General features: G+C 40.2%; 1 protein-coding gene and 1 pseudogene across 2 annotated transcripts; one reads left to right on the top strand and one right to left on the bottom strand.

Moving 5' to 3' along the window:
* Positions 1 to 160,760: 160,760 nt before the first annotated feature.
* On the bottom strand, positions 160,761 to 568,466 carry SNTG1 (syntrophin gamma 1). 2 transcript variants are annotated; one of them, XM_055126797.1, is made up of 19 exons: positions 566,748 to 567,640; positions 456,718 to 456,788; positions 359,973 to 360,025; positions 355,720 to 355,854; positions 347,603 to 347,659; positions 344,097 to 344,154; positions 342,860 to 342,903; positions 342,727 to 342,768; positions 311,806 to 311,908; positions 292,232 to 292,314; positions 277,070 to 277,200; positions 263,713 to 263,842; positions 241,597 to 241,635; positions 230,331 to 230,447; positions 228,905 to 228,976; positions 206,392 to 206,544; positions 204,170 to 204,262; positions 187,262 to 187,372; positions 160,761 to 164,862 (listed from the first exon to the last, which is right to left on the bottom strand). In XM_055126797.1, the coding sequence occupies exons 3-19, from the start codon at positions 359,997 to 359,999 to the stop codon at positions 164,704 to 164,706; spliced, it is 1,554 nt and encodes a 517-aa protein (XP_054982772.1). In that variant the 5' UTR covers positions 360,000 to 360,025; positions 456,718 to 456,788; positions 566,748 to 567,640; the 3' UTR covers positions 160,761 to 164,703. The 2 variants fall into 2 exon arrangements, with proteins under 2 accessions (XP_054982772.1, XP_054982773.1); XM_055126798.1 differs by lacking the exons at positions 160,761 to 164,862; positions 187,262 to 187,372; positions 204,170 to 204,262; ... (13 more) ...; positions 359,973 to 360,025; positions 456,718 to 456,788 and adding an exon at positions 483,484 to 483,578 and having other exon boundaries at positions 566,748 to 568,466.
* On the top strand, positions 304,006 to 304,313 carry LOC101551363 (enhancer of rudimentary homolog; annotated as a pseudogene).
* Positions 568,467 to 576,716: the final 8,250 nt, after the last annotated feature.

The following is a 576,716-nucleotide window of genomic DNA, read 5'->3' as shown; positions in this document are numbered from 1 at the left end:
TTCTTCGCCCCATTTTTTGATGGGGTTTGATGTTTTCTTCTTGTAGAGTTCAACCAGTGCTTTATATACCATTGATATCAACCCCTTATCTGATGGGTATTGTGTAAATATCCTTTCCCATTCTGTGGATAGTCTTTGTATTCTGGTCACTGTATCTTTTGCGGTGCAGAAGCTTTTTAGTTTAATGTAGTCCCATTTGTTGATCTCTATTTTTACTAGATTGCTTAGTTCCGTGTCACCTTTGAAGATACCTTTATCTTCAATATCGTGGAGGGTTTTGCCGACCTTGTCTTCAATGTACAAAAATTAGATATTGAGCTCCCATTTGACCCAGCAATACCACTGCTGGGAATATATCCCAGAGAGGCAAAAAAGTATAATCGAAATGACATCTGCACATGTATGTTCATCGCAGCACTGTTTACAATAGCCAGAATCTGGAAAAAACCCGAATGCCCTAGAACGGATGACTGGTTGAGGAAACTTTGGTACATCTATATAATGGTATACTATGCAGCTGTTAGAAAAAAGGAGGTCATGAATTTTGTATTTAAGTGGATCGGCATGAAAAGTTTCGTGCTAAGTGAAATGAGTCAGAAAGAGACAGACAGGAATATTGCACTCATCTATGGCATATAGAATAACAGAGTGGGAGACTAACACCCAAGAATTGTAGAAAGAAGTACCAGGAGGTTGACTCCGTGGCTTGGAGGCTGACCTCACATTCTGGGGAAAGGGCAACTCAGAGAAGGGATCACCAACTATAATGTAGTCGAAGGCCATGCGGGGGAAGGGAGTTTCGGGCTGAATGAGGGCTAGAGACTGAGCACAGTGGCCACTCAACACCTTTATTGCAAACCTCAACAGCTAATTAGAGAGAGAGAACAGAAGGGAATGCCCTGCCACAGTGGCAGGGTGGGGTGGGGGGGGAGATGGGATTGGGGAGGGTGGGAGGGATGCTGGGCTTACTGGTGGTGGAAAATGGGCACTGGTGAAGGGATGGGTTCCCGAACTTTGTATGAGGGAAGCATAAGCACAAAAGTGTATAAATCTGTAACTGTACCCTCACGGTGATTCACTAATTAAAAATAACTAAATTTAAAAAAAATGACAATGGTAATCAAGTCTCTCCAAAAAAAATCTCAAGCCCATTTGGTGTCCAAACCTTTTGGTGAATTTGTCCAAGACCCACTTCCAATCCTCGTCAGCCTGTTGCAAAGAGTTGATAAAACAGCAGGAGTATTTACAAACATATGAGACAGGCAAACAATACTCTGATACCCAATACAGAGACATTAAAAATGAAGGAACAAAGACACAAGCAAAAACTGGAACCCTACATGCCTGATGAAAATAGATAAAAAATTCCGCAATGAAATATTAGCAAACTGAATCCAACAATAACTTAAACAGATAATGTACCATGAACAAACAGGATTTATCACAGATTCAAGAATACTTTGATAGGTATACACATAAATCAACATAATAACCATATAAATTCAAAAGAGATAAAAATCATATGATTATATCTATACATTTAGAGAAAGTATTTGGTGATATACAATACCATCATCATCATCATCATCATCATCATCATCATCATCATCATCCCGTTGATTGTTGAATTTCTCTAGTGGTCTCAGTAACGTGATTCATCCTAGCCCTAAGATTTCAGAAGCCTCTCTCTACTTGTCCTTCCCAACAATGCCACGTTGGAGGCTCTTTCAGGGTTAGGGGAATGAGACCCAGCTTGTCACTGATTTTAGCATATGAATACACCGTGGGGAGTTTGCGAGGCTCTCCCATGTGGGCAGGAAACTCTTGGTAGCTTGCCAGTTTCTCCCAGAAGAAGAAGTAGGCTGTAAGATATCTTCTGGGAGTTTGCTTTTAAATCTCTGGATGTTGGCCATTGATGGGATTACACCGAGCTGGGGGCAGTCCCTGGGTGTGACCGCCTAGCTACTGGAAGACGGGAGATCTGGGCGGAAGAGGCCCAGTCCCAATCCAAGCAGGCTTGGAGGTCTCAGCCCCGGGTCCCACACACCTGGGTTCCTCTGCCTGTTCCTTCATGCATGAGTCTCATCTGAACGTGTGGAGAGGGGCCTTGAGCATGGCTGTGGCTAGGCTCCAGAGGTCTTTGGCCACCGGGAGCTCTGCTAGGGTCCGGGAGGGAAGCTGGAGCCCATCCTTTCTGAGGGGCTCCGGGGAAGACAGCCTGGAGTGAGGGCAAGAGACTCTCTGTGTTGCTCTCTTCTGAGAGCTTGCTTTTAAAAAAAAAATTTATTATTATTATTATTTTTAAATTTTATTTTATTGAATCACCATGTGGAAAAACAATGCTTTCAGGCTTAAGTCTTAGTCATACAATGCTGAGACAACCATCCCTTCACCAGTGCCCATATCCCACCACCGAAGACAAAACAAAAAAACAAAAAAAAAAACACAGTACACCTCCCATCCCGCCCACCCCTGCGCCCCCCCTCCGCCTTGTAACTGATAAATTTCACTTTACTTTCTATTTACTTTGGTTACATTCAATATTTCAATACAAACCTCACCATTATTATTAGGAGCACCCCACTAAAGTCAGACCTGTTGTGAAGAGAAATGAGGTCACGTATTTTGTATTTCTGTATTTCTATTTTGTATTTCTGTACTTTAACAACTAAGTCCAGGGAGATTTCTTCCAGTTATTCGATCATTGCAAGCTTGTAAACCCCATCTGTGGCTGTCATAATATGGCGGACCCCACGCTTTTTTTAAAATTTTATTATTATTATTTTTTAAAATATTATTTTATTGCTGAGAGCTTGCTTTTAAGTCTCTGGATGTTGGCCATTGATGGGATTACACAGCACCGGGGGGGCAGTCCCTGGGTGTGACCGCCTAGCTACTGGAAGACGGAGATCTGGGCAAGAGACTCTCTGCCAATTCATGATAAAAAATAATCTCCATAAGATAGAAGGAATTTTTCTCAATATAATTACAGTTGCATTCTACAAACTCAAAGCTAATATAGTATTCAATTGTGAAAACCTGAGTACCTTTGCTACGAGATCAGGTACAACACCAGTATTATTGTCATATTACTAGAAGTTCTTATCATGGAATTTATACAAGAAAGAGACATTAGGAATCAAAGGTTGGAAGAGTAGTCAAACTTTCACTAGTTGAAGATGGCCTGAAACTATACTTAGAAAACCCTAGAAACTATACCCCCCAAATCCTAGAAAGAATAAACTTGTATAGTAAAGTGCACAGCTTACAAAATCAACATGCAGAATCCATGCATCTATATATACAAAAATGAGGAATAGAAGAGAAAGAATTTTTTAAAATTCATATCAATTATGCTTCAAGAAATCAAGTACCTTGATATCAGCTTAGCAAGAGTTTTGATTTGTTTTGATTTTGGCTTTTGGTGCTGGCTTAAGTGCTGGCTCTGTGCTCAGGGATCACTCTTGACAGAGCTCAGGGGACTATATACAGTCTTTCAGGGATTTAATAGACTCAGCCATGTGAAAAGCAAGTGAATTACTCTCGGTCGTATCTCTCTGGTTCCAGATATATTTTGAAGTACACAATTCTGATAAGTATAGAATAGGTGTGTGGTGAAGTAAACAATGAAGGATGGCATATTCTTTGTTAAATAATGACTCAAAAGGTCATGTTAATGGGAAAAAATGGAAAGGACATCATTTGACCGATGATCGAGTAATCTCAATGCATTCAAGCATTTTATTGCTATGATTTTTTTGACCTTCTTCTGAATATGATAATAGAAAATTGAGCACTAGCATATGAGTTAGGGTAAAGTCCAGGGGTAGAAATATGTCTTTTATAGTCATAAAATCTCTCCCACTGCTTCTCCCGGAAGGGAGCATAAAATGAGGTCCCTATAACCATGCCACCGGACTCCACACCAGGGGTGCCCCAGAGGGGGGCGGGTGAGAGCCCTCCCCGCCCCAAGGGACCCAGCCCCAGCAGCCGACCTCCACTACCCCACTGCCGCCACACTCCAGGCTGCTTTCCACACGCTCGGGCCGAGCCTCAAGCATGAGTGAACATGTTCCTGGGCCACACGACACACCATCATAGAGGGAAATATAGATATGCCTCTGGGAGAGCCCAGCAAGCTACGGAGAGTATCCCGCCCACACGGGAGAGCCTGGCAAGCTCCCCGTGGCATATTGATGTGCCAAATACAGTAACAATAACAGGTCTCATTCCCCTCATCCTGAAAAGAGCCTCCAATTGGTGGGAAAAACCAGTAGGGAGAAACTGCTAAAATCTCAGGGCTGGGATGAATGGAGACGTTACTGGCACCCGCTCGAGTAAATCGATGAACAATGGGTGATAGTGATACAGTCATAATATTTACAACCATGATACAGCATATTTCAAAGCAAGGAAGTCAAAGCTGGAAGGGGAATAAAATGTGGAAGATATTGTTGAGGCCAGTCAACATTGAAATAAGGTAAAGGAATGATGAGCAAATGAATAAAATTAAGAGAAAGCACTCAGTAAAATTAGTTGAAATAGTTGAGTGTATTTTCTTAGAATAAGTAAAAAGGTTTTTTTTGAAGACCGAACAGTTCAATATGGTGCATTTCTGTCATTCATCACTGAGTTTGAATAAAATGAAGAATAGTGACTTTTGCCAATTTAAAGAAATGAAGGCCCTTAAAATCTTGATAAGAATGATTTTAGTGAAGTAGTGTTAGAGAAGAATTTGAGCGTTCTGTAGTAGATGAGAAAAGAATTAAAATCATGTTTTACTAAAAGTTCTTTTTTTTAAAGGAGAGGAGTAATATGGTAGTAAATGGAAGAAATTGAAGTATCAAGTGAAAATAAGTGTAAAGAATTTCATCACACTTCTCCTGGTGGGAAAATTTGGAAGAGGAAAATTGATGGTGCAAAAGAGAATAGAAATAATTTCAGAAGCCAATCTCAAAAAAAGATAAAAGAAGATAGGATTTATCCACAAATAGTCTTATTCTCAGTTTGGAGGAGATAGAGATCTTTCAATTAACAAAATTTGTAGTTATATGGGAGAAAGATGTGGTAGTCATCCTCTTAGAAACTGCATATAATACATGCAGCCACTCAGAGAATAACCAGACCTTTGCATGAGACAGGAAGGAGTGAAAGTGTCGTTCATTAACTCGGTGAGGAACAGATGTAGCAAATAAGTGCTCAAGGATGTAGTGGAGAAGGGGAGGAGGAGATGGTGCTGGTGATCTCTTTCAATATGAAATTATGAATTCAGAGCTCGATCAGAAGAACAATTGACTAGTCTGCCCTATCTTTTCATTTTCACATAAAACATCAATATTAACAGAGGGGATTTGTGAATCTCCTGGCCTTTTGTTCTATACATTGTCATGTTTAGAATAGTGAGACACAGAAGTTCAAGTGTAAATCACAGTCAGAAAATTAAATATAAATGCATGTCAAATCCTCACAAAATGAAATTAAAAGCTAATTTTGTAATATTGCATTTGGTACATTTTCACATTATTTGAAAAGCACTTTTATTCTGAATAATTTTATAATAATCTGCAAACAATGTATTGTTTTTCACAGTCTGTGAAAGCTTGTCTGTAAATTAAATTGGAAATGGTTATTACTATAATTGTTATAATTATTATAATATAATTATAATAATTATTATAAAGGCATGACAATATTTTATTTATTTATATTTATAATTTATATTTTTATTTATTTAAATATAATAAAATATTATAATTATAACATATAATTATTATAAAGGCATGACACCATAAGTCCTACATACTTTGCTAAAGAGATATATTTGTTAAAACAGTGTAGACCCTGTGGTCATTTGATGAGCTTTTATACATGGAAACTTAGCAGGACAGATCTGCAATAATTATTCACAGGACACAAAGGTGGAAGCTTTTGCATCTCGAATGTGCAATTCAGGACAGATGCTTTGTGGCATAAACCAAGGAGGCACTTTTTCTCTGCATTAGCCCATCACTTTGCCATGGAAATCAAAGTGGTTGCATCTTGATAATAGTGAAGTAGTAAGAGATAATGCAATGTTAGCCATCCTCTGCGTATAGATTTAACGGGGCTCACCTGAGCAGTGCTCAGGGGCTCCTGGGTCACTGCAGTCAACACTGTCCTGTCAGGTGGGATATTTTAGTGATAGCTCAGCCTATTGCGGCAGGGCCAGGGGCCAGTGGGGTCCCTCCAGCAGTGCTTTCTGGCCTCTCGGGCTCCGCGTCGTTGTGCTGAGGGGCCCTGTGGTGCTGAGGGTCTCAGAAGCATCTGAGTGAGAGACGGGTGGGAAGGCGCCTTCCTTGCGGCAGCCAACTAGAGTGTGGTCCCTGGCACCGAGCAGGGTCCCCACGCCTGCAGGAGTTTCCTCTGAGTGCAGAGCATGTCCGCTCCTGAACAGGGCACTTAGACAGCAAAGGTGCTCCACTGAGCCTCGTCTCATCACCAGCCCCAAGATACTGTGGTCTTAATGCCCAGAGATAAGTGAGTGTGAGGTGAGTGTCATGCTCAGCTTCCCAGAACATATCACCGTTCAATGGCTTTGAGTCAAAAGCAGGAAACACTTGGCTGGAAGAAGTTCCACTTGGAGGCCCACGTTGCTTCCTATGCGACACCATGTGCAGCTAAACGTTGGCAGAGTGAGCGGACAGCCTGGAGACTCTTGAGGGAACCGTTTTCCTGTATTCCGTGGCCTGGGAACAATGTTAGAAACATCCAGGTAACCCTTGGCAGAAAACAGTGCCCCACACTCTGTGCCAGCTCCAAGCACTGAGGCCTCGCCATCAGCACTAGGTTCAGAGGGGATTGTTTCTCTGTGTGCGCGACTCTGGTCAGCTACAGAAGACAAGCAGCAGTTTCTAAACCTAAGGAGAGCAAGAATAAAAGTCTCACTATAGCACTTCAACAATAGAGTATAAGATCAATAGAATTTATTGGGTCTAAACTTTACATAGAATGATGAACGCAAAGAAAAAATGAGAATATGAATATACACATGTTGTGGGACAATAATATAGTATTAGTATCCATCTAGTTAGAGTTAGAGAAGGAGAAAAAAGCAGAAAGTGTTAAAAAAGAACAGTCAAACATTTTCTGGTAAAAGTCAAATATATAAAACTGTAGGGGTGGAAAATTTTTTTCCACTGCTCTCTTAGATTCTTTCTCTAGAGACTTGTAAATTGACAAAACCTAGATTAACAGAAATTAAGCCATATACATTTTATTTGATGTCATTTTTCATATATATATATATAGGGCCTTCCTAAAAATTAATGAAGATTTAAAGAAGCCAGTTAAATTTAGAGTCTATAAATCATTTTTTAAGCAGACTAATAATTTGTCAGACCGATTATTGTGAAAACATTAATGAAGAGGTTATTTTGGTTTCTAGGTGCTATAAACTCAGAGAAGATCGATTTGTGAGAAAAACTAATATATGAGTTATCTTAGACAAAAGAGCCTGGCAAGCTCCCGGTGGCATATTCAATATGCCAAATACAGTAACAATAACAGGTCTCATTCCCCGGACCCTGAAAAGAGCCTCTAATCATTGGGAAAAACAAGTAAGGAGAGGCTGCTAAAATCTCAGGGCTGGGATGAATGGAGACGTTACTGGTGCCCCCTTGAGTGAATCTATGAACAACGGGATAACAGCGATACAGTGTTACAGTGATGAGTTATCTTAATAAGTTTTCTTCATATATCCTGGTGCTGCAGGAAAAAAATTTTTGTTTTCTTATGACCATCAAGCTTTGCTAAACAATGAAAATGATGCCACTCTTATTTCTCTTCAGATTTTCAAAAGTTAAAAGATCTAGGATGGCTTCTTTTCTGCGTCTGTTGAACAAAAAAAAATTATAATGTGAAAATTTGAAATTTTTGATTTCAAAATAAGCCTAATGTAAAAGTGGCACGTTCAGGGCCCAATATGCTAATGCTCTTCAGTAAACCCCGGATAGGATAAACTCAAGGAAAGTCATGCTACTGTGTAAAATAGACAAAAAATAAAGACAATTCCTGCTGTCTGTTCCCCGACCCTCCCTCCTCTGTTGGTGACTTGCTATGAGGCAACATCAAACATCAGCCAGTTCCTCTCAAGCACTGGTTGTCACAAGACTGAGGGCAAAAGTCCCATGCATAGCCCGAGTCCTGTGTACCCTCTCTCACCTCACATCACACACTTACGTCCCCCACCGTGAGTCCACAGGTGAGAGGGTGTCTTTATGGGATTATTAACTCTCGCTTGTCTCTATACTGTTTTTTTTTTTCTTTTTGGGTCACACCTGGCTCTGCACAGGGATTACTCCTGGCTCTGCACTCAGGAATTATCCCTGACGGTGCTCAGGGGACCATATGGGATGCTGGGAATCGAACCCAGGTCAGCCGCGTGCAAGGCAAACGCCCTACCCGCTGTGCTATCACTCCAGCCCCTCTCTTATTTCTATAAACTTGCAGGAAAAGTGGACTCAGAAAGGCCGAGGTGGTAGGAAACCGTCAGGGCCCCGATTGTCGGAGAACAGGCTGGGTCAGGATGGGTTTCAGAGTGTCCCTGTCATCCACTGCAGGAGAAGTGACGAGGGCTTCTGGAAGAGGCTTGGCAGTAACGCCAAGGTGCTCAGCTGTGTTCCTCAGCGGACGACCTGAAGGGCAAATCGTGAGTGAGTACACGCAGATAACGGCTCAGGGCGGGAAGGCACAGAGGAGCCCCCCCTCCCGCCCACAGGCTCAAGGGGAGACGTTCTAGAGCTGGGGGTGCCAGGTGAATGGAGCTTCTTGGGGAAAGCTAGATGGTCCCTTCTCAAAACAGTCTAAGGAATCAAGCCAGCGTGTGGCCCGTCAGCCCCAACACTGGGCATTTATCCAAGGACCCAAAACTCTTTAGAGAAGACATTTAAGCTCCTTTTTTCACTGCAGCACTATTCACCACAGCCCAAATCTTGGAACATCCCGGCGTCTAAGGACAGACCACTGGATAAAGATGCCATGGCTCATGTCTGCAAAGGAATGCCTCTTGGCTCAAAGTAAATACGAAATAACCTCATTCGTGCTGTTGGGGCAGAACTGGAGGGTGTCACGCTAGTGAAGTAAGCCAGAAAGAGGGCACAGATACAGTACGTCCTCTCATCTAAGGCCCATAAAGAAACAGCCAGGGAATAACAGAAGGCCAAGGCCAACAGTACCTGGTGATCTGGTCCCCAGAACTGGGTTTACCAGGTGTGGAGACAGGGCTAGGGGGACAAGGGGCTGTGACCTGGGACGGAAGAGAAGGAAAGAACATTCTGGAGGAGGATGTGGTTGGAACATTGTATGCATGAAGCACTGTCTTAGACAGTCCTGTAAGCCGACTAAAATAAATAAAAAACAAAAATAATTTTGAATGTATCCCTAAGAAAACTCAAATTATCTATTAGGGAACACTAATTGGATGTAGCTATATAATTCACTGACATAATGAGATCACAGAAAGATACTGTACCTACTTTGAATTCTGAAAGAAAATAAATGTCAACTCTGAATTTTACCAGAAGAAATGTTTCTCAAATAATATAATGGGAAATACGAGAAAATATGTTATTATCACACCCACCCTTAATGCAAAAAAATGAAGTTCTATGAACATGAATAATGACAAAAGAATAGTTAGGACGTTAGAAGTGGAGGGAACATCGGAATAAGGAAAATAGCAGTAACTATAGCAAACAATTCTTATGAATTTTTAAGGTGTTATTTATTCTTAAAGCAAGTAGAATAATTATAGGTGACAGGATGCAAATCTGTTAGAGAGAGTTATGATTAACATATATTTAAAGCCTGGGGAATATAAAGAGAGCTAAATGAAAGTAAATTTTCTATACTTAACACAAAATGATAAAACACTGACAGCAGGAGGCAGAGTAATTTTGCTTATAATAAATCACATCACTGTAATGAGATGACTATATGAAGCAATATGTTAAAACATAGCATAAATAGAAAGAGATCAATGAAAGACTATGTAGCATTGTCATCCCATTGTTCATCGATTTGCTCGAGTGGGCACCAGTAATGTCTCCATTGTGAGACTTGTTACTGTTTTTGGTATATTGAATATGCCACAGGTAGCTTGCCAGGCTCTGCTGTGCAGGCGGGATACTCTCGGCAGCTTGCCGGGCTCTCTGAGGGGGATGGAGGAATCAAACCGGGGTCAGCTGCGTGCAAGGCAAATGCCCTACCTTCTGTGCTATAGTTCTAGTCCTGTCAACTTTCCTAGGAGTCGAAATCCACTGCTATCCCAGTGAGAAGCACTCGGCTGGTATAGTCACACTAATCTTGCCCACAATCTAGTGGGTTGGGAGTATCAAATTCATTTTCAGTTGAGTCAACAGAGACTCAAGGAAACAATGACATCGGATGTAAGTTTCAGTTAAGAAAAGCTTTTTCTTTCTTGGTGCAAGGTTAGTAACTCAATCTTGGGAATTGAAAAGAACAGACATCTGCCCATAAGAGGCAGGACGCTGATCGATAGAAGCTGCAGAAAAGGAGGTGATGGAGGTAACCGGAGGGAAAAGGCAAGTTAATGGTGTCAGCTCTTCTGCTGCTCTGCCAGAGACAAGAGCGTATCTTTGCTCAAATATTCTATTTTTTTCCACCTGTGTCAAAACTTCATGAATTTCTCTAGTAAAGACCCATAAACATGGCTGAAATTTAGAAATCAATGTCTACAGAATCCCAACCCTTATTCAGTGTTGGCAATCTGGAAACCTTTCACAGGTGGACATCATACCAGGAGAGCTCATGCTATGCTTTGCCATTCCTGGCTGGGTAAAATGAGAGGTAATGTATCTCCTTTTCCCCACCTTCATTCCTACTTGGAATGCTTTAAAGATAAGCAAAGGGGCCTGTTCAGGGGATAGGATGTTTGCATTGCACATTGACCTGGGTTTGATCCCTGGCATCCCATATGGTTCCCTGAGCAGTGCCAGGAGCAATTCCTGAGCAATTCCAGCCAGAACTAATAACTGAGGGTCACTGGGTGTGACCCAAAATGCAAACAAACAGATATATATATATAAAGACAAATGGAAATTCAGGACTGGAGAAGCACAGACATTGCCTTGCATGCAGACAACTGTGGTCTGAACCTCAGCACTGATTATGGTCCCCTGGGAACAGCCAGGAGTGATCCCTGAGCACAGCCAGATGTGGCCCAAAGGCTGAGGAGAAAGACTATAAGGAATCTAATGAAAATTTAAAGTAAAACAAACAAAAATATTTCTGAGCAAGAAGCAAAAAAATCACAAAGATTAAAGTCTTGATATATGGAAGAATTATCATTAATAAAATTTATTTTAGTGCACAAATTTAAAATTGGAAGTGGACAATGAGGATGATTCCAAACTAAATGTTAAGTGACTTAGTGACCCAGGTAAAAGCTATATAGAAGAAAATATATCTACAACAGATACATATTTAGGTTAGAAGTTAATTGATGAAAAATATTCCATGATAAACTTAACTTTAAAGCATAAATCCTGTATAAATATATAATAGAGCTGGATCTATATAAAAGAAGACATAAAGTCTATTATACTATGATAAGATGTAAATTTGCTAAGAGTATATACTATAATCCTAATAGCAACTCCACATGACAAAAGGGCATCAAATACACGAAGCAAAATTATTGGCAACCAAAATGAAAAATAAGAAAATTTATAGTAGAGCTTGAGAATTTCAGAAGATCAGTCACTAATTTAACTACAATTAAAAAAATGACTGAGGGAGAATAAAATAGGATGAATGCCCTAATGCAAACCATACTACACTTTATTTAAAGGACTGTGGGACATTCAGAAAGAGAATATGCTTGAATGCAAAATAACTTGAATGAAATTTCAAAATCTTTAATTATGCTCAATGAGTTCTTTGAAAATAATTGAATCAAACTCTAAATAAGTATCAGAATGATAGCAGAAAACCAGCAATCACTTAAAAATAATCTGAAGGCCAAAGGGAAAACCTAAAAAGAAATTTCTAATGTGTAGAACTGAATGAATGAAAATGACTAAAATGAACCTAAGGTATTTCAGTGGTACCCCAAGACCTGGGTCAGCTGTGAGGCGCCAGACCATGAACTAGATTTTCTGCCGCTAACCAGTATAGCTGACTGGGTGCTGGCGCACTGCTACTGGCTCATTGTGGCCACAGGTGTGCAGTACATTCATGCGACAAACAAGGGTGAGTGACACAAGTGGGCGGCTCTCCCTGAGCCCACGACCGAGAGTGTCACACCCACTCTTCAACAGTAACAACTAAGGGAGGAGCAGGAAGGGATGCCAGAATACACGGGATCCAGCTAAAGCACTATAGGACTAGAAATTGTATTAAAGGCTTAGAATATATATATCTACAAAAAATGATAGACTTATTACTGTGATAAACTAGAAAAAGAAAAAAAAAACAAAATCCAGAGTTAACAGGAGTAAGGAAATATGGAAAGTTAACAAGAAATAAAACTGAAATGGGAAAACAAAATAAATAAAATCTTCCTTTGAATAAATCAATAAGAATGAATGAATCTTTAGTGAGATGGGCAAAGAGGAAAGCACAGAAGATGCCAGGGTGGTAGCACAGCGGGTAGGGAATAGCACCCCACCCACTGGCATTCCATCTGAGGGTCTCCAAAGCACCGCCAGGAATGGTACCCAAGCACAGGGCTTGGAGTAATCAGAAGGCCTCAAAAGGCCAAATAAAATAAAATAAAATAAAATAAAGGCAAGACAAAGGAATCACCAACTTCAGACTCCAAGTCTGATTGCCAATAAAGAGATAAAAAGAACGATTAACAAATTTCATCTCATCAATTTGCCAGCTTAGAAGAAATGGCCAATACCTCAAAACCCATAAAGTAATAATGCTCAACAAAGATAAAACAGAAAGCTGAAAGCTGCTGTAATTATGAAATAAATTTTGCTTGAAATTTAAAGCATGATATATAGGAAGTTTTTAGGCTTACCTGATTTTATTAGAAAATTGCACTTCAAATGTAAGTAATTAATACCAACTTAATATTGCTAGCAAAAGCACAAGAAACATCCTCTAATGAAACTTATGAGGCTGTATTACACTGACATACAAGGTAGAGTAAACAAAACCATGAAAATATAGATTAGTGTTGCTCATGAAATTGTGTGCAATAAAATACTAAGTAAATCAAATTCAGTAAATGCACTTTCTTACTGTGACCTCAAACTGTCACACGCAAGGTATTATTATTTCTTCTTGAAGTTTGGAAATGAAACTCAAATAAAAAAGTGAAATAGCGTGTCTATATTTGTAACTTCATCTATTTCTGGCAGAATCTGGGTTTAAATCTAGTTGTTTAACTTCAAATCTTGTCTTAATAATCATAATATTAATTTCTCCTTTTATTGTCTATGGAAGAAACTGACAGTTGTCCAAAATTTACCTACATGTCACTGTCTTTTGTGGTAGAATATTAATGTGGGTCTGCTATTTTTTCACTGAAAGATTACAATCTCGCACCTCAATGTGTTCTTATTGCTAACGGAGGTCAAGGAGAGCCAGCAAATTGGCAGGACTAATGCTTGGAGACTGGATTCAGAATAATACGGCGGAGCTGCCATTTCTAGTGAATGCTGTACTTTCACATTCCTTTTATCACTTGTATCACATGTCATCTCATTGAGCTTTGATTTGCTCAAGTGGGCACCAGTAACGTCTCCATTCATCCCTGTTGCATGCTAGTGTAGCCCCCTGGTATCTGCTCCTCCAGGAACAAAAAGAGCCTCAAACCGTTCGTTCAGGGTTTTGACAAAAATGTCTGACCATCTCGTAGGTGGGCAGCCACTCGGTCTTTTGACGTTTGGCAAATGAGACAGCGTCCCTGATTCTTGATCATCAACGGAGTTCAGAACTCCGGATCCCTTCTCTCACTTGAGTGAAATGTGATACTTCTAACATAACTCTTTGGGCTCCTCTTTGGGATACCTGAATAGCATTCTCATCCGGTTTGCATAGGGCCCAGGTCTCTGAGGCGTACGTTAGTGCAGGAAGAACAGTGGAATCGAAAAGATGTGCCCAGAGTCGGAGGTCCTTCTTAACCACTTCTTCAACGCTCTTGAAGGCGTTCCACGCTGCTCTCTTCCTCCTATGCAGTTCTGGCACCAAGTTGTTCCTCATGTTGAGTTCTCGACCCAGGTACACATAGCTGCTGCATTCAGGGATGTTCATTCCATTGAGAGCAAATGGAGCATCAGGGACTAGTTCATTTTTCATGAGCATCGTTTTGTTGAGATTCTGCAGTCTGACCTTTCCACACTCGCAGTCGAAGTCGGTCAGCATTTGTGCTGCTTGGCTAATGTTTGGCATTATGAGAACGATGTAATCAGCGAAGCGGAGGTGGTGTAGTTGCTGACCGTCTATCTTCACTCCCATTCCTTTCCATTCCAGTCGTCGCATGATGTTCTCAAGGGCGGTACTGAAGAGTTTCGGTGAAATGGTATCACCTTGCCGCACCCGTTCTTTACATCAATAATCACTTCCTTGTAGAATGGTAAGATCCTGGTGGTGAATCCACAATACAGCTTGGAGGATCCTGATGTACTGAGTTTGAACGCCCTGTTTGGCCAGGGCTTCGATGACCGCCTCAGTCTCAACAGAATCGAAGGCCTTTAAGTCGATGAACGTTAGACAGAGCGGCATCTTGAACTCTCGCGAAATTTCAATGAGATTGGTCACAGAGGGTTAATCAGATTAAAGGAAGGAATGGAGGGCCCTCAGGACTCCCCTCCAGGCCCTTCCTGTAGGGAGGGGTCCGTCTCCTCAGGGTGGGCTGCTGGAGAAGGTCTTACCCGGTCTTGCTGTCTGGACCCATAAGCTGGGTCAGACTTAGGACTAGGGGTTTATTACTTACTTCCCAGAAATATCACTGGCGTGGACGGGACACTGCAGTGCCCCGGTGGGTGGGGCGTGGACGGGACACTGCAGTGGCAGAACGGTGGCGGTGAGGTGGTAGGTGACCCAGTACCGCCAGCTCTCTGTGAGGAGAGGAGGAAGGCCACATCCTGGGGAGACGGCGCCCCCTTTGGGGCTACCCTGCCAACCCCAGAGCCGCGTCTCCAAAGCCCTCTCAGCTGGGAGCACCGCGGGCAGTGCTCAGGGTAGTTGGGGCACAGAGCCGCAGGGGTTCTGGTGGGGCTCCCTCAGAGTCCGCCGATGACGGGACGTTCACCACGACAGACTTTCGCCCCCAGAGCCCAGTGACCATGACGCCCGGCGAGACCCCGCCCGGGGAGGGCCTGAGAGGCGCTGAGGTGCAGCAGTCCCAGCAGAGCATTGAAGGCCCTGCCGCACAGGCGTGGGGGAGGAGCAGCAGCGGCCCAGGCTCCCCTGGGTCAGCGACACGGGGAGGGAGTCAGGGAAACGCACAGGGAGGAGACAGGGGGGTCACGTGTGTGCTTCACCCCCTCCCGAGATGCGGCAGCCGTGCCCCCCCCTCCCGAGAGCTAGCGCCTCTCCTCCTCCCTCCCCCACTACTCCCCTCACACCCGCTGAGGAAAGTTCTCAGGTCAGACTCCGCCTCACCCCTCACCGCCTCACCCCTCACCCCTCACCACCTCACCCCTCACCGCCTCACCCCTCACCGCCTCACCACCTCACCCCTCACCACCTCACCACCTCACCACCTCACCCCTCACGGCGTCACCGCCTTCCCGCCTCCCCTCTCACCGTCTCCCCCCTCACCGCCTCACCCCTCACCCCTCACCGCCTCACCCTTCACCGCCTCACCCCTCATGGCCTCACCCCTCACGGCCTCACCCCTCGAGGCCTCCCTGCCTCCCTGCCACTTTCTCGCCTCCCGAAAGGCTTTCCCGGGACAGCGGCCTCCAGGGCGGCTGGGCCCGAGGGACCCGCCCTCTCCCCCCCCAGAGAGTAGCGCCCTCGCCCTCGCCTGGCCTGGGGGGTCCCGGCTGGGGACAGCCCCCGCACGGCAGAGAGCCTGTGCGCAGCAGGACGGTGCGGGTCTAGTCGCTCCGGTCCCACAGCTGCTTCGAGAAAACTCTGCCAGGCCAGACCCACGCCGAGCACTCCCCCAGTGAGGAGGACTGAGACTCAGAGTACTGACTGAGACTCAGAGCACTGCTTTCTTAGGCACTCCGCCCTCCTCCTGCTCCACCGATCTCCTCAAGAACTTCATACTTCACATTTCCTTGGTAACATGCCAGACTGCTTAGACATGTATGTGTCACTATCTTTATTAGTGATCAGCTAACATGCAGCAGATGACGAAGCACCAACACGTGACAGAGCTCACATCACTCCTTCCGTTTACTGTGCACCATTTGGCTTCAAAATCATTTGAAAATAACGTTCTCATCTTTTCCATTTCTTCCCTTCCGAGTGTCTTCTTTTCTTGAATACTCTCCCACAGTTCTCTGTCAGATCATGAATCTTTTCACCAAGAAGTTTCTAGAACATTTTTTGTTCTAATTCACTTGTTCTGTCGTCAAAATTTCCCTCCCTTTGTGCCAGAGTCACTGTACCTTGAGTAGGGCACTTGCATAAGGCTGATTGGGGTTAAAGCCCTGACACATCTACGGTCTCTTGGGTCTGCCAGGAGTGACCCCTCACATCAGAGCCCGGAGTGAGTCTTGAGCTCTAACAATGATGCCCTCCCCGCCAGTCATAAAAAAAAAGAAAAATTCTTACTACCCAACTTCAGGGCTGGAGCAATAGCACAGCGGGTAGGGAGTTTGCCTTGCACGTGGCCAACCCAGGTTTTATTCCTTTGTCCCTCTCAGAGAGTTCAGCAAGCTACCGAGAGTATCCCACCTGCACGGCAGAGCCCAGCAAGTTACCTGTGGCATATTCGATATGCCAAAAACAGTAACAACAAGTCTTACAATGGAGATGTTACTGGTGCCCGCTCGAGCAAATCGATGAGCAACAGGATGACAGTGCTACAGTGCTACCTAACTTCGACTTCGTGGTACATTGATATTATTTTCCAGACCTTTTTTTTAGCTACTTCACCACCATCTTCTGATAATTAATGGTAGAAAATTAGCACTTGCTGAATCCATCACACTCTTGGTTCTGCCTGGAAGCCTTAATACACCATGCTGAAACTCTCAAGTTCATGATTACAGATTTCAAACGAGTACCTGCACCTCTCGCAGTGCTGTTGACTTCACATCTTGCTTCATATCATGCTTCACATCATGCTTTGTGTCATGTGTGTCATGCTTTCTCCAAAACCTCTAACACATTCTGATAAAATCCTTGTTCAAATTTTTGAAACTAGTTTTATTGTATCTTCTGCTGGTGGTTATGCTTTATTTCATTATTTATTATTTCTTCCATTATTATTATTATTCCATGGTAAAAAACAGAAATAATCTGGCACATTTTTTCCTTATCACCACCTAATCAATAATCTGTCTGAGTAAGTGTCCAATTCTCTTCTTTCTTGTGACAATGAATAAACTGTTCCAGCTCTGATCACTGTCATCACTGTCATCCCATTGCTCATCGATTTGCTTGAGTGGGCACCAGTAACGTCTCTCATTGAGAGACTTATTGTTACTGTTTTTGGCATATCCAGTACGCACGGGTAGCTTGCCAGGCTCTGCAGCACGGGATCAATACTCTCGGTAGCTTGCCGGGCTCTCCGAAAGGGGCGGAGGAATCGAACTCTGGTCAGCCATGTGAAAGGCAAACGCCCGATCGCTGTGCTATCGCTCCAGTCCCTCCAGCTCTGATAGAAAAAAAAAAGGATAGTAGGCAGGACAAATTTAGGAATATGGTAGCACTGTCATTCCATTGTTTATTGATTTGCTTGAGCGGGCACCAGTAACATCTCCATTGTGAGACTTGTTTTTACTGTTTTTGGCATATGAATACGCCACAGAGAGCTTGCCAGGCTCTGCCATACAGGCAGGATGCTCTCTTTTTAAAAAAAAAAATTTTATTGAATCACCGTGAGATAGTTACAAGCTTTCATGTTTGTGAGATTGTAACCCAAACAGGCAGGATACTCTCAGTAGCTTGCTGGGCTCTCTGAGAGGGATGGAGGAATCGAACCTGGGCCGGCCCTCTGCAAGGCAAATGCCCTACCCACTGTGCTATCACTTCAGCCAATAGGAAAATGGTGCCATGCAAAAAATAAATTATTAATTGTGACTTAAATGATGCCCAATTGCCCAGATGATAGTTTCTGCTCCATAACATTGATGACTAGACAGCAGGAAAGAATCATCTCAGCATCTTATCCCTCTTCTACTGTTCCACCTACATTAAACTCAGTGCACAATGCTCACCCAGCTTTTTTTTAAAAAAAAGTATACAAAAGACAAAGCTTCTATCTTTCTCTGGGTTCTGTTTTAGGATACCTTTTCCATAATCTGGGAGATTCTCTGCCTTCTTTCTGCTTGTTTTCAACAACTTTTTCCCCATAATTCTGCTACTTGTTCGCCAGCCCCTTGCTTTCGATTTTGCCTGCTTGAAGCAAAACCTGAGCAACTGGGCCCAGGATAACAGTCCATACCAGAGACCCACCGCTGCTGGGGTATCTCTTTCCTCCCCGGCATCATCAATATGTCTATCTTAGCTGTTTTAGTTTTTCATCATAAAATCGTAGTTTCCTTTTAGACAAAAAAATCTGTTTTACTCCTTGACATCACACTCTTGTCTAGCTACTGCTCTGTCTCTTTGCTCAATTTACAAGAAAAAAAACGATAATTAATCTTCACTGAAAGAACTTGTTGCAAACATTTTGTTTCTTTATCAGACCTTCTAAATTGTCCTAGTCAGACTTTGCACTGGCCCAAAATAAATTAAGAGATGGACTAAAATTTAAACATGAGCAAACTCTTCAGGTCAGGGACTGTTGAGTACGTAAGGCCCCTTTAGCTTGTCCGTCAGCACAAGGGTTAAGGAAGATGGCTGCAGGCTGACTTCATCAGACAGCTCTGTTTCTTTGGGCAGATGCCATGATGAAAGCTTCAGAAGACCTTTATCCAGAAGGGAGCTATGGGCCATCTCAGAATCAACCAGTTTACATAGTCTTTTCAAGGAAACAGGTTTTCTTGTTTCCCTATGTAAATCGCTTCCTTTGAACATGCAGATAAGATTGTTTTCTGACACCCATCTGCCTCCTTCCACTCTGTTAGCTCACGGTGAATAAGGTATCTCTTGTTTATTTCCTTTGTTGTTGTTTTGTTTTGGAGTGACACCCCAAAGTGCTGAAGTGCTCTAGGCTTGCTCTTGGCTCTGCACTCAAGGGTCACTCTTGGCAGGCTCGGGAGACCATATGGTAGGGCAATGAGCTTGGTTTGGCAGCGTGTACCAAGTACCCTAGCATGATCCTATTACTTTGGCCTCCTAACATCTCAGTTTGCCTCTTGATGGATTGGTCTTATGAGGTGGCAGTGAAAGCAGATCAGACCCAGAGTGCGCCGCTATTTCATCTTACCCAGCTCCTTCTCAATATCTCAAACAGTTGCCATGGTTTTGTCTTTGCTAAGTTTTTCTTAGGTATCTATCAAGACAAAGTTCCTTCTATAAATGCTCATCTATTCACTTTATTACTCTGCCCCTCTTTCCTTCTTGTCTCAAGATGTTGCAGAAGTTCCAGACATAGTTTTCTACCTACAAACGCCCTTCGTTCAGTACTCTGGCCTCAGGCACTCCTGCATCTGCAAAGCTTCCCAATGCAGCGGTGGGCGGTAGAGTGGCCTGGAGGGGCAGCGGGATGGAGGTGGCTGTTGCAGTGGTCCCCAGGGGATGGTCTCTGTCCAGAGCATCTGGCGGTGTCTTGGTCACGCCCCTTGTCACTCTCAGCATCTCAGATTGCTGGATCCACATGTGCTTGCAGGACGGCGGGTCTGTGCAGGTGACCGGGGGCAGAGAGCCAGAGTATCGGGGAAATGAACTCCTCTGAGCTGATGCCCACAGCACGGGACAGAAGATTGTCACCAGCCTGACTGCCCCGCAAGGAGTGACTCAAACAGGTGTTCATGGACTGGAGTTCCCAGGGCCGCCTGAGCCCGATGCGTGTCCACTAGCCTGTGTGGACATCACTGACAGCCCTATGACCAAGCACACGGATCTTCACTGGGCATGTTCCAGACCCTCGTCACCCTCAGAGCTGACCAACACGCTGGCACCGAGGAAGTGGCACTTGGCTGACTACAACCTGCAGCCTCAACTAAAGAGAATAAAAACCAAACCAACAAAAGAAACCTTCCCGATGCATTTCTTTCTTCTGACCTTTCTAATTCCAAACTTTTTACCAATCAGTGTCTTGGTTTACACCTAGGTACACAGCTAACCATTCTAGCATTAGCCTCCCTACACTGTATCATCATCATCCTGTTGCTCATCAACTTACTCGAGTGGGCACCAGTAACGTCTCCATTGTGAGACTTGTTGTTACTGGTTTTGGCATATCGGATACGCCATGGGTAGCTTGCCAGGCTCTGCCGTGTGGGTGGGATACTCTGGGTAGCTTGCCCGTCTCTCTGAGAGGGATGGAGGAACAAACCTGGGTTGGCCACGTGCAGGGCAAACGCCCTACCTGCTGTGCTATCGCTCTAGTCCTTCTAGTCCTCCCTCCACAGAGCTCTCAAGCCCTTGTCTCCAACCCCCCAGGCTTGTAGTAGTACACTGCTGGTGACTGATACCCTCCCTCTTCCAGCTGGCAGAGTCTGATGGAGGCATCAGCAGAGTTGGTGACGCTGACAGTCTCTCAGCAGTCTGGTGCTAGCCGCTCTGGCAGGACACGAGCACCAGCCTTCCCCAGGAAGCATGAGCGTGCCGTGCACACGGGCCCAGGGATTCATACCCAGGGTGTGAAAGCAAGAGGCACAAATATCCTCAGCCCTCAGCAAGTGTGGTCTTAGACGCAAGAAGAATTACGTGAGTGAGAACAAGCCTCCCCTGCTTGTCGGCAGGACCTTCCCAGACAATAGGTCCCCATCCTGACCATCAAACAGCCTCTTCCTCCTCCCCTCTCCCAGCGCCCCCCACTCCACACTCCACTCCGTGAACTCCTGCCGCACCTCCACGTTTATTTTCCTTATTCAAGTCTCCATATTTTATCTCCAGATGAATCATCTCCCTGTCTTAATCTTTTGAAACTCCTAAAAATTTGTTTTCCACTCATAAATTATTTCTAAAATGTGATTAAACCATACCCTAGCTTAAAAATCTCTGTTGGATTTTATTTGAAATTTACTCTTACCTAAAAGTGTCTGTGAGGTTTGACCTGTGACTTTATCTCCAACATTTCCTCCCTTAATTTACTATTTCGGCCGGTAGGACTGACTTTTAGATACTTATGTCCATACTGTTCAGTGTTACCTCACTAGCTGTTTCTTCTACTCAGACAGCACTTTTGTGGCTTTATAGGCCTTATTTATTTCCTCTTGAATTGCTTTCCCCGTAATGAAAGAAGCCACTCCATCATTATTACATATTTTACTTCGTTCTCTGTATAGCACCGAAGAGAATACTAGCACCACTAAGATATAAACCTCAAGAGAGAAAAAGTCATGCCTAGACCTCCACAATATTTTCTAGCGTGATGTTTAGTACTCACTCTATATTATAGTCATGATAATATGAATCAGGTCTAAAACTCTCCAGATGAAGAGAATACAACGGGGTGTCAGTATATAAAGAATGTGTGGCCCTGCCACAAAGAAGAAGAGCAAAAACATTTCCTAGCAAAATAAAGTAGTAGATATATTTATTAAATCCAAGCAGTAAACAGAAAATAATGTGGTCGGTAGTTTTAATATTAGCATAAATCTATAAAATCTTTGGAATTGTTAGTGAATGTTGCTCTAATATTTCTACAATGCTAGGAGTTTGTGTTCCCAGTACATTAGGGGAAAACTAAAGTCATCATTTTGGCCACAAGTCTGCTGCCAAGAGGAGATTATTGAAATGAGAATTTTTATTTGTTTGGAATGACATGATTACTTGTTAGTAGGTAAGTATTGCATATGGAATCCTGAATAAATTAAATGAAATATAAAACTTTACAAACAAGCGCAAATGAATTTTCTGGATTTTCTTAAATCTACATTTAAAACTCGGATTTAGTGCTCGAATCAGGACTGGCCCTGTTCTGCCCAGTACTTAGGCAGGGCAGTCCCACCCACAAACTCCCCCGCAACACACACCGTGTAATCCCATCAATGGCCAACATGAAGATGCAGAATATAAAACCAAGCCCCCAGAAGTCTAGTTATAGCTTAGTTCTCCCTCTCGGAGAACCTGGCAAGCTACTGAGTTTTTTGCCCACATGGGAGAGCCTGGCAAGCTCCCCACGGCGTATTCATATGCTAAAACCAGTAACAATGATGGGTCTCTTTCTCCTGACCCTGAAAGAGCCTCTAACATGACACCATTGGGAAGGACGAGTAAAGAGAGGCTTCTAAAATCTCAGGGCTAGGAAGAATAGAGATGTTACTGGGCCTGCTCGAGCAAATCAATCATTAATGGGATAATAGTGATAGAGATAGTGACATTTAGAACAACAGTGTAAATTAAACATTATTGTATTTAGAATGCTTAAAGAGAGTTTTGGAAAGAATAGGCCTAGCAAATAAGCTTAGATGCACAGTTGAAATGTGCAAGAGACTAATTCCTCTCACACTTCTCTTTGAAGGGTATACATGTAAGTAAGTGTATAATTAAATAATTAAAATGTAGATTTTAAGCAGTTTTTTTCTCAGCAACATAGATGGGGAGACATTATAAATGACATAGATCAGAAGGATAAAAATTTGAATAAATAGAAAATGATCACATTTTCTATTTAGGAGATACATAGAAATAAAGTCAGGGGGGAATAAAATAAAATTTAATGCATGAACTGAAACGTCAGAGCTGGAGTTCCTGGAGCTGGAGGTGAAGGGGCCACAGGGGGGAGGGGTACACAGGCTGGAGGGAAGTGCACCCGCCTCGTGTGGCCATGCACTGGGGAGCACAGCTGCCTTGCTCAGGGGCCACTCCTGGCGGGCTTGGGGGAATATGTGTGGTGCTGGGGTCTAACTCGGGTCAGCCATGTGTGACACCAGAGCTCTACCCACTGCATTATTGCTCCGGCCCCCTTATTATATTGATAAGTTCACCTTAGGACCTTGCTCAGAAAGAATATTTATGCAAAATATCAGACACTGGGGCGAGTCCTGTTTTAGTTGTCTACATAACTTGCCTACTCTACTCTTAATAAAATATTTGAACAATTAGAGGAACCACCGAGGTGTGCCATGGTTAGGGAGCTGGTTTGTCTTGCACACTGCACAAAGGGGCTGATTCCTGCGGCCCTCCACGAGTGCTTCATGAGTGAAGGAAGAGCCAGAAGTGAGCTCTGAGCAGAGCTGGGTAAGGGTCTCTTCCCAAAAAAGTGGTATCTGAAAAACATTAATCTTACATTTCCCTATGGAGAAGAGTTTAGGGGATGAGAAAATGAAGTGAAGGGAGTTGGCAGGCACATTTTAGTTTTTTTCTTGAAACTTTTTTTTCTAGAGAGATGTGAGAGGAGAGAGAGGGAGAAGTGCATGTTCAAGAGAGAACATGGGCTTCTCCAGAGTAGGAAACGGAGAGACAAGCAGGGAAGATGTGTGTTCAAGAGAGAACATGAGTTTGAAGAGCAAGCAACATTTTTATATTTAAATGTTTTATTTTAAATGTTTTTTTCCCAATGTTGTTTCTTGAGATTATATTTTTAGGTCTCTATATTTTTTAGGTCTCTATATTGCCTTCAAATATATTTGTAGTTAAGAAGAAAACTCTTGTAATATTTAACATTGTGAATTTTTTTAAAGAAATGCTTCAAAAATAATATCCCAAACATAATTATCGTAAGATTAAATGCAGCTCTTGAGGGATCAGCATTACTAAAATAAAATGAAAATCAAGATGAACTTTGTCATATTAAAAAAGCTGATGGGTTAATTATAGCTCCCAAATACACAACACCATGAAGGAAAACTAGAAATTTTTGTTTCGTGTTGAGTCCACACCCAACTACACTGAGGAACCACTCCTGCAGAGCTCTATGGAAAATGAGGAATTACTGCTAAATAACTATTCAGTCAAAAAGAAAATCAAAGTATATTTTAAATGAATAAAATGAAGACAAACAACTATCGGAACCTATGAGACACATCTGGGGCAGTGTTTGGGGGAATTGCATAGTGATACAGGATTGCATCAGGGAAAGGACAGACCAGCGACCTCACCTCACAGCTTAATAAAGAACACAAATGAATTCCAAAGTGAGTGGGTTGAAGGAAACGTCAAAATCAGAGTAGAATCCAATGACATGGGGATCAAGAACACGACTCAAAGGGACAATTAAACCAGATTTATAAAGAAAAATAAGATTGTCAAAATCTTTTAATCACCAAGAAAATGAGAGGGAGGACCAGAAAAAGTCAAGTCAGAAATGAAAGGCAAGTAATTGCAGCAGATGTCACAGACACACAGAAGCGGAGGATCAATGAATTAGATCTTGGTTTCTCCACAGCACGTGGCTGTGTCAGGCCGGTTAAGGCAACGGAACCAGGAGTAAAGCACACGCTAACTTCACATACCGCACATGGCTCCCTTGCCTACTTCAGAGACTCATGGGGGTGTTTCTGAGTCTAATCATTCCTTCATGATTCATTCTAGCCTGTCTCTGCTCTTCCCTCCACAGTGACATTCAGAATAAATATATCAGAAAATACTTCTGTTTAGGGGCTGGAGCGATAGCACAGCGGGGAGGGCATTTGCCTTGCACGTGGCCAATCTGAGTTCGATTCCCAGCATCCCATATGGTCACCCAAGCACTGCCAGGAGTAATTCCTGAGTGCATGAGCCAGGAGTAACCCCTGAGCATCGCTGGGTGTGACCCAAAAAGAAAAAAAAAAAGAAAGAAAGAAAAAAAAGAAGAAAATACTTCTGTTTAAAACTGACAGGCTTTTCAGAACCTGGAAAAAACCCGAGTGCCCTAGAACAGATGACTGGTTGAAGAAACTTTGGTACATCTATACAATGGAATACTATGCAGCTGTTAGGAAAAATGAGGTCATGAAGTTTGCATATAAGTGGATCAGCCTGGAAAGTATCATGCTAAGTGAAATGAGTCAGAGAGAGACAGACATAGAAAGATTGCACTCATCTGTGGAATAGAGAATAATAGACTAGGAGACTAACACCCAAGAATAGTAGAAATAAGTACCAGGAGGCTGTCTCCGTGGCTCGGAGGTTGATCTCTCATTCTGGGCAACTCAGAGAAGGGAACACCAAGTAAAATGTGGTCGGAGGTCATGTGGGGGAAGGGTGATGCTCGCCGAATGTAGACTAGAGACTGAACACAATGGCCACGCAACACCTTTATTGCAGACCACAACACCGAATAGGAGAGAGAACAAAAGGGAATACCCTGCCACAGTGGTAGGGTGGGGTGGGGGGAAACGGGACTGGGGGGTGGGAGGGATGCTGGGTTTACTGGTGGTGGAGAATGGGCACTGGTGAAGGGATGGGTTCCCAAACTTTGTATGGGGGAAACATGAGCACAAAAATGTATAAATCTGTAATTTTGTACCCTCATGGTGATTCACTAATTAAAAATAAATAAATTAAAAAAAAATAAAGCATGACTACCAAGAAGCCAGGGAGCTAGTAGAGTGGTTAAGGCCTTACCTTGCATGCACTGGACCCCATTTCAAGCACTTTCGTGGCATATGATCTCCCAAACATTGCCAGAGATAATCCCCGAGCACAGAGCCAAGAAAAGTCCCTGAACACTGTGAAACATGGTCCTTCACACCTCCCACCGCACACAATAAAATAAAATAGGAATCTAACAATATGACTGAGGGTTATAAGTTTTATTTAAGGGAAAGTAAGGTGATTTGCTTCATACTTTTAATTTTATTCTTGAATTCATACTAAATAATTATTTGTATTTGCTCATCATAAACACTACATTTACACATATGTGTCTTGAGAAATTATAATGAGGTGGTGTATATAAATAGTAAAAATATTTACTCATTAATATAGTAATAGTTTATATTATATTTGCATATGTGTTATTTTGGGTTCGGTAAATAAGTTGAATAAATGATTTTTGTTGGTCAAAACAAAAAAAATTAAAAAAAAACTGACAGGCTTTCTTCCCTTGGGCTAAAATAAAAACTTATTGCTCTGATCTAAATTAGGGACAATTTGCGAGAGAGTAGAAATAGCCAGCAGCTATTTCTTTCTTCATGCATGTGGTTAGAATACAAAACAATCATAAAATAAAGAATGAACCGTCCCCATTTGTTTGAACTCTAAGTTTCAAAGTAAAATAATTTTAAGCTGAAAACTCTGAGGCTCCCAGTGGGAGGTGGGTGGGCTAAGGCTCCACCATGCCAAGGAGTCAACTTCCCCACTTCACTAATATCTTCGCAGAGATGCAAACGGAGAATTTCAGGTACCTTGGTACCCAGGCTGAGAAATGTGGTGTCTTCTTGGCGTGAGGGTGGGCAGCCATACCTTCAGCTGCCACCTCTCCGTACTTCCAGGAACCCATATAGCCATGTCCACCTCCCATATCCACTGCCCTCTCAACTCATTGACCAGAGTCTATCCCAAAGTCTCCGGTCCCACCATGTGACACCACCTAATTCCTCAATACCGAAATTCCAGCCGGAGCACACCAAAGTAGATGGGAAAGTATCAAAAAAGCCATCGAAACTCAACAACAAAAGCTAGCACAGAAGGCTGGACTATCAACAAATAGCTTAGTAAATTTTTATTTTTATTTATTTATTTATTTTTTTTTATTGAATCACCAAGTGGAGGGCTACAAAGTTCTCAGGATTATGTCAGTTATACAATATTCAAACACCCCTCCCTTCACCAGTGCCCATCTTCCATCCCCAACCCCCCCAGTCTATCTGCCGCCCCCTCCCACCTCCCTAGTCCCCACCCTTATACGTGATAAGTTTCACTTCATTTGCGCTTATCTCGATTACATTCCATGTTTCAACACACAACTCACTACCGTTGCTGGGGTTTCCCCCCAAAAAGAAAAAGACAGTCCTATTGCCAATGAGGCATTTGATAATTCTCCATTACTAAGAATATAGAGATATTAAGTCCTGCTGTTTGTTACATAACTTTCCTTTTTCCCCCTTGCCCCGCGCCACCGAGTTCACGCCTGTTTAGTAATCGCCACGCTGTCTGACAAAGGGAAAAAAAAACCGAAGAGGATGGTTATTTCCCGTCATCAGCCGGCGTGGGGCTCTGGCTTAGTTGATAGTCTAGTAGAGTGTCTGGAAGCAGTTTCTGGAACCAAAGCTCTTGCGCTGATATCGGCTCCGGCTCGAGATACCACCAGCGTCCCGCTGGTCCATGTACCTAATTTTTCCCCTTATTTCCCATTCCCACGCCACCAGGTCTGTTTGCTTAATGGACATCACACTATGTTTGACACCACGCCACGTTTCTTCCCGAGAAAGAAGGATATTTCTTCTCAGCCAGCGTGGGGATATAGCTTAGTTCAGTCTAGAGAGATGGCTACCATTTTGATTGCCTTCAATATTTCAACAAAATACTTACTATTCTTGTTAGGGTCACCCACAAAAGTCCGACCCATTAAGAAGGAACCATTACATACTGCTGATACTAAGATGACATTAGGTCGCGCGGCCGCGGCAGCGGCAGCGGCCGCGCGGTTTTGGGTTTCTGTCTAAAGTCCAGGGAAAAAGTTGAAGGAGAGAGAGAGAGAGATTTCCGCACGGGGGACCTGGCAGAAACTCTCAAGTCACATACTGCAGGTTGCTGGTGGGCTGCCGGTGTCCCAAGCAGCTCCATCCTCTTCGTCAGTCATTCTGGGGGTGCGGGCGCGGAGAAATGGCTTAGTAAATTTTTAGATGATAATTTAATAGCCGTATGATCCAACATAGCAAATTTTACATAAAATTGATTTTTTAATAATTATTGATTTTATTATTGGAACTTTGTTATATAATCACTTTCAACTCTTTTAGAATTGTATTAACATTTATGGCTTTCTTTTCTACATCAAATATATAAACTTAAAATCACTGTCATCCCATTGTTCATCGATTTGCTCGAGCGGGCCCCAGTAACGTCTCCATTGTTACTGTTTTTGGCATATCGAATACGCCACAGCTAGCTTGCCAGACTCTGCCATGCGGCCATAAATTTAAAATAAAGAAATAAAATTAAAAATAGAATTACGTAGCTAAACCTCATTTAATACGAATTTAATGAGAAATGGATTTGCTTCTTATACATAAAATCAAAAAATCAAGCAGATGATAATTTCCAAGTGATTATACTTAGCTATTTGCTTTTTGTATAGATCAGATTAACAAAATTATGAATTTCTTTATATTTTATTAACTTTTATTTCTGTATACATTAATAAGGATATCATATATAAAGAATTCAAGAGAAAATTTCAGCAGTAAGCAGTGTTTAATATTTGTTATTCTAAGCAATCTACAAAGATAGACATTTATAATTATAATTATTCCATTATAAAAATGAATTTATTAACACTGAGAAGTCAGACGTGCCTGTATATTATCAAAATATTTATGTACTAGTTGAATAAGTAAAACATAATGTCTTATTTGGACCTATTGTAAAATTAAAATTTTCAAGAAGTCGAAGGATATTTTAATCTTTGATTTCATCTGTCTAAAATTTATTCTTATTTGTTCTGCTCTTAACTGAGACATGGTTTTATAGAGTTGACATAGCTTAAATTTCAAGTATTCAGCTGTCAAAATATTTTGCAGGTAGTTAACTTAAATGACGATAAAAAGTTTAATTTTCCATTGAACAAGGTAGACGTCAACTATGGCTGGCATGTGTGAAGAATGGCAGATGGAGAGAGTAGAGGAAGTGATACTGATGCTTTCCAAAGTCACATACTTAGTTCTTACAGTCATAAAATATAAGATTTTATTATCAATATCTCAAGAAATGGGATGTCAACAACATTTTTTCTGTGTCTATAAATTTTGTTTGTCAAATATATTTATATTTGTTCTAAAATAATTTTCAGCCCTTTGAACAACTACCCAATACTTGATGCTCAATATTTATTTTTAAAGTTCTCCATGGATACTCTTTGTAAACACTCTCCCTAAAATTCCTATATGTGGGAATGATTATGTAATATTATATACTAGTTATGAAAGTATAATCATCCTTGCACTAATGTTTTGTTTCCACAGTGTTCATGAGTTTGGCTAAGTCATTTGACTTTTGCCTCAATCAGAATTATTTTTCACTTTGGGGCTGGAGCAATAGCACAGTCTGGTGGGCTTTTGCCTTGCACAGGGCAGACCCAGGTTTGATTCCCAGCATCCCATATGGACCCCTGAGCACCGCCAGGGGTAATTCCTGAGTGCAGAGCCAGGAGTAAACCCCTGTGCATCGCCAGGTGTGACCCAAAAAGCAAAAAAATAAAGCAAACAAACAGAATTATTTTTCAGTTGTTTTAAAACTTTTTAGTACTAAAGTGATTTAGATAATTCTTTGCAATGACTATTATTCTTCCTTTTTTTTTTTTTGGTTTTTGGGTCACACCCGGCGATGCACAGGGGTTACTCCTGGCTCTTCACTCAGGAATTACCCCTGGCGGTGCTCAGGTGACCATATGGGATGCTGGGATTAGAACTGGGGTCGGCCGCGTGCAAGGCAAACGCCCTAAATGCTGTCGCTCCAGCCCCCTATTCTTACAGTTTTTAAAAGATATTTTGTTGATTTGTCTTAGTGTAATGGAAGTAAACTAGACCTTGTTTAGGGAACATACAGTGCTGGGGATGTAATCCAGGTCATTCCCCTGGAAATCTGACTAGATTTTTTTTTGAATTGAATCACTCTGAGCTACAGTTACAAAGCTTTCATGTTTCTTTCAGCCATACAATGATCAAACACCCATACCTCCACCTGTGCACATATGTCCCACCACAAATGTCCCCAGTATCCCCCTCCTTCCAACCCTCCCCCTGCCTCCATGGCAGACAGTTTTCTCCATGCTCTCTCTCTACTTTTGGGCATTATGGTTTGCAATGCAGATACTGAGAGGCCGTCACGTTTGGTCCTTACTTACTTCCATCCCGAGCGATCCCTCCAACCACCCTTGACTCAGTGATCCCTTCTCTAGCCCAGCTGCCTTCTCCCCCAGCTCATGAGGCAGGTTGCCAACTGTGGAGGAATCTTCCTGGACCTTGTGCCTACCGTCCTTGGCTGTCAGTCTCATACTATGTTATTTTATATCCCACAACTGTCTAAATTTCTTTAAATGATTTTTTTAAATTTATGCCACTAGTGGGATTTTTGGGTAGATGAAAAATGCATTTCTAAATACTAAAGGTATCCTTGGTCATGTTCTAGAGACCCTAACTTTTCAGAAAACTAAAATAATTCATAATTCAGGTCTGGAGCAATTGTACAGCAGTAGAATGTTAGCCCAGCAGGCTACCGAGAGTATCCCGCCCGCATGGCAGAGCCTGGCAAGCTATCCGTGGCATATTAAATATGCCAAAAACAGTAACAACAAGTCTCACCATGGAGATGTTACTGGTGCCTGCTTGAGCAAATTGATGAGCAACGGGACAACAGTGACAACAGTGACAGTGACAGAATGTTTATGTCACATGGGTCTGACCCCTGTTCAATTCCCAGAATGCCAAATGGTACCCTGAGCACTGCCAGGGATGGTTCCTGAGTGCAGAGCCAGGAGTAAGCCCTGAGCACTGCTAGGTTTGACCCCAGCCAACCCCCCCAAAATATATGCGTATTTTGCTTGTTTTGTTTATTGCATTTTATGACAAAATTAAAAACAATAAATTAGTATAGGGTATTTAGGATTTTTTTTTTTTTGGTTTTTGGGTCACATCTGGCGATGCACAGGGGTTACTCCTGGCTCTGCACTCAGGAATCACCCCCGGCGGTGCTCAGGGGACCATATGGGACGCTGGGATTTGAACCCGGGTCGGCCGCGTGCAAGGCAAACGCCCTACCCGCTATGCTATCACTCCAGCCCCAAGGATTTTTTATATAGCAAAGAAAACCACTTTAATTAAAATTGTATTTTCTGTTCAAAATTTACTTTGCATAACCTGCATACAACTATGCAACTGTAACATCTAAATATTTATTGCTTATTTATGCCCAAACCATATTCAACGTCTTATTTCTCATTTACATTTATATTGATATTTATTTTAAACTTTTATTATGTTTGTATTTTGTTCAGTAGTAATTACTGCTTGTTATTTTAATGGAACATTTTGAGTTATGGATCCATCAGCATCATTTTAATAACAATGTAAGTGTAACAAAGTGAGCAATGATTTCTATCCTAAAAATAGGTAGCTCAAGAAAAATGACATCTAGCTAATTTAAGTTTGAGAGGGACCAGTTTTCTCACCTGTCATGCTCATTATGCCCCTCTTGACTGAAAATAAATTTATTTGATTTTTGTAGGCACAAAAGTACTAACTAATATTAAAATAGTGTGTAGGAAAGCAATTTAGAAAAATAAAAATGCATTCAAATCTCCCTGAATAAAACATCAACCTTTTAGGTTAGGTTATTATTACTCAATTTATTTTTTTCTTCGATGTCAGTGTGGATTTACAAAGAAATATAATGAAATCTTTATGCAAAAATATTCATAAGGTATACAAACCATTTGAAAAATGTTTAAAAATCATATTATCTCTGTTGTCATTTTTTGAAAACTGAACAGTTGAAAGACTGTTGGGGTCCTTGGTATCCTAGGAAAATTTATTGAGAAAGAGCCATCATACTTATATTTTCAGGTGCCTAGTTATCTATACTGACATGCTAGTTTCTGTGTGAAATGACTAGTTGCTGCTTGCAGACACTCCTGCTTAGTAAGTCAAACACAGTAAAATTTGTCCAACCCTTTGCTAGCTCCAAAACTCTAGCCACATACTTTTCTTCTACTCATAAAAGTCATAATTTTCACAGTTATATTGTTAAACTAAATACACTTATTTCATCTGTGCTGTCTTCTTATGGTAGGTGAAAGAGAGAATTAAATGTCTATATTTTATCTCAAAATGTTTTACTTGGGCTTATCCCTACATGAAATCACTCACATCAAGAAAAAATGCACTCAGTATTATATATTTTTACCTTAATTATAATTTTGTTTGCAGCATGTTACAGCATGTAGAAGGTGCAGCAATGAAGCAGAGAGTTCAAATGAAAGGCCTAAGATTTTAGATCAAACACATTTATTTTATTTTTTAATCTTTCAATTTATTATATTTTGTTTTGAGGCCATTTCTGGTGGCTTTGAAGGCTTCCTCCTGGCCCTGCACTCAGGGGTCACTCCTAGAGGGGCCCAGAGACCACAGGTGGTGCTGGGGCAAACCCTGGTCACTGCAAATAGGCAAGTGCCCTGCGCCATTGTACTACTGACCAGGTCCCAAAGGGACATTTATTTTAATGCAATGACATATTTGTGGTTTATGTGCAAATGGAACCGGTTTATATAGTATATCTGCATAGAAAATGTGCTAGAAGAAAATTAATCAAGAAATAATGGGGGTCTGGTGTTAAGGAAAGACAGAGCAGCGGAGACAGATGAGGATGGATGAGCAGGACGTTCTCCGCAGCTGTGTGGAGTAATGTGCATTACTGTAAATTTCACTAATGTACAGTACGATACACTTAAATACTGTTGTCACCCTATTGCATTAGGTAACTGATACTGTAGCACTGCACTGTCATGCCATTGCTCATCTTTCTGCTCAAGTGGGCACCAGTAACGCCTCCATTGTGAGACTTGTTGTGACTGTTTTTGGCATATCGAATACAGCACGGGGAGGTCGCCAGACTCTGCTGTGTGGGCGGGATATTCTTGGTAGCTTAGGTAACTAATATTACATTAACTAGGGTAATTATCACTCGATTACATTAACTACAATAAAATAATAAATAAAATAGAATGGTAAGAGAATGAAATTTAGACGGATGGAGTAGAATGTACCACAATGGGGGAAGGGTGACTTAGGCAAGAAGCGACACATTTGACCCAAATCTAGAGTAGGCCATGCAGATATGAAAGGAGAAAAATAAATAGGAAAGAATCAAAGTAGCAGCCTGGTCTTGTGAAAAAAATTAAAATAAAATGATTTTTAAATATAAAACAAGCAGGAGTCAAAAGAGCTTCCTAAAATGAGCAGTTAGTTTAAAGGCATTATTCATATGTACTCTGTATCTACCCACAAATGGAATCTTGGTTTTAGAACAGCAAGTATTCGGTTTTGCTTGGATTAACTGCAAACATCTGAGATAGAAGTACTAAAAGCAGTTTCTCTTTGAGATGAAAATGGCAGGTTTTGAAAAGCATGTCAACTGGTTCCATGGTTTAAAGACATCTCAACTCAAGAGGGAACTTTAAAGCATTAGTGTGAATAATTATACTGGAAAAGATTTCATAGAAGATAACAATATGAACTGAAAAATGTACCAATAAATACATTGAAATATTTAGTACACATTTGATATGCTAATATTTGAAAGACACTAATTTCTAATCTGTTTTTAACAAGTAATCTCAACAATTAATTAATTTTGAAGGAAAAGTACTGGCCATTGAAACAAAAAAACATAATAATACATTGATAGCTTTAAAAAATATAGCTGTTGTAGTTTCCAGCAGTCACTGAGGAAGTTTCAATTAGATGTCTGCTTTTTATTTCATCGTAAAAGTCTTCTCACCTTGTGAAGACTGAGTGGGAATTGGCATCAAGTAGATAGAAATGTGGTACTCAGAAAATTATCACTGACTTTACAGAACAATTTGCAAACCAAAACATATAAAGATTGTTTAAACACCATATCCAGGAGATCTGGTAGGTGCTATCGAAGGGATGTTTCCTGACTGCTAAGAACTTATGAGAGTAAGGTATCACATTGAGATGCATGGAATATAAATTATTGATGTATCTCTTGGGAAATGCAGAAATACAGTGAATCAAAAATGGAATTCTATTTACATAGACACTACTGAATGAAAATAAATTGAGATCAAAAGTTAGAAGTATCTGATAATAATTTCGGGATAAATTTTAGAATGCATAAGCATTTTAGAAGAAAACCAAATTTGAGCCATCATTTTGCTGCAATTTATTTATATATTAATACCTCAGATTTTATATTATTGGCATTTAAGAGTAAAAATACATCAAACGGAAATAGTTTAAGTTTTAGTTAATAAGCCTTAATTCTAGAGTAGTTAAAAATGAACAAAAACATAGTATGACAAGTGCAGAGATTGCGCATCACCTAATACCACCTCGCCTGCATACAGACTACCCAACTAGAAAGGTACATTTGCTATGGTGAATAAACACACATCTACATAGAGAGTGACTCAGATTTTGAAGGTATTTGCTCAAACAACAATATTTGTGAGGTCTAAGTAATTAATTTGTACACTTTCACTGTTTTCTGTTTTTGCCTTAGGATCACAGCCCTCAGTGCTGTGGGGCTACTCTCAGTTCTATGCTTCGGGTCTTTCCTAGCAGTGTTCAAGGAATTCTGTGGAACTAGGGAGTGAACCTCAGTCTCTCCCACGTAAAGCATGCACAAGACCCATTGAGTTGTGTCTGGCCCATCATTTCTACTTTTCTAGATTTATAGTTTTATATGCTAGTCTGCAGAATCTCCTGCCCCGGCGCCAGGCTGTCTTCACCGGGGCGTTTTCCTCCCCGCCCCATCAGCCCCAAACCTCCAGAATCCAGCCACAGCCATGTTCAAGGCCCCTCTCCACACGTTCGGATGAGCCTCATGCATGCAGAAACCGGCAGAGGAATCCAGGTGTGTGGGACACTGGGCTAAGATCTCCTAGCCTGCTCAGATCCAGGCTGGGTCTCCTCCACCCACATCCCCCATTTTCCAGTAGCTTGGCAGTCACACCCACAAACTGCCCCGGCCCGCAGTGTAATCCCATCAATGGTCAAGATCCAGAGGTTATAAAACAACGCTCCCAGAAGAGAGTGATGCAGAATTTCGCACGGCAGAGCCTGGCAAGCTGCCCATGGCGTATTCAATATGCCAAAAACAGTAACAATAATGGGCCTCATTCCCCTGACCCTGAACACGACAGGGATGCATGGAGATGTTACTGGTGCCCGCTTGAACAAATCGAGCAATGGGACGACAGTGATACAGTGATATGCTAGTCTTAGAACTATGGTAAAGAGGTATAATATAAATATAATATATATATTATAGTTTTTGTCCAGAGGTACTACCTTGTTTAACTAGAGTACAGTTGATACAATTCATTACTGTATTGATATTTTTTCAATACCAATTGCACAGCCTGTTGATTCTATTCATATGTTATCATTTTCTATGCGGTTACATTTTCTATGTACCTTCTAAAAGTAAATGCCCGTACACATAATTCATTCTGTTAGATTCCATTACATATGGAGATTTGTATGCTATCTGTGGAGTAATAGCAAGAACAATTCATCCCAGTGATCATTCCTGCTACAAGTTCCCTCTCCACCAAAACTAAACTCTAGAAAACTCAAATGCCTTCTGCATTCTATAAATAAGGCAAATCCATTTTTTTTATTTAAAAGAGAAACATCATATGATCTTTCAGAATTGGCTTCTTTGTCACTGAACAGAATCCCCTTGATGTTTATCCAAGGTATGGTATCAACAACTTCTTATTTACTGCTGGATGGAATCCCAGAGTATCAGTATAGGACAACTTATTTGATCATTCAACAGTCAAAGAACAGGTGTTGTTTTTAGTGTTTTTGGCAGTTATTAATAAAGCCATTGAGAATATTTGTGTACAACATTTTGTACATCTACGTATGTTTTCTCTTATCAAAATAAATTCACAGAAGTGTAAAAGTTGGGTTTCAGAGTAAAAGAACAATAGTTTGTCAAAAATTGCTAAATAATTTTGAAACTTACTATAATATTTTACATTCCCGATAACAATATATGAATGATCTAGTTTATCTTAATACTGGTAATCTTTTGGTATTTTCACTAAAAAAAAGATATTCTAAACTCTCAACAAAGAAAAGCACAAAATTAAATGGTTTTATAGATATAGATGTAAATAGAAATAAACACTACTGGGTAAGTATCAATAAGTTAAAGAAAATATCAGTGTTTATTAGCGGAGGATGGGCACTGGTGGAGGGATAGATACTCAAGCTGTACATGACTGAAACACAAGCACGAGAATATGTAAACCTGTATCTGTACCCCCACGGTGATTCATCAATAAAAAAATAAATTAAAAAAAATAAAAATATAAAAAAATAAATAAAACTTTTGAACTGCATTAAACAAGTCAGAATAATTCCTAAGTCAGACAAGATAGCACATAAGAGAAAAGTACAGATTAATATCCCTGATTACATAGACAAAACAATACTCAACAAAATATTACCACCACAGATTTAATAATACATTTAAAAAATCGTATGTTATATAGCGGAGAATCATTCAAGGAATGCAAAGATGGTTCAAACTCTGCAAATCCATCAAGGTTATACAACACATGAACCATGTAAGGTATAAAAATTATAATCATCTTATTAAATACCTATGACACATCACAAGATTCAGTATCTATTAATGACACAAACTCTTACCTTGGCAAGCAAAGAGCATTCCTCCACACAGCACACATCATTCATGACAGTCACTCTACTAGAATCATATTTAGTAAACACTGAACGGATTTTCTCTCAAATCATGGAGGAAGCAATTTAACCACTTCAATTGGCATATAATTTCTAACCATAAACTTAGGACAGAAAAATCGATAGAACCCAAATAATAAATAAAATTATTTATTTTGCATATGATACATGCAGAATAATATGCAGAAAACTTTAGAGGACCCCGCACAAAGTAAATCGCATTTCTATATAGGGGCAGTAACCTGGAAATAAATTTCCAAAATCCTTTATGATTTTATCAATATTATTATTTACTTGGGGATTTACTTAATCAGAAGAAAGACGTTGACAGTAAAAATCGCAAAATAATAATAAATGAACTAAAGCATGCATAAATAAAAGTGTCGAGAATTGACCCCAGGGTCCTCTGCCACCGCCTCACAGCCCCGACTCAACCTTTGATCTTTTGTCTTTGCAACAATTTTTTAATCACTGTTGCTTAACACCCGTAAGGTAAGAAAGACACTGGAAAGAAAATACCCTGGAGATGAGCGTGGAGCCGGGGAAGGTGCTGGATGCTCAAGGGCGCAGCCACGCGGGCTCGCGGGAAGGGTGCTGGCCCGCCGGAGCACTGGGTGGGCGTCCGCAGGCGCCCCTGCGAGCACTGTTTGAAGGTGGCCCTTCCCAGTCAGACTCACACGAGGGGCCGGAGTCAGGGACCTGGGCTGCCAGGTCTCGGGTGGACAGCAGTCCTGGAGGCTCAGAGGCCCGTGACCGACCCCCCCCACCCCCGCCGCCTGTCCAGCCGCCCCCTGCACCGGCAGCAAGTGGCAGGGCTCCAAAGCCACCTCCTGCCGGCTCCTGCACCCCGGGGCAAGGACAAAGGCACTGAGGTCAGCAGGAGACCCCTGAAGGCAGGGCCAGGGCAGCCTGTACCCCGGGACGGGAGATTCTCCAAGCTGGCCGAGTGCGAGGCTGCCCCCGGCCTCCCCATCCAGGCCCTGGTCCTGCAGAGCCTGGGGCCCGCTCAGACCCTCTGCTGCCCTGCTTGGGGGGGGGGTTGAGGGGGAGGGGGGCGCTGGCAGTGCGGCCCCTCTCTGGCAAGGCTCTCTGGCTTCATTCCCTTCGTTTCCGTGCCAGGCAGGAGACTCTAACAATTACAGACGACTGGGTTCCCTCGGGTGGAAACAGGAGGATGACTGAGGCACACGTCACCCGGAGCTTGAACAAACAGCCGCGGGCAAAGCCCTGCCCCGGTGCCGCGTGTCTGCACAAACCGGGCTTGGAGACTGGCTTCGCCCCAAGTCTCTTGGGTGCTACAAAATGTGTATTTTTTTTTAACGACACTATTTCAGTGGAATAACGTGGATACCGTGTGTTGTCTGACCATTTCTAACTTTACATGGATCGAGCCAAATATAACGGTAGTTAGAATTGGGCTTGAAAGCTGTTTCTTGCCACAGAGATTTAAAATGATTATGATTGTTCATTTATCTCCAGCTGAAGACCTCCGGCGCCCAGCCATGCTCAAGGCCCCTCTCCACATGTTTGGACAAGCCTCACACATGAATGTACCGGCAGAAGAACCCAGGTGTGCGGGACCCAGGGTTGAGATCTCCAAACCAGCTTGGATCGGGTCTGGGCCTCTTCCACCCAGATTCCCCATTTTCCAGTAGCTAGGTGGTCACACCCAGGGACTTCCCCCAGCACTGTGTAATCCCACCAAAGGCCAATATCCAGAGACTTAAAACCAAGCTCCCAGAAGCATTTTATAGCCTAGTTCTCCCTCTGCGAGAAACTAGCAAGCTACCGAGAGTTTTCTGCCCACATGGGAGAGCCTTCGCAAACTCCCCGTGGTGTATTCATATGCCAAAACCAGTAACAATGATGGGTCTTATTCCCCTGACCCTGAAAGGGCCTCCAGTATGGCATCATTGGGAAGGCCAAGTAGAGAGAGGCTTCTAAAATCTCAGGGCTAGGATGAATGGAGACGTTACTGAGACCACTTGAGAAATTCGACAATCAACGGTATGATGATGATGATGATGATGATGATGTTTTGTAGGGTAACAGGAAATACTGAGATGGAAAATGCTTCAAGAAAGTCACAGGAAGCAAATGCCATCTTTACTATTTTTCATCGCTTGTGCCAAAAATCGAAAATGTGAAACTCTATTTTTTTTCCTGCTGAAAGTCATTAATTACCACTTTTCTAACATGTTATTTGGATAGTTCCAAGAGATAGCCTGGTTATTACTGTCACATGGCTTTTTAAAAATTATCTCAATGCAGAAAAATTATGCTTACTTCGCCAAGTAATAACCATTGATGAAATTAGGAAACTCCTTATAATTGTCACTGTGACTTTTAACAGACAAAACTAATTCTAACAAGTCCAGTTCAGGTTACACTTGCACATTTTATGGTGTGAAAAACGTTAAAAATGAAACAAGCTGATCAAAACCTAATGTGCCTGGTGAACTTTCATCTTCAACGCTTTAATGATTCAGAACAGAGCAGAACATGCCTTTCTTTAAAATAGTTTGAGAATTTTATGGTGCTACACTGCAATACTGGTTAGTACTTCATTCCTCATTTTCTATCAAATAAAAAAGGAAGTGGGCTGGTGGCCTAAAGGAAGGAAATGCATATTTAAGTTTTTATGATTTAGAGTTTAGGTTTTGGAGAGTCGAAGTGCGCCTGGTGGGTGCAGGGCTGTGAGGCTCTCACAGGGCTGTGAGCACTCTGGAAGCCTCTGTGGGTCTGCCAGAATCCAGCTCTTACCAGGCCGTAGCGAGCCATTTTCTTTGGATAACTTGTTTACTGAGAAACCAGATGAAACGGAAAAGTCAGGACAAGTGGCCAAAAATGTTGACCTCAAACTTACAGATAACTGATGAAGACACACAGTTCATTTTTGCCCACACCAAAGCTTCAATTTGCCTTCCCCTCTCATAAGAATAAAGAAAATGATGAGAAATTAGAAGTGGCAGGTAGCAATGACAGATCAAATGTTGCTGTCACTCTGACATCCAGCTCCTCTCAGAAATACAAAAGCCAGCTTGGCAGTAAGATAGCACCTGAAAATAATGTACAAGAAGATACAAACTTAATTTAGGGGAAGATAAAAGAAAGAGCCAATCAGTTTTTTTTTTTAAGGTTACTTAAATGATCTGACAACCTGCACCAGTGTTGTTTCTAATGATAATGGACTTGGACTTTCCTGTTGGTTCAGGAAAAATTATCCAGACAGAAATTAACAAAGGGAGATTATGGACATGTATAATAAGCAGAAAAATCAGTAAAATCAGACAAAACAGTAAACTTTTTTCAGAAAGAGATACCTTCTGTGCCTCTGGCTTATTCCGAGCATTGCCTTTTCATGTGTACCCTGAGCCATAAAGTTCAGCTATCAGAACTGGCTGAGATTCTATGAAGGCTGTCACAGAAAGCCCTACAAAATTTAGGAGTATTTTTAAAGGGTTCCCATATTTCAGATATATACAATCCAAAGCTTTTGATGATCTTCTTTACACAGATAAGAATTTTGTGATTTGTGTTCCAAATGGTTCTGGGAAAAACTGAACTAGCTGTAATAAGGTTATTAATGGAAGTGCCATTGCAACAAACATGAAAATTGTCTACACGGCACCAATGAAAGCCTTATTTAGTCAGTGTTTTGATGACTGGAAAGAAAAATTTGGTTCTACGGGACTGATTTGTAAATAAGTCGCTGGGGAGACAGTGATGGACGACCTATGTGAGATTCAGTGTGCCTGCGTGATCCTGACAACTCCGGAGACGGGGTAACGTGACTGGGGAGTGGGGAGAGAGTTCTTTGCTTCAGCTGGTTCGACTGTTTCTTACTGGTGAGGTAGTGAGGACATGATTCACTTTTAGAAACAAATACGAAGTTTACGGCCCTGCCACCCTGAACACTCACGATCTTGTCTGATCTCAGAAGCTGAGCTGAAAAACAGACAAGCGAAGAGTTTCATAATTCGGAATAATTTGGGAGATTTAGGCAATCAGCCTACATTATGAAGTAAATGAATCTTCACGCCAGTGACTCCCCTCCCTCCCATATGCCTTGCTGACAGAGACGAAGAGCGTCTATGAATTTCTGCTAATTAATTCACAAGATTTTTTTTAAAAACTTTTTAGTGGTAATTTGTGCACTTAAAAATAGGTGACCCCTGGGCCGAAGATACAGTAAAGCAGGTAAGGCACTTTGGTCAGCTGCATTTGACACCCTGCGACCCCTCGGGAGTGACCCCTGAGTGCAGAGCCAAGAGTAAGCCCTGATTCAGGTGTGGCCCCCAAACTAAACCAACACCTAAACAAACAGAAGGAAACGCACAAGCACAGAAGGTCTGTGCTGCTATTCAGTAACCGGAAATCCATGCGCAGATGGGAATAGAGAACTCTCCTACTCACACTCGAAGGTAGACTGAAGGACATCTCAAACCCACCCTCCCCCGCTGCTCTAAGATGACTGCCCCCAGGAAGCAGATGGCCCTCCCGCAGCAGGCTGAAGGGCGTCCCTCGGGGCACAGTCTGTTAGAAGAAAGTATCGGAGAAACTCACGTGGCTGGAGTATATACGTGGCTGGAGTATATACGTGGCAGGACAAGGGAAAGCAAGCTGTCAGCATTGGAGACTTAGATTCCCCGAACCCGGGACTGGAGAAACCGGGATAGGGAGGGGAAAGCAGGGGAGAAGCGAAACAAGAAAAGACAGATGGACAGGAGCAGCGGCTGGGGCCCGGCCCCAGACACACTGGTCGGGAAGAGGTGCCACATAATTATGTGTCTGAGTCAACAAGAGCGTCAGCAGGACACACTGCAACAACCAGACTTAACCAGGCACCTGCCAGGAGACAGACTGGGGGCATGGGGGAAACAGGAACGGAGAAGGGGCCGTGTCGGAGAGTTGTACACCTGTGTACCTGGAACTCAAACCCACCTATGGATGACTCTGCAAACCACAGTCCATCCATCAAGAAAATTTAAAATAGATACATCAAAGGGACAATTCTGAAGAAAAATCAATGACTGCCACCCCTTCCATAGGCTCTAACTTGAGATAGCAAAGAGATTCTGTGTTCTCTGAGGGGGAAAAAATTCAGCAGGTTAGACTCTTGGATTAAAAGTTGCATAAAGGGAGAGTTTAGGGACTGAAGTTGATCTGCTGTCAAGTCTTTAGCCATACTATAGTTTTTCACATCTGTATTTCTTTTCTGACTTGCAAATTACGAGGAAATATTAAAGTTTAATGTTTTAAGAAAAAAAAGATTAAAAACTCTGACCCATGGAAAAATGATCACAACCAAAGGAAATTATGATTCTGATTTGGGGTGAGAATTCTTCTACCTTTCCCTTGAACAGACATCAGGGAAAAAAATAGAATCCGTTTAAAATAGGTATTTCATACCATTATTTATATAGGGAGGGTACTGAAGGAATGTCTCGGTAGAATTTCAAGAAGTGCAGATGGGCCTAAAGAATTCAAGGAGCCAGTAATGGAAGCTGGTAGTAAAGCATCTTCCACAGGGTTTGGTAGTCTGGGACGTGGGCATTAGAGAAGAAATTTGAAACATGAAAGAAGAAAATGATTAATGTCATCAGGAATTCCACCGAGTGACTGCAAACCACAATAAAAATACTTAAAACCTCTCAGAATTCTAAAAATGCCCAGGATCTATATATGGCAGTGCTCAGAATGCCTCTTACCTGACGTGCAGGGGAAACTTAGGTCCGGGTCTGGGCTGGAGCTGTGTGTGTGTTAGAGTCTTCCGTGGATCACATTAGGAAACACGAATTGTATATAAGTTTTATACTTTAATACTGTAGCAATCTGTCACTAGGAAAGCACCAAAATATATTTTCTTTATTATCAGCGAAACATTTCAACTTATATAATAGTCCATATTAAAGACTACAGTTTATAATAAAAATATGCTATAATCTAAAACGCCTCCCTTTGTTAATGAAATTGAAATGAACACAATAGAAGACCATTTTTAAAAGAATAAAAAAAATCAGAAAAGTATACATTTATGCATTCTATAATTGTCCCTTCCAGATTTTCTCTGTAATGTTGCTGAATCAATGGGAATACTGACAAAAGCAATTTAAAAATACTAGACACCAAATTTATAGTGACAACCTATACTTTGAGTGTTCCTATATGTCATACATAAAGATCTGTAAATCCATTTTATTATAATTCTTTCATCTTTGAATTGTGCATATTTTTCGGAACAAAATTTATGAGTCCAATTTATTAGAGATTTACTTATCTGATATATTAAGGTAACAGCATTTTGAAGTAAATGCAACTTCTTTATTATCATTATTCATCTTTGTTCATAAAATATTAAAAAATGTGCTGTCACGCCCACCTCCCCGGCTGCTGCCACACCGACTTGCCTGGCCCAGCCCGGCTCTGTGTGTTCATGACTGAATCCCGGGGGAGATGTGAGTCAAGCAGCTAAAATTCATGGAAACTCAGTCCCCAGGGCTGGAACTCAGACTGCCCTGAGAGTGGGGGGCAGCCACCCACACCCACTGCTGCTCCCCCATCAAGGCTCAGCCCCACCGCTCCACAAATACTCTCTGTGGAGATGCCAAACTGCAAGTACTCGCAGCTACCCTGCGTCCAGGCGGGAGCTCTGGGATCTTCCTGAGTGGTCAGCCTCCACCCGGCACCCGCCCTCCAAACCCCAGGGGGCCTCCGCGGCCACACCCACCACCCCCAATAGCTGCTGCACGCCAGCTCATTGGCACAGACCGTGTCTCTGGACACCCAATTGTCAGTACGGACATCCCAGTAGGAGCACAACACATTAGATGGGAGAGTAACATAGAAGCCAACAGAAACAGTAACACAGACGGCTCAACTAGTAACAAACAGCTTAGGAAATGCTTAGACAAGACCTTGACAACTGACGAAATGTAGCAATGGGAGGACAATGCTACAGTGCAGCACTACAGAATCTACAGAATCAGTAACAATTATACAAAATTCAATTTTTATGTAAAAATTGTTATTTTGTCACAGAGGTAGTTACTATTTTTTTCCTTTTGGTCAGCTGTTATATTTTTATGTGAGTTTTAATATTTTATATATGACACGGGTCCCACACACCTGGGTTCCTCTGCCAGCTCCCCATTGCGTGAGGCTCGTCCGAACGTGTAGAGAGTGGCCTGAGCATGGCCGTGGCTGGGTTCCGGAGGTCCTCAACTGTCGAGGCTCTGCTGGGCGTGGACGGGGGGAGGGAAACACAAAACACAACCCGTCCCCTACAAGAGGCCCCAGTGAAGACAGTCAGGCGGGGGGCAAGAAACTGGGTTGCTCTCTTCCTGGAGCTTGGTTTAATAGTCTCTGGATGTTGGCTGTTGATGGGATTACATGGCACTGGGGGCAGTCTCTGGGTGTGACTGCCTAGCTACTGGGAAATGGGGGATCTGGGTGGAAAAGGCCCAGTCCCGATCCGAGCAGCCTTGGAGATCTCGGCCCTGGGTCCCAAACAAGGAGGTTGCATTCCACACCATCCCCCCACCTCCAGCAGAGCCTCAACAGTTGAGGACCTCCGGAGCCCAGTCACAGCCATGCTTAGGACACTCTCCACACGTTCGGATGAGCCTAATGCATGGGGAAGCCGGCAGAGGAATCCAGGTGTGTGGGACCCAGGGCCGAGAGCTCCAAGGCTGCTCAGATCGGGACTGAGCATCTTCCACCCAGATCCCCCATTTTCCAGTAGCTTGGCAGTCACGCCCAGAGATTGCCCCGGCCGCTGTGTAATCCCATCAACAGCCAACATCCAGAGACTATAAGACCAAGTTCCTGGAAGCGTGTGGCAGAAGCCTAGTTCTCCCTTTAGGAGAACTAAACTGACAAGCTACTGAGAGTCTATTGCCTCTTGGGAGAGCCTGACAAGCTCCCCGTGGCGTATTCATAAAAAAAATACAGTAATAGATATATACATCCCTCTCGGAGAGCCTGGCAAGCTAGTGAGAGTATCCTGCCCACATAGCAGAGCCTGGCAAGCTACCCTTGGTGTATTCGATATGCCAAAAACAGTAACAACAGGTCTCATTCCCCTGACCCTGTAAGAGCCTCCAATCATTGGGAAAGACGAGTAAGGGAAGACTGCTAAAATCTCAGGGCTGAGTGTAATAAAGGCATTACTGGTGCCCACCTGAGTATATCAACGAACAACGGGATGACAGTGGTACAGTGATATATGACACTGCTTCTACATGACCTTAAAAGTAGGTCATGTAGAAGCACTGTCATATATCTCAGGCCATAGTCTGTGATGCTTAGGACTTCCACCTGGATCTGTGCTCAGGGATCACTCCTGGAAGTGCTTGTGTGACCACATGCATTGTCAGAAATCAAACCAATGTCAGTGGTTTGGAAGGCAAGTACTAAAACCTTGTACTATGTCTCTGCCCTCGTGGCACTATTAACAGCATCACTTGGAGTCGGAATGTCTGAGTTCAAGTCCTTCTAAGTAACTTTGGTAATTATTTATCTCATTGATTTTTTTTTTCATGTGGAAATGATGACAAAACTACACACGGGGCTGATTAGAAGGTGAAATAAAAATACAAGTATAAAGACTAATGTTATGCCTAGCACACTATAAGAGCTTAGCAAATAGAAAACTTTGTATTAGGGACTGGAGACTGTACAGTGGGGAAGGCACTTGCTTGCCTACAGCCAACCTGTGTTGAACCTCCAAGTCCTAAATGGTCCCTTGAGCACTGCCAGGAGTAATTCCTGAGTGCAATTAGAACTAACTCCTGAGCAATGCTGGATGTTGGTGCAAAAGAAATCACAGAAAAAGCAACCCATAAAAAACAAAACCCAAAACTAGCAACAAAAATGCCTCCCACAAAATATCCCCCAAACCTGTATTATTATTGTTCTTATTAGACAAAGAGACTCTGAGTTGCTCTGTTCCTGGAGCTTGGTTTTATAGTCTCTGCATTTTGGCCATTAATGGGATTACACGGTTATGTGGGGAGTAGTCGAGCCATCGATCCAAGGCATACACGCAAGAACACTGCAGTCCCGAGACTTAAACTACAACCACCAAACTCTGAGGTGTGTCTGTTAAGGGGGCAGGTGGAGGCTGGGGAGGATATGCAGACGCTGCTCCTTCCCCCCCCCACCGTGGGGAAAGCTAATGGGGGGGTATTGGTGTTGGAATATCATATGACTAAGACTCCTCTATAGAAACTTTGTAAGTAATGGTTCTTAACCTAATCTTTTAAAAAGAAAATAATTACTATATTTTTCTAAAAATTGACTTTATTTAGAGGAGATTCTCTTCATTTGATAACTTGTTTAACTTGAGCTACCTAATATTGCAAACATCACTATATTAATAGTAAAATCAATAGTAAAATTAATAGAAAATAGTAATAGTAATAGTAAAATCAATGCTTCTTATTTCTACAAGGTAGTTTTTAATGTTTTACTGTAGATCAGTTAATTTTTCAAGAATTAGCTTGCATTCTTCAGTAATACATACAAAATGACTTTATTCATTTAATGCAATTTGAGGCAGTTACAGAATCAAACCTGCTGGCTCGGACTCGATAATAGAAAAATAACCCCCATGGGGCTCGGCAGCAGACTCTGCCTTAGATTTCTGGTTTCCGATTCCTGAGCCTTCATTACCATGTAATTTGGAATATGTTCTGCTCATTCATATGGCTAATGGATATTGTTATAATGTTGAATACCAAGTGCAGAGTCTCATGTAAGTGGTTGTGGGTTTACATTTTTGAAATAATTGAAGTAATATCTTGGATTTCCTGAAGCCCCAGATGAGTCGTAGTGAAACACTAATGAGGAATAATTTGCTGAATATATTCCAGTATCAGATTTGAAGAAACAGGTTTCTCTATAATGTTTGGTATTTGCATACTATGATTTTAAAAAGAAAGGCAGTATTCTAATATCAAAGTTGTCACCGTGATTGCTCCTGGTAAAAGACTTAATTTTGTAAAGCAAGCCATTCGGTTGAAAAGGTCTAGGGTAAATCTGCATGTTCTTGATAGAAGTTCATCCTATTTGATGGTGCTCGAGGGACCTGCAGAAGAAGAGGCAGCTTGAAATACCTTTTCACCATCCAGATAAGGAAAATGGACTAAATCAGAAGCAACCTTAATGTGATTACTGAAAATTGTTTGACTACATAGCTATGAACTAGGTCAGAGGTTAATTACTACTCGCCAAACCCAGAGTAGATGCGAGAAGAATGTTAATTGGGGGGTATTCAGGTTGCATTATGTACAAAATATAAATAAATAGAAAACTGTTGTATAGTTGAGAATCACTTCACAACACTTATGTTACAATATGATCTTAATTGGAAGGCTTCTTTTAGGGCTTCAAGTTAACATAACAAGTTGATAGTACATAGAAGATAAAAAGTAGAAAATACCTTTAAAATATTTAAGTCTATTATAGACAGTCCAAAATTTCTCAGTAATAAACTTTCACTTTTTGAGGAAACTAAATTTAAAACCTGTGTTTCCGATTATTCTGAAATGTAGCACTGTAGCACTGTCATCCCGTAGGCAATCAATTTGCTCGAATGGGCACCAGTAACGTCTCCATTGTGAGATTTGTTGTTACTGTTTTTGGCATATTGAATACGCCATGGGTAGCTTACCAGGCTGTGCCGTGCAGGCACGATACTCTCGGTAGCTTACCAGGCTCTCCGAAAGGGATGGAGGAATTGAACCTGGGTCAGCCATGTGCAAGGCAAATGCCCTACCCACTGTGCCATTGCTCCAGCCAATTCTGAAATGCAGAAAGGATATTTATGAAATTTGTACAGTATGTACAATAAAGTGAGATAATGAACAGAATTTATATGTACTTTGACCCAATTTTAATTCTTATTGGACAATGTACAAAATAAAGACGAGAAGAATAAGCACATAAACATATATAATTGTGAAGGTAATGCTTAGTAGCTGATTAGTAAAGTTAGTTGACGTCTCCCTTCCTTATGTTTTCAAACCCTTGACTTGAACCCAACACCTTGATCTGAAAAATTTTTTTTTCTTTGAGCTCAACCTGATAATTCTTGGGGACCACGAGGACTAGCAATAGCAGTGATGAGAATAGGATATGAGAGTCCAGGGATCAAAATCAGGGCATGTGTTTTACTACTTAAATTCCTGGTCCCGCCACAAATTGTGTTACTTTTTAAAATACTTTCAATTTCTTTTAGTATCAAAATAGGTCATCCAAAAAATGATTTTGTAACAATTTAAAATGAATAGCTAATTTTGAACATGATTATATATATTATTTTTTCCATACTTTCCATAAACCTATGTGTGTTTTTAAAAAATGCACAGACACACTATGTTTATATGTATACAATATCCTACATCTCCTTATTTTTAAGTATGTTATATAATATACTTTTATCCAAGACCAAAAGTAGATAAATAATTGCAGACAAATCATATATATCCTAAGATAAATGACAAAAATTAAGATTTAAAATTTGTGAAAGCAATGCATTTTTTAAAGCAATAAATTAACTGCAAAATTCAAAGTACTTTTTTTTTTAATAAATTTTTTATTGAGTCACCATGTGGAAAGTTACAAAGTTTTCAGGTTTAAATCTCAGTTATACAATGCTCGAATACCCATCCCTTCACCAGTGCACATATTCCACCACCAAGAATCCCAGATTAGCTCCACCCCGTACCCCCACACCCCTAACCCCCCCACGCCCCTAGCCCCCCCACCATAACCCCCCCGCCTGTGTAACTAATAAATTTCACTTTACTTTCACTTTGATTGCATACAATATTTCAATCAAAGTACTTTTCTTATGCTTTATTTTCTTGCGATAACTTTAAATACCATGTTTTAATTTAAATTTGCACATGGGCCTGATAAAATAACTTCACTTCCTAAAGAAAGGTCTCATTTGCTTCTGCTGTTTCCCCTTACGGCCCCAAGGCAATCATGAGGGTGCTTCTGCATCCATCTGCAGGGTCCTTCCATTCCCCAGGGAGGGAGGCAGACCATGGGAATCCCAGCCCAACGTGTTGACACTCCGTATAATAACCCCCTATCTCATTTGTCTGGGACCTATAATTTGCTTCCAGCTAACAGAAAATGATGAAGGTGAAATAACTTGACAGCTGTAACTAATGTTCCAAGTGAGTTGGGACCTTAATTAAAATCAAGAGACATCATCTTCAGGGAGCCTGACCTGATCAATAGAAACTCTGCTACGTTTCTCTTTAGGATCTGGGCCACACCTGACTCTGCACACCCAGGGGTCACTCCTGGGCAGGCTCTGGGGTCTTATGGGGTGCAGAGGAAGAACTCGGGTGATTGCTGTCAAGGTAAGCGTCTGTCCCGCTGTATTATCTTCCGAACACCCAACAAAGACCCTGAAAGAGGATCAAATACCTTTGCCGGCTTGATAACTGGTCCCGTTAAAGGAATCTAGTAAGAGGGCGAAACTGATGCCGGGACAGGCTGTGGCCAACATAAAGTCTCAACGAGGCCTCAGTTTCTGTTTCCCCAGAGCAGGACTTGCTGTTTCCAGTAAACTCCCAGTTGAGTCATAGTGCCGAGATAAGAAACTGGGTAGATGGGTCTGCCGGTCATGAGGGGTCCCTGTCCCCTCCTTAGAAACTGTTACTAACCATCGTCTAATTGCTGACCACTGCTGTGATAGGGCCGATGCTAAAAATAGCCCAGTGTATAAACTGCTCTTAACTTGAACCCTATATAAACCGCTTGTGATTTGGAGTCGGGGTCCTTGTCAAGACTCCACTGCATCGGATGAGACTTGAACCCTAGCTCGAGCCACAATAGAGTCCCTTGCTTTTGCATCATCGTGTGTGGACTTGGTCTCTCCGCAATTGGGGATCCGAAACTGGGCACAACACTAGGTGAGGATGAATTGCAGATGGCTTCCAGGAAATGTGGGCAACCACCAACAGCCAATAAGAATTCAGGTCCTCAACAGTCTAAAAGAGAAAAATTTTCCTCCCAGAACTAATGAGTGGATCACTCTTTAGTCCAGCCTCCAGAGGACTGAATCTCCAGAAATCCTTAATCGCAGCCTCATGAAACTAGAGCATTTTTTCCCATTTTTTTTTCTGACGTAATTTTCTTCCCTTTATCTTACTGGTTTCCCTCCGGTAAGGGGGGATTCTTGTTGCTGTTACCTTACGTTTGCCTTTGCCACCCTTGGAACATTGAACCAGAAGGGGACACGCATCTCACTCAGGCTGAGACATGATGCTGACAGACGAAGAGCATAGCTCTGCCTAAACTGGAGGAAACGAGGTAATAAATGTGTTTTTGGTAAAACAACAAAGTGTTTTTACCTCACTCTAGTTGTGGTAGCTGGTTACGGAGAGTGAAATGATAATATATCCTTCCTTGTTACTGTCAGTCTTGGAAGGAGTCTTTTCTGTTTAATTTCCAGTTAAATAAAACTTGCCAGAATCATTAGAGCTCAGGTGATGAATCATTTCCAGCAATTTCTGGAGGAAACACTCTCATGTTTAATGAAAGAAATGTTCCTTCTTCTGTTACGATTTCTTGTGATTTGTTTTTATCACTCTACATAATGCCCCTATATTTCATATGGGTGGGACCTATACTTTACTTATTATTTCACTACTGTCATAAGCAAAATAAAATTTTCTTACATTTGTATTAAAATTACTAATAAACTTATTATTTTGCCAAATATATTTAATGATTTTATCACATATTTTTTGTTATGTGGTGGATTTTATTTTTTATTTTTTTTCCGGTACTCATTTTATGGTACTCAGGGTCAACTCCTGGACCTGTGCTCAAGAATCATTCCTGATGGGCTTGGGGAACCAGATGCGGTGCCAGAATGAGTAAAATCACCATTAGCTTCCTTGGTACCTACATAGAGTCAAGTACGATAAAAACAAACGTAAAAGGGATGCACAATAATGTTGCCGAACACAGTCTCATGACGAGTAATGTTAAGACAGTGATTCCCCTACTGGGAACACAGTCTCTGCTTCCTCACCCGAGAATAGATTTGCGGTAATTTAGGCAAAGTGATGGCGACAGACCCCACCAAACTGCCAGGGCGTCCTGCTGGTGTGAGGAAAGAATGCTTCTTCTCTCTTTGTGAATTGATCTTATTTACATCACAAAATTATTTCATATTCCTACTTTTCTTGCTTATTTGCTGATATCCTCTGGAATTTTTTTGTTTCAATAAAAGAAAACGGTGGTATCTTTTAAATTAGAAAGATATATTTATGTTGCTCTTCCTCTTCTGTTATAAATTATTCATGTTGCATTGTTAGTTATGCTCTGAAACTTCCACTTAAAACTCGATAATGTTATAAAAGAAGACAGATGCATGCTAATTTGTTTTGACAGGATATATAATGCACAGTAAAATAGCTTTTTTTATTCAAGCTCTCTCATGTTATACAAGTTATACAATATTAATCAACCTGATACTTTTTTTCTGGTTATTTCTTGTTTAACTACTATAAATATAAGAAATATAGAAGGAAAGGGTAATGAAAACTAATATCTATTTAACAAAAAGCATAAAAGCATGTCAGCATTTATTTAGTTGGTTTTTTCTTCTTTTTACTTGTTACCTTTTCTTTTCCAGTGCTGGGGACCAAAGCCAGAAACTTAGACATGCAAGGAAATGCGCAATTACTGAGCTATATCTCTGGTTACTTCGTTTTGAAGATAGGGTAATTAATACTCAGATGAACAAAATAAATACATTGAATAAATATGTATAGAACACTGTCTATATGAGATGTTATTGTATTACTGCCATACTTGACAATCTGTAACTTACAGAACACGTGGTAGCAAGTTAAAAATATCACTCTATTGGCATACAATAAGCAGATACAGAGGATCCAAATTTTATAAAGCACAGCATCATAGAAGCCAGTAAGCCAATCAAAAATTGGGGTGAACATATGAATAAACTCCTCTATAAAGAGGGCATATGGACGACCATATAAGAACATAAAAAGTGTTCATAATCTCGTATTGTCAGTGTAACAAAAATACAAATGACAATGAGATATCATCTCATACCGTTGAGAATGGCTTATAAAATTATAATAGGAAACAACTGGTGTTGGTTGGGGTGTGGGAAAAAAGGGCACATCTCATTCACTATTGGTGAGAATGTCATCTAATTCAAGCTCCACAAAAGCAGTATGGGATCTCACACACACACACACACACACACACACACACACACACACAGGGTTTCCATATGCCCCCCGCTATCAAACTTCTATACGTTGACTGACATGTATATCTACATACACAGAAAAATGAACTTCAAAAATATGTGAACACCTACTTTTATTATAGTATTTAGTGTAATATGGAAACAACACAAATGTGCAACAACAGGTAAATGGAGAAAAAACTATACATGCTGGAATATTATGCAGCTGTAAGACTAGATAAAACCCTGCAGTTTGCAACACCTTGGGTGGAATTGGAGGGTATCATGTTGGCAAAGAATTGAAAAAAAAAAAGAGAAAGCCTCTGAAACAAAGACACATACAGGCAGATCCCATTCATCTGTTGTATGTAAAGTAACAAAACAATTATGTGGACAAAGCCCATGGTAATGAATATTGGACACTGGATAATAGACCTTAGACTGGCTGGTGTGTGGGGTAGAACAGCTGAGAGGGACTGAAAGGAACGAGAAAGCAGAGGAGAGGGCGCTGGCCATTAGCTGAGGCAAAAGCATCAAAGCACCAAAGCCTTAACATTAGCAGACCAAACCCACAGGAGAGGGGGCTAATCAGTTGCTGAGGGTGGGAGATAAGACTGGGCAAGAGAAACATAAAGGTGTGGCATGTAGACGGCAGTATTGTGTAGTAATCTTGCACATCCATACTAGAAACGTCAGCACTGTTGTAACTCTTACCTGAACTGTAATAAAATACCAAAGAAAAATAATGGAGACTCTGAAGCAATTTCTAAAAGTTGTTACAGGTTAGCTATGATTATTTGACACAATCTGTCACTGTCACTGTCATCCTGTTGCTCATCGATTTGCTCAAGAGGGCACCAGTAACATCTCCATTGTGAGACTTGTTACTGTTTTTGGTGTATCGAATACGCCACGGGTAGCTTGCCAGGCTCTGCAATACCAAAAAGAAAACATGGCTTTTGAAGTAGATCATGAGTTTTAATTTCTATTTTTCTGTTGTCAAGGAGTTAGGACAGAGATCTAGATTCTCTTCAGATGCCAGGCAATAAAATTAGTTAAATCAGGATCGCCGAGCCCTGATTCGCTCTCTGTGCTCTTAACATTTTCTGTAGTGCACCTGCCTTGCATGCCGCTGACTTGGGTTCAATCCCCGGCATCCCATATGTTCCCCTAAGCACTGCCAGGAGTAATTCCTGAGTGCAGAGCCAGGAGTAACTCCGGAGCAGGGAACCTAACAGTTACCATTATGGGAAGCAGTCAGGGGCTTCACAGTTTCCATGGCTGTGATAATTAACATCAATAACAACAACAAAAAAATCTGTCTAGTGGCAAAAGTGAGTTGCCTTATGGTTTTGCAGGCTGGTCTGAAATCAAAGCAGCACCAGGGAGGCTTGTCTTGCAAACACAATGGGCATGAGGAAGCCAGCAGTGAGGGAGGCAGCACAGCTCAGGATTCTCCTGGGGCCCCGGCCCCTCCGTGGGGACCCAGGAGAGCGTCAGATGTGAAGGGGAAGAGTGGGCACAGTGCTCTGCTCACCCAGGTCTAGGAACCACAGAGAAGAGAAATAGAAGAGAAGAGAAATCAGAGAAGCAAGGGACTGGTTTTGATACATTTTATAATTTTATTTTATTTTTTTAAATAATTTATTTATTTTTAATTAGAGAATCACCGTGAGGGTACAGTTACAGATTTATACACTTTTGTGCTTATACTTCCCTCATACAAAGTTCGGAAACCCATTCCTTCACCAGTGCCCATTCTCCACCACCCGTAAACCCAGCGTCCCTCCCACCCTCCCCAATCCCATCTCCCCCCCACCCCACCCTGCCACTGTGGCAAGGCATTCCCTTCTGTTCTCTCTCTCTAATTAGCTGTTGTGGTTTGCAATAAAGGTGTACAAATGTCTTGGTTCTTACTAACAAAGAGAAAGATTTTTTTGTTTTGTAGAAGAATCCAGTCTGAGTCACCAGGACAGAGAGCAGGCCTCCGAGGGCCAGGCCCTAGACACGGCACATCTTGACTTCTCACGTTGTCTCGGCATGTCTGTCAACCTCCTGGAAGAAACTGAAAACAAAACAAAGAAAAAAAAATGACTTTTTACAGATGATTTCTAGCAAAATGGTAGAATTGAGGCTGTAAAGCAAAGCTTCTTGATAAAGTACAACCAAAAATCACATGTATCACAAAAAACGGTGCTAGTGTTAGTATACGGTTATTCATTTCAATATCTTTGACTCTTACTGAGCTGTCTCACTAAGGCTCTAAGATGTTATCAGGTGGGCAGATGAAGGATTGAAAAAATAATGCACAAGCTTTTATAGTTCTGTTCACCCTGGCCCCAACACCATGGGATGGGAGACCAAATAAATCCTTTAAATTCTCTTTTTTAAAATAAATTTTTATTTTTTGATTGAATCACTATGAAAAAAGTTACAAAGCTTTCAGGTTTAAGTCTCAGTCATACAATGATCAGACCCCCATGCCTTCACACATGTTCCACCACCAACAACCCCAGTATAACCCCCTCCCCACCCACCCCACCTGTGATTTTCACTTTATTCCCTCTATACTTTGAATACATTCAATATTTCAACAGAGAACTCACTATTATTATTTGGAATTTTCCCCCAACAATCAAACCTGCTGAAAAGGCATCATTTGATAGTTTGTTTTCCATTGCTGAGAATGAAGGATATATGAGCTCGCGCGCGCGGCCACAAGAGCAGCCACACAGTTTTGGATTTCTGATACTTTAGTAATTAAGTCCAGAGATATTTCTGTCTGAAGTCTCCGAAAGACAAGTGGTTAGTAGGCTTCCAGCATCATAGTCTTTTAGGAGCAGAGGAGCCTTTTCGTGTGTGGCCGCTCCGGATCTTGTCTAGGTGGAGTATCCTTCTAAATTCTAACCATTACTTTGTCAGTTTAGCTTTTAATGACAAGGTACCAAATGTCAGAGCCTGGAGCCTCCCCAGAAACAGTGAACTATAGAAGTTGATTCTGTGATTATCCTTCTAAGAATCAAATCAACATTTCCCTCCACTCCCACCCATTGCGTGTGTAGTCTGGGTTCTGTCACTGCTGTTTTTTCCTGGGACACGAGAGGCGACTTCTGGCAGGGGACCCTTTGACTGCTGAAGGGCAAGAGCCCACCAGAGCTGACTATCCCACCTCCCCATACCCCGACACAGTTCCTTCCTCAAATTCTGCTGTGCTGGAGAAACACACACACACACACACACACACACACACATCTCGTAACACAGAAGAAAGGATGTCAGAGTTCAAAATAAAATATCATTTACTCAACGGAAGAGGAGAAAAAGATCAGATTTTGTAGGCATGAATAAAATCTATGAAAAATGTTAGACTCCAGGCAAGAATTAGCATCAGGGTTTGGTGATGAAGGGAGAGAAATGATCAGAGATCATTTTCAAATAAAATAGTGGTTGAGAACATCTAAACCATAAGGAACTAAACATAAATGTTCAGGAAGCTGAGAAAATGTCGACATTTAGAAAATGTATATGCCTACCTACAGCAAGGTATGCGACTCATTGATAAATTATATGTCAATCAAGAAGAAGAGATACTAAATGTTTTTTTAAAATGATATACATAGTCACCTCTATCAGATTTTTATTAAACTGCTCAGCAGTCAGTCTACAGTTCAAAACAAAGTAGAATGATATATTAGAGTTATAGCAGAATTAAATCTGGACCTGGGTAGAGAGTCCAGAGGCACGCTCCCAGGAGACGCCAGTCCCAACATTGAGGATGCTGTGTACACGTGGAAGGTACAGTGGTATTCCCTAAATAAACTCAGGGTTAGGTCGTGATCTAGATACTATGATTACTACAATGCTGAGAACAAGACATTCTACAGCTTACATAACATCTGTTTTCTCTCTTTGCTTATTCCCTTGGGGAAGTATTTGGCGATGTCCTATCTCCACCCGCTCTTATGGCAGCATTTTACCCATGATTAATGCTACTTGCATCCACGAAACTTCTGTCTTCCCTCAAATGACAGCTCTGCCAAGCTCTGGGATTTTACCTTTAGGTTAGTCTATTTTTACTCCTTAGCATATATCTGTTCTTTTTATTTCCCACACTTACAAGGTACAAATTGATATATTAAAAGCTTTGCTTTTATTTCCTAAATGGGAAGAATGACTAAAACTAATAACCATCCAAAATAAAAAATGCAGTATCAAACTTTGTTACAGTACTTCTCAGTACTTCTCTTTGTTATTATAATGAAATTTACATATGTGACAATTTTATCTAAGTGCACATTTTCATACCTCAGATATCAACAGGACATTTCACTAGATGCTTATTCACATGCTGTATTTCCTCTCAAAATTTGCGGAACAGTGGGGTAAATTCATTATGTGTAGAGTTTTAAAATGATCTTGGCATTAAAACAACATGCAAAGATAATCTTGTGGTGATGCTTACATGCAGTGAAATAAAGTACTTTCATTTATATTTATTTTTCAATTTTCATTTAGGCAGAAGAGTTTGCAATAATTTTAATAATAAAATTTCAGGCATACTGTGTTCCAATACCACACTCATCACCAGCTCATGTCACCCCATCTCTCTTCTGGTCCGTTCAGTTCTGTAGTTTGACACTCAGAGTCTATTTCTATTGCCCAGGTGCTGTTCCATTATTTTGATTCTTTGTCTCAGGGATTGTTTCTGGATTTTCCCCTCTCCTTTAGTTTCATTAGTATATTATCCTCTAGTTCCATTAATGTAGTGAGCAAATTGTTTGATCTCATCACTTCTTATAGCTGAGTAGTATGCCATGGTTTCTATATTCACTCATCTGTTCTTGGACACTTAGTTTATTTCCATGTTGCCACTGTCAGTGCTTCAGTGAACAGAGGAGCAGAAATGTCTTTTCAATACAGTGTTTTCAGAACTTTGGGTAGATGCCCTGAAATGGAGTTGCTGGGTCATGTGGAAGCTCACTTAGTACTTTTCTGAAAAGTCGCCAGATGTATTCTGTAGAGACTGAACCAGGCGACATCCCCACAAACAGTGCCGAGGATTCTTTATTCAGTGCTAATTGTTTCTACTCTTTTTGATGTGCTCCAGTCTTCTTGGTGTAAGGTGATATCACCTTGATTTGCATTTCATTGGTGATACATGATAAGCAGCATTTTATCATATTCCTGTTGTCTTCTTTGAGGAAAGTTACGTTCAACTCTTCTCTTCATTTTTAATAGAATGTTTTTATTTTTGTCCTTCACTTTTGTGGGTTCTTTGTCGATCTTAGATATTGGTCTTTATCTGATTTTTACCCATCTAATAGGGCATCTTTTTATTCTAGGTACAGTTTTTGTTGGGGATAGACAGTGCAGAAGCTCTTTAATTCAATATCATCTTGTTTATGTTTTCTTCTGTTTGGTATTGCATCAATGAAGATACCTGTAAATTAAATATCATGGAGGGTTCATCCAATGTTTGATTCAGTGTAACTTATGGATTCAGGTCTAATCTAGAGGTATTCGATCCATTTTTTTTTTTTTGGTGTGTTAGGAGGAGGCATATCTAGTGATACTCAGGGTTACTACTGACTTTGCACTCAGGAATACTCCTGGCAGTGCTCAGGGGACCAGATGGGATGTCAGGGATAGAATTCAGGTTGGCTATATGAAAGGCAAGTGCTCTACCTGCTGTAGTATCATTCTGGTCCCCTACTGAATCCATTTTGAATTGACTTTTTTGTAAGCTGTGTGAGAGAGATATGAGTCCATTCTTTGGCATGTGGCTTACCAGTTGTTCAAACATCATTTGCTGAAGAGGTTTTCTTTGTACTACTTCATACCTTTAGTTCTTTTATCAAAGTTTAGGTGTCCATCTATCTAGGTCTGTCTCTGATTTCTCAATTTTATTCTACTGGTCTGAGAATCTGCCTTTATTATAATGCCATAATATCTTAACTACCATAGCTTTATAGTATAATTTAAGTGGGGGAAAGAAAAGCCCCTGTCTTCTTCTTTATCCAGGATTGCTTTGTCTACTCTGGATTTTATTCCCTCATATAAATTTCAACAGCATTTGACTCATGTATTTAAACATTTTCATGAAAATTGCATGACTATTTTAGCTATGTTAATCCAATCCATGGACAGATGATTTGTTTCCATTACCGTGTGCCTTCTTTTTCCTTTAATAGTGATTTATAGTTTTCTTTGTATAAGTCTTTTACCTTCTTGTTGAGCTAATTCCCAGATACTTTATGTTTTTGGCATGGTTATGAATGGCATTTAAAAATATTCTCACTCTTAACTTCATTGTTTGCATATATAAATACAATAGTTTTTATGTACTTGTTTTTAGCATGCATTGTCCTATACAGTTATATAATTTCAGGGAATTTTTTTTGTGGAGCTTTTAGGGTTTTCTATGATTCAAGTAAACACATGATTCATAGCCTATAATACACATGCACCGTCTGACCACTTGAATTATCAATAGGCTTGGAAGAACACTTGGCACATATTTAGTTTAAAATCAATGGTTTTGGCTCTTTTTTATGCTCGTTAATGCTTTGCTATATTTTATTGAACTATTTCCCAAAGCAAAGATGACTAACGTCATTAATGAGAGGCAAATTTAGTAGTTCATATTTTGTCTACAATTCTTCCTTCTGAAATACACATTTTGCTTTCTGATTACCTTCGAGACTAATTTCAGGTGGAAACCTACTTGTGTTTATTATATATAAATTAATTTATCACACTATCAATGGTGACAGAGGACTTTCCTTTCCCTGTATAAGTCAAATACAGTAGGAAGATTTTGAGCTTTCTTTCATCAGTAAATGTTTAGTTACTAACGGTGCCTGTTTTCTTGTTTTCTTATATGGGGAAGGAGGGTGGGTCTCTCCCATGGGTACCAGGGGATATTCCTGGATCCGTTTTCCAAAATGACCCCAGTCGTGATTAGGTAACCATATGTGGTATCGAGAATCAAACCTGGGCCAGCTGCATGCAAGACCTTTCCTATCTAACTCTAATTTGCAAATAACTGCTTGAATGAACATCTTATCTTATCATATTAGTTGGGCTAATAGAAGTCTTGGGCTACCATGACAGCATACTAAAAATCAGGTGGTTTACATAACAAAATTAATTTTTTCAATTTCAAAGGCTGAAAGTGGGAGAACAAGGTGCTATCAGGGTTATTTTTTCTGAGAGAAAAAAAACATTAACCTTGTAAATGGCATATTTTTGCTATAACCTGGGATGGCTTTTTTTTTATTAATGCCAAGAAAAAGTGTTATTTGACAAATTTTGTTCCTTTTATAAGGATATATAAACAGAATATGTAACCCCATACTTTTAATTTTCATCTTCCCCAAACCATGATAAAATAGACTACGTTGGAAGTTAAAAGTTCACCTTATGAATCTTAGGTGGAAAATTCAGTTTATGAAAGATATGCAATGCATGTTATGTATGTTATTCAGCTTAGTAAATTACTGGCTTTAGGTTCTACAGAAAATGTGTTTGACTCCGAGGTGCTTGACTTTGAGATGACAATCTGCTTGTAAAATTTTTTCTGGGTAGAATTTTTTTGAGGGAAATCTGGAAAATAAAATACATTAAGAAAAGGTGCATGATGCAAAGTTGTCAGCCATGATGTCTGAGACACACCAATTTAACTGTATCAGGGGCTACGGTTCATGTAATTCCACAGTAGAAAGATGTCATGTGGAGATAGTGAGCCCACAAGAAGAAGCACTGTGATATTTACTTCTGAGTACTAAAGCTAAGTCATGCTATCTGCAGAGGAAATTTAAGACAACTATTTGACCAAAGACACAAAAGGAGCAAGTTTCTAGAATGTAACTATTGAAATGTTGAAATGAAATGTTGAATTACAGGCCCAAAAGAAGAAGAAAATTGAACAGTTTATTTGAATTCCACCTTCAGGTTTTCTAGGAGTTAGTGGAGAATGGAACAAGGTTTAGCAGAGGTGTAAGGGAGAGATAGGTGCATGATGAGACTGTTCATTATGAGACAAATTAAATATCAGACATACCAAGTTATAAACCCATCTGGAATCAAGAGCATACATAGTAAAAGCATCTATTGGCCAAATTGAATACCTTGGTTAACTAGCTCAATTTAGAGTCTTTAAAATTGCATATATTTACTCATTATGGTTTGGGGGATCATTTAGAATCATACAAGGCAGTACTCAGAAGTTATTCTTGGCCCTGGACTCAGGGAATCCCTTTTGACGGTCCTCTGGAGATCTTACATGATTCAAATAATCAGAATGGAGTTGACCGCACGCAAGGCAAGCGCCCCCGCTCCCGTCCTGTCTCTGGCCCAGAACTGTGCATATTTAGGATTGATGTCTAGGTGCCTTCAGGAAATACTGTCATATATGTGAACATTACAAATTATTTCTGAAAATCAAATGTTAGAACAGGAAAACAAATGGAAAAAACATAGACCATTACTTTTGCAAGCAAACTATAGAACATACGTGAGATTCATATCTTGTGCCAGTATTCATTTTTATTAAATGTATTGGCTGCCACCTTAGGCATCAACTGCTCCTTACAAAGTTATTATTTCTTTACTCTAGTTGGCAGGAGATTGATCAAATCTGCTTGTAGAAATATAAATAACAGCAGTAATATCTGTGAGCTGGCCATGTTATTTTGAACCTGTCTGGAACATTTTCTAAGAACAAATATCTGTATATGAAATTGTAGAAAAGGAAATCTAGGTTCTTATCACACTATAGATAAAACTTATTAATCTAAGATTGTGGGACAAAAGAATAAGCCTAATGTTTTACATATGTTTTTCTTTTGTTATTGCTTTAACTAAGTATAATGCAATAAAGTGCACTCATGTACCACAGATAATGTTATATCAAGGAAGGGCTTTAAAATTTTTATTTTAATATCGTTCTTGAGATATTTTAAGAAGACATTGTAGGGCCCAGGGAGCTAGCACAGTGGGTGGCACGCTTGCCGTCTCATGTCTGGCCCAGCTGTGTCTCCTGCCCCTTTCTGTGGCACTCCAAGCACTGCCAGGAGTCACCCCTACGTGCAAAGTCAGCAGTAAAACCTGGGCACTTCTGGGGGTAGCCCCCAAACAAACAAAAATCAGATGCTAATAGCATTGTGAAATAGCTATGGCAAAGGATTCTTTTCATAAATACTTCTAAAATACCTCTGTCCTTTCATATTCTACTTTGGTTTCTTTCTCTATACCCCATGGTGATCAGATTTATTGTCCTTCCACCGACCTTTTCCACTGAATATGATACCCTGCAATTTAATCCAAGTTGTTGCAAATTTTATGACATTTTTCTTCTTGCAACTACACAGTATGCCATGTAAATCGCGTTGTCGCGGTTTCCCTTCGCCAGCAAAGAGAGACGACACCGGTTGAGGGTCCTTCTGCAGCAAGTTTATTGGAGATCTCCACACTTACACCAATGGGGGGAGGAAGGCCCCGACCCTCAGAGCGATGTCCTTTTTATAGAGAAGACCCCTCACTTCTGACGTGTTGCTCGCCAGTTGGCTGTCCTCCAATCACCCCATGGGGGGCGATGCCGGGGCCCGCGCTCTGGAGGTTATTTATTACCTAGGGCAGCCGGATGTCGGCGCCATCTTTGCTCCATGTGCTCTGGCTCCCTACAACTCCCCCTTATCTCTTTACTAAGGAGCCAGATTTCTGCGAGAAAGGGGGCGACGGACACCACTGCCTGTATAGATACCAGGGACTGAGGTGGCCTCAACTGGTCCCTCTTCAGGATCCGATGAGGCTCCTCCTGTCCCGCTGTCCGCTTTTCCAGGCAGGGCAAAATTTCGACGGCGGCCCTATGCAAGCGGCTCATCGCCCTGGGTCAGGGAGGAGAGAGACCCAGTGCAGTACCATCTAGTCTGACACCCTTCCCTGAGACCATTGCCGGTGCACCCAAACTCGTGCAATGGATCCACAGATCCCGAGTGTGCAGGGGCTACACTCAGCAAAAAAAAAAAAAAGCACTGAGCAGCTTGATTTAGAGCGGCGATGCCTCCGGCGGGGGAACAGACCACCTAGGCTGAGCAACCATTGGGACTAAACGATCTAAAAAGACTAGGCGTCATCACCTACGCCAGCTTACACTCTGCCAAGATTCAGTCAAAAACAAGGCACGGTATTATACGCAATCAAAAACAAGGCACGGTATTATACGCAATCAAAAACAAGGCACGGTATTATACGCAATCAAAAACAAGGCACAGTATTATGCAGGATAGGCTATTGTACAAAAATCATGCAAACTCTTCTTCTGGATAGGCTTGTACCAGGCGGTGATAGTACACTTCCACCTTGCGTGAGGTCACGGCATTCACCTGATCTTTAATAAACTGAGTTAGGCGTTGGAATGCCCAAGGACCAAAGGAGATCAGTAATAATGCTCCAACAAGGGGCCCCAAAAGGGGGAGGAGATAGGGCAACACACCCCCCCACGCCGACCAAAACGGGCGCTCATAAAACTCATGTCTCCTTTTTTCTAATTCTTCTTGGTGTTTTCTAACCCGGTCCCTCACTATACCCGACTTGTTGGCGTAAAAACAACATTTCTCCTGAAGTGTCAGGCAAATTCCCCCTCTGTCCTCAGTGAGGAGGTCCAGACCTCTCCTATTTTGGAGTACCATTTCTGCCAAGGAATCTATTTGGTCTTGAAGATCCTTAATGGATTGATAAACTTTAGTAACATCATCTGCTAGTTGTTGGGACAGCTTGGAGTAGGAGGAAAGGGCTGTGGCCAATCCCGCCGAACCCGTGCCCAGGGCCGCGGAGACACCCAGGCCCAGTAGTAATGGAATGAACTGCACTGCTCGCTTATGGCGAGGGACAATGTGATCTATAGATGGGATGGGGACTGGTTCATCACCTTTAAGTAAGTCAATATCAGGGAGTAGCATAGCTAGCCCACAGAGGCCAGTCCAATTCGTCGGGAGAAGGGTGTAGGCCTGATTGCTGCCGCACACAAAAACTCGGCTGGTCCCAGCACACAGCGGGCCAGTGCTATTAATAGACTGTTCACACCCAGAGGTAGACAGCACCCCGACATCAATGTCATACGAATCATTATTAGCAACCCTATAATAGCAATAACTAAAATTAAAGCCAAGAGGCTGTACCTAGAAGGGAAGGCTGGCAGAGCAGTTGTCAACCTGCACAGCAGAGGGGGTGGAGTCATTAGCTAAAGAAGAGGGCACTGCCAAAGGCCAGGAGTCACCATAAGGAAGGCATAGCCAGCAATCTTCGGCCAGGGTGGGGTTAGTAACATTCAATGCCGAATGTGTGGCGGCCAAAATGTTCTCAGTACTGGGATCCAAATCCATGCCCCGGGGTTTCGGGAGTAGCAGGGGATGATATTCAATCTGAGGAAATCGGGCAAGAATCAGCTGTTGAATTTTCTGCCCCACTTCCACCTCCCGGACCACATCAGTAGGCCCCCCATCGGAAACGTGTAAGGGGGCTCGCGTGGGCCAGCAGGCATCTTTGCCCACTTGGACCGCGCATGAGGCAGCGGCATACTTAGGGTTTCCTCTGCTGGAGGGGACGACTGACCAGTCACCCCCGAACGTTCCTTCATAGGACATATGGGGCTTTGCAGTAAAATACTCCTTTCCTCCTAGGGTACATTCAGAAGAGCTGGTATAACACATGGCATTCATCTGGTCTACCACTTGACAGTTTTGAGGACAGGGATCCCCCTTATTTATAAAAGTAGGCTTGGGCACGCACTGCCAAAACTGGGTTAGTCCGCCCCGAGCACTGGGCCGCGTGACGAGATATATAGTAAGAGTCCCACAGTCCACGGTTTTCGTGTAGCTCGTTGGGGTCACCGAAGATTGTCCTCCCTGACAGTTGCACGGGGTCCCATACAGCTGTTGTAGGAGGCGTGTAGGGTCAGCCAGCTGGCCCAATCCGGCCTCCGTGGGTTGCACAGTCAGCAGCAGGATCATCATTGCAAACCCGCAGGGTCGGCACCGGACGACGAGCCGCATGTTCTCTGTAAGAAGAAAAGAGAGAATCCCTCTCAGGGGTTCCCCCTGGAGCATTCTGCGGACTCGGAAATCTTTAAAAACTCTCACTCCTTATGACCCTGAGCTAAGTAGCTTAATTTATTTTTTTTTTTTTTATTTTTTTAAGTAACAGACTTTATTTAGAAGGTCTTATCAGGTGCGGTTTCACAGGGGGGAGGGGTCTCAGGATTCTCCTCCCCGGAGACTTTGATGATCTAAGTTTCATTGCCAGGGGCCTTTCCCTATCTACCTGCCTACATCATATTCCCCCCTAGAGATTTCACCACCTTAAATCTTTAAGGGGAAAATGGCTGAAGGTCCATCTTCTGGAGCTGCTTCATGCTGACAAAGGGGCGCTGGCCCTGCCTGCACAAGGGGTGAAACCTCATGCTACCTTAGTTTTAGTGGGCCCCAGGCAATGAACTGGTTGGGATCCTGAAGTTATCTGAAAGAAGAGATCAGATCAATTAGACTGAGGAATGTCACTTTGAAATGATTAGACCTTGGAGTAGAATATTGCCTCTGATCTAGCAAGAGCAGAGTGATCTACAGTTTTAGATAACATTCTGCCTGGGATGGTGAGACAGAAATTAAAGCAGCAGAAACCAACACAACATAATCCTACACCTATTTCTGTCATAAAAACAATGGAAAGGAATAACTGCTTCACCCATTGGTTGATAGAAAATGACTTCCTATGTTCAGATTTTTCTAGTGGCCTAGAAGCACCACACCGCTTCTCAGGTTGGAAAAGCTACCCATCCACTGAAGCTGTCATTTGGAAGCAGTAGATGTTTGTATCTTGAATATATGAGCGTTTGATCATTTGCATGTCAATCTGCCAATCCTTTCCTCGGCAAGTTCCTTGAAGTTACAAGTGTTAGGAAAGGAGGCCCACAATTCATTAATGAAACAGAAAGCACAGTTCTGAGTTCCTTCCCATGAAAGATGGCTTTCACTTGTGTTGGAAGCTTAGTGTAACCCTTTATCAATTTCCTTTTGAAAACCTTGTTCCAATGCCTATTGTCCCTCTTTTGCAGCGTATTTTAGATGAGTATTATCTGGATGGCGTATTCCCATGATGGAACGAGAATTAAGAGCTGTTAAAATTCTAGTTCTCTCCAAATGACTGTGTTCATAGAACTAAGAGTGAATACTTAGATGTCCACTCTTGGCACTGTAGCCAAGTGACAGGTTGGGGGAAAGCATTAATTCTGCACTTTGAGCTGAGGTTCCCCCCACTAAAGCTCTGGCTTCCAATACCCTGGTCAGACTAGTGACAGCATGTTCAACATTGAGTCCCAAAGACTAGGCTGCTTACTTTACAGTCAGCAAAACACATTATACCTGAATTACCCAAAAGGGATACCTTTTAGATCCAGATTAGAATACATTTACTAGATTACTCTGTAGAATTTGAATCTGATTCTTTAAAAAGCAAGTTACAGAAACATGGTTTTCTCTCCACCTTCATTTTAAAATTTGCCTGATGGCTTAACAAATCTGACTTGTTCTTTTGCATAAATACAGCAAGATTGGAGAACTCTCCATTTGGGGTACCCCATTATTTACTGAGAAGTCCTGGGGGTTGGCTAAAGACAGGAGGCCTACCAATAACAGCATTAATCTTATGTGGCACGTCAGAGTTACCCAGGCCTGGCCATAAATGTCCCACGATGAACTGGATGGTCTCGAGCCTTCAGGTTGAACTGGAGGTGGCCTTTTCCGTAGATGCATCCTGGCAGAAAGGAGTCCATCCCCTCCCTTTTTCAGGGCTGGGAGATATCCTGGTTTCCAGGGTTTTTCTTGATGCTGAGTAGGCCCAGATTGTGTCAGTCACACAGATTGCCGGATTTCTCATTTTCCATAGCAGTGATGATTTCCATTCTTTCCTTAAGCCAACTGGCCTCTAGGGTCTCCCTGAGGTTTGTAGGGTACTTGAAACAGTACCTGTTAAATACCTGCTCCTGTCATTTAGACCAATCCCTTGACTCTTTCCCTGAAAGAGGGCTTTGGGGTCTCATAACTGATTTTCCTGTCTGCATGAGGGGTAGACCCTATTACAGAGAGGAAAGACTTTTATCTGGATTTATGCAAACCAACATAGTGCCATGAAGCATCAAAAACATACTGAAGGTACAAAAGAAGAGAAAAGCAAACATTTCACTTTACTCACAGTGAGATGCAACACACCCATTTGTTGTGGGTCCTAGTCAAAGAAGCTAAAATCTGTAGAGGAAAAGTGTACAATTTACATCATGTTTAACCCATTCAATTCCATGTTGAAAACCTTGACTTCCCATTAATAAGAGCACTGTACTGGGAGTCCAGTGTACAGTTAAACATGTCTAATTCATTTAATCCCATTTAAAAAAAAACACTTGATTTTCCACAACTTTTGAAGAATTCAATAATCTAAGAGCACTGTAACAGGAGTTCCAGACAATCCATCCAATATCTTTTCCATAGATCCTACCAAAAACATACTAGAACAATTCTGCATGTGATTTAAAGAGTTTCTTAAAACAGTGATCAGTTTCTTTCCTTTTTCCAACTGATGATATCTGCATCCATTATCTTTCTGACTTAAGACATACATCTATATTCTTTATAGTCCCACAAGTTTAAACTCTTATTTTAATGAACTTAGTACAACATGATCTTCCAAGTTTGGGCACAAATTACCAATCATTTCATTTAACATGACAAAACTACTTTCAGTGTTATTTCAAAAGCATTAGGTCAGTTCTATAGATATTCAACAACTTTAAAGATGCTCACAACTAAAGTTCTTACAACATATTCATTGGGCAAAGGTTCACTCCACATAGAAATTAACCAGGAGACATCTTAGAATTCTGATTTCTAGGAAAACACAAATATAAAGATTAAAACACTCATAGATTACCATAAAACATTAAGGATCTCACACTTGCATACAAACTTCTATGTGATGGTCAGAGCTAGATATGATATCTGGTGACAAAGCTTTGCAATGAATAAAGTTATCAGAATAATAACATGCATTTTCATGTACTAGACAGACTGATTTTACAATAGTCAGTAAAATTTCCCACATTTTCCATGAAATACTCCATTCTTATCTCAAACTTTAACCAAGGCACAATGCTATGGCTTCAGACTATCAGGCTGACACCTGAGATTAATCTATTATAATTCTTTGCTAAGTATCTCTAGAAATTTTAGTTACCAAAAGTCTCAGAGATCAAATAAAATACCAGTAGGATAAGATTTGCAACCAAATTCATAACTCTAGAAACTCATGTTTTAACTAAACTATTACTCTTTGAACCTGCTTTTCCACAACTATTTCAGCTCACATTCTAATAATCCAATGCAGATGCATATGTACACTGACACAACAGCATAAGACCTTTAAACCATCAATTTTTATAAAACATGAGTAAACCTTCTTTGGCTTAAATCCAATAGTTTTTGTATCTTAGTTATTTCAAATCATGAGCTCTCTAACAATTCCACAATACAAACATGCTTTCAGACACAAAAGGAGTTCCTTTTTTTTTTTTTTTTTGACTAACCTTTGATAATAACATAGAAAAGACACTTGGACTGTCAATGTTTATGGAAACATAAGAAAACTATTTTGATGGCTTCTGTACCTCTGTTTGTAAACTGGCTAAATTCCTCATTAAGATTGGCTGAATCTTGTAAAATAAAGCCTTGCATCCTCTGAACGCTTTATTTCACTTTAGTTTTAGGCGCTACTTCTGCAGCTCTTCCTAGATAGTAGAGACTCTGAACTTCAGAAGAATTACAACTGTTAATAGCCATTAATGTTCTTACAATAAGAAATCTAGATTGAGAATTTTGCATTTTCCATAGGCTCAACATAGGCTCAACATTCTGATAAGAAATCTCTGTTTAACAGAGGTTAATCTCTGTTTAACTTGGTCTAACAGGTTCCAAAAAACACCTCAACCCTTTAAATTGCTTGACTACATACCACTTTGATCTCTTATAGTGATCCTGCTTTCCCTGGTCTAATTTTTACTGCTGATTTTCACTCTGACTCCAACACTCAAGTTCAAGTGTTCCACATAGAGACAGACAGACAGACAGACAATGAACTTACTAACAAAAAACACCACTACATGTGCACATGTATGCATTTGATCGATCGATCTGACCCTTCAAAAAATGGCAGGGAGAGAACTGACAGACTGAGAAAGGAAGGAGAAGTCCCCAGGGCAAAGTTAAGCCCTGTCGGCCGATTGGGAACATTACTCCCCGTTTCTCTGCCTGACCAGCCAGTTTCCTGGTTATAAAATTGGGTCAAGAAAGCGCTTTTGTTGATATAAGCCGGCAAAACAATCCATGACAAAGTTGTTGAAACCTAAGTTGTCAGATGTTACAATTTTAAGATCAAGACTACTTCTGAGGTGGATAGACCACCTTAGCGACACTCTTTTTCATTCCTGATATTATTAAACACTCAACCACATGATCTTGCATTTTCCTGACTTCTCTGCTGATAATAATAAGCATAACTAAGAGAAATATAATGAGACAAATATACACACACACTAAAGGCACTCGCACAAATCACACTCCTACACTCATTCGGACCGGTCCTCTTTCATTCCGGTGCGCACCCCACACAGTACATTCACACAGAAATTCTTAAACCTGCCCTACGGGAGTCCACATTACCTTTGGTCTTGTCCCCCTGACAATGGGGTTGCTACAATGTACATCCGGCTCTTTCTAATAAGAAGCTAGCAATCTAGAGGCAAAAGGGGGGGGGGGGTCATCCTATCCCGGGCCAGTGTTTCAAGTAGGGAAATGGTATAATTGGCATTTGCCCCATATTTTCTGACCGCTTCTGCCAACTCTTTAATCTGATTGAATTCTACCTGAGCATGAACTCTTCCATTCCCATCTCCCTCAAAGACAGGAAAGGCTAGTCTCATCTGCTTATGCAGGTCAGCAGAAAATAAAGATGTTCGGGATGCATGGGCTCCTTCCGTTCCCCGTGCGTATGGCGGGGGAGGGGGAGCCGAGGGTACGGGGCGCGGTAAGTGCGTTCTGCTGCTTCGGTTTCGATTACGGAGGTCAGGGGGGCGATAGCGTGCCCCTTCGTAGCGGTGTGCCGCTTTGTAGCGTGCCGCTTCCTGGTCTAGAATTTGCTCTTCTGCAGAGCTCGAAAGGGAGTCTTCTGAAGAGCTCTGTTTGGGTTTCAGGCTGGCTGCAGCCATATCCCCCCAGGGATAGATTTTCCTCGGCCCACCCGGTCTAGAGCAAGTTGTGCAAACTGTGGGGGGAGGTGTGGCCTCCTCCTCTCCTGCCTCATTCTCGCCCCCTCCGGGCGGTCCACTTTCCTTGGTTGCGAGTGCGCAAACTGTGGGGGGAGGTGTGGCCTCCTCCTCTCCCGCCTCTTCTCGCCCCCTCCGGGAGGTCCACTTTCCTTTGTTGCGAGTGCGCGGGGTGAGAACTCTCCCCTCCCCCTTCCCTCGCCCTTGCCTCTATCGGCAATCATTTTTTCTTAGTTTCGGGTACCCGACCACTCGGTTTCTGACAGACTATCCTGGACCCTTTCTAAAATTTCAGGCCGTAGTCTGCCTCTCCGAGCCACCTCTTTCCGACCACTCGGTTTCTGACAGACTATCCTGGACCCTTTCTAAAATTTCAGGCCGTAGTCTGCCTCTCTGAGCCACCTCTTTCCTGCAGTTCTGAACCCTCCCTTCGGAACGAAGGGGCCTTCCCCAGGGTGCGAATGAAACTTACCCGGTGTCCCGGGTTTCGGCACCAGTTGTAAATCGCGTTGTTGCGGTTTCCCTTCGCCAGCAAAGAGAGACGACACCGGTTGAGGGTCCTTCTGCAGCAAGTTTATTGGAGATCTCCACACTTACACCAATGGGGGGAGGAAGGCCCCGACCCTCAGAGCGATGTCCTTTTTATAGAGAAGACCCCTCACTTCTGACGTGTTGCTCGCCAGTTGGCTGTCCTCCAATCACCCCATGGGGGCCGATGCCGGGGCCCGCGCTCTGGAGGTTATTTATTACCTAGGGCAGCCGGATGTCGGCGCCATCTTTGCTCCATGTGCTCTGGCTCCCTACAATGCCACAAGAATATCTGTGCACAGATAACACTTAAAAAAATTCATTCATCTATTGTGACTCTCTTGGGTCCTAGCCACACCCCGGCCACGGTACTAGCAGCTGCCATGAACATCACATGCCTCTGTCTTTCCAGTTCATGTTCTTGAATTTAAGGGCAGATGCATGGAGCTGGGCAGCTCCAGATGGGAGCTCCATTCTAACCTTTCACTTTCACCACTCACCTGCCAACTCTGGTTGTTAGAGTGTGTGTGTGTGTGTGTGTGTGTGTGTGTGTGTGTGTTGCAGTCTCACTGCTAACCTATAATATTTCATTTGTTTTGATCTGTGTTTTGTTACATTGAATTATGATGAGCACCTATTTCATATGCTTTTTTGTCACTCATATATCTTTTTGGTTATTCATCTCTTCCCATTTTTTTTTCTGTTTTCTTTCCTTGAGCTTTTTAAGTGCTTTAAATTTGGATGTGGATGATGCATTGTGTCCAGATATTTTCTCCTAATCAGTAGAATATCCTTCGAGTTTAGCCTGTTTTTTTTTTGTCATGTAAAGATATTTTTAACTTCATGTAGTTCCATCTTCAGGGACTAGAAATGAACTAGTCCCTGAAGCTCCATTTGCTCTCAATGGAAGGAACATCTCTGAATGCAGCAGCTATGTGTACCTGGGTTGAGAAATCAACATGAGGAACGACTTGGCACCAGAACTGTGCAGGAGGAAGAGAGCAGCGTGGAACTCCTTCAAGAGTGTCGAAGAAGTGGTTAAGAGGACAAAGAACCTTCGGCTCCGAGCACATCTTTTCAACTCCACCATTCTTCCTGCACTAACATACACCTCAGAGACCTGGGTCCTAGGCAAACAGGATGAGAACGCTATTTGGGTATCCCAAAGAGGAATCGAAAGAGCTATGCTAGGAGTATCACGTCTCACTCAAGTGAGAGAAGGAATCCGGAGTTCTGACCTCTGTCGATGATCGAAGATCAGGGATACTGTCTCGTTTTCCAAGGTGTCAAAAATCAGATGGGCCAGACACGTAATGCGATTTAGAGACAATAGCTGGACTAGAGCTGTTACCGACTGGATTCCACGGGATGTCAGACGACCTCGTGGCCACCCACCAACTAGATGGTCAGATTTTTTCGTCAAATCCCTGAATGAACGATTTGAGTCTCTTCCTGTTCCTGGAGCAAGCAGATATCATTGGGCTGCACTAGCACGTGACAGGGACAAATGGAGACTTTACTGGCACCTGCTCGAGCAAATAAAAGATCAACGGGACGACAAGTGATACAAGTGATACTAGTAGTTCCATCTGTTTATTTCTGTTTTTGTTCTCTTTGCCAGTGAAACCAAATCACTGAAATCACCACTAAGGTTCAGATCCTGGAGAGTTCTACCTATGTCACTTTTCATATATTTCATGGGTTCTGATATAATATCTAGGTTCTGATATAATTCTCTTTGAATTAACTTTTCTGGATGGCAGGAGATATGGATCCAGTTTCATATTACAGTGAGGGTTGAGAGACAGACTTTGGTTAAGGTGCTTGTTTTGCAGGTTGTTAAGTCACGTTGTCAGTTTGCACACCTGTACTCAATCCTGGAACAGCATACGGTCCCCAGGTCTGCTCGTAAGTTACTCCTGAACACAGAGCCAGGAGTAATACTGTAGAACTTCCAGAAGCTCTCCCTCCAAAAGATGCGAACAGTTTCATTCTGTGTTAAACGGATATTCAGTTTTACCACCACTATTTACCGAGGAAGCTTGCCTTGCTCTACTTCATATAACCAGGTTTTATAAAGAATAGATTAACTGTATATTTGATGGCTTAACACTGGGTTCTTAATTATAATCCATAGGCCTAGTATTCTCCCCTTATTTCAATACCAAGCAGTTTAGATTACAGAAGTTCTATGGTACAACTTAAAATCAGAAAATGCAATGCCTTCCAGAACAAAAGAAAAATGTCCTTCCTTTTCTAGACCCTTAAAATAGAAGGTTGGGGCTGGAGTGATAGCACAGCGGGTATGGCATTAACCTTCCACGTGGCCAACCCGGGTTTGATTTCCGACATCCCATACAGTCCCTCGAGCACTGCCAGGAGTAATTCCTGAGTGCAGAGCCAGGAGTAACCCCTGAGCATCGCTGGGTGTGACCCAAAAAGCAAAAAAATAAATACAGAAATAATTAAAATAAAATAGAAGGTTTGGTTACTTGAGGTCTTGACATACATCTTTATTGCTATAAACTTCCCTCTTAGCTCCGATTTTAACTCCAAAATTCTGAGTGAATATCATATTTTTATTTTGTCTCCAAGTCTGATTTTTTATTTCTTCATGACTTAACAACTATTCAGCATTACTCCATTTAGTCTCCACATACTTGTGATTTTCTTGGTCTCTTTTCTTACAGTTATTTTTGACTTAAGATGATTTTAATTAAGCATTTTATGCATGTATTTTTAGTATTCTAATATTTTTGCATGTATCTTCTGTCTTATGATATATCCTTGAGAACATTCTACATGATTTGAGGTAGAATTTTTTTTCATATACCCATTATGTCCAATTGATTTAATGAGTTTATGTCTGAGCTTTTCTTTCTGAATCTCTCCTGAGGAGAGATGTGATAAGACTGTGTAAATCCCCTATTATTTAGTTGCTGTCATAAAGTTTTAGGTTTTTTGATATGTCCTTTATATATTTTTGTTAATATGTCTGATACATATATAATAACATTAGTTAAGACCTCATTATCAAGAAATAATATTAATCTTTTCTTTTATTGTTCTTTGATTAAAATTTAATTAAACTGATTTAAATGCAGCTTCACTAGTTTTCTTTTAAACTCCAGCTGCAAGGAAATTTTTTCTATCACCTCACTTTCATTGTATGTGTGTCCTAACTCCCAAAATAATTCTCTTGCATGACAGCATAAATTAATGGAGATTTGCGTTCATTCATGCTGAAGGTAATGTATGGGAAGTATCCATTTATCATCATTTTGTTTATTGTTTCCAAAATGTTTTCTTGGTTACCTTTTGCTCCCCATTTCTCATTCCTTTTTTTTCCTTTCAGTTTGGTGCCTTAATTTCCTGGTAGAATTAGATTTCTTCCTTTCTCCCTCCCTCCCTCTCTCGATTTCCTTCCTCCCTCCCTCCCTCCCTCCCTCCCTCCCTCCCTTCCTTCCTTCCTTCCTTCCTTCCTTCCTTCCTTCCTTCCTTCCTTCCTTCCTTCCTTCCTTCCTTCCTTCCTTCCTTCCTCCCTCCCTCCCTCCCTCCCTCCCTCCCTCCCTCCCTCCCTCCCTCCCTCCCTTCCTTCCTTCCTTCCTTCCTTCCTTCCTTCCTTCCTTCCTTCCTTCCTTCCTTCCTTCCTTCCTTCCTTCCTTCCTTCCTTCCTCCCCCCCTCTCTCTTTCTTTCTTGCTCTGCTTAGGTGTTACCCTTGGATCTGTACTCAGAGATCTCTCCTGGCTGTGTTTAGAGTACCAAGAGTATCATAGGGTATACACTTGGGTTGGTCACAAACACCGGACTTACTGTACTATTGTTCTGGTTCCGGATTTGTATTTTTTAATATTTCTATCACATATTTGCTTTGTAATTATCCTGAAGTCAAATATGAAAGGAGTTCTTACACTTTTTCTGCTCATAGTCCCTTCCCACCTATGCAACAACAGGCAAGAAATGCTGCCAGAAATAACTCAAGTTTCATCCTCAATTTTTAATTACTTTTTATGTGTTTTAATATTTTTTTAGTGATGGCTTTTTTTGCCAATTTCATATTCAGTTGCAAGATACCATATAAAGTTGGAATTTACAGTTTAAGAATGTAGAAGATATAATATCCTCTGTGTATAGCTTTCTGTTTGGGTTTCTTCTCCTTAAATAATAAAACATTTCAAAGCTTCATATTCCTCCACACTGTGTAATGTATGTATATTATATAATACACAATTTTTATAAAATACAAATTACAGCTCCAAGATGAGTGCAGAGAATCTCCAGCCTATAGCATAAGATGGGAAAGACCCACAAAATAAACCAACAGATGACAAGAGAAAATTGGGGTGAAGCCGGGAGGAACAGCATAAGAATCATTGGAGTCGCCAAGGGCAGGAGAAGCCGGGGGAAGAAGCAAAGGCCCTACTCCTCTTACTTTTCTCTCTCTGACCCTGGCTTTTGCCTTTTGAGCACCAAAATATCTATGTTAAATACAAATATTTTTGCCGCCCTTGATACAACATGATTAATACTGTGGCGGATGTTAGAAACCAGAAATGAGTGTATTTTGAAACACCAGCTCAGGTCCTGCGGGCAGCGTCAATCACGGCTCTCCCAGGGAAGGTGCTGCACGAGTCAGGGAGTGGGAAGGGCAGAGAGGTCCCTGCAGAAACACACACAGCTCGGACTCCCTCTGATGCGTCTCTGTCCCTGTGATGCTGACTTCTGGGTTCCAGCCGCACCTTTCCTTGCCAGGGTCTCTGGTCTCAGTGAAATAGGAGATTACTCCTCAGGGAATCCCCATTGCAACTGAATTCTGGCTTTCATTAAAACAAAAATGACCAACCTTCATGCTTAATTTCTGTCAGTCACTTACAGTGATGGTCACCGAAGGCACCGGGAACAAAAACACCGGCAACCTCTAACTCTTCCCATCCCGAGCCCTGGCACCTCGGACAGAATAATTTTTCTGTTTATTGTATGGAATTCACACTCTCATTTTTATTTTTAAAGTTTTATTTTAACTGATGAGAGTCATTCCCATGAATTATAACTATTTTTTTCACATCTTACTCAAATATGATTTGGCCTTTTTTGGAAGAAAACTTATTACTCTTCTGCACAGTTGGTGTATACTACAGATATGTTAGATCTAACTCAGAATAGTTTTATGTCTTCAACATACTGAAAAAATGACATTAGTTAGAATGTCATTATTAACTCATCTGTCTATAGTAATATAATATTCTGGAAAAGATTTATTAACAGAATGTTCGAATAAATGAGATATCTGCAAAATATTATATTTGAATTAAATACAATATGCATACACGTACAAATTATTCACTCAATCTATAGCTATAATCAAGTTTTTCTCTCTTTTTAAAAATAGCATCACTATAGGTTTGTTTTAGTATCTTGGTGTCTAACTCTAATTAACTATTACTAATTTTATAAATTTTTCAGATAAACAACCTATAGTAATTGACCACTATATAATTACTGACACAATGCACTAATTGTTGTCTGCCATTGTTATTGTCCCCTGTTTATAATCTAAAATGATAACACTACGTGAATTGCTTTTAGAATTTGAAAATAAAATGAGACATTTTAAGGACAAGAGGACAAGACTTAATTTATTAGCTGTCAAGAATAAATTTAAATAGCCTAAAGAATGTTCATGACATCTCATGATTACTATCTTAAAATTCACTTCAATGCATGAATTATTTAATTCAAATTTAAAAATACTTATTATAAAAAACATTGTATAACTAGAACAAAACATTTTATTCCTACAAAATTTGAAGCTGTACAAATGATAATTTAATGCCATACAAAGATATTTTAATGATAAGAACACATGTCATTGAGAATATTACAAATTTCTATAGAATACTTCTTACTCAATTAAAAATACAAAGTGAGAGAAAAGTTGATACACGTAGCATGCATATTGTAGATAAAATTGCATTATCTTGCTATTCAGTATGAAGATTTTATAATTAAGTGAATTTAAGGAACTTCCAAAGTTCTAACATAGTTGAGTACTAATAGAGTACATATTTTAAAGACTAATTTTATCTCTTTTTGTTGAAAAAGCTTAATAATGTCATAAAAAGAGAAGAAACTTCTAAAGTCTACAAATTTCTGATTGGGAGCAGATAAAAAGATCTGATGAAAGTATGGGATTCCTATCACCCACTTATATGAGGGAAGATAATGAAAGAGAAGTGAAAATGAAATGCAACTTAATCAGAAATAAAAGATTAGGGAAGAATGCCAGGAATTATTTAATTGAATTGTGTTACAGAAAATCATGTGTGTGTATATATGTGTGTGTATATACATATATTTGTATACATCATACATACATATTTTTATTTTGAGTTTTGGAATCCAGGTTAGTCCTCAGCTAACACAGCTTATCTCCTTTGGAGGAGGAGAACGAAGTCTCTCTAACGACTGTCAGAGCAGTAGGAGTGGAACAAAAGGATCCCCAGCTTCTTAACCCGTCTGCATACATGTGTAATACATGTCATTACACGGTGCCTTGCTTCCTTCCCCTGCTCCTCAAATAGCTGAATACAGAAGGAAAGTATGAGTGATTTACGCTCTCACGACTGGCTTTGGGGGAGGCGAGGAAGATGTGCTTACTGAGTTTAACTGTTCACTGACCTTGATTGATTTAGAGACCTACATGTCTTTAGTGGGTAAATAAGCTACTAATTGAAAGTATCACCTCTAGCAGATAGAAAAGCCTCTTGAAGGGGCTGTAGAAACAGCAAGAGTTTTGTAGTCAGAAAGTGGGCATGACAAGATTCAAAGCAAAATATATGTCCATATCACTTGCAGTTATACAACTTAGGAAAGAAAGTGTTCCTTCCTAGAAAATAGAGCTATGCATTTTGTCTTTTGGGGGGACCACACCCAGCGGTGAGGACCCTCCAGCCTGAGTCCTTAGGGACCATAAATGGTGTTAGGAGCATAGGAGCATGGAAAGTAAGTGCCTTAGCTTTGTGTTACATCTCTGGCCTCAGTGTACTTATGTTTTAAGAAAAAGAATATACAAATTTGTAGGTGAAATTAGCCTAAACTAAAACCAAACAAAGAGATAGCTTATCTTATCTTTTATTTTTTCTTTTAGTTCTGGGAGAGGTTAGTGGACAGCCGGAGGACTCCTGGAACAGCTCTGACCCCAACCCACGGCCTGCAGACAAATGACTGACAGATGGATGCGATTCAAGCCTTATCTTTTATTATGTACAAATAAGTGGAAATAAATTCTAATTCAATATATTGGTTTCAAATTTCTGCAATCAATATTTACAGTCAACATATAATATTATTGGATGTAGAAAGAATAAAATGTTCTTTTTTAAAGAAATTAGAAAGCATGCTGCCAATATATAAACTTAAAAAATTTAAAGAATTTAACACAGTAGCACTCTATCATTGTCGTTCCATTGTTCATCAATTTGCTCGAGCAGGGACCAGTAATGTATCCATTGTGAGACTTGTTGCTACTGTTTTTGGCATATCTAACACGCCACGGGTAGCTTGCCAGGCTCTGCTGTGTGGACGGGATACTCTCGGTAGCTTGCCGGGCTCTCCGAGAGGGGCAGAAGAATCAAACCCAGGTGCAAGGCAAATGCCCTACCAGCTGTGCTATTGCTCCAGCCCTTAAAGAAGTTATTGACATTAAATATACAGTAAAGTTCATAGTGAAATTGAATGTGAACATCATATTCAGACCTTATTATTTATTCACTTTAGTTACTAAATTAAAATTTATTAGTCACTGGTGCCCACTTGTGCAAATCGATGAACGACCGGACGACAGTGCTACAGTGCTACCGTATAATTTTTAAATGATTCTAAAATGATTTTGATTGTGAATTTATTCACTGTAGTGTGTGTCATGATGTTGCTTTAAACAAGACTGTCCTGATTAAATAGAAATGCAAACACTATACTTTCTTGCCAAGTATGGTATGTGTTTAAGATCCTTAATTTCAAAGCCTTTTGGACATGGACAGAGCTGACGTAATGCTTCTCCTCAGAAAGATCTGCACCTTCCCGAACCCGGAGCTCGGCCTCCAGCAGAGCCTCCTGCAGCCTGCTCAGGTGGGCAGGCACTCCCTGCCCGGAGCGTCACTGTCACTCCTGCTCAGGCCCCTTTAGACTAAGACCTGGCATGAGGAGGCCTCTTCCTGTGGGCAGGGTGCATTCCCCGGGCTGGGGCAGGGGGAGGCAGTGGGACCTTCAGAGGTAAGAGCGCTGATGAGGAAGAGACAGACCGGCCCCAGAGGACAGTCGGCTATCACAGTAACAGCGCCTTGCTCCCTTACTGCCTCTCCCCTGCACTCCGCCTGCGCGCCCACCCTCACCCAGACAGTGCTCGGCAGTGCTGGTCCCCTAATTGCCTTTGCTGCCTGCTTGATGCTGGTAGTCGCCCCTTCATGGATTTGGAGATTGGTGGGAAAAAAATGTAAGGGACTTGTGGCCTCTGGGATGAATGTGCAGCCACAGACACTGACCAACGCGCTGGCCTGCTCGGGCGGGGCCATTCATTTACGAGGGCCGGTGAGCCGGGTCCTCCTGGGTCAGGCGGAGTTCTGGGAGGGGTCACTGGCAGGCCTGGAACAGCTCCCACCCCAGCTCCCACCCCACCAGCAGACGGGCCTGCAGACAAGCAACTCTGAGGGAGGGATGCCAGACCTGACCTTTCCGTGACAGCCTTACTTCCACGGGGGTCTTGCTATGGGCTATCCCCATGGGTTCTGGAAGGGCCAAAGCAGTCGGCTCTTCCCCCCACAGTGCTCTGCCATCCTGGGCCTTGCTTCCAGGACCAAAACTGGTAGCAGCCCAGTTTATGCTAGCATGACTTTCTCGCTTTCTGTTTTGAATGGCATCAAACATATTCCTGGGGGCTGGAGACATAGCACAGCAGGTAGGGCGTTTGCCTTGCACTCGGCTGACCTGGGTTCGATTCCTAGCATCCCTTATGATCCGCTGAGCACCACCAGGAGTAATTCCTGAGTGCAAAGCCAGGAGTAACCCCTGGGCATTGCTAGGTATGACCCAAAAAGCCAAAAAAAAAAAACCAGCTTTTTTGTTATTATGGTATTAGAATTAGGTATCACTAATAATAAAACACATGACTAGGGTAGAGGATTATTAAATAAATTTTTAGAACATAGAAAATATGCAGTTTATTATATATACTTGATATATATGTCAAACGTAAAAATTTTTAAAATCACTTAAAATAATTTAATAAGTTCCAAAATACTTTGATATAGAAGAGGATAGTTCTATTTTATCAAGCAGTATAACTTGGAATGAGCTTCAAAAATTGGAACTGTCAAATTATTCTTGTATCTTTTTGCTTGACTTCAAACATTAATAATAAAAAACATTAACAAGTCACATTCATAAAATCCATTCAGTCACTCCATTTATCACCATATGAATTATGGGTTATTTGAATCTTGAAATAGAGACCTAAAAACACACAACTTGATAATCACATGTTAAGGTATGGAAGTATACAACTTGATAATCACATGTTTAAGGTATACAACTTGATAATCACATGTTTAAGGCATGGAAGTATATAACTAATCATTAAAATCTAAACTAGGAGTATATTTATATGGATTAATATTTATGTATTAATTTTGTTATTAATTTTAGTCTCTTCACTTCACTGATCTGTTCTCATATATCTTGCCACAAACAATAAAAGCATTAACTTGAAGAGCTTTGTATTTTATATAGTACATTATGTAGATAGGAGCCATTTCAGCTATAAATATTTTCCTGCATGGTTGGAAGTCAATCCACCTTGGTAAATGAAGACAAAGAACATGTTTCAATGACCAGCAGATTCTTTGAGCTGCCCTGTATAGCAGTAAGAGAGAATTTCTAAAACAAAGACATTACTAAGACATCAGGAAGCGGAAAACAGAGAGGTAATATTGAGGACATGTGTTCTCGGGGTATAAATTACTAACTGGTGGCTGCAGCAAGAGCAAGATAAAAACAATGGAGCAAAAGAATGAGGGCTGCTCAAGACACCCCTTTCACTTTTGGAGTTATTGTGCTTTTCATTAAAGAAATGAGAAGCATCAGAAAGTTGTCAGGGTGCTCTTAAGAACTGAAGTTGCAAATAATATAAATACTATATAAATACTATTTTTTTGCAGCATTCATGTTAGATATTTGTCATCCATGCCACAGAATCAAACAGTTCAAGGAACTTAAGTTCTTAATTTTTATCCCTTTTGACCTCCATAATTGGAGCTACTGACTGCCCTGATCCTGGCTTACTCCGGTTGGATCCAGCTCCACATAGGGTTTCTTGGTTTAGATTTAGAAATTGGACGAAAATGTACATTTATACATTTTATGAATTGAATTCAATATTTTCCTTCCACAGTCACCACTGCTTTAATTATTTTGTTTTCAATTATACATCTCTTTTCTAGTATTATATGGAATAAGAAATGATACCCATATTATCTGTGTCTGGGCAAATTTTTTTTCTCTCTCTCTGTACTTACACGTTTCTTATATTTTAGGACTAACTTTTAGCTCATTTCAGCCTCTAGCTAAAAGATGAGTCTTTTTAAATAATTTAATCGACTCATTGCAGCACTATTCACAATTGCCAAATTCTGGAAGCAACCCAAGTGTCTAAGAACAGAAGACTGAATCAACTATGGTACATAACACAACACAACACAACACTAGTCAACAGTACCTATAAGAAAAGAAAAACTCATCATTTTGCTGCTACGAACATGGTTATGGAGAGCAGTAGGCCTCATGGAATCAGTCTGAAGGAAGAGGGACAGACACGTCTGATCTCTCTCTCTCACCTGGGGATATGAAGAATCAAAGTAGATATAACAAATGCCTGAAGGCGACAGAGGCTGAGACTGGTCGTGAGTAATAAGTTTGAGAGGGTTGGCGTCGGGGAGATTAGGTTGGGGAGATACCAGGACAGTGGTGGGGAAAAGTGGGCAGGAAGGGGGTGGGGAGTCTGTTGGGTTACGTGTGGAACACTAGCAGGGATAGTGAGGTAAACCATGGTGCTGCACTGTCAAAAAACATATAATTAAAAACATCTCAACTGCCAGGAAATAAGAATTTTTTTTTCTTTTTGAGGGAGTATGGTGATTGGAAAATGAAGTAATAGAGAATAGTACAACACTGGTAACGGAGATGAAAAAAGTAGTGTAGTAATCTGCAACTATAAAATAGTGACCCAATGTTACTGTAAAATATAAAATAAGAGAAAGAAGGAAGGAAGGAAGGAAGGAAGGAAGGAAGGAAGGAAGGAAGGAAGGAAGGAAGGAAGGAAGGAAGGAAGGAAGGAAGGAAGGGAAGGAAGGAAGGAAGGAAGGAAGGAAGGAAGGAAGGAAGGAAGGAAGGAAGGAGGGAGGGAGGGAGGGAGGGAGGGAGGGAGGGGGGAGGGAGGGAAGGAAGGAAGAAAGAAAGAATGAAAGAAAGAGAGAAAGGAAGAATGAAAGAAAGAAAGAAAGAAAGAAAGAAAGAAAGAAAGAAAGAAAGAAAGAAAGAAAGAAAGAAAGAAAGAAAGAAAGAAAGAAAGAAAGAAAGAAAGAAAGAAAGAAGGGGGAAAGAAATAAAGGAAGGAAGGAAGAAAGGAAGGAAGGAAGAAAGAAAGAAAGAAAGAAAGAAAGAAAGAAAGAAAGAAAGAAAGAAAGAAAGAAAGAAAGAAAGAAAGATAGGAAGAAAGAGAGAGGGAAGGAAGAAAGGGAGGAAAGAAAGAAAGAAAGAAAGAAAGAAAGAAAGAAAGAAAGAAAGAAAGAAAGAAAGAAAGAAAGAAAGAAAGAAAGAAAGAAAGGAAGGAAGGAAGGAAGGAAGGAAGGAAGAAAGAAAGAAAGAAAGAAAGAAAGAAAGAAAGAAAGAAAGAAAGAAAGAAAGAAAGAAAGAAAAGGAGAGGAAGAAAGAGAAGGAAAGAAAGAAGGGAGGAGAGGAAGAAAGGAAGGAAGGAATAGAGAAGGAAAGAAGGAAGAGGGAAGGAAGGAAAGAAAGAAGGAAAGGATGAAAGAGAGGAGAAAGAAAGAAAGGATGAAAGAGAGGAGAAAGAAAGGAAGAAAAGAAGGAGGGAGGGAAGGAAGGAAGAGGAAGGAAGGAAGGAAGGAAGGAAGGAAGGAAGGAAGGAAGGAAGGAAGGAAGGAAGGAAGGAAGGAAGGAAGGAAGGAAGGAGGAGGGAAGAAGGGGAAGGAAGGAATGAAGGGGAAGGAAAGTAGGAAGGAAGAATGGAAGAAAGAGATTAATGCATTTGAAGCCCTGTGCTTTACAGTACTGTTACTGGCTTCATGCATGGACTGTTCCAACACTGCACCCTCCCCCCACATCTCCCATAACTGTGTCAGGGTCTCCCAACCCCCTTCTGTACCTCCTCGAGACCCATTTCTGTAAATCAGTTATTGGATTCTATTGTCTTTCTATGTTCATAAGCAAAAAATATTTATTTGACTTTCTTAGTGAAAGCTTAGTTATCAATGGTTCATATCATTTTAATATTTAATTTTATCTTAACTCTTTTCTTTCCAAGAAGTATAAAATTTTTTGCAAACTCCAATTATTGATTTGATGTAGATTATTAAAAGGCCATATCAATGTCTAAACCAATACTTCATTTTTATTTTTTTCCTTGTTTAATTAATAACTCTCAGGACTAAGGACTGCAAGGCATTTTATTCAAAGGGTATTAGCACTTAATTTTACCTCCATACATTGTGATTTGCTTCTGAGGAATAGTCACAATCTATATCACAGAATTCCATCCTAAGAAACTTACTCCAAAGGTAACATTCTATTTAGCTCAGTTTTCAAACAAACAAACAAACAGAGAAACCAAAGAAACAAACCATAATGGTTTAAGTTAAGGGATTGTGAGGAAGTTGAGTATGGGAAGTAATAAGAGGGACTTAACTAATGATTCTTAAAAGCAGAGAAATCCATTAAGAGGCAAATTATATTTAAAAGTGCAGAGTTACATAATCACTGTTTGCATAATTAAGGCTAAATTTAGCTGGGGATTTCTAAGAAGCACTTGAGTGTCCAGAATTGTCTTCATGGGACAGAAAAGAGAACATCAACAACTGCCTCATGTGTGTGTTTGCACCGGCTGTGGAGAGCACAGACATCATTGATTTCAAATATTTGTAGAATTCTTATCATTATCCCATGTGGCAGTTGCAGAGAAGCTCAAAGCAGGAAATAATAACCAACTCAAATATTGTAAATTGTACCTAGAATCTGTCAGATTATAGACATATGTGTATTTATATCTAGATACCTTACTAGGTACCTTATTAGATGTAAGTAGTTTTCAAAGTGGTTAGACAATCTTCACTATTTACTGTGTACTGGGATTTCATTTCTCCATTTCTTTGCTAATTTCCCTATTAGACATTTTAGTTTTTCACACTTCAAAGAAGTGTTTATTAGAATCCGAGATTTTAATTTGCTTTTCCCAGATGACTAATAAAGTTAGACATAGATTAAAGTTCAACATTTGCTGCTTTTGAAAAATTTTGTGTGATATGTCTGCTTTTTCCTATTTTGTTGGAAATTTAAATCAATTATATATTATATGTGTAGTTCTTGGACTGTACCCAGTCTAATATTGGTAGGCTTGTTTCTGTTACCCACCTTTGTTGTTTATTTTACAATACTTTTTATATTTGATGCTGGAGGTGAAACTGAGTGGCTATAAATAGTATTTTCTTTTTATCAAGTATTTTTCCAACATTCTTGGAAGTTGGTCGGAGAACAGAAAGAAAGATAAGGGGCTGGAGAAATAGCACATCGGGAAGGGCTTTTGCCTTGCACACGGCTGACCCTGGTTCGATTCCCAGCATCCCATATGGACCCCTGAACACCATCAGGAGTAATTTCTGAGTGCAGAGCCCAGGAGGAACCCCTGTGCATCACAGTGTGTGACCTCCCAAAAAAAAGGACAGGAAGATAACTTCAAATCCATTAAGAATTCATATATTCTTTGCCTTCAGTAATCCAGAAGACATAACTAATAATCCATGAAGAATTTTAGGGTCCTTGGAGGATAGGGAGAAGGAAAGAAAGAGTTGCCGGGTGTGCAGGAGGAGAAAGATGAGAAGCAACAGGGACCAGGACAGGGATTAAGGTACCAAAGCGGGTTGGCATTAAGGACCGAAAGAGTCAAATATTCGAACCACGGAGTCAATAGCACTGAGAGCAAGAGACCTCAGGTTTAACACCCAGACCCAGAGAGGTCCTGTCAAGAAGAACGCAGCCTGCAACGGGACCTGAGAGCCTTGGTGGAGGGGAGTGGACGCTGGTCGTGTGTCTAAAACTCAACTGTGAATAACTTCGTGAATGACTTTAATGGAAAATACTTAAAAGGTTTTTACGGTTCTTCTCATCTGCGAGTGAAACGCTCGTTTTGTCCCCTAGTAATTCATTTGCTGTGCAGCCCTTCCTACTTCCTGCTTTTCTGTTCTACTGAACAAAGGGTATTTTCACCATAGCTCTTATTATGGAATCAAGTGGAGTGTCATGAACTTGTCTCAGCTGCAAGAGAGGCAAGTGTCTTGCCCACGTACTGTCACCGCAGCCCCTCAGCCAGGGCACTTTTTAAGATCCTGGGTTTTTTCTAAGTCTGGTCTTTTCTGGGCAGAGCCTGGCAAGCTACCCATGGCGTATTCGATATGCCAAAAACAGTAACGATGGGTCTCATTCCCCTGACCCTGAAAGAGCCTCCAATCGTTGGGAAAGACGAGTAAGGAGAGGCTGCTAAAATCTCAGGGCTGGGACGAATGGAGACGTTACTGGTGCCCGCTCAAGTAAATTCACAAACAACAGGATGACAGTGACACAGTGAGAAGTAGAGCATAGACCACTTCACTGATAAAAGTGAGACAATGTGTGCCCAAACCTTCTGTGCCCCAGGACCTTGACCTCACAGCTTCCAGTCATCATGACCTATTTGCATGAATTTTTTTATTCTCTCTGTTTCAAGTCATATCCAGTTGGTGGATTTTTCTTCCTTTTAGCATCTGTTGTTGATTTTTTTTGGGTCTCTTTTATTGTGCAGATGGGCTTAGGGGAAATGAAACTTGCATAAAGTTTCTTCTTGTGTACACTAAATTTTTTTTTTCCAGAATCTGGCCCTTTAAGTGCTGGTATTAGAGACATCTTCCATTTCCTTTAAACATTGTTTGATTTTTTTCTAAATGTTCTCAGAGCATTTAGCATTTATCCATTTTAAGTTCCTCTAATACGTGCCAAGGGCATACGTTTCCCTAATTTTATCTTGTTCTAATTATTATGTCCTCCAGAATCGCCTTGGCAAGTGTTTCTTTTTTCTCTCACTCTGTATCTGACCTCTTTCCACAGACTAGAACATTTGCTTCTAGCTGTGACATTTATCTTTCTGTTAACCATTTTTTTTTTTAAAGACCTTTTCTCACACTGGAAATAGCCAGTTTTTTTGTCTTGTTTTGTTTTGTTTTTGGTAAGCCAAGTTCATTTTTGAAAAAGAAGCATTTAATATCTGCCTCCACTCATTTCTCCTATCTAATTTCTTACCTCCAAATTCACCCCTAAAAAGTATATCTTAATTCTAAATCTCTGCTAATACTACTCCATATTGAATGAACATCTTCACTGGAAGTCGACTTTTCCTTTACAGAATCTGAGTTACATGTTAGTGCAAAGTGCTTTCCTGTGCTGTGGTTCTTGTGAAGGGTGTCTGAGTGCAGAACTCACAGGCTGCCGGAGCTGAGTTTGTAGAACTGCCCAGGGCCGGGGCGTCCGCCCTTCCCATGCCCAGTCCTTCCTTCCACCCCTGCATCATGCTGCCCGTCTCACCCCTCAGTGCCCAGTCCAGTGGACAACTGCTTAGGTCCCGGCCCTTGCCCTTGATTTTCCCCAGTGGACAGTGGCCTGGTCCTGTCCCTACGTCATTCTCTATCTGATACACACGTCTCCAGTCTGAAGTCTGGTCCCTGGCCTCTGTGGGATGTGCCTCTCTGACGTCACTGTTCCGGCTCTCCTGAAGTCGCAGGTCTGGCCGTAGCAAGGATGATTCCCGGTGCTCTGTACCCCTGGCTTGGCCTTTCTGGACTCAATCTGACCGCACTTGATCAAGACAAGCATAGGCCAGTGTTATTCACTCAGGCGTCCCGTCTCTAACTTTCTTGCTGCAATGATTCATATATAAGTATTTATATATTTATACATAGTCATGCATATATTTATACATAGTCATGCATATATTTAACTATGCATCTATAACTATATATATTTAAAGCATAGAAAGAAAATCAATTTCACATGTCCTGAAATTCTACATATCTTATAATAATTCACACGTCTTGAAATTTACATGTAAGAAGCATCTAAGCACATCTAAGTAGCACCGATATGACAATATAATTTTTCTTTTAATATGTTATCTTTTCCTTAAGTTATAGGAAATTTTAAGGTTTAGAAACATTTGATTATTAGGAAAAGCTACATGAAAGTAAAGGAGATAGATGAATTTTATCTTAACATTACTTCCATTTTGCCATTATTAATAATAAGGGTAGTTTCACAAAAGGAGTTCATAATCTCATTGGAAAATATATTTTTTAAATTTTTATTTAACTTTGCTTTGTTTCTTAGCTCTTGTTAAATGCCTGAATCATAGTTAATTCCTTCTCCTTATAAAAATTTAATTATCCTGCTTTTATAGCTATTGATTATAGTTATCTTTGCTTTATCTTTAAAGAAAATAGTGTCTCAATTTTTAATCAATTTAAAAGAAAAATGGAACGTTTTCAAGTTTCAAATTATTTTGGAAAACTGTTCACAGCTATAGAATATAAAATTATTTCAGGTCACATAAAAACAAAAATAATTAAAATCTATTATCTACTATCTACAAAAAATGCATCATTAAGGCATAATTTATCATCACATATTCTGCTGCTAATTCTATCAATAATACCAAATTAATCTGTTCCCAAAATAAGTCTATTCCCAATGAACTGGGACCATTATTTTACAGAAAAACAGTAAGAACAAAGATATTTTATATTTGATTGTGCTTTAGTTAAACTGAATTTTTTTCTCTTTGAAGGCAGTGAGAGAGCTAGTAACTTACATGCCTGACCCACAACTACCAAAGTTTCGTGGGTTTGGGCTTCCAGGATTTCCTCAGTGATCACTTTCACTTTAGTTCATGTTAAAATGTTCTTTTCTGTATCATCACTCAAGGTCCATAGCAAAGAGCCCAGTCTGAATCCAGTAATTCTGAAATGCAGGTGAAAACTTTCCTACTGATGGCGTATAACTGAGACACAGAAAGAGAAGTGCGGCCAAACGTGGTCCTAAAAACAACCCACCCCAAACAAACAAACAAACAAGCAAATAGGAAAAGAAGTCTTGAAGATAAAATTTCAAGAGAAGACAAAAATAAATGACTTGAAAGACATTATTTTATCACGGCAAGGAAAATCAAAGTTCTGGGAGGAAGTAAAAACAAGGATAAACAAATATCCTTTAAATCAAATGCTAATTAAAAAGAATGTCTTTAATGCTAGACCATTTCTAGTTCTCCTTTCCAAAAATGTTTGGGATAAGAAAGCCGCATATTGTGCATTATTCAAGACTGGAATCAGTGTCTACAGAGACAAACATAAAAGAAAATATAGTCTCCTTGAAATAAGAAATAAAAATGGAGAAATGAAGCCAGGAATGTATTTCTACTTTTGTTCCTTACATACTATCTCTAAAAAGAAATTAAGCATTTATTACTACTTGGTTCCTATTAGATCTCAGTACAGAGAGAACATTTTGACTTTGTTAATTATTATTCTTTTGAAGCTTGTTTACTGGCTTGTTTAGATAGCCTAGTTCTCTTTCTCTGCACACATCTTGTATAATAAGCAATTTTTACTCTTATAGTTCCGGGTGGTCCCTAAATTGTCAGGTTAAAAGAAAACATCCTGTTCCCTTCTTATTCTTCAGAGACTGGAAAAATAATCAACCATGAAAGAGATGTGTAATAGCTATAACTCTTGTACTCATGGGAGAGGCCCCGGAAAGCTGCATAACTTATTACCTGTACAACATCTTTAAACAGAGAAGCTAATAGGATGACATGCGGGAGAAAAAAGAAAAAGTCAGTTAAGTTGGCTATCAAGACAATAGTAAAACAGTTTAATTTTCTGTCTTCCACAGTGATGAGGTTTTTCCCTGGGAGATCATCTTAATGGAGTTCCCACATAAAGATATTTGAAAGGTTGTCTTATCTCACCACCAGGACTGTTCCAGTGAAATTAACCTTTTCTTAAAGGTGCGTTTTTGTGGTGGTAGGTTTTGATCTTCTATAGTGGTAATCAGAGGGAAAACAGATTGAGTGACATTTTCAAAGATAATTGTTACTTTTTTGTTATTTTAGAGAATTGTATTCTGCATTATGATATTTTATATTTACTACTAAACTAAAACTCTTTGTTATCTACATAAACCACTGAAATGAAAGTGACAGCATCCTTTTAGTGTAGGTTGTGCAATCTGTACACTAGGAACTTTTCAGGTAGGTTGGTAGGATTAAATAATTTGAGATATGAATTAATAGGCTGTCTAGAGAGTTGTGGTTGTAGATTTATCAAAATTTAGATTCAGAAAGAGAAATATAATCTTAATGAATCACAGTAGTTTTCCTAAGTAGTATAATGAACAAAATTAAAATGGAATCTGAGCCTTTCTATTTGTTTACTTTTATTCACTAAAATACCATTGTAATTGAGTGAGTAAGAAAATACACGGTTTCAAACCTTCTGCACCTAGATTTCAACTTAGCACCTTAGACCCTGGTCTCCCTTACTTAGCAGCCTGCTTCATGCTGAGTAAAGTGTTGTGTTTCATGGGGACTTAAGAATTATAATGATAGAGCACAAAACCCAGTTTTCAACTTTAAACACTAAAAAAAATGGCTCTGAGTATGGTGAAGTGAAAACACGAGAAAGCACAGCTTGCACACTCTATGGAGCCATGCTCATGGGGCACTTGCCTTGCACGCAGCACACCCAAGGCCCACCCCGGGCATCCCATATGATCTCTCAAGCACTGCTAGGAGTCATTCCCGAGTGCAAGCCTGGAGTCACCTCCGAGCACTGCTGGGTGTGGCCACAAACCAAATATAGAAAAATAAATACATAAAAATAAAGTAATGACAAGGCTGAGCACCCTGGGTGTGCCCCTGGTGACCCTTGAGCCTGGCCTCCTGCGTCACTAGACAAATGTCACCCAGCGCTGGGCAGGGTCTTATTTATTCCACCCATATTGCTTCATTTTAGGGTCAAATAACATTGTATTGCACAGATGACTAAGAATCTACCCACGTAGTTTAGCTCTCCAGCGGCAGAGCATAAAGTTGTTCATTTTAACCTCTCATATTTTGAAGGATTCATTGTAATTTATCCCCTCTCATCTCTGATCTGATTTATTCGGACATTTTCTCACTTTTTCCTCATGAGTCTAGCTAAAGGTTTATCTGTCTTGTTTATTCTTTCAAGGAACCAACTCCTGGTTTCCTTGGTTCTTCGAATGGCTTTCTTGGTTTCTATATTTTTGATTTCTATTCTTATTTTTACAATTTCCTTCCTTCTACTAGGTTTTTTATTTGTTTGCTGTTTCTTCTCAGATTTTTGAGATGTGGTTTAGGTTGTTGATTTGGGCTTTTCTTCTTTCTTAATGGAGGTCTGTATTGCTCTGAATTTCCCCTTTGTACGGCATCTGCTCTATCCCATATTGTCTGATAACTTTATCCTTGTTGTCATTAGTTCTAAGGAATCTTTTTAGTTCTCCCTTGATTTCCTCTTTGACCCAGGTGTTGTGTTTTCTTTAGCTTCCAAGTGTTGGAAGTTTTTTCCATCCTCCTTCAGTGATTAATTTCTACCTTCATGGCATTATGGTCCTGGTAAGTTACTCTGCACAATTTTTATATTTGTGACTTTATGTAAGTTTGAGTTATGCTCTAATATATGATGTATTCCAAAGAACGTTCCGTGTTCACCAGAAAGAATGCATATTTTTGTTGGGAGGTTGAAGAGGCCCATATAGGTTCACAGTCCTAGTTCTTTTAGTCGCTCATTAGGGATACTTGTTTCTTCACTGATATTCCATCTGGTTGATTTGTCTAGCGGGGAATGTAGTGTGTTGAAATCTTCCAGTATTATTGTGCTTCCGTCAATGTGTTTCCTTAGGTTTGAGAGCAGAAGTTTTCTAACCTTTTCTGAACCTTCACTTGGAGCATAGAGTCGGTGACAGTTTTTCTTGATCTACTCTTCCCTTGACCAATAAGTAGAGTCCATGACCGTCTTTAATTATACTGACTGCTATTCACTCTGATACAAGAATCCCTGTCCCAGCTTTTTATTTGCTTATTCTTTTTTTGTGTGTCTTCCATTGGTGCATATAAAGGATTGCTTTCCATCCTTTAACCCTGAATCTGTATTTATCCTGTGAGTTTGGGTGAGATTCCTGTAGAAAGCAGGATGGATGATTTTCTTTCTTCTCCATGCAGCTACTCTCTCTGCCTTTCTATGGGATGGTTCATTCCACTGACACTGAGAGTGATTAATGATATAAAGGACTACGTTACCACTTTTGTGTATGTGTCTGTAGAGTTAAGTTGTCTTTGCAAGAGTCTATTTGTTTTTTATAGGTGGCCTTTCGGTAATTCTTGCAGGAGTGGTTTCACTGTTGCAAACATTGCCAGGTCTTGTTTTATTTGAAGAGACTTATTCCTCCTTCCAGTATAAATGATAGATTTGCAGGGCAATGGACAGTAGGCTGGAAGGTTTTTGGTTTTTGTTTCCCATTCAGTACTTTGCATATGTTACCCCACTTTTTCCCAGCTTGTAAGATGTCCTATGGAAGGTCTGTCACGATTCTTAGGTTATTTGCCTTATTTTGAGGACTTTCTTCTCTCTTGCTTCTTGAAATAGTATATCTATGTCTTTTTATTTTAGCAGATGTACATCACTTCTATAGAATAAATAATTTGCTATTGTGAGTATACAAAATTCCTCAGCAGAATAAGCATTAAGAGATGTTTCTTAATCTACTTAATCATGGCACCATGAGTCGATGCTATATTCAAAGCCAAGTGCTGAGGACTTTGTCTTGCCTTTTAAAGAAGGTTCTATAAGGCTTGAAAGACATGAATTCCCTGAGCTGTAGCCTATCCCTGGTTCTCTCATGGGTCCCTCAAATCACAATATTAATCTAGCTGGATAGGGTAATCTTGGAGACATGTTAATTTCATTGAATTTTTGTACTCTCTCCCCCCATGTTCTTTTGGTTCATGGAATTTGTTGTTTTCAAAATCATTTATAAGCATAAAAAATGTAAATTTGTATTCGTACTGTCTTTTAAAATTGTAAAATTATATTCATAAGTTTTGCTTTGTGTTCTATATGCTTCCTGATGTTCCATTTGCCCTCAATGGAATGAACATCTCTGAATGCAGCAGCTATGTGTACCTGGATCGAGAACTCAACATGACAAATGATCTGGCACCTGAACTGTTCAGGAGGAAGAGAGCAGTGTGGAATGCTTTCAAGAGCATGGAAGAAGTTGTTAAGAGGACAAAGAAGCTCCAGCTCAGGGCACTTTTTTTTGACTCCACCATTCTTCCTGCACTAACATACGCCTCAGAGACCTGGGCCCTACGCAATAGGATGAGAACGCTATTCGGTATCCCAAAGAGGAATCGAAAGAGCTATGCTAGGAGTATAATGTCTCACTCAAGTGAGAGAAGGAATCCGGAGTTCTGACCTCTGTCGACGGTCAAGAATCAGGGACGCTGTCTTGTTTGGCAAGGCATCAAAAATCAGATGGGCAGGACATGTAATGCGATTCAGAAATGACCGCTGGACTATAATTGTTACTGACTGGATTCCACGGGACGTCAAAAGACGAGTGGCTACCCACCAAGGAGATGGTCAGACTTCTTCGTCAAAAACCTGAACAAACGGTTTGAGGCTCTTCATGTCCTTGGAGCAAGCAGATACCATTGGGTTACACTAGCACATGACAGGGACGAATGGAGACGTCACTGGCGCCCACTCAAGCAAATCGAAGATCAATGGGATGACAAGTGAAGTGATACAAGTGATGCTTCCAAACTGCTGTCTGGACTATTTGTTTTCAGTCCAAAGAACTTCCTTTGCGATTTATATAAAAGATTCTACTCAAAATGATTTATTTATTTATTTATTTTAAGGATGATTTATTCTTATTATCTGAAAATCTTTTTTTAAATGTTAAATGCTAACTAAAGTGTTTACTAAGGACACAATAATGGTTACCCTAAATTTGTATGTTAAAGCTCTAAAGATCACTGTGGCTTAGTCTAGAGATTAGGTCATTATAACGTGATTAAAGTTTAATGAAGAGTGGGCACCCTAATCCCAAAGAACTGCTCAAATTACCTTGTGGATGAGGAAGCAGGTTTCCTGTCGATAGAGATTCCAAGTTCCTTGCTTTGTTTCTTTATAATGTACACGAAATTGAGATAATTATTCTTTACGATTCACTTCACTTAGTTTAACTACCTCCAATTCCATACAAACTAGAAGATCTTGTCTTTTCTCATCCTGAGTGAGATTCCATTTTGTAGATATACATCACAATTTATCCATCCATTAGCTACCTGCAAAATGAACTCTGACCTCTGACTAATGCCAGGCACAAAAGTAAGATCAAAGTGGATTAAAGACCTCAATATCAGGCATTAATCTATAAGGTTCATAGAAGAAAATGTAGGCAGAACTCTCCATGACATTGAAGCTAAAAGCATCTTTAAGGATGAAACAGCACTGACCATGCAAGTGGAAGCAAACATAAACAAATGGGACTATATCAAACTAAGAAGCTTCTGCACTTCAAAAGAAACAGTGACCAAAATACAGAAAGAACCCACAGAATGGGAAAGAATATTTACCCATTACCCATCTGATAAGGGATTAATATCCAGAATATACTGGTAGAATTGTATAAGAAAAAAATCTCCAACCCCATCAAAAAATGGGAAGAAGAAATGAACAGAAGTTTCCCCAAAAAAGAAATACAAATGGTCCAAAGGCACATGAAAAAATGCTCCACATCCCTAGTCATCAGGGAGATGCAAATCAAAACAACAATGAGATATAATCTCACACCACAGAGACTGGCACACATTCAAAAGAACAAAAGCAACCAGTGCTGGCGTGGATGTGGGGAAAAAGGGATGCTCCTTCACTGTTGGTGGGAATGCTGACTGGTCCAGCCTTTCTGAAAAACAATATGGACAGTCCTTCAAAGACTAGAAATTGAGCTTCCAAATGACCATGCAATACTACTTCTGGGAATATATCTTGAGGATGCAGAAAAGCAGTGGAAATGACATCTCTACCTATATATTCATTTCAGCACTGTTCACAATAGTCAAAATATGGAAACAACCCGAGTGCCCTAAAACAGATGACTGGTTAAAGAAACTTTGGTGCATCTACACAATGGAATACTATGCAGCTGTTAGGGAGATGAACTCATAAAATTTGCTCATAAAAGGATAGACATGAAGAGTATCATGCTAAGTGAAATGAATCAGAAAGAGAGGGACAGACATAGAGGGACTGCACTCATTTGTGGAGTATAGAATAACATCACATGAGGCTGACACCCAAGGACAGTAGATACAAGGGCCAGGGGGATTGCCCCATAGCTGGAAGACTGCTTCATGAGCGGAGGGGAGAAGGCAGATGGAATAGAGAAGGGATCACTAAGGAAATGATGGCTGGAGGAACCAATTGGGATGGGAGATGCATGCCGAAAGTAGATAGTGAACCAAACATGATGACCTCTCAGTGTCTGTGTTGCAAGCCATAATGCCCAAAACTAGAGAGAGAGTATGGGGAATATTGTCTGCCATGGAGGCAGGGGTAGGGTGGGAAAGGGGGGGTATACCTGGGATATTCGTTGTGGGGAATGTGCACGGGTTGAGGGATGGGTGTGAGATTGTAACCCAAACATGAAAGCTTATAACTATGTCATGGTGATTAAATAAAATATTAAAAAAGTAAATAAGGGAAGACAAATACACACAATGCAAAGATGTGTCTATATATCTGTAGAAAAAATTAACAGTTAAATTGGCCATCTTGCTCAAAATAATTCAAGTATTCTATTAAAATTTGAATATCATTTTTTCAAAGACATAGAAATAAATGGCTGAAATTTGTAGGACTCACAAAAAAGCCTGAATAGCCAAGCAGTTCTGACGAAAGATGATATAGAAAATATATGTTCCCGATCAAAAACAATACAATAAGGCTATTGGAACAAAAAAATCTGTACATGCACATAATCCTACATAAATGGAATAAAACCAAGAATTAAAAAAAAACAATTTCTCCATCCATTCATCTATTATTAGGGGCTTGGGTTGTTTATAAGTGTTGACTATTATAAATGGCCTCGCAATGAAGATAGGTATGCATATGTCCTTTTGGATTGATGATTTTGTGTTGTTGGGATGATTATCAGAAGTTGGAATTACTGGGTCAAAAGAGTGATCTATTTGAATTTATTTTTGTGAAAAATAAGTCAATTATTTTTTGCAAATAAACTGAACCAAGAACTACCCACAACAGCAGTGAATGAGATTTCCTTTTGGGCCACATTCCCCACCTTTATTCATTTACGGATTTTTTATATAAACTAGGCTCACTAGTGTGTTATTTTGATTTGCATTTCCTTGATACTAAGTAATAATAAATTTTATATGACTATTAGTCTTTTCATGATCTTCCATATGACTATTTTAAGGACCTCATTCTTTTCAGACGTCCATTCATGGCAGTGTCTATTCGTCTTCCCATTTTTGATGCTGTTTTTATCTCTGTTGTTGAGCTTTCAATGTGATTTATATATCTGACATGTAAATATCCAAGTGTGATTTAGTTTGATGTGAGAATATTTTCTCCCAATGAGTAGGGTATCCTTTTATTTTAGGCTATTTTTTGTTTGAAATAGCTTTGTTTGTTTTTATTATTTCCTTCTATTTTCTTTGCCAAGGGGATGTTATAAGTTTTCCTAACCCTTGGGATCTTATCATTTAAGACTAGCCTGAGGTCAAAATCTTAGATGGTCCTGTTTGTCTTCTATACATTTTACAGAAATAACTTTAATATTGAAGTTTAAGCTGATCGTGTCTATCTTGTGTTCATGGCATGAGATAGGAAGGAGGCCTAATCATATATTTTTACATGTGTCTATACACTTTCCCTAGCTTTATTTGTTGAGAAGACTCCCTTGCTCCATTTTTGCACCTTGATCCCCTGGAGTAAATTAACTGTCCAGATATCTTGGAATCTACCTGTGGGCTCTCAATTCTAGTTTATTTATCTGAATATCTGCCATTATTCTGGTACTAAATAAGTGGTTCTGATTACTATCACTTTACTGTACATAGTTTTTTATGAAATATTACAGTTTGGGAATTCCATGATTTTGATTTTCTTCTTCCTTTGCACTACTTTGTCTATTCTGTGAATTTTAAGATTCCATATAAATTTTGGAATTATTCTAAGTTGACAATACCAGGCAAATTTTGAAGGGAATTATGTCTTATTAGTAGATACATTTACATAAACCACAGGGTAGTAGTATCTCAAATGAAAACTAATAATATTGATACTATTGTAAAAATAATTAAAATAGAAACACACGAATACAGTGGTGGAGAATAAAATACAGAATAACTGGATGAGGGAATGTATTGGAGTAAAGAGGAGGTTCCTAGATCAGTGTTGATCTAGAGTTTAGGGCGAAGAAGGAGAGAGAAAGAAAGAAATCAAAGAGGGGAAGGAAGAAGAAGAGAGGTAAATAAGGAGTGAATAAGGGTCAGGGTTTCAATTATCCTGGTGATGTGGGAGAAAGGAATAGCATATATCTGAGCCAGAGACTCCACAACAGCAAAAATAGCTATATATCCAAAACATAGACTCAACAACACTAAAAGCCTGAAATCTAAGCTACAAACACCTAAGACTATAACGTGACTCTCAAGATGACAGATGAAGGTGAGGGGTGGGAGGAGATGGAATATGGAAAACCTGAGGGAGGAAAGTTGACACTATTGGTGGGATTAGTATTGAAATATTATATGCCTAAGACTCAGCTAACATAGCATTGTAAGCCACAATTATTTAATTACATAAACATTATTCAGAAAAGTAATTAGAATTTTCCTAATCTTATATAAATTTTTTATAAAATTTATTTATTACACTTTTACTTTACACTGGGAATGCTATAAAAATTCTGGTCACATAGAGAGACTCATACTGATCTTTACTATGAAATATAAAACATACAACTAGACAAGTTGATGGATCACTGTGTCACTATCATCCTGTTGTTCATTGATTTACTCGAGCAGGCACCAGTAATGTCTCCATTCATGCCAGCCCTGAGATTTTAGTGGCCTCTCCTTACTCATCTTTACCAATGGTTAGAGGTTCTTTCAGGGTCAGGGGAATGAGACCTGTTATTGTTACTGCTTTTGGCATGTCGAATACACCAGGGGGAGCTTGCCAGGCTCTCCGGAAATTGATGGATATTCCCCAGAAATAAAAATTGTGAAATTTCTTTGCAATAATTACAAGAGTTATTTTCTAGCAGGAAAAATTTTATGGTATATCAAAATATAGAAATAATATATGTTGCATTCACAAATGGACAATAAAGAAAATTAATTATAAATGCACATGATTACTGACTCAATACATTCATCTTTACATTATTGCCTGAATGATGGCATAATGAACTCTTCCACCATGGAAACACTCCTGTAAATCTTATTTCTTTCACAGGAATGATTATTTAAGGAAATTTTGTAAAGCAAACTTTATTATAGTGTATCAAACCAGGAAACTTGTTGCACAAAGTGAATGGGAGTTAAAATATAATTTTAACCACAAAAATTCGACAGTACCTGTAAAAAACTAAGGCATGCCAACGGGCGTGTGCACTCACTGGCTCTCCAGGCGGCTCTGTCTCACTGCCCGCGTTCGGTGCTCTGGAACCGCTGTGTATGGCAGTTGGTCAAGGACAGGGGATGGAAGGAACGAGGACCAAGCTGGTTGCTGATTAATTACCTTTTATTCAATCTTCCATCTTTCTCATCTCTGGCACTCCTAGCTCCGTCCTCTCTCTGGATCTACTGCAGCCTCTCTGGATTCTCTTGTCTCTCCTCCCTTTTTCCTCTCTCGCTGATGCAGACTTCTCAACAAGCCAGGAGATAATTTGGACATACACATTAATTTTGCAATTATTTTACCAATCTAGTTTGTTTCATCTTACAGCAGTGGTCAAGTTATTTGTTTGACTGTCTGTCTTGCTACTTTTCGGTGACTCCAGCAGTTCTCGAAGGTTCCTCTTGGCTCTGAGCTCAGGGATCATTTGTGGTGGAACTCGAAGGACAAGAATCCCGGAGGTTCAAACTTGGGTTGGGCGCATCAAGGCCAGCCCCTCTCTTCTCTGCTGTACAATTTCCCCAGTCCCACACTATCCACATTTTAGAGAGACATACAGACCATGCAGTTCATCACAGAATGTAACTACATGTAGTGATGTAATACAAACCCTTACAGAATACATTGAATAGTTCCCATATAGCCTGAAAGAGTGGATCGTCTTCAGGTGCTTCGGGCAACATCAGAAGCTATAGCAGATTGTATAGCAGATTATATCACCCAAGCATCATGAAAGAATTGGACTTTGACCTTTAAGTTTTCTGTAAAATAATTTCCAGCTCACAATTCATAAAATTATTGCCTCTTCAAGCCTATTCACTGTAGTCTGTTCTGTGTAAAACAAGTCCAACATTATAGGAAACAGACTTTAGGATGGCTGATACATAGAAATTTGTGTTATATTATGCCAGTTATAATGAAACTTACTATCTTAAGATTTTGAGAAATAATTTGTGATAGCATAGCGGGTAGGGCATTTGCCTTGCATGCGGCCGACCCGGATTCGATTCCTCCATCGCTCTCAAAGAGTTCAGCACGCTACTGAGAGTATCTCGCCCACACTGCAGAGCCCAGCAAGTTACCCGTGGCATATTTGATATGCCAAAAAAGTAACAATAGGTCTCACAATAGAGATGATACTGGTGCCTGCTGGAGCAAATTGATAAACAACAAGACGACAGTGGCACAGTGCTAGTGCCAGAGTGTTTAAGAAACATAATACTAATTATTGTGACGAATCATTTATATCACTTGTCATCCCATTGCTCATCAATTTGCTCAAGACGTGCCAGTAATGACTCCATTCGTCCCTGTTCCATGTTAGTGTAGCGCAATGGTGTCTGCTCGCTCCAGGAGCAGGAAGAGCCTCAAATCATTCATTCAGGGTTTTAACGAAGAAGTCTGACCATCTCATTGGTGGGTGGCCACACAGTCTTTTGATGTCCCGTGGAATCCAGTCAGTAACAGCTCTAGTCCAGTGGTCGTCTCTGAATCACCTTACGTGTCCTGCCCATCTGATTTTTGACGCCTTGGCAAAGAGACAGCGTCCCTGATTCTTGATCGTCGATGAAAGTCGGAACTCCGGATTCCTTCTCTCACTTGAGTGAAACATGATATTCCAAGCATAGCTCTTTCAATTCCTCTTTGGGAGCCCAGAATAGTGTTCTCATCCTGTTTGCGTAGGGCCCAGGTCTCTGAGGCCTGTGTTAGTGCAGGAAGAACGGTGGAATCGAAAAGATGTGCCCAAGCTGGAGGTTCTTTGTCCTCTTAACCACTTCTTCAACACTCTCGAAGGTGTCCCACTCTGCTCTCTTCCTCCTGAGCAGTTCTGGCGCCAAGTCGTTCCTCATGTTGAGTTCTCGACCCAGGTACACATAACTGCTGCATTCAGAGATGTTCATTCCGTCGAAAGCAAATGGAATGTCAGGGACTAGTTCATGTTTTTCATGAACATTGTTTTGGTGAGATTCAGCTGCAGTCCAACCTTTCCACACTCGAGGTCGAAGTTGGTCAGCATTTGTGCCGCTTGGCTAATGTTATTAGAATGATGACATTAGTGAAGCAGAGGTGGTGTAGTTGCCTAATGTCTATCTTCACTCCCACTCCTTCCCATTCCAGTCGTCGCATGACGTTCTCGAGGGTGGCACTGAAGAGTTTTGGTGAAATGGTATCACCCTGCAAAACCCCTCTCTTTATGTCAATGATCACTTCCTTGTAGAATGGTGAGATCCTAGTGGTGAATCCACAATACAGCTCTCGGAGGATCCTGATGTACTGAGTTTGAACACCCTGTTTGGTTAGGACTTCGATGACCACTTCAGTCTCAACAGAATCGAAAGCCTTCTTTAAGTCAATGAACGTTAGACAAAGCGGCATTTTGAACTCTCTGGAAACCTCAATGAGCTTGGTCACCTTGTGGATACTTCTGATTGTGCTGAATCCTTTTCAGAACCTGGCTTACTCGCACTGTTGTCCTTCGTCTAGTGTTCTGCCTATTCTATTCAGGATAACTCGAGTGAATAACTTGTAGACGGCGGACAACAGGCAGATCTGGTGATAGTTGCCAATGTCATGGATGTCTCCCTTCTAGTACAACAGAATGGTCCTGCTGGTTTTCCATTGGGATGGAACCTTGCATACGGACAGGTAGTGTGTGAAGAGCCAAGCCAGTGTATATTTTATCAGTCACAAAAACAGTATATTGTGACTGATAAAGTATCTTATTAAAATATAGTCTTACAATATATGAACAGGACAAGATGAATAAATCAATGATGCATGAGAATTATATATCACAGCTTGAAGTCAAAAGATTGTGCTCACAATTAATATTTGAATTTATGAAGAAATGAAAATTACTCCTAATATGTTACACTAGAATACACATTAGGTGTTGAATTCTTTCATGCTAATTATTAAATCACTGTGATAAGCGTAGTCATGGTCTTGTTTGGATGCTTTAAATAACTTTTTTAATAGCAATGATTATGGTCTGCTGTAAATATAACACTAGCATACTTCCAGTCAGTTATATGCTGGGCAGTTTTACTATTTCTCTTCCTGGAGATTTGGGCAATGAACATTTGTTTAGAGAGAAATAATTTTAGAGGACATTACTGCTTGAATCTTATGACCTGCATAATAAACTAAAGAAATATAATAGACACTATATACTGTCGTAACAACTGAACTTTTACTCATTTAAAGAAACAAAATGTTTAGTAAATATTCATTATCTCTGACACTCGAATTGTTCTCACAATCATTACCACTTTAACAGGCTATTCAATGAAAACTCTAAATTAGCAAGAATAAAGTACACTTATCAATCATTTCAGTAAATTGTATTATCTGTGCTCTTTGGAAAGCAGTATCAGAGTGTCTAGCTAAAGATTTAGCATTCAGAGTTTGATTCTGTTATGCAATTATGATCTAAAAAATTTTAGGCAGAAAATAAGTCAAGACATTTATTTGTAATGAAATAGAAATAAAACAGCTCGCTTTTGGTTAGCATTTTCTGCCAAGATTCCCTGACAGCATGCACTGTGAGCATTGCACAAGCCCAAGTGTTTGGTCAAGGAATTCCAAGATGGGGAAATATTCTATGCAGGCAATATTTAATGGAATCATTGAGAGAATGGTTTTTGATGTAAAATTGAAATGAATGAGTTGTTCAAAAAATGAACTTTCAAGGAGAACACTCATTTCAATATCATTTTGCATACTAAAGTGGAGATGGAGTCTCTTGCCCCCATGCCGGACTGTCTTCACCGGGGCCCCTCAGAGGGGTTGGGTTGAGTTTCCCTCCCTGCCCGAGCAGAGCCCTGACAGCAGAAGACCTCCAGAACACAGCCACAGCAATGTTCAAGGCCCCTCTCCACACGTTCAAATGAGCCTCATGCATGAAGGTACTGACAGAGGAACCCAGGTGTGTGGGGCCCAGGGCTGAGATCTCCAAGCCTGCTCTGATGGGGACTGAGCATCCTCCACCCATAACCCCCATTATCCAGTAGCTAGGCAGTAACACCCACAAACTGCCCCCACCACCATGTAATCTCATCAATGGCCAACATCCAGAGACTATAAAACAAAGCTCCCGGAAGCCTAGTTATAGCCTAGTTCTCCCTCTCGGAGAACCTGGCAAGCTACCTAGTTTCCTGCCCACATGGGAGAGCCTGGCAAGCTCCCTGTGGCGTATTCATATGCCCAAACCAGTAACAATGATGGGTCTCATTCCCCTGATCCTGAAAGAGCCTCCAATGTGGCACCATTGGGAAGGACGAATAAAGAGAGGCTGCTAAAATCTCAGGGATAGGACGAATGGAGACATTACTGAGATCGCTCGAGAAAATCGATGATCCATAGGATCATGATGATAGTGAAAATGGAGATTGTTTAGATTGTTAGATTCTAGTATGAATCTAAGTTCATCCTAGAGATGGAACTTATGATAAGGGTATTTTGTTCTATCATCACTGTCACTGTCACTGTCATCCCGTTGTTCATCAATATGTTCGAGCGGGCACCAGTAACGTCTCTTATTGAGAGACTTATTGTTACTATTTTTTGGCATATCCAATACGCCATGGGTAGCTTGCCAGGCTCTGCCATTCGAGCTCGATACTCTCTGTAGCTTGCCAGGCTCTCCGAGAGGGGCAGAGGAATCGAACATGGGTCGGACGGGTGAAAGGTGAACGCCCTACCACTGTGCTATCGCTCCAGCCCCCTTGTTCTATCATACAATTAATTATTTTCTTATTTGTGATCATTGATCCCTAACTTTTACTCATTTGGATCATTTCTAATGGGTTGAATGCTAAATCTTTATCTAGACACTTTGACATTGCTTCCCAAAGAGCACAGAGAATACATACAATTTACTAAAATGATTGTAATTATTTCTGTCTAGTCACAAAAAAGAAAAACAGGGTCATGGAGTTAGATTATAGTTTTGAACAAAAGCTATACATTAAATGCATTAATACTCTTTTTGATTATATAGCCTGTTTGAGTTTAGAGATTGAACTTACCCAAATGTGTTTGAGAAATGTGTATTTAATATGCTAGGTACACTGTATTATTCAAATATATTGGATAAATCTATTTTACTTTTACATATCAAAAAATATTAAATAAGAAAAGATAATCAAGAAAGCCAAAGTGAACTATTTTATGTCAAAAATTTTGTAATTTAATGTGTATTTAATGATTATGATCTAAGTCATATGAAAGAAATAACATCAAGAAAATGCACAGGAATAAAGAATGTCCTGGACTCATCTCTTCATTATTTGATTTTGTAAGTTTTGTGTGTGTATTTTATTAACACTTTCTTTTATTTTTTGTTTGGGGCCAAATCTAGCAGTGCTCAAAGCTTACTCCTGACTCTGCACGGGGTCAGTACTGGAGGAAATATTGAGTGCCAGGGACAATATTGGGTCCAGGGACAGAAATCAAGTTGATTGTGTGCAAGGCAAACTCCCTCCCACTGTGCCATTACTCTGGCCCCTATTTTTAAAATTTACATATATATATGTTAAAATGTTTATATATATTATTTTTTAATTGTATATATGAATTTTCTATACATATAAAATGTTATATATATTAAAATTTATACATATATATTTTAGGAAGCTAAAATACAGTTGAAGGAAGCTTCAATAGTTTTGCATGTGGCTGATGGTTGGATATTAACCCTGATTGTTTTAGGCTTCATCAGTGAATTGCCCCTTTTCCTCCCCCCAGAGAAGCTAATAGTGCTCTCAAGAACACTGCTAATCCCCCAAATTTATCTTTTTTTTGCGTTTTAATTATTTTTTATGTAATATTAATATTACATTTATTATTCATCCCACCACTGTTACACCTTCCACCACCATATTTGGGATGTTTTCATCCCAATCCCCAATCCCTGTCCCAAAGCACAATCAAAATAATATATTTTTTACTGTCTATTATGAAAAACCACTGAAAAAGCTACAAAAAAGTATCCATAAAGGAAACAGTGTGAAGATTGTTCTATTTTGGCAGGGTCCATTAAGACATTCATTAGGATATCATTAATATGTTGTTAAAGGTTGAGTGATGTGAGCTTATATATATCTGAAAAATATATATATATATACATATATATATATTTCCCCTATGATTGGTTGCCTACCCTTTGGACCCCATCAAACGTGGTGTGGTGCTTGTGGAGAATGGGTAGAGTCTTATGATGTGTCCAGGAACACGTTCGCTCGTACATGCGGCTCGGCCAGAGCGTGTGGGGAGCGGCCTTGGGCATGGCGGCGGTTGGGTTCTGGAGGTTTTCAGCTGCCACCGGGGCTGGGTCCCTTGGGGTGGAGAGGGCTCTCACCCGCCCCCTCTGGGGCACCCCGGGTGAGACAGCCTGGCGTGGGGTCTGGGGGCATGGCTGTGCGGGCGTCATGTTGCTCCTTTCCAGGAGGGAAAGCCGTGTAATCCCCCAGTTTATCTTTAATCTTCCCTTTGTGCGTTTCAACTCCCCCGCTCAGGCTGGGTTACTTAGGGCACGCGGGACTGCATATTTACAGTGAATCACTTGCTTCTCTATTTCCCCTGTAACTTTTCATATTTTACTACAGAGCATGCTCTTTGCTTACACACGGCAAGACTGCTAAAGCTATGCTCCTACTGTTTGGGAGTTGATTGACTCAAATATACCTACCCTGAGTGTCTGTCATAATTGCTCGATCAGGCTTCAGTTGCCTTAGCTCCTAATTCCCCAAAAAGGGGGTTTCATTGCATGGAACCCAGGGTGAGCAGCAAAGTTATCCCTATATCGAAATGGGACCGTCTAGAAAGCATAACAGCATGTCCTTGGTGCAAACCGTATGTCTTAAGGGACAGGACCCCCACGGGGAAGGACCAGCCTTTGCACCTTGTCTGGGACCTATGGTAAGGCCCCGTGGGCTTGTCCTTGGAGCCCAGAGAACTAAGTTATGGAACCTATATCTCTTATGTGTTTATCTAAATAACTGCAAGTGTGGACAAGAACTCAGCGTAATTGTTTAATAGTTACTAGTAGCTAGGGAAGGAGTAAAGCCATATAATGCTTGTCACCCCTGGCAAATCTCTCTGCACAGCCCTGGAGACAGAGCGACTCCTTGAGTCAATCTCCCAAGTGAATTGTCTCCGTTGAGACCCTTTGCCTCTGTAAATGACCAACCGCCGCTACCTGCAGTCCGATACCTCCATCCCCTCAGATGCTCTGTAAGCGCTAACAGCTCTGCATTAAGCGGATTATTTTTACCATCTATTCATGAGTCTGACGTCTTTTGGTTCCTCTGACAGGGCTGCCTGTGGAGGCAGTTCTGGACCACCAGATGCACCTACACTCGAACTCACAGCTGCCCTTGGTTTGTATTTAATAATTTCTCATTATTGATTCATTAATTATGTACTATATGATACTAGTCTCTTAAAATAGGGGGGGTACTGTATATGGGCATGTGAATATGAATGTCACAATATTGTAGAAAACGAATCTGTCACTGTCACTGTCATCCCATTGCTCATTGATTTGCTCGAGCGGGCACCAGTAACATCTCCATCTTGAGTCTTTTTTTTTTAATTTTTATTATATCACCATGTGGAGAGATACACAGTTTTCAGGTTTATGTCTCAGTTATACAATATTCAAACACCATCCCTTCACCAGTGCCCATATTCCACCACCAGAATCCCCAGTATACCCCCCACTCCCCCCACTGTATAACTGATGAATTTTGCTTCATTTTCTCTTTACCTTGATTAAGTTCCATATTGCAAAATAAAACTCACTATTGTTGTTGGAGTTTCCCCCCAAGAAAGACAGCCTTACTAAGGAAGCATTTGATAATTGGTTTTCCATTAAAAGATTGTATGTTTTCAGTTTTTAGAAAGGGTCGCGCGGCCGCTAGCGACATAATCTACTATCTGACACATTTTGGATGTGTTCCAGTCCCGCAACCCGGAGCCCTGTTAGTTGCTGCTCAGTGTCGCCAGGGCTCCATTTGGAGAAGGCGTCCCAGCTGTACCTCCTCCATCTGGATCCCTGGTGTTGTTGGCCCGGATTCCGGTCCGGAGCATTTCTCCGGCCGTGTTGCTCACCAGACTGCCTGGCCTCTTCCTCCATCTTGAGTCTTGTTACTATTTTTGGCATATCAAATACACCGTGGGTAGCTTGCCAGGCTCTGCTGCACAGGCGAGATACTCTCGGTAGTTTGCCGGGCTCCCCAAGAAGGGTGGAGGAATTGAACCGGGAAATAAGGGGTAGTAATATCAAAATTGATTTTGCCATTAACTGTTCTAAAACATAGTCATAATTGTTGGTATTGATGAAAGAAATGTAAATCAGACTTTAGAGAAATAAAAGCAAAAGTCATTTAGAACAGAAAGCTATGGTTCCCTAACATTCCAAGGACTTTGTGAATAAATCAGTAAATGTTCATTTTACATATATTAGTACTACCATATTTTTAAATAAATTCCATTAATCTACTATCTGACACATTTTCTAATGCTTTTGGAACTTTATTATTTCAAAATTCATTTCATCCTGATAAATCTTTTAAAATTGAATTTTAAAAACAAATTATTTCACAAAATCAGATTTTATCATCCATATAAAATTTACAAGGCATGACTTTAAGGCAGTGTTAATGTAGTGCTATGGTCATTATTTTACCTTAGACAATTTTCTATGAACAAATATTACAAGTTTAAATTCTATTAAAAAAGCTAGATCCAATCTTTCTGTTTTACCTCAATAAATTTTACCAGGTGCAGTTTTATTTGCTGTCACTTTTTACTTTAAACTATTTATGTCTTACTGACATGTTCTTATCTTAGAAAATATTGAATAGAGGTTAAGGCAAAGATAAGTATAAGAAAGAAATAGACAATTATTTGGGAAATTGATTTAAACTCAATAAGAGGTGCAATAAGGTATGTTATAGGACTCAACTGTCAAGGGAAATGTACATACACAATTAACTCTCTCTCTACAAGGAACATGTTTACCAAAATCCTTGACAAGGCCCATAATAAAAGTCATGTCAAAAGCCAAAGTAAAGTTATGTCGAAGTTCGCCTTAAGAGAAAAGCAAAGCACCCTCCAAGGGCTGGGCCACACGTGTTGGCAGTTCTAGGACCCATGTTCAACCCTCGGCGTTAGCGGGAAGATCTTGGCCCTGCTCCCCTGACCCCTCGCTAAGGGTGTAAGCAGGATCCCATTTTCACACTGAAGTAAGGAAGCACCTAGCCTGGAACCATCTCGATGTCTCCCACCCTGGACTTTGCATTGGAAACTCCAGAAAATGTAAGGAGGAAGAGAACTGACTCATTTTTCTATTTCAAATATATCTTGTAATATCCATAAGTGGGTTTTATAAGTCACAGCAGCATGTAATAAATCGTATATATTTAAAATGTAGCATGATTGTCACATAATACTCTGCTTTTATTGTTTGTTGCATGCAATTCTATCAAATTTATATTCTGAACTTTATAGCACTGTAGCACTGGCGTCCCGTTGCTCATCGATTTGCTCGAGCCGGTGCCAGTAACGTTTCCATTGTGAGACTTGTTGTTACTGTTTTTGGCATTTCGAATACGCCACGGAGAGCTTGCCAGGGTCTGCCGTGCGGGCAGGATACTCTCGGTAGCTTGCTGGGCTCTCCGAGAGGGACAAAGGAATCAAACCCGGGTCAGCCGCATGCAAGGCAAATGCCCTACCCGCTGTGCTATCAGTCCAGTACAAATATATAGCCCAAATATCTGAACTTTATATACACTGACAATCATGCTATAGATATTTTGTCCAATAGTTTGAATTCTCAATGGATATTGTGTTCTACATACCATTTTCCAATAACATGAATCCTTTTTAAATATTTTATTATCTGTGACTCGGGGATAATGTGAACGAATGCTTTACCACGGCTTTGCACTTTCTACCAAAAGTGAGGTTTGTTCAATTGCTTTGAATATTTGCTCTCGTCATCCTTGCAATACTGCTTCAGGAGTTTTTGAAAATTGTGTGTGGGGGATGAAGAGAGGGAGAGGGAGATGGAGAGAGAGACAGACAGAGACAGAGTCAGAGAGAAGAGGGGGACTGGGGAGATGGGGAGAGAGAGGGAGAGAGAGAATAAGAAGTACATATTTGGAAGAACACAGGCTTCTTCAGGTGGGAAAAGCAAAGAAACAGAGAAGCAAACGAGAGAGATGCTTGTCCAAGGGAGAACTGGCTAAGCCTGTGTTCTATTTCTTTCCTTTGTTTGCTCTGTGTGTTAATTTTGGAGGGTCACATCTGGAAGCGCTCAGGTTACACTTGGCTCTGCAGGTGTTACACCAGGGATCACTCCTGGTGGTGCTCAGGAGACCATATGGGGTGCTGGGGATCAAACCCAGGTCAGATGCCTGCCAGGCGAGAATCTTCTCACTGTACTGTCTCTCCAGCCCAACCTGTTATATTTTAAAAACTGATTTTATAAATTTTACAGTCTCTTGATGTGTGTGCTAGCCTGCGTTAAATTTAAAGACTTGCTTGTGAACACGCAAGTAGAATGCTGTCCCTGTAGAATCTAATTTTTTAGCTGCTTCCCATTGTCTTCCTCAAGATAAGAATAGAACGAGCCTGAGCCTTGGTACAGCTGGTCAGGCATTTGTCCTGCAGGCACACCCTGTTTTAATCTCCGGCACCCTGTATGGTCCACCAAGCACTGCAGGAGTAATCTCTGAGCACAGAGTCAGAAATAAGCTCCAAGCACTGTGGGGTGTGTTCCCAAACCTCCCTAAATAATAATATATAAGAATAGTGTTGACATTATGTTCAAATCACCACTCAGAGAATAAGCAATTTATGTATCAGTAATATATGCTATTAAATATAAAAAATAAACTGTTGATCCATAACTTGGTGTCGTTAGTTTTGGAGCTCTTTTATTACAAATGTTGATCTGTCCAATTGTTCCTTGTGGATGGGTCCTTTCCCAGCCCATGTCACTTTATTTGCTTGTAGCTTGGTTTAGCCAGATAATCACACAAACACACACACACACACACACACACTCACACACAGCCTTCTCCCAGCCCGTGGTGCTCTCTCTGCTCTCACAGCACAGAAGAGGAGACGGATGGAGTAGTTTTGAGTTCTAATGTTTACGCTCTCTCCATCCTCCCGTGAAGAAGGGGGCTCTCATTCTGGAGCCGCATAGAGCACCATAAACTCCCGCTGGGCCGAGTCTGACTGGGACCCTGACCAGCCGCTGGCCGCTGCTTCTCCCTCTCACAGTTTAGCTGGCGCTTGGAGAGACAGACTGGCTTGTCACCAGGCCAGTTCTGATGAGTAGCTGCTTTCACAGCAGAAGCAAGAACCCACCAGCCCTGAAAGTTCCCTGCTGCAAACATCAAACATTCATGTCTTAAAATCTTTCTTTGAATGTGCAATTCTCCCATTCCCTAATAAATTACTGTTATCTATTCTAGTTGGGTTTCCATGAATTCATTACTTTCAGTATGTGTTTTACATGTATTTCTATATGTAATATTTATGAAGCATCTCAACGTTGAGTGCATGCTTTGCATGCTGTAGGTTTGGATCTGTTCTCAGTCTGACGTAGTTCCATCAGGCACTGCTGGGATCAACTCCTGAGATGGGCAGGAGATGGGAGAAGCTTCCAAATGGGACCAAATATAACCAAGTCCCAGCCTCCAAATTTGAAAACTTGTGAAAGATAATCACAGTATGCCTCAATCAACAACTGACAAACATGGTTAGACATTTCGATTACCTTTGTATGTGTCCTTGTGGGAGCCATTTAATAATCAAAACTGCACTTGGGGGCCTGAGGGAATAGGTCGAAGAACTAGAGTGAGTGAATACTTTGTAGATTATTAAGTTGCATTAAAATATCTATAGTATTATGGCTGCCACAAGAAATCCAGATCCAGGTATGTGTTGCATTATGCTTGACAGACTCGTAGAGCACTTTTAGACACCCTGGGCCCCTCTGGATTTTTCTCTGAATGTGCAATTCCCTTATTCCCTAATAAATTACTGTTATCTATTCTAGTTAGGTTTCTGTGATTCATACCCCAGGCTTTTTCTTAAGAGTTGAGTGAGATAAATGATACCATTTTTGACCATAATCAAAACTTAAAAGGCTCCAGTACCAGCAAGCTTCCCCTGTCCCCTGCTGCCCCGAACATTAGCCAGTGCTCCGGTGATCTATAATCATTCCTGTAATTGTCAACTGCAGCAGCTTTCAACTGGAATGCATTAGGAGCTTACCATGGCACATCCCGGAGAGCTAGGAAATTTCTTTTGTCACATATGCTACTGATAGAGTAGCAGTCGCCTTTATCCTTTTACTTTGCTGTGAGGCCTTAAGTGCGGGGATGCTTTAGAGAACACTGTTATTTATTTTAGAGATCACTAAACCTAAATCCACACCATGCATTTGTAGACACAGAGGCGACCTCCCATTCAGGGAGTTTCTTTGTTACACGTGATGTTAAAAAAACTCCATCAGCCTGTTCGGCATTGGTCCCTGTGACAGGCACCTAACACACTCACATATGGTGGGGGGGAAGTGCCTGCCACAGGGTGGATTGGAGGCAGGAAGGGAACCTCGCACATTGTGTGTGGGGGGCGGAGGCTGGGACACTGGTGAAAGATTGGTGTTGGAACCTTGTATACCTGCAACTCAGGCTTAAATATCTTTGGAACTAATAAGTCTCTCAATGAGAGACGTTACTGGTGCCCACTCAAACAAACCGATGAGCAACGGGATGACAGTGACAGTGACAGTGACTTGTTCGAGAAAGAATGCAGGGATTCAACGAAAAGTAAAATGAAAATGTAACTTATACAGAGACACGTATATTCGCTGACTTCCACACACACATATTCATATATGCACACACAAATGTTCATGTGCACTGGGCAGACCAGTGTCTGTCTACAGACTCTGGAAACAGGCAAGAAGGTGGGGGAAGAAATAAACCATTTTCTTCATTTCTTTTTTTTTTTCATTTCCTATGTCTTCTGTAACAAGTTGTTCGAGACTTTTTCTTGTATTGTTTGCTATTTCATTTCAATTATTTGTTTTGGTTTTAGACATTTATTCATTGCTTCTTTGGTTTTGTTTGGATGTAGACATTAAAATGTTTAAACATGAAAGAGGAAGCAAATTGAGTTATAGTGCCAGGGAAGAATTGTGCCACTTGGAATCATGCACGGAGATGGTCAAACCGATAGATGTTGTTTGGATCACCTAGATGTGGTGGAACTATTTTTTACGTATATAAGCACTGTTTAGCTAACATGAACACACATTCACTCTTAGGCCTACTCGTCCAAAACACTTGCCTCATGCTGGGTTATAATAGAACATCCTCTTAGATCAAGTCTAAATATTGGCTCATAATACTTTCCTGATCTCTGTGGGTAAAGAGGATTTTATTCAAGATGAAGAGACACATCTTGCTGTGATACTTCCTTCGATCAGGAAAATGCACATCAAAAACTTAGGATAAAGTTTCAACAAGATTGTAAACAGAATTCAGACTTTGAAAGACCTAGTGATAAAGAAGGAGAGAGAAAAACGACTACTCTAATCACTTTCTATTTCCCCAGAAATAAGAAAACACATAGATCACTGTCTCATTAAGAGAAAATAAATATGAAAATCCATTTTCTAGGTTTCTGAAACATTACGGCTTACTTTTTTCTTTTTTGTTTTATTTTGTTAGTTTTAAATTTAAAATGTTAGTCTTTCAAGCAAAATGAATATATTTTTATCATACTTTTTGATTGAGATTTAAGCTTCTGTTTGCTAGAAGAATTGGTTAGCTGAGGTTTTGGTTCTTAGCACACATTCACTTGCAGGATCTCTAAAGAATAAAATAAAGGGCTGGAGAGATAGCACGGTTGTTAAAGCACCTGCCTTGCAGATCACTGACCTCCATGGACCTCAGAGCACTTAATTTGGTTTCATGAGCACCTCCAGCCTGATTCCTGAGCCCCAGAGCTCCACCACGTGTAACTCACCCCAGCAGCTGCCAAAATGAAAAAGAAAAGAAAATTCCTACCTCCTATATTAGAATCCAATGGGCTACAGGAAAAAAATCGCAAATGATCTTTGTGTGTATGCTCAATGCTTCCAGCAGAGTCTAGAAAATCTACGATGTGCTTTTTAAGAAGTGGCTTTTGTAGCTTTACGGTGGCATTTGAGGCCGCAGTTTTTATGCTCCAGATCAGTGCTCACTGGGCCCCAGGACCAGGACTGGCCTTGTCGGGAGACTATCTGCAGTTCTGGGGCTGGGGCCGGGCTTGGCTGTTGCGAGAGACTGGCACCACAGCCTCCTACTTTCAAATTTGCAGAAACTTGACTCAGTGGCCCTATTTTATATATAAATCTTGATTGTTTCGTGTTCTTTGTTATTTTCAGAAACATTTTCATAAGAAACCAAATGATTCTTTGATACATTAAAAGAGAATCAACAACTTATTTTTCAGATGAATCCTAGACGGGTAGACTCGGGTACCTAAAGGCCTGAATGTCAAACATTTCTCCATGAGGGCGTCAGGGAGGGGGGCGCTGGAGGTTGGGCATGAAGAGCACTGGCAGAGGAGCATGCACTCTGGCGAGTGTATGCTCCCCTGGGAGCGGACCCTTCAGACTCTGCTGGGGCTGTCCTAGGAGGCAACTTTGGTAACGTTGACGAATGCCTTGGCCATGAAATTCGCACAGATCTGGTAACAATTTCCATCAAACTCGTTAATATTTGTAAATAACCCTCTTGTTAGGATTCCCCAAGCACGACGCGAGTCACCGGTGCTCTTAAGGGGCCCCGGATACCCGGTGTGCGACCATGCCCGGGATGGCCACTAGAGAGTGAGGATGCAGCAGGGAGACGGGAAGGGAAGGGTGCCGGGCACCTACCCGCTGCAGGACCGCAGGCATCACCCACCAAGAACTCCGTCCCAGGAGTGAAGCACGGTGACGCGTTTTCACCAGGGAGGCTACCAGAGGACCAAGGTTGGGTGCTTACACGGGGACTTTGGTCCAAACAGTATAACCCAGATGCTTAGAAGAAAAGCAGGACTTAGGGTGGCCTTCATGGTACAAACGACAGAGCCTCAGTTTATAATGGTATTACTTCTGGAATGGTGAGACGCCCCTAAGTAAGTTTATGGGTCAGTCTGGCATGAAGGACTCAGCCAAGATTGCAGTCAGATTATGAGGTCAGCTTTATACCGTCTATGTTCTATAAATATAAAAATTTGTAAAAATCATTAGATCAAAGATATTGAAATGAGATGAAATATTTGTTTTGTGTTTTCATTTTATGTTTCATAATTTTGTTTTGTTTCTCCTGTTTTGTGTGTTTTTGGGTCTCACCTGGCAAAGCTGGGTCTGCACTCAGGAATGACTCCTGCTGATTCCTCAGAGACAATATGGGATGCTGGGGATTGAACTTGGGTGGGTCTCGTGTGCAAGGTAAGCATCCTACCCTCTGTATTATCACTCCAGCCACTGATTTATGGTTTTTATTGCTGGAAATAGTATGTGCTTTATTTTTACTTTATTTTATTTTGATTTGGGGTTACCCCCAGAAGCGTTCAGTCCTCTGTCTGGCTCTCCACTCAAGGGAACATGTAGTAACAAGGACTGAACCAGCTATCACCATGAAAAATTGGATTCACCACATTAGCCCTAGTATATACCTCATAGTATTTATATTTGCTGTATATTTTAGCTATAATTATCTATTTGATGACAATTATTATTGGAGTCTCACCAATGGAAATATGATATAGATCATTAAGATATAGAAAAATTACCTTGATATTATTTATAGTAAAAGCTATAAATTTATTGCTATTTATTTTATTATAATGATATTATGATTGAACATACTATTATTTAATACATATAGTAACAGTTGCAGCCAAGTTTTATTCTTCATGTCTAATGTGTCCATTTCCACAATATTGAGATGAGCTGTGGGAAAGGTTATCTTATTTTAAAAAAGATATTGCTGGGTGGAATTGTATGCATTATAGTCAAGTGAAAAATAACTAAAATACAACTTTATAACATACTGAACTGAGTAAACAACTATCTTGCAGAGAAATTATGACAACTCTATGATGAGTATAAATGGAAAAATATCCTTTCCTATTTATGCTAAGAGGTTTTTGTTTTAGTCACTGTTCCATGGAACCCACATATAGATGATTTAATCATATGATAAGTTTTAGAAAAACAAAATGATAAGACTCCCAAAAGAGAAACTTTCAGTGTAGCTCATGCTGAGTGTTGTATCGGTCATTTGAAGCCATGCACACAGAAGAAGCCTGTAGACCGTTTTGCTCTTCTCGCTCATCCTGGCCAAGTTCTGGGGGAAAGCCTTAGACCTAGACCCTGAGCGCTCCCCTGCCACCACCCCCAGGGTCTAGATTGAGAAGCTGCACGGCCTGATGTCAGTCCAGCCCTGACGCTCTGTGTACCTGCCTCTGTCTACCAGGACTCCGACTCCGGATACTGAGGGCTTCCTCCTTGCCAACCTCAGAACTGTCTGACATCAAGTCTAATTATCCAAACCCAAACCATGTCCACCCTAGATTGTTACCGAACACTCCACATTAGAGCCAGTGCACGTGACAGCCAGACTTCCCATACAGCCGGTATCTCAGCAAACTGAACGGAGCAACTAGCTCAAAACAACCTCGTGATAGTCTAAGAGAAGCATCTGACGAGCCCATAAATTCACAAACATAATAATCATAGCAAGTGTTCTATCAGACCACAATGCCACAGAAATAGAAACTAGTCATAGAAAGAGGTGTGGAGACAGTCGGGCAACACCTGGAGACTGAACAACACCCTACTAAGCAACAGCTAAACCAAAGAGAAAATCAAAGAAGAGATAAACGTTCTTTGAGATTAATGAAAACAGCATAGGGCATTGTCTTGCTCATATCAACCTGGGTTTAATTCCCAGCATCCCGTATGGTCCCCCAGCACCAACAAGGAGTAATTCCTGAGTGCAGAGCCAGAAATTACCCTGAGCATCTGGGGGGAAGGGGTGACCCAAAAACAGAAAAGCAAACAAACACAAAAAACCCCAAAGTTATGTCCTATAAATACCACTGTGAAAAAATATCAAAGGGCATAGGTGAAGTGGGTGGTAATTCTGAGAACAAAGTATCCCACAAATAATAACACATATGGTGGATCAGTAGAACAGCAAACATTTGGATGACGTTTTCCTTATTCTTAAAGCTGTTATGTGTGTATTTGGTTTTGGGGTTTTTGTCATTGTTGGATCCAATCAATGATGGAAAATTTAGTGGCATAAGCTCTTGGACTTCTCTGGATTCTGACTAATCAGAGTAGACCATGTGTTCAAACCAGAAGTAATATTTTGTATCACAAGGATATTAAAACAAAAGACAAAACAATAACAAAACTCTCAGATAAAACTTCTGAAGTAAAAAAGGTCTCCAACCAAAAATTGAAAATATTCAAGAAAACAACAGAAGACAAGTATGCGATAAATTTTTGTAAAGACTATACTAAATACTGCCTCATGTTGACATCAAACTAATTTTATTTAAAATGTGAGGCACAGAAAATGTTAGCATCTCATTCCACACAGAGTCATTAAGGATGATTGTGGATTAGCACATGGGTCCCACTGCAATGTAAGAACATCAGAAACAACTGCCCATAAAATAGATTAAAATGCCACTGACTGTTTCAAAATGTGATAGAACACATTTAAAAAACAATAGAAAAAATATAGCAAAACAAATTTAGGAAAACTCAGGAGTATGATGAAATATCTCAGGCAAAATTAGAAATTTTCAAGACTCAGCATGAAGAAAGGAACTAAAGCACAAACACTGTGTGTAATGGCCAAATAGAAAAATAAAATGAAGAACTTTTTTTAAATTTAAAAGAAAAATAGAAGGGACTTACTCTTCTTAGTATCATGAAAGAATACAAGAAACTTTCTAAATGTATGGCATATAGGTTTTCAGGCATTATATAAAAAATAGCCCTATGTTTCATTAAAAGATCAAGAATCAATATCTGTCAAATAATGGTTGGATTAAATTCTAGTCTTCAGTGTAGATAGAAGTTACCCAAACAGTAATCTATTGGTCTCACTGAATTAAAGACAGCCAGATACATAGTTGAGGGAATCCAAGTGAGTTAGAACTGAAGAGAGTGTCAGAGAGACACTCATCACCGCAGTTCAACACAGTATTAGAAGTCCTCTCCACAGCAATTGGGCAAGAAAGATATTAAGTGTCTCCAAATTGGAAACCAAGAGTCAAACTGTCACTATCTGCAAATGACACAGTACCATACTCAGAAAATCCTAAAGACTCTACTAAAAAAACTCCTAGAAACAATAAGTACATACAGTAATGTGACAGGCTACGGAATCAGTAGACTTCAGTAGGAGGCTCTCCATGTGTGAGGTCGAAGAGATGGTGGATTGTACGGGAGAGGAGTGGACGCTGTGGTAGAGGCATGCATGACAGAAACCCTACCGTGAGCATCTTATTTTTATTTTATTTATTTACTTTTTGCGTTTTCTTTTTTTTTTTTATTGAGTTGCCGTGAGAACAGTTACAAAGCTTTCAGGCTTAAGTCTCAGTCATACAATGATCAAACACCCATCCCTTCACCAGTGCTCGTGCTCCCCACCAAGAACCCCAGTGTACCCCCCTCCCACCCCCCACTCTGCCTATGTGCAGATGATTTTCACTTTGCTCTCTCTTTACTTTGATTACATTCAATTTTCAACAGAAAACCCACTATTATTGTTTGTAATTTCCCCCCAACAATTAGACCTGCTGAAAAGGCACCATTAGATAATTCGGTTTCCATTGCTGATACTGAAGATCACATGACGTTGCACGACTGCAACAGTGGCTGCACAGTTTTGGAATTCTGGTATTTTAGTAATTAAGTCCAGAGGTATTTCTACCAGCAGCTGCTGCTTTCCTAGATTGAGTTGTGTGCCTCTGGGATCATGGCCGTTCAGCAGCGGAGGAGCCATTCGTGGGCAGCTGCTCGGGGGTCTCGTCTGGGCAGGGAGCAAGGCCGGTTCTGCAGCCCCCCCCCCCCATCACTGCAAGCTCCTACCTCTCTGTCCAATTGGCTCTGAAAGGTGGTGGTCGCCATGCTGCCGCAAAGGGGAAAAGGCCGAGGGACAAAAACCCTTCCCCTCCCGGGATTTTGGGGAACCCTTTCCCTGCACAGGGCCATAGCTTAGTTCACAGTCCAGGAGCATTTCTGCCAGCAACCGCCATGTTCCGAGATTGGTTTGTGTGACTCTGGGATCAACTACCATAAACATTTTAAAAGACATTCTGGGATCTATTGAGATAGCAAAGTTTTAGAGAAAATAAGCCGTTTTAGTTTCAAAGAAAATAAAATTTTCATCCCAAACTCTCTTCTAATGAGATGTGCAACAACATTAACTTCAATCATTTATTTTTGTCCTGCAACTTCTTTTCAAATTTAAAATGTTTTTTTTGTGGAGCGACCATGATTTACAAGGGTATTCATACTTGAGTTTCAAGTATACACTTTTCTAACTCCAGTCCCCTCACCATGTCAACTTTCTCCCCCAGTGTCCCTCCCAGCACCCAGCCTATCCCTTTAGAGGCACGTTTTTAAGTTTGGTTGTGCTGTGGTTGGCTCCTCTGAAGATGGCCTCAAGAATCCCATCCTTTGTAGTTTCAATAAAGTAGACAAGAGGTGTAAATTATTTAATTAACAGTTTCATTGAAAGTAAATTAAAAATTAACATTTATTTTCACACCTTTGAATGGAAAGGGACTTTTACTCAAATAATAAAATTATTCATTTGATGCATGCATTTGATGTGCTTTCACCCCCAAGGGCGGTTGAACTATCCACCTTTCCATTGCAGAAATGTCAGGGGTCATCAGAGGATGAATATGTATATATAGAATTTTCATAAGCAAATATCCATCATCTTAGCTGGATAATTAAATTTGTATTAACACGAAAGAGGTCATTGAGAAAGCACAGGGGTTAAGAGAACAGTCTTGCATGCATCTGGCCCTAGGCTGTTCCCTGGCATTGAGAGGTACCTGAGCACTGTCTGAAGTGATGCCTCAGCTGAGCCAGGAATAAGCCTGAGCACTAAGTATGTGACCAACCCTCCTCCAGTTACTTAAAAAAAAAAACAGGAAGGTACTTAGCATCATATTGAATTCATTCTGCTTCACTTATCCTCAGGGTCTGAAAAAAGTAAAACTCAGAATGCATCATAATATATCATGATGGTTTGATTATTTCCTTCATGACATTAAGCCTCACGCAATTTAAAGTTAAAATGACAGTAGCATCTGTCACGTAATGCCATGGATACTTAAGTTTCTTCAGAGTCAAAAAGTGAAAAATTCTCTAATTTTAATAGAATTATATACATATAATTAAACCCTGTAAAAACTTAAAATATAGACAACTATAAATTAAACACTGTCACTGTTAAGCACTGTTGCTCCATTGTTCCTTGAATTTGCTCAAGCAGGTACCAGCAACATCTCCATTGTGAGACTTGTTACTGCTTTTGGCATATCCAATACGCCACAGGTAGCTTGCCAGGCTCTGCCGTGTGGGCGGGAAACTCTCAGTAGTTTGCCAGGCTCTCCCAGAAGGATGGAGGAATCGAACCCAGGTTGGCCGTGTGCAAGGCAAACACCCTACCCGCTGTGCCATCGCTCCAGTCCGCTGATGGAAAACGTAGAACAAAATTCCGTTTTGCTTGCCTTGAGTTTTTCGGTGGGGTGTTGGTCAGCCTTGAGGAGTCATACTGAGGTAGGCGGATAGACAGGGAAAGGCCCTCGCAGTGAAATTTAGGTCATTCTAAAGCTGATCCACCCTGTAAAAAATACAAGTACGCACTAAGGTTGATGTGTGTTCATGGGCTTTCTGGGCGGCTCTCTCTCACTGCCCGTGTTTGGTGCTCTTGAGCCTCTGTGTATAGACAGGATCAGGACGGCTGTTGGCAATGGGCAGGCGAAGGAAGAATGAGGACCAAGCTGGTTGCTGATTCGTTGTCGTTTATTCAACTCTCGTCCCTCCCATCTCACACACTCTTCCTTCCTAGCCCCTCATTCCTCGATCCCAGATCCTCGGATTCTGACTTTCTGACTGTCTGGATTCTGATTCAGGATTCTGACTCTCCTTCCGTTCTCTGCTTCTTCTTCCCTGGATCCTGGCTCTGACCCCCTGGATTCTGACTGACTGCTTCTCGCTCTGACGACTCCCTGACTCTCTTTTTCTGCCTCCTCTGACTGGCTCTCCTTCTCTCCCTTCCTCCTCCTTTGTGCTCTGCTTCTGTGTATGCCGCTGTGCTCTCTTCTATCTGTCTCTGTGTCTGACTGTCTCTGTAGTCTCTCCTCTAGTCTCTTCCAGTCTCTCTCTCTCTGGAGTCCTTCTACTTCTCCTCTGGAAAGAGAACTCTAAATAATCTCACTTAATTTAGAAATGCCAATTAAAACAGATTACCAAATTGTTAATAAAAACAATAACATACAATAAATCGATTCTTAAAGTGGCAGCTTGCTATAATTAAAATATTTATATTTTTAAAATAGAATTAATAGTGATTTGGAAACTTTGTATTTTAATAGGGCCCACCCACCCTCCATGAACTGCCAGGAGGGATTCCTGAGGGCACAGCCAGAAGTAAGACCTGACCATTACCGGGTTGCCGCCCCCCTCCAAAAAAATATTTAATAAGGACCTCGAATGTTGGTGCTTGGTAAAGGTCTCTGAGCTCACCCCAAAATTCTTTTCCAGAGGTCCAGGTCTGAGAGAAGTGTGTTTCTTGGTTCTGGTAGAACTCTGCTGCTTGAACTAATTCCTCAGTGAAGCGATCCCTGAGCACAGGGCCAGGAATAATCCCTGAGCACAGCTGGTGTGGCTCACACGCATATGAGAAGCCACATGTAGACTGAGGAAAAATACCACTGCAGAATGGTCAATGTCAGAACAGCCTCAGAAACAAAGGAAACGATAAAAATAAATAATGTCTCAGCAAACTGTGGGACACCGTTAAAAAATGTCCCTAACCCTGGAGTTCCAAGGCAGCAAAGAGAAGGCTGGGGAACATGTCTGAAGGAACAGTGTTTGAAATGCTTGATTTTGATCAATCTGTAATCTCTACATGGAGAACGTAATTCCAAATGAGGAAACACGCTGGATACAGCGAAGTAAAAAGACTAAGGCAGAGGGGGAAAAATAGCATAAGCTACAAAACAAACAAACAAAGAGAGAATTTTGAAGCGTTTGTTTATGTTTATTTCTATTTATGTATATTTATTTATATATAAATGGGCTGGATCGATAGCATAGTGGATAGGGTGTTTGCCTTGCACATGGCCTACCCGGGTTCAATTCCTCTGCCCATCTCAGAGAGTCCGACAAGCTACCGAGAGTATCCCATCCGCACGGCAGAGCCTGGAAAGCTACCCATGATGTATTCGATATGCCAAAAACAGTAACAAAAAGTCTCACAATGGAGACGTTACTGGTGCCCGCTTGAGCAAATTGATGAGCAACAGATGACAGCGATATATAAATGTATATTTTTGTTTACAACAAATATAAAAATTTGTTATATTTAACAAGTGAGAAGTGACTTGTTAAATATAATTCTCGATACTGTCAACAACCAAAGTTTGAAAACCAGAAGCCAATGGCTGTGACAGGTCTGAGAAAGGGCTGAGGAAGGAGCGAGCTTCCTTCAGTTCAAGCTCTCTGCTAGGAGGTTTACCCCACAGTGGCCTGGAGAGACAGGGACTCCAGGATCACAACGTCCCCGGTGCCAAGACAAGAGTTTAGTGACAAGAGTTTGGACATGTTATTACTGCATTCACTTCACCCCGGGGTGTTATTATTTACTTTCTGTTAATTCAGTTTTATCCTTCAACCCCCAAGTTATCTGGCACTTTGTCGATCACTTTTTAATTGCTTAATATTGATTCTGTAAGCACCTAATTAAAAGGCCCTTTTCATAGGATCTTTCACAATGGGGAAAACGAGGTAAAAGATGTGGCTCGTATCCAACCTCCTGAGTGCAAACTTAGAATTAGTTTTGAAAATGGCCTAACTAGCATTTCCGGAGGGAAATCCAGGCATCCCGGAGGCGTTAATGTGGCCATCTTCTGTAACCCCTGCAGAGCACCTTCTTCTCCCTTTCAGCCTCCTTGTTTCTCCCGGTCCTCGATCTCACGCCTGAGACTGCTCTCACTCCAGCCTTCGCTCTGCAGAGCAGACAGTTGCTCCTGATACGTCCCTACAGTGATTAAATCACCTTTTCTGGTCCCACCAATATGGCCAGTCCCACTCGTTCTTTCTACAAGCACGCAGCACTAAGAGTCGAACCATGGTCCTCAGCGTCCATCCTTGGGACGACTAATCGTTATGCTCAACTCTCAACGATCTGAACTTGCACCATGACAACAATAAAAATAAAATATCGCAGGGCTAGAGCAATAGGACAGTGGGCAGGGTGCTCCTCTTGCCTGCAGCCAACACAGGTGCCATCCCTGGCTCCACGATGGCCCCCTGAGCACTGTAAGGAGTGATCTCTGAACACAGAGCCAGGAGTAAACTCTGAGAAAGACCAGGTGTGGTACCAAATCCAAAAATAAAGAAAGAAAAAATTATAATTAAATAAAATTATGAGTATAATGAAATAATTTTTATTATTGGGATAACACATTTTAAATGACTTATTTGCAAAGTCATAATAATATTAGAGGTTAAGATATATGCGGCTGGCAACTACACCACCTCTGCTTCGCGGATGACATTGTCCTAATAACAGCAAACGGTGTTAGCCAAGTGGCACAAATGCCGGCCAACTTCAACCAAGAGTGTGGAAAGGTTGGACTGCAGCTGAATCTCAACAAGACGATGTTCATGAAAAACGAACTAGTCCCTGACATTCCATTTGCTCTCAATGGAACGAACATCTCCAAATGTAGCAGCTCTGTGTACCTGGGTTGAGAACTCAACATGAGGAACAACTTGGCGCCAGAACTGCACAGGAGGAAGAGAGCAGCGTGGAACACCTTCAAGAGCACTGAAGAAGTGGTTAAGAGGACGAAGAATCTCTGGCTCCGGACACATCATTTCGACTCCACTGTTCTTCCTGCACTAACATACATCTCAGAGACCTGGGCCCTATGCAAACAGGATGAGAACACTATTCGGGTATCCCAAAGAGGAATCGAAAGAGCTATGCTTGGAGTATCACGTCTCACTCAAGTGAGAGAAGGAATCCAGAGTTCTGACCTCTGTCGATGGTCATGAATCAGGGATGCTGTCTCATTTGCCAAGACATCAAAAATCAGATGGGCCAGACATGTAATGCAATTTAGAGATGATCGCTGGACTAGAGGTGTTACTGACTGCATTCCATAGGATGTCAAAAGACCGTGTGGCCACCCACCAACGAGATGGTCAGACTTCTTCGTCAAGACCCTGAATGAATGGTTTGAGGCTCTTCATGTTCCTGGAGCGAGCAAATACCATTGGGCTACACTAGCACGTGACAGGGACAAATGGAGACGTTACTGGCACCCACTCTAGCAAATCGAAGATCATTGAGATGACAAGTGATAAGTGACAAGATATATGCGTAAAATATGTTATTCTAATATGTACATATAATTTTAAAATCTTAGGACAAATATTTTTTCGTATTTCTTTCTTAACACAGGACTTTATGTGATTTTTATTTGTTTATTCCTAGACATGAATAGTCAACTCTTCTGTTACCATATCTTGTTCATAGCACTATGATGCCTCCACTATTTACTCTGTCGACCAGACTATGTGTGCCATGAGTGAAAATAAATCATTCATTTTATTATCTCTAAATAAAATTTTAAATATGCATATACATATATAAATGCACACAAATGTATAATACATGAACATATCTGCCTGCATGATACCACTCCATGATAATATGCATCTGTGCATATGTATGTGCACGGTACATGTATATATCACTGTAACTGTTTTCAGTGCTTTCATAAGGATTGCTGTATGGTAGAAAGCTGTATCTGGTTTTATTATTTTAACTATTTTGAGGGAGGGTTGGGCAACAGCTGGCTTACTGGAATATTCAAGGATATTTATTCAAGGATAACCTCTGATGGTGCTCATGTGAAGGGAGGGGCTTCAACCCGGGAGGGCCACATGCAACACAAATTCTGTTAACTTGGTAATATCTCTCTGCCCGAGGTGTCTGACTTTACACCTGCATTGTCACCTATGACCTGGGGATGTTATAAACTTCTATAATTCCAGGGATAGAGTGATAGGACGAAGGAAAGGTGCCTTCCTTGCCCGCAGCCAAGCCAGTTTCAATCTCCAGCACACTTCAAGCCTTCCGGAAGTGATCCCTGAGCAAAAACAAAACAAACAAAAAAACAGAACAAAGCAAAACACAAAAACCAGGTAGTCAACCATCTGGTGACTCAGAATTCACCTAACACAGGTATGCTAATTCATAGGCTACCTTTGACACCATCCGTTAAGAAGTATGGGAGGATATAATTTTAATTTACAGCAGAAATGAGCTATTTCAAAGTTTGTTCACCTTTTCTTATTTTCAGCAGAAACAAAATTAAAAGTTACATTTTACAAATCAGAAGGAGAAAGCTAATTATTGCATGATCTCATGGCTATTTTGGATGTAGAGAAAAAATACAAGAGAACATACAGAACAGAGATAAAGCAAGTCCTTAACTATTAGGTCAGATTTAAATGATCTGAGGTCGTTGGGAGGGGCTCGTGGGGAGAGATGTTGATTATCTCCCATTATTCAGGTTAGTTTTTTAAATTTGTAATATTTTCTGAAAGAGATTTATAATAAAAATGACTGATACCTGCCCCTGCCCCTTTACATATACAAGATATATAAAAACATTTATCCTATGTTTGCTGTTACAGAAGATTCTGAACAAAGATATTTGTGTGCTGACAGTCATGCATCGGAATCTAAAAATGGAGGGTAATATATGGGACCAGAGCAGTAGTTTTCTGCCGGGATGTTGGCCTTGGTTCAGCCCTGGCATCCCATAGGATTCTACTAGTCTGCCCAAAGCCATCACTGAGCACGGCCAAAAGTAAGGTGAAGGAAGTAAACACCAGCTTATCTCAAAGCTTCCGAAAGCGTAAAGATTTTTTTCACCCAAACAATGAACATCAAGATGACCCTGAAGAGAAGGGAGGAGATGGCTCCATCTGGACAGGGAAAAGGAAATCAAGCAGAACCTGCTACATCACGAGTCGCCATCGGATCCCCTTTTATTGGGATAAATTCAATCCTGTTTCTTTGTAGATAGGAAAAGCGAGCTGAGATGAAATTCACTCTTTCGTTCTTCAGCGCTCTCTGACGTAGGAGGCAACGAGAGAAGTAAGTAGCGTAGGTACCTGCTCGCACACTCCAACGCAGAAGGTCAAGGTCTTATTTTAGGCTTTATTTTGTATTTTGGAGTTGGGCAACATCATGCAGCCCTCAGGTAAAGCCCACTCGCTTTTTCATGGAGCCACACGTCTCTGAAGAACATGTTTTAGATAGCACTGTCATTACTACTAAGAATAGCATTTCAGTGAGTTCTCTAAAATTTTAAAGTCATAGACTGGGATCTTGAAAAAGACTGTGATTTTAGTAATGTATTTGAGAAATGATAAGTGTTAAAAATAACATATGGTAACCATTAAATGATCTGGTCACATCAAGTATGTTTTGGGTTTACAAGACAAATTTATAAAGGTATGATACTTTCATAAAGCTCCTCCAATACATTATAAATGTACAACTACAGTAAATTACTCACCTTTAATTTTTGATAAAGTACTGCTTAATTTTGTTGTTACATGAGTGTTTTATATATCTTATGTATTATATCTTTGTCAGATATACGGTGATAAAACATGCTTTTCTATTCAATACATTGCCATTTTAGTAACTATTTGTTTTGCAGTGAAGAAATTTTAGATTAACTTAAGCTCTGGTTTATTTTAATTTCTCTTTTCCAACCCAATGACAATTGCATCATTGATTATGCTTCTGAAAGCACTTCAGGAAGAATTAGTTGTATGTTTTTCTCTAGAGCACTAAACTGAAGAACTCAGAAAAAGAAAGATGAATCTTATTAGAATCATAAAATTCCTTGTAAGTTCTCACTACAGCAATGAGGCAAAAAAAAGGAAATCAAAACTCTTAGAAACAATAAGTCAAATGAGCAAAGTAGTGGGATACTAAATCAATAAGCAAAAGTTGCATTTTTATATATAAAAAAGAATGAACTAACAGAAGTAAATAAAAAAATCTTAAAATAGTTTCTCAAAACAAAAATCACTAAATATACAGGAATTAATTAAACAAAGGGTTTAAAAAACTTACATGTCGAAAACTATAGGTTGCCATTGAAATAAGCAGAGAACCCTAAGAAATGGAAGAAATCTTCATGTTCACAAATGAAAGGACGTAGCATGTCAAAACGGCCATCCTGCCCAAAGCACTATATTCTCAATACAAGTTTCGTCAAAATTCTAAATACATTCTTCAGTACTTAGAACAACTTGATTAAATCTGTAGAAAAACATAACATCCCTCAAAGAGTCAAGGTCGATCTGAGAAAAAAGAAATTAAGGGATATCACATTTCCTAATGTAAAATTGTACTTTAAAGAAAGAGTCATCACAATCCCGGAATAAGATGAACACTCAGAACAATGTAACAGAGTAGAGACCCAAAGATAAACACTTCAGATATACGAACTTGTTTATAGATTAAGGAAAATGATAGTTGAAGTGAAGCGAGTATTTTCAGCAAATGGTGCTGGGAGAACGGGATAAATCACATGCAAACAAATAAAATTGGATCTGTAACTCACATTACACATATATAAAAGTTAATACAAAGTGCATTAGAGCGTTCGTGATTCCACTAAAATTCCCACAATACACTGAGAACCACATACACAGAACTCTGCAGAATATAGAGCTCAGATATCATCAATGATCTGATATTAGAGGCAAACAAAATGGAAATAAATATAAACAAATTGAACTAACTCTAATTAAAATGTTTTCCAATGCAAAATAAAATATAATTTAAATTTTTTCCCTTCTGAATGGGGAAGAAATTATGTTATACATCAGATTAAGGGCTAGTATACAGAGGGATAAAGCACTCCCCAAATTAACCAATATCCCCAGGAGAAGAGAAGATAAACACTCTACCTCAAGAGGTTATATGAAAAAAAGCATTTATTGTCATTTTGTAATAAATACACATAAAATTGACAATTAAATATTATCTCATACCAGTGAAAGAGGCATATGTGGAAAAGAATGGAAGCAACTAGTTTTGTTAGAGGAAATGTAGTGAAAAGAGAATCTCTTCCACTAATTTTAGGAATGTTTGATATAGCCACTGTGGAAAACATTAGGAAGATTTCTTTTAAGAGTGATAATGTAGGGGCTGGAGTGATAGCACAGCGATAGGGCATTTGCCTTGCACGCTGCTGACCCGGGTTCAATTCCCAGCATCTCATATGGTCCCCTAGGCACTGCCAGGGGTAATTCCTGAGTGCAGATCCAGGAGTGACCCTGTGTATCACCAGGTGTAACCCAAAAAAAGCAAAAAAAAAAAGTGATAATATAGACTATCCAACTTCTCAACATCCACTCCCAAAACACAAAGCCATTAATATGGAAAGATATATGTACACTATACTTATTGCAGCACCAGAATAATATCTAGAATATGTAAACAACTAAAATATGCACTGGCAACTGAATGAAAAAGAAAATAGCATCTTATAAATTTATAAGAAAATATAAAACGTTTCAGCTTTCTGCAATTTAGATGGAACTTCACAGCATCATGTTGAGTGAAATAAATCAGACGAAGAACACATACTACAAGATCTCACTCATATGTGAGATACGGAGAAGCAAAATCAGGGACTAGACAGTATCAAATGATGATAAACTTGGTCCTTGGCTGCAAACGTGAGCTCAGCCAGTAGCAAGGGTCGAGAGAGGAAAGAAGGCAGACACAGACTCTGGAAACTAAAGGGACAATGGCCGGGAAGATTGCCCCATAGTTGGCAGCCTGCCTCATGAGCTGGGGGAGAAGGCAGCTGGAGCAGAGAAAAGATCACTAAGTCAATGATGGCTGGAGGGATCGATCGGGCTGGGAGATGTGTGTTTGAAAGAAGATAAAGGGCCAACCATGATGGCCTCTCAGTGTCTGCATTGCAAACCATAATGCCCATAAGTAGAGAGAGAGAGTATGGGGGAAATTGTCTGCCATGGAGGCAGGGGGAGGGATGGAAAGGGGGGAGGAATATTTGGTACATTGGTGGAGGGGAATGTGCACTGGTGGAGGGATGGGTGTTCGATCATTGTATGACTGAAACTCAAACATGAAAGTTTTGTAACTGTATCTCACGGTGATTCAATAAAAAGTAGGGAGAAGAATAGGCAGTTGGGAAGGTCTTGGACACTCTGGAGTGAAGTTTAAGATTGGGAATGTGGTACCAAGGGCTCCTATGAACCACCAGGAAGAGGCTTGGAGCTGAAACAGCGAAGGGTGGGACCTCTACTGAAAACAAACAGGACACAAATTAAAACAACAACACAAAAGACACAACAGGACATCAAAAGGCAGTACTGACAATTACCAGAATGGGGAACTGTTCATAAACTGAACAGCAACATTGAGTACACAGAATATTGACAGAACACCCTACAGTTCAACAAAGAGATGATCAAATGTGCACATTTCTTTAATAGATATTGTTACAAGGAAAGCATGCAACATGCTAATAATCACAATGGAAATATGCTCTCTCTACACTCATTAATAATGAAAATCAAAACCACAATGAGGTATATAATCTCACATTCGCCAAGGTGAATATACATATATGCATATATATGTGTATATTTAAATGAAGTAGATGAATCACTGTCAAAACTGTAGAAATTTGAAAGTTAGAAATTGTTGCATAAAATGTGAAGTAGACTGTTGCTTTGAAAGTTCTTATGTATTTTAAGCACACAATTAACATAGCAATTGTGTGCTTAAAATACATTAGCATTTATAATACATTTATACACATTATATATAATGTATATAAATGTATTATATTTATATACATACATTTGTATGTATATAAAATGTATATATACATTTTATATACATACCTGGCCCTTAGCAATTATATTTCTGGCTTTATTCACGTGGACTTTTAAATATGAAGAAAATTGTGAAGAAATCAAAGAAGTGAGCATTAACTGAAAATAATCTCTGACATAGGGGAGACCTCCTAGCACTCTTGCCCTTTAGGGCTTAAATCACCTAAACACATTTAGACAGGTTAACAAAGGAAAATTAATTGGATGTCGTAAGGAAGAATAATTTTCATGTTTTGTTCTAAAGAAAAATGCCAAGTTGTTGAACATGACTGTCTGAGAATGCATGCTCACTGATGATATATTCACCTGTGAATGATACAGCTATTTGGAAAGGGGGGACAATTGAGGGGAAAGAAAGAGTGTGGTTTTTGGTCTCCAGGGCTTCAATAGTCTTCATTTAAAAAAAATCTGCATTCCTGAATAACAAGAACATTTTCTCTTGAGTCCCTCAAGGACTTGACAGATGTGTGGTTCTCATGCCAGGTGACATTTGCTGAATGGGGCAAGTTCTGGGAGTGATAGAGAGAAGGCTAACAGACACTTTGGGAATAGCCAGGCATACAGATATTACTCATTCATAAAAATTTAATTCTTGCGAAATATGGTGATGCTTTATGCTTTGTAAAAGAATGCAGGCACAAAAATCTGTATATTACATCACTTGTATCACTTGTCATCCCGTTAATCTTCGATTTGCTTGAGCAGGCACCAGTAATGTCTCCATTTGTCCCTGTCACATGCTAGTGTAGCCCAATGATATCTGCTCGCTCCAGGAACACGAAGAGCCTCAAATCATTCATTCAGGGTTTTGACAAAGAAGTCTGGCAACCTCCTTGGTGGGTGGCCACGAGGTCTTCTAACATCCTGTGGAATCCAGTCGGTAACAGCTCTAGTTCAGCAGTCGTCTCTGAATCGCATTACATGTCCGGCCCATCTGATTTTTGACGCCTTGGCAAACGAGAAAGCATCCCTGATTCTTGATCATCAATGGAGGTTGGAACTCCAGATTCCTTCTCTCACTTGAATGAAATGTGATACTCCGAGCATAGCTCTTCCGATTCCTCTTTGGGATACCCCAATAGCTTTCTCATGTTCTCACCCTGTTTGCATAGGGCCCAGGTCTCTTATGTTAGTGCAGGAAGAATGGTGGAGTCGAAAAGATGTGCCTAAGCTGGAAGTTCTTCGTCCTCTTAACCACTTCTTCTATGCTCTTGAAGGTGTTCCCCGCTACTCTCTTCCTCCTGCGCAGTTCTGGCTCCAAGTCATTCCTCACGTTGAGTTCTCGACCCAGGTACACATAGCTGCTGCATTCGGAGATGTTCGTTCCACTGAGAGCAAAAGGAACCTCAGGGACTAGTTCATTTTTCATGAACATTGTCTTGGTGTGATTCAGCTGCAGTCCGACCTTTCCACACTCTTGGTCGAAGTTGGCCAGCATTTGTGCCGATTGGCTAATGTTTGGTGTTATGAGAATGATGTCATCAGCGAAGCAGAGATGGTGTAGTTGCCAACCATCTATCTTCACTCCCATTCCTTTCCATTCCAGTCATCATATTACATGCTTCTGCTTATTTTAAGTTTCCAGAATAAGAAAATGTATAAGTGTATAAACCAAACCTTTCATTCCAAGGAGTTTGAGTAGAGAAATGGGAAATGATATGGCATTATTGCTTAATAGCTGTTTTTTTAGAAAATTATGAAATTGTTTTAAGTATGTTATAATGATAACCAAAGAACATTACGAATAAATTTTATGTCACAAAATTTTACCTTTTGAAAGGATGACAAAAGAATAGAAGTAGGGCTGATAAATTGCACTCGACAATACATATAAACTTTATATATACAATTATAAATAATGTATGCCATTAAAATATGGAAACATTTTGTCCATTTTGTTCCCATAACAAAATTAAGATGTTCTGTTATCAATATGTATGTATACAAATTTATACCTATATCTAAATATGGACTGGAGTGATAGCACAGCGGGTAAGGTATTTGCTTTGCACATGGCTTACCCGGGTTTGATTCCTCTGTCCCTCTTGGAGAGCCCGGCAAGCTACTGAGAGTATTCCACCTGCACAGCAGACCCTGGCAAGCTACCCATGGCGTATTCGATATGCCAAAACCAGTAACAACAAGTCTCACAATGGAGACATTACTGATGCCCGCTTCAGCAAATCAATGAACAATGGGAAGACAGTGATACAGTGCTACAGTGCTATCTAAATATAAATCTTTATCTCTACATATATATGTTGTTTCTTCAATTTATTTTATTACCTATATATCTTGTATCTTTTTTCAGGACAATCTATTGTCTAGAAACTGCTGTTTGTAATTTCTATTACTATCATTTAGTTTGAGTCATATCCATCTGTATCCCTGGCTTCCTCACAGTCCCTTAGCCCCACGCGCAGGGGTCATGACTGGGTGCTCGAGGAGCATTTATAGTGCACAGGATCAACCCGCTGATGCGGGTAAGGTAAGGTAAGTGTCTTACTCCTGTGCTGTATCTCTGGACCTTAAGCTTATTTTCTGGTAAATTTGGAAAATAATTTTCTGTTGTATGAATATATTATATATTTTACACCAGAAGGTGCATATAATAGACAACATTATAGAAAAAAAGAGAAAAACCTCTAATGATTATTCCTGTACATGAAGAGAAGTATGCTCTCTTGCATAAACTCTTGTGCCATTGGCATTCTGTTAGTTGCAGGTAAACTTAATTTTGTAGGATTAACTTCCTTTTTGTCATTACTAGATTGCAATTAAATATTTACAAATAAATTTGTCTCTTGATTGCTTTGGACTAAATGATAGAAGTAGGGCCGATAAATTGCATTCAACATTTTTGTTTGCAGTGAGTTGTACTGCAGATGATCATGTAGCAACTATTTTCCACACTAGGGTGTGGAACTAGGTATTTTCTAATTATAAATGAACCCCACCCATCACATCTTCACAGCTAGTGTGACAGAGACGGCTATTAGAGGACCAAAATGACATCTAACTGCAGACTATCTGGTGATTTTCCCTTAAACTGAGGAGATGTTACTGCAGGTAATGTTTGCTTTGCACCCAAGTCACCCCAGTGCAGTTCCTGGTACCACATTTGGTCCCCAGAGCAAGGTCAGGAGTGAGTCCGGAGTGCGGAACTAGGAGGAAGACTGGAGTGCAGTTGGTGTGGCCCCAAACCAGACAGAAACAGCTACTGTTTCAGGGCCGGAGGAGCCAACCAGAGAAGTGGAATAGACACTGCCTGATTTTTCTACTCAGGTCTCGGAGCATGTGACAAGAACTTTAAAAGTCAAAGAAAGTGGGAAGTGGGGAAATGCTCTCTCCCTGTTAATAGAAGTGTGCAAAATATTGTGATTATTTCTGCAACCGATGACATATAATTTATCTAATAGCAATTGAATCATTTGTCACAAACAAATAACTGGGTAATAAAAACTGAATTGTGCAGTTATTACATGACTTGTAAACCTTTCCTCTGCTTTTAATTTTTGACTTTCCTTATGGTGGCTTTGAAACTATCCAAACATCTCCAATTGTTTGTAGTCATAGTTGTCTAATTTTTTCCCTTTATGTTTGTGTATTCACACTGGATAGGGCATTTGCCTTGCATGCGGCTGACCTGGTTCGATTCATCGGTCCCTCTCGGAGAGCCCAACAAGTTACCGAGAGTATCCTGCCCTCATGGCAGAGCCTGGCAAGCTCCCCGTGTATTCGATATGCCAAAAACGGTAACAGCAAGTCTCACAATGGAGATGTGACTGGTGCCGGCTCAAGCAAATTGATGAACAACAGTGCATGTTTATGTACTTTTCCTTAAGGATAATGCCAATTTTGACATAAGTTCATAATTACATTGTTTTCTGTTTTTTAAGTCTTTTTCATTTTTCTTTTAAAGTTATTTGTATTCTTAGTTGTTTGTCTTCTCAAGAGAAAAAATTAAGTTTCTGTATGCTTAAAGTTGAGGTCTTCAAGAACTGACCGCAAAAATGGTTCTCCATTCTCCTACTAGTAGTTATCATGAGAGAAAAATGAGTCCTGAGAGGCACAGCCAGGATAGGGCTCCTGGGAGAGAGAGGGAAACGTACTTGCCATAAAGCAAGGGCAGAGCTAGAGGGCAGCCCCACAGACACACTTGTCCTATCAACAGGCAGCTCCTGGGCTGCTTTATGGATGCAGAGTCCACAAGACAGCTGTGTGCCATCCTTCGGAGCTGTCATGCTCCTCTCTGTGAGCGAGGACAGAGATGATTCCAGGGACTTCTCATGCCCTGTAATGGGTGAACATCTGCTTCTGTGAAGTAATTAAGGCTGGGCCTGGCCTCCTCATTCTGTTCTGGTACTTTGCTGCATTAATCACAGTCTTGGAGTCTCCAAAAATCTGTTCCATTATTCTCTTGAATAAGTCAGGGACATATGAAATTTCCATGGCAGAAACAAAATTAATCAGCATTTGAGCATATTTCATGCGGTGTGTTCTCCAGACTGATTAACCCTCTCACAGCTAACATTTATACTAAAGTGCTATTCAACTCTAGCATGTTTTTAAACAAATCTTATAAATAAATTAATTATATATTTTGATTTTGCTTGAACTTACAGATCTGTTATTTTGTTCTAAAAAATGCTATAGAAGACATTTAGTATCAGTTAAATAGATGTTTACACATATGTTTTACATGTTGTAAAACAAAATCCTAGGTCAAAATTCTCTCTGGAAAATATATTTTTTCTTTTTGTTATTGATGTTCTTTAATATATAATTCAGTAAATATATATAACAGTAAATTTATTTAGTATAATAGTAAACTTATATTTTTAATATCTATATATATATATATATTGATGAATATAGCACCATAAGTTAAAAACTTGTTAAGTAACAGGCTGATTTCAGTATCATTAAAGCCGGAATTAGAAAAAGTGACAGATTATATGGCTCTATGACTAATATTCTTTAGGTACAGGAGAAGAAATCTGAAACATAGATTAATGTTGATATTGATTCAATTATTATTTTCTGGATCGAAATTTTAAAAATTTCCTTCTTATAGGTATTTTCTAAAGTCAAATTCTTTATTCTAAAATTTATTTCATGATCCCAGTTTTATAAGAAAACAAAGAACACATATAATGCAAATTAGTAAGGTTATATATTGTCTTTGTTATTTCGCTATATTCCTTAAATGTCACATGACATCACTTTTCTAATACTCCGATTAATAAATCCAAAAGGGAAAACAGTTGAACGTACAAATGAGATAGTCCACAATAATTGATAAACCTAAATCAGAGGCAAATAATAAAGAACATTTAACTCACTCTATGTCATGCCATTTTAGCTTAATTGTTGTCATAGGCATGGAAAAATGCATTTATGTGGGGCAGCAGGATTTATAGCAAAGGTGAGGGCACTTTATTCAGTAAAACTAAGAAAAATAAGCAAATCATAGAAATTAAAGAGTAAATTTTTAATGTTTTAAGAGACATTAAAATGTTCTTTCAAAAGGACATATGCACACCATTATTCATTGATACACTCAATACAATAGCTAAGATGTGTAATCAACTTAGGTGTCCAAAGAGAGATTAATATATAAAGAAGATGAGGGTATGTATACACAATGAAATACTACACAGCTGCAAGGAAAGATGGGAGCATGCAATCTGCTGCAAGCTGATTGGAACCGGAAGATGACATGTCCAGTGAAGGAAACCAGAAGTAGAAAGACAAATACAGAATGATCTCTCTTAACTCTGGAATATAGAATACTGGCTGGAGAAATGTATTGTAGTAAAAGGGAATGTCTAGAGTCTAGATTAGTCTTGAGCCCTGTGTTTAGAGAGAAGGACAGAGAAGAAAATAAATCAAGCTGAGAACAAGAGAATGGGGAGTAACACAAGACCAACACTCAAAGATAGTAGATAGAAGGGTCAGAAAATTGCTCCATAGTTGGAAGCCTGCCTTATGAGCGGGCAGGGAGAGGACAGCTGGAATAGAAAAGGAATCACTAAGAAAATGATAGTTGGAGGAATCGGTCGGGATGGGAGAGATATGTGCCGAAAGTAGATAAAGGACCAAACATAATAACCTCTCAGTATTTGCACTGCAAACCATAATGCCCCAAAGTAGAGAAAGAGTATGGGGAATATTGTCTGCCATGGAGGCAGTGGGAGGGTGGGAAAGGGGGGGTATACCCAGGATATTGGTGGTGGGGAATGTGCACTGGTGGAGGGATGGGTGTTTGATCATTGTATAACTGAAACTCAAACATGAAAGCTTGTAACTGTATCTCATAGTGAATCAATAAAATTTTTTAAAAAAGAAAAGAAGAAAAGATGAGATAAGAAATGAGGAACCTACAAGCAGAAATGACAGAACTTAAGTACTTGGTAGGTGAAATGAAAAACTTACTGGAAAGCTTCAGCAGCAGAGTAAAGTTTGCTGAGGAATGAAGCAGTGAGCTACAAGATAAGGTGCAGAAAGCTTTCAGACAACAACAGATGATGGAAAATGCTCAAAATAAATGAATAGCTGACAAAAGCATTTGGGGATGAGTTCACGAGGAACGACATCCTAGGGACCAGGATAGGAAGCAAACAGTCAAAGACATCACTGCTGAGAAGTTCCAAGAGCTGAAGAGTGCATGCATCCAGATCCAGGAGGCCTAATGTGTACCAACTAAAAGAAATCCAAATAAACATACTCTAAGACATCCAAATCAGAATGATAAATGACATGGATATATAGATAGTGATAAAGTACAAAAAGCAGCAAGATCAAAAAAGCATATACTATATTACATACAAAGGAGCATCCTTAAGATTTCCTGCAAATTTATTAATTGGAACCCTGTGCATCCAAAGAGAGTGCTAGGACATAGTGGAAAAAATGCAATGAAATAACTGCCTTACAAAACTACTACATCTAGGGCCTTATTAATATTTGAAAGAAAAAACACACAACTTAGTAGAAAAACAAATCAGGAACTTCATAGACTCAAACTTAATTTTACAAGAATTAAAGGCTAATTTATGACAAGATGTCTCCAATAAACATGCAAAATACCTGCAGAAAGATGGCACAAAATTTCATGAAAATAATCTCTTTCCACCTCAATGGTCTAAATGCACCAATTAAGAGAGCCAGAAGTATTAAAAAATTGAACCCAGTACTGCTTAGTCTGCTAGAAATATATTTGAATAGTCAGAGAAAACATAGACTCAAAGAAAAAAGATGTAAGACAATTCTTCAAGCAAAAAGTTCCCTCAAAATATCCAAGGTGGCCATAATAATATCAGACAGCGCAGACTTTCTGTTGCAATTGTAATGAGACAGTGAAGGTTATTTCTTAATGATCAAGGGATATGTCCATCAAAAAGAACTCACACGTCTGGACATTAAATAGTTTGTTCCTGTATAACTAGTAAGTTGGAGAGGAAATCAAAGAGGAAATTACTGGAACCAGATAATAATAAAGACACTACCAACCAGAAATTTTGGGATACAGCTATGCAAGTATTCATCAGGAAGGAATCAAGGAAACTGTAATTATAATTTAAAAAGTGACAATAAACAAAAGCCCAGGCCCAGTTAGATTCACCAGTGAATTCTTTTAAACCTACTTTTGATCCTTTTCAGGCTCATCCAAGAAATTGAAGAAACAGAAACATTCCTTAGGAGTTTCTGTGGAATAAACATAACCTTAATACCAAAATCAGACAAAGGCACCATAAAAAAGAGAGAGAACTACAGGCCAATATCCCCAATGAACACGGATGCAATGATATTAAACAAAATATTAGCAAATGGAATAGGAGAACTCATCAAAAATATCATACATCATCACCAGGGATGCAAGGATGGGTTAACATTCGCAAGTCAATCAACATAGTTTACACCATATCAATAAAAGAAAAAACAAAATCCATATGATCATATCAATAGATGCAGAGAAAGCATTTGATAAGATATAGTACCTATTCGTGAGAAAAACGGTCAACACAATTGAAAATGAAGGAACTTTCCTCAATATAGTTAAAGTGGTAGCAAGTCCAGTATTCAATGGGAAAAATCTAAAAGCCTTTCCTCTAAGATAGGGCACAAGACAAGATTGTTCACTCTCTTTAATTCTATTCAATATAGTACTGAAAGTACTTGCCATAGCAATTAGGCAAGAAAAAGATACCAAGAGTATCCAGAGAGGAAAGGAAGAAGTCAAGCTCTCACTATGTGTAGATGACATGATATGATATTTAGAAAATCCTAAAGACTCTATGAAAAATCCCTAGAAACAATAGATTTGTATACTAAAGTGGTGCATTACAAAATTAATATGGAAAAATTTCATGGCATTCCCATATATAAATACTGAAAGAGAATAAAAAAATACTTAACAAATACTGTTCATGATTATGCCTCAGAAGATCAAGTACTTCAGAATTAGCTTAATTAATGAGGTGAAAGAACTATACAAAGAAAACTACAAAACACTACTCCGAGAAAAAAAGAGAACATAAGGAATGGAAACACATCCCACAGTCATGGGGTAGGGGATTCATATCGTTCACATACAATGAACCCCAAAGTATTACACAGATTCAACGCAGACCTTAGAAGGATATTCATGACATTTGTCAAAGAAATGGATCCAACATGCCTGAAGTTCATATGGAAAAATAACAGCCCCTACCCATCCCCAAAATAGCTAAAGCAGTCCTGAGGAAAAAGAAGATGGGAGGCATCACTTTCACCAGCTTCAAACTGTGCTAGCAAGTGGTAGTAATTAAAACAGCATAGTATTAAAATAAAATCAGGCCCTCAGATCGATGGACTAGAATTGTATTTTTCAAGATAGACCCTTATGTATATTATAAGTTAATCTTAGAGGAGCAAAACAAGTGAGGTCATGCAAGAAAAGCATCTTCAACAAGTGGCTCTGGAAAACTGGGCCACTCAGCTCAATGCAAACATCACCTCAGACCTCTCTCTGACTTAGTCCTGTGTTGGAATATAGCTCTAAATATGTTAGGCCTGACTTTGGTTCGTCCTTGCTCCCCTTGCCCAAGGAGCTTAGGTTTATCAGTCACACCCATCAAAGTGCTCCCGAGTCACTCCCATTCTTTTGTTTATCTGTAACCAATTCTACCAGTTTATCTGCTCTTCCCTTAATCAAACTCTGTTAATTGGTAAGGTCAGAACTTCCTAGGACACTGAATATTATAACATTGCCTTTCTCTCCTCTTTATGCCTTTTGAATAATTTACTTTAAAGCTATGTCTTTTTTGTATAGACACAAGAAGACAATATTATGTTTTTATAACTTAAGACTTAATTGGCCTTGATATTCCCTCCTGGGCATCTGCTTTCTCCACTTAAGCCTCAGTTGCCCTCAGTTCCTAGCACCCCAAAGTAGGGTCCCCGACGTGGGACGGGAAGGATCCAGGGCAAGCAGTGAGTTATGTGCTACCCTGGCATCGAGATGGGCCTGGCCAAAGTGCCTAATTCTTAACTATAAGTTAAGAGCTTGATCATAGACAAATGCTGTCATGATCCAATAGTAATTATGAGACTGGGACCCTGCCAGGGATAGGAAAGACTGATCTGGCCTGAGCACTGTAGTCTGAGATTGAGATGGCCCCAGGAGAGCAATTCTATAAGCTTTAATGCATCTCTTATTGTGTCCATACAAAATAATTAATATTATGAATTCTTACATGTTTGCTGGCTGAGGAGAAGAGAAACACATTCATGGGACTCTGCCCTTGGGTGGGTCTTCCTGCTGAAAGAGAGATTCTGTCCTAGTGAAGGCATTCCCCTAAGAGAGAACTATAGCCCCTACGGATTGTAACCACACCTTTAGATAAGCCCCAGGCTGCTGGGGGACAGGGAGATTTAAGGTAGCTGTATGAGGGGGCAGAGAGAGAGTTCCAGAGGAGAGTGTGTAGAGGGAAGATTGGAATAAACTGCAAGTGAGACCAACCATCTTGGCTCCGTTCCTTCCTTCGCCTGCCACATCTTCGCCATCAACCTCCCCGGGGTGGGGGAAGCTGCTGGAGGCTACCGAACTCGGGTGGCGGGAGAGACGGCTGCTGCCCTAGGCCCTGTGCCTGGCTCGGTGCGGTGAGGCATCTCTTCCCTCTCCCGCGCGCCGTTTCTTTTTATTTTTATACAGTCCTGTGCAGAGAAAGCACCCTACCTGCTTTACTATCTCTCTGACTTAGCAATTCTATTTTTAATTTAGAAAACTCTTTTTCTGGTGCACAGTGAAATTATTTTCTGATAGTTTCCACCAAGTGAACTGAAATTAGCCCCCTAGGTGTAATAACATTAGTAGGGCCTGAGTGATAGCAGGACGGGAAGCCTACTTTGCACGTGGCCATCCTGGGTTTTATCCCTGGCATCCCAAGACTCCCCTAAGCACCATCAGGAGTAATTTCTGAGTGCAGGTCCCCTGGGTGTGGACCCCCAAAGTTGCACTTCTACATTTTAATATGCTTATGGACATTTTTCTAAGTACTTTACATGATCCAGTTATTTAATTGAATAATATAATCATCACGAATAACGAATCACAAGTCACAAAATCCCGTTGATTATGGATTTCTCTAGCGGGCTCAGTAACCTCTCCATTTGTCCTATCTCTGAGATTTTAGAAGCCTCTCTCCACTGCCCTCACAGTGATGCCGCATTGAAGGCTCTTTCAGGATCAGGGGAATGAGATCCAGCTTGTTACTGGCTTTAGCATATGAATACACCATGGGAAGCTTGCCAGGCTGTCCCATGTGGGCAGGAAACTCTCAGTAGCTTGCGAGTTTCTCCCAGAGGGAGAAGCAGGTTATAAGATATGGCGCAGCTGTGCACTTCTGGGAGCTTGCTTTTAAGTCTCTGGATGTTGGCCATTGATGAGATTACACACACCTGGGTTCCTCATATATTATTTTATATAATATATAATATACATATTTTGTATATTATATAAATTATATAAAATATATTATATTTTGTAATATAATCATAAAATATAAAATGATGTATAAAATGCATCATACTGCAGAAATTTGTAGATCTTCCACTGAAGGTAAGAGAGATCATTAATTTATTACAGTTAATACAGCTAATATGTGGCAGAGAATATTTGAGTCCAGCTATTCTGTTCTGCAGTCTTTGGTCTTAGCAATGTTTTGGTTTCTTTTTAGAAGATTTTGGGCAAGGCTCAGAATTTCCTCCTGGCTCTGCCCTCAGGGGTAACTCTTGGCAGGGTTCCGGACACCTCTAGGCTATCCAGCTTGGGTCCCGCATGCAAGGCACGTTTCTACATGGTGTGCTCTCTCTCTGGCTCCAGTGTTAATACTTTTATTGTCTCAAGTATATAAGCAACATCTTTTGTGCTGATTTTTCAAAATAATTGAAAAAGTAATGAAGAAACTATTGTAAAGTATTGTATATGATTATCAACGACTGTGAGTTCGTGATTTCATGGTTGTCAGCACACAGCTTGACATTCTTGGGGAAGGGCTGCAAGTTAGTATATTAGTCACAAGGATCGCAATAGCCAGAGCATCATTATTTTTGCATTAGTTCTCTGACCTTCAATCCTACTAGGGCAATGAAAAGAGGGCTGGATGATTTATGAACTGGGCACATTGCAAAAGAGAAATACCGAGCTTTATAATAGACAATAAGTATGCCTGGCCGGGATTTCAGAGGAAGCTGTTTTCTTTATTATCTGGGGCAGGAAGCATGGCGGCCCTTGATTCCAGGGGGAGACGCTGATTCTGTTTTCCCAGGCTCTGAGCAAACGTGTTCTGTCCTATGGAGGGGACACTGGTTCCATCTTCCACAGCACTTAGCTACAAAAACAGCCCGGCTAATGGAATTCAGAAGAAAGGGTTGGAATGACTCACTTTCAAGATGTGAGAAATATGAAACTCTTAGAGGGAAAAGTGACTCACACATTATCTGAGCATGAAGAAAGCATTTTATATCTAAAAGTAAAAAACAATCAAGAAATACTTGGTACATGTAATTAGATGATAATTTGATACAGCTGCATGTCAAAAAGGAAAATCACATGTAAATTATAGGTAAACTTAATTGGAAAATCTGTATAGTGTTAAATAATGCATACTGATTACTAGTGTCTAGAATGCATTCAAGACAATATGCAATGGATCAGCAGACAACTTGCAAAGTTGCTGCTTTATGCATCACAATTTAATGGAAGCCACATATGGGTTTTGGAGGTCCACCAGGAGTAAGGCTGAGCACAGAGATAGGAGTAAGCCCTGAGTGTCTCTGGGTATGGCTCAAACCACAATCCCTCTGTGAAAAAGGGCTCTATGCTGAACTTAATGGTAAAAAAAAAATCAGGAACAAAAATTCCATCTAGTACCAGTAAAAGATTTGCATGATATCATACCTAAATTACTGCCTATGAAAACTCTTAGTTGAACACTACTGCTATAAACTGATAGAGTGTTACTATGGAAAGTCATTAAATATGTATCAAAAATTTAAATTTTTTAAACATTTTGCATAAGATTTTTACTTTCAGAATTGTTTATATCTCATAATAAATTTATGTATATGTCTGTCTATAATAATTAAATTGAAAAGGTTGACATTTAAATTGATAATAATATGTTTATTTTAAAAATGAATAGACATAATATTTCAGGCTTGAAATATATTTAAGACAATATCTCAGTTACTTACTAAAAAATAATGATGTAGAAGATAGGAAATGAGGAGGGAAAGTTCTCAACATATTTTCAACAAATAAAAGTAGTTTAGAAAATGTAGCACTCCTAGAAAATTTTTTATGACTCCTGCACACACACACACACACACAGAGCAAACTGACAAAATAAATAAGGCTTTATGCTGAGATCATGTATAACTTTGATTTTAGAATTTGTGACTTCTTTGTTCTTTCAAGTCTTTTTGTATAAAACTTTATAAAATTGATGCATAAATTTACAAGAAGTGGAAAGATAGAACAAACACGTCATGTGTCCTCTGATCTCACCACCTGATGCTTACTTATCACACAGAGGACAATATTAAAGCCAGGAATTTTTATCTCCTCTGAGTCCCCTACATTGTTATTTTGGTGTCTGTAAACCTTATGTGAACCATTACAACTGTCTGGCTTGTCACCAGAAACAGCTGGTACCAGGTAGCATCAGGCTGCTACCCTAGCAACTACGAGGTTTCCTCATTGAGCTGACCCGTGAAGTCTTCGTGAGATGCTCTGGGTAGAAATCCCGGGTGGCTCCTAGCAGGATGCAGCCATATAGGTTTACCTCATATGAGTATGAGGATAATGCAGGAGAGGTTGATGGGGATCTCACAATCCTTAGATAAACAAACGATTCAGGAAAGGAGGAATGTACTTACTCCATCTGTGGCATGGCTGCTGCTTGGCAAAGTTCTGGACCAGTCAGCCCCCGCTGGTCTTGTGCCATCTGCATCCGTAAGGACACACAGGTTGGTAGGCTGCAGCCAGTAGTTAAAGCAGAGCAGGACACACTCAACTGGCCCAGGAAAGCTATCAGGATTGTGAAGCAGCAAGTTAAAGGATCTTTCTTCCTGCCACTTTGCGTGGGTGAAAGAGAAAATTGTCTCCTGGGGCAGAGCAGTGATCACTAGACTAGAATGAAGTTCTCTCGAGTTGGACCCCCCACTGGGCTCGCTGCATCCTCGGTGGGAGAAGGATTTGGTGGGGAATAGAGACTCCAAGTCCGAGGAGGGTTACGTGCTGAGTAAACCCTAGAAGCATGGACACCCTAAAGGGTCAAGGACAGCTTGCTGGCACCTCTGGTAAATTTTGCGCACACTTGTGAGTTCAGACTTCATTGCCAAATTAGTGGGGATGTGTTCAAGATTTGTTTAGTGGAAAATAAGGGAAGGGAAACAAAATACATCTGAACTTCAAGCTAAGTCTGCTTAAATATTTTCAGTCTTTCCTTTGAAGTTTATATTCCTCTGAACTATTTTGCAGCTCTAAGACTGAATCTCCCTGTCCTTAACTGTGATAATTTGATTGTGAATGCCCGGCTAGTGACTGAAGGAAGGGTTGTAAAATAAAAACAGTTATTTTAAAATTGAGCTTAAAGAATAATCCTCCCTTGACCTTCAGTGTTCACGGAGAATGTGTAGTTGAGACCCAGATGGAGGAATGGTGACATGGTCACATTGAAATGTCTTGTTTAAATGACTTTGGTTGCAACAGAATGTTCTGCTTTTAGCTGACTTAAAATAACTTTGAATTATGACCTGCTGCAACTTGGTAAACAGCATCTCATATCTTACTCTTTTATTTGTTCTTAGGGCCAATGATTTTGCACAAATCAAGAACGAATTCTAAATGTCTTGGAAATTTGAAAACTGGTTAAAGTACCTAGGCTTTGGCTGGAATATCACCACCACAGTGCTTCAGATGAAAACTAAAGGGATCAGAGAGGTAGTATAGCAGGTAGGTACTTTCCTTGCATGCTGCCCACCCAGATTCTATCCCAGGCATCCCTTACTGTCCCCTGAGTGTGTCAGGAGTAATTCCTGAGTGCAGAGTCGGGAATCCCACAGAGCACTGCTGGGTGTGGCACAACTACCCCCATTAACATGTAAAGTATTATGGGTAAATATGGCCAATGAAATGCCTTTTATAAAGTACTGTGTCCATGCCACGTAGTCCAACCTATGCATCTGTTCCTGTAAACTGGCCTCATTCATTCCTTCATACCTCAGTGGGAATTTTTGATGAGGACTGAATGAACCCAGAGGAGAACACCATGTCATGAAGGCTACAGCACACTAGTATATTGCTCTCCAGACCAAGGGCCACCTATGCACTATTCTTTTAAATTGGCTGAGATCTCAACCCCTGGGGTATTTCCCCCAGTGTGTGGTCTGGTGGTATTTCCCAAGACAGTGGTCTTCCCTAGCAAAGTATTCAGAGCTGTGGAACGATGGGTCACTTGACTGGTGCAGGCAGAACCCTGAATGAATCCACCAAAATCCTGGAGTAGTTACAGGAAGAGTAACTCCAAACTAGGAAAGTCAACTTACAAAATAGGATGAAAAACAGCCAGGAGAAATTGAGCCTTTATCCAGACATGTTTTATAAACAAAAAAACCCAGATCCAAGTGATTCCATCAATACCACCCAAACCCCACCTTCCAAGCCAAAGAAACTTCCCACACTGACACTTTCTTCCGTGACCCTTCACCCAATGGCTAAATTTCACCTTTGTCTTGTCATCCCGTCACCCATTGTTGGGTTGTCATTTCCTCATGTGCTGCTGTGGATTCTGATTGCAGTTTTACACACGCGCATTGATGCAGCCCCAGAGAGGATGGAGAAGATGAGAACATGGGTGAAAACGGTGCCGGAGGACGTGAGGTCAGGACGGGCTCTTCCTTCACTACCTGTTCCTTTAGATCTTGCTGGGCACTGGGCAAGCTCCTGACTCTGTGGTCATGCAGCCTTCCTTTTGTCTTCAGTTAGAGTCTTCTTGTGTCTATTCTCTTGATCTATTATTGAAATTTGTTTTGATCTACACCAAAAACAGACTTAATTTGGTATGTTGAGGCCAGTGCACTTGACCCAGCCGCACCAAGATGGCAGGAACACATTGCAAGAGTTCTGACTTTGCTCTTGGAGTTGCCACGACTCACCCTGTCATCACTCAGAGGTATCAGCTTGAGTTTTCTAGTAGAATGTCGGCTTCACAGCAGACAGGGTTTCTGGTTGGACACATGAGCAATACCGAAGATAAGCTTGATGCTGTGTTTGTTATGTGACCTAACCCCAAGAACTAAATAAGACTTTGAGTTCATTCTTGACAGACACTGAGAAATGAGAAGCAAACTAGACTTTACATGGTAACAAAAAAGTAATTATTTTTCATGTGAAGAACATATGAAATGGAGCACATGAGCACATTAATTGATCATTTTGTAATAAGTTAATCATGTTCCTAATGTTCCAGGGTGCTGGAGATTAAAGCAGGGTCAGCTGTGTGCAAGGCAAGTGCCCTATCCACTAGACTAACTCTTTAATTCCTCAATTAATTCTCTGTGAGATTATTTATGTTCAACATTTTTGTTCTATTTTAATTTTTCTCTCCTTGGTTTTGGGACCACAATTGCAGATATCCAGAGAAACATATATAGCCCTGAAATTTGAATGTAGAGTACCCACAACACTCAGATGGGCAGCAGCTAGCTGCGTATTATTTCTCCAGCCCAGTATTTTAAACTTTTATATAGAAATAATCAAATATTATTAACATAAATTACAAAGCTTTAATGCATATCAATGGACTGGAGCGATAGCACAGCGATAAAGATATAAAGAATGTCCATTTTCACCATTACTAACAGTATAATACTGAAAGAAATGATGCAATTGTGCAATTCACAGCAATAAATATAGAAAGCAGAGATTCTGATCTACTCAGGTACCAGAGATTCTAATCTAATCTATTAGAAGATTACCAGAGGTAATCTGGTAATCTAATCTAAAATGGTACCAGAGAGTCTAATATATTAAAATAATCTAATTTATACTAGATTATAACACCAAACATTAGTCAAGCAGTACAAATGCTGGCCATGTGGAAAGGTAGGACTGCAGCTGAATCTCAACAAAACAATGTTTATTAAAAACAAACTAGTCCCTGACATTCCATTTACTCTCAACAGAACAAACATCTACAAATGCAATAGCTATGTGTACCTGGGTTGAGAACTCAACATGAGGAATGATTTGGTGCCAGAACTGCGCAGGAGGAAGAGAGAAGCGTGGAAAGCCTTCAAGAGCATTGAAGAAGTAGTTAAGAGGACACAGAATCTCCGGCCCCAGGCACATCTTTTCGACTCCACTGTTCTTCCTGCACTAACATACGCCTCAGAGACCTGGGCCCTACGAAAACAAGATGAGAACGTTATTCGGGTATCCCAAAGAGGAATCGAAAGAGCTACGCTTGGAGTATCACGTTTCACCCAAGTAAGAGAAAGAATCCTGAGTTCTGACCTCCATCAACAATCTGAAAATCAGGGATGCTGTCTCGTTTGCCAAGGTGTCAAAAATCAGATGGGCCGGACACATAATGAGACTCAGAGACGACCGCTGGACTAGAGCTATTATCAACTGGATTCCATGGTATGTCAAAAGACCATGTGGCCGCCCACCTACAAGATGGTCAGATTTCTTCACCAGGACCCTGAATGAATGATTTGAGGCTCTTCATGTTCCTGGAGCGAGCAGACACCATTGGGCTACACTAGCACGTGACAGGGGACAGGGACGAATGGAGACATTACTGGTGCCCACTTGAGCAAATCTATGAATAACAGGATGACAATGATACAGTGATACAGTGATACTAGATTATATTCCCTCTAATATAAAATATTATATTTTATATACCACTAATGTGGTATATAAAATATACCATATTATATTGCATTATATAGTATATAAAATAACATGTAAAGAGCATGGAAAGTATCAAGAAAAACTCTTGTCTCTAGATAATAGAATCTAAAACGTCAGCAAAGAATAGTAAGGAATGGGGGAGGAGAAATAAGCATTCCTGAGATAATGGGATGGGCAGAGGTCAGGGGCCTTGAGCTTGGCTGGGGTATGGATGTGAGGTGTCTGTCTTTGTCATACAACCATACTTCTATAAGTATGGTATCCAGACTATAAACATTAAATAAAAAATATGTCAGTCAAGGAAGCAGGAGAAACTTGGGTTAAAAAGATGTGACACCAATAGTGGGATTGGATCTGGAAATGGAAACTCTAAAACAAATCTCTCTTGTCAAAAAATGAAAATAAGGGCTCTGAAATAATAAACTATACGTTGATCACAGAAGAAAAGAAGCAGAGGTGCTGGAGCGATAGCACAGCGGGGAGGGCGTTTGCCTTGCATGTGGCCAACCCAGGTTCGATTCCCAGCATCCCATATAGTCCCCTGAGCAGCACCGGGAGTAACTCCTGAGTGCAGATCCAGGAGTAACCCCTGTGCATCGCCAGGTGTGACCCAAAAAAGCAAAAAAAAAAAAAAAGAAGCAGAGAGATAGAACATTTCTTTATATAAAATAGAAATGCATCTTCTGGTACCAACATTTAAAAGAAGATTTCAATTTGCACGCCATCATTTATTTGTTTAACTTTATCTGGGTGGGGGGCTCCCGACTGCAGTTGCTGGTTTGGGGCCGACCCTGGCAATACTCCCTTAATCAGTCCGGGCCATCCTAGGGCCTGAGGTAGGAGGCATCCCCTGGGTCCTAGTGACCACCCTATTAGCCAGGGGCCTCTAGGACTGCACCCCAATGCCCGTCGGCCGAGGGCTGTTGTTCCGGGATCAAACAGGGTTAGGGATAAGCCTGATTTTGTCCTAACTACTGTACCTTATACTAATGCCATCACTCTGTAAATGAGTTTCTGCTTTGCATTATGTACAAAATTAAAAATAAAAATAGTTTTGACTAGTTCCAGGGGAAAATTATTTCATAAAAAAATACTTCATGTTGGTAGAAAATATCAGAAATGACATCAATTGACATAACTGAAAATTAAATTAAAAGAAATGTTCATTTCACACTCAATATCTAACATCAAGAGAATTATTAGTTTCAATGTCTTTTCCTTAAATTTTATCATGACTATAAATTCAAAAATTTACATTTGAACATACTTCTACTAAATTTATTGATGTCTGAAATGTACAGCTGTATGCCCAATTAGCTAAACAATCATTATATTAAACGGTTACAAAAATGGACCCTTTTAAAAATGAGTGCAAAAGGGTTTAATTTATATAAATGTTCTCTGAGATGGTTTTCCCTTTCCTTAGAGAAAGATTGTTGAATAATTGCTTGAATCCACACATACATATTGCAGATAACATCCAATAATTGCTTTCTCTTCTTATTTTCTTAAGAATCTTTGTAACTATCGAACTCCGCTGAGAATCTATGTTAAGATCTATTTCATTTGAATATTGCCCTCCCTGGGAATAAGTGAACATCTGTAAAATTAATAAGCCAGAAAAATATCTCATTTCTATAGACCTTTAATGTATTCAATGTCTTTATAAACCTTTTAGATCTGTAAAAACACTGGTAAATAACATTTAGTATAACTTGTTAACATCAGAATTGCTTCTAAGAGATGATGTTGATGAGTTTGAATACATAGATTTGAAACAAGTGTATATTTTTTATTCTCTCAAGTAATTTTAAATAATGTCCACATTTGCTTTAAGTGCTACTGTTTCATTCAATGTTTGTTTTCCTTGAGTAGAGTAGAATTTCTTGTAGTAATCATTTATCAAATTTGACATATTAAAAAACTGTTGCTGATAATTCATTCTTTGTTGTTTGTATATTCAGATATGAACTGTATTTGGATATTTTGATAGCATACCCTTAATAAAATAATAAATTATTTGTTAGCACATTAATGAACATTTTATAATAGACGCTCAAATGAAAGTTTATAAGTAACTGGTGAAGTTTATGAAGGAATGAAAATCATTAGAAAAGAGTTACAGTGTACAAATACATATGAAGTCTTCCAAATTTTAATTTAATTTTTGTATTCTCAATTTTTATTTGGTTATAATATTTAAGGATTAGATTAGAAAGTTGTTATAGAAATATAAAAGCAGGAAATGCACAGAAGAACTTAAAACAGAAATAGTAGGGTAGATAAAGTTCAAAAGATTGTCTCCAATATATGCCATTTCAGAGTTAAGTCTAAAGGACCAAGAATAACAGACAAAGCTATAACCTACACAGGTATAAGGTAGGGTTTACAGGCAAACATCCACCTGAAGACTGTAAGTAAAAGACAATGTAATGTATCTAAGTCATCAGTCTATTCTGATTAGAATCTGTACTGCAAAGGAGGTTTGGTAAGAACTAAACCCGGAACTAGGTGATTCTAGTTTCTCAATGCAACATTAAGGGATTAAAAATGACAATACACCGGGGCCGGAGATATAGCACAATGAGTCATCTCGCCTTGCACTGCCAACCTAGGTGCCACCCTTGGGACCTCAGAAGGTATCTGAAGCCCCACCAGGAGGGACCCGGGTGGTGTAGCCCCTAAGCAAAAACAATTAAAGTACAGGTGGTCGAAATGTGACATGGAACTAATAAGCTTAAAGCAGATTATCAAGAGCAAAGTACATTATCAGGAACTGATATGATTATAAAGCAGTCAAATTATCATGAGATTGACTTACTTCTAATGTTTTCATTCTAGTGCTAAATAGATAGAACAGGGGTTGAGGCAAAAATAATAAAAGGGTAGAAAAATATCTAAATAGGGTTGGAGCGATAGTACAGCAGGTAGAGCACTTGCCTTGCATCCGGCCGACCCGGGCTCAATCCCTTGCACCCCATATATACCCAGAGGCCCTCAGAAGTTATCTCTGAGCACTGAGTCAGGAGTAAGCCCTGAGCACAGCCAGGTGTGGCCCCAAGAGCAAAAAGAAAACGAAACAAAACAAATCCCAAATTAGACTTTTCAATTTTGTCTCTAACGTCTGGAACAAACCCAGAGAAAAATTAAGCTATCTCTAGAAGAGATGATTAACACTGTCCCTCATCCAGAACCACGTATAAAAGAACAATTTACTCCAAGCGAGCAAAACGTGCCTTCCCCTGACTGGCTGTCGAAACACAGTCAGACCTGGCAAACAGCCTATTTCTGTGCAATCTCGTCTCCCGGAAGGTCACGGGAGCTCCGGGGACTAATCAATCCAGAGACAGGCTGAAGGACACACGGGGAGCTTTAGCTGGTAACAAGCTGACAGTTGCAAGCTGACAGAGTCACAGCCTGAAATAAACCATCTTGGCCATCACAGGAAGTTTTTCGGGAGTGAGGGAGCAGAAAATCCGCTCAGGAGGATCCCCAGAGAAGGCCCAGGGGTGCTCAGCGGAACATCTCTGGCGCGAACTTCCTAAGGCGCACTCAAAAAGTCAAAAATTCCAAACGAAAATTTCTGGACACTAATTTTATCTTCAGCTTCTGATATAAAGTTAAAGTAAGGGAAACACTGAATATTGTCAACCGTTTGTGCCCAGAAGTGCGGACGGGTTTTTAATTTTGAATTCAGCCCTTAATATTTTTAGGACCATTTCAAACTGCATGTTAACTGTATCATTGATGTTTTAAAGAAAACCAACGAATAAGACAAAAATAAGATTTATATCCTCCAGCAAAGCAAGGTTGCTTGTGCAAGGTCATAATTTGGATCCAACATATTTAGCCAGTTTCAGATCATAAGAAGATATATGCTTCGCAGTGAGAATGGAAGCAAACTAAAACTCAAGATGCCCGTATAGCAAAACTACTTCAAAATTCAATAGCATGCTTCTGTGTGATTTTTGTTAATGTTTCATTCTTTTTTTAGAGCCAGGATCAAACCTGGAAACGGCCAGGCAAGTGCTGGGCTCCTAGGCACGTCTTAGCTGGACACACAGTTCCTCCAATCACTCGTGGACTCCAGAACAAGGCATAAGAGACACTTAGAATACAACTAAATCAAGTGAGTGAAATGTGACAAACGGAAATTTGTGACAGGAAAGGAAACTGGTGAGCGTGAGCCTGAATTGTTAGAATGATGATTTACTCAGCCCTGGCCGTGGAGCCCCAACACACAGGTCCTGTCTGGCCAGGGACGGTCCAAACCTTCTTCATTCCTCCACTCCTCGGGGGTGGAGGAGGACAGGTGAGGTGAAGGGGCTTTAACCAGCGCTCTCCCCTCGGAAATCACAGCGCTCCTAGGACTGAATTGGCCGCAGGACTCTGGCTAAGAGCCTGCCCCGATCAGCTCTCCAGGTCATTTCCTTTTCACCAGGAGAAAGAAACCAGCTTTTGTGCATCCTGAACCCGGCTGTGGAATTCTTCTCACCACAAAGGAAAGAGCACGCCAGCCCTGAGGCCTTTTCAATAACAAAGGCGTGCTTCTATCCCTTTTCAAAGAGGTTAAACTATTTCTGTAAAGGATTGGACCAGAGAGAAAATATCTTGGACTCAGAAGGGTCTAAGGGACCTTGTAACACAGCCACACGCCAGGCGGGGGGCTCCACCTCCATGGAAATACCATCCGCATAAGGAACACGGACATAAAGGGAAAAAAGAAAATTAATGCTGTATTTCCTTTATGATTCAGGATTCTGTGTCCTTATGCAAAGACTGAAAAAATGTCCCAATTTTTTTCTGCTACACGTTTTATATTTTAGGGTCTACATTTTAAGCAATTGTCAGGATGAATTTAGCAATGCTATATGTGCTGTATTTGGCAATGCTTATGTACACAATAACACGCTACAGTTAAAAGTGTTTATGCCTTTTTAACTGCCTGTCCAAATTTTTAGCAACATTTACTTAAATATCCTATCCTTTGGGCTTGGGAGACGGCACAGCAGGTAAGGTGCTAGTCTGCACAGACATCACCAGGAGTCAATCGGAGTCATCCCATATGCGCCGCTGATCACTGAGCCAGGAGTGATCCCTAAATACCGAGCCAGGAGAAAGCCCTGAGCACTGTTGGGATAGCCCCCAAGCCCAAACCAGACAAACAGGCACCCAAAATTTTATCTAAAACAAGATAAACAGGCACTAGCTTACTAAACTGCCATAGCTAAGTGCCACAGGCTAGGCAATTTAGACAACAGAAATTTGTTGTTTAATTTGTGATGTAAGGTAAATAATAATATTGGAAACAGTGTAGTGCAACTCCCACCTTTATCTATATAGAAAAGTATCAACGATAGAATTATAAACCCTGATGCCTAGAAGGTATGAACAATATAAATCTACATAAAAGCAACACAGACCTCTAATGTAAAATAATTTTAAAAGGATCAGTAGAAATACAACCACGTGTTCATTGATCATATGATCATTTTGGAGTTAAACCATAAAGCAAGTGATGATGAGGCTGAGAGACGGTACAGCGTGGAGGGCACTTGCCTTGCCCAGAGCTGACCCAAGTTTGACCCTCAGTATCCCTAGGGTCACCTGAGTCCCCTGTAGGGTAACATCCCCTCAGGTACTTTAGGTTTATTGGGTTGTTCCCACCACAGTGCTCCCTTTCCTCTATGCTTATTTATAACTTCTTTCTTTGTGCTCTGTTGAGTTGTAAATATTGTTTTTCTCCTCCTTGAGCCCTTTGCATAGTTTATCAGAGCTATGTCCTTTTGTGTGGACACAGGAAGACTTAGCAAATGCTATGCTTTTATAACCTGGGAGTCATTTAACTCTACATGATATTTTCCTCCTGGGCATCTGTTTTCTCGACCTAAGCCTCGGCTGCCCTTACTTCCCATCACTCCCAAAAGCAGGGTCCCAACGAGGGTTGGGATGGACCCAGGGCAAGCTGTGAGTTTTGTGCTACCCTGGCATCGAGATGGGCCTGGCCAAAGTGCCTAATGCTTAACTACAAGTTAAGAGCTTGGTCATGGATAAATGCTGTCATGATCCAAAAAGTAATAATTAAATTTGGACCCTACTAGGGTCAGGAATGATTAATCTGGCCTGAGTGCTGTAGTCTGAGTCTATGGCAAGATGTTGCCAGGAAAGCTGCCTTGCAAGCCTCAATGTATCTCTTACTATGTCCATATAAAATAACTAGTATTAAGATGTTGATGGAGTTCTTGGACTGAGGAAAGGAGAAAGACACCTTAAGAGGTATTTTGCCTGTGGGCAGTCAGGAAGGGCTTTGGAATACCTCTAGGTGGTGTTTCCTTTTAACCTGGTGGGCCCTCAGGAAGGGCTTTCTTATGTTGATTTGGCTACCTGGCTGGGTACAGCTTGGGCTCAGAGAGACAAGTTAGGGGTGGAGAGATTAGTAGCAGTCAGGAGCCAGAATCCAGAGAGCTGGGATCTAGGTATGAGGGGCTAGGAGGGAAGAGTGCAGGGAGAGAGAGCCACGGAGAGATGAGCGGGAGAGACAGGAGGAGGCGGGAATGAGGGCCAGTGTGAGACTAGAATGGGGAACTCAGAGAGACTGGAACAGTTGCATGGAGAGAATGGAATAAACGGCAACTGATCAATCATCTGGCTTGGCCCTCGTTTCCTCTTCCGTCTGCCCCATGGTCTGGGCTGCCCCAGCTGGGCGAGTGCCCAGACTGACCCCCCGAGACCCAGGGGGCCAGGGGGAGAGCGGTCAGGGCCTCCCCCAGTCACCCCTGGCAGATGTTTTGTTACAGTCCCTCATTAGTACTTCCTGAGTGCATAACCAAGGGTAAGCCCTGAGGACCACCATGTGTGGGTCCTCCAAAAAACAAAACTAAAAGGAAATATACGAGTCTGTAACTGTAAAGGTGAGAAGCAACATGTTCCTCTTGTTACCTTCACTGTAACTTAAACCACCAAGCTCTATGGGCTGTGCTGATGGCTCAGAGGAGATACAGAGCCATGTGTTTTGAGTAAATATAAACGTACAAGCAGAGTATTCTATGAAATACAAGTAAACTTTTCTGCCAATCTGAGATCCGTTGCTACTCCTTCATCAACCACTCATTTTAATACCTAAAATTTCACCCTAAGGTGGAAATTTCACATATAGTAATATATATAACTCACACAGAAGCATTTTCTATTCTCGGAGACTTCATTTCCATCTCTCTAAACCTCTCACCCCTTCATATTTAGATGCAACATCCTTATCTCTTCTCTACCTTTGAAAACATTCGTTCAAAAGGAAATATGCACACCACTACTTTTTGTAGCCCTGAGAGCAATGGCTAAGATACAGAATCCACCTGGGTGTCCAGTGGTGGACAAGTGAGTCAGGAAAATGTGGAATACTCAGTGAAGTACTATGCAGCGGTGAGGAACAATGGAATCATGGAAGTATGACAACAGAGTTGAAGATATCATGTTAAATGAAGCCAGAAGAAGAACAAGCATAGGACGATATTATTTATATTTCGTAAATAGAATAACTGGACTAGGAAATACAGTGCTGAAAATAGGGGAGGCATAGATCACCCTTGGCCCCAGAGGTAGAGCCAAAGAGTCAACAACATTGAAAATAAGAGACACAAACTTCAACAAACAAACTTGAAAAAGTGCCTTCAATACAGGGTCTGGGGGTGGAGGGGGCAGGCAGTGGGTGGGAACTGGAAATCGGCTGGAGGGAAGATGACACTGATTGGGATGAGTGCCCGAATACGGTATGTCTAAAACCCAACTGTGGGTAGCTACGTAAATCATGTTGTTATAGGAAAATTTGAAAAATATATGTTACTGGATTTTGAGCCAGGTGGGAGTCAAGACATACTGTGCAGAATCTACAACAAGCATAGCTGAGTCTCTCCTGGGACTCATGTAAACTTTTTTTTTTAATTCTTTTATTGATTCACCATGTGGAAAGTTACAAAGCTTTCAGGTTAAAGTCTCAGTTATACAATGCTCAAACACCCATCCCTTCACCAGTGCACATATTCTACCACCAAGAATCACGATATACCTCCCCCCTTCCCCCCACCTCCCCAGCCACCCACTCCGCATGTGTAACTGGTAAATTTCATTTTACTTTCACTTTTCATGTAAACTTTTATATTTTTCTACTGTGACCTAAAGAACCCTGAAAACTGTCATGATCCAAAAGTAACGACGAGACTAGGACGCTGCTGGGGTTAGGAAGACTAACCTGGCCTGAGGACTGTGGTCTGGAATATATAGTGAATATCCTCAGGAAGGACCAAACTTTAAGTCTGGTATATCTCTTACTGTGCTCATACAGAATGATATTGATAGAAATATCATAAGTAGATTTACTACAACTATTTAAGTGGATTACTAGCTGAGGAAGGAAGAAAGTGACACACCCTTATTTGGATCCCACTCTTGAGCAGATCTCCTAGTAATCTGGAGTAATCTCTTTAAGTGAGATTTTGTTAATCTCCTGGAGAAATGGTTTTACCCTTCTTTGTTGATTTGTTAATGTTCAACCCACCTTTGTATCACCACCCTGTGTAATTGCTACATAAACTAAGACTGTAAGCGGGAGAGGGGGCAGAGGCAAGACAGAAGGGCAGAGGCAAGACAGAAGGGTAGAGGTAAAACAGAAGCAAGAAGAAGAAACAGCAGAGAAGACAGAAGGGAGAGAGAAGACACAGAAGCAAAGACACAGAGAGGTCAGAAGAAACCAGAGGAGAGACTACAGAGACAGAGACAGACAGAAGAGAGCACAGTGGCACACACAGAAGCAGAGAACAAGGAGGAGCCATCCAGATCTGGTTTATACACAGCGGCTTGAGAGTACCGATGAGAGTGGAGAGGAGAGAGAGAGAGAGAGAGCCGCCCCAAGAGCCCTCAAAGAACACAACACAACACATCACATCACCCCCTCCCTTGAGAGCGCGCCTTTTGTATTTTTTACAGAGCACAAAGTTGTCAAAGAAGGAATGGAATTTCAGGAAAATAAACATAGTAAATCTTTCTTTGGAACACTTCCCAAAATACTATTGTTGTTGGAAATTTCCCGATTTCTATATCCATTTTGTTTTCTCTATTGCAAACCGTGAGAACAGCTAGCATTAAATCAACCCTTTACAACTACCTAAATTCTTATGTTCAGTGATCCCTGATATACTAAATAAATAGAGAAAAAACAATCAGAAATATGCTATGCAATAGGAGATGGTCTAATAGCTCATGCATTATAAATATGAATATGGAAAATAGGGGCTGGAGCGATAGCACAGCAGGTAGGGCATTTGCTTGCACACGGCCGACCCAGGTTTGCTTCCCAGCATCCCACTTGGTTCCCCAAGCACTGCCAGAGCCAGAAGTAACCCCTGTGTATCTCAGGGGTGATCCAAAAAGCAAAAAAAAAGAATATGGGAAATTATAAAATTATGATTAGTTTCTTAAATTTTTTATCATATAAATCTAACCATGTAATAGGAAATTCTTTTTCTGAACGAGCTTTATCTTGTTGCAGAAAGGACTGTTACTCTATTAGACCAATAGAGTTCAAAGCAATGAGTGTTTTGGACATATGTGTCAATTACATAAGGAGGTCAGGCCTATTTTATAGGTGACAGAAATCACCCGCCCCTCCCCCCATTCAAGGTCGGTTTCCAGGGTGACTCATGAGATTCTGGAGGTCTCCAGGCTTGGGACAGCTCACCTAATGTCGCCGGGGAGTTGGGAGGGTAGGTGAGTGAGAGGTACACCATCATCCCGTCCTCTTATCACTGCAATCACTAGGGGAGGGGCTGCCATAGTTCCCTAAGGCCCCCGCCCCACCCCCTGCCACACTGGGAAGCCTTAAAGCTGCACAGGGGACCACTTCATCCTACAGGCCCCTCAGCAGGGTTTGCTCTGCGTGCTGCCCTCAAGGTAGAACAAGCAAACGCCCTTGCAGGAAGAGTGACTCGGTCCTCACCTCTGCCGGGGCCCTTAACAGAGAAGGACTTCAGGAGTGAGAGGAACAGTGAGGTCAGTACTTACTCAGAACATGGTGGGAAGAGAGAAGCATCCAAGGAATATGGAGAAGAACTCGGCTGAGACGATAGATTAGTGCGATGCAGACGACCCCCTCCCCCATATAAACATACCCGCTTGCCTATGAAAAATTACTCTTATGATTTTCCCCCCGAACATCCCCCACTTGGGACTTTCACGCAATGATGATGCGTCTGTTGCTTGGGGGTTGTTAGGAAAGACCTTAGAAGTACTGCGTTATCCTTTCCCCTCCTTTATCAGAGATTAACTGCCAATATACTTGTGGGCTTGTCTCTGAACGCTCAGTTCTGCTTCATTCACCTGAGAGTCTGCCCTTGGTCTAGTACCATGCTGTTTTGGTGACTACAGTTTGAAGCATATTTTCAAGAGAGGAGAGAGAAGCCTGCTCCTTTCTGGTTTCCCCTGGGATCACCTTGTATCTTCAAAGGTTCTATTACTTCAGATAAATTTCAACAGCACTTGATCTATGACTTTAAAAGTGCCATGGGTATTTTTATAGCTACTCCAATAAATCAGCATAAAGCTTTAAGCAAGATTGTCATTTTGAAAATATTAATCTTTCAAATTCATAAGCAGGCAATGTCTTTCCATTCCCTCATATCTCCTTTTATTACTGCTTGTAGTAATTTATATTTTTTGTATAAGTCTTTAATCACTTTTCTTAAGATAATTCACAGTGAATTTTTTTTAGGCTTTCTAAACAAAAGCCAATTTTAGGGCTGGAGCAATAGCACAGTGGGTAGGGCATTTGCCTTGCACGCGGCCGACCCGGGTTTGATTCCCAGCATCCCATATGGTTCCCTGAGCACCGCCAGGAGTAATTCCTGAGTGCAGAGCCAGGAGGAACCCCTGTGCGTCGCTGGGTGTGACCCAAAAAGCAAAAAAAAACCAAAAACCAAAACCAAAACAAAAAACCAAAAGCCAATTTTAGAATGTAATCAGCATATGTAATTAAGGGGGGGAAGTTGTTCAAATTTACAGTCTATTTTCCACTTGACAAATTATTTTAAATCAGTATATAATTCCTATATATAATTTTAATCATTTGCAAACTATTCTATTCTTCTGTCTTACAAAGTGCTCTTATTTAAACATGGGACTTTTAGTACATATAAGTATTTAAACTTTTGTTTTTAGATATCATATACACACAAACTAATAAAAGTATAAAATATTTCTATCCAAATCAACCCTTCCCACAGCTCCTGCAAAGGATAACATAATTACATAACTATAATGTACTACTTCATCAAGAAATTAACTTTAGTATAACACTATTAACTCAACTGTAAGTTTTATTCACATCTAATTTTTCCCATGCACTTACATTTATAGGAAAGAGGGATATTCTACTCATCTGCACCTCTCTGTTCATACTGCACTATCCACAATAACAAGATCTGGAAACAACCCAAGTGCCCAAAACAATGACTGGATAAAGAAACTATGGTTTATTGAATATGATGGGATACTACACAGCTCTTAGGAAAAATGAAGTCATAAAATTTGCCTATAAATGGATGGAGGTGGAGAGTATCAAGCTGAGTGCAGTGGTCAGGAGAGGGACAGATAGGGACTGACTGCACTCATTTGTGTGATATAAAAAAATAGTATGAGATTGATATTCAAGGCCTGGGAAAACAGGGGCCAGGAGGACTGGCCAGTGGTCGGAAGATTGCCCCAGGTGTGGGGGCAGGGGAAAGGGGAGTGAGGATAGAGAAGGGACCAGTAGGACACTAATAGTTAGGAGTGATCACTGTGGACAAGAGCTGAGTGTTTATTGTGCATGATAACCTTTCAGTATCTCTGTTGCAAACCATGATACCCAAAAGGGGGGTACAAGGGGTACAGTGGGAGAGAGTGAGAGAGAGAAAGAGAGAGAGACAGAGACAGAGACAGAGAGAAACAGAGGGAGAGACAGAGACAGAGATGAAGACAGAAATGGAAGCAAAGTGTCTGCCACAGGCTGGTGGCAGGGCAGGAGGGAAACCAGGGCGTTGGTGGTGGGGAATGTACACTGGTGAAGGACAGGTCATTAGATGACCGAAACGCAAACAGCTCTGCAACTGTGTACCTCACTATGATTCAATATTAATAAATAAATAAATAACTTTTTATTTTAAAAGTTAGAATAAAAATCAAGCCAATGTTTTAGACCATAAAAGGAAGGGTGAAGTCAGTAAGGAACTAACAGTTTGCAGCTGGTCGGCAGGCCGCTGGCAGGGAATGCATGGGTGCGAGCCCAGTGGGAGACCTCCACAGCTTATCCTTGGGTCCTGTGACCACTCGGCCACTCGGAACCTCTGTTCGTGCCAAATGTGCGTAGGGCAGGTATTTCTGCCTTTGAACTACAGCGAAGTGTCTGAACTACTTCTTGATCGGAGGGATCTGAGCTGTGCCACCTGATAATAGCCCCAAATGCCATAATTCCTATTTTTATGTATGGATCCTGACATTTTCCCAGCCATACTACCTTTCACTCTGCTCGAGGGAGTCACTGAAGTTAGTGACTTTTATTATAAAAACGTCTTTGTCCTATGGTACGTATGTGAGAGCGAGCTCCCGGGAGCGGTGGTGACTGATGCCCAGTGATCCATCGGTCAGTACCCCTCCTCCCACGTGGCCCTGGGTTCATACTGCCGCCAAGGGAAACTGACTGCTAGCTGGCAACATTTCTTTCACATGCACTTGATTTCTAATTGTTTTGAGAGTGAACATTTTCTCGCTGACATCTATTGTCATATTTCCCTCAAAATATTTCAAATGAGTACATTCAGTTCTGGAGGGTGGCCGACTCCATGCCAGGCTGTTTTCACTTGGGGTGCCCCAGAGGGGACAGGTGAGGACCCTCCCTGCCTCAAGAGACCCAGTCCTGGCAGCTGACCTCCACTACCCAGCAGTCTCCATGCTCCAGGCCACTTCCCGGACTGCACAGCCACACATTATAAGACACTTCCTACCCATTTTCCATAGTTACCACACCATATTTGATGGAGTTCAGACAGTAGGCAACAAATCATAAAGAATAATATATATATGTATGTATATATACATACATAGATATACCTCTCCAAGAGCCTGGCAAGCTACCGAGAGTATCCCACCTGCACAGTAGAGCCAGGCAAGCTACCTTGGTGTATTCGATATGCCAAAAACAGTAACGATAGGTCTCATTCCCCTGACCCTGAAAGAGCCTCCAATCATTGGGAATTATGAGTAAGGAGAGGCTGCTAGAATCTCAGGGCTGGGAGGAATAGAGACATTACTGGTGCCCGCTCGAGTAAATCGATGAACAACGAGATGACAGTGATCCAGTGATATTCATTTGTTATTTGCAAAAGTATCAAAATCAGAGTGTATTATATAATTAACACACATAGCGTTTCAGAACATCACTGAACTTTGAAACTGAAAGCACTTCGCATGAAGAGAAAACCTGAAATAAGAAAAGATTAGACAAATTATCCTTGCCGGAGGTGACCATGACAGCACAACCAATTTTTAGGAATTTTATTTTTTGTTCTACATAATTACTTTGTGAGAACTATTTCTGAGAAACTCTGAATTCCAATTATCAAATTCAGTTTGAAGAATTGGAAGTGTCAGTTTAACTTATTAAACTTGTGTCTGTGTGTGAGTATATCTGGAACACTGGCTGGTGCTGGGGACCCCGCCCCCTGCCCCGTCTGGGTGTGAAGACCACACAGAGTGCCAGGAGTTGAACCCATGTTAGCCACAGAAAAGCAAGACCCTGCCTGCTTCATCCAGAGCACTAGCAAAGGAGCCGCTTACTGTTTGCCACAGATACTGTCTCTCTGGACGACAAGCTCATATTCCCACTGCCCAGAGAATATTTTCCAGAACAAGGACACTCACTTTATTGGTGAGTGCTTACAGGTTTATATCTAAGTGTGCTTTCAGTTGGGTGTCTTAAATATCTGGCAAAATATTTGCTAATCGGTAGATGCTTTAAACAAAGTGTGATTAAGATAACAAAAAAGAAACAAGATGATTATACAATGAAATATTACTCTTTTACTTTTATTTTTTAGCTATTATTAATATGACTGGCATTTCCATGGGCGCAGATTTTTCAAAACCATATTACTTTAGGAGAAATTATTGTACTATAGTTACTAAAATAGCATGCTACAGTGACTTTTATATCAAGCCCTCTACCACTGAACAAAATTTTGCTTTTTGGTTATTGCTTTTATTAACTCATTTCATATAACAGCTTTTTTTTAAAATTGCCTCCTTTCTTCCAGGAACAGTGGTAGATGGTGAAAACATGAAAGTAAGCAAAATAGACATATCCCATGCCCTTTGAGAAATTTAAGTTTCACAAACATTTTATAAATAAAACATTTATCAAAATGTTCTGGGAATAAATGCCAGAAGAATACATTTTCTTTGAAGCAAATAAATAAAAGGGGGAAAATACCTTATTATATTAAGGTTCCATTAAATTTAAGGGTTCTACATTAAATTTAAAGTACTTTTATAGTTTGAAAAGCATCCTATAAATTAATAGGCTTTTTTTAAATTTTAACAATTTTTTTAAATTTTAAGAATTTTTAACTTTAGAAAATTTTTCTAAACTTTAAGAATCCAAAAGTACATCAGAATGTAATCTTACCTGTTAACAGGGTCATTGTGATGTATTTAGATGATGAGAATTGCTGACATTAACTACAATTTGACCTACGCTCTTAAAAATATTGCCATTCAAGGCAAGTACATGAGAGGATTTGAATTTTTACTTTCCGAGTAAAGGCTCTGCCATAAAGAGTCCTAGAATATACCCTTCCCCATTCTCTTAAGAAGGAGCATCACCCTTGACACCTTGATTTCCCATTTCGACCTGGAGAAGTAGGAGCCAAAAGATTTTGCTTAAATTCATATTGCTTAACCACCCGCCATGTATATTTAGTATTTTAGGGGTGGAAACGAGAGCAGTGATCAGGGACCACTCCTGGCTCTGTGCTCAGAGGCCACTTCCACACTCCCATTGGTCCTTAGAGATCACTCCTAGTGGTGTTTAGGGACACACACACACACACACACACACACACACACACACAATATCATAATGGGAATTGATTGATGTCAAAGACACGGGAAAGTGGCACCTTATCCTTCTACAATCTCTCTGGTCCCATACAGAAAAATTTATTTTGGCTAGAGGATTTCACACACACACACAAATTCTTCAAGTCGTTGAAAAATTATTTCTATGACCACTCGTTTTTGAGAGCCTGTGTTCCAGAAAGACGGCAGGGAGTTTGTTCCCTCAGTGACTCCCGCTGACTCGGTTCCAGATACGAGATCAGGACGCTTCGTGGGTCCCACCCCCTAATGGTGCTCAGCTCATAATGGATCATTGTTTTTGAAGTGAATGTCATAATTTGAAGTAATTTAATACAATAAAATCAACATTTTTTCTATCATTAGTGCCTTTTATAGTTTCAATTTTTAAATTTGATATAGCACTGCACTGTCATAGCGCTGTCGTTCCATTGTTCATCGATTTGCTCGAGTGGGCACCAGTAACATCTCCATCGTGAGACTTGTTACTGTTTTTGGTATATCCGCAGGCTCTGCCATGCGGGCGGGATACTCTCGGTAGCTTGCCGGGCTCTTCGAGAGGGACAAAGGAATTGAACCCGGGCTGGCTGCATGCAAGGCAAATGCCCTACCCACTGTGCTATTGCTCCAGTCCTAATTTTTATAAATATTATAGAACCCAGGAAGTCTCCCCTGAGGCAAACAGCTCATACCTGCTCCCTCCCTTGCAATTCCGTGTCACAGGCTCACTTGCTGAATAGATATGAAACTCACACATCAAATCCAAGAGGTGAAAATGCAAATATAGGAAAAGTATCTATTTTTATTTTCCAGTATGCTTCATTAAAAAAGGTACAGTTTTTTTAGTAGATTAATGAACTTGAGGAACAAAGTGACACATTTTCATCAGTGATATTAATTTACACTTTACAAACATCCACCAAAACAATTTAAAATGAAATAAATATATTTACATTTCTAATTTCTGCTTTTCCATTGCATTTTAATGTGTATAAAATATATAACATTTATAATATTTTATTTATAATCAAAAGCAACTTTAAATGTGCAAATAAGTGAATTCTGGTTAAATATTAAAGAGCAACACTAAATCATAGACAAGGAATTTAGAGGTATGAATAAAGCAGTTATTTAAGGAGAGCTCATGAGTATAGCCATACCAAGTGTAGCAAATCTTTTGTTGTTAATATTTGGAACATCTGCACTTACCTTAAAAAGTTAGCACGTTTATTCTTGTGCTTCTAAAGCTTCTCCACCCTGCCACTTTCTAGCAGTAATTGTAAATAATTGTTAGGGTTATTACTCTTCCACGACAGTAAATCAAACTTCTCTCAAATCCAGCATTTAAGGAAAACAAAATAAAATTTATTAACACGTTTTGTCCTTGTAGAAGAAGGAAATGATGAGTTATAAAGCACCCAAAGGAAAATTGATCTCTTCCACGGTTAATATGAGCTTGGTCCTTATTTTTAAATAATTCATTTCTTCTTTCTGAATGTCGAGTCTATTAGCAAAAGATCTGAAATTGTAAGTTTAACTGCATGAAAAATTGGCAAAGAAATCGGCAAAAAAAACATAGCTGCGAGGGTAATTATTGGGTTCCATGTTTGAAATAGTTTTGAAATAGATTGAGTCTGCCTGATGGCTTCAAAGCCCGGCTCCTGGCTGGGGAGAGAACTCTGTGGAAGGCGCCAGGCGCTAACACCGGGTTCTGACTCCACGCGGTGAGGGGCTAGCCAGACCTGGTGGGCCTGGGCACAGAGTGACCGAAAAACTGCCGCACCCCCAAAAGCATGAATGGTCCCGCGGGACTGGCGACATACGACTGGGTCAAGGGCCCCCGAACCCCGCTTGAATCTCCCAACCCACAAATATAAAAATGCCCTCTCACCAATAAAGTTCAACTTAAAGTAATTATTACTTCGGGTTAGACAAACTACATTGCTATGCCATAAAATTATTTCAAATTATATTTGAAGTCCTTTTCTAAACTAAGACCTACAATATAATGGTCCCTTTAAATTTACTATGCGGACAACAATGAATTATATAATGTGTGTTGTATAGCACAACACATGTAGACTTATACCAAGGCACTGGAGGGGTTAACACATAATTAGCATTCTGTCATTAAAATGGATGCTAGTACAAACTAGGATATGATGAATAAATCTCATGCGTCTAAACACAAGTTACATGAGAAACTGGTATTTATTTGAGTAGTTCGTTTCATTTTTTTCCCATTCCAATAGTCCAAGTGAGAATAAATGGCATTGTTAATAACTACACTGCAAAATAGAAGGTAAATACTATTTACTTATTGGATAAAACCAAAATAATATTTTTCTAATAGGTGGCTTCTCCATTAATCATATAAAGTAGCAATTTAGGTATTTTTATCAATAGTATAAAAAATAAACACAATATTGTATCAACATACATTTTAATTCAAGCTACAATCAATTTACAATGTAAATTTAAGTTTTATTAAGTATATGTATTTCAAATATATTCTAACAAATTTTGTTTTCATCTTCTTATATGTACATATATGTATATATGTATGCATGTTGTACAAGAGATATATACTCACATACATCTTGTACATATTTTCTTTTATCATTCACATGAGCAAAGGCTAAAATAGTTTAAGATATAACAAAAATAATAATTGAATTACATATCTGCATTTTATATGGAACTTTCTGAAAATTTTTGTCTGACTCTAATAATTATACTTCTGTCAAACGGAATGCCTTTTCTTTGGGCTAACTGTCACAATTCATGCTACTTGTTGACCAGACGGTCTTCATGGACACAGTAAACGTCGCCCCAATATGGGGCACACCGAGATAACATTCATCTAGTAGCAGAGATTCTACTGTAAGTTGGATACTGGTGGAGAATCTTAGTATAAACGCTTCCCTGGACTCTTTCTCCAGAAGTTCAAAGGGGACCATGGCCTTTTTTGCTGTTGTTACTGGGATTTTAATTATAAAATGAATGTTCTGTTTTATCAGTACATATTAAGAAGTGATTTTAATGTTATTCTAATCATTCTAATTGTTATTCTAAATGTCTTTAATTTTATGGCCAAAAATTGATTGTATTAAAACTATGTATGATAGTTGCATAATTATTTGCCATAATTTTTAATCAGTTGATTTGGACACCTTAATGTTTCCTTAGTACAATTATGGCTCTTTATTTCTTTAATTAACTGTATTTAAAAATAAATTATATTAAAAGCAAATAATGATATGGTTTGTAATGATTTTTTTAAAAAGTTTGAGGTCCCAGATTCCATTGCAGTCACTCTGGCTTCCTTGGATACTGTCAGGTGTGAGATCCCCTCAAAAAACACAAATGTTTGATGTCAAGTTTTTAAATTACAAGGCTTGTTCATCTTCTTTTTGTAAATAATTTGGTTTCCTTATTGACTGTTTTTATTGTTAAAAATTTAATCATCTTATTAGATAACTTAGGTATCTTCACAACTCCAAAATTTGAGTTAGCTTCACGACTCCAAAAGATATGTATTAGTAAAAATTTTTATTTTTCTCTTTTTGAGGAGGCACTGTTGTTTAAAAGAAGATCTTGGCATAACAATAATGAAGGGAAAAGAATATTTTCAACATTATAGAAGTAGTTATTATCTGAGATCTGAGCTCTGTTTATATACTTTCAGGGTTTTCAAGTTTCTATATTTTTATATTTATGTTAAGAGGTACATAACTCTAAATAACTCTCATGGTTTGGCATTACTTATCACCTTATATAACATGGCCAGAATTTTAAATATATTTGCCTCATTTTTTCTATAAAATATAACACAAATAATATTTTGGGAGTATTTTTAGACATAGTAGGCCACAATTAACTAAAGATATTAGGATCACAAAGAATTTTATACCACATTTATTGATATTATTTACTCTACAAAATTTGGGGGGCTCAGTATAGATTTATGAAATTTTAATTTGCTGGCAAACCACATTAGGAAAAGAAAAAATATTTTAAATGATAAAAAGAACTAGCGTTTCATGAATGTTTTCATATTTCATCATTAACATATATTGGCATGGTTTATTGACATTGGTGGTTAATCAAACAATTAATATTTATGTTTCAATGGAGAAAATAGTCCATTTAACATTGTGTTTATTCAATATCATTATCCTTTTGTAATCTTAGGGCTACTTTGCAATGAAAAATGATTTGCAGTACCAGTATCAAATTATGGAATGAGAATACGAGGAGAAATCTACATCAGCAAATTAAAGTGCTTTCTCCTATGAAACTGCTTACATGCCGCAGGTATTTTTGCTTCCTTTGTGTCCCTCGTAAATAAATAAATACAATGATAGGGCATTAGTTCATGATCTGGCCAAACATATATCTGTCGTACAAAATAATCTAAAATAGAGAAATAACCATTTATTTTGCATTTTTATTTATAGGTAGCTTATAGTTTTTATATTATTTACATTGAATCGTTCGTTCTTCTGTCCCCAGTCTGAGGGGACAGAGCAAGGGTGTGAGAACACGCTGCTCCGTTCTCTCACGGTTCACTGACGGGTTCCAGGTGGAAATGCGTTAGAGATTCCTTCCGACACTGACATTTCAGTTTGACGTTACTGTTGGCTTTGTGATGCGGTTTCTCCGGGGTCTGAGGTGATGACGATGTTGATTCTGCCACTATGGTCCTGGGGATGTCGGTGGGTGTCAGTTAGGGTACTTCGCTCTGCTGGTGGTGGCAGAGCTGGCCGGGGCAGCCGCAGCCCCCTGACTGCCTATGAAGAGAGGGTCCAAGCAGGCTACTTTGGCGGCAAAGAATGAATGGATGCAGTGAAGAACGGCAAACAGATTAGAAAATTCCAGCTCCTGGAAGGAAAAGAAATGAGTCCATTAAAATTTGAAAAAAAAATTTTTTCTCTTGTATTTGGCCATATAACATGACATTAAATTTAAAAGTATTTTCATCTCTTACACACACTACAGGTGATACATTGGAATTGGAACAGTTAAATGTTCCTTTCTCTCTATAATAATTTTTTGTGATATAAGAATGATGATTAAATAATGAATAGAAGGTAATTTGAGTTTTGGAAAATCGAAATCAAAGATTCAGTTCCATAAAATAACCAAAATGTCACTAAATTTTAATTTAATTTCAAATGAACCCTAATGTTTAAATGTTTGCTTTACTGTTAAAAATTAAACTGTATAAAGACAAATGAATAGCTTATTTGGATTGTTAGCAATATGCTTCCCATTTGAATAGGCTACCTGGCAATAGCAATCAAATGATATATATTGTGAAAATATAGACAAAAGATTCTATTATAACACAAAGTACTGCTCTGCACTGCACTGTAGTCCCATTGTTCATCGATTTGCTCAAGCGGGCACCAATAACGTCTCCATTGTGAGACTTGTTGTTACTGTTTTTGGCATATCGAATACGCCATGGGTAGCTTGCCAGGTTCTGCCGTGCGGGCGGGATACTCTTGGTAGCTTGCTGGGCTCTCTGACAGGGACAGAAGAATAGAACCGGGTCAGCAAGGCAAACCCCCTACCTGCTGTGCTATCTCTCCAGTCCAGCAAGTCATATTATTTATTTATAAGGTAGATATTCTTCGAGTAGTTGTAATACATGAGAAAAATAGAATACAACATAGATACTGTGTAGGATAACAGCCTCAGGTAGATACTCCACTCTCTCAAACATAGATCAAAGTCAAAGTTTTAGATTTAAAAGTTAAACTGAACTTTGAGACTTTAACATTACATAATTTTTAGGAAAACTTTTGACATATCAGATGATAATAATTTTCAGATTTTGCAAGTCTAATTCTCTGAGATGTTCTCTCTGAAAGCAATTTTAGTTACCCCATAATAATTATCTTAAAAGCACTATTTTTACATAATCCATTTCTGTATCAGTCTGGTACGTTACTGATCAGAGTGTATTTCTTCCTGTTCTGGTATCTTAAACATCCTCAATCCTTTACTTTTTGTGCGACCTATTGAACGCATATGGAGACAGAATGTTTTCTGGTGAAATTGTATTAAATTCACCAGGTATTTAAAGGTGGGGACATTCTAAAACATAGAGCAAAGGGGCCGGGCTGAAGCTGGAGCACCGTCCAGAGGAGCAGCGGGACCCTTACCTGGAACACTGCCAATCAGGGCTCAGTCCCAGCCCTGCCACCACATACCATCCGGAGCCCCTCCAGACATGCTCCCTGAGGGCCCCCCTAGGAGTTGTGGCTGAGAAAAAAGTCAGGGGTAATCCTGGGCACCACTGGGCAGGGCCCCAAACACAAGCAAATAAATGCATACATAAAACGGTGAGGGGAAGCAGAGTCTAGTCGCAGAACACTTGCCTGGGTCGCAGCCCCAGATGGCCCCCTGGTCCCCACCGGGAGTGATCCCTGAGTTAGAGCTGGGAGTGAGCCCTGATAACAGAAGGTTTGTCTAAACGAAGTAAAACCAAACCAAAACAATCTGCAGTTTGGTGAAGAAAGGATCACTGCTGAATGCTGCAAGAGGGAAGGCACAGAGTGACCTATCTTTGGGAAGGCACAGAGTGACCAATATTCCCAGTGATAATCCCACCTGCTTTCCATTGACCACGAAGGAGCCGTGCTCACAGGGTCACCCACAGCTGAGTTTCTCAAGCACGAGGCTCGGACCCACCTCCACCACCACCCTGCCCTCTCCAGCTCCCTACCACACCCCTGTGTGTGTGTCTCCGCGGCCACATAGTTCAAGTTTGGTTCTTTAGCTTAGATCTTCCGCTTGAAGTTGCCTCGGCTCTGTAGTTTATACGTGTGTGTCTCCCAATATGCCACATGCATGCCCATGTACGCCTGTCCCTCACTTTTGCAGCACCCACGTGCTCGAGGCCCCTCCCCTATTAGCTCCTGCCCAACGCCTACTCCCCCCCTCCCCAGTCTTTCCCTTCCGGGCCTTTTGTCTCTATAACCAAGGGTCCTGGGTAACTTGGACTTCCTCCCTTTACAACCACGCACTCCCTCGTCTTGATACTCTACACAACAGGAGGGGACTCATTCCGTTTTCATCAGTCGGGTATGCATATTGTTTGTAAAAGATAATTTTGCATTATATGTTTTAAGTTAATATTGACATTTTAACTACTAAGATTTTATCATCTACATGTTAAATTAATTTTAAATTTGCACCTAAAAATTTTTATCTTTTTTGCAGAGAAGAGACAGGAAATGATAAGTAATTTTAAAAAATCAGAGGATACATTCACATTTTGCTCTTAATGACAAACCTATCTCAAAGTACTGTAGAAATCATTTGCACTTTTAGGGTTTCACTGATCTCTTTACATAAAATTTAGTTAATCATTCCTAATGTCAAAATCACATTACTATTTATCACTTCCATAAATTAACTAAATTCTTGTAATGACACTTTTAGAACACTATAAATCTCGTTAAACACATCTTAAAATTAATCATTCATTTCCTCCGTTGTTATACTTTATTTTTATATTTGTATTTACAGTCTCTCTGCCCCTGCATGTTTTTGAGTGTGTGTGTGTATGTGTGTGTGTGTATGTATGTGTGTGTGTATGTGTGTGTGTAAAGAAATAGGAATGAGCAGAAAGGCTAGGAAACACTTCTGATGGAACAGATTATTGTGGTAAGGGGCATAAATAAGTTAGTTAAAGCATTTCTAAATCACACAGTAGATGCAGTCAAGAAAATAAATCTGTTCCCAAAAGGATATGGAGCATGTGAATGAGACTGTTACAGAAATATCTACTTTGCTATTTAGGCTTATTTGAAGGAGCAAAGGTATAACTCATTTGCTTCTCATTGAGAAAACTCAGAAGAACAATTGCAGATAGAAGTGTAATTCTAGAGGCACTGAGTACAAACATTGTAGGAGAATCTGAGGAAAGTTTAGATGTTATGAAAACTTAAATAGGGGAACTAAAGAGAAATTAAAAGTGAATGAGGCCAAATAAATAAATAACCAGGTCTGTATCTGTAGGGTTTTATAGACATTTAATGTGTTTGTCTCTAAATAATAATGAAAACCCTTTGAAGTTTTTAAGCAAATAAGAAAACAATGAGAAATCTGAAGGAGAATTGAGCTTTGTTCATTGGTTGAAGAACTGGAGAGAGGAAGTTCTCATTTACTAAAAAGAATGAAAGGTTGGAAAAATGGGCTTCACATAAGACAACACAATATTTTTGGACATATGTTACCCTCTTGGAGAGCCCGGCAAGCTACCAAGAGTATCCTGCCCGCACAGTGGAGCCTTGGCAAGCTACCCGTGGCGTATTCAATATGCCAAAAACAATAACAAGTCTCACAGTGGAAACGTTACTGGAGCCTGCTCGAGCAAATCGATGAACAATGGGACGACAGTGCTACAGTGATACACTTAGGAATAAGAACCAAGAAAAGGAGAAGAGGTTAATAAATGCATATACTACTGCAGAGTTACTATAAAATCCGGGATTAGAAGTGAAAATAAAGTCTCTGTCTGCACACGACTAAGGAAGAAGGAGAATGTCAAGGTGTCCAGGGCACAGGGAGAGAAGGACTCATGCCTGGGTCCCACAGGTGGAAAATGAAAGAACAATAAAGAAAACCAGAAAGCCCAGTGAAGCCTGTGCAAAGGAGAGAAAGAGCAGAAGTTAGCAGGAAAGTTAGCCAGTAGCTCTCTGGGAGGTGGGGCAGGAGCACGGCTGGTAGGGGTCTTGCCTTGTGCAAAGCCAACCTGGGTTGGTCCCAGGCTCCCTGCAAAGACCCGGAGCCCGGTAGGAGTGATCCCTGAGTGCAGAGCTGAGTAGCATCAGCTGTGGCCCCCAAACCGCAACAACAAAAACTTGATTCACTAGGAAAAAAAAGAGTTTGGTAAAATACCACTTGGAAATTGAGCAACATGTTTTAGAGAAAAGGTAGTCACAGCTGGTTTTTGTTTTGTGTTTCACTTGTGGTGTGTGTGTGTGTGTGTGTGTGTGTGTGTGTGTGTGTGTGTGTGTTTGGTCCAAATGGTATAGTGCTCAGGGATTATTCCTAGATCTGTGCTCAGAGATCACTCTGGTGAGGTTCTGGAACCTTAAGTGCTCTGGTGATAGCTCTTTATTGCTGCTTTTTTTTTTTTTTTTTTTGCTTTTAGGTCACACCCAGCGATGCACAGGGTTTACTCCTGACTCTGCACTCAGGTATTACTCTCGGCGGTGCTTGGGGGACCCTATGGGATCCCCAGGATGGATCCTGGGTGGGCCATGTACAAGGCAAACACCCTTCCCACTGTGTTACCTCTTTGGCCCTTCATTGCTATTTTTGACAAGAAATTTTGTGGAGAAGGGAAAGAAGACACACAGAAACAGATTTGTGAGTGTCTGGGTGGAAAAATATTAAAATTTGACTGCACATATCAATCTTTATGAGAGTCCATCTGTCCCGCTTTGAAGAGCACAGATATGAATCAAATGATGAAGAGCTGATCACTTGTTTTCTAGTGTTCAGGAAGTTAATTCCTTGTATGTGTGTCTTTTTATTCCAATGCCAGCATGGTTATAAAACTGGTGAAGTCTGTTTTGACATAGGGTAGCATGATAATTATGTTTGAATTCTTTTCTCCTCAAGGGTATTTTTGCTTTGCAAGGTCGTTTCTAGTTCATAAATTTTGTGAAATTTAGTTCTATATCTGTAAAATAAATGCCTTTGGGATTTTGACGAGGACGCTCTCTCTTTCTCTTTCTCTCTCTCTCTCTCTATGTGTGTGTGTGTGTGTGTGTGTGTGTGTGTGTGTGTTATGTGTGTGTGTGTGTGTTTTGGTAATACAGACATTTTTATTATTTAAGATTTTACCAAACAACATTAAAATATTTTCTATTTCTTTTTGTCTTTATTTTAATCAATCTACTGTAGTTTTTATATATAGGAATGCAATATATTTAGTTAAATTTATTCTATAGTATTGCATTGTTTTCTTCAGAATTTTATTTTAATTAAGCACAGTGAATTACAAAGTTATTTATAGTTTGGTTTTTGACACACAATGTTCCAGCACCAATCCCACCACCAGTGTCAACTCCCCCCACCAGTGTTCCTGGATTCCTTTTCCTACCCACAGACCCCAGCTCCGGCCTACCATCTTGACAGGCACCTTTTAAAATCTGGTTATTAAAGCTTGGGTCCCACAATTTCAGTGTTGTTTGTTGACCCTGTGGTTTAGATACTTAGGTCTATCATCCCTTAGGATCACCAATTTACCTGGATCTATTACATTTTTGGTGTGATTATAAATTAAATATTTTCTGATTTCTGCTATGATATGGGCTGGAGCAATAGTACAGCAGGTAGGGCGTTTATGTTGTGTGCGGCCAACCTGGGTTCGATTTCTCCATCCATCTCGGAGAGCCCGGCAAGTTACTGAGAATATCTCGCCTGCATGGCAGAGCCTGGCAAGCTACCCATGGTGTATTCGATAGGCCAAAAACAGTAACAACAAGTCTCACAATGAAGATGTTACTGGTTGAGCAAATCGATGAACAACGGGACATTAGTGCTACAGTGCTACAGTGCTGCTATGATAGCTCATAGTTTTGGATAGAAATGCAATTGCTTTTAGTGAGAGATCTTTTTCTGAAATCATTTGCATTTTTGTGTATATTATCATGGCGGACTGGAACGATAGCACAGCGGGTAGGGAGTTTGCCTTGCACGCAGCCAACCCAGATTTGATTACTCTGTCTTTCTTGGAGAGACCAGCAAGCTACTGGGAGTATCCCTCCCACACAGCAGAGCCTGGCAAGCTATCCATGGCATATTCGATATGCCAAAAAAATAGCAAGTCTCACAATGGATACGTTACTGGTGCCCGCTCAAGCAAATCGATGAACAACAGGATGACAATGCTACAGTGCTACTATCTTGGCATGAATAATAGTGATAGTTTTACTTCCTTTCATATTTGTACTCCATCTATGACCTTTCCATATTTAATTGTTCCTGTTAGAACTTCTAGAACAATATTGAATGACTATGGTGATAGGGTTGATGGCTATTCCATTTTTCGTATTTACCTAAAACTATAAAGCACGACTTTTGAAGTAATCTATGCTCTCCTGTATTTACTGAAGCATTGTTTATATTAGCCAGATCAGCTGGGGCTGAGGAGATAGCACAGCACAGCACATAGGGACTTTGCCTTGCATGCAACTGACCCAGGTTTCAACTCTGTCACCGCCCATGTTCCTCCGAGTCCTTTAGGAGTGATCCTTGATCTCAGAGCCAGGAGAAAGCCCTGAGCACCACTGGATGTGCAGAGGAAAAAAAAAAAAACTGAACAACAGCAAAAGGCAGAGTCCTATTCTACTCAATTATCTCCTTTCAAGCATGTAGTCATTTTTCTAATGCAATCAAAAGCTTTTAAAAAGTTGTATGAACATATGGTATATAACGTGCTACATTCCCATGCATTTTTGCATAGGCTCAGGTGCAAAATTGGGCTAGGTTTCTGCCTTTGGTTTATTTTCTCGTTTATGTTGCAGGAAAACTCCAAGCACAGGTGGAGAGAGCGCTCTCACCAGCAGGAGAGAAAGCTTCCTTCATCTCCTTCTTCTGCTCTCTCACTGAAATGGCGGGCAACATGTGCAGTTTGTAGCGAGACGGAATGGACCTTGAAGTCTTAGAAGGTTTTTTGTTAGACGTGAAGAAAAGAGAAAAACTGAAAACTGACCGGCAGGATGCTGATCCTGCATTTCTCATGCAGCGGAGGCTTCACTGACACGATCTACCCAGTTTGGGGAATGTCAAACTTCCATGCTTATGAGATCTGAAATAGCCAACAGGAACTTATTTATAAAAGTCAAACTTCAGCAGGTCACAGATTCTCTAGTGAGCATCTTCGGCATACGCTGCTGACCATCCAGAATACGGTTCATCAGCTGCATCACGTGTTCAGTCTGCAGCAAGCCACAGAACACTTTGTTTTTCAGCCATCCTTTAAGATATACATTTTATCCCTAATTTGCAATAGTGAGATAAAGGTTTATAGAGATTACCTGCAAAGCAGCATTACTGGAAGCTAATCCTCGATTTCATATGTGGGTCATACATAATGTATAGGAAATGAGACCCTATGCACAACTGTTTTCCCGAGACCATGGGTGTGAGAGGGAGGGATAAAGCCTCTGACGATCAATCTTTCAGAAATGCCTCCCAATTCTGCACTGTTTGACTAAATAAAAGGCAATTTTCTTTTACTTTTTTATTTGCCCTTCACTATCCCCTATTGTACTGTACAGAAAAGCACAACTCGGCTTCTAAATTTCAATTCCAGGTATTTTTGATTAATAGCCTACTAGTCCTCATTTTGTTTGTGCATGTGTGTGACCACATGTATAGGTCTTTATTTCTATGTAATTTTTATCAGATATTGATTTTTGTAACCATCACAATAATTGAGATACAAAATCATTTCACTTCCACAAAGTTCTCTATGCTGTCTGTTTATAATTATACTGTCTTTCTTCTCTTTCTCTATTTTTAAGCCATATAAAATTTTCCTTCTTTAATTGTGCCATTTGTTTAATGATATGACTATTTCTTTCTATTGTTATTATTTATATTGTCTATTATATTCCATGGTATGAATTAAAATTTATTGACATTTCGGGTTATCTAGAGTTTTTACAATTATAAATACAATAGTTAAAAGCATTTATGTACTTTTTTCAACTATAATTAAGGTTTATATTTGCTAAATCTCCAAATTTCAGTTGCTTTATTATATATTTAGGGTATGTTTACTTTGTAAAACACTTTTGAAGCATTTTTCAGAATATATCATTTTATATTCTTAGTATATTAGAACTGGATAGCACAGAGGGTAGAGCATTTGCCTTGCATGTGGCTGACCCAGGTTCGATTCCTCCATCCCTCTCAGAGAGTCCAGCAAGCTACCGAGAGTATCCCACCCCCATGGCAGAGCCTAGCAAGCTACCCGTGGCGTATTCGATATGCCAAAAACAGTAACAACAAGTCTCACTTCGTGTTCCCGGAGCGAGCAGACGCCATTGGGCTACACTAGCACTCAACAAAGTCGAATGGAGATATTACTAGTGGCCACTCAAGCAAATCGATGAACAATGGGATGACAGTGCTACAGTGACAGTCCTTATTTAGGAAATATTTTATCAGTGGACTTGTAATTGATCTCAATAATGAATGATTTTTGGGGAAAATCTGTTTTGGAGCAGGAGATTGTCTGACCACATCATATAAAACAATAATGGTAGTAACACTATGCCTGAGGATAAGAATGAGATATCCGAGGCCTGTTTCTTCACGCCCGAGCCCGTGTTCTGGCTGGGACGTGTCTTCTACTCTGCTGGCTGCCTGCTTTACAGGCTCGAGCTCTCTCGGGGACACATGTTCCCTGGCTTCTGTCCAGATCTTTCAGTGTAAGTTTTGCTCGGTAAAAACTATCTTTCTTCACTAAAAAGAAAATTTTGGAAATTGTACAGGTAAATATTCCACTTAATATAAGAAATTTAGTCAGAATTATAAGAATGTCAGTAACCTTTAATATGCTAAAATCTATACTGACATCCTACAAACCCTCCGTTTTAATCTTCCTTTTTAACACTCAAGATAGAAACAGAATTTTCTTGGTGAAAATAATTTCTTGTAAATTGCCAATAACTATAATATCTTTCATGACTTCAATTTGGAATCATTTTTCTACATGACAAAGAATGTTCTAAGAAATTAACTGAGGCTTTGAAAAACAGATGGGAAATTAATTAAGCTTTCTAATAATGAAATGAAAATTTATGAGTTTCTACTTCCAGATAAAATATAAAATTGTTGTTTGTATTATGACATTACCCTTATTAAGTGATAAAACTTATGAGTTTCTAATTTCAGATAAAATATGAAATTGTTGTTTGTATTATGGCATTACCCTTATTAAGTGATAAAATAATAATAAATATACCAAAAGTAAATGACAAAATAAGCACCTTAACTCTCATGTAAATCCAGCTGTCTGTCTTTCTATTTCTTAAAATTTTTCATGGTCAAAATATTAAAATGATTAGTCCTCTTTTGTTCTTTTGGATGTGTGCCATTTTCTGTGGTGTGAGGTGGTATCTCATGGTTGTTTTGATCTGCATCTCCCTGATGATTAGTGATGCAGAGCATTTTTCATGTGCCTTTTGGCCATTCGTATCTCTTCCTTGGAAAAGGTTCTGTTCATTTCTTTGCCCCATTTTCTGATGGGGTTGGATGTTTTCTTCTTGTAAAGTTCAACCAGTGTTTTATATACCCTTGATATTAATCCCTTGTCAGATGGGTATTGGGTGAATATCCTTTCCCATTCTGTAGATAGTCTTTGTATTCTGGTCACTGTATATTTTGTGGTGCAGAAGCTTCTTAGTTTAATGTAGTCCCATTTGTTTATCTCTGTTTCCACTTGGTTGGCCAGTTGCGTGTCATCTTTGAAGATACCTTTAGCTTCAATATTGTGGAGGATTTTGCCAACCTTGTCTTCGATGTACCTTATGGATTGTGGTCCGATGTTGAAGTCTTTAATCCATTTTGACCTAATTTTTGTGCATGGTTTCAGGTCGAGGTCTAAGCCCATTCTTTTGCATGTGGTTGTCCAGTTATGCCAGCAATCGCTGTTGGAGAGGATGTGGGGAGAAAGGGACCCGTCTACACTGGACCAGTTGGTGGGAATGCCAACTAGTCCAGCCCCTTTGGAAAACAATATGGACACTTCTCAAAAAATTAGAAATTGAGCTCCCATTTGATCCAGCAATACCACTTCTGAGAATATATTCTAGAGAAGCAAAAAAGTATGGTAGAAATAGCGGCACTGTTTACAATAGCCAGAATCTGGAAAAAACTTGAGTGCCCGAGAACAGATGACTGCTTAAAGAAATTTTGATACATCTACACAATGGAATACTATGCCGCTGTTAGAAAAGATGAAGTCATGAACTTTGCATATAAGTGGATCAACATGGAAAGTATCATGTTAAGTGAAATGAGCCAGAAAGAGAGGGACAGACATTAAAAGGTTGCACTCATCTGTGGAATATAAAATAACAGAGTAGGAGACTAACACCCAAGAATAGTAGTATATAATATCAGGAGTTTGGCTCCATGGCTTGGAAGCTGGCCTCAGATGCTGGGGGAAAGTCATCCCAGATAGAGAAGGGAACACCAAGTAAAATGTGATTGGAGATCCCGCGCAGGAAGGGAGATGTGTGCTGAAAGTAGGCTACAGACTGAACATGATGACCACTCAATACCCCTATTGCAAACCACAACACTCAAAAGGAGAGAGATAGAACAAATTGGAATGCCCTGCTACAGAGGTGGGGTGGGGTGGGGGGAGGGGATTGGGGGGTGGGAGGGGTACTGGGTTCATTGGTGGTGGAGAATAGGCACTGGTAGAGGAATGGGCTCTCAAACATTGTATGAGGGAAACACAAGCATGAAAATGTGTAAATCTGTAACTGTACCCTCACTGTGACTCACTAATTAACTGTCACTGTAACTGTCATCCCATTGCTCATCGATTTGTTCGAGTGGGCACCAGTAACGTCTCTCATTGAGAGACTTATTGTTACTGTTTTTGGCATATCTAATACACCACGGATAGCTTGCCAGGCTCTGCTGTGTGGGTGCGATACTCTCGGTAGCTTGCTGGGCTCTCCGAGAGGGGCAGAGGAATTGAACACAGGTCGGCCGCATGAAAGGCGAACGCCCTACTCACTAATTAAAAAATAAATAAATTTTAAAAAGCTATTAGTCCTCTTTATTTTGTATTTAACAATTCAAATATTATTTCCTCCAGACTTCGCATATTTTTTACAAAATCTCTGGTTGCAATGTATTTGTCTGTCTTATTACAGGAAATGTGGAGCTGTACTGCTAAATGTAGGCATATCTTATTTTAAAACTGTCTATTTCTTACTATCCCATGAGCTAAGATCTATGTACATAGTGTCTCTAACTCATTTGAACAATTTCAAAATATTTTTCACGATCAAAGAAACATTGTGACAGACTCTGTACTTCAGCCTATGAGCACCTGAATTTTAAAAGCTTACTTTTCTTCTATTATAGTAATTTTGGTAACATATGTAACATATATAAAGTAGATATTTAAATATAAAGAAAATTGCCTATATTTATCATTTCTCGGCCTTTTAGCTAAGATCAAGTGTAAAGAAAATTGCATATATTTAAGATATACTTCATCACATGTGTCCATATAAATACATATGTACATATATAAAACTCATAGTCAAGATAATTAACAAGCATAATATGTATATAAATATATATCATGATATATCTATATGTCTACACCTATATCTATTTTTCTTTCTTCATCTCATGATCATTGTGCAAAAAGGAAAGGAGATTTTTCTTGAGAAATGTACCCTTGAAAATCTCATGTATGCAATGAGTATTGTCCATTATCACCAATATACAACATGCTACTATAGTTTATCTTGTATAAGGGAAACTTTATGCCTTTCTTCTCATATCACACTATTTTCCTCTGCTACATAGAAGCCACTATTCGAATTTCAATGAGTCTGACTTATTTAGGTGACTCATTTAAGTCAGAACATATGATGTTCAACTTTCTGGGTTTGTGTATATTTTTAGTAAAATGTCCCCAAATTCTCTTTGTTTTGTCATAAATAGTGTGGTACCCTTTCTTTAAGGCACAGAGTATTCTTGCATTTATTCCTTTCTTCTTTATTCTTTCATGTGCCAAAGAACACTGAGGTTGTTTCCATGTATTACCTACGATGAATGCAACTGGGGATACAGATGCCTTTTGAAGATAAAAATTTAATTTCCTTTAGCAAATAGGCAGAAGTTGAGTTTATGAATTATGTCATAGTTTATATTTTTAAATATATAAGGAATTTCATCATCAATGTATAAGCATTGTCTTCTCTCAGCATACACAAAGTCTCCTTTTGTCCACATTAAATTGAATTATTTCCATTTTTGGTATTGAGTTACATGAGTTCCCTAAATATTTTGGTATAGCTCTTTAGTTGATATAGTACTTGTATATTTTCCCCTATATTTCATTGTTGTCTTTTAATTTTGTTGATTATTTCTTTTGATATTCAGAGAAAACCAAGGCTGTAATAAACATATCTAATTTGGTGCCCAAAGCAATGCAATCCAAAATTTTCCATGTTTTCTTCAAAGAATGTGATGACTTTAGTTCATATATTAATATTTTGATCCAATTTAAGTTTGTCTTTTATTTGTGGTCTGAAATAGGTGCCTAAATATTTTAATGTGAAAATTTTGTTTCACTAGCACCATTAATTGAAGAGATTGTTATCATTATTTATTTATTGTGTGTTTCTGGTATGTTTGTCAAATAATATCAAATAGTCATCAATGTGTCCATCTCTATTTTTCTGCCTATTTTAATGGAGTTCAATACTCTTTTCTTCTTATTATATCTGTATTTAAAATCAGTGTGATAACACCAATTTAATTACAGTTTCCTTCTTTCCTTCTTTTCTATTATCCTGTACTGCCTATTACTTCCTAGATATCAAGGCTTTTTTGGAAAAAAAAAAAAAAGCCTCGTCGTGGTTTACATTGAATCTGTAGCCAGCACAATGGTATTGATTCTTCTTCCAATTCATAAGAATAAGATTGTTTTCTGCTCTTTTATGTGTCTCCATGTTTCCTTCATTACTATGTCATTGGCTTCAAAGTTCATTTTCCCCCCTTTTGGTTAATTCCTAAGGGTTATTCTCTCACGTTATCTAGAACTCCATCCGTGTCTTTTCTCCCCTTCCTGTCTCCTCCTTCCCCTCCCCTCCCTCTGCCCTTCCCTTTCCCACGCCCGGCAATGCTCAGGGCCTATTTACCTGACTGCACCCAGAGATCACTCCTGGCAGTACTCAGGGGACCATATGGGATGCTGAGGATTGAGTCCTGATAGCACGCGTGGCGAACATTCTACCTGCTGTATTATCTCTTTGGCCCTGTTTTATTCTTTTGCTTTCTCTTCTTTACAATTAATTGCTTATTTTGACATACTGAGAAATTTGCTAATTATGGCCATTTTACAGTCTTTTGTTTCATCTAAAGATATTGTATAGTCTACAAAGTAAAATATCTTTAATATTTTACTTCAACTTCAGTGCACTTCATTTCTTTTTATTGCCTAATTGCTCTGGCTAAAATTCCAACACAAAGTTGAAAAATTAGAAAGAGAAGAACCTTGCTTTCTTTCAAATCTTAGAATATGCCTTCCCCCAACTCCCTATCTCTCTCTCTCTTTCTCTCTCTCTCTCTCTCTCTCTCTCTCCAGGTTGGTTATAATGTTTTCCTGTGTTATATTCTAATTGACCCCATTGTTTTAGAAAAAAAATTCTCTTTACCTTGTTGAGAACAGTTATCATAAAATCCCACTGAATTCTTTCTAGTTTTTTTCTTTACAATATAGTTGTAGTATATAATTCTTTAAAAGTACATTTGAATTCAATTTGCTTATATTTCACTGTGGATTTTTATATCAATAGTCACCAGAGAGTTTTGGCTTACATTTTTTGATTTTGTATTTTGTTGATTTGTGGCCACTCCAGGCGGTGCTCAGGTCTTCCTCCTGGCTCTGCTCTCAGAGATCACTCCTGGTGGTGCTTGGGGGTCATACGGGGATCAAACCAGGGTCAGCCATGCGCAAGGTCTTATCTGCTATCCAGTCTCACAGGTCCAGTCTATGAATTTTGAATTTTATTGTTGAATTACTGTATCACTGTCATCCTGTTGCTCATCAATTTGCTCGAGCGGGCACAGTAACATCTCCATTGTGAGACTAGTTGTTACTGTTTTTGGCATATCGAATATGCCACGGAGAGCTTGCCAGGCTCTGCTGTGCGGGTGGGATACTCTCTAGCTTGCTGGGCTCTCCAAGAGGGAGGAGGAGTCAAACTTGTGTCGGCCATGTGCAAGGCAAACGCCCTCCCCGCTGTGCTGTCATTCCAGCCGCGTGTCTTACAGGACAAAAATAAAGATGGAAAGGGGAACCCCCAAACACAGCTCTGAAAGGGCAGCCCTGAGGACAGCAGCAGCCAGGGGCTGGTGGTTGTCGAGCCCTAACCACACACGAGGTTCTCTTAAACACTCAACAACATGCTGAGGTACGGTCAGCACAGATGAATTCATTTGGGCCTCTAAGAACTCTAGCAGGGGGACTGGAGTGAGAGTCTAGCAGGTAGGGCATTTGCTTTGCATGAGGCCGGCCAGGGTTCGATCCCGGGCATCCCCTTTAGTCCCCAGAGCCCGAAAAGGAGTGATCCCAGAGTGCAGAGCCAGAAGTCAGGCCTGAACATATTTGGGTATGGCCCAAGAACACAAAAATAAATAAAAAGTTCTTTAAAGCCCAAAGAGGAGAATCTTGTTACCCTCATTGCCAAGGACATATGGTGAGTTAGTTAGCCCTTGCTCCGTAAAGTGCTCAAGGTCACACCAGCTATGCGGAGGCTTCCTTTGCAAGCAACTCCACTCCCCAGGGCAGGCCTTAACCACCAAGCTGCCTCCTCGGGGAAGCCCCAGGGCGCAGGCGCGCAGTTAGTGTGGGGTGTACAGACCTGGACAGCAGGAAAGCATTCTGCAAGCCATTAGGAACTCCCCCATGCAGAAGCTCAGGGCTGGGATTAAGTAGCTTCTTCCCCGGGAGAGAACCCAGGCCTGGAGCTTTGCTGCCTCTCTGTGTTATTAGCTAGTGGCTGCTGGCTTTAGGGAGCACAGGGGAGAGGAGGGAGGGGGTTAGGCTACCGATCCCAGGGAGAACAAGTTGAAGAGAGTGAGATCCTGAGCTGGGTCGTGCAGACTCCCTGATTCTGCCCTTCCCGCGGAGTCTAGTTGGGGCACGTCGCTTCTGGCTGGTCTTGGGTTTCCGCATCTGGAACGTGGACAGCGGGAGGTGTGGAGAGGCCCAGGGCCTGTCTGGCCTTCCCAGGCCAACACGTGTCTGTTTCGGAGGCTCTGCCACTGACCAGGCCGGCGGGGGAAGGGATGGCAGGGCATGCTCATGGGCCGTTCCCAAGCTGAAGTGCCACCCAGGGTGGTAGGAAGCAGATGGAGAAAGCAAGACGCTGGCCTGAAAGTAGGAGTGTGTGCGTGTGCGTGTGTGTGCGTGCGTGTGCATGTGTGCGTGTGTGTGTGTGTGTGTGTGTGTGTGTGTGTGTGTGTTTGGGGCAGGCGTGGGGGGGTGGCCCTATGGCTTGAGTGCTTGGCGTCCACAGGTCTCCAAGACAGACTCCTGCCCCTGCCTGGACACTGGTTTCTGGGCCCTTCATCTCCTCCTCCCTGTCCGTCATCCCCCAGGAAGGGGCCAGTCAGCTCTCGAGCACTGAGCTCCAGGGGACTCTCAGAAGCTGACGTGCTGGCTACCCCGAGGGGCCCAGATCAGCATCTTTTCTTTCCCTATTTTTTCCTATTTCTCTTGAATAAGAAATCAATGTTTCTGACCTCACAAATTTCTAATACTTGAGAGAGTTTAATAAAAATTTGTATTAGGCCTTTAAATATTTGGCATATTTCATCCATGTCCATGAATGTGCTATATTAATTTAAAAAACAATGCTCGGGAGTCTATGTGGAGCAGGAAATTGAAATTAAAATTGAACATGGGGCCCCACACATTCTAAGCATGTACTCTACCTCTTGAGCTTGGCCCATGGAAGAGGTTTTTTTTTTCTTTTAATACTGAAACAATCCTTTTTGTTGTTACTTGACTACTAGGACTCTTTATTTTGACTCAAGCTTTACAGATTGTAAGTAACTTGGAAATTATTTCTTTTAGCTTATACACTTTATTGGTATCAAATGATGGTGTTATGGTCTGTTATGGTGGAGTTTATGTGTCACTACCTGTAGTGTATCCTCTTTCATTCCACATTTATTGAAATATTCTCTCTTTTTTAACTTAATTTTAAATATCCAAGTTTGTACTTACCCTTCCTTTATACTATGGGAACATTAGTTTAGAAGACTGTAAGTTTGACATACGTAATTTTACATCTCTGCAATGTATGTTCCCATACATCTCTGCAATGTATGTTCCCACACCACCACCACTGTGCCACCGTCAGTCCACAACACTACACTGAATTTATTTATCTTTATATTCTTCATCTCCTCTATCTCGCCACTAACCTCAATGCTGTGCTGATGGACCAAGCTTTTGTCTCTTCTTGAGCTTGTCTACCTGTTGCATTCACTAAAAGCAGTTCTTTTCAATTCTTTGTCATGATAGATTTTTATTTATTGGGTGTCAGTCTCTGGAAGTTCATTGTGCTTCTTTGCTAGTGTCGTATTTTCCTGACCACTGGAGTCCACTGCTTTTGGATGGTAGCCTGTGCATCAGAAGAAGCTATTATCTATTTTAGACTCTGGATGAACTCAATAAGACAAAACCTTCATATAAAAAGGCAGACAGTCTCTCCCGGCCAGAGGACACTGGAGTGAGCTGGTATGGGAAAGACGGTGCATGCTGGGGACGGGAGTCAAGCAAAACGCAGTGATGTGGAGGTGAAGGCATTTGAGGTTCGTGTCCTCTGTGAGTATTTCAGCACTGAAATTTTCCTATGGGGACTGCAAGGCTGCTGTGTTGTGGTCCTCTGTGGTATCTCTGCCTAGTATCAAGTATGTCAGTTGAAGCAGGACCTGGAAATTGTGGCGTTTAGTTGTGGAGGTATGAAGTCTGATGTGTGGGCTTGAGAGGGCACAGGTTTGGTACTTGGCACCTCTTTTCTTTGATGTTGATGATAAAATGATTTTTCTCTACTTATTTATTTTATTTTATTTTTGCTTTTTGGGTTACACCCAGTGATGCACAGGGGTCACTCCTGGCTCTGCACTCAGGAATTACCCCTGGTGGTGCTCAGGGGACCATATGGGATGCTGAGAATCAAACCTGGGCCAGTCGTGTGCAAGGCAAATGCCCTACCCGCTGTGCTATCGCTCCAACTCCCCTCTACTAATTTATTTATGTCAGGTTATAGCTTTTGTAAACAGAAATCATAACTTCAGAAGTATATCAACAGGGAACTTTAAAATCAGATAGTTTACAAAATATATTCTGTCCCATACATATATATTATGAAATATATTTGTTAAAGAAGTGAAAATTACTTCCTGTAGGAATAATTTGGCTAGAATTATTGGCTGTTAGGCAGAACACAAACGAGGTTTCAGGGAGCTTTAAAATATCTTCTGCTGAAATTTCCTATGCAAATCATATTATTTGTTAATAAACAAGTGTCTTTTCCAGGCTCCTTCCATTTGGAGTGGCAATACATAAAGTCAGAAGTGCTCTTTGTTGCATAGGAAAGTCTTGTTCTACATAGAAAGTTGCATACAAAAGTCTTGCTCTATGTAGAATGCTACGTCAAAGATGCGTCGTATAGCCCCAGATTCCTTTACCACAGTGTTGAGCCTCGGCTGCTGGGGTCAGGACTTCCTTGGCTCTGTGGGAGTGGTCTCAAGGACCACCCCTGGGAATGGGTAGGAGCCATCCTGACAGCAAACCTGACTCCTCCGAAGTCAAAGTCAGTGTCTTACCCTTGTGCTATTTCTTTGGCCCAAATAGATAATTTTCCATAGTGCCTTAAAAACATTTAGTCTTAAAATATTTCTAACTTGATGACCATTTTAAATATTCAAATGGCTCATTCACGATATGTCTGGTGAAGGATTTGATTAAAACACCAATTGATATCCTTAATCAATGTAAGGCAAATTGAAATTTTTTTCAATAGCATAATATGAAATTACAGTAAAACGTTGAAGAATTTGAAATACTTTGACAAACTACTTTCATGTTAGTACTTGTTCCATTTCATTTTTGTTTGTTCGTTGGTTTTTTAGTTCGGGGCCATAACCAACAGTGCTTAGAGCTGACTCCTGGTCACTCTGGTAGGGTGCAGGGGTCTCTGTGCATCCCGGCATCCCGCCTGTGTCAGATCATACAAGGGCATTGCCTTAACTTCTGGAATGTCTCTGTAAATTCTTCAAGAAAGTATTTAAAATCTTAATTGTAATGATTTAATATGTTTTAACAACTTGTTTCAACACTGGAAAAGTTTGCATATTTATTTTATCCAATATAGTTTCTTTTATTTCTGTTGCCATGTTACCTATATTTGTTTTCTCAGAAGAAAATTTTAACTGCCTTAGAATGACTATTTTTATAACTTTATTTATGTTGAAGGAAACAGTCTTGTTAAAAGAAATAAAAGAAAGAACAAAATGAGACTACTGAGAAAGAACTTGGCAGACAGTTATTAATAACTTATGTTAACTTATGTTAAACCTTTTTTATATTTTCTAATGCAGACTTTAGTATGAATTTTCATATCCATGCAGATTATAAATACCTAGGTTTTCTTGTTGAATGAAAAAGAGTTCTGCACAAAGGCAGAGCCGCAGACCAATGGAACAGGGTGGAATATCCCTACACACAACCCCAACTGTATGATCATCTAATCTTTGGTAAGGGAGCAAGAAATGTGAAGTGGAGCAAGGAAAGCCTCTTTAACAAATGGTGCTGGCACAACTGGACAACCACATGCTTAGACCTCGACCTTACACCATGCACAAAAATCAGATCAAAATGGATTAAAGACCTCAACATCAGACCACAAACCATAAGGTACATTGAAGACAAGGTCGGCAAAACCCTCCACGATATTGAAGATAAAGGTATCTTCAAAGATGACACGGAACTAAGCAATCTAGTAAAAACAGAGATCAACAAATGGGACTATATTAAACTAAAAAGCTTCTGCACCGCAAAAGATACAGTGACCAGAATACAAAGACAATCTACAGGATGGGAAAAGATATTCACCCAATACCCATCCGATAAAGGGTTGATATCAAGAGTATATAAGGCACTAGTTGAACTCTATAAGAAGGAAACATCCGACTCCATCAGAAAATGGGGCGAAGAAATGAACAGAAACTTTCCCAAGGAAGAGATACGAATGGTCAAAAGGCACATGAAAAAATGCTCTACGTCACTAATCATCAGGGAGATGCAGATCAAAACAACCACGAGATACCACCTCACACCACAGAGACTAGCACACATCCAAAAGAACAAAAGCAACTACTGTTGGAGAGGATGTGGGGAGAAAGAGACCCTTCTACACTGCTGGTGGGAATGCCGACTGGTTCAGCCCTTTTGGAAAACAATATGGACGCTTCTCAAAAAATTAGAAATTGAGCTCCCATTTGACCCAGCAATAACACTGCTGGAAATATATCCCAGAGAAGCAAAAAAGTATAGTATAAATGACATCTGCACTTATATGTTCATCGCAGCACTGTTTACAATAGCCAGAATCTGGAAAAAACCTGAGTGCCCGAGAACAGATGACTGGTTAAAGAAACTTTGATACATCTATACAATGGAATACTATGCAGCTGTTAGAAAAAAATGAAGTCATGAAATTTGTGTATAAGTGGATCGGCATGGAAAGTATCATGCTAAGTGAAATGAGCCAGAAAGAGAGAGACAGACATAGAAAGATTGCACTCATCTGTGGAATATGAAATAACAGAGTAGGAGACTAACACCCAAGAATAGTAGAAATAAGGACCAGGAGGTTGACTCCATGGCTTGGAAGCTGGCCTCACATTCTGGGGAGAGGGCAGCTCAGATAGAGAAGGGAACACCAAGTAAAATGTGGTTGGAGGCCACACGGGGGAAGGGTGATGCGTGCTGAAAGTAGACTAGAGACTGAACACAATGGCCACTCAACACCCCTGTTGCAAACCACAACACCCTATTGGAGAGAGAGAACAAAAGGGAATACCCTGCCACAGAGGCAGGGTGGGGTGGGGGGAAGATGGGATTCGGGAGTGGGAGGGATGCTGGGTTTATTGGTGGTGGAGAATGGGCACTGGTGAAGGGATGGGTTCTCGAACATTGTATGAGGGAAACATGAGCACGAAAATGTATAAATCTGTAACTGTACCCTCACGGTGATTCACTAATTAAAAAATAAATTAATTTAAAAAAAGAGTTATGCAGACATAGGTAAATGATGCAAAAAATTTTTAAATAAATTAAGACAAAGTTACTACTTTTATGATTCTAGAAATCTACTAAGACCTAAAGATTTTTTTTTACAGTAGCAGTAATGAATATTTGCATAATAACGTTGAACATAATATTATTATCTCCCACATGGCAGAGCCTGGCTACCCGTGGTGTACTCGATATGTTAAAACAGTAACAACGCCGGTCCTCATTCCCCTGACCCTGAGAGAGCCCCCAGTACGCCATGGGGCTACACTAGCAGGTGGCAGGGATGAATGGAGATGTTACTGGCGCCCGCTGGAACAAATCAATGAACAACAGGATGACAGTGATACAGTGATACAGTTAAACATAACGTGTGGCAGGAAAGACTGTGGATCATGCATGCCACTTGCTTTGTACACAGTCAACCTGAGTCAGTCCGAGCACACGTAAGGACCCCTGTGCAGTGTCCAGAGGGCACAGTCACGAGCAAACCTTAGCACACACAGGTATGGCTCAACAACTACTAACATGTAGGGAGCCATTTTATCTTACTGATCTTATCCTGTCACTATTTGTTTATCACTAGCTAACCCCATGCCACACCTAGCAAAGGTTTCTGCTCCTAATCTTACTGATCTTATCCTATCAGCATTTGTTTTATTACTAGCTAAAGCCAGTGCCACACCCTGCATTTCTATTGGGGGTCCAGGCATGCATAATATACCACCTCCTCCCAGCAGGGAGGTATAAATACTGTAACTGCCATAGAATAAATGCCTTTTCTCCCTCCTCCAGGCTCTGCGTCTGTTCATTTGGCTGCGTCCCCTTCTCAGCCCCACGAAGGGTTCTCCCTGCTGAACAGAACGAGACCTCCACATCGACTTCCACACTAACACATCAAAAACCTTACCAACCACTTGGAAGATCGCCAGGCCAGTTTAAAGGATTGGCCCCCGATAAATGATCAATTAATGCTAACTAGAGAAAACCAGGTGAGGAGCTGTTTTCAGGAGACTTAGAGAAGGAAGCCTGTTTAGGGGAGAGGCAATGGCTTCACAACCTTTGGGCAGGTGATTAAAGCCCATCATGAAACAAAAGTGACAAGGGACAAGGAAAGGTCAAAGCAGAGGACAGCTCTGATATTTTAGAGAAATGCGTAAAGGAACTACATCCTTAGGTGAAGTAGAGCTTAGGAGGAAGTGCGGGTAGTTTAATGATAAATAAGAGAAAGAAATGAGCATTCTAACAGACATCCAGAAATAAACCAAGGAAGAACTTCAAGATAAGTGCTAAACTTACTGAAAGAAGTGAAAGTTCTTGATCTGAAAATTAGGTAAAGTTACAGAAGGTTAGATTTAGAATATCAGACATGGTTAATTTTGTAAAGTTTGAAATGACTGGCTAAGACTACACTCACTTTAAGTGAAATAGGTAAATGAATATAACAGAAATATGGTAAATGTAACACAGACTTAAAAATTTACAGTTGATGTTTTTTAATTCCACAAAAAAATTTTTTTCCTTAAGCATTTGTTTTTATTATAGTCTTCTTCACTGAAAACTGTACCTCTTATTGATTCTAAATCATAGTCGCAATTAATTAAATTTTCAAGTATTGAAAGAAATTCAGATTATAAGTGTTTATTTAAACAGTAATGCTTAAAATATTATTAAGAAATACACATAAATTTGTAAAATTGTAAATCTTTTGGATGAATTAAAAATACATAGTATATCTTAAAAATGTTAAAAAAATTTTTGGCATCACACAAATATTGATTTGTTTATTTCATGTAACACATGATGATGTGGGGAAGCTATTTGGTTTACATATTTCTCTTTAGGAATTCATATAAACGTAAGTAAAGATACAATAGAGAAAGAATTCCTAAGTGTATTATAAATGATTATTTAAAATTAAAATCTATGAATACCTTTAATTCCCAGAATGCAGGTCTTAGAAAATTAAAACTAAGAAGTGTGATTAGTTGTGACTCATTTTAAATGTCTTTTATGAAAAATTACCAGCAAAATTTTTAGGTTAACTTATGATTTTAGTTACAGAGTAGGCGTGATTTGTTCAATTAGCTCTTATGAACATGTTTTTAGTTTATCATCTTAATGACATTAATATATTTAGAACTGGATTATGAGATGAGATCTTTGATTTACCTTTGCTTCAATCTGTTTAGTATCTTGATTCTGAAATAAAAATTTGATTTTGCTCTTGCCATCATCTGAAGAACCTTTAAGCTGAGAAAATTTATACCTCCAAAGCACTGCCTAAAGGAAAGAAGAAACATATGGGAATTAGTGTAATAAAGGCAGTTCTCTATATGTTACAGTGAATCATATCAACTACCACGTTCAAATATTATAGGGTAATTAAGATATATTATAGACTATACTATGGTACTAGGTTTGACTTTAAATTTCTAGGAAATTACTTTGCATACATGAAATAATTATTTTAAAATATTATACAGATAGTGTCTTATCTTACATAAGAATGAAATTATAACCAGATCACTTGAAGCTTATGCCAGCGAAAACAGTTAAATCATCAAAAATATCTTCGATTTGTTTCTTATGAATAGAAGTAACAACATGTGAAACTGACAATTCTGTAGATAATTCTGTAAAATGTCCTCTTAAAAATTCAAACTAATAGCTGATACCTTTGTCAAGATGAAAGATTAATATGTAGAAATATAAATAATAACAATTGGATCTAGAATAAGCATTTTATATAACTAGGCTCATAAGACTGCTACATCTCAGTTTATGGATTATTTTTACTTAGCTTTGTCTTCTAACATTTCAATAGCAGTATGATATTTACATAGAACCAAAATTCTAATTAAAACATAACTGGGTATTTGCTTTTGGAACGCATGGCAATATTGCATTTCCCTAAAAAGTCCAAAGAAATCTTGTAGGTGATAGAAGAGTATTTTAATTTAGAAGACAATATGCAATATTTTGGTGTGTCCCCCAAACTGAGCGCTTTAGAATTGATATTTCATCCTAATATGGCACACTATGACAGTCAACGGACTAAATATTGGTGTGTTTTATTAAATAAACTCTTATTTACTAAAATTTCCTGGTTTTACCTTAGAGGCTTTTTCTGGTACTGATTCTATTACGCTGCAGTCACTGATTTATTGGCTTTACTTTTCTGTGATGGTTTCTCAGAGCTCTGTCAAACTGTTGTGATAATTTGAGGAAAATTGTTAAGGTACCCTTATGTCACCCCTTACTGGTATTTGTTCATTACCTTTATCGTGACTTGATGAGCTAAGTATTTTATAGAAGTAAAATTAAATATTTTTGTTTCCATCAATAGTCACCATGTGTTTGAGAGATTGTATTTATTTTTATTATATTAAAGCATCGTCAGTATTTATTAAATTTTGTTACTTGCCCCTAGCAAGATGCAATAGTACACTTAAATATAAAACCTTGCAAAGTAAAGAATTAGGTTACTCATTAGGCTAGTTTATGATGTATATTTTCCTGGTTATTTATCAGGATGTTACGATGTTTATAATAGGATTCCATCTTTGAAAATCTATAGCTACTTCTTTTGTGTCCTAATATTGGATCCGTTCTTTCCATTACTTGATGAGCACTGGAGAATAATGTGTCTCAGCCTTTGTTTGATGACATGTTCTCTTTGTGAAATAGAGTGAGTTGCAGTCTTGTGCAAGTGCTTCGAGTTCTGATTGGCCTTTCTTTTGGTTGTTCATTCTGGTATTGAAAATACTAACTGGTGCTTTCAGTGATAGTTATAAAATAGTTTACTCTTCCACATGGGGAATTAAACAATCGATAGCATTGACAACTCTGTTTCCATTTTGTTTGTTAAAGGTCTGTAAAGATCTCAAACTAACATTAACTCTGAAGAAAATGTTATGTCCTATGGAAGCCTCAGAATAAGGAATTGCGAGTTTCTGGTATGATTTTCCCAGTCCTTGACACAGTCTCAGCAGGCTCCCACTGCCAGAATGTCTTAGTTCAGACCCTTGAGCCTAACACAAGCCCCCTTCCATTGGTTGAACTGATTCAGATTATTCTTGTGTGTGTGTGTGAATACATCTGTCAGGGGTGGCCAGGGAGAGCCCCAGGGCTCTCCCCCTCGGTCGGTCATCCCGGGCTGCTCGCCCAGCTGGGCAGCCCAGGCCATGGGGCAGAAGGAAGAGGAAACGAGGAGGGCCAAGCCGGTTAATTGATCAGTTGCCGTTTATTCCATTCTCTCCAAGCACTTGTCCCAGTCTCTCTGAGCCCCCCATTCTGGCCTCACACTGCCCCTCATTCCCGCCTCCTCCCGTCCCTCCTGTTCATCTCTCCGCGCTCCATCTCGCAGGCTGGGCTCTCTCTCTCCTCTCTGGATTCTGACTCTGACTGCTTCTCCTGCAAGACTCCCTCACTCTCTCTTTCTGCCCTTCATCTCTCTCCCCAGCACTCTTCCTTCCTAGCTCCTCATTCCTCGCTCCCAGCTCTCTGGATTTTGCCTCCTCCCACTAGTCTCTCCACCCTTACTCCTCTCTCTCTCCACCTTGCCCTCTGGGCCCGCTACTCACAGTCCAGTACCAAAATCCAAGTAGGAAAGCCCTTCCTGAGGGCCCAATAGGCTCGAAGGAAACACCACCTAGAGGTATTCCAAAGCCCTTCCTGACCGCCTGCAGGCAAAATACCTCTTAAGGTGTTTTTCTCCTTTCCTCAGTCCAATAACTCAATCAGCATCTTAATACTAGTTAATTTTGTATGGACACAGTAAGAGATACATTGAAACTTGTAAGGCAACTCTCTTGGCAACATCTTACCACAGACTCAGAATACAACACTCAGGCCAGAGTAATCATTCCTAACCCTAGCAGGGTCCAAGTCTAATTATTGCTTTTTGGATCATGACATCATTTGTCCATGATCAAGCTCTTAACTTATAGTTAAGCATTAGGCACTTTGGCCAGGCTCATCTCGATGCCAGGGTAGCACACAACTCACCGCTTGCCCTGGGTCCATCCCATCCCTCATAGGGACCCTGGTTTTGGGGGGTTCTAGGAAGTAAGGGCAGCTGAGGCTTAGGTTGAGAGAACAGATGCCCAGGAGGAAAATATCATGTAGAGTCAAATGACTCCCAGGTTACAAAAGCATAACATTTGTCAAGTCTTTCTGTGTCCATACAAAAGGACATTGCTCTGAATAAACTATGCAAAGAACTAAAGGAGAAGAGAAAAACAAAGTCCCCTCTGTGGGTGCCTGGTTTCCAGGGACAGCTCCTGCCTCTGAGTTTATCCCTCTTAGCCTTCACCTATCTCCTCATTCTATATTTCCTTAAAGTCCATCCAACCAGCCCCCTGCTCTGTCTGTGATGCCCCTGCATGGAATTTGATGCAAGAAAGACCATGCCAGAAAGAGTCCACAGCACACGACGGGGTGAGTTCTGAGACTTGCTGTCTGGAGGCTGCCTGGGCCCCAGGCCCCATAACTGGCTTCATTATAATCATTCAGAGCTTCTCGTAGGCCTCGTTCAGAACTCTTCCGGTGTCGCTTACATTAAGTCCCAGTTAGAGATCAATGTACAGCTAAGACTCTTTCAGCTCTGGGTTAAAGCTGCACAATGGACAGAACATCAAGAGGCCTTTTCTCCAGAACCTACCCACACGCTGAAGGACCAGGGAGAGACAGAACACAAGGTGGGGCAAGAACTGTCCACTACATTTGGAGTTTGTATATATACTTCTTTTCTGTATTTAATTCCAACATTACTTTTTTAAAAAAAAATAGATCTACTTGGTCCACTGGAATCAGACATAAGCAAAGACAGAGGACACAGTCACGCTGGCTAAGCTAGTGATCTAGACCCCCGTGGGGTAGCTCTTGGGCTTGAAACGCTCGTCACATCACAGTGCTGGCCATCAGGGGAAGCCCCTTGAAGCTATTTAAGATAAAAAAGAAATGATTGAGTTTCATTGAGTGACTTTCAGGCTTAGCATGTTGACACCTGAACGGCCAGAACACAGAACTATGCTTCTGTAGATAAGTGACCCCGACCCCCCTTGGACTAGGCCTGCTTTTGGAGGTCAACATCAAAGCTTTTGACCATGCTTTCAGCATCAATAAAGCAGACAGGGTCCTTTCTGATAAACTAAAAGCCCTGTAAAAGAGGTGCTAAAGAAAGCATTTTCCAGGTCTTTTGTGATGAAGACGGAGGTATTCAGGAACTCTGTGTCTGGGAATCAGTTTGCCAATTTCTTCATGAAGCCTGGTATATGTTGATCTGGTTTCTGAGAAGAATAATGTCATTAAGAAATCTTTCAGAGGGAAGAATTGACATATGTACATGAAGAATACACAAGAGACAGAGTAAATGGAATTTTTCTAGAGTTTATAGAAATAATATTCTTGTGGTAAGGGTACTGTTATATATGCAGCGTATATTTGCTGTTGTTATTATTGTTATTGTCATTATTATTTTTGTTTGACAGGGTTATTCCTGGCTCTGTACCCAGGGAACCATATGCAGTGCCAGCATCCAATCTGGGTCAGCTGCCACGTGCAAGGCAAGTGCCTTACAACGTGAAAACACCTCTAGCCCCTGAAGTGCCTACTTTAGAGTGGGAAGTTTGAAATTGTTTAAGCAGAGTACCACACTATTAAGAAGACAATGCTGACCAATGAAAAACTAGTGAATTGGCATAAATCTTCACAAATTGATAGGAGTACATCATTTGGAAGATTACTGTTATAATTATTATTTAGTTGTTTGGGTCACACTCAGCCGGTTGTGCTCAGGGCTGACTCCTGGCTCTGGGCCCCAGGATAAGACCTGGTGAGGATCAGCAAACATTACAGGATCCAGGGATCAGTCACGGGGGCTGCACGGCTGATGCACTGCACCATCCCCTTGAGCCTGCAGCAGGTGTCAGGTGTTTACCCGCCTATCCATCAACCGGAACCACGGTATCACTGATAACATTAAAAATTCAAAGGCATAGACTGGCAGTTTCTTGAAATACTACTAATTACTTTTTTCACGTGAACAAAGAAGTTATTCTATTTAGCTGACTAAGACTATTTAAAGTCATTCTATAAACATAAGATGTTATCTGTAGCACTGTAGCATGGTCACTGTCATTCCGTTGCTCATTGATTTGCTCGAGCTGGCACCAGTAAAGTCTCCATTGTGAGACTTATTGTTACTGTTTTTGGCATAACGAATATGCCACGGGTAGCTTGCCAGGCTCTGCCATGTGGGCAGGATATTCTTGGTAGCTTAACTTGCTCTCCGAGGGGGACGGAGGAATCAAATCCAGATCGGCTGTGTGCAAGGCAAATGCCCTACCAACTGTGCTATTGTTCCACCAATTTTTCTTATGAACATTTAAGATAAGGGGTGATGTACTAAATATAAGATATTTTCTAATTTCAAGATAATGTTATCTAATTTCAAGATGATCTAATTTCATGATGATTTCAAGAGGAACAATATTAGAATCATTGGAGTACCAAAAGGAGAGGGAAGCAATCCCAAGGAAAAAGCCAAAAATAAAGAAATCATCGCTGACAAGTTCTCAGAGCTGGAGAATGCAGACATCCAGATCCAAGGACCTCGAAGGGTGCCAGCTAAAAGAGACCCTAACAGAAAAACTCCAAGACATATCATAGTTAGAATGATGGAAGTCACAGATAGAGACACAATACTGCAAGCAGCAAGGTCAAAGAAGGAAATCACATACAAAGGAGCACCCCTTAGATTCACAGCAGACTTATCGGAGGAAACCCTCCAAGACCAAAGACAATGGGCGGATATAGTGAAAAAACTCAATGAAATGAATGCTTCACCAAGAATACTTTATCCGGCTAAACTCTCACTCAAACTTGAAGGAACGATACACTATTTTGTGGATAAACAAGCGCTGAGGAACTTCATAGACTCAAAACCAAACCTAAAAGAAGGAATAAAGGAGCTACTATAAGACAAGACAACCTTCTATAAGCACAATAAACCCCCACAGAAAGATGGCAGAAAACCCTATAACAATAATCTCTCTCAATGTCAATTGTCTAAATGCACCAGTAAGAGACACAGAGTGGCAAAATGGATTCAGAGACTGAACCCAACATTCTGCTGCCTACAAGAAACACATCCGAACAGTCAGAGCAAACACAGACTCAAAGTCAAAGGATGGAAAACAATCCTGAGAGCAAACAATTCCCTCAAAAAAGCTGGGGTGGTCTTACTAGTATCTGATAACACAGATTTCAGCTTGAAAAAAATTAGAAGGAACAGTGAGGGCCATATTTTATTAATCAAAGGATATGTACAGCAGGAAGAAATCACACTCCTAAATGTATATGAACACAATGAGGGACCAGCTAAATACCTAGAACAACTACTATGAGACCTTAAGAAGGACATTGCGAGCAACACAATAGTAGTTGTAGACTTCAACACTGCCTTATCACTTCTGGACAGATCAAGGAGATTAAAACTCAGCAAGTAAATACTGGCTTTGAAGGAAGAAATAGAAGAAGGAAGGCTAATAGATCTATGTAGGACTTTACATCCCCCCAAAAAGAATACACGTTCTTTTCCAATGCACATGGAAAATTTTCCAGAATAGACCATGTTCTGGGCTACAAAACATACCTCAACAGAATCAGGAAGATAGACATTGTATCAACTATCTTTTCAGACCATGATGCACTGAAGATAGAAGCTAATCATGTACAGACGCAGAAAACCAAATCAAACACCTGAAAACTAAACAACTCAATGTTGAACAATGAATGGGTCAGGAAGGGAATCAAGAAAGAAATTAAAAAAATACCTGGAAACAAATGAGAATGAAGACATGAGCTATCAGAACCTGTGGAACGCAGCTAAAGCCATGTTAAGGGAAAAATTTATAGCTCCGCAAGCATTTCTCAGGAAGAAAGAAAAGTCCCACAGAAATAACTTGACTTCACAGCTCATAATCTTAGAAAAGGACCAAGGAAAAGAGCCCAAACCAGACAGAAGGAAAGAGATAATAAAACTTAGAGCAGAAATCAATGACACGGAAACCCAAAAAGCAATCTGAAAGATCAATGAAACCAAGAGCTGGTTCTTCGAGAAAATAAAAAAGATTGATAAACCATTAGCGATACTCACAAAGAAAAAGAGAGAGAGAACCCCAATAAACCTAATCAGAAACGAGAAGGGGGTGATTACAACAGAAACCAAAGAAATTCAAAAGACCATCAGAGACTAATTCGAAAGTCTGTACACCACGAAACAAGAGAATCTAGAAGAAATGGATAAATTCCTGGATTCTTATAGCCTCCCAAGCTGAACCAAGATGATTTGGTATACCTGAATAGACCCATTACTATCAAGAAAATCGAAACTGTGACCAAAAGTCTCCCCAGAAACAAAAGTCCAGGTCCAGATGGATTCACTAGTGAATTCTTCCAAACATTTAAAGAGGATCTATTGCCAATTCTTCTCAACTCTTAGAGGAAATCGAGGAAACAGAAGCACTCCCAGACAGTTTCTATGAGGCACATATCACCCTAATACCAAAATCAAACAGAGAAAGCACAAAAAAAGAAAACTACAGACCGATATCTCTGATGAACATGGACACAAAGATCCTCAACAAAATGTTAGTGAAATGAATCCAGCAACTCATCAAAAAGATCATACACCATGACCAAGTGGAATTCATCCCGGGGATGCAAGGATGGTTTAACATTCAGAAGTCAATCAACATAATCCACCGTATCAACAAAAGAAAAGATAAAAACCATATGATCATATCAATAGATGCAGAGAAAGCATTTGACAAGATCCATAACCCATTTATGATGAAAACTCTCACGGAAATGGGCATAGAAGGGACTTTCCTCAATATAGTCAAAGCCATCTACCACAAGCCTATGACAAGCATTATCCTCAATGGGGAAAAACTGAGTCTTCCCTTTGAGATCAGGGACAAGACAAGGATGCCCACTCTCTCCACTTCTGTTCAATATAGTACCAGAAGTCTTGCAATAGTGGTTAGGCAAGAAAAAGATATTAAGGGCATTCAGGTAGGAAAGGAAGAAATCAAGCTCTCACTATTCGCTGGTGATATGATATTATACTTAGAGAACCCTAAAACCTCTACCAAGAAACTCCTACAAACAATAAACTTGTATAATAAAGTTGCAGGCTATAAAAATCAATACCCAAAAGTCCATGGCGTTCCTATACACAAATAATGAGAGAAGAAAGTGACATGAAAAAAGCAATCCAATTCAAAATTGTGCCTCAGAAATCGAGTACCTCGGAATCAGCTTAACTAAGGAGGTAAAGGAGTTGTACAAAGAAAACTACAAAATGTTACTTCACGAAATAAAAGAGGACACAAGGAAATGGAAAGATATCCCCTGCTCATGGACTGGGAGAATTAACATTGCCAAAATGGCAATACTCCCCAAAACATTGTACAGATTCAATGTGATCCCCATAAGGATACCCACGATATTCTTCAAAGAAATGGAGCAAACACTCCCGAAATTCATATGGAACAATAAACCCCCACGAATAGCTAAAATGATTCTTGGGGAAAAGATAATGGGAGGAATCACCACCCCCATGCCCGCAAACTCTACTACAAAGCGGTAGTAATTAAAACAGCATGGTACTGGAACAAAGGCAGAGCCCCATTCCAATGGAACAGGGTTGAATATTCTGACATACATCCCCAGATATATGATCATCTAATCTTTGATAAGGGAGCAAGAAATGTGAAGTGGATCAAGGAAAGCCTCTTTAAGAAATGGTGTTTGCAAAACTGGATAGCTACTTGCAAAAAAAATGTGCTTAGACCTCTACCTAACACCATGTACAAAAGACAGATCAAAATGGATGAAAGACCTCAACATCAGACCAGACTCCATAGAATACATGAAGACATGGTTTGCAAAACCCTCCATGACATTGAAGCTCAAGGTATCTTCAAAGATGACAGGCCACTAGCCAAGTAAGTGAAAACAGAGATAAACAAATGGGACTATCTTAAACTAAGAAGCTTCTGCACCTCAAAAGATACAGTGACCAGAATACAAAGATAGTCTACAGAATGGAAAAGGATATTCACCCAATACCCATCCGATAAGGGGTTGATATCAAGGAGATACAAGGCACTGGCTGAATTGCACAAGAAAAAGCCCAACCCCATCAGAAAATGGGGCGATGGAATAAACAGAAACTTTCTCAAAGAAGAAATACGAATGGCCAAAAGGCACATAAAAAGTGCTCTTCATGTCTAATCATCAGGGAGATGCAGGTCAAAACAATGAGATATTTCACACCACTGAGAATGGCACACATCCAAAAGAACACAATTAACTGGTGCTGGCGTGGATGTGGGGAGAAAGGGACTCTCCTTCACTGCTGGTGGGAATGCCGACTGGTTCAGTCCTTTTGGAAAACAGTATGGACTATTCTCAAAATATTAGAAAATGAGCTCCCATTTGACCCAGCAATACCACTTCTCTGAATATATCCTGGAGAGGCAGAAGAGTATAGTTGAAATGACATCTACACTTGTATGTTCATTGCAGCACTGTTTACAATAGCCAGAATCTGGGAAAAAAACCAAGTGCAGGAGAACAGATAACTGGTTAAAGAAACTTTGGTACTTCTACACAATGGAATACTATGCAGCTGTTAGAAAATATGAAGTCATGAAATTTGCATATAGGTGGATCAACATGGAAAGTATCATGCTAAGTGAAATGAGTCAGAAAGAGAGGGACAGACTTTGAAAGATTGCACTCATCTGCGAAATATAAAGTAACAGAATGGGAGACTAACACCCAAGAATAGTAGAGGTAAGTACCAGGAGATTAGTTCCATGTTTTGGAAGCCAGCATCGCATGCTGGGGAGGGGGCAGCTCACATAGAGAAGGGAACACCAGGTAAAGGTATTCTGAGGACCTGCTCACGATAGGAGATATGTGCTGAAAGTAGACTATAGACCAACATGATGGCCACTCAATACCTCTATTGTAGACCACAACACTCAAAAGGAGAGAGAGCAAACAAAAGGGAATGCCCCGCCACAGAGTGGGGAGGGGGGGGGTGACAGGGTGGGTGTGACAGGGTGGGGCCGGTGAGAAGGATACTGGTATTATTGGTGGTGGATAATGGACACGGATAGAGGAATGGGTACTCGATCATTGTTTTACTGGAATGCAAGCACGAAAGTTTATAACTGTAATTATAACCATGTACCTCATGGTGATCCACTAATAATAAAAAATAAAAATTAAAAAAACAAATAAAATGCCAGTGGTGATCTCAAAATAGATGTTATCTAGATTAAATTATGAATTAAATTAATCTAATTTAATTTTTAATTTTTATAGTATTTATTTATGACAGTAAAACTACTTATATAACTGTTTAGCCCCAGCAGAAGAAATAAACAATTAAATTGTGTCCTTTATCAGTGATTCATTTAGAATATATGCAAAATTCAATGATTTTTCCCTTTGAATTTTTGTATACAATTTAGATATTTCTTTTAGCAAAATTGAAATCTCATCATGTTAATATTTATATAGCATTATATTGTTGGGGCTGGACTGAGCTACCAGGGCGAGCCCATGTAGACTGCACCGTACTATGGACAGGAACACAGGGACCCATGAAAATGGGCGAGATTTCTCGTGTGTCCTGACTGGTTTGGATGAAGCTGAGCATTTTCCCCCTTCAAGCTGCCCTCAGAAAATAATTTCAGTCTATTGAAAAGAGCAGTTTTCCTTCTCTCACAGAAGCCTGGCTGGTCTTTGACATGCAGATCTCAGGTGTTAGCCAGGCCTGACCTTTGATATTGTAAATTGTAAGCTCTGGTCCAGCCTGGTCTTTGGGATGTAAATCCAAATGCTTGTAGCCCAAGAAATGTTTTGGTTTTGGTATCTTCTTTCCTGAGGCCAAAATTCCTGGCCTGCAGATGCAAGGAAACAATGCATGTTGTGCTGCCTCAATATCCTTTCTGTAACTTATTTTGATGCCTTTAGTGACATCACTGTATTGCACCCTTTAGAGGTACCATGATCAATAAAAGGAGATCACCAGGCTCTCTACCTTTGTCAAGAGTCAGAGAGAACCTTGGCCCTCCATGAAATATATTTCTTCCACGTTCCTTGTCTCAGCGCCTCTGACTGCACGAAAGTTCACGCAACATTATATAAATTAAACCAAAAGCTACAGCACTGGATATGCTCATTTCTGAATATGTTGATGAGAGGAACATGCACTGTTAATACAGTAATGGAAATCAAGTCAGGAAAATATAAAAATATATATGAGAAACCAATTATAACTTGGTAAGTACATGATGACATAATAATAACCATATTATAAAAATCAAAGTATATGATCATAAAGATATCAATCCATTTTCTGGAAAATGAATGGCTTTTTGAATTCTTTCCTCTTTCCCTCCATTTAAAGGTACAATATCATTACGCATCAATGAGGTTCAGCACCTGCTCCTTTTGCTTGACAATTTCCCTAACTCATCTCATGGATGCTAAATTCTTACAATAAAGGCCTAATTATGGATGTTTATGCTGAGAAATATTTCTTCCATTTTCTTCAGTAAAAGTATCATTTTCTTCCACAAACTGGGAATAGGTGTTGGAGCACCAGATGTGCTGCTATCACCATAAAATGAAGCACATTTTAAAAAATCATGAATAAAATACATTGCACAGGAGAAACATTAAGACTGAACTCTTAATAATTAAAATCTATGTCATTTTCCTTTGTTTATGGCTGTATTATTGGAAACAATTGTATAGGTGGGGAAATTAGGACATAGAGTGTTGTCGAATTTCTATGCACATAGATAAGCAAAAATATCTACTGGATTTTGCAAGTTCAAACAGTATCTGCTTTCTCTAAGTAACTTTAGTCATTAGTATTTGGCTTTGGATTGGAAAATCCCAACAACCAGTATAAATATTAACTTATTGGATTTGATGTAGATTCATTAACAATAGGTAAAGCAGTAAAAAAAATGTAGTCAAAGGCACAAATATAAAATATTTGCTTTTGCAACACCATGAGATGGGAGGGAGTGACGCTGAATGAAATGGGTCAAAAGGAGAATGACAATTACACAACGATTGTATTTGTATGTAATGGAGAGAAAAGCTAACCAAGAGATAGGCAAATAAAGCATGCCCGTGAATTCTGACCTCAGAACTGAGATTACAAAATGAGGAACATAAACTGGGGCAAGATGGGAGACTAGATTCTATGAACTGATATTGACATTCTGGTGGTAAGTATCACTGCATGTATCACTCTCATCCCATTGTTTGTCACCCTGAGATTTTAGCAGCCTCTCCTTACTCGTCTTTCCCAAAGATTGGAGGCTCTTTCGGGGTCAGGGGAATGAGACCTATCATTACTGTTTTTGACATATCAAATACACCACGGGTAGCTTGCCAGACTCTGCCCGTGTGGGCGGGATACTCTCAGTGGCTTGCCAAACTTTCCTGTCATCCCGTTGATCAACAGTTTGCTCCAGCAGGCCCAGTAACTTCTCCATTCATAGTAGCCTTGAGATTTTAGCAGCCTCTCTTTACTCGTCCTTCCCAACAGTGCTGCATTAGAAGCTCTCCAGGGTCAGGGTAATGAGACCATCATTGTTACTGTATTTGGCAGATGAATTTGCCCAGGGGAGCTTGCCAGGCTCTCCCATGCGGGCAGGAAACTCTCGGTAGCTTGTCAGGTTCTCCAAGAGGGAGAACTAGGCTATAAGATTCAAACTAAGTTTCTGGGAGCTTGGTTTTATAGTAAGTATATTTTGGTAAAACATATTTTGAACACGTATTAAGCAGAAACTTTAAAATATGTATAGTCTTATAAAGCATTATCTTTATTAAAACATGAAAATAAAGTAAAAATGAATTTTGGTTAAATTTTGGAAGACAATTTATTTTCAGGTGTCAGAGCAACAGGGAGCTTGCCTGGCTCTTAACCAACACAAGCTCAGTCCCTGGAACCATATAGGGTCCCCCAAGCTCGGCCAAAAATGATCCTTGAGTGCAGAGCTAGGGTAAGCTCTGAGCATTGCCAAGTGTACCCCTCCTAGTGTACCCCTCCCCTGTCAAAAAAAGAGAAAATTTAGTTATTGTTGTAAATTTCTTGAATTATAGTTTTGTTTTATAGTTATTAATGTTGCTTTTTTATGCAACATGATAAAAGTCATTTGCTCATTTTGTATTAACAACTCCATACAAATAAACATTTTCCATTTATTTTTTAATATATACACACAGTTGTCGAGTCAAGTGTAGTAATAGCTATAGAAAGAAAATAAAATGAGTTTACTGAGGTAGCTATATCTGAATCAATATATCTATATAGATCAATGAGTAAATCACTGTGTCATTCAGTATCATGATCACATATATTTGTTATTCAGGTATTGCTGTTCATAGTTGCTAACATAATTTCAAAATCTAATTACAAAATCTATTGATATGAAGACACTATACTTTTTTCTTCAAGTATATTAAAAACAAAGTTTGGAGGCATTTGTATTTTTAGAAACTGCTAGTTTAGATTCAAATCACAAGTAAAACACTTAAATTTGGGAAACGATTTTGTACATTAAATTATCAGCATGTAATAAATTACCCTGAAATGCACATCTTTATGTATTGTTTGTATTAAATTATCTTGATTTGGTTAAACATCCATGCAGTATTTTAGTTTAAATTACATCTGAGTTGATATGAGCTAATGTTTAAGTGGACCTACAGGAAATTTATTAAAAATTAGATATCCCAGCTGGAGCCTAAAAGAATTATTTATTGAAATAATTTTGAATGGGGATATATACTTGAGGGTCAAAGGCTCATGCCTTTTATGCAAATAACTCAGAGATTCTTTTGCCTTGCAAATGCTTTGAGTCAAAAAGAATTTAAAAAAACCTGTCAAGTTTTCTTACTTGTAGATAGGAAAAATGTGGTCAGCCAATGTTCAGTGAGAGGAACAGTTCTGCCAGGGTCAAACCCAAACTTTCGGAAGTCTGCTCAACTGCAGTTTCCTAACTCTCTCTATATAACAAACCAAACATTGTATTGTGTATCGAGGGTCAGCTATAGAGGAAGGAACCACTCATGTGTTACCTAGGAAGATTCAGGTTTGATTATAGTACTATGTATTCTGCTGAGAAATCCCCCAGCACAGAGCCAGAATAGCTCCTGCATACCACAGGCAAGACCAATTAAATAAACACATAAAATATTAGAACAAACTATGAAAAATATATGTACTCTCATTAGTATTCAAAAGATGATTCTCTTGAACTCATCTGATGAGCAACGTTCTTGCAGTTCTTGCAGCTAATGCAGCTCATCATTTTGCCAAGATTCCTTCCTACTTCCCTACTTCCTACCTACTTCCCTCTACTTCCCTACAGAATTATTAAGAGCTGTTACTTTGCCTGGTCTCAGGGCTAGATACTATCTTCAGAGCAATGCATACAGATTCTTTTACACATCACCCTTGCCCCCGATATTTACCAGATTGCCTTGAACTTACATACTTGTTAACACATTGAATGGAGTTAAAAGAGCAGTGAAAGCGTTCGCCTGTTCCTGAGGTTCAATGCTGCTGACTCAACGGTTTGTCCTACATGGCACAAAGGCAACTCCCATTCCCCACTAAGCACGTGGCAGCAAGAGGCAGAGTCAGGCTTCTCTTCCTTATCCTACAGACACGGCACCCTGCACCCAAAACATATTGCCAAGAAAGAAAAACTCCAAGTATGTGCTGACCTTCAGAAATGTGTTCAAATACACTTTCATTCCTTCTCATCTAGCAGTGTGAGATTCTTTTGCCTTGCGGATATTTTGAATCAAAACGAATTTTGTTTTGTCTCAGCTTTTATGTTGAAGCAGTCAGGTGAAAAGTCAGCAGACTGACTCCAAGCTGACTCAACTCCCAGTGACTAGGAAAGAACACCCACTCACGCGTATCTCCTTACTGAGGGCTGGGAAAGAGTAGACTTTTATAATATCTCACGAATTGTGATTAGGCACGATGAAGGCCATTGATGGAATGTTAATAACACTGCAACACCTCCTCCGAGTTGCAGCCATGAGCACAAACACACAGTTTACCTTTCTGTCTGAAGAGTCTGTCAGCCAATTCTAGAGTTTCAGCACAAATGACCTAAAGACTTAAAGTAGCCTTAACTGTACTCTCCTGAGTAAAATTCCTCTCTATGTTAGTTTTGGTCAAACACATCTTTGGGTGACAAACCTCATAATTTCTCTTCTTAAATAAATGCTTTCTGATCATATTACAGACTGATAAAATTCCCTGGTTGAGAGTTTTAATGAAATAAAGTTTAGTGACTGGTTTGTCAATATTTCATAACATCAGACTAATTTTTCCCAACCTATTTTATCTAATTTATTAGATTAAATTATGAAATTACTATTCATTTTTGTTGCATCAATTTATACTTGGAACTATTCTCTTTTGAATATTCTCTTCAAAATAAAGCCTACTTTCATATAAATAAAAATAATTGAGACTCAATAGAACAGCACCTGGCATCTGAAATTCAAAACTTTGAGAAGGCAGATAATATGTCCATTCTCCTGACGTCAAGAAAGAATTATGCACTGAATCCTCAAACCCGGCCATCATGTGTGTATTGCTGGATTTTAAAATGTATGGTATTTATTTGCACAAAAATAAAAATAAATATTGGCTCATCTTTAAACCAGGTGAGATTTTCTGTGATAATCTTTGGGTTTGTATCCTACTCGGCTGCGAGCAGGGCATTTGCACTGTGCCTCCGACCCTACAATCAGACTCCTCTATCTACAGCAAACTGTCAACTCCACCATCACACCGTGAAGTATCTCGAGGCCGCTGAGGATGTGTTAGATCAAACAAACCCCAAATCCAGCTACTCAGTCCAACACTCAATGCACTCTGCCTTTCTTACACATGCCTAATGCGCTCCAATTTCACTTGTATTTGCTTTTGAATATCCGTTGAAGATTTAATTTTAGATAAATACACTTCCCTGTAACAGATTGCTTATGAATCATAAAAGTTACCATGAAGGAGTCACTTTATTTCTTAGAACAGTTTATTTCTACTTTGGTAGTGAGGAAAGTGGGTGGATCAAAGGGGCTGCTTTGCTCACGGGAGAGGGAAGGTGTTTTCTGCAGCTACTAGAAACCCAAATCAATAACCGGTCCAGCAAGATCTGTGGACCAGGACAGGAAGCCTGTTGAACTTTCAGACATTTTTAGACATGACTGGCTTAAAAGGCACCATTTGTCAGTCAACGCACATCAGTTCCAGAAAAAGTCAAATGCTTTATAGAAAGGGTCCCACCCAGAGAGTACAGACTTTATCAGGTCAAGCGTTTACCAGCACTAACCTCCCTGTCAAAAACTCCCAGTCTCAAAATCCTCCATTCTATACACTAAAATCTGAGCCATAAAACTAATAATGCTTTTTCTGTATTTTGCTTGAAGGTACTGACAAAGAAACATAAAAAAGGAGCACTGTTCAATCAATATTCGGGAGAAGAAAAATTTCCCCTTAGTACTAGTTTATACTATACAATGTAGATTATATATGATGTGTGTATATATATTCACTTTACATAGTTATGTTTGTGTTAATATATTTATTATAAATATAAACCATTCTATAAATAAAAACAGAAAAATTGTTCCCTACTTAAAATGGAGACATAGCAGTGAATCAAAATACCTATGGAAGTTAGAGGATATTTAAATAATTCTTCCATTTTTCACATCAAGAGATTTAATTTAAAAATAAGAGGGAAATATTAGTGCCTTTGATTATTAGAAGTGATAACAGACTTCTCTGGAAGGAGGAGAGGATCCTACGGAATAAATAAAGTAAAATAACGTAATGATGTATGGCAAGGTGGGATCAGGAGATTTCAAAGTAAAGGTCTCTAAGTAGCTCATAAATCAGAATATTGTAGCCCCTTCTCAGAGATGCCCTTCGTCCATTACCTTCGTTGCAGCATCAAAGCAGATAAATCCTGTGCTGAAGTCGATGGTGAGTCCCATTAGATGACTTTCGAGCACACATGCGTAAGTCTTACACTAGACAGGAGAAAAAAAACCGTTATTTTGTCATGTGGTTGGCACAATGTCAGAATTAATAGGCAATACTTAGAAAAGGCCGCATTACAGCTTCAAGTCCATTCTGTATAAATAGCTGACAACATTAGCAACAGTCAAATAAAGGAAAGGGTATTATCAGCCAGCCCGGGTTACTAAGATGGAATGTGAGGAGCTTTTGACCTCTCAGGAGAGATGCAGGCCTGGATGCAATTTGGGTTTGTTTAATCTTGTCTGGACTTTAGCCACACGGACAACTCATCTTGTGTTGTCAAAAATACACAATGAGAAGTTTAGTTGAAGGCAAAATTATCCAAAGTTGTAATGCCTTGAAGGTAAACAGCACTTTCCTAAACTAAAGAATTAACGATTAAAGCACTGCTTCAACTCTTGGCATAGTAATTTATTTGGTATTCTGTAAGGATGCTCCCAAGCACACAAATAGAATTTAATTTCAAAAAAAATCATCTCAGAAGTTCAATTTGAGTGTTTCTATTTGATTAATACATGACCATAATTTATGCTAGCATCCATCCACTTCTTACTGTATTAGAACTATCAATATTAAGATTGCTATATTTTCTCTGATTTAGACAGAATGTTCTGCTATTTTTAAATAAATCAATTAAAAATAAATTCACGCAAAAATTATTTTTACAAAGTATATTTAAATTTATCCTAATTATCATTGCAAAGCCTGAAGTTTCTAAAAAATTTTGCTCTGCCTTCACACTTAAGAAATTATATTTAGCAAATATCTATTGGATATAACTATGATTAGTAGTTGTAAAATAATAATATGATCCCAAACAAATCTATAACCTGATATTGGGAATAATAAGCACTCACTGATCTATTTCAACACAGTGAGACCAAACCTAAGAAAGCATACAAAAGAAAGAAAGTGACACTGGTTTCAAAAGTAAGACGACAGCAGGTCCGACTTTAGGGGGGAGAAACTCCAAACAATAATAGTGAGTTTTATGTTGAAATATTGAATGTAATCAAAGTAAAGTGAAAGTAAAGTGAAATTTACCAGTTATACAGGAGGGGTGGGGGACTGAGGAGGTGGGGGTGGGGGGAGGTTTACTGTGATTCTTGGTGGTGGAATATGTGCACTGGTGAAGGGATGGGTGTTCGAGCATTGTATAACTGAGACTTAAACCTGAAAACTTTGTAACTTTCCACATGGTGATTCAATAAAAGAATAAATTAATAAAGAAAGTAATATGAGTTGTTTATTTTATTTTATTTTATTTTACCTTTTGGTTTTGTTTTTGGGCCAACCTCAGCTGTACTAGGGGCTGACTCCAAGCTCTGTACTCAGGGATCATTCCTGGCGTGTCTCAGGGGACCATACATGATGCCCAGATTTACACCCAGGTCAGCTGCATGCAAGGCTCTGATGCAACATCTCCCTGACTGTAATAGGACGTTTCAAACAGGATCATTTAAGAGAACATTGGTAATGAATTGACCTAACGGTGTGGAAATGTGAAAACCAGGAAAATCTTGCTTGATGACTCTTTCACAATACTGTTCAAACTTCATGGGTCTTTGAAGGACTTGGATGGAGGCAAAGCCTTCCATCAAGAAGAAGCATTGTGCAGGCCAGAGCCATGGGGAGGGTGTTTGCCTTGCATGCCGCCTACCTGGGTTCGATCCCCGGCATCCTGAGCACTGCCAGGAGTAATTCCTGAGTGCAGAGCCAGGAGTAATCCCTGTGCATCACCGGGTATGACCCCAAAAGAAAAAAAAAGAAAAAGAAAAAGCATTGTGTGTGAAAGAAATCATTCAGATCGAAATGAAATTATTCAGAGTAAAATCTCGTGATTAGAGATCAGAAAGTGTCTTTGTAGACAATTAAAATCACAGCGTCTTCTATTTTGCTTTAAGTGGGATCACCTCTCTCTGGGAATGGAAATACTGTGGCTGCTGATACGAATGAAGGATCCCGCTGAGGAACTGAAGCTTCTCCAGGCTTGAGAACAGCGGTAGACCGCCTCCTGTCCCTGCGGCGCTGGAGGGCCACGGGACTCTCCCCACTGACCAGAGTCGGGCGGGAAGCTGGAGCATCCTCCAGGGGCGCGGCTCTGCGTCCGGGCGCTCACCTGGATGCGCTCCACCTCCAGGAAGGTGGCCGTCTGGAAGGCGCGCTCCCACTGGGCCAGGTCCGAGTCCAGCTCCACGGCGAAGTAGAGGTCCTCCCCGGCCTCGGACTGCACGGTGAAGCAGCGCGTCCGCCGGTCCAGCAGCTCGCTGTCCTGATGGAAACCTGGGGTTACACAGGCTGGCGCAGATCAATGCCCAGTGCTGACACGGCGCCGCTCCTGCTCGCGTTTGCTAAGGATGGGGGGGTCCCCGGGGCGACCCCGAGGCTCTTGGACAAGAGAGATCACAGGATCTGCTGGTGAAGCCACCTGGCAGGGTGCTGATGCCAGGTGTGCCAGGAGGAGGCAGACACACAGAGCAGGATCTCCCCCGGGTGCGGGACACACAGAACCACGAGTGGCCCCAAACTGGAGAGCCGGAACACAGAGCCGGGCTTACCATCCAGCTGAAGGACGGGAGACCTGGGACTCTGGGGGGGGAGCTGGCAGCCTGTAGGGGGGCGTTAGGTGCATGGGGACATCATTAAGAGTCTTGCAAACTTCGGGGCAATGTCTAGTTTTATACCTCTGAGTCATCTTTTGCCCGCATGCCTGGCTGTCTTCCCCGGGGCCCCTCGGAGGGGATGGGCTCCAGCTTCACTCCCCACCCCGAGCAGAGCTCCCCTCGGCCAAAGACCACGGAACCTAGCTATGGCCATGCTGGAGGCCCTTCTCTACACCTTCGGACAGGCCTCATGCATGAAGATACCCGCAGAGAAACCCAGGTGTGTGTAATCCCATTAACGGCCAACATCCAGAGAGAGACTTAAAAGCAAACTATCAGAAGCGTGCGGCCTCAAAGCGGCCGTGCGATATCTTTAGCCTGCTTCTCCCTCTGGGAGAAACTGGCAAGCTTCTGAGAGTTTCCTGCCCACATGGGACAGCTATGCAAGCTTCCCATGGTGTATTCATATGCTGAATCCAGTAACAAGCTGGATCTCATTCCCCTGACCCTGAGGAGCCCATAGTGCAACATCGTTAGGAGGGCCGAGTCAAGATCTTAGAAGATCTGGACTTCTAAGATCTCAGGGGAAGGACGAAATGAGATGTTACTGAGCCCGCCCGAGAAATCGGTGATTAACGGGATATTGTGATTGTGATTGATTGTGAGTCATCTTTAAAAATGGTCACAACCAAAACTCCAGTCTAAAAATCTGGTCATGCATAGAAAGATTGCACTCATCTATGGTATATAGAATAACAGAGTGGGAGACTAACACCCAAGAACTGTAGAAATAAGTACCAGGAGGTTGACTCCATGGCTTCGAGGCTGGCCTCACATTCCGGGGAAAGGGCAACTCAGAGAAGCGATCACCAACTACATTGTAGTCGAAGGCCATGTGGGGGAAGGGAGTTGCGGGCTGAATGAGGGCTAGAGACTGAGCACAGTGGCCACTCAACACCTTTATTGCAAACCACAACAGCTAATTAGAGAGAGAGAACAGAAGGGCAGTGGCAGGGTGGGGTGGGGGGGAGATGGGATTGGGGAGGGTGGGAGGGACGCTGGGCTTACTGGTGGTGGAGAATGGGCACTGGTGAAGGGATGGGTTCCAAACTTTGTATGAGGGAAGTATAAGCACAAAAGTGTATAAATCTGTAACTGTACCCTCACGGTGATTCTCTAATTAAAAATAAATAAATTAAAAAGAAAATCTGGTCATGGCCGTACAACAGAAGTCATGATCTCTGACTTTAGCTATTGCGAGAATTTAGTTATGAGAACTACTTTCTTACAGATCAGGAGGGCAACACACAATCTCCCTGCCTCAGAGAGCTCTTGAGATAAGCTGGCAATACTTGTGGTTGCGTACAAAAATGTAAGAGCTTTAAAATTCTGATTTCGTCACAGTGCTCAGGAGGTAAAGGTGGCTGATGCTTTGCTAACTGGCCTTGTGGCTGTGGGCAAGGGTGTTTTCAGGCTCTGAGCTGAGGGCAGTACCCAACGCTGATAAGGCAGCAGAGAGGGCGGAGGGCTCCCCTGTGGCAATAGCAACAGATTTCCTGGGAAATTACAAAATCAGCAGCCCTGAAACTGAAAAAAAAAAAAAAGCCACTTTGCACGAAATGGGATCTGAGGCCTGATCAGCCACGTCTTCAGTTGACACCGGAAACAGACCCAGAGAAGCGGGAGCCCCAGAGAGAACAGCTTCAGGGAGACAGAAACTGCAATTAAGGGCTTGAAGGAGTGTCACCAAAAACTTCAAAGCTGTCCCTTTGTGACAACACCTGGTCAACCCCCACCCCTGGCAGACAAAGCGAGACTAAGGCAACACTGAGAATGTGCATAAAGGCTGCTCCACTCCAAGCTCTGTCTGCCCTGGAGAAGGCTGGGTTCTCTCAGGAGCATCTCTCTCTCCCTCTCCCTCACTTTCTCTCTCCCTCTCTCTGTCTCTGTCTGTCTCTGTCTCTCTCTCCCCCTCCTTCCTTCCTCCCTTCCTTCCTCTTCCTAAAAACCCTCCAAATAAAATCCTGAAATTCTTTTCTGTGAGGCAAGACAAGAACCCATAACCCTGGGTCAGGCCTGGGACTGACTTTCCTCTCCTGCGAAGAGCAACCTGACTCGTTCCAACCTGACCCCCCCACTAATGTGGAGGCGGGATCAGGCCCAGAAGACCGAGGGGCTGCCGGGTGTGTCTCGAGGGCCACCCAGTGCGGCTGGCGGGGCTCCGGCTGCCCACACGGGGCTCACCGCACACTTGACCCATCCTAGTCTCCCCGTCTGGTGGCAGAGGTGGATCTGTCACTTCCCAGCCACCTAAGCCACCCTAGGCACCAGCCCAGTCAGTACTGCACCGGCACTACTGAGTACCAGCACCCACACAGCTGCCCCTGGCACTGGGTCTCCGCAGCCCAAGTTCTATCGGTCTGAACCGAGTGGATTTCTCTAATCTTAGATGAGCAGGAACATATTTTACACGATAAATAAAAACACATCTGAGTTTTCAATAAAAACAGTGGTGGCATTCAAAACATACATGGTAATTGTATATTACGATTACATTTTATTCTATCAAAATACTTTGACAGCAATTTATTCCTTGTTAAAATTACTCAAATAATGTGTTCCCACATCAATGTCTATTCCAATTTTAGAGATATTAAAAATATGCAAGCAAACTTGATGAAACCGGGCTTGATTAGAGCTTAATTATTATAATATTTAAAGATAATCATTAAACAAAATATTAGAACTAATTTTTTCTTTGGCAAGTTTTTTAAAATAATAAATTGTAAAATCTTCCTCTTTCATTGTCTGTATGTTTAAAAGCACTAAAGAAGAGACAATGAAAGGTAGTTGTATTTAGTGTTGTAGAACATAGCCTTTGTAATTTGCTCCAAGTAAATGCTCAGAAAATATAAGGAAGGCACCCTCTTTTTATGTTTAATGATTTTTTTATTTGCTTAGAAAATTAAAAAATTAAAGCATAATATTTAAAAAAATACAACCCAATGAGAAGTAAAATGAAAAATACTCCAATATAAATGGGATGTAAAGTGTATTTTAGTAGTTGGATCTTAAACAGTTTAGAGAGATTTGCAGTGACACATTAAATAATCACACAAGTCAATACGTCAGTACAGATTATTATAAGTGGTATTATCGAAAGTATGTACCAAAATATATGGAATAGTCAGGAAATTGTATTCTTGGAAATAAATTTTAAACAGTGTTTGAAATAGAGGGTGGAAGTTAAACTATTTTAACTCTGCAGAGGGAGTTAAACTATTTTAACTTTGCCTCCTGCTTTAAGGCAAAAGACAGGGATACATTCCAGAAATTCCAAGATGAGAAAAGAAGGTTATGTCTGGGAAAAAAGATGGGTCATGCATTTTGGACTTTAACATAAACATAAAAACAGTCAGTGCACCAAAAATTTCAGTAAATTCCTTGATTCTGTATATATTACAATCCAAATTTTAGACATTTAAGCTGATGACACTGAACAAAAATTCAAATAAAAACTGAAGCATTTCCAGAAAATTTGCCAAATTTATGGCTAATAAGATGGGCCTAACTTTTCCTGTAATATAAAATTGTGATTTCTGTAGTGGCCAAATTGATTTGTTATTATCCCTTTCATAGTCTGTCTCTTACCACAGAGTTTAAAAGTATCAATTCATTTAAGAATTTTTTGTTTTCTTGGAAAGCCTTTCATGGACCATTTTAAAATTGAATTAAATGGGAAATAGCTAAAACTCTGGAAGAAATTATCCAGCTCTGAAGTGGCTCAGCAAGCTACCGACAGTATTCCGCCTGCATGCAGAGCCTGGCAAGCTACTTGTGATGTATTCCATAAGCCAAAAACAGTTAACAACAAGTCTCACAACGGTGCCCGCTCGAGCAAATCAATGAGCAATGGGATGACAGTGCTGCAGTGCTACGGAAGTGGCTCAAAGGCCGAGGACCACCCCTCTTTGAGATGCAGAGCCTCTACTGAGAAGAGTGAACCCCCTCTGAGAGCTTCAGGAGGGCCTGAAGGTGACACAAGGATTTGAAAGGCTGGTCCTGAGCAGTTTCTTTGTAACCACACCCAGAATTTTTATGTATGTGGAGAACTCCAGGCCAGGAAAACGGAAGAATTTGCTTTTACCCTTCCCCCAAGACCATTCTCCCTGTTACCCCCACGAGAAGCCTGCATTCTCTCCAACACATACTCTCTCTTTCTTTCTCTTCCTCCTCAGTTTTCTAAATTTATCTTGAGAAAGCAATTCACTTCCCTAAATCTTAGTACATGTATTGCAAACATAACACCCCAAAGGAGAGAGAGAGAGAGGGTAAGAGGGAATGGGCCTGCCACAGAGGCGGGGGTGGTACCCCAAATGTACCCTGAGACCTCCAGGAATGACCTCTGAGCACTGAGCCTAGATGAAGCCCTGAGTACAGTTGGGTGCGCCCCCCCAAATTAAAAATCTTTATATATCAATCAGTTCAATTTCTATATTTTATTCCTAATCTAGAAAAAGAAAGAAAACGTTTTAATGAAATTACATATATTAATAAAATATGTTTTTTGAAGTTAAGTGAGTTAATGTTGGTTTGTAGGGCTGTATATTTTCTTACGGGCGTGATACCAGACCATTATTTATTTGTCTATTGTGGGATCCCCGGGGCACTTCTCAGGGGAGCCAGGGACGTGGTCCTAGGGGCCCTGGGCCAGGCACACCTCTGGCCTGCGGCTGGCGCTTGACCAGCTCTACAAGCTCCCCCTGTCGTCTTGTGGGGGCATCTGGCCCCTTGCATGGACCTTGGGCCATACACTCAAGACATGTGCCAGGCCTTGGAGCCCCCCCTCAGGTCCCAGGTCTCTGACAAAGCTGCCACATTGCACCAGAAACCAGAATGCCAGCATCCAGCTCCCGTCCATCCATCTCACCTCAGACGGACCCCTGCTCTACCCCAGATACTGACACTGTCACAGTTCATACTTACTAACGGCTAGTAGTATTTCATTGTTAATTTGTATTGTTTATTCATTTTTCTTTTGCAGGACATGTGGGTTGTTTATCGTGGGACATGGATTGTTCATACATGTTGACCTACTAAATATTTCTGCAATACATATTCATATACTTTTTCAAATTAGTATTTTTTCATTTTTTTGCAAAAATAGTAAAAATACCCGTCCATAATGTAGTTTTATTTCTTTGGCCAAATGTAATATCTATAATATTTTCACAAATAACTAAAAAAAAATTATTCCAATGCCCAATGGTGAAAGTGGATTGTTTTTCCTCCTCTTACCCACCAACAGGTGTCACTGGCACTTTTGATGTGGGCCATTCTTACAAGTGTGAGGTAAAATCTGTTACTTTTGATTTTCATTTACTATGAGACATTTCTATGTTTTCTTTAAATTTTTTAGCAGTGATTTGTAATTTTAAATATAATAGTCTTTCATATTCTTAAGTTTATATCTGAGTAACTAAGTATTTTGATGCAATTGCGAATTAGATGTGATTTATTATTTTCTTTTAGTTTGTTTATAGAAATACAGTATAGTTTTGCATATATCTTATAACTTGCATCTTTATTATTTGTGTGTCGTTGTCTCTCATGCTTTTAGCTAAATCCCCAGGATTTTGTGTGTTAACTTCATATTAATTTGCAAATAGTGATAGTTCTACTTTTTTCTTTTCTAACTATAATTACTGGAATTTCTTTTTTTGACAAATTACTGTGACTAGTTCATTCAATACTGAATAATAATGGATACATTTGCCTTTTGCCTAATCTTGAAGGAAAATCTTTCGATTTTTGCCCTTGGGCGTGACACTGGTTGTGTATTTCTCTTCCTATATTGATCAGTTTCTCTTACTGGCGTTTTAAGAGTGTTTTCCACAAATAGATAATAAATCTTGCCCAATTCTATCTTTGCAACTATCAATATTATTTTATCATGATACAGAATCCAGAGTGCTTAGAGCACTATATGGGCTCACTCTTCGTGATGCTTAACCTGATTCGGAGACTTTTGAGACTGTGTGTTCAGACTGGACCAGGGGCTCAGTCTACAGTGCTCAGCAGTGCCACACCCAGAGATGCTCACGGGCATGCAGCACAAGAGCAAGCCAGGGTGCCCTGCATACTAGACATGCGTTCTTTTCACCACTTGAGCTATCTCCCTGGCCTTTCACCTTATAATTGTTATATTTTCTCAGGTGATATGTGTATTATCTGAGCAGAGTGGACCTTCCTTGGATCTCTTGATGAATCCCCTCTGCTCCTGGTGTTCGATTATCTTAATGTATTTGAATTCCATAAGATTTTGTTCAGCAATTCTTTTCATTTTGTTCATTAGACATACTGGTCTGTGGTTTCCATTTTTCTTATTGTCCCTTTGTGCTTTGGCATCAGGGTAATATTAGCCTCGGATAATGTGTTCGGGAATTTGCTACAGTCATTGGGAGCTTTTATAAACACAACAAGAGTACAGTAGCTGAAACAAAAGAAATCAACAAAAGGTTTCAACAGGAGAGTGGTATGACCCTGAAACTGGACCAGCAAGCATGAGGATAAGTGGTGAAAAATATTCAGAGTCCAACAAGTATACTAATTCAATAACTTGAATATAATATAAAAGCTGCATAGAATAGCATTCAAAAAAAAATAGCAAAGGTGGCCAGAGAGATAGTGAAGGCAGAGCACTTGTCTTGAGCATGGCCCACCTGCCTCTGACCCCGGCACCCTACACGGTCCCCTGAGTCATCCCTGAGCTCAGGACCAGGAGTAAGCTGTGGCCCAAATAAAAACAAAATATTAATAATACTGAGAACTTCCCCAAACTAAGCAATGGAACTTCAGAATGTATTTCTTCATGGGAAATTGTAAACTTCAGATTAAAACTTTGATTGGAAAAATACCAAAAATGCACATAGCATATTTTCAAATTCAGGCTCTAGGTTGATCCAATAGTAATGTATTACAATAGACTATAGTCATTACTTAAATGAAATATTGGTCACTTTCACATTTGGGGAACTAAGTATGGGATCAACATCCTAACATTTTCTCATGATAAAACAAAAGCAACTGGTGCTGACGTGGCTGTAGGGAAAAGGGAATCTTCACCTGCTGCTGGTGGGAATGTCCATCAGTTCAAGCTTTCTTGAAAATAACATGGCTTCTCCAAACAGACTGAGGAGTGAGCTTCCACACAATCCAGCAATTCCACCACTTGGTATCTACCTCAATGACCCAAAAACTATTCCACCAAGAAATCTGCACTGTTACGCTCGCTGTAGCACTGTTCCCATTAGCCAATTCTGGAGACAACCCAAGTATCCAAGAGTAAATGACTAGTTAAAGAAACTTGGCTGTAATAAAAGACAACGTCGTGCAATTTTTTGCCACGACTTGACTGGATTTACAGATCACACTGAGAGAGGCTGATCGGGAGAGAGACACAAAGATCCTCTCATGTGAAGCGTTTAAAGACACTCAGTAAGGGGGTGAGGGTGGTGTCTACAGACTGAGCTTGCCCTTGGGGGTTGGAGCAGAGTAGGACTCTGAGTGCCCAGGGCAGGCCCTCCAGGCCGGGGAGGGTGTGGGTTTTGAAGAGTGTATGTATGAAATCCTATCAGTTACAGAGCTGTAAATCACAGAGCTCCAAGTAAAAGGTTAAATAATCTAGGAATGGAGCTGGAGCAATAGCACAGCAGGTAGGGCATTTACCTTGCACGAGGCTGACCCGGGTTCAATTCCCAGTATCCCATATGGTCTCCCTAGCACCGCTAGGAGCAATTCCTTAGTGCATGAGCCCGGAGTAACCCCTGAGTAACGCCAGGTGTAACCCCCAAACAAAACAAACAAAAAATCTAGGAATGGAGAGATAGGAGACAAATTCCTAAACCCCTGCCCCCTGCCTGGGATAGCCATTTTATTAGGACAAATCCTGACCGCAGCCCTCTTAAACTGGAATTAATCTGTAGCATGAAATCAAATTTGTTTTTTCCCACCAATTTTAAATAGGAGATATATTAGCTACAGTCAAATTCCTTTCCTTTCCAAGTGCTCCTGTTATAAACTGGTAATAAGCTCCCTGTTTAATCTCTCCATACAACATGGCGTATGTTCTATCACTTCTTTAATATATGTGAGGTTTAATGTTATACAGCACATAAAGAATGAAAACCCTTATTTAGAAAAAAAGGAGAGCTTTAATAAAGAAAACCACTTATGTGGAAAGATACTGGATAACTTCAAAGGGAAAATGAATATTAATATAACATTTAAAAATAGAGTAATCAAATGGCTTTCCCTTATATTTCATTAGCATCATTTATTTTGTATTTCAATATGCTTGAATCAGTTCTTATTATTTTGATTGATATCAGAATTTTCCCCAAAGAAATTATTCTTGAAACAGAAACTTCACTGTAATAAATTAATATTGCCAGAACTAGAAAGCAAATGAATAAGCAAGAGATGCACAAAACAATAAGACTAATTTTGTATAACATTATTAGAAGTAAAAGTTTCTTCTTGAGATGAATGGCTTTAATTAATAGTTAAAAATTCATCATCTAGACTTTAATTTTAATGCTACTAATTCTCAAGATAGTTATATAATTCTTAAAAATAAATTCTTAGTATATGCTTAGAAAATTAGCAAAATATAGAGCTTTCCCCTCCAGAAAAATAAAAGCTTGACAGTGAAAAGTAGTATATTGGTCATTATCATAATCACAAGGATATTGGATCATAAATAGTAGAAGCTCTGACTTATAATATCCCATTAAGAAATAATTCAAACATTCATTAACTTTAAACATTTCTAAGGAATGCAATTGAATATCTACTTAATACTTGGTATGTAAAACATTTTTGTAAGCTTATTGTACTTTTTAAATAATATCTCACACTAGTTTATGATACTCTTAATAATTATTCTAATGTGAAGATGTTTAAATTTAGCCAATATTTTTTAAAAATTCAGTGAACATATTTTGTCAAGTCACCTTTCAACTTTATAAATTCAAAAGAAGCAAATTAGTTTAACCTTCCCCGTAGCACCATAGAGACTACATTTTAGCTATTTCATTATCTTAGTGTTTCTCCTTTTCTAGCTACACAGTTTTGTCCTAATTCTCAAATAAAATAGTAAAAGTCTTTAGAGAGCCAGAACTTACTCATAGGAAACTCCCACATGAGGTTTTTTAAGGGTGAGAAATTGTAGTATACAAGCAAGCATTAGACACTCCATTCTTTTCTTCACAAATTTATTCCTTATAATTGCTCTTGCCCTTGGATCATCTTATTTGTTTGTTTTGTTTTTGGGGCCACAATCAGCAGAGCTCAGTGATAATCCCTGGCAGGCCTAAGGGGCCAGATGGCACGTTGCTGAGGGTACCTGGGTTGGCCACTGGCAAGGCAAGGGCCCTCCCGGCTGGAACGTCTCTCAAGCCCTGGCCCTTGCATCTTGTCCCGCCTCCCCAAATTAAAAGATATTCTTCAGTGTGTCTGTTTGATATTGAACCAGTCTGATAACAGATGGAGGCAAGAAGAGCAACAACAGGTCCTCAGAGAAGCCATTTGTCACGGGCCCTACTCCTACCCTCGCCACGCCACACCCTCTGCAAGGATCCGGAAGTTTCATAGATAAGTTTGCTCCTGCTGATCCACCTCCACGATTCTTTGCCACCTTTTGTCTCACTGCCTCTATACACGTTATGAAGCCCAGTTTAAATCAAGATTAATTTTTGGAACAACAAATGCACCATCTTCTCAGATAATTTCTGAATAAGTCTTTTATTTTTTATCTAGATATATTTTAATGGACTGGAGCGATAGCATAGCGAGTAGGGTGTTTGCCTTGCATGTGGCAGACCTGAGTTCAATTCCTCCATCCCTCTTGGAGAGCCTGGCAAGCTACTGAGAGTATCCCTCCCACATGGCAGAACCTGGCAAGCTACCCGTGGCGTATTCAATATGTGAAAAACAGTAACAACAAGTCTCACAATGGAGATGTTACTGGTGCCTGCTCAAGCAAATCAGTGAACAACGGGATGACAGTGATACAGTACATTAAAGGTTATCATGTTTGACATGCTTCTGAGTTGTCTTCTACAGAACAACTCAGGATAAAATAGAAAACTATTATAACAAAATAATACTATTTTTCTTTCTTTTCCATACTATTGGTATTTATTCTTTAAAGTAAATTTCAATTGTAGGATAAAAGAATTTCTATTGGAATTTAGAAAATTTTCTATAATGCCAACAGAAGCCTCAACAATTATTTTACTACTGACCTATAAGAATGGTCATAGTGTGTATTCAGTTAGCAATCAAACATAACATCAGGCAATATTCAGATGTAGAGACATACTTCTGAAAAAAAAAAGGATGTTATATATGCCCATGGATATTGGTTTGAATGGAAAAAACAAAAAAATTAAACAAAGTAAATACTAATACATAGCATGTAAATACTAACACATAGGATGACAAAACCTGATTAAGGGTTTTGGGAAAATGCTGGGCTCAGGGGAAATGTCATTTACAGAGAACAGTAAGGAAAGCTGGTGTGTATAAGGAGGCAGCTGTGAGGAGACGTGGAGGAAACCGTTTACGATGGCCGTGAGTTCAGAGAACGTGAGCCCGGAGAAGCAGCTCGCCAGGCACCAGGCGGAGGCTGTGTTCTGCATGAAGCCAACCCACATTTCTCTGTTTGTTTGTTTGTTTGTTTATCTCTAGTGCCACATAAGCACCCAAACACGGCCAGGAGTAACTCCTAAGCACAGAATTGGCACTGTTGGATCTAACCTACCACCAACAAAGAAAAGAGCCAAGAGATGACTCTGACACTGCAATTTACTGAAACACAGCAGCACTGAGAGACAGCAGACAAGCACCCGGAGACGGCAGGGGGGTAGACGGGTGAGGGTTAGTGTGGCAGGGACGGGTCATGCCCTGTGCTCTGGAAAACTTTGCACTTAATTTTGAGTCAAACCCAAAACGAATGGGGTCCCAGGAATAAATTTTAGATTGATTTAGCCTCTATTTTATTTTTTTGATTTTTTGGGGGGGGGTCACACCCAGCGATGCTCAGGGGTTACTCCTGGCTTTGCACTCAGGAATTACTCCTGGCGGTGCTTGGAGGACCATATGGGATGCCGGGGATCGAACCCGGGTTGGCCGCGTGCAAGGCAAATGCCCTACCTGCTGTGCTATCACTCCGGCCCCTGATTTAGCCTCTATTGAAACCAGTCCATTTTTTTTTCTCTGAAGATCCAAAATCTACCATATGATCTAACACTTCCACTTCTATGTTTCTATTAAAGAAATAAAAGACACTGTGTTAAAGACATGCATCCAAATGTTCACTGAAGCATTATTTATACCAATCTATAGAATAATTCATGCCCAAAATAGATGAATATTAAAAAATACTGAAACAGATTTTTTAATGTGATTCTACAAAGCTATAGAAAAAAAATAAAGCTTATAATGACATAGATAAAAGTCAATCAAAGCAAAATAAATCAGAAGGAGAAAGATAATATGAAATAATTCCATTCGTATGTGGAATACATAAAAAGAAAGTACATAATCAGACAGAACCAAGTGAAAATGAACCTTCTATTAAAAGGACAAATTGAAGTTACTAGAGGGGTAGAGTAAAAGGAGATAATGGTCCAGTTGACTAGTAGAGGGATATCGTATTGTAGTGGTGAGTGCAAAGGGAGACAGGTATTGAGATGAGTAATGTGGTAGATGAGTAATCTCCTCCTGTGTCCGTTTATGCCCTGAAACGGACACAGGAAGAGATTTTTTTTAATGAGAAAAATTAGAAAAGAGCAAGCAAGCTTAAAAAAAAACAATAAAAATTAGGTGGGGGTGGAATTTTGTAGCTTAGCATCAGTTTGACTGTATTTTGCTTAATTATAAGGTAAGACTGTGAAAGAAATTAGTTATAGATTAGGTACACAGTATTGGAAGTAAGAGATGCTAATTCTGAGGTATATACTCATTTTGATTTTAGAGATTAACAAGTGGATATCGTAATTTATATATAGAGAAAATAAGTGCATTAACTAAATAAAGCAGAGTTTTAGAACTTTGAGATGATAAGATCAGTTAGTGGTTATGAGAAGGGAATCATAAGTGTGGGGAAATGGTAAATGGGGTAAAGCTGAGAACTTAGTGGTGAACTCAACATGGTATATGCATATGTCGATATCTGTGATGTCGCCTATATATATGGTGCTAGAATGCAAAATTTCTTCAATTAAAATATATGTAAATTATCTATGAGAAATGATATCCACATGGCAGCATCCAGAAAGCAGTAAATACATTCATTTGAAATGCAGACTAAGAACTTAAAATAAAGTGTAATAATTAGCATTAAAATGACATTTAAAGCAATGCAACTGGCAATTCGCTGAGAATAACTAAGGAGTGAATTTTCATGACATATCATTCTGAGTCCCTATGGAGTCTCCTTAATTATTTTTACTTAATAGCACAACCTTCAAAACATTTCAATATAAATTTGCTTCCATATACAAAAATAGCATTACCATAAAGTTTACATATTTATGTTAAATGGAAAGCAGATTTGCGTTATAAATAAGTATATAGAGAAATACTTATTTAAAATAATGTATAATGAACTTTTGTGTAGATACAAATGAAATGCATTGATATAGGGTGTTAACAAGAAAGTATTTTAGATGCCATAACACAGAGATATTATTTTTTATATGTAACTCATTGATTTTGTATGTTATCTTTTTCTATTCTTTGTGTTTCTTAAGTCACACCCGCCGTGCTAGAGTCTTCCTTCTGGCTTTGTGCTCAGAGATCACTCTGGCGAGACTCAGGGGACCAGTGGGGGTACCAGGGACCAAAAGTGGGTCGGCCACATATAAGGCAAGCCACCTGTCCTCTGCACAATAGCTCGGGTCCCTCCTTTTCCATTCCTGAGACTTGGAAAACCGTTTTCTGTGCCAGAATGGCAGTAAAGAGGTAGGACAACCACCTCGCCTGAGGTCTACCGGGCACTGATCTCTCCACCCTCTAGGTACCTGGTGTCGAGCAGTGGTGTTTGCTCTCTGAGTGCAGAGCAGGACACTGTGAGCTTCCTCAGGTCAAGTCCAAACCCAAAACCAACCAAGCAACCAAGCAACCAACCAAGCAACCAACCAACCAACCAACCAACCTATTATGTTAAGTATGCACTGCACTGTTGCTCTGTCATCCCATTGTTCATCAATTTGCTTGAGCAGGCACCAGTAACGTCTCCATTGTGAGACTTGTTGTTACTGTTTTTGGCATATTGAATATGCCATGGGGAGTTTGCCAGGCTCTGCCATATGGGTGGGCTACTCTCAGTAGCTTGCCATTCTCTGAGAGGAATGGAGGAATTGAGCTCCTGTCAGCCATGTACAAGACAAACTCCCTACACGCTGTGCTATCGCTCCAGTCCCATGTTAAGTATACCCACCAATATTTCTTCACTGGTAAAATATGGCATATAATCCTTATGTTTGTTACTTTGAGGTTTCCCAAATAGCGCTCAGGGCTCCTGGGGCCAACCCACTGTCCCCTGGCTCCCGGAGTAGGCTGTTCCAGGCCGGGCGGGACAAGGAGGCCAGACGCAGGGCAGCGGCACTCGCTCTCAGTGCTGCAGAGCTCTGGGATGGACCTTGGGGCCATGTCCAGGGAAGCCTGTGTCCCAGAGCCCCACACTGTCCCACACACTCACATACACACTCCAAATATCTGAGCTCATGTAAATACAAAATACACAGGTATTTATCCTCCAGTGGAAGCTTTTTGTTTTGCAGAAAGATCTAATAAATTCATCCTAATGCCTGCAATGGATACCCTAGATACCGTTTATTGCATTTGCTCTCCAATGATAATTTTATTAAATATAATATGTCTATTCTTTGATCCGACGACTATGACTATTTTTTTTTATTTGACAGTATTTCCCCAGAGAAACAATTGGAGGAGACAAACCGAATAAAAATGATTATTCGTTTGATGTTACTTAATTTGGTTTGAACACACAGTAATTGGGTTTCATTATGACAGACCCTCAATGCAGTTAATAAGTCCGTCTGCCCACGAGTAATCTCTTGCCAGCAAGCCTAAGCAAAGCTAGAATTCTGCGCTTTACTCGGCCCTGCTCTCAAGTTCAGTCCTCACCTCTGTGCTACAGTCTAACATTTCTGTGTCTTCTCGTCCCCTGAACTCCCCAGGAGTGATCCCTGAGCACAGACAAAGGAGGCCACGAGCAAACACTGAACCCCACTAGGTGTTACCCCCAAACCAAAATTAATAGAATTTTTTAAAAAATTTGGTTATTGAGACAATGGACGTGGAGGGCAGGGAGGGGTGCCAGCACGTTTCCTGGGATCCTGAGCTGGATCCAGTCGTACTAGAATGAAGAAGAAATAGACTCCTCACCTAGGGGTGTGAGAACTTGAACCCGGGCAGCTCTCGCCAGTGGGGAGAGAGAACCCAGACTCCAACTAACAGAGAGAACACGGATCCTCGAATTAGAAAGGCCCAAAGTGTGTCTTCAAACTCTGCAGTGATTTCTGTCTGTAGTGACCTCACCCGGACACTCTGACACTAGACCCCAATTCTGCATGTGCCTCCACAGGAGGGACTGCATTTGGGGGTCGGGTGACCCCCGGATTCCTGCCATTTTTCTTTTAGTTTCTGGGCCAACCCAGAAGTTCTCAGGGCTTCCTCCTGTCTCGAGGAATCAGTCACCGGGCAGTGCTCAGGTTCCAGGGTGTCAGGAATCCAACCTGGCTGAGCTCTGAGTAAGGCAAGCACGGTATTCACTGACTCTCTGCTCCTTCTTGCACCGCCTTTGAGATACTTCTACATGTGTCTCTGTTATGGCCACCCAATTTGTGGAATTCTACACCCCAGAGTAGAAGAATTCCAAAGGGGTGTTTGAACATCCATCTCGGAACTGCTCTCCCTCTACTACTGTCAGAGGAAAGGGAGGGAAACTTCCCTGGTTGTCTCGTGCCCTTTTATCAGCAGGAAGTTACTGCGGAAACAAAGCTTCACCCCAGGAGTGAAACCATTTGGACAATCCACTCCCGGAGGGGGAAATGCTTCAGTGAAAGTGCGGGGAGGAAATGGTGACAAATAATGGAGATAATCCAAACGGTCATTGAAAACTGCACCTTTGTGAGGCCTCACTGTTCAGCCTAAAGTAGCTGAGGACAGCCTTGTCCCCTCACATGTACAGACAGACACACGGGCTCGAATGGGGGATTCAGAGACAGCCTGCGACTCTTCCCTCCCCCAAGAATGAGCATACGCCCTTCAGGGCAGGGGGCCCTCACAAGGACAGACCACGGCCTGCACAGAAGTGAGTGTTCTTAAAGTCATGAACACACACACACTTTCTTGCACCTCCGGAGAAGGCCCTATACTCTCTTGAGCATCTCTCTCTGTCTCTGTCTGTCTCTGTTTCTCATTTGACAAAATCCCTCAAATGTTTGGGAAAAGAGCAACATACTGGGGCTGGAGCAATAGCACAGCGGGTAGGGTGTTTGCCTTGCATGTGGCCGACCCGGGTTCGATTCCCAGCATCCCATATGGTCCCCTGAGCACCATCAGGGGTAATTCCTGAGTGCAGAGCCAGGAGTAACCCCTGAGCATCACCAGGTGTGACCCAAAAAGCAAAAAAAAAAAAAAAAAAAGAGCAACATACTAATGAATATTTGGTAAAGAGGCAACCAAAGAAACACAATAATAACATATTCACAGAAACATGAGATAAAGAAGACATGAGTTACTGGAACAAATGGAGAATTTAACATAAAGTATTGTGGGCTAGGGAGCACATAGCAATACAAACTCACATCATGAAACAAAGGGCTCGAATAAACAATTAAGACCTACATCTTTAAAAAATAAAGAATAAAGGCCGGCTCGAGCTCCGCCGAGATTCGACCCGAGTGGCCATGCCTTTGCACAGCCGCTTTGCTGCTGAACAACCAGGATCCAGAGCCAGCTATATTACTTGGGGGTCCCAGCGAGTGCTTGCAGCCATGTCTCCAGACTGTGAACTAAGCTTTTGCTCCATCCTGCTCCAGGAAGGGAAATGATGCAATTTCCAACTTAAATCTCCCTGGAATTAATTACTAAAATACAGAAATCCTAAACTGCGTGGCTGCGGTAGACTTTATATCTCTTCATTCTCATCAGTGGAAAACTAATTATCAAATGTTTCCTTGTCAATAGGGCTGCATTATTGGCGGATAAACTCTAACAAGAATAGTGAGTTCTGTGTTGAAACTCCAGCAACAATAGTGAGTTTTGTGTTGAAATATGGAATGTAATCAAGGTAAAGAGAAAAGGAAGTGAAATTTATCAGTTATTCAGGGGTGGTGGGGGCTTGGGGGGTGGGGGGTGGGAGGCATACTTTTTTTTCTTTCTTTCTTTCTTTGGTGGTGGAATACGGGCACTGGTGAAAGGACGGGTGTTTGAGCATTGTATAACTGAGACATAAGCGTGAGAACTTTGTATCTTTCCACATGGTGATTCAATAAAATAAATTAAAAAAAAAGAAAAGAAAGAATAAAATATGACCTAATGCAGAATGAGAGGGGCAGACATAGAAGGACTACACTCATTTGTGGAATATAAAATAACATAATATGAGACTGACACCCAAGGACAGTAGAGACAAGGGCCAGGAATATTGCTCCACAGTTGGCAGCCTGCCTCATGAGCTGGGGGAGAAGGCAGCTGGGATAGAGAAGGGATCACTAAGTCAATGATGGTTGGAAGGATCGTTCGGGATGGGAAATGTGCGCTGAAAGTAGATAAAAAAAAAAAACAAATATGATGGTCTCTCAGTATCTGTATTGCAAACCATAATGCCCAAAAGTAGACAGAGTATGGGGGAAATTGTCTGCCATGGAGGCAGGGGGAGGGTTGGAAAAGGGGGGTATACTGGGGACATTGGTGGTGGAGAATTTGCACTGGTAGAGGGATGGGTGCTTGATCATTGTATGATTGAAAGTAAAACATGAAAGCTTTGTAATTGTTTCTCATGGTGATTCAATAATAAAAAATAAAAAATAAAAAAATGAACCTAATTAAGTAGAATGAAGAAAATATTTAACCTAAGATGAAAAATAATTGATATCTAAAATTAAAAAAACACTAAATACCAATGCAGATAAATACTGGTTTGTTGGGAGAATAAATAATGTTGGAATGTCCAAAGTTAAACTCACAGAAAAGGGTGAACACTTGAATCAATCAGATCATAAATTAATAGATACCATGGATGCATGTAAGTTCATAAGATATTGCTAAGAATACATTTGTGCCACTAAATTGTATACCCTAAAAGGAATATACACATTTTTACAATGATATAAGTTCCCAAGTCTAAATCAAGAGAAAATGAAAACCAGAATAGACGGGTTAGCAGTACAAAATTTGAAACTATAGTCACATCTCCCACTCCTCAAAAATATAAAGAATTCAAGAGGGTTTACTAGTGAATTTTCTCAAACCTTAATTGATGAACTATTTTAATATACTTCTCAATTTCTTCAGAAATTTGAGAGTGTTTCTCTGCACCCCAACTAGAATGACATCCAAAGCATAAAGAGAAAAAGAAAAATAGAAAAACAGATAAAGAAAATTATAGTTTGATGTCCTTAATGAACACAAAGGAAACAATCTTTAACTCAATCTTAGAGAGCTGAATTCAACAATAAATTAACAGAATGATAAATAATAATCAAGCAAAATTTGTTATAAGGATTCAAAGATGGTTAAGTATATGTGCAACATTGCATAAACAAAATTTAAGATAAAAATAAAAATTATATAACATGTTATCAAATGTAGTAAATCTTTTGACAAAACTCAGCATCTATTTATGGTAAAAACTCAACAAAAATGGTTCAATATACTAAAGGAACATGTAAAATATCCATAGCTAATATTACACACAGTACTGAAAAAAATTAGTCTTTCATCAAAAATCAGGAACAAGGAATTTATGCTTACTCATCGATGGTTTCCAACATAATTCTAGACATCCAAGCCACAGAAATTATGCACTGTCACTGTCATTGTCATCCCATTGCTCATCGATTTGCTTGAGTGGGACCCAGTAACGTCTCCATTGTGAGACTTTTTACTGTTTTGGGCATATCGAATATGCCACGGGTAGCTTGCCAGGCTCTGCCGTGCAAGCAAAATTCTCTCAGTAGCTTGCCAGGCTCTCCTAGAGAGACGGAAGAATCAAACCCGGGTTGGCCATGTGCAAGGCAAATGTCCTACCCGCTGTGTTACCACTCCAGTCCAGAAATTATGCAAGAAAAATTAATTTTTACAGTGATACAGTGATTCAAAGTGGAAAAGGATGAATCAAATTGTCAATGTGTCAAATGACATATTTTATATAGTATTGAATAATACATAAAATACTAAAGAATCTTTTGTCAGAAACTTTATTTCATTTAACAATCAAGACTAGATTAATATTTTAGTCTGTACCTAAAATATTTGTCTCCCGGTTTAAAAAATATTTGAAAAATCACCCAAAGCAGCAAATAGACTTACAGAACAATTTCTTAAATATAAAAAAAGAAGTACTTTCTGATCATAATTTAGGTAATGTTTAAATATATGAGTTCTTTCAAATCTGTGTAACTGTATTAGCTGGTATGATTTTTCTTACTTTTAATTTAAACACATAAGTGTAGCATTTTGAACATATTTAAATACTTTACACCCAAGATTTCTATATCAGAATTTATATTAAAGGATGTTACTTAGATGTGGTAAAATTTAGTTCCGTATTGTAGTCTTTCATTTTGCTTAATCTTTCTAATTACTCTCTATATTAATCTTGAAAAGGCAAATTTAGTAAAAGCAATGATTTTTCTGTCTTTTCTCCCATCCATTTAGCAAGTACTAGAAAGAAGACTACCTGGTACATAGAAAATATCAAAAAGAAATCCGTTACATGAAAGAGATATATATTCCTATGACATAGAAAAAATAGAAAAAAATAATCATGGAAATATCTAAATACCACAATTAAGAGATTAGCTTAAATAAACATGTTCAAAAGATAATATAGAAGCTTTTCAAATTCTATAGCACTTTAAAAAATGTTTGATATAAGGAAATCAAGATATATTTTATGTAAAATAGCTACTACAAACCACATGCCCTAATTTAGTAAACAAATGTCTGTGAAATACTGCTTATATGCAGACAAATAATTTTATCTCTTCTTTAAAATTTTCTCTTTAGTGTGTTATGATAAACTTCACTTACTTAGTATGCTTGTTTTTAAGGGGAATCATAAAGATCATTGTAGCTATTTATAAAATCATTAGGACAAATTTTAAATCTCAGTAATACAGAAATACTAGCTCAGTCACTACAGTGAAAATAGTGTACAAATATACGGACCAAGCAGGGACAAATGAAACTACTGATAGTTGAGAACTTGTTTTCTTCCCTCCCTCCCTCATTTTCTTTCTTTCTTCCTCCTCTCTTGTTTTTTCATTCTTTCATTTGTACTTTCTTTTCTATAATCTTTGATAAAAAGTTTAATTGGGAAGCTAATTAGATACCTTGCTAATTGCTTTTAAACAAAGATGGGAATGGTCTTTAATTACTGTAACACCTATTAGGTGTGACAACCCCTCTTTTCTAGTACTATATTCAAACAGATCACATTTGTTCTTCACAGTAAGGCAAGTAACAGAATGCAAACTGCACACAGTGGAGAGTAATCTTTGTTCTTAGTTAGATCTCGCATGATAGTAAATGTCAGCTTTAATCTAGGATTACTGTGCTGTGTAAAGGGGAGAGATAATCATAGATTTTTGGTGTCAGTCTTGAGCTACTTTAGATACATTTTATTACACTGTAAATATTCCAACATTTTCTTTTCCACTGAGTCTTTAACTAGACTCACTAGAATAAAAATGGAAAGAAATTAATTGGCATAAATTACAGAAATCATAATTATCTTTGGTTAAACAAAGATTATCAAAATTTGAATATATCAAGATTTGATTAAAAATGAACATTGTTTTCAATGAGTAAGAAATGAATTTATATTGTTATTCAAGTCCTCTATGGACTGGAGTGATAGCACAGTGGGTAGGGCGTTTGCCTTGCACGCGGCCAACCCGGTTCGATTCTTCCATCCCTCTCAGAGAGCCCAGCAAGTGATTCAGAGTATCCCACCCACACGGCAGAGCCTGGCAAGCTCCCCGTGGCTATTCAATATGCCAAAAACAGCAACAAGAAGTCTCACAATGGAGACCTTACTGGTGCCCACTCAAGCACTGTCATCCCGTTGTTCATTGATTTGCTCGAACCCGGGCAGCCGACCTCCACTACCCAACCACTGCCACGCTCCAGGCCACTTTCTGGACCCTCTGGCCGAGCCTCTCACATGAATAAAGTCCCACGGAACCCAGATAATATGGAACTTTGTGACCTTGGACTCCGGACTCCACGGGACCTAGAAGCAGAGACCCTCTGCCTGCTATCCCCCAATCCCCAGTGACCCAGGGGCCACATCCGTAAGCCACACCCTGCCACACCCTGCCGGCACCAGATAGTCTCCTCATCGGCCTCCCTCCAGATCTCAAGGCTGCTCCTCCCAGAGGGCAGTATAAAAGGAGGCCCCATAGCCATGCCACAGGACTCAGCGCTAGGGAGTTTTCAATCAGGGGCCCCAGAGGGGGGCGGGTGAGAGTCCTTCCCACCCCAAGGGACCCATCCCCGGCAGCCGACCTCCACTACCCAACCAACACCACAACCACACTCCAGGCCGCTTTCAGGACCACTCGACACATTGTAAGACACTTCCTGCCCATTTTCCACAATTACCACACTATATTTGATGGAGTTCAGACAATAGGCAACAAATTATAGAGAGTATTATGTATATATATATACATATATGTATATGTATGTATATATATATATATATACATATATATATACACTTCTCGGAGAGCCTGGCAAGCTACCGAGAGTATCCCACTCGCATGGGCAGAGACTGGCAGGCTACCTGTGGCGTATTAGATATGCCAATAAGTGTAATGATAGATCGCTTCTCAGTCTTTTGGCTAAGATCAAGTGTAAAAAGTGTAAGGATAGATTTCATTCCCCTGACCCTGAAAGAGCCTCCAATGGTTAGGGAAGATGAGTAAGGAGAGGCTGCTAAAATCTCAGGGCTGGGAGGAATAGAGACGTTACTGGTGCCCACTCGAGTAAATTGATGAACAATGGGATGACAGTGATATGGTGATACAGTAAATTTTTACTGAATCTTTCTCTTTTGTTGTTTTGAAAAACAGACAACACCCTGTGATGACAAGGGAAATTCGTGTTCACTGTGTCTAAGTGAGCTTTCTCTTGAATCTTTAATGGACTCCTACCAAGTTTAATCCACTTACTATTCCCAGATTAAAGTACTATAGAAACTGTTTTAAGTTTTACATATACATATATATGTTTTTCCTTTTATTTTTTCATTAACTTTTGACATAGCAGATGATGTTTAGGGCTTACACCTTATTAGGTGCTCAGGGCTCATTCCTGGCAATAAGTTTTGACATAGCAGTGGATGTTCAGGGCTTACGCCTTGGTTGGTACTCAGGGCTCATTCCTGGCAAGCGGAGGGAACTATCCAAGATGCTGAGGATGGAACCTGGGCTGGGCACGGGGAAGGCAAGCATCTTGCTTCCCATACTATTTTCCCAGCTCCATGTAGAAACTTTTCTGAGACATTTACAAATAGACTGATTTTCATGAATTTCTCTGCATGTTTATAGAATTACAGATACATTATAGTTTCCTTTACCTTACGGTTTCCTTTCTATCCAAACATCATTTTCTTTTGTAAGTTACTTATGAACCTAGAGCCAGTGATTGTAACTACTTTTCTGATAAAAACAGAAAATAAGCACTGCATATTGCTCATACCTTGAGAATCTTGCACATAATCTCATAAACTGAAAACGTTTTCTCTGCTCGAGTCCAGTCCCAGGTTGTAACCTTTAACAATAAAAAATATTATTTATTTGTTCTATAAATATGTCCCCTAATTTGTTTTTTACTTTAATTACATAGCAGTCTGCAAGTGAAATTTTGGCATAAGAACTATATACTCCTTTGGTTTTGAGTTATAATCAAAGATTTACAATGTCGTATTTCCATTTTCTGCTTTTGACAAAGGTTTGGCATTTTATGGAACAACTTGCATTTGCACACTTTTTCTATCATTAATTATGTATATATTCTTTACACATAAGTACTAAGTATAAATATACCTGTGTTTTTGCAGTTTATAAGTAGTTATATTCAAAGTAGAAAACTAGAAAGCAATACTAGCATCAATTTCTAAAAATATTCACTTTATATTATGAAGTCATTCCAAGATAAGCACACCTATGGCATTATGGAATACCAAACACTATAATGTGCTTGTTTTATTTACTTTTTTTTGAAACATCTATTATCTAATTTATCGAAATGTTCAGAGTAGGAATATAGTGAAATGTATGCATTAATGCTTGTATGTCATCGGGAGGTTTGGATTTTATGCAGATACAGACATTCAGAAGAGAAGCTAGTCGGACTTGTAGTTCCTAGACCCTTGTATTATTATAACTACAGGCAGATAGCCTGGCTTTGCTGTTTGCACTCAGTGAATTTATATTGAGAAACCAGCGTTATATAAAGTGCATATTTCAAAAAGCAAGATCTTAAGTCTCATGGGAATGTAGATAGATGTTAGACATAGCCCAATAATTAGAATATAAATTATTGCACATTATTAAAACATCTCTTGATTTGATTTGACAGACTTTCACTGTAAACATAAGTATGTAGTTATAAAGTTCTAAACAGAAATGTCTTCAATATTTTTCATATATTATAACTAAATGTTTTATTTAAAACATAAAATTGAGGCTGCATTTGCTTCTTTCACTGCATGGACTTTAGCAGGAGTGTAAGCTGGGCTTCCGTCATCTCTTGCTCCCATTTTCCATCTCTTTATGGTAACCTCATTTCTACAGTAAGAATTCAAGATTTTCTTTATTTTGCTCTTGCCTTGACAACATACATTTAATATGATGTGTTAAAAAACACTTGAGCATACCATCAATTCTACATCATGTTTAAATATGCATTGCTAATGTACTCTGGGGGGCTCACTCGGCTGTGCTCAGGGATAACTCCTGGCTCAGTGCTCAGGGATCACTGGGATTCCATATGGAGTGTGGGGATCGAATCCAAGTCAGTAGCGAGCAAGGCTCACTGTGCTCTAGGCTCTTATGCGGGCAGGTCGATGTTACTGTGGTATTATAATAGAAAGCATTTTAAAAGATGGAGCAACAGTACTTACAGGAGGTGCTAAGAATTTGTAAAGGCAGGAGCCCCGCAGGGCTAGAAAGGTTGGCGAATACAGCCGGTCCTGACCGGAATCTGGCTCCCGGCTCTCGCACCAGCCCATGTAGACTATCTGCAAACAACAGAGTTTAAAAAGGATGAATAGAATTGATTGTCAGCAAGGCTCATTTCAGATGTCTTATGGGAACTTCTTGTATCTCGTGTACCATTTTCATTCCCATAAACTTAGCAAACTGCCGCCCCAAGTCCCTAACTAGGTTTCCCATCACTAAATGAAACCGAGCTTCGCCCTTCTTTCCTCCTTCTCTGTTCAGGTGTTTGGGCCACACCCAGCAGTGCTCTGGGATTCAGCCTGAACAGGTTATTGCAAGGCAAGTGCCTTACCTGCCCTAGAATCTCCGTGGCCCAGACTGGGAAGTTAGTTTAAGGAGTTATGTTTCTGATCTCGGCGATAGTTCAGAGGTCCTCAGTTCAATCCCCAGTAATGCAAAGCACCTCGAACACCACCAGACCTCAATGAATTGGTCCTAGATAGCTGGGGTGTGTCACTGGCTCAGGAACTGCACCTCGGCATGGAGCTCACCCAGGCCCTGGAGCTTCTTGGAACGCAAAACTTGCTATTAGCTACTGACGTTTCTACTCATCAAGTGCTGATTTATGTAATTAAACTTAGCACCAATTATCTCTCTCACTCTCTACTATCTCTATATCTCTTAGTAAGAAAACTCAATGACTCAGCTCATTGAGTGCCCTATTAATGAAATTTTGATAAATAGGGCTATGTGCCTAGACTGTGATATTTAAGTAGGTAAAGAAGATAAGTTAAAGAGAAGTCACTGTCACTGTCACTGTCATCCCGTTGCTCATTGATTTGCTCCAGCGGGCACCAGTAACATCTCTATTGTGAGACTTGTTATTACTGTTTTTGGCATATTGAATATGCCATGGGGAGTTTGCCAGGCTCTGCCATGCAGGCAAGATACTCTCAGTAGTTTGCCGGGCTCTCCGAGAGGGGTGGATGAATCGAACCTGGGTCGGCCGTGTGTAAGGTGAATGCCCTACTCGCTGCATTATTGCTCCAGCCGCCCAAAGAGAAGTAATTTATTTAATTAATACCCATGTGGCTTACTATATCTCCCTTTAAAAATATAGTATATTAATTTTCAATTTCCAAGACTTTTCAGAAAAGTTGAGAGATAAGCCATTTCTCTTTTATTTATTTTTATTTTTATTTTTTTTTTTTTGCTTTTTGGGTCACACCTGGCTCTGCACAGGGGTTACTCCTGGCTCTGCACTCAGGAATTACTCCTGGCAGTGCTCAGGGGACCATATGGGATGCTGGGGATCGAACCCGGGTTGGCCACGTGCAAGGCAAATGCCCTACCCGCTGTGCTATCGCTCCAGCCCCGCCATTTCTCTTTTAATCACTTCTTTGAAAAGTAGTTTATGGCAGATAAAATATATGCATATTTAGCAAATAAATATGACATTCTGATATTTTATTTATATGCCATTTTGGTCATCTAACTAACACCTATGTAGCAGGCATATCTAAAAGTACATCCATTATATATCTTATTTTGGTTGTACTGTTGACAACTTTTTTTTTTATCATTCTGCATTTCCCCGCTCCTTTATATAAGATATTTTATGACTAGCAGGTCACCATTAGGCAGAAATGAGTCAAGTTAAATTTAATATTTAACAATTCTGCAATTGCTATAAAATGCCTCTAATAGAAACCTATACGCCAGCTCGAGCAAATTGAAGATCAACGGGATGACAAGTGATCCAAGTGAGTAGAAACCTATGAATTAACAAGTGTCCAAACAATTTTTTGGTCCCCGCATAGTCAATGCCAGCCTAGTAGCCAACGAGAAGCAACTGTTCATTTGAAACAAGTAGAATTTAATTTTTACTGCTGATTTTATCTGGTGCAAATGTTGTTTTAGAACATATATGTGTATATACATATATACACATATACATATATTCTGTAATTATAAACACAGGCTTAGTGAATATCTGAGAAAAAAATCATGCAAGCTAGTGGTACGCTAATAGGGGCTGACATAGGCAAACTTGTATCTGACCAGATAGTACTCAAGTTAGAGTAGTAAGGGGCAGGCATGGGCATTGCCTGCTGGCTCAAGGATCTATATATTAATATGATTTGGTTCTTTTTAATGTATTTGCAGCAAATGAAGAAGAAGCAAAATTTATAAAGCAGCTACGAGTAGACAAGGAAATATACACAGGAAGCAACACACAGTGAGAAATATTAACACCCAATTTTCATCAATGCACAGATCAATAGAACAGAACATCAACAAGGAAACAACCTTACATGAGTTCTTTGCCCTGTGAATGTGAGTCCAGGGCACTTGCATCTATTCCGGGGCGTCCAGGCTGATGTGTGGACCCTAATACACTTCTCACTTTCTTTCTGACTGAGGTCAATTATTTTTATCAATCTGTACAGCACCTGAGACACAATCTTCTTATCTTCCCTTCCCTGATTTGATGATTTTCCTCTCCCTTGAGATTTTATACTCAAAAAATATATTTTACTTATTTTTTTCTGTTATCCCTTTTATTCTTCTCCAGGTTATTCTTACTAACTTTATTGCAGTGTGTACTTAGTTTGTACTTAGTTTGCTGCCATTTCCCAATGCATGTAACAGAGGAACAAATAAATCCCTAGGCAAGTAGAGAAGGGTTCAGATCACCAACAAATGTTAACTTCATATGCAAAAACATGCAAAGACAGATCTTAGCAAAAGAAAATCTTCATTGAAACTTTTATCATTTAATCTTGCATCAGGATGACCTCAAATCAACTTCATTGCCAGAGAAAAGTTCATTGGAGATGAAGACGTATTTTGGATAACACTTGCATATGTTGCCTGAAGGAACTATTCTACTTCCCCCTAACAACCTGGATTCCTTCTGTCCAGTCTACCTGCTCTCTGTGCTGACATTGGTGTCTTTTCTTTTCTGATTGCTACTCTCCAAAACACCCTGGCGTAGTTCCAAGTTGCTTAATTTCTGTGTCTTGCAAGAAGCTTTTATAGCCAACCCTTTGTGATGACAAATCAGGGTAATTGCCTTGGTCCCCCATTCTGTAACTTGGCTTTGTGCTGCTACAGTGATTGCTGGATCAGCAGTGGTTTTCAGGGAAGCAGCTGGCAAAAGGCAAAGGAGATGGTTTCTTCAGCTGATAAAAAACGACAATAGGTTCATTTGTAAACGCACAATCAGGCACGTGCCCTCCTACCGAAAATGAAGATTGCTTCTTTTGGCTTGTTTCAGAGTTCTCAGTACATAAAGCTCATCTGGGGACTTTTTCCACAGAAATTTTCCCTGGAAATTCACTTTATTGAGATTTCTTTTAAAGAGACATTAGCACAATGACAGTCTTGTAAGGGACCATAAAAATAAAAGCACCTGGAGAAATATCTATGGAAACATAGGTTCTGAGAATATGTTGTGGAGAGGGGCAATTTCCTGTGAGACCCTGAAGAAGTATGTTTGATCGCTACACCTCGAATTGAAAGCATGCTGACCGCCTCTCTGGAGACGTGACCTGACGTCATTATGTCAAAGGTTGTGATGAGACGCCATCCATGACCGTGCTCTTAACTTATAGTCAAGTATCATGGCTTGTGGCCTGGCCCATTGTGATGCCAGGGTAGCTCACAGCTTGTCCTGGGTCCATCCAGTCCCCCGTCGGGACCCTGCTCTTGGAGTGCTAGGAACTAAGGGCAACTGGGGCTTAAGTCAAGTAAATATGGATGCTCAGGAGTCAATATTTATTTTGGAGTCAATTAGCTCCCTTGTTACATAGCATAGCATCGACTGTCTTCCTGCGTCTAAACAAAAAGGACATTTCTAAACGAACCATGCAAATGACATAAAGGAAAGAGAAAAGAAATTATTATTAGGGCCTGATGGAATTGGGTGTGCCTCAGTTGCACTGTTGTGGGAGTGGCTCAATAAACCTTACTCTCCCTTCAGGAGCAGCAAGGGCAACCCAGTGTTGTCCAACACACCCTCTCGCTTCCCCCTTGAGCTCCAGGGCCTCAATACTGGGGATGGTGAGCCTGCTGGGGAGGAATGTCCCCCAGCAGCAGGGAGAACAACGGAAACGAAATTAAGGGAGTCCTCATATTGTAAAACTGGGTGAGTGCCAAGCTGTGGGGCTCTAGGGAAGTGTGCTGGGCGCTTTCCTTGCATGTGACCAACCGGGTTTCTATTTCCAGCAGCCCATTCAGGCCCGTGAGCCTAACGGGAGTGATCCCTGAGCACAGAGCCACAAGTCAGCTCTGAGCATCACTGGGCACGGTCCTGAAATGGAATAAAACAAACAAGACACAGCCCAAAGGCTCCATACAAGGGCTCCTAGTCAAGAGTAATTGGATTGAATGTGGAGGGGACATATTAGAGAGACATATGCCATATGCAGTCATCACACAATGTGGTTCACACAGGTACACTTTTGTCGGAAACCTCTGGAAACATCAACCTCAAAAACAGACGCGTATTTGTCATGTGCTATTGGTGGCACTGTCTGAAATAGACGGGCCAAGATGCCCGTGGGGGGAGGTCTGTGGACCATCCCTGGGACTCTGCTCTGTCTGCCCCTCTGGTGGTCACTGTCCCCACTGTCTGCTCTTCGTTCTCTGTCCTTGCCTTGCTAAAGGAGCTGCCATTTTCCTCACCATCTGTCTGCTCACAGGGGTGAGGGGAGCAGAGAAACGGGCTGGAGAGACTACTCCATCCCTTCCCCTGGCCCTCGCAGTGCCCACTCTCTGCTTCAGCCCATGAAGGAGAGATTTAACACCACAGCTACATTATCTGGATAATCTGCTGCTTCTGCCCCTGCACATCCATCTTACCATCTTCAGCACAGGAGCAAAATTGTGCTTTTGGGGGGCTGGAGAAATAGCACGGAGGGTAGGACATTTGCCTTGCACACGGCCGACCTGGGTTCAATCCCCAGCATCCCATATGGTTCTCCAAGCACAGCCAGGAGTGATTCCTGAGTGCAGAACCAGCACTACCCGTAAGCATCGCTGGGTGTGACCCAAGAAGGGGAAAAATGTGCTTTTTCGAGTTTGAATGTCATCATCATCATCATCATCATCATCATCATCATCATCATCATCATCATCATCATCATCCCATTGATTGTCGAATTTCTCAAGCAGTCTCAGTAACGTCTCCATTCATCCAAGCCCTGAGATTTCAGAAGCCCCTCTCTACTCGTCCTTCCAACAATGCCATACTAGAGGCTCTTTCAGGGTCAGGGGAATGAGACCCAGCTTGTTACTGGTTTTTGGCATATTAATACACCTTGGGTACCTTGCCAGGCTCTCCCATGTGGGCAGGAAACTCCCAGTAGTTTTCCAGGTTCTCCCAGAGGGTGAAGTAGGCTATAATATCGCTTCTGGGAGCTTGGTTTTAAGTCTTTGGATGCTGGCCGTTGACTAGATTACACAGCGCTGGGGGCAGTCCCTGGGTATGACCGCCTAGCTACTGGGAGATGGGATTTCTGGGCGGAGGAGGCCCAGTCCTGATCCGAGCAGCCTTGGAGGTCTCAGCCCCGGGTCCCACACACCTGGGTTCCTCTGCCGGTTCCTTCACACATGAAGGAACTGGCAGATGTTGAATGTAATAACTTAAATTCACAGAATTTTCCATGCCACTCTTCATCTGCATATAAACTGACAAATTCACATATGAATTTTATTTTAAGTTATATATTATCTTAAGGTCTTTTTACTATGTTGTAATTACAACAAAGTAATTTTTAAAAATATACCAATTTTTAACTTATGATGTATTTTCCCTTTAGAAGACTACAATGCTTGCATTGTAGTTTTGTTTTCTATCATATGTAACAAACCCTGCCCACAGAAATGGACAGCCTTACCAAATATTGGATTTCTAGCACCATTAGATGACTTCTTACTAACTTAAGGGTGATGCCTCTAAAACTGAGATAAATAGACTGACTGCTCTCTCAAAAATGTTTTAAATTTTTCTAAAAACTCACCCTGTTTCTATAAAGAACACCAAAATATTTAAACTCCTTTTAGGAATTAAAGTAAATATAAAAATAAAAACTGCTGTAAGAAAAAATTGGTTTGTGGCTGGGAGAGAGTGTAGTGGGTAGCGCACTTTCCTTGCAAGCAGCTGACCTGGATTTGACCCCTGCGTACTCCGTAGGGTCCTCTGTGCTCCTCCACAGTGACTCCTGAGCACAGAGCCAGGCTTAAGCCCTGGGGACAAAGGAGGTGTCCCACAGCCTCCCACAGCGACTGGGTTAATAGTGTTACTAGCAGGAATGGTTGACATCAGACAAGAACTATTATAAAGATAGCATGTATTATACAATAATGAACAATAGATGTACCAAAAGAGGGGCTGGAGCAATAGCACAGCAGGGAGGGCGTTTGCCTTGCATGCGGCAGACCTAGGTTCGAATCCCAGCATCCCATAGGGTCCCCTGAGCACCGCCAGGAGTAGTTCCTGAGTGCAGAGCCAGGAGTGACCCCTGTGCATCACCAGGTATGACGAAAAAGAAAAAAACAATAAAAATGTACAAAAGAAAAAGTAAATATGGTGTGACTGGTACCACATTTTGATTAAATTTCGCAGCCTTCTTATGTACTGTCTATTTTTCTAGCATCAGGTCAGCTTTCCTTCTTATTTCCTGTAGATAAAGTTCTACTACTTAGTTTTTGTTTTTCTCACTTATTACAATATCTTGTGTTTTTCACTAAAAATTTATTTTTAGCTTTTAATCATTTATTGTGCATTTTAGTTTTAACATGGTAAACACCAAAAATCGGCCCACATTTCAAGGGAAACGTTTGACGCCATTCTTTAAGTTCCTGCAACGGTCAGGATACATTTCCAGAATGCTCCACAGCACAGTGCTGTCCTCTCAGACTCTCTGGTCGAGGAGTTATCTTAGACGGCGTCCCTTGAACCAACACTGTAGAGCCCGAGAGAATGTCTGGAGTTCCAGGAGCTGGTGCCGTATGGAAAAAAGCACCTTCTCGCAAAGCGTAAGACCATGGGGCTGAGCCCGTTCTCCTTGGATGCAGCTGGAGGGTTCTGGAACACGGTCTCTGTTCCTGGCGGCTCTGCTGCTCATGATCCCTGGCTCTGCAGGCCGTCTCTGGCCAAGGGGGTGCGAGCACCACAACTAACGGAGCTGGGAACGCGAGGCTGGAGGGTGACTTGGTCTTGGGCCACACTGTGCATTGATCGGGGCTTCCTCCTGGCTCTGCACTCAGGACCCCACAGCGGGAAACTCAGTCAGCTCCAACCTGATTGTCTGTGTGGGGCAGGCCCTACCCATGGAGCTTTCTCCAGCCCTTAAAATATAATTTAAGTGACATTAATAAAAAAGAAATAAAAAAGAAATATTAACAAAAAAGAAATCAATTCTTTTTAATCCAGTGAGATAAACTTTATAGTTATTATCACTTCAAGTATATCATGTGTTTTTTTTCTGGTCTTTCTCACTAAATGATATTGAAATAAAAATAGTTGGAAACTTCTCATTATGTTTTTTTCCTCTTATTCTCGCTTCTGTTCTTCCCAAACATTTGTCTCATCTGTTGTCATTCTTCTTTTCTTCTCCTCTTACTTACAAAAAATGTAGCTTAGGTAATATGATTATAGGTTTGTTTATATCTATTGTTCTGATGAAGAAAACGATCGCATCTGCCCCACTGCGAAAGTGCTCAAGGCTCTTCCCCGTTTCCCTCTGTGACCCGTCTCTGTGCTAGGTCTTCCTCTGCCCACTGTCCCCGCATCGAAAATCTCAAATCTGCACCCAAAGGCCAAGAGTTTGTCCTCTATAAAGGAAAAGAGTTTGTCTGCTCCTTTATTTTGTCTCTATTTTTCATAGGAGATCACTGGACATATTTTTTTCCCTCCAACTTATTTCCCTTCACAGGATGCACCCAAGTTGCAAAAAAAATGAAGGCAAAGTGGAACAGTTACACCCAAACTGGAATAAATGGCAAGATTTCACGTCCATATTACAATGTGTATATTTACTGCAATTTCTGTTGCTGGACATTTGGATTGTTTTCATATCCCGAATTTTGTCCTTAGTGCTCAGTAATGAACACAGGCATGTGTGCATCTCACCAAATAAGCGTACTGGCATTCTTGGGAGAGATGTAAGAATCGTGATTTTAGAGTCCTACGGAACTTCCATTATTTGCCTTTTAAACAATCTCCATATTATTCTTCACTCCCCACCCCTGCAACCTTCCCATGCTTAAACAGGTGCTTTTTACACCATATTTCCCCAAATACTGATTCTTACAGGTACTTTTTGTTTGTGTAGGGGTCAGACATAACAGTGCACCTTATTCCTGGCTCTGTTCTGAGAACACCCCAGGAGTGCTCAGAGGACTGTATTTGCTGATGCAGATGCAAACAGGACTGGCCCTGTGCAAGGCAATTCCCTTAGGACCCCTGCCCCACACTGTCTCTGGCCCTATTCTCAGCATTTCTGACCGATGTCATTCCCACTAGTATAAAATATTTCACTGGCACCATCGTTTCCCTTACCTAGCAGAACTGCATGCACGTGAAGCTTGGGCTTAAAAGATGGTGACAGCTGTATTTCTCCGATGACATGAATAAACGTTCATTTTATTTGTATTTACTCACTGCTTCTGGTGGTGCTGCATCTTGACCTTAGGGTCTCAGATACAGTGCAAATTCTCTGCCACTGAGCTACATCCCTATTCTGTAGAATTGCTTTGGTAAAGGTTTGCTTGAAAAGAACGGATCATGGAATGGTTCTAACAATCTCCGTGTGAAAGAAACTTTCTGGTGGAGACTGAGAGAGAACGGCTGGGCCACGTGCTCCTGTGACAGTGATAAGGACGGGGTGCAAGGCCACCCAGGACAGCAGTGGGACAAACAGAGACGCAAGGAGGGGCCAGATGTGTCTTTGCACTGATTTCTAATTTCAGTGAATCCAGAAGAAAAGTATGTCTTCTGAGACTGAGGAGATAGACAGTGTACTGAAAGCTTAAAGAGAGAAATTCATTTAAAAGAAAAGGAAATAATGAATAAGGTAAAGATAGAAAAAAATTGCAAACAACTTTGGGCATCTTTCTGGGGTCATTAATTATGTATTTAATGTGAAAATCATACCTGTTTGTTTTTTCATTAGCGTATTTAGCTCAAGGATAAAACTGATGTTGTTTTTATTCAAATTGAACTTAATTTAAATTAGGTGACCCCCAAGGGAGACGCTGGGTCAATTAAGCTTTGTAGGGAATGTGAGGGAATGCTAAAATTAACCGATCAAGAACTTAAACAGAGTAAAGGGCATACAACAAACAAACAAGCATTTAAGGTGATGGCATAAAAATAGACCAATACTTGATTAGAGTAGAGGGTGGTGGAGTTTGGAAGGCCCAGGTGGGAAAGCTGGCATCACCGAGAGAAGGATGTCCGGGATTCGGCTATAGCAATGTTATGATTGCTCATAGGAATAGTAAGAGGAACAGCCAAAAGGATGGGAGAAAACATGAGGATTCAAGTGATAGGTAACAACAGGTGGAATAGAGAAGGGACGGCTGTGAAAACAATAGCTAGGAATGGTCAGTCTGGACAAGACTGAGTGGTGAAAGAAGGTCAAGGGATATACCTGATGACCTTTCAGTACCTGTACTGCAGACCACAGTGACCAGAGTAAAGGAAGGGGGACAGAGAGAGAGAGAGAGGGAGAGAGAGACAGAGACAGACAGAGACAGAGGGGAGAGAGAGAGAGAGAGCGAGAGAGAGAGAAAGACAGACACACAGACACAGACACAGAGAGATAGAGACAGAAAGACAGAGACAGAGATAGAGAGAGACAGAAACAGAGACAGAGAAGAAATGTGCCTGCTATAGAGGCAAGCTGGGGTTTGGCAGAAGAAAACCTGGGGACATTGGTGGTAGAAAAAATAGACTTTGTATAATTAATAACACTATTAATATAATGGACAGCAATGTTTGTTAAGGTTAAAATATAAGTATTCTTATTTACATATACATTTGTCAGATTCTCATTCACATCACTCATTATTCTCATTTACATCACTCATTATTCTCACCCCATTATTTATGTAGTAGTAAAACCTACATAAATGCAGAAATGAAGAGAAATTATGCAGCTCGCAGGGTGAAATAGATAAAAGTATTTAATATAGCTGTAATAAATAAGTATCTGTAGGATCATCAGGACAAGAAGCATTTCCATAAACTATAGTAACTATTACTGCTTCACACATTTGGGTTATAAAATGTGAAAAATATAATTGCAAATGATGGCAAATAATTCTTTTAAGATTAATCAATATTTGAATTTGTGTCAGAAATCCCAAACATGTAGATCTACAATTTTAAGTATCTGACTCTAAAATGGCATGTCAATTGGTGGGCATGGTGACCATCAAAATCACAGTTGATGATTTTCTATTTGAATCATTTGTCTTTAATGAAAATTTCTCTCTGTGCTAGCATTGTGAAATTTTCAGCTGTATTTCCTAAGACTTCACCATGCAACATTTGGCGTGAGAATCAGCTGGGATGGAATAGCAGGACAAAGGGACTTTCCCAGCTGAGATCATAAAATCAGGGAGTTCGGGGGTCTGAGTCAGTTGTCTGCACCTAGAACAAAGGCTAAGCTGCAGGTAAGACATTTCTGCAGAACGTACACACGTGTTTCCCCAACCTCTTCATCTCATTCATCAGCTTGGTGCAGACCTGAGCTCCTGAAAGTAGGAGACAGAGGTTACTTAGTGATCAAAAGCAAAGTTCGGAGAATAGTAGGCGGACCAAGTTCTCTAAAGCTGTTCTGAAGGAATTTCTGAACTAGTGTATGTGTGTGTGTGTATGTGTTGGGAAGTTACAATAATATAAATGATATTTCTAAAGAATAGATTTTGAAACTTGACATGTTTGGGGCAGAGAATCTGTGCAGCAGGTAAGGTACTCGCTTTGATTCAGATGACCCAGTTTGGGTCTCTGGCCCCTGGTATAACTGTTCAGCGTTACAAAGGTGAGCCTGAGTGCAGAGCCAGGAAAAGGCCTCATACACTATGTCGAACCCAAAACCAAAAATTAATAAACAAAAAAAATGAAAAATTCAAAGAAAATTAAAGATTATCTTATATAACAGTGAAACTAAAACAATTATGTAATCAAACTTTTTGAGTGTTTCTTTGTCTTACCTGCTGGTTTACTGGAAAATTTCTGTTGATTTTTTTAATCTGCAATAACAAAAAAATATCAGTGAGAATGAAAGTGAGAACTAGATAATATATGATTCCCAAAATTTTATTGAAATTTATTTTTTGATTAATACATGTTGACATAATAAAATCATGGCTTAAAAACAGCTATAAATAAAGTTGCTTCACATTTTCTATCAAAACTTTCCAAAATTTTATGTGCAATATCTTAAACACATTGATATCACTTAAAGGACTTAATTATCGGAAGTCATAAGTAGTATATAGGTATAATTCCAAGATTTTGTTAATCTTGAAAGGTAGTTAATCTCAAAATCTTTAAATTCTTATACAATATAAACTCTGCTGAGGTTATAGACTAATAATCTGTACTTTCTTGACCATATAATCCCTTTAAATTTATCTATTGAAGCATACAGAAAAAAAAACAGATTATGAATCAATAATGGATGCATCAAAATATCTTCAATAATGTTACAAATAATATATAAATTTTGCATTACATATTATTTGTATATAATATGTAAAATTTCATTAGAATAATTTAATGAATTTTGTCTAAGTTAAGCTCAATTACACTCAATCTTCAGAGAAATAATTTAGTCTGTGGTAAGTTATGTACAAACTTTAGTCACAAAATTAAAATGTCCTACCAGGTCAAATAAATTAAATATATTACAAAACCTTTGTCCAATGGAATGTTTACTAATTAAGACCAGTGGCAGTTTTTTAGAGTACCTTAGTACTGACTGAAAATGGTATAATTTTAGATTAATTTTAAATTAAAACTTTCAGTTTTAACATGCAAATTATTCTGTAAATTCCTTTTACTTTTTTACTTAATTTGTCTCATGGTAAGTGTGAAGAAACAGAAAGTAACCTGTGAATATTGCACACAATGGTGCTTGTGAAAAAAATCTCAGTTGGCTCATCTAAAAGATCAGACTTACAAAAAAGTTTACATATGTATGTTATTTCAGCAAATTTGTGTTCCAAACTAAGAAAACAAATCTTCTTCTACCACTGAGGCATTTTTGCTTTAGATGGTGGGCGAAGCAGCAAGAGAAAAACTCTAAAACTACTGATGCCTTCAGCTTAAAAAAAGAAAAAAAAAGAGAGTTTGGACAATTGCACAGGAGGGCAGCCCTGTAAACTGAGGCTAAAAGCATGTGGCACCATCTCCAAACGCATTGGCCCAGTAGGCTGGAGACCCAGTCACCTTCACGGCGAGTGTGTGAGCCCTGAGCTGTGGAACAGCAAGGAGGGAAAAACACACCCCAGAGCAAACTTACGGAAATAAGGGAAAGGACCGGGAAGAAAGAAAATCAATCATTTAAATATATCAGAATGAGAAAAAAGAATAAAATGAAGTTAGCATTTGTTTCAACCCTCTAGGCTCAGGGGTAGTATATTAAAGATAGGAAATATTATTTTATTTTAAATATTTTCCGTGATTTTTTCTTCCACATCACTTAGAAGTACCTATATATTTATACTTCTTTTGGGTGTACTTTTGCTTGCTCTGTTTGCTTCCCCTGAAAAGTAAGTGCATGCAATCATAGAATATTGTTTGCTTCACTAAATATCTGGCATCTTTGTGAATATATGATTCAGTATTTGTTGAATACAATCAGTATTTGCTGAACGCACGCACAGACAAATATTTCTGTTGAAACAGAATCAAACTCCTGTATTTTAGTTCTAACAGTCTGAAGTCAAGTCACCTTAAAAAGTATAAATTCTGGTGATTTCAAAACCTAGATATTAAAGTTTACATAAAACTACTTAAAGTTTTATTTATTCTTATTAAGTGCAACCTTATTGTAGTTAAGGGAACATAATCACAATAATGCTGATTTTCATGATTTTATTTTATTTATTTATTTTTTGGTCACACCTGGCGATGCACAGGGGTTACTTCAGGCTCTGCATTCAGGAATTACTCTTGGCAGTGCTCAGGGGACCATATGGGATGCTGGGAATCGAACCCGGGTCGGCCATGTGCAAGGCAAATGCCCTACCTACTGTGCTATCGCTCCAGCTCCTGATTTTCATGATTTTAATCAATAAAGTTACTGTCCCTTTATACTCCCTAAGTGACTCAGATCCTCTACTACAGATTTTACATAAGAGTTCACGACAAAGATAAAAACCTTTAAGGAACAATTGATAATTTAAAGGTAAGTTCTCAATAAATAGGAATAATAGTGCATGTGTTGAGAGAAAGGAGAGGAGAGAAGGGAGACTCAATTTCACCAATGTCTGATCTATGCCTTTATAAATCTAATGATATATTTATAGAGATTGTCATGTTGACAATGGTATTCCTTCAAATCTATATGCTTCCATATTTTTGTGCCTTTAGTACGTCTTTAAGTTGTGATTTATAGTTTTCCTTATATATCTCTCGAGTCTCCTGTTGATTCCCAGATATTTGTTTATTGAGATACAGGACTGAATGTGACATATATATTTTCTCTCTCTCTTCTATTACATTGCATATTTATGGGAATACTGTGGATCTCTGCATGTTAATTTTGTAGTCTGCCAAATTACTATATAACATTATTGATCTTAGGGTTTTTGTAAAAAATTTGTTGTTTTCTAAATCTGAAAATAGTGAAAATTTCACTTCTTTTCCAGTTTGGAAGTATTTAATATCTTTCTTGCCTAATTGCTATAAAAAGGACTTTAATGATAAATTGAAAAATTGCAGTGCGAGTGAGAAACCATGTCTTGTGTAGAGATAAGGCTTTAATATTTTTACCATAAGTATGATTTTTACCTGTGGGTTCATGGAAAATAGCTTTAACTATATTGAATAAGTTTCCTTCTATTGCTATTCTATAGAGGTTTTCTTTTTCAAATCATGAATTGTGTTGGTTCTTATCAAGTTCTGTCTTCATTTATTGATATAATCATATGGTTTTATTTTTTCTTGAATTGATTCAGATTTCTCTAAGTTTTATTGCTACACTTGCCTTGGGCTCCTTTTTTCTATCTCCCTAAGCTGTGCACTTAGATAATTTACTTGGGTCTTTTCTTGCTCCCTAACGAATGCTTCATTGTTATGAATTTCCATATTAGCTTCCAAATCTTTATAAAAGACCTACTTCTGTTCTATGCTGGAGGCTGTCAGGTGCGAGGAAGGGGCTTCTGGGCCTTGTGTCAGGTCAGGAATTGATGCCAGCTAATCTTGGAAGAACGCCAAGCTGCTGAATTGTTCCAGGTGTACCAGACTCCTGGCTAGGTCTGGGTCCTTCCTGGAACCAAGGCTGACAGATGCCCCGTCCCTGGTGCAAGGCCCAGCAGCCTGCAGCATAAAAACCACCAGCTCAGGAGCCGGAGAGAGCAGGCTGGGGTTCTATCCACGGCAGCCCCTGTGATCCCTCAAGCATAGCCAGGAGTGATGCCTGAGCGCAGAGCCAGCAGTCACCCCTGAGCATTGCTGGGTGTGGCCCCAAACCCACCACCACCACAAAGGAAAACAGGGCCAGATCCACAACTAATGTTGAAGAGGCCTGCAAGTACGTCCTCTGGTTCACCAGACTGTCCAGCTCAAGGCTCCTGGAGCACGTGTGGCTGCATGATGCCTCCGAATTCCATAGCACTGACAGTCCAACAGGAGCACAGCAGAGGTGACAGGAAAGTCACATGGACACGCCAACCTCAAGGGGCGAAACCATCATTCAGAAGGCCCAACCCGCCCAGTAAATCCTCCGGCAATGGCTTCAACAGCAGGTGAGCTAGTACAATGATTGCGAATTGCCTCTTACCGACCTATTTCTTGATAATCCCATTTGCCGTTCTGTTGAATTAAGTACTATGAAGTGACTATGAAGCAATGCTTTGTGCTGCTAAGGGCATGCTCGGGAGGTGGGTGGGAAGCTGAGCACACTGGTGTGGGGACGGTCACACTGATGATGAAATTGGTGTCAGAAGATTAATTCCTGAAACAGCTGCATTATGAGCAACTTTATAAATCACGGTGCTATAATCACCGTCACTGTCATCCTCTTGCTCATCAATTTGCTCGAGTGGGCACCAGTAGTGTCTCCATTGTTAGAGTAGTTGTTACTGTTTTTGGCATATTGAATACGCCACGGGTAGCTTGCCAGGCTCTGCCGTGTGGGCGAGATACTCTCAGTGGCTTTCTGGGCTCTCCGAGAGGGGCAGAGGAATTGAATCCTGGTCGGCCGTGTGCAAGGCAAACACCCTACCGTTGTGCTATTGCTCCAGCCTGGTGCTATAATAATTTTTTTAAAATAAAACCTCAAGGGGCGAAATTTCTAATTTGTTCAGGCTCTTCCTGAAATTTGAAGAAATCAAATCCCCCCACAGAACATTTTCTACAAGGCAAAAATTATCCATATACCAAAAGCAGATAGAGACCCCATTAGGAAAAGAAAAAGCCAGTGACTTAAATCCTTGATGGAAACAGATGCAGAGATACTTAATAAAATACTAGCAAACTGAATACTGTAATACATTAAATGGATTCTAAACCACAAGCAAGAATTTAACCCATGGATGCAAACTTAGGTTAAGAATTTAACCCATGGATGCAAAGTTAGGAGTCATGGGGATTCGTGGTCTGTCTGGCAGGAAGTTGGAGGTGACTGTCCCAGGACGTGAGTTGCTTGGGTCTCTCGGCCTTAGGGACTTCTCAGGCCACCTTGCAGGGTTCAGAGGTCCTCCCGGCCCACACCTGAGTGTGTTTGGGGGCTTCCATTTCTGCATTCTGTATCGCCCCAAAGATCCTGCCGTGTAGGATCAGAGGGGGTTGTCCCCCGGATCTGTGCGTCTTAACACCAGCACTGCCTCCTGCCCCTGTTCTCCTCCTTCACTCTGACGATATTTCATTGACAGCTGATGATGGAAACCCTGAGGTGTTCCTTAATGTATGCGGGTCTGATAACAGGTAAGAGTAAATGGAGGCCAGAGTGACCCCACAGCGGGTAGGACGCCTGCCTGGCATGTGCCAACCAGAGTTCAACTCAAAGCACCACACAAAGTCCCCTGTGCCCATCAGGAGTGATTCCTGAGAGCCTTGGAACCCAAAAGGCAAAACAAAAAATTGTTTTGGAGGCCATACCCGGAAGTGCTCAGGACTTACTCCTGGAAACAGTGCTCAGGGCTCTGCACTCTGGGGCTGTAGACACAGTGAAGTGGTTAAGGTAGGCACCTTGCATGCGTCCAGCCCCACTGGATCCCTGGGGGCACCTATGATCCCACATGGTCCCTGAGCAACACCAGGGTCCCTGATGGGTGAGGCCCCCAATGCCATCACACAGGCCTGGACTGTCTGTAGGAGGCCTGAGCACTGCCGACTCCGAGCCCATGGCACCCTCGGCTCGGGAGCACCCAGGGAGGACCCTGCACACTCTGAGAGCTACTGTGAGGCTTCTAGAAGCAAATAGGACTTGCTATATTAGGAGTGCCATTCAGTTTAAAATCACTCTATTCCCCAAAAGTCCCTTAATTTTATATATTCAATTTAATGTCACCAATTCATTGAGAAACTTAAGAAGTAATATCTTCCTTTGAGTATATTTCAGACCAAAATAAAAGCTAATAGTGAATTAAAATATTGCTAAAAAATGCATCCTCTCATGGTGCTGAAGAGACAGTATAGTAGATAAGGCACTAGCTTGTATGAAGCAGACTCAGCCTCAAGCTCCAGCACCCCAGATGGTCCCCTGAGCCCACCAGGAGTGATCCTTGAACACAGAACCAGGAGTAAGCCTTAGCACATCAGATGTGGCACACAACCTCCACCCCCAAAAAGGCATTTATCTAAATACCTTTGTGGTTTTCAAACATTTAATGTTTGAAATGAAGTGAAATACAATTAATAATGTACCCTTAGTAACATATTCTAGTTCTTAAAATTAATAATGTACCCTAATTTTGCTAATATTTTACTTTTAAATCTCAATTATGAGACAGCATTGAAGATGGTTTTAGCATATCTCAGAATAAATGCTGCTCAAAGATATATTTTCCCATGAAACATTTTTGAGGATTTATCCAAGCAAATTATTTCTACAGAGGCAATAAACAGTATTTCAATGGCGTTAGAGATTTGTGGTCAATATTATTTAATACATAAGTCAGGAATAGAGATTTATTCTATAGAAATAACTCCACTCAACAACTAATGCTATTAGGGTGTGGGCATTTTATGACAGTATATCCATTCGGCAGCTGCTGGGAAACTGGCATTATTATATAAAAGAAATAATAAAAAATAAGTTTTGCTTCAGAGTCAGTATTTCAACTTATGATTGCCATTCTTTCATTAAAAAACAGAGATTCTATGCCCTGCTACCTTTATTATCCCCACAGTTACAGGTACAATTTTAACAGAGTACCTTTTTCCAAAAATCCTATCCATTAACAGCTAAAAAAATCAATTCTCAAGATATTTGAGCATTATATCTGATTTGGTTCTAAAACTCTTCTAAGGCGTATAAATAGACATACAAACACACACACATACATGAATGTATATAGCACTTTTCCTGTGAATTAAAAATCTAAAAGATGAAATTAGTTTAAAAGCATTCCTAGATGTCTGTTATTCACTTCTGATTAGTATTTACTTCTAGTATTTACTTCTTCGAATTGGAGTGATAGCACAGCGGGTAGAGTGTTTGTCTGGCACACAGCCAACTAGGGTTCGATTCTTTTGTCCCTCTCAGAGAGCCCGGCAAGCTACTGAGAGTATCCCACCCTCACAGCAGAGCCTGGCAAGCTACCTGTGGCGCATTCGATGTGCCAAAAACAGTTACAACAAGTCTCACAATGGAGACATTACTGTTGCCCGCTCGAGCAAATCGATGAACAATGGGACAACAGTGCTACAGTATTTACTTCATGAATTAATTGGACATCGGACATTTATTTATTTCTAGTATTTGTTCACGAATGACTAGTATTTACTTCATGAATGCATTAAGCACCATAAATTTATGTATTTTTAGAAAGTGCTCAGTGAATAGCAAGTCTGTATAGAATTTCTGGCCTAAAGAATCATCTGGTAAGGGCTGGAGTGATAGTACAGCAGGTAGAAGTTTGCCTTGTGCATGGCCGAAGCATCTGGTCCCTGAAGTGATCTGGTCCCAGGAGTGACCCCCGAGCCCAAAGCAAGCCCTGAGTCCTGCCACGTGTCATGGCAGTTGGGTCCCCAAAGCCTAACACCAACCATCTGTTAGAGCATCTGTTAGAGGCCTGGGAAAGAGCCGAAGGGATGAGAGAACGTGCTGGAATGCTTGTTCCTGAGTGTGATCTTGGCATTGCCAGGGGGTCTGAGCACAACCATCACTACCTTTGGAGACCCCTAAGCACCACCAGACTGCACATCACCAATGCCATACGATATTGCTATGTGGGTTAGTCAGGATCGTGCCCTTTGAACACTTGAGCACTGCTTTGGAGCTGCTGGCTCAAAAACAGTCTCTAGTCTAGAGGCAAGACAAACATGCAGCAAAATTATTTTATGTTTTTTAGGTTAAGAGACGTTATATAAGTGAAATGAGAGGGACAGAGGATGCAGAGGTAGTTAGGAAGGCAAAGTTTAATCACCCTGGTTTTCAAGAATGAGGACACTGCCTTTTTGTCTGCCAATCATAAATTAAGGAACTTAACTTTAACATTGTTAAATTATAGCTTAGCAGTCCCAAAGAAGGAAATATTGGTATGTTTTCAAATTAAAATTTGTTATGATTTTATGTTTTTCCTTTGTAGTTCTTCTCTCTGGATGCCATAAGTAGTTCATTTCTCCCTTTGTTTCTTGCCATTTTGATTACAATTTGTCCTGCTTTTGTTCTGTTTGGTATTTTTTTAGGTCTCTAGAATTGGTGTAGAAGCCTCCCTCCACAGAGTGGGGAATTTCTGAGCTATTATGTCTTCTATCAGTCATTCTTTCTCTCTCATTTTCATCTTCTTATACTCCTATACATTGGAGATTATTCCTCTCACTGTTATCCACTAGGTATCTTACATTCTCTTCCATCCTTTTCCTTTTTTGCTTTTGCCACTCACTGTATTTTCCTGGCTTGTATTTTTCTCTTCAAATTTCCTGATAATGCTTCCTTCAATCAAAATTGTGTTGTGACTTCTTACTGCAATCTTTAGCTTCAGCAATAGCATTTGTATGAATTCTTTCAAGCTTTAAATCAATTATTCTTTGAATTGATTTATCTTTTTGTGATTGCTAAACTTTCATTAGCATGACTGGGAGTGCTAATCTGGGGTCCTTTTCATCCAGGCTGGAGAACTGAGAATCCCAGAGACTTGCCTGGCCTTCTGTCCCTGGCTGCTGAGGCTAGGAAGCTTCCCCATTGTCCTTAGAGTTTGGGGTGGTGACAGAGGACCTTCAGATCCCTGGTTATCTGAGTGCTGACCTGATTGGTTATACAGCACTGAATCGATTTGTCGAGTTGATTGTTACACTAAGAGAATACTGCTAATGCCTCTGCTATTCCATTTCCTTTATCACGCCATGGGATTTTAGTTGTAGAAAGATCTAGTCAGGATTTTATAGGGGTACATTTTTGTTCTGTTCTGTTTTCTTTGGGGGCCGCATTTGTCCATGCTCAGGGTTTGCTTCTGGATCTGCACACAGGGATCACTCCTGCGGGGTCCAACGTCCATATGTGGGGATTGGACCCTGGTCTGTTACATGCTGGACCCCCCTCCTGTCCCTGTATGGGCATTCTTACACTGGGTTAAAACTCTGGAGTGACCCCCCGTGCCTCCAAGTGTTTGATGTAGAAGTACAGTGGTGTGTGGACACAGGAAGCCCCGGATCTTTCCAGAGCCTGGAGCTCTGTTCTCTCTGGCAAGGAGAGAAGGTCTGCATTCTGGGGTCCTGTCAACACACCTGCGTGGGGACAGCGGCAGGAACCCCGCTGGATGGGATCAGGGCTGTGGAAAGGCTCACAGGGGCCCCAGAAGTCTCCTGGCTGGAGCTGTGATGTGTGGTTCTGAGAAAGCTGGGTTTGGGTCACAGAACAATGTCTGCTTCACGGTGCTCCCCTGAACGCAGCCAACCGGGATTCCATCCCTGGCACCCTCTCCGGTGCCCTGAGTTTGTCAGGACTGACCCCTGAGCACAGAGCAGGTGTAAGACTTGAGCACTGCAGGGTGGGTGTCACTCCCCAGAAAAGGTGAAAGCAAGAAATTCTTAAAGCCTCCTTGTGTGGTTTCCATAATGTTTAAGTCCCATGATACAATGAGGAATAGTCTATACTAAACCGAGGTGCTGCATACTGAAATGTTTCTTACCTATTTTTCCAATGTCCTTTATCTGCTTAATTTTAATCACCTATTTATCTACCTAATAAGGTTTAACACTTTAATCGAGGATGATAATTGCAAGGAAGAAAGACTAAGGACTGAAAACAGAAAATAATAAACAAGAAAATGGTGTGTTCCCTGATTCAGCCTCTGGTCAAAACTTTAAGTGAAATATTGTAGTTGTCCAGCAGGGTGTATCACCCCGCTGAGTCTCATCGACCCACTGCCTTACTGGATACTTGGCTTATTAGAGAAGGCAAAAGGACGAGGCCTGAGGAAGTCACAGGAAGTGGTAAGCAATTCAGGCAAGCAAATCCACCTGGAGCAGACAAGGGCTGTGTAATCAGCTGCATTCGACAGGGCTATGTTCAGTTGTTATCAAAACACGTGGATTTTGTCCATGCAAGTAAAATAACTTAAATTTTTCTAATATTAAAAATCATGTTAAAACATTAACTTTTGTTGAGTAAGTTTTCAAGAAACAAATGCCATTTATTCTATTAACCTGCCTACTGCAAGACATCCTGGAGTAAACTCAAGTCGTGGACAAGTAGATGAAGATGGCTGCATTACGTGCAATTTCCAAGTCTCCCTCATGTTTTTTTTCCTAATTAAAATAACAGGCACTGCAGATTTCTGAGTTCAGTCTCTGAAACCCATTTTAGATGACACCTGCATGTCTGACATTCATATTTTAGTGTGAAGCAAAAACAATGAAATAAAAAACAACATTCTAGCACTAACAGGAACACCTAAGAACTCAGAAGTGCCAACCTCTAGAAAAAAATGCCTGCTGAGTGAGTGCCAGGCCTGTCACAGCCATAGTCGACGCTGTCTGATCGCAGGCTTTAGTTCATTTTTAGTATATCTATTTTGAGCAGGTGTGTGTGTGTGTGTGTGTGTGTGTGTGCGTGTGCGTGTTTTGTCATGATTTTCACCTACAAGTACTGTGGAGGTTTTTCTTTGTTTTCTCTTTTGTTTATTGTGGTGAATATAACCTTTGTTCTTGCTTTCATAACCAGCATTTTAATAAAAATAGTAGTCATTTAAAAATAATTTACCGTCTAGTTCACATATCTCCACAGGTTAAGTACATGACTCCCATTAAAACAAGCTTTTGAATAATAGTCATTTAAAAATAATTTACCATCTAGTTCACGTATCTCTACAGGTTAAGTACATGACTCCCATTAAAACACGCTTTTGTTGCTGCAAACATGAAAAATAGGGGAATGTAAATAAAATACCTCCAGAGTGAACACACACACACTCACACACACACACACACACACACACACACACACACACACAGGCAAAGGGCTATTTCCTACATTTTGGAGGGTGAGCAGCAAACGTTCAAAAATCATCAGAGCTGGAGATTTAGTCTAGCTGGGGGGGACGGGGCAGATGAGTTGCTCGGGGTCCCCGGGATGCTGGTGGAGGGAAGTAGGGCCTTGGTGATGGGTGTGATGAACAGATTCATAAGTCCCAGGGCCTCAATCAAAATGGTTTACAAAATGAGTAACAAAATATTAAGGATGTGCATGCATCCCAAAGGATTTTGTTTTCACTTCACAAAAATCAGAGATGGCATTGGTCGGCCATGAATTTCCTTCAGATGTAATAATTTTCATCGTAAGTATTGTAATAGGTGTTGTTTCTTATTTGTGACACACCTCTTTCCCAAACTTTTCCCAATCATATCCATTATAAGCATTAGAAATGGAAAGTAGCCATTAAAAATAATGCTAAATGTTTTCTAGACATTATTCTCTTGCTTTTATAAAGAGGACAGAAATGTAGTTAGTGCTACTTCTCTTTCTTTCAAACTCAAGTGATATTTAAATTTATCTCAGCCCTTATATGATCAGGAATTAGCAAACATAAGGTAAAAGCCAATACTCTATTTACACTAGGGGGGATGTATGTGTAAATAGATAGAAAATGTGCTCTGGGTAATTTTCCTAAACTGCTGAAGCAAATATAGCAAATGCCACCATAAAAAATTACTTTATGTAGGGAGAAATCACAGATATTTATTTATTAGTACTTATAATTTCTTATTTGACATAGAAAGCATAATTAGATAATATAAACTTTTGAGAGAATATTACTCTGACAATGAACACTGATTGAGGGATATAATATTAGGTGTATATATATGTATATGTATTTCTATAATTTATCTATGTAGAGGAATGTAGTACACCCAAGGGGCATACTTTATTTAAATAGAAGAAGTTGAAAACATCAGTTTGAAGATGACTTTCTGTTACTAGAAGGCCTTAGAATTGTTGGATGAGGTTAAAATAGACTTGCAGGTGGCCAACCTCAGTCTGACGTCTGGAACCACACATTCCCCTGAGAACTGCAAAGCGCATCGTTGGTGTTTCCATGAGAACCAGCCAAGGTGTCCCTGGAGGGTCCAAGGGCTCTGGAGTGGTCCAGCTAATCCCTAGCATCACACAGCCTGGGCTGCACCAACTCCCCCATCGGGTCCTTGCATTTACCCAAGAGCGCAGTGGATTGTGAATCTACATTAGGGTTTTTGAGGCCCCCGGAATGTGAAGGCACCCAAAATGAAACAATTCGTGAACAAATGAATGTCAAATAAAATGCAATCGATTGAGCACATTATCAATTGAAAACACTTTAGTCCCAAAGCAATAAAGAGAGATGGGGAATAGTGGTTCCTAAAACACTTGCAGGAAGAGAGCTTAGGATGCTTTGCTTCTTCTACATCTTTTAATAAAACTGTGGTGTAGATCTTTGGGTTTCCAGAAGCATAGCTAAATCATGGCATAGCTAATACTAGTCATTCATTTTTTAAGTCATTAGATCCAAATTCATCCATGTTCTGTTAGCCAAAAATTACCTTTTGGAATCTCAAATGGCTATTTACAAATGTTTTGTACATCTGAACGTACAAAACCAAATACAGATGTATATTGATACCACATAGGCTAAATAGTTTATCTTAGAATACAACTAGCAATAGGAAAACCTGAAAAATTTTATGCTTCCTTCAAGAGTTAAGAATCTATAAAGTACTTTCATTGTTTAACCTCCAAGTGACAGATTCTCCGGTACTAAGCATTATTAAGTTTTTTTTTAATTGGGAAGAAGGTACATATTTAGTGGAATGTTTAGGAACCCTGAATGAAGATATATCTTTGATTTGGGAGAAACAGCAGAAATTTGAGGACAGTGATCCTAGGAATGAGAATCAGGCAAAACCATGAGTTCCGTTAGGAAAAATGAGGTCATGAAATTTGCCTATAAATGGATAGTCTTGGAGAATATGCTGAGTGAAATGAGTCAGAAGGAGAGAGACAGATATAGAATGACTGCATTTACTTGTGGGCTATTATAAATACACTATGAAACTAAAATCCAGTGCCACGGAAAATGGGCCAGGAGCACTGGTCAGTGGTGGGTCAATGGAGTGGGAGAAGGAGGAGGGTCAAGCTAGAGGAGGGTCCACTATGACAATACTCGCTGGAAATGGTCACTCTGGGCAAGGGCTAAGTGTTGGAAGACAGCAAGGCGATGTGCAGGATGACCTTTCAGCATCTGTACTGCAAACCATAATGCCTAAAGTGGGGGGGGGGGGTAGAGAGAAAAGGGGAGACAGAGACAGGGAGAGACAGAGAGGGACGGGAGAGAAGAGGAGAGAGGTGCCTGCCGTAGAGGCAGGCTGGGGTGGGGGGGGTGCTTGAGGGGTGGGAGGGAACCTGGGGACATGGGTGCTGGGAAATCACCCTGGTGAAGGGCCGGGTGCTGGAGCACTGTATGACTGAAACATAATCAGGAAAAACCTTGCCATGCTCGATCTCCTGGTGAACCAATACAAAAATAAAAACTAAACGGTGGGGCCTTGCCCCGTTGAATAGGTGACATTCCCCACAGAGCCCCTCTGTCCACGTTCTGTCCTGCAGAAGAGATTTGAGGGGGACTCAGTGGTCCAGAGGAAGTGCTCTGGGAGGCACCTAACTGGGCACAGGCAGCCCCGCGGTGCAGCCCCAGCCACTGCAAGGAGCCCAGGGGACAGGGTGAGGCAGTCGAGGGCAGGGACAGGAAGGCTGAGACCCTGAGGCCAGGACGCCTCCCCCTGCCCCCGGGAGCTACCGACAGGGCCATGGACTGTGGGAATGCCGAGGCGGAACCACAGACACGCAGCAGCGAGGCCACGGGCGGGCATGGTGAGCAGAGGGGCTTGCTAGGAGTGACCACCCGCCGGAAGGAGCTTGCCAGAGCACGGAGGGTGGAGTAACATCTGCTCTTTGGCCTCTGGACCCGGGGATGCCCTGGGCGGTAACTTCTCCACAGTGTGATAAAGGGCAGGACACGCCACCCAGCACACTGCCCCCAGCCACCCGAAATGCAGAGCCCACCGCGGGCTTGCCCAGAAGACCAATTTGGCAGAACAGTGACAGGCACGGGCTGGGAGGGGTTGCGGTTATGCAGGCTAATTGCAAGCTGCAGAAGTAGGGACAACCCTTCATGTGCCAGTCCAAGTTATATTCGAGATGCAGCAGTACGAAGTAGCTGTGACCATGACACACCAGTTAACAGATCCACAGACAAAAAGGACTTGAATCATCAAACATATCCACCAACTGACGGAGCAGCTAAACTTATAAAGCATCAACTGAACATCCTGAGCAGATACATCAGTGGCAATATAACAGTAACTGGAGGTTCAACAGCAGCAACGAGAAAGCAACAGCCTTAAGAGCGGAATTGGAAGTGGCTGTATTAACGCACAGGATCCTCCACCCAAATTCTGAGTGTATATTCTCTAGTCCTCATGGTGTGTTATCCGTGCACACACTCACTGTCCACAGAAGATAAGTTATGGGGGCCAGAGCAAGAGCACAGTGGGTAGGGCATTTGTCTTGCACACGGCCGACCCAGGTTTGATCCCCAGCATCCCTCAAGGTCTGCCAAGCACCGCCAGGAGTAATTCCTGAGTGCAGAGCCAGGAGTAACCCCTCAGCATTGCCAGGTGTGACCCAAAAGAGACAAAAAAAATTTAAAAAGGTAAATCATATTAAAACTGTTTAAAGCATAGTTTAAGGAAGAAATTAGTCATAAAAGAAAACTTAGGAAAGGTCAAACACATTCGAAAACTAAACAACTTGTTAAATAACTATTACAGCAAAGAGAAAAATCAAAGAATAAAAGTTTTTCTCAAAATTAAACAAAGGAGGGATGCAAACTATTTCAACCTTAGGGGACATAGCAAAACGAGAACTATGGGGGGAGTTATCACCAGTACGAGATTGTCCCAGGAAAGAAGATGAAACTTCACTTAGGTTGTCTGACTTCACAGGCTGAGGAACTGAGAAAGAGCGGCAACAATAACAGTGTCAAACAAGATTCAGTGATCCGCAGACAGACGCACGAGCAAAAGGAGAAAAACAAGTGACTTCTATCAGCTATGTAGGTGGATAAATAAAAAGGTGCTCCTGAAACCACTATTTTAAGAGGTAAGAAGAGTATCATGGAATAAAAACAATTTCCACATTGATGACTTTGTAGAAATGACTTTGTAAAACACATTTCTACAAAAACATATTCTGGGCTACACCCAGGGGTGCTCAGGGCCGACCCTGGCTCCGCTGCAGGGATCACGCCTGGCGGGCTGCAGAACAACACGGCAGGCTAGCGCTGACCTTGCATCCACCTCTGGGGCTCAGTATTTTATTTATTTTAATTTTGTAAACGTGTTTTCAAGAACAGCACAGCAACAAAGAAGTGGGGCAAGGTGATAATTAGCACAGACCCACACACAGTGCCCCTTGTCACCGTCCCCTCTGCTCCACTACCATGCATTACTTGTTGTAACAACAACAGAGCAATAGTAATATATCATTATAAGCTAACGCCTAGCTTGATTCATAGTTCAATGGGCTGGAGAGACGCTCCGCGGGCTGAGGCGTGTCTTGCGTGTAGAAGTAAGGCTCCCGCCCCTGTTGTGCAGTTCCTACACACCACGGGGTGTGGCCTGCCCCACTTCACCCCCCAAAAAAAATATTTCCTTAATTTTTCATGATACCCTTTATCATTCCAGAAACTCATCCAGGATATCATATTCTATTGCAATCAAATCCCCTTAGGCTACTCTCAGATAAAATATTTTCTCAGACTGACTTTGATATTTTTATGACCTTGGTTTGATTATATGGCTCAGGTAAGTGATATAATATTCAGGAACTACCCAAAGACAGTAGAAAGGAGATGATTGGTCCCTGGTAGGAAGCTTGCCAGAAAGGGGAGGGGGAGTACAGTTAGGACAGAGAAGGAATCACTGTTGCAAGGATAGCTGGAAGTGATCACTCTGGACGAGAACTGAGTGCTGAAGGGAGGTAAAGGGAGGTAAAGGGATATGCGTGACACTGTCAGTCACAGTATTGCAAACCACAGTGCCTAAAAGGGGTGTGTGTGTACATGTGTATATTATGTGTGTATGTATTGTATGAGTGTGTGAGTGTGTGTGTATTGTGTGTGTGTGTTTAAGTGAGTGAGTGAGAGAGAGAGAGAGAGAGAGAGAGAGAGAGAGAGAGAATGTGTCTGCCATAGAGGCAGGCTGCAGGGCCAGGAGGGAAACTGAGGACATTGGTGGTGGGGTATGTGCACTAATGGAGGGATGAAGGAATGGGTGTTGGAACATTGTATGACTGAAACTCAGTCATAAACAACTTTGCAACAGTTTATCTCGTGATTTAATTAAAATTAAAATTTATTTAAAAGATAAATAAAATAAAGGTAAATAAAATTTTAAAAAGTTTTTTTTTTTTTGCTTTTCTCATGGAACAACAAAGGTTCCTGATGTTGGAGGAAGACTACAGAGGTAACCTAACATTTTTTATACATCATACTAAGGCTCATACTGTTAATATGACTGCCACTTTTGGAGAAATCTCTGATCACTTGGTTAATGTTGCACGTTTTACATATTTTAATTATAAAGTATTTATTTCCTCTTTCTATTCTGTAAAATGTTAGCTATACATATTAAGGGATATTAATAAAGTACACAATCTTAGTATTTTTATATTTATATTTATTTACATCCACAATATTTTACTAGAATCCACGTTGCATACCATTATCACTGTATCACTGTCATCCTGTTGATCGAGCGGGCCCAGTACCATCTCCATTTGTCCTAGCCCTGAGATTTTAGCAGCCTCTCTTTACTAGTCCTTTCCAATGGTGCCACATTAGAGGCTCTTCAGGGTCAGGGGAATGAGACCCATCATTATTACTGTATTTGCATATGAATACCCATGGGGAGCTTGCCAGGCTCTCCTGATTGCATACCATTCTTATTAGTAAATGAGCAAAGTATTATACTCATGCTAATATTCAACAGAATACTACACTTAAAATTGGCAAAAGCATATCATCACTTATTAGTAGCGAAACACAAACGAAAAGAAAAATGAGATGTACTCTTACACCAGTGAGAATGGCATAGGTCAAAAGAAAATGGAAATAACCATTACTGAGAGAATGCAGTGAGCAAGAAGCCCCACTCACTGTTTGTGTGAATGTCTTTTAGCTCAACCTCTATGGGAAGCAGTGTAGAGAATTTTCAAAAATAAGAATAGAACAGGCATATGACCCAAGGATTCTACTTCCTGCCTTCTACCCTCTAAACACAAAATCTTTTAAATTGAAGAGGCATACGAATAACTGGTTTTGCTGCAGTGTTTAGTACAATAACCAGGATATAAAAGCAGCCCCAAATCCAAAACCAGATGAATAGATCTAGATGTCTTGGTATATACATAGTGGAATACTCGTAGCTGTAAGAAAGGATGATATCATCAGTGGGCAGCAATATGAAAGCATTCTATTTCAAGCAAACTCAGAGGCTGAAGGAAAAAAAGAACACAGATACTCTTCGTCATCTGTGAACTACAGAGTCAAAGCAAGAAAACAGACATTGCTTAATGAACAATGAAGTACTTTTGGCATCAGAATACAGAGACAGAAGCAAATTGATGGTAATGAAGTGGGTAAAGGCCAAACTCAAAGAGAAACAGCAGCTTGGGAGAGGATACAGGCATTGTGTTAGTGGCAGAGGACAGCAATTTTGCATATCCATACCTTAAAATTTAATACCATTGTAAATTTCTGAGCTACAATATATAATAAGAATAATAAATGTTGGACATACATCAGTTGAATCAACATAAATAAGAAAATTCTGTCTTTCGTATTTCATGTAAGCACTCAACACAAGTGATAAAATCAACCATGAAAATGTGATTTGCCTCTTGTGCTGTGCTTTTAAGAGGCATTTTGTGTTCATCTTCATTGCCTTCTCCTGTGCTTGTGTCCTGGTCACAGCTTCAGACTTAATATATATTTCAAAGAAACAATTTTTACAAGAGCATTACTAGCTTTGAAAATCTATGTGAATTTGGAGCAAGCAAAGAGGACATTTTTTAATTTAAAAGTTAGCTTTATATTTCTTTTGACTTGTTTCATAAACATAGGTTATAGGCTTGTGTAAGCACTGCAATATATATATAAGGAAATAAAGACTCAAATTATACAGGAGGTGGCTTTTTTTCCCCCTTTTCTTTAAACACTGGGAATATCTTTTTGAAGGATTCAAAGAATAATAAAGAGAGAAACAATCCTCAGTGATACATTGCCTCTTAAATTACCAATTCAAAACCTGAAATGAGCTTTACTGTCACAGGTTGATACCATTCAACTAACAGATGGATTTTAGGTACTTTCTTGTCAAACTAGCCATCCTGAACTGGTCTTCCTTGCTGAGCAAAATTTTGCACATATTCAAATACCATGAAAACAAACTACCTGCCTTTATTTTATATATATAGCAAGCCACTTATTACACACACAAAATAACCCAAAATATTTAAAAATCTTAAGTGCTGAGTTAATCTGTAGAAATCAACTTCCTAGTTAAGAAGAGCAAAGAGGGTCATTTCCTGCCCTCTGAAAATGTGTGCATATCCCATTGTCTGAATTCTACTCTAGGACAATCCTGTCCCTGTATATTCCGGAGATATGCCCAAGGTCAGTTATGATGGTGATGTTCATTACAAGCAGAAACTGGGAATAAGACAGTGTTTAATGGCCAATAGTAGTTCTGTTTTTGTTCTGTTTTATTTTGTTTTTGGACCACACCTAAAGGTTCTCAGGGAATTGGGGATTTGACCCGATCAGCTGCATGCAAGGCAAATGCCTGCTGCTATTCTATTGTCTGGCCACAGTATTCCTTTTATTTAAAAAAAAAAGATATTTTCGGTGCTGGAGCAATAGCACAGCGGGTAGGGCATTTGCCTTGCATGCGGCCGACTGGGGTTCGATTCCCAGCATCCCATATGGTCCCCTGAGCACCGCCAGGGGTGATTCCTGAGTGCAGAGCCAGGAGTAACCCCTGTGCATTGCCAGGTGTGACTCAAAAAGCAAAAAAAAAAAAAAATATTTTCTTTATAATAAAGTGAAGTTGGCAAATAAAAAACTCCCATGTTTTATTTTTCTCAGTTTTTTTTTTTGGTGGCTCTTCTGGGCTGTGAGATAGACTCGATGTGAATTTCTATAGCATTTGATCAAAGAAATAAAATGGGTGTTTTTATAGGAATTTCATTGACTGTACAATGTTTTGGGAACAGTTTCATTTTGACAGTTTATATCTTCCAATGCAGGAACAGTGAATGTGTTTCCATTTTCTCCCATTCTCTTACTTTTATGGTAGTGTTTTATCGCTTATTATTTTTTTTGTATAAGTTTTCACCTCCCTGTTAAGCAGATTCCAGGGACTGTACTTAGTGAGGCACAATTATGATTTTTAAAACAATTTCTCCCTCTTCTCTTTTATAATTTTTATATAATTAAGCTATGAATTTCTGTGGCTTAATTGTGTAGCCTATCATTTTATTGTACAATTCTATTATTATTTTTAATATCTTATGCATGAAGTCTTTAGGTTCTTCTAAATATAGTCTCCTATCACCTGTAAATAATATGAACTTGACTTCACCTTTTCCCATCAGCAGGATCCATTTGTAATTCTTATTTTTGATTAATTGCCATGTCAAGGACTTTCAATGCTACATTAGATAGTAATGGTGAGAGAAGGCAACCTTGTCTTGATCTTAAAGAAAAGTCAGAATTTTACCATTGAGTATGATGTTTGCTGTGGGATTGTATTAAATGTCTTTAAATACATTGAGAGAAAGCCCTTCAATACCCAATGTATGAGGCTTTTATCAAGAATGGATGTTGGATCTTGTCAAAAGCTTTCTGTGAATCTATTGATAAGATCATCTGATTTTCCCTTCTCCTTTTTAGATGCTCTATACTTCACTGATTGAAAGCTGTGGTAATCAAAGTAGTTTGGTATTGGAATAATGATGGACTCTCAGATCAATGGAACAGAACTGAAAGCTCAGAAACAGATAATGAGCTATATGGACATCTTTGATAAAAAGAGAACAAAGTATAAAGTGAAACTTGAAAAACCCTCTTTAACAAACATTTTTGGGAAAACTGGTTGGTCACATACAAAAGGAAAAATGAAATTAGAACATTATGCACAAAAGTCAAATAAAAATGCATTAAAGTCCACCATACAAGACCTGAATTTATAGATTAAATTGAAGAAAACATAGGTAGAACTCTTCATGGCACTGAATCTAGAGGTTCATAGAAAAGCAAATGAGATTACACAGGCTCCAGTCTGCAAATGAAATGATGCTGAACACAGAAAGACGGCCCACAGACTGGGAGAGGATATTTTCTATCACTCATTTTATAAAAGATTGGTAACCGAGATACATAGTGCACTGTAGAAATCTACAAGGAAATAATAATAAAAAACCCAATAAACTCCATCAAAAATTGGGGGATGCATAAACTTTGTCAAAAGACACAGAGATGACCCAAAGGTGTATAAAAACTGCTTTGCATCACTTTTCATCAGGTAATGAAAAATGAAACAATGAGATATCATCTCTGACCAATAAAACCTCACACATCACAGAGAACAGAACGAATGGGCACAGGCATGGGTGCGAAGGAGAGGGACCCTCCTTCACTGCTGTCAGGAATATCTACTGTCCAGTCTTCTTGGCAAACGGTACGGTCACTTGTTAAAAAAAAAGAAAGAAAGAAGAAATCTTTTATATGGCTCAGCAATTCTATTTCTTGGCCTCTACCCCAAAGTCCACAAATCTCTACTCAGAAACAAAATTTGCGCTATTTTTGTTGCAGTACTACCTCAGTAGTCCAAATCTGTGAACAGTGCAAGTATCCAAGAACAGATGACTGGATGAAGAAAGGTGGTATATTAACAATGTCATCTTACTTGGCTTTAGGAAAATAGGAAATAATTCAACTTAATGCTATGTGGATTGATCTGAACTTCACTCAGTATTATAGAGTGAAGTTAGCCAGGAGAGGGCCAGACACTGAGTGATATCTCTCAGAAGTGGACCAGAAAGAAACAGCACAGGGATAGAGCAAATGCCAAAGTGAGAGAGAACTGGTTGTCAGCAGGTAGATTACTAGGGGTGGGCATGGGGGTGCTGGCAGGGTGGAAGGAGTACAGTCGGGAGGAAGGGTGGGCTAGGATGCTAAAGGCATGAAACCCCTCTATGGGAAGTTTGGTTAACCACATGGTGCCAAAAATAAAACTTAAAAAATTTAAATTTAAAATGAATAAGGAAAAATAAACAAGAAAGAAAATAAATAAATATTTGCTACAGTATTCCTGAATTTCAAACTAAATTATGTGCAAGAAACCTGTGTAAAGGGTAATATATGTGAGCAAAGTTTTGAATTTTTGAAAATTGCTGAGTTACATATTTTTGCGTGACACTTTATATATATATACATATAACTTTGATTTTTATGTACTCTAGACTGACTAAGAACAGCTTTGGACAAAGGAGATTATCCAGACATGAATTATATCTAGCATTTTATAAAAATAACCATCATCAATTTGAATCATGCAATCTCGAATTATCTGCACTTACATATGGCTTATGGCTCTATATATTTTGTTTGAACATTTTTCAGTAGAAGGAAGGAGGTGATAACAATGATTAGATTGCCAGAGAACTGTGATAAGGAGATAGTGATAATGAAATGCAGAGATGAGAAAGAAGTTAATGTTGTAGTTGAAAGAGGAAAGTTGTAGGAGCTCGTCTCAAAGTAAAACAGACATAACTCACTGCACAGCAACTGAACTGAACCATGGTATCTTCTGGCTGTCTCCATGCTACTGGGATTCTAATAAGACATTCCAATTGTGATAAAAGTACGCTATCCTACTTACATGTCTATAAATATATGAGTTATGTATAAATGTTTAGACTTAATTATTGCATATCAAAAGCTGGTTGCCACTTATCTAACTGACGTGGTTGTCTGCACTTTTGAATACAACTGACTTTTAAACGTAGTGCTGGTCTGGGGCTGAGGAGGGAGTAGAGCTTCAGGGCACTTGCCTCTCCTACGGCCCACGGGGGTTGAGGCCATGGCACGGCATCCGGTGCCCGGTCATGGCCAAGAGTGATCCCAGACACAGAGCCAGGGCCACATGCTGAGGGTCCTGGCTGTGTCTCCATCAAATATGATATAAATAATTTTAAGATAATTATACATATACACACACTTTAACAAAGTGGGCTGAAAGTCTAATCTACTTCAATTATCCTCAAGTAAAGGTACATACACTACAGCGATTTCGAACATAGAAACATCATGTGCTGGACTTCTCGGATCAGTACTTACATTGTGCTTTGTGAGGTTTGAAATATTAGTTGCTATTGCTTGTAGCCAATCAATACACTCTTCAGCGGAGAGACACAGAATAATCCCACTGCACACCCCATCCACAGCAATTACTTGAAAAGCATTCTGCCTGCAGATGTCAGAACAAACCATATCAAAACATAATCTTACTTATCGGAACTTTAAACTGTATCTGGTGAAAAGCTCTTCTCGCAAACCACATGAATGTAGTTTCAAATTCATGTTCGCATAACTTCAATTAGGAAAGTATCCTCTTTGAAAGTAAGGCCAAAGATACTGAAAACATGTAATTTTAAGTTAGAAGAAAGTGTCTTGATATAAGGAAAAAAATTGGAGAAAATTTAATATATAAAATATACGTTGTATGAATAAAGCATATCTAAAATATTTGAGGGCCAGGGTGACAGTACATTTGGGAAAGTCCTTTCCTTGCACTCAGCCAGCCGGGGTTGGATCCAAAGCACCACAAATGGTCCCGAGCACTGCCAGGAATGAGCCCTGAGTGCCGAGCCAGGAGTAAGCCCTGAGCAATAGTGAGTCTGGTTCCCCCCCAAAAATGAAAAAGGAAAACAATATTTAAAACATTATAGAGAAATGCTTTCAGTTTACTGCAAAATTATTTGTCGAAATATATTTTATCCACTATCAACTGTAAAATTATTTGTCGAAATATATTCTGTCCACTATCATCTCCTCTTGATTTTTCAGTGCATTTTCTGATTCATAATGAAAAGATCCCAAAAAAACAAACCGCACAAATATTAAACGTCATAATAAAATATAACTCGTCATTCTATAAATGATTTTGCCAGATGCTAACACATTTCAAATTTTAGTATATTCAATTTCATAAAGAGAACTGGTATAAATTTCATATGTTGTCTCTAAGACTGAGTTTTCACAGTCAAAATCTATGTGAATCATGTTTTACATTTCACTAAAAACCCAAACGTTTTTTAAAACTCAATGGCTAGTTTAAATAGTTTGATATTTTAAAATTTGTCTTTTTTTTTCTTGTTGTCAGAGAAAACTGAATTTCATTATTCTAAGCTGTTTTCAAAAATGCTATAGAATCTGTAGAAGCTCCCTACAGCTTTAGTGATTTACTTCTTCCTCCCCAATCTCAAGCTTTAGCAGGTTTTGCTGTAAAGTTAATGGAAGGGTATAGCTAAAAATCCCTAAATAAATGAAAGTATGTCAAATCCTAATGTTTAAGATTCATCTGTCCTGCCAAGTGAGACAACTTGAAAACCCACATTCAAATTATGAAGGAATAGAATAATTCTGCTGTACATTATTCCAAATACTACTATTTCTATCAATTTACAATTTTTTCTACTAATCTCACCTTTAGATACCATTTGCATTTTGAAAGCAGGTGTTTGTCACAATTGGAAATGATTTTGCTTCTCTTTTATTTTCAAACAGCGGATACCCACAGAGCATGTACCCAGATCTCCTTATTATTCGAGCCGCGTCAACATCGGGACCTTTGGTGCCTCAGGAACTCTGGTAGGGTGACGCCAGGACAGACCTTAGCAAGTGTCTGTGAGCTAAGCAAACTTTCATACCCAAAATAGATGAATTAAAGAACTTATCTGAGGCCCAGCCCCTCGAACAATGAACTAATCCTCAGATAAGGAGCACTCTAGGAGATTCTTGGAAGAGCGTGAGGGGAGGGTCCTGCAGGCAGAAAGCTGCAGGGGAGGGAGAGAAGGAGTAGGGGGCCAACCGGGAAATAAGTGTCAATCACTGGAGACATGGAAGGAACCAAACTCTGCCCTGGGAAGCAGGGAGAGTTTCACTGAGACAATAGTTTCTCAGCACAGAGCCGGATTCCCAGGTACACAGTCAGGTTCCCAGGTACACAATCGAATTCCCAGGTACACAGGTTCCCAGGTACACATCTGGGTTCCCAGGGACACAGCTGAATTTTCAGGTACACAGCTGAATTCCCAGGTACACAGCTGAATTCACAGGAACACAGTCAGGTTCCCAGATACACAACCAAATTCCCAGGTACACAGTCAGGTTTCCAGGTACACAACTGAATTCCCAGGTACACAGCTGGGTCCCCAAGTACACAGCTTAATTCCCAGGTACACAGCCAGGTTCCCAGGTACACAGCTGAATTCCCAGGTACACAGCCAGGTTCCCAGGTACACAGCTGAATTCCCAGGTACACAGCCAGGTTCCCAGGTACACAGCTGAATTCCCAGGTACACAGCTGAATTCCCAGGTACACAGCCAGGTTCCCAGGTACACAGCTGGGTCCCCAGGTACACAGCCTGTGTTATCTGAATGAGAGGGGGCAATCTGGAAAGCAAGAGAATTGAGAGTAAGCGCAGACACTCCGCAGCCTCCAAATCTGCCTGTGGGAGCTGTGCTGGAATCCAGTCCCACCTCCCCCAGGCAATAGAAGAGCAATCTCCAGCTGAGGGACTCTCGGTCAGGTGCTCTGAGCTGACAGCTGTCAGCGGGAAAGCACTTCTGGCTACACAGGTTCCTTCCCTGGCCCAGAAGTTTAAAGGACAGGCTTGGGGACAGGACCCAGTCCTTAAACCTAGCCCCCGACCCCCAGAGCACGCACACACCCACATGCCAGTTACACACACAGATTCACACACACACACACACTCATACACACTCACACACTGCTTGTGTATTTCCAGTCTGCGACCATCTGGAGCCCTTAATTGCCATCCCGGTCCTCTCAGTATAGGTGCCAGGTGCCAAGGTGACCTTCAGTCCTAAAAGTCTGAGTGAACTTGGCACGCAGCTACCCAGTTCACTCACAAGGATCAGTTGCCTATGTTTATTGGGGTTATTTCTGGACCCTGTATTCTGGTTTTTCATTTAATACTGTTTCAACTCATGAAGCAAACATCACATAATAATGTTGGGATTTAAATTTTGATTACTTTCATCTATAGATCAAATACTTAGCTACTAATCAAAGAACTGACTTGTTGAAAATATTGAGTCTTTCCTCTGAATTTGATTAAAGTTTCTCAATTTTCCTTGTGGATCTTGCACATGTTTTATTACACTTGTACATAAATAGTTCATTGATTTGAATAATGCAAACAGTAGTAGACGTCTAATTTCAATTCTACTTGTTCATTGACGGTATAAAGGTACTTGTTCATTGACGGTATAAAGGAAGGTGATTGATTTTCATATATTAACATTTCCCCTGCAAACTTCCTGTAATAATTTAGCCTTAGAAATTTGGATTTTCCTTATTATTTCTTCCACATCTTTTATATAGGTGATGATGATGTCATTGACACATAAAGTGCTTTTCCTAATAAAATGCTTTTCCTAAGAGCATCCATCTGATAGCTTCTGCCTGAGAGCATCCCTCTGAGAGCATCCCTCTGAGAGAGTCCCTCTGAGAGCATTCCTCTGAGACTGTCCCTCTGAGAGCATCCCTCTGAGATTGTCCCTCTGAGCGCATTCCCTAAGGAACCAGTTTGGCCCTTCAGCCCTCGTCAACCTCTCCAGTTTCTCATCCATAAAACCGGAACCAGCCATGGTTCTAATAAATATACATTTTATCTTTTCTAATAAATATGCATTTGATCTTTCTTTTATTGTGAACATTAGCACCATGTTGGAAGGATTGATAAGAGAAACATGATGTTTTCTTTATTTTTTGTGGAAAAAATTTAGTTTCTAATTATAGATTCAGATTTTAAGCTGTAAAAATCATAAACATTTTTTGTTAAAATTTAAAATATCTTAATACAAGTAATTCAATTTTGAGATTAATAATTTTCACAAAATTTCTTTTACTTGATCATTTTTGACAATTCAACTTACCATTTCATTATAATAAGCAATTTAAAATAGTTATTTTGTGCCTTCCGAGAGGGCAGGCTTTGGTGGTGTGTGGGAAAGACAGGATTGTTTCGGGAAGGTTATGCTGGTGTTGGAACACTGCATGTCTGCAGTAACTGCATTGTGAAGACTTTATAAACCATTGTGTTCAAAGTTTAAATAAAAAGAAACAATAGCAATTTAGTCACTTAATTTCTACATGACATTTTTTCATTCTGTCTTCACAAAATTATTGATATACTCAGTAATGCATCAGTTTAGTATTTGTTTCTATTACTAGAGTTTAGGAACACAGAATAGTATGGAAGCTTCCAGTAGACACCTTTTGGCAAGTTTGGGGAGTTCCATTCTATTCCTGGTATGCTCATTTTTTATCATTCATGGATGCCACTTCTTGTGTAACTTTTTTCTGCATATATATTTTATTTTCCTTCTTCAGAATGTTGACTTATTGGATTACACTTATTTTAAATGTTAAATTAGCTTTGCATATCTGTATTCCATTACACTTGGCTGCCATGTATAATTTTTTCCTTTTCATTGTTGGATTTCATATGCTTGTATTTCTGTTGACATTTTTAAGTCTATGGTCATGAGAGATATCGGTCTGGATTTTGTTTTTGTTTTATATTTTATTTGTTTTCGTAATTAATCACCTAGAATGATAAGGAATTAGTTTCTTTTGAGAGAGATTATAGAAATTTAGTGTAATTCTTCCTTGAATGTTTGGGAAGATTTTCAAATGAATCTGACGTTTTCATTTTTTAAATTATTATGATAGACAATTTTAATAGATATAACATTAAAATTGTGTATTTGTGTATTTTGCAAACTGTGTTTTTCATTGAGTTGGCACTTTTCACCCAATTTTGTAGAGACTTTGTTCAGAGTATTCTTGTACTGTTTATTCAATGCTCATAGGATATATTTCTCCAATTTTCTCTTTGATACTATAATTTTATTTTCTTTAATGTTTGATCATAGATTTGCTTGGATAATCAATCCATTACTCTATCAAAGGACAAGTCTATAACTTCCTTAACGTACATATTGAGCTTCTGATTCAATTCTATTGATCTGTACTGAACTCTTGTTGCTTCATGTCTTCTATATAATTTGGATATTTTTTTTTAGATTTCAAACTATTAATTTTCCTTAGAGTACTGAAATAACACCTCCAACAAATTGAAAGATATATTTTCCTTTTGTTAAAATATTTTTATGATTTATGTTGATATTTATTGATTAATTCATGTTTTTTATAAATATACATATTTGAAGATATTCTAATCACTTCTTTCTTATTCACGCAGCACAATTATGTAGAAATGATAAATATGCTGTGTGTATATTTGAATATTATAGCAAACAAAGGAAACTTGAATGATTTGTAAAGTAGGTAATATCAAGTAATTTTGGGGGCAGCAGAGCCCTGGGCCACTCCAAGCAATTCTGGGGCAAAAGGTCTGATATCTGAGTGTAAGGGCCCAAGTAAAGCACTATTTTGGTTATTTGGTAGTTGGAAGTCTTTGAAAACAATTCTTTTCTTGGTTTATAAAGAGAATTTTGTATTTTTGCTGGCCTAGTTTTGAAAATGTAAAATAACAATGAATTCAATTATTCTAGATTTACAGGTGTAGAACAATATATAGTAATCAGGGGAATAATTGGAGGCCAAGTAAATGTAGTAGTCATAGTAGTAGTAGTAGTAATAGTGATAGTAGTAGTAGCAGTAATATTCAAAACATGTAGGTTTCTTCTCTAACATACTTGGTATTGATGCTTTACCCATTCAGTAGCCATGGAAACAGTAATTTTAGTTTTACCTCTGCTATTATGGAAAGGAAAGTGAGGCTATAAAAAGAGTGAATAATTGATAATGAAGCCTTCATAAGATAACTAAAATATATAAATATAAGGGCCAGGGTCTGCCAATGTCTTATTTAGTTCCAGATCATTGTTGAACACATCCATATATCATTAGAGAAAGCACCTTATCTCTCAGGGGCATATGCACTTGTGTATGTAACTCTCCAAAATTTTACCCTACGGTCCTTTTATTTAGATATTTATTTGTATTCTTTATCATATACTTAAGAAAAACTGGTACAGCAAGTAAAGGCTTTCTTCAGCTACATGAATTGTTCTAGTAAATAACTAAATTCAAATAGGAGGAATATGTAGGAATCTGATTAGCAGCCAAGTTGGACACAATTATACTAGGATCTACTATTTGACATTGAATTCTGAGAAGAGTAGGGAGGGAGCATTTGGGGAGACTAAAACTTTAACTACATTCCTGTAGACACTGTAAACACTTAAACAATTATAGATAATCTGACATGAACTGGATTATCTATAATTGTTTATATATGTATATACATGCATATTATGATTGTAAATGAAGCATTCTATGTGAAAGTAAAGGGGACAGAATTAGGAAGAGAATCGTAAGCATTTCTAATAGAAAATTATTATATAATTTACTTTTATTTACCGTTAATATCCATTATATATGGCTAACTATGTTTTTCTTTTTAGGGATGAAATATTATCACATCTCTCTAGTGCCAATATTTGCTTCATCCAGCATCTTTTGCTGCCCCTTCCTCATCACCACTGCCTTGGAGACCCGTGATGTTGCGTTCCAAGTGCCCTCTTCAGGGGTCATTCATCTTCTGTTTCTATTTCCTGTTGGGGTCACTGTTTTGCTGTTGTTAAGCTTTGTAAATTCTTTATGCATTTGGGGTATTGGCCCTTGATCACATGTATGGTTTGTAGATTTTTTTTTCTCATTCAACAGGCTCTCTTTTAGTTTGGTTAGTGCTGGGCATTTATCTCCAAGACGCAAAACCATGAATTCAAAATGATTTATGCAGAGCTATGTTAAATGCAGCACTTAGTACAATAACTAAGGTATGGAAGAAACCCAAAAGCTCAATGACAGATGTATGGACAAAGAGTCTATAGCATATAAACCTAACGAAATGCTAATGCAGCTAGAGAGAAAATAAAAAAGCCTTCTGTTGACTGAAATGTGAGTAGATGCTAAGCAAAATGAATCCAAGGGACCAGGACAAATACTGAATGATTTTACTCATCTGTGGCGTATAAAGAAATAAGACAAAGGATTAGATAATAGCACATTATGAAAACCTTAGCTATAGATTACAAAACTTAAATTTCCAAGCAGGAGAACAGGAATAGGCATAAATAAAGAGGACTGGAAGTAGAATAGGATATCAGTGGAAGGTAGTTGATACTTTCATGTTGGTGAGATGTGGTAGTCATACATCTAGAGTATAAACATAACATTACTGTAGACATATTGCTGTAACTATAACAACAATATATTTAAATAAAATAAGAATGCACATAGTTCAAATAAATAATATTAAACTATTTTGACAGAAAACCAGAGAATTATGAGTGAGAAAAGTTATTGCAATAAGGTTATAGAGGATATGACACTATCTCTGTATATTTCTTAAAATGACAAAATAAAGAATGCTAAAAATAAATTTTGGACCTGTAAGGATAGGAAGATGTTGGCCAAGTTTCAGAAGGCACACAAAAATATGTTCAAATGTTCCATAATGACTCTGTTGGTAATGCAAAATGATAATCCTACAATAAAGAGCTACAGAATTGCATATACACACGTCACAGAAAAATATTAAATGAGAAGTGGAGTTTATCAATTCTAATTTCATGAAAGTTGAATTAAATTATAAGATATCTCTATTCTGGAAAAATGTGTGAAGAACAAAGGAACAATCTGCATTTTCTGTTTAGTATTGCTATTTCTTGTAAGCCATATACATCTCAAGGTAAGATATATAATACAAATCCCAGAGTATTGTCCAAAAGACAAATACTAAAATGCTAGGCAGAATTTCAAAGATGTTAAAATCCATTAAAACTAATTAAAATATATGACCCAATTAAAGGTAGGCAATAAGTCTAGATTTAAACAAAAGAAATTGTACATAGCATAGGAGAGACACATTTTATTCAGATTTAGGGCAGGAAATGTTCACATGCAGCTCAGCACATACTCCCGGCTTTGTGCTCAGTGATAACTCTTGGCCGTGCTTGAGAGACCAAACGTGTAACAGATCAAAACCGGATAGATTGCATGCAAAGTAACTATTCCCCTTCTGTACTGCTGGGCTGTCTCTCCAGGCACCCAAATGACATATTTTATAGAAAATAAAAGTTAGCAAGAAACATTACTAGAGCTAAAGGAAAATTTATGATAAGAGGGTCATATTTCAAGAACTAATAAAAGTCCTGTTCTGCTTCTGTGTATAATAATACAGGCCTAGCAAAACAAATCTTATAAAACTATAAAGGGAAATAAAGTCATCATATTAGTGAGAACCCTTAGTGTGCTTCTGTAAATATCTTATAATACAAATAAAAATATAACATTATGTAATAGATTCACCAATGAACAAATAGGACCGTATTGAGATCTAGAGCCCTGACACATGACAATTCAATAATCTGTAAGTGTATAGGAAATGCCTGTCAAAATTATTTATATGCTGGGTACATATCAAACAATAAGAATTAGTCAGCATGAAATATACTAGGAAACAAAAATTGATTAGAAAATTAAATATCTTGAGAACTTGCAATCCACTTTATAGTTGAACATGCAGAAAAAAATATAATTGCAGAAGCTAGAAAATTACTCTTAAGTGAACAACAACGATGACCAAAAATCAGAATTTATGCTTTTTGACTCCCAGTTATTGAAGAAAAATATAGCATCATTTCTTATAAATTCTCTCTAAAACAGATAAATAATATTGGTCAGAATCATCAAGAAGGATCGCAGACTCCTGAAGTTGAAAGGGTAAGTGAGGTTGCATAGGGACCTCAAACCTTTCCGGTTATGTCGGAACCTCTGGAGTTAGAGAAAGAAAAGTGATAATCCCTCGTGTTTTCTTGTTATCTCCCACAGAAACTAGGCAAGGTGCTTTAGAAACCTTTGATCTGGGAAAGTTATCAGCAAGACAAAACACACACATGTACGCGCACGCACACACACACACACACACACACACACAAGCTTCAATTATGTTTGCCCTCGTTAAAGGATTAAAAAATGATTGGACTAAAGTCATAAAATATTTTTTGGTAATTCACCCTAATCTGGTCAAATAGCAACAGAAGTATATAAGTAGTCTTTCACCAGTCCTCTGAGTAATTCACTTGCTTGTGCTCACAGGGCCAGGAAGGAAGCTTTCAGCCCACTGAAGAAGCAGGCTGCGGCCACTCTCCCCCACCCCACGAGGGCGTGGTCAGTAAGGCACCCACTCTCTTTACGGGGGTCAGCAGTCTGCGGGAGGGGCGGTCAGCGTCTTGCTTCAGTGGCCACTGCTCACTGTGCCCGAGTCTGAGGTTATGCCTACACGAAATGACCATGAAGCTGCTGTCCAGCACTCAGCAGAGTCCTGCCTACAGGGTTGGGGTCACTAGGGGCCAGGAGGGCAGCGAGGGTGTTGGCTCTCCACATGCCCTACACCACATCGGGTCCCCTGAGCCCTTCCAGAAACAGCCCCTTAGCACAAGGCCAGAATTATGCCCTGAACACAGCCTGGTATTGCTCAGAAAACAAAAATGAAACAAATGAAAATACTTTAATTAAATATCCCAAGCATCCGCAGTGAGGCATTGTGAATGAACGCTCTATTCTTGCTTGGATATTTAGTATCAACAGAGGAGTGCAACGTCGTGTCACCCAGCCTTCCCGCTCAAGCTCAACATGGAACTGGTTTCTTGAAAGAAGGTGGCTATCCGCCTCGTACGCAGGATAGAAGGAAACAGAGCAAGGGAACAGAACAGGGCCCAAGGCGATGAAGTTGGCCTCAGTACACAGAACGGCTTCCTGGGAAGGAGGAGGGTAGGACCCCGGTCATTGGTGGCTGGCACTCAGGTCAGAGGTCTAGGGTTAGACTTAAATAGGGATGAAATTATCACTGACGGTACTGGGAACTGCAGTACACCCATAACATGGGGTGGTGAATTAAAATAAAATAAGAGTTTTTTTTATGACCTCCCAAAAAGAAAAACCATCAGGATGATATTTTTATCTTTTTTTCTCATGCAGAAAAAAAATATGACAGGATATTCAAATACACTAATATTGAGAACATTATATGTAGAAATTTTCACAAATGCATTTTTAAAAGTGCTCCTTTTGTTTTTTTTAAAGGGTCTCAGAAAGCATTTAAAAATTCTATTTATTTTTTAAGGGCCGAAGTGATAGTACAGCAGGTGGGCTGCTTGCCTTGCAGATGGCCCCGTATGATTTTCTTCCAGAGCCCCCCATGAGGGAACCCTGAGTGCAGAGTCAGGAGTAAGCCTGGGGACCGCCCAAGCTTTTTCTTGGTAGTCCCAAAACCAAGAAAAAAATTCCCTTGAAACAAACAAAAAAATAAAGCACTTTAGTAAAATTTCAAAAACAAACCCAATGCAAGCTATTAAAGAGTGTCAACTGGACATGGTGAAATTGAAATTGTATCAGCAAAAGCAAGTATTTTGCAGAAGAGCTCAATAGCATTATTAAAACACAGAAGCTAGAATCCTAACACAGGAGGACAGAGCAGTAGGGTTTATTCTCTCTGTAAGACAAAACTATAAAATTGATTCAAGTCTAGAATTTAGGATTCCGTAAAACAGCCATACTAGCAGAGTGGCAGCAGGAAAGGAGATGGGAAGTGAGATGGTGTCTGAAGAAAATAATAGTCAAAGAGCCCAAGAATTTAGTGAAAATCATATCCAAAATTACAAACTTGAGTGAAACCCACATAGAATAAAGGCACAATAACGACCAGTCACAACACAATGATCCCTTGAGTCCTAAAGGGAAGAGAAAGAAAGCCTTTGACAGGAGTAATATTATGTGAATACCAATTTCATTTACACCTGAGTCCAAGGACAAAGAAAATGTATTTTTTCAGGCACATAGATTAAACTATTGACAATTCCAAATTCTATATATACAGAAAACTATCACTTTAGATGATAATTACTTTTTTCAAAAGAAGAAAAGTAAAATTTAATGATAATAATCTCATCTTTAAAATAATCTGTATTAGAGGGGCAGAGAAATAGCGCAGTGAAAAAGCACTTGCCTCGCACGCTGCCAACCCAGGCTCTTTCCCTGGTGCCCCGTATGGAGTGCCCATCCTCCAAACCAGCCAGGACTCACCCCTGAACACAGTACCTGAGTACTGCTGGGTGACAGTATATACATATGTATGTTATATACTGGGTGATTGTGTATATATATATGTTTAAATATACATGCATGTTTTAATTATATATATGTGTGTGTCTAGTATATATATATGCTATATACATCTCAGTATATAAGTGTATATATATATTGACAATACTTAGAAACATATTTCTTAATTCACTATGAAGAATAACCAGAAAATGCATAGAAGATAATATCATTATGCAACTATAAAATATGATTATAATTAAAAAAGCTTCTTCAAGAAATTTCTAGAGAAAATGGTAACTAAGCAAAACAGATGAGCTAAAATACTGTCAGTGAGTCAGACAAGAAAACTCATCACTGCTTGGAATAAAAAAAAATGGGGATGATCATCTATTGACTTCCAAGGAAAATATTTTGTTTCTCCCATACTTGATTTCTGTATTTTGTTGGCTTGATAAAGTCAACTTCAACTTTTTTTCAATCCATCTTTTACTTATTTACAGATAACTGAGGAAGCCACTTTTCTTAAATGAAAAAAGTACAGAAATCAGATTTACCAACATATCCTGTTTCTTTAGTCTTCATTTATAACATAGTTGTGTATTCATTCATTTCCTATGAAATAAAACAATAAATCAAACTTCAAAGTAAAACAGATTTTTCTACTCTCCAAATTTGGTAATTTTATTTAAAAATTCTTCTTGACACCATTACACACGTCACCTAATATAGATGGTTTGTAGTAAAATATTAAATAAATGATTTAACAGTGCTTTTATAGAAAGAAAATGTTAAAGAGGCCTTGGAAAACCAAGAAAGTAATCACTAGGGTATTGCATTTATTCTTTCTTCATGAATTTTAAAAATAATATTTCATGATAAAACAAATTCATGTTATCTGAAATGATGTTTGATCAAAATAAATATCAAAATAAAGATAACTATTCTGTCAAAGTAGGAAAGATAATCGAACATGAATGTGTGTCATATTTCTAAACTCAATTTAGAGTGGCAAATCAGCGAGTATATGTATATATGTAGTACTAAGCGCAAGAAGTTAGAAAAATATGCATGTTGAAAGACTTAAAATTACTATAAATGAATCAAGAAGTTACCGCAAACATGGTCTTTTTAGCTGAAGAAAACTGAATGGAACTAAATATTACAGAGACATATTAAGGAAGGCAATATAACACTTAATGATTAATCTGGGGCTTGAACACGATGGCTTAGAGATCTAACCTAACATACCATCATTTTTATAAATGTGGGTTTTTTGAGCAGAAACCATTCCTATTGACTCATATGTAGCATGTAACTATTAAAGACTCAAAGGCAGGGGAGGATAGTAAGTACGAAGTCATTGGGACTGCAAATTTAAGTGCATCTAATACACAACTTTTTACAGAAAAGTTTCTGTGTCCCTAGAACATACATCTCAAGCAAATTAGGAATAAAATGCCAAGCCAAATACTTTTAGAAACATTAGCAATAGAAGTCAAAATTTACACAAATAATAAAGTACTTTTAAAAATTCCCAAAATTAGTTCTTTGAATAAACAAATTTACCCCCAGAAATATTTTAAAAGATAAAAAAGGCAAAAAAAGCTCTAAACCTTTTATTCTTAACAAAAAAGAATAGAGTTAATTTTCCTACACTTATTTAAAAAAGATAATTTAAGAATTATTCATATGATGTTTCACCATTTAAATAAACTGCAATTTTCTGAAGACATAATATTACTAAAATGAAGATTAGAAGAAACCTACAAACCCAAACTAAAAATACTTCTCTTAAAGACACTTTAAGACACTAACTCATTTCAATAAATTAGTAGGAGGGCTTGAACTATGTTTTTTATCAGCAGATTAAAAATGTTTTATTGTAGTTGTACCATTCTATATTTCTTGTGCTCATTATTAGAATGTTCAGAGAGAAATAATGAAGGATATGCTTCTTAAATCTTGACTACAGCTCTACTATTTTGTATATACAGCAAACAAAAAAAGCAAGTAAATAGATAATGATAAGTGACCCTAAATTCTGGATTCATTAAAGACCTGGGAGAGAGGACGGATGGGTCCAGGAGGCGTTGTGGAGAGAGGCTGCACCTAACTACTGCTAATATCTCACACCTAAAATGTATTTTGCCATTTACACTTTGTAAACTGATGTCAGTTGGACAATGGTTTTGTCTACAGCTCTTCTCTAATGAATAGGAAATACAAAAATCACTGGTGTATACTCACCGACTCAGGTCTGTCCCGGGAACATACTGAGAGAAACGCGAATGCAGCAGAGGGATGAGTCGGAGGTCACACCAGCGCTTCTCCCATCTCAGACCCGGAGAAGTTGGCCAGGAGGAACATGAAAGTGTGTCCTGCAGAGAACACAGGCTTTCAGTATACTGTAATTTTCTGTGTTCTGATTTTATTACTCAACAAGTCCTTTCTATTTTGGTAAGTTTTCCCCTAAATAATTCAAAGACACCTATAGACTATCACAAGAAACATGGTATTACGGTACTCATATTAGATATTATTATCTTATCTGTGAATGGGATTCTGTAAGCATATGAGATTGGCATTCTTGAGAGTTAGATTGAGTAAAAGAATTAAAACAATGGAGTGTGGAGAAAATTAAAAAAAATACAACAGAGCTGAATTCACTTTGAGATGGGAAATATGTCTAAATTCAAATCTTACTGGATAATGAAAATATAAATAAATTTTAGTTGACTAAATTAGTCAATAGTTGCTGATCACTAAACACCCCATCTGACCCCATGAGCACTGTCAGGAGTAATCCCTGAGCACAGCCAGGAGGAAGCCCTGAAGGCTGAGTGTGCCGCCCCCGCCCCAACCCCCCCAAAAGTGCTGGGATTTATCAGTTACGTAAAAATATTTAGTAGAATGATTGTGCACATAAATCCTTTTCTAAAATGCACAATAAAATCTTAGTCTTTGTTTAAATTTTGTTTATAAAATGTTTATATATTTTGCATTATTCCAGTGTCATGTTATGTGGCTTACGCTTCTTTAAAATTACAGTATTTTAGGACAGTAGATGCTACAGGGGTTAAAGCATTTGTCATGTGTAAGTCAACAGCAGCTGGACCTCAGGCACCACCAGGAGTGATGGCTGAGAGAGAACAGAGTCAGAAGTACGAGCTGCGCATAGCTGGGTGTGGCCCAAATACACCCTCCAGATGAAAATGACTATTCTTCCATGCAAGACAATTGCTTTCAATTCTTTTTTATTTGGTAATTGGATAAATATATTAGATTCCTTGTTTTTCTTTCCCCTTTTCAATCATGTAATTGTTACAGTGTGTGACAGGGACTACATTTGGTGTAAGTACAATTAAACATGGAGTACTAAACCTCTGAACAAAACACTACCCCCCAGGTTCAAATCCCACGTTCCAAGCTGATTAGATTATTAACCTTGGGGGAACCATTTAAAATAGTTGTGCTGGGGGCTGGAGCTATTGCACAGTGGGTAGGGTGTTTGCCTTGCATTGGCACTCGGCCAACCCAGATTCAATTCTCAGCATCCCATACAGTTCCCCGAGCACCTCTAGGAGTGACCCCTGTGCATCGCCAGGTAAAACCCAAAAAGCTAAAATAAAACAGTTTTTCTTTGTTTTACATATCTTTTCAAAACTATCACAGATCTCCTTTAGCAAAAGATAAATCAACAACATTTTATTAATAAATAAAATCATTGACTATTCTATATATTTTAATTATGTTCATATCTCTGAACATATTTAACACAGTAACAAAATAAAACAATACCGTGTGTATGTCAGAGTTTTCAACCCTGTTCCGTTGGTCTGCAGCTCTGCCTTTGTTCCAGCACCACACTGTTTTAATTACTACCGCTTTTCAGTAGAATTTGAAGTTGGGGAGGTTGATTCCTCCCATTTTCTTTTCCCCAAGAATTGCTTTAGCTATTCATGGGGGTTTATTGTTCCATATGAATTTCAGGAGCGCTTGCTCCATTTCTTTGAAGAATATCAAGGGTATCCTTATAGGGATCACATTGAATTTGTACAATGCTTTGGGGAGTATTGCCATTTTGACAATATTAATTCTTCCAATCCATGAGCAGGGGATATCTTTCCATTTCCTCGTGTCTTCTTTTATTTCCTGAAGTAGCACTTTGTAGTTTTCATTATACAAGTCCTTTACTTCCTTAGTTAAGCTGATTCTGAGGTACTTGATTTTTTTGAGGCACAATTGTGAACGGGATTGCTTTTATCATTTCACTTTCTTCCCTCTCATTATTTGCATATAGGAAAGCCATGGACATTTAGGTATTGATTTTATAGCCTGCAACTTTACTATACAAGTCTATTGTTTCTAGGAGTTTCTTGGTAGAGGTTTTAGGGTTATCTAAGTATAGTATCATACCATTTGCGAATAATGAGAGCTTGATTTCTTCCTTTCCTACTTGAATGCCCTTAATATCTTTTTCTTGCCTAATCACTATTGCAAGTACTTCCAGTACTATATTGAACAGAATTGGAGAGAGTGGGCATCCTTGTCTCATCCCTGTTCTTAGAGGGAAGGCTCTTAGTTTTTCCCCATTGAGGATGATGCTTGCCGTAGGCTTTGACTATATTAAGGAAGGTCCCTTCTATACCCATTTTGGTGAGAGTTTTCATCATAAATGGGCTCTGGATCTTGTCAAATGCTTTCTCTGCATCTATTGATATGATTTTTATCTTTTATTTTGTTGATATGATGGATTATGTTGATTGATTTCTGGATGTTAAACCATCCTTGCATCCCCAGGGGGAGGTATACTGTAATTCTTGGTGGTGGAATATGTACACTGGTGAAGGGATGGGTGTTTGAGCATTGTATAACTGAGACTTAAACCTGAAAGCTTTGTAACTTTCCACATGGTAATTCAATAAAAAAATAAATTAAAAAAAACCAATACTGTGTGTATCCTTTCATAAATATTAACTCCACTCCCTACTTTTGATAACCTTCTTTGTGTTTTTGTTTGCTTTTATTGCTGAGTTTATGAGTGCTTCATATAACTAGGAAATTAGCCTTTTGTCAGATGGATGGTGAATTCTTCCATTCAGTAGTTTCTCTATTTTAAATATTGTCTCACAGATAGAAACCTTAGTTTGATGCAATCTACTTAGTTTTGCTTTTTCTTTTGCCAATGGATTCAAATTATGAAAATTTGAATAAAATATGGGGAGTTAGATCCATTTTCTTTCTGATGCTTTATTTTTTAATAATTTGAGTCTAATATCAAGGTATCTACTTTGAATAAACCTCTGTTTATAATGTGAAATAGAGGTCCAGCTTCAATATTTTGTACAAAACTAGTTTTATCAACTGCATTTGTTGAAAAGGATTTTTCTTGCACCACTTGATGCCCCTAACTCCATTTCCATAAATAAGTCATCTGTTATTTTGCTTACAAGTTCTCAATTCTATTTGCTTTTCCAAAAACTTGTGTTTGTTCAAGTCCAGAGTTCTATTCAATGTAGTTCAGTCATGGATATTATATGGTATCCATGTGTTTTAAAACATTGCTTTTGCTTTGGGGGGACTTTTATGATTCCACACATATTACAAATGTTTGTCTGTTTCTTTAAAGAATGTGTGGAGGATTTTTTTCAGGAGAGAACTGAATTCTATATAGTGCTGTAGGTAAGATATCATTTTAATGATATTAATTCCCCCAATTCAAGAGCAAGAAATATGCTTGTATTAAAATTGGAATGTGTCTTAAAATTTTAAACAAATGGGTTTTTACCTCACATATAGATATAATGAAATTGATTCTTTAGATAATCATAAATTATATTTAAAAAATTTCTCCAATGAACAGGCACTTCTCTGAGAGAGACCAATGGACAGCCATGGGGAAAAATGCTCATTATCACTTATTATTACAAAAATCCAAATCAAGACAATGATGAGATAACATCTCATGCCAGTCAGAAAGGCACATATCAAAAATATTGGGAACAATCTCTGTGGGCGGGGATGTGGTGGGAAAGGAACCCTTGTCCCCTGCTGGTTGGAATGTTGTCTGGTCAAACCACTATGAAAAACAGAGTGAAAGGTTCTCAGGAAAGTCAGAACTGAGCTCCCATATGATCCTGCAGTTCCATTTTTGTTTACCTCTCTCCAGGACAGAAAAACAGTCATTCAAAAGAATGTATGCACACCATCATTCACTGTAGCACTCAGTTCAGTGGTTTGGATTTGGAATCAAACTGATGTCCAACAATAGATCAGCGGATCATGAAGATGTGGTCCATGTGTGGTGTATATACACACAATGGAATACTACACAGCTGTAAGGAATGATGAAATCATAAAAACCATGGCAACATGTGTGGAATTGGAAGACATCAAATTAAACAAAGTAAACCAGGATAACCACGGGATGATATCACTCATAAACGGTATATAGGATAATTGGAGGAGGGAATGAAATGTTTCAAAGGTGGATGCCAAGATTGACCTTGGCCCCTGAGTACAGGGAGGAGAAGGAAAGGAAGAGAGGAAGGGGGCAAGAAGAGGCAGCTGAGAAACAGCAGGGTCCAGGGGAATTGGGTACAAGAGAGTAGCCACAGGGTCAACAGCACTGAAGTCTAGACCCAAACTTTAACAACCAAACCCAGAAAGGTGCCTTTCAAAGGGTCAGGCTGGAGTGGGGCAGGGGATGTGGGGGACAGGAGGAATGAGGGCTGGAACCTGGGGACTATGGTGGAGGGAGTTGAAACTGGTGTTGAACAAGTGCTGCAATACTGTATGTCTAAACTCAACTCAGAAAAACGTGGTAGAAACTGCTTTTATTTTTTAAAATGTGGGGAAAAAATTCTTCCATTTTTGTGTCATAAAGCAGTGGGGTTCTTTTTTGGACATTTTAATGTTCATTTATAGGATAAACCCTGTCGTAACTCTGAACTTTGTAGTAAATTACTTGCTTTCTTATTGCCCTTATAACCTTTTCAAATTTTACTACAGTGCAGTGTTCCTTGCTTACACACAAGAAGAGTGTTAATGCCATGCTGCTAACATTTGGGAGTTAATTGGCTCTGAAATATATCTACTCTTGGGCATTTGTCATAATTACTTGACTCAGAATTTGGTTGCCATAGTACCTAACACCCCACAAATGGTGATTGTGCTGTGGGCCTAGGATGGACCGAGGCAAGTGGTGAAGCTACCCCAGCATCGAAATGGGATAATCTAGAAAGCATAAAAGCACTATTTTGATGCAAGTTGTTATGACTTCAGAGACAGGACCCCCAAGGGGAAGGAGAAGCTGAACTAACTGGTCTGAGAACTTAGTCTGGGATTTACGGTAAAAGCCTTGCTTGCCCTTGGAGCCCAGAAAATAAAGTTTTGGAATCTACATCTCTGACTGTGTTTATCCAAATAACTGCAAGCATTACTAAAGAGTAAAGTTAATTGTTTAATTTGTACTAATAGCAAGGAAAAGAGAAAAGCAATACAGTGCTTCTTGGCCCTTGGCGAATTTCTCTGGGTAGCCTTTGGGAACAGAGTGTCTCCTTGGGCTAATGCCTCCAAGAGAATCGCCTCCTCAAAATGCTTTACCTCTGAAAATGATCCATCACACCTACGTGCAGTCCTGTACCACAAACCGTCCTTTGTTCTATAAGTATGCTAGCAGCTCTGGAATTGAACAGACCATTTTGACCACCCACCCATGGCCTGGAGCGGTGTCTGTTGGCCACGGAATGTGTCGGGCACCTGAATTCACACTCACTGTTGTGATGCTGTCCTTAGCTACCTCAGGGATGCTGGATGATTCTTTATACATCTTATTAGTGGTACATTAGAGCCAACATGTTTATAGGTTTAGTACTGACTTTGTAACACTTTTTTACATCTGAAGTTTATGTTGTCTGATGCAGCATGGCTCTCCTGGCATTTTTTTTGTGTGTGGCTATTTGCATGTAGTTATTTCCAGTCTATTATTTGGAATCTAGTTTATCATGGCTACTGAGGTGTCTCCTAGAGGTACCAGAAAGTTGGTTCTGTTTTTTATCCTGCCACGCTGTACTTTCGACTGGTAATTTGTTCCACTGATAGTAATTGATATTACTGCAATGAAGAAATTTATTTTCATGATTTTATAGAAATTATAATTTAAATTTTGTCTTGCCTTTTGAAGGAGATCATTAAATGCTTCTTGCCAAGCTGTTTTCATGGCAGTGAATCTCTTAAGCTATTCTTTATTCATAATGCTTTACGTCATTCCTTCAAGTTCGAATGACAACCTCCCTGGATAAAGAATTCCTGCTGAATACTTGTTTGCTATAACCCACCGATTCATTCTGATAGGTGATTTTCATTTGGGAGATCGCTCTGTATTGTGGAGGAAACTATGTACTTACTTCTACGATATTGACATTCATAGGATATCATCTCTACCTCTTGCAGAATCTCCTGCCCCATTTCCAGGTTGTCTTCACTGGGGATCCTTGGAGGGGGGCGGGTTGAGTTTCCCTCCCCGCCCCAAGCGAGCCCCAGCATCCGAATACCTCCAGAACCCAGCCACAACCATGCTCAGGGCCACTCTCCACTTGCTCGGACCAAACAAGCCTCACCCATGAAGGAACTGGCAGAGAAACCCAGGTATGCGGGAGTCGGGGCTGAGATCTCCAAGCCTGTTCAGATCAGGATTGGGCTTCCTTCACCCAGATTCCTAGTTTTCCAGTAGCTTGGAAGTCACACCCACAAATTGCCCCCTGCACCGTGTAATCCCATCAGCAGCCAAGATCCAGAGACTATAAAACAAAGCTCCCAGAAGAGAGCGATGTAGAATCTCACACGGCAGAGCCTGGCAAGCTACCCATGGCATATTAGATATGCCAAAAACAGTAACAATGATGGGTCTCATTCCCCTGACCCTGAATGAGATAGGGATGAATGGAGACGTTACTGGTGCCTGCCTGAGCAAATCGATCAGCAATAGGAGGACAGTGACAGTGACAGTGACATCTCTATCTCGGGCTTTAACTACAATATTTCTATTTGGGTTTAAATACAATATTTCATTTGGGTTTTTAAACTGGGAATCTTTGAGTATCTTTAATCTCTTTGTACAATTGAATCTTTAATTAAGAAACCTTTAGTTACAGTTTCTTTGACTAAGATTTTGTTGTTGTTGATAGCTCTGCTCCATTCCTCTGTGACTCTTATAATTTTTATCTTTACTTTTAATGTTTTTTTAACCACTTCAACAGTGTCATTGACAAAGTTGTTCATGATGCATTTGTTACAGGGGTTCAGTATTTCAATCCCAATCCCACCACCACTGTCACTTTCCCTCCACCACTGTCTCCACTGTCTCCATTTTCCCAACTGCCCCTCAAGCCTGTCCCCATAGCAGGCCCGCAATAATTTGTTATACATTGCTTGTTACCATTAAACAGCATTAACGGAATTATCAAAAAATATTTCCTCAGAAAATAATTTGTAAAAATTATTGTCTCTCACCATGGGGACATTCTTTGTCTAAGCTGTTGTGAGTCAAGCCTTCTGTGTTAACACTTTTGTTAGTCTTCTATCAAAGGTTGGCTTCTGTGTTACATCCCATCCAGTCTGGAGTGCAGCAGATGCCATGTCACTGTGTGGCTGTCCCCTTCCTAGGCGGCCTGGAGTTCTCATCCACAGATTTGTTTGTTGGTGTGTTTCGGAGCCACACCCAGCGGTGCTCAGGGCTTACTCCCGGCTCTGCACTCAGAGGTCACTCCCGGTGGGCTAGGGGCACTGTACGGGGTGCCTGTTATGGAACTCAACCCGTAGGACACGTGCAAGAAAAGTCCTCTATTCCTGTACTGACCCTTCTTCAGCTGGACTGAGACCTGCCTGGGAAGGGCTTTGGTGGACAGATGGACACTCCCTTTTGCACTCCCTAAGACCAGGGACTCCTGCCGGAAGTGCTCAGTCTTTTGCAGGTGGAGACCTACAAGGCTGAACGTGCTTTTGTAAGAGATTGACTGTAAAATGTGTCCCCTTGATTAGTCTCCACCGCTGGCTTCAGCCTTCAGCCCAGCAGGACGTCCTGTCACTTGGTGTCCCCTGTCGCAGCCCTGTAGCTCTGTATTCCTTCGCTCTCCCTCCATGGCTCATCGTGAGAGACGTCCTAGAGGGACCTGAGCAGGTTCTGCCAAACTCCTCTCTGCAGGACGTCCCGGAGAACCTCTACATCATTTCTGACCAAGTGAAATTGGCAGGACAGCTTTTTTCACCGTTAGCCAATTTTATTATTTAAAAATGATAAATTCATCATATATGTTCGTATTTGACTCTGTTATATTTCCATACTTTATTCCTTTGATTTTCACTCTATTATTTTTTCCCTCATTCTTATTACTTTGGCTTTCCCTTGTTAAGATGTGAGGTTATGGGCTAATTCAAACCTTTGTTTCCTGATGAATGACTGTGTTGACTTATGCTTCCTCCTTTCAGTAGAACTTTTGTGGTGTCCCATGTGATCTGGCAGTTTGCATCTCTATTCTTATTTGTTTGCATGACTATATATATTTTATTCTTTGATTCTTCTCATTGATCAGTATTTTTCCATAATAAAGTATCATTTCTAATATTTAGTTTTTTACCAGCTAAAATTCTCTGATGAATTTTCATCTAAAAATAATGGGGATGGAGAGACAGTACAGCAGGCGAGTTATTTGCCGTGCACACATCTGACCTGGGCTTGATCCCCGGCATGGCACACCACATGCCCTGCCATGAGCTCTTGGCGGAGTGAGCCCTGAGCACTCAAATGTGTGCATGGTCCCATAGAGTTTGAGGTCTGAGAAGAATGTATTTGTCATAGTTTTGATCTTCTTAATTTAATTTTATTTATTGTTTGGGGAGATTTGGGCCACACACAGCGGTGCTGAAGGCCTCTCCTGGTTTCCCTCGGGGAACCGTATCATACTGGGGACCAAGCTTGTGCCTGCTGATTCCAGGCAAGATTTCACCCACTGTACTGTCTCCCCAGCTCCTGTTTATTAAAAATTTATGTCACATGTTTAATTTAAGAGACAACCTATCTGGAGAGAGTATTATTGATAGATGGATATTTCATGCCATATTTCAGTAATGTCCTGCCCCACTGGCCTGGATTTTTCAACTGAATTGTTCTTCTTTGTATCCTATGTAGTGTCTATTTCATGTTAAGTTTTTGCTTTGCTCTTGCTGCCCTCAGGAGTCTATGCATCTGACCTATGTTATTTTATTTATTTATTTTGCTTTTTGAGTCACACCTGACAATGCACAGGGGTTACCCTGGCTCATGCACTTAGGAATTACCCCTGGCAGTGCTCGGGACCATATGGGATGCTGGGAATCGAACCCGGGTCGGCCGCATGCAAGGCAAGCGCCCTACCCACTGTGCTATTGCTCCAGCCCCTGACCTAGGTTATTTTAAAATTAATATGTCCTTAGTTAATTTTCTTCAAGGCTCTGAATTTCTTGGATCTGTGTATAGGACGGTCCTCAGAATAAGAAAGTTCTTAGCTATAATTTCTTCTACGAATAATTTTTCCCCAATCTTTCTTAGCTTTCCTTGTCTATCTTTATAATGCAAATGTTATTCCTCTGCAAGCTACCTCAGAAATTTTGGTTTTTATTTGTACTTGAGTCCCTCTGTTTTTTAGGATGGCCTTATACACTGCACTCTTGAGCACACAGATTCATTCTCAGCTATTGAAACTCGGTGACAGAACATCTATCATGTGTTATTTCAGCTACTGAGCTTTTCAGTTCAATGACTTTTGATTGATGTTTTATCATTCATTTTTGTTCATTGTTAGAGATCTCTTAAACATTTTCTGAAATCAGTGAACATCTTTATCAATATCACTTTGAAGTGATATGTTTGGGGTCCTTCTGGGCTTTTGTCTTCATCTACTAATGCAGATGAATTCTTCCACTACTTCATTTTATTTAGTGCAAGAAAGATGGTTTTATAATCTCTCAGGGAAAGCAGAGAAAGATACTTTTACAGATAAAGGTTGTCAAACAAAATGATAATAAATGCCAAAAATCTTTAAAAACATAAGCAACAGACTACTGAAGGAAATGGTAATCAATGATAGACAAACATAAGATGTTTTTTATTTTCTTTTTGAAACATACCTGGTGATGCACAGAGATTATTCTTGTCTCTGCTCCCTTCCTCTGCACTCAGGAATTACTCCTGGCGGTGCTCGGGAGACCATATGGGATGCTGGGAATCGAATGCGGGTTGGCCATGTGCAAGGCAAATGCCCTACCCACTGTGCTATCTATCACTCCAGCACCAACAAACATAAGATTTAAATACCATAATTTATGAAACTTGGGCTGGAGCTATAGCACAGCGGGTAGGGCATTTGCCTTGCACAAGGCCAACCGGGTTCGATTCCTCCATCCCTCTCAGAGAGCCCAGCAAGCACCGAGAGTATAATGCCCGCACAACAGAGCCTGGCAAGCTACCCGTGGCATATTCGATATGCCAAAAACAGTAACAAGTCTCACAATGGAGACGTTACTGGTGCTCACTCGAGGAAATTTGATAAGCAACTGGATGACAGTGATACAGTGAATTTATGGAACTCATGGATTAGCTGCTATGACAATTATGATGATTATTTGCATGTCCTTTATGTAAAATCTCAACCTGATGTTCTATATGCCAAACATCATTCTGTTTGCTACTTACATAAATATGAAATACTTACTATAACTCCAGTTGAAATTTATAGGATAGAAATACTTCATTTATACGGTATTTATTAAAAAATAAGGTGGTATTTGTAGTAAAAATGTATGAATATAATCATTAAGAATTGTAGAAGTAATAATTCATTTTTCTAATATCTTTATGCCACAGTATTATAAGAGTTATTTTTAGTTGTTTGTAGTACTACACAACATAGTTATTTTTGTGGTTTATAAAGGCCCATTATTTTATTTTCAAAAGCTTTATTCTTCAGTGTCAAGAATGGTGTTTCTTATAATGTAGGAGAATATCACTGTATCACTGTATCACTGTCATCCCGTTGCTCATCGGTTTGCTCAAGCGGGCACCAGTCTTGTGCCAGATTGTGAGACTTGTATTTACTATTTTTGACATATTGAATACGCCACAGGTAGCTTGCCAGGCTCTGCCGTATAGGAAAATATAAAATAATTATTTTCTAAATCTAAGGCATAATATTTTCATGTCACTTATACTTTAACACAAAGTAAAAATAATATTTCCCTATATTACTGGCATCAATGAGAAGAGTAGAATCTTTTTTGCTTTAAAATAGAATTTTTTCCCAAGAAGCAAAACATTTAAGATATGTTACTACAAAGTAATCTCAACGGTAACCATCTTCTGAAAATATAATTTTATACTAGATCAAAAGCTAATGCCACTGTATGTTTAAGATTTGGCATAGAAAATTGCATTAAAGATGCAAGTTTTAAAAACTGCTTCTCAGAAACTAGCTAGCTTATTATATAAATTTAAATCACCTGTTAAGCAGAAAATTAATTCATTTTCAGCACCACGGTTAGAAAATCAGTAGATTCTTATATACCATGAAATTACTGACTTTGAGTGCTTTGAAATATGAAATGATGTCAATATAAGAAATTATTTTCTCATATATTAGAAATGTTGCCTGATTTTCTCTAGATAATAGTCAGCATAAAAATTTAAATTGAGTTACCTGGATCCAGTACAGAAATGAATATTTAGACATATCAAATAATTGAATATTTTTCTTTAAAATGCTGTCGATGATAAATAAATTTTCTTTGGAGATTATGATTCTGAGTTTCTACTGTTCATGGTTATTTAGTGTAAATCATAAGAATGCATAATTTTTAACTACTCTCAACTTTACTCTGGACAAATATATATCTCTAGTTTCTATTCCTGCACCAAGATCTACTGAGAATGGGTGGAATCCACCCAGCCCTATGTGCCCTTGGGCACCCCTCATGGTTGGTGTGTCCCAGACCACTCATTTCAAAGCACGTGCACACCCTTATGCCCACTGCGGTGCTCGGTGCCATAGGCAGAAGACAGACAGGACAAGACTCCCAGACGGGGGAGTGGAGGAGCCTCAGTGGCACTTTGCCCCACAGGAGAGCAGCAGAGACATCCCTGCAGCTGGCAACCACAGGACGCAGCTGGAAGGTGCAATGTCACGCAGACTATGACAAGGGCAAAATATAAGACTATTTCATTCACCTGAGGAATACAGAGAGGCCAAACAGGGCATAGGCGGTACTGAACAGTGACAAACTTTTGATTTGGGGTAAAAGACTGGATGACCAAGCAATAGACTGGAAGTGAAATTGGGACAGTGATGGATGGGTAACCTTGGTGGTGAGGTGGAAACATTTCAATATCAACACCATTTACCCTAACACTATTGTCACCATAACACATAAAATACTTCATATGCAATATGTAGTTTAAATATATATAGGTAATATCTGAGTATATATGTTGCATGTGTTCCAGTAAGTAAAATATTTAATAACATTTAGAACTATGTTTCATTTCATCATTTAGCTGTAGTTCTAGATTTTGAACATTTAAAAAAAATTGAGATTGTATTTAGTGGTTCTTGGGGCCTACCCCAAATTCAGTGCTTAGGAGTCAATCCAAGCAGCGCTTGGGGATCTTGTGGTCTGGGACTCGAATCCAGGACTGAGACATGAAAATGGTGTTCCAGCACTGAGTCACATCTCTATAATGTTTAGTCCTAATATATATATATGCATATATATATTCACACACATATACTCACATTAAAAATAGATATGCATATATCACTGTCGTCCTGTTGCTCATCAATTTGCTCAGGCGGGTGCCAGTAACATCTCCATTTGTCCCTGTCACGTTCAGGGTCAGGGGAATGAGGCCCATTATTGTTACTGTTTTTGGTATACCGAATACACTGTGGGTAGCTTGCCAGGCTCTGCCTGCTAGATTCTACATCGCTCTCTTCCGGGAGCTTTGTTTTATAGTCTTTGGATCTTGGCCATTGATGAGATTACATCGCACTGGGGCAGTTTGTGGGTGTGACTGCCAAGCTACGGGAAAATTGGGGAATTGGGGATCTGAGTGGAGGAGGTCCCATCCTGATCCGAGCAGGCTTGGAGATATCAGCCCCGGGTCCCACACACCTGGATTCCTCTGCTGGTTCCTTCATGCATGAGGCTCGTCCGAACATGTGGAGAGGGGCCTTGAGCATGGCTGTAGCTGGGTTCTGGAGCTTTTTGGCTGCCATGGCTGTGCATGGGGCAGGGAGGGAAACTCAACCCACCCTGTCCGAGGCAGCCCTGATGAAGATAGCCTGGCCCGGGGGCAGGAGATTTTGATTGTCATCTAAAAAAAATTTTTTTTCAGAACACAAAATTCAAAAAACAAAACAAAAAAAACCCAAAAGATTTGTTTTCTGAATATTTTTGGCTACTGGGTCACACCCAGTGGTGCTCGGGGGTTACTTCGAGGTCACTGCTGGAGATCAGCCAACTGAGCCGTCCACGGGCAGAGCATGCAAGAAGTGCCTTGAGCTCCCTCTTTGCCCAGGGTTTTGAAATGGTCACAACTGTGTTCACAAGAATAGTTACAGAATTATGAAGTGCATTTTCTTCTTCACCGTGCGTTTCCAGAAGAGGATAACCTAGTAGCTGTAGAGTTAGAATTCCACAGATCACTGCATGCCTGTCAGCACAGTGAGTGTGAAACGAGCTGGAAGTGGTTGATGTTGACACCTCCAGCGGTGCTGAGAGTCCAGCTCTGCCTCTGGCATCGCCCCGACCACGCCCGGGGTCCAAGCCAGGCCTCCTGCACGCGGAGCACACAGGCCCCTGGGCTCTGGGAGCTCGCACTGGCCTTCAGAAATCACGTCCAGAGCATCTTCACTGAAGCGAAAGAACAAGAGCCTGTGGCTCAGTGCTCAGTGCTCCTCCTGCACGTGTGAGGCTTTGGATTAGGTCCACAGCACCATGGATAAGGAAGGGGGAAAAGGAAAACACACCAGAAAGCCACGGGTGAGGTAAGAGGACAAAATTTGGTCGCAGATTTTAAGATACGTTCATAATTGAGAAGAGAACGGAGCACGGCAGCCTATACGCATTTCCTCCTTAGGAAAACTGTGTTTATACCACCTGATGTCATCCTCTACAGATAAACTCTTAAACACTACCTATTGTTTGGCAGTAATCTGGCAGCAAAAATAAAAGAGAATATGTATATAAAATACAATAAAATGTGCGTGGCTTATACTTCTGGAGATAAATTAAAAATTTCCAAGTGTTCCTTTTTAGCGACAAAAAACAATCAATAGAACAAACAAAATGCAGAAAAGTCTCAGAGACTCCTCTAAGGAACAGTATTGTAGGAATTCAGCATGACAAAGATCATCAGTAGGAACCAAGCTGTAAATGTCAAAAGCAATATTTTAAAATGTGAAATGCCACGATTATGGTAAGAAGTTGAATTGGAAGATAAATCATATAGAGCAGATGAAAATATCTTACATCTCATAGTATGTGCAATAATAAAACAAATTTCTTAAGGTCAGCCCTTCTACTTCCTTTCCTTGTCAGCACAGGAGATAATTGTTAATTATAAATATAACAAAAGAAAATGTGTGAATATTTTGAAGGGTAAAAAAATATCATAATGGTCATAAGAGAAAAGTGAAACTTCTTTCTACATAATTCAGGCAGAAAATGAAAAAGGACATTTTACTAAATGCATAAAAACAAATGTGGTTGCCCTTAAACAAGGGCTGGTGTGGCTCAACCCCATGCCCATTCCTCACAAATAGAGACCAAGTTTATTACAGGGACCTCCGTTCTTGAACTTGTTTTACACTTGTTTGGGGAGACGCCACCTGACAATGCTCTCGAGCTGCTCACAACTCCACGAGGGATTAGACTTTAATTTGAAGACAATCTACCGAGGGAATTTTTTGCACTTTTCCTTAAAATCCAACATGCTCAAAGATCAGCAAAACTACCAAATTAAATTTCTAAAACAATTTCATAAAACTAATAAAAATCACATCGAACCATTTGCAATGTGAAGCTCTATGTCTTTTGCAATAGTATAAGAAGAATATGCCTGAACCTCCCAAATTAGACGTCTGTAGCTCACACACAGCTTAATATAGAACTGAAATATGAAAAATAGGGCGATTAAACTAAAATACTTAATATTGTCTTTCCCGGTTTATCATCAAACTTCAATGATGAAGCAATCAAGGATTTCCAATAGGGCAAGGAAACCGGATTAAGTAACAGTTTTGAAAACCAATACAGAGACTCTTCCTGGGTTTCTATGGCATTTCCTTATTTGTGGAGCTAAGAGCACAGTCATCTTACTGTGTTGTTGGGGTGGTAGTTGAGGTGTAAGCCGCTGTCACAGAGCGGGGAGGAGGTGCCGCTGCTCTGGTCGCTGGGGGCGCCTGTGGGGGACACAGCACAGCCACCGGTTAGAACCCATGCCAGACCACACATTAGAAACTCAATTTCCCAGAACATGCGAAAGAAGTGAATCACATAACAGAATAAAACTGTTTTTGTTAACGTCAAAGTAAGCAAAATACACAGCTTTAGGCATGAAGTTGGCCTGGATATATTTATTTTTAATTTTGTTAGCATTAAGATTTTGTCACGGAAAATATGTGACTATAAATACACTATATTTTTCCATTATAAAATAGTTTTTCAGGGGATTTTGCAACAAAAGCTGCAGCAAAAGGACGCGAGGGGGCTCTTGGGAAGGTGGGAGGCACTGGCCCCTCCTGCCGCCGCCAAAATGTGACCCCGGGGGCCGCACGCGTGTGCAGCCCCTCCGCAGCTGCACGAGCGTGAACCCAGACCCAGCTGAACCAACTTCAACATGGGCAGCTCCTTGCAGAATGTCTCCAGCCTGAGAACTAAGCTGCGGCCCCGTGCCCGCCCAGGAGGGGAAAGGTATTTCTCTCTCTCGCCTCTCCCGTTCCGGGGATGAAGGGCGTGGGGACGCCATATTATGACGACCACAGATGGGGTTTACAAGCTTGCAATGATCCAATATCCGGAAGAAATCTCCCTGGACTTAGTTGTTAAAGTACAGAAATCCAAAACCGCGCGGCCGCCACTGCGACCTCATCTCTCTTCACAACAAGTCTGACTCTAGTGGGGTGCTCCTAACAATAATGGTGAGGTTTGTGTTGAAATATTGAATGTAACCAAACCAAATAGAAAATAAAGTGAAATTTATCAGTTACAAGGCGGGGGTAGGGGTGTGGGGGTGGGCGGGATGGGAGGTGTACTGTGTTTTTTGTTTTTTTTTGGTGGTGGGATTTGGGCACTGGTGAAGGGATGGTTGTTTCAGCATTGTATGACTAAGACTTAAGCCTGAAAGCATTGTAATTTTTCACATGGTGATTCAATAAAATAAAATTCTTATTAAAAAATAAATAAAATAGTTTTTCATTTATGAACTATACTTTAAACAGACTAAAGGAGTTTGTACACAAGGTGTTTTATTGTAGCATGTTTCACAATTAATAGAAAACCTAAATTTTAAGGCATGATTTTCTATACTGCAAAAACACTTTCCTGCAATGTGTCTCTATCAGTCATCAGGTATAGACTCAAATGAAAAAATTTCTTTACAGTTATTATTTCACTTAGCAAAATCACAGTTAAAAATTTTAACTGGTCGTGAAAATCTTACTAAAATCTATTTTTCAAGATAAATAATGTGTATGGAAAAGATTTTTATATTTAAAAGTTTCAAAATTTGACATAAAATGTTCAGAATTGATTTTAGAGTTAGTTTAATATGTATTCTCTATTCATGATTAATTCATGTTATTACTTATTTATATTTCCTTAGAGAATTGTAGAGTTGCTAAAGCTGAAAAATATATAATATTGATGTAATTGATTCTAAACTTTTATTTGAAAATATTCATAAACAGGCATGAATGTTCATTTCTTGAAAACACACATTTACTCATGTACTCAAAAAAGAAATGACTGTTCTCTTTTATTACTTCAAAATTCTATCAAGCTACCCTGGTGCTATAAAAGTGATAACAGTTTTCGATTTTGTTAGTCACTTTTTTTTCTTTTTGGGTCATACCCAGCAATATTGGCTCAGGGGTTACTCCTGGCTCTGCACTCAGGAATTACTCCTGGCAGTGCTCAGGGGACCATATGGGATGCTGGGAATCGAATCTGGGTTGGCTGCTTGCAAGGTAAACACCCCACCCGCTGTGCTATGGCTCCACCCCCATTTTGTTAGTCTTTCGCTTGTTGTTACTTGTTGGCTATCCCCTCCTGGATATACTTTGCAAGTCTCTAAATTATACATAGTCCGTACTTGTTTTATCTACCGTATCTTTTGACGGGCTTTCATCTGAATGCTTTGCTCATGAGACAATATCCAAATGCTATTCAATATCCAAATATTACTCGAAATATGCATTTTGAACCCAATTCAATGATTATAACACATCAAGTCTTTAATTGCGCATTTCTTGTGGTCCCCGTTCTGAGCCTCTGCTCTCGCCCTTTCTCCCAGGTGAATAAATAAATCTTCCAGTTGGCAATTCCCAGCCCGTGAGAGTTGCAGCCAGATTCTCCTGGGGCCCCTTAGGGCCCCACCAGCCGGATGCAGGACAGAGCCCCTGCCGTCTGGTGGGTCCAGCCCACCACTCCGGGCACTTTGCCTCTATCATCCTCTAAGCATAGGTGCTAAGGGAAAAGTTTCTCCACACCCATTATTCCACTTGGCATAATCACAGCTAAACACCTTTAAATGTCCGTGGACATCTCACTAAAGTCTATTGTCTTGGATCAAACCCCCTCTACTCACAGACAGACTCTCCTGTCCCGGGTAGGAGAGAGCAGGGAAGCGAGAGCAACTCCCAGCCTGGTGTCTAACCACCCAACTCCTCCTTCCCTGGTGGGGAGAAAGGCAGAGGCAGGGCGGGCAGAGAGACCCAGGCTAGGAGGGGGTCACTGCGGCCAGCCAGCCCCACGGTCACTCTCACGCCCCGGGGGCTGTCCACGAGCCCACAGGACCCGGGCCCAGCCGGAACACAGCAGAAGAAGGCTGAGAGCCCTGAGAGAAAACTCGGGCAGAAATGACATGATGAAGAGTAGGGCGGGGGGTGTGAGAAACCCAGCGCAAGTCTGCACGCAGAGTGAGAGATAATGGAGTGACAAGGGAACAGCACTGAGCACCACTCCAGCAACACCTTAACACCTTAGGGCATGCAGAGAAGAGCGTTTCTAGCAGCGGGCAGAGTACTCAGCACTTGGCCTTGAGCATGGCGTCCACTCACGCTGCGTGTGGCCGCCCTCTGCTAGGTTCAGACAGACTTGTCTTTCTTTTCTCTTGGAAGACAAGTCTTCCGAGCCTGCTAAGGGATTCTATATATTTGCCATTACTAACGAGCATTTGGGCTGGAGCGATAGCACAGCGGCAGGGCATTCGCCTTGCACACGGCTGACCCGGGTTCGATTCCTCTGTCCCTCTCGGAGAGCCCGGCAAGCTACCGAGAGTATCCCCCCTCCCCGCCCCGCGCGGCAGAGCCTGGCAAGTGACCCATAGTGTATTCAACATGCCAAAAACAGTAACAAGTCTCACAATGGAGACATTTCCGGTGCCCACTAAAGCAAATCGATGAGCAATGGAATGACAATGACAATTAGCATTTATCTATGTTGAATATTCTGTTTAGCTGGGGGGCACATCCAGGGGTGCCCAGGGACTTCTCTGACATACGTAATAGGGATCATTCATTTTTTTTTGTTATGTTCATTTGCTTTTTTTTTTTAATTTTATTGAATCACCGTGAGATAGTTGCAAGCTTTCATGTTTGGGTTACAATCACATAATGATCAAACACCCATCCCTCCACCAGTGCACATTCCCTACCACCAATATCATGGTATACCCCTTTCCCCACCCTCCCCCTGCCTCCGTGGCAGACAATATTCCCCATACTCTCTCTCTACTTTGGGGCATCATGGCTTGCAACACAGACACTGAGAGGTCCTCATGTTTGGTCCATTATCTACTTTCGGCACACATCTCCCATCCCGACTGATTCCTCCAGTCATCATTTTCTTAGTGATAATAAGAATCATTCTTGGCAGGGAGAAGATACCATTTGGGGTTCAGGATCCAGAACTTGGGTCAGCCACGTACAAGCAACAGCCATCGTACAATTTCTCTGGCCACTATATTGAGTGTTCTATGTCTGATCAGGGTTTTTAAAAATATACATAACATTTAAATTTTATTATTTTATTAACGTAGAAACTTAAGCAGTGTCTATAATATATTACAAGATAAGTCCTATTTTCCCTTTCTTAGGATAAAACACACTCTAATACTTTTATTACCCTATTTAGATCTTAAACTTTTCTTAAATCTTTAACTCTGGATTAACACAAAATTATCCATAATGCTATTTTGCATACTATATGCCTGTAAAATATATACAGTTTTGAAAAAAACTACTTCATCATCTTTTCATTTATCCAAAATTATGTGAAATTTCAGGATGAAGCTCCATTTTTCTATAAGTGTGTAGTTTAACCATCTCCAATTAAGAAAGAGAGAAGAGAGAAAGTGGTGTCACCCATGTGTAGGTTAATAGAGAAACATAGTAGGGAAATAGCAGATCATCACTGGGAATAGCTTCCTCCCCTGGTGGAGGAAACCAGAGGGTCTGGTAGCAGGCATAGGGCTGTAAAGATGGATACACGAAAGTATGACTAGCAGTATTGTATGGAATGGTATGTTTGGTGCTTTCTATTTGTCTGCATGCTTTTTGCCTCTAGCAGCCTATCATGATGACTATAAAATTTAGGTAAAACAGTTCATATTAACAAAGAAGCAAAAATTATGAATTAACTATATCAAAGCAGCTTTTAAACATATTTTTGTTATTAAAGCAGTATTTAACATGTCTCTAGAAAATTTTGATTTCACTTTTAGTTTATAGTCAGGTATTCCTATTATTTAGGTAAAATTTTTCACGAAAATTTCATTTCCTCTTAGTGTAAGTATTGCTTGGACAGTTTCTTGTTGGATACACAAGTGACAAATATTTAGCCCTGGATGAATCTTAAACACTGGCTCTACTAATTTCACACTAAAATTGTGAAAAATATATTATTTGAACAGCAATATAAGGATTTCTGGCTAATTAAGTTCGATGTTCTTAACCATCTCTGGATAGTTTTTAATAGGGGTCATGCGCAGAAGTGCGGAGCTAAGCTAATTAGTGTTGGCCCATGGACAACATCCATGGTGGACAGGACATGTGGTGCTGGAAGCTGACGGGGGTCTTGTTTATGCGGGCACTTGTGCTAGGTCTTGGCCATTTCCTTTGCGTTCTCCTGTATTTCTCTCTGACCAGTTTTGAGGATAAACGCTTATCTCCATGTTACTTGAGGCTTAGAATATTTAATTTACCCAGATCCTGTAGTTATGATTACTATGCCCAGTACTCTGGTTCATGCTTAGTGACTTTGATAATTCACCTTTCTATTATTAATTTATTCTTAATAAATTAATTAAAAATTACCCAACTGGGGCTGGAGCGATAGCACAGCGGGTAGCGCGTTTGCCTTGCATGCGGCCGACCCGGGTTCTAATCCCAGCATCCCATATGGTCCCCTGAGCACCGCCAGGGGTAATTCCTGAGTGAAGAGCCAGGAGTAACCCCTGTGCATCGCTGGGTGTGACCCAAAAACCAAAAAAAAAAAAAATTACCCAACTAATTAAGCTTAAAAATATAATGACGTATTTTAGGTAACTTTTATCTTTTGTAAGATGCATGTTTATAATACAAGGTTTGAGAATTAGACTGGATATTAATAATTGTTATTTGATTTTGGGGTGGATTTTTGTTTCTTGGGCCATACCCCCTGTGGTGCTCAAGGATTACTCCTGGCTCTGCACTCAGGAATCACTCTTGGCGGGCTCAGGGGACCATATGGGATGTGGGGGATTGAACCTGGGTCAGCCATGTACAAGGCAAGCGCCCTCCCCACTGTATTATCACTCTGGCCCCTAGAATCTTAAATAAAAATTGGGCCATTAATCTATATTGTATGAATGAAAGAAGATAGTTTTTAATTGAATGAAACTTAGCTGAGAGAGAGAGAGGAAAAGAAGAAATACATGTTCAAGCGAAGACACAGGCTTGAAGAATGAGTCCAGTAGGGTCACTTATCAGATTTGAGTATTATTTCAGATGGGATGGGGTGGTGCCAAGGATTGAACCCAGGTTTCCTGCATGCAGGCGTCCGTTTTACCTTTGAGTCACATCCCTGGCCCATGTTTCTGATTTTATTTATACTAAATGAGAAAATTCAAAAGGACTTCAAAAAACCTTTCTTCAGGATAATTTTTTGTGCCTACATTTTATTTGAATTGGACCATAGCACAGCGCGTAGGGCATTTGCCTTGCAAGCGGCTGACCCAGGTTTGATTCTCCTTCCCTCTCAGAGAGCCCGGCAAGCTACCTAGAGTATCCTGTCCGCACAGCAGAGACTGGCAAGCTACTCGTGGTGTATTTGATATGCCAAAAACAGTAACAACAAGTCTCACAGTGGAGACATTACTGGTGCCCGCTCGAGCAAGTCGATGAACAATGAGACGACAGTGCTGGCAGACAGACGACAGCAGTACTGTAAACCTTGGTATCTCAATAAAATTGTTTTTTTTATACAAAATCTGTGACATCTGTAGCAGTTTTTGAAATCCAAATATTTAAATTTATGCATAAGAAGAAATATGAAGTCATGAAATTCACATTTAGGTGGATGGACATGGAGAGTATCCTGCTGAGTGAGACGAATCAGATGGGGACAGAGAGATGATTGAACTCATTTCTGGGATATTTAAAAACATCCTCTGAGACTAATACCCAAGCACAGTGGAAACAAGGGCCAGGAGGAGTGGCCCATGGTTGGTAGCTCACCACGAGTGGTGGTGGGGTGAGGGCAGCTAGGAGTGAGAAGGGACCACTCTGTCAAAGACAGCTGGAAATGATCACTCTGGACAAAACCTGAGTGCTGAAAGTGGGTACGGCAACAAACATGATAGTGTCTTAGTACCTGTATTGCAAACCATAATGCCCAAAGGTGGGGGGTGGAGAGAGTGAAAGAAAGAAGAAATGTGCCCACTACACATGTAGGCTGCGGAGAGGCGGCACTGGAGACACTGGCCGTAGGACATGTACACTGGTGTTGGGACACTGTATGACTGAACCCCGATCATGAACAACTTTATAACTGTGCATCTCACCATGATTCAATTAAGACAAAAGAAAAATGTAAAGTCAGTATTTTCATTTTAATTTAATAGAAAATTTAACAAAGATAAATATAAAGCTGAAATTATAGTATCACTTGTATCACTTGTTATCCTGTTGATCTTTGATTTGCTCTAGCGGGCACCAGTAACGTCTCCATTTGTCCCTGTCGCGTGCAAGTGTAGCCCATAGATATCTGCTTGCTCCATGCACATGAAGAGCCTCAAATCGTTCATTCAGGGATTTGATGAAGAAATTTGACCATCTAGTTGGTGGGCAGCCACGAGGTCTTCTGATGTCCCATGGAATCCAGTCAGTAACAGCTCTAGTCCAGCGGTTGTCTCTGAATCGCATTACATGACCAGCCCATCTGATTTTTGATGCCTTGGCAAACGTGACAGCGTCCCTGATTCTTGACCATCAATGGAGGTCAGAACTCCAGATTCCTTCTCTCACTTGAGTGAGATGTGATACTCCTAGCATGGCTCTTTTGATTCCTCTCTGAGATACCCTAATAGCATTCTCATCCTGCTTGCATAGGGCCCAGGTCTCTGAGGCATATGTTAGTGCAGGAAGAATGGTGGAATCAAAAACATGTGCCCGGAGTCGGAGGTGCTTTGTCCTCTTAACCACTTCTTCGACACTCTTGAATGCATTTCACGCTGCTCTCTTCCTCCTGCGCAGTTCTGGCACCAAGTGGTTCCTCATGTTGATTTCTCGACCCAGGTACACATAGCTGCTACATTCGGAGATGTTCATTCCATTGAGAGCAAAAGGAATGTCAGGGACTAGTCATTTTTCATGAACATCATCTTGTTGAGAGTCAGCTGCAGTCCGACCTTTCCACACTCGTGGTCAAAGTCTGCCAGCATTTGTGCTGCTTGGCTAATGTTTGGTGTTATGAGAATGATGTCATCAGTGAAGTGGAGGTGGTGTAATTGCCGACCGTCTATCTTCACTCCCATTCCTTCCCATTCCAGTCGTTGCATGATGTTCTTGAGGGTGGCACTGAAGAGTTTCGGTGAAATGGTATCACCCTGCCTCTCTTTACATCAATGACCACTTCCTTGTAGAATGGTGAGATCCTGGTGGTGAATCCATAATACAGCTCTCGGAAGATTTTGATATACTGAGTTTGTCTTTTTTTTTTTTTAAATTTATTTATTTTTAATTAGAGAATCACCGTGAGGGTACAGTTACAGATTTATACACTTTTGTGCTTATACTTCCCTCATACAAAGTTTGGAACCCATCCCTTCACCAGTGCCCATTCTCCACCACCCGTAAACCCAGTGTCCCTCCCACCCTCCCCAATCCCATCTCCCCCCCACCCCACCCTGCCACTGTGGCAAGGCATTCCCTTCTGTTTTCTCTCTCTAATTAGCTGTTGTGGTTTGCAATAAAGGTGTTGAGTGGCCGCTGTGCTCAGTCTCTAGCCCTCATTCAGCCCGCAACTCCCTTCCCCCACATGGCCTTCGACTACAATGTAGTTGGTGATCGCTTCTCTGAGTTGACCTTTCCCCGGAACGTGAGGCCAGCCTCGAAGCCATGGAGTCAACCTCCTGGTACTTATTTCTACAGTTCTTGGGTGTTAGTCTCCCACTCTGTTATTCTATATACCATAGATGAGTGCAATCTTTCTATGTCTGTCTCTCTCTTTCTGACTCATTTCACTCAGCATGAAACTTTTCATGCCCATCCACTTGACTACAAAATTCTTGACCTCCTTTTTTCTAACAGCTGCATAGTATTCCATTGTATAGATGTACCAAAGTTTCCTCAACCAGTCATCCGTTCTGGGGCATTCGGGTTTTTTCCAGATTCTGGCTATTGTAAACAGTGCTGCGATGAACATACATGTGCAGATGTTGTTTCGATTGTACTTTTTTGCCTCTCTGGGATATATTCCCAGCAGTGGTATTGCTGGGTCAAATGGGAATTCAATATCTAATTTTTTGAGAGTCGTCCATATTGTTTTCCAGAAGGGCTGAACCAGTCGGCATTCCCACCAGCAGTGAAGAAGGGTCCCTTTCTCCCCACATCCTCTCCAACAGCAGTTGCTTTTGTTCTTTTGGATGTGTGCTAGTCTCTGTGGTGTGAGGTGGTATCTCAAAGTTGTTTTGATCTGCATCTCTCTGATGATTAGTGATGCAGAGCACTTTTTCATGTGCCTTTTGGCCATTCGTATTTCTTCCTTGGTAAAGTTTCTGTTCATTTCTTCGCCCCATTTTTTGATGGGGTTGGATGTTTTCTTCTTGTAGAGTTCAACCAGTGCTTTATATACCATTGATATCAACCCCTTATCTGATGGGTATTGTGTAAATATCCTTTCCCATTCTGTGGATAGTCTTTGGATTCTGGTCACTGTATCTCTTGCGGTGCAGAAGCTTTTTAGTTTAATGTAGTCCCATTTGTTGATCTCTGTTTTTACTAGATTGCTTAGTTCCGTGTCACGTTTGAAGATACCTTTATCTTCAATATCGTGGAGGGTTTCGCCGACCTTGTCTTCAATGTACCTTATGGTTTGTGGTCTAATGTTGAGGTCTTTAATCCATTTTGATCTGACTTTTGTGCATGGTGTCAGGTCAAGGTCTAAACCCATTTTTTTGCATGTGGTTGTCCAGTTGTGCCAGCACCATTTGTTAAAGAGGCTTTCCTTGCTCCACTTCACATCTCTTGCTCCCTTATCAAAGATTAGATGGTCATACATTTGGGGTTGTGTGTAGGGATATTCCACCCTGTTCCATTGGTCTACGGCTCTGCCTTTGTTCCAGTACCATGCTGTTTTAATTGTTACTGCTTTGTAGTAAAGTTTGAGGTTGGGGATGGTGATGCCTCCCATCATCTTTTTCCCAAGAATTGTTTTAGCTATCCTTGGACGTTTGTTATTCCATATGAATTTTAGGATTGCTTGATCCATTTCTTTGAAGAATGTCATGGGTATACTTATAGGGATCGCATTGAATCTGTATAATGCTTTAGGGAGGATATACTGAGTTTGAATGCCCTGTTTGGCTAGGGCTTCGATTACCGCTTCAGTTTCAACAGAATTGAAGGCCTTCTTTAAGTCGATGAACGTTAGACAGAGCGGAATCTTGAACTCTCGTGAAACTTCAATGAGTTTGGTCACTGTGTAGATATGGTCTATCATGCTGAATCCCCTTCGGAATCTGGCTGGCTCACATGGTTGTCCTTTGTCTAGTGTTCTGCCTATTCTATTCAGGATGACTCGAGTGAACAACTTGTAGACAATGGACAGCAGGCAGATTGGGCGATATTTGCTGATGTCGTGGATGTCTCCCTTCTTGTACAACAGAACGGTCCTACAGGTTTTCCACTGAGACGGAACCTTGAATTCCAGATAGGTAGTGTGTGAAGAGTCGAGCCAGTGTATTGATGAGTACTGGTGGCAGATTCTTCAGGTGTTCGGGTCTGACCATATCTGGACCAGGTGCTGTTCGCGTCTTTACCAACGAAATGGCATGTCAGATTTCAGAAGGGAGAACATTGGGAACAACATATCCATCCTGTGGAATTTGGTATGTGGGCAGGTGGACGTGGCTGTCAAAGAGATCCGAGTAGAAGTCGTGAATAATACTGTCCATTGCCTTTCTGGAAGATGTGACAGATCCATCAGGACGTCGGAGGGCAGTCATCCTGGTCTTGTAGTTGGCGAAGGACAGGCAAGCATTGTGGATACTTTTCCCAGCTTCTGCTGCACTGGCCAACACTGCTGCTCTTCTCTCTTTGAGGTCTTCCTTTATTGCATCTCTGCACAGCTTTGTGAGCTCGGACGTTAGCTTGTGGTTGCCTGAGGCTCGCGCCAAACCACGTTGACGAATGAGATCGAGAGTTTCCGAAGACAGGCATCTGTTTGTGGCTTTCTCACTCTCGGCCTTCTTCGCACAGACATGGAGGTGCTGAATCAGTCAATCGTATTCCTCGTCAATGTTGTCAAGGACGGCATCTTCCCACGTTGCTGCAATAGTGCCAGAGCTCCCAGTTGGTGGTCACTCTGGGAGTTGTCTTTTTAGACTTAAATTTTGCAGATTTTTCTCCCCGCTCTGTGAAGTAGAATTTTGCACGAAGGAGATGGTGGTCCGATCCCATTTGGAATTTTGGGACAACAGCAACATTGGTCAGGCAAAACCTTTGATTGAATATGATGTGGTCAATTTCATTGTGGAACTATCCACCCGGAGACTCCCATGTCCAGTGTTTATATTCGGCCTTCTGGAAATGTGAGTTACCATGGATGGTCTTGGTCGACATGATGCATTCAGACAGTCTCTCACCCTAATCGTTCCACTCTAGGTCATGGGTCCCAATGTGGAGTTCTGTGGTGACCTTCTCGGTCCTATCTTGGCATTAAAATCACCAACAATGATCTTGTAGAAGATCTGGTCTTCTTTATAGAACTTCTCCAGTTCCACGTAGAACATCTCAATTTCTTCTTCATCATAGTTGGAAGTTGGTGTATAGACGACGAAGATAGAAACTGCAGGCAGTGAGCCACATCTATTTACGCATAATCGCCCAATTTTGATGGTTAGGCATTCGAATGAATCAATGCTCATGGCCAAGTTCTGTCTGGACCAGGTGCTGTATTATAGCAGAAGTAATGAAACAGAAAACAGAAAATACTAAAAATAATCTAGACAATAATTGATTTTTTAGAATGATGAGAAGAATCTCCAGTAAAAGTGATCTTGTTGACAAGACTAAAAACATGAGTTAGGCGGGGATTGGCTGTTGGCCGCATTGCTTCTCAGCTTCCGTGTGGCAGTGGTATCGGCAGGGGCTGCATCGAAAGTGTGTGGCGCCATGTCTCACACCGTTTTACTAGCCCAGCCTACCAGAGGCCAGAGGCAGAACTTACGCTGACTATGAATCTGCGAGTGAGTGCATGGAAGGTGTTTGTAAAATGTATGAAGACCATCTGAAGAGAATGAGCCCCATAGAAAGAACCTCTATCACATATGACATCAGTCAGTTGTTTGACCTCACTGCTGATCTGGCAGACCTCAGCTGCCTTGTGTGCCGAGCTGACACCCAGAAAACAGCCTTACAACAAAGACTGGATTAAAGAGGAGATGTACATCATGCTTCAGGCCCAGCAGACGGGGAAATAATTGAGCTGGAAGCATTAGGGGGATGGGGTAGGCTTGGAATTCAGGTGTGTTCAGCTTTCTCTAGTAGATGTTTTGTATTCTACTAATCCTGTTTCCATTTGATACAATCTAGCCAGGCTTGAGTGTATTGAATGAAATATGACGATCTTGTTCAATCTGAAAACGCCCATCGCCTCCTTCCCTCGCCCTACTCCTACCCCCCCTTTTTTTTTACTTAAAACATGTTTATGATGTTTTTAGATGGAGGTTGTTCCTTCCAGTTATTGTTGGTTTCAGCCCTTCCATCTCTTCGTTTCCACTTTAACAGTCCACACTGTCCTACCCATTCTTCAGGACCGGGTGGGGCCTGGGTGATGACACAGTTATGTCCTCAAGATAAAATCTTAGTGAAAGACAAATAAATGTTCTTAGTTAAAAAAAACATGAATTAATGTCAGAAACAAAGCATAAGATATGAATGTAAGCCACTACATATTTAAATATAATTTTGAAAACTGGGATAAATTGTTACATGCAAATTGATAGGGTAATTGAGATGTAGCAAAAACACTGAAAAAACCCACTAAAATTTAGAAAATAAAAACCGTATTATAAAAATACTCCTGTTCAATTGTTTAATAAATGCAGAGCAAATCTAATTCTAGACACTGATTTTCTCTGATGATTATGTTAAGTGAAATAATCAGAGGGAAAGAGACAAAAACAGGATTATCTCAGGCAATCTTGGCATAGAGAGAGTAAAATTAAGAGAATAGGCAGCACTAAACTGTAACAAATCACTGGCATCAGAATAAAAACAGCGATTATCAGGAGGGAAAGACATGCCTGAAGAGCTGTGGAGACAGTGCCGGAAGGGCTGGGCGCCGCGGCCCCGGGAGGGCGCAGTAAATTTGTTTGTCAGTTCTATAAGGTATAATACTATTGTAATGACCTAAACTATATAAAATGAAAACTTTTTAATTTAAAAAGAAAAAACAATACTGGGCCAGAGCTATAGTGCAGTGGGTAGGGTGTCTGCCTTGCACACGGCCAACTGGGGTTTAATCTCAGGCATCACAAGTGGTCCCCCAAGAACTGCTGGGAATGATTCCTGGGTGCAGAGCCAGTAATAACCCCACCCTGCAACATATCACGGTGTCACTGTATCACTGTCATCCCATGGCTCATTGATTTGCTTGAGGGGGCACCAGTAGTGTCTCCATTGTGAGACTTGTTACTGTTTTTGGCATATCTAATACACCATGGGTAGCTTGACAGGCTCTGCCACGTATATAGATGGAAATTAACCTTGATGTTCTATTTTCACTGGAACATTGCAAGAAAAGTACATATGAATATTCCTCCTGAATAAAAATCTCTTAAAAACAATCAAGCGTGGGATATGGTGTCAGTGGCTTAACAGATGCCCAGGATATGAAGCACTTCCTGGGGTCACAGGGCCAGCCTCACTCTGCCCCGGAACTGCTAAACCCCCCAGCATCTGTCTTAGGATACCCAGGAGATGTGTGTCCCCATAAAAATGCCAAATGCCATTCTTTATTGCAAATGATTATCATGAAATGAAAGCTTTAATTAGCACAAACATAAAGTTTAAAAAGCGTTTTTAAATTTTTTAAATGTTTGCAAAATAATAACAAACAAAACATAGCAACACAATAAGGAAAAGTAAAAAGCAAGGGGTGGAGCGATAGCACAGTGAAGAGAGCATTTGCCTTGCACGTGGCTGACCCGGGTTCGATTCCCAGCATCCCATAAGGTCCCCTGAGCATCGCCAGGAGTAATTCCTGAATGTAGAGTCAGGAGTAACCCCTGAGCATCATTAGATGTGACCCAAAAAGCCAAAGAAAAAAAAAGACTATATCCAATGGAAGTGGAAAAGCTGTTTGAGACTATTGAGAAGTCAATATTTTACTTAATATTACAACAAGAAAGATTTTCTCCTTTAATATTTGGTGTTTGGTTTGCTTTGTGTTTGGGGACACACCCAACTTTGTGTTCTGGGCTTATTCCGGGATATAGTGTCAGGGGTTGGATTTGGTCTTTCCACATGCAGAGCACATTCAAACCTGCAAATGCTCCAGACATCCCTCCTTAATAATTTGAATAATTTGAATAACAGAGCGGTTAATTAGAGCAGCATCTAATTTTAGCACTTCAGTTGATATTTTATTGGTGGTTTTAGTTATTGCAATAGGCTGTGATAGGAAATAAAAGCAATAAAGATAGGAAAAGAATAAACAATAAAAGGTTTTATATGATAATTATTTAATTTTCCATGCAGAAAAATTTAAGTAATGTACAATGTATTAAGGTTTCTCTTTCTAGCATGTCTAAGATTAATCAATTTTCTGTATTCTATAAGGAAACTGTATCTGGGTCTTAATTGTTTATTTTAATTTTGTCTCATTTATATCTACACTGATTTTTATCAGCTCCTTTGTTCAGAGAGTCTCTAGTCCCGCACATCTAGCTGTCTTCCCCGGGGCCCCTGGGGGGGATGGGCTCCAGCTTCCCTCCCCACCCCGAGCAGAGCTCTTGGAGGCCAAAGATCACCAGAACCTAGCTACAGCCATGCTGGAGGCCCCTCTCCACACGTTCAGACAGGCCTCATGATGAAGGTACCGGCAGAGGAACCCAGGTGTGTGTAATCCCATCAACGGCCAACATCCAGAGATTAAAAGAGAGCTCCCAGAAGCTCAAGGCCACTCGATATCTTGTAGCCTACTTCTCCCCCTGGGAGAAACTGGCAAGCTTCTGAGAGTTTCCTGCCCACATGGGACAGCCTTGCAAGCTTTGCATGGTGTATTGATATGCCAAATCCAGTAGCAGGGTGGGTCTCATTCCCCTGACCCTGAAAGAGTCTCCAGTACGACATCATTGGGAGGGCCGAGTCGAGAGAGACTTCTAAGATCTCAGGGAAAGGACGAATGGAGAGGTTACTGAACCCGCTCTAGAAATCGATGATTAATGGGATTTCGTGATCATGATGCGTGACCTTTGTTTTATTTGCTTTATGTTTCTTCTAGTACCTTAAGAGCTGAGGTTATATTTTTAATTTAAGACTTTTTTATTCTCTGATGTACCCCTAAAAAAGCAGGTAGGACGTTTGCCTTCACATGGCCCACCTGGGTTCGTTTCCTCTGCCCTTCTCGGAGAGCCCGGCAAGCTACTGAGAGTATCCCATCCGCACAGCAGAGCCTGACAAGCTACCTGTGGCATATTTGATATGCCAAAAATAGTAACAACAAGTCTCACAATGGGGATGTTCCTGGTGCCCGCTCGAGCAAATCTATGAGCAACAGGATGACAATGACAGTGACAGTGACCCCTACATTGCTAAGAAGTTCTTCCTGTGTACTGTTATTGCTATTTCTATATGTTCTAAAAAACTGTGTCTTCATTTTCATTCTTTCCCCGGAAATTCTTTTATCTTTTATCTGGTTTACTATTTAACCCAATATTTTAGAGTAGCATGTTGTTTAGATCCCATATATTTGAGGTTACCCAGGTTTTATTTTATGAACAATATTTCTACATATATAATCTATGATCTAACTGTATACCTGATAAGATTTTAAACTTTTTATTATTTTATGGTCACGTGTTTTGTGTTCAACAATGTATTATATTTTTCATAATTCCATGCATATAGGGAAATCTGTATATTCAAGTTTATGTTTTGGCAGAGTGGCACACTCAGCGTACTCAGGGGTGACTCCTGGCTCTGCATTCAGGAAATACTCCTGGCAGGTATGGGACCAATGCCGGGGGTTGTTCCCAGGTTGGCCTTATTCATGGCAAGGGCCCTACCAGCTGTACCATCACTCCAGCCCCATATTCCATTTCTTTGAGTACAGAAAGCCCATAAAACTCTCATAAACCCACTTTGAAACATTCACTCAAGACCACTCATTCCTTATTGCTGTCCCATCTAGTGATTACAGAAGTGCCCCGTGATTAGAGAAGTGCACTAATGTCTCCGACTATTATTGAGTTTCTATTGGTGTCTTTCTTCAGGTCTTGTAGAAGTTGCTTTACATTTGTCGCATCCCCATACCTGGGAATGAATGCTAATGCACCTCTGTATTGATCCTTGACTGCTCTATAATGCTGTCTCCAATTACAGCTACCTCTTCAATTCTGAAAGATTATTTTAATATGAACAGTATCATTGGTTTATTCTTTCTTTTGTCTCAAATTCCACTGGAGTTTGTTTGTGTGGTTGTTGTTCTTGGGCCACACCCAGTGATGCTCAGGCCGTACTACTGGCTCTGTACTTATGGCTCCCTCCTGGTGGTGCTCCGGGGACCCCATGGGGAGCCAGGGTTTCAACTCTGATAGACCATGTGCAAGGCAAGTGTCCTAGCTTCTGTGCTATCGCTCTTGACCAGTATTTCACTGGAGTTTAGTCTCCAAATATATATCTGTTGTTGATATTCAATCACGTCATCTACATTTTCTTTCATGCATTATACTAGTATACAAATGTTAAATATATATTTGAGTTAATTTTGGTTTATGGTGTTAAATAAATTCTAGTTATAGTATTTTGGACGTGGTATATTTTTTCCAACAGCATCTGTTGAAGAGGTTACATTTCTCCCTGGTATGATCTTGGCTCCTGTTATAGATCAGATGCTCCTCTATTTATGGGATTATTTCTAGGTTGTCTTTTCTATTCCATTGATCTATGGGCTTGTTTCTTCTTGTCAACATCGATTACTGTTAGGGGAATGAGAGAATTGGCCTATATCAAAATGTCGGGAAACAACTACTAGCTAGAATATTGGAAAAAAACAAAAACAAACCCAGAAACCGCTCTCTGTCATGGAAAGTAAATGTGCCTACCTTTCTGGAATATAGGGTGGCTATTTCTCAGAAAAGAAAAGTGAAAATTCCACAAGGTATAGTGCTACTCCTCTGAGACCGGAAACATGTGGAACCCTAACCAATTCCACAGGCCCAGGGCGTCGGGGGGGGGGGGGGCGCGGATAATAAAGAATTAAGGCACAGGCCTCGCCTCTGAGGGGCCACCCCGGCTTCCCGGGCCCCCACAGAGCTCAGGCAGCTCCAGAGGAGGCTGCAGGCACGGCCTCGAAGGACCTGGTGGTCCAGGCCTGGGAGTGCTCAGGGAGCACTGCCTGACAGGGTGGCAGCTCCCAGGGGGAAAGACCATTCCCAGGAGTGTCCCAGGAGCGTCCCTGGAGACCCAGGGGCACTGTTGGGAGGCAGAAACCTTCACAGGGACATTTGCACGCTGTGTTCCAAGCAGGATTTCCCAGGATATCTCCAACATGAAGCTCACCTAAATGCCACCAACGAATCACCCAATAAAAGCTTGTGTTACACAAAGCCAGAGAAATACTACTTTGCTAATAAGGTAGCATTAAATTTTTCTCTAGAGTGCATGGATCTTGAGGTGATTATGGGATGCAAAACAGTAAGAAAACAAATGACAGTTTTTTCATGCATATGTAGAATAAGAATAATTAAAAGAAAATAAGCTGAAAAATAAACGGACTTATTTCTAGATGGAACTATAGTGGGTAACAAAGGGGAAGGACGGGGGTTGAGAGGACGAGGGGACTTCAGGTGGTGGCTTGTCCAGGATCTTTCCTGGCAGAAGTGGTGAGTATTATACACATATAAATGGGAAATGTTAAAGCTCTGAAATTTCATAATATTTTAAAGTAATAAAATTTAGATTATTGTTCATAGTAATGATCAGTGTAATTGACAAAATTTAATGAAATTAATAAAATTATAATTTAATAAAAATCAAATAAAAATTTAATTAATGAATTTTGTTGATTATCATTAATAAAAATTGTACATAAGCTAATGTTGATAAAAATTCATCATGTGATTCTTTATTCCTAACTCACAGACAAACATGTTATTAGCATAATATGAATTAGAAACTTAAGTATAAATCAGTGCTGCAAAACTAATAGAATAAGGTAGGGATATATTTTTGTAATTTTGATGCAGAGAAACATGTAGAGAAAATACAGAAAGCAATGATCATATGCAATAAGAAAAGCAGCAAGGAAATGGAAAGATCTATTTTATCAAAATTAAAAATTTACCAAATCTAAAATATCTAAATTTAAGAAAATAGAGTTTTCACAAGAAAATATCTGTCACACACATTTCTGACTAGAGGTTTTATGTACAGAATATTTAAAAAGAACTGTAGTATAATAATAGAAGGGCATCCCAGCAAAAAGAGATATGTATTTGAGCAGATACATTTCAAAATAAGCTAATAAAATCACCAATATCATATGTAAATAGCATATAAGAAAGAATTGATACTAATTTTCATACATATGTACTAACATGTATATGTCAGTGTACAATTATTGACTGGTTAAAATAATCCTTGACTATAGAATATTTAAATTAATGTAGAGCAATCACAACTCCACACAATGCTCATATAGAAAGATCTTTAAATATATGCCATTTTAGAAATTCATTTGACAGTTCTTTACCAAGATGTGTATCTATGTTGTTAGTCAGCTGTACTGATCAGAGCCGATTCACTTATAATTGCAAACGATCAGCTATATCTGTTGTTAATCAAGAGGAGTATCATTAACAACAACCTTTAAGACAACCTTTATATCATTATATGGGGAGAGATGATCTATCAATATCAATGAACATTTTCTAACATATGTGATGTTTTTTGTAGGTAAGAAAGCAGATATGAAAGTAAGGCAGCACTTTTGTCTTAAAAATTCCAGAAGAAGCAAAAACAATATACGATTATGAGAAAATTAATCAAGTGCAATTTCTGGGGGAAACATTCCACTAGAAATTGGCAATGCAAATTGTCCCATGATTTACGCGTGTGCATGGGGAGCCAAGTGGGTGCATTTCTCAAATGTGATTCATCTGTGCATTTCATTTTTCTGCATACAAGTGGCGCAACAATTAAAGTGTTTTATTTGGGTTTTAGCAAACTTTCTTAATAATATGCATTTAATCTTAAAATATAAAATGGCACAGAATTTTTTTGAGCAGGTTTTATAAATGTACATTTTGAGCAGCTATATTTCTTTATAAATAAGTGCTATTAAAATATTTCTATTTTTACCAGGTCGACTTAAATACTTGTTTTTCATATTGCTGCGGTCAAGTATTATCAGGCATACTTGGAGAAAATGTGTTCATTCAGTGAATGAAATTTAAAGAAAATAAAATGTCACAGTAGATATAATCATTTAAAAAATACCCTTTGCTCCAATTGTGTAGGCTGGAATATAACTGAAAATATACTTTTCACAGAAAAAAATAACTCTGGTGAATATATTCTAAAATAAAAATAACAGATTTCCCTTTTCATAGAGTTGACATACATGCTCTATGAATCCAGGCAGAAATGTCAACCTCAGGAATTAATTAACAACTAATGCCAAGAAATGATAATTTATTAACGAATATGATGCTGTGAGCATTTTCCCTGCTCTTCACAAGTGCTTACATGCGCAGTCTTCGTTCAGCGGCAGCTTGAGGAAGGCAGGGGCTCTTTTTAAAAACGACACCGTGAGAGTCACTTCTTCCCCAGCATTCCGAAGAACCTGAACCTAACAAAAAATTTGAAAAGAAAAAAATTCCATTATTACTATTTAAAAAAAGTTATATGCAATTTTCCTTTTTTTTTTCTTTTAAAAAAATGACTTTCTTTTCCATGTCAGCTCTCCCTGTGATGAGAAACGCTGAAGGGAGGATGACAGGACTAGCCTTCCTGGGTTCTCTCTTCCTACCACGGCTCGTGCCTCTGTCGGCTCTGATCCATCACGCGTCATCATACTCATTGGTGTTCACTTGGACTAAATGGCATCTGTGAGATGGCATCCTGAAGTCACAGAAAGTTGCAGTGCTCAAAGGACTATATTCATTGAGCATTTGTTATGTACCACTTGGAGATAGGCAAAAACAACCCCTCAGGTGTTGACTGCAGTGTTAAACCAAATTAAATAAAATTGCTTAAATTTTCTCAAACTCTATGAAAGACATAGACAGTTATTATTTTCATATTTTGTTATCATTCATTTTATTTTCCTTTCCCTGGAAATTCATAGTTTTGAACTAATTTCAAATTATAGAATTATCAATTCTAGTTATGCCAGTTAAAATAGTATGAATTTTTCTAAGAATTTTGTCAAGACAAATCTAAAAATATTGATAAAAATACAAAAAATGAAGTTAACTATAGTAAGTGTACTTGGATATATATTTGCAATTAGAGTGGCACAGAAATTCCATTTCTTGGCACCTACCCCAAGATTCCCGCAGATTATATTTTGAGAAAACATTTGCATTTCTATGTTCTTCAAAGTGGGTAGGACTTGGCCACCCACAAGTCCAAGGACAGAGGAGTGGATGAAGCTGTGGTATAGAAAGTCAACTGGAAGATGACAGAAAATTGTAGAAATATCTTGCTCACATGTAGAATAGAAATAAATAGTAAGAGAACAACAAGTGGTCAATACTCTCAGGGTCCCAGACTCTGTCTCTATAGCTGAGCTTGCCAAGGGCTCAGGGGGGCAGGCGGGAGGAGGCCTTGAGACCTGGTGGGCATAAAACTGGAGAATTACCTGCCCGAAGCTGTTAGTAACAGAATTACAAATTATGAATTATGGTGCCTAAATAAAAATAGACAAAAAACAAGTATACAAAAACCATTTAGCATGGTTTAGTATTAATAAATAGTTTAATAAAAGCAAAACCAAAATATTTTCTTTAAATGGAAAGTATCAGGGTGGATAAAGATATAATACTGTATTGATGCAATTTATACATACTCCGCCTCTGCTGCAGGTTTAAAGTGAGGCCACTGATGGGGCTGAGGAAGAGTACAGCAGGGAGAGCACTTGCCATAATCATAACTGATCCAGGTCCGATCCCTGGTGTTCCATATGGTATCCGGAGCACCACCAGGAGTAATTCCTGAGTGCACAGGCGGGTGTTAGCTCTAAGAAATGCCAGGCGTGACCCCGAGATCAACATAAAATAAAATGAACTCTTGGAGATTGCATCCACATTTCGGCCTGAGAATGTGAACTTGCGGATTTCCTCCTGAAGAGAAATCAATTGAACACATAGCAGGGCTGCAGAGATCATACCGTGGGGACGGCACTTTCCTTGCACACAGCCAATCCGGGTTCAATCCCGGGACTCCAAACGCAGAGCCAGGAATAACCCCTGAGCATCACTGGGTGTGACCCCAAAACAAAACGACAACAAAACCAAAGCAACGTCAGCCTTTATTTCCCTGTTCTTATTTCTACAAGTCAACTGGTGTAAATAAAACTATTTTTCATCACTATTTCATCTCCTCCTGAAATTCTTTTCTGCAGGAAAAGTGATTCCAGGTTGGGGCTCACTTGCCTTTTCCTACCTAGAGCAGTTCCTCACTCAGCCTGACTCCGCTGCCTGAGAACTCGGGTGGCGGGACCAGTTCCCGCACCATGGAACCAGCTGGGTCTCAGAAGCTGGATCAGCCGTCCGGTGACTTTGGGGGTGCTGGTGTTCTGCGGGGCTGGCAGCAGGCCTGGCCAGGGCTACCCACACCAGGGATTCCCCCAAGGAGGGCTGAGCAGACATAGAAACACTTCCTGGGGACACTTACCAACTCCAATCAAGCCACTTCAATCAAGCCCTCCATGGTGAAGCGAGGAGGCTAGACAGCAGGCCACCTGCAGCAGAATTGGGGGGCCACGGGGGAAATCCACTTCTTTGGGGTGAATCACTAATCCCTGCTACACAATCGCCCAATCACTCAGGAGAACAGTGAAGACACGGAAGGATAAAACTCTCCAGAAGAAAAACAAGCCCATGGAAATCTACCCTGCGAGCGAGGTCCCGGGGGAACCTCTCCTGCAGTTGGGACGGGATGCAAGCTCACTTAAAGGAAATTCCACCCCCACATCAGTGCCGGGAAGAACTCTGCCTCCTACTCTCATGTTCTTCCCTTCATCCTGCCCCTGGGCTCAGAGGAGATTTTGGATCTCTGGGTAGAAATTGGAGTGTTAATAAGAAACAAAGCTCTAGGCAAAATAAACGCGGCAGCAGCAGGAGGTGGAGAGAGAGGGCAGCAAAGCAGGGAGTTTCCATGGAGAAGCCTGCGGAATCTCCCCACACGCCAGGTCACCCAGGCCCTGTGGACACCAGAGTGCAGAAGCAAGGGAGCATTGGCGGCCCCTTTACAGCCCTGAGGGCTTACGGCACCGTCCACAGGGTGTTTTCCTTTGGCAACACTCCAGGGTTCCCCACCAGGGCCCGGGGTGGCACCCTGGGAAGTTGAGGGATCCTTGTTCCCTTACAGCAGCTGTTACAACAGGAACTAGCAACTCCGGTCAAGATCAGGAGTGCTACAAGTCTGCTCTGGTGCAGAAATTGAAGTCAACCTGGCCAGGGAAACATGAGCAAAACCTGATTTTGTTTTTCTCTTATGTCACTGCTCCTGGGAAATGCACAAAAGCAAGAGACATGTCGCTCCAATTCCCAAATACTCCTCTTTCACGTGCTGGTGTCACCAACACGCTGACACCAGCACGTGAAAGTAGCAGCTCACGTGTTGATGTCACAAAGTGCCAAATATGAGAAATAGTTCATTAAGTCAGCTTGGCAAATAGACAGCTGCCAGGGAGTTGAAGGTGAACTTACAGGTAATTTAGCATTTTGTTGTATATTTATAGAAAGAAAGTAGGATTGACCCAAGAAAGCCACCAGATGCCAAGAAACACACCCAGCACTGCCAGGGAGCCCTAATGCCTCAGAGGCTCTGGTTGAAACTGAAGAGTCACTTCTTAAAACATTTTTAATTGTTTTTTTTATTTGTTTATTTATTATTGAATCACAATTAGCTATAGTTACAAAGCTTTCATGTTTGAGTTCCAGTCATACAGTGATGGAATATCCATCCTTCCACCAGTGCACATTTTCCATCACCAATGTTCCCAGTATCCCTCCCATCCCACCCTCCCCTGCCTCCATGGCAGACAGTTTCCCCTATACTCTCTCTACTTTGGGGCATTATGGTTTGCAATGTGGATAATGAGAGGCCATCATGTTTGGTCCTGTATCTACTTCCAGCACACATCTCCCATCCCGAGCATCCCTCCAACCATCAATGACTCAGTGATCCCTTCTCTATCCCAGCTGCCTTCTCCCCCAGCTCATGAGGCAGGCTTCCAACCATGGATATCATAATATATGATACTAACACCCAAGGACAGTACGGACAAGGGCCAGGGACAGTTACTTTTTAGCTCCGGAAGACACCAGCCTGCAAGAAGGGACTTCAGTATTTACCTGTAAATATTCTGTCCCTGATATATAGACCAGAGAACAAAAATAAGAAAAAGGACAGCATTGTTTGAAAAACAAGTGCTTGTCTTATAGCTTTCCTTGGGAATGGAATATTGGTGAGAATTGATGTAAAATAACTACGATTGTTTTTATTTTCCCAAACTAATTCTTTTTTAGTTTGTCTAGCACATGAATGTATTCCTGTGAAAATACTTTACTTCATGTCAGTCTCATCACTATGTCCCTGAATAACCTTACGTTGGTTTCAAGAGAATTAAGCCTTATTCATTTTTGTTGTTTTATTTGGTTTTGGGCATAAAGCTGGTGGTGTTTGGGTTTACTCCTGGCTCTGTGCTCGGGGATAACTTCTGCCAGGTTCTGGGAACCAGATGTGATGCCAGAATGGAAATGAAGCAAACTGTGCGCAAGCCAAACCCCTTATCCTTTGTACTATCGCTCCAAACCCCTTAATTTACACCTTTTCAATTCTTCCTCTTTTCATAGTGATCTATGTGAGTGCTCTCCTTAAAATCAATTTGTTCAGGCTAATTCACAGCTTGCAGAGGTTTGGGGTTGTTTACTGTATGACCAGAGGCCAGGAGCCACCCCCGCCTCACAGCACTAACTTGATCTTCATATTTCTGTATTGGCAAGGCCTCATAACGCTGATTTGCAAGTAGAAATATAATTTCTTAAATTTGAGTTAAGATGAGATTCTCTGCTCAGTCCTTTGCCAATCCCCAGGACTTCCTAGCAAATAACAGCACATCCCAAAAAGAATATTCCCTGGTCTTAGAGTGTCTGTGAAAAATAATTAGCTGAGATAATTAAGAGAAAATCGTTTGTGAATGAAAAGTAAATGTAGACTGAACTCTGTGCTTCAGTAACATGTGTATCTCTCTAGAGATCCAGTTCTACTTCTGCAGAAGTCATCAGACAACTGTTTTCTAGTAAATCTGATTTCAAAGATACCATTCCTCGATTATCCAAATGAAGTTTGGTTTCTGGTTGATGAAAGCTAAAAATGTTTTCCTGTGTATTTAAAATTATAAATCAATGTTTTGTGACTTGTAAATTTTTAAAGTACAGATAGTTATTTGTCTTTGTATCAAGTGATGTAATTTAACATTATCAGAAATTATTCCACATGGCAGAGCCTGGCAAGCTACCCGTGGTGTATTCAATATGCCAAAAACAGTAACAAGTCTCACAATGGAGACGTTACTGGTGTCCGCTCAAACAAATTGATGAGCAATGGGATGACAGTAATACAGTGATTGTTAGTATGATGAGGCAAATCAAACCTAGAGCTGCATCACAGGAATCTCAGCTCTAAAAGCAAAATTAATTGCTCTTACCCCAAATTTTAAATTGGTTGCGTGGCTTAGTGTAATAATGTAAACATTTTCTCATTTCTATATGCCCACGCAGATATTTGGAGAGAAAGGGTTATTATTTTTCCCCAGTTAAAAGTTGCCCAGTAAGTCCTGGGGTACAGTGTAGGGCTGCGCGGACCGGGGAAGCCGTGTGGCAAGGACCAATCCGAGGGGGTGTTGAGACGCTGAGGGGAACAGTCACGCGCGCTGCATGTGAGAACGGGTCCCGTGCGTCTGACTACCCCGCAGGACGCAGCCCCAGCCCGAGTGTATCTCTGGTGGGCTTCTCGGCAGGAGAGGAACCACGGGGACTTTCAGACAGGGGCCTGCTTGCTCCCGATCCAGTTGGTGGGACCCTACTGAAGACTCACGGGGGCTTCCTGCGTACAGAGATGCTCTGGCATCACAGGAACTCCCCCAGGCACGGCGGAACAGGACGGCAGGACGGCAGGGGCTGGCCGGAGCTGGTCTGGGTGTTTGCCTGGCCTCCTCTCCTGGAGGAACCTGCCCAGCGCCGGGGAGTTCAGCCGGGAGCAGGGCTGGCAGCGTGCCGACAGAAGGCCCCAAACGCTGCTTCCCTAAGCACGCTGTGAATCAGAACAGGGGGAGGCCAGTTCACAGATATGCAGACGCTGTGTGGCCGTCCGAGATGGAGAACTGCCTCCGACCAAAATTCAGTCTGGTTGGCCGGGTCCTAACACAAATCATTGGCCACAATGAACAAGACGTCGCTGGGAAACGAAGGGAAACCTGCCCAAGAGGGAGTGCACAGAAACCCAGCTTTGCTGTGAACCAGGAAACTAACAGAATTCTCTTTAAATGAAATACTCCCCAAACGGAGGGACGTTACCAAGATATCCTGTGCCCTCTCAGTGCTGCAAAATCTAATACAGTTTCTAATGAGCTCCCATTTCCAGGACAAAGTAACTTTTATTTACTATCTGAGCAGACTCTGAGAGGAGTGAGATGACCCATTCCTGCGAGCCTATCAAGAAATTCATTTTCAAGAAACAAACTAGATCTTACCATTTTCCTTTGAATATTAAGTAATATGCCACTAAAAGGGTTTTTATAAACATTTTTCATTGAGTTAGTTTGATCTGCAATACTGTTGATGTTGTGTTGTTCCAACATTTTCTGCAACATACTCACCTCAGGGCACCTGCATCCTCCACCAGTCTCAGTGACATTTCTCCCTACACACACACACACACACACACACACGCATGCACGCACACACATACACACACGTGTGTGTGCATGTGCTCTCTTCTGTAGACAAACACTCCAGTTCTGTTCTGTTGTCCTTGATCATTTGTTTCTTCCTTACTGACTGTCACTGTCACTGTCATCCTGTTGCCCATCAATTTGCTCGAGCGGGCACCAGTAACATCTCCATTGTGACACTCATTGTTACTGTTTTTGGCATATTGAATACGCCACGGGTAGCTTGCCAGGCTCTGCTGTGAGGGCGGTATACTCTTGGGAGCTTGCCAGGCTCTCCAAGAGGGGTGGAGGAATCGAACCTGGGTCGGCCACGTGCAAGGCAAACACCCTGCCCGCTGTGCTATTGCTCCAGCCCTCTTCCTGTGTTTCTTTATAGCACGCTAATCATTCTGTGTCTGTCCCTCTCCTACTGCATTACGCCTTCTACATGAGACCGTTGCACCACCTTCATGAAACTATGTATTTGCTGCAGTGCGGGTGGAATGACAGACACTTCGAACAGGTCTTTTAAAAGAACGGGCCCTCCCAGGGGTGCTGCCAAAGGAAACCAGTTTCCCCTTACAGCTCCTGCCACAGCTTCTCTTCAGCTGCCCCTCTCTTACACTTGAAGCATTTCTGCAACGTCCTGGGCTCCTTCTGAGTTGGGGGAAGTTTACAGTATCCCCGGATCATAAAAACTGGTCCAGACCATGGGCTCTCGGGAGACCAGGATCCAAGCCAGAGACTCCGGCAGTGCTTGGGCATGTGGTGGGATATATAATCTAATTGTCTGAACCAACACAGTCCCACCAGCCCAATAGGAACGAGAGATGCGATCTTAACAACACACAATGCACACAAGTTAACAAGGCATCTGTGGGAAACAAAGGGAAATCCTCTCAAGAGACAGGCGGCACAAACCCAGCTTTCCTATAAAATAGGAAACAACACAATCCCCCAGAAATGGGCCATATCTGACTTAGTCCTGTAAGAAGCCCTCCCCTGCTGGGGAATTTCTGTCTCCTCTACTTTCCAATAACCTGTTCTACTTCCGGGGTCTGATCATCTTCATTACTCAATATTTTCATTTTTAATATATTGAAGAACCTGGGAACTTTGGCTACAGTGGAGACCCTTCAGCACTGCTCCTGCCTCGGTGCTGGTTCTGCATTCCTGGCCCAAGGAGGGAAGAGCAGGTGTTTACGAAACCACCGACTTGGGGCTGGAGCGATCGCACAGCTGGGAGGGTGTCTGCCTTGCACATGGCTGATCCAGGTTCAATCCCCAGCATCCCATATGGTCCCCTGAGCACCGCCAGGAGTAATTCCTAAGTGCATGAGCTACAAGTAACCCCTGAGCATCGCCAGGTGCGACCCAAAAAGAAAAAAAAAAAGAAAGAAACCACTGACCAGAGATTGAACTCAACACAGGGAGTAGAAGTGCCCGACCTCGTATACTGGACTTCTCAACACAACTAACAGCAAACTCATCATCATTATTGTACAAGGCAGTGAACCAAAGCTCAGGGCATGGCCAGCGGTTTCTTACACACCCTGCCCGGGAAAGCCTTCCCTGTGCCTCCATGGGAAATCACTATATTACATAATTGTCTCATCCATCTTAGTTTCTTTCAGATCTTTAAAGTTTGAAAGCTAGACGTTGGTTTAAACCCTTAATACTAAGATACTCCATGATCCTGCTCCCTTTCACAGGGGAGTCTACAGCTTTCACCGCAGAGATTAGCTCTGGAAGATGGACCCTAGCACCACGCAGAGATCTCCTAGGGGAACCTTGCAGGCACAGCGTGGAGGGCCCTAGGTAAGGAGCTTGACTGGAGCTACCTCCACCAGCCAAGGAACAGCCCAGAGGGGTGAAGAACAAGTCCCTTTGAGACGCAAACCTTGAGCTCTTCGCAGGCACCATGCACAGGCCCTGCAGACACAGCAGAAAAGGAAAATCTTCAAGAGGATTCAAGAAGTGACGAGAATGAGAAAAAGACCATCAGCAAACCAGGCTCTTCTTAAAGCCCTGGCAGCAGACTCGGCTGGGAGCTGCTTGGGGAGGAGCCCCCCTCAAGCCTGGCGTAAAGGCAGACAGGAGGGACGCCCCACCTTGGCGACCCTTCAACCCGTTCGTATTTGAACCGAGACGAGCATCCTCGACTCCCCCACGTGCAGGGGCTTTCTCACCACACTTACCTAGACAATGTTATGTGAGTCAGACATTTCCATGAAGCTAGACATATTTCTTAATTGCCCCTCCACCTTTTTAGGGTGAGTTTTTGGTTCAGTTTGTTTCCCTCGACACGCCACACTGACACTACTATCCCGTGGCTATTCAGAGTGTGTGGGCTGGGAAAATAATGGGAAAGTGTAGCAACTATGAGAATATGTATGACACTAAATAAAGTTAAATTAAATATGGTTGTACTAAAAATAGGGACACTTTTTCAAAACACCTTTTTGTCAGAAAACTGACTTTTTTAAGGATCGCAAAAACTAAAGAACCAATATTTTCAAGTTGATTAAGTGGTTGCAAGCAGGCTTTGCTCCAGCGTTATGTATCAGAAGATACGACGATATTAGCAGGGACGGAACTTTGCCATAAATCTCGTATTTGGCAATTAAAACATATTTATAAACGTATTATTTTAGTTAACTAAAATTATTTAAGGATGACACTAAAATCTAAATGTCAAGTCAAGATACGTAATAGCATCAGACACTCACTCTAGTAATCTCAAAGGTTTGAATTTTAGTGCCAAGATCCTGTGTGGTGAGATCATAATTGAATGACAGAAAAAGTTTTTTTTTTTACAGAGGACTATGCAAACGTTCTATAAAGATATCCAAATTATATAAAATACTCACAAAGCAACAACAACAAATCTGCCTTATAACAGATGAATTGAAATTTTTTGAGAAAAGCAAACAGATGGACATAGGCACTTGAAAATACTCACTGTGACTTATCAGGGAGATGGAAATCAAAATGACAAGTGAGAATAGTTTATGTCAAAAAGATTGAAACAATAGAATTGGCAGGAACATGCTGGAAAGGGATTTTCCTACAGTATTGGAGGGGATGTAATCTAGTGCAGTCTCTATGGAAAATGGCACAGGGACTTCTCAAACAACAACAACAACAACAACAACAACAACAAATACCCATTGATTCCACTCCTAGAATGGGTCCCAAGAACAAGGTTACTGGGGAAAGCACACTCGACATTCATTGCAGTGCCAATTACAGGCGTTGGGATCTGAAAGCAGTAGGAATAGTGAATGAGAGAAAAGTGAATTAAGAAAAGAAGATGAAGTCTTGCTCTTTGCTGAAATGTAGATGGGGACGGGAGGATTATGTTCAGCAGAAAGAATCACAGGGAGATAATACAAGTATCTCTTTAATTTTCCATACAGAAATGAAATAACAAAGGTCCACGGAGGACAGAAAGCTCACAAGCCCTTGGAGCTGGGCAGTAGATGTGAGGTTGCTCAGTGTTGGGGAAGGAGAATGGGAGGTGAGGAATATGAAGCTGGTGGTACTCAGGCGGGGCTGAGAGTTTTTTCAGTAACTCTTCCATAACTATTGCAATCATGTTACCTCTAATAACATAACAATAAGAGCAACTGTACCCCCTCTGACACCTTCTCCCTTTTCCCACCCCTTCAGGAGAGACCCCTGAGCACAGAGTCAGGAGTAAGTCCCGCACATTTCTGGGTATCACTATATCACTGTCATCCCGTTGTGCATCAATTTGCATCAATTTGTTACTGAATGGAAACCAGTAACGTCTCCATTCATCCCTATAGAGTGCTAGTGTGGTGGATGGCATATTGGGGCTCTTTCAGGATCAGGGGAAGAGGACCATCGTTGTTACTGTTTTTGGCATATCAAGTATGCCATGGGTAGCTTGCCAGGTTCTGCCGTGTGGGTGGGTTGGGTTGTGGAGGTTAGCTGCTGGGGCTGGGTCCCTCGGGGCGGGAGGGGCTCTCACCTGCTCCCCTCTGGGGCGACCCCAGTGAAAACAGCCTGGCCATGGAGTCCAGTGGAATGGTTACGAGGGCCTCATTTTATGCTCCTTTCCGGGAGAAGCAGCTGTGAGTTCTGGACATTTCTGGGTATGATCCCAAAATTAAAAAAAAATCAAAACAAAAACAAACTATAAAAATAGCCTTAGAGGGATTGTTTTTTCAAATAAATGTTCAAGTTGTTGTGATTAATATATAAATATATATATATCATTTGATTAATATACATGTTATTTTATTTTATTATTATTTATTTATTTATTGCTTTTTGGGTCACACCTGGCGATGCACAGGGGTTACTCCTGGCTCTTCACTCAGGAATTACTACTGGCGGTGCTCAGGGGACCATATGGGATGCTGGGATTCGAACCCGGGTCAGCCACGTGCAAGGCCCTACCCGCTGTGCTATCGCTCCAGCCCCTAAATGTTATCATTTTAGTGAGAGATTGAGATCTTGTGTTTCTAAAGTTTTCAAGGTTCATACTCCGCTTTGAATATGTATTTCAGTAGTGTCAGCTTGTAAAATACTGTCTCTCAGTTATGAATAGTGGCGAATGTAATCTTTCTGCAAAGTCAGAAATTGCATAAATGAACCCATGGTATTTTACACTTTCATTCACACTTTGTGATGCGAATTAAGTGTGCATATTAATCAGATAGTGTTTTAGCACCTATCTCCTCCTATTGTTTTATAAGAGTAAGTGAATGAAAAGACAAAAGTTGGCAAATGATAACAATAATTAATAGTGAATAAGGACAAGGGATTCATAGACATCAACAGGTTCCTTCCATATTAAACTGTGACGTTTATAACAAATTGATCTCTATATTGAATGTTTTAAGTTCTAATCTATTGTTAGAAGTGAAACATCCTAAAATAATCATTATTTTCTTTTAAGTGTTTTTTTTAATGTTTTATTTTTGGGAATTCTAAAAAAAGATTAAGCTATTTGTTACTGTAATGAACTCTGAAATGTTCCTAATGGGGATTTTTCATGTTTTTGCTTTTCAAGACTATTTGCAGAGCAATTTCAGGTTCAGGAAAAAGTTCAGGTGAAACTACAAAGATTCCAGTAGCTTCCCTGCTCACACACAGGACCTCCCCTCCCCAGTTTCCACATTCCCAAACACAGCCATTTCCCCTAACTCACCTACCTCCAAGATTGCTGATATTCCTCCTGTGGACTTGGACAAATGTGTGATTACACTAAAATATGTGCTGTTGTTTTAGCATACAGATTGTTTTAATTCCCTTAAAAATTCTGTGTTCTGGGGCTGGAGAGATAGCACAGTGGGCAGGGCGTTTGCCTTGCACGCGGCCGACCCAGGTTCGATTCCCAGCATCCCAGATGATCCCCTGAGCAGCGCCAGGGGTAATTCCTGAGTGCAGAGCCAGGAGTGACCCCTGTGCATTGCCGGGTGTGACACAAAAAGCAAAAAAATTATCTGTGTTCTGTGCATCATTCTTTTCTCCCACCCTGAAAACTGAAGGGCATTTTGGACAAAAGAGGGACCTCTTCTTTCCTGCACTTTATATCCCAAGAAAACTGCATGCACATCCCTACATCTGTAGAGACAACTAGAGCAGACAGCTCCTAAGGATCTCAGTTCCCAGCCTAACAACGTATTATTTGTTGTTCTAACCCATTAGAATATTTTTATATATCAAAAGAGGAAGGTAAGTACCAATATTCAGGGATGACCAATGATGACAATATGTAAAATGATATTACAACACTTCATATAAATATTAGACCCATCATTTAATATCTTATTAAGTGCAGTGAGCTATTTCTTTTAATGATGGTTCCTGAATCCAGAAAAGCACTTTGTTAGCTAGTTCACATGGCTATAGAAGTACTTTATTATGTTCACCTGTGCTATAAATATTAGTTTTTTGACAACTATGGGTTGACATTGCTCTATGTATTTTGTATAGCATCACACTCTTCAAACACTGTTCACCAAGGACAACACCAAAGAATCCTTAATGACTCAAGCAATTTTTTGCATTCTTTATTGCTATGTAAGCAATTAACTAGTTTAAGTTTATTAGTCTTGTTAATTTAAATTCAAAGAGTAATAAAGGCATATGAAATGTGTTGGGTATAAAATTAAATCTTATAAAATTGTTCAAAAAAGAAACAATCTCAACATAAAATTATTGCAGTTGTCTTATCCATGATATTAAATAAAATAAAAATTAATCATTTAGTCTGACAAATAGCATGCAATAATTATGATTATATTATTATTATATAGAATTCAATGTGTGACAAATAAAACATTAATTAGAAATTATGTCAAACTTTAATCAAAATTGCTATGCTGTTAGCAATATATTTAAATTTGTCAGTGATTTAACCTTATATAAACTTTTTTTCTTAAGTAAAGATAGGAGCTAGATAAATTTGAGAGCTCTTTGCCGTTAAATTGATAGACTGAAAACAGGGGCTGGAAGAGCAGCACAGTGGGGAAGGTACTTGACTGGCCCGTGACTGACCCAGTTTTGATTTCCAGAACTTCATATGGTCTCTGAGCCCTGCCCAGAGCATCCCCCGAGAGTCAGGAGTAAGGCCTTAGCACTGCGAGGAATAGCCCAAAACTGTAGCACTATAGCACTGTTGTCCCATTGCTCATCGATTTTCTCGAACGGGCACCAGTAACGTCTCCATTGTGAGACTTGTTGTTACTGTTGTTGGCATATTGAATACACCTCGGTAGCTTGCCAGGCTCTGCCATGTGGGTGGGATACTCTTGGTAGCTTGCCAGGCTCTGCCATGCGGGCGGGATACTCTCAGTAGCTTTCTGAGCTAAAATACTGAAATCAATTTTGTGAAATTGAGCCACAATTGCTAACTGACTTTGTTAACAACTAATAAAAACTTTAAGGAAGAAGTAGAACAGAAAAAAAAAAACCTTCCGTGATGCTCTTTAAATATGCCAGGTTGTACTCAGAACCTAACACAGCCTTTTTCTAAATAGTTTCATGATTAGCACTGCTCATTCCTCTAACTCTTCAAACAAATTATTGCAGTTAGGCCTAGTTCCGCCAGTCTACGTCAAAATGTAATCCTCCCCATACCTCCATATTTGATTTCCTTTCCCATATATCTTCCCTGACTCTTAGTACCTTCTATCATAACCAAAGGGTGTTGACATATCATATCTAATACGCTGTTTTCTGCTTCTCCAACCTGAAAATATGTGCTACATAAAACAAGCCAGATCCCAGCTGACAGATCCTAGCATGAAACTCGCCAACTTTATTAGATACTTCATCATCATCATGTCAATTAATATCAGATACTAGATAAAGGCCTGCACAAATTACATTAATCTTCAAAAATAACGTGTTCTAGCAAATACATGAAAATAGTATAATTAAGAAATATTGAGAGTATTAAATGTAATCAAATATTGTGAACTACTTTTTAAAAATAAAAGTAAATAAAAAAAGAAATATTGAGACTATAAAGTGGCCTCTTCTTGATACGAATGTATGATTTAAAAATAGTATGCTGTTATATTAATTGGAAAATAAAAGGTAATTTATTAAGGTAAATTTTTATAGAATTAGTGAAGATAAATTATCCTTGTGTGGTAACAATAAACAACAAAGCTATTGGAAAATATTGATTTAAAAGGCTGTTCAATCCATAGAGGTTTCACAAGTAGAAACAGATTGCCCAACTATTAATTATGAAAGATATCCAAGAAATACTTGAAAAATAGCATTAGTGGAGATAAGGATTGGTAGTTAGTCACAAAATCAAACCAATACATTACATAGAAACAGAAAAAAATGTGGAAATAGAAGTTCCGCTTGAATCCATTTATAAATGTGTGCACATGCGTTGGCACTTCCGCACCGAGTGCTCCCTTCAGTGAACTCCGTGTTCGGGGAGGGGTGGAGGGGTGCTGGTCCAGGGAAGGGAGGCTGGGAGTGCCTCCTGCCTGCGCGGAGGGCAGACCCCGTCGTGGTCTGGAGACCCTGGAGTCCGGGCAAGGGGCTGGGGTGGGCAGGTCGGAAGACAAGTGCTAGCCCCGTCCTCTGACAGGCCGGGTTTAAAGGGCGTCTTAGCCAAGCATCTGCACGTTACTTGGGTGGGGAGTGGGCACACCTGCATTGCTCGGGGGACGCGAGCCACACCTGGTGGTGCTCGAGCACCTCTGGGATGCCAGGGGCGGGACTCTGTCGCCGCACGCAGGCACACACTCCCCGCTGTATTTCCCACGGCCCTGTAGACACGCCTGGTTATCCCTTCGGAAGACAGTGACATAGGACCCCGTTTCAGAACATGCACTCGTAAAGTCTAATGATTTAAAAATAATATAAATGTCACGGCTGAAACAGCAAAAGAAACAAGTTGATTCTGTTTAGTATCTAGACACGAGAACACATTTAACTGAGTTTCAAATTTAGAGGGTAGGTCTTTCAATGTCTATCTAATGATAGATAATAGTCAGTAGGCTTTATACGCTAAAATAAATCGTTTTTGTCTTGGGGCCACACGTGGCCGTGCTCTGCATCCAGGGATTACTCCTGGCAGTGCTCAGGTAACCTATGGGAGCTGCGAAGCAGATCCTGGTCTGTCACTTGCACGGCAAAACCCCTAAGGGCTCCACTCTCTCCCGGCCCCTGTGGATGAAAATGTTCCCTGAGCAATTGAATCAGTCATTTTGTTTCCAAAAAGATAAAAAGACAATGCCTTTGTTTCCCTGTTTGTTTGCCTGATTCTCAAAATTCATACAAGCAGCTCCTGCAGAGAATCAGTGTTCTTTTCACCCTAAACATTATGGGTTTGGATAATCTTTAGAAATGCCTTGCTTCAACGAATGATCCATCCTACAGCACTCTGGGTTAATTCCCAACACCCTGTGGTGCCAGGTCATTCCTAGGTGATACCCTGGAGGTTTCTGAGCACTGTTGGGGGAGCACTGCAGAGTCATAGCACCTCAGAAGCCATTGCCCAACCCTCAAGCTCTTGCGTTGAACCCGGCCCGTTTGTGAGTCCCTAGCAGGGCTTCAGGGACAAAGCCTGGGAGTCCTGCGTCCCCACACCCCTTCCAAACTAATCTACGCTCACATTTGCTAAAACCAACAGAAACCAGTGAACGGTTTTCTAGTCTGTCATTTCCCTTTTGCATTGCAAAGAAGTATAAAGAATAAGTTTGAATTTTGACTCACATGAGACATGAATCATAATTTGAATAATATAAAACAAAACTAGACCAAGACAGTTAAAGCAAGCAGAAAAATTACACGCTTTCTTAAACAGTTTTATTGTTCATAATTAACTGACATACACACATCGATGATTCTTAAATACTTCATTTGAAGATTATAGTGAAAAAACTTATTAAACAGCTCACAGAAAAAAATGTCAATGGCAATATTTTCTACACTGAATTTTTATCAAATAATCTAATAAATTACTTGGATTTGTTAATATGTTCCTTCCAAATATCAAATATTATTAAATATTGAATTGAACCTTAATGAGTTACAACTACATAAATTAATGTCTCCAAATATGAATATTATAATGCAACTTATATTTATACAATAAAACCTGTAAAGTAATTGCTATTTTTAAAATGGTCATTGGAAAACATTTGAAGTTAGATGATTTGCATAAGTATAGCAACTAATTATGTCTGACAAGTAAATCTACATATGTAAATATAGATTTTCATTCTTTTCAGTCAACCATAAAAAGATCCCTTGCAAATCTTAACATACCTGCTTTAAATGAACATTCAGACTGATTTTGAGATGACAGTCATCCTTGCTCAGCTTCTACATATCTATATATGTGGACTATATATATTGCACATGTTCTCACATATTGTGTGGGAGAGACCCATAGAGAGATATATTCCAGCTGTAGGAAACCCTCACAATCATATCATTCTCCTAAATACCAGTAAAGAAGATAAAAATAAAGCAGCATCTTGTTTGCATTCTGTTAAGGGCTGATTTTTATTTAGTTTCTTGCCTATACTTTTTTTGGGAATCAATAAACATAGATTTGAGATGAACACAGTAAGTATACATTGACTCTACTACATCCGAAACAATTCTCATGGAATACAGAATTAGACCGAATGGCTTTTGGCTTTGGAAACCACAAAACTAGTGAAAAGACCAGTGTGAAGAGCCATGTATAATGGAAGAGAAAATGGTGAGGTATGAAAAGGTAAAAGCTAATTACTCTGATGGAAATTTCATAATTTTTCATTGCAGTATTTTTCTACTTGGCAAATAAAACTAACATAGTTGTATTCTTCAAAATGTTTAATCTAGTCCAAAAAGTCACCTATTTTTGGCACAGTGTTTACAAAACTTAATGTAGACAGGGGTTCATGTGAAAACCAGTGTGGCAGCCCCCCCTCCACTGAGCCCTTCAATGGTGAAAGATGATTACAAAATGTCCTCATTGCTTAGTAAGAACACACACACACACACACACACACACACACATGCATTCTGTATAACATTCAAAGTGCTCTGTGTAGTCAGTCATATTAGACTCTAATATGTACAGCAGCTGATTCTATAAATTTATTCTTTTTTGTTTTTTGGTTGACTGGTTTTGTTTCAGGGACACATCTGGCTGTGCTCAGGGCTAACTCCTAGTTCTGTGCTCAGGAATCACTCCTGGTGGGCTCCGAGGACCGTATGGGGTACTAGAGACCGAGTGTGGGTTAGTGGTGTGCAAGCTGATTGTCTTACCCTCTGTACTATCTCTCTGACCCCTATGAATTGACTCTAATTCATAATATTAATTCACAAAGTTAAAGTCATTGCTATGCAAAAGTTTAATGTGCAAATTAAACAATTTAATTAATTGTCAAGATCTGGAAAACGAACTAAACACTACCACTCTGTGCTTGGTTAGCAGCTGCAACAGCTGTTAATATTTTTTGCACATTATCACATTTTCAAAACATTAAGAAGTAAATATTTTAAAAGTTAGTGCAGCTTCCTGCTATATATTGCACTTTCAGTTTATTTCATGAGTCATTTCAATGTTAGTGTGAATTTTTTTAGGCATCATTGCTTACAAAACTGTAAACGGGTTTCGTGCATGATACCTTTCCCATCACAGCTTCCACGGGGCTGGCCCCTCCCGGCCCTGTGAACCTAGTGTCCCTCCACCCACTCTACTTCCACCCAATCTCCTCCCTTGGCAAACTTCGTACTGAAGACCATTTCTCAGTTTCGTTGTATCTGGGTATTTGTTATTTCCCTTCCATGTGTTTTTTTATATTCTGCATATGAGAGAGATTATTCTGTATCTGTCTCTCTTCATCTATCTATCTTCACCAAATATGATACTCTCCGGATTCACCATGCAGCAGGAAATTTCATGATTTTTGCCATTTTTTCACAGCTAAGTGCTACTCCAGCTTGTATATATGTCGTAGTTTCTTTCCCAGTCATCTTTTCTGGGTACTTGTGTTGGGTCAGAGTTGGGCAATTGTGAATAGTTATGACATGAACACAGAAGTGCAAACGTCTTTTCTGAATGGCTTGGGGGTCCATGGCATAGTTTTCAAGAAGTGGAATTACTGGATCATATGGAAGGTTTGTAGCACTGTAGCATTGCTGTCCCATTATTCATCGATTTGCTGGAGCGGGCACCAGTCACGTCTCCATTGTGAGACTTGTTGTTACTGTTTTGGGCATATCGAATACACCACGGGTAGCTTGCCAGGCTCTGAGAGAGATGGAGGAATAGAACCCGGGTAGGCCGAGTGCAAGGAAAACACCCTACCTGCTGTGAGAAGTATCCATATTATTTTCTAGAAGTAGGTTTTACCCGCGCCAGCAGTGGGTGAAGGTTTTTTTCCCCATATCTATCAGTGTCAACGCTGGTTGTTGTTTGTGTTAGATCTGTGCCAGTCTCATGGTGTGAAATGATATCTTACTGTTTCTTTTATAAGAATTACCCTGATGATAAATGATGCAGAAATTAAAAATAAATATATATGCCTTTGTGCCATCTATACGTCTTTGAAGAAGTTTCTGTTCTTTTTTCCTAAAGATTTTGATAGAGTTGGCTAATTTTTTTTCCTTAGTGTTCCATATCCTTCTATATGCTATGGACTGGAGCAATAGCACAGTGGGTAAGGTGTTTGTCTTGCATGCGGCTGACCCGGGTTCAATTCTTCCATCCCTCTCAGAGAGCCCGGCAAGCTACCGAGAGTATCCTGCCCACACGGCAGAGCCTGGCAAGCTTCCCGTAGCAGATTCAATAAGCCAAAATCAGTAACAACAAGTTTCACAATGGAGACATTACTGGTGCCTGCTCGAGCAAATCGATGAACAACAGGATGACAGTGCTACAGTGCTAATGTTCCATCTGTGCTTAATACATCTTTTATATTAATTTTTACTCAGATGAGTAGTGGGAAAATATTTAATCCTAGTCTGTCTTTTACTGTTCATTCTTCCTTTTCTGGAGCTTTTTAGTTTTGTTGGAGTCCCATTTGTTGTCCATGGCTTCCATTTTTGTGTTGAAAGAGATTAAATTTTCGACATAGATGTCTTTAGATTCAATATTATGAACGATTGTACCAATATTTTCCTCAATATAAACTATGAATTCAGTTCTGATATAAAGGTCCTTAATCCATTTTAATTTGACCCTTTTGCATGGTGTCAGAAAGGATTCTGAATTGGTTTTATTTTATTTTTGTATGTGACCAACCAGTTTTTCCAGTACCATTTGTTGAAGAGGCTTTCCTTACTCCACTTCATACCTTTCACTCCCTGGGAGAAATGAACTGTTCAATCTACCTTTGGGTTCTCGATTCCATTTCATTTTTCCCGAGAGTCTGCCCTTGTTCCAGTACTACACTGTTTTGATTAGTTGTTAATATATCACACTGTTTTGAAGTTGGGAAATTTTCTTATTCCCTATGACCACTTTTGTTCTACAGGGTTTTATTTGCTCAATGTAAATCTCAATCGCATCTGATGTATGACTATTTTAAAGAAATGTCATGGATAAGCTTTTATGACTGCATTTATTTTGTATAATGCTTTGGGCAAGATGGTCATTTTAATAATAGTGATTTCTCTAATCAAGGCTGATTCCCAGGTACTTGGTTTCCTGAGGCACAGTTGTGAATGCTACTCCCCCCCCCCCAATTCTCTCTCATTTATGTCATTATTTGATTATTTGCGTAAAGGAAAGTCATGGATTTCTGCCCATTTATTTTGCAGATTGCCAATTTATTGTACAAATCTACTGTTTCCAGAAGCTATTGTGTTAAGGCTTTCGGGTTGTCTAAGTGTAGTGTCTTGTCATCTGCAAATATTAATATCTTCTTTATGCATATTTAGTATAGTAAAAGTACCCTGATATCATTGGCAGTATTTGATAGAGCACAAAATTATAATATTTTAGCATTTACTTGGTAAAGTTTTCAGTGGGAGAAACACAGTTGTACTAACATTGGAAAATATTGATGAATTTATGAATCTGTCACTTTTTTTCAAAGCAGACAGATTTGAAAATGTGACACGAGGCTATGACATCTACCATAATGATTGGGGTTAAAAAGGAACATATGGCAACTATTAGGCATTATCAGTCTGTGCGTTTCCTAGCTTCATTCTTCTTAACTGGAAATCATATATCTAAGAGGTGACATAGCACAGTTGGTAGGGTGTTTGCCTTGCACGTGGCCAACTCGGGTTCGATTCCTCCATCCCTCTCAGAGAGCCCGGCAAGCTACCGAGAGTATCTCGCTCTCACGGCAGAGCCTGGCAAGCTACACATGGCGGATTTGGTATGCCAAAAATAGTAACAAGTCTCATAATGGAGACGTTACTGGTGCCCACTCGAGCAAACTGATGAGCAATGAGATGACAGTGATACAGTGATTGATATGAATCTGTAATTTTTAGCACTTTAAAAATGTTTATATGTCAATATAATGTACTATCAGTAAGTATTATGCCCCAGTTGTTTATAGTTCCATGAAGACAATTTACATCAATTGTGTTATTTAATTATAAGTTTAAATTAAGTTTTCAGAGAAATTTATCTTGCATAAAATGCTTAATTTATCATTGCAAATTCATTTAAATATTTAACAAATCGTGTAATATGCCTGTATTTTATATATGCATATACTTTGTTTGGAATTCTTTTCTACCTTCATTTAAATTTTTGGGGGGGTTCAGGAGGATCACATCCAGTGATTTTCAGGGCTTACTCCTGACTCTGCACTCAGGAATTACTCCGGGTGGTGTTTGGGGGACCATATGGGGCCAGGGGATCCAATCCAGTCAGCATCATGCAAATCAAGTGCCATGGCCACATACTATAACTCTGGCCCAAAGAAAAAGTACTTTATATGAACATGTTCGCTTAAGCAGTTTTTCTGTCAAGCAAGGAGGCGCTGACATTTCATTATCAATGAACGTATCACAAGATTGTTTTTCTTAATAACTTATTTTTATAAAAGGAAGCAGGATTTTCAGGAGAAATAGTTGACACCTGGACTTTCATGGAACATACAAGATGAGAGCACAGTAGCACTGTCGTTCGTTGTTCATCGATTTGCTCGAGTGGGCACCAGTAACGTCTCCCTTGTGAGACTTCTTGTTATGGTTTTTGGCATATCGAATTCTCCATGGGGAGCTTGCCAGGCTCTGCTGTGCGGGCCGGATACTCTCGGTAGCTTGCCGGGCTCTCCGAGAGGGACAGAGAAATCTAACCCAGGTCGGCCGCGTGCAAGGCAAATGCCCTACCCGCTGTGCTATCACTCCAGCCCATATCGCTCCAGCTTCTTGTCACAAAATGAGAATGAAGCATTATTTACTGCCTGAAAATAAAGTGCTCAAAATAAATGTAAAGACAAATTCAGCAATCACCATATGGAGGTATTTTAAAGAAATGCTGATAACCAACTTGAAGAGCTTAGAACATTCAGAAGTACTTGATAACGCGAAGCATGTTAGTAATAACACAAACTAGTTTAACACTTACATCATACCAAGGGATAATGCAAGCAACCACCAATCCACATAGGTCTATTAAAGAGATTTAATAAATTAAAAAAGCAAATATGAAGCTGGGGGGTTAAAACAGTGAGTTGGGGGCTTCCTTACACACAGCCAACCCTGGATTGAAGCTTCGATTCTTGGCAACCCATATGGTCCCCTGAGCCCTGCAAAAAAGAATAATTCAGAGCCAAGAGTAATTCCTAAGAACACAGCCACCTCTCAAAAAAAAAAAAAAAAAGAAAGAGATGCGTCGGCAAATTTACTATGTAGAACGGAGGATGTGCAGAGAGATCTACTTCCAAATAATTCAATATCGAAAAGGAGCAGAAGTAATTTAGGAGTGGAGAGGCATGATGAAGCCTATCTCATGCAGATAATAAAGTTACGCTGAGAGTTTGCTCACTTGATAAAATGGGGTACAGGTGAGCTCTCCTCTGTGCACCTCTCAGTAAAACACACACAGAAAAGATCCATCCACAACACAAAAACATTTTAAGATGCATATACTCTTGTATTCTGCAGCATGTATGACCAATAATCTTTAAAAGCATCAAGATCATAAAGCAAATAGGAAGTGCACGGCACTGATATGTCTAAAGACACATGGCTGCTAAATAAAATGTGTACAGTCCTAGAACATGGCTACTAAATAAGATGTGTATAGTCTTGGGTAGAATCCTAGAACAGGGAAAACTTAAGAAATCTGAATAGAGTACAGACTTCTGCCGATACTAATGCATCACGCTAGTATATCAATTCAAGTGAATATGTCACAATAGGCTAAAGCATAAGAAATATGTGAATAGACTATGAACTATAGTCCAATTCTTGGTCCCAGATTTTTATTAATCTAACTACTCTCATATAAATAGTTCATTTAAAGATCAAATGAAAAATTTGAGAACAGAAGATTTTTTTCTATTTCAAAAGTTACTGCAGAATATCTCTCTGGACTTAGTTACTAAAATACTAAATTACAGAAACCCAAAACTGAGAGGCCGCTAAGTGTGGTCACTCGACCTCATACTTCTTCATCCTCAGCAATGGAAAACAAATTATCTAATGCTTCCTTTTCAGCAGGTCTGACTTTGGGGAAGAGACTCTCCAAACAATAATAGTGAGTTTTGTTGAAATATTGTATGCAATCAAAGTGAAAGTAAAGTGAAATTTATTAGTTACACAGGCGTGGGGGGGGCTTAGGGTGGGGGGGCTAGGGGCGTGGGGGGGGTTGGGGTGTGAGGGGGCGGGGTGGAGCTATACTGGGATTCTTGGTGGTGGAATATGAGCACTGGTGAAGGGATGGGTATTCGAGCATTGTATAACTGAGATTTAAACCTGGAAACTTTGTAACTTTGTAACTTTCCACAATAAAAAATTTAAAAAAAAGTTACTGCAGAGATAATGATCAATAGTGTGGTACTGGCATAAATACATGTGTATTAATTACCATAATTAATAAATGCAGAAAATAGATATAAATTCTTGCATTTTAGGGCAACTTTGGAATGTGGGGTTGTTGGGCACCTGCCCAGACTCTGGGCTTACTTCTTGCTCTAATCAGGAATCACTCCTGACTTTGCATCATATTTGTTACTGGGAGCAAGTGGGTCGGCTGCACTAAAGCAAATGCCTTACACTTGTATATCTCTCCATTCCTCTAGATAATCATTTTTTTGGGGGTCATACTCAGTGATGCACAGGGGTTATTCCTGATTCTGCATTCAAGAATTACCCCTGGCGGTGCTCAGGGGACCTTTTGGGGTGCTGGGAATCAAACCTGGGTCGGCCACGTGCAAGGCAAACGCGCTACCCGCTGTGCTATTGCTCCAGTCCCTAGATAATCAATTTTTAACAGATGTGCAAACAATTCAAGGAGATAAAGCAATTTTTTTAAAAATAAACACTTAAAAATTGGATATTCACATTTTCATATCTCAGACTATGCTCAAAAATTAATTCAAAATTTGAATCAATTTGAATTTGACAAGTTTAATAGTTGATGCTATTTGAAATAGTTGAAATACTTATTAGAAAACAATCTAACAAAAGTATTTATATGTTAAAGGTTTAGATAAGAGCAAAAAATAAAATATAACTTTCATCGTCATCATCATCATCCCACTGATCGTCAATTTTCTCGAGCAGTCTCAGTAATGTCTCCAATTGGTCCTAGCCCTGAGATTTTAGAAGCCTCTCTTTACTTGCCCTTTCTAACGGTGCCGCATTGGAGCTCTTTCCGGGTCGGGGAATGAGACCCATCATTGTTACTGGTTTTGGCATATGAATAAGCCACAGGGAGTTTGGCAGGCTCTTCCATATTTAAAATATGACTTTAAATATTGATAAACTAAACTTTGTTAAAACAAAAATTAAGAATCTATGAGAATACTTCAATATCAATTCAATTTTATATTGGGAAAATATTTATATCACACATTTGTTTGGAGCCAGAATATGAAAAAATAGAAAATACTACAAAATAAACAATCAAATTATTTAAGAATATATAGGTCTATTTAATCATTATTGTAGATATGCTCAATATTCATATCCAGTAAGACAATTAATACTAAATGTTTAATGTTGCTTTATAGGAAGCAAACAGAAAGATAAGTTTTTAGTTTTATTTTCTTTTGCTTGGAATTTTCCCTCTCGAACAGCCCAGCAAGCTATGGAGAGTATCCTGCCCTCACGGCAGAGTCTGGCAAACTACTCGTGGTGTATTCGATATGCCAAAAACAGTAACAAGTCTCACAATGGAGATGTTACTGGTGCCCGCTCGAGCAAATCGATGAACAATGGGATGACAGTGCTACAGTGATGACAGTGACAGTGGAATTTTTTTTATGTTCAAAAACACATATATAGAGTCTATATATTTTTGGACATTCCTAAGACATTATACTTTCCTTTTATTCCATGTACTTCCTGAAAATTTCATTGCTGTGATGTAAGATTACCTGAATGAAATGTCTCAAATGTTATTTTGATTTATTGTGAACCTATTAGATATTTCATTCTATATTGAGATTACCAGATTTATTTAATAATTAGATTATAAATTTATACTTAGTAATTATAGAAATTTTTATATTTTCAAATTTTATATTGATGGCTTTGTTATAAATTTTGCATCAGTATTTTATGATTATTTATTCCTCTTGACCTCATCATATAATTCTCCGTACGCTGCTCATTTTTCTTGACATTTTTCCATCTCCTGTTGTTTCTTAAAGGTTTCCTGTGCTATCTCATCAAAGTTGCTGATTTTTCCTCAGTACCTATCAAGTTGCTATGAGGCCTTCCTTGGAGTGTTTTCTCTGTGGATTTTTTTTCCCAATCATGATCTTTAGTTCTATAATTTCTAATAGCCGGTTTTCTCATTTCTCAGACTTTTTGTCCTTTTTCTACCAACTGTCTCATTGATTCTTTGAGCTCATCAAATATTTCCATTTCAGAATCTGTAAAATCATTTTCAAAGACTATATTAGCTGGCTGGAAGTGTAGAATCTTCTGGACCGTTCTCTTCAGGCATAGAGTCTGGTTGGCTTCTTGCCATGCTGGAAGGGCCATGGCTGAGTACTGGTTTTGTGTTTTGAATGACTAATCTGACTTTGTTTCAGTTCTTACAGAGTTCAGAAAACCAATATGATACATGTGCACATGGTTCCTTCTTTCCCTTTCACTTTAGGTGTTACCTTTGATTCTGGATCACTCTTCTACCAGCTCTTCTAATATTAGTGATTATTTGGTATCAGTCAATATATAAAAGCAAGACACTGAAAATAAATGAGCATCTTTGGTTAGAGGGTACATGAGTGAACTACCATTGAACCCTGTTTTGAAATTTGTGCCATTCCAATTGTTTAATGGGCTAGTCCATATGTATTATTTGTGCTTAAGTTTTCTTAGATCAATTTCACTAAATAAATGTTTAACCTTAACTCTTCTGGTTAAAAAAACCCAACAACCTCAGAATTGTTGGATTTGAAAAAAGGGCAAGGCACTTAATTTACATTAAAATATTTATAATATTATTACTCTAAATCCTCACTGACTTACACTCTTTTCTGTGCCAGGATCAAATACTGACAGACTTGTTGAGCTTTAATTAAATCTCCCATACTCTCTTCTACCTCCTCAACTGTTATTTCTGATATCTCTGTAAGTCCCAATTCCCAGTTGACTATGTAATATGAATATGTGCTTGATTTTGGCTTTTACTTCAACTTTATAAGCCATTCCAGGTCAGTTTCCACTCAAATTTGTCTGCCATTTTCAATCAACTTGCCAATAAGTAGTCTGATACCTTAGAATAGAATTTCAGGCAGGAAGAGAAATAGAGCATTTTGTCAGTTCCAAATATCTATATTGGCTTGTTTAATCTGCTACATTGACAGGAAGAATAATTAGTTAATTCTGCTGTCATAGAAAAACACCACAGACAAGATAGCTGATTAAAGTTAGAAAATTATTTCTTGTCTGCTCTGGAGATTGAAAGATTACAACTAGATCACGAAACATAAGACTTTGTTAGGGACCATTGACTTATCTGTAACCCCCTATTAGAGAACTAGATAAGAGCTCTGTGGGGTATCTTTTAATGTATAATTAATTTATTGATCAGGTTTATCTTTATGAACAGAGCACCTTCCAAATCCTCCATACCTAAAATCATATTGATGTCAGAGTTTAAATGTATGAATTTTCAGGTAATATTTTGGTATTTTAATATATAAAGCAGCAAACAGGTTTTTGTAAGACTTTCGGGTTATTTATGAATATTTTAGTATACGTCATTGATATTATCAAGTAAAGGAATGCACAATTCTAGAGACACTGATTAAGCAAGGGACCTTCTAATTTTTTTCCACTAGTGATCTTTTTGACTCATATATCAAAGAAAAATACAGCATGTAAGTCCTGAGGTCTTTAGTCCCAGTAGCAAGTAGATCCAGATGTAATTTCTAGTGGACATGCACTCCCATTACGCATTTTCAACAATTTTGAGGATTGAACCTATGTTTTCTTATACAGTGAGACATGAATGAAAATTCTCTGTTATTTACCTTTAAATGTACCACAAAATGAGTCAACAGGAACTTCTGAACTCCACGTGGTCAGTGCGTGGAATCTCTGAATAAGCACGTGGACCTTCTCCATCCCGCTGTGCTCTTTGCTGCCTCCAAGAAGCAATATTCCCCTCCTTCCTAATAGACAGTGATTGTAGAGAGCCCTTGTGGGGAAAGACGCACGGACGTCCCCCACGCTTAGTGAGCCCCCAGAGTAACCCTGAAGGCTCCATGGTACTGATCAGCTATAGACCCTCGCACTCAGGGCTTCAGGGAGAAAACGTTCAGGACCAGGTCAAGAAAAACAACGATATAAGTAAGTAGTCAACAAAGCACAAGATAGGATGAGAGAATAAATGAGAAAAATACACTCAGAAATGACAGAACTAAAGAATTTGCTGTGAAATGAAAAATCTCTCGGTAGCAAAATAATGGAAGCTGGGGGCAAAATCAATGAACTTCACAGTGAGATTCAGTAAATCCCTAGAAAACAACAGAGAAAGAAAAAGTCTCAAAATAAATGAACAGCACACCAGAGAACTTTGGGATTAATTCAAGAGGACTAATATAAGAATCTTCAGACTCCAGAGAGCAGGAAGGCAATTCGGGTAGAGAAGCCAAGTCAGAGAAGTTATATGGAGAAGTTCCCAGAGTTGAAGAGCAAATGCACCCAGATTCAAGAGAACCAAACCAGCTCAAAGAGACCCAGACAAAAATGCCCCAAGACACTTTCTAATCACAATGACAAAAACCAAAAAGACACAAAAATATTCCAAAAGACATCTTCATCAAAATGACAGTCAAAAATAGCACTGTAATCCAGTTGTTCATTGAGTTGCTCGAGTGGGCACCAGCATACGTCTCCATTGTGAGACTTGTTGTTACTGTTTTGGGCATATCAAATACACCAAGGGGAACTTGCCAGGCTCTGCCATGTGGGTGGGATACTCTCGGTAGCTCACCACCTCTTCGAGAGGGGCAGAGGAATCAAACCCAAATGGCCGCATGCAAGACAAACACCCTACCCCCGTGATATCGCTCCAGACAGTCAAAAATAGAGATATATTACTGAATGCAGCAAGATCAAGGAAGAAAATTATAAACAATGAGTGTCCTTAACATTCACAGAAGATTTATCAAATAAGACTCACTGAACAAAAGACAACAGTGGAATATACGGGGGAAAAACTAAACAAAATAAACATTTCATCCAGACTATTTCTCAGAGATTCATGGAGAGTCAAGAGCTCAGAAACTTTATGCACTCAGAATCAACTTTGTGAATGGAACTGAAGGGGCTTTATTAAGATGGCAATTCACACAAATATGGCAAGTTGAACAGAATGGTGGCAGATAAAAAATCTTCATGACAGTAATCTCATTCTGTGAACTTACTAAATGTACCAATTAATAGACACAGAGTGCCAGTTTGGAATAGATAATTGAATAATCTTCAATTTTTATCTACTGCCTATAAGAAATACATTTAAATAGAGCAAACAAACCCAAAATCAAACAATACAAGACAATATCTCAAGCAAACTACTCACTCAAAAAGGTCTGTGTTGCCATGCTTCTATTAGACAACTTAGATTTCAGACTAAAAAAGGAATAAGAGATGAGAGACTCATTTCTTAATTATCAATTGATATATACACCAGAAGAAATCATACTCCAAAACATTTTTTCACCTAGTGAGAGATCAGCAAAATACTAAAAAAAGAAATGATAATAGACTTGCAGAAGATAGTAATAGAAACAGTTAAAATTTAAAACTTTAACACTACTCTAGCAACTCTTGATTGATCAACTAGAGTAAAATGCTACAAGGAAATGCTGACTTTAAAAGAAGAGGAAGAGATTCAAGATATATAAATGGCTTTTGCAAATAGCAAAACATAAGAGATGGGATGTTTTTAAAAACCCCATCCACAATTGTGCCTCAGAAAACCAAGTACCTAGGAATCAGCCATACAAAAGTAGTGAGAGATCTATACAAAGAAAACTAAACTATTAAACATTATTAAAATCAATGGAATAGAACACAAGGAAATGGTACCATATGCCCTGTTCATGCATCGGGAATGTTAACACTGTCAGAATAGCAATGCTCTCAAAGGCATAAGCAGATTCAATAAGGTCCCCATTAGGAAACCCATGGCATTTTCAAAGAAAAGATCAAACACTCCTGAATTAAAAATGGAAATATAAAACAGTAGACATGCCAAATATCCAAATAATTCCTTGTTCATAAAGAGATGGGTGGCATCACTTTCCACCAACTTCAAGCTGCACTACAAAACTTTAATAATTAGAACAGAACAGAATGTGAATAAGGATACTCGATTAAAAATCTAGAGGTAAATCAGGTATATAAATCTGAATATGTACCTTGTTCTTAATCTTTCATATTGGAATAATAATAATATATATAATATAAAAATATATATGTATAAAATAATAAAATTCTACAATCAAGATTACTTTATCCTTCAAACATATTATTACATAGGAGTGATTAAACCTTCCTCAGACAAACAATCTCTGTGGATTTGAGTGCAATAATTCATTTTTGTTCGATTTGAGCATGGTTTTAGAAAAAGGTCATGTGATCAACATGTTTACCAACTGTTTTTTCCAGGCTTTGCATATGTCCCAAAGCATCTCTGAGAGAGAGCATGAGCATAAAGTCAGGAATAAGCCCCGAGCAGCACAAAGCAGTCAAAACAAAAGGGATCCCATAATTTGCAATGCAATCATAAAGTCCTCTCAGAAGTGTCGAAGTTACTGAGCCAAGTAATATTTAAAAAGAAAAGAAGGTGAATACCATTAAGGGGCATTATTAGTATCTTTCACGCCACACTCATCTATTTAATCAAAGATCCATCACAGTTGGTCTATGCATGCTACCTATATTTGAAGAGAAAATTGCAAACATCTAACAGCATGTGGCTTTAAAAGAGAATGCACTTGCTTCTGCTCCCTGCATAATCAGCTTAAAAATCACTTTGGACTTTTGGGAAGAAAATACACTTACTTGTTTTTGTCTAGGTTTAAAATTAACATCAGGATCTTTAGAACAGAATGCTCTGTGCTGTGTATTTTCTCCATTGTCTAAAAACTTGTTCTAAACTGCTGTTCTTTTTTCTCCTGTAAATCTTCGCAGGAAACTTGAAACATCAAATAGATGTATTTTTATAATATTCACAACAGAGTGGCGATAGTGCGGTCCACATAAGGTTTTTGAGGAGATAAAGGCAAGTGATGAATACTAACAAACCTTGATTATTTATTTCAAGTGCTCATAAAGGAGAACACAATTACCAGTGCTTGTAGGTCTCTGGTGTTCATAAACACTTGAGGCTGTCTCTGGGCTTTAAAATATGTAAATATGTAAGAGTAGTGTTCTATAAATAAATTTAGCAATTCAAAGAGAGAGATAGGTAGATAATTAGAGGAGTGATGTATATAAAACTCAAATAAAATAGGAGAAAAGAATGCCTCTGGAAATATTTTTTGTTTGACACTTGATTTTAATTTTTAAATATCTGATCTCCTCTACTTCTTCTGTGAGCTGATAGAGAAGTTCAGAAGCACACATTCTCAAATGTCTATATCTACTCCGGTTCTTACTCCAACATTTTATGTCAGTTCACAATTCCCAATAGAAATGGTGTAGCCGTCTGTTATTACACTGTTACACTGCTATATTTCTTCCAAAGAGGATGAAATACATAGAGGCCAAATACAATGAAAAGAGTTGGGCTAGTTGTTAAGTTAAAAATTCCTGGGCCCTTTTAGATTCATTACGTTCCTCTACATTCCATTTGCATTTTCATCCAAGAAACATCCAAGGAAACTCCAGAGTAAACTTTGATAACCGCTTTGAAAAAGACTTTTTTCCCTCTGTGACTAAGCTCCTTTCATTCCCTACCTCCTCTGCATTCATTTACACACACACACAGTCTACATGTTTTCCCTTTTTTCCAATTTTATAATTATATAGACATTTACGGGCTGGAGCCATAGCGCAACGGGTAGGGTATTCGCTTTGCACGCGGCCGACCCGTGTTTGATTCCTCTGTCCCTCTCGGAGAGCCTGGCAAGCTACCGAGAGTATCCTGCCCGCATGGCAGAGCCTGGCAAGCTACCCATGGCATATTCGATATGCCAAAAACAGTAACAACAAATCTCACAATGGAGATGTTACTGGTGCCTGCTCGAGCAAATCGATGAGCAATGGGATGACAGTGACAGTGATATAGTATAGTGGACAATTACATTTTTATAATAATATAATTGAAAGTGTTCATTAATGCACTAATTCTTCACCTATAGATGGGGATAATTATAAAATTAAAATTACAAACTCACCACTTCTTCATGTCTGCATTTCCTTACATTAATTCCATTTATCTACAATAAAGAGAAATGCATATCTTTACATTACATGTTGTATATTGACTATATTTTTATTAAATATAAAAAATAATTATAAAGAACATACCTGTAGAATTGCATCCCCGATAAATAGGAGTCCTGAAAGTTCCGCTATGAACCAAAAGAGACAGTTATTATGAACTGTTTTCTCTATACAGATGAAGTAGACATTTTAATTAAAGAAAGCCAGTCAAAAGTTAGATAAAATAAGTTTTACTTATACAATACAAAAAAACTATAAGGAATATAAATACAAAACATTATGATTCAGGGGCTGGAGTGATAGCACAGTGGCTAGGGCGTTTGCCTTGCACGCGGCCAACCTGGGTTTGATTCCCAGCATCCCATATGGTCCCCCAGCACCGCCAGGAGTAATTCCTGAGTGTAGAGCCAGGAGTAACCCCTGTGCATCACTGGGTGTGACCCGAAAAGCCAAAAAAAGCTTATGATTCATAAATAAAATGAAAAGCATGATGAGATATTTCTATGCAATTTTTCCATTTCCCATGTTACAGCCTTTAAGAAGCAGTCCAGCTTCTGGGTGGCCTAGTGCAGTTTCTACGTACCACTGTATCACTGTCATCACTGTCATCCCATTGCTCATCAATTTGCCCGAGCAGGCACCAGTAACATCTCCATTGTGAGACTTATTGTTACTGTTTTTGGCATGTCAAATACACCACAGGTATCTTGCCCAGGCTCTGCCATGCGGGCAAGATACTCTTGGTAGCTTGCCGGGCTCTCCAAGAGAGGCAGAGGAATCAAACCTGGGTCAGCCACATGCAAGGCAAACACCCTACCCGCTGTGCTATCGCTACTTACATGAAAAAATTTATCCCAGAGGAATCAATGTATAGAATCAACTCCAAGTTATTTTATTTACCTCAATAATTAAAATTATTGCTTCACACCTTCAGTAATTTTTACTGGATAAATTTTCACTTGAAAGACTAAAGCTAAATTGCATATCAGAATTGTTAAAATGTACAAAACTGGCAATGTTTGATATGCCTGGTGTGTGTTTGTATATTCTACTATTTAATTAAGCAATTAAAGCATCATCCAGTCCTAAATTCTTACAACCATTAGTTAATTACATCCTATCATCTTTTTGTCCTAGCCTTCGTGTTCCAGAGACGTTCCCCTGGAGGAATTAAGGGAGAGTACTCAGAGACCAAAGTCAGAAGCCTGCTGTGTGATCAGGGAACCCGGAAGGAAAACACATATCAATATTTCACATCTCACTGTTCAAGAGCAATAGTCTATAAAAAAAAAATGACTGTACATAGCTACAAGTGCTGTACCTCTTTGTTCCTTGGATATTTTTGAGATGACAACTGGAATGCTATGTTCAGCTCCTCCCTGAGAAAAGAAAACCGTATATTGTTATATTGTGCTTATTCTTGTAAAGACGCAGTTTTGAAAAAGACAACTCTGTCAGCTATGAATAGTATATTAATGGATACCAAAGAATATTAAGATAAGCTTGTGGAACTTCACAAAAAGCCAGTGGTACTACAGGAAGAGCTGTATATTTCTATAACATCTAATAATCATGAACGTCAACATTGCTAATTTTTTAACAAGGATTTCAAAGAAACATTGGTATTTCTTTAAACAGACATCTACTCTCTTTAATGGATGTAAGTGCTCCCCATTGCATTATTTTTATAGGATCCCCAAATTAAGGAACTGGTGTGTTTTTTGTTATCTGGTTATGTTGTTCTATTCTGACGGCCAGATGAGGATGTCTTTGGATGCTAAAAGGAAGAAGACCAACTCCCCCATGTGAATGGATACGTACTGTTATGGCCATTAAGTTGTGAACTGTGAATCTAATGAGATATAAGAGATAAGGGATGGGGTAGAACCTTCCGTGCGTCTAGAAGAGGGGAGTTTCGACAGCATGAGCAGAGGGGCACTTTTAGAGGCCAGATGCTTTGGAGATGAAGCGTTTGTTGTGCTTCAGAGAGAAATTTCTGATAGAATTCTGAGAGAATTCGTGATAGAAATGTATCTGGCCAGAGAGACTGTGCTTGCCTCTACACAGCTTTTGCAAGTTTGATTCTCTGCACCCCATAAGGTCCCCAGAGTCCTCATTAGATTCACAATCCACAACTGTGAAGATAACAGATGCATCCGGAATAAACCCCACTCCCACTAATTTGATATTAATTTGACAACTTGCCAGCCTGAGAACTAAAGAAGTGAGAACTTCACCCTGTCACTTGAAAACCAGAAAGGTTTTTGGGGAATGAATTTTCATTTCTCATAAGAAAATGATGCTTAAGTGAATATTTTATGAATGGAATTTTGGCTGATAGAAAAAGTAGAAATAACATCCTCCAGAGCATGTATTCGGAGCACAGTAAAACTCAGGGAGCCCTTCAGGAGTATTGGCTGTATTGGTCAATACACATTCCGTTGTCTGACCTATATTCTTTCTCTTGTCTGTACTGGTCACAGAAACGTAAGGTATCTAACCGAAACTTGATAAATGGGGTTCCGGTCCACTAGGCAGCAAAGTGAGAATTTGTAGTTTGAAACTTCAAGAGACGTGACGAACCCCAGACTCAAGTGTTGCAGTGGGTCTTACAGCGCCCTCCACATTGATCACACTGGCTTGGTTAGAGCTTCAGTTGCCCTAAGATAGGCATAATTCCTAGCACCCCAAAGCATCTATCTTAACAAGGCCTCAGATGACCAAGGGCAGGCTTGGTGCTCAGAAAGTATCTCGACATAAGCCCTAAGTGTGAAAGAATCAGTCTGTAAGCAGAAGAAACTCGTGCCTCTGTCTCCCAGGCCCAGAAGAAACCTCCATGGTTACGTGAACTAGAACAGGCTGACCTGAGGCTGTGGCTGTAAAATAAGACTCAATGCTTCTTGGGAAAAGCCACCTTGCTATAATTTACTAAATCTAATATTACAAGTTACTATCACATTTCTTCCTGTGCCTATGCAGAATAACTGCCACTTTTACTCAGGACAGTATCTCATGTTAATAGTAAATATGAAGAGAAAAATCATGGTTCATTTTAGGAATCTGTCAAATACTAGTAGCAAAGAAAATAAAACAGAGTTAAAACCTAAGGTAAAATGAAACGCTTCAGCTAGCAAAATTATTGATTGTGAAATTGTTCTCAATTAAAACCTAGCGTTTTATTTTGCTAAAAATGAACATTTTACAGGGCTGGAGCGGTAGTACAGCAGGGAGGGTGATTGCCTTGCACGCGGCTGACCCAAGTTCAATCCCCAGCATCCCGCACAGTCCCCCAACCACCACTAGGACTGATTCCTGAGTGCAGAGCCAGGAGAAACTCCTGAGCATTGCTGGGTGTGACCAAAAAAGAAAAAAAAAGAACATTGTATTATAAGCTTAACATTCTAAAAAATCATGAAAAATCATTGTACAAACATCAACATAGCTTCATTGTCAGAAATCATCATCTTAGTGTAACTGAAAATGTTCCAATGCAACCAACTCTCCCTACTGGATTTTGCTTACAGCAGATTTTGTTCTCTCTCCATGACTTTCTATTATTTTTCATATTATCTTAAATATTTCAAAACCACCTCAGCAAACTTTGCTTTAAAATAGAATTCTCATTGCATCATTTCCAATCTAATAATCTGCTCAGAATGGTTCCAGTACCCTAATTGATTACAGGAAGTGAAAGTACAAAATATCTGTCATTATGAACATTTCAGTAATATTCTTATCACAGGATATGGCAGTACACACTGATCTTTTCTCTGCAGCACTTTAATACCATCAGTCAAATATCATGTTTATCAATATCACGACTCATATCCTGAGCATACTAAGAATTAAGGCCTAACTTAGGGCAACCTTTAGATATGCTGAACTGTTATAAAATATATATATGTTATAAAATATATATATTAAATTATATAATAATTTGCTCTTAAAATAATTTGCTTTACATTTTAAGAGCAAATTATTCAAAATTATTCAAAATATATTTGAAAGTCAACATATTATCAATTGTTATTATCAAAACATATTATAAAATGTCTAAGTCAATAATCAAGACAGAGTTAACTGTCATTTACACCTATATTTATATAGGTATATATATGCATATATACCTATAGGTATATAAATTATATTTATATATTTATATAGGTTTCTAAAGATCTTTATAAGCTATTGTGTCAAGTTTTCTATTATTTATATGAATCTTTGTTCAAAAATTTTTGTCTCAAATTTTAATTTCAGGTTTGTGATATATTTAATAATAAGTAATATAGAAATAAAAGTACTTTCAAGTTTGTAAATAAATTATACATATATGGCTATGTTGTAGATAAACAAGATGCTAAAGCTGTCCAAATATATTGTATTAAAGCATATTATATCTTTTAAATATAAAGGATAAAATAATGATGAATAGAGTAATTCTAATAATTCTATAAGAATATTAGAATTCTATAATATAATTCTATAATTATAATTCTATAATAATTCTATAATAATATTAGAATAGAAGGAGAGTCCCGGGGGGAGGGGACTTGCCTTGCACACAGCTGTTCTGGGTTCAATCCCCGGCACCCCATGTGGTCCCGTGAGCACCTCCAGGATGAGGCCTGAGCTCAGAGCCAGGAGGAAGCCCTGAGCATCACCGGGTGGGGCCCCCAAACCAAGCAGCAAAAGAATAATTGGGGTACTAATGCAAGTAGATTGGAGCTATCTAGAGAGATCTTATTTTTAAGCAGCAAAAAATTAAAAGGCGCAAAAATACAAGCACGCAGCACGGCCTTCGTCGGACAGACTGGAAAGACGAGCTACCTTTATGCTCAGTCCGAACCCGCCCACAGCTTGTCTTCTGATGGTCACGGTTCTCTCCTGGAAGACAAGACGGAAAGCGGTGAGCATTCACAGACACCATGATGCACAGCGTTCTTCTCTACTGAGCCTTTGGCTTTGGTTTTAGAAAATATATCATGGCAGTCCAGGGGCAACAAAATTAAAAAAAATTAAACTAAGCAACTTATTTTCCCTTTTAAAGCCAAAATAGGGAATTGGCTGCCTCGGGCACCGGAAATGTCACGAGCATTCTCAGTAGGATATTTTTCAGATCTTCCCTTCAGTTCGCATATTCCCACTGGCTTTGCCTCTATTCTCCTCCAAATCACCATATTTCCTTCTTCCCATCTGTCCCCCAAATGAAATTTTGAAAACACAACATTTTCATTGTTTGTTTCCATTGTTCACCTCATAAATAAGAGCATCTGGGAGCTTATCTGAAATTGTATTTAAATCTAACACCCGCAGTATTATGAATGCATCGCCTAGTAGCAAAATATGTTTGAAAGTCAACATATTATCAATTATTTTGTTCTTCAAAAGACAAATTTTTATTGTTCTAAACACTGTTGTATATTTATAAAAGTAGTCTCAATCTTAAGGCTTGGGGCTGAAGAACTAGTCTTGCAGGTACTGCACTTGCCCTGAACACAGCAGACCTGGGGTCAATCCCCAGCACCCCGCAGGGTCCCCTGAGTTCACTGGGAGGGATCCCTGAGGGCAGAGCTAGGGGTGAGCTGTGAGCACTGCTGGGTGTGGTCAAAAAGTCTAGAAAAAATCTCCATGCAAAAGGAGACTCAGTGTTAGTTGAGTCTCACAAAGGAGCCATAGGCATTAGATGAGGAAAGCAAAGTCTCCTCAAGGAATAGTGTGAAAAAACTCAACAGCCACATGCAAAAAAAAAAATGACATTGGGTCATTACCTCATTTTAGGCACATCTGACATAAAAGGGACTAAAGATTTGGTTATTAGACATGAAACTATCAACACATGTTGAGAAACAGCAAGCACTTTTTCCTAATGGTTTTCTCTGATTTTCTTAGATACAATATAACAGCAAGGAAAATAAAAATTTGGCAAATAGGATTACATCAAAGTAAATAGTTAACACAGTAAAACATTAAGCGAAAAAAATTTTCTAGTGAATATGAGAAAACAGTTGGCACTTATGCATATGACAAAGCACTAAGATCTTAGTTAGTAAGGATCTCACAACAGCAAACAAGAAAACATCCCCATTTAAAAAATCATAGAACAGCTGAAAGACATTTCTCCCAAGAGACACATGTAAGGCCAGTGAGGACTTTAAACTTTTTCATTATCCTTACTATCTAGAAAATACAAATAAAATCTACCACAAACTCTCGATTCACACCTGAAGAATGGTCTCTATAGAGAAATCAGAAACAAGTGTGGGAGACGTGGAGAGTGCGTGAAAGGAAAGTTATTTATGTACTGTTGCTGATAATGAGCGTCTAACCTCTACGGAAATTAGTGTGAGGGAGAAAATAGAAGGAAGAAAGAAGGAAAGAGTAAGATTGGACGGAAGGAAGGACGGAAGGAAGGAAGGAAGGAAGGAAGGAAGGAAGGAAGGAAGGAAGGAAGGAAGGAAGGAAGGAAGGAAGGAAGGAAGGAAGGAAGGAAGAAACCATAATCCAACAATTGTACTTTATAGTTCCAAGTTTCTATACAAAAAATTTTAAGATAATAATTTAAAAATATATGACCTACATACTTTTATGTTCATTGCAGCTCTAGGTACAATAGTCAGATGTAAGCTCATTTTCAATATATTAAGAAGAGTACTTGTCCTAAGCAAACTATATTATCAGAGCAATATATAATTGCAATATCCCTTCTTATCACAATTTACAAGGAATCAACTTCCTGTAAAACTTTTCACCCTACACACTGCCATATTTCATGTGGATGTTAACACTCTCTCTAAGGTTAATGGCCAATATGACCATCCATTAGTGTTACTGCTAGGAAATTATGTGACAATAATATGATTAATATATGCATGTTTCTCCCATAAGGACAATCAAAAGAATTTGTTTTATGTAGTTGGTTGGTTCTAAATTTTAAGGCGATTTATTAGAGCTCCACTTAGATGCTAATTGTGTTGGCATTATGTGTCTTATAGTTCAACCATATTTGGAATGTAATCTAATGTTTTCTTATCTTTTTTGGAAAATGCTTTTGAAACATCGGTTTCTGTGATAAAATACGTAGCAATATCATATAGATTTTAGCCCATTAACTAAGTATAATTTTTAATATTTATATCCAGAAAAACCTATATATGACTTTGCTCTATGAAGAAAATCACTGTGGCAGATTCTACAATATCTGACTTAGAAGTATTGATCATTCATGTGCAATAAAGGCAGACTGAATATTTGATTCCTGAGCATAAGGGAATTTGATTGCTTTATTTTATGTTAACTGAGGTTTTAGTAGCTTTATCTTGCAACTGTGATGAATCGTTTCTATCAGTAATCACTATGCTCTCAGTATCTAAAGATCTTGAACAGTTGCTGGCTGCAATTGTTACCATTTCCAGATTGTCAAATAGAATGGAGTTTAACAGATCTGAGCTGCATTCTAAAATATCAGATGGATAGGCTCTGGAGAGAGCAGACTATTCTGAAAAGTAATCTCACCAGTGTGCTGCTAACAGTAACTCTTTGACCATCTAAGCTTTGGTTCTCCAGCCCTGTCCATTAAGATACATTATTTCACACCGTTCCAGATGACTGATATGTTACGAGTTTCTGTCTATAAGTGGGATCAAAATATTAGATGTGCAACTGTGTTAAAAGGGCTTTCCTTTGCCAGGCACTCTATTTAGTACTGAGGAAAACTCCAGAACCTTCCAAGCTACAGATGACAAGTAGGTGTTACTTCCTATTTGACAAATTTAATTATTGAGTCTTCTTCATTACTAAGCTCATGTTGGCAGTTTCCACCCTTTTTGGAGCCCAGGTCCATATTTATTTGATTATAAAGTGAATTAATCTGTGCAGTTTGCATGGTGATATGTAGCTTACCTGGACAAATCTTTTTCTAAGATTTCTAAGATAAGGACAAATACTATTCCACCTAAAACTCTACCCGTATTACTGAAATAACGTCTGTCTTGATCACCTCAAGCTGATATAAGAAACCAGGAGGTTTCTTAAACCTGCTGAGTCATTAAAACAGCAGCCAGAGTATTTCCTCACTGTTCTAATGCTGGACGCCAGGGCTAAAACAGCAGCAAGCTATATTCGGAGCTGCTACTCTTGCTGTGTTCTTCTCGTAAACTCAAACTGAAGAGAGAATTCTGAGATTTCACCGCATTCTGAAAACCCATCATCACGGTCCAGTTTAAACTTAACCATCTTCCAAAATTCTCCTCTTAATGTCATCTTTCCAGAAATTATAAATATAAATCTGAGAGAAATATATTCCTTCCAAGCAATCTTTTTCTTGTATTCATTCATTGTCCTAATTCAGATCTTTTTCTTGTATAAAACTTTATTGAGACACTGCTGTTGATAAGATTATTAAGAATGGTTCCTCATGCACACGATTCTCCCAATCCCATCACCAGTGTCCTCACACCTCCCCCAGGACCTTAATGCTCCTTTCAACATGCCTTTTCCCCAACAACTCAGTCTGTGGATCAGTTTCCCGTGATGCTGCCTTTTGAATTTTGTTGCTCCCTTGCCGTGCATCTCTAAGTCCCACGTAGGAGAGAGATCATTCTGTGTCTGTACTTTCTTCTGAGTGATTTCACTCAGCATGATTCCTCTAGCTCATCCATATTGCTAAAAATTGCAGAATTTGTTCTTTTTTAGAGCGTAGTGTTCTGCAGTGAATATGGAGAACTCCGTGAGGATCTTCCCCTTTCAGGAGGACTCAATGAGTTTCTGCCACTGCTCTAAACCAAGGACTCCTGTGTAAGGAGCTAAGAGGACCACTTAACCCTATGTGTACGAATTCAGTCCCTGATCTTCAAACACCAATTAGTGGCCGATTGACGTTTCCGGCTGTTTGGCTTCACCCCTCATACAGTTGAGCGGGTCTTTTCTTGGGACTCAGACCTGTGTTTGTGTTCAAGTCCAGAAGGTCAGAGACAAGTTTCTACAGATCTTCTCCCAGGTATCTTCCTTAGAAAAAGAAGCAAAAACTGATATTAAGAATCTTTTTTTCCTCTGATTCTTTTTCTTGCTTTAATGAGGATCCAGGTTTCTGATTAATAATAATTTTTTCTTCTCCCAAAAGAACCTCTAACACTTCCTTCAATGCAGTAGACTGGCAAAAAAAAAAATTCCTTGCTTTTTGAGAAATATTTTTTTTGAAGTAAATAGATTTTATTTAGAGGTTTCTGAGGGAAGGAGGAAAGGATAAGTGGGAGAGAGAAATAGTAAGAATAATGCGTTCAAGAGAGAACTTCTCGAAGGGTGGAGGAAGCTCTCCACACATCCTAGCACTGGACACGAAAGTATGAGAGTACACATCTCAAGTGGGGAGATGCGGGTGACACATGTGCTCGGGCACCACATGTGCTCGGCCACGAGGGCACTAGCAGCACAAGGGCTCAGGCAGCATATGCGCCGAGAAATATTTTTTTTAATTTTTAATGGGGCAAAATCACGTGTTCTTTTTTTCTCTCTCAACACCAAAATATGTTTTTTAGCTCTTCTATTTCCATTGTGGCAAATACAAGTCAGATATAATACTCACCCATATATCTATGCTATAACTTTATCTCCTGTATTATTTTAGTATTTTTGTGATCTTTACTTTTTCTCCTTTGGAAAGCATCTACATGCAGATTTTATATCCTCATCTTCCTTAGTGTTCTTTGAGATTGACTGGGGTATTGATTCGCTAAAACTACTAGAGGTGGGACTCACAATACTCCTTCCCCTCACATACACTTTATTTGTATTTTCCTAACTCTTTTACATACATTAATCAATTGCTAGCTTCTAGAAGTTCAATATTTATAGCTCAAGTTTTCCTGCCGGAGCTATTTTTACTGCAGGGCCCTGCGTTGCTGGCGGTGCAGCTGGATGTCTCCTGTCTCTGTGACAGAGACGGGAACCAGGGCTCAGTCTATATTCCAGCCCCGCCCCACCCTCTCGGGGTTACGGGACAAGTTTTCCATTTCCTACCTACTTAACATTTTTCTTGGAGTGAAGAGGAATCCCTCTTAGACTTCTAAACATCTTTCAGCAAACCAGAACCTCTTTCTGGACTTTTAACATCCAGACAGGTGCACACCAGGTTCCCAGGCTCTCCCCTCACCACGTGGATTCACCACCCCCACAGCATGCCCACCCACGCCTGGGCCGGGCCGGGGTCCGCTCCCACCCCACCCTCACCAACAGCACCCGTGGCACGTGCCTGCCTGTTAACCCCCACATGCCATCCCCCATCACTCCGTCCTTCTGCGGAGTCAAGGAGAGTTGAGAGTTTTTAATCCCTTCAACTTCCCAGCGGGTCCTCAGGAGGCTTAGAGACTCCCAAGTTCCTGCTCTACGTAACGACTAGATGGAATGACCTCATTTTTCATGACTAATGATGATGAAATAAATAATGTGACCTTTGCTAATATGCCAGAATTTTACATTTTTTTTTTAAACTTGGGGCCACAGAGTGGTGCGAAGGGCTCCGGCCAGGCTCTGTGCTCGGGAACCTCCTGGTGAGATCAGGGCACGGCACAGTTTGCTCGGGCTGAGTCCAGGTTGGCTGCGCGCCAAGTTCCTCCCAATTGTACTATTTCCTGAACCCTTACACGGTAGAATTTACTCGCAATATAAAAGTTGTTTTTAAATATGTGCAAGTCTGTTTTCAAGCTTTTCTTGCTAGTTTGATGCCCAGCACTGCATACAGTACCAGATGTGATGCTTCAGCTCAGAGCCAGGAGTAAGTCCAGAGCAGTAATGAAAGTGGCCCAAATAAACAAAAGGAAAAAAATACAACCCTCCCCCCAGATGTAAATCGGTTCTTATTGAAGCTACTCTCAACTATCCTAAATTTTTGTTGTTTGCATATACTAACTAACTAAGAGTATTCTGGGTTTGATTATTACTGACTAGTTGAAAAGTTTGGATACTTTTTAGATTTTAATCCATTGCTAAACTAATTTTTGGTATGTCTTCATTACTTGACTTTTTGTTTCGCTTATCACAGTTGTGTAGCTATCAAAGTGGAAATTTTTAATTTTGTTAAATGCATACCTAGGTATATTACTTATTTCTGTATAATTTTCTATACTACATTTTTAATTTGTTTGCAGCAAATTATAAAATACAATAGATAAAAATTTATTTTAAAATGTTAAATTTTATAGATGATGCTGTTTGTTTTATCTAGCCCTATGTCACATTTTTGTTCCAGAAAATTATAGGAAACTTTCGAGACACAAAAACGAAATACAAAATAGCCAGAGAGATAACTCAAAGAGCTGATCACATGTCCCAGCACAAGAAGCAGGATTACATTCTGGCATTCATAATCTTGAGAACTGCTGGCGGTGAACTCTAAGCACAGAACCAAGAGTAGTCTGGCCATCACTGTGTGTCAAATACCCAAATAGGACAATGCAAAAATAAGTGAGGAGTGGGGGGAGTAAGAGAGAAATGGAAAGAGGTAGACGTGGGAAGGAAGGAAGGAAGGAAGGAAGGAAGGAAGGAAGGAAGGAAGGTAGGAAGGAAGGAAGGAAGGAAGGAAGGAAGGAAGGAAGGAAGGAAGGAAGGAAGGAAGGAAGGAAGGAAGGAAGGAAGGAAGGAAGGAAGAAGGGAGGCAGGGAGGGAGGGAGGGAGGGAGGAAGGAAGGAGGGAGGGAGGGAGAAAAGAAGGAGGAAGGGAGGGAGGGAGGGAGGAAGGAAGGAGGGAGGGAGGGAGAAAGGGAGGAAGGACGGAAGGGAAGAAGGGAGGGAGGGAGGGAGGCAGGGAGGGAAAGAGGGAAAGGCAAAGAAATAAGAAAGAAAAAGGAAGAAGAAAAATTGAGCTCTATTATTTTTTTAAATTAAGGGAAGAAGGGACACCCCCGTGGGAATCATTCAGTCAGCCAAGACAATCTGACCCATGATTCAGGATGATTTAAATGACCTGTGACAAAAGAATAGTTAACAATCTTGAAAATGTCTGTTATTTTTAGTTAGGAAGGGCCTACTGATTTAGGACCCTGTGTGACTCCCATACGGTGATAATGAGAATTGAGGTAGAAACTGAAGTTCAACATTATTCTCCATCAACTAAGCACTTCAAGGCAATTTAATAGACAGCAAGTGAAATCTTTGTGCTGAATCATTACAGATACTTGAAGAATTCCAGGACTGTATAGTTTGCGACCTGTTCTAATATTTTTATGAGATTTCTTATGGTAACAATGTTCAGATATGCTGAATGTTACCTCGCAATTAATGATAAACTTGAGAACTTCTCCTGCTTTATGCTGCTTTTACCCAATATTTAATTTTACCTAAGAACGTCTTCACAGCAATACTTAGCACTAGTCAGAGAGGCTTTGACTGACAATGCATAACTTCTGTTTAAACCTGAATTAATAGCATAACCATAACAAATAGAGCTCTGGATAGAAGTTGCTATAATTTTTGATGAAAAGCATCAATATCGAGGCCCTGTAACACCACCTAGTGTGCCCACCCTCACCTGCTCCAAACAAGCTTTGATGTTAGGATCAGTAACTACTGCCCAAAGCTCCAGGGTGTCCAGATACTAAACTTCCAGTAGCTTAACAGGATGCAAGGAAGGCGTCTATAGGGCAGGGATAATCACCACACACTATTTTTGTCTCTGTGGAAATGTGGAATGCAGTCTCTGATGATCAGAAAATCTGTCACCGCAGTCAATTTGTACAACTAGGAGTCATTGAGGTACTGAGTTGGCAATAGCTCTAACTGTGGGCTCTGGTGAAGGTTCTCGAATGAGAACTGCTTTCTAAAAACAAACTTAAAAATGTGCAAGGCAGTTGACTAAGCTCTGAAAATAAAGGAAGACATGTTAAGAATTTCTGCGAATAGACACTTTTACTAATGCAAGTGAACAAAATTTCAACATAAGGAAAAGCTACTTACACCAGAATAAAAAGGCTCACCGGACACACATATCACATCCTGCTCCTGAATGATCAGAATGTCTTTGGCCAGGTGCAGCCGGACTTTGAAAGGCTCCTGATTACCATCCTGCAGCAAACAGATCCCTGTCTTTGTCTTAGGTCAGAAAGAGAGCAAAACAGAGAAAAAGGCACTTAGTGTGTGGTCCATTTACTACAGTACAATAGAGCAAAGCTGGAGAATAGGGAAACGAACTCTGATGCATCTGAAAGTATGTCATATAGCAGTAGAGAAGAGTGAAACTATTCCACATAAGGTTCACCTCAGAAAATTGAGCTTAGGTCAGAAAATTCATAGAAATATCAGTGAAAGTGAATCAGATTTATGTCTCATATAGTCAATTAAAAAATGATTGAGATTCACATAGCACTTTGAATATAAAGTATTTTATGGCAGAAATATTGAGATAAACTCATTTGCTTTCATGTAAACCTTTAAGGGGCATAGTTCACAGTTCTTAGTATGTACTGGTGACTATAATTTATTTTATTTTATTTATTTGTTTATTTATTTATTTGCTTTTTGGGTCACACCCGGCTATGCACAGGGATTATTCCTGGCTCTGCACTCAGGATTACTCCTGGCAGTGTTCAGGGGACCATATGGGATGCTGGGAATTGAACTCGAATCGGCTGTGCGCAAGGCAAATGCCCTCCCCGCTGTGCTATCCCTCCAGCCTGTAACTATAATTTAGAACATTTATACAGCTACAAAATAAGCCTTATATCACTCATTCCTCATCATTCCATGACCACTCTACCCTTGCCTAGTATAGAATTTTAATTCTGAAGACACTCCTCATGATCATATTTACTACCATCTACTCTTTCTTTATCACAAATCAATAACAAATACACAAGTACTCCTGAGTAGATTGACATACACATATACATATGCAATCTACACAACTTCTAAAATGAAGATTTAAAGACAAAACAAACTGCCCTATTGACATAATTCAAAACAAATCATGTCTTCAAACCCAATGTTTCTACTATTTTTGCCTCACACGTACTTGGAGATTGTACAAACAATCTGTAAATATTTCTGAACATACACTACAGAGCTCTCAAATAGGAAATGTTCTCCTTGGAGAAGGCCAGTAATCCCCATAAATCCTGAAATATGTGTTAGAGTAGTCAGCCAGATATATTGAATATTCTGTCTAAGAAGTGCTAGAATTCACATTTGTGAGATGCTTTATAAAAGAAATTATTTTCAGGTGTATATAATCTCTGACTGTTTTTCAACAAAATGACAATAAGTATAATATTTTGTAATTACATTTTCATGCCATATCTATTGAGGCATTTTAAAGGGATAAACATATATACATTTATAAATTATATAAATTATATATACATAAAATTTAACAAGACAATGTCCAGGTAAATAATACCGGGTTTTTATTTGCAGTGTAAGTTTCTATGCAAGTATGAAAATTGTTAGGTGTTTGTTTCCTTTATTTAGAACTTTTTTTGCATTTTATATGCTAATTTTAAACAAGATAGCATGGTTACAATGGTGTGGTCATTTATAGTCATGTATGACCATTTCTGTCATGTCTTGGTTGATATGAACTATATCTCTGTACCAGCAAACAACGTTTCATAGTGCCGATTAACATACACTTAAAACTGACGGAAGGACCACTCTTTCCTGTAATCTGTGTTATCACACATATGGGGCGAGGCTTTTCACAGAACCTGACAGTGCTCAAGATCTCCTCCCAGGTCTGTGCTAAGGACCCACTCCAGGGGGCCACTGCCAGTGCAGGGCTTCAAAGGTCATTTGAGCTGGCAAGGCAGATGCTGAGCCACTCTGGGTCCCCCTACATGCCTTTAGTCCTCCTCTGAACACAGCCATTCTATCTCCCGGCTAATTTTGATATTTCTTTGTAACTTTTATGAATTTTTAAAAAACTTTACAGGAGCAAGGAGGTTGTTTCCTCAACAATTGAATGAGAACACATCAGAACACTCACTAAATTTTTTAAAAAACCATTCCCTTTATGAATACAGCTCAAGTGGATTTGGCTAGGGAACAAAACACATTTTAGCAAAGGCAAATTACACTTCCCTTTATATTGAACATGGTTTTAAAGTTTAAAAAACATTTATTGAAGCACTGTGATTTATAATACTGTTAATGATGGTTTTGTGCCACCAGAGGACCCCCTTACATCTGGCAGTGTCCCAGATTCCTCTCCATGAACTTCCCTACCCCATAACTCAGTCCTGTGGACCAACTTTCTAGTTCTGTTGCCTTTGACTATTTGTTGCTCCCTTACTACAAACAAAAGTTAAAACTTCATAGTTCAGAAATAAACATAGATCTGCAGACTAATGGAACAAAATTGAAGGTTTGAGATAATCCCCAGATTTATGGGCAGTAAATCTATGACAAATAAGCTAGCTCTATGTGATAGACAAATTTTATCCTAAGTGATTTTATGTTAATAACAGTGGGGGAAAAATTTTGATTTACTCTATATTTCATTATGCCGAAATTTTCAGCAATAGAGTTCTTTAAAAAGAGCCCTAAATTTAGATTGAAGACTTAACGATATACATAGTTTTGTTTTGAAAAATTAATTAAACGACTCTCAACAATAAATAAATTATAAATTATTTATTTCCTCAGTCTAACATGACAAAGATAAATTAAGTGGTCCCTATCCATTTAAATATACTAAGGCTATAAATTTCAGGCAAATCATATTTAGAACACCTCATACTTCAGTAAACGAGTGAATCCAGTTAACATGCAAACACCTGGGGATCGTTGCTGAATGTAGATTAAGTGGCCCAGTGTAGGAATCTACCACGATAGAAGCAAAGGTAAGTCGAGCACAAAAGTATTACCATTACAAAATAAATGTTATGAATCTTAAATTTTGTTATATATTCCAAATCAATGAATGAACGATAATCTTGAAAATATTTTTGATATTCAACCTTGTGTCACTTTTAAAGCCTAACCTATTTGTCAAAAACAGCATTTATCCATGAAATTCCCATATGAATCTCATATCAACTTCATATGTGTCTCATTCTTATGAATATCTGTTCAGACTTAACGATACTTAACCCTTTAAGGTCAACAAAAACAAAATATATGGACAGAGAGAGAGAGTTAGGATAAGGCCACCTTTTCCATTGGGTTTCTGGGTGTGGCCACAGGGGCACCTGAGCACCCCCCAGTGAGTCCCTGCAAGCCCCCACACTGAGGGAGTGGGAAGGATCAACCCCGAGTCCTCTGTGTACCTCTAGCCCTTTGGGTGAGAGCGGCCCGCAGGGTCCAATGCCTACGCAGAACTCAATTGGGAGATTCAAGTTTTGGTTTTGAGATTCTTACGCTCTAAATTTTGAACTTAAAAAATGTTTTTAAATATTTTAATACACATTGCTCACCTAATATTTCATTAAATGAATAACACAAATGTTACTAATAAAAGTTTAATGTTAGTGCTTGACTATATCTATATAATCATATATTTTTCTTGAGCTATTCATATACCATAAAACGTATTTTTTTCATAAAAACTATTTTTACTAATTTAAGCAAAAAATATTTAACCTTTGCATTTGCTTTTGTAATTTTTCACTAAAGAACAGACAGTGCTTTCACTGTGCCATGTTTAGGTAAAAATAGTTCATCTTTTAAATAGAACAGTCACTTACTCTAGAGGCCTCAGCTATGCACCATTGGTTGCACATTTAAATGCCCTTTAATATCCGTGACAGGGCAATGTGTCTCTTTAACTCATGTCAGTGTCGTTACAGCTCAACTGAGAATCTGAACTGCCATCTCTAACACTTCATAAAGTTGAAAAAATCAAATAATACAGCAATATTAAAATTACAGGTTTTTAGTGATTAAAGGACCTCAGATGTCTTCTAATTTATTGCCATTTATGTGAAAATAATGACTCCTCACATTTTTGCTCCTTGAAATTGTACAGTGCACAGCTTTGGAAGGACAATGCAGTCAAACCAATTACACTCTAAACTTCTTTCCAAATGACTATAAACGCCAGGCTTCCTGGGATATTGCTTTTCCAGCCTTGCAGGAACAGATCATAGACTTTAGTGCAAAGACCCTCTCACTGATTGCTTCATCTGACACGGTACTCTTTTTGTATAAAGGTGGATCAAGTGCTTTGTGCTTTTACTTGTTCTCCAACTCAAAGAGCAGGATGATATGCCACCTACCTCCTCACAGGCGGTCCTGAAATCCATGTGCTATGACGCCACAAGGAGAGAGTCTGGAAAAACAGAGATTTGATACGCTTAAAAACTCAGCATTGGTTAGAAGAGGGAACACTAACATCAAAACAGGAAATAAAGAAGTAGATTATCTGAAAACACTGTTCATGCAAAATACCTGGAGTATAATGGAGAGAGCTGAAGAAAGTAACAAACACTAGCCCTCAGCTCTCATGAAATGAAAAGACTTTCGCTTTCAGTATGGTCAGAAATAAGCATTTTATTTGGAAAGTGGGTAAATGCGGTGAGTGGGTTAATCCTAGGGGTGAGTTCAGCGATCACTTCTAGCCACCTCTGAGCACCACATGGAGAGTCAGGGATTGAACTGGGTTGGCCACATGCAAGGCCAGCGCCCTGTCCACTTTGCTATCACCCTAACGTCTTGATTATTTTGTTTGTAACCATCTATATTTTTATTACAATGTCTTACTTATTACCACAGTTTATATAAACAGTCTGTAATATAATATTTAAATATACAGCCAACATTTATTTTCTTAGGTAAAAACAGACTGTAATTTTATGCTTAGTCAGATGTTCTCATTAAAATTCTCTTAGTAATTTTACTAAATTTTACATTTGTAGAATTTACTTATTTCATGTGAATGCTACCTCAATAAAATAGATAATAAAAATTAAAAACAAATAGCACTGCACTGTAGGACTGTCACCCCATTGCTCATTGATTTGCTTGAGCGGGCACCAGTAATATCTCCATTGTGAGACTTGTTGTTACTGTTTTTGGCATATCGAGTATGTCACGGGTAGCTTGCCAGGCGCTGTCGAAAAGAAAATAATAATTATATTTAATATATTTTCCCAGTCTTATATCATCTTGGCCAGTTCTTCTTACAGAATTTGTTGAGTAGAATCTTGACTATGTAGCTCTACCACTCGCCTCATCTGCGTTGTTCTTCTCTCTGGCCGAGGGCAGTGGGCACCATAGTGAGTCATCACTCTGAGGGCAGTGGGCACCATAGTGAGTCATCACTCTGAGGGCAGTGGGCACCATAGTGAGTCCCACTCATAGTGTGACTCATAGGGAAACACGTGGGTGAGGCATTGCTTCTGCTCTGCCTCAAGGAGATGATTATAGGAGAAAAGTTCTCAATAGTCCCAGGTCTGAGCACTGTCAACCTTAGTGTTTAGAACAGATTCTGGTCTTTTTTGTGCCTGTCCCCACCCACTCCGACTCACAACCACTCACGCAATTCCATTTCCTTCTCAAGAATTACTCCACAAACACTCTTCCTATAAACTCCCTTCTTCTCTCTTTTCAGTTGTACAGAGGCATAGTTGACCAATATTTATTTAAGATGTACAATATGCAGTGACACAAATCAGTTTTGTGAAATGATTGCCTCCGTTGGATTCATTAAACATTCATCATTTTTTATAGTTACTGTGTGGGGATTTGTGTATGCGATAAGAAAATTTTAAGTCACCTTCATCAAATGTAGAGTACAAATAATAGTATTATAAACAGAAGTATACCAGTATTTATGATGTAGTATGTTACATCACCAAAGATAATCTTAGAGCTTTAATGACCATCTCTCAATCATTGCCATCCTTTAATCACTCATAGCTACATTTTCATTTCCATAAGTCTTTATTTATTTATACATTCAACATTGGAAGTGGGAGCCAAAGAAATAGTGCATCAGGCAATTATCTGACATGGATGAAGTCATTCTTGTTCTATAACCAACAACCTATGGTCCCTAGAGCATCACCACGTGTAAACTGCAAGTCCCCAGCATGACTGGAGGTAGCCCTAGAGATCCCCGAGCACCACTCGGGTGACCAGGTTAATCCCTGGCACTTTTCCAGCTTAAGCAGCCTCACGCCCTTGGGTTCTCACATACTTGGTTAGCCAGGAATCACTGCGAGGTAGACACAGGGTCTTCCAGGCAATGCTTGGAGCAGCCCCCCAGTGCAATGATAGGCTGACTTTGTTAAGTTCACTTCATGTCTTGTCCTTTAAGTTCACTCATGTTGTCACAAATAGCATTATTTTCTCTATTCTCTCAGCAGAATAATATTCCACTTAATAAATACCACTTTCTTATGAGTTCATTTTGAAATAGAGACTTAAATTTCTTGTAAATAATATTGTTGCATGAGGTAACGAACTAGTCCCTGACACTCCATTTGCTCTCAATGGAACGAACATCTCTGAATGCAGCAGCTATGGGTACCTGGGTCGAGAAATCAACATGAGGAATGACTTGGCGCCAGAACTGCGCAGAAGGAAGAGAGCAGCGTGGAACACCCTCAAGAGTGTCGAAGAAGTGGTTAAGAGGATGAAGGACCTCCGACTCCAGACACATCTTTTCGATTCCACTGTTCTTCCTGCACTAACATATGCCTCAGAGACCTGGGCCCTACACAAACAGGATGAGAATGCTTTTTGGGTGTCCCAAAGAGGAATCGAAAGAGCTATGCTGGGAGTATCACGTCTCACTCAAGTGAGAGAATGAATCCGGAATTGAGACCTCCGCAGACTGTCAAGAATCAGGGACTCTGTCTCATTTGCCAAGGCATCACAAATCAGATGGGCCGGTCATGTAATGCGGTTCAGAGACGACCGCTGGACTAGAGCTGTTACTGACTGGATTCCACGGGACGTCAAAAGACCGCATGGCCGCCCACCAACGAGATGATCAGACTTCTTCGTTAAAACCCTGAATAAACGGTTTGAGGCTCTTCCTGTTCCTGGAGCGAGCAGATATCACTGGGCTATACTAGCACTCGACAGAGACAAATGGAGATGTTACTGGTGCGTGCTCGAGCAAATTGAAGATCAATGGGAAGACAAGTGATACAAGTGATACAATATTGTTGCAGGTAGAAAGGCAGGAGGGCTCTGGTACACTGAGGAAAACAGTCTCTGGAATCCAATCCAGGCCAGAGGGCATGGGGGACCTTTTGACATACAAAACACGTCTCTGGATCCCAGAAATCCATTGAGATGAAGAATTCCAGTCCCAAGTACTGATGAAATCATCACACACACACACACACACACACACACACACACACACACACACACACACACACAGAATTGCTATTTCCCCTGGGAAGAGAGATTTCCCCCTGGAACAAAGATCGTGCAAAAACTACCAAAGAAGACCATTAACTGCTCCAAACTCTTCCCGAGGCCCCCCTCCCCACCCAGGCAATGACCCTAATAATGGGCTGGCCCGGAGCAGGTGGGGTGTGTGGGGGGATGACACTGGGAAAACCGTGTATAAGTCAACTCAGCAAAGTCAGGGCTTCATTATGTGCAATCATTGCACCGTTTTTTTTTAGTGTTGGTCTCTCAAACAAGTGTCTGCCAGCAGGGACAGGGCAAAGTGCAGGAATCCAGTGTACTACTGGGGTAATCCAAGCCGCCCTGGCTGTGCTCAGAGGGAAATCTTTACACTTGATTTTGATATTCTTTATTTGTTATCTCATGTATTTGCTTACAGTTATCTTCTCTATTTGGAATGCTCAGAGCTTCCCTCTGGCCTTCGCACAGAGTGATATGTAATAAAAAATATATATTAAGTTAAATTGTGACTTATTTTTGCTTATGTGAATTCTTTTTATAAGAAAATAGCCTCAAAATTGATTTATCCACTTTAAAATTGGTACAAAATTTGAATAACAGCAATAAGAAGGAAGAATAGCAGGTCTAAACATTATTTCCCCAAAGATGAATGTGAAAAATAGATTTCTGTGTGTTGAATTTTCATCAGATTAAAACAGATTACTACAATTATGTTCTATTGAATCCCTATGGTAACCAGAAAGAACAAACTCATTGAAGAATCAAAAACAAAATGACTAAGAATCAGACATATCTTAAAATATAATGAAACACAAATACATTTTGCATAGGAAAAAAGAATGAATAATTGCTAGATATTTAGAAAACTCCACTAGTTTTCTAAATTCTATTCACATCAATAGAATATAATCAATCACATTCTATTGATGTGGCAATAGGAGAATGTTCAATATTAATAATTGCTTTAAATGCAAATAGTCTAAATTCCATATTCAAAATGTACAATGATGAATGGATAAGTAACATCAATCACAAGATTCAACTATTTGCTGTTGATAGTGATAGAAAATTTAATTTATATATGACAATTAGAAAGGAAAGGCAGAAGATATTGAATACAAATGGGTATGAAGTATGCATTGTACCCATACGGATTAAAAACTAAAATTTATTCTTAGTTGTAAGTTCTCATAATAGACATGATATTATATGATGATAAATGAATAATTATCACCAAGATTATAAAATTATTATACATATCAGGAGCTGGAGTGATAGTACACTGGGTAAGGCATTTGCCTTGCACGTGGCTGACCTGGGTTTGATACCTGGTCTCCTGAGAACTGCCAAGAGTAATTTCTGAGTACAGAGCCAGGAGTAACCCCTGAACGTCTCCAAGGTGTGATCCAAAAAAAAAAAATCATTACACATATCTATTCACCCAGTAGTAAATTGAAAGGAAATATAATAACACAGTAATAATAGTGGGTCATAATTAATGTTACATTTTCAATAATGGTTAGATTAACAAAAATTTAATAATAAAAATTTGAACAAAATAAAAGACCAATTAGAGCTAACAGTATAAACATGATTCTCTGTACAACAATGGCAGAACACACATTCTTCTAAAGTGCAAAGCATTCTCAAGGAAAAATAACATAAACTAATAAAACAAAATTTTAAACAGATAAATATTAAAAGTTACATAAACTTTTCTATCCTCAGTCTAATGTTCCTGGAAATAATTAACACAAAAGATTTTTTATTTATATTTTTTATTAATGAGCCAGGATCTGCAAAGCCACTGCAAATTGAGTTTTAGGCATACAAAATTCATCACCAATCCTGCCAATTTCCCTCCACCAGTGTTCCCAGAGTCCCTCCCCACCTGGCCCCTCACACCACCCCTGCCTGTCAACTTAACAGACACATGACAAAGTTCCAGTGTTTGCTGCTGAGATCTCATGCTTCAGTTCTCAAAAAAAGCTTTTAATAAAAAGAAACATTTGGAAATGAAATAACACATGCTTTTACAAAGCAATGGTACAGAAAATCAATGGAACAGTGAAATTATATAATGACTCTCGGTGACACAAAAAACACAACAATCCCAAACCTACACAATTCAGTACATACTACACATAAAAAGAGAGGACCACCAATTCAACTCCATAACTTTACTAAGTTCACTGTCACTGTCATCCCGTTGCTCATCAATTTGTTCGAGCGGGAACCAGTAACGTCTCTCACTGAGAGACTTATTGTTACTGTTTTTGGCATACCCAATACGCACGGGTAGCTTGCCAGGCTCTGCCGAGAGGGCTTGATACTCTCGGTAGCTTGCCGGGCTCTCTGAGAGGCAGAGGAATCAAACTCGGGTCGGCCGCGTGAAAGGCGAACGCCCAACCGCTGTACTTAGAAATAAATGACATGTTCTACTCAATGTTTTCAGAATGGAAAAAATAGTAAAGAAAAGAACAGAAACACAAAATATAAAATAGAAACACACTGAAAAAGCATGCAAACTACGATCAATTAAACTGATAAACACTTTAACTGAATGTGTGTGTAATAGAGAGAGAGAGAAAAAAATATTCAAATTACAAATATGAGATGGAATGAGGCATTATAAATGCCATTAATGTGACTTTGAGGTTTATTTGAACAATGAATAACCAAGAAAATGTGGCTGCATTTCTTAAAGCAACACATAACACTTCTGAACTACTAACAAAGAGAAGTTTCTAAATAGGCTTTTAAACAGCAAATTAAATTTAACAATTACTGTAAAATGACTTCACACCAGAACTAAATTGCTTCAAAAGATTTTTGAAGGTAGGAAAATCATAAAAGTTTAAATATGCATAAAAAGAATAAGACTATAAAATATAGTATGTGATAGTACTAAAAAAAGCATCTGAAAAATTTCAACTGTATTGATAAGAAAGCAATGTAGGAAATGAAAGACAGTAGGCCAATAGAACAATGTTGGATGTGAAAAACGCACAGCTACTGCCATACTCACCGGTGGAAGAGCGAAAGCGCCTCCAAAGACCAAAAATAAAGCAAAGAGAACAAACAAAGGAAAGCCAAAGAGAGATAGTTGAGTTGAGAGTTAAGCCTCTTGCACATAGCCAGCCTGGTTGTGACAGAGAAAGCCTCAGTTTCCCCTTGCTAGGGAAGGGGGAGGGACAGTTTTCCTTCTGCAGATGTCTCATCTCTCCCCCATCAGCCTGAGCAGGTCCCACCTCCAAGGTTCTGTCTCAGTGTTCCTGGAGTATCAGACTCTGCCCTGGAGACTAAGATAACAGGCAGCCCTGGCGTCCCGGCTGAGGGGAAACTGAGCCCACTGGGAAGATTTGTTCCCAGGCCAACGGGGAGACGACGGTTAGGGGCAAAAGCGCCCCCCGGAGAGCTTCAGACCAGCTGCATCCCGGCTCTCCCCTGGCCTCTGCTGCAGACCTTTGCCAAGGGACCTGGAGCGCACAGGGCCTTGGCAAGGGCACACGCAGAACTCTCCGGAGCTTGGCCTGCACTGAGTCCCTCCCCAGCCGGAGCCGCTCCTCTTTTCTCTTCCACTGTCCAACACACCTTTCCATTCCCAGCTGAGTCTGAGCATCTTTGCTGAAAGTTGGGAAGAACCTGGGAATCACCAAGGAACCCAGAGAGCGCCAGCGCTTCTGCGTCACCCACGTCTGTCCCGACAATATGACCTCCTGAGCATCACTGCGCGTGGCCAGGGGCTCCCGGGCACTAACCGGTCCTGAAGACCCCTGGGCAGGCTTTGGGTGTCCCAGACACCCTTCTCCATTGCAGGGCCCAAGGAGCACTCCAGCCTGGGCAGCTGCACTGAGTCTATAACCCTGGTGGGGCAAGATCTCATCCAGGACTCTGCGCACCCCCCCAAGCACTGCTTGGGGAAGCAAAAATAATAAAACATAAACGAAAAACCAATGATTGAAATAAGGCAAAGACACCTCTGACCTTTTTTTTTCTTTCTTTCTTTTTTTAATTTTTTATTGAGTCACCATCTGGAAAGTTACAAAGTTTTCAGGTTTAAGTCTCAGTTATACAATGCTCGAACACCAATCCCTTCACCAGTGCACATATTCCACCACCAAGAATCACAGTACAGCTCCACCCCGCACCCCCACACCCCTAGCCCTCCCACATCCCTAGCCCTCCCACCCTTAGCCCCCCCCCCGCCTGTGTCACTAATAAATTTCACTTTACTTTCACTTTGATTGCATACAATATTTCAACAAAACTCACTATTATTGTTTGGAGAGTCTCTCCCCTAAAGTCGGACCTGCTGAAAAGGAAGCATTAGATAATTTGTTTTCCATTGCTGAGAATGAAGAGGTATGAGGTCCAATGACCACACTTAGCGGCCTCTTGGTTTTGGGTTTCTGTATTTTAGTATTTTAGTAACTAAGTCCAGAGAGATATCTGCCAGAAATTGCATCACTGCCAACTTGTACTTCTCAGTTACATTATATTCCACATATGAGTGCGATCTTTCTATGTCTGTCTCTTTCTTTCTGACTCATTTCACTCAACATGATACTTCCCATGTTGATCCATTTATATGCAAATTTCATGACTTCATGTTTTCTGACAGCTACATAGTATTCCATTGTGTAGATGTACCAGAGTTTCTTTAACCAGTCATCTGTTTTGGGGCACTCTGATCTTTTCCAGATTCTGGCTATTGTAAACAGTGCTGCAATGAACGTAGAAATGCAGATGCCATCTCTACTATACCTTTTTGCCTCTCCGGGATATATTCCCAGGAGTGGTATTGCTGGGTCAAATGGAAGCTCAATTTCTAATTTTTTGAGAATCGTCCATATTGTTTTCCAAAAGGGCTGAACCAGTCGGCATTCCCACCAGCAGTGAAGAAGAGTCCCTTTCTCCCCACATCCACGCCAACACCGGTTGTTTTTGTATTTTGGGATGTGGGCCAGTCTCTGTGGTGTGAGATGATATCTCATGGTTGTTTTGATCTGCATCTCCCTGATGATTAGTGATGTTGAACATTTTCTCATGTGCCTCTGAGCCATTCGGATTTCTTCTTTGGGAAAGTTTATGTTCATTTCATCACCCCATTTTTTGATCGGGTTGGCAGTTTTCTTCTTGTGGAGTTCAACTAGTGTATTGTATATCCTTGTTATCAACCCTTTATCGGATGGGTACTGCATAAATATCCTTTCCCATTCTGTAGATTGTCTTTGTACTTTGGTCACTGTTTCTCTTGAGGTGCAGAAGCTTCTTAGTTTGAGATAGTCCCATTTATTTATCTCTGTTTTCACTTGCTTGGCCAGTGGCGTGTCAGCTTTGAACATACCTTTGGCTTCAATGTCGTGGAGGGTTTTGCCAACCTTGTCTTCAATGTACCTTAGGGATTCTGGTCTGATGTTGAGGTCTTTAATCCATTTTGATCTGACTTTTGTATATGGTGATAGGTGGAGGTCTAAGCCCATTTTTTCCATGTAGCTGTCCAGTTTTGCCAGCAAAATATTAGCAAACAAAATTCAACAACTCATCAAAAAGATCATACATTCGGAAATCAATCAACATAATCCATCATATCAACAAAAGAAAAGATAAAAATCATATAATCATATCAGTAGATGCAGAGAAAGCATTTGACAAGATCCAGAACCCATTTATGATGAAAACTCTCTCCAAAATGGGTATAGAAGGGACCTTCCTCAATATAGTCAAAGCCATCTACCACAAGCCTACAGCAAGCATCATCCTCAATGGGGAAAAACTAAGACCCTTCCCTCTGAGAACAGGGACAAGACAAGGATGCCTACTCTCTCCTCTTCTGTTCAATATAGTACTGGAAGTACTTGCAATAGCAATTAGGCAAGAAAAAGATATTAAGGGCATTCAGGTAGGAAAGGAAGAAATCAAGCTCTCACTATTCGCTGATGATATGATATTATACTTAGAAAACCCTAAAACCTCTACTAAGAAACTCCTAGAAACAATAGACTCGTATAGTAAAGTTGCAGGCTATAAAATCAATACCCAAAAGTCCATGGCTTTTTTTATATGCAAATAGTGAGAGAGAAGAAAGTGACATGATAAAAGCTATCCCGTTGACAATTGTGCCTCAAAAAATCAAATACCTCGGAATCAGCTTAACTAAGGAGGTAAAGGACTTGTATAATGAAAACTAAAACGCTACTTCAGGAAATAAAAGAAGACACGAGGAAATGGAAAAATATCTCCTGCTCATGGATTGGAAGAATTAATATTGTCAAAATGGCAATTCTCCCCAAAGCATTGTACAAATTCAATGCAATCCCTATAGGGATACTCTTGTCATTCTTCAAAGAAATGGAGCAAGCGCTCCTGAAATTCATATGGAACAATAAGCCCCCACGAATAGCTAAAGCAATTCTTGGGAAAAAGAAAATGGGAGGAATCAACCTCCCCAACTTCCAACTCTACTACAAAGCGGTAGTCATTAAAACAGCTTGGTACTGGAACAAAGGTAGAGCTGCAGACCAATAGAATAGGGTTGACACATCTCCCCAAATATATGACCATCTAATCTTTGATAAGGGAGCAAGAAAGGTGAAGTGGAGCAAGGAAAGCATGTTTAACAAATTGTGCTGACCTTTTTTTGACCAAAATTCCTGGTGTCACAAAAATTATTCTTTTTTAAGTATTTTAGCTAAATGTCAAAGCCAGAGTCAAACATGCTAAAAGCATGAGATTCAAACTTTAACAACCAAACTTAAAACTGGACCTGTCAAGGTGGGCAGGCTTGGAAGGGGGGCTGGGGGTCGGGTGGGGTTACTGGGAACTCTGCTGGAGAGAAGCTGACAGCGCTGAGGGCAGTCATATGTCCGGAGCATCAGATGTCTAAAACCAATCACCAATGACTTTGTAACTATCGATGCTTTAATAAAATTAAATAGAACTAAATACTCGTTTCTGACCACACTATAATGATGTCGAAAATGAATAGCAAAAGGAAAAGTGAACAAAATAAAATGAGAAACATTTGGAAATGGAACACCATGCACTTGGAGAATTAGACTCAGCAAAACAATTTTATCTGTATTCTAAAGGAACAAAATACTTAGAAACAAAATTATCCAAGGTGACAAAAGACATATATTTAAAATAACTAACTCTCACGGAAAGAAAGTAAATATTCAAATACATGAATGACATCTTGCATCATGGGCTGTTACTTAATTGAGTTAAAATGCCAATCCTCTCAGTGTGATCTGCATTTAAATGAAATTCTTACTGAAATCCCCAATGGATTTTGACACTAGTGGCTATTTTTGCAGGAATAGAAAAAAATTCTAAACTTAGAATCTTAAAGAGCTCAAAGAGCCAAAGGAATTCTGAGAGCTATAAAGCAGAAAATAAAAGCCAGAGGCTCCGCACTTACCAATTTTAAGTTTCTACAAAATTAGAGCAATTAAGCTAATGGTACAGGTTCAAGGGTCACTGGCTCCAGAGAATCACTGCTGTTGATTTTCAACCTGCTGCAGTTCACAAAGCCCCTTTATCTCTGTCTTGGACAAGACTTTATCGTCTTCTCGTGGAATTTGGAGTAAGTGATTAATAAAGCTTTACGGTGCATTTTAAAGTGAGGAAACACAATACCTTCAAACTTTTCTTTTTTCTCAGGTTCCATTGGCAATTCTGGTTCTATAAAATTGTAGAAGTATTTGCTCTATATCCTTGAAGAATACCAAGGGAATTTTGATGTGTATAACATTTATATAGTGCATCAGATAGAAGAGTCATTTTAACAATATTCATACTAAGTCATAGAGAGTTTTTTTTAACAATAGTGGTAAAATTTGTACATCATTGCATTATGACTACTAAGCTATTTAGTTTTTGCCATTTAGCAAAAACTTTACTGGAGTTTGGTGAAAGCTTTTTAATTAAAATTCTTTCTGTCCACATCTCATCAATTTTTCAGTTATGAATGTATATAGATATTCATCAAAATATTCATCTAAATTTGTTATAATGCACACTTAATTTTGAGCTTTACTTTTAGGTTTATCATTTTACATTCATGGATTTGTAAATATTGTGTCCATGAAAGTAAGTCGGCTTGACCATGGTTTATGTACCACTTAATATATTTCCGAGCTCAGTTTACTCAGATTTAATTGGGAATATTTTCATCTGCTTTGATAAGAGGTACTGGCCTGCCATTTTATGCTCTTGTTTAAAAATTGATGTCTGTCTGCACTTGGTAGCAGGGTAATGTGATGGCCCTATAAACTCTCTAGAAGGATTTCTGTTTGCAATTTGCTCTTGGCCTACAGCCAGTGGTGCTCAGGCTTTACTGAGGAGTCTGTGGTTGGGATCTCTCCCGCTAGGGTTGAACTCAGTCCACTGTGCGAGGCAAGTGCCTTAACTGCTAGACTATCTCTCTGGACCCTCTTCAAATTTCTCAGAGTACAAGATCTAGAACAAACACGTGTGGACATGGGGTTTCCTTCCCAGGGATTTTTCATTATTCTTGTAATTTTGGTGCTATGAATAGGTCTGTTCACGTTTTCTGCATCCTTCAATTCATTCAATCTTGGGAGAACATAGGATTCCATTTGCGTTTTCCGGGTTTATATTTTCTAAGTGTGTGACTCTTAGATTCTTTTAGCCGGATCCTCTTATTATTCTCATTTCTTGCATTTTATGTTTAAGTATCTTACTAATTTCTGTGAGGCTCTCTTTGTCTTTTATTAATGACCATTTAGCTTATCTTGCAGAGTTGGTTTACTGGCCATGGATTTCTGTAGTTTCACACATTGTCTGTGAATCTTTACACAACTCCCTTAAATTTGACTTAGTCTAGCTGGTTCTTGTTTTAATACCTATCTCATGCAAATGTCAGCAATTTAATAATGTCCCTTCTAGCCTGGAGGGTTTCATCTGATAAATATACAGTGTGTATATGTTCATTAATTTTTTCTTATATGTAAGTGTTCGCTTTCCTTCAACTTTGTCAGATTCTCCGTCTCTGTGGCTTTTGAATTCATGGCCATAGTATTTTTTCTGTTTTAGATCATTTATTTTTTTTGCCACTCACTTTTTAGTTTGTTGGTTTTATATATGGCTCACTCCTGAGATGGGAAAAGATTCTTCCACCAATGTTTCTTTCACCATTTTTGTCTTTGCAAGTGCCTGTGTTTCCATTTGTCTTGAAGTAATTCCATAGATCTCTGGGGTTGCCTTCTTTCTAAAATTATCTTTTCTACCCTTCTCTTTGGATTGTTTCATTCATCTTGGACTGTGTACACCAATTTATTCCTTATTTTTGTTATTTTGCTTATGAGCTCCTCTATGGTGATTCTGATGAATTAATATGGCCTTTAGTTCAGTGATTTGGTACTACAGTTTCTCATATTTTCATTGTCCTTATTAGAGTATTCTTCTTTGTTTGCTTTTAGTTCAACGAATATTCTTAGCAATTTTATTTTGATAATTTCATCAGCTCTTTCAGAGAGCTCTTGTGTGCTTGGCTCTTGTGTCCTTACTGTGCTTCTGTTTACAATTAGTGCTAGTGAATTACTACTCTTCAATTTTTCTTGTGAAACTCGGGGGCTAGTGGCGAGGTAGGTTTTTGTGTAAACTGAAGAGTGTCTGTTTCTGTTCACAGATTCCATCCAGGGATCACTGTTCTGAATTTCCACTTGGGTTTGCCCCTCTGATGCTAATGGGGTCAGGTATCAACCAAAGTAAGATAATGGACAGTGTCTGATCTTGCTTCAACCTGGTTTGTAGAAACTTGCTCATTCACTACCAGGATACAAGCAAGAAGGGCTTCAGAAGATGACACACACGTGACTATTCTCACTCCCCACTTTCGATAGCAACACTTGTTCACAAGTGGGGAATTTCCTGGGCATACTTGGTTCACATGTGTCTTCCAGCTTCCCAAGGAACACTGGTGTAGCTCACGCTCCTTGACCTTTCACAGCAGAGAATATGCTGGATACAGTAGCTGGTCTTTGTAGATTTAGATGGAGTCCTACGCAACAGTATCTGTTCATTTCTGCTTCAGCTACAATGATATTCTTAAGGGGCCTGGGGATTTCTCAGTTTCCTCTTTCAATCATCTTGGCATTGCCTTCTCCCAAATGTAAATAATTAATTAGTGAATTAAAACATGAATGCAAATGTTTTTAATAAGTTTAGTTCATAATTATTATATCTTTACAAGTTATCTTTTTAATATTATATTTTTTAATTCACTTACATGTTATATAAGTACATCTGAGTTAAAACATTTTTAAAAGCTTCTTTATGATTCATATTGGAATAGAATCAATAATTTGCAGGTACTTTTTGAAACTAAATAATGACACTATATATAACTCAGATGTGGAATTAACTAAATGAATGAATTACAAAAGAAAGGAAACTTTATTCCATCTCCCAAGAAATTCAACTCTTTTCTGATTTTAGAATTTGACTTTTTTTCCTGAATAAATTATTCAGAAGTCTAATTATTCCTAACTGCTCTTACCTTGGGGAAAAATACTTTAAAAATTAATTGACTCTACATAATAAAAATGTCATTTTGTGAATAAAAGCGGTAAATTCCTATTGCTATGTGAATCATAAGAAATAACCAAATTTACAATGCAATGATTTGGAGAAATTACTACGTGATGTCATACTTCATCATACAATAATGATACATTAAGGCAAAATTTACTAAGTAGATTTAACCTCACCCGAAGTGCTTTAGATATGATTGTTTTTTAAATCAAGAACTGAAGAAAAAATACATAATATTCTATTAATAAAATGGCATTTACTAAAACAGAATACAAAATGCTCAAGCTGATCAAAACTAAAGTGATGACTAAAGTTTAGGGATACCTAATACTTTTTTTTTTTTAATAACAAATATTTTGGTTGTTCATATACTTTCTGTATCTGTTGGTATTTCATGTGTTTGTAATGTGAAATTACGCACTAAGCATTTCTCTCAATAATATATATAATAAATATATATGTACTTATATGTATAAAGCACATTTGACACATGGATATGCACGTAAACTCATATCCATTAGATTTTGCATGGTAATATAATCTAATAAATTTTTAATAAAAGTTATTAATAGAGCCTCAAAGTAGCCAGGACCAAGAATTGTCCTAAGGATTGGGTGCTGAAACATAGGTGAAGCATGGGGGGGGGTCCCATGCGCTGAAGCACAGCTGGATATGGCACCTATGAATAGTATTAATAGAAAATTTTATAAAATTGAGAGTTCCTTTTCCCAATGAACATTCAATTCCTCAATGTGCTGATTACAAAGAAATATGTGATCATATCAGGAGATATCTGAACCATTTTGCATTTGTAAAATGATTGTTGCTTTAAATTTTTTTATAATGTGCACTGCTTCTGAAAATAAAACCACAGATATCTTTGCAATTTGTATAAATTAAAAAAATAGTGAAAACTATAAAACCAGAAGACACTATTTTCTCAGAGTTTTTAATTTCAATTACAACTTACTGTTATTGTATTCAAAAGTGTCAAAGAGAATGATCTACTCCCTTTTTATTTCCACATTAAATTTGAGGTCTAAATTTCTGACTTATATTTATTTACCAAGAAATTCATCACTGTCATCACTGTCATCCCCGTTGTTCATCGATTTGCTCAAACGGGCACCAGTAACATCTCCATTGTGAGACTTGTTGTTACTGTTTTTGGCATATCGAATATGCCACGGGCAGCTTGCCAGGCTCTTCCATGCGGGAGGGATACTCTCAGTAGCTTGCCGGGCTCCCCAAGAGGGATGGAGGAATCAAACCCAGGTTGGCCACATGCAAAGCAAACGCCCTACCCGCTATGCTGTCGCTCCAGTCCTATGGCACACAAAAATATTTTTCTCCAAAGATCAGTTAACAGTGACGTGTGGTGGGACCAGAGTGATAATACAGCAGGTGAACACTTGCCTTGAATGCAGCCAACCCAGGTTCAATCCCCAGCACCACATCTGAACCCCAAGCTCCACCAGGAGATATCCCTCAACATAGAGCCAGAGAAAGTCCTAAGTACAGTCGGGTGTGGTCCAAAGAACCAGAGGTGATGAACTGGAAAAGTCACCTCTGATCTATGAAAGCATCATTTCAGAGAGCTAGAAGAATCACTTCCAAGGCCAAAGAGATAGCACAGGGATTAAGGCACCTGCTCACCTCGGCTGAATACCCAGCACCATCTACGGTCCCCTGACCACTGCCAGGAGCAACCCCTGAGCTCTGTGGAGATGGCCCCAAACCCATCCCAGAGGGGCCGGAGCCAGAGCACAGTGGGTTGGGCATTTGCTTTGCACTCGGCCAACCCAGGTTTGATCCCTGGCACCCCATATGGCCCCCCAGTCACCGCCAGGAGTAATTCCTGAGTTCAGAGCCAGGAATAACCCCTGAGCATCACTGGGTGTGACCCATAAAGAAAAAAAAAATCCCAGAAAAAAGCAATTCAAGCACACCAAGAAATTACCAAGGTAAAAAAAAATTAAATAAAGGTTTTTTAAAAATTTTATTACTTTTTGATTGAATCATCATGAGACACACAGTTAAAATGCTGTTAATGATCAGGTTAAAATTTTATAAATAAATAAAAATATTTCTACCAGACAGAGCAGAAGCAGAGGTAGGTCACCACACATGTGAGAAATGCTATGTCTCCCAGAAAATTTAATCAAATTAATTGTAACTGAATATAGTGTGATGGCAATCTTTCTACTAAACTTGATCATATATTAAGCCTAAGAATCTGCTCATATTTCATCAATGGCTCTCAACAAGATTCTTTGAAACTTTCCTTTAGTCAAGAATCCCTCTATTTTTAGATACTATGTCTCTCACTTCAATCAAAAATAATGAAAGAAGTAAAAAAAAATTACACATAAAAAATTCTGACTCAATATTTACCAAGGATTTTCTAAAACTGAACCTTAAGAAATTACCTAATTTACATATAGACTTTGTATTTTTTGAGTTTCCATATTTATTTGGAATAAATATACAATATTTTATAAAAATATACAATATTTGAAGAAATATTTATTTTTGATGAAAAATATTTTTATTTTATTAAGCTGAATACCTTACAAAGAATATGAGAAAAACGTACATAAGTCATTAGTTTTAAGAAAAATTTATTTTTATTGTTTTGGCTTCTTGGTCATACCTGGCTCTGCTTAGGGCTTACTCGTGACTCTGTCTTCAGGGATAACTCTGAGAAAACACTCAGGGAACCACATGTAGTGCCAGGAGTCAAAACTGGGTCATGCATGTTCTAGGGGAACATTTGACTCTCTGTACTATCTGTTCCAGAATTTTAATTTTAATAGCACCTACTATGATAGGTCATTCATGAAAAGAACTTAAGTTTAATTAAAATAAATGTAGTGCTACATATTTTACAATGAGGCTCCCAATTATTAATGATGATGCAGAAAATTGTCAGATAATACCGAGATCATGCTTAACTGTTAAGGAGTGAGTCTAAGAATTTACACACTGACAACATAATTACATGCTAGTTGTCAGCACAATTACAAGCCAATTACAAGTGAATGATCACATTTTCCAGGGTTCTAGAAGAACCATGAGAAGCCTGAGTGAGGCTTTTAACACTCAGAAAGAAAGAACAGGGCACAAGTTCTCTTTATTTCCACGTCCCACAAAGGGAGCACAGATGAATCCAGAGACTGACAAGGTAAACAGTGGGTTGAATTACAGTAAGAATCTGACATGCTTAGTGAATCTCAATCTTTGATTACAGGTAACAAACATCTCTGCCTTCTCCCCTGCATAAGTGCCCTTAGATCTGGAATAAGACCTTCTGATGTTTGCAAAGGCTATTTGCTACCTAAATATTTTAGGGAGGAGTATCAAAAACAGAGCACAATAAATCACTTGAGTTTAAATAAGAAAGATGGCATCATTATTTAGTTGGGTCAAAAGAAAAAGAGATGATAACCTTTCTATGGTATCACACAGTTATTAAAATAATAGAAGAATTAAGTATATCTTTCTTCATCAGAAAAATAATATCCTGCTAAATGTTGATAGCAAAAACTCATTATCAAGGAGATGCTAAGAAATTCGGGTTAACAATCTGTGGTTAATATACATATGCAATTATTTAAATATTAATAAATAAGTGTAAAATTTGAAGTAGGCTTTTTTTAAATGGTGATGTAATGCATAGTAGACATAAACCATTTACAGGTTGGTCATTTAATTTAGTAGCATCAGTGGAAGAATTCTAAAGTGTAATGATCTGTCTGTGTGGGTATGTGTTTTGTATTTTTTTAAATGAAGAGTAACATCAGTTATTAATTCATTGGAAATTAAAATCGGCTGAGTCATCATTTACTCAAGCAACTCTTTGCATAAAAGCATACATTTTTAAGAAAACCTAATTTTTCTTCGTTTTGACATAAATGTTTTACTGAATCTATGGGTAAGAGTGTTGCCGGAAATATCTGTAATATATTCTTGTGGAAAGAAATGAAATAGGCTTAAAAGCAAACTAAGAAAAAAAAGTTTGGTGCCACAGAAATATTAGAAGGGTTAGGTGGCTGTCTTGCATTCCACCTAGTTTGTTTAATCACAGACAGCACTCACGGTCGAGCAAAGACCAAAAATAGCCTCTCAGCAGTGTCAGGTGTTGACCCCAAATCAAGTAAAACAAGATTTAGACTGCTAGCTGGAGTGAGAGCATAAGCAGAGTAAGACACCTGCCTTGCACACAGCTGCCCAGGTTCCACTCCTGGCTCTGCCAGTAGTTTTCTGAGTATACCGTGAGCAAGAGTCAGGAGTATTCCTTGAGAAATGCTGTGACACCGAAAGAGAAGAAACAACAAAACCAGAATGCCTTACAGGCAGAACAGGGGTGAAGAAAACCAATGACTTTTTCTCCTCAGGAGAGCACATGGCTCCCATTGAGCACAGGACTCTCTCTGTATTTGCGCTGATGTCTCTAAATTTCTCTCAATAGAAAACTTACCTCACTGAAAGAATTTTTTTTTTCTTTTGGACTTGGGGTCAGGCAATGGTTAGGGCTTACTCCTTAGCTCTGTGCTAAGTGGTGAGTTCTGGCACCATGTGTCGTACTGAGGGTTGCACCCTGGTTGGTGACACACAAGGCAAGCACCCAGCCCACTGTAATAAATCTCTGGACCCTGACTGATGCATGTAAAAGAGTTTACAGAGTGGGTATTTATAAAACAATGCAATCTTCCCCATATTTGATCTGCTTTTGCTTGAAGATCTTGGCATCTTTAGAAAGATTCCCCAAATCATGTCGAGATTGGAAAGTGTTGCTGTTGTCTTTGATACTTCAAGATGATCTCAAAGCAAATTTTCTTTAAAAATTATTAATTCGGGGGTCAGATCAATAGCACAATGGGTAGGGCGCTTGCCTTGCATGCAGCCCACTCCATTCAGTCCCTGGCACCACTTATGATGTCCCTGTATGCAAGGAGCAGTGCTCAGATCTAAGTCCTGAGTGACCCCAGGCATGGACCCCAAGCAAAAAACAATTACCTTGAAAACAATACAGCTAACAGAGACGCAAAATTGAAAATGAGCTACGGTTACTTTGCTACAACTCCCAAAGCAAGAAAAGCCAGAATCACTCTGACGCCAGTCATTGACTTGGTGGAGCAAGACAGTCACATTGCATGGAGAAACAGAAAGCCCTGTCCTCAGCCGGGAGCAAACACAGCTGTGACAGCCCAGGACTGTAGCTGAGGATTGCTGAGGACAAACGCTGGGGATCCATAGATCCCGTTGAGTGGAGAGCAGTTATGAACCAAGGCAGTTTGTGAAGCTGAAGACGAAGAGTCATAATAAAAGGCAGGACTGCTCTGGGTTATGTTGGCATTTCTGTAACAAGGAAAGGACAGCTGGCAGTGGCACTCACAATCACAAACACAAAAGGAAGAGTTTTTATTCAGCAGTTGCCGGGCAGAAATGCTTGATTTCACAGACACCGTGGTGGTTAATCTGTAAAGAGGGGGCCAGAGAGTGTAAGGAGGACACTGATGGTCTTGAGGATACAGAACGCCAAAATGCAGGATTCTTCAGAGACACAAAGTCAGAGTCAACTGGGCGCGTCTAAGAGGCTCAGCAATGACTGCTCCGGGAGGGGTGCCCGCTGCCCAGTGCCCACAGTCCAGACAGCAGAAGCGGCTGAGCCATGGGGTGGTGAGTGCCCAAGTCCAGGCACACCCCGCTTGCCCCAGAGAGAGGCCCGTCCAGCCGACTACAGCCCCAGTCCAGCCGACTACAGCCCCAGTCCAGCCGACTACAGCCCAGTCCAGCCGACTACAGCCCCAGTCCAACCGACTACAGCCCCAGTCCAGCTGACTACAGCCCAGTCCAGCCGACTACAGCCCCAGTCCAGCCAACTACAGCCCCAGTCCCAGCCGACTACAGCCCCAGTCCAGCCGACTACAGCCCAGTCCAGCCGACTACAGCCCCAGTCCAGCTGACTACAGCCCCAGTCCCAGCCGTGTCTCCCTGAGCTGAGGCACCGCAGCCCCCGCCTGCCCCAGGCTGCCCTAGGGCCGTGCTGCTCAAACGGAAACCTGGGCCAGCAGTGACGGTCAGCCCACAGGCGCGACTGTCCAGGTCCCGCAGGCCCTGAGCCCTCCCTGCCGCCCACCGCCTGCAGTGACCCTGACCCTCACCCCACACTCCGCCCGGGGCAGAGCAGCAGCCAGGAGCACCATCCCCGGGCCACAGCCAAGTCCCCAGACTAAGACCCAGGTGGACACCTCAGCTTGGCTGATGACCACTCAAAACAGCAAGACCCATAAATGAGTAATTTAAAAAAAAACTGCTACTAATACGCATATGTAGGATCTTCACTCTCCCGACAGCCAGATGCAAATTCTTTTCCAGTGTCTACAGAGCATTCTCCAGAATAAATCCCTTGCTGGGACATAAGTTGAGTACCTCAACATCACAGAAAATGAATCAGATCAAGTATATATATTTTTCAATTTTTTAATCTTTCTTATGAAGTATCTGTACAGACCAACCATAATGCCGTGAAGAGAGAAATATAAAATGAAAGCTGGGCAAAACTCCAACATTTTCAGACAGTACAGCATTAAGCAGAAAATTAACCAAAGATAAAAACCACAGAATAAATCAGAGTCTGAAAAAAAAATAAGAAAGAAAAAAAGAAAACTAAACACATTGGGGCACAGCAAAAGTAGTACAAAGAGAGAGCTCATGACTATCCATATTTGTATCAGGAAGGAAGATAAAGAACAAATCACTGAACTTCCCTCACAGCTTGAAAAACTACAAAAAATATAAAAACCCACAATAAATGAATGCGAAAGTGAATACTAGTAAAGAAACAATAAAAATCATAGCAGAAATTAATGACATAAAGAATCAAGAAAATAGTATTAAGTGTCAATGAAAACTTGAATTGCTATTTTTTAAGAGTAAATAAGATTGTAAAGTTCTCAGAGAAAGAGAGAGAGAGAGAGAGAGAGAGAGAGAGAGAGAGAGAGAGAACATCAAATAAATTGGTTCAGAAATGAAAGGGGAGGAATTACAACAGATAGGAGGAATTACCACAGATACCTCAAAATAAAAATGATTATAAGAGGTGACTATGAACAACTTTATGCACTAGCTAGGGAACCTAAAAAATAGGAATGGATTCTTAGTTTCATACAACTCACAAGATTGAATTAGGAGGAACCAGACAATTAGAATTTTAAGTAACCTGAAACAATGATTTAAAATTTACATAAGTACATAAACCCTGCTAAGCTGCTCCAGTAACGTCTCTATCGTCAGACTTGTTGTTACTGTTTTTGGCATATTGAATACGCCAAGGGGAGCTTGCTAGGCTCTGCCATGTCATTTGGGATACTCTCAGTAACTTGCTGGGCTCTCCAAGAGGGATGGAGGAATCGAACCCGGGTTGGCCTCCAGCAAGGCAAACACCCTACCCGCTGAGCTATCTCTCCAGCAAATCAATGAACAATGGGATGACAGTGCTACAGTGTTACGGTGCTACATAAGCCCTGAATCAAATGAGTTTACCTGTAAATTATACAAAATCTTCAGAGATTTATTCCTCAACCTCTTTCAAATACTGAAAAATAAGAATCCATCCTAACCTAATAGCTTATATGAAACCAGCACTTCCTTGATGCTACAAATAGAGATTTTAATTAAAGGAAAACTCTAGACCAAAGTCCACATGAATTTCTATTCTAAGATCCTTGAAAACCATGCAAACTGCCCCAGAGGCAGGCTGTGGGCAAGACAGAAACTGGGGGCATTGGTGAAGGTAGTGGACAGTCGTGAAGGGAGATGGGATGGAGGCTGGAACAGTGTCTGAAACCCAACGACAAATATCTTTCTTTGTCATTCAGTTATTCAATAAATAAATTGTGCAAGCTGAATGTAATAGTACCAGAAGTACCGTACCTAGTGATCATGTTGAGTTTCTCTAAACGATGCAAGGATAATTCAATACTTGAAAATCTGTTGGAGTTCTTCCTGCACTGCTCCTGCCCACCGATCGAAGCACTCTTGGGGAAGCACCAAGTGCGGCATTGATGAGGGAGAGCTGGTGCCAGGGCACCCGACGCTGCCCGCTGATCAGTAGAGCTCGATGACCTCGCAACCGCCGGAGGCCATGGCTTAGACAGGGAAGCCGACACCTGCGGTGTCTGTGAAGCTGACTGTTCTGCCTCCACGCTAGATCATAAGACCATGTGGCATGCTTGTAGCCCACGTAGCCAGAGGCCTGGCCCTGCCTTCCATCTCATGCTCCACAGGCAATGCATCCTTTAGCACCACCTAGCCACTGTTCTCCCCGAATGAATGCTGTCATGCGACCAGCAGTCTGCCCCTAGGTGTGAGGCCCAGCTCATCCCTGAGCTACGTGCTATTATCTAGCAACCTTTGACCAGAAGGGTAGTCTCTCTCGTCCCAGGTCTCATAGCTACTCTGAAGGCTACAGAAAATATGGAGGTAGGTGAAATAATATCAATAAATGAAGAGAAAGCTTGACCAATCATCAGTATCAGTTCATGATGAGAATCCTAAGCCACATAGGGATAGAGAAATACGCATCAACAAGTAACACCCGTTTAGAACAAACCCACAGCAAACACCACAGTCATTGGGCAAAACCAAAGTACTCCCTTTAAGAGCAGACACAAGGCAAGGCTGACTACTTTCCCATCTTTTATTCAGTAGAATTTTGGATGTCATCATCACATCAATTAAGCAGAAAAAAGAAATAGAAGGAATTCAAAATGGAAAAAAATTAAGTCAAACAATTGCTATTTGTAAACCACATGATAATGTATACAAAAGCCAAAGACATTTCTTCAGCATGATAGGATGGCATGAGAAAGAGTGTCATCCTCCTGACCCTGAAAGAGCCTCTAATGTGGCAGTGTTGGGAACGATGAGTAAAGAGAGGCTGCTAAAATCTCAGGATGAGGACATTACTGGGCTTGCTCGAGCAAATCGATGGTCAATGGGATGATAGTGATAGTGAGTGGGATGGCATGGTATTTCACGTCAAATTATATTACAAAGATCATTGTCATTGTATCACTGTAATCCCATTGCTCATTGAATTGCTCGAGCGGGCACCAGTAATGTCTCCATTGTGAGATTTGTTGTTACTGTTTCTGGCATATCGAATACGCCACTGGTAGCTTGCCAGGCTCTGCCGTGCGGGCGAGATACTCTCCGTAGCATTCTGGGCTCTCTGAGAGGGACAAAGGCGTAGAACCCAGGTCAGCTGCGTGCAAGGTAAATGCCCTACCTGCTGTGCTATAAAACATTTTTTATTGAATTAGTGAAGTAATTACAAAGTTGTTCATGATCTGGTTTCAATCATACAATGTCCCATATCTATCCTTTAACCCACATACATTTCCTACCACCAATGCCCCCAGACCCCCTCCCACCCCCTCCCACCCCCACCTGCCTCTGTGGCAGGTACTTTGACACTTCTGTCTGTTTCCCTCTCTTTAGGCATTGTAGTTTGCAATACTGTTATTGACAGTTATTATGCATAATCATTTACTTTCTTTCGGCACTCAAATTATATTACAAAGATACAATGTTTAAAAAATAGTGTTTGGTATATAGATATAGGTATATACAAATAAGATAGATTTTGAAACCAGTGGAACAGAATTGAGAGCCCAGAGATAAATATTCTTTTCTGCACATTTATTTTAAGACACAGATCTGAGTACATGGAGTAGAATCACAAAGACTCAAAAATGGAACTGGTAATTGCATAACCACATGTGGAAAAACAGTGGAAAGAAGAAGAGAAAATCAGCTGTATCTAATCCCATTCATAAAAGTTAGTTCAAAGTGGACTAATGAAGTTGATATTAGACCAGAAACTGCAAAATTTATTTAGGAAAATAAGTAAAACTCACCAGGATATAGACATAATTTGACACTAGGGGGAGGTTAAAAAATAAATGAGATTACTTCAAATTTAAAAGGATTGACCCGACAAAACAAAATCAGGCTAAATTAAGATACATCTTACTGCATAGGATAAAATACTTGCACATCATACTTCAATAAAGGCCAAATGATCAAGGATCCATAAAGCACTCACAAAGCTAACAACCAAACCGGTTCAAACCAAAGCCAAATCCAAACCTAAAACAACCTCATCCATAAAAACAAACAATCCCCCCATCAACCTTATCCATAGAGTTGATGAGGAAATACTTCACAAAAACAGACACAAGGATGGCTAGCACAAACTTGAGAAAAGAATTCATCCCCACCTAGTATCAGGGAAATTTAAACTAAAATATCAATCAGATATTATAACACACACGGAGAATGGCACAGATGGAAGATAAGAGAAACCATCACTGCTGTCAGTGATGTGGTGAAAAGAACACTCATTCAGCTGGAGGATCAGGACCTATGGAAAACAGTATGAAGAATTTCTTGGAATCTATCTTAAGAATACAAAAGCATTAGTTTGATTTGATTTATACATACCTATATTCATTGCAGCACTTGGTAATATAGCCAGGATACAGAACTGCCCTAATGTCAAAATACAGATGTATGGATAACAAACTGTGTTATACCCATACACACAGTGTGAAACTATGCAGACACAAGAACACATGAAACCATACAGTTCACTGCAACTTGGATGGAACTAGAGAATAACATACTGGGCAAAATAAGGAAGGGAAAGTATGGGTGCTCTCATTCATCTGCAGTGTATAGAGAAAGCAAGGGTACAGAAAACATCTTTTAAAAAATATTTAGGGTTGGGGCTGGAGTGATAGCACAGCGGGGAGGGCGTTTGCCTTGCATGCGGCTGACCCGGGTTTGAATCCCAGCATCCCATATGGTCCCCTGAGCACCACCAGGGGTGATTCCTGAGTGCATGAGCCAGGAGTGACCCCTGTGTATCACCGGGTGTGACCCAAAAAGCAAAAAAAAAATTTAGGGTCACACTTGGCGATGCTCAGGGGTTACTCCTGGCTCTTCTCAGGAATTACTCTTTGAGTGCTCAGGAGACCATATGGGATGCCAGGGATTGAACCCAGGTTGCCACGTGAAAGGGAAATGCCCTCCCCGCTGTGCTATAGCTCTATAGCTCTGGCCCTAAAAATATTAATTGATAACAAACATTGATCAACAGAGTGTGAATCTAAATACACCAGATTTTTAAAAATTTAAATCACCATGAGAAACACAGTTCCAAAGTTGTTCATGACTGTGTTTCAGTCATACAATGTTGCAGCATCCATCCCTTCACCAGTGCACATTTTCCACACCAATGTCCCCATTTTCCCTCCCACACCTCCCACTCTTCCATTCTTCCTCTATGGCAAGCACTTTTCTTCTCTCTCTCTCTATCTCTCTTTCTCTTTCTCTCTCTCTGTCTCTCTTTCTCTTTCTCTCTCTCTCTGTCTCTGTCTCACTCTGTCTCACTCTCTCTCTTTGTCTGTCTCTCTCTCGCCCTCCTTTTGGGGCATAATGGTTTGCAATATGGCTACTGGAAGGTCATCATGTGTGTCCCTTTACCTACTTCCAGCATGCAGTGCTTGTTCAGAGGTTTGACTTACTTCCCAAGCCAATGGCCTAACTTTTGGCAGGTCAGCTTTGGTGAACTCAGCCTGCGGTGATGCAGCCCGGCCAGAGGCGTGGGACGAGTGTCTTCGGGGACCGTGCTAGGCGGGCACGGGCTGACCCAGGGTCGCTCCCATAAGTGAGAGTCCCGAATCTCTTGGCCGCTTGTTGATCTCTTTGGAGATTTACTTCCGAGTCTGGAGCAGGCCCGGAGCTGAGCTCACAGCTGCAGTGCTCGAGGAGGTATGGCCCTCAGCCCCGAAAGGCAGGGACATGCCCTTCAGCCACTCCAGGTGGCGGGCAGCACAGGGCTGGTGGCCCAGCTGCCCACTGGCAGGCCTCGTTAGGGCACCCGCCTTCCCGCTGCCCGGCTGCTGTCTGCCCACCACATCGTTGGGGACGGGTGGCGAGGGGAATAACAGAGTGAACTGCGGGTGACAAGGGAGCACTAGCAGGGGTCCTTTGGCACAGAAGCAAGGCAACTGTGCCTAGGAGAAGCACAGGAGTCAGCAACCTCGCAGGCGTGGCCCTAGGGATAACAGTCACATTTAAAAGTAAACACGTCCGTTTGCTACAGAGATAAGTGGGGTGGGAGGGAAATTTGGGCTCAGTAGAGACCACTGCGGGTGGGTTTCGGTTGGAACACTGTAGGCATAACCTTCCGTCATTAACAGGTTGGTGACTAAGAGTGAAGCTAACAGCTAACAGTGGGTTATCATGTTATAAATGCCACTTCTCTGAAATGAATGAATTCATTGCCCCCTCACTCCAACATGCAAGACAGGAACAATCTCTATTGTCAAATAATTTGTTTTTTTTTAACTTGAATAATTAATCAATATTTAGAACGCAGTGAATTTCTGATGAATAACATGCTAATTTATGGACAACTTGAAATTTATAAAAATAATGAAATATTAACACCAATGCCACTACAATATATATTCAGAAATTTCTGGTAGAGGTATTCATATATATGTACATATATATACTATATAGAGGTTTTTCCCGTTTTACCAAAATTATGTAATTAAATTATATATAATTTTTTAGTGGGCTGGAGCAATAGCACAGCGGTTGGGCGTTCGCCTTTCACACAGCAGACCCGAGTTCGATTCCTCCGCCCCTCTCAGAGAGCCCAGCAAGCTACCGAGAGTATCAAGCCCGCGCAGCAGAGCCTGGCAAGCTACCCGTGCGTATTGGATATGCCAAAACAGTAACAATAAGTCTCTCAATGAGAGACCTTACTGGTGCCCGCTCGAACAAATCGATGAGCAACGGGATGACAGTGACAGTGACAGTGAATTTTTTAATAAAAATTACTTATTATGAAAGGAGCCCTTTGTATTATTGAGTGAACTTTTAAAAGGTAACCATTATCGCTAATGTATAGTTGTGAAATGGAGTTGCAGATCCATGGAGATCTTATGGCCTACAATCCTGTGAATTCAATCTACTTTTGTCATAGCACCAAAAATATGCAATAGAATCTCAGGGTTTGCTGAAGACAAGTGACTACATACTCCTGGCATTTGTTTTTATACTACATTAGCTAGAAAGTTTTTAAATTCAATTCAATAAATTAAACAAATAGAGGTTTAGTGCGAGCATTCTTCAAAACTATACCTGGTCTGCAACACTATTTATATGGCAAAACAAACATTTCTTTAGCTTCCGTTCCTATAAAGGTCAAGGAGTTCTAAAAACAGCTCCTCGCTATTTGACACCGTACCTCCTGCGTCCAGCACTGTGGAAAAGCCTGCTACACAGACACAAACCTTCCTGTAAGAGATCTGCTATTGTGTCCGGTGGCTTGGAAAGACAGTGGTAGAAAGCTTGGGTCACTATATTAAAATAATAAGGACTAACTTAAAGCAACGTAGGGAGAGGAAAATCACAAAGTCAAACTACTTGCATTTTTGGACACCATAAGATACCATAAAAATGTGTTATTAAAAAAGATATTGTGGTCACTTGATTGCAGCTAATTCAAAGTTAAACGTGGAGTTTACAGTAGGTGATTTTCTTGGTTTAGGAGACACACAAAGCAGTGCTCATGGCTTACTCTTGGCTCTGTGCTCAGGGCCATTTCTGACCATGCTCAGGGGTAGACCTGGGGTCACACACATACAAGGCAAATAGGCAAATGCTAACCTGTTGTGATTTTCCTCTGGCCCCATCATAGGATTTTTTTTTTATTAAACCTCTTTTATCACCTTAAGTAATATATGATAAAAACTAAATTATCCCTTGAAGACAACTCACTAAGCAGTTACTAAAGTATTGAAAATATTCTAGGTCAGAAAACAAATAGTCAGGAAACGTAGATAAATATGAACAGACTGACAACCACAAACAAGAGATGTCAGCATTAAACCTCTTTTATTCTCTAGGCTACTCAATTTACTTTTAAATTCAGACTTACTGCACAAATTTGATATTATTATGATATGAAATCTATTTTTCTTGGCAACGGGAGAAACGGTGATAATTCCCAAATGCCAGGAGCATTTATATTGATTTTGGAATGTAATTTTAAACCGATTTCACAACATAACAATATCTGATGTTTTGAGAATTCACACAACCTGAAAATAATGGTAAAGCAAGGATGTCTCGGAATCTATATATTTAATCTTCAACTTAAATTCAATTTTGGCATTTGTTAATTGACTTTCATCTGCCAGACAACACTCAAGATGGAAATATACACATGCTAAGAATTAAACTGCTACCCTTTGAAAAATCTAAGCAGACACGAGAGAGAGCCAGACCTCAGCGGAATAGCTATACAATAAGAGAACACGGAACACTCGCTCCTCCAGGTTCTGAAAGGTGGGAGGGCGATCTGAACTGCCAGCATAGTGAGCACTGTTAAACCGAGCTCGAGACAGAAGGGACCATTCTGTGATGCAAGAGCAAGGAACTTGATTGCTAGCTCAAGCTAGGGTCCGAGTCCCCACTGACACAGCGGCTCTGAGATTAGGACTCTAGTTCCAAGGTCACTGTGTAGCTCTTGGTTCCTGAAGCTACTCATTCTTGGCGGTTAACTAAAGATCATTTCTGGCATGAGTCACGGCTCATACTGCACCTGGTGACCGATGGCGCCCACCTGCTGGGCCCAAGGACTTCCCAAGCGGGGTCTCGGTCGGCAAGTTCCTGTTGCTTCAGTTCCAGGAACTGAACCTGAGGCCTAGCTGACTGTTCTCATTCCTGCCATGGCTTAGGGTTGGCTCATCTCTCCAGCAGGTGCTGGAGCCAAGGCTCGAGAGACACAGAACAAGGAGGAAGGTAGAGGTCAGAGGGGACACGAACCTCAGAGACCACCTGTGTTGGCCCCACCTCTGTTCTTCCTCCCTCGAGATAAGCCCATTCTAAAGACGGGGAAAACTCTATTTCAGAGTAGGAGAGCCTGATAATTGGCCAAAGCATTTCTCCTTCGCAGGACTCCTGGTTGAAAGCAGTAAGTGCTCAATGTGAAGGGGGCCCGGCTCTGAGTTTAGAGCCTGTGAGCCTCGGCTCCACACGTTTTCGCTTATTTCCTGTTAGGTTTCTTAATCCTCCATGGTGACCCTGCTTCCGCCCATCTCACCCCGGGTGGGTTCCCGGCAGACGCGTGTGAAGAGGATGACGTGGGCCTATTTTCAGGCTGAAATCACGATGAAGGGACAAATATATGCCCAAACCAAGAACAGCTTCACAACAACTGTGGGGACAGTCTGTCCGGGGAGAGAAGAAATTGCATGTGCTCAGGACCGGGAGAACAACTCCAGACCTAAGGCAAGCATAAAGCCCCTAGACATACGAGTCCCTGCACTGGAGAAACAGAACCTGGGGTTCTGGTGTTGGGAACTCATGGACTGCCCAGGAACTGGGGTCCACTGACCCCGCGTGTACAGACATCAGTAGATGAGTGCTCATTTCTACAGTATGAAAATTGAGAAACAACCTCAACAGTATGAAACAGTTGTCCACTAGAACTAACTGCGTGTGTGATTAAAATGGACATTTCCTTTGTTCTATCAATCCATGGCTCTGTCCACAACAGAACTCAGATTTCTGCGTCTTTTTTTAGATATTTGTAAAGGGAGACTCCGCTAAGCTAACAAAGGCATTCATCCTCTGTTCCCTGCATCCCCTGGGAAGCACGTCTAGCCATGTGACTGGTACGCTGTGGAATGCCCCCACAAGGTTGCGTTGAGCTGGGCATCTGAAGTCCAGCCCGTTAGGAGGTATTCAAATACCTGTGTGAAGGAAGCAAGCTGCAAAGAGATTACAAGGGGAGAGTGAATTGTAGTCTGAAAATAATACCCAAAACTTCAGAAAAATATAGAGAAAGGGGAAAGATTAAAGCAAGGTAAGGCACGTCTGCGGATTGGGTGTGTGTACTCGCCTGACAGACCCGGGCCGGACTCCAAGGTCAGAACCAAGTCAAAGACATAGTTAGCAGCAATGGTCACAAACCACTCTGCTACAAAAAGCTATTTATTCTTATCTTTTTGCAGCTAAGAATAAGAGTTGAGATTAAAAATAAGTAAAATTTTGCTCTCAAAAATAATGTTTTGGTTAATGCCATTCTATTAAGGTTCACATAGTTAAATAAATTTCAGATATACAGTATAATAACTTGACACCATGATTAACACCACAAGTATTGTTTTCACCAATAACCATACAGCTAACCTGCTCAGCAGCATGCGGCGAGCAAGTACCCTACCCGCTGTCCGGCTGGTCCAGCCCCGACAGCCAGGAATTCTAGAACATAAACTAATGAAGAGGCCGAGACTCACGTACGCTGACCCGCCACTACTTTTGTTTCAAATCATAAAGCCAATGTCTGCCTTTTCATTATCTGATGATCTTCTTAAATTGATAGGTGATCACAAGTATGATAATAGCATTTTTGTGACTATACATAAAATAGTGTCTGAATTATTTTCAAATTATGATCTCATTTCCCATTTAGTTGTTACTAAATTTATTAATTGAGGAATTTATTCTGCCTTAGTTAATACTGTTAAAATTAATTGCTTTGAGTTTCTGTATTTTGCAATTTCCAGAAAATGTTGCTTTGAATAAAATAATTAAATCAGTTATTAAATTACTCCCAATGAGTCTAATATTCATGGCATTGTGTTCTTTTTGATATATCTCACTTTGTTATTTTAGCCTTGAGAATTTTTTTAATCAACTCTCATGTCAAAGGACACTGAAATAAAAATTGTGGCAATGATGTAAATATGTTCCATTCAATACCTGACTTGCACAACATCGTAATTACTTATATGTCTTCTCCTTCACCAATGCTTATGATAACCCTTATCCATTTACCCATCTTCTGTTACAGCTCTGAAAGATCTTCTCTCGCTGGGAGGCAAAGTTTGTTCAAGATCCACTGAGTGTCATCCCTGCCGAATGACATGAAAACATTAGTAGAAATTGCTGTTGATTAAACAGCAAGGCAAGAAAATTTTCAGTGTCAAAACTTCAGTTAATCTTTGCGTTTGTGCTATTAATTATTTTCAGTTTGATTATGTTTCCTTAAATAAAATCCTGGGTGGTTTTCTCTGAAAAGAATATTGTAAGCCAGGGAGAGAGAACGGCAGGTAAGGCTGTCGGTCTTGCATGCTGAGTCCTGGGTTCGGCCCCTGTTCGCATTATGGTCTGCCAAGGCCTGTCTGGACTTACACCTGGCACAGAGCTAGGAGCTATGCTTGAAGGCCACTAGCTGTGCTCCCCGCACCACGACCCCCCAATGCACCAAAAAGGAGGGGTGTGTCTTAATCACCTAGCGCTTTCTTACTAAAGGATCTGCCTGGCAACCCGAGGTTGCTCTTCCCATTTCTTTGCTGGAACTTGATTTTCAAGCCTAGAACTCGATTGCGTAACCTCTGGAAGAAGATGGGTCAGCTGTGATGCTCTGTCAGATCATTTAGCTCCGAAGCACCGAAGCTCCCGTGTGCCTAGACTCACAGCCTGGTCTGTGAGGGAGAATGTCGGCACGTAGTTCCCTCAGGAAAAGGACTTCCGACCATGGGGACCAAGTCAGTCTGCCTGTCTATTGTTGCTCTCACGGCTCATCTGAGTTTATGAATTGCTAGTCTCATTATTTCTTACTACAAACGATTGTTATGAAATAATAGGATGTTAAACATTGGGAAATCTTTTCAGAAGACCAGGAGAATATTAATATGAAAGTCAATATGCAAGTGTGAAAGATAAAATACTATAGAGTTTCATATTTTATAATAAAGTAGATCTTAACTTGTCCAGATAGAATGCATACATTGGACATTAGAATATCAGGCAGAAGAAAGAACTCTAGATCTCTTATCATCAGCGAAATTCACACCAAAACATCACCACCTCACACCAGAGAGAAAATGTCATCACAGTCCGCCAGTAGATTTCCCGTCACTTGACAAGAAGATATTTGATTATCTACTTACTCATTTATTTATTTAGTTTTCTGGAGCAATAGCACAGTGGTTGGGCGTTCACCTTTCACGCGGCCGACCTGAGTTCGATTCCTCCACCCCTCTCGGAGAGCCTGGCAAGCTACCGAGAGTCTGGAGCCCGAGCGGCAGAGCCTGGCAAGCTACCCGTGCATATTGGATATGCCAAAAACAGTAACAATAAGTCTCTCAATGAGTTACTGGTGCCTGCTCGAACAAATCGATGAGCAACGGGATGACAGTGACAGTGACAGTTTTCTGGTCAAACACCTGGCTGCGTTCAGAGATTCTTCCTGCCTGTGCTCAGAGATCACTCCTGGGAGTGCTCAGGGAACAGTCAAGCCAGGGGTTGACCAGGTCAGGTCCATCCACGCAAGGCCAGTGCTCTCCTGCTGTTCTGCTACTCGGCCCCAGGACAAGAAGATTTTTCAACAAAACTGATAACATAAATGTACTTTCAATAACAAGAGTTAAACTTGTATCTCAACATTAGGTGAAGCTACATTACTCTACTAATAATAAAATATTTTGGTTCACTAAAATGGTCAGCTTTGTCTTTACGATACATTAGTTACCATAAGTGCTTAGTTTGATAAATCCTATGTCCTTATGCACTGCATGTAAACTCAATCTTATTCACTGGTGTTTAATACGTAGGTACAGTGATGTGAAATAGACAAAACCACAAATTTTTATGAGGACAATGTTAATTAAAATTCTTTTTTATTTCCAGATTTTTAAAAGGAGACTAGACTGAAGTTTTCCTTGGACCCAGGGTAACATAAAAGTACACCATTGTGCTAATGATCATTATGATTATTTGAATTATAATTTGAATTAGTATTACAGTTTGAATAAGCCCACAAGCAACAAACAAAACAAATTATTGTTGTTAAGAATCCTAAACGTGGGCTGGAGTGATAGCACAGCGGGTAGGGCGTTTGCCTTGCACGCGGCCGACCCGGGTTCAAATCCCAGCATCCCATATGGTCCCCTGAGCACCGCCAGGGGTGATTCCTGAGTGCATGAGCCAGGAGTGACCCCTGAGCATCGCCGGGTGTGACCCAAAAAGCAAAAAAAAAAAAAAAAAAAAAAAAAAAAAAAGAATCCTAAACGTGTCTGGGAAGAAGTGAGGTTCGGGAAGTACCGTTTCTTTTGGAGTAGAAGAGGGAGCAGCAGCTGCAGAGGTGCGGAGGTGTAGCAAGCCGGGGGATGCTTAGGGAAAGCGTCAGCCTGGGCAAGCTCGGAGGCTCCCGCCCCTAAGAGGTGTGTCCCCGTGACCACTGCGGCTCTTGGCTATCCGGAGGCTGTACAGTTTTGTAATTTGCATCTATTTAGTTAGTTAGCTTTTGTTGGCGGGGGTGGGCGGGAAATGGCTGTGGTTGGGACTTACTGCTGGCTTTGCCCTCTGCCAGGCTCAGGGGATGGGGGGTATCGGGCACTGAACCCAGGTCGGCCACTGCAAGGCTAGCCCCTGCCTGCTGTGCTCTCTCCCCAGCCTCACGGGGGGAATGTGGAGAGAAACTGTCTATGGAAATTCAGTTCTCGTTGGCGATGGTGTCTGTTCACGCTGGGGCACAGCCAGGCTTCCCAGGACTTACTCCCGCTGTGTGCCAGCAGTCGGTCCCCCTCTGCCTCTGGAGGGTCTCACAGGGCTGCCGTTGGTGCTGGGATCCAGCGAGGCTCAGCTGGTCCAAGCCAAGTTTCCCATCTGCTGTGCCATCTCTCTGGCCAGGAAGGTCAACGATGATACCCACGTACAATCAAGGAGCCAGAGAGAGCCAATCAGGCACCTCTTTTCCAGCTACCCGTAATTTTCTCCCACCGCAAAATGGCTTGGTTTGGTTCAGATCTAAATTGCAATAAATAATGAGGCAAGAATATTACCAGCTTATAGCACAGAATAAAGCTTTCACCAAAAAAGCTGTGAGGTTTAAGAATGGTCTAAGGAGTGTGTATTCAGTAGATAAAGGAATAAATATAAACATATTTTTTCCAAGAAAATACAGAGGTAAAATTCTAGAGAAGAAAGAAGAAAATATCACACAAGCTTTCATGCATTACTTTCCATAATTTTCCCACTGCTGTGTGGATTTGCACCAAATATACTCAAACTCTTTCTTTACAGGATATGTACAGCGACTTTGTAAGGGTTTCAGAGTTGCATGACATGTTGGACTACGTAAATGGGGGGAAGTTCAGCACAGGACTCTGACTCCGTCCATAAGTCTCTGACTTCTGCTAAGGCTAAGCTTGGCCAGCTCTCCCAGATGCATCTCTTGGTATTTCAGTGTTTTTACAGCCAAGATAACATGTAAATTTAACTTGAACGTGGGCTCCCACTTGATTCTTGGACATCATACTGTTTTTCACCAGATTTGTTAGCTTTTATTTTAAATAGAATGAGTATGGAGAAAAATACAGTACATACTAGTTATTTAATATTTAAATGTGCATGAAAATACCTCAATTAAGCAAATACTGCTACAATCACATCTCTCTTCCTGTGTCTAGCTTCCTAAGTACATAACAAAAAATGGAAAAACCATATTATTTTGTATCAACAAATTATATAATAATAATTTTGTGATAGTTAACAACCTTTGAGTTTAGGTCTGAATGGTCAAGATATGTGAGATATATTTATATCAACATTATCCTTGATGATCACTTTCATTTTTTTAATGTGAATTTTAATTTCTTTGGACAGTGTTCCTTTCTGTAGACAACAAAATTACTCTGAAGTTCTTTTTCCATCTTAATATGCTGCAATGTTGTTACTAAATATAGGTGATAGAGTTAAGGTAACCTAGAGTAATACGTGTTTCTGTTACTGACAGATTTAGTCGATTAACATTTTAGATATTTAGGGTCAAAACACACTTATTGTTTCTGGCTTGTTTATCTTGTAGAACAGCTTGTTTTTCTGTTTACATGAAATAATTTCATGTGAAACAAAGTATTTTTGCAATAAAAATATAATCAAATTCTGGTTAGATATGAGCATATTTCAAATTTAGCACAGAAATATATTCCTTTTCAGGTGTACTGTACTTTTTGCATGTACTGTACTTTTTTCACATGTGCAATTACTTTTCACATGTACTGTACTAATATTTCTTATTAAATATGTCATTATCTATACACTTTCATCAAGATATATGCTACATCTTTTCACAATTGTCTTTAAATGTTGTCTCTGTTCCTATAGGTGGCAGACTGTATTTCTAAAAGAGTAAGTGGCAATATCCTTTAAGCTACTCCATAGAAAACTAAAATGAATAATAGAATGAAAACTTTTATGTATGATAATTTATTCTTGGAACAATGTAAGTCACATATTTGTTATATTTATCAAGTAATGACAAAATTACTATTGGTCAAATAAATATTATACCATTTTTATAAACATCCACATATTTATGTGGCTTGGATGAAAGGAGATTGAAAACCGCAATGCTTGGGATGACAAATTTAATCTGAAAATACAAAAATAAATAACCATATGTAAAATTTTTTTAAAGTCGTGTTATTATTCTTGACTTTGTTAACATTCTAAATAAATAAAAAGCTACTTGCACTTATTCCACAATTATATTTAAGGGATGATTATCTTGCTGTATTTCTGGTATTATTCCAACTCTCAATGTTAATTAGCTTTGCTATGGAAATAATCCGAGTTATCACTTCCTTGGCAGAGGAGAGGTAGTACAGCATCTGTTGTGCACGCAGCCGGCCGGCTGGACCCCAGCACCCCATCCATCCCCAGATCCCCCAGGAGTGGTCCCCGAGTGCACAGTCAGGAGTAGGTCCTGAGACTATTGCGGGTGGAGCCCGAACTTCAGGCCGTTACCTTTCATGGCTAAGACAATGCTAGTAATATTAGTTTCCCCCAATGTCTTCAATTTTATTTATTCCAGCTTCAGTCGCTTTAGGATAGTGTTCTGCCCCAGTTGTGCAATGTCTTCATTTCTTCGAATCAAGACTTATCTGGGGGATGGCTGTGGGTCTAGACCGTGCGTATGTGAGACCTACAATTCAATCTCCAGGATTCCAACAGAACTAAAGACAAACTATAGTTACTCACTTTCAGCTCCTCGTCTCTCAAGTCAGTATTCATCTGGTTTTAATTTCTGCATATATTTATTTTGGAAGTTGAAGGCATACTAAAATGCACTACAATAAACATTTAATAAGTGCTTGCTGAACAAGTATTTTATATTGTCCAATATTATATGTATATAAATGTAATTATAGAAAGTCATTAAGCTTAATGTTATTTATTAAACATAGGGAAGAAAAATTACAATTAGTGAAACAACATAAAGCTTCTCACCCATTGTTCAAACCCCAACATATTAGTTTTCTAGTTGTAGAGCTTAATAATTTGTCAATGCTCTAGGATTTAATTAAATTACATATTTCTATTGAAAATTTAGTATTTCTGGGGCCGGAGCGATAGCACAGCGGGTAGGGCGTTTGCCTTGCACACAGCCGACCCGGGTTCGATCCCCGGCATCCCATATGGTCCCCCAAGCACTACTAGGAGTAATTCCTGAGTGCAAAGCCAGGAGTAACCCCTGAGCATCACTGGGTGTGACCCAAAAAGCAAAAAAAAGAAAAAAAAAGAAAATTTAGTATTTCTAAGAAAACTTAGAACAGAGATTCTATCTATGCTATATTGTTTTAAACCCACCAAATGCTTATTAGAATAAAATGGCCATAAATAAAATCTCAGGTAGATCCTTTTTCTCTCTCTCAAATGTTCCACATTTGAAGGTCTGAATTAGGTTAATTATATCAAAGATGATGTGATCTGTATATGTGGGGTGGGGGAGGGGAGCGGGAAGTTGGGGCACAGCCCTTGGTTCTCAGATCTTCCTCTGTTTCTCTGTTCAGGGATCACTCCTGGAGCTGTGTGAGCAACTACATTTTGTATTGGGATCAGGCCTGAATTGCCGCATGCTAGGAAACTACTTTACTTCTTGTATTAACTCTCGTGCCCGGAGATGAGACATTTTGATGTGAATAAGTCAGATGATATCTGGATTAAATTAAATTCAAGCTAGTCTAAAATAATTCATTCAACAAATTAAGCACCTAAATAGGACTAGGAAAATTAATGGAAAAAATTTTTGAGATACTACAGAAAAATAAATTGATGTTTTCTGACTTAAGTAACACAGTGCATTATTTTCAACCTACTTGTAATCAATGAAGCAATGAGACATACCAACATAAGCAGTGGTTAAACTCCTAGATAAACATTTTACCAGTGTTTTCCATGTGTTGTAATATCAACCTAAGGATTTAAACCAGTTAAATGAGGTGCATGACTAACTTATCAATCTTAAAATTAATAGATTTTATTTTGTAGAGACTTACATCTACAGAAAACTTGTGTTGAAAACACAGAGATACAGCCTGCTCTTTCTTTAATACAGACAGCTTCCTCCATCAGAAACAATTTATTTTATTATGGCACTTTAAAGATGATTGATAAATCAATAGTGATACATTATTGTCTGTCTTACAGTCAACATTTCTTGTGTTGTATATAGGTCTGTGGATTTGGGCAAAGTTGTCATCATGTGTCATGAGTATGGTATTACACAGAACAGTTCCATTGCCTTACAAATATGTTTGTAGTTGTTCATTCCTGCCTCTCTTTAAACAACAACAACAAAAAGTCACCCGAAAACCTGAAAGCTTTATAACTGCAGATATGTCAAGGAGTTCGGCTGTTCATGTAGAAGCCCTTAAAGTTTGCATTTAATGACTTAATGATCCTGTGCTTTCGGAGCGCTTCCAAATGTCCAGTTTGCGTCTCGACAGAGCATTCCTTTTTATCTCTGAATAGAATTACACTGAATATGGAGTAATTTGTTTATGCATTCACCTTTGAAAGATATTTGGGGGCAGACATAAAACACAGTGGGCCAGGGCACGTGGCTGACCTATTTTCAATCCCTGGCACGAGCTGGAGCCAGAACTCAATCCAGAGTGATCCCTGAGCACAGAGCTAGCAGTAAACTCTGAGGACAGCCCCAAACAAACAAAAGTCGCTGCTGTTTAGATTTGAATAGTTATTAATAGAGCTATGTTCCCAGTGCTTTGGCTTTATTAAGAGATTATAAAAAGTGTGTGTTGTAGTTTCAAGAGAGACTTTGGATATCTGCAGAGGAGAGCAAGCTGGGAGGACAAGTGTCTGCTGAGCTCCAGACAAGCTCAGAACTGGAACTGCAACCCACTGTACTCCGAAAGTTGGCTTTTTAGTTTCTTGTTTACTTGTTTGCTTTTGCTTTTCCCAAAACTGCCTAGTTGGAGTTTTTTGGGTAGATAACATCTGTTGCTCTCTCGACATTGAATACGGCTCTTGTATACATTGCTGTGAAGGGTTACTTAGGGCAAGTAAATATTTGGTGTGGAAGTAAGTTTTCAAAATGAGGCATTTGCTAGATTAATTATAAAAAAATAAAAATTAAATCACTCATTCATGTATTCATTCTTTTTATTTTTTTTTTGGTGGGTGCCACACTTGGAAGTGCTGGGTGTCACTCCTGGCTCTGTACTTAAAGATCACCCTGGCTCTATGCTCAAGTATCACTCCTGGCTCTGTGCTCAGGGAGCACTCCTGTCTCTGTGCTCAGGGAGCACTCCTGTCTCTGTGCTCAGGGAACACTCCTGTCTCTGTGCTCAGGGAGCACTCCTGGCTCTGTGCTCAGGGAACACTCCTGTCTCTGTGCTCAGGGAGCACTCCTGGCTCTGTACTTAAAGATAACCCTAGCTCTGTGCTCAAGTATCACTCCTGGCTCTGTGCTCAGGGAGTACTCCGGCTTGCTGGGGATCAAACCTGGGTCAGCCAAAAGCAAGTCATGAGGCACTTTCCCTGCTATGCTATCTCTCTAGTCCCCATATATTCCTTTTTAAATATATATATATATATTTATTTATTTCTTTATATAGGTCCAAGATTCTGCCCAACATAATTTTCCATATCTTTGGAGAATTTTTTTTAATGTTTATTACACTAATGGACTACGGGAACCAAATTCAATTTTTGTTTGATGTATTACCTATAATTCTTCTTACTGTGAAGTAAATTTTTATAGCCTAGATATTCTACTTAGCTGGTTTTATTATTTTCATCACTATAAAATATTTACTCCATTTGCTTATTGCTTGCCTGATTCCCCATAGAAATCTCCTTTGACTCTTACCCTGCATTCCTCCACGGTTAAGGTCGCGTGTGGCTTTGCTCTTTCTGAGAAACTTCTTTCCAAGAGCCCTCTTCGTCCCCCACTGCCTGCAGTGCCTGATACGAGAGGCCTAGCTTGAGACTCAATATTTCCCCTTTAGGATGTTCTCTTCTTGGTTTCTGTACTCCTCAGGCCTGTCATGAGGCCCCGACTTCGTCCTCAGCCATCATCATTTTTCTTTCTGCTTCTTTTTCTGGTATCCTTATTTGCATTTTTGCAATGTCCCATATTTCCATTTGAGGGTGAGAAGGAGCCAAGAGCTCCATTGTGAGTCTTCAGTCATCAGGAGAGTCTCCTCAGAACTCCTGTGGTCCCTGGTGATTTGTCTGTTAACGATGCTCTCTTCCTCTCTCTGTAACTCCCTTCCTAGTTTCACGGGTACCTTAACTGTGACAACCTATTAATCGGACAGAAGCTGCAACTAAAAGTGTTTTAAGTGAACACTTTTTTCTAGTGTTTTCTCCTCTTGCAAATACATCATTTGTCATCGACATGGAGAAATTGTCTTGCTCACCTCGCGCATAGAATCCATCACCAAATCCTGTCACCTGTTCCTCCAGAATATAGCTGTCACCAGAACCCTCCTCTGCATCTGCAGGCTCCATAAAATCCAAGTCAGCAGCAGCCCACGACTAGGCCACTACTCTTTAAGTGCAGCTTTATTGTCTCCTCGCAAGAGCCGTGGGCTGCCAAGGCCAGGTGTGTCTGCCAACCTACACGCCCGTGCCGCTAGCTGCCCTGCCACCTTCGCAAGGACCCCGGCTACGGGATCCCAAGAGTGCTACTCCTCTTCCTGTTGGTCCCACTTTCACTGTCCTTACAGTTTCTCAAAATGGAAAATACTTTTCTCACCCGGGACTTTCTTCCGTTAATCAAGCATCTTTTGATCTCACGCTACTGTGACTTTTATTTGCTGCTCCCTCAGCAAAGTCACACCCTGTGACCTACACTTTGCCTGAATGTTCTGTGACATGGCTTCTTTGAAACACAGAGTGTGGGGGAGCAGCATTTTCACGTTTGCTCACTTCCCCTTGCTATTTGCCTCTCTCACTCTTCTAGCTTCTTTGTGGTTTCCGCCATAAAATTATCATTCGGGTTGCCAGCTGTTCTCAAAAGGTCAAATCAATAACCCCTTCCTACATATTAGCACAGCAAGCATTTGGGAGGCAAGAACGGGTGCCAGCAGCTGCTGGAGTCTGCACAGAGGTTGCAGAGCCTGGAGTGGTGACGGGAACTAATTCTCTCCCTCCAGTGCTTATATATCCGCAGAGTGATGTGCGTAATGAATGACTGAGCAAATTCATATGCCCTTTCCCATAAATTTAATACCTATATGTAACATTACCACCAATATGTAGCTTCCCTACAAACGTATCTAACCTCCATATAATAATAATAATAATAATAATAATAATAATAATAATAATAATAATATCTCAGTAATTCAACATGCCATTTTTTAAATTTTTTTGTGCCTGGTGGTGCACAGGGCTGACTCCTGGCTTTGCACGCAGGGATCATTCCTAGCAGAGCTTGGGGACACCATGTGGCACTGAGGATTGAGGCCAAGTCAGCTGCAAGTCCAACGTACTATTTCTCCAGCCCCATATGAAAATCTGTATCAAAATATTTTTCATGCAGTTTCCTTGGTAATTTTACTTCAAAAATCAACTGTGACCTAATTATTAATAGATTAAATCAGTAATAGATTTAATCTATAAATAGATTAAATTAGTACATTGGTCTTCCTATATATATACGAGCTTATAATTTTATCTTGTTAATATTAAATTTTCTCATAATTTATCTGTTTTTTTTTTTTTGCAAAGCCATGGCATGCAATATTTCTTCCATTTCTCTCCCCCACCTTATTTGAGCACCGTGGTTTGCAAAGTTGTGATGATGCTTTGTTGTCATTTACTATCCCAACCCAACCCCACGCTCACTATCCCCTTCCCTCACCGTTGTCCCCGTTTTCCCAACCACCACTGAAGCCTGCCCCAATGCAGGTCCACGGTAATTTATGTTATATTGCTTGCTTCCAAAATGGTTAATGGAAGGCTCAAATGATGCATCAGTTAAAGGAAAGTTTTGGAAATGGTTGCATCTCCCCATGGGGACATTAAGTCCTCGTCTGAGGTATCACTAAGCTGTCGCTGCAAGTCACGCTTCTGTGTTACTGTTCCTGTTAGTGAGTTTAGCTAGCGTCTACATAGCATTCCCGTCTGATCTGGTGTGCTAATACTGGGAGGTGAGCACTGCAAGGCTTGGAGATGTCGTTCCAGAGAATCCAGAAGATTAACTGGACGGTCTCGCCCAAAGCATGGCCGCAGTTGTGGGGCTTGCGTGTGGCTGGTGGGACTCTGGCAGGGTGGGTCCTGGGCACAAGCCCCTCCCAAGATCATCCCGGAGGTCTCAGCTGGGACCTGGTATCCAAGAAATGTTTGCAGTTAGCTGATCTCTTTCGAGACTGAATTCTGAGTCTCAGTCTTGCAGCAGGGCTGGGCGGTGAGCTTGGTGGAGGTGACACTGGGATGTCGGTGTTGTTGTCGGGGTCCCAGGAATGTGGGAGTTGGGGAGAGGCTGCCCTCTTGATTCTGAGAAAGCCTGGAGTTTTCAGCCAGAAGTACCTGAAAAATTTGGCAAGTTAGCCTCTCTCTGGAGTTCAGTTCAGAGGCAGTGGAGTCTGGCTAGAGGCAGGTGGCAGCTGGTGGGGTGAGTAAGTGTGGCTAGCTTCTATATTAATATCAGCCTTTTTCCCCACCAAGAGTTATGTGCAAGACATATGCACATACTTATTTTTTCTTCAAACTTCTCTATTTCATTAAATAATAATTTAGATGAAATAATTATACGCTACTGGAAGAGCGAGACATCTTTCAATTGCTATGAAAATTACCTTGTAAGTATATATTCCTTTCCTTGCATTTTAAATTTAGGCTCTGTGACTCGCAATCCTGCAGATAATAGAGCCCCAGGACTAGGGTGTCCCCACAACACAGCCACCAGCCCATCAGTTTCTCAAGGCTTCATCATGCCTCCCCATGCCCCACCCTCTTGGAAGATTCCATTTCGCAGACCTATGCCCAGGATCTGTTGCTACTGACCAAGTGCTGTTTCCTTACCATGTTATTTTATAGTTCATATATGAGAAAAATTATACTCTATTTGTTCTTTCCCTCTGACTTCATCCATCATTAAACTCCTATACACATGCGACAAAGTGCATGATCTTCCTTGTAACTGAGTGTGTGTGTGTGTGTGTGTGTGTGTGTGTGTGTGTTGTCTGAGGCCTACCACCTGGGATGTGAGTTGTGTGAGTTCTGAGGAGTCCCTATTTGGGCACCAGCTGTCTGAGTCACCACCCCTAGGTGGCTGGGGTCCCCTGGTGTGTTCCAGACCAAAGCCCATCCGTCCTGCTGATAGACAAAGGGACGAGTCCTCAGGCTGGTAACAGCAGCACTTTCCTCAAATCTGCATTATTGTAGAGAAATTGTAGAGGCTTGGAGGGGGGGAGCAACCACACATAAGTGTGGTTGAACATTGATATAAACAATGAACAGATGTTTCCCTTCAGAGAAATTCTTCTAGGAGACGGGCCCAAAGACAGAATTCCTTCTAGGGGTTCTAGCGTTCTAGATCCTTCTAGGAGATCAAGCCATAGGCAAACTGCTTCTAGGGAAATATTGCTTTTGCCTCTTCTTTTCTGGTAATCCATTTAAACAATCATACTAAATGTACTTCTTAATAATATTTCTGGTCATTTTGTATCAACACAGTAAGAGATTTAGGCTTTTATCTATACCCTAGATTACACCTAAAATGGTCTCTGAACTTAGGGCGCAGGGTGGCTCTCCCTGGGGACATCTCACTGTGTTTCCCAGAGTGCAGTTCTCTGGCCTGGTTAGTTCATCCTAACCTCAATAGGGTCCTTACTCAGATACTTTTGGGGTCATGGCACAGTTTGTTTCATGGCCATGCTCTTAACTTGTTATACTTCTTACGGCCCTTAGGCTGTTCGTGTTGAGTGAGGGGTCTGTCCAAGTCCTCTGGCGGGACCCACCTCTTGGGCTGTAAGAAACTAATGTCAGTCCAGGGACAACTGAGGCTTAAGTCAACTAAATATGACGAATGCCCGGGAATAAATATTATTCAGAGTCAATTAAACTATCTTCATGTGTCTATACAAAAAAGGACAGAGCTCGAAAGATGACATACAGAAAAGAGAGAAGCAATATTTCACTTATATATACAAAATCCAGAGCCATCACAAGCTTTGACTTTATAAGCTACCATGTCTAGTTTGGAGATATTTGTGACCAACAGATAGGGAGGGGAAGAAGAGAGCAGAGGTTAGAGATAAACACGGAGATTTGTCAGTGACATAGGGTGTTCCCCCATGAGCACTGTATTGGGAGTAATTCAGTTCACCTAAGATCCCTGCAGAAGAGAAAGGACAGCCTAAAGTGCTTAGAACTATAATTCTATATATATTTTAAACATAAAAATATTATTATTAATACACATATCAAATACATTACTGGCTCCCGCTCAAGCAAATCAAAGATCAACGGGATGACAAGTGAAGAATAACATATATACACACACATATATTGGATTATATATATTTGAGTGTATATATTATGTATAATAATATATATAATATAATAACATATGTTATATATTATATATTGGACTTTATATAGAATATATATACATATGTGTATGCATTAAAATAATATTTTATGTTAAAAAAGATATTTTAGACTTTAGTCATACTATCAACTAAAGTTTGTCAAACCCTATGACTAAAAAAGTGAATTTACTTTCACAGTCAGAAACCACATACAAACACAAAACCCACTAATCTGTCATTATAATTGCATTTTATTCTGCTTTTGCAATGCAAAATTGGAAGCTGGCCAGCATGTGTGTAAGGACAGGGAGCACCACCTGACTAAAGGGACCACTGCAGGGGCCCCCATCTCAGGAGGGGACAGCAGGCCAGGGGTGGAGTCACTGGGGCTACAGCCGGACACCGGAGAGGCATGAAAAGAAGACAGGAAGGAATTAAAGCCGACTGGAAAGACCCCTAGCTACTCGGTTACAGAAGTATAGCTATTTTAAAAAATATGAAAGTAATTTTAAGTTTATTTAAAATATAATAAACTTTTTCAGGAAGAAATATGTAATAGTGAAAGATTCTAGATGGAGCACCTTGTGATTTTATTAGACACACAAGACACACACATATACACACTATACATATATATATATAAAGGAATAATGGAATGTTTGGAATGTTTTTATATATCTATACATGCACATATGCAGGTGTGGGGGTAAGCATGTGCTTGCAGTATATCTGAACTTTCAACTACAAGATAACCAAATCTACTAATTGCTTGACCAATATTTTAACTCACACACACAATACACACAATTTTGGATAGACTTCGAAAATAAAACTAACATTACTATTTTTTTAATTTGCTTTTTGGGTCACACCGGTGATGCTCAGGCATTACTCCTGGTTCTGCACTCAAAAATTACTCCTGGAGCACTCGGGGACCATCTGGGGTGCCAGGATCGAACTCGGTCGTCCACACGCAAGGCAAGCAACCCATCTGCTGTACCCAATGGCCCCAAAAGGATGTTCTTTAGAATTCCTCAATATCTCCACTTGCAATTTGGGTAGTAAATTTGAAATTAAAAAGCTAATGGAACATATCTTGAGCAATTATTGAATGTCTCTAAAAAATAAACTTCATTTGTCGCTGGCAGTTTAGGAGCATCTTGAAGACCATTCTATCAGCCAATGGATTTACGTATGTGCAGATTTATCTAATGTCCACTAAATTCTATGGCTTCTTTCAGAAATAGGGACACTGGTTGCTTTACTGTTGGTCACAATAGCACAAGTAATCAAATATTCTTGTTTTCCTTTTATTTCAATGCAATGTGTCTCCATTATTAACCAATGAGATTGTTAGTGATTTTGGTGCAAATTTTACCAAACTAAGTATTATAATGTTTTCAATGAGTACTAAATATTTTTGAAAAAGAAATGATAAGAAGAAGTATATATATATATGTATATATATTTCACATCACCACTTTCTTTTAGAGGATTACATAACCATAATTGAAACTGCAGATTTAACACAACTAAATCATGAAATATAAGGTTGAGACTTAAATGTCACCTGTCACTTTTGTAGATTTAAAATTCTTACTGCCAAATATAGATACAATTAATCTGTCCTAAATGAATTAATGTACATGGCTTGTCAAAATTTCCCACTCATCTACTTGAAATCTGAAAGCAGTACATTAAGATATTCAGCCACATTTTCTTCTTTGCCCAGCAGTAGTTTTGCATCAAATAATATGTAAAAAATTTTAAATCACTACACTTGCTGTTCTTTAAATAATTCAACTTTTGTTTCCTCAAAGCATCACTGTCACTGTCACTGTCATTCCATTGCTCATCGATTTGCTGAGTAGGCACCAATAATGTCTCCATTGTGACACTTGTTATTACTGTTTTTGGTATACCAAATATGCCATGGGGAGCTTGCCAGGCTCTGTCACATGGGCGAGATACTCTCAGCAGCTTGCCAATCTCTCCGAGAGGGACAGAGGTTGGCCTCATGCAAGGGAAACACCCTACCCGCTGTAATATCGCTCCAGTCCTCCTCAGAAAACATATTATAAATAATCTATTTATCAGAGAGATTTAAAGGGATATAGCAAGATAAGAGTAAGTAAACAACTTGCATCTAACCACAATTTAATCTTTTTTTCTTTTACTTGGAAAACAATAAACAATTTTTCAAATAAACTTAATACCAGTTACACTTTTAAATATACATAACAAAAATAAAAAGCATTGGATTTTCTTCATTACTCAAACTTTAAACTCAATAAGGAGAAATTTAAAACACTATCAAATAGGTACAGAAAAATATTTTTATTTTCTCCTTCAGATGACTATAAAATGTCAAAATTTATGAAGATAAACTTATATTCCTTTACATATGCCATTAAAATTTATATATGTAGATACATATATGTAATGTGTACATATATATATGTATAAATTTATGAGAGACAGAAGGATGGTTTTTAGACAGGAGCACATTTTAAAAAATTAACATTTTCTCTATAAATCTGTAATATCATACCTCTAAAAAAGTTTTAGAAAAATGTGGACAGAAAATTAATATGAATTAATATGAATTAAAAATCTAAATAATCTCGATAACTTTAAAGTCAATTGCTATACAATTGCTACAGAATATATATTCATCATTATAAAATTACATAAACTTTTATTTTACTAGAAATTTAAAGTCATAAGTGAATTACTACAGGTCATAGAAATATAAAATTAAGTGATGACCCATGTTCTAGTTAAAAGTCAGAAACAAAAATCCTGTCACTGTCATCCTGGTGCTCATCGGTTTGTTCGAGCAGGCACCAGTAATGTCTCTCATTGTGAGACTTATTGTTAGTGTTTTTAGCATATCCAGTACGCACGGGTAGCTTGCCAGGCTCTGCCGTGTGGCCTTGATACTCTCAGTAGCTTGCCAGGCTCTCCGAGAGGGGAGGAAAAATCGAACACAGGTCGGCCGCGTGAAAGGCGAATGCACAACCGCTGTGCTATCGCTCCAGCCCCAGAAACAAAAATATTTTTTTAAAAGAGAATACAATGATGAAATTGGTGCCAATGTAACATGTAGGCGTTTTAAGTCTCTCCCCCAAATTAGAGTGACTACGCACGCACATATGATGATAATAATAATAATATTAATAATAATGATGATGATGATGATGATGATGAATAACATAGCAAGCAACAACCCCAAATATTAACAACTGTGTGGGAAAATGCAAGCAGAGGAAACAAAGGAAAACTCTGGTAGCTAGGAAAGAACAGAACAAAAGAAAAATTCATAGCAAGGAGAAATTCCAAAATGAACAGTGAAACAATTTGAGAATGACAGTGGAGACTGGGCATGCTTTTGTACTCTCTCATTCATACGGGAGTGGAGAGGGACTTTGGCAAAAATCTTAAGACACTAGGACAACAAATTCAGTCAACATTTCAAATTTTCTGGCAGGGTTACTTCTCAAGGAAAAAATATCCGAGCTAAAAAGAAACTTCTTAAATATATTTCTCATTAAAAACATAAGGGACACAGTGAGAACAGGCAGACATACACAGACATACACAGCTGAAGTGAACGGAAAGAGTAATTCAAAACATTTTAGAAACATAAAGTTATGTAAACTTCATATATTAGAAGAAAACAATTCTAGAAGCGCAAATTCAGAAAAAAAGACTATGAACAGTCTTTTTGAAGATTTCAGAAAAGATAAGAATCTCCTGTAAAAACTGAAGACAAAAACAAATTATGATCATATAATCAAATTACATGTATTTTTATATAACTAAAATCATGAGGAACAGAATAATGTCTTTAGAGATAATAAAAGCATAGCGACGTGCAGACAGAGAGATAAGAGCTCTGACTCACTTTAAAAAAAATTGACTTCTGCTCTTTGGAAGATACTGTCAAGTTGAAGATAAAGGCCAGACTGAGTTAAAACATTTACAAAAGAGCTACCTGGTAACTACAAAAGGTGTCTCCCAGATGACCACCTCAAGGAAAACAGAACACGGATGCTGCCCAAAACGATCAAATCAACTAAGGACATATAAAGGTGACAGATGAGAGAATATGATTCTCTTCATATATCAGAGAAATGCAGATGAAAATAAGGTACTATTTCACACCTACTACAGTGCAATTCAGAGCACACAGAGCCTGAAGTAATGAAGCATAGAGTTTGCATTTATTGTCCATAGGAAGGTTTTTCAATGCTGCAAAAGATAGATTCGTGGCTTTGTACACAAAGGATCAACCTCTGTAGCATGTGAAGAGACTTAATACTAACTCATACTGATGTTCAGCAGATTCAAATATTAAAAGATAAAAGTGTTTTATCTTTTAATATTTTAAAATGATAAAACTATGTAGGAAGCTCCTTTTACAATATACCAGAGCACATTTTAAATTTACTTATTATTTTAAAATGCTCAACATATGGGTATTCATTTCTAGCAAAATATTCATTTCTAGAAAAATCTTCCATAATATAGAAGAATATAGATGTTTTATAAAACATCACATTTAAAATAGATTAGGCTAATAATATTTATATACACCTCCTAACAGTATAACTTAGGGTATAATTTTAATTTTTATATTACTCTTAGGTATATACCACTGTACATGAATAAACTATAAGCATGTTATAAAATTTACTTGCTATGATTGAAACAATTGCTAATGAATTACTAACCAGTAATATTAATTATATTAAAACTTTTGCATGTGTGATGACTGTCTCATTGTACTATTTTAAAGATATGCATTCAGAAAAAAATTTATTTTGTATACAAAAATAGAACTTGATAAACTAGAACATTTATGAACTCAAAACCAATTTGGGGGGCTGGAGTGATAGCACAGCAGGTAGGGCGTTTGCCTTGCACGCGGCCAACCCGGGTTCAAGTCCCAGCATCCCATATGGTCCCCTGAGCACCTCCAGGAGTAATTCCTGAGTGCAGAGCCAGGAGTAACCCCTGTGCATTGCTGGGTGTGACCCAAAAAGAAAAAAAAACAATTTGGGATAAGGTGATAAAATCTAAATAACTGATTGTCAAAGAATGTTAGAATCCACTGTGATAAAATGTGCAATTTCTCATGGTGGAGATCACTGGAAACATACCATATTTATAGTCTTTCAAAGCAGTAATACAAATCAGATATGCCTACGTACTAAACACCAAGTTATTTTCAAGTAAACTATTTCAGAGAAATTTTCTATGGCAGATTATTAATATGTTCACTATGTTATTGATCAAATGTTTAAGTAATCCTATAATGGGGCTAGATAGTGTAGGGATTAAGGAGTTTACCTTTCGTGCAGTAGGTCCTGGTTTTTAATTTCCAGAACAACACAGGGTCCCAGGAGCACTGGAAGAATGATTACTGAGCACATAGCACACTGCAAGAGTGATTACTGAGCGCAGAGCGAGGGAAAAGCTCTGAGCACTGCCAAATGGAAACACAAATTGTGATTCTAGTATATTTTAGTGAGGATTACAGCAAATATTCAAAAGGACAGTAATAAATCTGGATATGATTCTCAAAAGAAATTAATCTTCAATATCAAAATTCTCCCAAGTTAGATAATTGTTGAAATAATTTTCAGAAATATAAGTACCTTTGTGAGAACATTTTTTTAGCTGATGTTTTGGTCTGAGTATTTTCCTTACTGCCCACTTAGTTCCACTGTGAGCTCTTTCTACCATCATAAGATTAGTTACAAGCACTGACAGGATGTACAGGTCTTTAAGTGAAGTACGAAAAAAATAATATGACAAGACTATTTGTCAAAATGCATCATTTCCCCGTCATTATATAATAGAAAAATTCAAGCACTCTGCTATTAAGATAATAGGAATGCCTGGGCAATGGGAAAAGTGTAATTATCACTGATGCGTTTTTAGGTATTCCTGCTTACCCAGAGCACTATGTCTCGAAAGAGCCAGCGAGGCTCTCAGCGGCGTTGCGTCAGCTGAAGGAGGAGTAGAAAATAGCATGAGGAGCACTTGAGAACTCAACACTGAACGTGCTCCCAGCCCCGCACACAACTGCTCCATCAGCAAAGGAGTACTCGAGAGTAAGAGCGGAGTATGATAAATCTCGAAGCTAAATTCAGATTCCCTAAGGGAGTAATTCTTTAGACTAAAGAATAAATCCGGGGTTGCAGAGGTATACGGTTGGCAGGCACATACCTGCTGCGGCCAACCCTGCTTCCACCCCAGGCACCACGTAGGGTAACCCAGGCCCCTGGAAGTGCTCCAAAAAGCATCACTGTAGCACTGTCATCCCATTGCTCATGGATTTGCTCTAGTGGACACCACGAGCGTCTCCATTGTGAGATTTGTTGTTATTGTTTTTGGCATATCGAACACACCACGGGGAGCTTGCTAGGCTCTGCTGTGCAGGTGGGATACTCTTGGTAGCTTTGCGGGCTCTCGGAGAGGGACAGAGGAATAGAACCCGGGTTGGCCGTGTGCAAGGGAAACAACACCCTACGGCTGTGCTATCCCTCCAGCCCATCGAAAAAGCATACGCAAATTAAAAGAAAAGCATACACATGGGCCAGAAACAAAGTAGAGAGGTAAGGTGTTTGCCTTGAACTTGAATGAGGGGCCAGGTCCACACCCCCTATACCCACACAGGACTCCACGAGGGATTCCTAGGAGCAGAGCCAGGGGTAAACCCTGAGCATGGCCGTGTGGTCCAAAGGATAAAACAAACCAACCAAAAGCATATACAATTTTCAGCTGCCAGAAGAAGAAAATAGAACATATATAAAATCAGTGAGATTTTATATACTATTTTTATATAATCTTTTCTATATAATCTTTTTAAAAAGCAGTCAGAAGAGAACGGGTGAATAGAGGACCAGGAAAATAACTCATTATGAAATTCTAAAAAGCAACTGGTAGAAATTTTATATCCAAGAACTTATATCTATTGCTAGACCAAGATTTAAAATCAGCTCCTATCAATATGACAATGAAATAAGTAAAGTAACATTTAAATGTTAATTGAAAACATAGTGGCAGTAAAAACCCAAATATAGAAAAAAATCAATAAAAGTATATTTCTAAAAAAGAATTAATTGGAAAAAATTTGAAATTGAATCATGCAATACTTTAAAAGAAAATTCAGTGCAGAGTATCAGTCAACTTAATTCAGGACAAATTAAAAATTAGTAAACTTATAGAAATATGACATATTGCTAATGTCATAACCAGAATAATCATAAGTTTTATTTCAGCTATTTAATTCCTTAAGTCGAGCCATTGCTATGTTTTGTGTAACAAATAATAATATGTAAATAAATAAAAAATATTTCCGAAAACAAATTCATTACAATGAACAGATAGAATGGAGACATTTTGGAACATCTACCGTATCAAATCTGGTTTTGGAGTTCAGATTAAACTTTCCAGAGAAATTAAGTCTCAAGAGGGAGAGGATAAATTTATGTAGATTTAAAGCAGGGAGAAAACCTTTTGGGGGGATAGGACATGAGCTTTTGGAAATTAAGTTGCATACGAGGGCATATTTGTACATGAGGGAATTGGATTTATGAACATATGACTAGAAATAAGCTAAAGTTGAATCTTATTAGAGCCACCACATGAATAGAGCGCCATTTGGAGACAGTCTTCACAAAGGAAATTGAGTGGAAACACACACATTACATCGGGCCAAATCCAATATTGTTTACCTATAAAATGAGGCTGTTTGGACAAAAGGCCGGCATACACATAAGGAAACTGTAACATGGAGAGACATCGACGGCCACTCATAGTTACAGGGAAAAGGTCTGTGACAGTTCTTTCCACACAGACCTTAGGAAAAAACAAAGTTAACATTTAGGCTTTGAAAGTCCCATCCAAAATACTGTTATACAACAAGATTATTTTTGCCAGTGAACCAATCGCTAGTACTTTGCTTCTCCAGCAAGCGATGCAGAAGATGAAAATTAAGGATGTTACAACTTTGTTTCACTTGTGAATTATACAAGTTCACATTGATTATATTTTAATTTCTGTGATTTTATTATTTTATTTTTATAATTAAAATTTTTACATTTTTAACAAGACACTGTGGTTGAAAAATTATTCATGATAAATTTGGGGACATACAATATTTAAGCTAAGGTGATGCTACTAGTGTCAACTTCCCTCCACGATGCCCTAAGTTCCCTCCTTTCTTTGGGGGGGTCAGTGAGTTAGGGTCACAGCTTATGGTACTCAGGGGTCACTCCGGGTTTCACACTAGGGCATTACTCTTTCCTGGCTTGGGCAACCTCCCTCCCTCCCTCCATCCCCTCCCTCCCTCTTCCCTTCCCCTTCCTTCCTTCCTTCCTTACTTCTTTCTTTCCTTCCCTCCTTCCTTCCTTCCTTCCTTCCTTCCTTCCTTCCTTCCTTCCCTCCCTCCCTCTTTCCCAAAATAAGAAGGGAGGCCTCTGCCTGCAGTACTCTCTCTAGGTCCCAGAAGCTGACTTTAAATCGACGTCAGAGGGAACCCTAAGTGAGCGAGGGTGTGTGGAATATGGAACAGCATACGCTGTTATAGACATGTGAAACAGTCTATAATGCTATTATAGACATGTGAAGCAGCGTGCGCTGTTATAGACATGTGAAGCAACGTGTGCCGTTATAGACACGTGAAGCAGCATACGCTGCTATAGACATGTGAAGCAGCATACACTGTTATAGACATGTGAAGCAGCATACATTGTTATAGACATGTGGACTGAACACCCATGATTAAGTCTCCAAAGTGATCAACCAGGGCCCCAGTTTCTCGGATACACGGGGCCTTGGCTGACCCCTCCGCGGTGACCTTGAGCGGGGGCTGGCTGCAGTGTCCACTGTCCACTCACACCCAGGAGCTGCCCGGTGACTCCCGCTGGACTCCACCATCTCACCACTGAGCCTCTCGGAGACAACACACTGCTGAAGATTTCATGTCCGTGGGAGTTTTTGTTTTATAATTTGGGCTGAGAACTTCAGGCCTTCTGAGAGTGGGGGCTGGCCAATGCCCCCCATGCCCCACCCTGTCCTCCTGGGGCCACACCCATACTCCACCCCTCTCTCCTGTAAATTCACTGACTAGTTAAAGATTCTGGGCTTTCTGAGTGGCCTCCAGACTCTACCAGCACCCCAGTCCATACTGGGATCTACCAGCACCCCAGTCCATACTGGGATCTACTAGCCTCCCAGACCATACTGGGATCTACTAGCCTCCCAGTCCATACTGGGATCTACTAGCCTCCCAGTCTATACTGGGATCTTCTAGCCTCCCAGACCATACTGGGATCTACTAGCCTCCCAGACCATACTGGGATCTACTAGCCTCCCAGTCCATACTGGGATCTACTAGCCTCCCAGTCCATACTGGGATCTACTAGCCTCCTAGTCTATACTGGGATCTTCTAGCCTCCCAGACCATACTGGGATCTACTAGCCTCCCAGACCCTACTAACACCCCAGTAGAAGCACACAGATTGGACGGAAGGAAATGTAGGAGTTACCAAAGCTGGATCAACAAATACACCAACACAAAGGCTCAATGAGCAACAACTGCTTAGGAAACCCTCAGACAGGGACTTAGCATCCCCATAGCGAGATGCAACAATTTTCACAAATTTTCTTTTACTGATGTGTATCTTTTCTTTTCTTTTTTCTTCTTCTTTTTTTAATCATTCCATTAGCCATTTCATGGTAACAAGGAACTTAAAATAAATTATTTTGTTCCTGCTATGGGGTCAGGCTTGAGGGGTGGCTCGGAAAATGAAACAACGTTGGAAGGAAGGGGACAGTGATGGTGGGATTGGGGTTGCAATACTGAATATCTGCAACAATGCATTATAAACCGCAGTGTTTAAATAAAGTGGGGGAAAATTGGAATATTAGAATACCAAAACCATAAGCAATGTTCACACTCAGATATTTAAATACATGTTAGATGACAGCTCAAACTCAGTATCTGGTACACAAATCACATATTGCAAATTTATTACTAAATAATTTGTTGATATATATTTTATTACATATGCAAATTTATCTATGTTAATTATCTCCTTTTCATATTACATATTTATGAAGTATAAATATTTCATATCATGATTACTCATAACAAATGATATATTCACATTTTAAGTTGCTACGAATTAATGCATCGTAACTCTAGTTATAAGTAATAAAAACAAATGAGTTTAATCAGGAGAATTTTGAGGTTAGTCACAAAATAAGTCACTGACAATCTCAACCACTTCAAGACTCCTTTTAAAGTAAAGTAAATTTGTCTAATTAACTAATAGTGCTCAGAAAAACCCTTTCCTACTCTATCCCACACCATAGCATACACTTCTCCTTTTTTCTTTATTTCTAGAACATATGAGTTAAATAAATGGTCAAATAAATGGTTAAATAAATTAAATAAAGTTAAATAAGTGGTCAGAGAACTGACCAGGTCACAGATTAATCTGGAAATGGTGCGGGAAGGAGGCAGGGTGGTCAGCAGGGTGTCCCTCAGGCATGAGTAACTTCCTGTCTGAGCAACGTCTTGCAATGTCCTGGGACAGTCAACACCGCAGGACTGTGAAGAGCGAAATTCCCCTGATGCCTCACTGTCAGCGGGGGAAGATTGTAGGGACCCCAGTGGGATTCCAGTTGCTTCCCGAATCCTCCCTGCACACCCGAGTCTCATCTACTCTGGGAACGGCGTCAGATGCACAACTCAGAGTTGTCATAGCCCATCCAGCTCAACAAACACCTCCCCGCTCACCTACAACGCCTTGCCCGGTTCCTGGGATTCAGAGAGCCGGGTAGAACCCGTGCCTGCACATTCACTGAGGACTCTGCATCCGAGCAGCTGCGAGCACGGGGCCCGCCTCTCAGCCTGAGGCCCGCCTGCACACCGGAGGGTGTGCTCAAGCCGCCCTGGATCTTTTTTTTTTTTTTTTTTTTGCTTTTTGGGTCACACCCAGCGATGCACAAGTGTTGCACTCAGGAATTACTCCCGGCGGTGCTCAGGGGAACCATATGGGATGCTGGGAATCGAACCCAGGTCAGCCGCGTGCAAGGCAAACGCCCTACCCGCTGTGCTGTCGCTCCAGCCCCATCTCCGTGGATCTTCAGGTGCGCCAGGCCCTGCGTTTGCACACGGCAGCCACGAGGCACCCTGGACCTCCCGCTGCCCTATTTCTCGCATTATACTTGTTTGTGTGGTTCACATACGTTCACCTCATTACACTTGCAGGTCAGAGGCAAAAATTCAAGGAAATATTTCTCATCCTCCATGGAACTGAAAGCTCCATGTCAACTCATATACCTGGATCCAGTCTGATTTGGTCTCAACTAAACTGTAACTCCAGTGTTAAGCTCCTCCTTCTCATGTTACCTGATATGCTTTTATATCTCAATATAACATGATAATTCACATCTGTTTAGAAATAAAATGTAGAAAATGTCATAAAAATAATCAAAACCTTTTTAATCATATAAAATCATGTAGCTAATGTGTGTATATACATATGTATGTGTATATCTACGCATATATATATATATACATATATGTGTACAAATTTCAAAATGTCTCCTAAGGTTTTAACTCTGCCATTATCCTTACCTGGGCCTACGCAACACTGTCCTCTTACCACCCCAGTTTCTCAGTTAAAGGAGTAAGATCCTGTGCCCCATGACTTTTCATGACCTTTCTTGGAATAGGCACGTCTTGATTTTTTTTTCCATGAAAAGATTGTATTCTTTTATTGTCTTTGTTCATACATGTTAAGTTTCAACTTTCAATAATAAAATTTAATAAATTTGATTCCTTACTCATAAAAACTTGCTTTATACATTATTTACACAGTTGCCAAGTCCACAGCATACAAAATATCGCAAGGATTTGACTATGCATGGAGAAGGAAACTAATCAAGTAACATACATTCAAAAATTAAACTGTAGATATGCACAGTGTATTTGGCACTGTTCATTAACATCATTAACACCTTCCTTTCAGAAACAAGCTCTCTTAAGCCTTAGTTACAGCTTGCCTAAATTTTGCCATTCACATCATAGTCAGCTTTCAAACACTGTAACAATGTCTGTCTTGATTCAACCAGAGCTTCATTTAATATCTAACTTCCATCTGCTTATCATCATTTACTACCAGAAACAACAAAATATAAAAACTATGCATGGTTTTCTTACTACTAAAATACAAATTTAAAATATATTTAAATATAAATATATAAATTATTATAAAATTAATAATCAAAATTATTGATCTAGAACTGTTTTTAGAAGCAAGCTCCTGGAAGAGAGCAATGCAGAGTCTCTTGCCCGTGCACCTGGCTGTCTTCCCCAGGGCCCTCGGAGGGGGTGGGCTCAAGCTTCCCTCCCTGCCCCTAGCAGAGCTCCCGGCTGCCGAAGACCTCTGGAGCCTTAGCCACAGCCATGCTCAAGGCCCCTCTCCACGGGTTCGGACAAACCTCACACATGAAGGTACCGGCAGAGGAACACAGGTGTGTGGGACCCGGGGCTGAGACCTCCAACCCTGCTCGGATTGGGACTGTGCCTCTTCCACCCAGATTTCCCATTTCCAGTAGCCTGGTAATCATGCCCAGGGACTGCCCCCGGCACTGTGTAATCCCACCAACGGCCAGCATCCAGAGACTTAAAACCAAGCTCCCAGAAGCCGCTTTGCGACCAAGCGATATCTTATAGCCTACTTCTCCCTCTGGGAGAACCTGGCAAGCTACTGAGAGTTTCCTGCCCACAATGGAGAGCCTTGCAAACTCCCCATGGTGTATTCATATGCCAAAACCAGTAACAAGCTGGGTCTCATTCCCCTGACCCCGTATGAGCCTCCAGTGCAGCATCGTTGGGAAGGATGAGTAGAGAGAGGCTGCTAAAATCTCAGGGCTAGGACAAATGGAGATGTTACTGAGACCGCTCAAGAAATTTGCCGATCAACAGGATGATGAAGATGATGATGATGAGAACTGTTTTTATTATTATGCATTGTATTGCAAAAAATCCTTTACTTGTGGATAGGAGAACTATCAGAACCTTAAAATTCTACCACTTCCACCACCAATCTATCAGATATAATAACTTTGACGATTTAAACATCATCATATAATAAGCAGAAAAATGTGTATTGCTTTGTTCTTTCAGATTTCTCTGCAAACTTATGATGACAAATCTTGAGGTATCAGGTATAAAATATATCAATTTAAGACACATGTAGTTTATTTTAAAATTAGAGTGTTGCAAAAGATTTTTTTTTTGGCTTTTTGGGTCACACCTGGTGATGCACAGGGGTTACTCCTGGCTCTGCACTCAGGAATTACTCCTGGCGGTGCTCAGGGGACCATCTGGGATGCTGGAAATCGAACCAGGGTTGGCCGAGTGCAAGGCAAATGCCTTACCCGCTGTGCTCCGAGTGTTGCAAAAGATTAATGATGTTTCACAAAATTAAGAAATTAATTCTGGGGCTGGAGAGATAGCACAGCGGGTAGGGCGTTTGCCTTGCACGCGGCCGACCCGGGTTCAAATCCCAGCATCCCATATGGTCCCCTGAGCACGGCCAGGGGTAATTCCTGAGTGCAGAGCCAGGAGTAACCCCTGTGCATCGCCAGGTGTGACCCAAAAAAGCAAAAAAAAAAAAAAAAGAAATTAATTCTAATTTTAAGTATTTTTAATTTAAAAATATCATTTGTTCCACAAATTTTATTCAAAAGTGAAGCATGATGTTTTTTATTTGAAAAGCACAGTTCAGACTGTCACCACCTTCTGTAATTAAAAATATAAAACCAACATGTTAAAACAAAAAATCTTGGATCATTGTTAAACAGTTTTAAAGCTTTTTCTAATCCTCAAAATTATCAGTTTCCCCTTCGCTTTGGTATTCAATTGATTTTTTTCAAAGCAGTTGTTGTTTATCAGCTGCAAAAGTATATGTGAATTTTGTTGGCAGATCCCAGAATCTCCAGCTTGCTTTTCCACTAAACGTAAAGAATTCTCCTACAATAATTCATATTTCAACAGAATCAAATATACATATTATAATCTATACTCCTTTACTAGATGTCAGAGATTGCGCTTATATCAGAAGGTTAATTAATTAATTTATTTTTGTTTAATGTTTTAAGGGTCAAATTATTATCAAGCTACCAAGATCAATATCTGATCAAAATATCAATGGATATGCATGCTATCAAGTGTTCAACCACCTGAAATAAAAAAAATGAAGAAGAGGCCAGTTAAAAGAAATAAAAATTTTTGAAAAAGCAAAGAAAAAATAAACAAGTAATAACAATAGAAACTATACATGGCATCTGGAACGATACTGAATGATCACACATAAAACCACATCATGGGGCATGTAGGTGTTCCTCAGGACAGGAAGGAAGAAGAAATGGTCACTTATGATCTCTGAAGGAGACCCAAGTCCTAGCTGGTCCTCACCGTATAAGGTTTTGTGCTTAGTCAGAAAACATGATTGGTTCACTGTAAGGCAGCAAGAAAAGCTGACCTTTGTGAACTCTGGCTCCAGTGCAGTTCTGCTGACAGAGAATAGGTCATCATTTTAAGGACTCTTAGAACAATGCCAACAATTTCCATGTCCTGTCATAATTTTTTTTATAATTTCCAAAGAAAACACAGTATAAATTCAATTTAATATCTTAAATTTTTAAAATTACAAACAGGAGACAAAAAAGGTCACATTTGAAACAAGTTCAAATTTTCCAGAATGAACTGACATCATAACTTAGAAACAATGTTTATTACATAATGTGCAAGGCTGAAAAGATAATGAGAGAAATCATGATACAGAGAAATTGTGTCTGTGGAAAAATAGAAAGAATTAACTGAATACATTCCTGCAGAAGAGTGGAGTGGAAGAAGGTAAAAGGAAAGAAGAAAGGAATGAGTAAATATAAATGGAAAACATTTAAAACTCAACACAAAATCTGGAACTAATATATAAATTGAAGACAATTGACATATTTAAAAATCAATAAAGTAGGAAAAGCCTTTAGTAAGCATCATAATGATGGAAGAGATAGGGACAAGTGGACTGGGTATGGAACAGAGGACTGACTTTTGTTAAGGAGAAATTTTGAAAGCCTAGGGTTCAATGTTGCAATAAATCATACGTACATTTCAAAACCCAGATTGAGTAAAACATTTTGAAAGAAAATGAAATATACTGTAATAAATCATAAAATGTAATACTGTGCATATTTATAAATTGGAGTAATTAGAGTATAAAAAGCAGTACTTTAAGATAGTTTCACTGGAGAAACTGTAAAATCTACATTGACTACATTTGAATATTAAATACGAAAAGAAATTTATAAATTCTTCAAATTATATAGAATAACATAGATCTAAAATTAACTTTAAAATTGCACCAGCAGAGCACTATCTGATTATTTCCTTGTGGTTAAAAAAATGTATAAATTCATATAATATTGAATAACATTAAGTAACCCCATAAGAAAATTAAATGATAAAATTACTATTTACTAAACAATCATATAATGAAAGTATTTAGTCATTGTAATTAACATTGGTTTAAAAACTTCAAAGTTAATTGATACAAGCCTCCTTAATAATATATTTTAAAAAGAAAATCATATTTATAAGTATAGAGCTTTGCCCAATTTAGACATCAATGTGCAAGTTTATGATACATTTCTTCATGTCATCACATTCACAAGTACAGAGGTTTACCAGTCAGACACTGTGTATAAGTGCATGATACCTTTTATAGCACCCGGTAGTTCTCAGGGCTTATTCCCTGCTTTGCACTCAGAAACTGCCCCCGGCACGTCGTGGCTTGGGGCCATAAGGATGCCAGGGGTCAAACCTGGCGGGCAGCATGAAAGTCAAGTGCCCTCGCACTGCACCATCCCTCTGGCCCGACATACCTACACATCCATGGATCTACGCTGTAGCTGTTTATGAAGGAATTATGTCTATAATTGTTAGTTTCACCCCCACAGAAAAGCAAGTGTTGGATTTGCACGTTCTCTGCCCTCTGAACTACCACTCTGGCCCCAGAAAACAGTCAATGTTTTAACCAAAACTTACATTCTTTGGTAAAAGACTTTATCTTTTGAACTTTTCCAAGTTAATTCATAATTTAATAAATATGTCATGAAACGTCAAATCTAAACTAATTTAGAAGAATGGACAGGCAAGGATATTCTGAAGAAGCCTGAAAATTCTGGAACATATAAGTGACTGGGCATAATCAATCAGGAGGCTATAAAATTATTTTTTAAAAAATGGAATGCAGCCTCAGCGTCACTGAAGCATTTTCACAGGTGCTATGGCAGCTCAAGGGTCTACCAGACTCCCAGCACTAGACCCCACCAGGGCCCCGGTCCTCCACCACTGTCTCAGGGGCCCTCGGGAGCTGTCCTTGAATGGGTCCTTGGTAAGTTGGCTCTGTAAAGCAGTTCCCTGGATGTTCCGTCTTTGGCTTGTTACTCCCAGACGTGTTGCTTCGTGTTTCAAAGGAGAGTCCTTCTGCTCCGGCCCGCCCATTCTGGCTGGTTTCACACGGAGGGTTTGCTCCAGCTCCAGCCACAGCTATCAACTATGGGTTTGTTGTTCTTATCTCTAGTGCCTTCCCAGGGTGTTCCCTCCTTCTCCTCCTCCTCCTCCCCTCCTCCTCCTCCTCCTCCTCCTCTTCCTCCTCCTTCCTCCTTCCTTCTCCTCCTCCTCCTCTTCCACCTTCTCCTCTTCCACCTTCTCCTCCTTCTCCTCCTCTTCCTCCTCCTCCTTCCTCCTCCCTCCTCTTCCTCCTCCTTCCTTCCTCCTCCTCCTTCCTCCTTTCCTCCTTCCTTCTCCTCTTCCACCTTCCCCTCCTCCTCCTCTTCCTCCTCCTCTCCCTCCTCCTCCTCCATTCTCCTCCTCCTTCTTCCTCCTCTAGCCTCCTCCTCCTCCTTCTTTCCTCCTCCTTCCTCCTTTCCTCCTTCCTTCTCCTCTTCCACCTTCTGCTCCTCCTCCTCTTCCTCCTTCTCCTCCTCCTCCTCTCCCTCCTCCTCCTCCATTCTCCTCCTCCTCCAACCTCCTCCTCCTTCCTTCCTTCCTCCTCCTCCTCCTCCTTCCTCCTTTCCGCCTTCCTTCTCCTCTTCCACCTTCTCCTCCTCCTCCTCTTCCACCTTCTTCTCCTCCTCTTCTTCCTCCTCCTCCTCTTCCTCCTTCTCCTCCTCCTCCTCTCCCTCCTCCTCCTCCATTCACCTCCTCCTCCTTCCTCCTCCAACCTCCTTCTTCCTTCCTTCCTCCGCCTCCTCCTCCTTTTTTTTTAAATTTTAATGAATCACCTTGAGCTACTGATAACTCCTTCTTGGACCTGCTGCTCTCAGGAGTCTTGAGCCCTACCTACACGCGTGTCTTCACTCCAGTACTCGCTCCTTCTAAGAGATGCTCCCAGGGTCTGGCAGCCTCGGGGTGAGTGTGCGCTGTGCCCTGTGGTCAGGCAGAGGGGCGCCTCCTTCCCCAGGAATGGCTGCTATTTCTCCTTGGGGACTTTGAGGCCCACTCTGGATTGCAGGGGGACCTACGACCCTCTTGGCTGTAGTCTGCTGGTCTCTGGTTTCTTACCGCCACCTCTGCCTCTGTGAGTTCTTTCTCCTTTAGGATCACATCCCTGCTATTTGTTCCTCTAGAGCGTTTCCTTGCCCTCTCTTGGCGATGCAGTTCCGTTAGTGACTGCATGCCCAGCCCTGTATTTAAAGTAATAAAGTCGAGGATGATTCTCTCTGTCTCCAGAGAATGCGCTTTTGCCTCTGTCTGCACCTGTGGATGGCAGCACCCCAGGACTGCTTAATCTAATTTTGGCATTGGAGATCTTTTGAGACTAAACGGTGTTCCCTGGTGAGAGGCTGACTACATCGGGTTTATTCTTATTCTCAACACGTGGCGTTTCAAGGTCCCGGCACTTACCAGCAATAGCTTCAAATTACTATCCCCATGGTGCCAGAAAACTGTCAAATTCCTCCCCAAGTGGAAATAGAGAGAGAAAGTGGGCCAAGCACACAGCATCCATTGCGATTCAGCTAGACTCTCCCGGGTGCTTCCTGTATCGTTCGTTTTTCTTTTGCCACCTTTCAGCGTATTTTCTTAGAACTGGTTGACACTTTTATAGCGCACGTGTGTGCTGTACAGAGGTGTGGGGAAAACAGTAGAATGGAGGTCTTTGCTCTAAGCATCGTTCGCATTGTTATCAATATTTCTTTTATCTCTTATGTTTTTTACACATTGGCCGGATCAAACTCCTTTACTTCATGCTAAGGATTTAATCCAAAGCCACAAGCAAGGAAGGCACGGGGTTTACCACTGAGTCACAGCACTCAGTTATCTTCCACGTAGCTGATTCCATTGAGCATTTCTTATTATTAAATTAAATCTTCAATCTTGGTTTTCTTTCCAAAAATATCAATAAAAGCTGTAAATTTCTCTGGCCACAGAGAGAGAGAGAGAGAGAGAGAGAGAGAGAGAGAGAGAGAACAGCAGCAAAGACCCTTGCCTTCGTGCAACTAACATGGGTTCAGTCCTTGGCATGAGGGGCATGAGGGTTCCCTGAGCACTTGAGCACTGTCAGTTTTGATCCCTGAGCACAAAGCCAGCAGTAAACCCTGAGCACCACTGGGTGTGACAGAAAGGAATGCGTCTCTCTGTGCCCTACAAATACAATTTTCGGGGTGTAGCACACTTGGCGGTGCTCATGACTCGCTACTTGCTCTGTGCTAGGGGAACTGTATGCCAGAGATTAAGCAAAAACCAGCCGCATACACAGGAAGCATTTTACTCCCTGAACCCTCTCTCTGGCTACAAGCCTGCAGCTTTTATATTTAATACTATCTATAATTTACATCTACTACTATCTATAATGTAGTATCAATACAACTTCCATTATGATTTCCACTTTGGACAGTAATATTAATTAATTGACAAATACTTCAATTTGTGAGTATATAAACAAGTTTTACCTGTAACTGGGCTGGAGCGATAGCACAATGGGTAGCACGTTTGCCTTGCATGCGGCCAACCCGGGTTCGATTCCTTCGCCCCTTTTGGAGAGCCCGGCAAGCTACCAAGAGTATCCTGCCCTCATGGCAGAGCCTAGCAAGCTCCCCGTGGTGTATTTGATATGCCCAAAACAGTAACAACAAGTCTTACAATGGAGACGTCACTGGTGCCCACTCGAGCAAATTGATGAGCAATGACAGTGACAGTGATTCTTACCCTGTTACTAATTGCTTATTTGATTGTGATATGATAGAATATATTCTACACAGTTGTTTAAAGGACTTGATTTTATCCTGCAAAGATTGTTTACCAATTGCCCAATGCTGTGTTTTCTCTAGAGACTATTCTGCCACACGTGTTCCTGTAAAATAAATTCACTCCCATGTAACCCATTGCAAATTCACTTCCCAGAGGATTCACTATTATTTGGAACAGTGTAGGGTTTGTTTTGGAGTCTGGTTCCATGAGGTACTCTATGGCCTTGTGTGGACACGAAATTCCCATCCCTTTGGGTCGAGGCCCATTAAATGGAGAGATTTAGACCGTGAAGTGTCAGTAATACTCTCCTGCAGCCCAGCCTCCGTGCTTCATTACCGGTCAGTCCGTATGTGGATCTGCGTATTTCTCATGCTTTCTTGCCAACTCAATTCTATAGATGAAGTTAACATCTATATTTATTATATACATTTTTCTCTCACCTGAGGGGCCATCCCCAGCAGTGCTCAGGGCTTACTATTGGCTCTAGTGAGGGACACCCCGGTGATATTGGGAATCGTACAATATACTGGAATCAAACCGGGCCCAGCCCCACGCACCACAACTGCCTTACCTGCTGTACTAACCCACTAGGTTACTGACTTAGTTTTCATATGTAATGTACAAAAAAGTTTTTATTCCGTTAACTAATTAACCATAATGCTAAGATTTATTCTGACTGTAGATCTTCATTTCACTCTTGTTTGCTCCTATCCTTCTTAAGTTCATAATGAAACTTACTGTTATGAAAGGTATTACTTTACGAATGAAACATTTGTTTCGCTGCAACCTTTCCAGTGTAATCTACACTAAATCACCAACACAATATAACCAACGCAATATTACCTGATAAGCTCATATATCTTTGAATATGAAAACCTATTTTTATCCTTCTATGAATATGCAACAAAGGTACTTGTGAACAGAAAATTAGAACCAAGTAATATGAATTACTGAATAGCATAATTTAATACAATTGAGTAAGAGTAAGTTGATTTTTCTAACATTTTAAAAAATTCATTGGTTGGGGGCTCAAAGAGATGACTCCAGGGCTGGTCCGAGTGCTCCGAAGGCAGCCAGGCCAGGGCAGGTCCCAGGTGCGAGAGCAACTGCGCCCCATCAGCACAGCCCCAGAGATGACCTTGGTACCTAGGGCACGGCTCAATGGCAAACCCAGGACTGCTACACTGGCCAAAGGTTGCTCCAGAGAAACTCACCTAACACAGCCCTACACACCGCCCAGCCTGGTCTCACGTCTTTAATTCTGGACGTCTCTGAAACTTTCCTTGAAATATTCACATGCCGTAGGATCCTGAGAGGGTCGGTCATGGTTTAACTGAAAACTTTGCTCTCATCGTATAAAAACAGTATTTGTCTCAGGAGTGAATTTTAAGTATTTTTAAGTATTATGAAAATTTATTATGACAATTTCCTAAAATTTATCTTGTGGAATCAATGCCAAATTGATGCATCAGGAGATTTGAGTACATATTAAATGTTCCCATCTTTAAATATTATCTAATATGAGCATTTATTCTATTTTACTTTATCCAATGTGCACAAATCTGTGGGCTGGAGCCATAGCATAGCGGTTGGGCGTTCGCCTCTCATGCGGCCGACCCGTGTTTGATTCCTCCATCCCTCTCAGAGAGCCCGGCAAGCTACCGAGAGTATCGCACCCGAATGGCACAGCGGCAAGCTACCCGTGCATATTGGATATGCCAAAAACAGTAACAATAAGTCTCACAATGAGAGATGTTACTGGTGCCCGCTAGAGCAAATCGATGAGCAACGGGAAGATGACCCTTGAACCTTGAAAAAATGAATCAGACTACAAAATACAAACTTATATTCTCTTCTCCCCAATAGTCCAGAATGAATTCACTTTTTCATCTTTTCCTCATTTTCAAATCTACCGTTGTTTCTCTTTTGCTTTATGATGTGGTAAGAGAAAAGATCTGGAAATATGAAGAGCACATTTAGATAGTGTTCCTGTCACTCGGAGAATTATTTAAGGATCAGTTTTTCTTAGTTTCACAATTTGTAGGGTGTGCATGTTGAATATATTTTTAATGCGAAAGCTGTGCTTTGTAGAACATAATAGGAACATTTAATGTGATTATTTTTAATACCGTAAACCTAACTTAGATCCTATAATTAAATCATATAGTTGCCCTTGTGTGCATCTACTGAACATTTTTTATTAGATTTACCAACAGCAAATTTAATTTTCAAAATATAGGATGAGATAAGAGCACAGTTACATAATCACTCTATGTAATAAAGGTGCTGAATAGCACTGAAATAGACTATTGCATTTATTGCAAAGGTCAGGAAATAGTATTTGAAAATTGAGTATGACATATAATAGATATAAAAGAGCTGTTTTTTTGACTACTTTTCTAGTGATGTGGAAAAAGTCTCCTGACCTTACTTTTAATACTATTCTCACCCTATATATTTTTCTAAAAATGTTCATATTGCCTGTCTTTCATAAATTGTAACACAATCATATTTTGATAGCAGGTAAGTATATAAACACTAATATAAGTAATGTTTTACTTGGATAAAATTTTATCTGCCAAGTTGAATGACTGATTTACAAAATAAGCTTCCCTTTGTTTTCAGTACTTTTATTCCCTTGCTGTCTGATAGTGATGTATTTTGCTCTGCGTTGCTTTTGTGCTAGGTCAACGCTCATCTGTGCTCAGGGCTTACTCCTGACTTTGTCCTCAGGAATCAATCCTGAAGGGGCTCGAGAACCAGTCTTGGTGCCGAGATAAAACTCAGGTTGGCCAGGAACGAGGAATCAACCCTATTTGTCCTGTTATCACCATAGCTCTGATACTAATAAAAGCACTGTCGCCCTGTTGTTCATTGATTTGCTTGAGCGGGCACCAGTAATGTCTCCATTGTGAGAATTGTTGTTACTGTTTTTGGCATATCGAATATGCCACAGGGAGCTTGCCAGGCTCTGTCATGTGGGTGGGATACTGTCGGTAGCTTGCCGGGCTCTCCGAGAGGGACGGAGGAATTGAACCCAGGTCGGTTGCATGTAAGGCAAATGCCCTACCTGCTGTGCTATCACACTCACTCTGATACTAATAAGTTTTTAAAATGTTATGCATTAATCTTAATTTTTTATTCCTCATACTGAATTACTTTTTTCTTAATACAACTAAATTAAGTTGTATTTTATTTAAACACATCAATATTGCATATTAACATAAGAAATGCTGACCAATTTTCAAACATTTCTACTACTGACTGCATGTCAAATATTACTCTAAATTTACATATTTAAAATTGACTAATGTAAATTTTACTTAATAGTTGATGTAACATTTTAATGAAATTTCTACAATTCTTAAAGTAATCCTGATACCAAATATTTTGTCCTTAAATTTTTCCTTTGAAATATTATGATTCATGATTGTGAAGCTTTTTTTTCCCCGTTTTTTGGGTCACACCGGCAATGCTCAGGGGTTACTCCTGGCTCTGCACTCAGGAATTACCACTAGTGGTGCTCAGGGGACCATATGGGATGTTGGGAACCGAACCCGGGTTGGCCACGTGCAAAGCAAATGCCCTACCTGCTTTGCTATCGCTCTAGCCCTGTGAAGCATTTTAATTGTAAAAATTGTTGTAATCATTACATTTTAGACACAGTTTTTAAAAAAATCACATATTGGTCTAGTACACACACCTCAGATAAAAACAAATACAGCAATTTAAAATAAACATGTTATAGATTAGTAGCAATTACTTTTCTAATGATCCAATTAGATGACTATTCTTAAGGTCTAAATTTATCGTTAATATTTTCTTATTTTTCTTCCACCAGGTCTTATAATAATTTATAAATGGTTATTGACAAAATAAGCACCACATTTCTTTCCTGCAGCTATATACCATTTGATGTAGAGACAGGAGTTTCATATTTGCAGATAAAATGAAAATAAAGTTATAGAACATTTCAAAGCAGTAGGTTAGGTCCTAGTTGGGGTTTGTTCTCTGGCTTCACATATTGGAACTCCAGAAGTGATTCTTGAGTGTCAAGCCAGGACTAAGCCCTGAGTACAGATGGGTATGATTCCCAAATCAAAGACACACACACACACACACACACACACACACAGAGCACTAAAAGCACTACAATATGTTGAGACATGGTAATTGATATAAATAAACAAGTGTTAAGGTAGGAAAAATAGCACTAAAGAAAATAAAAACTAGAAAGTTTAAATTATTTGTTTTCTCTTTACAGCTTGGAAAACACATGAAAAGATAAGAGCAGTTGTTACCATGTCCTGGAATCAAATCAAATCGCAGAAACCCTAGGACAGGTGTGGCAGGTAACTCAAAGACAGGAAATGCTCTTTGACCTCAACCAAATCGAGAATTCGACTCCAACCCAAGTTAGCATAGAGTTCAGTCTGACTCAAGCATGGTCAGCTGGGTCCCTTTCGGTCAGCTGCTGTCTAATGAAGGGACCTTCTGAAGTTATAGGACACACCCCAACAGCTGTAAACTGATGAAATTTCTGACTGGCTTCCTCTCCAGGACAAAATCTCCATCTATAGTACAGTCACCAGGCTGATTTCTTGTAAGAAAACCCAAGAGTAAGAGCTGTCTTATCTCTTAAACTCTTTGAACATGTCTTCACAGGTGAAAAGTGGAGGCAGAATCTAACCAAGTCTTTCACACGAGATGCACCCAATGCGAAGGAAAGAAACATAGATTATGGCATGGCCCCTATGTTCTAGTTTCCTTTACCCAGCTGCCTTCCTTGATCCAAGTAAATTTTATCCTCTAGGACCTAATATTTTCCAAAGCCGTCCAATGTACTGATGTTCTTTTCAAATTGACAACCATAAAAGCCAAACAGTGCCTGGTGCCATTAGCATCAAGTGAGCAGGAGGGTCATCCCCTATGTAAGCCGCTGCTGCACCTTTTCTCAACAGAAATGAGTTACAGAAGACCGCCGTCACCCATGTGCCCTTTAAAGATTAAGGAAAGGGAAATTTCCAGGAGGGCTGGAAATGTTTCAAGCAGGGAGTTCGGAGGAACCAGTTAGTGAGCTTTAGGAAAATAATAAAACTCAGAAGGAATCATCCTGGATAAAGGAACTGTGGTGCATTTGCACAATAGAATATTAGCCAGCACAGAGAAGTGAGTCAGAAGGAGGGGGACAGGCAGAATAAGCGATCTCATTTGCGGGATATAAAAAATGTGTATGAAACTGATACCCAAGGACAGAAGAACAAGGGTCAGGTGCGCTGGAAGCTTCCCACAAGGGGAGAAGGGGAGAGCAGTTAGGACACTGTGACAGTGACAGCTGGAGATGAGCACTCTGGGCAAGAAGTGAGTGCTGAAGGGAGGGAAAGGGATGTGCATGGTAACCCTGAGTGCCTGAATTGCACATCACAGTGCCTACAAGGAAGGTGGGGGGCTGGGGGAGGGAGTGTTGGGGGGAGGGAGAGAGGGAGTGGAGAGAGAGGGAGGGAGGGGGAGAGAGAGAGGGAGAGGGAGAGAGAGAGAGAGGGAGGGAGCAGGAGAGGGGGAAGAGAGAGGGAGAGAGAGAAGGGGGAGAGAGAGGGAGAGAGAAGGGGAGAAAGGAGTGAGAGAGAGAAGAGGAGAGAGAGGGAGGAAGAGAGGGAAGGAGGGAGTAGAGAAGAGAGGGGGAGAGAGAGGAAGAGGGGAGAAAGACAGACAGAGAGAGGGAGAGAGAAAGGGAGAGGAAGAAAGAGAGAAGGGGGAGAGAGAGGGAGAGAGGGAGAGAGAGGGAGAGAGAAGGGGAGGGAGAGAGAAAGGGAGAGGAAGAGAGAGAGAAGGGGGAGAGAGAGAGGGAGAGAGGGAGAGAGAAGGGGAGAGAGAGAGGGAGAGAGAAGGGGACAGAGGAGTGAGAGAGAGAAGAGGAGAGAGGGAGGAAGAGAGGGAAGGAGGGAGTAGAGGAGAGAGGGGGAGAGAGAGGAGGAGGGGGAGAGAGACAGAGACAGAGAGAGGGAGAGAGAAAGGGAGAGGAAGAGAGAGAGAAGGGGGAGAGAGAGAGAGAGGGAGAGAGAAGGGTAGAGAGAGAGGGAGAGAGAAGGGTAGAGAGAGAGGGAGAGAGAAGGGGACAGAAGAGTGAGAGAGAGAAGAGGAGAGAGAGGGAGGAAGAGAGGAAAGGAGGGAGTGGAGGAGAGGGGGGAGAGAGAGAGAATGAGGGGGAGAGAGACAGAGACAGAGAGAGGGAGAGAGCCTGTGGCAGGGAGGCTGGCAGGCCCGGGTAGTGGCGGGGAGGCCGGGGCATTGTTGCTGGGGGAGAGACTGCACTGGTGAGGAGAGGGTGCAGGAGCACTGTCTGACTGAAACCCCCTGCGGGCAGCTCCGCAACTGCACCACACAGTGACAGTGAATGAGGGGCTTGAAGTAGCCCAGAGGCCCGTCCCTGCGTCCCTGGGAGGTGAAAGCCCGAGTCCCTTGGAGGGGGCCGCTGGGGCCCTGCGGGCAGGTGGAGCCTGAGCAGACGCCCCAGGAGACTCGAGTCACCAGAAGAGTCCGAACAGCCCGGCAGAGTCCTGGCCCCCAGGGGCCAACTCCCCACACAACACCCGTGTGGGAGACCCCCAGGCCGAGACGGCTTCTGGGTACTGCACAGAACACTCTCCAAACAGCCGTTCCACGTTGCTGTTGCTTCTCACTTCATTGACTCCCTTTTCCTCTCTCGAGCTTGTCTTTCTCTCTTCCTTTGCCCCCAGAACGTCCTACACTGTTTAGATGAAGCCAGCGCAGTGGGCGTGGGAGGGCGGGTGCCAGGGGAACTCTGTCAGAGTGCCCCCCCCAAGACAGGGTCCCACCTCGAGACGGTGGGTGGGCTGGGGCGGGACATGCGGCCCCTCCAAGGAAGCCCGGGCTGCGGCAGCTCTGGGTAGCGGGGGAGGTGCAGGGCCAGCCGCAGAGTGCGCAGGGCTGCAGTGCTCGGGCCGGCAGAGGACTGAGCATTGGAACCTCAGACGCAGCACTAGGAGGGCGGGACAGTGGGGAGGCGCAGTCCCTCCGAGAGAAGCCTGGGCCGGGGTCGGACAGGGGGGGCTGGTGCCGGAGACGGTGCCACCGGGGCTAAACCAGGCCACCCCACGGGATGCGGCAGAGGACGGACAGAGCTGGGACCCTGTCCACTGGGCCAGGCGTGAAGGAACACACTGGACACAGGGGAACGGAGAGGTGTGGACACCGGCGAGGGGGGACCCACCTGCTTCCACCGCACAAGGACCTCGAGCTGCTTGCCCCCTGTATTTTTTTCAGGTTTTTAAAATAGTTATTTTTTTTTGAAGTTAACACGTGAATAGGAAATAGAAAAAAGAATCGAAGAACAGTCAAACACAATTACACACAGTTTTGTCGGACACGTCCTTCTAGGTCCTGTTTACCCACACAACTCGACATCCATTATGTTATTAAGATCATATGTCTGTGTGTCATGCTTCTTTATATACCATGGATATTTGACATTTCAAAGTCCCAGACCTGTAGAGTATTTGGTAAACAAAAATACACAACACTAACTGGAAGGAAAACTTTTCATCCACCCTTTCTTGGCAACGAAGAGTTTCTTAAAAGACAAAAGTAGCCCCAAGGCCTCCCTCCAGATGAAGATATTGGCACAGTTAGAATTAAAATGCTGCATCCCCTGTAATGTTCAAGTGAAAATGAGACGAAGCAACCCAGTAACAAAGTATAAGCTTCTAAGAGAACTGTCCAGTCCTTCTCGTGAAACGTTAGTAAGGAGCCGAGTGCTAATCAATGCCAACACTGTGCTCCTTCACGCAGCCAGAGACACATCAAACCAACCAGCAACCTCCCGTGTGGCCAGAACAGCCCCTTCCCCCGAGAGTCACTCTCCCCTGCGCTGCCACCCACAGAAACAAGACTTGGTGTTTTACAACTCAGAGATGGTTTAACACGGTCACGCCCAGAAGCTCCCTTCCTATCAGTTACAACAGACACATGCAAATTGGGTTAACTCACTAAGTTCTACTTTTTATCATACACTGTCACCCCAGGACACCCACAAGCTTGGCTGCCTTCTTGCCCTTTTAGGTACGTGTGAAAGTCTCTCATACATTCCCAAGGTCCCAGAGCTCGGGAGTTCCAGTTCTGTAGTAACAAAATGGTTTGACTTCACACACACACACACACACACACACACACACACACACACACACAGACTCTTGGGTTGGATCAGCCGTTTTAATTACAGGTCTTCGGACTGATAACATCTTAAATTGTTTTTTAGATGACTGTGATTTGTCTCTGATAAATCTTACTGACTCAAATCATTATCACTCTCATAATAATTGTAATAAAGTACCAGTGTATTCCAAATCAATTGCAACCATTAATTTAGACCTAATTATGTATCAAAACAATCAAGTGGGAATAGTCATGACAAACTTTCATTTAGTTAAACAGAATACCATTACAAACTGTCATTTTAAATAAACTTTGAATTTTGAATTTTATAGGTTAATTATCTTGCTGTAAAGTGCCAATCTAAGTAAAAAGTTTAAAAAATTCCTTATCTACTATTTCATATAATGATCTATGTAACACCTTAAGAGGGTTCATTTTGCTACATGGGGTAAATCAAGGAAAACATTTTTCTCTCTTTGCACTTTGCTGCTCCTTCAGCCGGCAGTTCCCGATACTTCAATGCTTTTCTGACTATTTCCACATGCAACTTTTCCGAGGCTACTTAGCTATGCGGTGAAAGCCCTCGGACAGCAGCGTGTCCTCTGATGCCTCAGGTGTGCGTGTCCCCGTGCATCAGATGTCCAAAGAGGAAACCGCAGCCTCTCCCTGCAGCTATGGGAGCAGCTCCGTTTCCTTGTCCCCCTTCCACATGCTAAACATCCTCGCAGATGTCTGGGCTCTTTCTGAGAAGGGGAAGTCTCCACTTTTCCCAAGCGCCCACGTCCTGCTGCAGGAGTTCACGGGAGACTGAAAGCTGACGGGAGATGCTGTGCACCTGGTGAATATAGGACCTGAGAGGTTGTAAGTAACCACTCGGTGCCCAGCAGCCTTAGTGGGGATGGAAGATGTTAGTCTTATTTTAGCAACACAAATAGGCCCAAAAGGCACAAGACAGCTCCAGGGTTAAAAAAAAAAAAAAAAAAAACATTTGGGATTCTGTCACAGCGAAAAAGAAACACAAAGTCTCAGCCAGTTCTCTTCCCAAAACCCCGAGACCAAGAGCCACACTTGACTGAAGTCGCCCTGTGGTAAGTGGCCCAAGGGGGCACAGGGGGTAGGGGGCTCGCCTGGCACCAGCCAGCCTGCTGCAGTTAATCAGCAGCATCTCCAGACCCTCCAGGAGAGCGGTCACCATCGAGTAAGAGCCAGGAGTGAGTTCAGAGGACCGCAGGGGGGTTTCGCCAAGATACTGAAAGCCAAACTAAATAGCCAAATCCTAAATTCCTCTCAGGATGGGGAGTTCTTTTTTTTTTTTTAATTATTTAAATATTGGCTGTCAAGATTGTTCATGTTGCATCTGTTATGCCCTTTCAATGTTCCAGACCAGCCCCTGCACCGCCAGAGTGACCTTCCTCCACCTCCGTCCCCGTCTTCCACAACACGCCCACAGCCTGCCGCCTTGGCAGGCACACGGCCACTTCTACACTGATTGCAGCAGCTAAAGGACTAAAGGGCTTATCAAATGTACTTCAGTGAAAGAAAGTTTGTGTGACTTATTTTATCTCACCGAGGATTGTGAGGTCCCTTCCGAGGGATTACTGAGCTGCGTGTTGCTCGTTGAGCCCCTGTGCTGTAGGTTTTGTTCGAGGGGTTTCGTTGGCTTCTGTGCCACTTCCCCGTCTAATTTGCTGCACTCCTACTGGCACATCAGGGTTGTGGAATTTGGAGGTGTCACGTGGCCGTGCCTATAGCCACACAGCCCAGAGACTTCAGGATCTACGGTCCGGGCCAATGAGGGGGCTGAGGGCTCTGGGACTCTTGGGGAAGGCAGATGTCCCACTGCGAGAAGACCCCAAAATTCTCTGCCCTAGAGAACCTGAAATGTTTCACAGATTATTAGTGAAGTGGTGGGGTTGGGCCATCGCCATGGCCTCAGCAGTGGGCAGGGGTGTCGTTGTGGGGGCTTCAGCAGGGAGGGGCTTGGCCAGCCCCTCCTGAGGACACCCCCAAGTTTGCAGAGGAGTGTCTTCTTCTTACTTTTCTAGCTTTCCAACATGGAGTCTGAGTACCTGCATCAGTCAATATTTTCATTCTTAAAAACATTAAAGATTTTGGGGGCCGTGGACCAACACAGAGACCTACAATCACTGTTATGCACAATGTATTCATTATAATGAAACACTGACACATTTATTCATTTTCATTGGGCAGTATGAGAGCTATATACACGTAGATCATTTTATAAAACTGTGTTACTCACGGCCAGCTAAATATACTATCAAGCACCATGTTTACAACTTTTACATTAGACTAAAGAAATAATTACATTATTATTGCCTGTGGGAAAGAAACTTTAAAATCACAAACTTTCTGAAGAACATATCTCTTCAAAATTCTTAACTGATTAGTTTGCAAGGGTCCTTTTGACATACCCTCTATTAGGACTGAGGCATTCCCAGTGTTTCTCTGTGACAGACAGGACCCCCTGTGGATATGCCCTTCCACCCATTTTGCACACGTCCTGCTATTCTGTGACCAGGAAACAAGCCAGATATAATGAACTGCAGTCTGAGTTCCATAAATGAAGTACACACACGCACACACACACACACACACACACTCACATACACATCGTTTATTTTCTTCTGTCAGTAACTATTAAATGTCTTCTATTCATGAGCCAACATGCTTTACTCTTATTGTATATGTAAATATGTAGGCATCAACATTTTTATAAATAAGATAAAATATTCATACTAAAAGGAATGTATAGAAGGGACCAATTAGGCTTCTCAGGAAATTTAGTATGGAGATAAAAGTTATTTCCACATAGAATGTTTTGTAGGAGCATCATTACATAGGTAACTCTAAACAGTGCATCAGATACTTTCACATGTTCTTGATCAAACAGTATAGAGAATATTCAAAACAAAATTTAACACTTTGATCTTACAATACAGGAAGTGATGTTGAACCTTGAGTTACTCATATCTTTAATATTAGCTTTCTGTCAGGTGAATGGGTTGCAAATATTTTCCTGCATTTTGTAGGATATCTTTTTGTCTTAGCAAGTTTCATGTGCAGTACAGAAGAAGAGAAGATTTTAATTTTGATTTAATACCATTTATTTATGTTTTCTTTTCTTTGACATTTGACCATGTTGGGGGAAGATGCTTCTGAAATCAATGTTATGTAATGCTTTGCCTCTCTTTTCCTTAATACCTTTTTTAGATTAAGATCTAAAATATAAGTTTTTATTCCATTTCTGTTAACTTTTATGCATAATGAAGGAAAATGGACCAATTTCATTATTTGGCCACGGCTAATCAGTTTTCCTTACACCATTTCTTGAAGAATCTTTTGTTCTCCATTTTATCATCTTGGTTCCATTTTCATAAGTTAACTATTGATACATGTAAAATTTTTTCCTCTGGGTTCACAATTATATTCCACTAGTTCATAATTTCTTGGAGGGTGTTACATACACACATATGAATATGTTACACATTACTTATAAGCTCAAATATGTATGAAATGACCACATGTCAGCTACTGTGTAATGTGTATCCCACATCATTTCTTTATTGTTAAATAGAGACTTGCTACTTTCATAAGTAAATTTTATTATGCAGGTTAAATGAAATTATCTATTCTTCAATAAGGTTAATTTTTGCTTTCGATTTAGCAATGGCTAAACTAATTTTATACTGATAATTGAATGAACACAATGAAATTAAATAATATTCTAAGCAACAAAATTGTTTCCTTTGAATTTCTCTATTATCAAATTAGAAGCAGAAGGATATTATACTCAACAAACTAATGAATGTGCTGATGTAGATAAGAAAAAAAATATTTAAATAAAATTTTACCTGTTTTTATCTATGTGAAAAGTTGTTGGAATTTTTCTCCTTGTACATATATTTCTATCTATTATACTCTTTTATTCAATATGCCAAAAACAGTAACAAGTATCACAATGGAGACGTTACTGGTACCCACTTGAACAAATTGATGAGCAATGGGATGACAGTGACAGTGATACATTCTAATTACTGAAGAATTTCAAGATGTTAATTCAGTACACATCACTAATCCTCTATGTATTTTACTTCCCTCTCTTTCTTCTGTTAGAATGTCATTATCTTGAGAGATTTGATCTTGTTCACTAAGGTGAATTCTCAAACAGGAGTTCGAGAGAAATAGAATAAGAGGCAGACTAATTTGGAAAGTAGATGTCAACACAACCTAATGTGTAATTTGTTTTATTTATAAACATGAAAATAAATGTTTACATTTGTAGTTTCAGTTCCTCATGAAATTATTTATAAAAATTTATTTCTTTCAAAACTAGAACTGTAATAAACATTTTATGTGTCATTTGGTTAATAATTATTACATTTGCTTTCGAATAACCTCAATTGAAAAACAAAAACATAAAACTCATTTTATTTTTGCTCACATTGATTCTAATAGAATTATTTTTTTACATTGTAACAGAAAGTAAAAAGAATTATTGGGAGAGCTTTAATTTTATAAGAGAAGATATCTAGGAGCCAGAGAGCGAGTAGAGTGGGTTTCAATCCCCGGCACCCGACCCGGTCTCCCAAACCCAACGTGGTGTGGGTCCCAGGGCTGAGCACAGAGCAAGCCCCAAACCACCGGACTGGCCCTGGGTTGGTCCCTTATTTTTTTAAAGCAGAAGTAATGCATGAGAGGCTAGCACAGCGCCCAGCATAAATTACCTCTACAATGTTTTCAGTGAAGTAATTGCTATTAGCTAACCATGATTTAAACAAATGAAATATACTATTTTCCTAAAATAAGTATTAAAATAAGTTCAAACATCAGCAATAAGTTTCTCTGTTGGAAAGTATATAAATGTCCATAAGTGAAAAATGCATTTTCTTATTTAGTAAAACATTTTTCATATTTGCACATTTTGGTAATGTTAGTAAATATTCACACATTGACTACCTATTGTTTCTGTATTTCTCATGTCATTATGAAAAGACATTATTTATAGTTTCTAAAATCAATGGATGCTGTCTTTATTGAACTTTTTACAGTTTGGACGAATTATAATACTCTGAATTATAATACTCTCCCACACTTAAACTTGTGTCAAGATTAGTTGTAAAAATATTAAATTTGAACCAACAATCATGGAACATGGCTTAATTAATTTTATTTATTACAGGGATATTATATATTCTAAATAAGATTTGAAAATATGTATATCATGTGTAGTATCAAACTTAATTAGTGACTATACAAGTACTTCTGAGCCCAATATGCTTTATTTTTTTCCTGCCAAATAAATTATTACAGTCCTAAGAAATTAAAAAAATGGCATAATTACTATATGTCATTGAGTTAATGAGAAAAATCTATGAGTGCTGCAATCCAAATCGTGAGTCTATTAATTAATCATAGTCTAACAATATTCAAATATGAATTATGATCTATTAATTATTTTCTTTTTGCTTTTTGGGTCACACCCGGCAATGCACAGGGGTTATTCCTGGCTCATGCATTCAGAAATTAATACTAGCAGTTCTGGGGGACCATATGGGATGCTGGAGATTGAACCCAGGTCGGCCGAGTGCAAGGCAAACGCCCTCCCCACTGTACTATCACTCGAGCCCCTGTCTATTATTTTTTCCTGTTTAATTTTATCTTTAATTTTATTTCAACACATTTAGCTTTACATTTATGTCAGTCTTATTATTACCTTATTATTATCTATTGTTACCTTATATACCTTATTATTCACAGAAACTTCCTGCTATTTATACCTAGGCAAAAATTTGGGAGGCTGGCAAAGGAGAGACAGAAAAAAACATTCTGTAACACACTGTGAGTACAATTTATGTATAGATTACTTGCTATCAACTTTATTCCAGTCACAATTATTAAACAATTTTTTTAAATCTGGCATATATCCAGATAGGGTGGAGACATTTTATAATAGAACACAAAACAAAATTTCCTTACAACGATGATAACTATCACTTGCAGGTGTGCTTTTTGGTGCCAAGGTACTAGTTTTGTACTAGAATATAAATGACCCAAACTTAAAACAATTTTTCCTCACAGCAATGGTGTCAGGACACTCAGGGGTGCAGTGTTGTCAGGACACTCAGAGGTGCAGTGGTGTCAGGACAGTCAGAGGTGCAGTGTTGTCAGGACACTCGGGGGTGCAGTGGTGTCAGGACACTCAGAGGTGCAGTGTTGTCAGGACACTCAGAGGTGCAGTGTTGTCAGGATACTCAGAGGTGCAGTGTTGTCAGGACACTCGGGGGTGCAGTGGTGTCAGGACACTCGGGGGTGCAGTGGTGTCAGGACACTCAGAGGTGCAGTGTTGTCAGGACACTCAGGGGTGCAGTGTTGTCAGGACACTCAGAGGTGCAGTGGTGTCAGGACAGTCAGAGGTGCAGTGTTGTCAGGACACTCGGGGGTGCAGTGGTGTCAGGACACTCAGAGGTGCAGTGGTGTCAGGACACTCAGAGGTGCAGTGTTGTCAGGACACTCGGGGGTGCAGTGGTGTCAGGACACTCAGAGGTGCAGTGTTGTCAGGACACTCGGGGGTGCAGTGTTGTCAGGACACTCAGAGGTGCAGTGTTGTCAGGACACTCAGGGGTGCAGTGTTGTCAGGACACTCGGGGGTGCAGTGTTGTCAGGACACTCAGAGGTGCAGTGTTGTCAGGACACTCGGGGGTGCAGTGTTGTCAGGACACTCAGAGGTGCAGTGTTGTCAGGACACTCAGGGGTGCAGTGTTGTCAGGACACTCAGAGGTGCAGTGTTGTCAGGACACACGGGGGTGCAGTGTTGTCAGGACACTCAGAGGTGCAATGTTGTCAGGACACTCAGGGGTGCAGTGTTGTCAGGACACTCAGAGGTGCAGTGGTGTCAGGACACTCAGAGGTGCAGTGTTGTCAGGACACTCGGGGATGCAGTGTTGTCAGGACACTCAGAGGTGCAGTGGTGTCAGGACACTCAGAGGTGCAGTGTTGTCAGGACACTCAGAGGTGCAGTGTTGTCAGGACACTCAGAGGTGCAGTGTTGTCAGGACACTCAGAGGTGCAGTGTTGTCAGGACACACGGGGGTGCAGTGGTGTCAGGACACTCAGGGGTGAAGTGGTGTCAGGACACTCAGAGGTGCAGTGTTGTCAGGACACTCGGGGGTGCAGTGGTGTCAGGACACTCGGGGGTGCAGTGTTGTCAGCACACTCAGAGGTGCAGTGTTGTCAGGACACTCAGAGGTGAAGTGGTGTCAGGACACTCGGGGGTGCAGTGTTGTCAGGACACACAGCAGTGCAGTGCCCTGGGACTTCCTGCTGTACCGGGTATCCAAAGTGGATCACTTGCATGCAAAGTCGATGCCTCCCCTGCTGTTTCTTTTTCTCTGACCCAGACAAGTCAAACATCTTATATCTGTATTAACACATTGAAAAAACTTTGAATTTTTTTTTGCATTGTGTCTGTACTCAAAATTTCCATACCACATTATTTTCAAGGACAGTCACTGTGTATTTTTCATAACTCCGTGAATGTCAAAGATCTTTGAGATACCTTTAAAATTGGGATGTCACAGTTATTGACATATTGCTCATCATCATTTGTATATATTAACATGCATTGATTTGCATAGTTCCTAGTATATAATAGATGCTCAGATATGTGAAGAAAAAAAAAGATCTCTAAGACAGGACCATCTTTCAGAGAGTTCATCAGGAACAATACAATTTGGCTAAAAACCACATACTTGCGGTAAAAAATACATTGCTGTCAAATGCTTCTAAATCATTTTATAACTTCCAATTTTTAACAAGCTGTTTGGCTATTAAAAACATGTGTTGTTTAAAAGTCAATTGAAGTAGAATAACAAAAGTAGTATCACGGGTCATCTTTGTGCTATCTGTTTCTATCCTCTCTGACTCCAAGAAGCACTGCAAATGCTTGATTTCAATAGTCACATTTCCTATTTTCACTGAGTAGCTTTCTACATATGCAGTATAACTATGAAACATTCCGAAAACTACACTTTAAAACAAAAGGCTTGGGGCTAGAGCGATAGCACAGCAGGTAGGGTGTTTGCCTTGCACAAAGCTGACCTGGGTTCAATTCCCAGCATCCCATATGGTCCCCTGAGCACCATGAGGAGTAATTCCTGAGTGCAGAGCCAGGAGTAACCCCTGTGCATCGCCAGGTGTGACCCAAAAGGCAAAAAATAAATAAATAAAATAAAAAGCTTCCAGTTCAGTTCTAATGAGCAAAGACCTTTGTTTAAACTAATGAAGACCTACCCAGTAAAAACAGCTTAAACCAACTTAAATTCAACAACTTGTATTGGATCCAGCAGTGGCCCTAGGTCTCAAAGCAGTTCTGAGCCCCCATCTGGAGAGCTGGCGACGTCCACAATGGGGCAGGGGCCTCGAGACAGCCTTGGTTTATTGGCAGAGGTGAGAGGTGGGGTGCAGTAACCTTGCATGCCCTAAATGTGCACGCTCATGCTACTGCAACCATGGTACCCCGATAGAAAAACAAATACAGTAAAGAGTCTCACTTATAGAAGAGTCTGCTAGAGCTGTGAACCAATTTATACTGAAAAAGGTCAAAAGCATACAAGAAAAAACGAGTAAGGCAAACAGAGAAACAGAAACTCTAAAGAAAGAATTACAAGAAAATGTTAGACCCAAAACACTGTAGCAGCAATAATCTTTCAAAATTAAGATATAGCAAACTGCAGATGCCGCTTGCATGCTAAGAGCCAAAGAGCAGAAATATACATGAGGCAAATATTAATCCAATGGTGTCAATATCTACTTGGAATCTAAATTGGTAGCTTTAAGTAGACATATTTGCATAATTGGATCATTCTATTTAAAACAACACAGAGAGACTTATCTCCAAAAACCTTCACTGGGGCCAGACCGGAGGATGTTTGTCTTGCCTGCAGTCAATCTGGGTTCAATTCCCAGGAACCCTTTATGGTCCCCCAGCCTGCCAGGAGAGATCCTTGAGCAACTAGTCAGGTAAAGCCTGAGCACAGGTGGGTGTGCTCCCACAAAGAAAACAAAACAAACAAAATTTAAAAAATGTTTCACCCATTAATCCATCCCACTGCAGAACATCGGTGAGTGGGGAGAGACTTGCTCCTGAAAAGGTTGCATGCATGAATGAAAACAAATGACTTAATGCATCCATGTCTTTACGAGGCCACTTCTGGTCAAGGATAAGGCACGAGACTTCAGTAGCCAGGAGGAACTAAGGGACACATGGGCAGTGTGAAGATATAACTGTCTCTGCTGCATGTCACCAACATGAGAAGCTGAACAACATTCTACCTTTCCCGATAGGAGCAATTCCTAACACTACTGCACACGCTCTATCCACCACTGACAAGTCATGGGAAGAAAATATCACAAAACAGTAAAGGAGCAAAGCACTCGTGCTTCTGAGGCCAAGGAAACTTGTACCCTGGGTTCACTGGCTCCACAAGCACAAAGAAAATTCAAGAAATGGCAGATGGAGTAAGGGGTCCTTCCTGCCCCAGCAGCTTCTACCTAAACTGAACCAACTTGGGGGATGCAGGCTCAAAGCCCAGTGGGAATCCAGAAGATACAAACTGACTGGCAAATCATTAAATGAATAAATGAATTTTTAAAAGCCAGGGACTCAAATTAAAATAATTGAATGCCTTGTCTTAATATGGTTGAGTACCACTAATCTTCTATCCACGTATCTATCATTTGGCATTAGATTGCTTTCGTCTTGGCTTTGTAAATAACACCGTGGTGAACATATGTATGCATCTGTCTTTCCACAGAACGAGTGTGACTCAGTTAGGAGCAGAGATAACATCTTATATAAAGATAGATTATATGTATGTGTGTGTGTGTGTGTGTGTGTGTGTGTAACATGGATGAAACAGAAGGGAGTGAAGCTTAGTTCAGTGACTGGAGAGGAAAAAGGAAACCATGATGATCACACTCACTTGTGAAGGATAAAGGAACCAAGTGAGGCAACAGACAATCTTTTATCTTAATTTTTAAATGTATCTAACTCTCTAAAAAAGTGAGATCCTAACTGAGTAACTTCAAAATACAGAAACAACTGAGGCCTCCCAAGCCGACACCAAGGGCAGCCACAGTCACACCAAGTGAAGCTGCACAGCCCAGGTCAGGACGTGGCCAAGAGAGTCCGAACTCCTCATCCACAGACTTCCAACCCCCATTCTGAGTCTCGTTTTGTACTAACATTTATAAGAATGAATAAGTAAAACAAAAACCTAAAATTAAATTAAACATGTCACTGCCAAGACAATAATGTAGTTACAACTAATAAGTAGACTAAATAAAATGACAGAACATCAAAGTCAAAGGTGTAAATATGCATTAGTTTCTTTCACCTTGACATGCTGAATTTAATTTTTTACTACCTAAACAAAGATATGTTTAGTTTGATATATCATCTCTAATAAAGATTTTAATAAAATTATTGAAACCAGACCCATATTTTATAAATATATTTTACTTATTATAATTAATGAAACTTTCACTATTAAAAAGTTTTTTATTAAAAACAGATACAATTTTATTTTTAATCAAAAGAAACAGTAGTCTCACAACCCATATTTTGGTTTATCACTCAAATGAATGCGACAAATTTAATAGTAAAAAGTAGGCAATGGAGCTAGAGAGACCGTCCGAAAGTGAAGGCATCTGTCTTGTATGCAGTGATCCCGGTTCAGTCCCTGGCACCCAGCCTGGTGCCACCCTCAGGGAATTGGTGTTCTCGGGGAATCCAAATCTCCGGGTTTGAAGCTAACACATTCCAAGTGAATGAAAAGTAGGGGGTGCGCAAATTTATTGAGAACAAACGAATGTGATGAGATATTTTTCAGAAATAAACTTTAGCTGAAAATATTGTTAACGTTTAAAAAACCTTGCTGAGAAGAAGTTAAAAATTTCATATCACCTTCCGAAATATATTTTTAATTCAACGTCAGTTACAGGTACTTATTCCGCCCCCTTGACATATAGACTCTCGTAACCTCCTGTAATGGAAGCAGCGCCAGAGGCCTTGAGACCCACCGAGCAACCCACCCGGGCCCTGGGATGCCGGGGGCAACCCAGAGCAGGTGCAAGACCCGCCCCTGGCTAAACTGCAGGCCTGCAACTAGGAAGCCAGCTGCCTCTCCAGAACCCCACCAATCTTGGAAGAAGAGGCTCAGCTATAAATGTGCTAACTCCCTCTGGGGGAGAATGATTCACTTAGAATTCAAATCAATCCTGCATAATTACAATGTGATTTATTCGGAAGGATCTGCATCACGGCAATACAAACATTCACACCAAGTACAACAGAAGCAGAGGAGGTGTAGGAGGCTGGGATAAGGCACAGGGGCTAGAGGGAATGTGTGTGGTGCTTGACTCAGCACGTCCCAGCGGGCATTAGCTCCCAGAGAGAAGACAAAAAGCCTCCTGCGACTTTCACTAAATCCTGAAGACTAAGGCAGTGACAGTAGGAAGGCCAGAGGTGTCTCATATGTGCACGATTCAGTTGTTCTTGTCGTGTTCCGCTCAGAGCCTTGGTGGGTACCACACACCACAGGGAGGCTTTGTCTGCAGAGTCACTCTGCCTGAGTGAGTGATGGCTCTTCAACTCATCACTAAAGCATCCTCTATCCCAATATCCCTGACTTCTACAGGCAGGACCAATCCAGTGTAAGTATAATAGTGTCACGATCACTCAGAACATCACCCCGTGTCTATTAACTGAAACTGAGATGACTGCCTTTTTAATAAATTATGCGGAAGTATGGTATATCATACTGGAGCAATAGCACAGCGAATAGGGTGTTTACCTTGCATGCAGCCGACCCGGTTCAATCCTCCATCCCTCTCAGAGAGCCCTGCAAGCTACCGAGGGTATCCCACACCCGCATGGTAGAGCCTGGCAAGCTACCCGTGGTGTATTTCATACGCCCAAAACAGTAGCAACAAGTCTCACAATGGAGATGTTACTGGTGCCTGCTCGAGCAAATTGATGACCAACGGGACAACAGTGCTACAGTGCATGGTGTATCAATTATATTATGAACAAATATATTATATTCAATAATATCAATACAGTGTATTATTCCTAGTTATCTACCTACACAATTACTTGACGAGGAAATAGTAACCAGCAGAGCAGAGGTTTGCCTTGCACGTACCCACTGAGTTTGACCCCCAGCATCTCATGGTACCCCCCAACCCTGCCCAGAGGGACACCTGGGTGGTCCTCGGGGTTACTGGTGAGCACTGCTGGCTGTGGCCCCAAACCAAAGCAAACATAAAATAAAATCAATGAAAGAAACTCCCCTGCAGGGAAGCCTGAGCAGGAGTACAGAGGGTAGGGCTCCTGTCTCTCTGCAGTTGACCATGTTCTGTCACTGGCACCTCAGATGGTCACCAGGAGTGACCCCAGAGCACAGAGCCAGGAGTGAGTCCTGAGGACAATGGTGTGGGCCAATCCTCACAGAAAGGAAGGAAGGGAGGAAGGGAAGAAGGAAGGAAGGGAAGAAGGGAGAAAGAAAGGAAGGAAGGATAGAAGGAAGGAAGGGGAGAAGGGAGGGAGGAAGAGAGGAAATGAGGGATGGAAAGAAGGAGGGAAGAGGGGGAGGGAGGAAGGGAGGGAAGGAGGGAGGGAGAGAAGGAGGGTAGAGGGAAGACGAGAGGGAAGGATGGAGGGAAGGAGAGAGGGAGGGAGGGAGGGAGGGAGGGAGGGAGGGAGGGAAGAAAGGAGGGAAGGGAGGGAGGAGAGGAGGGAAAGAGGGAAGGAAGGAGGGAAGGGAGGGAGGAAGGAAGGAAGGAAGGAAGGAAGGAAGGAAGGAAGGAAGGAAGGAAGGAAGGAAGGAAGGAAGGAAGGAAGGAAGGAAGGAGGGAGGGAAGGAGGGAGGGAAGGAAGGAGGGAAGGAAGGAAGGAAGGAGGGAAGGAAGAGAAGCACTCCTGCAGGGTAGAGGCTGGAAGGGTCCGAGTGCGTGTCTGGCAGTGAACACCGTGGCACTATGGACCTTGGCGCGGGTACCGTTCTGCTGGCCTTTGCTCCCAGCTCTGGCTTTGACCCTGGCGACTCTCAGCAGCTCTGGAGGATCTGGAAACGGGGGTAGTGCAGGAAGGACTGTGTTACGAACAGCAGTGGTCATGACGTCTACAGAACAAGAAACGGAAAGTCTGAATGACCTAAAGCGTGGGAGAAACTCGGTATTCCGAGTGGCTAATAGAAATGGACAAACGCAGTCCAGTTGGCCAGTCTGCCTGCAGGTGGGTCCCTGATGCCTCCCAGCTGGGCTCTGCTATCGGCAGGACAGATGACCAGTGAACTGCAGCATGCCAGACCCTGGTCCATGCCGGACCCTCCAGGAAGGTGTGGTGGGGCGTCAGCGGCGTGGAGCCCGCCTCGTGCCCTCCTATGAAACCACCCAGGCGCCTCAGGGCTCTTCCTTCCCGCGTGCCAGTGCCTCTGGGAAGCCGGGGTGGGTGGGGCCGGTCTGAGCAGGAGCCCCTGAGGCAGCAGCAGAGATGGGTCGTGTCAGCTGCCCTGTGCCCGCTGGCAGTGCCCGCAGCTCCCAGCCCACCCTGCGGGTAGGCCCAGGAGCAAACGGTTTTGTTAGAGGAGAGATTCACGTGCACCCAGGAGGCCGCCAGCGTCCAGTCCACGGGGCGTGTCTCTGCCCACCTGGGCATCACGGAGCGAACCCCCTCAAACTGGCACAAAACCAACCTGGTTCTGGAGGCGACTTGGGGTTCTCTGCGTGCTGAGCCCCCGCTGGCCTGGTGCTGAGAAGCCCCTTCCCGGGCCTTTCCGTTCAGGGAAGGAGCAGCTTTTGCTTTTTTCCACACAAAACGCTCTTTGGATGGAAAATGGAATGGGAAGCCCGGTGCAGGCACCCCGGAGAGGCGTCAGGAGTTTCTCTGCCAGCAGGTGGCTCCCGGGTCACTTCTGTTTGTGACTGGGATCTTCCTACTTGCGGGCATGACCCCACAGGGGTATCTCCACCCGCAAACGTTACTACAAACGATTTAGCATGTAGCAATTACAATGTAAACAGTAACAAATCCTTTTACACTTCTTTGGTTGCTTCTGAAATTTTAAGTTTTTCATTGAGTCACCGTGAGATCCAAAGTCACGAAGTAGTTCGTGATCGGGTTTCAGTCATACATGATAGCCTCTAATACCTATGTTGCAAACCATAATGCCCAGAAGGAGAGAGAGAGAGAGAGATAGAGAGACAGAGACAGAGACAGAGAGAGACACAGACACAGAGACACAGAGAGACAAAGAGACAGACAGACAGAGAGAGAAGGAAAGTGCCTGCCATAGAGATAGGCTTGGGGGAGGGGAGCAGCGGGAAACTGGGGCATTTGTGGTGGGAAACGCACCGATGAAGGGATGGTTATTGCAACATCTGAAAAGTTCTCATCTAACAAATAACTTCAGACAGTCACGTCTACCAGCAGGTGTTGAATCTGTTCACTAGTCTGCACATTATTTCCCGAATGAATCGCCAGATTAGGAATTTGAAGTGCAATAATGTATAAAGGCAACGGAATTGGTGTTTACTGTTTCCAATAAGGTAAGTGCTCCAGCCCCAGATAACGGTACCTTTTAAATAAGAAATATAAAGACAAAAATTAAAGCAAAAGCAGGCTCACAAAGCGCCAAGAAAGTAAACTAAACCCTTTAAAACTCCTTCTGCTCTCTTGCGGGTTGCACAACACCTTGTGTGCTGGCTCAGGACTCGTGTCTGCGTCTGGGTCTCAGCACATCAAACACTCCACTGTCCCCATAGATTCTTCACTCCGTGAAACCCATCGAGCACTGAGGGGAAACTGCAAATACGCTTTTCCATTGTACTGTAGTAATTCACTGCTCTACCGGCAGGCAGGGTAATTGATATCACGGGTCTCATGTCAAAATCACTTTCCCTCACAATTCTCTAACGGTGTGTGCCTTCTCTTGTGTGACTTGCGGTCAATTTACCAAAGACTGTAAAGCAAATTATGTGTCAGAGTCTCCTCATTGTGCTCCTGTAAACAAACAGAAACCAGGTTCTGAAATTCCAAAATCTTGAGTTTTAGAAGCTTATCAAAAAATTTTAAATGTTTTTCCCTTGTGAGACATACAGTGTTGATAAAAATGAACCCAAATTGGAATAAATGCATGTATTCACCGGACAACTAGCGAGGTAGCTAATGGCATGAGTGAGGTCAAGCAAGACAGGTCTGGAGGGTCCTTAAGTAAATATTTTGCAGGGTGAGTCTAAGGCGAAGTTTCCAATCCTAAGGATAGTGGAGTGTCTCGTGCCCTTGTGATCTCTGCCTGTACTCTAACCCGGGCAGTCGGCATAGGTCAGAGTGGACAGTGCCGGGCACTCTGGCTGATCAGGCATCACCACAGTAGGTTTGAAAATCAAGATCACACATAGCCAGGACTGTGAATAGTCAGCAGGTAACCATGAAAGTGACAGAACATGGACGGGACCTTTGACCCCAGGGCTTGGGAGAGGAGCAGGAAGATGAGGAAAGGTGGGGCGCCTGCAACAGGCAGAGGTGAGACAAAGGCGGCTTCACTCTGAGGACGCCCGAGCCCCGCCTCTGGACACGTGCAGGGACGTCTTGTCTAGCTCTACTCTTCCCCAAATATACATGCTGCTCACTCCTGCTCGGTAACCTCTTTACCATCTTAAATGCTCATTTTAACTTTTTTCACATTCTTCATAAAATGCATTCTGGGGAGATACGAGAATCAGATAGTTGGGGACAGAGTTTGCCTGTGCACTGGCCCCTCACATCTTTATCAAAATAAAATCTTGGTATTACTGACACGAGATGACTACATAAAATACATGAAACCATCTAAAATATTCCCTCACCTTATATTTTAACTTGACAACTTGATCCCGCCCCCACGGCAGAGCCTGGCAAGCTCCCTGTGGCATATTCGATATGCCAAAACAGTAACAATAAGTCTCACAATGGAGAAGTTACTGGTGCCCATTCGAGCAAATCGATGAGCAACAGTATGACAGTGCTACAATGCTACAGAACTTGAATAAAAGTAAATCTAAAGGATAATCTTAAAAGCAAAAAGCATGCAATGCCATAGTTGGATACTGGAGAGACTTGAACAATGACACCCACGTATCAAAAGCAGCGGGCAAGGGGGAGGAGCCTAATGTTTTCACAAGGAGTCCCATACACCTCTGAGATTTTTTTTAAAAATGAATATTCATGATGTATGATGCATGACAACACATATGAAAACTAACAAAAATGTTCACATAATAAAATTTGTAAAGAATAGCTGTAAAATTAGGGGGAAAACTTATCTAGAAAATCCCTAGGCCAGTCTGACTTATGAAATGCAAGCTGTTTGTGGAGTAATTACAACCATTTTGCCCAAGCTCTATTTATTCCCATAATTTTGTCATTCCACCTTTCCCCACAGATTCCCTGCCCCCCTGCTAGACTGACTGAAGGAGCATTCAGGGGAAGTGTCTTCCTCAGACACTGAGATGACCAACCATATCACTTTTCTCGTGCTTAGGGGCAGCATTAAAATGACTTTCAATTTTTCTCTAAGAGCATGCATACACCTTTATTGAGGAGAAAAACGTTCATGCTGTGACTCTAATTTCTCAGCTTTCCACATGGAAAAGAATATCTATTTGAATTATCCCATGTTATAAAGAGCCAATTAATTGTTTCCAAAGGAAACAATTTAGGTTAACTGGAGCTATACATTTAAAACTGATTAGAAATGGATCCTGACTAAAATAACCAATGTCATCCAGGAGATTTATGATGCATACCTTTTTATTTTAATTGTACACTGCACTCATTCCTTAACGTAGTAAAGCAGTTAAGATGAAGCTGTGTGAATTTTTAACATGAATATTTCTCTTTTGGAAATCATCCAAACTATTCCCTCACTTTATATTTTAACTTGACGACTTGACTAAAAATAAATCTGAACAATAATCTTAAAAGCAAAGAGCGTGGAATGCCAGTTATTACTTTTGTTGTTTTTCTGACTGACCTCCTCATTTGAGAGAGTGATGGTTAACCTTCAGAGAACAGCTGAATTTTTGATGTACATGGTACATTTTCTACAATGAAATAGGAAGTTCTTCTGGGGAAACTCAGAAACAGGTGGACCTTCCACTAAAGATATTCTCTAGACTCTGCACTCCGTGGCCCCTTCTGAAACAGGTGACTTTCCTACAATAGTAGCGAGATAATATACAGAACAACAGAACAAAAAAGACCAACAAGTACTATAACTATAAAATATTCTTTTTCATGTGGTAGTTCATCATGAAAATATCTTACAGAATTTGTGAATTATTTTTTTCATATTTAATCATTTTGCTACTCTACAAGATTTTCTGGGTGGTTTGTTTGTTCGTTTGTTTTGCAGGATGAGAAATCACCCCCAGAAATTGCTCAGGCCTTACTCCTAGCTCAGAGCTCAGGGAACCTTGCCTGGTGTTCCGTGTCAACCACAGTTGGCTGGACACGAGGCAAACACCTTATGTTTGGTTTCGAACTCTTTTAAATTTTATTTTATTTTATCTGAACCACTACAAACTGTTATAAGAAGAGCTTTCTACACGGACTCTTGCAGCACCACACCTCAGCCCAAGGATCCATCTCCCTCTACCCCCGTCCATTGGCTCACGCACCTCTCCCTGGGCGCAGCTGAAGGCAAGCTCTGTTTCTGTTCCCCTTGGGCACTTATTATTCTCCCACAATAATTCTTCATATCCCAAAGATGTGAGAGACCATTCTGTGCCTGACCCTCTCGTTCTAACCTCACTCAACACGATGGCCCCAGTTCCATACAGGTAGCAGCCAACTGAATGAGTGAGTTTCTTCTTGCAGCTGATGAGTGCTCCACTGTGTACACGTACCACGATTTCCGTAGCCAGTCAATGGCCGTGGGTACTTGCACTGATTCCATGTTTTGTCTCTTGTGGAAGAGTACTGCAATGAATGTAGGCGTGGTGATGCTTTTCTGAATAGAGTTTATGATACCTTGGGATAGATGCTGAGAAGTGGCACTTCTGGATCAAGAAGCTCAATTCCCGGGTTTTGAAGAACTGTCCATATTGCTGGACCAATAGTGTCTCGTCGCCAAAGACACGTCTAGCTCGGCTGTCAGAAAGTGTAATACATATGTGTTTTTTAAATGTAATTTATGGATCTAGGTATGATACTCCCACACGGCAGAGCCTGGCAAGCTCCCTGTGGCGTATTCGATACGCCAAAAACAGTAATGATAGGTCTCATTCCCCTGACCCTGAAAAAGCCTCCAATCATTGGGAAAGACGAGTAAGGAGAGGCTGCTAAAATCTCAGGGATGAGCATAATAGAGATGTTACTGGTGCCCGCTTGAATAAATCGATGAACAACGGGATGACAGTGATACAGTGACAGTGATACAGGTATGATACAAAAGTCTTTAATCCATTCTTTTATTAGTTGTGTATGGTGTTAGAAAGAGGTCCTAGTAGGGATTTTATTTTATTATTTTTTAGCTTTAGAGCAACTAGTTTTCCCAGTACTAGAGGCTTTCCTTGCTCATAATAATATTTTTTGCTACCTTATCAAAGATCAGCTGTACCTATACGTGGGGAAGTCATTGGATCCTCAATTCTATTTTATTGATCTGGGAGTCTAACCTTATTCTACTATCACGCTATTTTGATAGCTATAGCTTCATAGCATAGTATAGTCTGCTTATGGGGAGGGGGTTACCGTTTCATATTAACTTGAAGATCATTTTTATCTATATCTTTAAAAACTTCGGGGTATTTTTACAGGGACAGCATGAGTGCGGCAAGCACCTCAGCCCTCACACAATCCTCTGCCCCCCTGTGCTATTTACTTTCAATATACTCAGTGTTAATGTATTGACATTGTGACTTTTGTGTATTCTGATTCAATTCAATTAAAAACCATGAGAGTGTTCAGTGCTAACCATGCTTTAAGAACTTGCTCTGTGTTCTCTCCACCTATTTATAGAGGTGGAACGGCGAAAACATCAGTGAAGGGATGTTTCGGTTTGCAAAAAGCCATGCATGCTGGAGTTATATAAAGGGATTACAGAACCAGTGGCTACAAGAATGCTCAAAATCCACTAGGAAAGTCAAATATAAACATCAAATAAAAAAAATATTTCACAAAATCTGCAGGATACATAGTACAGAAAAATAGGTTTGAATACTAGAAAATATATAAGACCACAGCATCCAAGCCAAATTAAGTCAATTGAAACAAATCACAGCAACCCCACCAATGGGGTCAACCTGAACACTCCAGGATCATGGAGGCTGGACAGAAAATATAGGCTTCAGTTGGTTATATTAGTAACAAATAAACCCATCTCTCACAAGTTCACAATTTTGTAAGAAAGACAGACAAAATCATATAAAATATCATCTAGGAGGTCTAATGAAAAATAGTAATTATGATTGAGGCATCTGAACAATTTGTAGAATGTGGTAGAATTAGTTGGCTCTTACATGATAAAATGTCTTTTAAGAGAGATAAGAAAGGGATTGGAATGATAGTACAGCAGGAAGGGCATTTGCCTTGCATGCAGCCAACCTGAGTTCAATCCCCAGGATCTCATATGGTCCCCCAAACACTGCCAGGAATAATTCCTGACTGCAGAGCCAGATGCAACCCCTAAGCATTGCTGGGTGTGACCCAAAAAGAGAGAGAGAGAGAGAGAGAGAGAGAGAGAGAGAGAGAGAGAAGAAAATTCTTTGAAATACTAAGCACCATAGAGATTAATGGTATTGAGAATCATGAGATTTCAGGATAAAGAGAAAATCATGCAGATGATAAGAACAAGAGCAATTATAATAAAATGGGTAAAAGTAAAGAAAATGTAGTTATAAACTTTATGAGTTGAGTTTTAAGAAAATCCAGTTGTATAAGTTTTCAAGAGAAATAGGGAAAAATGGTGACTAAATATTACCTATGTTGATACTATGATTTGATTTAAAGGTTTCATATATATCTGATCATTTACAGTCATGTATTAATAAATGCAACTTCTGATTTGTTCATTCTGAATATTCTATGTTAGAAATAACATGACAATTTATTTCAGTCTGTTCTGAGAAGCAGTGTGGGGTGGGGAGGTGAAGGAAATAAGAAGAGGGGAGGAAGAAAGAAAAGAGGTGAAAAGTATGACCAAAGTGGAAGAAAAGAGTAAAGATTTATTATCATGGAAATAGTTCTTTTGTCATGGAAGTTGCAGCTAACTAGAGGAAAATTTCCTCTTTTTTTTCATGTCACTCATTATTTGGTAAGAAGTTAATACACTGTTATTTTGAAAATACTCTAAGAATGTATTTTTAAGTCACTGTATGACTGTCATCCCATTGTTCATCAATTTACTCAAGCGGGCACTAGTAATGTCTCTATTACACTCAGCCCTGAGATTTTAGCAGCCTCTTCTTACTCATCTTTCCCAATGATTAGAGGCTCTTTCAGGGTCAGGGAAATGAGACCTATCGTTACTATTTTTGGTATATTTCAATATGCCACGGGTAGCTTGCCAGGCCGGGCTCTCCGATATTTTTAAGTATCCTTTGAATACATTGGTGTTCAATTAAAAAATACTATAAAACTTAAATTAAAATATTTATAAATTAAAATTAAAATTGAAATACTAATCACTGGTAGGGCATGCAGATGAAACCTTTTTATTGGTGGTAGGAATACAAAATGATTCAGCTCTTTTGGAAGACAATTTCACAGTTTCATTTGAAATTTTACATAGCCAGCTTACGATCCAGCAGTGAACCATAGGCATTCAATCAACTTTTAAATATTGTGCAAATCCTGCTCATGAATATTCCTAAGAACTTTCCTTATAATTTTCTTCAGTAGAAGAATGAATAAACAAACCATGATATATGTAAAGAATGACATATTATTCAGATAAAAGGATATTCCTATCAAGCCACAAAATATATAGTTAATCTTAAATGCTATTGCTACATGAAATAAGCCAGAAAAAAAGTCTCAATGCTGCATGATGCAAATTGCATAACATTTGGGCTAGGTAAAGAAATAAAGATAAAACACAACTATGGTTTCCAGGCGTAGATACAGGATAAGAGACGAATTGGTAAAGCATGGGGGAATATCTGTGCTTTTACCTTAGAGAAATTGCTTTTTCCTTTTTTACTGTCACCATTAATTACAGTGTTGCACAGTAATGACTGAGTGTCAAATGTCCAATGTCCCAACCCCAATCCCTCCATCCCTCCATCAGTGTCCCCCACAGCGTCCTCGTCCCCTCTAGCCCCAGCCTGTCTCTATGGCAGACACCTTCTTCCTCCTCTCAGCTGTGTTCCTGCGGAGTGACCCCTCCCCTGCACCACTGTCACTGTGCTCTCTTCCTGTCCTGCACCCTCCACTCCCCGGCAAGCGTCCCCTGGGGACCGGGTCTCATGCTCTTTGTACGGCTGTTTTGGGGCCCTTGTTCCCCTACTCTGTTTCTGTATATCCTGCAGGATCTGCATAGGGAACATTCTACAAGTGAAATTCTTCTGTCTGAGACTACAAGGATGGCTCCATGGCACAATACATTTCTCAAAATAGCCGTCAGTTTTGCAGCACGAAGGAAGGTCTTAACGCAAATTAATTGAACCGTGAAGCCCCTGGATTTGGTGAAGTGTGCCTTGCCCTGCGGCACCAGTCAGTGTTTGCCTGATAAGATTCTCTGGCACTTTCTGCTTCCGTCCTGGCCCCTCCAGCGTGGGGAGCCAGAGAAAGTGTGGGTGCAGCCGTGCCCACGAGGTCTTTTAGCTTCACCACAGTCACGGTCAAGGCCAAACTGGAGACCAGCGTTTGTGTGCAGGAGAGACACTTTCAGCGATGTTTGGAAATGAGGTATTGTCTGAAACTAATGTTTGATAGCCCTGAGAAAATTCAAGCTGTTCCCAGGTATGTTCCAGCACGTGACCTACATGCACGTGTGCCTGGGAACGTTATATCCCTGCAGTCCTGCTCTGGAGCCAAGAATTTCAGTGACAGTAATGACTCCCACATCCTTACTTTTTTCCTTTCGGAACAGATAATAATGAGATTTTTAAAAAATATATATAAACATGGTGATTCACAAGATTGTTCACATAGAAATGACATTTATTTCTGCCTTTTAATTTTTTTACCATGCCACATTACTGTACGAGTTTACTGTTTCTTTTCCTCTTCTTTTAGCACTCATAGTTTTCTAAGTATAGTAGCATGCCATCTGCAAATAGTGATAGCTTGATTCCTTTTCCAATATGGACTCCAAGAATATCTCTCTTTCTCCTCGATGTTGAATAATAGTGAGAGTGGGCAGACCTGTCTTGTAACAGACCTTAAACAGAGGCTTTCAATTTTTCACTACTGAATGTGATATTAGCAGTGGTTTTGTGATAGATGACTTTAATTTTACTGAGAAAAGTCCCTTCTTCTTCCCATTTTATTAAGTGCCTTTATCATGAATATATACAGCCCATTATGTTAATTGATCTGCATACATTAAAACATGAAGTCCTGAGACGAAAATCTTACAACCCTGGGAGAAATTCTAGTTGGTCTTTGACCTTCTACATGTACTGGGAGGTTTGGTTTGCCAACAAAGAGGTGAACAACACATACAAATAAAGCTATAAAATCACCCCTAAGGGGAAGAAAAGATGACAGAAGCCAATGGAAACACACATCCTCATAATTGATTAGAAGAATGTTGTCAAACAACAATCTTACCCTAAGTGCTATCTAGATGCAACAAAGTCCCTATACAATACTCGTGACTTTTTTTTTAACATACAGGCCAAAAATTAAAACTCACAGGAGTAACAAACGTCCCCGACGAAGAGCAAGCAGAGGCTGAGGATATGTGGCCTTGGCACTGCTGAGGTGGTGAAGGGTGACATGTATTTTCTCAACGTATTTTTAAATAAGATACATGGCATATATATTCAAGCATACATCATTGAAATCAACATACATATAAACTTCATTAAGTTCAAAACTAGACATGTATATTAACAAGAAATTTATCTGAACTGATAATGTTTCGAGAGGAAATAAATAGATGATACACGAAATATGTTTTTATAACACATAATATGCTCGTTACCTATTTTTCTTCATTTTTTGGCCTTTACATTTTATATATGGGATGTTTAAAAATCAAGTGTTGCTATATTGATGACTGTATTTTTGTCTATGTAGCACTGTTGTCCTGTTGTTCATCGATTTGCTCGAGTGGGCACCAGTAACGTCTCCATTGTGAGACTTTTTGTTATTGTTTTTGGCATTTCGAATATGCCACGGGTAGCTTGCCAGGCTCTGCTGTGAGTGCGGTATACTCTCGGTAGCTTACTGGGCTCTCCGAGAGGGACAGAGGAATCAAACCCGGGTTGGCCACATGCAAGGCAAACGCTCTACCTGCTGTGCTATCGCTCCATTCCTTTTGTTTATGTAGTCACTATAAATTTACAATAATATTCATAACAGGGCTTAATGTATACAATGTTCCAACATGCCCCTCCCCCCACTAGAGTCTCTGCTTGCCTCTAGTATTGTCTTAATTCCCATCCTGACTGCCCCCTAAACCCCCCCACCCCCGACAATGTACCTCCCCCCTTTTCTGTAGTGGTGGTTTCAGTTCTGTTTTACTCCCTTGCCATGGATCTACACATCCCCACAAATGAGCGAGATCATTAACTCCCATTAAGATCTTTGGAACAATCTCCCTCCCTTTTTCATGTATAATAAATATGCAACCTCTCCAGGGCTCCATTCAGCGTTGCAGCTTGTGAGACTGAGATTATAGAGACTGGGATTTCACTCTGCTAAAGTGAAATTTAGAGAGCACTGTAAGGGGAAGTTCAAAGGAGGAAACAGATGACCTTGCCCACAGAGCAGTAACTTTGATACTTATTTCCAGCACAGTCCTGTTTTGGCCCCACTTCTCTGGTTTTCTGTCCTATTCATTTAATTTTTCCACACGGGCTTCAAAATAAAGACACAAGAATTTAGGAATCACGAGGTTCCCAGAGTTTTTGATGTCCACTTAGTGTGGAGGATTTACGGAAATAAGAGACAATGAGGAGATGCCCAAGAGGTTCTAGGGCACCCACCACTGCTTCCAAAAGAAAGTCCTCTCTTTTACCTACTGGGCTTCTGTATGAGGCTTTACTTGAATAAAAGGTCAAATTACTAAAAAAATGCTCTAGCTCTGAAAAATCATTTGAAAACCACTGACAATACAGAGTGCATCTGGGGAACTAGTATTTGTTATTTTTCCATTCTATGGAAACAAGCATTTTCTGAGTTTACTCTCATTATAAAAAGTACTGTCGAGAATGAAAAGAAACATTACTAGAATTTGAACGATTAGGGATTGAGATAGAGAATCGAAGTAACAATATATTAGCAAAATATTTCTATTGGGTACTAATAGTTTTGAAATAAATGAGCACAATATGGATTCCATGTATAAATATTTGTTAACCAGAATAAATTTAGATATGGTTGCGATGAATTCTAAGTGACTCTATATCTCCCCTTAATTACAGAGAACTCAGCCTAGAAGTCTATTAATATACAACTTGTATGATTACATACAGTCCTGGAATGTTATTCTTATAACACTCCCCCACACTTAAGAACTTTCTGGCATTGTAAATTTAATTTAATATGATTTTATGCACATGATTTTATATATAAACAAGAATATACTTGCAAATGTCATCATTCCTCTAAACATAATAGATGATAATGTATTTTTTTATTCTTACTAAATTCACACGCTACAAGTTCTTATACTACCAAAAATATATATATACTTCAACAGTATTCAGAAGGTAGACCTAGTAACTTCAATTTTACACTTTGGCAGCCAGGTTCTAGTCTGTAACAAGCAGAATAACTGTGAATCCTGCCAAAGGTAACACTTGTCCTGAAGCCAAGGTCAGAGGTCACATTCAGGGTGCTTCACCTACACTTGCATTCTGTTTCAGGAGGTATGTATGATTTATTTTACCAATTTAACACTGTTACATCATTTGTTATGAATTGAAAACAAGGTACATGGTAGAACTGTAGGCTTTAGTCCTGTGAAAGACTTAAGAAACGCTTTGCAAAGACCCTTTGGATTGTCCCATATTGCACCCTTCCCATAGGCTCCCCGTGGCACTGAAATAGTTTCTCCCCCCAGTTAGGGGTTAGAAACTCCCAAGGTAACAAAGTCTTTGAAAAAGAAATTCATAATTTTGATTTCACTTAATGAAGCTCATTAAAAACAACATGAATTCAATTTAGTCATTGAAAAAATAAATTACGAGTAAATAAATAAAATTTTCTCTGCTTATGCCAGGAAAGTTATTTTCAAGTGTTATGTTGTAAAGTAGGTAATGTGGTTCATAAGGCAAACTTAGAGAAAAATGTTCTGCTTTAGAGTTCTAGGGAATCAAATATATTCACTTTTTATAATGTTTTATGAAAAAGCACAGTCTTACCTTAATTTAGAGCAGTATCTTCCTTGTTCGGAGGTCACTTCTTTGTCAATGTCAACATTCTGAAGAATATTCTAGAGGAAGAAAGCAAAAATAAGAGATTCCATAAATATGAAACTAGAAAGAAGATGTCTCTGAATTAAATTTATTCACTTGGTTCATAAGAAAAATATGTATTTCATTTATACGTACATAATTCTTTAACATTCCTTTACTAATTTCTAGAAGTTACTCAAGTTGTTAATGAGCAAGAAACAAAATAACAGGTATCTTCACAATGCCATTGGATTACGCTCTACAGGATACATTTTGTGGAAACTGCCTTTAAGAGACTACAAAGGGAATTTGAAAATTTGTTCCTAATTCTCTCTACCTTTCATTGATCTTTAGATCTAAGCTGAAAATACTGAAGCTATTCAAATTAGATTCCAAGTTTGTTACTGATAAGAGTTAAAAACCATTATTTTGAGGGGCAGACTATTGATTTGATACCAATAAGTCATGTTTTAAAAATATTTATTAGTTTATTTTAATTGAATCACCATGAGATATATAGTTACAAAGCTGATCATGGTCAGGCTTCAGTCATACAATGACCCAATACCCATCCCTTGCCAGTGTACATTTTCCAGCACCAATGTCCTCAGTATCCCTCCCTCTCCCCCTGCCCCACCCCTCCCCCTGCCTCTATGGCAGATAATTTCCCTCTTACTCTCTCTCTGCTTTATGGACACTATGGCTTGCAATACAGATACAGAGAAGTTACCGTGTTTGGTCCTTTATCTACTTTCAGCACACATCTCCCATCCCGAACGATCATTCCAATCCTCACTGACTTAAGGATCCCTTCTCTATCCCAGCTGCCTTCTCCCCCCAGCTCCTGAGGCAGGCTGCCAACCGTGGAGCAATCTCCCTGGCCCTTGTGTCTACTGTCCTCGGAATCAGCTTAATTAAGGAGGCAAAGGACTTATACAAAGAAAGCGGCTATCTTAAGAAGTGAGAAGTCATAGAGAAGTCAAGAAAGCGGACAATGAGTGCATAGGTCTTGCTCGTTTAAGATAGATGCCTGCTGTAGTAGATGTGTTCAGATCCTCAGTTTGATACTTATTTTGAAAGAAGTCTCTGCTACTGCCTTTTGTGAGGTGGTGAGGGGCCCCAGGGGCCACTCCTAGGAATATCTAGAGCTGGGCAGGCCCAGGAGTGCTGGGGCCATCAGGCGCATCCCCGATGAAGCTTGTTGAAGATTTTAATTTTGGACATTGAGCTCAGAGTCTACCTGCAAGATATGTGCTACTTTTAATACGATCCTATGAGATATAAATGATTTCCACACTGGAAAGCAAAACCTCGAAAAATCAGCTTCTGAAGAGTGTTAGGTATAATGCTGGAATGATTCTTACCCCTTGACAAATCTCTCCTGTGATTTCTTCATAATGATTATGGATAGAAATTGTGAATAATAAATTTCAGTCCTATTGTAAGGTTCCAATTAAATATAAGATGAAGAAGTTTCAAAACTGAAATTTCCCAGGACAGAGAACTGAGTTCATTGATTTGAGGAAGATTATCGTGGGTGACCACATTTACTCAGGATGGAGTCCCTGCAAAGAGCCCGAGCTTGACCTTGAACAGCTCCTCTTGCCTGGTTTAAAGACACTCTTTTCTTGGGAAGGACAAATGCCAGGAGCATAAAGAAGGTGGCCAAAGCAACCACAAATAGCATTGGTTGACAAGCAATAAGAAAGTGGGAAAATCAGACAAATACTCCGAACTAGATTCTGCCTTTAAAAAAAAACTGTCAATTTTTTTTTTAAAGAGAGAAATAAAGGGGTCAGAATGATAGCACAGTGGAGAGGACGTTTGCCTTGCATGCAGCCAACCTGGGTTCGATCCCTGGCACCCCATATGGTCCCCTGAGCACTGCCAGGAGTGATTCCTGAGCGAAGAACCAGGAGTAACCCCTGAGCATAGCTAGGTGTGACCCAAAAAGCTAAAGAGAGAGAGAGAGAAAGAGAGAGAGAGAGAGAAAGAAAAAAATTAACTTATTTAATGTATGTCAGAATATTGGAATTCGACCATAAGATAGTATATCTTAAATAACATTAGTTCATTCAGGAATTTTCAACATAATGTAAGAACTTATTATTACTGATAACAAGACTTGTGAGCTTTAAACTTTTGTTCCGGACATGCAAGCATACTTCAAAAGTATTTCTTGGGGTGGAGAGAGAGTTCAGAGACTAAAGTGCTTGCCTTGCACCTCAACAAGCACAGGCTGACCCCCAATATTTCATATTAACTCTAGTCACTGCCCAGAATGATCTCGGAGTGCAGTCAGGAGTAAGCCCATACCAGCACTGGGTCTGGCACAAACGTGCACGCACACACACACACACACACACACACACTCACACACACACACACACACACACTCAAACACACACACACCATAAAAAATGCCTTTTTTTATGTACATAAAAATGTACTTTTAGTACAAAGTAACTTTAATTTTTTTCCCAACAGCTCTACAGGCTTATATAAAAATAGAAGCTCTTTTCTCTGAGTGATGCATTCAAAAACAGCAAGATGGCTATTTGCTTATCTCTTCATCATAAACACCCTGTCATTAGCTTTGTGCTTGATATATGCCTTTGCCTTCATTCTCTTTGACTGCCAATAGTAGGAAGATTAAGCTAATACATCGTTACTGAGACGGAAAAGAAAATTGTTTCTCTATATAAATTCTTATCCCCAACATATTAACCGTGTTTGTGAGTCTTAATTCTTCATTAGAGTATAATTAGAGCTTCACATTAGAAACTTAATATGCAGTGCTATCCAGTTTAAGTGATTTAAAATTTGATCCTTTGCATTTTTTTGCAGTAAAAGACATTTCTTTAGGCTCTCTCTCCAATCTAATTATCAATTTAGCATCATAACGATGTACATAAATTTACCAGCCACCTTTTGAATACAGAAATAATAATGGAAATTATGTTTATGTGCAACAGTGTATGGTCTTACAGAAGCATTCACAGTGAGATAATCAAAACAACCAAGCTGAAAAAAAACCTGAAAGGTAATCCAATAAAAATAAATGAAGATGCCATTTTCCTTACTGCAAAGAACATGTCCTGATAGCATATTTGTGGATCAGCATGTTTATAAGCTGTGGTAACTTTGGAAATAAGAGACTATCATTGTGGGGCTAGAGCAATAATACAGTGGTTAGAGTTCCTGGCTTGCATGCAGCCAAACCAGGTTTGATCCTTAGGTTTATAGAGTGATTCCTGAATACAGAGACAGGAGTAAGCCCTGGGCACCACAGGGTGTGGCTTCCCCTCCCTATAAAAAACTAAGGCTCGCCTACGGGCATGTGCACTCGCGGGCTCTCCGGGCAGCTATGTCTCACCGCCCGCGTTCAGTGCTCTGGAACTGCTGTGTATGGGCTGGATCAGGACAGCCGTTGGCCAAGGACCGGCGAGGGAAGAACGAGGACCAAGCTGGTTGCTGATTAGTTACCGTTTATTCAGTCTTCCATCTTTCTCATCTCCCACACTCCCAGCTCCGGCCTCTCTGGATCAACTGCTGCCACCCTCTTCTCTAGTCTCTCCTCCTCTTCTCTCTCCCACCTTGCCCTCTAGGCTACACCCAGCCAGGTAGCAAAATCAACATAAAAAAGCCCTTCCTGAGGGCAGGGCATTCCAAAGCCCTTCCTGACTCTTAAGGTTTTTTTCCTTTCCTTAGTCCAAACACTATTAACATCTTAATATGAGTTATTTTTGTATGGACATAGCAAGAGATACATTGAGGCTTGCAAGGCAGCTCTCCTGGCAATATCTTGCCACAGACTCAGACTACAGCACTCAGGCCAGATGAATCATTCCTCACCCTAGCAGGGTCCAAATCTAGTTATCACTGTTTGGATCATGACAACATTTGTCCATGATCAAGCTCTTAACTTATAGTTAAGCATTAGGCACTTTGGCCAGGCCCATCTCGATGCCAGGGTAGCACACAACTCACCGCTTGCCCTGGGTCCATCTCATCCCTCGTGGGGACCCTGCTTTTGGGGGTGCTAGGAAGTAAGGGCAGCTGAGGCTTAGGTTGAGAGAACAGATGCCCAGGAGGAAAATATCATGTAGAGTCAAATGACATAAGGTTACAAAAGCATAGCATTTGCTACAGTCTTCCTGTGTCCATACAGAAAGGACATGGCTCTGAATAAACTATGCAAAGGACTCAAGGAGAAGAGAAAAACAATGTTTACAAGTCAACAGAACACTAAGAAAGAAGCTACAAATAAACAAGAAGGAATGGGAGCACTGTAACGGGAGTAACCCAATAAACCTAAACTACCTGAGGCTATGTTATCCTACACCTCCCCAAATATTAAAAATAACAAAAATAAGATTCAGGGCTGGAGAGATGCGTAGGAGCTGCAGGTCCTTGCCTTGCTCCTACCAACGCTGGTTTGCGGCTACAGTGCCTCCTAGGTCCTGGTGCACAGCAAGCACCATTTCTGAGCACAAAGCCTGGAGCAGTCCTGAGCACCACCATATGTGGCCCCCAGACAAATGAATAAATGGGTTTAAAAATATGATAGTTGGCCATATTGGCATGAAGCATCATTAAAAACTAATCAAAACAGCTTCCAACAGGAGAGAGAACTTACTTCAGATTCCCACCAAGCCTTGGGGGGGGGGTCTTTATAGTTATTACGAGACACTTGCTAGGCTTTGAATTATTCCAATTATATAAGAATTCAAGCCCTAAGAAGCTCACAGAGAACTCTGTTCCTAGTATTTCATCTGCTTGTCTGGGAACCAGTGACACACCCAGATAAATGAACATCAATTACTGTTTCTTGGAATTGAACCCTTGACTGTCATACAAACCAATTTGTTATCATATATGAATTAATTTGAAGTACTATTGTATTCATTAATGATTTAATCTGAAATTAATAATTTACATAAATACAAATATGTCGAATTTATAAAAATGAATATCTCAAAACATATACAGTTCTTTTTAAAAATAATTTTAATTTAATTAAAAAATGTGATTTACAAAAGTCATTGATAGCTGAGTTTTAGGTATACAATATTTCAACACCAATCCCACCTCCAGTGTCAATTTTCCTCCTGAAGAATTCCCATATTCCAATATCATTCCCACATGTGTCGGCGAAAACTTTGAAGAAAATAGTTTTTGTTTGACAAAAAAAAAATTGGCAAAAAATTGTTAGGCAGAAGAACCCTAAATTACATGGAGATCAAAATGTGGTAATGGCATTATAGACTTTTTGTTAAGCAATTAAAAGTAATAAACTAATTTCTACTTAAACTTCTTTTTCATAATAAAATTTTCACGGTCAGAGCCATAGTACAGTGGGTTGTGCACTTTACTTACATGTGCCCTACCTAGATTCAATTCCCAGCATCCCACATGGACCCCAGAACACCCCCAGGAGTGATCCCTGAGTATAGAGTCAGGAGTAACCCCTGAACATCGCTGGGTATGGCCCCAATACAAATCAGAAACAAACAAAACCTTCATCCCCTCGAATATATGACCATCTAATCTTTGATAAGGGAGCAAAAAAGGCGAAGTGGAGCAAGGAAAGCATGTTTAACAAATTGTGCTGGCAAAACTGGACAGCTACATGCAAAAAAATGGGCTTAGACCTCCACCTATCACCAAATGGGCTTAGATCTCCACCTATCACCATGTACAAAAGTCAGATCAAAATGGATTAAGGACCTCAACATCAGACCAGAATCCCTAAGGTACATTGAAGACAAGGTTGGCAAAACCCTCCACGACATTGAAGCCAAAGGTATCTTCAAAGCTGACATGCCACTGGCCAAGCAAGTGAAAACAGAGATAAATGAATGGGACTATCTCAAACTAAGAAGCTTCTGCACCTCAAGAGAAACAGTGACCAAAGTACAAAGACAATCTACAGAATGGGAAAGGATATTTATGCAGTACCCATCCGATAAAGGGTTGATAACAAGGATATACAATGCACTGGTTGAACTCCACAAGAAGAAAACTGCCAACCCGATCAAAAAATGGGCTGATGAAATGAACAGAAGCTTTCCTAAAGAAGAAATCCGAATGGCTCAGAGGCACATGAGAAAATGTTGCACATCACTAATCATCAGGGAAATGCAGATCAAAACAACCATGAGATATCATCTCACACCACAGAGACTGGCCCACATCCCAAAAAACAAAAGCAACCGGTGTTGGCATGGATGCGGGGAGAAAGGGACTCTTCTTCACTGCTGGTGGGAATGCCGACTGGTTCAGCCCTTTTGGAAAACAATATGGACGATTCTCAAAAAATTAGAAATTGAGCTTCCATTTGACCCAGCAATACCACTCCTGGGAATATATCCCGGAGAGGCAAAACGGTATAGTAGAGATGGCATATGTATTTCTATGTTCATTGCAGCACTGTTTACAATAGCCAGAATCTGGAAAAAACCAGAGTGCCCCAAAACAGATGACTGGTTAAAGAAACTCTGGCACATCTACACAATGGAATACTATGTAGCTGTCAGAAAACATGAAGTCATGAAATTTGCATATAAATGGATCAACATGGAATGTATCATGTTGAGTGAAATGAGTCAGAAAGAAAGAGACAGACATAGAAAGATTGCACTCATATGTGGAATATAATGTAACTGAGAAGTACAAGTTGGCAACGATGCAACTTCTGGCAGATATCTCTCTGGACTTAGTTACTAAAATACTAAAATACAGAAACCCAAAACTGAGAGGCCGCTAAGTGTGGTCACTCGACCTCATACCTCTTCATCCTCAGCAATGGAAAACAAATTATCTAATGCTTCCTTTTCAGCAGGTCTGACATTAGGGGAGAGACTCTCCAAACAATAATAGTGAGTTTTGTTGAAATATTGTATGCAATCAAAGTGAAAGTAAAGTGAAATTTATTAGTTACACAGGCGGTGGGGGAGGGGCTAAGGGTGGAGGGGCTAGGGGCGTCGGGGGGGTTAGGGGTGTGGGGGCGGGGTGGAGCTATACTGGGATTCTTGGTGGTGGAATATGAGCACTGGTGAAGGGATGGGTATTCGAGCATTGTATAACTGAGATTTAAACCTGAAAACTTTGTAACTTTCCATATGGTGACTCAATAAAAAATTTAAAAAAAAAAACCTTCAAATTACACTGAAAAATTTAGAAGTGACAGTAAAAGCAGGAAGTAAACTGAAATTCATTTGCAATCCTGCTAGGTAAGACTGTTGTTATTTTGATTTGTGTATTTAAGATGATATATTTATTATTGTTATTTTGATTATAGATTTAATATTGTTATTTTGATTCATGTATCTAAGATTATAGATTTACTGTTGCTATTTTGATTTGTAGACTTACTGTTGTTTTGATTAATGTATTTAAGATTATATATTTACTGTTACTTTGATTTATATAAAATGGCATTAGGTAATTGTGCATAGTTATGTTTACTTGTGAGAACTTGCATGAGTTTGTTTGACTCTATAAAACTGAGGTTCAGTGAAAATTTGGGGACATCCCTGTCTGTGCTCAGGACTTAGGCCTGACTCTCCGCTCAGGAGTTACCCCTCACAGGGCTCCTGGGGCACCTCAGTGCCAGGGAAGCACCTTGGATCAGCCCTGTTCAAGGTCCCACCTGCCACCCTGTGGCTCTGCCCCCATTGTTTTGTTTCTCATTCAATGAACAGAAAAACATAACTGACCCCCCTTAGAGAGCACTGAAGAGGCTGAGTGCTTCACTTCTTACCATAATGCTCAACTCACACTGTCACTGTCACTGTCCTCCCGTTGCTCATCGATTTGCTGGAGAGGGCACCAGTAACGTCTCCATTGTGAGACTCGTTGTTACTGTGTTTGGCATATCGAATATACCACGGGTAGCTTGTCAGGCTCCGCTGTGCGGGCGGGATACTCAGTAGCTTGCTGGGCTCTCCGAGAGGGAGGAGGAATCGAACCTGGGTTGGCCACATTCAAGGCAAACACCCTACCCACTGTGCTACATGAACTAAACTCACACCAGAACTAAATAAATGATACTTTAAAATAAACCTACAAGCTGGTTAGTTTTACTGGTGATAACTAAATGCTCATTCCAATATCTAAATAAGCATAATTTTATCCCTTTAATACTTTATATTCATAATTTGACAATACATGTTGCATTCATATTTCAGTTTAACTATATTGTTTCTTTTACATTTTTCTTCTAAATGTATTATATACATTTAACTTTCATTCTTAGTTGCATCAGAGAAAGATATAGCTAAAATTCCAATCAGACTAAAGGTTTATATAACCAATATTAAATGCTAATGTTCAATGTCATGGACATAGAACATGGTAGTCAATTTTACTCTTTAAAATCACATTTATTTTAATTCAAAGATTTGAACTTATAAGTAAATGCAACAATGACTTATTTTGTGCCTGCTACATACCAACAACTACACTATATATAAGAAATACAGAAGTAAACTAAAATTTGCATTCCTGTGATTGGGGGGACTGGGGACTGAACTGGGGTCAGCAGCTTGCCGGATGCTCCTTCCTGCTGTATTATCTCCCCAGACCTACCTGCTCACATTTCACACTATTAATTAATTAACTTATTTTTGGCTCGGGGACACCCAGTGGTGCTGAGGACTTACTCCTGGTTCTGCACTCAGGGATCACTCCTGTCAGGGCTTGGGGAACCAGATTGGGCACGGGAGACCCTTACCCACTATACTATTATTCTGGCCCCTAGACTATTAATTTTAAATATAGGTTAATTTATAGCAAAACGCTAAGCTTTGGATCAGATAAAAGGTGTGATTGTAACAGTTTCTGTTTCAAGGACTAATAGAATAGTAGAAGCATTACACTGTAGCACTGTTGTCCCATTATTCATCAACCTGCCTGGGCAGGCACCAGTAACATCTCTATTGTGAGGCTCGTTACTATTTTAGGCATATCAAATATGACACGGGTAGCTTGCCAGGCTCTGCTGTGCGGGCGGGATACTTTCAGTAGCTTGCCGGGCTCTCCACAATGGATGGAGGAATCGAACCCTGGTCGGCCACATGCAAGGCAAATGCCCTACCCGCTGTGCTATAGCTCCAGTCCAGTAGAAGCATTAAATAGTAAATTACCTTGGGGTTATTTAATAAAGTGTCATAAATTTGGTGATTTATAAAACATATTTTTCAAAATTTTTGCAGTCTAAATATATAAAAATATATTCAAAAGTTCCAGCAGTGTAGATGTCATTCTAGATCATTCTTATGGGTTGGCTATCTGTTTCTTTTTCTCTCTATGTGCATGTCTCCTTCTTTTGTCTTTTTTTCAGTCTCCAAGACAGAGATCAGGCTCTGATGTCTCTTCTTGGCTCCACTATTTTATATCACCAAAACCTAATAACCCCCCAAAGCACTCATCTCACCGTTTTACAACATTGGTTTCTGGGGCTCCAATATTAGAGTTCACGGTAACCTGAATTCAGTCCACTGTAGCAAGAATCTAAGCCAAATTCAAATGAAGTTTCGGACTAAATCCAATATTTTAAATGATGAGGGATGAAGTTCAGAAAAAAAGTTAACAATATTCTGAACAGGGTTATGGGCCTCAACTGTCATTAGGCCACCAGGTATTCAGGGTGACAATTTCACCTGTTGAGATTTTATGCAATTTTACAATTCAGTTTTTATAACTGTGGTTAGTAGCATTAGAATAACATTCAGAGGTAGTAATTCTCTGGATATTTGTTGTTAGATAATTCAGAAAGTTCGTCTGGCTTTGGCTATAGTTGAATCAGTGGAAGTGAATGAATCACCCTGATTATTCCCACATGCGTGGTTAATAACGGAGCAGATGAAACAGAATTGTGGAAATTACTAACACCTACCAGAGACAGAGGAAATAGTTTTTAATGTAAATTAACATGTAATGGGGTGAAAACAGTAATAAATAGTGGCATCGTGCCAAGTAAATGGTGGGTTGTGGTGTTAACTCTAGCAAAGATTAGCTAAATGAAGAGATTGCATTCAAGTATTCCTTTGGATCTGGCAAATAGACTCTTCCGGATTCATTGAAAAATGGTTTAAGTGAAATTCTGTAAAAATAAATGTGACCATCAAGTGTAGAAACTTATTCTTGCTATGGTTAGATAGGGGATTGTAAATTTTCTTTTAAAAATTAACTATTTACACTGAGAGGTAAGTATATATATTTGTAAAGAAACAATGTTCAAACATTATATGAAGATAGCATATAGAGAGGAGGTATTTGAGGAACAGTGTGATTCTGGAGAATTAAAATTCAGAACCCAGGTGAAGGTATTCACTTTAGGCAAAACACTAACATGATTCTGTAGCACTGTAGCACTGTCGTCCCGTTGCTCATCGATTTGCTCAAGCAGGCACAAATAACGTCTCCATTGTGAGACTCGTTACTGTGTTTGGCATTTTGAACATGCCACGGGTAGCTTGCCAGGCTCTGCCATGCCACGCAGGATACTCTCGGTAGCTTGCCATGCTCTCCAAGAGGAACGGAGGAATCGAATCCGGTCAGCTGTAGGCAAGGCAAATGCCCTACCTGCTGTGCTGTCGCTCCAGTCCATGATTCAAACTTTAAAAAAAAATCTAGCTTTTGCTATAGTCTTTGAATGGTTTAAGAGTAATTTAATCATACTTGTTTTCCCTTTGCAATAAAAAGGATAAAAAAGGGTTGCTTCCCGGAGTCCCAGTGAGAAACAAAAATTCAATTACTTCAGTACAGTACTAAGTCTGGAAAAAATCATTTCTGGGAGACTCATATTCACCTTTCTTCAAGGCCATTTGCTGGAAGCGAAGTGTGGGGGGAGTTGAGTACAAAACCCCGTCAAGGACGATAGTGTGTGAACTGAAAATCAAATGGAGCAGAGGGGCTGGTGACCACAGCAGAACAGAAGAACCTGAAAGTTGCATTAGCAGCTTGAATTAAAAAGAAAAATAGAGAGGTACAGTCCAAAGGATCATTAAAGAGAATAAAGAAACAGTGAAAATAACATCTAAGCTATACGGTCCAGCAGCCAGACGACACCATTTCCTTAGAGAGGTCCTAAGAGTAGACAAAATGGACAGAATTTTTACTAGAAAAAAAATATTTGGCCAACGCATTTGCAGCCATGCCACATCTCCCACCTCAGAGCACTCATAATCCAAGAGTACCACTCCACATTTCACGGGGCTTAACGTAGAAAGCAGCCAATCTGATCTGAGAGGGAAACATATTTTTACAGTGCTTTTGTAGGTAAGCACACAAGGCTCAACCTTTAACAGCATGTTAGTGATCTCTTATATGGGGCTTAATGGTCCCTGGGTGAAATACAACTGTCTTCACACACTTTCCTCTAAGGAAACTTTTCTGGAGCATTTTCAGCAGCTTATTCGTGACAAACAGTACAAATCAAATTATTTCGATTCTGCCTTGGGGCAGGGGTTGGGGTTCGAGATTAAAAACATCCAAAATATGGTGGTGGGAAGGTGTCATGGTGTTAGGATTGGTGTCCGAATATTGAATGTAACCAAATATTGTGAACTACTTAATAAAAGTGAAATTAAATATTTTTTAAAAAAATTTTAAAGAAAAAAGAAAAAGTATTTGGCCAAAACTTCCCTGCGCTATGGCAAGAGGTAGGCACGCGGATTCAAGAAGCTCAGAGCAATAGTGGAGCAAGCATGGCACCTGCCTTGCGGGGGCTGACCTGGGCGGCCCTCAGCGCCCAGAGGGCCTTGAAGCCCACCAGAAGTGACCCCTGTGCACAGACAGAGCCAGGAGGAATCCCTGGGCACCACAGCTGTAGCACAAAAACAAAAAAAAATAAGCAGAAAGCTCCAAGGGCTCCGAAGTAAATAAGAGTAAGCGGATGTTCACCAATGCATATCATACTTAAAATATCAAAACTAAGAAACAGCAACAAGAGTGAAGTGAAATATGTATTTTTTGTTCTTCTAGCTATAGCTAATTAAAGTGCAGAGAGAATTCAAAATTTAGATCTGTGCAATAGTTTCTTGACTTCGAGCCAGTTTCATGACTTTCACTCATGGAGCCGGGGGCAGGGGGAGCCCTTCCCACCCGGGGGGCCCAGCTCTGGCCGCTGACCCCCACTGCCCAGGCACTGTCATGCTATAGGCCGTTTTCTGGACCACGCGACAGCAACACTTCCTATCCATTTTCCATAATTAAACACCATAACATGGTGATGGAGTTCAGACAGTAGGCAACAACCCCCCCCCCCACACACACACACACACCTCTCGGAGAGCCCAGCAAGCTACTGAGAGTATCCCGCCTGCTTGGGCAGAGCCTGGTAAGCTACCCGTGGCGTATTTGATATGCCAAAAACACTAACAATAGGTCTCATTCCCCTGACCCTGAAAAGAGCCTCCAATCATTGGGGAAGATAAATAAGGAGAGGCTGCTAAAATCTCAGGGCTGGGAGGAAGAGAGATATTACTGGTGCCCACTGGAGTAAATCAACGAACAATGGGATGACAGTGACAGTGACAATAGTTTCCTTAGTAAAGACTCCTACATGATATACTTCTCACTAAAAAATTCTATTGCTACAATTTAAAATTCCATTGGCACTAAATACTTGAGTGAGAACTAATTAACACACCCATAAATAAATAAAATCCCTGACGTCCACTTAAGGAACTAGTAATAGGGATAATGGTAACACTAAATGTATCAACTCCTTCTATTTAATATGTTTTCTAATAATCATTAAGGCATTTGAGACTGTTGAAGAGGATAAGATAAAGGAGTCGAAATGCCTATGTATAAAATCTTGCATGAAATTACTTCAAACAATGTTTTTAGCCAGAATTTAACTTTACTCTAGAGGAACAATTGATTACTAAGTTCCTGACAACAGAAGTTTACTGCCATAGATGTTAACCTCTTTGCCACCTACAATGAAAATAAACCTCCATAATTTATTTGTTATTCACAGGATCTCCTCTAAGCCAAAATCAAGATGTAACTTTTGAAATAGTAAGTTGGACTATAACATATTTAAATCAGCAATATAAGAACTTTTAGGCATAGCTTCTCTATTAGGTAAGTAACCATTTTATAGTTTACTTAGAAAATTGTGCACCAGAAAAATAAGCTAACATATTTTAAAAAACAACTACATACAACTACAGCAAGAAGAATTTGTGATCTAATTCCAAACTCTTTTATAAATTACATTTCGGAAAATTATACTAATTATTTCACCTCCTCTTTGACAATAAATCCTTTCTTTTTCAGTCTTTTTCTGTCTACCATGCTGTTTGCAGAAAAAAATAATGCTTAAACATGTGGGGCCAATTTCTTTAGAAATTTGGCAACAATTTTCTCCATGACTGCCTAGCACAAATGGAAGGCAGGAAACCCCTTTGGAGGCAATTTGGCATATAAATTGGGTAATTTTCTGCCTTATTTACTAATAAGTTGAAGCCATGTCAATAATTTATAAGCAGATGCTTAAAAGTAGTGCTTCAATGTCTGACTCATGCATTTAGCGAGAGCCGCATTACCTTTCAGCATCCTATGTTGAGATGTCAGTGTTACTAATACATAGCTTATTTTTAATGAGTCTTGTGTTTCAGAAACACAGAGATAATATGTGTTACGGTTTATAAGAAATTATCTGTTCTATTGAAGCCGTGACGGTATTCACGTAGTATTACAGCTACTACAATGGAGTGCTTCAGGCTGAAGGACCTAACAGAAACCAGTTATCTCACAGCTCAGCAGGTGAGAGTCAGGACCCAGCTCTGCAGTTTGTTCAGTGCAAGACGCCTTGGCTTTAGGAAGGCGTCCTTCCTTATTTTCAGAAAGTCTTCCCTCTAGGAGCGCTTATGAACTAATTCCCTATTTTTATAAAGATACAAGTGACATTGCTTTAGGGTCCATTTTGACCTCATTTTAATTTGGTTTCTTTTAAAAAAATCTGTTTCTAAATACAATTTTATTCTCAACAACACACGTTAAGACTTCAACATAATGCCAGAGCTAGTGAGCAGGCTAACGCCTTCACCTTGCAGTCAGGAACAGCCCCTGAGCACTTCTGCGTGTGGCCCAAAGTTCCGCCTAAAAAAGATTTCATCGTAAAATATTTTGGGGAGATAAACGCAATTCAATACAAAATTAAAATTTATTTCTTATGCTAAAAATTACTGTTGGACTCAAATTCCAGTTATTCTTAAATTGCATTTAAAACAAAATTACTTCTATTAATCAATTATATTTACTTCCAATTTACTTACATTGTTACAAAATTTTAGTGCAGCAATGCCTTGTATTACGCATCGATGGTTCACAACCAAAGGTCTAGTACAGAGCACTGTCAAGTCGGTCCCCTCTACCCACTCATTCCACCTCCCTTCCCTCTGACAGCCACCATATTTCTAACATAGTCTAAAAGCCACTTTTGCTTTAGTGGAGTATTTTGCTTGTCTTCAGGGGTCACACACAGCAGTGCTCAGGGTTCAGGTGGGGAGCAGGGGATTGGACTGGGTCAGTCTTGGGCAAGGATAGGGCCCTGCCCCTTGTGCCCTCCCCCCAGTCCAGTGCTTTGCTCGAGTTGATTTTTTAGACTCCATGTACAAGTAAGAGCATTCAGTGATTCTCTTTCACTTGTTTATTAAATAAAATGAGGTATGGATCAAAGCTCTGCCACTTACTGATCCTGGCCTTGGACAGAACACTAACGATGGCTGAGTAAATAAGCAAGGAGAGCGAAATGGAACGTGATCCTTACATAAAAGGCAGATATCAAGGCACAAAGGGAAAAATGTGGGAGTAAAGCAAAGTAAAAATAACACATTGCAAATATACTCAGAATATAGAAAAAAATCAGCAAATGTATTAGTCATGGGCTGGAGCGATAGCACAGCGGGTAGGGCGCTTGCCTTGCACACGGCCAACCTGGGTTTTATTCTTCCACCCCTCTAGGAGAGCCCGGCAAGCTACGGAGAGTATCCAGCCTGCACAGCAGAGCCTGGCAAGCTCCCCGTGGCATATTCTATATGTCAAAAACAGTAACAATATGTCTCACAATGGAGATGTTACTGGTGCCCGCTCGAGTAAATTGATGAAACAATGGGATGACAGTGACAGTGACAGTATTAGACATAAATGATTGCACCAAATGACAAATGCCTGGACTCACCATTAAAGAACAAAGAACATATTGACATATACACAAACAAACCCAACCTCTATTGCTAATTTATCTTTGGTTTGAGGGCCACTCCAAGTGGCTCTCAGACTTTACTCCTGGTTCTGTGCTCAGGGATCTCTCCTCACAGGCTCAAATGACCATATTGGCAGCTGACAGAGGCTGGGTTGGCGCTCACCTCCCTACTCTCCAGTCCCTCAAGAGATGTACTGCAGCATTTATAGTGAATGTAGGCTTTCAGTAAAAAAATAATAATAATAAGCATACAGTAAATTGATACCTAAAAATTGCAATAAAATCATATACATATATGAGATAAATATATTTCAAACAATAAAGGAAACCATCTAAAAAGTGACTTATATGATATCTAAGTTACCAATATTTCAAAAGAAATACTTATTGACATATGTGCAAGGAAATCAAGATACATAAATAAATTATAAGACTGAAGAGAGATACTGAGAGCATTATAATAATAGTTGGTATTTTAGCGCCTCAGTCACCACTGTGTAGAGCCAGAGATGGGGAAAAGAGGGAAGAATATACATAAAACAGATATTCAAGTTAATCTAAACTAAATAGACAGGTAATTTCACCCCGAAGGCTAAATACACATATTTTCTTCTTACGGGACATTCTCAGGGATACAATTTATACTGATACACAAAGTATCAATAAAACAAGCACAAAAATTATATCACATATATTTTGATCACTATTATCTAGAGGTAGAATTGAAGTATAAAATGAAAGCAAGGAGCTCATATTTGGAAACCATAAAATATGTTTAAATCTCCATTAAATAAATAAGAAAATCAAAGAAAGACAAAGGAAATTCTTAAAATAGTGAGAATAAAATCACAAGCTATCAGAAACCAAGGAACAGAAAAAATAAAGTATTTAAATAAAAATAACAATAAATATTTATCTAATAAAACATGAAAAGGTTCAAATAACCAACACAACTATACATTTTTCTGGAAATAGAAAAAGTAAGAAAAGCTGAAATTCAAACTAAAAGAAAGAAAACATTGAAACTCAGAGCAGAATTAAATCAGAGCAATCAAAACAAAACCAGAAAAGATCATTGAAAGCAAGAGCTTGACATTTGAAAGAAAAGAATGACAAATTCTTAGTCACAAAAGAGAGAAAATGTTAACAAATACAGAAATAAAAGGACATACATTTCAACAGATACCAAAGGAATAAAAAGGATTATTAGAGGCTCCTATGAACAATTTTATGCCACTAAATTGGAAGGCCTATAGGAAATCTGACAAAATGCTTAGAATTGCAAACACCCATACTCTGAATCAGGGAGGAAATAGAGAGCCTGAGCATGGTTTAAGAAAAAAAGAAGACTGAAACAGTAAGAAAAATAATCTAAGAAAGACCAGGTATGAATGGTTTAACCAGCGAGTTCTACTAAACCTTCCAGTGCCCTATGATCTATTTCACAAGTACTTCCCCAAAAAGAGAAAAACTGAAGAACAAGGGATTCATCAGTGTCTTAGAGGACAACATTATTCTTCACCAAAGTCAGGCTCCGACTTAACATTTAAATATAAGTGGAGCTAGAAATCAATATCAGTAATGAATATAGTAACAGAGGTATAAAACAAATCATAAATTTAATTCATCAAAAACATAATAAGTCATATAGGAGCAGAGGAAATATTTAAGAATAATACAGGGGCTATAGAGACAAACCAAAACAACACAAGAGCAAAAGGAAAGGTAAAAAAATCAGAATATGTAAATAGAAGTTTGGAAACCTGACATGTTTCAACATCTTGTTATGTTTTGAAATGTCAACAAATTGAGAAAGGAGAACATATTTCAACATAGTAAAAGTTATATAGAACAAAGCTATAGCTAATCTGTTCAGCGGTAAAGCTGAAAATTGTTACTATGAGATCAGATAACGACAAATATGTTCAACATAATAGTGGAAGACTTATCCATAACAATTAGGCAAGCAAATAAAGGAAACCAATGTAAATTAGAAAAGAAGCTTAATTATCAGACTGGAGAAGATATGCATGTAATAAAGACTATCAAAATATTGGAAATGATAATCTGAAATAACAAGCTGAAAAATCAATCTTAAAAAAATTATGCGTTATCCCAAAGGCCTCTGAGACTATGCAAGCATCACTGCTTCCTGAGCAAAATGTTGTACCATCAACCCACACAAGCACGTCTAATATCAATCACTGTTGCTTCCCAGGACTGAAGGGTAGTGCTTGGAAAGCCCCTAAAAAATTATTTAAATTGGCCTAAAATTTTCTTTTTTAATAGTATTTTATCTGCCTTGGGTATTATTGCACTGTTCACTTCATAGAAAGAAGACTCTTGTTCTACTTTTTGTGTATTTATGGTTTGTGTCATGGTGTGTGGTAATATTATTATTAAGTTACAAAAGAAAGAAGGAAGAGGGAGGAGGAGAGGAGGAGGAGGAGAAGAAGAAGAAGAAGAGGAGGAGGAGGAGGAAGAAGAAGAAGAAGAAGAAGAAGAAGAAGAAGAAGAAGAAGAAGAAGAAGAAGAAGAAGAAGAAGAAGAAGAAGAAGGAGGAGGAGGAGGAGGAGGAGGAGGAGGAGGAGGAGGAGGAGGAGGAGGAGGAGGAGGAGGAGGAGGAGGAGGAGGAGGAGGAGGAGAAGGAGAAGGGGGAGAGGGAGAAGGAGAAGGGGGAGAGGGAGAGGGAAAGGGAGGAGAAGGAGAAGGAGGAGGAGGAGGAGGAGGAGAAGGAGAAGGAGGAGAGGGAGAGGGAGGAGAAGGAGAAGGAGGAGGAGGAGGAGGAGAAGGAGAAGGAGGAGAGGGAGAGGGAGGAGAAGGAGAAGGAGGAGGAGGAGGAGGAGAAGGAGAAGGAGGAGAGGGAGAGGGAGGAGAAGGAGAAGGAGGAGGAGGAGGAGGAGGAGGAGGAGGAGGAGGAGGAGGAGGAGGAGGAGGAGGAGGAGGAGAACAAGTAGCAGCGTCAGCAGCCTGTCTGCTAGGCATCGCAATAAAATCCATCTACACTTTAAATACCACAGGGGCTAGAGAAATAGCAAACTGAGTGAGGTGATAGCCTGTATGGTAAATAATATAATTAGCAACAGATTCTCGAATCACGAATCACAAAATCCCGCTGATCGGCGAGTGGCTCGAGCGGTCTCAGTAACCTCTACATTCGTCCTAGCCCTGAGATTTTAGAAGCCTGATGCCGCATTGGAGGCTCTTTCAGGGTCAGGGGAATGAGATTCAGCTGGTTACTGGCTTTTGCATATAGATACACCATGGGAAGCTTGCTAGGCTGTCCCATGTGGGCAGGAAACTCTCAGTAGCTTGCGAGTTTCTCCCAGAGAGAGAAGTAGGTTATAAGATATCGCGCAGCCGCAAATCTATTGCTATTGTATAGCAATAAATTTTATGGGAAATATATATGGGAATTTATTTTGCCTATATGGGAATGTAGGCATTCCCATGTATATATAAAATAAATATATGGGAATGTATGTTGCCAATACAAGAGAATATTTCTGCTGCTAAATATTCTCGTATATAGGCAACATACAGCCTGAATTCTACCATTTGCATCATATCTTTGTTAGTTCAATCACTCATTCAGGCCTAGGACAATAAAACAAAAACTTTAATAGTATTGTAACTTTAACAGTATTTAACGGTAATGATACAGCAACAGAATTTTTAATTAATAATAAATAAAAATAATATGAGGTCCTAACACAAGTACTTCCACATATAATTTTGCATATCATAACTAATATGGAGGTAATTTTAGTTGAATATTTCATTAGATCATTAACCTATACAGTTCAGAGTTTCATGTTATTCATCAATGATCTCTATAAAACCATTTTGACCGACATAACTTCTTAAATCATTTTTCATTTCTTATGTAAATTATTGAGGTAAAATTTTATTTATATACAAACTCTAAATAACTAAATGGAATATGACTTCAGTAGTCCCTGCCACAAAACTCAATCTGACCGATTTTCATCTTTGTGTGTAATAAATAACCTTATATTTTAAAATAGTACCAAATTTCTGAGAGATACGTTCTAAACCAAATCCTATTTTTCTTTTTTTTTTATAATTTATTTATTTTTAATTAGAGAATCACCGTGAGGGTACAGTTACAGATTTATACACTTTTGTGCTTATACTTCCCTCATACAAAGTTCGGGAACCCATCCCTTCACCAGTGCCCATTCTCCACCACCCGTAAACCCGGCGTCCCTCCCACCCTCCCCAATCCCATCTCCCCCCCACCCCACCCTGCCACTGTGGCAGGGCATTCCCTTCTGTTCTCTCTCTCTAATTAGCTGTTGTGGTTTGCAATAAAGGTGTTGAGTGGCCGCTGTGCTCAGTCTCTAGCCCTCATTCAGCCCGCAACTCCCTTCCCCCACATGGCCTTCAACTACAATGTAGTTGGTGATCGCTTCTCTGAGTTGCCCTTTCCCTGGAACGTGAGGCCAGCCGCGAAGCCATGGGGTCAACCTCCTGGTACTTATTTCTACGGTTCTTGGGTATTAGTCTCCCACTCTGATATTCTATATACCATAGATGAGTGCAGATCCTATTTTTCAATGACCTCTAATGTAATTTGAAAATATGCATCATATCTTGCCAAATTTTTAGTCATTTGAAAATAATTTTTGTTGACAGAGGCAATATTATAGAAAAAAAAGGCTGTCATTGACATGGAAATATTTCATGCTCAAATTAAGTTTTTATCTGATATTAATGATTTGTAAACAACAAAACTTTTACAAGGAAAAACTCATTTTAACCTCATTTTCTGTACAGATAATTAAGCCACTGTTATCTTTCACAATTATACTCATGTCTTCTATTTTAGAAATGTTTTGTTTTGCTTAAACTCAAAGATTTTCAGAAATCCAATTATATAAAAGTTTTTCAGAATTGCTGCCATTATTGTTCACTTATCCACTTTTGCTAATTTCCAAATTTAACATTATTAAGAAGCACAGTTGAGTGAAAAAGACATTGGCATGTGCAGAAATTTAAGTCCTGTTCTTGAGATTCTCCAATTTTCAGTTCCAGGAGCATGGAGAGGCAACATACCACAATTTGAACCAATAAGCCAAAGTGGCATGGCCGGTGGCTTAGAATCCACATAAATGTATGTTTCATAATCCTGGAGACGAGAAGTCTGAAATTAGGGTGTAACCAAGACTGGGTTCTGGAGGAATTTTCTCCTGAAAACTCTTAAATTACTTGAACGAGAAATCAATCATCTGAAAGCGACTATCCTCCTTGTTTCCACCCTGGTGAGCTAGTCAACCCTCTGGTCGATTATTACAAGAGCACTAACATCTTTCATGCAGACTTCACTTACAACGCCTAATTATCTTTCAAAGGCTTGATCTCACAATACCACAGTATTGGATTAGAGCTTAAACTTGTCAATGTGGGCAATGCGCCCTTGGTTTATTGCAGAGCATAACTAAATTGTAGTTGCAAAGAATAAAGGTGGAAAACACACTGGCATTGTCTTGATTTAGTGCTTACTTGACTCATCCTTAAAAAAGCTTGTCACTCAATGAATTATGTATTAGGCTTATAATAATTGGAAAAATAATTTATAGTGCTACATTATTCTTCACATTTCAAAGTGCATTTGTTAGCTTTTAGATTCTTACCACTCATGATATTTTATATATTTTATATATGTTAATTTTGGAGAGGAAAGGGAATGGATAGTCTTTAGAGTAACACTTTCCCTGTTTTATAAAGTTATAAAGAGAGAGAGGGAGAAACCAAAATATGTGATCTTAAGCTTCATTTAGAATTTATTCCATTTTACTTTTAGTCAGACATTTAACAAAAACCAAAACAGACAAGATTATTTTTTGAGCCAATAGTGTTGGCACTTCTGATAAAAAATCAACATGAAATTATAGCTGTGCCTGACAATAGTCATTAATAGGGCATACTGCATTGTGTACCTTTTTATTCACATAAATAAACTATGGGTATATACCATGTACACCCAAGTAAAAAATTCATGATTCTACCATAAACTAAAAACCAGAATTGTATTTCTTTCCCAGATAACAAATATTTTATTAATTCTAAGTATTCTTCAGAAAGATCCTAAAAAGCATACCTGAGGGGCCAAAGTAAGAGCTCACCGGGTAGGTTACTTGCCTCGCAGAAGGCTGACCCGGGTTCCACCCTCTGTGCTGTGTATATATTTCCCTGAGCCCTGCCAGGAGTGATCCCTAAGTGCAGAGCCAGAGGTAAGCCTGAGTACTGCCCGGCATGACTGAAAAACAACCAAAGCAAAGAAAGCACAGGGGTGGTCAACGTTTCTATTCTTGCGCTACAGGATTTCAATGCACTTTTGGTAATAAGTACCTCTTCTTCTTCATGCTTTCCTAATTAAGGTGATTGGGCAACTCAGTCTCATGAATTTTCTCCTTACTTACAAGTATGTCCTTCTGAGTTACTCAGTGAAATTTTCTACTCGCATTCCTTCTTGAAATGTTGATGTGACTATTTTACCTCCTACCTTTTGAAATCCCTGAATTCAGAAATCCTAAGAAATACTGATGATTTTGAGAGTGGAGAAATAGCACATCAGGTACAACTGAATGCATGCATTTAAATAATCAAGCCAGGTTTGAGACCTGCATCTCTTGTAGTTCCTAAAGAACCACCAGAAGTGACCCTCGGGGAATTCTGGGCGTAACTTGGAGAATCATGGGATAGGAGCCAGGACCCCTACCCAGGTACTCGTGATTTCAATAACCATCTAAACAAAAACGTAGAAATCATTATCTTTAAGCTGTATGTTTTCATTACAAATAAACACATTATCTTTATCATTATCTTTAAGCTGTATGTTTTCATTACAAATAAACACATTATCTTTATCATTATCTTTAAGCTGTATGTTTTCATGATAAACACATCAATAAAAAACTTTGCTTTTTCTTTTGAATTTTTCTCCTTAATAACGTGCTCTATATAGTCCTGTCCTTTATGTAAGATTCCTTTTCTACCATATCTTTCAACTGAATACTCAAAAGTTATCTATCTTATTTTTCATATTTTAACTTAGCTTTAGATTTATTTCGGGGCCTTAACAACTATTGACTGGTTTGCTAGAAAACTCCTATGCCTATGCCTGATTGCTCTGTTTATAAGAATTCTCCATTAAAAAAAATTACGTTAATCATGGGATTCACAATACTGTCCATGATAGGATTTTACGCACGTTTATGGTGTTTCCCTACACACCCCACCGGAGCATCCACATTTCCTTCCACCGCTGTCCTGACTCTCTCAGCAACCTCCTGCTGCCCTTCTCTAAGCCCCTGATTCATCACCACCACACTAAATTTAGTTCTGTAGATCAGCTCACAGAATCTGTTGGCCTGGGTAATTTGGGATCACTGTATCACTGTCATCCCGTTGTTCGTCGATTTACTCGAGTAGGCACCAGTAATGTCTCTATTCCTCCCAGCCCTGAGATTTTAGCAGCCTCTCCTTACTCATCTTTCACAACAATTGGAGGCTCTTTCAGGGTCCGGGGAATGAGACCTGTTTTGTTACTGTTTTTGGCATATCGAATATACCACGGGTAGCTTGCCAGGCTCTGCCCGTGTGGGCAGGGTACTCTCGGTAGCTTGCCGGGCTCTCTGAGAGGTATGCGTGTGTGTGTTTGTGTGTGTATATATATATATATATATATATATATATATATATATATATATATGTGTGTGTGTGTGTGTGTGTGTGTGTGTGTGTCTGTGTGTGTAGGAAAATAGGTAGGAAGAGTCTTATAATTTGGTACTCCATTATTATGCTATATTTTGTAAATCCATTATAGAGTCATCTGTCAGAATGAACTTTCTACAGTGACCTTTAATTATGACTCTGGTTTAATGTATATCAATGTGTTTTCTTTTGTTTTTTATATGTGTGTCAGGCCTTTAACCAATTTCTGTCACATGAAAAAAAGCAAAAAAAAACTCATAACTAAGTGAAAGGGAATATAAGGAAAGCATACAAAAATAATGGACCAGTTATGTTATTTTGATAACAAGTAAAGATACCTAAACATGATCAAGAAGACACTTTGACCCAATATAGTAAGACAGACTGCCGGGTACACCAGACCTACGTGGACAAATGTTTCCTCTATGTGAGAACCAAAGCCTGCAGCCAGCGGAGCAAGAGTCACTGCGAAGACAAATCTCATCCTTTCAAAGCAATTGAGTCCCCTGGATCCACTGGGAGAAACACAGCAACGAAGAACCGGAAAATGAATCAGTCATGTTGAGTTGCTCTGAAACATGTTTTTCCCACGAAAGTTCAATAACAGAGTTCATTTTTAAAAAAATAATCAACATGAGAGCATGTCACTTTCTTACAAAAAGCTCTCTGGGTATTTGCTAAAGATATTCCCAACCCTGGCCAGACCTTGAAATGTGTCACTATGCAGAGCGAATAAAACACTGCTTTCTTAGAATTATGGACAACCACAGAATACACTATCAAAAATAAGTATTCTAAAAAGCACTGTTTCCAAATTAGGTCTCTCCTCCACTGCTACAATTACCTGAACTGTTATTATTGCTTTTAAGCAGCATATCTCTGATTTTTCACTTCTTGATGCAACGTGTAATTGCCCTTTGTACATTCAAGTTGCATTATTTTCCCTGTAATTGTGGTCATCAAGTCCATACTTTCAAAAACAACGTAGAAATCTTTCCACCTATTGAAGAATGGAGTCGATTCAGGTGCATGCAGCCCACTTCACCCTGGACACAGCTCTCCACAATGATCCAGATGCTTCAAATACAACGTGAAACATTATCGTCTGAATCTGTCTTTTCCCAGCATTTCCATTCCTCTAGGTGACAGACACAGAAACTAAGATATATTCAGGCTCAGAGGTCAGTTTACTCCCTTTGGTGACTCACACAGGAAGCTTCAGTCTTCCTAACTTCTTTCTTTCTTCTTTTTTTTTTTGGTAAAACAACTATTCCTTACCAGTCACATTAATAATCAATTATTATTATAGTTTGTTGATCCATTTCCTACTTTTCACAAGTATCTGTGATCTTGTTTTCAGATACTAAAATAAGTTAGTGCATAGTATCTCCTCATTCAACTTAAAATCATAATTTTAAAATAATCCTCTGGTGGCCAAGTGATACAGTATAGAGGGTAAGAGTCTTGCCTTACACATAACTGATTCAGATTCAATCTTCGGCATCCCATATGAATCCCTGGCATCCCATAAAGTCCCCTGAACACTTCACCTTGAAATCAACTAAACAAATTAATAGAAGAGGTAGAATATTTATAACTACAGTTATCATAAATCACTACTTTGTAGTCATTTATATTATTTTCTAATAAGTTTTCCTAGTGATTTATGTTTTAAAAAAGAAGACATAAGGAAATAAACACATTCCCTGTGAACAGATTTGAAGAATTAGTACTGTCATAAAGGTTATCTTGCCCAAACCATTATATAGATTCAGTGCAGTCCCAATAAAAATACCCATGGCATTTTAAAAGAACATAAATCAAACACTGTTAAAAATTATATGGGGTAACAAACTACTCCAAAAAGTCAAGGTGCTCTTAGGAAAAAAGGAAGATTAGACACTTCTCCTTCCCCATTTCAAACATTTTCTGTCTCTTTAATATTCTAAAATATCTATGCAGATATTTTAATGATGGGTAAGTATGAAATTTTAAAAGAACAGTGATTATCTAACATCTTCCAGTATTTATTTTCTATGACATAAGTCAAGAATACATGAAGAAAGCATATTTATAAACTTCTGTTATTTCACTAATACAAAAATGCGGTTTATTTGTATGTATTAAAATTACAAAAAGTCACACAATGATTATAATCATCATCATTATCATCATTCCGTTGATCATCGAATTTCTCGAGCGGTCTCAGTAACATCTCCATTCGTCCTAGCCCTGAGATTCTAGAAGCCTCTCTCTACTCATCCTTCCCAACGATGCTGCATTGGAGGCTCTTTCAGGGTCAGGGGAATGAGACCTAGCTTGTTACAGGTTTTGGCATAATAATACACCTTGGGTACCTCGAGAGGCTCTGCCATGTGGGCAAGAAACTCCCGGTAGCTTGTCAGGTTCTCCCAGAGGGAGAAGTTGACTATAAGATTATAAACGTGTAACAATTACACGTTTATAATTAGCAATGAATACAACAGTTTACTACTATTTTGAATCTTAAAATAAATGTATGCTCAACAAATGACCTATCAAAGACACATACATGTTGGCCTTTGCATTTGGCAGAAAGATAGTACATTCTAAGATTTTTGCATCACTATCTGATACTTGGCACGGTATTTTGTTCAACTTAACTATAATATTAGTGCTATAGTTCTCTTGTCGAGGTAACAAGTGAAGTTCAAATTAATTTTAGAAAGAATTTACATAGAGTAGTGTTGTGTTTAAAGTTCATAGATCATAATAGAATGGGGCTTTTGAAATTTGAGGAAGTTCCAGATTGAAGTAATACCAACAAAGTAATGATGACCAACAAAACATTAAAATAATGTGCTGCATTGAGTAATTTGTTCTTGGGGTTGTGCCACATGTGGAAAGAGTCATACTTTTGAATAAAATGTAAGCAGAGTAAAATTATTGACTGCAGTGTTGGGAAGCATCCTTCATTGCACAAATTCTAGAATAAGTAAATAGGGCTGGAGAGACAGTACAGCACCTAGGGCATTTGCCTTGCACACACGCCAACCTGGGTTTGACCCCCAGCATCCCATATGGTCCCGCAAGCACCGCTAGAGTGATTCCTGAGTGCAGAGTCAGGAATAACCCCTGAGGGAAAAAAAGTAAATGATACAGCTCCATCATTTGGGCAATCAGTATTTTCTCTTGAGAGAAAAATATATCATGGTCATAATAATATCTGTATTAGGACAACTGCAAAAATATACATCATAATATCTGTATTAGGACAACTGCAAAAATATACATCATCTAAAGGAGCCTTTGAAGCAGTTGCTTAAATAATCTTGTTGCACATCTGACCCACCGTGATTGCTGATTGGTGGAATTCTGGTAGTTAGTGAAGTTCTGCTGACAGGTGCCCCTGAGCCTGCCAGGGCTGGTCCAAGAGGGCAGACTCAAGAGTCAACCCTGAAAACTGTCAGGAATAGTCCAAAAATTTAAAAAAATCATATTTTAAAATGAAAAATCCTTTCTCTCATTGATAGCGCATTCTTTGCGCTCTACTTTTCTATAATACAATAGAACGCACTATTTTATAATTCATACAATTCCGTGACTTTTAGGTTACATGAACAATACTCTGATGAATAAAATTTTGGTAATTAATGACTACACTGCTTACAACAACAAATTTAAGATCTGAGTCTATAAATTATAAGTTCATTTAGATCTTAGATTAAAAAAAATTAGGTCTTAAATTGGAAAAAATACCTCTCATTAAAATGGTTTAACTCTGTTCACTGGGACCCGGGTTGGCAGCCTTCGAGGCAAGTGCCCGACCTGCTGTGCTCTTGCTCAGGCACTGGGGAGTCACCACTCTATTCTTCATAATTTTCTGAGTAAATTAAAGATATGGTATTTAAAGTTACAGTCAGTACATAAAATTAACCTGGAAATAAGTTTGCAAAATGTGTACAAGGAAATCATTTATAAATATACTTTAATGGAAAAGGAGTAAGATTGTCCCCAAGTCAGATTTTTCTTTTCAAATGAGAAAAAGGAAAATGCAAGACAGAAACATAGTTTGCATACATGTTGAATACCTTTAAGCCTTTTGTTATGTTTCTACTAGGAATTTGTAAAAGATTTTTATTTGTTACATAAGCAGCATGGAAAATCCAGATGATATATATTTAGCACAATCTTCTGTGCTTTGCATTAACCTTTATCATGTATCGGATTATTTGAGAACTATGACTTATCACTTTTGAAAGGCCTAAGGTTTCGACATTTATTTATCCCTTTGATATCCCAAAATAAATCTCAAGAAATATCTTCTGATAGTAAAACTAATCTTGAGTAGTTCCAGAAGGTCAGTGGAAAAATAACACTATTCTTTCACCTTGAAAATGGAGATATTAAAAGTAATTTGTGTGATATATTGAATTGCAAGAGAGGCATGCCAAATTAAAAGAGATGCTTTTTATTTTCCCTAGATTATTATTCTACTGGGTAAACAGCTTGAGCAGAGTAATCTAGACAATTGTGATAATTGAACTTTTGCAAGAACCTTGTGGTTTATAACAAATCTTACTATATCATTGCTCATGAAACCAGCTGATAATTTAAAATTTTATCATGAATGACCACATTTTATTGTCATGGAGATTTCAATCAAATACATAACCATGTTCTTTTTAAACCTTTTGTCATTACACAGTAATTATTTTTTCCTGATTCATTCCTGAAATCTCTTGTGCCAGAAGAGCTTCGTGAGGGCATGACTTAAAGAAACCCAGAGCTTTTCAAGGGCCAGAGAGAGTTCAGTGGGTAGGACACTGGCTTGGACCTAGCTGATCTGCGTGCATCCCTGGCCCTCGTATGGTCTCCCAAGCTCAGCCAGCAGTAGTCAGCACAGAATCAAGAGAAAGTCCCCAGCCCAGCTGATTGCACCTCCCATCCCCTCCTCTCCCAATGGAATAACCTTCAGTCCACACCACTGAACTGAATTAGAAATTTTTTAAAGTCTAGTGGAAGAGCTGATAGTCATGAAAGTTTGTTGAAGTAAGATCAAGCAGAATAAGCACCTCAGTTTGGATTAGTTACAGACGATCTGCTATGCACTGTGAGGCTCTTACACAAGAAACCTCGCAGTAGACAAACACACACACACAACAGGTGATTATTCAGGACTTAAGGGAGGATGAAAATCTGTTTGTGTTTTGTAACATTAAATATTAGTTAATGCTTTTATATAAGAAATTCCCTTTCTCTTGTTAGTAATTTACTAGAACAGTTCTACACATTCTGTCATGAGAAACAAAGGATATGCCTACCTATATCCTCCAGAAGTCAGAAACACTTTATTTAGTACACTATTTTAAGCAATATAATTATTTTCAGAAATTAAGATTTGGTTCTCTGTATAAATGGACTTATTTTGGTACATATGAATCTGTATATCCATACACACGTATGCATATATATGGTAATCCAAGTTTCCACTGAAAATATCATATTTCAAAATAATGTAGGGAAATAGCACAAAAATCTGCATCTATCACCTGTTTTTATTTTTTTTTAAATTTATTTATATTTAATTAGAGAATCACCGTGAGGGTACAGTTACAGATTTATACACTTTTGTGCTTATACTTCCCTCATACAAAGTTCGGGAACCCGTGCCTTCACCAGTGCCCATTCTCCACCACCAGTAAACCCAGCGTCCCTCCCATCCTCCCCAATCCCATCTCCCCCCACCCCACCCTGCCACTGTGGCAGGGCATTCCCTTCTGTTCTCTCTCTCTAATTAGCTGTTGTGGTTTGCAATAAAGGTGTTGAGTGGCCGCTGTGCTCAGTCTCTAGCCCTCATTCAGCCCGCAACTCCCTTCCCCCACATGGCCTTCGACTACAATGTAGTTGGTGATCGCTTCTCTGAGTTGCCCTCGAAGCCAGCCTCGTGAGGCCAGCCTCGAAGCCATGGAGTCAACCTCCTGGTACTTATTTCTACAGTTCTTGGGTGTTAGTCTCCCACTCTGTTATTCTATATACCATAGATGAGTGCAATCTTTCTATGTCTGTCTCTCTCTCTCTGACTCATTTCACTCAGAAACTTTTCATGCCCATTCACTTAACTACAAAATTCTTGACCTCCTTTTTTCTAACAGCTGCATAGTATTCCATTGTATAGATGTACCAAAGTTTCCTCAACCAGTCATCCGTTCTGGGGCATTCGGGTTTTTTCCAGATTCTGGCTATTGTAAACAGTGCTGCGATGAACATACATGTGCAGATGTTGTTTCGATTGTACTTTTTTGCCTCTCTGGGATATATTCCCAGCAGTATCACCTGTTTTTATTAAGATTGAATTGATGAAGTTAATGACTAAAAATCTCTCTTGAAATTAAAAATCATCTAGTACCTGACTGGAGGTGTCAATATTGCCAATGTGTGTGTAGAGTCACTTGCTATCACAGAAATCTTGGAATACTTGGGGTATATGGAGAAAAGAAAAGTGTCCTCAAATCCATAGGAATTATGAGTAAAATCTGGTGGTGATTTATTAATCTAGCATCCCAGACTAAAGATATATAATTTTAAAAGCCTAGGGGACAGGGGGATAATACAGCAGGTAAGGCACTTGCCTTGCGCATAGCCAGCTTGAATTCAATTCTAAGCACCATGTGGACCATCACATCCACTAGTAATGATTCCTGAGTGCAAAGCCAGAAGTAAGCTCTTAGCACCACTGGGTATGGCCTGAAGTGCCCTCTCTCTCCCACACAAAAAAGTCTAATATATAGCACGCTGTTTAAAAGTTACAACAAAACTGGACAGAGAAGCGGCAGGCATTCTGGTGAGCAACGCGGCCCGAACAATGCTCCGGACCCGAATCAGGGCCAGCAACACTGGGGGGCCGGAAGGAGGAGGTGCCGCCAGCACACCTTCTCCAGATGGAACCCTGGCAACACTGAGCAGCAACTAACACGGCTCCAGGATTCGGGACTGGGACACATCCGAGCCGCGTTAGCGGCCGCTCGACCTTTTCTAAAATCTGAAAACATACAATCTTTTAATGGAAAACTAATTATCAAATGCCTCCTTATTAGGGTTATCTTGTTTGGGGATATAACTCCCACAACAATAGTGAGTTTTGTGCTGAAATATGGAACGTAATCAAGGTGAAGAGAAAATAAAGTGAAATTCATCAGTTATACAGTTGGGGTGGGGGGCGAGGGATATACCGGGGATTTTGGTGGTGGAATATGGGCACTGGTGACGGGATGGTGTTTGAATACGGTATAACTGAGACATAAACCTGAGAACTCTGTAACTTTCCACATGGTGATAAAATTTTTAAAAAAATAAAAATTTTTAAAAAAAGTTACAACAAAACTGAATCAAAAAGACTTGTGTCATCAGCATTATTTCCTATTCACAAAAAATATAAGGAAAATCTAATAAAACAACAGATTTATTGATAAAATCAAAAGTGGTGATGACTATAACAGTAAACTTTTTTTTTTTTTTTTTGCTTTTTGGGTCACACCTGGCAATGCACAGGGGTCACTCCTGGCTCTGCACTCAGGAATTACCCCTGGCGGTACTCAGGGGACCATATGGGATGCTGGGAATCGAACCCGGGTCGGCTGCGTGCAAGGCAAGCGCCCTACCCGCTGTGCTATCACTCCAGCCCCTATAACAGTAAACTTTATGTTTAAATTAAAAAACAATCGTGGACTCTTAAGTCGTTTTAATTCATCAAGTTTCCTCCACTATTGACTAGAACTCTAAACATACTTCCAAATTTTTCTCTCACCTTCCTAAATTAGCAGTAACTCAGAGCTAAGATCTGATAACCCAGATTCTCACTCGAGCTGGCTAAGAAGATCCCATAGGCTGGAGCAGGAAATTTCCATGCTGGAGTCCAAGCTGCATCAGACCCACCAGAGATATTCAAACTCAACTAGGAAATCTACCAACTGGCCACGCTGTCCTTCTCCATGTAAAAGTATTGCAAACCGGGCATCACTATGTCTTTCTGACTGACTACTCTCTGGGCTCAGAAATGGGTTTCCAAGCAAAATGTTCATTATTTCCTTTTGCTTCCACAGAACTTCTTACTGAATGCAAGAATCCACACAATTAGCCTCTGCTGGTAATTCCCCACAGATGGCTCTGCTGGCCCTTGCTAATAAACAATGCACAGCTGAATGGAAAAATGGACTCACGCCTCAACAAAGGAACATTTCTTCTGACTAACAAAAAACTTGAAAATTTCTTAAACTTTACTGAGACAGTTTTAATCTCTGTTCCTCAATCAGCCCAATTGTGAGCTTCATTCCCTCCCGAGCCATCAGAGTTCAGCTTTATTTTTAAAAAAAGAAAAAATCAAGAAACACCCTCCCAGATCTGTCACAGAGACTCTTCACCCGAGGTATCCAGCGGGCCTTGCTGCTCTGTCAGAGCTCACCCCCACACGCTGCCTGTCAAGTGAGGGCTCATCCCCCTCACCTGCCCCCACCACGACTGCTGACTGGGCAGACCGTGCAAAGGGTTTATATCATAGACAAAGGGTTTATATCATAGAAAGAGTTTCACGAATACAATTCTCTATGTTCGGTACTTGTCCACTGGCCAGCCCCTGATTCTGTTCCTTGTTTATATTCTTACAGGCCCACAATGTATTCAGAATTTGGAAATGTGTATACTGAGATCTCTTTGTTACTTAGTCTATATTCCTGATTAAGAACCTACTTTTACGACTCGGCATGTATCTCTCTGACAGGGATTGCACACCAGGCAGAGCGAAGAGCACGTATCAGGGAAGCAATCAAGACACAGACATGATACCAGGGATTCACTGTTATTCCCGGGTGGGACAATCAGACAGAGGTGTCCATGCAGTTGTTGCTGTAACGCTATGCGTGTTCTAAGCAGTGCCCTGCTTTCAGACCCTCGCCCGCTGCAGAGCTTGGCTCTCCTGCCGTCTCCTCGGTCAGTGCCGAGCTGTGGCCCCAGACAAAGAGAACTATCCATTTAAGTTACCAGCTGCTCTGGAAACTCTGTGTCCTATCCAGAATGGGAATAAGCGGCTTTGCCTCCCTGGGGTGAACCCAGGGGACCGGGCAGCTGGCTGTGTCCCTGCGAGGCTCTCCACCACAAGTGGACATGCGAGAGGCCGCCAGTGGTGTAAGCCCAGAGTAAAGGGGCCATCTCCACAACAGCGCCACCTTCACAGGTGAGGTCTAGGTTCCGGTGACACTTGAAAAAGTCGAACCACCTTTCAGACTCCGGCTTGGATGATTATCTCTTCCCACATCCGGAGTCAGAGCCCACCAACTGGGAGCCTAGTTTGCTGATTGAGGGATAAGGCAACGGATGCTTCAGAGTGGAACTTTCTTTTTTTTCTGATAACAATTATTTTTTATTTATCGTTATTCAAAAGTTTTATAATTGAATCATTGTGAGAAACAGTTACAAAGCTTTTGTATTTGAGTTTCAGTCATATAATGATCAAACACCCAACCCTTCACCGGTGCACATTCTCCACCACCAATGTCCCCAGTATCCCCCCCCCAACACCTTGAGCCGTCCCACCCCTCCCTGTGCCTCCATGGCAGACTATTTCCCCAAAACTCTCTCTCTACTTTGGGGCATTATGGTTTGCAATGCAGATACTGAGAGGCTATCACGTTTGGTCCTTTGTCTACTTTTAGCACACATCTCCCATCCCGAACGATTCCCCCAACCATCATTGACTTAGTGATCCCTTCTCCATCCCAGCTGCCTTCTCCCCCAGCTCATGAAGCAGGCTGCCAACTATGGGGCAATATTCCTGGCCTTTGTCTCTCCTGTCCTTGGGTGTTAGTCTCATATTATTTTTTTTATATTAAAGTGAAATTTTTCTGATTGTGAAATTCCATATTTTCCCTGAATAGAAAGGGGAAAGTCCCAAACACTACCCAAAGACATGAAATTGTTTACTTTTTACTAATAATTTTGTCTATAAGGTGCAAAGCTTGACACCGGATAGTCAAGGATAGTCCTCCAAACCCTGCCAAGAGTGATCCCTGAGCATAGAACCAAGAGTAGGCCTGAGTACTTCTGGGTGTGACCCGAAAGCAAAAAATGCATATATGACATATTGATTCTAAGATTTAAATGTAAAGGTACAGAATCTAGAACAGCCAGAACCATTTTATGAAGCAGCAGTGTGTAAAACACAAAAATAAAAGAAAAGTCACGGGCGGCGAGGCAGGTAAAGGAAGGAACGAAGCCAAGATGGTTGGTCTCACCGCAGTTTATTCCGATCTTCTTTCTCCGTTCTCCTCTGATTCTCCTCCTGCTTCTTCCTCCCCCATCCTACTTCATTCTCCCTCTCTGCTACTCTCCCAGCTCTCGGTCTCTCTCTCGATCTGTGGCTCTGGCCCCCGTGGATCTGGCCCCCAACCCACTCTTACAGCCTAGTTAAATCTCCACAGCATGAGGGGGTTGGGGCATACACATAGGTGTGGTCAGCAATAGGGTAAGGTTCCTTTCCCTCAGGGGATGCTTCTCCTAGGACTTAATTCTCTTTCAGCAGGAGGATCCACCCAAGGGCAGAGTCCCATGAATGTGTTTCTCTTCTCCTCAGCCAGCAAACATATAAGAATTCATAATATTAATCATTTTGTATGGACACAATAAGAGATGCATTAAAGCTTATAGAATTGCTCTCCTGGGGCCATCTCAATCTCAGGCTACAGTGCTCAGGCCAGAACAGTCTTTCCTATCCCTAGCAGGGTCCCAGTCTCATAATTACTATTGGATCATGACAGCATTTGTCTATGATCAAGCTCTTAACTTATAATTAAGAATTAGGCACTTTGGCCAGGCCCATCTCGATGCCAGGGTAGCACATAACTCACCGCTTGCCCTGGATCCTTCCCGTCCCACGTCGGGGAGCCTACTTTGGGGTGCTAGGAACTGAGGGCAACTGAGGCTTAAGTGGAGAAAGCAGATGCCCGGGAGGGAATAATATTCGAGGCCAATTAAGTCCCAAGTTACAAAAACATAATATTGTCTTCTTGTGTCTATACAAAAAAGACATAGCTTTAAAGTAAATTATTCAAAAGGCATAAAGAGGAGAGAAAGGCAATGTTATAATATTCAGTGTCCTAGGAAGTTCTGACCTTACAAATTAGCAGAGTCAGATTAAGGGAAGAGCAGATAAACTGGTAGAAGTGGTTACAGATAAACAAAGGAATGGGAGTGACTCGGGAGCACTTTGATGGGCGTGACTGATAAACCTAAGCTCCTTGTGGCAAGGGGAGCAGGACAAACCAATGATATCCAACACAGCAGATTTTATAGAACTGATTTAAAGTTGCAGTATTACAGTACTGTGATACTAAAAGAGAGGAATACGGTGTGATGCCATGTAAATAGACATAATCAAATTATTCTGTTACACTGATCTTAGCCTAAAGATTGGTAGGCTGTTAGAACAGCTATACTAGGTTATTCCTAACTACTGAGACTGAGCCAAACTCATATTTGACAAAGATACCAACATAATTGAATGGGGAAACAAAAATCTCAGATAATGCTAGAAAAAAATAGTGTGTGGGGCCAGAGTGATAGTACAATGCATAGAGCATTGCCTTGCACACAGCTGACCAGGTTCACCCATGGCATCCCATATTGTCCCCTGAGTACCACCATGAGTAATTCCTATGTGCAGAGTAGGAGTAACCCCTGAGCATCACTGGATATGACCCCCCCAAAAAAGTCCGAACAGTGTGTTGAAAAAAAATAAGGATTAACTCCAGTTTATACCATACTGAAAAACTAATTCATAATGTTTCATAAATCAAAACATAAAAGCTAGAAAATAGAAGATTTCTAAGTAAATAGGAAAATTAATCAAGTCTTTGGAGGAGGCAATATTTCTTAATATATTTTGCCTAAATAAAAACCATTTCCTAGCACTTCAGTTGAAAAGGTAGGTCAGGGATGAAGTTCAGCAGTAAAGCACTCTTTTTTTCTCTTTTTTTGCTATTTGGCTCATACCCGGTGATGCACAGGGGTTACTCCTGGCTTATGCACTCAGGAGTTACTTCTGGCGGTGCTCAGGGGACCATATGGGATGCTGGGAATCGAACATGGGCCAGCCACATAAAAGGCAAATGCCCACCTGCCGTGCTGTTGCTCCAGCCCTAGTAAAGCACTCTTACCTTGCACATATGATTGTTAAGATTCCCTGGGTTCAATTCCTATCACTTCCCCGGCCCACAAAAATAAGAAAGAAAAGAAAGCTATAGCTGATAGAAAACATTTATAAAAATTATAAACAAAACCTCCAGAATATATGAAAAAGTTGCACATCATAATAAGACATAGGAAAAATGGTGCATATCAAGGATCTTGTGGCTGGGAGATGCTGAAAGGGAAGACGCACACACCTCTGAGCACTCGCAGTGGGATATAAGGTGGTACAGCTGCTATGGAAAATAGCACGGACAATCCTCAAACTATTAAATTATGACTGCCTCTATGTCCCAGCAATTTTATTTTTTCCGAAGAAAATTAAAGCACTGAAACAAGAAGTCAAAAAATCGATGTGCCCCTATGTTTACATTTACATTATAGTAGCCAAAACATGGACTCCAAGCCAGGCTGTTTTCACTCAGGGCACCCCAGAGAGGGGGGCGGGTGAGAACCCTCCCCACCCCAAGGGACCCAGCCCTAGGGGCGACCTCCACTACCCAACCCCCGCCACGCTCCAGGCCACTTTCTGGACTGCGTGGCCTCAATACATTATAAGACACTTCCTACCCATTTTCCAGAATTACCACACCATAGTTGATGGAGTTCAGACAGTAGGCAACAAATCATAGATATATAGATATATTTATATATCTATATAAATGTATCGGAGAACCCAGCAAGCTATCGAGAGTATCCCGCCCGCACGGGCAGAGCCTGGCAAGCTCCCTGTGGCATATTCGATATGCCAAAAACAGTAAGGATAGGTCTCATTCCCCCGATCTGAAAGAGCCTCCAATCATTGGAAAACATGAGTAAGGAGAGGCTGCTGAAATCTCAGGACTGAAAGGAAGAGAGACGTTACCGGTGCCCGCTCGAGTAAACAGACGAACAATGGGATGACAGTGATACAGTGATAAAAAATAAGTATTTCATGTATTTCATTTAAGAAATATAGCATGTAAAAATACAAATTTCATAAGATCTGAATTTGTTTCCTTAATAAAAAAATGTATTTTTTAGATTAACGGGAACATTTGGGAAGTGATACAGATACACACACGTCCTCAGTTTCCGTTCACACATCGTTTCCCTCATTGGCCTCTTCTCCCATGACACATCAGGATCACTGACACTCGCAATTTATATCATCACTCCCTTTTAGTTGTCTATATTCTCTGAGAACTGTTTTTTATATTTTTCATGATTTTATATGTTTGCATCATCTCTTATGTTGCTCAGTAGAAACAGAGGTGTGGGACATCATGCAATATAATTGCTTGTTGGGGACTGTTCAGGACCCTGAACAAAAGAGGACCCCGAAACCTTTACCCTGGACAAACCGGAAAATTCCATTACCAGCTTTGCATAACCTGAGGCACAGGTGCCCTTGTGACAAAGGAAATAGCTAAACTCAAGAGGTAAAAGTAGCCCAGGGCAGTTAACCACGAGACCCCAAAAAGCCCGTAAAGTAGAATGCCTTCCTCTACACTAAAAGCCTTGTGCATTCCTCCTGACAGATGCTCCTGCCAGATAAACCCTTGTCTTCCCCTCCCCACTATTTCTCAACCGACTCTTAGAGAATATTGTAAGCCCATCAAAGTACGCACCGAACCTTTCCTTATTTGGTCTGAGAAGACACTTCCCTGATGATTGACAACTTATGTACCAACCCCCTGCTAAGAAAGGTATAAAACCAGCATGGCTGGTAATAAAGACACTCTTGATCAGCACGCGTTGTCTTGAGCCCCTGTTTACTAACCTCACCAGTTTTTTTTAATTAATAGTTTATTTTTAATTAGTGAGTCAACGTGAGGGTACAGTTACAGATTTATACATTTTTGTGCTCATGTTTCTCCCTTACAAAGTTTGATAACCCATTCCTTCACCAGTGCCCATTCTCCACCACCAGTAAACCCAACATCCCTCGCCCCCTCCCCAGTCCCGTCTCCCCCCACCCCGCACTGCCACTATGGCAGGGTATTCCCTTTTGTTCTTTCTCTCTGATTAGGTGTTGTGGTTTGCAATAAAGGTGTTGAGTGGCCATTGTGTTCAGTCTCTAGTCTATATTCGGCCCGCATCATCTTTCCCCCACATGACCTCCAACTACATTTTACTTGGTGTTCCCTTCTCTGAGTTGCCCAGAATGAGAGACCAGCCTCCAAGCCATGGTGACAACCTCCTGGTACTTATTTCTACTATTCTTGGGTGTTAGTCTTATAGTCTATTATTCTATATTCCACAGATGAGTGCAATCTTTCTATGTCTGTCTCTCTCTTTCTGACTCATTTCACTTAGCATAATACTTTCCATGCTGATCCACTTATATGCAAACGTCATGACCTCATTCTTTCTAACAGCTGCATAGCATTCCATTGTATAGATGTACCAGAGTTTCTTCAACCAGTCATCTGTTCTAGGGCACTCGGGTTTTTTCCAGATTCTGGCTATTGTAAACAGTGCTGTGATGAACATGTAAGTGCAGATGTCATTTCGACTATACTTTTTGGCTTTTCTGGGATATATTCCCAGCAGTGGTATTGCTGGGTCAAATACTAACCTCACCAGTTTTATTTTCAGATCAGGACCGCTCTTAGAATCCACCCAATTAGGAGCGCTTTCCACTGTTGTCTCTCCGGGGCCGGAGAGATTTCGGGGGAACGCGCAATTGCTCTAACGGTTCATTTAAACCTGCAGGGCAGGACGGTGACCAGGCAAGGAGAGAAGGGGAGCTGGCGGGTGGTAGGGATGAGGCAGCTGTGGAAAAGGGCGCAGCCAGCCAAGGGAACTTCCCTCTGGCCCCTCGCCGGGACCTGGCTGACGGGAGGGCAGAGGCAGTTCTCGGCCCTGCAGCCTGGGAACCCAGGAAGCCCGGGAGGACAGAGGCCCTGGGCATGAGCTGCAGGATCAGCCCCGGGCAGACTCGGGAGAAGCAGGCGCCCGCAGGGGGACACAGGTTCCAACTGGACAGGCGGACTGGGTACGGCCGGGTACAGATCACCCTACTTCCTGGAGGCGAGTGGGTGGGAAAGTGAATACCAGGGTGCCACGGCTGGGCCAGGGGAGTGAGGGGACAGGAATGCTGGTGCACTCGCCAAGAGGGAGAGCCTGGACATGGGGAAGGACTAGGACCACCGTGTGCGTGTGCGTGTGCGTGTGTATGCGTGCATGTGTGTATGTGTGCGTGTGCATGTGTGTGTGCGCGCGCGCACGTGTGTGTGTGTGTGTGTGTGTGTGTGTGTGTGTAAGATGAATACTGTGTTTGGTATGCGAGTCTTCCCTACATTACTCAAGGACCCAGTGCACTCAGGAACAAAACCGTTTTCAAACTGACAATAGCACACGGCGTCGTTCTGTTGTTCTCTGAATTTTATCCTAAGATTCCTAACTGCAGGCAATGGCTGACCTGTGAATTTATTTTCACTATGTACATTGTTTTTTGCTTTGTATGAAACATGGTAGGAACAGTAGAATATTTAATCTTTCCAGGTTGTTTTTGTTTACATAATAGTATGCATTTACAATTTCTCCTACTTTTTTCCACCACTTGAGAGTTCACTTCTTTTTCAGTTCTGAATTTCAATTTTTGTATGATCTGGGTTTACTAATGCATTCACCTCTAAAGGACATTTGGATGCTTCTAAAATTTAACGGTTGTAGCCCTGTATTCTCATGTAAGCATAACTATTTCATTTTTGATGCAAATACTACAGGGTTTTGCTCCTGGATAACATGGTAATCATATAATCAGTTTTAAAGGAAGTGTCCAAATTCCTTCTGAAATGATTGCACAGAGGTATATGGATGAGAATGTCATGTCTTTAAAGTTGTCTCCTTTCTCTGGAAAAGTCTGTGGTCTCTAGTAGGCATATTTTCTTTTCTCTCCCTGCCAATACAAGTTCTTTATTTCACTATTTATCTCCTCCTCAAATCTTCCTCTATAATAGTAAACAACTTTGGAGGTGAGGGCCACTTGTGTGAGAATTTATGAAAGGCTTGGCTGGGGGGATTATAAATAACAAACGTGAATTCACCCAGTAGGAGGTTTGCAAAGGAGCACAAGCAGACTTTTCCTCCTGAGCAGGCCAGGGGGAAAAGCCTCTCTTCCTTCTCCGGCTTGTCACATGCTGAAGGTCTCTGTGACGAGGTTCTGGGAGTCAGACTCATCTCACTCTTCCCCTGCTACCTACCTACCGCAGCCCACTAATAAACATTCCGCTCAGCTGCAGCACGCTGGCATCTGGGATCTGGGGTGCGTAGCTGGTCAGGGAATGAAGACCCTCGAAGGCCTCCGAGGGGCAAGAATGAGGACTTCTCTCTGGCCTGTGAGGGCTAAGACGCTTGTGACTTGTGTCTCCTGATTCCCTGTCCAGGAGCCCAAGGACTTCCTCAGGCAGAGCTATTTTATAACTGGGTTGCCTGAAAGTGGGTATTTGCTATTCAAAACTCACCAGACCATCCGCCCAGACACAGGCCGGGACTGACTTTATTTTCCTGCAGAGAACAATCTCTCAGGGCCAGAGGGCCAGTGTGGGGGTTTGTAGGATGGACATCAGTCAAGGCCTCGTTTCACGTAAAACAGCGAACAAATGAACAATTAGTGATGGAAAATCTACAGTTCCACATTCTGAAAAAAAAACTGGTCAAAGAATTTTTTTAAATTGCAAATGCACAAGCCTCAAAAAAAAGAATTAAAAGATGCAATTGCTGATTTCATTAAATAAAAAATGCATGTTTTAAGCTATACACAGCCAAAAGGAAACAGACCATGCACTGTTAAAGATAAGACAAAGGAAATTTAAGGATTGGAAAGTTAGTTGTTAAAAAATCAATCAGACCGAGCTAAGTAAACAAGCCGGCTGAAATAAAATTCTGCATCAGAAACATAAAAACTTGAAAAGAACCATATGGTCTTCAATTGTATTTCAACTAATCTTATTTTCTTAATGGCTTAAAGGTAAATTTAAAGTTAAATTAGGTTTAGAATGCAATTGAAAGTTAAATAGTGTGTAAATTAATAGCTCAATTTTTAAAGTAACATTGTTAGGTTTTGAAATAAACTACTGAAAGCCACATAGGTGCGAAGAAAGAATGCTTTTAGCCTTGTAAATTTCATTAAGATTGTTTGCATGAAAACATAGCAGGAAATCTTATAAGAGAGAGGAAGCAATGCCACCGAGAACAAAATAATACCTGCCTTAGACGCTTTTTAAACTCACACTTATAAAAAACAAATATAAGATGAATAATATGGATAGATTGACAGTTGAAACCTTTTTCTAGGATGAATTAGAGGGGCAAACAAATAAATTTGTATAATTTTATTTTATAAAGAGCATTTATTACTTATAGGGCTCCTATTTCCTTGATAAAATGTTGCATCATTTTAGTGAAAGCAATGTATAGTGCAGCATGTCAGATAATCCTGGTGACCCCATTTTTCTATCCTTTCTGTTTTCAAGGACTTGGACACAGTCCCAGAGGAAGGGAAAAATGAATCATTTCTTTCCCGTACAAGCATTTTGAATTGGCAATTTGGCTTCCAAAACAGCCATATGTAGTTTCCGTTCGCAGGAGAGAGTATGGATTTCTAGCAGCCCCCGGACCTTTGTGGCTCCTGCATCCCGTGTGACCTGGAGAAGTTGGGAAAGGCTGTGCCTTGCTCTTCCCTCCAACGAGGCACAGGCCCCCGCAACCACGCAGGTTGCAACCGAGGGGGAGGCCTGAGCACAGAGCCAGGAGGAAGCCCTGAGTATCCAGGGTAGTCCTAAACAGCAGCAAAGTAAAACAAAATAAAGAGGAAAAGCTCGCTGGGCAGAGGGATGAAGTGCCTACAGCAGGTCGTAGGTATTTTTGTCGGAAAGGAAGGACCCACTTTACGTTACTCTAGCCATCTTTACTTAGAAACACATCCTCCCTGTCCCCCCCACCCTTCCTCCCCTGTCTCTCATGCCTCCATAATCTGTTCTATGTCTCTGTCTCTGTCTCTCTTTGTGTCTCCATCTATCTCTGTCTGTCTTCTGTGTGTCCGTGTGTGTGTCCATGTGTGTGTCCATGTGTGTCTCTGTGTGTGTCTCTGGGTGTCTGTGTGTGTGTCTCTGTGTGTGCATCTGTCTCCTGTTTTTTCCTGGAGGATGGAAGGTTTGCTTCGGTCTACTTTATGTACATTGACTAGAGAGTTGATTTCATCATTTGCCTTCATCTTTCACCTGATATTTAGATGACCATGCTAATTGAAAATGTAGTTGTTAATAATGACTTAGGCTGGTGACTGAGTTGACATACTGTCTATCTGTTGTGTATTTTATATTCACATGGCATTCCTATTACACAGATGAGGAAAGTAATACTCTAAGGTGCTAACAAACATGTATATTTTCCCTCCCTAGATACACATTCAGCAGTATCTGGGATCTTACAAGGATTTCTTTACTCCTCATTAAGAATGGAGAAACATAAAACTGCATGTGTTGTTCAGACATTATCAACAGCCTAAAAGGATGCTTCCTGGCAGTATTTTTTCCCTAATTCAAATATTTTTTCCACCAATTCAAATATTCTTTCCATTAATTCAAATCTGAGTAAGAGACTTTTTTTAGGAATAAGATAAAATAAGAATAACTTGTGCTCTTTCAAATATAAAATTTTATGCATGGTATAGAAAATTAACTTGTATTTCCAATGAAGTATTCAAGTCATTTTATAGCAAGGACAAAGCATCAGGATGAGGGCGGAGGAAAGAGATTCCAAGACAGCTCAGTCATCATGACTGAACAGCTCGTGTTCAGCAAATAGGAGCTCGTGGGAGACGTGTATATTTAACCGCACTGTGGAGAAGAGAGTAAGTATGAACTAAGGACAGTTAGGAATGACAGGAAGATTGCAGGCCATTAACAGTTTTAGATAGGTCAGTGTGGCAGAGCTTTAAACAGAAAACAGTTAAAGGAAATAAAGCTGTTAAGGTAGGCAGAGAACATATTATTCAAGAGTAATTTTAATAAATTATAGAGGAAGCCACAGAGGAAAGCTCTGCTGAGAATGAACATTTTGGCAACGGCATTAAACATGATTTTATGGGAACAAACCTGGAACTAACAAGAATATTTTCAGTAACTCAGATAAGAAAAGAGACTGTTTTTGGACAAGATGGTAATAATGAGTGGGGTAAAAATCAAAAAGAACAAAAGTCTCTTTAGAAAGTAAGATGTAGAGAACCGGGTGATAAATGTGAAATGTGTTTGAAAGGAGCAGCAGGAAGGGGCCAGGCTCAGAAGGGGACAGCATAAGTGATGGCCTGATTCACCGAGAAGGGGCTTTCTTGGAAAGGAAATCAGAATCACTGTAAACACATCGCCTGAGAAAATTTTTAATAATTAATTAAAATTCCTTCTTTAAATTTAAGAAAGAAATACAAGTTAGAAAGGAAGGCACATTTTATTGTTTCAGGTTGGGTGTAAATAAATAACCATGTTAAAATCAAAGTTAAAGTAGAAAGTACATGCATTGGGATTCTACACATGACTGATAATGACTTCGGTTTCTGTAAAGAATAGTAATGTGGTAATAAGGTAAGATGATCAAAACAAGAATTAAAATGTCATGTAAACTTTCTTGGAATGTTAATATATATATCTGAATGAAAGCCCCCTGGGAATGAGAATTCTTAGAATCTGTCGTTCTTTCTCTGATGGTAACTCCTATTTGATGGGAACTTTTTCTCTATCCAAATACTATATATTTATATAAACTTACAGAAATATTATAGTTTTTGTCATATAACACATGAAATGAAATTTATCATTCTAAACTTACATTCACAGACTTTAATTTAAAATTTAAATTCATTGCTGTGAAATTATCTAGACTCTAACTTCAGAAACATTTAAAATATAAAACATTTCTATACTTCATTTTTAAATACCGAAATGATTCCATCCATCACTGCTCATTTCTCAATCACACTACCCATTGGAAACTTTAAGGTTATAATAATTTTCCTATTCTGGCATATTACATAATTTTGATTATGCAATATATGGTTGTTATGACTGACTTATTTCACTTAGCTTTTTTTAAGTTTAACATATAGTAAACTTAATGTTTAACATATAGCAGTGTCAAAGAGGAAAACATGAAAGATTCCAACTCAGGAAGAAACCATGAAGGGGATATCAGATGAGGTGGAAGAAAGAGGGAAGTGATGATTAAGGCAAAGCGCCTAGTCAGAGCCTCATATATGTTCTATGTGGTTGGTCCCTACATCAATCAAGTAGCAGAAATAGTGGAAGGCTGGGACCCTCAGACCACTGTGGGGAGGGATGGCAGCTGAGAACTCAGTCCATGTGTAATCCAACAGGGCACAAGTGGCGAGATTACTTATGAGGTCTTTAGCATCTTGGATACTGTTTCCAAGACATGCTACTGTATTGTTCTCTTTCAATATATTTTAAAGTATTCTTCAGTGCTTCATAGTACATCAACATTTCTTTGAGTTGATTCTTTTTTACAGAGCCACCCTCATTTCCTCTGCCATACAGAAAACCATTGCTCTGAGGTCCTCCTCAAATGGAAATTCTTGTATGGAATTTCAGACACACATACAAGTCCAGAAACACATGGACTTCGTCTCCTTGTGACTGAGAAGAAGTTACATTCCTTGAAATTTTCCTTTTCTGTATTTTGATAAAAACATAATAGACTTCAGCATTTTACTTTCAGCACTAGACAGATCAGAGAGAATACCAGTAAAGGTATGAGTAATAAATGAGCAATTAGAACATGGATTGATGGAAATAAACTGAGTCCCATCCTCAAAAATAGATTTTTCTCTAGTGCACATGAAACAGTCTTCAAGATAAAACAGTGCTTTAGATGTTTTTGTTATGAAGCAATATTTTTATTATGTTCATACATGCAACATTTCTTCATGCATGATGAAGAATAAAATTTCACAATATCATTCTTCACAAAACCATACTATGACAATTATTATATTGCAAGCATATTATTCTTCATCAATGTATCACTGTATCACCGTCATCCCATTGCTCATCGATTTGCTCGAGCGGGCACCAGTAACGTCTCCATGAGACTTGTTGTGACTGTTTTTGGCATATCAAATACGTCACAGGGAGCTTGCCAGGCTCTGATGTGGGGATGAGATACTCTAGGTAGCTTGCCAGGCTCTCAAGAAGGGTGGAGAATTATTCTTCATAATACTTAAAATACTTTATAACATTTCTTCATACAGCATGTCTTCATACATTATGGTGTAGTGTAATTATCTATTACACTAATTACACTAATTATCATGTGGCTTTAATCTTCATTCAATTTAATCTAAATTCAGAATTTTAATTAAATTTAATGTTTTCTAGTTCTCAAAGATGAAGTTTAGGTACTGATTTTTATGTATTCTATTATACTCTAATATTCAGCTCTGTAAATTTCATTCTAAAATGTACTTCACATTCAAATACATTATTTCATTTAATTCAATTTTTAAAAACTCTTTAATATTTAAGATTATCTTGAGGTTTTTGATCCATATATGATGTAATAGTTAATTAATCTCTTCATAGCTTGGAGTTGCCATTATTTTATTCTGATACTTATCTTCTAGTTGTATTCCATTGTTATTGAGTGCATATTTTGATTTCTGTTCTTTTGATATATATATTATGGCCAAAAATGTGTTTTATCTTCCTTAAACTTGAAGGGCTTGTATTCTGCTGTTATTGAATGAAATGTTTTAGAAGTGTTGATGAGATGTTGTTAATGATGTTGCTCAATCCAACTGTATCTTAGCTCATATATGTCTGTTGGTCTGTGCACTTTTAATAAAAGAGGGTTGAAATCTCCCATTATGCCAAGGATTCATATTGTTTTCTTTCTTGTTATTTTCTCACATATTTTTGATAATATCTTACGATCATATTTTTAAAAACTATGATACTTTCTGGAGTACTATATGAAGTGTTAACTCTTTTCCTTATCATGATAATTCTCACTGGAGTAAACCACTGTACTTAAATTTGATATAGTTACTTCAATTTGTAACAAGAGTATTAACAAGTTATATATTCTTCTGTTCCTTTATGAGTAATCTCTTGATGACTTTATATTAAAATTGAATTTCTGAAACAAAATATACATATGTATCTTGTTTTCTTATTCATTCTGAAAAGATACCTTTGCATTTATGTTGCTAGAACATTAAAATTTGAAATCGTTGTTATGTTTTATTTTATAAATAACTGTTGCTGCCCTTTTACTGTTTTTACTTATGAGACTGAATTTTCTTTGTTTTTATTCTTGCTTTATTTAAGCCTATTTTTCCATTTTTTCAGTGCATACTACTTGTAATTTCTAAAAGTATATTTAAAGGTTGCCCTTAGATTTGCAATACAGTTTTTAAAATGAGTCATTTTCCAAATACTACTATAACGTTTTAATAGCTGAGCAATTATTTTAGCACAGAATGGTTTCAATTTGGCCTTCTTGTCCAATCTTGTCCTTATTTACTTCTCTTCTTCATAAGCTATAATCACAAAATACATTGTTTGCTTTAAAAAATTTTTAAACAAATTTTTATCAGTGACATCAAATAAGAATGGGCAAAATATTTTACTTTAGATTTGTTTATCCCAAATCCTATTCATATACTCTTATTTTCTCCTTAAAGATCTTTTTAAAAAATCCTTATAAGATGTTTGTTGGAGATAAATGCCTCCAAAATTGCTTCTCATAAAATTACTACCATTCCTCCAATTTGGAAGATCAATTTCATTGTACACAAAGCCTGTCACTGATGCCAAATTCCAAACAGGATCAGAACACCATCTCCTTTGTGCGAAATTAAACTTCACAGAGCAGGGAGAAAGGACTGCAAGGTTTGAGAAAAGAACTCCGAGAACAACCCCCAACTGGGAGCTCTTTGGCACTATTGCAGCTATATGGGAAGATGCTGTCGTTGACAACACTGATGAGGAATATGATCGACTGTTTCAGCACTTCCATGATTGTTTCAGCACTTCCATGATTGTGTGAGGAATGAAGAGAGAGAGAAAGTCCCCTGTCTTCAGCAACTCTCGAGCTCATTCAACAATTTGGTCTGGCTCGAGCCTCAGGTAATCACAAGCTAATGTCCAAGCTCGCAAAGCTGTGCAGAGAAGAGATAAAGGAAGACCAAAGAGAGAAGAGCAGCAATGTTGGCTGACGTGGCAGAAGCTGGGTAAAGTATTTGCAATGCTTGCCTGTCCTTCACCAAGTACAAGACCAAGATGACTGCCCTCCGACGTCCTGATGGATGTATCGCATCTTCCAGAAGGGCAATGGAGAGGATTATTCACCACTTCTACTCGGATCTCTTTAATAGCCATGTCCACCTGCCCACATACCAAATTCCACAGGATGGATATGTTATTCGCAATGTTCTCCCTTCTGAAATTCGACACGCCATTTCATGGTAAAGAAGCATACAGCACCCAGTCCAAACAAGGTCAGACACGAACACCTGAAGAATCTGCTGCCAGTACTTGTCAATACACTGGCTCGGTTCTTCACATGCTACCTGTCTGAATGCAAGGTTCTGTCCCAGTGGAAAACCAGCAGGACCATCCTGTTGTATAAGAAGGGAGACATCCACGACATCGGTAACTATTGCCCGATCTGCCTGTTTTCTGCCGTCTACAAGTTATTCACTCAAGTCATCCTGAATAGGATAGACAGAACACTAGACGAAGGACAACCATGCGAGCAAGCCAGGTTCCAAAAAGAATTCAGCACGATTGACCACATCCACACAGTGACCATGCTCACTGAGGTTTGGCGAAGTTCAAGATGCCAATGTCTAATGTTCATCGATTTAAAGAAGGCCTTTGATTCTGTTGAGACTGAAGAGGTCATTGAAGCCTTAGCCAAACAAGGCATTCAAACTCAGTACATCAGGATCCTCCGTGAGCTGTATTACAGATTCACCACCAGGATCTCACCATTCTACAAGGAAGTGATCACTGACACAAAAAGAAGGGGTTTGGCAGGACAACACATTTCACTGAAACTCTTCAGTGCCACCCTCGAGAACATTATGCGACAACTGGAATGGGAAGAAATGGGAGTGAAGATAGATGGTCAGCAACTACACCACCTCCACTTCACTGATGACATCGTTCTTATAACACCAAATATCAGCCAAGCTGAATGCTGACCGACTTTGACCATGAGTGTGGAAAGGTCAGACTGCAGCCAAATCTCACAAGACAATATTCATGAGAAATGGACTAGTTCCTGATGTTCCATTTGCCCTCAATGGAACGAACATCTCCGAATGCAGCAGCTATGTGTACCTGGGTCGAGAACTCAACATGACAAACGACCTGGCACCTGAGCTTCGCAGGAGGAAGATTGCAGCGTGGAACGCCTTCAAGAGCTTCGAAGAAGTAGTTAAGAGGACAAAGGACCTCCAGCTCCAGGCACATCTTTTTGACTCCACCGTTCTTCCTGCACTAACATACAGCTCAGAGACCTGGGCCCTACAAAATCAGGATGAGAATGAAATTTGGGTATCCCAAAGAGGAATCAAAAGAGCTATGCTAGGAGTATCACGTTTCACTGGAGAGAAGGAATCTGGAGTTTCAACCTTCATCAAAGATCAAGAATCAGGGACGCTGTTTCATTTGCCATGGGGTCAAAAATCAGGTGGGTAGGACATGTAATGTGATTCAGAGATGACCGCTGGACTAGAGTTGTTACCAACTGGATTCCACAGGATGTCAAAAGAACGCCTGGCCGCCCACCTACGAGATGATCAAAATTCTTTGGCAAGACCCTGAATGAATGGTTTGAGGCTCTTCGTGTTCCTGGAGTGAGCAGATACCATTGGGCTACACTAGCACACAAAAGGGATGTATGGAGACATTACTTGCGCCCACTCAAGCAAATCAATGAACAACTGGATGACAAGTGATACAAGTAATGTTAAATATTCTACACAAATATCTCTCTTGATCTTTCATTTACTATGCTTGATTTTGATACAACGATGCAATTTATAAATTTCTTGTATTTATATTTTTTGGAATTCTCTAATCTTCCCACATCAATGGATGGATTATTAATTTGGAAGATTCTTGGTTATTAGTGTTTCAAGAATTTCATTTTGCTTTTAATCTTTTCTACTTCACCCACTATATACATACATGTATGTGTGTGACAAGTTTTGTAGCTAACTCAATTCCCATGATTCAGCTGTCTTTTTCACTGTTTTTGCTTTTCATATTCAGAAGTGTTGTTGACATTTTATCAAGTGTACTGGCTGTTTTTTCTACTCTATAAGTCCATAAATGGACATTTCACATTTCTGCTTTGATGTGACTGGTTTACAGTTTCTCTTTGTTTCTCAGAAGTTATCATTGTTCACTTCACCTGAGGAGATTTTGGAAGTAAGCACTTGCCTTGCTGTAGCCGACCCAAGTTTGATGTGTGGCACAGTAGCATCTGGTACCCCAAGAGTGGTCTTCACACAGAGCCAGGGTGAACCCTGAAACTTGCCAAGTTTGACACCCTACCCCCCAAAATAGCCAAAATTTCTAGGTCGTGTCCACTTTTTTCCTCAGAAATGTTTAGCATTCTACTGATGGCTGTTTTACACTTCTATTGTGATAATCTAGTATTTCTGGTATAACTGAGTTTGATCTGATACTCGGTCTTAAATATTTTCACTCTAATTTTATTCATTAATTTTGTTTTGGGGCCACCTGGCCGTGCTCAGAGCTTCCTCCAGGCTCTGCTCTCAGGGGTCACTCCTGGTTGGGCGTAGGACCCACGTGACACCAGGGCAGCTGGCTGCAATGAGAGTCCCTTTTTCAAACTTTATTACTTTTATTTTTTATCACACATACTTTTCTAATTGAAATCCAGATTTTAAATATTTCAAGTGAATTGACCACCACTTAGTGTGGAAATTTTATGCTGATCTGGCAATTAGTTAAGATGTGCTTGATGCTTACTCGAGCTATTAGTGTCAAGAGATTAAATTCCACTTTGTACTTGCATGGATATCATTTTTCATATTAGATCTGAGGTTTAAAGTTTTTTCAGTTGTACTCCTGTGTAGGATCACATAGCCTCAGGTAGTTTAGGTTTATTGGGTTACTCCCATCACAGTGCTCCCATTCCTCTGTGTTTATTTGTAGCTTCTTTCTTAGTGTTCTGTTGACTTGTAAATATTGTTTTTCTCTTGTCCTTGAGTCCTTTTCATAGTTTATTCAGAGCCAAGTCCTTTTGTATGGGCACAGGAAGACTTAGCAAATACCATGCTTTTGTAAACTGGGAGTCATTTGACTCTACGTGATATTTTCCTCCTGGGCATCTGTTCTCTCGACTTAAGCCTCAGCTGCCCTTACTTCCTAGCATCCCCAAAAGTGGGGTCCCGACGAGGGACCAGACGGACCCAGGGCAAGCGGTGAGTTGTGTGCTACCCTGGCATCGAGATGGGCCTGGCCAAAGTGCCTAATGCTTAACTATAAGTTAAGAGCTTGATCATGGACAAATGCTGTCATGATCCAAACAGTGATAACTAGATTTGGACCCTGCTAGGGTTAGGAATGATTCATCTGGCCTGAGTGCTGTAGTCTGAGTCTATGACAAGATGTTGCCAGGAGAGCTGCCTTGCAAGCCTCAATGTATCTCTTTCTATGTCCATACAAAAAATAACTAGTATTAAGATGTTAATAAGTGTTTGGACTAAGGAAAGGAGAAAAATACCTTAAGAATCAGGAAGGGCTTTGGAATGCCCCTAGGTAGTGTTCCCTTTAAACCTGAGGGCCCTCAGGAAGGGCTTTCTTATGTTGATTTTGCTACCTGGCTGTGTGTAGCCTAGAGGGAAAGGTGGGAGAGACAAGTAGGGGGAGAGACTAGTGAAGGAGAATCCAGGCCGCAGTAGATCCAGAGAGAGGACGGAGCCAGGAGTGGGAGAAAGATGGAAGATTGAATAAATGGTAACTAATCAGCAACCAGCTTGGCCTTCTTCCTTCCATCGCCTGCCCTTGAGCAACAGCCACACACAGCGGTTCCAGAGCACCGAACGAGGGCGGTGAGACAGAGTCACCGGAAAGCCCACAAGTGCACGTGCCCATCAGCGAGCTTTAGTTTTTTACACTCCTGTTACCTTAAGGACCCCTGGACTGTGGTGAGATAGAGAATATTAACAGTCTTCTATAGCCTTGGGATTAGATGTGAGTCTTTAGGGAATCTGTAATTCCAGTGCTTCTCAGGTTTAGTTTACCTTCTTCATTGAGAAAGGAAGAGAAGAGAGACATAAGGTGAGGAATTCCCTTTCCCCATAAATCAGTTTCTAGAAAACCTATTTATTAGACTTTCTAAAAAATTGCAATGAACAGAACTTTCTGTTCAAAATGGCTAATTTCATGAAGGAGTATAAAGCAGTATTAATCTCAATTTTAATAGGAATCACTAAAGTCTGATTCCTACCTCAATGCCAGGGAGTTCACACAAAACTAGCCCTCTCCAGAACCTTTAAACTTCAATTTGATTTAATTTCTGTTATACTTTAGGCAATATAAATATAATAGTGTTAAAAGCATGGTATCGATGTGCAAAATTACTGCACCTCATACCACAAAGTGTCCATAATCCTTGACCACCACCCTATGTCACTTCTGGGATAATTTTTATTTCCCTCACTCTCTTAACTAATCTTTAATGCTCAAGATTCTACACTGATCTGCTAATTATGCAGTAAATTATAATTGAAGTTGGCCTGAAAAATAAACAAACAGATCTATACCTCTATCTACCTAAATCTGCTCCTGTTTTATTCATTTTAATTAAATTTTTCAAATTTTTTTTTTTTGCCTTTTTGGGTCACACCTGGCGATGCACAGGGGTTACTCCTGGCTCTGCACTCAGGAATCACCCCTGGCGGTGCTCAGGGGACCATATGGGATGCTGGGAATAGAACCCGGGTCGGCTGCGTGCAAGGCAAATGCCCTACCCGCTGTGCTATCGCTCCAGCCCCAAATTTTTCAAATTTTTAATCTCCAGGATAGCTACTTGTATGATTTTGGAAAAAATGGAACTTTTAATTGATTGGGCATTAATCATATTTTAATATCTGTATATAAGATATGCTATGTTTTAAACATATTATTAGAGGTAGACACCAAGAAACTACAATATAAAAAGTAATTTGATCAAAACGTAAGGCAGTATTATTAGAGAAAAATTTAGTTTTGTAAATATGTAATTCACATCAGTGTTAAATGACTTTTCATTCATAAGTAAAATATCTAGCCAAACATAAAAAAATAGGTTTGTGGGCTGGAGCGACAGCACAGCCGGTAAAGTGTTTGCCTTGCACGTGGCCGACCCTCATTCAATTCCCAGCCTCCCATGTGGTCCCCTGAGCACCGCCAGGAGTATTTTCTGAGAGCAGAGCCAGGAGTCACCCTTGTGCACTGCCGGGTGTGACCCAAAAAAGAAAAAAAAAATAGGTTTGTGATATATGTTGGTGTGACCTAAATATTATTGAAAAATAGTACTCAAATACCATTTTAATAAAAGAAAACTTGAGAGTCTGGAGAAATAGTCCAGTGGATGAGGTGTTTGTCCTGCACATGGCTGACCAGTGTTTGCTCCCTGATACAGTTCACCAATCCTGCCGGCAGTGGTTCCGGTGCATAGAGCCAGGAGAAAGCCCTGAACACAGTGAGGCCCCCAAACAAAAGCAAGACAATAGTAAAACAAAACTAATGAGTTAACATCTGTTCTTTAAAAGAGAATGGGTGTGGGGTGGGTGTCGGGTCATCACTCCAGCTGTGTTCGAGAGCCCATAAGACATGCTGAGACTTGAACCAGACTTAGCTACATTCAAGACAAGCATCTAGGTCCTTGGACTATCTCAGGTCTCTGCTACATGTTTTTTTTCTTTATTTATTTTTAAATAGTGAATCACTGTGAGGGTACAGTTACAGATTTACATATCTTTGTGCTTTTGTTTCCCTCATACAAAGTTTGAGAACCCATCCCTTCACCAGTGCCCATTCTCCACCACCAGTAAACCCAGCATCCCTCCTACCCTTCCCAATCCCATCTTCCCACACCCTGCCCCCCCACTGTGGCAGGGTATTTTCCTTTTGTTCTCTCTCTCTCTAATTAGGTGTTGTGGTTCTCAATAAAGGTGTTGAGTGGCCAGTGTTCAGTCTCTAGTCTACATTCAGCCCGCATCACCCTTCCCCCGCATGGCCTCTGACCGCATTGTACTTGGTGATCCCTTCTCTGAGTTGCCCTCTCCCCAGAATGTGAGGCCAGCCTCCAAGCCATGGAGTCAGCCTCCTGGTACTTATTTCTACTATTCTTGGGTGTTAATCTCCTACTCTGTTATTCTATATGCCACAGATGAGTGCAATCTTTCTATGTCTGTCTCTCTCTTTCTGACTCATTTCACTTAGCATGATACTTTCCATGCCGATCCACTTATATGCAAAATTCATGACCTCCTTTTTTCTAACAGCTGCATAGTATTCCATTGTATAGATGTACCAAAGTTTCTTCAACCAGTCATCTGTTCTAGGGCACTCGGGTTTTTTTCCAGATTCTGGCTATTACTACTACATGTTTTTTAAAAGTAAGACTCAAAGTTCTTAGTATTACATTAAATTATTCAAGGAGTTTGATTGTGTGTGTTTGTGTGTGTGTGTGTGTGTGTGTGTGTGTGTGTGTGTGTAATCCTAGGGACTAAGCCTCACTCATGCAAAGCAAGTATTTTACCACTGAGCTATATCTTTTGTCCTAAAAGTGACCAAGTTTCTCGGGGACACACCCAGAGTTACAAGCGGCCACTAGGGCTACACTCAGGAGTGATATGATGTTTGAGAGGATTCAGAGCCTCACAAAGATGTTATTCTATCTGATAAAATAAAATTATGGAATTATAGTATTCTTATAAATGTTAACAGTACATGAATTTCATTTGTGTTATGTACTAGAATTAGTGTTGACTGCTAGCTATGAGCCAGTACCTTTTATTTACACGCGCATTGTATGAAACCCCTGAAAAACACAGTTCTGTCTTAAAATCAATATAAATATTTCCAGAACTTGTATCAAGGGTAGCTATTAATAAAATTTAATTCACTTGAAAAACTCTCAAACATTTTACATTCATGTAAGATCCACCAAAAAATAAATAGCAAACATAAAAACCAACAAATATGACACTTGCTTGCTTATTTAAACAAACAAAACTACACTCATTGACTCATTGAATTGATGCTTGTTCAGTTTTGACATATTTTTGATTTTTTTCACTTGTAAAATTATTTTGCTGTATATTTTGATTGTTATTCCAGTTTCTACTTTCACCTAGTGTAAGTCACTGCATTTTATCAGCCAGATAATCAACTTATCCTAACAATTTTAGAATGAATTCTTCGTATAAGTTTTGTTCTAGGTAGACTTTCCCCTCATCATCAGTCATTTTATTTATTTTGAGAGGCTAAAGCACTATCTTTGAATGTCCTAAATTTCTGTGCCCTAAATTTACTCACATTCTAGTTTTAGAAATATTAGAATTTTATGCCAACATGAATAAAGTCTACAGACTATTTTTGAGGTCAGCTAGAGTTATAAAAATATAATTTATAATCAACAATTTGAAATTAAATTTTTAATTAAAATGGACAGTGTCCACAATGTGACAGGTAAAAAGTTTACATCCCAGGAAATATTCTTAAGGAATAAATATTAGGCTTAGTTGTCCCTCAGCATCCCGGAGGGCTTTATGGTAATTTGATTCACGCTGCTGCACAGCTACTGTAATTTTGTAATTGGGTCTTTACAGTGATTCTGTGCCCATAAAATCTATTGAGTATATATGCTCACTCTGTGTCACATGCTGTGAATTCCCAAATAATTTAACATTTTCAAAATATCGTACGTTATGTTGATCAGTGATCTTTGTTGGTTACTACAGCAATAATTTTATAATGTCATAAATTATGCCTACATAGCATCAACTATCTATAAATGAATGTCAATATCCATACACAGAACTTTTGTCTCTTTCCACCTCATAATTCCATGAGACAAAACTACAGACTGATATTAGTACAAGTAATAACCTTACAATAGTTTTGTTGCTGATATTGGGGGAAATTTAAGTAGTCTGCATAAATTAAACCAGCCAGAACATTCTCTTCGACAAGTATATTTCCAATTCTTGAATTGGGGCGATAGCACAGCAGGTAGGGCATTTGCCTTGAATGTGGCCGACCCAGGCTCGATTCCTCCGTCCCTCTCGGAGAGCCCGGCAAACTACTGAGAGTATCCCGCCCGCACAGCAGAGCCTGGCAAGCTACCTGTGGCATATTCAATATGCCAAAAACAGTGACAACAAGTCTCACCATGTAGACGTTACTGGTGCCTGCTTGAGCAAATCGATGAACAACAGGACTAGAGTGTGACAGTGTGAAGCATATTTCAAGTCTCTAACTCTCCCTAAATCTGTTAAGACTGAGAAAGGTAAAGAACCAGTAGGGATGAAAAATAGAAAAAGTCTGACTCCCGCAGAGATTGACTTATGAAGTTTGAGGAGAGAAGGCATCTCCTTAAGATGCAAGGTCAGTGGATAGCACTGGTAGAGAAGCTGCAACACGTTCCCAGAAGACCAAGATCAGATGATTTTAGGTGATTCAGTAATCAATGTTCAATGTGTGTTAAAGAGTCTACCAAATAGTGAGCTTCATAAACAGCAGCGGAGTAATATTTGGTGATGTGACTAGTGGGAAATACCTAAAACAAATATTGTCATTCTCATAACTAATGTTACCGCAACAAATTATATATATATTCATATTATACATATATATAAAGAGAGAGGGAAGGAGGAAGGAAGGAAGGAAGGAAGGAAGGAAGGAAGGAAGGAAGGAAGGAAGGAAGGAAGGAAGGAAGGAAGGAAGGAAGGGAGGGAGGGAGGGAGGGAGGGAGGAAGGGAAAGAGGGGAGGGAGGAAGGAAGGGAAAGAGGGGAGGGAGGAAGGGAGGAAGGAAGGGAAAGAGGAGAGGGAGGAAGGGAGGAAGGAAGGGAAAGAGGGGAGGGAAGGAGGGAGGGAGGGAGGAAGGGAGAGAGGGGAGAAAAGGAGGGAGGGAGGGAGGAAGGGAGAAAGAAAGGAAGGGAGAGCAGGCTTGGAGGTCTCAGCCCCGGGTCCCACACACCTGGGTTCCTCTGCCGGTACCTTCATGCATGAGGCTCATCCAAACATGTGGAGAGGGGCCTTGAGCATGGCTGTGGCTAGGCTCTGGAGGTCTTCTGCCATGGGAGCTCTGCTCAGGGCAGGGAGGGAAGCTGAAGCCCACCCCCTCGGAGGGGCCCCAGGGAAGACAGCCAGGCATGTGGGCAAGAAACTCTCTGTGTCGCTCTCTTCCGGGAGCCTGTTTTTAAATCTCTGGGTGTTGGCTATTGGTGGGATTACATGGCGCCGGGGACAGTCCCTGGGTGTGACCATCTAGCTACTGGAAAATAGGAAATCTGGGCGGAAGGGGCCCAGTCCTGATCCTAGCAGGCTTGGAGGTCATGTGTGAGGCTCGTCTGGACGTGTGGAGAGGGGCCTTGAGTATGGCTGTGGCTAGGCTGTGGCTAGGCTCTGGAGGTCTTCGGCCTCTGGAGCTCTGCTCAGGGCGGGGAGGGAAGCTGGAGCCCATCCCTTTCAAGAGGCTGCAGGGAAGACCCCAGGGAAGACAGAGACTTTTTCTGATTTGCGCGGGCAAATGAGAAAAATTTGAAAAATGGTACTAACATTTAAAGCTAAGAGTATTATTTCTGCTTAAATACGAGCTCTTCCCAAGAACTCAGTGGGAGTACTCCCACTCAGAACTCAGTTCGCAGTGCTCAGGCAGAGTAAGATGGGAAGCCCCCCTCTCGAGCCCTCCTACCCCCCCGCCCCGTACTTCCAGAGGCTCTGGCACCATGCCATTCCCCACAGCTGCCACTGTCTCAACTCATCAGCCCAGTTCCAACAGATCCTGGCGTTTCTGGACTCCAAGGTCACATATGTGGCAGTGTGACATCTCCAAATTCCACAATACTGATATCCCAATAGAAACACACCAATTAAACGGGAAAGTAATATAGAAGTGAAAGCAATGTAACCAAAAGCAAAGCAATAACACAGAAGGCTCAACGAGCACCGAACAGCTTAGTAAACCCTCGGGAAAGAACTTAACCCCATTGTCAGACAAATAATATTCACAAATTTTCTTTTACCGAAGGAATTTTGATGATTCCATTAGACATTTAGTTGTAACAATTGATGTAAAATAAATATCATGTGACGGCTAAGGGGTAGGGCTGGGTGCTGGTTGGGAAAACGGGTCAGTGTTGGAGGGAAGGTCACTCTGGCTGTGGGGTGGGGCTGGAACAACAGACGCCCGTAACGAGTGTTATGAACAACCTTGAAACATGGTGTTTAAATAAAGAAAAACAATCACCATCCAAGGAAGAGGATCAGCATGGCTGGGCTTGTGAGCACCCGGAAGTCTTGGTACTACTGGCAGGAAGTTCACGTCCTGTCAGATCTCATTCATATCTTCCATATGCTCACCCTTGGGTTGCCTCCTGCCATGATGGATTGGTGATAGAGTGAATCAAATGTTTCCATCGGACTAATTGAGACGGAGGAAGGAGGTGGCCTTGGGAACGCCCAGTCGCTAGCAAGTAGGTCAGAAGAGCAGATAGGAAGCTGGACATGTGATTGAAACCTACATTCGGGTGGAAATGAAAACTCAACCTGTGGTCTCTGATGTATCTTTGGGCAGACAGAGTCGGAACCGAGTTGAATTGTGGTGTGCACAAGATGCCGAGAGTTAGCGTGGCGGCTACCTTGCACACTGGACTTCACACCACAGAATAGATTTAAGGAATGTCCTTGGGTCCAGGCAAATGAGTAACTCTCTAAATCAGAATGAATAACCCTAGAACATTATTACTGAGGATGGTACAAGATTGCAGGTGATCTAAGGAATGTTTGCAATTAGACAAACGATATTCTATTACGGATAAGCAATATACAGCACAGCATTAAAGTATTGATCAAATATTGATTTCAGCTTCTAAGCAAATGCAGCCAACATGATTTCCTTTCCTATACTCTGATGCAAAGAAACAACACATAACTTCAGGCAACAACTAGACAGGAAACAAGATGCTACACATGGCGAAGGGAAGGAAGAAATAACAGAATTTCTGTTATTCTGGAAATAACAGAAATAGAATTATGGATACTCTCAGTGGTACAGACAAGTAAAGCCCCACAAAAGATACGACGCGTGGCCGTAGATCACTTGAAAGCAGCCTGCGACTGAAAGCTTTCCAGCACAACAGCTGCACTCAGCCAGCTACCACACGGAAAATTAACTCTGGGGTCTCGTGCGCACTGTGCCAGCGAGTCAAGAGGTGCCTCAACTCTCACTCTGTCCTGTTCCTACTGAGGCATATCTCATACTCACCAGGTTATTGTATTAAATACTGAGAGGGTGGTGGCATATTTATATGCTAACAACAAATTACACACACTTACGGATGCAAGGAAGACCTCTGAGGGCTCATCCTGCCTAACTCAGCGGTGTTAAAGGGAGCCGTGTTTTCCAAGGGCTTGTGGCGGTAAAGGACCTGCGAAAGAATCAGGGCTTCCCTCAACAGGTCATCTGCCATGGTGTCAAAGAAGGCACATCGAGATCAGTCGTGAAAGTCCAGAATCTTTCGTGGAATCCTGTACCTCACATCCATCTAGTACTTTCTAGGGGTCTGTCTACACCTACATGTCAATAGAGAAAAGATAGTTATTTCATTTTGCAGCTGTACCTAGTTGACTCAGGGTTGACTCCTAGCTCTGTGCTCAGGAATTGCTAATGGTTGGCTCAAGTGACGACATGTGGCTCCTCAAATGACCCTAGGCCAGCCACGTGCAAAACCAGTGCCCTACCCATTGTCCGACTGCATCCCCAAGGACTGCTCTTGAACTGCCCGCCTGACCGTGTGTTCAGCAGAATACCATCAAAGGCCTGCTGTCATAACCTTTCATTTATTCATGTATTTATTTAATTTTGCTTTTTGGGTCACACCCAGCCACGCACAGGGGTTACTCCTGGCTCTGCAGTCAGGAATCACCCCTGGCGGTGCTCAGGGGACCATATGGGATGCTGGGATTTGAACCCGGGTCGGCTGCTTGCAAGGCAAATGCCCTACCCGCTGTGCTATTGCTCCAGCCCCTGTCATAACCTTTCAATATGGTTCCGGAGTGTTGTAATACTCAAATATGTCCAATTCATACAAAAATCATCTTCATAACAGAAGCTTTGAAAATCTCAAACTGAAGGAGAGAAGACAGCCATCATACACCAAGCTGAAATAACACAGATGCTAAAAGTATTTGAAAGATTTTAAAGAAATCTTTTTAAAATGTTGAAACTGTCATGTGAAGTTTTTTGAACACATGAAAAAGTTGTAACATCTCAGCAAAGAAATATAATTTCTATAAAAGTAATGAAAGATATATAGCAATCAACAACTGGACATTATAAAACTAAAATGTATAGCAAACAAAAATAGTAAAAAATTAGGTCAAAAATCGGAGAAAAAATAATTGAGCTTTTCATATAAAGTAATTTTTATAAAAGAATTAATCCACTGAACATAGATAAAATAGATTTTAAAAATAAGTGCACAGAATCTCAGCTTTGTATGACTTTAGGGCTATGAAAACATATTAAACTGACTTGTAATTGTTTAGTTACAGACAAAGAGCAAAGCAAATAGGGTTGAAAAGTATTTAATAATATTTAAATTTGTTTCAAATTTAGATGCAAAATAGAACCCAAAGGACTCAAGACAGTAACATGATCCAAATGGAACGAATTGCAATAACCATCTTTTATAAAACATAATTTATAAAACAATAGATGAAACCTTGAAAGCCTTACAGACAGCCAGGAAACAGTATACAAAATAGAGTTGAAAAGCAAACTTACTGATAACAGATTTCTCATAAAAATCAATGAGAACAAATACCTGTGACACAATTTAAAGAATGAGCAATTACTATTTTCATACTCTGTGAAGATATACTTTTAAAATTAAGACACATAGCAAGATATAAAATAAGGAAAATTTGAAAATTTGTTATAGCACTGTAGCTCTGTCGTATGGTTGTTCATCAATTTGCTCAAGCGGGCACCAGTAACATCTCCATTGTGAGACTTGTTGTTACTGTTTTTGGCATGTCGAATACGCCACAGGGAGCTTGCCAGGCTCTGCTGTGCAGGTAGGATACTCTCAGAAGCGTGCTGGGCTCTCGAGAGGGATGGAAGACTCGAACCCGGGTCGACAGCATGCAAGGCAAATGCCCTACCTGCTGTGCTATCGCTCCAGCCCAAGAATCTGTCACAAGCATATTTAATGCTTTAGTTCTTGCAATCTGCTATAAAAAGGGAATAACAAGTGGCCATTTGAGAGAGTCGGTGCATGGACTCGAGTTGGGTGGGTTGAATGGGAGGAGCCTTCGGGACCCCAGAGGAGAGAAGTGGGTTCCTGGGTGCCTGGTGCGGTGCAGGAGTGATGTACGTGTTAATCCAGCATTAACACTCTTGTCAATCGTAGGATCTCAAGAAGGATTAAAAGCATATAGCACAGGGGCCAGAGTGATAGTACAGCAGGTAGGGCACTTGTCTTGCATGCAGCTGACCTGGGTTCGATCCCTGGAATCCCATTTGGTCCCCTGAGTACTGCCAGGAGTAATTCCTGAGTGCAGAGCCAGGAATAACCCCTAAGCATCACAGGGTGTGACCCAAAAAGCAAAAAAAAAAAAAAGAATATAGCACATAAGTGAAATGAGACAGAAAGAGAGGGTCAGACATAAAATGACTGTACTCATTTGTGGAATAAAGAATATCATAATATTAGACTAACACCCATGGACAGTAGAGACAAGGCCAGGAATATTGCCCCACAGTTGGCAGCCTGCCTCATGAGCTGGGGGAGGAGGCAGCTGGGATGGAGAAGGGCTCACTAAGTCAATGATGGTTGGAGGGATGCTCAGGATGGGAGATGTGTGCTGAAAGTAGATACAGGACCAAATGTGATGGCCTCTCAATATCTGTATTGCAAATCATAATGCCCCAAAGTAGAGAGAGAGTATGGGGGAAACTGTCTGCTAGGGAGGCAGGGGGAGGGATTGGATGGGGGGATACTGGGGACATGGATAGTGGAGAATGTGAACTGAGGGAGGGATGGGAGTTTGATCATTATATGACTGAAACTCAAGCATGAAAGCTTGTAACTGTAGCTCACAGTGATTCAAAAAAAAAACAGTACAAACTGTGGTTTACAAATTATAATCATTTATCTTTCAGATTTTGAAATTCATAAATACAGGCAAGGGTTCACATGATCAGGTAAGGATCCTCTGAGGGGTCACAGATATTTCTGTGTGTCCTCACAGGCCAAGAGCAGAGGGAGCATGTTGGATTTCTTTCAAATGTTCAAATGAGCATTGGTGCTATTTATAAGGGTCCCACTAGATGGCTAGTACTATCCTTCACACTGCCATATCCTAGGGTTTCAACGGGTGAATTTTGAGAGTGCACAAACATCCAAGCCTAAAAGAATGTCTATAGGATGGCCATGGGGAGCATCATGCTGAGTGAAATGAGTCAGAAGGAAATCGTCAAAAACAGGATGATAGCGCTCATCTGTGGGATATAAAAAAAAACACACCATACTAAGAGGTTATTACCCAAGGTCAGTAGAAATGAAACCCGTGGGGAACCGTCCTCTGGTGGGAAGCTTGCCCACCATGGCAGGGGAGTGTGGGGGAGAGGACAGTTAGAATAGAGAAGGGACCACTATGACAATTATACTTGGAAATGATCACTCTGAACAAAAATCGAGTGCTGAAAGTGGTGAAGGGATATACAGGATAACCTTACAGCACCTGCATTGCAAACCATAATGCCCAAAAGAAGTGAGAGAAAGCAAGAGAGAGGAAAGAAAAGTGCCTCCAGAGAGGCACGTTGGGGGTGGGGGGAGTGGAGGAAGAGAAACGGGAGGCACTGGTGGTGGGAAATGTGCACTCGTGAAGGGATGGGTGTTGGAACGTCATAAGAGGGAAACCCAATCATGAACAACTTTGTAACTATATGTCTCACAGTCGTTTAATAAAAAAATTAAATAACATCTATAGGAATTTCTCAAAACAAAGGCGTAAAAAACACTGATGGATATACATACACATAGGTATTTATGTGTATCTCTAATAATTCCTACAATGACTGTTAAAATATTCACAAAATGTTGCATTCAAAAATATTGGATTCTAGTTTAATTTAATTCCAAATGAACTCATAGGATTTCTCAAGCTAATAGGAAATCAGTAGCAAATATAGATGCATACATTGTTAATAAAATATTAACAGATGGTGTTCATAAAAAATAAAATGGCAACCTTCATAATCAAAGCAAAATTATATAAATTTGAGAATATTTTTCTTTCAGTGATACCATGTAGAATTTATTCTTTTTTATAAGGCTATAGCAGTGTTTAATTTACTTATTTACTGAGCTACTTGAGTCTCACTGGTGGTGATCAGGACTGATTCTGGCTCTGTGCTCAGGGTTCTACTGTTGGGCAGGTCCAGGGCACCTCAGAGGGTGCCAGGAATTGAGGCAGGTCAGCCACACGCAGCCCACTATGCCATCTCTCCAGCCCCAAGACAGTGCTTTAGGTAACATATGTGCATGCTTAATAAAAGCCATTTCCTTTATGGTTTATTAATGTAGGCATTGGTATACAAGAATGTAAATGTAACTGTTTTGTGCCTTAAGGGACACAATGTTATTAAATCATACCCACCGCAAACTGCAGCTGTCCCTCACCTCAGTTGAATGAATTCTTTACATAAAGATAAATGTCATGTCAGCACATATTTGGGATTTCTAAATTTCAGCTGTTTTCCTACCTCCATTTTTTGGATTCCCATTACACTCTTAAATTTACAACATTTTCTCATGGGCAACATTTTGCATTTGTGATATTGTGTATCCAGTGCAAGAGTAATGGGCCCAGGGGGAGAGGTGACACAGTGGGGGGCGGGGGAAGCACTTTTCCTGCACTCAGCTGGCCTCAGTTCAGTCCTGGGACCACACAAGACTTCGTCCTGAGCACAGAGCTAGGAATAATCCCCGAGCACCACTGGGCCCGGGCCAAAACTCACCAAAATAAGAGAATGAGGGAAATACGCTAACATCGTTTTGAAGATATCAACAAAAATTACTGTTCTTTGTATATTAACTTCTTTAAAATAAATTAATTCCCAGACAAGTGTTTCAAAAGCGTGGCCAAATCCACTAGGTTGTTAGTTACATACACATACCAAGTACTCCAAGTAAAACCAGGTAGCACATAATTTTCATAACAAGAAGTATAAAATAGACTGTAAGCTCTAAACATAAGCAGGAGCAATTTATAGAAAGTTTTAGAGAGAATAAAATCACTATCAATACAATATACCTGGGCTGAAAAAATTGGAAAAATTGAGTTTGGTAATAATATTATTATGCCACTTAAATAGTTCATGCTGACTTAGAATAATATGCAAGTTACCAAAAATCTTAACAAATAAACATTTGAAACTTTTTTTGCAGTAGGGTACAATTTTAGATAAATTTTTCCTCTGAAGCTCATTTGTATTCTACTCTAAATATATAGAAGCCTAAAATGCTGAGAAAATCTGGGCCAGAGACCTAAATTCAGAACTCTAGGGAGGGTTGCTGGCTGGGTAGAAACGCATTTATGTAATCACTGCTCTCGCATTTTACCGATTCGAGCAAGAGTATTATTTGAGTCACGGCAGGCATTGGAACACACTCTATACCCAGAGTCAACAATGAAAGGTTTTTCTTTTTAACGTCAAGGTATGGGTTGGGAAGTATATCCTACAGCAATGACAAAGTGGAAAAATAACATATTCATTTTAACAGGGTGAGATTTTCACACAAGTTTTAAAAAGATAAAGGTAAAAAAGAGGAGTATTCTACAAGGGTGGAGTTCTCCTTGACATCTAAACTCTGGAGTTGATTACAAAAGGCTTATAAAGTAAAATGAAAGTATTATTAAATTGTTTCTATTTATAGGGATTAATATAATTAATATGAAAGGCCAGCAATGTTTTTCAGATTGGAACACTTACCATGGCCTTTGTTTCCTCCAAATACCTTCCTTTAATGTCTAAGAGTGGTCTTTGACTATGTAATGAGTGTCATTGCCAGAAGAAAATAATATCTTTCTTACATAATGGGTACCCTATCATTTTACAGATTTGGTATTCTGATCTCCCATTATAACTTGAAAAGTTAATTTTGTCATTCTAAATATCACCTAAAAGTGTAAATTCACTTTATGAACTCGTGTGACTCATGTATATATCTCAAAGACTTCACCTTTGTTGGGTATTCTCAGCTAGCAAGTATTTCATTGGGGAACTATCACATCCTCTTAATCTACTCATTTATCACTGGGCACTTGGATTCTTAAAAACATTGGCACTTGCTCTGCAATCAGTATTAATTAAGCCAAATCCATGCCAGACAGATTATAAATGGGTTAAGGCCTTTACTACCAAGGTGCTTAAGTAATGCTTTGCACGTAACTGGTTCCAGTTAGATCCCTGGCACTGCAATATGGTCCCTTGAGTACCACCCCGAGTACTATCTGAGCACAGAATGAAGAGGAGGCCCTGAGTATAACCAGGGGTGGCACAAAAATGAGAAAGCAATAAAAACCCACACTCAAGGGTGAGCCACTCAGGTTACAGATGATGTCAAAATCTGTTTCACACAGCACTGCAGCAAGCATCGGCAACCATAGACCTTTTGGAATTGGTATTTTCATACTCTTAGATAAACTTAAGGAGTAAAATTGCCACTTAAATAGATTTGCCACATTATATAGTAGGTCTATTTTTAATAGTCTGAGTCATCTCCATACTATTATTTTGCTGAACAGCCGAATCACAAGAGATAAATTTCTTCCAACAGTTTGCGATAGTTTCCTTTATTCCACATCCTCCAACTCTTATTATTTATGGTCTTTTTTTGGATATAGGTAGAATGGTGAATTATTTTCAGAATTTTTCACTAGAGTCTTTGCTAAACTCTGAGAAATGGCTCACAATGGCATTTATTGTCTTCCATGTGTGTTTCATAATACTAAGTGTCTTAAAAATAATTTTTTTGATCCATGGAACAACAAAATGCATGGAAGCCATGACAGCAGTCTTGAAAATAACACGGACCTTCAGTGCATCTGAATCAGAGCTTTTAAATGACCACATAATTTGAATGTTAATGATCTTAACAAAAGTATCAACTTTTCAACATATTATCAATACATAGTCATAATTTGAAATGGTTTTTTTTCTCAACAGATTTTGATAGCGGTCTCTGTAGTAGGTTACATACTCAGTAAATCACATTACAGATTGCTGAGTTCTCATTCAGACTCTGTCGTCTTGTTCATAAAGCCAGGAGAGTAGATTTGGTATTTTCCTTATGTATTGAGAATTCTCAGAATGGTCAGTAAACATTAGCTGCAACTAAAAGTCACCAGCTGAGGCTGGAGTGATAGCACAGTGGGCAGGGCTTTTGCCTTGCACTTGGCCAACCCGGGTTAGATTCCCAGCATCTCATATGGTCCCCTGAGCACTGACAGGAGTAATTCCTGAGTGCAAAGCCAGAAGTAGACCCCGTGCATTGCAGGGTATAACCCCCCCAAAAAAAGCAAAAAAAAAAAAAAAAAAGGAAAAAATTCGTCACCAGCTGCATTCGCCACTAAGGAGAGTCAGTTGGTTCTTTGAAGCTTGGAGTGCAAGTAGCATCACATCCTCTCTGTGAGGACCCTACATGTCTTTTTCCCATTTTAAACCTGTTTAGTGTAGAACCCTCACCATTAATCACTAAATCTCGTAGTTTATTAGCTATATAAATTCTCTATCTAATTTACCCCTTCACCTGACATCAAGGTGTCCATTCAATTGTTATTTCTTTCTTTAAATCTCTTGTGCCAATTTTTGTTTTTGTCAGCTTCCTTACTTCTCTCAGCTTTCACAGAATTGAGAAAGTGGGGACCTCCCTTGGTATGGACATAGCTATAAATAGATATTGTCAAGACACAGAAATAGTGTAGTGGGTAAAACATTCGCTCTGCGTGCAGTGGACCAAGGTTTCACCTTCTGACACTACCTGGGGTCCCCTGAGTACTACCAGGACTGATCCCTGAGCACAGACACAGGAGTAAGTCCTGAGTACAGCCAGATGTGACCCAACCCCCAGTACCCCCCAAAGAGTAAATGGTATTGTAGTTGTGCTCTCTATTCAGACCAGTAAAACTTATTTTCTCCCACACCAGCATTAAGATTGTTTAATTTTTATTCTACTGAGTTCACAGGGTAGCATTTCTAATTCTCTTAAGGAATTGTTTCTCTGTATTAACAACTTGGCTAACTTACCTATCTAGAAGACATTTCATCTTCATAAAGCTTAGCAAGTTCTTTTTATTAAAAAGAAAGACATGGGGCTGGAGCAATAGCACAGCAGGGAGGGTGGTTTGCCTTGCACACGGCTGACCTGGGTTCGATTCTCAGCATCCTATATGGTCCACTGAGCCCCACCACGAGTAATTTTTGAGTGCACGAGCCAGGAGTAAGCCCTGTGCATTGCCGGGTGTAACCCAAAAAGCAAAATATAATAATAATAAAATAAAAAGAAAGACATGTGAATATTCTATTCACTTAAGCACTATGCCACTGTTGAATAATCATCAGGCCTAATATCATTTTTGTTCTGTCTCAGACAATAGGAAAGAGAAAGAGAATTAAACAAAGGGAATGAGAAAACACAGCTGGTCAAAATACACAAAACACATAAAATAACTTTATTCCCATATAAGTGTATAAGTCAGGGTTCCTAAAACACTATAATACTAAATTCAAATATTACTAATCAGAAATGCTTTAATAGATATAATAAAATATAATAAAAATATATATAATAAAGTATAATAAAAACAGGGCATGAAATAGCACCAGAGAGAGAGAACAGTGGATAAGGCGCTCGCCATACGTACGGTTCACCCTGCCAGAAGTGTCCCCGCACTCGGAGCCAGGAGAGAGCTCTGAGAGCAGTGAGGTGTGGCCCCAGACAGACAAAAGGCCTGAAATACGGTGAGAATCACTCAAAGCGCCTGAGGCACAATGTGGACACTGGTTGTTGAAACAAAGCCGACTGACTTGCTCAACGTAGGTTTGCCAGACGCTTCGACTTGTAATAAATTAAATATCTTTGAGGCCAGGGAAAAGTGTGATGGCCCAGCACACACGCTTGGCAATCATAATAATAATAATAATAATAATAATAATAATAAATCCAGTGAGCCCTGGATTTATTCTCAGAAGTTCAAGGTCCTTGAGTACTGTTGAAAGAGTCTCTGAAGAAACATGAAGTCATGAAATTTGCATATAAATGGATCAACATGGAAAGCATCATGTTGAGTGAAATGAGTCAGAAAGAAAGAGACAGACATAGAAAGATTGCACTCATATGTGGAATATAATGTAACTGAGAAGTACAAGTTGGCAACGATGCAACTTCTGGCAGATATCTCTCTGGACTTAGTTACTAAAATACTAAAATACAGAAACCCAAAACTGAGAGGCCACTAAGTGTGGTCACTCAACCTCATACCTCTTCATCCTCAGCAATGGAAAACAAATTATCTAATGCTTCCTTTTCAGCAGGTCTGACTTTAGGGGAGAGACTCTCCAAACAATAATAGTGAGTTTTGTTGAAATATTGTATGCAATCAAAGTGAAAGTAAAGTGAAATTTATTAGTTACACAGGCGGGGGGGGGGGCTAAGGGTGGGGGGGCTAGGGGCGTGGGGGGGTTAGGGGTGTGAGGGGGTGGGGTGGAGCTATACTGGGATTCTTGGTGGTGGAATATGAGCACTGGTGAAGGGATGGGTATTCGAGCATTGTATAACTGAGATTTAAACCTGAAAACTTTGTAACTTTCCACATGGTGACTCAATAAAAAATTTAAAAAAAAAAAAAAAGAAAGAGTCTCTGAAGAACTGAGCCAAGAGTATCACTCCCCTGTGGCCTCAAGACCACATATGTGCATATACACATGTATGTATATAACTATATCACTGTATCACTGTCATCCAGTTTGGTCATCGATTTACTCGAGCAGGCTCCGGTAATGTCTCCATTCGTCCCAGCCCTGAGATTTTAGCAGCCTCTCCTTACTCATCTTTCCCAAGGATTGGAGGCTCTTTCAGGGTCAGGGGAATGAGACCTGTTATTGTTACTGTTTTTGGCATATTGAATACACCACAGGGAGCTTGCCAGGCTCTGCCTTGCAGGCTGAACACTCTCAGTAGCTTGCTGGGTTCTCTGAAGGGTGTATATGTGTGTGTGTGTATCTGTACATGTATGTATATATATGTATATATATTTCCCTCTACTACCCAACTGCCGCCATACTCCAGGACACTTTCCACATGCTCGGGCCGAGCCTCACTCATGAGTGAACATATTCTTGGACCATGCAGCGGAGCGTAGTATGTCTGTATGTGTCCATGTATATTTATATGCCTTCAAAGCACAATAAATTAAATCTCAAAATATAGGACAATGCAGATTAAGTGCACCAATACTTCTATCCATTCACAAAGATATTTTAGAAAGTTGGTATGCTCCAAAAACTAAATAAGAGCAGTGATTGCATTTATATGTACATTTAAATGTGCATGCATGTAAAAATAAATACTGAATTCTATTTAATTTCTTAACTGAAAACATAATCTCTTAGGTTTATGAGGAACAGAAAAATAGCTAATATACATAAAATTAATTAAAAGTTTAATTAGATTTTCAACTATTAATGATTATCTCAAAAAAGAGGGATATTCAAATTAAAATTCAAATTAATTGTAATTTTAATTTTAATTCAATTTGGGCAGGTATATCTGACAGTGCTGAGTTTACTCCTGGCTCTGTGCTCAAGGATCACTCATGACAGTGCTAGACGAAAACCATATGGAATGCTTGGGACCAAACCAAAGTTGGCTCTGTGAGAGGCAAGCACCTTAAATCCTGTGCTCTTTCTTTGGCTCACAAATTATTTACTGTAACATGCATCATTGTGGCAAGGTTGCCATTTTGCTTTCCTAAAATCGCATTTACCATAGACAAGTAAACAACCTACACACGACAAATTAAAATGAATAATATTGGTCCGTCCTTTTTGTCCTATTTTAATCAATAATGCCCTAAAAATAACAATATAATGCTGTAAACCTAAATGTCAAAGTCCAGACTGTCCATCATTCCTGTGCCGCCTTCAAGGTTAGCCCCACGGTGGCCCCACGGCCTGTTACTCAACAGCAGAGTCGCTGAGTCTGCAGCCATGACTCAGTCTGCAGTGCTCCCTTACACACGTGCGTTAACCAGCCCTTCTCCTTAAGAGACAGGAACACGGATCTCCGTATCGGGGTCCTGCCCTTCCCCCTGCTGTTTTGCGTTCAGTAATTCTTACTAGGGTTACTACAGACACTGTTATTTACTTTCATTTCTGGCGCCACCTCCAAGAAACGCTCCTGAAGCTGTAGAAAACGCACACTACCATGTAAGTTGACATTAGCTGAATTAAAAAGAAAAAGAAGAGCTATGAAGCAAGCAAGCTGAGGATGTTCCAAATGCCAGAGTCGTGCCTTGGACGCTTGGAGGCTGGGTCTGCGACTGTCAGGGAGGGCCATGGACTCTTCCTCCAGGATGCTCGGCCGCGGTGCTAGAGCAACCACACTGGGGACAGGAAGAGATGCCTTGTCTCTCGGAGGAGAGGTAAGTGACGCGAAGGGCATCTCCCGGACAAAGGCCACACTGACAGTCTGCCCTTCACCTGAAGCTTCCTCTCCGAATCGCTATTGTTTTTCTAATCTTCGTATTTTGATTTTAAAAATACATTCTCGGATCTCAGGCCAGCAGCTTCTTGCAGAAATGCCTCCAGGCTGTGAACTAAGCCACGGCCCCGTGCTGCCCCAGGAGGGGAAAGGTTTTTCTCTCTCGGCTTTTCCTTTCCAGGGGGACAGCCTGGTGACTGCCATCTTATGAGGCCCAATAAACAGAGGTACGAGCTTGCAATGATGCAATTTTTGGCGAAAATTTCCCTGGACTTAGCTACTAAAATACAGAAATCCAAAACTGCGCGGCCGCGGTATCTCTTCATTCTCAGCAAGGGCAAACAAATTATCAAATGCTGCCTTTTCAGCAGGTTTGATTTTGGGGGGGAAATTACAAATAATAATAGTGAGTTTGATGTTGAAATATTGAAGAATGTGATCAAAGTAAAGAGAAAGTAAAGTGGAAACCATCAGCCACACAGGCAGGGGGTGGGGGAGGGGTGGGGGGTACACTGGGGTTCTTGGTGGTGGAACATGTGCACTGGTGAAGGGATGGGGGTTTGAGCATTGTATCACTGAGACTTAAGCCTGAAATCTTTGTAACTTTTCACATCGTGATTCAATAAAAAAAAAAATTTTTTTAAATTAAACAACTAAAAAAAATATATCCTTTTTTTTACCAAAAGAGAACTAGAACAAGCACTTGCCTGGCACCCGAGGCCTGGGCTCTGTCCAGCTGCACACCTGGGGCTGAGTGTCCTTTACCAGACCGCAGCCTCCTGGGGTGGAGACGGTCAGTTAGTGACATGAGGGGCATGATTAGGGAGCCCTTAACTTCAGTTGTGACCTAAACAGTAGGACTCTGCATTCAGAATGAGGCCAAGGAAGCAGTTAAAGTGAGAATGAAGAAAATCCACAGATATTTCTTAACTTTTTTTTTTTTGGTTTCCAAAGAAAATCACTGTCACTGTAGCACTGTCATCCCCGTTGCTCATCGATTTGCCCAAATGGGCACCAGTAACGTCTCCATTGTGAGACTGTTGTTACTGTTTTTGGCATATCGAATACGCCACAGGTAGCTTGCCAGGCTCTGCCATGTTGGCAGGATACTCTCGGTAGCTTGCCAGGCTCTCCGAGAGAGGCGGAGGAATCGAACCCAGATCGACTGTGTGCAAGGCAAATGCCCTATCCACTGTGCTATCGCTCCATTTCTTTCCAAAGAAAATAATTAAAAGTATGTGCAGATGTAGTACAAAAGCCCACAATCATTTGTATTTCTGGTACGTTGGCTGCTCCTTTGGCCTGTCAGTACTGAGGCTGGTTAGTTTAACTTTCCTTCGTCCTTTAGAGCAGCACCTGCATGTCCTGAGCTTCCTGCCTCCTCAGTCCAGGCAGCTCCTTCTCTCTGAGCCAAGAGCACGGGAAGGACAGCCCAGGAGGCCACGGACTCAGAGCACAGACACACCCGTGGTCCTCTCTCCAGCGCCTTCTGGACGTCCCTGCAGTCTTTAAATACTGGTCTCGGTACTGTCAATTAATCTCAGTTTAAATTTTGCCTCTTCAAAAAAGGCTGCACCGAAGAGGGGCAAGTCACTTCTCCTTTTCATGACATTGTAAAGTTCTCTGCATAACTTTTGACAGTGACATATGTCCTATGTGTCGTATTTCTCTTTCCACATCCCTCTCAAATACAAGCAAGTTTCATGAAAATAAATTTCATGAAAACAAATTTGCAGGTCGTTGCCTGCAAAATGTCAGGCAATATTTGAAGAATTCATATAAAAATAGATGAATAAAAAAATGAGTGACTTACCTTCCAACCCTTCCCGCCAGATTCAAAGACACTTAACTAAAATAACATTATCTACCCCTCATTTTATACAAAGAAAGGATGTTTCTCTCCCTGTTCTTTGCTGTATTCCATATAAATATTTAAACACGCTGTTTGAGGAAGGCCTTTTATGTATTTCTCCCAAGAAATATATAAAATTTGATTAAATTTTTCAGCAATTGTTAGGCACATTTGGAAAAGTCACTGTGAAATGGACAAATTTGTGAAATGGACCTATTTTTTTAGGGCTGCTTGCTGGGAACTCTATTTTTGAGACTGGTTTACTCATAACTGTTTCTGTATCTCCTGCCTCGACTTCCTGCCTTGGTTGTCAATTTAAACCTGTGTAAGAAGCAAGAGGAGGCTTGGGTTTGCAGAAATATTCCCTCCTTCGCTCCTGTCAGTGTAGCAAAATGCCTTTCCCGACCAAATTCTTCATCCGGGAAGGGGATTTTCCACTTCAACTGCTGTGTGGTGAATAGAGATGTGGATCGTGAAAATTAATAATAGCTGTCAAAGATAGAATATCAGCTTTATTCTGCCTTCCCCAATTATTGGAATAAAATTAGAGAAAAAAGTAGCCCAGGAAAAAGTAAACTTATAAAATAGAACTTCAATTTAGTGCACTCCATGAACAAAAAACCCAAAAGATTATTTTTCATAAAAAGACAAATATCATTCAAATTACAAATATCAACAAATGGAGCCTATATGCAGGTGCAAATATGCTTTTATAAAAATAACTCAGGAAAAATTAAATTTATAAAATAAAACTTCAATTTAGTGCACTCCATGAGCAAAAAGCCAAAGAATTATTTTTTTTTGTAAAAAGGCAAGCATCATTCAAATGATAAATATTAACAAATGGAGCCCGGAGCAGGTGTAAACATGTTCCTTCAAAGTAATATAGGCACAAGACGCGCAGCTTCCAAAAGAGAATGGCTCTTTCCCCCAACAGAAAATAAAGCCTCTTTATTATGATTTATATGCATGAAGCCCTTGTTTGTTCTGGCTCAGGGAGAGCTTTCTCGCACAAACTGACTCAAACGCGTTCAGACCAGTTCTGCAGCCTTCTCATGAAAACAGCAGTTGGATAAAAATATTATCAAGAGTTGCACAGACTGCGGAGGACCTGGGAAGGTTCTAAGGGCCAGAACAATTGCAGTGATGAAAAGGCGAATGCTTGCATGGATTGTCGTGTTGGAGACTTAATCTTGGTTTTCTGTTTGCAGCCCACACTCAACAATCCTCAAAGGGCTTCTCGCAGCTCAAGGAACAGTGAGGTGTCCTGGACTGAATCTTGGTCGCAGACAAGCAAAGCATGCCCTCCGTTTATTGATCTATCTATCTCTGATTCCGTGTGTGTGTGTGTGTGTGTGTGTGATAGAGATGCAGAGAGAAAGTGTGTGCACACATGCATGTATGTTGAAGGAACCTTAATATGAGGTTCCAAGAACTTTCAGAAATCTTTTGATCCAACATTACAATAAATGAAGAATAAAAATATCTCAACAATAATGCTGATTAATCTCAGCAATCGGGATGACTAAATTTAGATGCCTTAAAGAAATCTTATGTTTGCAGTTAGATTTACTAAGAATATTTTATTTCACCAAATATGTGTTTAAACTTGCAGTCTTTAGCTGCCTTAAATCATTGTGAAGAAACAGAGAAGATAAGATGGTGGTTTGCAGATTGACAACCAACTCTGACTACTGGGGTCTGGACAGACCTTCCCAGGAAATGTCATTCGTAAGAGCAGTCATTTCTCGCGTGCTAGAGATACAGTACCATGGGTAAGGCACTTGCCATGCGCATGGACAACCTGGGTTGATTCCCAGAATCACCTCGGTATGAGCACTGCCAGGAGACAAGCTCAGAGCCAGAAGTAAGTCCTGAGTCCAGGTGTGGCCCCAAAATTTTTTTTAAAAAAGTGTCATTTCTCTAGTTTCATTCTGTGTGTTAAAGTTGATGAGGAATTCTCCTATGAGATGTATGCATATCTAGTTTTATTTTACCTTACAATTAATTGCCCAAAAAAACTCACAAGTCTCTTTTATGATAGAATATATAATATTCACATACATGAAACTAACATTTTCATAATACATTATGGGGAGCTGTCTATGGTATATTATTATGAAGATCATTTTTCTGAACCATCTTAAATATCTGAAATATAATCAACTATGTATCTTAAAGTACTTAATATTATCCATTTCTAAGTTCTCCTTTTAGATAGAAGAAAGGAGTCACAAACAAGACCACTAGCAACTCCCTGATCTGGCAGGTCACTGTGTTTTTTGGATTCTCAGCCTAGGGCTTTCTCATCCTGACACCAAAAGGAAAATGAAGAGAGAGAGAGAGAGAGACAGGAGAGAGAGAGAGAAGCAAATAACTCATGCATCATCCTGAGAAATGAAAGAAAAGGCACTTTCAAACAATTTTACTACTTTTAAAGCTCTCTATCCCTGGGAATAGATGCCTTTTCTAGAAAATGACTACTGATGACTTATGGGCCAAATCCATAGAAATGTTGAGAAATCCATATATCTTAATAAAATATATAAAAATTCCCTCTACAATATATAGGGCTAAGTATTATTGCTCCTTAATGATACTGTTACAGTTGCTTCACTTACTTGACCTATATTTAGTAATGGTAGGGTGACTTTGGTAACTAATGTTATCAGTTTATGGAGTTTCTTATGCTTCCAAATAGCAAAAATACAACAAAATGGTTCAACAACATGGTCTTGTTGGGTTTCTATGGTTGACCAGCCTGATAAAATAAATAATATTAAATTGCACCATCAAAATCCAGGACACAATGAAATATGAATCATCAGCAGTATCTGAAGTGTGACAGAGGATATTAAAGTACAAAACAACTGTTTTTCAAAGCTTAGGATTTGCACTAATGTGTTATTCTTGATAATGTCACTATCTCTACTTAACATGCCAAGTGCCATATACGATTAATTTATTTTTGAAAAATTTTGTAACTTCTGCAAGTGCTCATAATTTATTCACACTGTGGTAAAATAAATCAAGTGTTCATTTTATGAATCCCTCTCACAGAAGCATAACGTACTAAAAAAACTAGAAATGAACTAACTAAGACTCCTAAAAATAAATTCTTACATTTTCAGGAGAAAGTCCTGAGCATTTCCAGGTGTGTTTCCAAAATGGTAACAAAAATTCCAAATAAAAATTACTTTACATGGATTATTGGTACCCCAAGTTTTATTTCAAATGTCCATGACTTCCAGTTTTCTGGAATTCTAAAACATAGTACACAAAAATCATTTTATTGGACAGGGATCCGTTGTATGTTCCTGTGATAATAGGCAATTTGCCATTATTCTTAGAATATGGAAAGTTTGTTTCCTTTATGTTTAATTTTGAAACTGCCAGAAACTGCCACAGACGCCATGTAATCCCATCAATGGTCAACATCCAGAGACTATAAAACCAAGCTCCCGGAAGCTTATAGCCTAGTTCTCCCTCTTGGAGAACCTGGCAAGCTACCAAGAGTTTCCCGCCTGCATGGGAGAGCCTGGCAAGCTCCCCGTGGCGTATTCATATGCCAAAACCAGTAACAATGATGGGTCTCATTCCCCTAACCCTGAAAGAGCCTCCAATGTGGCATCCTTGGGAAAGATAAGTAAAGAGAGGCTTCTAAAATCTCAGGGCTAGGACTAATGGAGACGTTACTGAGACCACACAAGAAAATCAACGATCAACCGGATGATGAGTTTCCCTCTTCAAGGGATTGCTGGTCCACTGTCTACTGATGGAAACATAACAGCTGTCCGAAGACACTCATAGCAACAGCGACTCTTCCTGTCTTTTCAGAGCTAGAAGGATGTCTGACTCATTTAACATCGCTCTAACATCTCACCAATGAATATTTCCAGTTCTAATCTATGTGAAAATTCAAATTCAATGACGAGCTTAATGAGACAGAGTGTTCAATGTTCCGAGAGAAATTATTTTTGGATAAGATTTTTACTGTTATTGAAGTGTGCAGATGACAAATAAGTATACAAAAAAGTGTTTATCATCACTTATTATTAGAGCAATAAAAATTACTAGGAGACAATTCACACACCTGAGAATGACGTGTATCAAAAATGACCAGAAACAGCCAGTGCTGCCGAGACGTGGTGAGTAAGGAGCCCTCAGTCGTGGTGGGTGGGGATGTTTTCTGGTGTCTCAGCTATGAATACTATTTAGGAGATTTCTCCGAAAAGTATGAATAGAGTCTTCCATAGCACAGCGGGTAGGGCATTTGCTTTGCACGTAGCCAACCCGGGTTCGAATCCTTCGTCCCTCTCGGAGATCCTGGCTAGCTACTAAAAGTATGCCACCCACCAGCAGAGCCTGGCAAGCTCCCCGGGGCATATTCAACATGCCAAAAACAGTAACAACAAGTCTCACAATGGAGACGTTACTGGTGCCCGCTTGAGCAAATCGATGAGCAACAGGACGACAGTGCTACGGTGCTACAGACTCCATACGACACACTGATTCCATTTCTTGGCCCTACACCTTCCCCTTCAAAGTCAATACATTAAAAATTTGAAGGGACATAAACTAATCTCTGTCCACTACAGTTCTTAGTAAACATTAAGCTATGGAAATAACCCAAGTAACCAAGACAGATGAAGGGTAAAGATGTGTGTATTTGCAACGCAATTGTATGCAACTGTAAAAAAAAGACGGAAGCCTGCAGTTCACTCCAGCTTAGATGGGCTGAAGGGCATCATACAGGCCAGATGATCCCTCTGTGACATACAGAGAGACAAAATCGGGGGAAAGACTGCACGGAATAAGGAGGGAAACCCTTGGCCTTAGATCACAAATCTGTGACAGAGGCACTTTGATGGTGAAGTAGAATAACTTAATATCAAAATGATAAGTATTAACACTATTATAACAATTCTACCTACTCTATAGTAATATTTTTTTAATTTTAAATTCTATCATATGTGGGTTCCTAGATAATGAGAATCAATAGTATATAATACATTTACATAGATTGGAGATATATGGAAGTAGGAAAAATTAGCTACACAATTATGGAAGCTAAGAAGTCCCAATATCTTCTGTGGGCAAACAGAATTCCAAGGAAAGCCTACATTATACCATATGTGGGGTATGTGTGGTCTTGATGTAAAAAAAATCTCAGACCCTGGGAAGGAACAGGAAGCTATGGTGTATATAGGCAGTGGAATACTATGCAGCTGCAAATAAAAAGAAATTATGTAACTGGATGCCACTTGGATGGAACTGAAGGATAAATGAAATGAGTTAGAAGACAAATACCAGATGATCTCATTATCTCTGAAATACAGAAGAACAGCGGAAAGGAAGCATACAAGTATCCAAAAGGGAGAGCTAGATTATAGTTGGCCCTGGATGGTAAAGCTGAGGACAGGACACGAATCATGGGATGGGAAGTGAAAGTGATGGATGGGAGGTGACAGGGGTCAGAGAAATTGGACACATTTGTGGTGTAGAACTTATAAACACAGAGCACTGTCAGCATGAGAGCCAAACTGCAGTGAGCTAACCTTCAAATGTTCCATTAGGGAGGCAGGCTAGGACTTGAGGGAACCTGGGGATATTGTTGGAAGTAACTCAGCACTGGTGAAGGCATTGGAACATCATATGCCTGAATCTCAACTATAAATAACTATAGAAATTACAGTGTCTTAGCATTTAAAACATTTTAAACTTTTAAAAATATGTAATTTTCTTTTGTACAAGAGTCAAGATACAAGAACGACCCAAAGGCCTGACTACAGATGAGTGGATCAAGAAATCATGGTAGGGAATAGAATACTATACGGCTCTAACAAATAACAAAATCCTGCCATCTGCAGCAACGTGGGCAGGACTAGAAGATACCATGCTGAGTTAACGTTAGGGCAAGGATAGATGCAGAATGATCTCCCCCACCTGTGGAACTTAAAACTACACTGCAAGGTAGCAAGAAAGGGTCAAAGGCAATATAATGGGGGAACAGACTCAATGTAGTTGGAGGGGGTGGGAGGGAAGGGTGAGGATATTGGGGAAGGGAGGCAGGCATACTGGCTGTGGTGCTGGAATTAGGCCCATGATAACCAAACAGTAATGGCATTATAAACAAAATTAACAACTATTTTTAAATTGTTTAAAACAAATATATAGTTTTTTAAAAATTCAGTACAAGCAGCAAGAAGTTAAAGGGATAAAAATCTCCCTTATTCTGCCTTCATATTCTCTTCAGACTCATAAGATGAGAATAAGTTCACCTGTGTTACCAAGGGCTATGAACTTTACTGACTGTAACAACTCAAATATCTGTCTCACTCGAAAAACACCCTCACAGATACAACCAGGAATAATGTTTAATTTGAAAATTCCATGGCCAAATAGAGACATAAATGTTACCACTTACACCTCCCCTCCACACCAGGAGGAGGGACAGAGAACTGAAATTCTATGGTGCTGCTTGGAGTATTTTCAAGTTATCATATTCAATGAAGTAGCAAATCAAGTATCAACACAGTGACTTCAGGATCAAATATATTAGAAGAGCAGAAATGTAATGACTCTTTTCTGCCCACATCTTTGTTCCCATACAAAATAGTATTCATAAACAAATACGCGTTGAGGCATTTTTAATTGTATTTATTTGCATAAAAATGACAGCATGTCAGCCTTATAGAGGAAACCTACTCAAACTCACAAGGTGAACAGGCAAATGTTTTGTGTCCTGGAGCATAAAATGGGACAGAGAGCTAAGAGAACACACTCACACCTACACAGACCACTGCACATTCACTTCTAATGGGAAGGTAAGGAAATGCTGAAAAAACAGCTTATTTGGAAAAATCATTATTTTAAACTACAAATTTCAAAGTAAGTCTTACCTGTTTATAGAATCTTATTAGTTGGTTTAAAATTTCCAGTGAAATGCCACTCTTGAAATTAAATCCACTTAATGAAAATTTCAATACTTAAATAACACCCATCAAACTCACTGCCAAAAAGGAGTGTATTTGAGAGAAAAGTTTACACTCAAAAGGTTGAGAGATGTCATGTAACTACAGAGTGAAAGAAGGTCTGGTGCTGCCAGCAGGTCAGCCTGCACCTGCGGGGCGAGTGCATCAGCAGTCTGATGCTGCCTTTAGACTTTCTGATACCCCCAAATTGCTGCTGTGCCTATGGCCAGACCCCAACAACATGAGACCAACTCTACCAGGAAATTAAATGGCCAAAAGTCAGGTATGTGGGAGCCACACCCACAGGCCGCCTCCGGCTCAGCTATACAAGCCCATTTATTGGCCTCACTTCAGAGACTCATAGATAAATCTCGAAAGAGAATCAAAAACCACAGTTAATCTCGGACCCGTGCATGGCTGAACAGATGGGGATAAATTGGAGAGGGGTGGGTTGGACTGGTGCCCGCCCAAGCAGAGCCCCCAGCAGCCTCTTGCTTCCACAATCCAAAATTACTGCGATACCCCCGGCCTGACTACACTGTCTCAGGACTGACCTCACCAAGATATAATCTGCTGAAAATTCTGGTACACGGGTTTTGTGACTGAAATCTCCAGGCTTTCTAGGGGTCAGGATGGGCTACCTCCCCCCACCTCCCTGTACTTCCGGAAGCCTTGGCAGTCACTTAAACACCCCAAAGCTGCCAGCCAATTGAAAAGCTACTCCAGCCTTACTGTCCCAATAGGAACACAGAATCCCCTGCACAAACACCATGACCTGTTGGTACCTGTATTGCAAACCACAGTGCATAAAAGGAAAAGGAGAGAGACAACAAGAAGGAAAGTGCCTCCCATAGAGGGAGGCTGAGGGCCGGGGGTGGGGTTTGTGGGATGGTGGGAGGGAAACAGGGTGTGTAGGTGGTGGGAAATGTGCTCTGGTGGAGGGATGGGTGCTGAATCATTGTATGACTGAAACCCAATTATGAACAGCTTTGTAGTGGTCAATCTCACAAATATGCAATTTTAAAAAGTTTTTAAAAAGTAATGTGGAATTCATGCCCAATTCGATCAGCTTAATCAGTGGCTGAATAAATAGCAGTACTCCTACATTCAGAAGGATTTGGGTCCCCCATGAGCGGAGCAGACTGGAGCCATAGCACAGTAGGTAGGGCGTTTGTCTTGCACGAGGCTGACCCAGGTTTGATTCCTCCGTCCCTCTCGGAGAGCCCGGCAAGCTACCGAGAGTATCCCACACGAATGGCAGAGCCTGGCAAACTACCAGTGGCATATTCGATATGCCAAGAACAGTAACAACAAGTCTCACAATGGAGATGTAACTGGTGCCTGCTCAAGCAAATCGATGAACAAGGGGATGATAGTGCTACAGTGCTACTCCTACGTTAAAAATAAAAAAAGTGGAGTGAAAGAAGTCTAAAGGTTACTTTTACTAAGTTTTCCACGGGGAGAAAAAAAACCCATGTTAACCTCTTATAATTTAAACATACAAACAGTGTAACCAACTAGAAATCATTGAAAAGAAAAAATATTAACAGCAAATATTTCATTAGTTGAAAAACTTTAATTGCCACATGTGTATTTTGTATACAAATGTAGAAAGTAAATAAATGTAGAAATTTTCACATACTCATTTGCAGTAGTTCTCTACTGGAACAAATGAGACGCGTGCACGGCTGTGAGGACAATCATCAGATTGTGACTGAGACCAGAGAGCCCACAGACCCCTAAGGACAGGCCCTGCACTTTGGTGAAAGTGTACGATGATTATTAAAATCACAAACTTCAAAGCTAGAGTTTCATAGTACGGTGCCGATGCATCACTTGATTAGCTATATTTTGGGTAATTTGTTTTATTTAACACTATTTGTAAAAAGGAAAATCAGAACAAATTTTGTAAAAAGAAAAATCAGGACAGATCAAATCATGTGAAGTCTTTAGGAAGATTATAACATGCTTTAGCATTTAGAACAATGCTGACTAATATTTAGTGTCAGCATTTAATCTTATCTGTTGCACTGTTTAGCACAGTGCCCTCCAAATAGTACAGAGAACACAAACAGAATTGTTGACAATGTTTGTAGAAAGATTGAAAAAATATACTGTTGGCAAGCTTATGCGATTACATTAAATTTACATAAACCATTCTAAAGCTATTAAAATTTCAGTAAAGTCATAATATAAATATTTATTGAACATTTATTATGTGACAAGTATACATAGTGTAATGCATTAAGATGTGGCTATAAAATAAAGAAAATCATTTCATAAGTCATTAAACAGTTTGTTTATCACAAATTAACTGCCACTCGAATAAAAGTATAATGAAAACAAATAATTCTCAGAATTCTCTATATTTTAGTAAAAGGGGCTAGAATAAGCAACTGTTTTTAAAACAGAGAATAATCATGGTAACTAATAGTTCTAAAGTACTGACTATATTTCAAGTATAAATCTACAATTTATTTAAAACTACTCTATATTACTTTTACAGACCTATAACTACTCTATATTACTTTTACAGACCTATAATTGAGCCAGTTAATAAACAATTTCACCCAATATTCTATCCCAATAATCTGCATTATGTCCATTACCCCCCAAACACTATTTCCTAGTAGAGGCAAGAAAAAATAAAGAAAACTATGCAGAGGATTAAATAAGAATTCAATCATAAACAGAAGCAAATATATATGATATGAATGTGAAATGCTGGAAACACTAGGAAAGTACATGCCATGGTGATACATCAAAGTTTAAGAGAATAAATGAAGATCTTTATTCAAGAATAACCTGAGAAAATAGCTTAAAACAAAGCGATCTCTGTTCTACCTGATGTAAACAAATTATAAGGGAAATAAAGATGAGTAACAATAATCTGATACGCCAAAAACAGTAACAAGTCTCACATGGAGATGTTACTGGTGCCCGCTGCAGCAAATCGATGAGCAATGGGATGACAGTAATAGTGACAGTGAATCTACTCCATATACTATTAATAATCCCAACATAATTCAATGTATATGTTTACATAAGCTCCTTTTTATACAAAACGCTTACAGTAATATACTTCATATTATATATGTAACACATGATTACCGAGAAATACAATGTAGATTCTTCTAAATTGTATTGAGTGTACTCTCTTATTGATTCTTAATGTAATTTTTAAAGCATAATCATCTCAGGGACATTATTAATGAATGATATCGTAAACAACTGAATAAATAGAAAAATGCTGATCCAATGGGCCGGAGAGATGGCACAGCCAGAAGGGTGCTTTTCTAGCACATGGCCGATGCAGTTCCATCTGTGGCATCCCACCTGGCCCTCTCAACCCTACCATACCCCGTTCTCATAGCCAGGAGTAAGCCCTGACCGTCACTGGGCGTCTCCCTCCATAAAAATGAAACAAAATGCCAGTTGACAAGAGAGATAACAGAAATATAACAAAACAGTAATATTCCTTATTCTAAACCTCCTGGTTAAACACCAATCTGTTCTTTAAAATTACCTCTAGCAAATTGTACTCTGAAAATCACCGCAAGTATGAGATGTTGCTTTAGGGGATGGTCCTTGTTCTTTCACTGGGAGCAGAACAATCGGTGATGCTCAGGGGGACTCCTGGCTCTGTGCTCATGGGTCACTCTCAGTGGTTCCTGGGAACTAGATGTGCTGCTGTGGGTGTGCTGTGGGGCATTCAGTCTTAGCATACAAGATCAAAGACCAAGTCAGGGATTTACTATCCAACACCGCGGCATGGCTGGTTAACTTCACCAAATTAAAAGCAAGTGGTGGAGACTTTATCGATCTGAAACATACCATCATTTACCACTTGAACTACCTAAATAATTTTTAATGGAGCTACACCCAGTACTGCTGCTTAGACTAGGTGCACCCCAGCTCCCAGGGGCCCCAGGGCTATGGCTTATGGTGCCAGGGATGGCTATGGGACACTAAGAATTGAACTTAGGGTCTTGCATGTGCTAAGCATGTGTTCAACACTTGAGTTCTCTCCCCAGCCCTATAAATAGTGTGTGTGCTTTTAAATTCCATTAGTCGAAGAGTCAAATCACAATTACTTCTAAACAGAAAGTATTTCCAAGGATATGCTTTATCACAACACTTAGAGAAAACAAACAAGGTGAGGTTCCTGCAAGGTCCTACCTTTGACATGATTCAGGATTTACTAAAACAAATTGAGAGCTATTTATAGCACTGATCGAAGTATTTAAGTCCAAATTGCCATCTAAAGTTGCATAACAAAGACTAGCTGCTAATTGTGACTGAAACCCCATTTTAAATAAGCATCAAGTTTAAATTTTAACAACTGAAGGAATGAAAAGAAGCAAACTACTGAAATAAGACTTGCTTAGTGAGGAATTTTCTAGAAAGCAGAAGGAAGGGAGGGAAGGAGGGAGGGAGGGAGGGAGGAAGGAAGGAAGGAAGGAAGGAAGGAAGGAAGGAAGGAAGGAAGGAAGGAAGGAAGGAAGGAAGGAAGGAAGGAAGGAAGGAAGGAAGGAAGGAAGGAAGGAAGGGAGGGGAGGGAGGGGGAAGGAAGGGAGGGAGGGAGGGAGGGGAAGGAGGGCAGGGGCAGACAGCTATTGCATTGCAACTGAGTCCTTACAAACTGTAACTCAGAACCAGATAATGCAAAATTGAAATGGTATATGAACACTGCAACTCCATAATATGAAACAAAACACAATCAGACCTACAGAGGTAATAACTGAGCAAAGTCCCAACAGAGACTTTGAAACATTAGTCTCAAATTGCTGATATTTTATACTGTGAACCCTCAGGTATTTGCAGAGAAATGTTTGTTTGCACAGAATGAACTGCAGGCATGTACTGAGGTCCTGTGAGCAACAGTGGTTAGAGTGAAGACAACTTACAAATTTGGTGCTAGGTGACTTTCATCCACTTAAACTTTTTTATCCATCCATATTCAAACTGATATGTTTAGGATTGATTCACTACATTTACTATAGGTGCTGTAAAAAATAATTAAAACTGGGAAAAGCAAACTCATAATGGAGTTTGAGCTGACCCATCTGGTCGAAGCATGACACAAATGCCCAAAGTATCTGAAGACCCCGGGATCCTTCTGGTCCCTCTTCCTGCCACCCAGAGCCCTGTAGTCACCCTCCCAGAGGGACCAGAGAAACAGTGCAGGAGTGAATGCATCCCCGCTGGAGTGGTGCAGAGAAGCACCTGCCCCTGACGTTTCCCCGCTCCGCCAGGGGAAAATGAGTTTTCTGTTCTCTTCCTGAGAGTCCCAGACTAGCCCCAGCTGTCTCTTCTCCCTCGCATCTACCGGGCTACCGCTCCAGCTCACGCTGTTGACGCTCTGCGTACTCACTTCCCACACCTGCGCCCCTGCCTCGGGGGCAGCACGACGTCCGCAGGGCTCGCAGCTCCTCCAGGGTGTCCTCTGCACTAGAATCTGCAAAGGATGCTCAGGTAGGACCAGAGACGCTAACGTGAAGTGGGTTTTTACCTGCTATTCTTTGACTCACTCCAAGGCAATCGTAAATGATCTCTGGATAAAGCCAGCGGAGACAATGCCACTTCACTCAGAGTTGGTGGGAAATCTGGTGGTGTTGCTTCAATTTAATTGTGCCTCAGATTCTTCTTCTGTCAGAGTAAAAGCTGGATCAGACTTAGGGAGTTACTGTGAGTCATGTGACTCAGCACAACACAGGAGTTTAATGTGAACCATTATCATTCTTCTTAAAGAGGAACATTATATTTTTTTTAAATAAATCTATACAGAAATTCTTACTCCAGGAAAAACCATCAAAATAATTCCCTTAGCATTGATGGAGATATTCTTTAACTTGGGATTTTATTGACCAGTTTAACAGTTACAAACATAGATGTCCGAAGTCTAATCTTTCCGACTCCATTTTAGTAAGAAGGGAAACTAAAATGCAGGGATGATAAGTGACCCAAACAGGAATCCAGGTGTCTACTCATTGTAAAGCAATCCATCCAGATGCCAGGCTGGAGTTTTCCACTCATAGTGAAAACCCTGAGCCAATAAAATACAGTGGATATGGATTTTTTTAACTGGGGAGTAAAAGGGGAACGACTCATTATTTTGTTAGTAATACTAGTAAATCTAAAATACATTATTCAATGTTAGTATGGCTTCTGCAAGCTGGTGTATCCTGGCAAACAGCATGGAACACAACTTTTCTTTACAGAGGAACCAACTTGGAAGGAAAAAGGCGGCTGCATCTGTGAGAGAGTCTGCAGGAAACAGAACCATTTGAACTCTACACAACTGTTAGTTAAAGAGCAGGTGAGCTTTCTCATGATTCACTCTGTTTTATTCTTGTCAAAGCCAGTAGACCACTTCTAAATATGGACACTCCTTATCAGTAGAAAAAAGTTTCTAAGATGATCATGGAACCCTAGTGAATTTGTTGATTTCTTTATCTATAGCTAAATATGGGCTGGAGTGATAGCATAGCGGGCAGAGCATTTGCCCTGCACGCGAACGACCCGTGTTTAATTCCTCTGCCCCTCTCAGAGAGGCCGGCCAGCTTCCGAGAGTATCCTGCCCTCACGGCAGAGCCTGGCAAGCTCCCCATGGCGTATTCAATATGCCAAAAACAGTAACAACAAGTCTCACAATGGAGATGTTACTGGTGCCTTCTTGAGCAAATCGATGAGCAACGGGATGACAATGATACAGTGATACAGTGAAATGCACACTTTGGCTTAAGTATTGTTCATCAGATATTTATATTTTAATTTACTTTCTATCAATTTATTTATAAATACATATTTTGCCTTATGCAGTGATAATTTTGATTATGAAGTAAAATCTAGGTGGTTTGTTTTTGTCATGTCAACTGTTAATTTTCACCTCCACTGTCTGCCAAGTGTGGGTTAGAGCAAATATTCTCAGTAAAATTTGTTTTATTTATCAAAGCTCTGAGACTTGTAAATTTCCGGAAAACATCATCACTGTTTTAAAGGTATGAATTTCTTCACTTTGAAAGAGCTTCACTTGCAAAGAGCACAGAGCATACTTTGTTTTACAGCTTAAAATTAGACAAACCTGCTGACTCAAGATTTTTGTCTAGACTCTAGGTTTGGTACTTAAAATACTAAAGAGATCATTTACTCATACATGAGATCCTTATCATCTTAGAATTGTCAGTTATAGTAAATTTTTCTATTCCAACACTTGTTGAGGGGGTAGGGGATGGTGAGGATGAGAAAAAAGTAATATCTATACTTCAGTTTTATATAGTTAATTTATGGTAAAGAGAGAAGACATACTTGTCTCGTCCCTGATCTTAGAGGGAAGGTTCTTAGTTTTTCAAGGTTTCCCACTCTCTCCACTTCTGTTCAATATAGTACTGGAAATACTTGCAATAGCAGTTAGGCAAGGAAAAGATATTGAGGGCATCCAGATAGGAAAGGAAGAAATCAAGCTCTCATTATTCTCAGATGATATGATACTATACTTAGAGAACCCTAAAACCTCTACCAAGAAGCTCCTAGAAACAATAGACTTGTACAGTAAAGCGGCAGGCTATACAATCAATACCCAAAAGTCCATGGCTTTCCGATATGCAAATAATGAGAGACAAGAAAACAACATGAAAAAAGCAATCCCATTCACAATCGTGCCTCAAAAAATTAAGTACATCAGAATCAGCTTAACTAAGGAGGTAAAGGACTTGTACAAAGAAAACTACAAAACACTACTTCAGTAAATAAAAGAGGACACAAGGAAATGGAAAGATATCCCCTGCTCATGGAATGGGAGAATTAACGTTGTCAAAATGGCAATAATGCCCAAAGCATTGTACAAATTCAATGTGATCTCTATAAGGATACCCATGACATTCTTCAAAGAAATGGAGCAAACACTCCTGAAATTCATACGTACAATAAGCCCTCGCGAATAGCTAAAGCAATTCTTGGGAAAAAGAAAATGGGAGGAATCAACCTCTCCAACTTCAAACTCTACTACAAAGTGGTAATAATTAAAACAACATGGTACTGGAACAAAGGCAGAGCCACAGACCAGTGGAACAGGGTTGAATCTACTGACACACACCCCCAAATATATGATCATCTAATATTTGATAAAGGAGCAAGAAATGTGAAGTGGAGCAAGGAAATCCTCTTTAACAAATTCTGCTGGCAAAACTGGACAGCTACATGCGAGAAAATGGGCTCAGATCTCTACCTAACACAATGTACAAAAGTCAGATCAAAATGAATAAAAGTCCTCAACATCAGACCAGAATCCATAAGGTACATTGAAGACAAGATCAGAAAAACCCTCCACGATGTTGAAGCTAAAGGTATCTTCAAAGATGACATGCCACTGACCAAGCAAGAACAAACAAAAATAAACAAATGGAACTATCTTAAACTAAGAAACTTTTGCACCTCAAAAGAAACAGTGACCAAAATACAATGAGAGTCTACAGAATGGGAAAGGATATTCACCCAATGCATATCCAATAAGGGGTTGATATCAAGGATATACAAAACACTGGTTGAAATCCACAAGAAGAAAACATCCAACCCCATCAGAAAATGGGGTGATGAAATGAACAGAAACTTTCTCAAAGAAGAAATCCGAATGGCTAAAAGGCACATGAGAAAATGCTCTACATCACTAATCACCAGGGAGATGCTGATCAAAACAACAGTGAGATATCATCTCACACCACAGAGACTGGCCCACATCCTGAAGAACAAAAGCAACTGGTGTTGGTGCAGATGTGGGGAGAAAGGGATTGTCCTTCACTGCTGGTGGGAATGCCGACTGGTTCAGCCCTTTTGGATAAGTGTGGACACTTCTCAAAAAATTAGAAATTGAGCTCCCATTTGACCCAGCAATACCACTCCTGGGAATATATCCTGAGAGGCAAAAAAAGTATATTCAAAATAACATCTCCACTTCTATGTTCATTGCAGCACTGTTTAAAATAGCCAGAATATGGACAATACCTGAAAACAGATGACTGGTTAAAGAAAATTTGGTACATCTACACTATGGAATACTATGCAGCTGTTAGAAAAGATGAAGTCATAAAATTTGCGTATAAGAGGATCAACATGGAAAGTATCATGTTAAGTGAAATGAATCAGAAAGAGAGGGACAGGCATAGAACGACTGCACTCATCTGTGGAATATAAAAGTAACAGAGTGGGAGACTAACACCCAAGAGTAGAGAGATAAGGACCAGGAGGTCTGTTCCATGGCTTGGAAACCGGCCTCACATGCTGAAGGAAAAGGCAGTTCAGACAGAGAAGGGAACACCAAGTATAGGATGTTGGTAGGACCCATTTGGGTTGAAAGGTGCGTGCCAAAAGTAGACTATAGACTGAACACAATGGCCACTCAATACCTCTATTGCAAACCACAACACCCAAAAGGAGAGAGAGCAAAAGGGAATGCCCTGCTACAGAGTCAGAGCGGGGTGGAGAGGACGGGATGGGGGGGCGTGAAAGGGATGCTGGGACCATTGGTGGTGGAAAATGGGCACTGGTGGAGGGATGGGTACTCAATCATTGTATGACTGAAAAGCAAGCACGAAAGTCTGTTAGCCTGTAACTGTGCCTCATGGTGATTCACTAAATAAAAAAAAGAGAGCGGAGACATAAAGTAGGTTTGTTTACATCCAATTCATCATAGTTGTTTATAGAAAATGCTCCAGAACAAGAAAGTCATCATATTTTATTGGTAAAACTGATCATTGATAATCATTTGATTGGAAATTAAAATAACAACTGTGTCATTCAATGAATGCTTACTAAATCCAATTTTAAAACAAAATACCAAACTGAACCCTCTTTGGAAGCAAATATAATGAATCCATTTTACTGGCTATGCCCCTGAAACACAGCTAATGCCCCAGCTGTGGCCCTCAGAGGCCAGCACACCAACACTGCCCCCAAGAAGTTGGCTTTTTGCTGTTGTGTTCTTGGACCACACCCAGTGGTTTTTCAGGGCATACTCCTGACTCAGTGCTCAGGGCTCAGGGGTCATACAGAGTGCGGGGATGCAACCTGGGTGAGGCGTGCAAGGCAAGCATCGTACCCACTGGAGTACTCCCCAGGCCCTCTTCCCAGGAAGGTTGATCTTTTCCAATGCTCACTTTACCTCTGAGGCGCTTGTGAGCATGGGAAGTGCCAGGGTGGTCAGCAGTGAAGAGAGCTCTGTCCCCTTGCTGTGTTGTGAGAATGGCCAGCTAAGAGACAGTCACCTTGGTAGAGGCATCAAGTAGCTAAAGACTTCATACATTTGACTGGGGGCTACTTAACAAACTTAAAGTCACTAATAGTTCTCCTTAGTAGAAGTGATGTTAGATTCTAATGTCTGCTCAATTATCTAAAATTAAAGACAATTTGTAAATGCTACTATTTAGATGTAGAAAGTGACTCCTTTTGTAAGTGTTATAAATTTTTAGAGGAATAGAGAGCCCAAAGAAAGAGACAGGATTATCTCAAGTTTTTAACAAAGTTTTATGTCAGAAACAGCACTCGTAGACATCAGTATCTTCATACTGAAGGGACTGTTCTCAATGTAAACGATTTTGTGTCTTTACTCAACTGCCATGAAAACCAAAATAAAACAAAACAGTCCAAAAGGGATGAGTCGGGGGCTGGACAGAGAGTACAGGGGGGGAGGGTGTTTGCCTTGCACGCAGCCGACCTGGGTTCGATCCCCGGTGTCCCATATGGTCCCCCAAGCACCACCAGGAGTAATTCCTGAGCACAGAGCCAGGAGTAACCCCCGAGCATTGGTGGGTGTGACCCGAAAGTAAAAATAATAAAAGGGATGCGTCTCCTCAGAGCTGCTGAGCATAGATCTCAGCACTGAGGGATTCTGTATGGGGGAACCGACACAGAGGAGTGGAAAGGGGAAGGTGGTGGCATTTTCAGCAGGTTTACAGATTGCTGTGCCAGAGTTAAAGAATACTGGAGCCAGCACAAAGAAGGGGTGGAAAGAGCCAGGAACACACAATGCAGCCCTTGGGTTGCAGTGACTGTCCCAATACCCAAACCCTGAGAGCCTGCTCTCTTTAGATGGGTGTACACGTGGGCGTCCCGAGTGCGTACCGGGAGTCACTGAGGTATGATGGAATAGTTACTAGATTATATGCCACCATAGCTGTCTTTGTTCCACGCTGTGTGTCTCTGACCGTGCACACAGACTGGGACAGAAGGTTCATAAACAGCCAGTAGGCTGAAGGCTCATTCCTGTGCTTGATTTGTGGTTGACAAGATCGAAGTAACAAAGAAGAAGTTCCTTGAGATTTTTCACCAACTGGCTGATTGGATTTAAACTCACTGAAATGGATATGCCTTGTTTGTGAATAAGTTTTTCATGGTTGAGGCATGATGGAACGTTCCCTGGTTCCAGGACACCGCTCGAGAGCTGTCCTCCAAAAACATATATATTATAGGAATTATTCATATAGGGAAAATTGTCATGTCAACTTGTCTAGGTTTGAAGGGGCTTGGGGTGGAGGCCAGCTGGGAGACTCAGTGGAGGCTCTCACCTTGGTGCTCAGGGCTCACTCCTGCTGGTACTCAGGAGCCAAGAATCAAAGCAGGCTCCTCCCGATACAAAAGCACTGGCTCCAGACCTTGGGGCACAGACCAAGTCTGGATAAAGTTTATTCTTATCTGACATAAGTTCCGCTGGTATTGGTGGCTAGCTGGGTAATTTGTAAAGTCTGTTCAGTCAAAGGGAGAATTGTACAGGACCAGAAAGAAAAATTTCAATGAATGTCATTTAAATGTCATATATAATACAGCAGTAATTAAAATTTGCAATCACCTTGGAAGAGGCATCAAGTAGCTAAAGACTTCATACATTTGACTCGGGACTACTTAACAAACTTAAAGTCACTAATAGTTCTCCTTAGTAGAAGTGATGTTAGGTTCTAATGTCTGCTCAATTATCTAAAATTAAAGACAATTTGTAAATGCTACTATTTAGAGGTAAAAAGTGACTCCTTTTATAAGTGTTATAAATTTTTAGAGGAATAGAGAGCCCAAAGAAAAACTTGAAATAATTAGAATGAGCACATTCTCTTTCCATTTGTTACCTCTAAATTATATGTCTAATAAAATCTGTTACTTTTGAAAATTACGCGTGACAGTAATCTCAGAGCTAATGAAATATTGAGCTGGGGGAAATTGTGAATTATTATTTCAGAGTATTTCTTAGAAAGAAGACCAAGAAATTTGAACTTATAAATTTACTAATTTCTTCAAAGTAAAAAGTATAAAAGCCATTGACTTATTCATGTGAATAAAATGTCTTATGGTTTCCTTGAAATAAGTCAGAAGATAATATTTTTATTCAATAACCATGTTTTGTTCAACAAGCATTCTATTGTTTATTAATTGAATAATTACCAATGTTAATAATCATTCAAAACTACAAACAGAATTTCTATATTTCCATAAACACAGAATGGATAATTATGCCTGATAATCCTTTAAGATTTAGCATGTTTTATTTATTTATTTATTTTTTTGATTTAGCATGTTTTATATTATTTTTTTTTGTGGGGGCCCAAACTGGCAGTCCTCGGACTCTCCTGAGGCGTGAGGGCAGAGTCCTCACCCAGGCCTTCCCTCTGCTGCTCTCAGCACCGTCACACACGTGTGGCCCACGTGAGACTGTTCACAGCTTCTCCCCCTTCAAAGCCAAAGGCTGTTTTTGCTTGGTTGCTCTTAATTTTTATTTAGGTCTTGTGATTTACAGTGCCATTACCCATGATTCCTCATGCACATGACCCCAGCACCCCCGCCTCACAGCACCTGCCTCCATCCCCAGAGGACCCCCACAGCCCTCCCCCACTCCCGCCCCGCCCGCCACCGCCAGTTCAGCTGGGTGTGCCAGTTCCCGACTGTGCCACCGTGGCCCCCCACTGCTCCCTGGCTGTGTATCTGGAAGCCCCACGTGTGAGGGATCCTTCTGCAGACTCTGCCCTTCCCTTCGGACTAATCTCACTGGCGGGATATTCTGCAGCTCTATGCATGGCGCTGCAAATGGCATGATTCATTAGCACCAAAGGCGTTACAGAACAAATATTTTAATGTACTTTTAATGATCTTGTAAATCTATTGTGTGTACTGATTGGACTGAGGAATTTCCCATTTGAACCAGAAAAAAACTACGTTTTCAGTTTAAGAACATCTCCATATTAAGCCAATAAAGTGACGCCCTTTGAAGCGGAGCCCAGCTCTTTCCGGGGTCAGCAACAGGCCTGGCCACCGTCCGCAGCCGGACAGAAGCTGCCTACTGCTGCCTCTGCTCGTTGTTCGAACACACAGCACGCGGGGCGCTCGCGCAGTTACAAATTGACTGTAACGACACACTTGGTAGCTTTTCACCTCTTAATTTATCTTTAATGGGAAAAGAATTAATGCAATTTACTTTGCTTAGTACTTAGTGTTTCCATAATTTTAGTGGATTTTCTGCTTTGAAATGCTAATTCCCGGTGACTCCATTCTCCTCTGCAAAAGACTAAAGGAGAAAAAAAACACACAAACGAGAAACTGCAAAACCTCCTGGCCAGGCACATTTACGAGCAAGGTTTGGTTTCCACACAAGCCAAGGGGTCCAGGATCGATGAGTATTCCGTCCCGGGCAGAGCTGGCAAGTCTGAGCTCAGTGGCGAGTGTTGTGCTGGAGTGACACGCACGCACGCACGTGAAATGTCATTCTGCAAAGCGCAGTGCCTCGTTAAGGGCGAGGGCATTCTTGGAAGCTGGAATTCAGGAAACTCGACAAAGTAAAAGGAAACTACAGAGAGACCATGGTTCCACACAGCACAGTGACTCTCCCTAAATATATCAACTCCATGAGCACGGCCGTTTAACACGACTCTAACATAGCCCCGCCACTGTACCCTCGTCCTCTGACACAGACTTTGGACACAGAGCGGGCCACAGTCTGGGCCAGACCTGGCCATGCTCAGCGCTTACTCCGGCCTCCGTGCTCAGGGATTACTCTTGGTGGGGCCGGGGGCCATTTAGCGTGCTGGGATCGAGCCTGGGTCAGCACATGCGAGGCAAGCAGTTACCCTCTGTGACCCTGTCTCTCCAATCCCACACGGCAGTGAACCACCATGGGGTACAGTTACAAACTTATGAACTTTCGTGTTTGCATCACAGTCATACAATGATCGGTAACCCATCCCTCCGCCAGTGCCCATTCTCCACCACCAATGTTCCCAGTATCCCTCCCACCACCCCCACCCCAGCCCCCATCACCCCATGTAGCCTATTTCTTGACTACTGAAAATAAGTTAGACACATACATGCATTTTTAGTATTTGTTATTTCACGCATAAGACTTATTATAACTACGGAAATAATGCTTAGGAGTGTACTCTTTCCACTTGCTGATCATGTAGATTATCCGTGTCACCTGTGATTTTTGTGGTATACATCACTTTTATGATCCATTTTGAGTTAAATCGCTTGACTGGTGTAAAAATGTGCCTGGTGTCCCATTCCTTCTGCATGCAAATGTCCCGCTGCTCCAGCACCACTAGTGGACAAGATTCTAGTTAAATTTTATTCGTCTCTCTTTTAAGATACCGGTCACTGGACCAAAGCAATAGTACGGGGGCAGGGTTCCTACTAGCCTGCCTCCAACCTGGGCTCAACACCTGGCACCATGTATGGTTCTCCAAGCCCCACCAGGAGTGCTCCCTGAGTTCAGAGTCAGAAATGAGTCATGAGAATTACCAGATGTGGCCCCAACCCCCACTCCCCCGACCTGTTGAGCATAAACCATACTCTTATAAACTTAAATATTTGTTTGTGCAGGTTTTGGGGGTGGATGGACACACCTCGCAGTGCTCAGGAATCATTCCTGGGATTGCTCGTAGAACCACATGTGGTGCCAGGGATCAAATCCAGGTTGATTGCAAGCACACCACTGTGTGGGACCTTAATTCCTGTCCTATTTGTCGAGCCCAGAAATTTCAATTTTTGAACTTTGGTGTCAATCTCTGAGGCCCAATATCTTATTGAGCATTTGTCAATGTGCTTGTGAACTTCTACAAAATCAGTAGCTTGCCGGGATCTCCAAGAGGGATGGAAGAATTGAACCCGGGTCAGCCACGTGCAAGGCAAACACCCTACCCACTGTGCTATCGCTCCAGCCCCTGCAAAATATAAATTTTAAATATTCTATCATTGAACATATATCAAAGATATTTTAATTTTATACCCAAATCTTAATTTTGTTATAAAATGCAATGATTATGAAATTGAAGAACATAACATTAATTGAAAATTCTTTATATAAATCCAGCAATTATATAAAATCATTAAATTATTTCAATTTTATATGTATTCTAAATGATACTATAATTTTGCATCTACGTATGCAGCAGAAATACTGTTCATTGGACAAAGGAAAGTTATATAAAACTTATTCATTAATAAAATGCTTCTATTTCAACAGTTTTAGTTGGTCAAATCTTTTGTTTTCTTCTGTATATTTCCTGCCTCTCATAAGTATTATTGACGTGTCCAATTTTCCTGTGTGCTTGTAGAAAGATTATTCGATGCTTCGTGAGAAGTGGCCTATATACTGCTCACATCACCCTCCTCACATTAGCCCCCAAAGGGAAATAGCACAAATGTCTTTCAACCAGCAGCTGCACCTCAAACTGCCACACCCTTATAATACTTAGCATCAACTTAAAAGAATAAAATAAAATAAGCAATAACGACTTTTTTTCTGAACACTAGTTTCCTAGTATTATAATCTCTGAGTACAAATTTTCCATGACCTTTTGACTACTTCATTATTCTGCTAGTCATTGTTCAGTTTCATTACATCCTTCCCTCTGTTAAGTAGGAGACTAACACTAGTCTTAAAAAATAACCTATATCACATCATTCTACATAATGAGACTAAAATATGTGTACAATACAAAATGGTGAGTATTGAACATATTTGATCTTGTGCATCAGTATTCTGATCACTTGAAATTGAAACTTAGAATGTTGGTATATCTAGAAAAAGGCATTAAGCACTAATCACATCATTTTTGAAAGCTAATTTTTTTCTGTTAATTACATTCACCATTATCTTTAAGAGTAAGTAATTTTAGATGTTGAAATATTATAGTTATTTAATAGCATAAGCAGATGAATCTTATTTTATAAATCTGTGTAATTTAGAATTTTTTAAAGATTAGTTTCTTTTATTAATTATATAACTAATTTCTTCCTGGTTTAGACATAATGAATCTCACTCATTAGCATCTAATGATCCTTAATCTTCCTTTCAAAATATTTAAAACATTAAAACCATTGGCATTAAAGTAACATATATAAAGTAGTTATATATATATTGCCTTAATAATCCAATATATGGCACTAATGATGTTCTATAATGTCTTGATTTAGCATCACCTGTCGAACATTTATTGCTAATAAACTTTACAACGTGCTTTATTAAAAGTCATTAAAACCTGCAGCTGCATCTGTAATTATTTTCTAAATATAAAGACTGCATTTATAAATGATCTCCTTGTTCAAAATACTGCCATACAGCTCACAAACTCTTTGTCAGAAGCCAGAGAGCTTTTATTCTTTACAAAAAGAAATGCTAAGTAATTCATCAGATGCCAACTCTCTCTCTTTTTTTTGCCACATATCAGCCTTATTCCAGTGTTCAACTTTCATGTTCTTTAAGAATAATTGTAATAAAATGTTCAGAACTTTTCTCTATTTAAGAACTATCTTGTTCCTAAGATCCAATCTCTTAACATGTATTCTTGATGAACTTGAAAAAGCTCTGTAATTAGGCTCAGTTAAGTACCCTGAAATGAAGCTCTTATGCAAATATCCTGGAACTACACATTGATGGAACACATTGCATTTCATTTGGACTTCTCATTCTATCCATAATAAAATAGCTTACTGGGGCTTTATATGCTGATAACACAATACAAATTATTCTAGATTTCATTTAATTAATTGTTCTATGATTATACTGTTTTTATGCCTACTCCTCTTTAAAAATTCCAAGAAATAATGTTTGGGTAAGATTTACAGACATTTTATTTTTTGCAAAAACTTGAAAGAAATAGTAAATTGCATGTAGTATATTTCTTTATTCTAAGGAAATTTTTCAGGAGTAAAACAGGTAATTCTTCAAAATTTGCCAATATATTTAACACTACTCCTGAAAACACTGTAGAATATCTGTGATTTATTCGGAGGGATAGTATATAAGGTGTGCAGTGCTTGAAAAGATGATAAATAGGTAAAAGGAAAAAATCCCATTTTTTATATTCACCAAAATTTCAAGTAGCATGACATTAGCACAAAATTACAGTAAATAATAGAGAGAAATAGCTGTAATTATTTGTTTATGTAGAAAAATAAGAAGAGTTATAACCAAAGAGTTATGTTTAATAAATTCATTCACACTTTAGTCTGCACAAAATACATGATTCAATTACTCAGACAATCCTGGACAAAGGAAACCAATAATCAGCACATAGAAATAAAGGAGCTTATTACTTCACAAAGAATACTCTGTACAAATCTGTCAGTATATTCCTTGTGAACATGAACTTTTTAAATTAGCCAATTATCACTAAAAGGTCCTAGAGTTGTATAATACCATTCGGAGCAGTTAACAAGGTATCTGTTTTCTGAAGGTGGACACTGCTGCCCACTCCCCTGCTCCCTTTCCGAGTGACCCCTCCTCCCTCTGTGTCTGGACATCACAGAGGCATACTGACTCACTCCTCCACACTGACTCGCTGACTCATTAACACTGAACCATCTAATTCCATCCGTGAGGAGGGAATAAATCGGCCACTGTTTGGTGGTACATTAACTCCTTTGGGTTACTGGAGGCTCTGTAATGCAGTGAAAGGTAATTTGCCAAATGGTACACTAGTGGTTTAGAAAACTTAATTTGTCTCCAGAAACCAGATAATTTACTCCTTTTGTACCAAGAAAACCCAGTTATTTGAAGAATTTGAGGGGTTTTGAGAAGAGAATTTAAATATTAAAGAAAAGCAAAAACAAATGCCACAACGTTTTTTGGATGTTTCAACTATTACTCTCAAGTTCAACACCTCAGCTGGTCTTCTAAGTCTCAATGACTGGGAAATAAAATGAAGCACTAATGGAAGAGCTGAAATTGGTGAGACGATACTTGCAGTCACTTGGATCTTCAGAAACTTACTGTTTTTTTTAATGACAGCACTTTTGTAACCAACCTAAGCATAAGTGGCTAATAATGCGGACGATAACAGAAAAGAAGCCATAATAAAAATATCTGAAGTTGGGCTAGAGATATACTACAAGTTTTAAGACACTCACCTCATGGTGCCAAGCCTGGATATGCACATGGTTCTCTGAGCCCAGCTAGGAGCATCTATGAGCACAGAGTTAAGAGTGAAAACCGAGCACCTCTAGGTGTGGCCCACAAACAAAAACTAAAATCTAATTTCAGTCTTTCCTGAAAGTCTACACTTTGTTACATATAATGAATGAGGAAAAAATAATTTTCTATTGACTAAAACTATTATTTGATATATAGTACATGATGATAAAACTATTACTTTATATATAGTACATGATGCCAAAAATAGCCTTTTCTCAAATATGATGAGTATCTTTTGTAAATTTTCTGCATGAGAACTTTAGTAAATGGGTGATATTTTCCCTCACTGACCTTCCATCACCACAAGCTATACAGATTTAACAAAACAAAGTATTATATTCTCAGAATGTGTTGCCAGTGAATTCTAGTGAAGGTTGTGAAATTAGAGAGATTGGGTGGATTCTATTTGAATGAATGAATGTGATCACAATCCAATTTATCTGGGGCCTGTGTTTGAGGTCCCGGGTCCCACAGTGTGAAGATATACTTAACTATTTTGCAAAGGCTTTTCTAAGCCATCTGGGGATTTACTTTTAAACAAACCCAACAGTTCTTGAATCTATGTTATTTTCATTTCTATTCAACACCCACATTGTTAATTTTTTCCCTTTAAATTCTTCCTTCCTTCCTTTCTCTCATTCTTTCTTTCTCTCCCCTCCTCCCTCTCTCTCTTTCTCTTCTTTATTTCTCTTTCTCTCCTTTCTTCCTTTCTTCCTTTCTTTCCTCCTTTCTTTCTTTCTTTCTTTCTTTCTTTCTTTCTTTTCTTTCTTTCTTTTTCATTAAAGAGCCATGACTTACAAAGTTACTATATAGTTGAGATTTAAGCATACAATAATTCAACTTCAATCCCTTCATACATTCTGTTTTTCTATACACGTCTAGTTATTCTTGTTTGTTCTCACTCATTATAATCACCTCCCCGACTCCGACTCTTCCCAGGCCACCATGGTGCCATAAAACCTCCAAAAGTGACCAGAACAACCTTCAGCTGTGGCCCAGAATGAGCAAAAACAACAAAAATGCAAGTCATTCATTTGCCAATCGTTTGTCTGATAATCTGAGACAACATCTTTCCTTCCAAGTAACAGCATTTTACTGCATGCTTTAGCTTTAATCCAGCAGGTATTGAACACGCAATCACATACGGGCTTCTGGGTTAGTCATTTTGTAGGAGAATCACTACTCGTCTAATCATGCAATTTTAATGGCTCTTTTTAATTCTCCACTTCTCTTGTGTGTGTTTGGGCATGGGGGCACTATTTGTATTTGGGGGTTTGCAGGCCACGCCTGGCCATGCTCGGGCTGAGTCCGGGCTCAGTGCTCAGGATCACTCCTCCTGGTGCTCAGGAGAGATATGTGGTACCAAGGATCAAACCCTGCTCAGTCTCATTTCAAGCAGGAAAGTGCCATCCCCACTGCATGCTCTCCAGCCCTCCATTTCTCCAAAGACCACCAACTCACACTCACAGCACTGTCGCAGAGCCACACCTGATCTCTCATGACACACTTGACCTGAAATAGGGATTTTCATTTTTCTTTGCTTTTGGACCACACCCGATGGTGCTCAGGACTCGCTCCTGGCGCTGCTCTCAAAGATCCACCTGGCAGTGCTCAGGAGACCATCTGTGGTGCCCGGGATTGAACCTGGGTGGACCCGCGGGCAAGCCAAGCATCCTGTTCATCTGTACTATCTCTCTGGACATAAAACATGACTCTAACAATTAATGGGGTTGCCAAAAGTCTTCCTATCAGTGTAGGATTAAAGTGAAAACTGCAAGTTTATGAGGATGGTTGAGCATCGGAACCTCTTAAATTACTTGGTCAGTAAATGTTAGTCAGTAAAACATTTTTAAGCACAATCTGAAGCAAGTTGAATTTGTAATAAATGGCTTTTCTTCCCAATAGCTTATGGAGTGTGGGAAAGTTTGAAATATTGATTATATTTTAATTTTAACTTAATGTATAGAGAATCATTTAACTTTCTTGCACCAAATGGATCTCATTTATGAAACAGAAATAGTAAAATCACTTAGACATTCTTCTGTGAAAAGCACGTGAGATGTACTAGAGAGGGACTTTAAAAACTGTTCTCATCCTAATGCACAGAATATCATCACAACTGTATATAATGCTTACGCATTAGAATGAATTTTACCATGAATGTAGACTAAATGACATATGCAAATTTCTGTAACATATTTGTTATGTTCTACTAAGACTTTATAAAGCAATAAAATATTCAAACTCCAACATCAAGGGACTTTCCTAAAATTTAGTGGTATGGAATAAATTAAAAATAGAAGATAATAAACTATTTGCTTAACAGGGGATTGTTATTTTATTTTTGTAATCACTTCCAAGATCATTTGTGGATAAAGTGGCAAGTTAGGGAAGGAAAATGAGCAACCCATTTGTTTAGTTAAATACATCTATCTTACTTGCTTTAACTCAAAATGTGTCTTATCATATGACTTTTTGGTTACATCATCAGTGACGTAAAACTTGGGTAACTGGATTTATATCTCTTGAAAGAATTTCACTTCTTTGAAACTAAAACCAAGTAAAGAAAAAATAAAACTGGCCTCGCAATATATGACAAATGATGAAATATTATTTAAAACCAATGGGAAAAATATAGCAGGAAGTAGTTATCCTCACAGTCCTTTCACTTTGTTGGCATGTTATTTTTCTATTACTAATTTTATAAAATGAAAGATACACTGGAGTCTTAATAACATAGAAGTTAACACTGTGAATATTTTATCTAAAATCATATTTATAGACAATAAATCTATTATTTCATTTTTACTGATTATTCTTTCATCAACAGTAGATACATTTTTGGTGTTTCTTCAATAATATTGCGGTGGAAAATTGCTTTAATCTCAATCCTATGATACAGTTCCAATTTTCATGAAAAGTATATCTGAATATGTATCCTAAGGGAAGGGGTCGTTTCATCTTTCTTAACTGCCTTTTTCTCAGTCTTATATCAATATAATCATATGGGTCAATATTGCCATTATATTGGTCAAAAGTAAAATGTTAAAAACTGGCATGACCACGCCGGCCGAGGAGGGGAAACATCCTTCTCTCTCGGTTTCTTTTCCCTTTTCGGGGAGAAGTGGCATGGAGTCTGCCATATTATGAGGACTATAAGCAGGTATGAACTTGGTGGCACAGGAAAGAGAAAAAAAAGAGAGAGAGTTATGTACCTGGAACAGCAGGACTCTTGGGCAGTCTCGTGCCGGGGCCAATACCGGCGCGAGCTCCGCCGAGACTCGACCCGGGTGACCACACTTTGGTGCGGCCACTTTGCTGTTGATTGACAACGATCCGGAGGCCAGCTAGACTACTTTTGGTCCCAGAAACTGCTTCCAGCCATGTCTCTAGACTGTGAACTTAGCCATTGCCCCATACTGCCCCAGGAAGGGAAATGATGCAATTTCTAACATAAATCTCCCTGGGCTTAATTACTAAAATACTAAAATACAGAAATCCTAAACCGCACGGCCGCTACCGCGGCAGCTCAACTTCATATCTCTTTATTCTCAGCAATGGAAAACTATCAAATGCTTCCTTGTCAGTAGGGCTGTTTTTCTGGAGGGAAAACTCCAACAACAATAGTGAGTTTTGTGTTGAAATACGGAATGTAATCAAGATAAAGAGAAAATGGAGTGAAGTTTATCAGTTACGAAGGCAGGGGTGAGGGGGTCTGGGGTAGTAGGTATACTGGGGTTTTTGGTGGTGGAATATGGGCACTGGTGAAGGGACGGGTGTTTGAGCATTGTATAACTGAGACATAAGCCTGAGAACTTTGTAACTTCCCACATGGTGATTCAATAAAATAAATAATTTTAAAAATGGCATGAGATATCATTGATCTGCCTCATTCATTATTCTATGAGGTATTTTCCTGGGTTTTAATACTTAAAAATAACAGAGTATTTCTTTCATATTTATTATACATCATTTAAAAATTATTTCTTATAAACTTCTAAAATGTATTAAAATGAAAACTGTTTCCCAAGACAAAGTCCACTCTCCCAATTTAAGATAAAAACAGAAGAGTAAATAGGTCAGATTTAGTTTTTAAAAAATATTATACTTGGCAGAGAAAATGCTCTCTCAGCTACATGACACAGAAAGTGTTATATGCACTAAATCTACTTAGTAGTCCATTTTGTTTCATAGCACTGTAGCACTGTAGTCCCGTTGTTCATCGATTTGCTCAAATGGGCACCAGTAACATCTCCATTGTGAGACTTGTTACTATTTTTGGCATATGGAATACGCCATGGGTAGCTTGCCAGGCTCTCTGAGAGGGCTGGAGGAATGGAACCCGGGTTGGCCATGTGCAAGTCAAACATCCTACCCGCTGTGCTATCACTCCAGCCCATAAAAAATTAATTATGTTGAGTGATAAAAGGATATTTCTCAAGGGAGTTTTAATTTTCAGTTCTCAGGTCTGACTTTAATTGAGGAGAGTTGATCTCAGGAACCTGCCCCCAGCTGTTTGTGGCAGGCCCCCTGGCAGCCGTACTCGTAGCCTACAGCCTAGGAATTTAAGTGTATAGCCATGCAATAAGGTGTAGATTTGGATAAATGAACAGAAAATAAAGGTTTCAAACAAAAAATTTTTTAAAATGCAGAAAATGGGCATCGTATATTTTAGAAGACAGTATGTAATACTGGGATTTATCTAAAGCAGTAGAGATAATTATAAGAAAAATCCACCAAGACACAGACCAACCTAGTAAGTTAAGTAAATACAAAGGCAAGCTTGATTGATTTCTTGCTATGAATAGAAATTGCACTAGTCATTTTTCTACAACTTTAACTGATCTCTGTAACACTCTTAGAAAGAAATTTTCTTTCATTTTACACATTAAATAAAGTGACTGGGAGAACTTACATATTTTGCTCAAATGTATGTGGTTAATGAGTTTATAACGGGACTGAAGCTCAGATCTGACTGGTCTTAAGAATACGGAGATTCAGAAATGTATAAAGAAACTATGGAACATCTACACTATAGAATTAGAGGCAGTCATTAGGAAAAATAGGGTCATGAAACTTGCTGATACGTAGGTGGGCATGAAGAGTATCATACTGCTGAGTGCAGTCAGAGGTAGAAGGAGAGACCAAGACCCCATTCATGGGATATAAAACACACAGTGCGATTATAATACCCCAAAACAACAGAGACAAGGGGCAGGAGGACAGGTCCATGGTAGGAAGTTTTCCACAAGGGGAGGGAGAGTGCAGTTAGGACAGAGATGAGACTGCTATGACAATGATAGTTGGAAATGATCACTCTGGACAAGAACTAGTTGCTGAAATGAGGTAAAGCAATATGCATGATTCCTTATCAGTTACTGTATTGCAAACCACACTTCCTAAAAGAAAAAAGAAAAAGAGATAGGAAGAAGGAGGAGAAGGTGGAGTAGGAGGAGAGGGAGGAGAACAAGAATAAGAAAACTGGGCTGAGGTTAATAAAAGAATTTAAATAAGCCTATAAGATTTTGGTTAGTTGTTGAGCTTTTTAAAGGACACAACAGCAACTTTGAAAATATCAAAAAAAAGAGGGCCTATTAAATTGAGGTCAAGTGATGTATCAAAGGCCACATAATGTTGGTGAGACAACTGCATCCAACTTTAGTCTTGGTGTGGAGTTGATAGCTTTTAGCAATGGAATATTGTTTTCTCTATAACATTGTTAAATTTCTTAATTCCAAGCACTTGCTTCTTATCACAGATTCCTTTGAGAAGGGTCAAAGACAATTTTCTTATTTTCTAATGTTTTAGAAAAATATAATATAACAAATTATTAATATTCTGGTACCATTTCTAAAAGACCGTTGCTTTCTGTTTAGGTACTTAGTGAAGTTACCAAGTACATTTAATTTCTTTAAAAGGTTAAATCACAAGAGACTGTATATACAGTTCAAGAGTATATTTGCATATTGGCATGTGTGATGTTCCAGGTTTGATCCCCAGCACCACCCAAAACTAAATCAGTAAGAATGAATTTTCAGGATTGGGAGAGATAGTAAAGGGGTTTGAGCAAACGCAAGACCCAAGCTAGTTTCCTGGCAGCACTCGACCCCTGTGCTCAGAGGAGATGGTCTGGAGCCCCCTGAGGCCCACCTCGTGCCCCCAGCCATCCCCTGTCAGCAGGACCCGAGTGCCCCCCACCTGCAGGCTCAGAAGGGGACCTCCAGCCTGGAGAGTCGATCACCGAGGGGAGTGCTCCCAGAGTTCCCTGGCACTGCGTGGGAGGCACAGAAAATAATGATAACAAATGAATCTTCAGCTCCTTCACACTTTGGGTGAACTGTAAGATATCTTCGAAGTATAAAAGTATAAACGTAAAAAGAAATTTTACATTTTTTCATTAAAGATAATCAAAGACTTCGCGATTTATAAAGTCGTGCATAGTAGAGTTTCAGGCACATGATGCGCTAATGTCAACTTCCCTCCAACGATGTCCCATGGTTCCCTGCCAACTCCTAGCCTGCCTTCTTTTTTTTTCTTCAGGGTTAAAAGGATGGTTCAATTTATTTATTTATTTATTTATTTTATTGAATCACCGTGAAATAGTTACAAGCTTTCATGTCTGGGTTACAATCCCACAATGATCAAACACCCATCCCTCCACCAGTGCACATTCCCCACCACCAATATCCCTGGTATAACCACCCCATTCCCACCCTCCCCCTGCCTCCATGGCAGACAATATTCCCCATACTCTCTCTCTACTTTTGGGCATTATGGCTTGCAACACAGACACTGAGAAGTCATCATGTTTGGTCCATTATCTACTTTCAGCATGCATCTCCCATCCCAACTGGTTCCTCCAGCCATCATTTTCTTAGTGATCCCTTCTCTATTCTATCTGCCTTCTCCCCTCCACTCATAAAGCAGTCTTCCAGCTATGGGGCAGTCCTCCTGGCCCTTATATCGACTGTCCTTGGGGGTCAACCTCATCTATACTCCACAAATGAGTGCAGTCCCTCTATGTCTGTCCCTCTCTTTCTGACTCATTTCACTTAGCATGATACTCTCCATGTCTATCTATTTATAAGCAAATTTCATGACTTCATCTCTCCTAACAGCTGCATAGTATTCCACTGTGTAGATGCACCAAAGTTTCTTTAATCAGTCATCTGTTCTAAAGCACTTGTATTGTTTCCAGATTTTGGCTATTGTGAACAATGCTACAATGAACATGTAGGTACAGAAGTCATTTCTACTGTGCTTTTTTGCATCATCGGGATATATTCCCAGAATTGGTATTGCAGGGTCATATGGAAGCTCAATTTCTAGTTTTTGAAGAACTGTCCATATTGTTTTCCAGAAAGGCTGGACCAGTCGGCATTCCCACCAACAGTGAAAGAGAGTCCCTTTTTCCCCACATCCATGCCAGCACTGGTTGCTTTTGTTCTTTTGAATGTGTGCCAATCTCTGTGGTGTGAGATGATATCTCATTGTTGTTTTGATTTGCATCTCCCTGATTACTAGTGATGTGGAGCATTTTTTCATGTGTGTTTTGGCCATTTGTATTTCTTTTTTGAGGAAACTTCTGTTCATTTCTTCTCCCCATTTTTTATGGGGTTGGAGGTTTTATTCTTGTACAATTCTACTAGTGTCTTGTATATCCCGGATATTAATTCCTTATCACATGGGTATTGGGTAAATATTCTTTCCCATTCTGTGGGCTCTTTCTGTATTTTGGTCACTGTTTCTTTTGAAGTGCAGAAGCTTCTTAGTTTGATGTAGTCCCATTTGTTTATGCTTGCTTCCACTTGCACGGTCAGTGCTGTTTCATCCTTAAATATGCTTTTAGCTTTAATGTCATGGAGAGTTCTGCCTACATTTTCCTCTCTATACTTTATAGATTCATGTCTGATATTGAGGTCTTTAATCCACTTTGATCTGACTTTTGTACCTGGCATTAGACAGAGGTCAGAGTTCATTTTATTGCAGGTATCTATCCAGTTTTCCCAGCACCACTTGTTGAAGAGGCTTTCCTTGTTCCACTTCACATTTCTTGCTCCTTTGTCAAAGATTAAGTGGCCATATATTTGGGTGTCTGTGGCAAGATATTCAACTCTGTTCCATTGGTCTGCAGGTCTGTTTCTAGCCCAATACCATGCTGTTTTAATTACTACTTCCTTGTAGTAGAGTTTGAAGTTGGGGAAGGTGATGCTACCCATCTTCTTTTCCCCAACGATTGTTTTAGCTATTCGTGGGGGCTTATTGTTCCATATGAATTTCAAGAGTGTTTTTTCTATTTCTTTGAAAAATGTCATGGGTATCCTGATAGGGACCGCATTAAATCTGTATAGTGCTTTGGGCAGTATTGCCATTTTGATAATGTTCATTCTCCCTATCCATGGCCAGCCTGCCTTCTTGACAGGCAAAGTTTTAGATCTGGTCGCTGCCATTTGTGTCACCTGCTTTCAGTATTGTTGTTTCTGAAAAAGTGGAAGATGTCATGGGGAGTGATGTATGACAGAAGTAGAAGGACAAATACTTGATGACATCACTTATCTGTGATTTATAGAATGACAAAACAAGGGAATTCAAGGCGTCAAAGCAGTGCAAACTCCTGGCTATAGATTTTAGAGATTAGGATGACAGGGAAGAAGAGAAAGTGAAAAGGCAGTAAAAGAAGTGGGCAACAAGAAGTGACAGGGGGCCGGGAAGACGAGTATCAGCCATATCAGTGATTCAGAGGCATGCTGTATATAATGCAAACTTTACATACTTTAATTAAAAATACAAATATATTCACTCAGTATCATGAAGCTAAAATGACTATATAATATTTTAGTTTTATGATTCCTTATTTAAAAATAAATGCTATTATTTTAACTTTGCTGAACATTTACCAAATTCACAAAAAATGTATAATGATCAGGCACTTATACTATGTAGCACTGTAGCACTGTCCTCCCATTGTTCATTGATTTGCTCAAGTGGGCACCAGTAACATCTCCATTGTGAGACTTGTTGTTACTGTTTTTTGGCATATCGAATACACCACCGGGAGCTTGCCAGGCTCTGCCATGCAGGCGGAATACTCTCAGTAGCTTGCCAGGCTCTCTGAGAGGGACGGAGGAATTGAACCCAGGTCGGCTGTGTGCAAGGCAAATGCCCCATTGGCTGTGCTATCACTCCTATGTAAAATGTAAAAAAAAAAAATCACAAAGAAAATTCAAATATCTTTGAATGATTTATGATATGAAATAATCACATAAGTTTATTTTAATAATATTTTACTCCTTCTTTTTCATTCTCTTTTCTCTTTTGTTACTTATAACAGAGAAGTTTGGCAATAGCAAAAGAAACAAAAGAAGATTCTAAAAATAGTTGCCCGTACTATGTAATTTTATCTTTATACCTATTATAGTCAAATTGTGTCTCTACAGAATCATGATGAAAATGACAGCAACAGCAAAACATTAATTTAGATTAGTCAGTTAGTAAATTTTATCAATAACCTAGTCAGCTATGCAAACCAAATATTGAAAAATTACATTTTAAAATAGTCACCAAACAGTCCAGGTGATAAAATAAACATTGAATTATCACTCGAGATTTCCCTAACATATCTATAAATAGAATCTAAGTTTTGAACTAATTCAAACTGCTTGTAGGATGGGCGGTTTAGATAAGCCCCATATTGACCACACTTCCTTGGTTCTAGCTACTCATAAATCAAAACAAAATACTTTCAGAATGAGTTTTCTAGATATTTTTGTAAAATCTATTTAATCCTGTGAGTTTTCTTATTGAAAAATTGATATAACTAATTTTTTAAAAATGATTCATTCTTTACAGACCAAAGGACTATTATGCAAAGTTAGGAAAGAATTTATTTAAAGTGAAAGTGAAAGTAACTTAAAGGAACTCATCAGACGGCGTAAATTATGGTGTTAGTAATGAGCAATGGGTGTTTTAAGCCACATTTCTCTACAATGAGAAGTTATTTCCAGGAAAGGCATAAGAACGCTCTAAATTATCGGAAGAATACTTCATTTTATAACCTACACTGAGAGATTTTAAATGTTAGAGACATATTTTAAAATGTATGCCACATTATCAACTAGGAGTATTTTGGTTATCCAAATTAAAGTCATATCAGTTAACTTTATAAAACAAAAACACCCTTAAAAAACATTTGTTGGGCTGGAGGAATAGCATAGCTGCCTTGCAGGCAGCCGGCCCAGGTTCAATCCCTAGCATTCCACATGGTTCTCTGAATCTGCCAGAAGTGATTCCTGAGTACAGAGCCAGGAGTAACCCCTGAACAATGCCAAGTGTGGCCCCAAAGCAAAACAAATTTGAATTTTCTAACATAACCTCAGAGAAAAATGCATACATCTGGCAAATGTTGCTAGCAATGCTATATACATATATAAGATTATATATGTATAAACTTAATTAGTAGCTGCCTTAATTAGTAGGTAGGATAACCCATTTTTAGAGAATAAAGGAGAAGTTTAAATGAAGTATGTGGTCTGTTTGAGAGCAGTTCAAAAATCCTAACCTTAAAACTGTCAACGTACTTCTGGTACATCATGATGCATAAAACGTTTTAGACTACAGCTTCTGTCTCAACACATTTCGTGTATAACTCATTATGCTAAGCTAAAAGTGAAGAAAATACTAAATAATATTTTCCATTGGTGTGCTATTCTATGACTCACTATGAGGTTTCTGGGAAATAAATGTCTATGAAATAATTTCTGACTTACAATATACTTTTCTTCACAAAATAATTTTGTATGCATGATAGAATTAAGTAAAAAATAAGTTCTCATGCCAAAATTTATCTTTGATATGTACAAAAATAAAAGCTAATCGCTGAAGACCTGTTTCCATTCCAATAATAATCTCTTACTGTTACATTTTTAATAAATATGATCTGATTCAAAATAAAATGATTCCAAAAGCAAACTTCATTCAAATCCAGTTGATCTAATAGTATCAATAATTATATTAGAAAAGACAAGCAACATTTCTATATTGATATAAAATATTCAGTAAATGTTTTAATGCCTTGCAACTTAAAGATTTAGGCAAGAAGACACTCTCTCCCCTTCAAACATTTTTTTTCAAAACAAGATATGACTTTAGAGATTCTAGGACTTATTTCCAATGACGGTCTGGTCCTAGGTATATTTCATAATATTTCTTATTGTGCACTCCAGTTTCATTTTTCTTTGGTTTTTGAATATTCAAGATAAGCTAAAGCCAGCAACATATACTCCAAACCAACAAAATTCAACCAACAAAATCCAACCTACCTCTCCAACACTCTGACCCAGTCCCCAGAGAGGCTGTTGAGTAGGGTGCCTTATATCCTCGGGATGCCATGCACCCTTTCCGAGTAACAACTCGAAGTGAACTATTGGGATACACAGCTTGCTTTAACAGGACAAGGATGTCTTATAATAAATTATTTATTTCTCATTAAAATTGGGTGATGCTGCAGGGGAAATAAATGGACCAATTAGTCCATCTACTCCTTTTTTTCTTTTTCTCTTGTTTTTTTTTAAAGGGGGAGGTAGATATGAACATGTGGCAGCTAAGCATTAAGTTGGTTTACAAGCTTTCCCTAAATGCAGTTAATGACATTTGCTAAGAAATAGGGATTCACCAGGAGATTCCAAACCTCTGATTTACCTATTGAAGGATAAATTGGAGTTCTTTATTTCAATGACTTAAATCTCCAAAGGAATCGGGCAAGGTAACTTTTATTTGGGGCAGTGTCAGTGACACACAGGGAAAGCCTGCCCCCTCTATCACTAAAATGGGTACTGCGGCCATGTTCAAAACCCACAGGCTTTCTTCCTGAAATATATTCCCTGTGCTCACTTATGCTCTGTTGATCAGGGCAGTCTATCTATGCTAATTAATTGACTACCAAAATGATAGTGCAACAATATGATGCAACTACCTTAAAGGTATGATTATTTATTCATGTGGCAACTTTGTTTGCACAGCATTCAAGTTAGAAAAAAAAAGAATCAGGTTTTGTTAGAAGCACGTTGTAAATCTACTGGGAGAGAAACCAAATCAATGATACCTTTCTCATCCTCAGATTATTATTTCTGAGCTACACGGGGCAATATATCCCTGATAGATACAGACGCCTGCCCTCCATATTGATCACGCCGGCAGGTACACAGTGATAAATGACAGTTAAGAGATGGTTTTTTCTCATAGATCAAAACTGCTACTTTCAATCAACACAAAACAAGGCTATCACCAACAAATACCATCTTAGTGACTCTGAGGATTTTTGTATTGAAATTGAAAAATATGTGCATGAATACATATTGGAAACATTTTATAATCAGTTAAAGGTGAGCTATGATTTTTCATGGAGAAAAAATAACCTATAGCTTTTCAAAAGGGAAAACTATTTCCACAGAGTTAGTTATGCATATAACCTCACACATATTTACAAGATTGTAAGTCTGCCCTTGCAGTGAATGCTCTCCAGTGAACTGAATGTGCTCATTGGAATTGATCTAGCTCTTAAGAAAATGTCAGGAATGGCTATAAATTTGTATAACTGCCTCTCCCGGTAACCCTTTTTATTAAAACAGAATACTTATCAAGGTGACAGGGAGAGCTCTAAAGGAAGAATTCAGAAATAAGAAAGCAGCACAAAACATTTCATGAACACTTGAAAGTTTTAGGTTTGTCGAGAATCTACAGATTCCTATAGCTTTTTGGATTCCCATGACAGGCGTATTTTGTAGAAGAGGAAAGTCTGAATGCCGATGAAACTCGACTCTCCCAAAATAAAGCTGCTTCTTTTCTGATTTTTTTTTGGTTAAGCCGATTTGAGCAGGCAGGTATCAGCTTTAAAAGACTGGAAAAATGATAGTAAGTAAAACTGCATATATTCTTTTCATAAATTCCTACAGGTGTAGAGGATACATGGAGAAATGTGTACATGTGTCTGTTCCTGTATGTGATTTGGCAAATTATAACTACATAAAGTATAACAAGTGGACAAACCATCTCTATTTGCAACTTTTTGAGTCTTACATTCTATGTAACACAGAGAATCAGAGAGGATCAATTGCTTAAAGTGCATCTATAAAGGGAAAAGCCCTGATAGAATACACCAAGAAAATACTGATTTGGGGGAAAATAAGTCATGCGTAAGTAAAAAGTCAACGTTAAATCAGTAATACAAATGCCCAAGTAAGAATTCACTGTAATTATATAAGCCCAACAGATATATTATTTTTATGTCCCTGTCATATAAGGGGTTTCAGAAAATGAAAAGGTCCGTTCCATTTTAGACAAGACATTTCTTAAAATCGTGATCCAGAAACAATCCTTTAAATTCAAATTCTCAGTCACCTCCTTAATCCATAAGAAAATCTCGAGCGGCATTCCCGTTTGGGGGCGGCGGGGGGTGTCAGACCCCTGGGGAAGTCACTTGGGTGGCAGATAGCCGGGCGCCGCCGAGTTGGGCACCTACCTGCAGAGGCGGCCGAGCCCTGCGCGGCGATGCGGCCGGAGAGCCGGGGCCGGGCTGAGTTACTTCCCGGGCAGGCTGGGTCCTCGCCCGCGCCGCCCGGCCGGGATGCGCATCTTCCGAGCGGCCTGCGGAAGCCCAGTCCCTCGGGGGTCGCTCCTAGGGGTCTCCGGGCTACAGGGCGCGCGGGCAGCGCTGCAGGAAGGGGCGGCTGCGGCGAGCTCCGGGGGCGCTGTCCATGCCTCGGTGCTGAAGGCGGCCGGCGGGCAGCAGCCTCCCTCCCGCCGCGTCCCTCCCGCGCGGTCCGGTGCGTCTCGGTGGAGCCTGCGGGCGCGCGCTCGGCCGCGGGAGGGGACGCGGGCAGCGGGGCCGGACTCTCCCGACGGGCCGCCTCCGACGGGCCCGCGCCTGCCCGATGGGAGAGGCGCACGCGCGCCTGGAGAGAGAGAGGGAGAGGGAGAGGGAGAGGGAGAGGGAGAGGGAGAGGGAGGGAAGAGAGAGAGAGGAGAAGAGAGAGAGAGAGGAAGAGGGAGGAGAGAGAGGAGAGAGAGGGAGAGAGAGGAGAGGGAGAGGGAGAGAGAGGAGAGGAAGAGGGAGAGAGAGGAGAGGGAAAAGGAGAGGGAGGAAATAGAGAGGAGAGTGAGAGAGGGGAGAGAGAAACAGAAGAGGGAGAACAGGGAGAGAGGGAGAGTGAAGGAAGGAGACGGAAGAGGAAGAGAGGGAGAGAGAAGAGGGGATGAGAGATGGAGAGTGAGGGCGAGAGAGAAAGAAAGAAAAATAGAGGAGAGAGATTGGAGAAGGCGAGAGTTATGGGGAGAGTTAGCGGGAGAGAGCGGGGAAGAGAGAGGAGAGGGGAGAGAGGGAGAGGGGAGAGGGGGAGAGAGCGAGAGAGCGCAAGAAAGGGAGAGAGAGGGAGAGACTGGGTGTGGGGGGGGGGGAGACTGGCTGACCCACACCAGGCAAAGCCCGAGCTCTGGGTGTCTCGGGCTAAGCGCTCCGAGCTGTTCCGGGGACTCCGCGCCGCGGCTGGCCGGGCTGGGGTGCGTGACCGCAGAGGCCGCTGGGGACCCCGCATTAGCCCCCACCCCGGGGTCCCCGGGCGGGCGGACGTGGATGGGCGGGCGGGAAATGGTGGGCGGGGCTGCGTGCGGGCGTCGCCGCCTCCAAAGCGCAGCCCAAGGGGACCCTCGGCGCAACAGGCCACAGCCTGGAGACTCCAGCAGCCCAGGAGAGGGCAGTGCAGACCCCACCCGCAACACGCACATACACAGATACACACGCACACATACACGCATGTACGCACACAGGCACACACACGCACACCCGCGTACACACAGACACAGGCACACACATGCACACATACACACGCGCACACATACACACATGTACACAAACGCACACGCACACACGTGAGTCCACACAGACACACGCATGCGCACACACACGCAGATACACGCACACACAAACAGGTAAGCATACACACATACGCATACACCCAGGTACACACGCATACACACGCATACACGGACGCACACACACTCACACATATGCACACACGGACGCGCACGCACACGGGCACGCACGGACGCACACACACATGCACGCAGAGACGCGCACACACGCGCGCACGCACACACGGACACACACGGACACACACGGACACACACGCAGGCACACAGGCACGCACGCGCGGACGCACTCACACACTCACAGGCACGCAGGGACGCACACACCCAGCGGGCCGCCCGCCCAGGACCCCGCGCCCTTCTCTCCCGCCGTGTCCACGCGCAGACGCGCCGCCCGCGGTCCCGGCGCGCCGGGCCGGCCCCGGCGGGAGTGCGGGGACCCGCGGGACGCTCGGACACCAAGCCCGCCCAAACGCCGCCCCGCGCCCGTGCCACCGGCCGGCGCTCCTGCCGGTCACTGAGCCGGCCCGCGCCTCCGCCTGGGCACGGCTGTCCCCGCCCCTCGCTGTCCCGGCCGCTCGGCGGCGCTGCGCGCGCGGGGAAGGCTTTGGGTGGGCGCGGCCGCTGGCTGCTCTTGGGAGACCTGGGGGGGCGGGGAGTGAGGCTGACGCCTGTGCAGGGGGCCGCACGCCCACCCGAGGGCCACTGTCCGCAACTGGGCTGCGAAGGCCCTTGGCTGTCGGGTTGGGAGGGGACGCGGGCGCAGGAGCTGGGCACGGAGCGTCCCGGCCCACGCGCGCCCTCTGCTCGGGTCTGCGCCAGCTTCTCTGCACCCGCACGGCAGGACTTTCCCAGACTGCGGGGGGGGGGGGGGAGGGGGGCTTGCTGCTAGGAAGGCAGAGACCCCTGGGAGCGGGTATCCTCCTCTGCCCTGCCCGGAGACCCCAGGAAGGAAGCTCGCGCCGCCTGCTCTGCTCCCTCAAACTCTCCTTATTTCCCCCGGACACCTAGAAATAAATTAGGGGCAGAGGTTTAATAGGCAAGCGAAAGCAACATTTAAGTGAGGGACAAAAATGCAACGGGGTCACTAATTTCGATGTCATCTGCTCTTCATTATTTAGAGGAACGATTTAGGTCACTAAATTCGATTTCGTGAGCTCTTGGTTATTTAGAGGAAGGTAATTCCCCATTCTGACGTGAATGGACAGCTTTCCCGGCTCCCTGGCTCCCTTTCTCATCCTCCTCCGGGAAAAGGAAACAGTTGAGTCATGTGCGCTCTCAGCGCCACCAAGATGATGCTAGGCTCATGTTTGTTCTGCTTTCCTTAGGGAGCAAGAGACACTTCCTATCTTCCCTCTTCGAGTTTTGGAAATGAAGATGATGAAAATTAAATGTAGTCTAACATAGGATGCTACAAATAGCATAAATCAAACAGCAAAACCAGAGCCCGTAAAATAAGATGCGTAATTTCACCCTTAACATGATAATTTTAAGTTCATTTCTATTGACCTTTATGGTTTTTCTTTTGGGGCCACTACCGGTGATGCTCAGGGGTTAGTTCTGACTCTGCACTCAGGAATTATTTCTGGCAGTGCTCCTGTCACCATATGGGATGCCGATGATCAAACCTGGTGTGGTCACCTGCAAGACACACACCTTACCTTCGTGCCCCTAAGTTCGTCTTTAATGAAATGTTTTTTATACATTGTCTGAATTTGCAGGGAGGGAGTACACAGGGAGTGGCCTGGACTCATCTTGGCTCTGTGCCCCTGGGTCTGGGAATAAACGAAGGTCAGTCCATGCAAGTGAGCACCTTCATATGAAATCAATCACCAAAATAATATAGAAATATGAATCACAAGAGCCATAAAGATGGACTCTGCCAATAGAGTTTCTATGAATCCCAAACCAACTGCCACCTCTCCTTACAAAATCTGGGTACGACCTTCATTTAGGTCAGCATCCATGGTATAACAATTTTAGGAAAAAAATATTTTTTATTTAGTTTGGAAACAACTTACAGTCCTTTATGATCATAAGTTTACAATGAAAAATAAAACTTTTATGGGAGATGATTTAATGCAATGATATTACACAAAAAAACACTGCCAGTGGCTATATGATTTATATAATCCTTCAAATTCTTTTGGGTCATCTTGATATCATAAGTAAAATGTTGATAATATAATGTCTACTAATATCAAATTGTCATATGCAAAATAATCACCAAAATTTTGATATAAGATTTTGATTATTTTGCATACTCTTGCATAGTTCTATTAAAATATTTAACATTAGCATTATCACATAAACCTTGCACAGTTTTTTCTCAGATGCAAGATGGGATAACTCAGGTATCTCTTTGTGATTAACCATTGCTCCTAACTACTTCTGTGCTTCACTGCGTGTTTCTTTTGGAGGTAGAACCATGCGGACTCCATCTCTGTTAGTCAACATATTAACCATCATTTCAGTTGACATTTTCCGGTGTGCGGGCATAATTAAGTATTACTAAACTCTAACCTCAGTTGAAACAAGAATTGTTTATTAAAATGTCCTTCCATAGATTCTCTAAGGAAATATTGTTCATTGTTAATTGTTCTGCTCCCTATTATGTAAGAACCCTCCTCAATTGTAGTTTTACCACTGAGCTATTCTAGTCTGCTGAATTGACTACAACAGCTTAGTGGTAAAACTACAATATGTGCATTCTGTCCAAACACAGACATGTATATGTGCATGTATATGTGCATTCTGTCCAAACACAGACATGTATATGTGCATTCTGTCCAAACACAGGCATGTATATGTGCATTCTGTCCAAACACAGACATGTATATGTGCATGTATATGTGCATTCTGTCCAAACACAGACATGTATATGTGCATGTATATGTGCATTCTGTCCAAACACAGACATGTATATGTGCATGTATATGTGCATTCTGTCCAAACACAGACATGTATATGTGCATGTATATGTGCATTCTGTCCAAAAAGGCATGTATATGTATGTAGCTATATGTGTACATATGTGTGATTATATATATGCACACGAACATCACTGTATCACTGTCACTGTCATCCTGTTGCTCATGGGCTTGCTCGAGTGGGCACCAGTAATGTCTCCATTGTTACTGTTTTTGGCATATCGAATATGCCACGAGTAGCTTGCCAGCCTCTTCTATGCATATATATGTACAAATAAATATGACATTGATATTTGCCAACTTATCATTTTAACAGAAAAATATATTTGTGGAGATATTTCCTAAAGCAGTCTCATTTATGTGTTCATCTTAAAACTCCTATCCGCTATTTTCTCATTATACTCATATAATTAGGCTTGTCTTTCAAGCTCAGAAATGGGTCCCCTTTTTCCAAATCCACAGTCATTATTCTATCCTCACTATATTCACTATATAGTCACTATATATTCACTATATTTTTTATTAAATAAGTATGTGCAGGGCCAGAAGCAAGAGTAGATCTTACCATCTAAGTCTTCTGGCATCAATCTGTGGGATTAATTTTGTAGTCAGCAGGCCTGGGGAGCGAAGATGAACAGACACTTCCATGAGGCAGGCAAATGAAAGGTGTAGCCACATACAGAAGTGTTGATTGTACAGTGGGTTTTCCTGCTGGCTTCATCTCCACACCCCGGGCGGCCCTCCAGGAGTGATCCCTGAGTGCAGAGCACGGAGTGGCCCTTCCCACCGCCAGGTGTGGCCCCAAATCAAACAGAAAGAAGAGAGCTGTCTTCAACCCTTTGAAGGTCCCTTCTGTCTTGAAACACTGTTCCTTGTCAGCCCAAATGTCAATCACAAAAAGTGGCTCCAATTTGTCCGTCTTCCCTGCTGACCTGCTGTCAGTTCAAGCCCCTGAACCTTGGAATAGCAACAGTTCCCAGCCTGTACGTCTACTCTCATTTTTCAGTATTACTTGTTTGATTTTTATTTAATCCCAAATCCCAATGTTTGGAATATAATTCTATATGTTATTTACCCTTAAATTTCTAAAAATACCTTAACATGTCCATTGAACTACAATTAAATATTGCAACTTGTCCATTGCCTATCTCTAATTGAAGGCTTGGTAGGTGATTCATGAAAGTATGTGAAGGAGCAATGTGGACCCTCGCAAAGCTTATCACCTGCCCTCTGTTCTCATCAGTTAACGCTGCGCTCCCAACCTGCCAACCTTTCAAGGTGCTCTCAATGTTTCTTTGCCCACAGAATCCTGCTACTTTTGTTTCTAAAATGGATCCTGAATTCAACTGCTTCCTCTAAAATAAGCTTCGTATGTTCACACCAGTTGTTAAGTATTTTTTATCTGCATTTAAACAGTAGCCTACTAATCTATCTCTTGGTAGTCATTTTTCACCTTGGAATCCTTCTGCACAGCAGTACAAATAAATTTTTGACAACATGAATAATTGCACATCATGTACTCGTTTAAATCCTCCAGAGTTCACAAATGCTCTTGAGATCATTGTCTTGGCTGGTCTAAAAGCAGTCATTCTCTACTCCTGGTATCAAACTCACAATATTAGCACCTGGGATCTTTATATTGGCCCAGCACAGTCGTTCCAGAGGCTTCCTGAGCCGTCACTGGAATTAGTCACACTCTGTCCCCCGAGATCGCCCCATCTATTTCCTTATTCACATGTTAGCTAGAATATTATATCATCAAAGATACTTCTGCTAAGTAGTTAAAGCTGAACAGCTTCTTTGAGTATTCATCACTTTGTTGTAGTGTCTCTGTGACAAGTGTCACCAGAGGAAATGCTGTAGGAAGCAGTGGCCTCTGAGACTTGGGCCCAGTGCACAGTGGCTGCAGCTAACTGGGAATTAAATCATAATGACATTCTGGATGACTGTTAACACTAACCTTGGACAAAATACTACCTTTCAAAGCTGAGGATTATTTCTTCTTTGTTAGTTAGCCTGGAAAATATTTTTTATTCACAGGCCTGTAAATTAAAGCAGCCCAAAGGCATAAAGGCCCTTGAAAACCTTCTGAAGAGACCAGAAAATATTTAAGATGCAGAATTTCGGGCGTGACAGGAGTCTCTGGAAGGAGAGACCCTAATGTTGGAACAAGGGCGGTGCTAAGGATATAAAAGAAACCCATCAACGTTCCGAGCTTTCCCCTGTGGCAATAGTTCTGACAACAGACTTTCGGACACAGTTTGTGAAAAGTATATAAATGTCCTTGGCAGAGTGACAGGTGCACATTTTCTCTTTCTGGTGCAATGGCCCATATTTCTGCCTGAGGTGTTTACTTTCTTTACAGCATTCATGCACTGGCTCAAGATTTCACTGCAGGTATACTCGAGATGCGTACTTGATTCCACTCTGAGATGATTGATATCTCATTTCACTGTACGTCTTCCTGAAATTCTTTTCTGTGGTGCAAAGAGACTTTGCTACTAGAATTGAAGACTCACTTTCCTTTGTTGCGAAGAGCAGTTTCCTGCACTGCGTGAGGCCCGGACTCCCAGAAGACACTCAATAGGAAGGACGGCTTTCCACATCGGGTAGATCAAGTGGGACTTACATGCAGTTTGGAAAAAAAAAGGAGCTGGTGAGATGGAAAATCCCTAGCCTTTCCTCACAGAAAAGACTTCCAGGAGGAGACAGGGAAATAGAACAGGCTTATTTGGTCAGTTGTGGGAGGGAGAGAGGTAAGGATACATGCCCGAGAGAGACTGTGTTTCTCCAGAGTAGAGAAAGCAGAGAACTTTTTGAAGAAGCTTATATACAATTTCTGTAAATTGCCTTGGCTGGAGTTCTCTGCCTATAGAAAAGTTAGCCCAGGTTTGGTCACAGGGAAAGCCTTGGACTGTTGATCGTCCTGTCACATTCTTATCATGACCTTCAGATCCTCCTGTAATTTCTTTCTCTGTTGGAGACCCGTCTCTGGGAGGTGCCTCAATTTCTCCATCTCAGGAGTATTCAGGATTTGTATCTCAAAGATATGTGGACCTCCATGTTTGAGCTACTTCAGAGTAAGGCATTTTCGTCTTGTTTTATTCTTCCCCCAAATTCATTACCACCACACCACCCCTACTTACCAGCCTGCAACACTATCAAAAGCTTAGAACTGTTATTGAATACTTTTTAGGATTTACTTTTCACTTGTGTCACTTGTCATTCCCTTGATCTTCGATTTGCTCAAGCGGGAGCCAGTAATGTCTCCATTTGTCCTTGTCACATGCTAGTGTAGCCCAATGGTATCTGCTCGCTCACTCCAGAAACAGGAAGAGCCTCAAACCATTTGTTCAGGGTTTTGACGAAGAAGTCTGACCATCTTGTAGGTAGGTGGCCATGCAGTCTTTTGACATCCCATGGAATCCAGCCACTAAGAGCTCTAGTCCAGTGTCATGTGTCCAACCCACCTGATTTTTGATGTCTTGGCAAACGAGACAGAGTCCTTGATTCTTGACCGTCGACAGAGGTTAGAACTCCAGATTCCTTCTCTCACTTGAGTGGAACGTGATACTCCAAACATAGCTCTTTCGATTTATCTTTGGGATACCCGAATAGCATTCTCGTCCTGTTTGCATATAGGGCCCAGGTCTCTCAGGCATATATTAATGCAGGAAGAACTATGGGGTCAAAAATAATTGCCCAGAGCCGGAGGTTCTTCATTCTCTTAACCACTTCTTTGATGCTCTTGAAGGCGTTCCACGCTGCTCTCTTCCTCCTGCGCAGTTCTGGTGCCAAGTCATTCCTCATGTTGATTTCTCGACCCAGGTACACATAGGTGCTGCATTCAGAGATGTTCATTCAGTCGAGAGCAAATGGAATGTCAGGGACTAGTTCGTTTTTCATGAACATTGTTTGGGTGAGATTCAGCTGCAGTCCGACACTCAAGTCGAAGTCAGCCAGCATTTGTGCCACTTGGCTAACTTAAATGTTGGACATGGGAGGCTTCTGGTGGACAGTTCCACAATGAATTTACCACATCATATTCAATCAACAGTTTTGCCAACGATGTCACTGTTGTCCCAAAATTCCAAACAGGATAAGACCACTGTTTCCTTCATGCAAAATTCTACTTCACAGAGTGTAGAGAAAGGGCAGCAAAGTTTAAGAAGAGAAATCCCAGAATGAACACCAACTGGGAGCTCTTTGGCACTATGGCAATGTGGGAAGATGCCATCATTGACAACATCTACAAGGAATATGATCGACTGGTTCAACATGTCCATGACTGCATGAATAATGCCGAAAGTGGAAAAGCCATAGACCCCTGTCTTCGGAAACTTTCGAGCTTATTCGCCAACGTGGTTTGGCACGAACCTCAGGCAACCACAAGCTAACGTCTGAGCTCACAAAGCTGTGCAGAGAAGCGATAAAGAAAGACCTCAAAGAAAGGAAAGCAGCAGTGTTGGCAGATGTGGCAGAATCTGGGAAAAGATTCATAATGCTCGCCTGTCCTTCGCCAACTACAAGACCAAGATTTCTGCCCTCTGACATCCTGATGGATCTATCACATCTTCCAGAAGGGCAATGGAGAGGGTTATTCATGACTTCTACTTAGATCTCTTCAATAGCTATGTCCACCTGCCCACAAACCAAAATTAGCAGGTTGGATATGTCATTCCCAACATCCTCCCTTCTGACATACAACATGCCATTTTGTTGGTTAAGATGCGTACAGCACCTGGTCCAGACAAGGTCAGACCTGAACACCTGAAGAATCTGCCGCCAATACTCGTCAATACACTGGCTTGGCTCTTCACATGCTACCTGTCCGAATGCAAGATTCTGTCCCAGTGGAAAAACAGCAGGACCGTTCTGTTGTTCAAGAAGGGAGACATCCATGACATTGGCAACTATCGCCCAATCTGCCTATTGTCTGTCGTCTACAAGTTGTTCACTCGAGTCATCCTGAATAGAATAGCAGAACATTAGACAAAGGACAACCTGTGAGCAAGCCAGGTTCTAAAAAGGATTCAGCATGATAGACCATATCCACACAGTGACCAAGCTCATTGAAGTTTGGCGAGAGTTCAAGATGCCACTCTGTCTAACATTCATTGATTTAAAGAAGGCCTTTGATTCTGTTGAGACTGAAGCAGTCATCGAAGTCCTAGCCAAACAGGGCGTTCAAACTCAGTATATCAAGATCCTTCTCAAGCTATATTATGGATTCACCACCAGGATCTCACCATTCCACAAGGAAGTTATCATCGATGTAAAGAGAGGGGTCCGGCAGGGTGATACCATTTCATCAAAACTCTTCAGTTCCACCCTCGAGAACGTCATGCAATGACTGGAATGGGAAGGAATGGGAGTGAAGATAGTCAGCAACTATACCACCTCTGCTTTGCTGATGACATTCTAATAAGACCAAACATTAGAATTTATTTTTACTGACAAAAATAGATTATAAAATATAAAGATTTATATATTTTAGGTAGCAATGCTTTTATACTCTACCCACATTCTAGGGTCAATCTCACCCAGCCACAGGTTAACAGTAGTATATACAGACATGAGAATTAACACCACATTTGCTTCTAAGAATTGTGAGAATAGTAGATTTGGTGCCATTA

This window comes from Sorex araneus, chromosome 2 (genome assembly GCF_027595985.1).
Source record: "Sorex araneus isolate mSorAra2 chromosome 2, mSorAra2.pri, whole genome shotgun sequence".
Taxonomy (NCBI): Eukaryota; Metazoa; Chordata; class Mammalia; order Eulipotyphla; family Soricidae; genus Sorex; species Sorex araneus.
Note: the sequence above shows the minus strand (reverse complement) of the source record. Positions and strands in the feature narration are given on the sequence as shown.

What these genes read in the sequence shown, in the direction of transcription:
- SNTG1 (XM_055126797.1), bottom strand. Translation starts at nt 359,999, where the DNA reads ATGGATTTCAGGACCGCCTGTGAGGAG. An exon ending in CCCGGGACAGACCTGAGTCG is followed by an intron (nt 263,843 to 277,069) that starts GTGAGTATACAC and finishes TGACATCTGCAG; the next exon opens with GCAGAATGCTTTTCAAGTAA. An exon ending in ACAAATTCTTAGCACCTCCT is followed by an intron (nt 228,977 to 230,330) that starts GTAAGTACTGTT and finishes TTATTGTTAAAG; the next exon opens with GTTACAACCTGGGACTGGAC.